Below are 576716 nucleotides of genomic sequence, written 5' to 3' on the forward strand. Positions count from 1 at the left end.
TTCCAGGGATTGGTTGGTCCTTTCCGTTTGGCCATTAGTTTCGGGATGGAAGGCGGAGGAGAAGGACAGATCAATCTCCAACTTTTTACAAAAAGCTCTCCAAAATAAGGAAACAAATTGTACCCCTCTGTCAGAAACGATATTGACTGGGGCCCCATGGAGATGCAGGATGTGTTTCACAAACAAAGAAGCTAACGTCTTGGCGTTAGGTAGCTTCTTAAGGGGCACAAAGTGGCACATCTTGCTGAAGCGGTCGACTACCACCCACACCACCGACTTGCCCTGAGATGGAGGCAAATCCGTGATAAAATCCATGGAGATATGGGTCCAAGGTCTCTGGGGAATGGGCAAGGAACGTAGTAGGCCCGCAGGTCGGGACCTAGGGGTTTTGGACCTAGCGAAAACCTCACAAGCGGCGACGTAAGCCCTAACGTCTTTAGGCAACCCAGGCCACCAATAGTTTCTGGTAATGAGGTGTTTGGTGCCCAAGATGCCAGGATGACCAGATAGAGCGGAGTCATGGTTTTCCCTGAGTACCCTCAGCCGGTATTGCAGGGGAACAAACAGTTTGTCCCCAGGGACGTTCCCGGGAGCTGCACCCTAATCAGCCGCGATATCAGAAGCTAAATCAGAATCCGTGGCAGAGACGATTATACCAGGGGGTAAAATACAAGCAGGATCCTTCTCAGAAGGAGGATTGGCCATGAAACTACGTGACAGAGCATCAGCCTTAATATTCTTGGACCCAGCCCTATAGGTAACCAAGAAATTAAATCTGGTAAAGAATAGTGCCCACCGAGCTTGTCTAGGATTAAGCCTCCGGGCCGATTCTAGGAAAACCAGATTCTTGTGATCCGTAAGGACCGTTACCTGGTGTCTGGCCCCCTCCAGGAAGTGCCGCCACTCCTCAAAAGCCCATTTAATGGCTAGAAGTTCGCGGTTGCCAATATCATAGTTACTCTCCGTGGGCGAAAACTTCCTAGAGAAGTAAGCACAGGGGCGGAGATGGGTGAGGGAGCTGGTACCCTGGGACAAGACGGCCCCCACTCCCACCTCGGAAGCGTCAACCTCCACAACAAATGGCTCCTCTTGGTTGGGCTGAATCAGCACGGGGGCCGAGATAAAGCACTTCTTGAGGGTCTCAAAGGCCTGGACGGCCTCAGGGGGCCAATGGAGGACATCAGCACCCTTGCGGGTAAGGTCCGTAAGAGGCTTAGCGACGACCGAGAAGTTGGCAATAAATCTCCTGTAATAGTTGGCGAACCCTAAAAAACACTGTAACGCCTTAAGGGAGGCAGGTTGGACCCATTCCGCCACAGCCTGAACCTTGGCAGGGTCCATGCGGAATTCATGAGGAGTGAGGATTTGCCCTAAAAATGGTATCTCCTGTACCCCAAAGACACATTTTTCAGTCTTAGCAAACAGATTATTCTCCCGAAGGACCTGGAGCACCTTCCTGACATGCTCCACGTGGGAGGACCAGTCCTTGGAAAACACCAGTATGTCATCAAGGTACACAACAAGAAAATTACCCAGGTACTCTCTCAGGATTTCATTAATAAAATTCTGGAAGACAGCAGGGGCATTACACAACCCAAAGGGCATGACCAGGTATTCGAAATGACCCTCGGGTGTGTTGAACGCAGTTTTCCACTCATCCCCCTCTTTGATGCGGATAAGGTTATATGCCCCCCGTAGATCGAACTTAGAAAACCATTGGGCTCCCTGAACCTGATTAAAAAGATCCGGAATCAAAGGAAGTGGGTACTGGTTCCTTACGGTGACCTTATTCAGGTTACGATAATCAATGCACGGCCTAAGACCACCATCCTTCTTCCCCACGAAGAAGAAGCCAGCACCTACAGGAGAAGTCGAGGGGCGAATGAAATCCTTGGCCAGGCATTCTTGGATATACACCCTCATGGCTTCACGTTCAGGACATGAAAGATTAAATATCCTACCCTTAGGAAGCTTGGCACCAGGCACCAAATCGATAGCGCAATCGTAATCTCTATGGGGGGGCAACACCTCGGAGGCCTCCTTAGAAAACACATCGGCGAAGTCCTGAACAAACTCAGGAAGCGTGTTTACCTCCTCCCGGGGAGAAATAGAGCTAACAGAAAGACATGACATAAGACATTCATTACCCCATTTGGTGAGATCCCCAGTATTCCAATCAAACGTGGGATTATGCAACTGCAACCAGGGAAGGCCTAAAACCAGATCAGACGATAATCCCTGCATCACCAGTACAGAGGCTTGTAATTATGTAATGGCAGGAAGGAGGTGAAGGGAAAGTGAGCCCTAATCTACCCACCGCCCTGTCCCTGCCTACTTGCAACGACCCGCCCTAGGCGACGAGGTACAACTGGGCGGCGGTCCCTACGCTGTCTAAGTGCACAGGAAAACAAACAGGGAACATGCAAGGGAAGGGGCAATAGCCACGGAACGCCACGAGGAAACGGAGCAGCGAACGGACAGTCAGGACCAGGACGAAGTGAGTACACCCAAGCGGGCAAGGAGACAGAAGCAAGCCAGGGGCAAGCAAAGCAGGTCAAGCAGAACTGCAGCAAGGCAGAAGCACGGCAGAAGCAGGCTGGAGCAAGCAGCAGTGGGGCCAGGAATCCAAAAGAATTACAAGCACTGAGGGAGAGAACAGGGCAGGTAATAAAGGACAGGGGGCGGAGCTAACTCCGACAGACCAGGCCGCGATAGGCTCTCCCACTCCTGAGTCTGCCACCCTGGTTGGTGGGAGATGGTGTCAGTCGAACAGGTCTGGCCTCAGGTGTGGATTGATTAATCCCAGGAGTATACCTAGATGAAGTACCTGGCAGATCCCTAACATAAAGGGAGTTCCCTGATCGGTAAGGATTTCCTTAGCTAAACCAGTACGGGAAAACATGTAAAACAACTCTCTTGCAATGGCTTTTGAAGAGGAATTTCGCAAAGGGACTGCCTCAGGGTAGCGTGTGGCATAGTCCAACACCACTAGGATATATTGATGTCCTCCCAGCACGTGTTTATGAGCCAGGTCCAACACCGTTCTACGATACGGTTGGGGTATCACCAGCTGTTCAACAACCTCCCCACGTACGTTATCTATCCGATACAGCAAATCCTGGTTAACCGCCATGTGTGGAAACACTTTATCAGCCCCTGGATGTTGAGGCACTCCATTTAATACCTTAGTATTTTCCCTGGCTTTTACCAATGTCGGATCGCTAAGTTGAGTAGTCCCAAAATTGTTACGTGATACATTTAACTCTGGTATATCAGAAATTTCCTCCTGCTCATCTGTTTCACCAGCAAAAACAACCAGAGGAAATTTATCAGGCTCAGTGCTCACCCCTACTGCTGGCACCTCAGCATCCTCGTTAAAGGGTTCTGGGCTAATCACAGCGCACACATTAATACCATCATTAACATTTACAGTGGAGGTTACATCTTTCTTCCTCCACAAGTCCCAGAACACTGGGAAGTCTCTCCCCAGGATCACACTGTGCATCAGGGACTTGACCACACCCACTTCATGGCAAGCGGTTCCACAGGAAGTCTCTAGAGTGACCAAAGCGGTGGGGTATTCTTTAGTGTCCCCATGAAAGCACAGGACCCCTATACTATGTCCTCTGAATGTTCCAGGGTCTATCAGGCTGGCATGCACCAGGGTAACCAGACTACCAGAATCCAGCAAGGCACTCACAGTACACCCTTCCACTTTTACGACACACATTTGTTGTTCAGTCTCGTAAACCGTCTCAGCAGAACAAATAGGACGTGCAAACAAGGATATTCGCCTTGCTGCATCACACTCCATTGGCTCAGTAGTCAGGGGACAATTGGCAGCAATATGCCCAGGTCCATAACACCGCCAGCACTGTATGCGGCCCCGGTCCCCAACTTGAGACCCTGGTCTGGCCTTCAGTGTCTCTCTGGGATTTCTTCCCTCCGTCTGCTCCCCTTCTGAGCCACCTCCCTTAAAGACATTTCTCACCCCTCTAGTAAATGGAACAGTCTTACCGGGTGCTCCGCACGATTTGCTGTTCCTGGGGTTAGAACATCCAGGCGGTACTTCTTGGAGTAGATCCTGAGTAGCTCTGTACCTTTCAATCAGGTTCACCAGCTGTTCCGCATCTGTAGGATCTCCTTGACCGACCCAACGCTGAACTTTCGGTGGTAAGGAGCAGATGTATTTGTCAAGCACCACTCTCTCCACGATCTGCGCAGGGGTTGATTCCTCTGGCTGTAGCCATTTCCTTGCAAGATGGACAAGATCATACATTTGTGATCGGGCAGGTAGGTGTTCCACAAAAGTCCAGTTGTGCACCCGTCGAGCATGCACATTCATATTAACACCCAGACGGGCAAGGATCTCACCCTTCAGCTTGGAGTAATCCTTGGCATCCTGCTCATTGAGATCAAAGTACGCCTTTTGCGGCTCTACAGTTAGGAAAGGTGCCACCACTGCTGCCCACTGCCACTCGCTCAAACACCATGAGATAGGCCTCAACTTCGTCGGTGGGTGTCATCTTCTGCAGAGATGTCTGTACCGCTGCACGAGTGGTTTGGCGCAAACCATGAGGCCCCGCTGACCTCTCCTCTGAGGCCTGAATTTGGTCTTGCAAATGGCGATTAATTTGCTGCTGTTCTTTTAAGGCCAGTCTGTGGGCTTCACCCAGCAGAATATTGGTTTCAGCCTGTGCACGCATGGCTTCCTCATGCACCATTCGCTGAGTCGCGCTGGCTTCTTGCAAAGCTGTGCTTATCTTCCCCTGGTTGATATTAGCCTGAATCAGCTGTTTAAGTATTTCATCCATTTTAACAGTCTCTTTTTCTAGCCCTGTTGCCGCCTTCACCCAAGACATACACTTCCAAGCACTCTCGGGGAGAAAAAAAATTGTGTTGTTGCCCCTAGCAATGATTTTCCGCTTGGAGCAGCAAAAGTCCTTTTACATAGGTGTATGTCTCTTTAAGAGCGTGCCCGCATTCTCCATCATATGTGGGGGTTTAGCATCAGGAGAGGTTGGTACAGCGGTTTCTTAGTAGCCAGAGACAGGGACACCGTGCATTAAAGTTCATAACAGGGCTTTGCCTGTGTTTTATTCTTGTCAAAGAAACAGCCTCTTGTACAACAAGGCAAAATACAAAATAAATCCTGCTCGTCTGAGCACTAACTAAACAAGATATTATCTAACTATACTAAGTGCCTTCCTACCAGGCACTGGACACAAAGTAACACAGGTCTTTACTCACATAGAATACAGGCTACTCCAGACTTATTAGTCTCCAGTCTGAGTCAGGGGTGAGACTGACACACACTGTGTCTGCACCTTTTTATATACAGGCTGCAGGTGTAGCTAATTGAGCAGCAGCCTTGTCCTACCAACAGAGATGGACTAGGGATTGGGGAACCCGCCCTGCTCTTCCCCAATCCAACTCCAGGCCCTTTTTCCGGCTTTTCCTTAAGCCGAGATTGGAAAGCTAGAGCTTTCTATTTAAAAAACTACTCATTCCCTGGAGCCTAGGATACATATGACAGGATTCTAGGGGAAATGTACCTTCCCTCAACGACTTTACCTGTCACTGTCTCACAATATATATATATATATATATATATATATATATATATATATATATATATATATATATAAAAGTAGAAGAATATATATATATATATATATATATATACATATATATATATATATATATATATATATATATATATATATATATATATATATAGTACTGTGCAAAAGTTTTAGGCGAGTTGTGGAAAAATGCTTCAAATTAAGAATGCTTTCAAAAATGGAAGTGTTAGTAGTTTTTTTTTCCTCAATTACCAAATACAAAGTGAATGAACAGAAGTGAAATCTAAATAAAACTAATATTTGGAGTGACCGCTCTTTGCCTTCAAAATAGCATCAATTCTTCTAGATACACTTGCACAAAGTCATGGATTTTGTAGGGTTATAGTCAGACATATGATTAACCAGTTCTATCAAACAGGTGATAATGATAATTATTTTCATATGTAGATTGAAACACAGTCATTAGCTATAACAGAAACACCTGTTTGGGAGGCTGAAAACTGGGTGAGGAACAGTCAAACTCTGCTAGAAAGGTGAGGATGTGGAAGAGAGATTCATGTCACAGGTCCACCATTGCAAGACTGAGCACAGCAACAAGACACAAAGTAGTTATACTGCATCAGGAAGGTCTCTCCCAGACAAAGATTTCAAAGTAGACTGGGGTTTCAAGATGTGCTGTTCAATCTCTTTTGAAGAAGCACAAAGAAACGGACAACGTTGAGGACCGTAGACGCAGTGGTCGGCCAAGGAAACAGTGCAGCAGATCAAAGACACATCATGCTTACTTCCTGAAGGTCTCCAGCAGTGCCATCAGCTCAGAACTGGCAGAAACCACCCATCTACTGTTCAAGAAGTCTGGCTATAAGTGGCCTTCATGGAAGAATTGCATCTAAAAAGCCATACCTTCGATGTGGAAACAAGGCCAAGAGACTCAACTATGCACGGAAACATAGGAATTGGGTTGCAGAAAAATGGCAGCAGGTGCTCTGGACTGATGAGTCAAAATTTTAAATATTTGGCTGTAACAGAAGTCAGTTTGGAGAGCAGTACAATAATGAGTGTCTGCAGTCAACTGAGAAGCATGGTGGAGGTTCCTTGCAAGTTTGAGGCGGCATATTAGCAATCGGAGTTGTGCATTTGGTGAGGATTAATGGTGTCTCCAATGCTGAGAAGTACAGGCAGATACTTATCCATCATGCAATACCATCAGGGAGGAGTCTGATTGGCTCCTAATTTATTCTACAGCAGGAAAATCACCCCAAACATACAGCAAATGTAATTAAGAACTATCTTCAGCGTAAAGAAGAACAAGGAGCCCTGGAAGTGATTATATGGCCCTCACAGAGCCCTGATCTCAACATCATAGAGACAGTCTGGGATTACATGAAGAGACAAGGATTAAGGGAAGCCTACATCCACAGAAGAACTGTGGTTAGTTCTCCGAGATGTTTAAAACAACCTCCCTGCCGAGTCCTTCAAAAACTGTGTGCAAGTGTACCTAGAAGAATTGATGCTGTTTTGATGGCAAAGGGTGGTCACACCAAATATTGATTTGATTTAGATTGATTAAAAAAACAAAACTATTAACACTATTTGTCAAAGCATTCTTACTTTGCAGCATTTTTCCACAACTGCCTAAAACTTTTGCACAGTACTGTGTATGTACAACGCTTAGCCACAACACCAAAACCACCAGCAGGTGAAGTGAACAATACAGACCATGCCGCCACATGAACTTGTTTTTAAGGGCAAAGTCAACTTCTCACATGTGTCTATGACAGAGAAGATTTTGACTGGATTTACTTTAAAGCTCCTTGAGCATCTACTGACCTAAATAGGTAAGTTCAAAATTAATATTTTTTACATTGATCTTTCTTTAAACATAAATTGCTGCAGACATATTTCATAGGACATTTAAGAGAGAGTTGCATTGAGGCCCGGTATATGACTAAACTGCCACAGAACTGAAGAAGGAAGAGCTATCATAGGGACATAGGCAGGGGCGTAACTAGGAAAGACTGGGCCCCATAGCAAACTTTTGACTGGGGCCCCCCCTTCGCTGGGTATCACACAACCCCCCCTTGTAGATAGTGCCTCCCTATAGATTCCACCACACAGCGCCACCCTGTAGATAGCACCATACACAGCCCCCTGTAGATAACGTCTTACAGCCCCAATCCCCGTGCAGATAACGCCATACAGCCCCCCTGTAGATAATGCCAGACAGACCCCCCTGTAGATAACACCATACAGACCCCCCCTGTAGATAACACCATACAGAGTCCCCCTGTAGATAACGCCATACAGAGTCCCCCCTGTAGCTAACGCCATACAGAGTCCCCCCTGTAGATAACGCCATACAGAGTCCCCCCTGTAGATAACGCCATACAGAGTCCCCCCTGTAGATAACGCCATACAGAGTCCCCCCTGTAGATAACGCCATACAGAGTCCCCCCTGTAGATAACGCCATACAGAGTCCCCCCTGTAGATGACGCCATACAGACCCCCCTGTAGATAACGCCATACAGACCCTTCCCCCCCGTAGAGTGTAGATAACACCATACAGAGTCCCCCCCGTAGATAATGCCATACAGAGACCCCCTGTAGATAACGCCATACAGAGTCCCCCCTGTAGATAACGCCATACAGAGTCCCCCCTGTAGATAACGCCATACAGAGTCCCCCCTGTAGATAACGCCATACAGACCCCCCTGTAGATAACGCTATACAGACCCCCCTGTAGATAACGCCATACAGAACCCCCCCCCCCCCCCGTAGATAACGGCATACAGAACCCCCCCCCCTGTAGATAACACCATACAGAACCCCGTCCTCTGTGGATAAAGCCATACTGACCCCCCCCTGTAGATAACGCCATATAGCCCCCCCAAAAAAAAAACAGCCTATTGTTTGTCCTACAAAAGAGATGTATACATGTGTGATCGCTGTCAGCGATAAGGAGAACGGGGGACCGAAAGTCCCCCCAAGTTCTCCATGACTAACCTCGGACTTCCGGAGTCTGTGCAGTTTCAATAAAAATGAAAGGTGCGCTGGTCACGCATGCGCACAAGCGCGACCAGTGCACAATTCATTTCTATGGAGCTGCAGACAGACCCCGGAAGTCCGAGGTTTGTCATGGAGAACTTCGGGGGACTTTCGGTCCCCCGTTCTCCTTATCGCTGCCAATGCTCACACGTATATCCCCTATCCTGTGGATAGGGGATGCATGTCTTTTGTAGGAACAACCCCTTCAGTTGCGTCGCGCTGTAGCAGCCATAGCGGCTGCTAGCGGAGCCTGTGGCCATGGGGGGCCCATGCCGGCGGGTGGCACGGGTCCCCTGATGCTGCAGGCCCCGTAGCAGCCGCTACGGCTGCTATAGCTGTATTTACGCCACTGGACATAGGCTTAGAAGCTGTTCCCGCAGAAGCTCTGTGATTTCCTCTGATCACTGACACAGGAATAAGATTTTTACCAGAATTTCACATTATTTAAACATTATTTTACTTTGCATTTTCTGGTAGTTCTCCTTAACAAAGTAAAACAATATTGGTCAATCACTGTGGCCAAATAGGTACATTTCTGCAAAAATAATTATTCTGCAATATTTCCATATTCATTAAAACACAATAAAAATGAGTACTGAAACCAAATACTTTAAGATAGACAGACGTATTTCAAAGCTATAATATCTCTGTAACTTAGTGACACCAACAGAATGAAGCCATATGTACAATGGATATAGTATACATATACACACTTTATACAAGTAGAAACTGATTTATTAGCATGTTATAAGAAGCCGTGTTTGGCGTATAGCTTCCTCCCTCTCTCTATCATTACTGTCACACTCATATGAACCCTGATAATGCGTTGCCTCCATTCCTCGAGCATGAATCCACAGAACATATGGTCTTCTGTGGAAGATGTATCTTCGCTTTACCAGATGGCGCCGTGTGATTAAATGGGAATCAGACCCTGCGAGCCAATCACAGATGGGGGCTATTTTCACTTAATTAATAAAACAAAGAAAAAAAATTCTTAAAAGCTTGGGATCTGAAAGCACAGAATGTCTGTCTTACGCTGCACATTGTGTGTAGGTATGTGTGAAAGTAAAATGCTTAGCATGCTTCCATGTTAGATTTTTTTTATTTGTGGGTATATACAATTCTTTTAGTATTATAATTGAACACTAGTATTTCATTATAATCTGAGGACAACTGCTTATATTTCCGTTTTTATTCAGTGTCCCTGTGATAAGGCCTTTAGTCTCAGCCCAAAGATTTACAAAGGCAGACTTTGACCCGCTGCTACAGCTTGACTACAGCTGGTACTATAGTCCTACAGTAAAATCACCCGTAGTCCATGGGGCACAGCCAATATTTTCACAATCATCATATCCCCCACTAGGCATACATTTGTCATATATTGTTCATGATATTCATAGCTATATATATTACAGACTGTTTATGTAACACTCCATGAGGGGGCGGGGCATGACACAAGGATTTTCTGTTTTCTTCGAATCCCTGTGTCATAGACTGCCCCTCAGGCCCTGCACTGCATAACAGTATATTAAATTTGCTTTGAGTGTTCCTTCAAAAATTCATCTATTGCAATGTAATCTCTTTCTGTGACTTTATAGAATATAAACATGTCATCCTGGTAACAGTAGCAGGACTTCCATTACTGTGCCTCATGTGGTTGTTAACACCTGTAAAGTGTGTCTCTTTCTGGCACTACAATGTTAAATGGCCACATAACAAAAGATTACCCCTGCCGAGTTTTCTATTCCTCAAGATATTCTGCAGTAACAATTCAATAGTTGTTACTGCAGAATATGGTATGTGGATCTCATGATTGCAAATTTAATACTGAAATTACTGTACAGGTACTACATACCTCCCAACTTTTTTGGATGTTCGCACAGGAACAATCGTGTGAAAGATTCACTTTTTAAAGAATATTTATATGCTTGAATCACCTAGATATAGATATAGCCAAAATTGCATGAAATTATAAAATAATATATAATTTGGGGTTAGGATTTAGAAAGAAACTTTCAGGGGCAATCTAGCAAATTTGCAAATTTATCTATCAGGACAAAATGAGGGACATTTAAGGACAGAAGTGTAAAATCCCCAATACAAAATCTGTTACAGGGCCCCCAAACCTACCATGTGCCATTTAGAATACTGGTGACCTCTGCAACCCCTAAAACGATCTCTCAGTTTAAGGAGCAAATTGGGACTAGGTACAAAAGAAAGGACTGCCCCCCCCCCCCCCCCAATAAAAAGGGACAAATGGTACTGTAGGCAGGAAATTACAGATTCATATGAAAAATTGTGCATTTTGGAATCAGCCTTTAATTCTAGAATATCTTGCAAAATATGTCTACCATGTGTTGGTAAAATTCCACAAGCCTGGAACAACTGTATGTGATCATATGGATGTCAATCACTAAAACAATCATGTCACTGCACAGGCACTTGTAATGAATTAATCATAAATCTGTTCTCGTATAAAGGTAACAATAATCACTACCAGACATTGAACCTTATGAAGACTTGCTACATTGGTATTAGAAAATATGTTCTATGTGTGCTTTAATCTATTACACAGAGGTCATGCCAGATGGATGTTTCTACTACTTGTCGTAGTGGCACTATAATGACCAGGTATGTATCTGCTCGGCATGCATACTGATGGCAACGTAAATGTTTCTGTCACATTATAATAGTTACAGGTAAATTCTGGGTATTTATATGTTAACTAGGTCATCACAGGGACTGAAGTGAGTAGAGGACACCCCGGTGCCTTCAGGTGCCCCTGTATGTCAAAGCTAAAGGCATACATACCATAGTGGCAAGTCATGCAGCTGCCATAAGGTCCTTGAAAACTGTGGGGGGGGGGGGATCGGACAATCAACAGGGTAGAGGATAGGCCATAGACATTGAGTTAAAAAAAATTGCAAACCCTTCTGTCCAGTGGGGAAAAACCCAGCACCATATTGCGGTTTCATTTTGATCTTTGGTATGGGTATGGAGCCCCTGCTCTTCTATGTACGCCTCTATGCCACAGTATTCTACCATAGAAGCAATGCATTTGGTCATCTCTACACTTGGCCTCTGGTAGCAGTGTAGGATGTCCATGGAGAGGGAAAGATCAGCCAATGATTGCCCTCCTTTTTGTTCTCGCTGACATCGACAAGAACTCTAGTGGATGCTACCAGTTTTCTGCCATCAGCCAACTTGTCCACCAGGAACTGGCAGCAGTAAAATAAAGGGATTTTGCAAATTGATACTGGTATATATTGCAAAATGCCTTTGTGATTTTTCCTTAAACATAATGTAGGAACCTAAATACAAAGTATATAGCAGCAGTAAGAAATTATTCAGATGCAGTTGGCCTCCTTTGTCCTTTTCAGACAGTTCATTCAGATGAAAACAAAAGAAAACCCCTTGACAGGTAAATGGAAATCAAATTATAACCTGTAGCTCAACCAACCATTACACTGCCTGTGGTCGTATTTATGCTGAACCTTTCCCTTACATATGGAAACATATCAATATCAGACAGAATATCTGTTTTAGACGTTTTATCGTGGTTTTTTCTTCTTAGTGCGAATCTCTAAACTTAATTATTAACTGTTATTGCCATCATGTATGTTAATAATGACTTTGAAATAAAAGAACATACAGTAGGTGAAGGAAAATGTTTCCATCTAAAACCTTCCTGATATTTGATGTACATGTACGTCATAGTTGGGAGAAGAGAAGTGTGGAGCAGGCTCAGGAGCTGAGCACGATTCATACGCAGTGGGTGTCAGCTATATATTACAGCTGACTCCCTGCTCTAAGGCCGGATTCACACTAGCATGTTCAGTCCGTGATATACGGTCCGCAGGTCGGCCGCATTTCCCGGAAGGAGCACACTGTAGGGAGCCGGGCTCCTAGCATCATCGTTATCTATGATGCTAGGAGTCCCTGCCTCTCCGCGGAACTACTGTCCCGTACTGAAAACATGTTTTCAGTACGTGACAGTTTTCACGGACTGAACACGCTCGTGTGAATCCGGCCTAACAGCCAGGACCAGTCTGCCTTCTTGGTCCTCCTATTAAGCCCTGCCAGAGGCTTAACCCATTAGTGACCGCCCATAGGTGTTTTTATGAAGGCCACTAACGGGCTTTATTCTTATGCAGTAGCCTTTTTACGGCACTGCATCAGAGTAAATAAACAGAGCAGGGAACCGATAAATCTACCTGCGGTAGCTGAGGACTGGGAGCAGCCCTGCACTAACAGGCGAGATCGATATCAGTAAGGATCTCGCTCGTTTAACCCCTCAATAGCGAGCGCCGCATCTGAGTGGTTTTGAAAAGAGGGAGCTCCCTCTTTCACCCTACCGGCATCCTGCGATAAGATCGCAGGAGGCCAGTGTCTTCTATGGCAGCCGGGGGCCTAATAAAGGCACCCAGGTCTGCCTCTAGTCAATGCCTCCCGCCAGAGGCATGGCCTAGCAGATGTCTGTCAGTTTTTCATTAACTTTATTAAACTTTTTGTTACATTTTTACTAGTCCCACTAGGGGACGTCACTCTGCGATCACCTGATATAATACACTGCAATACTTCTGTATTGCAGTGTATTACTATACACTGCAATACAGAAGTATTGCAGTGTATTATATCAGGTGATCGCAGAGTGACGTCCCCTAGTGGGACTAGTAAAAATGTAACAAAAAGTTTAATAAAGTTAATAATAAATAAATAAGTGGAAAAAAAAATTAAAACCCACTTTTTCCCCTTACAAAATACTTTATTATTATTAAAAAAAAGTTACACATACTTGGTATCACCGCGTCTGTAACGACCCAACTATAAAGTTATTACATTATTTAACACGCTTAGCGAAAACCGTAAAAAGTCTAATAAAAAACAATGCAAGAATTGCCTTAAAAAAATGTGATAAAAAGTGATAAAAAATCGCTTGTACTCCAAAATGGTATCAATAAAAACTACAAGTCGTCCCGCAAAAAAAAAGCCCTCATACAGCTGCATCGGCAGAAAAATAAAAAAGCCATGGCTCTTCAAATATGGAGACACAAAACCAAATAATTTAAAAAAAAAGGGGTTTTACTGTGTAAAGTAGTGAAACATAAGAAAACTATATAAATTTGGTATCATTGCAATCGTAACAACCCGCTGAATAAAGTTATTGTGTTATTTATACCACGTGGTAAATAAACGCTGTAAATTTAAGATGCAAAAAATAGTGGTGAAATTGCCTTTTTTTTTTCTATTTCCCTCTCAAAAAAAGTAAATAAAAGTTCATCAATAAATTATATGTGCCCCAAAATGGTGCTATTAAAAAATACAACTTGTCCCGCCAAAAACAAGACCTTATACAGCTATGTCGATTCAAAAATAAAAAAGTTATAGCTTTTTGAGTACGACGATGGAAAAACTTAAAAAATAGCTTGGTCATTAACGCCTAAAATAGGCTGGTCACTAAAGGGTTAATGACACAGCCTAGTTTGGACTTCAAGGCTCAGGTCCCATTTTTCAAATCTGACACGTATCACTTTATGTGTTAATATCTTTGAAACGCTTTTATTTCTCCAAGCGATTCTGAAAATTTGGTCAATACATTCAGTGTTTGTGAAAAACACCAAAATTTAGAGAAAATTGAAATGTATCTGTAAAACAGATACGGTAGTTTTACTACACAAAATAGTTACTAGTTCACATATCCCATATGTCTACTTTAGATTGGCATCGTTTTTTGAACGTCCTTTTATTTTTCTAGGATGTTACAACTTTAGCAGCAATTTCTCAAATTTTTTCTAGGATGTTACAACTTTAGCAGCAATTTCTCACATTTTGTCAAAAGTTCAGTTCTGAAGTGGCTTCGAGGGGCCTTTGTATTAGAAACCCCCATAAATCACCCAATTTGAAAAACTGCACCAATTAAAGTATTTAAAACAGCATTTAGAAAGTTTCTTCGAAAATGTCTTTTTTTTTGCAGAAATTCAATTGTATTCGATTTTTTTCTGTAACGCAGCAAGTCTTAAAAGAGAAACACAACTCAATATTTATTGCCCAGATTCTGCAGTTTTTAAAAATATCCCACATGTGGCCCTAGTGTTCGACTGGATTGAAACAACGGCTTCAGAAGCAAAGGAGCACCTACTGGATTTTGAGGCCTCTTTTTTATCAGATTATATTATAGGCACTATGTCAGGTTTGAAGAGGTCTTGTGATGCTAAAACATAGGAAACACCATTTTAGAAACTACACTCCCCAAGGAATTTGTCTAAGGGTATGTGAGCATTTTAACCGTACAGTTTTTTTGCTGAATTTCTTGGAATTAGGCCTTAAAAATGAAAATCTACTTTCACACACAAAAAGTAGTTTTAGCTCAGATTTTTTACATGGAATAAAGGAGAAGAAGCACCCCAACATTTGTAGAGCAATTGCTCCTAAATACAGCAATACCCTATATGTGGTCATAAACTGCGGTTTGGGCACACAGCAGGGCTCAGAAGGGAAGGAGCGCCATTTGGCTTTTTGGAGCGCATATTATGCTTGATTGGTGTTCGGGCACCATGTCGTATTTGCAAAGCCCCTGAGGTACCAGAGTACAGTGTAAACCCCCGATAAAGTGACCCCATTTTGGAAAGTACACCTCTCAAGGCATTTATCAGTTCCCTGGACATATGGCAGGGCTCAGAATTGAAGAGCACCATGCACATTTGAGGTCTATTTTGGTGATTTTTCCACAGCAGTGGCCCACAATTGCAGGGCTCTGAGGTCAAATAGTAAAAGAAACCTATAAATGACATATTTACTTTATTCTGTGGGCTAATACGATTACGGCAATACTAAATGTTTATTTTGTTAAATGTTTTATGTCATTTGTACAATAAAATCAGTTTGTTAAAAAAAACATTTATTTTTTGTGTTGCCGTATTCTAAGAGCCTTAACGTTTTTATTTTTCCATCAAGAAAGCGGCGTGAGAGCTTGTTTTTTAGGGAAGAAACTTTAGTTTTTATTCGTACCATTTTGGGGTACACGTGACCTTTGATCCATTTTTATAAAATTTTTATGGAGGGTTGAGATACCAAATAATAGTATTCTGGCATTGCTCAGAACGTTACGGATGTGGCAATACCAATTATGTATAGTTCATTTTATTTTTTATTTTTTCTAATAATAAAGGACTTGATAGGGGAAAAAGGGTGATGTTTAATTTTATTACTTGAAATGTAAATTTTTTTTATTTTTGTACAACATTTTTTTAAACTTATTTTTTCGCTTTTTTTGTTTAGTTCCACTCGGGGACTTGAAGGTCCAAATGTAGGATCGCTGTTATAATACATTCCACTACCTATGTGTCAGTTTCACACTGAACGACAGCCTATTAGCTCCTGCCTCTGGCAAATCCTAATAGGCTTCCGTAGATGGCAGGGCACGTCGTTGAGGCGCCGATGGTGTTCTAACCCCTTAGTTGCTGCAGTCGCTATTGACCGAGCCAGCAGTTATCACATCTCTTACATGTGTCGGGGGGGGGGGGAAATGGTGCTGGGTTAAAGTCACGCAGTACTATTACTGAGCTGAGCGTGAACGATGTGCTCAGCTCGACATAATAGTACTGCGTGGAGGATTAAGGGGTTAATGGCATTACAAAAATCAACTTAAGCATGGTTATGGTTCTTGGGACGCAGGGAGGAAAAAGTGAAAATGAAAAAGCAAAAACTAGCTGCATTGGGTAGGGGGTTAAAGAGAAGCTCCAGTTTGTAGTTGTAATTCTTCCTCAGGGGGAATTCATCAGACTTCTGAATAATAAATTATTATTTGATTCTGCTTTTTGCTAAATGGTGGTTCGAATATGTTCAGGCTGTTGCATAGCAATGCAGGACGCGGCACTCTGGTGACATATATCCTTGCCGTAGGCACTCCAGGTGCTGCCATATGGTGCCTAGTTATGGCTCCATATTACGAAGATATTCTCCCCTAGAAACAATGCTTCTAGAGAATACCCCCGTAATACAGCATTTAATGGAACGTGACACCATTTTCTGTTTGATTCATAAGGAAGCTGACAGAAAAAAAGTTCTTACAAAGCTCTACATGTCCCTAAGATTTCACTTACCTGAATGCCATCATCAACTAGGCCACTCTTGTAGATTGTGCAGGCCATGACAACAAAACCTGCCAGTCTTTAGATCGTCTTGATCAGCCACTTCTGCAACCTATCTGGTTTATCTGAATTCATGATTTGTGAATTTTATCTCTGCTTACATATTAAAACTATTGACCTTACATTTAGCTAAATTCCTTAAACAAAAACTACTTGATAGTCATGTTCTTAGGCCTATTTCACATGAGTGGATCATCAGCTACCCTGATAGAGACCCTACAATTCCACAATGGGTTCTCCTGCACATTGAAAAATGATGGAACACTGCAGACAGAGATAAGAGAATATGAACATAATGTGACAGGACCCAGCATGAGTGCAGTATGGAATTATGGGGACCCTGCCGGGTACATTTTCAGTTCTCAATAGTTCATCTATGTCACGTGGGGTATGTGGACCCACTGGGCCGTACCACCTTGATGGTATGGCAGCTGGCCAACAGGACAGAGGTCACAGTCTATAGTTCGTATAGGTGTACCTGTGGTAGCTCAGACAGTATTAAGACAGGCTCAGCTGGGACTAGGCAGCAGGCAGGTGCCAAGCGTGGTGAAGCAGGACAGGCGTGGTACTCAGTGCAGCATGGCTCCGACTCAATACGGCACTTGACCAGGATAGCACAGGACACAGGTTACAGGTAGCAGGAACGGGAAACACTGGGAACTGGAAAACACTTAGGAGACCATTTGCATAGACAGACTAGGGTAATGACAACAAAGCCCAGGCAAGGCAGGAAGGGGCAGAGCCCTTCTTATAGTCTAGGGTGCTCTGGGAGCAATCAGCTCAATCTCACACCTGTGTGCGCTCTGGCTGGACTGAGCTCGTGAGCGCACCCTGGAGGTCACTGTGGAACAGGACGGCCGCATATGCAGACATCTCTGGAGAGAAGGGTGTCGACCGGATGGATGGAGTTCGTGGTCAGCGACCACAGATGTTACAATCTATGACCAGTGGGCTCTGGCCCTATGATATAAAACAGGGTCAACCTTTATTGTATGATGGAATGTTCTAGGCATTATATAGTTAGCCACTCAAATATATGTCATTGAACTGGCAGTGCCGAACACCTTAATTGGCACATCTTGGTTGTCTTTGCTCTGTAGTTCTACGAAAAGTTCTATTGCCATGATGAAAATTTGATGCTGCTTCTATAAATAGTAAAACTTCACCAGTGAGTGCCACGTTTTTTTCTACTTGGTGTTCTTACAATTAGTTATTATTGTATACATGCATAGGGTTAATAGATTATATTGATGCGTGATGCATTTTATTACTGGCATGATATATTATGGAATGTCAGCCAGGGTTTATTACAGCAGACTACCATGTGGCTTCATCTGTATATTCAACATAATGATTTTTAATTAAGCTCTTGTAACTGTACTACACGCAGATGGGTGTTATTAGGAACGATGAAGGTGCCATGTAAAAGCTTTTTTCGTTTAGGATCCTGATCTTTCTGCTTCTTTTGCTATTACTATTCACTGTGTAACCTCTCTTAGGCCGGAAATTACGCAGCAGTTACAGTAGCAGCAAAGTGGATGAGATTTAGAAAATCTTATGCCCACACTGCGGAAAAAAACAACAACGCGTAAACGTTAATAAATTGCCTGCGACTTTTGTGGCGTAATCGCAGAGATTACGCCGCAAAAAAACGCAACTCCGGGAAAAAAACATAAATCATACTTACCCAGAACGCTCTCCTTCTTCCCGCAGTCTGGCCCCCTGGGATGTTTCATCCCATGTGACCGCTGCAGCCAATCACAGGCTGCAGCGTTACATGGCTTGCAACATAATCATAGGAGGCTGGACTACACACAGAGAAATATGAGGGGGTAAGTATTGAAGTTTTTTTTCAAGCGCAGCCTTCAGCAGCGGAAATTCCTTTGGAAAAACTTAAAGGTGCTGTGGGTACCAGGTCGGATATTCTGCGTGATTTTTATGCAGCGATTCCGCCCCATGGAAACCCGGCCTTAGCGAAGGAACACACACAGCATGGTCAGGGCAGATACGCTGCGTCAAGTTGCACAGCTTATCTGCCCTGAACACTGCAGGGAATGCCATACAAAACACTGCAGCACATTGTGGTGTGTTTCTTCGGGCAGAATTTCCACTGCAAAAAGCAGAGCAGGAAAAAAACCAAATAACTTTCATACTTACCTCCTACCTCTCTTCTGTGCGTAGTCCAGCCTCCTGGGATGGCATTGAAGGACTTGTGACCTTGTCACATGGGATGAAACGTCATCCCAGGAGGTCGGACTAGAGAAGATGCGGTGAACTCTGGGTAAGTATAAGTTTCGTTTTTTTCTAACGCGATTTATGTGGTGGAATCAGTGGCATTGCTGTAGGGGTCGCAACTGAGACCGGTCTCCTAAGCCTGGGGGGCCCGCAGCCACACAGCGCTGACCGTGCTGGTCCCGCTTCCAACTGAATCTGCGTCCGCAGGACACACATTCAGTTGGGTTCAATGCTGGAGCCTTGCTTCAGCATTCACTGTGCCGCGAGCGGCTCGGCGCAGGCAGGCGTGATATAATGTCATCGCGCCTGTGTGCTCCGAGTATCTCACAGCACAGTGCAGAGGAGGAGAAGGATCTCCTCACCCGTCGTGGGAACTGGGATAGGTAAGTAATTATGTTATTATTTTTCTATATGGGGGCATTATACTGGATATGGGAGGGGGGCTCATATGGTAGCTGCTGAGGGGGTATTATACTGTATGGGGGGGCATTATACTGTATGGGACAGCTAAGAGGGGCATTATACTGTATGGTGGGCATTATACTGTATGGGGCAGCTATGGGCTAGCATTATACTGTATGGGGCAGCTATGGGGGGCATTATACTGTATTGGGCAGTTATGGGGAGCATTATACTGCGTGGGGCATTATACTGTATGGGGCAGCTATGGGGGGCATTATACTGTATGGGACAGATATGGGGGCATTATACTGTATGGGGGCATTATACGGTATGGGGCAGCTGTGGGGGCATTATACTGTATGGGGCATTATCGTGTATGGGGCAACTATGTGCGGCATTATACTGTATGGTGGCATTATACCGTATGTGGCAGCTATGGGTGGCAATATACTCTGGGGCAGCTATAGAGGCATTATACTGTGGGGGCAGCCATGGGGGTCATTATACTGTGGTGGCAGCTATGGGGGGCATTATACTGTGGGGGGCATCTATGGGGTGCATTATACTGTGGAGACAGCTATTGGGGCATTATACTGTGTGGGAGCAGCTATGGGGAGCATTATACTGTGGGGCAGCTATGGGGGCATTATACTGTGGTGGTCAGCTATGTGGGCATTATACTGTGGTTGTCAGCTATGGGGTCATTATACTGTGGTGGTCAGCTATCGTGGTTATTATACTGTGTGGAGGCAGCTATGGGGGGCATTATACTGTGTGTGGCAGCTATGGGGAGAATTATACTGTGGCAGTCAGCTATTGGGGGAATTATACTGTGTGGGGGCTACTATGGGGGGCATTATACTGTGTGGGCGCAGCTATGGGGGCATTATACTGTGGGGGCATTATACTGTGGGGGCATTCATGGGGTCTGTTGGACAAGGCAGCTGGGCATAGGCATGCGCAGGGGATGGTGGTGTTGGGGACGGGTAGGGGGGCCCAAGCTGAATTCTTGCACCAGGGCCCATGAGCCTTTAGCTATGACCTTTGGCGGAATGGCTGTAATTCCGTCGCAAATGCCGCAACACACACCACTTTGTTGCGGGTCTAAAAAAAAACATAAAATTCAATGGGGAATATCAGCAACACAAGAGCAGCGATTCCGAAGCATTAATTGACATGCTGCGGCTGAAAAAAATGCACCACAGGTCAATTTAGGGCCTGTTCACATCAGTGTTCACTTTCTGTTGATGGCTTCTGTCTGAGCTTTCTGTCTGAGGAACCCATCAACGGAAAGGCAAACGGAAACCATAGCTTCCGTTTGCATTACCATTGATTTTAATAGTAATGCCTCCATTGCTAATGGTTCCTTTTTGTCTCCGTTCTGTAAGGTTGACTACGCTATTGATTCCACAGAGAAAACTGAACCATTACAGAACGAAGACAAACGGAAACCATTAGCAACATAGGCATTACTATTAAAATCAATGGTAATGCAAATGGAAGCTATGGTTTCCGTTTGCCTTTCCATTGATGGGTTCCTCCGATGGAAAGCTCTGACAGAACCCATCAATGGAAAGCGAACGCTGATGTAAACATACCCTAATGTACGGGTTTTTTTGGGTGGCTTTTTTTGAGATTTGTTAAATTCTCACCCACACTGCTGCTACTGTAATACGCTGCGAATTTTCCGCAATGAAATCCGTGCGGAAAATCCGCAGTGTTTACGCCTAGTATGTTCCTACCCTAAGGGTAAACACGCACACTGCGTAAACACTGTGGATTTTCCGCAACAGATTTCATTGCGGAAAATCTGCAACGTGTTACAGTAGCAGCAGAGTGGATGAGATTTGTACACATTTCATCACCACACAGCAGAAAAAATCCACAGAGAAACCGTTCACAAATTTACATGCGTTGCGTTTTCTTTTAACCCGCTGCATGTCAAATTATGCTGTAGAATCGCTGCTTTTCTGTTGTGAGTTTTTGGGGAGGAAAAACGTGCAAAATATAGGCAAATGTTGCGATTTTTCCTGCGGAAAAGAAACGATTCCGCTGCAAAAATCGCAAATCAGAAAGAAAAACAACCTTCAAAAAAATAATAAAAAGGTTCATACTTACCCCTGGTTATAGTGACGATAACCTCTGTTCTGAGCGCAACTCAGCCTTCTGGGATAACAATTCCTCCCATGTGACTGCTATAGCCAATCACAGGCTGCAGCAGTCACATGGACTGCAGCGTCATCCCAGGAGGCCGGGTTGTAGAGGTTCAGAGCAAAGGGACACGTCGCTATAACAACGGAAAATGGGGTAAGTACAATTTGGTGGGGTTTTTCAGACGGAATTCCATGTGGCTTTCAGGATGGATACGCTTTGTACTTTTACGCAGCGTATCCGCCCTTGCGTGCACTTACCCTTAAAGATGATGGGTACATAATTGCTCCAGCAAATACTTGGAATAGTCTTTTGAATGCAGCCTCTTAGTTTTTGGTGGTAACAATTATTCTTTAAATCTATCAGCTATGTCTTGCAACTAGTAGTAACTAGTAGAGAATGATAGGTCAGCACACCGTAATGCAGGTGAATTCAATAAATTTTAATATGTATTACATAATCCATATTGTGATTTACACCGCTGTGTCAGGGAAGCCATTAATGTCACGACGTTTCGGGCGTTAGCCCTTCATCTGGATCTAAATGAATCAGAGGTCATTTAAGACTGATGAAGGTCTAATGCCCGAAATGTTGCTACATAAATGACCCTTTGACACAGTGGTGTAAATTACTATATGGATTATGTCATAAATATTAAAAATGATTGAATTCATCTGCATTACGGTGTGCTGACCTATCCTTGTTTACTAGTTATTGTGCACGTGGTAAGGGGGTTTACCACGAGGTTGTGGTACTCGCCTTACTTCCACTAACTGAGAGTGCTGCCTGATCTACTTGCTAAGATGTCATTGTATGACACCCAAAGTGTATTCTGTGAATGCATCGAAAAATCGGAATGATAATTTGATAAAGCCATAATAGTCAAACACGCAAATTCACCTCAATTAAGACATACAATATTTAAAACAATTTTATTCCTGAAAATATTCTGTACAGTCAGTATACACAGGTTTATGTTACATCTGAAGATTCACACACTACAACAACACACCCAAAAACGTTACAATCGCTTTACACTGCAGTGAGGAGGACAAGGGGGGATCCAGATGGGCAAGGTGAAGCAATGTATAGTGATACTGAGCATCGGTACACTGCATGGGGAACTGATATCTGGACATTATAACCATTATACAATGCAGCAATTGTTCATGATCAGAGACTAGATATTCAGTATAATCATATAAGGAGGTGAGTTCATTTACAGAAGACATTATTGTAACTGTGAGATACTACATGGCATTTCCAGGTGCAGTAAGGCACTTTCGGAGTTAGCCTTGTAGGTTCCCCCCTTCCCTAATAGACAAAATCTCATAATCCACCTTCCACCACTTTTGTTCCGCAGAGGAATGTATTGGTAGACATGACCTTTCAAGCTTATTCCCCTCTTACAGTATTTTCAGCCTACCCTGGGCTGCATGGTACATAAAAGTACCATTACCATGACAAAACCTCAATTATTATTATTATTATTTTTATTATTATCATTATCATTATTAGAGGCCATGAAAATTAACAGTCCTTAAAATATGAACTCAAAATGTTCTGTGTTCATTTAAAAAAAAAAACAGCAAATAAAATAAAAGTATTCCTAATATATTTTCTGTATGTACATGGTTTTGTATATATTAAATTCTGTATATGAAATAAACAAAAAATTCAACGTATCATGTAAACAGCCACAATATTCAGAATTAGGACCACATTTTTATTAACCAAGATTTGTTTCCATTGGACAGGACCGTTTTTTAACATATTTGACTGGACATTTTTCTAACCTTTGATGTTTATCTTATTATTTTTTTCCTACCATAGGAATTCAGCATAGATGGCTCAACTGTATGGACTGGCTCTGAAAGCTAGAGGATCCACCATGTCTGCGTCATAGTATACATTAAGGACAGAGGGGGAAAGGCCATGGCAATGCAGTCACATATAGAACGCATGAGAACAGTACACAGACCAAGAGAAGTTTGACTATATTCACCCGGGGAAGTAAGAACACCTAATTGACCACAATAGGGCAAATCAATCACAATTACAATTATTAACCCCTTCACTTCACATTCAACTCTCTCTGCTTCCCTATGAATGGCTCGTATCTATTCAACATTGTGGGTTTGCAGTGTGCTTGCATATATCATACTAATATTAAGCTTGCCCAATCCGTTACTTCTGGACTAAATAGAAGCTATTATTTTGTGGCTACCGTGATCCTCAAAAAATTTCCATGGACTTAGGGTATGTTCACACGCAGTGAGCAAAAACGTCTGAAAATACAGAGCTGTTTTCAGGCGAAAACAGCTCCTGATTTTCAGACGTCTTTTTAACAACTTGCGTTATTCGCTGCGTTTTTTTACGACCGTTTTTGGAGCTGTTTTTCAATGGAGTCAATGAAAAACGCCTCCAAAAACGTCCCAAGAAGTGTCCTGCACTTCTTTTGATGAGCCGTCATTTTACGTGCCGTACTTTGACAGCGACGCGTAAAATAAAGGCTTGTGGGAACAGAACATCGTAATTCCAAATGGGCAGATGTTTGTAGGCGTATTAGGGGCGTTTTTTCAGGCATAATTCGAGGAGTAAAGCGCACGAATTACGTCTGAAAACATTGCGTGTGAACATACCCTCAATAGTATAAGATCATTTTTTTTATTATTGGTATAAAGCCAGAGATTTAGAGCTTTGTAAATTTGGTTTGCTTAGTCAAAGTCTAAAGTTCTCTATTAGGCTGAATTCAGACACAGAATTTTGCTGCGTTTTTCATGGCGTTTTTAACAGTGCTTTTTAACGCATTTTTTTAGTGCAGCCTAATGTTACATTAAAGCCTATAGTGAAATATAAAATGCACTACAAACAACTGCGCTTTTGTTTGTGGTGTTTTGGTTGCTTTTATATGGTCAGTGAAGTTTTTTTCAAAACGCAGCATTCTCTGGGTATGGCGTTTTTTTCATGTGTTTTTGCCATAGTCTTCTCTATAGGACTGAAAAAACTACAGAAAAAAAGCATATACACAAGGAACTAAATGAAAAACGCCATAAAAAAAACAATGTTACATTTTAGAAAACGCTGGCATTTTGACTTGCATTTTCTCATGCAGTTTGAAACACCAGAGAAAATCTGTGTTTGAAGGAGGCGTTAGTAACCTTCATCAGCATTTGGCCTGGTTCGATCAGGGTGATGTTGTGTTTTTTCACCACTAATGTGGAAAAACCCCAACACAAAATCATCAACATGCTGTAGCCATGAGGCCTGATTCAGACGAACGTGTTCGTTTTGCGTCCACAAAAAACGGACCGTATTTCATGTGTTTCAGTGTGCTTTCCGTGTGGCGTCCGTGTTCCTGTTTTGTTTTTTTCTCATTATTTCTTTAGCAGATGTCGTCCTTGTGCTGCCTGTGTTTTTCACACACCCATTGACTTCAATGGGCGACGTGGCCTGCAAAAACGGACCAAAATAGGACATGCAGTGAGTTTGAATAGATGTGTGACATGTGAATAGCCCCATTGAATTGCATAGGTCGGTGTGATGTTCGTTTTTTTAACGGACAGTACACGGACGTATAATAGGCTCGTCTGAATAAGGCCTAAGGGTATGGTTTTGCCACTTTTTTGCCGTGTGGCCGAATACCACACCAAAAAAATCATGCGTTCTATCGCAATTTGCATAGTCACATCAAATCGCGGTAAAAAAGTATGCGTTTTCTCAGTGCAGTTTTTGGCCACGCGGCCAAAAATGCAACAAAACCGTGCGGTCTGAATACCCCCTAAGGCCCCATGCACACTGCCGTGCCCGTAATCACAGCCCGCTCCCATGCAAAGTATAGGAGCGCGGCCCGTAAAATACGAAAAATAGGACATGATTTATAATTCCCGACACAGACGCCCACCCGTAGCGCTACAGAAAGGTGTCCGCAGCCATTAGAATCTAATGGGTCCGTAAAACCGCAGACCGTAGTATGGTCTGCAGTTTTACGGTCGTGTGCATGGGGCCTTAATAACACAATATGTGAATTTGAATTCAAACAGTTCTAATTCTTAATTTCACATGGGTGTGTTCGGTCCATGACATATAGAGATCGTATGTCGGCAGTATTTCCCAGACCGACACAGTGCAGGGAGCCATCAGTTATCTATGATGCTAGGTGTCCCTGCCTCCCCACGGGAATGCGGTCCCATACTGAAAACATGATTACAGTACAGGACAGTATTCCTGCGGGGAGGCAGGGACTCCCAGCATCATAGATATCTATAATGCTAGGAGCCCAGCTCCCTAAGCTGTGTTTGGTCCAGGAAATACTGACAACATACTGTCCATAAATCATGGACCAAACAAACCTCAAAACCATGCCCTATGTGAACTGTTTGGTGCAAGTTTTGATGCGTTTTTTAAGCCCAAATCAGTTGCGTATCCTTAGGCCTCTTTCACACGGCAGTATTTTGATCAGTATTTAACATCAGTATTTGTAAGCGGAAACCAGGAGTGGGTTCAAAACACGGAAGAGGTACAATTTCTATACATTATACTTTTTCTCTTTGTAGGACCCACTAATGGTTTTGGTATACAAATACTGATGCAAAATACTGACCTAAATACTGCAGTGTGAAAGTGACCCTAGGCCGCTTTCACACAGCAATTTTTTGGCAGTATTTGGTAAGTATTTTGGATCACTATTTGTAAACCAAAACCAGGAGTGGGTCTAAAACACCAAGAGGTGCAAATCTTTCCATTATACTTTTTGTGGGTAGGTTCCCCTCCTGGTTTTAGCTTCCAAATACTGATGCAAAATACTGACCAAAATACTGCCAAGTGAACAAGACCTGAAGGGAGAAAAATAAAAGACTTAGGGTATGTTCACACGGCCTATTTACGGACGTAAATCGGGCGTTTTTGTCCCGAATTACGCCCGAAAATAGCGCCTCAATAGCGCTGACAAACATCTGCCCATTGAAAGCAATGGGCAGACGTTTGTCTGTTCACACGAGGCGTATATTTACGCGCCGCTGTCAAATGACGGCGCGTAAATAGACGCCCGCGTAGAAGAAGTGACCTGTCACTTCTTTGGCCGTAATTGGAGCCGCTATTCATTGACTCCAATGAATAGCAGCGCCAATTACGCCCGTAATGGACGCGGCGTTCAAGCGCCTGCACATGCCGGTACGGCTGAAATTACGGGGATGTTTTCAGGCTGAAACATCCCCGTAATTTCAGCCGTTACGGACCCCCGCCGTGTGAACATACCCTTAGAATTCTTCTTTTTTTCTGTATCTAATCCTTGTATTGACCCATCAAGAACTGCACTGTATGAACCCAGCCTACACAATATATATTAGTGTTGAGTTCTTATATAAGTCTCCAGGAGAATAACACTCATAATATCACTAACATATATTAACAAGGTTTATAATTAAATATATTAGAATAAATCATGTTTTTAAAATGGATTAAGTCTGTATTTATTGTGGAACTTTGGAAATAAGGTACAATGGCCAACCATTCAATCCTCAAAGGTAGCAAAGAATTTCAAGAGATATGGGTTGTTAGATTGTCAGCTCTGATCCTGTACAAAATTGGTAGTATCTTATATTAGTTCATGATATATAGATGGTGTGTGTGAATTGATCAGTAGATGCTGTCTTGTAGGGACAGGACTGTAAAGTGCATGGCATGTATGGCATTTCACTTACATAGGAAAAATTTGTCTCATTTATAAAAATTATTAAATGAAAATAGTGGTTTCCCAAGTAGCACAGACATGTGTGTGAACTGTACTAAGACTGGCTGCCAGAGACAAAACCATATATTTTCTTTATACCAATATTTCTAAATATCCCTTACAATTCCTCGGGCCCTTTATAAATTAACATTTTTGAAAACAGCAGAGTATACACTCATTTGGTGATCTAAGTTCGGTTTGGTAGGGTTCTGGAGTTGTATCCATAATACAGACACTTAATATGCGGCCATATTACGGCTGTGGGAAACTGCCCTTAGACCGGGGCCAAACAGTTACATTGTGGCATATTTGCACCCGTATTTTTCCCCTATGTCAAAACAAAATGTGCGAAAATACATAAAGTTGTACATTTTGGGGAAAAAAAATATTGCAGCCGAATGTGTGACCTTGATCTAAAAGGATCATTTAGGCTCAATTCACCACAATGTCCCTCCATACAGCTGGCAGTATACATCTGAAATAAAAAGTTTATCCAGTCGTATGCTGTACAGTATCAATATACTTCTATGGGGCAGACGTATTCCAAAAGTGTCTTTTGTGGCATACTTCTGCCAGATTTACGTCTGAATACTTTTTTTTTTACTTTTGTATACGTCTGTATACCAGTAGATCTATATTGGACGACAGTATATAAAATAACCATAACCATTAAATTGGCTGTAGCACCATAAGGCCTTGCTCACACAGTGCAGATTTTGCATGTATTTTTTGAACCAGAAACAGAACCTAAACAGAAAAAATATATATAAAGGAAAGCCTTATAGTTAGGCCCTCCTAGACCCGATTCTGGTTTTGTCTTCAAAAAAACGCATGCAAATCTGCATTGTGTGAACAAGGCCTAACAGAAAACAATCTACAACTCTTTTACTGCCATTTTGAATGTGGGAACTTCCGTCTTACTTGTTTGTGCTCTGTGGAAGAACTAAAGTGCCCTTTTCAGTAAATGACTTGTTTTAGTCTAAGGGAAGAAAATAATAATTAGCGATTCATATAAAAATGTATTTAGTGCTATTGAGTGTTGCTAAAAAGTGCAGTGATTTTTAATGTCATATGATCATCATGCCACAATTTTTCCTTATATCTTCTTTTCATTCAGAAAGGAGGGATATTGTTTCATGCCGGTTTCACCTTTTAGCGTCCATATTGGGATGTATGGCTCTGTGGTGATCTAAGTTTTGTTCAAACACTAAAGTGCGATCGCATTACAGCCATGTGAAACTACCTTATTATGATCATGATTTTTATGTAATAAAATTAATAAATATAGTGTGACACAGATCAACCAGTCAAAGCTACTATATGTAAGTTTTGTATCTATGATTTGTTTTACTTTATTATGTCAACAAACTTGAATTATTCCTTTATGGGTTTGTACACGTGTGCTGATTTCAATGCAATTTTTGCCGTATTCATTTAGTGTTTCTTTTTGTAAAAATGACTGGAAAATATATATATATCTGTCATTTAAAAAGTGTGATCTTACCCATAAAAGATAAATTCAGCTCTGTTACATATAAAAATTCCTTTTAATGGTAAAAGAAGACAAACAGTTCAACTTTTATAAATTCCATCATCCTTCTGATGACAGATCTGTTTTGGGAATGTATCCTTTTTTACAAAGCTTGTTATGTACTAACTGATCCTCTACACCAGGATTTCAAAATTCCAGTCCTTAAGAAACCCAAACAGATTGTGCTTTGAGGAGTTGCTATGGAGGGAACACCGGTAGCAATTACTGTCCTAAGGACCCTGTGCAATATTAGGGAAATCCTCAAAGATTCACCTGCTGGGATTCCTTGAGAACTAGAATTAAGAAACGCTACTCAATATCATTTGTGATAGTTTAAGGTTTAAAGCAAGTGTTTTGACAAGTTACACTGTATTTCTTTAATGTAATGATTTCACCCGCAAGCAATCTGACCAAGGCATCATTCAGACCTACACCTGGTCATATACGTAAAATTTTTCTGCCGAAAACTGTCGAGCCAACAATAATTCATGTAAGAAAATTCCTTAAAAAGTGGTGTCAACACCACTGTCATATGATAAAGTAATTCAAGTCTTTTTCAACCATACACATGGCTATCTATACTATTTTCCTATACATGTGCCAATTTTCCCTATCTCTGATGCCCAAGGCAAATATTTTAATTCACTGCAACATCCGACATTAGCCATACACGTAAATAAAGCACATTTCAGTAAATAATTCTTGAGCTAAATTTTTAGCAGGAAATCTTTTTGTATTTTGTTACCTCCTTTTTGAGACTTGGGAATGAAGACTATCAGACAGGATGTAAGAGTAGTACCATACAGGAGTTGTAGTCTAGTGCTCAGAATGGCTTGTATATGATATGTAATGAGATATAAAACCCAATGTTATTTAATGATGTATCTTATACAAAGTGATATATCGGAATCTAGACTCTGCTATTCTGACATTACAAAATAAATACACTGTAATGAATACGCTTAACATAGTGCACAGGAACTTAGATTTCTTTCTTCGGGGGGAAAAAAACAAAACACTTCACAACTTATTACCCGTTAGAATGGACCTTTGCAGTAGGAGTTAACATTTTAAAATTCACTTCAAAAAAAGGTCAAAACAAAGGCAACTTTTCACAAACTTTTTGTTTAGAAGGAGATTGAACTTTGGAACATTTTTTTTTTTAAATGTGATTGGGATTTAAGACTTGTAAGGGTCATAATGAGTTAAACCCTAATTTCATCCCACAAAACAGTTCTAAAAACCTAACCATTTATTCATTTACCATCCAATAGAAGAAAGGCTCAATGAAAGCGTAATAATAAATCAACCAAACATTTACTTATGTCAGATAAATATCTGTCTGATTGCCTTGAAGGAAATGCCTCTAACCTAACATTGCAAACTGGCTTTCATTGCAATTTAACCTTGTACCCAGCTTTGATTTGCAGGCTGTGCTGTGGCAGCCATATTGAACCCTCCTTGTGGTGGTAGAGCCGAGTCAAAGTTGAAGTCCATCTCGTCATTGTCCATAAAGTCATTGAGAATGATGGATTCCACATCACATTCTAAAGTACCATTGAACATATCTAAGTCTAAGTCTGTAGGGAATCTGTCCTGATTGTACATTTGGGGATGATGATGATGGTGGTGGTGGTGGTGATATGCGCCTTGGTATGGCCCTTCCAGCAGGCTTCCATGTCCACCTTGACTACTGAAGTAGGAGTGATGTGGAACAGATGACAAACCACAGGATTCAGAACTTATCAGTCCACTTGAGCTAGCTAAGGCACTGTTGTTAACAGAGCAGTGATGGTTGAGAGTGGGTGGGTGGTAAAGGTTGTGGCTTTTTATTAGACTGGCAGAGTAAAGCACTTGTCCTGAGTCACAATTGTTTAGCATGCCTGTGTTCTGCCTATGGTTACGCTGTGGCCCCAGCATAGTGGATAAACCTGGATCACTCTGAACAACACCTTCTTTATGTCCATAGGACATGGCAGTGAGTAGATCCTGGAGGGATGAATTCCTGTATGTACTGCCTGGAGAGAAAGCAGCTTGTTTGTTCTCTTGGATTGTCTGCATGGGCAACCGTCTCATCATTCCCATGGCTGGCTGACTATAAACAGTGCCGCAGAAAGCATTAGAGCTGTTGCTTAAAGTTGGGCACTTGGATGAGAATGAGAATCCAGGGCTGCGTTGGCGTAGGGCAGTAGCAGAGTTCACACTATAACCATCCTGGAGCTCATCCAGTAAATGATCTGAGAGCGGCTCACCAATACCTATAGTAGCACTCAGTTCCGCAAGCCGTGGCATTTCAACTGAACAGCGTGCATTAGGAGACAGGGCACTAGATGGGCTGGGGTACATGAGAGGGGACGAGGGTGTCACCTCATCATCGTCCAGGTCATCTGGCTCATCATTTCCCAAAATCGGTGAGAGCCTCCCACTCATGTTCCCTGCCACAGGGTTAGCTCTGTTGTGAAAGTCAGCCCAAACATCAAAGTCATCACTGGTATGGGAAGATGGACTTTCAGACCACTTTGCTTGTTGAGAAGAAGGACTGCCTTCTACCGTTGGCTCTGGTGCAGTTTGCACCTGCTGCTGCTTCTTTTTCCCAGCTTTACCCTTTATCCTTAGAAATTTTCCACTTGTGCTGTCCATAGAGGCCGCTCTCCTCCGTGGGGTCTTCCCTGTCTTTCCACCTTCGGGGTTTAGCATCCACCAAGAACTCTTTCCTGTTCCTTCATTTTGAACACGAATAAAACGTGTATGTAGGGAGAGATTATGTCTGATGGAATTCTAAAAGTAAAAGGAAACAAAAAATGTTTAGAAGAAATGTTAGCGTACAAAATAAAACGTTATAATTTTACCCCTTTATAAATGACCAGTGATACTAATCTCTTTTCTGACCAACATGGCTGCCTCATTCAGAAACCTGCCTGTTTCTTCAACTCTGACATCATATATGCAAAAACATTATGAGAACTAGAATACAGATTAATGTGGCATTGCCAGCAACTATTACGTGTGTTCATTTTCCATAAAAATATATTCTACCAATCATAAAAACATTTTTTATGATATTATGTTTGATATATCATATCATCAATTTTTACTGAATGGAAAATCCCTTTAAGTATTACTCCATAGGTGGTTTTTTTTTCAATTGCCTGAACACACAGCAGGGCCTAAAAGAGAAGGAACATCCTGTAGCTTTCAGGTGACAGTTTTTGCTTGAATAATTTTCAGGCACCATTGTGTGTTTCAGGAGGCTATAAAGTCGGTCGAAATTTATATCATTCGAAATATATTGTTTTACATAACAATAATTAAGACTTTATGAAATAAATTTCTTCTGTTAAAATCAACTTACATTAAAGACGTTCCACGCCTTAATGTGTTTTTAGAACAATCAGATTTATGCTACACTTTAATGCTGCCAAGAATCCCATGCCCTTCTCTGCTGAGTTGAAAGTGGCAGTGCCCAACTTCAGTCTGCTCTTTGGAATATGATTTAGACACATGATTAGTAAAGAAGCCATACTTTGCATCCAAATTGATATAATACACTGTGTTCTTTGCTGACAAAAAATAATGATATGAAATACAGATTTTTTTTATATGTCATGTATACGTAAACAAAATAAAGCATTAGAAGATATGGACAAAAATATATAATTTTTTGCATGCATTGCAAAGTATAGTTAAATGCGTATACCATCCGAATAAATGCTACAAGGACATACTTTCGGCATATGTCTAGCTATTATAAATGTCTATGGGTTAGATTTATATGTCAGGAGAATTTCCCAACCCATGTGCCGAATTTGCACCCCAAACGTGGTGTAAACCTATCCTGTATCTTTTGTAACCTATGTAAACCATATGTAAATTTAATCTGTAAATGATCTTCAGTCACAGAGATACACTTTAATATGGAGCATCTATTACTATCTCTAGAACAACATTTTTGCAGCAATATGAGGTAGTGATCCAGAGATAATTAATTGCTAATGAGCTTTTTGTTATATTATCAGGATCTGCGCCTTACACTGGGACATTGTGCGTAATCATAGCATGTGTCTTATGACTAAATGACATTTTATATCCATAAATTTGAATTTCATGCTTCGAAATCTAACAATAGTGTTTATAAAATGCAGATATTTCAAGCCTTCCTGTCGCAGCTAGTTATGGCCTTAATGACGGAGCCCCATATTTTTGAGTCAATTTATGTGTGAATATCTTTGTAATACCTTTACTTATCCAAGCGATTCTGAAATGTTTTTTTCGGGACACATTGTGCTTTATGTTAGTGGTAAATTTTAGTTGATAAATTCTGTATTTATTTGTGAAAAAAACAAAAAAATTGACATTTTATCTAAAAAAAAATTTGCATTTCTCAGACTTTTTATTTTTCTGCTTGTAAGACAGATAATCATATTACACATAATAATTAACATTTCCCATGTGTCTACTTTATGTTAGCATCATTTTTTGTCCGGCCTTTGATTATTTTAGGATGTTAGAAGACTTATAAGATAGCAGCAATGTTTCAAATTTTCAAGAAAATTTCCCACACTTTTTTTTAGGGATCATTCCAGTTCTGAAGTGGATTAGAAGGGTCTATATATTAGAAAACCCCTATAAATTACCCATCATTTAAAGAATCGGTACCACTCAAAGTATTCAAAACAGCATTTAGTACGTTTCTTAACCCTTTAGGTGTTTCACAGGAATTAAATCAAAGGTGAAGTTTGAAACAGTTTTTTTTTTTTTTGCAGAGATTTATTACCCAAATTCTGCACTCTTTAGAAATATCCCACACGTGGCCCTAGTCTGAAACTTGACCAAAACACAGGCCCTCAGAAATGAAGGAACACCTTGCGGATTTTGAGGCTTCCTTTTTATTAGGATGTTTACAGTCACCACTATAGGTTTGCAGTGGCCTTAAAGGGGTTTTCCAGCCAGTAAAAATTGATCGTCTATCCTCAGGCTATCCAACTCCCGTGACCCCCACCGATCAGCTGTTTTGAAGGGGGTGCAGCGCTCTTACGAGCACTGCTTCCCCTTCATTTCTTCTTGCTCACTGTCAGTCTTCGACACGCATTTAGTGGCAATTCTAATGTATTGCAGCCTTTTCTCTCGACCCATCAATTTTTACTGAATGGAAAATCCCTTTAAGTATTACTCCATATGTTGTTTTTTTTTATCAATTGCCTGAACACACAGCAGGGCCCAAAAGAGAAGGAACATCCTGTGGCTTTCAGGTGACAGTTTTTGCTTGAATAATTTTCAGGCACCATTGTGTGTTTCGGGAGGCTATAAAGTCGGTCGAAATTTGGATCCTCTAGGAGTGGACAGCATCTGTTGTCATAATAGTGCAGGAATTTGAGGATAGCTTTAAAACGTGTCCGGCTTATTATTGTGCCCTGCATAGTGGTGTTGCATACAATATCAGGGGACAAGTAATTCCTGATACTAAGCTTTTTTTATGCGGCCAAAAGTTAAAAATAGGCCCAGCATTGTCGCAGTTTCACTGCGTTTGTCAGGGTTGTGGGAGATGAACTGATTGGTGTACAGACTCCTCTGCTGCACCCTTAGGCTATGTTCACACAGAGTATTTTGGGGGAGGAATATCTGCCTCAAAATTCAGTTTGGAACTTTGAGGCAGATTTTCCTCTCCCTGCATGCCGATTTTCGCGCCGTTTTTCGCCCGCGGCCATTGAGTGCTGCGGGCATAAAACAGCGCGAAATACGCTTTCTCTGCCTCCCATTGAAGTCTGAGGCGTTCTCGGGCCGTTTTTGCCGAGTTTTGCGACACGGTTTCCGCGTAAAAAAACTCGGCAAAATACCCAGTGTGAACATAGCCTTACATTTATTAGGGAGTCACAAAAAAAAAATGAAAAAAATATTCAATGGCCCTGGACCCTGTGGCATCAAATTGAATGTCTGAAGAGGCTGTAAAATCAGGTATCTGTCTGTTTTGGAGCACACCATTGTGTATGCCTCATCAGCTGTGAAAGCTTTTTGACCATATTTTTTTTTACTGCACAACAGCTAAACGTAATAAATAAATTTTTTTTACTTTAAGATTTTTGGGGTTTTTTTTACATGAAAAAAAAACTCCCAAAACGCTGCTCTCAACTGAACAGTGCAACACTGCTGTAATTGATAGTGATGGTAGCCTACCCGCACAAGGAAAAATCTAGATGGCAGATGGCATTGATAACTATATAAGAAACTCAGAGTGTGGACAAGTTAGGGATAGCAAATAGCAGGGCGATGGCGTCCGCATTTTCCTGTTTCTGTAGTGGTTGAACAGAATATTTGTTTGGTAACTTTTCAGCTGCTCCCAACTGGACAGTAAGAGGGGCGAAGGGCTAGGAAACAGCAGGGCAATGTCCTGAGAATTAGGGGGGCTTCCTCCTGGGACTTGGCTGGGTACAGTTCACTTATGGGGTGACAATTTGACAGTGATCAGGAAGCAGATAGGCACAATCTTTATTATTTTTACTGCTGGTGCTCCTGCCAGGGTCCTTCTCCAAGACAGACCAGCTCTGACAAGCTTTCTGACAAAATGAGCTTGTCAGGGTCAGTTATGGCGGTAAATCAAGCCCAGAATGCTCTGATTGGTCAGTCATTACTGACTGGCCAATCATAGAAATCACCAATATGGGACCTTTCTGATTAGTCCCATGCTTGAGAGGTCTGCTTGGCAACTGTCTGAAAATTTAAAATTAGTTCTAGTTCTAGCTTACTATAGCCACCTCTAGAGGGAGCTCACTGCATACATATTTATATAGCTTACTTATAGTGGCAACTGCAGGCAGACCGAACTTTATCATTTAACTATATGGCTATATAGGGGATATGGAGCTCTGTTTCACAAAACATTCACATGTTTTTTTTCTTTCCTTCGCGCTTAGGATATTATTTTTTACATACATTTTTTTATCTACAATATTGGTTTCACTGTTTCAGAACTAACATTACTCTTTAAAACACTCCCCATAAACCTTACTGCACCCCATTATAAGTATTACTTTACTGTTATTTCAAATGTGTTCAGACACACAGTAGTTGCAGCATGTAGTGCAAAAGGCTTTTAAGAAAAGCTTCTATAACCTTAAAAAATTGAAGTGATATCTCTATATATGATCACAGTGCCAAAATAGCATCTGATGGCTACTGACCATTGTTTAGATGGTATATCAGAAAGTGTAGTGTGTTGTGGTGCAGAACAATCTGTGCAAGAATATTATTACATATGTTAATGTAAATAGTAAAAAATAAAAAGGGGGGGATGGAAGCAATAAATGATCAGATAACGAGGGGGATAGATCAGAAGTGTTTGTTATCTGTCTGTTGTTGCAATATATCTGATATTACTTATTTTCTAGCCTAATCAGTCAAGAGTTTTCTAATGGAACCAATGCACATCTTTTGGTGTACTTATGGTCAATAACCAGGAAGAAGCATGTCATCAGCCAATCAGAAACCTTGTGCAACTTCCACTTCCTGTGGCAATTTGTAGTGCGAAGTAATTTCCCTGCTATTGATATATTTCGGAAGAACCCCTTTGGCCCCCCTCCGTGGTTTACATCTGGTATTGCAGCTCAGCACCCTTCAGGTTAATGGGTCTGAGCCGCAATACTAGCTATGGCCCATGTACAAGAGTGGAACCGTTTTGAAGACCAGAAGATTTTTTTGTTATTTATTTGTATGAGTCCTTGATTTTTGTGGGAGCGGTTATAGTTTTTTACGTGCAATATTGAGGAGAGTCAGCAATTTCCCAAAAATTCCTTGCTTGCTCTAAGCAGCGTGCATTAGGCGCTTCCCTGTTATTCCTGTCTACTTTCCGATCCGCCCCATCCAGTGATTTTGTGTGACATTCAGTGACAACCAACCATTCAAAAAAGTTTGTGTTCCCCTGTTCCTTCTTACGTATGTTTACCTGCTCTCCCTCTCAGACATCATTGTTTTTTTTACACCTCTATATATATTGGATTTTCATATGGAAGTTACTGGGCAATTAGCATCTGATACATCTATTAGGCAGCAGTACGAGTGCTGCTGAATCAACCACGCAAGCATGGTACATGGAGAGTACGACAGGGACCGCGCATGCGCATTGAAAATACACCCCCCAGGAACAAAACCTCAACAGTGACACTCAGTGATAAATGTACGGGGCACTATTAAAAATTTAAGAAAGTTACTGTTAGGCCCCATGTACACAGCCGTAGCCGTATCACGGTCTGTGATTATGGGCATGGACGGCCGCGGACAGTCACCCCCATTTGTGGCTCTCCTCCCATTATAAAGTATAGGAGCACGGTCCGCAAAATAAAAAAAATAGGACATGTCCTTTTTTATGCGGATGCTTTCTACATCCCGGACACCTTCCCATAAATATACGAGAAGGTGTCCGAGGGCAATAGAAATGAATGGATCCATACTCTGATCCGCAATTACGGATCGTGTTATTGGGCCTTAAATAGAGGATTAATGACACAATAAAAAAGGACTCTCAGAAAACCCTTTAAGCCTATGTATACATAGGTATTGGTTGAGGAATACCTTCAAAAAACCCCATCTGCCTGTATAACAAGATAAATCCTACTGATTGCGTCAACAAGGTTCACACCTTCACACCAAATGGGTTCCCTTTGCATGGTTGACATCGCAAACCGTATTTCTCCAATTCTGGCTATTAATGCAGGTGTGCAACTGTCAATCAAAGCCACCATCGCACAGATGATTGTACTGGTTCAGGGCACGTGCAAATGCAGGGACTATCTTTCAAGTATGATGTACATGCACATCCAGGTGCGGGAAGGAATTAAAGAAAGTAATCTTATATTAGGTTCACAGACCTGGCAAAATAAAATCCCATAACCCACTCCACCACTCTGACATGTTGCTTTTTTTTTTGCTCAATGCTTCCCAGTACGATTACTTGCTATGTTCTTGTCAGTGAATTTCCCATCCCCCACCTCTACATGCCCAGTTTGTCTCTATTGTCTCTGACATAGAGTTAAGACATGCTACCTGCTGCATATTACAGTGAATTTAGTAGAGTACATATGAAAACTAGAAAGGTTTTAAAGCTTATTGTTATGTATCAATCCCAGAGTGTTATATAACAGCCGACTATTAAAAAGATGGGGAGAAAAAAAAAAATCGCACAGCGTTTTCCTGCTGAGATTTACAGTGGTTACACAAAATCACAGCAAATCTGGTGCAGTAACAAAATGTCGCTATTTTTTCTCATGCAAAATTTTAAATATCTACGATCACTTTTCGTTTCAATCACAACTATAACGACCAGTCATATACAAAAGCACATTCACACACAACAATCATATGATGCGATAGTGTCACGACAGGTCTGTGGACCCACTGGGCCGTACCGCCTTGGCGGCCAGGCAGCTGGCCAACAGGGCGCAGGTGAATGTCTATGGTTCGTATAGGTACCTGTGGCAGCTCAGACAGCAGCAGGGCAGGCTCGGCTGGGACTAGGCAGCAGGTAGACGTCAGACGAGGTGAAGCAGGTCAGACGTGGAATACAGCACGACACGACTTAGGCACTGCACAGTGCTCGACCAGGATGCAGGGAACAGGAACAGGTACAGGAACACACTAGGAGACCATCACATAGACAAACTAGGAAACATCAACAACGCTCAGGCATAGAGGCAGGGGGCTAGACCCCTCTTATAGTCCAGGGTACTCACGGGTAAAAGTTCAACAAAAGTCCAGTACGCGTGCTGCCCCTTTAAGAGCGGAGGAGGAGGCTCGGGCGAGCTCTTGCCGACTCGTGGATGCGGCTATCAGGAGGGGATTGGAGCTGACAGCCCGCAGCCACGAACATTACAGATAAAAAATTATCGTATCGTAAAAAAAAGCCACAGTAAAACATCCCAGTCTTAACTTTAAGGTAACATGCATTCTTAAAGTAAGACAGCAGATGGCATCCATTTTCTTCGCCTATAGACCTTGCCTATCAAACCATTGAAATTTGTTTTAAATACATTTAACCTTGACATTTCTGTACAATGGTGCTGAATACGTCAGGAATAAATATATATATAAAGTACTGGGATGCGCCTGAATTTATGTTTTTCATTCAGCGCCATTGCCACAGATGTATAAAATCCAGCACCTAGTCATGCAGTCTGCCTATACAAACATTTGTGAAAAAATGGGTTGTTCTACAGAGATCACTGAATTCCAGCGTGGTTCTGTAATAGGATGCCACCGTTGTAACAAGTCAGTTTGTAAAATTTCTAGATATCCTAGATATTCCTGATCAACTGTGAGTGGTATTATTGCAAAGTGGAAGTGTTTAGGAATCACTACAGCTTAGCCACGAAATGGCAGACCACGTAAGTTACAGAGCGGGGTCAACAAATGCTGAGGTGCATACAGTCGCCAAAGCTCTGCTGACTCAATAACTGAAAAATTACAAACCTCCCCTGGCATTAACATCTGCACAATTGCTGTGCATCGGGAGCTTCATGGCATGGGTTTCCATGGCCGAACAGATGCATGCACGCCTTACATCACCAAGCACAATGCCTAGCGTCAGATGGAGTGGTGTAAAGCATGCTGACACTGGGCTCTGGAGCAGCACAAATGTGTTCTGTGGAGTAAGGAATCACCCTTCGTTATCTGGCAGTCTGAGGGACGAGTCTGGTTTTGTTGAATGCCAGGAGAACGTTACCTGCCTGACTGCATTGTGCCAACTGTAGAGTTTGGTGGAGGAGGGATAATGCTATGGGGTTGATTTCAGCGGTTGTCCTAGGCCCCTTAGCTCCAATGAAGGGAAATCTTAATGCTTCAGCATACCAAGATATTTTGGACAATTGTATGCTTTCAACTTTGTGAGCACTAGAACAGAGATTGCGAGCCAGTCCCTCGCGTGTCTGAACTCACAAATGTTCTTTTGGATGAATGGGCAAAAAATTCCTACAGACACACTCGAAATCTTTTAGAAACCTTCCCAGAAGAGTGGAAGCTGTTTTAGCTACAAAGGGGGAAACCAACTCCATATTGAATGGGGTGTAATAAAAGCTCCTGTAGGTGTAATGTGTAGGTGACCCGATACTTTTGTTCATTTAGTGTATGTATAAATTTATTTATTTAATGGAGAAAAGCTATATAGAGTTTTCATTCTTGCATTAAAATAACAAACTGGAATGGAGTCTCCTGTTGTTCTATTATAACCGTTGCTTTCACATTAAAGGTGATCAGCTGATCGTCGCAGATCTGGCTTCTAGAACCCCAAAATATCAGCTTTTATCACTGGGGAAGATTTAGTTCAGCCATACATTTACATTTAATAGAAATGTAATATTATACACTCAGAATTTAAATGAATTATGGCCATCCATGTAATACACCAGAGCAGAAGCTGCTTGAACACCTCCAATAGGGCATTTGCAAAGGAGTCAGGAGATGTGTAAAAACAGGTGAAATTGGTCATTGTTCAGTTTGGTTCAGAGGAAGAAAATGTTCCTCATTAATATGTCTGTGTTCTATTTTTTATTGTGAGCTCATAAATTCAGTATCAAGAAGGAACTTTATGTACTTTAAACACAGTTTTGGTAGTGGGAGGGGTGATGTCACTGCACCACTAACCAATCACTACATGTATCCCCAGTGACATCATCAACACATTACTTGCAGCCTGTGCAGGTGACTTTTCAAAGGCAGCCTTCTGTCATTCATTACCAGGGTTTTTTGGGTCATTCTACTCCCCTATTTACTGCTTCACATTCATCACTTATGAGTTCTATTATATTTCTAATCAGAATGTTCCCCCTATATATCTGCCTTTTGGGTGAACAGATTTGAAATACATTTACATGAACCAGACCCTACGGTGATTTTACATGTTTGTACTGTACAACAAACACAAAGCAAACTATATAATATTTCTTAATTAACTTTTTCCCTCCACCAATTATTTATTTTGATAAATTCAACTGAACAGTGAACATTTTTACAGATTTATCCTGTATTTATTTTATATACTGTATAGCTTCTGATCATGATCTAATAGTAGACTATACCTGTCCCTGTAATACGCGGCCCTTAACCCCTTCCCGCCGCAGCCCTTTTTCAGATTTTCTTTTTCGTTTTTTCCTCCCCACATTCCAAAAGCCATAACTTTTTTATTTTCTGTCGATATAGTCCCATGTGGGCTTGATTTTTGCGGGACCTGTTGTAGTTTTTCGTAGCAGCATGTATTGTGCCATATAATGTACTAGGAAACGGGAAAAAAATTATTTGTGGGGTAGAGAATGAAAACAACAGCAATTCCTCCATTGTTTTTTGCACGTCGTTTTTACGGAATTCACTGTGCAATTAAAACAACATGTTAATTTTATTCAGTGAGTCAATACGATTACGCCGATACCAAATATATATATAGTTTTTTCTATATTTTACTACTTTAACAAGTAAAAACCGAAGTGTAAAAAATACAATTTATTTTGTGTCGCCAAATTCTGAGAGCCATAACTTTTTTATTTTTCCGTTGATTAAGTGGTATGAGGGCTTATTTTTTGCGGGATAAGCTGTAGTTTTTAATGATACCATTTTGGGGTACATGCGACGGTTTGATCACTTTTATTTAAATTTTTATGGGAGATGAGGTGACCCAAAAATAGAGATTCTGGCGTTTACAATTTTTTTTTTTTTACGGCGTTCACCATGCGGGTTAAATAATTATATATTATAATAGTTCTGACTTTTACGTACGCGGTGATACCAATTATGTTTATTTATTTGTTTGTTTACTATGCTGTAGGGGGAAAAAGGTTGTTTTTTTAAGTTTTAATTTTTGTACAATTTTTTTACATAAAAAAAACAACTTTATTTTACTCATTTTTACTTTTTTTATTAGTCCCCCTAGGGGACTTCAACCAGCGATCGTTAGATCACTTGCACGATATACTGCAATACTAAGGTATTGCAGTATATCGTGATTCTGACAGGCATCTATTAAGCCCTGCCGGAGGCAGGGCTTAATAGGAGCACAAAGATGGCTATTGACCGCAACATTTAACGAGTTAAACGAGCAGGATCGCACTCGAGCGAAGTGTCGGCTGTAACATACAGCCAACACCGGCATCGTATGGAGCGGCTTCACTCCATGAGCCCGTTCCATACTTCCCCAACCCGACTTTGGCGTATGGATACGTCAAATGTTGGGAAACTGTTAAATAGGTCATATTCAGATGACATATCTGCTTTAAATTAAAGCATATTACTGTTCACTGATGCTAGTAACACAGTCAGGGCTTTGGCAATTTTAAGAGTATTTTTTTTTCCTTCCAAAGGACCTAATAAATGTCATAAAAGGAATACTATACAGAAATAATGATCATAATTAAAAAGAAACAATGACATTGTCAACAGTGTAAAGACATATAAGGGAAGAGGGGAGAGAAAGGGATCAGGGGTTCTGTTGGGCTCAAAAGTGATCCCAAGGCTCCCAAATAGCACCAGATTCAACTGGTTATTGAGTGTAGCCGTTATGTGTTCTAGTCAACGTACATAACATATATGAAGGAAAAGGTCAGCTCTAGTTGGAGCGATAGTTTGTTTCCAACAGCGGGCAATGAGGCAGTGGGATGATCTTAAAATAAAACCTTACCTTATTAAACTTTCAAATATCTACTCAAGTGAGTGAAAATATTAACAAACCAGTGACTAAGTGAGCAAAATTATTTTGAAGAATTTAACTTTAAAGCAAGATTATTGCCTATGGTCTACTATTTAGGGCCTATGCACATAGCCGTATTAGAAATCCATGTTCTATAGATCTATAATACAGTGTCCATAGAATTCTATGGCCCCATACTGTACCTCTGTGGTCTTCCAGATTTTATATGGCACTCAAAGGTTTTTAACATGATCTATTGCGTTCCGTATTATATAGCTACTCTTAACTACAATCATTACTCCTAGGGGAGAATACAGCGCCACCTCCAGCGCCATACTACATGGAATGCTGTACAGGCTCATGGCTCAAGTTGTGACCCAGCTTATATTTGTTCATGGAAAATATTTGACTTGTGAGAGGATAAAAGGGTGTTTCAATTCAGTGTCATTTGAGACAGACTAAGCAACTTTTGGAAGCAGTAGCTGATCCATATTTACTGTAAGCAATTGTATTCTGTCATAACTAGTCTATTCTTCACATCCAGTAACTAATGAGGAGAACAACTCACATCCTGAGAATATTTATTAGCATATGTTAGCATTTAGGCATCAAAGCCAGTTAATTTATAGTTACACATTCTCAGGCTAGCTTTAAGGGGTTTCCGCTTTAGAGAACACTTTTTTTATATATATCCTATTAGTACATCTAGAGAGGGGTTCCCCTGGAGGACCCAGAATGTTTGTGCATTACACAGGCAGCCTATTAATTTAAATGGGCAACATGTAATATTTTGTTTTTCCTGTGGTGGCACTGCAGGAGAATTAAACACTTGCTTCCAGATTCTCCAATATATTAACATTTATCACTAGGAATCCTAGCACCGTGATCAGTTTATGCTTGGGGATCCTAACAAAAACGTATTATCCTAAGCAGACAAACAATTTATGAAAGCCTCCTTTTTACATTCCTTTTAAAGTTAATGAAAATGACCTTTTGTGAACAATTTGATGTAAGTTTATTTTCGAAAATGTTGCTCACTTCCTTATTTAAATCCTTTAGGTTCAAGTTAGATTTTCAAAAGGGTTGTCAGCAAGAACATTTAAGTACAATAACTAAAAGGGACCAGCATGAAAAAGGAAATTTTAAGCGATTTATAAAATATGAAGGCTTCTCTAGGAACACAATGAGCAAATGACCTCCATACTTTCATACCACACATTATCTGCTCCCAACCTTCCAATGAAAAGGACTACTGCAACAAAGGCAAGAGCTAAGCTAAAAATGAAAAGTACTGAAGGAAAGGACGGATTTCTAAAGGATTCTATGTGTGACATATTCTTTTTGCTGCAAGACACCTAAACCTCTATGATCATGTCTCAACTAACTGTATGTCGTGAGTTGCATAGGCCTTCAATTTGAAGGACACTTGTAACCAAGGCTAATGTGCAGAAATATAATGAGCACAAAGAATGTCCTTCTAAGCAGTGGAAATAAGTATAATGGTTTGATGAATAATCATTACTCCTTTGCCAATACTTGGGTGGTTTTAATTTTGAAGGAGCTAAATAAAGACTTCAACCCATAGTGCTTGTTTTCCACCGGTTAACATATCCATAAGTCTTCTGCATTGGTGCATCTTGGTCAGCTTCTTCAAGATGTTTCAAGTCATGATAAAACTAAAGCTTACCTTTTTGTTTAACCATGCAAATATTATTTTAATATTGCATAAAATCCTTATTGAAGAACGTTCAATATTAAATTATATATAATCCTAGAAGGATTCAAGATAGACCATACCCCATATGAAGTAACATATCCATTATGTAAATTTAAGTCTATGAAAGTATATAGTTTATAACCCAATGTGACAATGAGGAGACCTTGTTTGACGAGGAGTCTCACCCACAAACATGGCTACGGTAACGCACTTGACTTATAGGATTTAAATGAATGGCGGTGTACTAGACGAAAGCTTGTATATTAATGCTGAGCAGCCAGCAACTGATAATGAACATTTGATGTTGAGTATTTCTACATAGTGCAGATGAGAATTTTCTCCCTCCCACTCTGCCTCCTCCCTTCTAAAGCACAGTGTTGCGTGTTCGGTCTGTTTGGGTCACTGAATGTCACAGCCTCACCCCACGCTGTCTGTGCATGTACTAGCTGAGCACGCCATTTTCTGTGCCCGAAAGTTATGGCATCAAAAGAAACAAAGGGATACGAGAGAAGCAAGGAACTATGTAAGTATGTAAAACACGAGATTATAAAAATACTCTTCAGTCAAACATTCAGCCATACATGGACTTCACTTTATTTTCAGAGGAGACATCTTTCTATTGTTAGGATAACTACAATGTTATTAAACAGACAATTCTTCTCCTTCTCCTAGTACATGAGGAGGTTGGCAATACTTCTCAAGCAAATAAATATATAACATAAATTAAAATGTAGTCTCTTCACCAAGGCTACAAACACAACACAAACACTAGAATTAGAAGATAGAAGTGTGCAAAACCTTGTATCTTTTGGTAGAAAATAATCTGTATCTACCACACAAGACTGTTATTTTATTTGTTTATTTTGCATCTCAAATATCAGACTAATTTACTATCACAATTTGCGGATGAAATAAGGTGCAAACATTACCAAAATTTGAACTCTATGAACCAATGTAACCATAGAAACATATCCAGAGAGAAGAGAATGACAAATGATTTGGGATGCACATCAGTAAAAAAATCTAAAATAAAAACCATAATTTTTCCTTTCCGAGAGAGGGAAAGAAATACGAATATTACTGGTGTATCCTGATGTATTAAATTATTATGTTTTATGGGTAGCTTTACTATATATGTTTATTATTTTTGTATGGGGAGAATTAGAATATGCTACTGATTATAACACTTTCTTCATGTCAGAGGTGACATTTCATAGTCATAAAAGGATTTGTGTAGCCATCTCCATATGTTTTATTGACAGAGAACCTTTTCGCTTATAAATTTAGTCTCATCTCATCTTAGCAGAGTACAATGATGTTTTTCATATTTTGGCAGTAGGACCTATTCATTCTTTGCTATAATTTATCCTCTTAAAAATGTTGTAAAAGAGAAATAAGCGAATGGCCATACTAAATATCCATATCTTGCCATTCTACTTGACCTTCACTCAGACCTGGTGGACGGGCTCAGTGACAAACTCTACGGGCCACTTAGTTACCAGAATCAATAACATATATCAGCTAACTTTCTAGATATTGGCTAATTGTAATCGTATTATTTCTTCTGAAGCCAAATACAATGAGGACAATTAACTGCATAATCATGTCTTGTTTCCATTCACCCATGCAAATGGGAGGTCTACCAATGCCAGTCAGTTGTGATTACCGGAGAAGACTTTCTTTCTTGTACTATTGCTTTTAAACAGTACAATCAACCAATAATGTAAGAAAGATATCTGCTCTGTGTCAGGCTGGACCTAATGTAAATGAATGCTCTACCTGCCAGGTACTTGGCTCTCCACAGTATACCAATGCATAATGAATAATATGTATTTAGCTCTGAATCACAGACTAGCTAGCTACACAAAAAAAAACACACTGTTCACTAGATATAAGGTGATTTTATCATATAGTAGGCATTGGGAATATGAATTTGTTGGTCAAGGAAAAGCTTCAGTACTCTGCACTACCAGTCAGCATTTATTTTGGAAATGTCCAGTAGAATGTAGACTCATGGTCAAACATCTCTCATACGGGAATGGATTGTTATTGTGGTAGATGTAAGAGTATGGAAAATATTGAGAAACACTAATCCAAATATACAGTAGACACTTAGTATGTCCCAAGAGAGTGGTGGTGACAAGAGGTAGAATAAAGCTGGACCTACAGTACAAGAGCATGCTGTGGCTTGTTGGGCCAAGGGCGCAGCAGCAAAACCTCCTCCCAGCCAATCTCCTGAGATTGTCATTCTTTCTCAAGTAGATATATTAGAAGGTAAACAGCTTACCCAATGCACATTTTCCTGGATAACTATAATGCATCATCTATGAAATGATCTATGCTCTGAAATAGATGCTGCATAATGCAATATTCTAATCCCATGCACTCATATAGTAGTATATCTAAAATATATATCATATATGCATTTAAAAAATTACCAGTATAAAGTTTTTTACACCTGCCTAAAAACTATCTTCAGAAATCAGTGCCATAGATGATAGGGTATGTTCACACGAGGTCATTACGTCCGTAATTGACGGACGTATTTCGGCCGCAAGTACCGGACCGAACACAGTGCAGGGAGCCGGGCTCCTAGCATCATAGTTACGTACGACGCTAGGAGTCCCTGCCTCGCTGCCGGGCAACTGTCCCGTACTGTAATCATGTTTTCAGTACGAGACAGTTGTCCCGCAGCGAGGCAGGGACTCCTAGCATCGTACATAACTATAATGCTAGGAGCCCGGCTTCCTGCACTGTGTTCGGTCCGGTACTTGCGGCCGAAATACGTCCGTCAATTACGGACGTAATGACCTCGTGTGAACATACCCTTAATGGATTGCAGGAAGTCGCAACACTATTGCACCTAAAGACTACAGCTGTAGCTGTGCGTTAATATACAAGTTTTGTCTTTTAAAGTTACATTGTATCTTCTAAAACAACAACCTGACGGTCCCTTGGTATCTGGTATTGGGAGAAACAATGAATGGACAGGCTACATTTCAATCTCTGGTCCTATTGCTTTTCCCTAAATTATCTCCCTCCCTACATGTCTGTTTGACTGAGCCGAATAATCACATTTATGGAGAGTCAGGGAAGTTCACTGTCAAAAGAATGATTATTTGAAGGAAAATCTGTCTTATGTCTAAGGCCAGCTTTATTCTCTACTTGGCTACAATCAGAGTAATTAAAAAACCTTTCTACGCCAGTATTCTGGATTAGAAAAGTCGCAAAAGGACCCAAAAGTCTCAATTTGCGTTGCAAACTGTGACTTTTGGCCTTTTTGCGCCATTATCGCCACTTTTTTTGGAACGGGGAAGTGGCCCCCGCGGGCAGAAAAATGGGGTAAATTATAGTGGAAATCTACACCAGTTCCCAACTGGCGTAGATTTCACTCTATTGGGCGTAACAAGGTAGAGGCCCGTGCTGAGCCCCTACCTTGCTACCCCCGACCAGACTACCCCTTCACCCCTTCCACTGGACACTTAGATAAATACAAACAAAAAAAAAATTATACTCACCGCTCCTCTTCTCCCCTCCAGCGCTACATATACAACATGAGGACAGTGACAGGACATTGTATGCAACACAGCACTGATGACTTTAAAGTTCTGCATTGCAAAAAAGGTCCTGATGCTGCTCAACATCAGGTAATTGTATTAGCGGCGCTGGAATGATAAAGGAGCCGGAAAGGGGAGAAGAGGAGTGCTAATGTGAGAATGTGGTTATGGGGGTTTTTTTGAGCCGAAGAAGGGGAGGGTGTATGTCACATAACAGCGGTTGTTGCGCAACAACTGTGACGCACGAACTGGCCGAAGGAAGCGACACATTTTTTTAATAAGCTTTCGTCTCTTAATAAATGTGTCAGAGTTTACTCTAAATTTTCAGTCTATTAAGACAAACAATCGGCACCCTAATGTTGGTAAAAAGTTATGCTTTACTTCTTTATTCTATTGTTTATATGTCTTATTCACTGGTACAAATAGCACTTACTCAACTAACGGATTAAATTTACGCTTACTTTTTAACTGTCCCACTGACCACATACTACTGTTAGACCAACTGCTGTCTGCTGACCCTGGTACTAATTGAAGCGGCTGCATATCCTACTCAAGTCAGTACACACGGACAATCCATTTTATATGTTAGAAAGGAAAATAATACCAATGTATATGATCACAATGGAGAAAAAAAGAGACACTATTTACATTACCACTAAGACGTAGTGGACTGAGTAGCAATAAATTGAAGACTAGTTCTAACCTACTGTGAATAAGATATCATGAACATTATACAGTGTATCTTTAAGAATGTTCTCTCTTTATAATGGAAGCTCTTATGAGCATAAACCAGATTTCATTGTCACTTTGCTCATATCATGTCTTGCCTTGTTGAAAATGAGAAAAGCTAGAAATGACAACAAAATGATGACCACACACTGTAATGAAAGCACATAAGGCAACCTCATGTGCTAAACTGGCACTGGTCCAGCCTTAGAGGTGTGCGACCTGTGCAGTCATACATATGGGGCTTCAGCCGGCCCTGCTGAAGGAAAAGCCACAGACAGCCTGGCACCTGAAGTTTTGATCATCACAAATCTTAATATTAATTGGAGAACTGTATTATTTAACATTGTATAGTACGGTTATTGATTACTCCATGTACAGAGCTGTTATTTGGTCACTGTATGTTGGTAATATTTGAACACTAAATAGTATTTACACTGTTCCGACAAAATATTAAAACCACCTGCCTAATATTGCATAGGTCTCCTCGGGCCACCAAAACAGTTTTGACCTGTCAAAGCATGACTCCACAAGACCTTTGAAGGTTCTGTGATATCTCTCATCAAGACATTAGCTGCAGATCCTTTAAGTCCTGTAAGTTGTGAGGTGCAGCCTCTATGAATCAGATTTGTTTATCCAGCACATCCCACAGATGCTCAATCGGATTGAGATCTGGGGAATTTGGAGACCAAGTCAACACCTTGACCATTCCTGGACAATTTTTGCAGTGTGGCAGGACACATTATCCTGCTGAAAAAGGATATGGTCATTAGGCAATAGCGTTGCCATGAAGCCATGTGCTTTGTCTGCAACAAAGTCTAGGTAGGTGGTACATGTCAAAGTAACATCCACATAAATGCCAGGACCTAAGGTTTCCCAGTACAACATTGCGCAGTGCATCACATTGACACCGGTGGTTTACCTTCTTTCCACAGTGCATCCTAGTACCATCACTTCCCCAGGTAAGTGACGCACACGCACCCGCTGTCTACATGATGTAAAAGAAAGCATAATTCAACAGACCTGGACATCTTCTTCTGTTGCTCCATAGTCCAGTTCTGGCAACATGCCATGAGTAAGGACAAGCAATTTGTCTGAAACGCGTAGGCCTGCTATCTGATGCATCCACAGTATATGGACTTTTTAATATATTTGGAATAAAGTTGGAATATTACTTCCTTTTAAACCCAGCGTTGTATCAATTTCTCTTTTTCTGCTCCAGTTCTGATGCTCAAATTCTTATTGTAGCCACTTTTGGAGGCGATCTGGGGTCAGCATGGGCACACTGAAACTAGCAAGCTGCAATGCATGTGTGTTCTGACACCTTCATATCAGAGCCTGCATTAACGGCAATTTGTGCTACATGATTTGTATTGTTGCATCGGACCAGATTCGTTGGCCATCGCTACCCACACGTGACAATGAGCCTTGGGCGTCTATGATCCTGCTGCCAGTTGTCCTTCCTTGGACCACTTTTGGAAGATAATAACCACTGCATACTCGGAACACCCCACAAGACCTGCAATTTTGGAGATGCTCTGACCCAGTCGTCTGGCCATCACAATTTAAACCCCTGTCAAAGTTGTTCAGATCTTTATACGCTTGTCCATTTTTCCTGCTTCCAACACATGAATTTCAAGAATAGACTGTTCACGTTCTGCCTAATATATCCCACCTCTTGATAAGCAATATTATTCACTTCACCTGTCAGTGGTTTGGATGTTATGGCTGAATGGTGTACCTAAACATTGTGTGGCACTGCTACTTAGGCACTGTACAGAGTATTCTTTTTGCTGTGTATGATGGTGGCAGAACTGTACAGCATTGTTATTTAGGCAAGTATTAGTTGGCCAATTTGGTGCTATTATTTGGGCACCATACTGTATGGTGCTTATAATTAGGCACTGTATTGTATGGAAAATACACCATATAGGGAGTGGCTCGAACAGAAGGTACCCCACAAGGCGTCATCCAGTTTAGGGATGTGCTCACCGTGTATTAGTGAGCAAAAACTTTTCTTTACACTGTTTTGACACATATTTTCTCAAAAAGCATATAGAGGCTCTTTGACAGAGCCATAATGCATCAGTTTGCGCCCGTTTGGTTAACAGTTATAAAGCGCTCAGAAATTGAAGTGTATTACATATTTTGGTCCTGTTAAATAACGAAACCAAATTCATATTTAATTTAAAGGGACACTCCGGCCAAAAGGAAAGTTTCCCATGTGCTCCATTATGGTATTCCATGTGTCAGTCTCTCACCTGTTATTTTTCTTGCTGCTTCTATCTCTATATATCAGACTGGGATGGTTGCTTAGCAGCAGTGTGAATCAGGCTCGGGGACACGCTTTCTCTACTTGATTCTATGGAGATCTCGGTGTCACCCATCACAGACTTCATCACTTCCTGTACCACACTAGTTTTGCACAGGGGGACAGAAACTTCTATCATCAGCTACACCTGATACATAGACATTTTCCTGTCACACAAGTATAATGTAGTAAAATATAGTGCAGCCTTCCTGTCTGTATATGTATGGTTTCTCAGCTTATAAAGGAGAATATAGACAGAATAATAATCACAGTGTCCCCCAGCATGCAGAAATGCTATGGGCTTTAGCTGGTCATGTGATGCTGTGCTGAAGCATCAGGGGATGGATAGCAAAGCAGAGAGGAAGAGAAAGCTGGGAAAATCTATGAATCGAGATGGAGGCACAGACAAGGCAGCAGATCAAAAACGAAATACAGTATACATAAAAGATGTGTAGAGTGTGGTATACAGTCAGGTGGGGAATGCAGATATGGAAAGTTATGTTTCCACTGGAGTTCTTCTTTAAGTAATGAAGTTTGAGTTATAGTATCTAGCTTCTTTAATGAAATATAGATACCCTCTGCACACTTAAATGCATTCTCTTTGGATTTACATAAATAACATACCACATGGGGTTTTTGGGATAAAACATAACTGAGGATAGGCCATCACATTGTGATCTGTGGGGGCCTGACCTTTAAGGGTCCCCATAATCTGCAGTAACTGACACGGCTCTGTTTATGTACATGCAGCTGTGTCTGATACTGCAGCTCAGTCCTATTCATTAAAGGGTCTGAACTGCAGTTCCAGACACAGGTGCATGAACAAAAGTGTTGATATGTGAGCTACTCTGTTGAGCGTCATGGTCCCTTCTTTCTGCTGATCGAGGGGGTATTTGGGGTTAGAATTTCCCTGATTATACTTTGATGCTCTATCTTTATTTATTGATAATTTCAAGAATCCATTCTTTTCTGCACCCACACATGTACCACTCATTTGTATAACTGTATCCCAACCGTATGCTTGGTGACCGTATTAGTTTACCAGACTACAGCATTTGGTTCCAACTAAGAATTTTTTGAACTTATGAACTGTCTCATCACCTCACCTTAGTCAAACGTATATATTCCATGAATAAAAGTTACATCGTAATAAAAAACAAATGAAACATCTTCTGTTGACCTCTGTAAAATATACACATAAGTTATATATGTTCCCAAAGCATATTAAATACATGATTAAATATTATAATATATTAGTATAATAATATACAGTGCACTGTTATGATTTGTTAATATAATAAATCTGAAGGTTTTTTTTAGGAAATCTTTGCCTTCTGTTTATTTTAAGAAGGTTGCCAACATGTATAATAAAGAACGACCTTAGTACATGCGGTTTCAAAGTTTAAATAAGAAGCAGTAATATGCATTTGCCTATCCTTTTGAGCTTGCAATCGCTACTTATCATTCCGAGTCTTAGCATGATAGCCGTAATGCCTTTTACTCGCGTCCGGGCAGCAAACACAACACATTACATTTTGGGGTGCCACACCCCGTTTCTTGCTTGAGATTCTCATGATTTCGAGTTATCTAGAGGAAATCTGAAGGTTTTACCAGCAGATAATTCTCTTCTTGCAGACAGAAACATAGTATACATACAATATATAGTCAAGAAGTATACAGACTCCTAATTAGTGATCTCAGACATTACGGCTACACCCATTGCTAATGGGTGTATAAAACCATGCGGTCTCCAGAGGCAAATATTATCAGTGCAATGGGTCATACTAAAGAGCTCAGTGGCTTTCAACTTGGCATTGTCTTAGGATGGCACCATTCCAACAAATCAGGCTGTCAAGTTTCTGCCCTGCTGAAGCTGTCCTGGTCAATTGTAAGTGCTGTTATTATAAAATGCAATTGTCTAGGATCAACAATGGCTTTGCCATAAAGCTGTAGACCACAGAAGCTCATAGAAAAGGACCGAACACTGAAGGTTTCATGAGACTCATCTATAGAAAATCTCTAGAAAAGACACATAATGCTATCAAAAGTGCGGATACCGGTACAATTACATTTATCTTTGCATAGCGAACAACTCATTCTAAAACCACTAGATAGGTAAAGAGGGAGAGAGATAAAGATAGATAGATAGATAGATAGATAGATAGATAGATAGATAGATAGATAGATAGATAGATAGATAGATAGATAGATAGATAGATAGATAGATAGATATGAGATAGATAGATAGATATGAGATAGATAGATAGATATGAGATAGATAGATAGATAGATAGATAGATAGATAGATAGATAGATAGATAGATAGATAGATAGATAGATAGATAGATAGATAGATAGATAGATAGATAGATAGATAGATAGATAGATAGATATGAGATAGATAGATAGACAGACAGATAGATAGATAGATAGATAGATAGATAGATAGATAGATAGATAGATAGATAGATAGATAGATAGATAGATAGATAGATATGCTTCTGCTTAATAACAGAAGAGACTCTATTCTTTGGCACTGCCAGATCTATTAGCACCAGTGTGTGGGCACTGTTGGAGGCAGTCAGTCACACGACACTGGCAGTGTGGAGCACTTAACCGTGTGCTAGAGGAGAGACTAAAGAGACAGCACAAGGGAGGGAGTTCTCAGTGAAGGGGCACAGACAAATCTTTCAAATTAGGCAGAGACTAGTAAAGAATGTACAGAGATAAAGAATTTGACTGTTATGTAGAAATCAGAAACATGCAAAATAAAAATCAAATGACTAGTTTATAGGGTACTAATATTAAAGTATATAAGAGAAAATAAACAATAAATGATGGCAAATAATACATATATAATATAAAAATTGATGCAGTGATAGATAAGCAAAGATGATTATATAAGAAATGTTCAAGAAGGAAAGAAAGAAGTAAAGAAAGGCGAAATATGTGAATAAAATGACATAAAGGGAACAGAAAAAAACTAGTATATAAGTATATAAAGAAATGGAGAAACAATAAAAAAAATATAAAAAATTAGAAATCTGAAGGAACAGACTCAGAGCACTTTCTTGAGTCATAATAATGAGAGCATCAGTCAAATAATAATCCTTTACTTCAGGTCAGGGAATAAATCTACGGTTCCTTTAAATCAAGTGGAAAGGCAGGGAATTCCCTCTAAGAGTGTGTGTGGGGATGGGAGGGGGAGCACACACGTCGTCGTGGTTACGGGAGCCCCAGACGGTTGCCATGACGGCCGGCGACAGGAGTGTTACCATAGAAACGTGACTGGGTGTTTGTGGGGACAGAGAAAGAGTGCTTCTGTGATATATACTGATACTGCGCATCACCCCATATTGCTTCTAAAAAGGGATGTATAAGTAACACTTGTAATGAATAAACCATATACTAATGACAGTAATGAAGAGCTAGTTAGCGATAGATGAGCATAATAACCACATTTATTTATCTCATTCTGAAATACATTATTTACTATCAATTTTAATTTTATAAAAGAAAACTATTTCAGTTTTTAGTCTGAGGCTAATATTTCCCGTAGAGAATTATCGTTAACCCTTTCCATTATTTTGAAACAACTGTAAATACATATATATATATATATATATATATATATAGATAGATCGATATATATATGTATATATAGATATATATACACATGTTGTAGTTTGTAAAAAAAATCCTCACAGTTCCTTAGTATTTAAGGGAAAGGTCTGTTCTGAGTATATTATATTCTTCCTACAACCAATAAATCTGCAGGGACAAAGGAATAAAATATTCCTCTAATAGTCAACAGGTGGGGAAGACATGCAGGCATTTAAAAGAATAGAAATGACTCTAATGACTGTAACAGACAAAGATAGGCAAACTAGAGCGTGGTAAGTCTGCATAAAAAGTCGGTTAGTATAAGGAGAGGAGAATTGTTCTTACTTTATAACATTATGCAAAGTCCAGGCATAATGATAAGAGCTAATGATAGATAGATAGATAGATAGATAGATAGATAGATAGATAGATAGATAGATAGATAGATAGATAGATAGATAGATAGATAGATAGATAGACAGATAGACAGACAGACAGACAGACAGATAGATAGATAGATAGATAGATAGATAGATAGATAGATAGATAGATAGATAGATAGATAGACATACACACACACACATGGTCATGGCTGCTGTTTTTCCATTGGAAGAGCACTTTGGTGCTCTAAAGTTTTAGAAGGGGAAAGAGTGACAAAACTGTGGCTGGTGGGCGCTGCCTTTGTAGTATCAAAGCGATAAGAACTCCACCTAAAACGTATTTATGTAAATAAACGTATAGATAGGAGAAATGGACTAGACTAGCAACCTATTGCCTTGACACCTTTTAACGGAATATACTAGTGTATTGAGATAACTAAGGTTGAATTGATGGATTGAGAAGAGACCTCTCCTTAGTGATCAATAGTGGAATCCCCATCACTTTTACACGCTATTATGGAAGGCCCACCAGTCGCTGTTTTGTTCTTGCGTTTTCCAATTTAGAAATGACTTAACATTTAGGCTCACTTTAGGGTAAGTTAGTCGGCTGACTATAGGGATTCTTCCTGTTCTGCCATGTGTAAGGTCCCACCACAAGTGCATATGATTTTCACAATCTCGACCAGATTTTCCAAAAAGCGTAAGAGTCTTGTGTCTAGACAGGGCGATTGCCCAAGGAAAGTGCCATATTATACATGATGCAGTGGGAGCTTTTTTTCAATGCTTTCACATATGTGATGTAACTCTGAGTTCTATGGCTCTCGGTTAATAAAATAACTGTATTTTTTATTAATTGTACATGTTTATTTGCATACTGGACATGGTGTTTAGTGGGACTTGATTAGCGGGAGGCATTTTCTGCCTTGAGGCTCTTGAGATGTAAATCCAGGACTAGTGATAGTCAAGGTTGAATAAATTGCACAACTGAATCAAACCGTTAAGATCAAAGCACTGACTGTAATCATGTTGGGATTTCACTCTCATTAATTTGAGGATCCCCCAAGTACTGTTTGTATGTCCTTCATTTAGGTATTATAAATTCAGGAAATTACAGAAACAATGGACTGCCTAAATACACTGATTTACATTATATGAGACATACGTAACAATAGGATATTAAAAATAGTGAATAATGTTTCTCTATAACCGAAATGCCTCTCTATTTTAAAATTCCTTCTCATTTTAGCTAAAGTTTAATCAGATGAATCATTGCAAACAATTTAAGAAATGGCGTCTGAATTTTAAATAACACCTTTTAAAGGAGGTTGTCTCACCAAGCCAAACACTTTTTTTGAAAAATAAAAGCAGATCATGGTTTGGCTTCTCAAACCTCTGGCGATCACCGGTTGGGAAGCCGTTTCTGGCATGATCGAGTGATCGCATGCAACTTTTGGTAAAGATGCAGACAGTTCATGCAGGAAGCTTTGTACCTTGAACAACTGATATGATTTTATATACTATAGCTCAATTTCTTTTTAAGCTTTATGTCTTAATTGGAAACATTTGCCCCACTGGGGCTCCAAGTATTGTGTGAAAGGTTCAGTCTGTCGTGGAGATGTGAATGCAGTGAGAAGCTTGTCTAAGAGCTGATTGGGACATGCAGAGAACCTCAAAGCGAGTATGTTTCCTATGTAGTGTTACTATTGTGAATAATTATAGATTTCCCATTCGTGATCCAGTCAGATCCGGAAACATTTCTCAGGCTTTTTCCAGACGGTAGAGCTGTGATAGGTAACCAATGACTACCTCCTGTCTCTTCTTGCATATAACGTCTTAGAGACATTAATTATTCATCAAGCCCATTCTGACAACCTGTCAACAATGAAAGCGAGCAAAGGTGATCTATCAAGTAATAGCTCTATAGCCAATGAGCAAATAAAATTACTCTTGGGATTGTCATTCATTCAAAGACCATATACATGCATTACGTTTAAAGTATATTCACAAGAGAAAACAAAAGGAACTCAACAAAATTAAAATCTCCATATACAACTATAGTATTTTATTTGTATGCATCTAGATTGCTTCATGCCAAGAACACTAAGGCCTCATGCACACGAACGTGCTTTTGCTGCTGCAATTCCCCCGAAAATCCACGGGAGAATTGCGGCCCCATTCATTTTTATGGGGCCATGCAGACGACCATAGTTTTTACGGTCCGTGCATGGCCCAGGAGCCCGCACTGCAGAAAGAACAAACATGTCTTATTATGGCCGTCTTCTGCGGTCCGGGCTCATTGAAAATAATGGCCGCGGCAATGTGCATGGCCCGCGATTTGCGGGCGGCTCACGGCTGCCAGTCCGCTGCCGGCCGACCCGAAAATCACGGCCGTGCACATGGCTATGGTCGTGTGCATGAGGCCTTACAGATTTCAGTCGGAAATACTAATGTGAATAGTAAAAGAAAATGATCATAACTATTCTCTGCCAAGCCATTCCTGAAGAGGCATACTTTCAGGCCAAGTATACCACCACTGGTGTCATGGTTTGCACTCTTTGGTCTCGTTTATACGGTGTATTATACCCATGTTTAACTGTTCATATTCTGAATGTAACGCCCAGACACCATACAATTCTACTAAACTTCAAGCACAGTAGATCCCTAAACGTGCTCTCGATTGTTAGTTATTTAGTCTAGGATTTTGACATTTTTTTGAGTGTAAGGCAGAGTCAACTATGAAGCAGCTAATGGAACTTGCACCATCAGTCATAACATTAAAAACACCTGTCTAATATAGTGCAGGATCCATCATGCTGCCAGAACAGCTCTGAACAGACGAGTTATGGACTCCACAAGACCTCTGAAGGTGTCCTGTGGTATCGGACACAAAAACGTTAGCAGCAGATGTAAGCGGCGAGGTAAGGCCTTCGTGGATTGGACTAGTTTTTTCAGGACATCCCACAGATGCTCGATCTGATTGAGATCTTGGGAATTTGAAAGCTAAGTAAACACCATAAACTCTTTGTCATGTTCCCCAAATTATTCCAGACAATTTTTGCAGTGTGGTAGGGAGCATTATCCTGCTAAAAGAGGCCACTTTTATTAGGGAAAACTGTTGCCATGAAGAAGATGTACTTGATCTGCAATGATGTTTTTAAGTACGTGGTACGTATAAAAGTAACATCTACATAAAAGCTGGGACCCAAGATTTTCCAGCAGAACATTGCCCAGAGCATCACACTGCTTTCACCGGCTTGCCTTTTTCCTATGGTGCATCCTGGTGCCATCTTTTCCCCAGGTAAGCGAAGCACAGGCACACTGCCGTACACATGATGTAAAAGAAAACATGATTCATCAGGCCAGGCCACCTTCTTCCATTGTTCCATGGTCCAATTCTGTTGCTCACGTGTCCATTATAGGCACTTTCCAAGTCCACCTTCTTCCATTGCTCCATGGTCCAGTTCTGATGCTCACGTGCCCATTGTAGGCCCTTTTGGCAATGGAAAGGTGTTTGCATGGGCACTCTGATCAGTCTGTGGATACGCAAACCCAAACGCAGCAAGCTGGATGCACTGTGTCTTCTGACACATTTTTATCTTAGCCAGCAGTAAGTGCTATAGTAGCTCTTCTGTGGGATCGGACTAGCTTTCAATTCACATGCGCATCAATGAGCCTTGGGCGCCTGCGATCCTTTTTCCAGTTGTCCTACCTTGGACTACTTTTAATAGGTACTTAGCACTGCATATCGAGACCACCCCACAAGACCTGCCATTTTGGAGATGATTTGACCTATTGGTCTAGTCATCACAATTTGAAGCTTGTCAAAGTCGCTCAGATCCTTAAGCTTACCCATTTTTCCTACTACCAACACATCAACTTCAAGAACTGACTGTTTACTTGCTGCCTAATATATGCCGTTTCTTAGTAAGAGAAGTCATTTTACAATAGGATTCAAAGGCCCATTTTCATTAGCCATTACTCTGGCACCCAAACTGGAACTCTGTTTGCTCATCATTAATTTATATAATTGGTTATTAGAGACATTTTTGCAATTGTGTTAGCACAGCTGCAACCCTAGCATTGTTATGCTCAATAAAGCAATACATTGACTTTCCTATGGTTGTAAGGTATGTAGTGCACTAGTATTGCTTTAATTCTGGATTCATAAATAGCCAAAATAAATGACTTTGCAAATAACACATCTGTTTATTGATCTTTTGTGGAGGAAAAGACTATTCCACCTGTGAGATTGCCAGGAAACTGCAGATTTCGGAAAAGGTGTTCAGAAAAGAGGGTAAACTGTATTTGGCCAGTAATGGAAGACCTAGATACAGAACTAGGCAAGAGGACACCTAGGGCTTAAAGAGGCTCTGTCACCACATTATAAGTGCCCTATCTCCTACATAAGGAGATGGGCGCTATAATGTAGGTGACAGCAGTGCTTTTTATTTAAAAAAAACAATCTGTTTTCACCACTTTATTAGCAATTTTAGATTTATGCTAATAAGTTGCTTAATGCCCAAGTGGGCGTGTTTTTACTTTAGACCAAGTGGGCGTTGTACAGAGGAGTGTATGACGCTGACCAATCAGCGTCATGCACTCCTCTCCATTCATTCATTTAGTCAGCGCATAGGGATCCTTTTAGATCACTATGTGCTGTCTTATACTAACACATTAACGATATTGAAGTGTTTAGACTGTGAATAGACATTCCACGGGACGTCTATTCACAATCTCTGCACTTCGTTACTGTTTCTGTGGTACTTACAGCAGAGCAAGCGTAATCTCGCGAGATTACGCTGTAGATGACAGGTTACAAACGAGATTACGCTTGATCTGCTGTAACTACCATAGAAACAGTAACGAAGTGCAGAGATTGTGAATAGACATCCCGTGGAATGTCTATTCACTGTCTCAACACTTCAGTATCGTTAATGTGTTAGTATAAGACAGCACATAAGGATCTAGCAGGATCCTTATGCACTGATTAAATGAATGGAGAGAAGTGTATGACGCTGATTGGTCAGCGTCATACACTCCTCTGTACAACGCCCACTTGGTCTAAAGTAAAAACACGCCCACTTGGGCATTAAGCAACTTATTAGCATAAATCTAAAATCGCTAATAAAGTGGTGAAAACAGATCGTTTTTTTTAAATAAAAAGCACTGCTGTCACCTACATTATAGCGCCCATCTCCTTATGTAGGAGATACGGCACTTATAATGTTGTGACAGAGCCTCTTTAAATCACAGTTTTGTTTAGTGCTGTCAACGTATTGGCCTCATGGCATACGGATGTAGCCATCTTTACCTTGATTCTGATAACGTGCTGCAGTGTGATATCACACAACAAAAGCCATTGAAAAGTCATTGAAAAAGTCTAGATAAAGGATTTTTCCACTGAGTATTTAATGTGTTAAAATTCAAGATAAAGACGGCTAAATCTGTATAAGTATATGATGGGATCCCACAGCCCTCAATGTATTGAAAAAACATAGTCGACTGCACTTTTCAATACAACTATATAAAAAGAAAGTATACCTCTATAAAAATCCAAAGACGTGATAAATACAGGCTTGTTCACTAATAATACATACTAAAACATATAATACACTTGCTAAACTAATATCACAAAGAATTATAGTTAATTGTAGATGTAGGATAACATACACTGTGTAAGCTGCATTTTTTTTCACTACTTCTATAGGATGATCCATATCCAATCTTCTTTTCATTAAAAAAAAAGGTACTGTTGTAAAATATGCAAATTTCCAATACACTTTCCTTTGCTAATCCCAATTTTCCATGCACCTCCTGTCTTTAAAAAGTTTTTTGAGATTAGAAATTATTATTTTTTTTTCAGAAACAGCGCCACTCTTGTCCATGGGTTGTGTCCTGTATTGCAGCCTCATTCACTTGAACAGGGCTGAGAGGCAATACCAGACACAGCCAATTGACAAAAGTCGTGCTGTTTCCAAAAAAAGCATCTCAGACAACCCCTTTAGTGACCTGCCTATTTTGGTCCTTAATGGCGGAGCAATTTTTGAAGTTTTTTAAACATTGCATTTCAAAAGCCATACAGTTTTTATTTTTCCGTAGACATAGTCGTGTGAGGGCTTCATTTTTGCGGGACAAGCGGTATTTTTAAACGGTACCATTTTAGGGTGCAAATAATTTATTGATTAACTTTTTGGCGGGATATTGAAAATAAAAATCGAAATGTTACCGTTATTTTTTGCGTCTTACATTTGTGCCGTTTACATAATAACTTTATTCTGCAAGTTGTTACAAATATGATGATGCCAAATTTCCATAGTTTTTTTTTATGTTTTAATACTTTTGCACAATAAAAACACCTTTATAAAAAAGTATTTGTGTCTCCATATTTTAAGAGCCATAACTTTTGTATTTTCCCGCCAACGTAGCTGTATGAGGACTTATGTTTTTCATGACGGGTACATGTGACTTTTTGATTGCTTTTTATTGCATTTCTTGGAAGGCAGGTTGAACAGAAAATAGCAAGTCTGGCATTGTTTTCTTAATTTTTTATGACGTTCACCTTTATAGTTCGGGTCGGCGCTACAAATTATGTGTAGATTTGAAAAAAATAAAATTTAATACTAAAGCATTCTCTAAGGGGAAAAAGCAGGTTCTTACAATTTTTCTACTTGTAATTTTCATTTTTTTTTGTATTAATCTTATTAAACTTTTTTTAACTTTTTTTTATTCCCACTATGAGACAAAGCTATGCGATCATTTGATCGCTTTTATAAGACACTGCAATACTTTTGTATTAATTGGGGCAGGGCCTCTGGGCAGGGCCTAATATGCATTCGCTAAAAGCAGACCTTTGTTAGGCCCCTGGCTGCCATGGAAACAATCGATGCCAATGGGATGAGAAAGGGAGCACACTCTGCAGTCGCTACTCACTGCGGCATCTAAGAGGTCAAACGGGCGGGATCAAAAGTAACTTTGATCCCAACAATTAGAGCAGGAGCCCGACATCCACTCTAGCCAGCATGGGACACCTGTGCCAGGCTTATGAAACAGCGCCGTGAAACGGTGCCACTCTGGCATAAGTACCCTTAATGACCTCTGTGAGAAGACGTATGGGCGGTCATTAAGGGGTTAATGTCAGGTTGTCCCTTGCAAGGTTAGATGCTAATATTTAAAAGCTTGAAAGAACCGCCAGGTCAAAGAACATTTATCTATTACAATTGATATGGTTACTTAAAAAGTTACATATTTAGATGCAATAGACACAATATTATACCCCTATGGCTATTGTCTGCAAAGTTAGGACAACTAAAAAGACTGGAGCTTGTTACAAATACAGTGGCTCATATACGGTGTGATGACACCCATGGTCGGGAGATGTCTTCAGTTCTCATACATCTACTGTGTTACCTTCCTCATGAGAGTTTCCATATATAGCCTAATTCTTTATCTGGCAGTTGCTAGGCCCCATGCACATGGCAGAGCCAAATGGACTCAGTGTGCTGCCATACAGGCTCCATTGGGTGCCATATGTACAGAACTTTTCTAGTGGAGGAAAGCTCTGTACATACACCATGCCATGCAGCATGCCCAATTAGTTTTTTCCTGATTCGTACAGTATCCAACAGATATAAAGAAACTAAATATAAATGAAATCGGAAGTAAACGAAGGTACAGAAGAGGCCCCATGCACTTGAATAGAATCTTAAAACAGTCGTGTGCATGAGACCTTATATGCTAAAATATCCCTCGAAATATGGCCCGCCTCATGTTGGGTTTTCACATAGCATATTTGTTATGGATTCCGTCGTAGATTTACAGTCAAGTTCCGCAGTGGAATTTTTCCTGCTGTGTGTGAATCCAGTCTAAGTTGTACATTGTAATAATTCTAAGATTGGGTTGTGCTGATTCATTTAGCTCAGTCTCAGTGTGTACACAGGGAGTATTCACCTGGTGTTAATCGACAATGTTCATCCATGTGTAAAAATAGTAACCAAGCATCACATAGAAATAATTTATTCCTATACATAAATACTTGGGCTTAAAAACATGGATGTTTAAGGCTGGGTTCACACGACCATGTTACGTCCGTAATGTACGGAACGTATTTCAGCCGGAAGACTCAGACACAGTGCAGGGAGCCGGGCTCCTAGCATCATAGTGATGTACGATGCTAGGAGTCCCTGCCTCGCTGCAGGACAACTGTCCCGTACTGTAAACATGATTACAGTACGGGACAGTAGTTCCACGCAGAGGCAGGGACTCCTAGCATTGTACATCACTATGATGCTAGGAGCCCGGCTCCCTGCACTGTGTCTGAGTCTTCCGGCCGAAATACGTTTCGTACATTATGGACGTAACATGGTCGTGTGAACCCAGCCTAAGACATTTGCTGGTCGATCAATAGCAGAAGATGTAATACTTTTGCTGCAAATGATTCTTGTTTATTTATTCATACGGTTAATCCCTTGAATATTCCTTGAGAAAATGTGGCGATACATATGAAACAATCAGACTGCATACTGGTGCCGGCATTTTTGTTTTTGGTACAATATCAAGAACAACTTTTTATAACAAAGGGTTAATGCAATAGGCAATAGGAGCAAAAGCAAAAATATTCTCCAATACTAGATTTAATAATTTACTTATTAGATAGATAAGATTAATCATATGTCTTACGGACTTTGGCACCTCACATTATTAATCTATTTTATAGATACCAGTGGAAATAATAAAATTGATAATTTTACTAATATACCTCATATGGGGCTGGTGCTCCTTTTTTATGATGTATTTAAAAAATTGTTACTTGTACAAAACTTAGGCGCTACTGCTTCCGCCACTGGTGGTCCAAGCTGTGTACAGTAGTATATGTTGTCTACTTAGTAAATGTATTTCCAATTGACATGAAATATATATGGATTGAACCCGATAGTGGTAAAAGAACACTGTTGGATAAATGGGGGACCCGTGCTCTATACTAAAGAAACAGAACCAACCCCTGATGAAATGTACTATCTGGCCAAAAGTTTATGGACTCCTGACTATCACTCCTGTATGAATTGTTGGATATCACAGAGATGGGCTTCCTTTTGCGGCTATAACAACCTCCACACTTTTGGGAAAGGTTTCCTCAAGATTGTGGAGTGTATTTATGGCAATGTGTCCATTCATCCAGACGAGCATTTGTTAAGTCAGACACTGATGTTGGATGAGAGGGCCTTGCTCACAATCGGCATTGCACTTCATCTCAAAGGTGTTCGATGGGTTTGAGGTCAGCGCTCTGTGCAGGCCACTTGAGTTCCTCCACATCAAACCATGTCCTTATGGACCTCGCTTTGTGTTCTAGGGTACAGTCATGCTGGAACAGGAAAGAACTTTTACCGAACTGTTGCTACGATGTTGGAAGCTACAATTGTCTAAAATGTATTTGTTTGCTATAGCAATAACATAAACCTTCCCGTGAAATAAGGGGCCTAGTCCAAACCCTGAAAAACAACTTCATAGAATTACCCCTCCTCCACTAAGCTTTACAGTAGACACCATGCATTCCGGTAGGTAGCGTTGTCCTGGCATCTGCCAAACCCCGATTTGTCCATCAAAAAGCCAGATAGTTAAGGGTCCAGTGGCGGCATTCTTTACATCCAACAAAGTGTGGAATTTATAAAAGGATTGAGAAAACTGCAATGTTACGACCAACAGGGGTCTTTCTCAAGCATACAGCATGTATATCCATTCAGGCTATAAATAGGTGTATTATATAATGCATTAGCCAGTCAAATTCCCGTGACCCTCCCCTTCCGGTTAACAGCTGTATCCCATGTTCTACGTGATTCATATTTATTACACCGATAAATTCTTGTAGTACGTTTTTGTAGTTAATCATAAAGAAAACATGTGTGAGGATCCAGGTAGCAATTACTGTCATCTCTCGTCCCAATGCGCATGCCCTGGCATCTACAATTATACAATGAGCGTTTTCAAAGGTCCACCAAATCAAAACGGGCCACGTCCTCGGCCACTGAGCTCTTCAGTGCAACACATATAATACCAATGTTTGTCTATGGAGATTGCATGGCTGTGTGCTTGATTTTATGAATCTGTCTGCAATGGCTGATATTTATACGTAAAAGAAGAAAATAGTAATAATGGAGGTACAGTTAAAAAGGAAAACATGAAACATCCGATGCCCCCGTCTGGAGGAAATAAGATTGGTCTTAAAGGGGTTGTCCACCTTCTGACAACTGAAGACCTATCCACCAGATAGGTCATCAGTATGTTATCGGTGCGGGTCTGACACCCGGACCCCGCACGATAAGCTATTCCGGTGGCCTGAGGGCACCGGATGTTGTTGCACATAATGCTATGTACGGAGCCCGGAAGCAGTTGGCTCCGTACATAGCATAGCGGCCGTGCTGCAGAACTGCTCCTATTCACTTGAATAGGAGCAGAGCTGCAGTTCTGCAGCTCGGCCGCTATTCCGTGGCCGGAGCAAACTGCTTCCGGCTTGTACGTCCGGTGCACGGAGGCACCGGACCAGCTGATCTGTGCAGGGCCCGGGTGTCGGACCCCCACAGATCACGTACTGCTGACCTATCCGGTGGATAGATCATCAGTTGTCAGAAGCTGGAAAACTCCTTTAATGTTATTAGTTTAAAGGGGACGTTATTCATTTAAAGGGGTTGTCTCCTGATAACCCCTTACCATGTGCTCCCACTGGGGACCACTAGATGCCAGAGTGTAGAGCCACTAATGAAGAAAATGTCTGCCATTTGATACTACATGGACGATCAGTTGAACAATGTGCTAGCTCAAATCTGAAAAGTAGATTGATGGTAAATGTGCACGTTCTGCTCTTCTTTAACCCTTTGGGCCAGGCAGTTTTTCTGAAATTAAACCCCATGCGCACAATTGTTTGCATTTCGGACTGTAATATGTATGCAGTATGGAACTGTGATGTGGCCCACATAATTCTGTGTGGGGTACTGACAGTGCTTCTGATATACAGCATCCGATGAAGAATACTGTGATTTTTTTTATAGGACCTCAGCATAAAAAAAAGTCTCTATATAAATACAGCAGTATACATGATCCATGTGACGAGGCATATCAGTCATAGTTTTCAATGACTACATATGTGCAGACAAACAATGGTGATCACATGAAAAATGGATAGCATCCACTTTAAACAACCACGTCCTGGTGTGCGTACCTTGCGTTATAATTTATAATGAACTCTCTGAGGATGTTTACATGTATACTAGACACCCAGCTGACCCTTTACCGGAGCAGTGATCTGAGAGCTGACGTAGAGTGAGGCATGCTCCTCTTTCCTCACCCTTCACACAGACTTTAGTTTTACATCGACGGTAACCTTGAACACCCTGTCATTTATTTTTCTGGCGGAAGCAGTGACAGGTAGCACTGATCAGTGACAACTACCTGCCACCAGTGATGTTATTTAAATCTCTATTTGAGGAGTATAGGGTGAGGCCGCAGTACACCTCTATCTAAAGAACCGCCGCATCTCAGCCACCATGGACCCCAGGTATGGATAATTTGGAGGCCCAGAGACTTTTTTGTTTTGAAAGTCTTGGTTCTTTAATTGAAGAATTCCTTGAATTCTGATGCAGAATGCCTCATAATTCAGGAAGGTACAGCAAGGCTTATCATTATGACAACATATTGTATTCTTTCACAGTGATCAGACAAGACAGGAGCTATATTTGGAAGAAGCCTGTGAGGAAAAATCCGACTTATCATTTTGAAGTGTTTATTATGAGTTTGTATCACGGTGAATGTGGGCTGTATGTTTATCAACTATTATAGCTATGATTATTCTGAAATGTACTGTTTTATCTGTTCATCAATGTACACCATCACTATACAGAACAGTGAGTTCATCTGTATGATCCCCTTTACTCTTAAGTTCTCAGTCCTTTTATGGTGTGACCGTAAAAATAATGTCGGCAGTAAAGAGAAATATGCACAGTCTGCTCTCCTCGGGTGACCTCAAGTTCCTGGAGCCACTGGAGGGAGAAAGAATCAATACTGAGCAGACAGGAGGGAGAGACAGAGATAAGGAGAAGGGACTTTCCTTTGACAAGGTTCTCTTGTTAATGCACCATACCTTTTTATGTTCTCCCTATAATTCTATATTACTTCATAACTAAAATATAACTCCTCCTACCTCTCCTCTTAACTGCCCCAGAGGACGCCACTGTATCCTTCATGTCTCTGATCTTTACCCCACATCTGCTCTCTTTGTGTTTAAAGGGGTTTTCCAGACTAAGAATTGATGGCCTATCCCCAGGATGGCCATCAATAGCTGATCGGTCGAGGTCCGACTCCCGGGACCCTCCCTGATTAGCTGTTTTAAAGTGGGTGCTTCCCCGTCATTCTACTTGCTCACTGTGAATCATCGACACACATTTCAGTGGTAGAAGAGGGCTGCAATACCTGTAAATTGCCGCTACATGTGTGTCGATGATTCACAGTGAGCAAGTAGAAATGAAGGGGAAGCAGCGCTCGTACAAGCTTTGCAACCCCTTCTAAGAAGCTGAACAGCGGGGGTTCCTGCGAGTTGGACCCCGACCGATCAGCTATTGATGGCCTATCCTGAGTATACGCCATCAACTTTTAGGGCCTGGAAACCCCCTTTAAAGCTTTCTGTATACGATTTCTGTATACTGTATACGCTATTCTGTATGAAGCTAGAGTCAGTGAGGATAATATGTACAAACATATAAGTTAAGAAATGCACCCATCATAGAATCTACTGGAAGGACACCATACATGTTTTAAGAATGTCTGGGACACAATTTCCAGGATAATATTCTGAACTTCATAATATTAGTTTAGAACTTGTTATGAAAATCTCAAGCATCTAAACTTTTTCCTCCATCAATAGCAAATACATTCGTAGCCTGACAATTTTAATAACAAGAATACTCTATACACCCAATCTTTCTTCCATTGAACACATAATGACATATTACTATCATGCTTGAGAAAGCCCGACTGCACTTATGGGGCGTAACGTTGCTTTGAAGATGTTTGGACAATAAACAAATTTTGCATTTATCCGGACGTGTGAGCTGTCATACTGAGAGGTTGAGTGGCTTACTATAATACAAGAGTTGTCAGTGTTGTGGTGTCTCAAACTAAAAACATTGTAATGGGAAAGGGTTACTTACTTATACTGTATGTAAGCTTAATTTACACTTACCTGCTTTAGTGAAATTATGTCAGGGAGATCATTTTTTTTTAAACTTATGACTCACCCCTTAAAGTATAGGTCACGCCAGCAAAAAGCCACCAACTTAACGCCCTTGAACACATAACATTGCCAGCCACAGTGTGCACGTAACAGTATCAACATGCCACAGTGCCCCATCATAGTAACACCCACAGTGTCCCTCAAACTTGTGACAGCCACCGTACTCTCTTTAAAGGGTAATTCCCATCATATAAAGTGATAGAATATCACTAGGATATGCCACCACTTTATATTCAGTGGGGGTTCGACCTCTGGGACCCCCACTGATGTTGAGAATGAAGGAGCTACAGAGCTGATTTAGCGTAGCATCCCATTCTAATTTTTCTCTGCACAGCAGGGTGGATGAGAGCGGTGCTGTGCAGGAAATCTTAGAAAAGGACACAGTGCTAAATCAGCCCTGCTGCTTCTTCATTCTCAGGATCGGTGGGTGCCCCAGGGGTCATAACCCCACCAATCACAAAGCAACTGCATTTCCTAGCGATATGCCATCACTTTATAAGATGGAAATTCTTTTTTTAGCCCCCTCTAATGTCCCTTTTTTGGAAGTCTCGTGGACATTCTAGGAGAGGAAGCTAAACGCCTTCTCTCTCTTTGGCAAATAACTAAATATGTTCCATCATATTAAATATTTTATAACTGGTCCCTATAACTACAGCTGAAATATCACCAGATCCTATTACTGTATATAACTGCTTCTTATAAAGAATATCTCCCTATATCTGCTCCTGTAACACTTTCCATACAATATATTTTAGGACAAGCTTAACAGTTCTTAAATTATGCTACTATCTCCCTTGTAATATTTCCCATTATTCTCCACATACTCTGCACAGACTTTCTGAATTCTGCTGTCCAATAAATTCCTCCATACAAAATCTCCTATACTTTAGCTAGCCAGCAGCCAGTTACGCTTTTGCTGGGGAGTGAGTGGGAGTGGGGTTTTATGGGGTTCATTTGAGGATAAGACCTGACTTCCTTATGCAAGGCATGTGGAGGGGGTGAAATTCCTGCAGTTTTACTGGATATATAGAGGAAGTACAGGGTCATATGGGGACGCAAAGAAGGAAACACACAGAGAGTAAGAAAATGAGAGCAAAAGTGACAGTAAAAATAAAGGTATAGACAATAGTTCATTACCATAAAAAGGATAGAAAGCAGAAAGGAGAATGAAACGAATAATATTAAAAAAGAATGAGCAGCAAAGAGATAAAACAAGAAAGAGTGAGAAAGAGATGAAAGAAAAGTCTAAGCACTAAGGGATGAGACAGCCAAAGACGATACAATGCATGGCTCGCACCACTGGAATTCACACGTGTTCTCCATAGCCTTGTTATATAGCTCCTCTGAATAATGTGCTAATATTTAAAAGAATAATATTGTATTGGCGATGATGTGAGAAAAGGTAGAAGTAGCACAAAGAAATTCAAGGGGGACCTATCCTGAATGTAATACACCCATGTGTTGCATATGCAGTGTGCAATTCTGCCTGTATGTTACAACATTCACACACAGGGACCAATTACAGAAACACCAGCTTACCTGCATCTGTGTGACCCTTGTCTTCCTCGTTACAGGTTTCCCCCACCCCCACTTTTTCAGTTACTGATTGTATTTCCAGGTCTGAAACAGAATACTTAATGCCATAAGGTCCCACAAGACTAAATTCACAATAATTACCTTTGACAGAGGTGCAGTGATACTCATAAAGAAATAAGTCAATCATTCAGAAATTGGTGATCGGAACATGCACATTATACCATTTTTGGGGAATTTACCAAGATTTAAAAAAAATTATTTCTAGTCCAATAAACTTAAAAGGTAGGGTAATGTAAGAAAGAACTGCCCAGTAGTTCCTAAGAACAGTAAAAACAAAATAATTTTCTTAAAAAGTTTTTAAAAAAAATACTATGGCTGGGCTACTTTTTGGACATATGTTGCAACAAATTTATGACTGCTTTTGCTCCCTTTGATAAATATGTTATGACATAATCACTACTATAAACTTTCACACTGGTTAACATAACTCCACCAATGTATTTTGGAGTACTGGAGCACTACTGACTGCTTCTTGAGTTTAGTGGATGGACCAACTGCTTTAGAAGATGATATTTGGGGAGAAGCAGCACTCCCTCATTATCAGTATATCAAACAGTAGAGTTGTGCCTATATGTAGAATAATGCCACAAGATAAGATACCGAAATGGGTACCATCCATAATTTTGCTTATCTTTTATAGTATTTCACTATAACACCAATAAAGGAATAGTGCAAGACCAAAATATCATACAAAAGGTACATAGACTTATTATTACCAAAAATATGATTAAAAATGGGGACATACAGACAACCATAGTACCGGCGGGTACAGCATGGTTACATAATTCATTAACATGTACATATATGAAAAAATTTGTTATATATTAGATGATTAGTCGATTTTGAGCATATATTTGAAAAAATGAAGGATGCCGTTTTTATAAAATTAAAGTGCAAGTGCAAGGGGAAGTTACTATTGCACACACTATAAAGTGTAGCCAAGACAAGGAACATAAAAAGGTAAATTCTTTAGTAGAAAAAAAAAATTCTGAATGGCCACCATCAAGCTCATGCCCTGGACCTAAACCTTTACAGTCACAGTCACTCTGGACTGGTATGGCCAGCAAAACATTTTGTGGATACAATGGGTGGCTCTGATCGATATGGGGGCTCTGAGCACTAGATGCTTTGTAGAACATACGACAAAGGTGGTGAACTCTTTGAATATATCAATATTTTATTGGTACATATTGATGTTCTGCTACATCAGTGGCATATTCTTTGGCAGACTGAGAAAAATTGTAACCTTTCTAGCACATCCACATTAAGTAAATGAATCAGCAATCTCTCTAGCATTGAAAGAGTTACAAAGGGCAGGTGACATAATTTACTTGATACAGATAGTAAAGGGTTAATCATAGACACTATCGAGAGACCTGTTTCTGTGGGCACACCCCTCCGTTGTTAATGATGCAATGTTACAGCATCTATGCCCTTGGGGAGACAAGCATTCATGCTGCCTCCCACCTTAGGGAGGCAAAATCCCAAAGGAAATTTGTCTGGGATTTCATGTCATTACCCTACAGAAAGAGTTCAATTTGAGGTAGTAACAAAGACATATTGGCAGTGGGCTAATGTGACCTGTATTATGTGGTATCCTGCTGCCAATATTCTGCTTTGTGTATATCCACAGCCTTTTGAAAACAGATGCATAAAATCGGACAAGCAGCCCGCAAGAACTATCCATAAACTAACAACAGTAAAATTGATGATATTGAAAAGCTATTTCCAATGCCATCTTTTTAAAATGTTAATCTGTCAAATTTCTGTACTGCCCTGGTCAACGGGAAGTGTTGCTATTGTGAAATGGCAACAACTCCAAAAACAGTGCACGCAAGACCACAGAACAGGGCACGCAAGACCACAGAACATGGCACGCAAGACCACAGAATAGGGCAGGCAAGACCACAGGACAGTGCACGCAAGACCACAGAATAGGGCAGGCAAGACCACAGAACAGGGCACGCAAGACCACAGAACAAGGCACGCCAGACCACAGAATAGGGCAGGCAAGACCACAGAACAGGGCAGGCCAGACCACAGAACAAGGCACGCCAGACCACAGAATAGGGCAGGCAAGACCACAGAACAGGGCAGGCAAGACCACAGAACATGGCACGCCAGACCACAGAATAGGGCAGGCAAGACCACAGAACAGGGCAGGCAAGACCACAGAACAGGGCACGCCAGACCACAGAATAGGGCAGGCAAGACCACAGAACAGGGCAGGCAAGACCACAGAACATGGCACGCCAGACCACAGAATAGGGCAGGCAAGACCACACAACAGGGCACGCAAGACCACAGAATAGGGCAGGAAAGACCACAGAATAGGGCACGCAAGACCACAGAACAGGGCACGCAAGACCACAGAATAGGGCAGGCAATTCCACAGAATTGGGCAGGCGAGACCACAGAACATGGCAGACAAGACCACAGAATAGGGCAGGCAGGACCACAGAACAGGGCAGGCCAGACCACAGAACAGGGCAGGCAAGACCACAGAACATGGCACGCCAGACCACAAAACAGGGCACGCAAGACCACAGAACAGGGCACTCAAGACTACATAACAGGACACGCAAAACCACAAAATATGGCACACAATGCCACAGAACAGTCCATGATGCAAGGCCACAGAACAGGGGACGGAAGACCACAGAATAGGGCACGCAAGACCACAGAACAGGGCAGGCAAGACCACAGAACATGGCACGCCAGACCACAGAATAGGGCAGGCAAGACCACAGAACAGGGCAGGCAAGACCACAGAACATGGCACGCCAGACCACAGAATAGGGCAGGCAAGACCACAGAACAGGGCAGGCAAGACCACAGAACAGGGCAGGCAAGACCACAGAACAGGGCACGCCAGACCACAGAATAGGGCAGGCAAGACCACACAACAGGGCACGCAAGACCACACAACAGGGCACGCAAGACTACAGAATAGGGCAGGAAAGACCACAGAATAGGGTACGCAAGACCACAGAACAGGGCACGCAAGACCACAGAATAGGGCAGGCAATTCCACAGAATAGGGCAGGCAGGACCACAGAACAGGGCAGGCCAGACCACAGAACAGGGCAGGCAAGACCACAGAACATGGCACGCCAGACCACAAAACAGGGCACGCAAGACCACAGAACAGGGCACGCAAGACCACAGAATAGGGCATGCAATACCACAGAACAGGGAATGCAAGACCACAGAACATGGCACGCAAGACCACAGAATAGGGCAGGCAAGATCTCAGAACAGGGCATGCAAGACCACAGAATAGAGCACGCAAGACCACACAACAGGGCAAGCAAGACCATAGAATAGGGCAGGCAAGACCACAGAACAGGGCAGGCAAGACCACAGAACATGGCACGCCAGACCACAGAATAGGGCAGGCAAGTCCACAGAACAGGGCAGGCAAGACCACACAACAGGGCACGCAAGACCACAGAATAGGGCAGGAAAGACCACAGAATAGGGCACGCAAGACCACAGAACAGGGCACGCAAGACCACAGAATAGGGCAGGCAATTCCACAGAATTGGGCAGGCGAGACCACAGAACATGGCAGACAAGACCACAGAATAGGGCAGGCAGGACCACAGAACAGGGCAGGCCAGACCACAGAACAGGGCAGGCAAGACCACAGAACATGGCACGCCAGACCACAAAACAGGGCACGCAAGACCACAGAACAGGGCACTCAAGACTACATAACAGGACACGCAAAACCACAAAATATGGCACACAATGCCACAGAACAGTCCATGATGCAAGGCCACAGAACAGGGGACGGAAGACCACAGAATAGGGCACGCAAGACCACAGAACAGGGCAGGCAAGACCACAGAACATGGCACGCCAGACCACAGAATAGGGCAGGCAAGACCACAGAACAGGGCAGGCAAGACCACAGAACATGGCACGCAAGACCACAGAATAGGGCAGGCAAGATCTCAGAACAGGGCATGCAAGACCACAGAATAGAGCACGCAAGACCACACAACAGGGCAAGCAAGACCATAGAATAGGGCAGGCAAGACCACAGAACAGGACACTCAAGACTACATAACAGGACACGCAAAACCACAAAATAGGGCACGCAATGCCACAGAACAGGACATGACGCAAGGCCACAGAACAGGGGACGGAAGACCACAGAATAGGGCACACAAGACCACAGAACAGGGCACTCAAGACTACATAACAGGACACGCAAAACCACAAAATAGGGCATGCAAGAAGACCACAGAACAGGGCACGCAAGACCATAGAACAGGACACGCAAGACCACAGAATAGGGCACGCAAGACCACAGAATAGGGCACGCAAGACCACAGGTTAGGGAACGCAAGACTACAGAACAGGGAACGCAAGACCACAGAACAGGGCACGCAAGACCACAGAACAGGGAACGCAAGGCCACAGAACAGGGAACACAAGACCACAGAACAGGGAACGCAAGACCACAGAACAGGGAACGCAAGACCACAGAACAGGGCACGCAAGACCACAGAACAGGAAACGCAAGACCACAGAACAGGGAACGCAAGGCCATAACAAGGTTGCTGAATGCTGAACATCAGAGAACATAAAAAAAATTATTTCCTACCTGCCTCTGGAAGCAATAACATCACTGAACTGTTCAGGATTTCTATGGCCAAGCAGGCACATAAGTTAAAAATTACCATGATCAATGTCAAGCATCAGCTGGAATTATGTTAAGTACCTTGCTACTGGAATCTAGAGAAGTGCTGGTGCACAAAGCAATGTCCATAAAAATTGGTTAGCATGGAGTTTGGTGTGAAATATATTCATTGACCTGCACAAAACCCTGATCACAATAACAATCATCTAAATCCCTAAAACTTCTTTATGATGAATTGGAAACTTGAATGTGAGCCAGACCTTATCTTCCAACATCAGTACCATACTCATTAATGTTCTTGTGGCTAAATAGACTTGTATCCCTGAAGCCATTTTCCAAAATCTAGTAGAAATCCTTCCTGGAAAAGTGGAGGCTTTTATATCAGTAAGGGAGGACTAATTCCATATTAATGTCCATGGTTTTCGAATGACATTTTCAACAAGCACATATAGAGGTGATGTTTGAATGTCCACATACATGGGGTTAAAAGTAAACTGTAATATATACTTGCCAAATATCCCATTAAAAAAAATATTAATAATAACATACGTCCTTCAGCTGTTTTCTTCCATCAAGTTGTTTATTTCTTTAGTAGAAAGGAAACTAGATGATAACCAACATGGTTGACACTCCAGCTCCGTCAGAAACTGTCACCCAGATTTCCCAGAGAGCAAATCTATAGAGCAAGTCTGTTTAGTTATGCCACATCCCCACATCACAAATCTAGGTAGATGTGATGTTAGAGGAAAACCTGGGTGACAACCGATGTGTGAGCAGTCATGCCCTTGATACTGAATGACACCCAATTTTCTCAGGAAGTTATAACTCAGAAATGGCTAAACAGTATATTAAAGTGTTTTTCCTACAAAAGGCCATTAAAAAAACTCACAATACCGAATCGCCCACTGGGACCCTAAATGATCAGGGGAATGGCACAATTTTCGTCCCACATGAAAATAGAGTGCAAGTCATGTTCATAAGGGGAGAGAAGAAAACCTGGACCGCAAATCCACTTGCTATACTTGATCTATTGCGGCTCAGAAAAATAAAATTTTTTACTAACATAAGGTTCTTAGTAAAGATTTTCATCAAACTATAAGCCCACTTGCCACTCCTCGGCGACCGGTATACAGTGGGTCCCTACTCTATCAAGTGGAGTATCACATGACAACCAATGCCAGTGCAGCATAGAACCCGAATAGGGAGCAACCCAGGAGACTAGGAGCATCCATGCTGCCAGTCTAAGCCACCATGGCTCTGGGCCATGTACCCCACAGATACAGCGCTACAGCAACAAAGACCACCACACAACACTACTAAAGAGTGAACAAATGGAAAAAGCTCATCTTTCCTTGCAGTCTCAGTGGCCAAACTGAGAACAAATAGGTGGAATCGCTTATGCAGTCTCCTGCTATTTAAAAACACATGGGCCAAATAGTTGGAGTGCTGGTACCATAAAAAGGGAGTACAAGTCATGCATGTCCGTTTGCGCTTCAATTAAATTAATATGAGTTTCGGAAAGTGACAACTGCAAGCACTTGACATTACCGTTATTGGGACCCCACAATCAGCTACTCACTGAATCCCAAAGTTCACAGCCCCCTTTAAAATGTTCTCCACAAGTATAAAAACCAAAGCTTAAATATCTTTGGTCATGTGCCATATTACCTATAACTGCTAATCATTTTCTAGTTACATGAACCTCTGTCTGACTTCTTGTGCTATATAATAATCTAAAACATGAAACAGCTCTCCCTTAATAATAATAAATTGATAATGTATGTAGGTCATAACCTTGGGATGTGTGAATGGGTGAGCAGAAGGCAATAAGCCAACAAGTGTAGGAATAACTTTTAGTTAAATATGACATAGACCTTAAAATGCCCAAAATACCCTTGTACCCATACATGGTAGCAGTAGAATATGCCAAAATATTTATAAAGAATGAAGTACATAAGCATCTAGAATTAACTACACAGTCTGACATTACAACCAATTCACTTCATATTTGAAGGTCAGAATAATCAAACTTGAATGCACTGTCTGTGTGCAAGGTAAGTTTGGCAGATCATTACATGGACGCCATTCACAGTGAACTGGCTAATTTCAGTTCAGCAGCATTTTCCAACCTCTCTCTTATTGACTATTGCTTTTAATATTCTTATTATCCTTTTTTCTTTTTTAAGTTCCTTTTTGTTAGTTTTTAGAGAATGCAGAAAAAAAAACCTGAAATCTGTACAACATATAATAAAAGGAAAAAATGACTTCTGCATGGCAAAAGTTATTTACATATCCATTCACTTTAAATTTAATCCAGTCTAGAAATGCAGGTTTATGTTATCATGAGCACAATCTTAATTCATCTGTGCTTCTTATACGTGCAACCGTTAGGGTATGTACATACGAGAACTGGCTTTTACGTCTGAAAAGACAGACTGTTTTCAGGAGAAAACAGCTGCGTCTTTTCAGACGTAAAAGCTCCTCCTCGCATTATGCGAGGCGTCTTTGACGGCCGAACATTTGAGCTGTTCTTCATTGAATTCAATGAAAAACGGCTCAAATTACGTTTCAAAGAAGTGTCCTGCACTTCTATGCCGAGGCAGTCATTTTACGCGTCGTCGTTTGACAGCTGTCAAACGACGACGCGTAAATGACAGGTCGTCGGCACAGTACGTCGGCAAACCCATTCAAATGAATGGGCAGATGTTTGCCGACGTATTGGAGCCGTATTTACAGACGTAAAAGGAGGCATAATACGCCTCGTTTACGTCTGAAAATAGGTAGTGTGAACCCAGCCTTACGCTGCATGCATACTTGTGTTCGGGAGTTCTGTACTCTAAAAGCCATGTACAGTACAACTTCACAACTAATGTTCTTTTAGTTGCCCAATGCATCTAAAACAAAAAAATGATGCAACTTTGCAAAAAGTCTGCATTCAAAATCTCTTACATTTCGTGTCTATAGCTGCATCTGTAGATCCATGTGTCTCCAGGGTAACAGACTACAAACAAACCCTGTGTAGTCTGATCCTGCTGTCATACTCCCTTCTGTCTGTATCCTACTTCCTGCTAATCCACCAAATATGTTATCAGGTAATAGGGGACTAATAGAAGAGAGTATGACTGCAGGATTAGACCACACAGGGTCTGTTGGTTGTCTGTTGCCATGAAGACGTATAGGTCTGAATAGGAGATCGAGACATACAAAGTACACACAAGAACCACAGTAGTTCTTCTATGGGATCGACCACACGGGATAGGCTTCGCTCCCCATGTGCATCAATGAGCATTGGGTGACGTTTTACCCCTTGTCCTTTCTTTGACCACTTTTGTTAGGAACTAAACCTTGCATACTGGGAACAACCTACAAGACCTTCCGTTTTAGGGATGCTCTGACCTAGTCATCATGATTCGGCCCTTGTAAAAGTCACTCAGATACTTGCGCTTGCCCATTTTTCCTGCTTCCAACAAATCACCTTCAAGAACTGACTGTTCATTTGATATATAGTATATCCCACCGCTTAAAATGTGTCATTGTAATAAGATAAGAATCTACCTATTTGTGGTTTGGTTGGCATTGAAGGAAGGGGGGTTTACACACATTTCTTGAAATAGGGCCATGTGCAGTCCCTCCCAGTGCAGAGGCGATGGACACAGGAATAGGTAATGGGAAGCTCTGCTGCCAAGTAAGCCAATCATCATACATAAAGCAACAGTTACCTCAAAGCAGATGTACAGCTCCCAATACCTTAACTTTTTACAATGCTTAATAAATTGCATCTCATGTTTCATGTAGGTTTGCATCTATCTAAACAAATACAAAGATGTAGAAGGTAGTGTTCATCTGTGAACACCACGGTACATACTATTTTTCCTACATGGGTATCAGATACTGGGTGACAACTAGAGGTGTAGCTTTAGGGGATGCAGAGGAGGCGGTCAAGCCAGGACTGTGGTGGCATCCCCTCTGTTATAATGTGTAGCAGTACCCTATGGCATAGTTAGAAAGGTCCTGGTACAGATTTTGCAACTGGTCAAGGAACTCCAAAGTAAATTTCTGGTGAGAAAAACTATTGACAGACATTATAGTTTCTATAGTGTTAGCTACCTAGGCAGGGACGACAGGTAAATTTTAATAAAAAGTTGTGGGGGTGGGGTCACCATTTGCCTTGTCTGCCTAGGGCACCAAAATGTCTTGCCCTAGCCCTGGTATATATATTAGAGTTATTATGCAGAAAGCTCCCCCTCCCCCCAACTCGTACAGTTCTGCTCTGTCACAGTAGTTCTGTAGCTGTGGCCTATCTGTGGGGCGAGACAGGGAAGTCAATGAATAAAATTGTTGAATGACACAGAACAGTGTTTTTAAAAGGGGAGATGAAATAACTGCTTACATAAAACATGTAATAAGAATTATTATTAATGCTGCATACGTTATCACAATCTATGGTGCCCTATAGGAATAGTTTATAAAAACTAAAGTTCAGCATTACATATTGAAATTAATGAATTGCTTGTACATTTTATTGTATATAATACCTGCCAAAATGTGTACCAGGGAGGCACCTTATGGCTATAGTAAAGAAATCCCACCACCAAGGAGGACCTCGATAAATTTGGTTTGCCGACCGTATATTTTAACATCTCCAGTCCGAGGGGAAGAGCCCATGAAACTAATCATTTTAGGAGGTCAGCAGAGGGTTCCAGTTCCAAAAAAGTATAGTAAGGCTGGGTACACACGACCATGTTACGTCCGTAATGGACGGAACGTATTTCGGCCAGAAGACCCGGACCGAACACACTGCAGGGAGCCGGGCTCCTAGCATCATAGTTATGTACGATGCTAGGAGTCCCTGCCTCGCTGCAGGACAACTGTCCCGTACTGTAATCATGTTTTCAGTACGGGACAGTAGTTCCACGGAGAGGCAGGGACTTCTAGCGTCGTACATAACTATGATGCTAGGAGCCCGGCTCCCTGCACTGTGTTCGGTCCGGGTCTTCCGGCCGAAATACGTTCCGTCCATTACGGACGTAACATGGTCGTGTGAATCCAGCCTAAGATGCTGCCTTTGCGCCCCACATTAGTCTAAAATCTTAGATATCCACCCACTGAACAGGTGAAACCAGAGAATCCGGATCTGGATTAAACCAATCCAGAGCCAAAAACCAAACCCAGTTACTACCCTTACTGACAAGACGAGAACTGAGAATTAAAAAAAAAAAAAAAAAAAAGCGAAAGATAGAAGCTGAGGAGAATGGGAGAGAAGCCAATTTGCCTTCTCATAAGGAAGGTTTAGAGTCACCAAAAACAGGAAGAATTCAATTAGTCAGAGTCACGCGGAGAAAAAACCCTGCAATAATACATTTGGACAGATGTGCATATAATGCAAATCCTTGCCAAATATGTCAAAAGCTAGTGCACAGTCTTATAATCGGGCATTGTGGGATCCCATCTTAATTTTTTACCACAACTTGTAATACAGCTCAACTTCTATACCCACCTATAGCCTGAAAAGTCTATATTTTATTTTTACTGCAAAGGCTTTGTTCATTTTAATAAACGTTTCCTCACTTCTTTTGGATGTAATAAAACAGCTTGAAAACAATAAAAGTATAAAAGCAAAACATAAGATTTACAAAGAAGAGAAAGATCTTATTTGGTTGTTCTAATATACGTTACCTGACTATGAACTTATCTCCTTACATGGTCCAAGGAATTTGCTGAGCTCGGAATTATCAATACCGAAATATAAACCATCTTCATGACCATCATATGTAATACATTTGATGATTTGGCTTTACTGTGGGTGTCTGATGGGCACTACAGGCACCCACTTAACCAAACAAGGGATGCTAGGAAATTAGATCTCAGTATCTTGTAGAACTGTGGTTACAGGTGTGTATGTGGAAGATAAATAAAACAAATTATTTGCTAAGTTACACAACTTTTTGGTCAGAAAAATTCTATAAATTGTAAATAGGTGTTCAGAAGTGTTTTTCCTGTAACCAAAATAATTTTATTTTAATACTTTATTAAAGGGGTAGTCTCCTCAAGACAAAGTGATCAGCTGATCGTCACCGGTCCAGCTTTAGAAACCCACTGCGAACAGCTGTTATTTGAGCAATACATTTTCTATGCAGTGGCTGCATGGAAAATGTAATATTACATGCAGATATTTGAATGAATGATGGACATGGATCAACTGGGTCCACCAAAGCTAATAGAGGAAGTCCCAAATATATGATGTCCATAGGATCTAATAGTACATATGGTAAGGTGGTGTCGTGGAGACACAGACCCTTTAAACTGCAATGCTCAATTTCCTGAGTTTCACCCACAGATCTTTCTGGCTGTAATCTTTGCTCTGCAACACCTACTGGTCTTAGTTTGTGATCTCGGACCAACACTGACACTGATTTCCAAAATAGAAGGGCTCTATAGAGCGTTTAAACCCCTTTGGCACTGCTCGATTTCTTTTTCTAGACATGAAACAAATAATTGCCATTGATTTGTATTGTCATATTACTTTTGTCAGATTTTCAGTAACAGAAATCTCTGAGAAGGGTCAATGGGTTTAAATGCAATATTCAGTCCTTTTATTCTGGAAATTAGTGGTGGTCCAAGATAACAGACTCAGGAGTCACAATGTCTAGCCTACTGCCGTCAAATTCTATGACTTTGCATAGGTTATTGGATGCGAAATATGCAAGGTAATATTCAATGTTCAAGGTAATATTTGTCCTTTTTAGAAGATTATAGCTAAGATGTATACACTGACCAGCCATAACAATAATACTATGACTATGTCATTACAATGGCACCTGTCAAGGGATGAGATATATTAGTCATCAAGTGAACCAAGAGCCAAATTGTGATCCCACAAAAGAGCTACTGTAGCACAAATTGCTGAACGTGTTAATGCAGGATCTGAGAGAGAGGTGTCAGAACACACAGTGCATCGCAGTTTCCTGCGTGTGGGGCTGCTTAGCTGCAGACCGGTCAGAGAGCCCATCCTCCCCATGTTCATGCCAAAAGCGCCTATAATGGGCACGTGAGAACCAGAACTGCACCATGGATCAATGGGGAAGAGATGATGCCAGGATGCACTATGGGAAGAAAGCATGACGCCGGAGACAGTGTGACGCCCTGAGCAATGTTCTGTTTTTCGCCCGCGGCCATCGAGCGCCGCGGGCATAAAACGCAGCGAGATACGCTTTCTCTGCCTCCCATTGATGTCAATGCATTTTCGGGACGTTTTTGACGAGTTTTGCGATGCGGTTTCCACATCAAAAAACTCGTCAAAAAAGTCTGTGTGAAGATAGCCTTAAAAAAAAAGCTGTTATATGATTATAATATATGATTAAAAATAGAATAAACACAACCACAAACACCAGAATGTCTTATGTGGATAAGACATACACTGAAATTCCCTTACACTTCAACAGCGAAACATATGCCAATCCCACTTTATTATACCCACCACACTTTTTTTTTTTAGCTGTTTATATCATTTTAGAGTTTTAGAGTTTAGACTTTTTGGGGTCATAAAGGTAATAGTCATGTACCACTCTATACAGTCTCTAATAAAGTTTTGACAGTACTTGGAACATATTAACACCACATTTTTGGTCTAGATTAGACACATAGGTTGATACCAAAGGCAAAAAAATGAACGTATACAGACGTGTACAGTCTCTTTAGGGTGAGTTCACACTAATAATAATGATCACATCTAAGATCATCAACTTAGACGTGATCGTTCTTACCTGGATTCTGACCAGCCTTTACAGGAGCCGTCAGTTCAGCTGAACTGACAGAATCAACTTAGATGGAAGAATACAGCTTCTATGTAAAAAGGATAAGCGGCGTTCAGGTAATTTGGGTGTCACTTATCTCCCAGCGGAAAAAAGAATTTGGCAGGTTGAATCCAATCCAGCCAATCCCACATTCCACATGTCTGGACTATAAAAAAGGCAACATAGATATGAGATTGTTGGCAGATCCCACTGAAATTGGCAGGATTGGCTGATAAAAATCTCCTGTCTATGGCCAGCTTTAGGCTTTGACCTCTAATCTCCATCTTCATTAGAACTTGAAGTAAAGCTGGCCATTAATGTGATAGAAGACGGCAGAAAATTGTAAAACGGACTTTATTTTTATCTTATCTCTATCTGTGACAGCTGTTCACATCACTGAAGTCTTCAGTTCCAGAATGTATAAATTTGTTGGTGACAAAAATTTGATACAAACAGAATTGAATGCGGAATCTGAAAAAAACTAAACGTATTATGAGTATGCCAGCTTAAGGTAGTCCAACATGCATCACAGTCATACTATTTTATCCCTGTTGTCTGATCCCAGGAGTTTCTATGGTGGATGAAAACAACTACCCTTGCGAAAATTTGTGAAAAATTGTGACATGTGGCCTTATACAGCTGAGAAACCAATCTAATTTGTGGGAACATATAGATAACTGCCTGTACCTATAATGCTGCTAAGTATACATACAAATAATTATATAGTCCCCTTTAGAAAAATAAACTCTATACAATGGTGACATTGGCCTTATACTGCTTTTTGATTTTCAAAACCTGATAACACAGTATGTCGACTTTGTACTGTTAGCGCGGATATTTACTACAGCACATAGCGCTCCTTTTATAATTAGCCTATCTTTATTATGTAATCTTTTCAGGATGACCAGTATTTCTATACATCCATCTGTCATTTAAAGGAATGATTGTCACTAATTCTCCCTGCCTAGGATCTGCCCCTAATAAGCTGGTTAAAGAATATTAAGCAACACTAAATCCTTACAAGACTGATCTACTTAGGAGTGACAAACTCCTGTGCACTCTGTCACCCTACAGAGAAAAAAAAGACAATCTGATCTAGACATCTTCTTCAACACAAAATGCACAGTACAAGCGGTTACAATGAACTATAAAACGTGAAAATACAAATCATTTTCGTATCATAGTGGCGACTTCAGTCAAACTACCGGAGGGTTATATAAGTGCCTTACATGTTTTCTAAAAGGAATGACCCACAACTTTCAACGGAAAATGTGGGTTCGAGATTTAATACATAGGAAGAACCATTCAATGAATACTGGGTAATAATTCGGAGGCCATGTCCACTACACACATTCTTGTGTCCACGAGCACCTCTCTCAAATCAACTCGAACGCCCTTCTTGTTTCCTATACCGAAAAATTTGACTTGATTTTCTAAAAATATTGGATTCTATTTATCAAAATGAGTGGACCAATTTTCCCAAAATGAATATCTGCATATAACTACGGAAATAAAATATTTGGAGACAGATTCCCTTTTATACACGGCAACATTTATGATCAATAAACATAAAATACCTAGCAATGAAAGAATAATATGGATTAATAATCAGCATTCATGAGAGTGAAACTCCCTAAAGATATGAATAAAACAACTGCGGACTTGGGATATAAATACCAAATCCAGGAATAGTCCAGCCTGTAAATCCAAGAACCTGCCATACACAAGGGGCTGCTGAAGATGATGCTGGTAAAACACCAGGGACCCAGCTAAGATCGGCGAAGAAGTCAAGAGCTCCGCAAAGTATAAAATACTGAAATATACAATTAAAGATGGTGCCAACTGTCTATGGTTTGCTGGGTCATCGCCAAATTGTATTTGCGTTTATTTGGATGTTCTGCTCAAGATATTTTAAAAGTATGTACCAATATACCCATGAAGAGTTCACCCAGCTAATACAAGTGCTTAGAAATCAAACACCTCTAGTTTCTTTCTGTAAAGATGACAGAAGACTGGAGAATTTGCCGGATCTGACCATAATTCAGAAATGTTCACTAAATGAAATGCTATATTCATATTGTTTATCGGTAAAGACCAACCAAATTTTGACATTTGTTTTGAAATTTACCAATAAGTAACTTCGATCGTCATTCGCAATCTCTAAAATCTTAAAAATTACGTTGTTTCCTACCCACCAACGCTATGTTTCTAGAAAAAAAAAACCCAATGTGGATCCGTGAGGTTTCAGATGATATTTTAGAACACTATTAGTAGACAGATCATACAAATGAGTTATGTTCCAACTTCCAATAAGGTGCAAATATCTTGTATGTACTGTACAGGGTAGCAACCAACAAATCATTAACCGTCAAGTGAAAACTTGATCAACCTCCATACTTGAATTAAATGTCCATAAATATGCCATTTTTCATCTATGCCCATTGATTTCTCATTCCTAAGCTTTGATGTTCTTATCTGCTGGAATCTATGGGATATTTTTCTACACTACTTTCCATATTCAAATATGAATTACATTTAGAAGCCATATCCTGTGCTAATTGTGTTAAAAATAAGTTATATTAAAAAAAATAAGTCTATTGTTTCAGAAAAGAGCAACTAATCTGATAATTTCCTGCATTATGCACTCTTGTAATCTTTACCAATTCCTTGAACATTTGTCGAAAATTGCTTGGTGGTCAATTGGGAGCTTCAACTTCTGGATACTACTAATAGGTTGAAGCAACATTCAGTATGGTTTAATTGGAAGAAGGTCATTCTACGAATGCTTTTCGATGGAAAATACATAAATCAAGGGTCTAAACCCTCCTGAACTGTTTCGATGAAGAAACTCTGACAGTACAGAAGAACCTCTAAGAGCATCCACCTACTGCTCTACAACTCAACTTGTGGTAAGTGCAGAGCACCATTACCTGGTGGCAAGGGAGGTCACTAGTTTAGTAGGACTATTTAAAATGTTCAGAAGCAATGCGCCGACATTGATTCACACCAACAAATATGTTATTTCAACCTGACACATACTATAGAAGCATTCTTAGAAGGTGTCCTCAATGGGCTTCAATAGCTGTAGACCAAATGGAACTTAACATCATTTACTGTTGTAACAGTAGAATAAAAGCAACACTGCCCAATTTTTTTTTATTGCTTTGTTTTCTCTCACAGCAGTGGAGAGAAAACTTTTAACCTTAATAGTTGCGATGTTTCTATGTTACCCTACAGTGGGAGTGATAAACTCAGTGTCCAAGTTAGTCCAACATTTAGTCCAAGCAGACCTTATATCCTACAGATCTCTCTTCTGCCTATATCATAGTCAGGGAAGAAACTAGGATAGTGGATATGCTGTCTACATCAGTGTCTTCACAAGAAAACAAAATTTGAGCTAACTAATAGGTGTCAACCTCAAAAGCCAGACAAAAATAGCCTATAGAGAAAAGTATACAAAGAGGAAGAAGAGTGGTGGAAAGGAAATTTTGAAGATAACATTCAAAGTAGTCGTATTGGTTTGATTCCGATTTTTTTCATACTGGACAAGAAATGACTGTTTCTTCATGTACCTTTTTGTATCAACCAAATATATTAATATTCAGATACTCGGTATGACCATTTCTAAAATTTGCTTCTACATATAAAAAAAAAAAAACAACAAAAAGTGGCACTATTGTTGTGATATCAGTTGAAGATGAAATTCCAAAAGATCCACTCAATGGAAACAATTCTTGCACAGGAAGATATCAAGCATACAGTATACTCAGAAAGGAAAGTATTTTCCCCACAAGGTGTAGACTGTATACACTTGACTCTCTATTCGGCTACTAGTAGTTGCATTATATTAGTATTTATTGTATTGGTCGGAAGGTAGGTATATCATCATCCTATAACTACCATAAATGAAATGGTCTTGTGAGCGAGCATTCACCTGGGGGCATTAAATAAGATTATGCCTTCCATGTATGGTTGACTTACCTAGATAGTAACTGACCCTGAAATATTCATACATCTATATCAATCCATACATTAATTGATAGTAAACGGATACATTCACATTTATAAAAAGCACTCCATCGAATATCTTGCTTACACAGCTGATAGCTATACCCTATTGCTTCTAAATGTATAGCTTGGCCACCCTATCTGTTGACAAAAATATATTTCTTCACATATTTACAGGTTCAAAAAAAGTAACAACGCAACCCTATACCATTCCTTGACACTCTTGCCCATGACTTGCTGCCCTTTTTATATTCTTCACACAACAGGAGCTCAGATAATTCAGCCAAACATTAGATACTTATATATTACCACATTTCCGTTGCCAAATACACATTCACCTGGACTTACCTGACCTATATTCATATTAGATCATACTATGAATTGACATCTATGATTATTAATATTTCGAACCCTTGCCAACCACCCTTATAAACCCAATGGAGAATGCTCACCTTCCAACCGGCAGAGCTGTTGCTGTCGCCCTTATCTTTGAAGTATGGTACAAATCGCACCATCCAGTCGTAGATTTGAGAAAGTGTCAGACGTCTGTCTGGTGAGCTTTCTATGGCCTTGGTGATGAGGTCAGCATAAGACAAGTTACCCCATGCATTCCTTCGTGAACTCTTGGCTTTTCGCATCTGCCCTGGGTCCAGGCCAGGAGGAGGCAAGGGCAAATCCGAGGAGGATTCGGGAAGCGGAGGCCAGGTGCAAGAACGAGGGCGACCCTGAGGCTCCACATCTGATTCAGCCTCCAATTTCTCCATCACTGGCTCTCAAAATTACCCTTCTGTCTTCAACAAAAATAGTACTTAAATCCGCATTTGAAAATCGTCATCCAGCAAAAAAGTCTCAAGAACAAAGGGGCGTCAATTATTAAGCCAAAAATATGTAAGTTTAGAGACTACTGTAAGACTGCGGGAAAGGGTCTCTAAGATCACCTACAGACAAGCCACTGAATTATTAAAAAATAGATTTGCATGTAGATTTGGAAATCAGTCTCAACCTGGCAAAAATCAAAAGGCTCATTTAAGAGGCTATTTTGCGAAGAATTTTTCTAATCATCGGCAAAATTTGTCATTATTTTTAACAACAGATTTTTTAATTTGCAGAAAAATGATATTTTAGTATTTAAGTCTTCAAAAATGATCCGAGAAGGAATAGTTACACAGAAATTCAGTCAAGGGCTCAGTAAGAACTCGAAAGTCAGAACCTATATTGTCTGCCAAATGCTTACCCAATTGTAATAATTACCGTAAACTAATTTCACTAGAATGACAGGCTACATAAGCAGGTAGCAAACGGCTAATATTAACCCCCTGATAACCAGCTCCACACAAACGAAGGTGAACTTGAGAAAAACACATATTTTAGATGTTTGCAGGATACAATATTATGCTCTTTTGTGCATTACTGATGCGATTTCTTCTAGAAATATCATGATCAATTTGTTCCCTAGAGTGGCTATTTGGGGTTAAATACAACACAGCAATTTTGGCAAAAACGTCAATTCCAGATACGATCTATAAAAAGATTTCTGTGCATTTAAAAGAAAGGGAGGTGTGTTTGAAATCTGTCCAAAGAGGTGTCTATTATCAGTCTTTTGCAGCAACAGATGTTCTATAGATGAAGAAAAAAAGCAAAAAAAAAAAAAAAAAATCCTTATTAAAATTCAAAGCGAACAATTCCTTCGGCCCCCAAAATTTGACGGGTGGGAGCTGTGGTGGTGGTGGGGAGCACAAAGTGCCCTCTTTTTAATTTACAAGTCACCCTTTAATAAGAATATCATTGCTTCTCTCCGCAATTCTTGAATCCGGGGTGGTTCCAGATTATATCTTTGTGATATTCCGTATTACTTGCTAGTAATACACAGCCCCCTTCTCAAAATGCTCACTCGTGCCCCCCTACTACAATCCGGAGCCACACGTGGGGACATGCTGCGGTTTCGGAAAAAGGCGCTGAAAGACTCATTGTCATTGTAAAGATAGCCAATGAGGAATTAATGGGGTACGTTCTCCACTGCCCCCCCCCTCCCCAATTCTTGCGATAGGAGTCCACAGAAAAAGCAGGGGGATCTGCAGGGGATCCCTGACTGGGAGCGGAGGAATAGTAGAAGCTGGGTGTGAGAGGAGGGGGGTTCACACCTGCTTGCCAGTGCTGGTAGGGAAGACGCTCCTCTCGTCTCTCTCTTTGGGAATCTCTCTCGCTCTCCGGGTCTTTCTCCTCCTGGGACAGAGCAGGATTAAACCATGTGTTGGGATCGGCTTGTTCTGCACTCTTCACCTTAAGCATTTAGAGAGAGGGAGCGAGACAGAGAGAAATAAATAAATAAGATGCAGCCTTCGCTCCTCCTCTCCTGTCTCCTCCTCCTCCTCCTCTTACATGAGAGACTGGCTGGGATTTGTACAAGGCTGACAAATATGTCATCTATAGGTGCCCAGAAAAAGACACCCATACATTTCACCCGTAAACTTCACATTAATTCCAGATAGAAAGCTAACAATGTAGAAATAATAAAGAACCTCTCACAACTGATACACTGTATACATCCACTATACCGTGCATGAAATATTACACGGAAGCAACAATATCACGTATACGAGTTAGGGTCCGTTACATTAGGATTGCGTTGCTGCCCCATTACGGGGCAGAATGGTATAGTCCGTAGTTATATTACGCATCGAAATAAAAAACGGAAACCATATGGATCCCATTATAAGTTAACGCAAAGCGATGACGCTTAGTGTGAATGGAGACACTTTCGTGTTCGGCAAAGGTGCTGAATTTTTTAAAACGTCGCACGACACGGAAATGACTTGTGCGTAGTAGAGCTGTTACCACCCGCCTCGGTCGTTGGTGGGCAATGTTTTCTGCCCTGCAAAAAGGTCTCATTACTATGAATAATATCTCGTATTAAATGCCACGCTGTGACGCCAACTTTTGCGACACGCTTACGCCATTTTACGAAGCGTGAAACGTTATATGGTGTATTTATAGCTACATATCTAGGAATGGCTTCTATGAATGTTATCAATAATCTGATCTACCCTTTGTATAACCCTTTGTATTCCGGTATCTGTCATAGGACATGGCATTGCAGTTATTATATGCCGTTTCTGGCATCAATATTACACACCTTTTGCACAAAGAGTGAGATCGTAAAAGGGGGATATGAGCGACATCGTATTCATGTATCTGCATATACAGGCAGGCTGCGTGCAATCTATTGGGAGCTGACAGGCGGCTTCCAGAAAAGCCGGGCACTGGCTTCTGTGTCTGACACCCCGCATAACCGCGCTACCTTCACTGAACTGACAAAGGGCGGGGTTAAAGGCGGGTCTAGACGTCTAGAGACTTCATTTCTCGTCGATACTAGTGACCCCGCCCCGTTCGGCCACGTGGGTGTGAAGACAAGACGTTCCGTCACCGCCCACTAATACGATTGGCTCTCTGCTTAATGAGAACTGAATTACTGGAGGACGCACGCTACGCCACGCCTCATTGTTCACTGATGGGCCGTGATGTAGAACCATTCCACCTGCTGGGATTGGCGGGCTGCTCGGGAGCCGGTCGGAAAGGAGGCGTGTTCAGGAAATCCCTCTGTCTGGCGTCACCAGACTGTTGTAAGTAGTTGCCACGGGTAACGGCCATGGCTCTGGCCTGGTGCACACTGCTGTGTCTATCTGTGTCAGTGGGCGCGTAAAACCTGCTCGGCTGTGACACGTGATTATCCATGAAGTTATTGTATACGTGTAAAACGCATGTGCATTGGATGTATATCATATGAAACCTTGACATTCTGCATGCTGTGTCATTAATGGGGACAGGTCTGTGTTTGTATTGGGCTATGACCATATGCAAAAGGAGGGGACAAAACCACTGCTGGGAATGACAGTGGTGCCAGCTGCAAACCTCTAAATGCTGCTGGGTGTGCAAGAAGGTGGCACCGCGGAGCCCTGGCATTTTCTTCTCTCTAATGGGGCTATATAATAATAATTACATCTTCGGTGAGGGTGCGACTGATTAAGGGGGCCGCGGCACTCGAGTGAGCGCTGCTCCGGCCTCTCCATAGATTACCAGGCACAGCTCCGTACATTCAGTGGCGGCTTTGTCTGGTACTGCAGTAGCGGTTTTGCCCGGCGCGGCCACTACCGAATGTACGGAGTAAGCAATAATGAGGCCGCAATGCTCACCGGATCCTAAAAATAGGTAATCAAAGTCCCAGAAAAACCCGTTTTATATATGTTCACACGGAGTATTTTGGGGGAGGAATATCTGCCTCAAAGTTCCAAACGGAATTTTGAGGCAGATATTCCTCCCCCAAAATACTCCGTGTGAACAGCAATTATCGCGCCGTTTTTCGCCTGTGGCCATTGAGCGCCGCGGGCATAAAACAGCGAGATATACGCTTTCTCCTGCCTCCCATTGAAGTCAATGGGAGGTCGGAGGCGGAAGCGCCCGAAGATAGGGCATGTCGCTTCTTTTTCCCGCGAGGCAGTTTTACTGCTCGCGGGAAAAAGACGCCGACGCCTCCCATTGAAATCAATGGGAGGCGTTCTCGGGCCGTTTCTGCCGAGTTTTGCGACGCGGTTTCCGCGTCAAAAAACTCGGCAAAAGACCCCGTGTGAAGGCCCCCTGCACACGGGTCGGATTTGCTGGGAAAAACTCTGCAGCAAATCTGACCCAGATACCACAGGGAATTCAGGCCGAATGTCCGCACCAAATCGTGTTTGATTGCGTGTGAACTTTCAGCCGGATTTGCCGCTGCCGATGTTAGCTAAAAGCCTATAGTGAAATATAAAATCCTTACAATCAATGTTTTTTTTGGGGGAGTTTATGGTGTTTTTCAGGCTTTTTGGTTTGTGTTTTTTTTTTTGTCTGTGGCGTTTCTTTCAAAACGCAGTTTGCTTTTGGTATGGCATTTTTTCAGCTGTTTTTCATGCCGTAGTGGTGTGCACAGACCGTGACTTGCGGTTTGGACGGCCGCGGAGGGTCACCCGCAAATCACGGCCCGTGCACATTGCCGCGTGCATTAATTTCTATGAGCCTGGACGGCCGTAATAAGGCATGTCTGATCTTGGGCAATGCACGGACCGTGGAAACCACGGTCGTGTGCATGGGCCCATTGAAATGAATGGGGCCGCAATTCAACCGCAGATTTGCGAGTGAATTGCGGCCACAAAAATACGTTTGTGTGCATGGGGCCTAAGGCTTCTCTATAGAACTTGAAAAACACCTGCATGTTAAAAATGTGATGATTAGAAAAAACGGCACCAAAACTGCTAGTAAAAAATGCAATAAAAATGTGAAAATTCTTGGTCTATTTTACAAGAAAAAAACAACAATGCAGGAAAAGTGTTCGTGCATGTGTGTGCGTGCGCGCGCGCGCGCGTGTGTGTGTGTGTGTGTGTGTGAGAATGGGACATAATAGAAGCCATGCACAAGATTTTTCAGGCGTCGTATGGTTGTCCTGGCAACAATGAATTTCTCATGAAATCAATTCAATACAATATCACGACATGTTAGCAAAACCCTTGACAGGCTGCAACTTTACACCACAACCTCTGGGTGGCCCACATTAACACAGATGGCATAAATATCTTGTAACAGAGTATGGCAAAATAATGCTGTTTTTTTCACAGCTGGTCATCTCGTGCCACACATCTCACGATATGTTGAGATAAGAGAATAGGAATAGAAGGACATATTTGTTGTACCTGTGTTTTTCCAGACTTTATCAGGTAGTGGAACGGCATTAGGATGCACCCACAAGTGACAAAAGTTTAGTCGCAGAAAATTCCGCTGCAGTAATTTACACCATGTATTACTATGGTGGGAAAACAAAATCTGCAACACATAAATGGTTTACATTTCCGTGTGAAATTTTGCCGAAAAGTATTTTTGCAACTTTTTCTGCATATGTTGCAGATTTTGGATATGAAATTTCGTCATAGACTAATACTATGTGAAATTCTGCACTGAAATACACAACACAGTTAGGCCTGATTCAGACGAGCGGATTTCACGTCCGTGTGCTGTCCGTTTTTTCACGGACACCACACGAACCTATGAAATTCAATGAGGCTATTCAGACATGCGTTGTTTTTCACGCAGCGTGTGTCCGTTGCGTGAAACTCACTGCATGTCCTATTTTTGTGCGTTTTTGCGCACCACGCAATGAAGTCAATTGGTGCGTGAAAAAAACAGACAGCACACGGATGACAGCTGTGTGCTGTCCATGTTTTTCATGCACCAGTTGCTAAAGAAATGAGAAAAAAAAACACACTCAGTTTTTTTGGCATGACATACGCGCAAAAAAAAAACGCAGATGCACACCGTACATGGATGCCACACGGAACTGCAAAGCAAAAAAAACACTGCGTTTTTTACGTGCGCAAAACAGACACATTCGTGTGAATCTAGTCTAAGGCCTAATTCACACGAACGTCTTATACGTCCATGTGACGGCTGTTAAAACAACAGCCGTCATGCAAACTAATGTAATTCAATGGCGCCGTTCACACGGCCGTTGTTTCAACGGAGTGTGTGAAAGGCCCGTGAAAAAATAGGACGTCTTATTTTTTCACGCTTCACACATCTCTCCATAGACGACTCTAGTCTATGGGGGATGTGTGATAACGCGTCCCGCAGAGCACGGATGCACATCGGACGTGAAAAACTGTAAGGGTCAGTTCACACGTTGCGTAAATACTGCGTTGCGGAAAATCTGCAGCAAATACAGTAGCAGCAGAGTGAATGGATCTCATCCACGCGCTGCATAAATAAATAAATTTTCTGCATAAAAAAACGATCAGAAAATTACATATGTGCGGAATTTTATTCCGCAGCATGTGAATTGTATTTGCGTAAACGTTGCTTATTTGTTGCGGGTTTTCCCCTATGAATTCAATGGGAGATAAAACCTGCAACAAATAGCAGTTCCGTTTTTTGAAGCGGGTTTGCGCCGATTCCACCGCAAAAACCGCAACTCAGAAAAAAAATAAAAATCTTATACTTACCCAGAAGTCTGTGTTTCTTCCTCCAGGGCGGCTTCCTGGGATGACGTTTGATCAAATGTGACTGCTGCAGCCAATCACAGCGGTCTCTTGCTAGCAGGCCAGCTAAATGCTGCAGTTTTCCGCAGCGGACATTCCGGGTGAAAAACTGCACCATAGTTTGGTGCGTTTTTTCACACGGAACTCCCTGCGGAGCAGAGGGCGGATACGCTGCGTACTTTTACGCAGCGTATCTGCCCCGTGTGAACTCAGCCCAACAGCGACGAGCTACGCTGTTTCCGGGGTTCCTATTCACTTATAGGGGAGGTACGGAAACAGTGTAGCTCAGAGAACTCGGCTTTGTTTTTGTACTCCCGGCCACATCGTTAGTCAGTGGCTGGAGAGCAGTGACAGCAAGAGAAGGTAGGATGGGGGTCAGGGAGCCCCATTTTACAGATTGCTGCCGGTCTCAGATAAGGGACCCGCATCTATCAGATATTTATAGAATATCCTATGGAGATGCCATAAATGTCCAAGATGGGAAAACCATTTAAAGAGGCTCTGTCACTAGTTTAGTAATGCCCAATCTGCTAGCTAGTCTAATAGGCGCAGTCACACTGATAATGCTAGTGAAAATTGTGTTCCAAAAAGTTTATTATTTTAAAAGTTATGAGCATTTTTCTGAATATGCAAATTAGCCTATATTTGACAAATGGGCGTAAACAGCAGTGATTCTCCTGAGGTGGAGCTACCTCACCGCGTCTGACACTGTCCTATCAGCATGAAGCTGCTTCACACAGTGTGAGAGACTGAGGCTGGTGGGAAGGGGGATTACTTCAAACAGCCATATCTCAGCCTATGGACCACCTAGAACAGTGGTTCTGGTGGCATATGAAAGATGAGATTCTAATCTTTCATCGCTGTTCTAGCTGTTAAACAACTGGAGATATCGCCAGTTGAAAACTCAGTCGGGATTGGAAGCTGTATACTATAAGATTGGGCTGTGTTGCTGGGCAGGGAATGGGGAGAAAGTGTATGCTGATTGGACAGCGTCATACAGAAAACATTACACCACATAGAGTGAAAAGAAAGAGTCACCGACCATTTGGCAAGTATAGCCAAATTAGCAAATATAGAAAAATGCACATAAGTTTGCAAATAATAAAAGTAAAAAATAAATAAATACACTGTAGTTATCAGCAGAGTCCAGTGGGAGGTGCAACTCAGTGATTGACAGTTATATCTGTATGTACACCTACAGGGAAGGCTGTCAATCACTGAGTGAGACTGCCTACTGGACTCTTTGGCCCACAGTGAGACGAGATGTAAAGCATTAACGTACAAGTTCGGCTGGATTCACACGAGCACATTACGTCCGTAATGGATGGAACGTATTTCGGCCGCAAGTCCCGGACCGAACACACTGCAGGGAGCCGGGCTCCTAGCATCATAGTTATGTACGATGCTAGGAGTCCCTGCCTCTCCGTGGAACTACTGTCCCGTACTGAAAACATGATTACAGTACGGGACAGTTGTCCCGCAGCGAGGCAGAGACTCCTAGCGTCGTACATAACTATGATACTAGGAGCCCGGCTCCCTGCAGTGTGTTCGGTCCGGGACTTGCGGCCGAAATACGTTCCGTCCATTACGGACGTGATGTGCTCGTGTGAATCCAGCCTTATACTGAATCTTTCTTGTTCTACAAAACTTTATATTAATCCACTTAGCACCCCTTGCTCTTTAACATATTGCCCACAGACCAGACAGCATGTTCAACATGACAGGTTCCCTTTAAAGGACTAAACATAGAAAATGCACAAAAAAAATATTCCAGCACTTTCCCTTCCTTCCCTATTTTGTTTCATATTACAATTAAAACTGAAAAATATTTAAGGAAATCGTCTCAGTGTGTCCCAGAAGCTCAGCCTTGGCCTCCTCACAATCCTGCGTGATTTTTTTTTAACCTGTAAGGCTCTGTTCACATCTGCGTAGGAGGCTCCGGCAGAGTTTACCGGAGATAATAGCGCAGCATGCTGTGCTATTGTGTCCGGTAAAATCACGGACACCCTGACGGAAAGCCAACGGAACCTATTAAAGTCAATGGGTTCCGTTGGTTCCGTTATTCCCTTGTTCTGCTCCCCTATGGAGCAGAACAACGGAATGGTTCAACGCAGGTGTGAACCCAGCCTAACCTTTTTCTTCTGTTCTTATCTTTTTCCTATTGCTTTTGACCTGCATAAAGACATGTACTTTGAGTATAGCATGTCATAGAACCCTCTACCTCTACCCTACAAGCCATAGCACCCTCTACCTTCTCTCAGGGATGATCAGACAGCACTATTTTAAGCGGGTTTATTAGATTAAGATTGTTGACCATGCAGATTATTGATCTAGGTCAGATCAACTGTATGAACGCTCTGACCATCAACGTGCCCATGTTTTGAAATAAAATGTATTGAAAAATATCCATAACAAAATGCACTTAGTTTCAAATGATCAGACATAATTTCCCAATCACGCCATAAATACATACAAGTACAATATTTTCAACTTACAATCATCCAGAACCATCGACCCAGAACCAATTAATATTGTAACTTGAGGGACCACTGTTTTTTCGTAAAATCTACTGTGTGTGCTTGATGTATACACTTACCGTCCCTCGACTGGCTGTTTCCAGGGTGCGTATAAGTATACACTACATCTCTATGTATTTGACAATGCTTAATCTTCAAAAGAACATGGAGATCTGGAGTTGTCACCTGTTGCCTGAATCTGCTGTTGCTTAGCAGCAGCCCAAGGATATTCCTCAAGCTGCTTGGCAAACTCACAAATGATTAATTAGGGAGTCTAAAAGAAAGTGTTGTCCACGTGTTCCGGTTTCCTCCCACACTTAAAAAATAGGACCATAGCCAATGTCTACAGTATTACACAAACAATTCTAGTAACGCTTTGGGTCTATTCACATGGTGCTGTCAAATCGCGTTTTTTGCCAACATGTGAATAGACCCTTTTACTTCTCTCAGCTCCACCCTGAAACCTATGAAGAAGATGCCTACACCTGGCTCAGATATATGGAGTATTTCAGACCGTTCTTCTAGGTTAATTGGCTTTCTATGAATCTGACCCTATTGTTTGTGTGAGATCAGGTAATTACATTGTGAGGCCCAATGTGGACAGGGACTGATGTGAGTAATTGCCATCTGGATATAGTGCTGTGGAATATGTTGGCACCATGTAGGAAATAAATAACTGACATATAGAACTGTACTGCTTCAGTACTAGGGTATTATCCCCCATAATGACAGACACAGTTCTGCAGGTTTAGCCTCCCTACTGAAAAGACAATCATCACTCTGAGTGCAGGGAGCGGCATAAAAGCAGCAGCATCCTGTCCGTGCACCTTCTGCGCGAGCTGAATGGGAGGACAAAAAAGTTAAATAAAATTGGCTTATTACTTATATTTCCTGCTTCGCCGTTATATCTCCTCTGCTGTCCCACTACCTGCACCCCATCGTCCCCATTCATTTGTTTTACACCCCCTTTGTTTTTTCAAGGCCCCGGATATCCTTGTCTTATATGTTTCATATGTCCGACTCCTCTGCACCCTATTCTCCTGTTCATGTGTTCAATCCTGCTTATCCACACCAATAAATAAAATGTAAGAAGGCATGAAAAAAAGGAAAAGAACATAAAAAAATGGAAAAGTATAAATACCATAAAAAGTAAATATAAAAATACTACACAGTACAAACAAAATAATTATTGTAAAAAAAACAAAAGGAGAAAATGCTGTAAATAGATCACTCTGTGTGTAATGAATCTATATAATATGAGTTTCACTTTTTGAATTGAATTACTGAAATAAATGAACTTTTTGATGATATTCTAATTCACTGAGAAGGACTAGTAAGCAAAAGGGGAATCGAAGAACAGCCACACATGTTTTATTAGAGAACTTACAGGTGCATAATAATTTAGTTGTGTTTTTTTTTTAAAAAAAACAGCCGGTAACCGGAATACCCCTTTAAAGGCGGGTGTAAAGCAGGAAGAATAGGCTCTCTGACTGGGGGACACAGGATGCCGAGAAAAAATGAGAAAAAGGTTTTAGTAAGCTGTCAGGGAGAAGCTGTCAGACAGAGACGTCTGATGTATAGTGAGGGTCGGACAGGCAAGGGCTTCATAAGCTGTTATATCGTTTTGTTTGCAACCTTTTTTGAGGACAAAGTCATTTTTGGGCTTTAGAATAACACAAAATTGTTGAATTTTTTATCTTGGCGTTTTTGAACTTAAAAGTCTTTGTACACATTTAGTATATGCACTGGGAGATACTTAACATATGTATGTTAAAGAGGCTCTGTCAGCACATTATAAGTGCCCTATCTCCTACATAAGGAGATGGGCGCTATAATGTAGGTGACAGCAGTGCTTTTTATTTAAAAAAAACGATCTATTTTCACCACTTTATTAGCGATTTTAGATTTATGCTAATGAGTTTCTTAATGGACAACTGGGCGTGTTTTACTATTGACCAAGTGGGCGTTGTACAGGGGAGTGTATGACGCTGACCAATCAGCCTCATGCACTCCTCTCCATTCATTTACTCAGCGCATAGGGATCCTTTTAGATCACTATGTGCTGTCTTATACTAACACATTAACAATACTGAAGTGTTTAGACAGTGAATAGACATTCCACGGGATGTCTATTCACAATCTCTGCACTTCGTTACTCTGTCTGTGGTAGTTACAGCAGAGGAAGCGTAATCTCGCGAGATTACGCGGTAAATGACTGGTTACAGCGAGATTACGCTTTGCTCTGCTGTAACTACCACAAAAACCGTAACGAAGTGCCGGGATTGTGAATAGACATCCTGTGGAATGTCTATTCACTGTCTAAACACTTCAGTATTGTTAATGTGTTAGTATAAGACAGCACATACTGATCTAAAAGGATCCCTATGCTCTGTGTAAATGAATGGAGAGGAGTGCATGACTCTGATTGGTCAGACACACGCGCACAGGAAAAGTCTTAAAGGGGTCGTCCAGGAAAACATGGCGCCGCACCTGTCCTCAGGTCGTGTGTGGTATTACAGCTCTGTCCTATTCACTTACTGCAATACCAGACACAACCTGAGGACAGGTGCAGCGCTGTGTCTCCAATCCGGACACTCCTTCTGTCCTGAGATGACCCGACGGGGGAGGCGGGTGTCAGAGCCACCCACCGCCATCACTCCAGACAGAACCACACAACTACGGCATGAGGGCCGGCCTTGTCCTGAGTGCACTGTCTCTTGTTATGGACAGATTTATAGTCGCATGAACCCCATCTGCATCAGAACCGCTAACCTAGGTCCGATCACATGACAGAGGGGGTCACCAAAAACCCTGTGCACCCTCAGCCCGTCCATCCAACCGTTTCCTGGTTATATCTGCTTCTGGGAAAGCTGGGTGACCACCATTACCCCTCCTACTGGAGTGTGTTTGGGGATGTGACTAACAAACCTCTCACACTCCAGTAGGAGTGGTAATGGTGGTCACCCAGCTTTCCCAGACCCCTCAACGGTAAATCTCTCTAGTTGTGCTGAGACTGTTGGGGGATGTGATTAATGAACCTCTCAGTCTCAGCACAACTAGAGAGATTTATCGTTCAGGGGTCTGGGAAAGCTGGGTACCACACTAACAGCGGGCATATTGTTTATCACCCAGCTTTCCCAGGACAGTTACATCATGTGTCCTTTATACAGAGTCCTGCACGGCTATAGGGGGCCCCGTCGGGGGTGGGGGGCGTCGGGGCGGGCCATCGGGGGTCACAAGAGCGGCGGTCTGTGAGAGAAGAGGGACAGACAGAGACACACACCTTACCTGCAGTGCAGACGGTCTTCATGATGGTGCCTGCTATCTCCCTGCAAACAGCTGCTCTGCTGTGTGACTCTGACCCGCGTCTGCGCAGTACAGAACCAGAGAGCAGAAGCAATGGAACGGCTCCCGTTCATTGACTCCTATGCACTGTAGCTGCCGTATTCCATCTCTGTATGTGTTGTTAATCGACACATACAGAGATGAAAAAAAAAATGGCAGCCCCCATAGAGAAGTAAAAGAAATAAAAAAAATAAAAAGTACAACACAAAAACACAAATAAATAAAAAAAAATTAATGACCTGCTAAAATCAATATTATATATATATATATATATATATATATATATAAAAAAAATTTGCGACACCTTGCCTAGGTCATCCTGCAAGAACGGTCGCCTCTGATAAGGTCAATGTTCATGATTACAGCACAGAGCCGTGTGCAGGAGGCTGTACGGGTGGCACAAGGAGTCCCTGCAGGCTTATGTGGTGCTCCATGGATCGCTGTATGTCGTGATACGTCATCTAATCTTGCATGCCACGATTTCTTTCTCAGATTCGGACGGAATCTGCATGCCTCTGTTGGAATGCAGAGAGGTACAATAAGACCCTATAGTAAGACCCTATACGGTTCTATGGGTGCTCTATTATAACTGTACAATGCTGTATAGAGCCATATTATGGCCATGTGTATGGCATCTGTATGGCAGCGCAGGGAGCTGCTGCAGCTCCCCCTTACACAGACAAGTTAAAACCATAAGGGCTTATTCAGACGAATGTGATATACATCCGTGCAACGCGCGTGATTTTCACGCGCCTCGCACCAGCCTATGTTAGTCAATGGGGCCGTTCAGACAGTCCGTGATTTTCACGCAGCGTGTGTCCGCTGCGTAAAACTCACGACATGTCCTATATTTGTGCGTTTTTTGCACATCACGCACCCATTGAAGTCAATGGGTGCATGAAAATCCCGCGCAGCACACGGAAGCACTTCCGTGTGACGCACGTGATTCGCGCAACAGCAGTAAAAAGTATGAATGAAAACAGAAAAGCACCACATGCTTTTCTGTTTACAAACATACAAACAGAGTGTCATAATGATGGCGGCTGCGCGAAAATCACGCAGCTGCGCATCATATGCTGATGACACACGGAGCTGTTAAGTACCTTTTGCGCGTGCAAAACGCACACGCTCGTGTGAATCCGGCCTTAGGGTGCAGTCCCACGTGGCATATTTGCCTCGTATTTCCGCATGGTAAAAATAGAAAAATTTACAATGTAATGCAATGGGAAAAATATTCTGTAACACATATTTTTTTGCTGCAGAAATACGAGGCAAATACGCCACGTGTGACTGCACCCGTGACACAAGATGACTTCGGAAAACAAATAAATAGAAAACGCATACAAATCGCCAACTTTTTTTTTATTTTTTATGGAAAATGCTCTTTAATTCTGCTTAATTTCTGACTGCATGAAATAGAAATGCGATCATTCCACGGTATTCACTCATTCAATATGTTCATGTACTCTGTGATTTATTGAATGGATCACTCACACAAGTAAATGTACAATAACGCTGTACCCTGAAGACCGTGTTGCACTATGGTACGAGAACTGTACATGTTACTAGTACTGTACTATCGGTGATAACGGATGAAACACAAGAATGCTTAGGAAATATAAATCTCATTGATCAACTCTTTCAAGATACAGAAACACTATTATATATGTGATTTAACCTTTGATCCGTATATAAAGCAAAGTCGATCTTATGGTATAAATTATTATCAGGTATCAATGACCAGAAAGATTGGTATAGTGTTTTCTGGTTAATAACCAGCTAAGATTTTAATCCAGTAAATCATTATTCATTTCATGCTTCTGTCATTGCAAATCACCAAGGATCCCTTCCCAACAGCCTATTTTAAATGCATTTTATGGCATATTAACGATAAACATCCATGAAATATGTTAAGTGCAATTGTCTGTAATGCTTCTGCCGCATTGATAGTGTCTTATCTAATAAAAGAGTCATTATGTGATTGGGTCTATTCCTTGAAGACCGTTTCATATGACAGCTCTCCATACTTATAGAATACATAATGTAACCTCACTATCACAGATGCAAAGTGCTGGCCTAGTTCTCTCCTTCCCTGACCCTGTGCTGTTTTGTCCAGCAGAATGGATTCATCATGACAGCTTGTGGTAGGGTTGTGGCAGGGTTGTAATATATTCATGAATAGCACAGCGAGGGCCTCTTGTCCGTCCGTGTATGTTCGTTTTTCTCTGTTAATTGCTAAAAGCGTTCAGTTTTTAGACTTACAGTAGAGTTGTCCGCCTGTCGACATTTTCATGTGCTGGTCGTAATGCTTGTCAGCGGTGTCCATGGCGTACAGGTTACACAGACGTCAAGCACAGTCCTTTCAGGACGTTATTGTTCATAGAGAGCCTCTGAAAAAACTGGGCAGGTTGGCAACCCACACAGCTTCAAGGATGATGAAAACATATACCAGAGCATTTAGCTGGGAAATCGCAGTTGTAAAGAAATATACAAATTTCTTTCTAAGGGCCTGTTCACGTAAGCGTTGGCTTTCCGTTCCGGGGTTCCGTCGGAGTTTTCCGTCGGGTGAACCCCGCATAGGGAAAGTCAAACTGAAACCACAGCTTCTGTTTACGTCACCATTGATATCAATGGTGACGGAAACATTGCTACTGGTTTCCGTTCGTCACCATTCCGGCAGGTTTCCGTTTTAACACCGGAATCAATAGCAGAGTCGAATGCGCTATTAATTCCGTCGGAAAAACGGAAACCTGCTGGAATGGTGACGAACGGAAACCAGTAGCAATGTTTCCGTCACCATTGATATCAGTGGTGACGGAAACGGAAGCTGTGGTTTCAGTTTGACTTTCCGTTGCGGGGTTCACCCGACGGAAACCTCAGACGGAACCCCGGAACGGAAAGCCAACGCTGATGTGAACAGGCCCTTAGGGTGCGTTCACATATATCAGTTGTATCAATCAGCATCAGTTTTTTTGTCTCTCAAGTGATTACAACTGATGCAAAAATGTATCAGTTGCCATCAGGCTTTTTCACGATTTTTACTACAAAACCGTTAGTTGTCATCAGTTTTTGCCATCCGTTTTTAACATCAGTTTTTACCACAATGGTCCACCAAAAAGGCAGTCTAGGCTCTGAAAATGTGCCAATTTTATAAGAGTGGTGCATAGTTTGTGATAGATTGGATACATGATAGATTAGATACTTGTGTACCATGTCAGGGCTCTCCTTCTCTGCTCCAGCCTCAGCGCTACACTGAAGTATGACACACACGTTGTAATGTCACGTGTGTCATATTCAGCGCAGAGCCGGCGCCGAGAGAGAGAGAGCCCAGAAGGCAGCTGCTGTCCACTGACCTCAGATCAAATCTTCGAAGACGCCAAACACTAGCCATAACTTCAGGGAGTAGATACTTTTTGGCGCCTTTACAGCTACCCAATACCACCCTGCATCTCCTACCCACCCCACACCACGCAGGGATTCACACCACAGGGTTTGGGTGTCGGCTGTTAAAAACAGCCATCTAGGTCCTTTTTTTCTAATTCATAGTTTTTTATTGGTTTTGATACAAACACTTACAAAAACATACGGAGAAAATGTGTCCCCATAATAAAAAGAACATGACAAATAGGGCGCACCCCAAACAGAAGGATAAACATGACAACCCATGAAGATCACACACTGCAATAGCCATCTGGGAATCATAACGGTAAAGAGTATTGCTGAAGAAGTGGTAAGAAAAACAAAACAGGGTTCGATAAGTCATCTTCCTATACATCCTAAAACGCAATGGCCATAGCATGTGAGCACAATCACAAGAAGCAAATAACCCCTCAGAATAGACACAAGAAAGAAAGAAAGAAAGAAAGAAAGAAAGAAAGAAAGGGAAAAATAGAATAGGAGACAAACAAGGCAGGGAAGAGACCAGGGAAGTTCATGGTGAGCCTGGACTCCAGCTCCGGATAATCATGGGTACATAAAAGTAAGAAAAGGCAGCTATGCACTTAATAAATACCTGAGTGGGGCGAGCAAACCAGCAATCCCCTCCACACTCACATGTAGTCCCCTCAGAGACTAAATCTCGTGGAGAAGAATGGGCATTGGGCCTCAGGCCACTACAGTGCGGTAGGTGGGAGAGAAGAGAAACTGAAGCCATGGAGACCACGTATCTGTATATCGTGCAGAGGCAGCCGGGGATTGGGCCAGGAGGTCTTCCATACGTTGTATGAAACCATTCATCCAACAGTGGAAGAGTTGCCGTTTTCCACTTGCGGGGAATAACCGATTTAGCAGCCTGAAGGAGGTGCCTAATTAGGGAGCGTTTGTAAATGGGTAGTGGCATAGGGAACATAAATAAAAGGGCGAACTTCGTGAGAACTAGGGACTTAGACCCCCGAGACCTCCAGTATGATTTTAAGAATCGCCTCCCAAAAATTCCGTAGGGAGGGGCAATTCCACCAAATATGAGACATGGATTCCCCCCGCCGCCCCACAGCGCCAAGATGTGTCAGGTACAGACGGGTACCATTTATGTAGAGCAGAAGGGACCAGGTACCACCTAGAGATAATTTTGTAGCTGGTTTCCTGGGCTCGTCTAGGTCCGTTTTTGATGGCCGTTTTGTATCCGTTCTGTGTTTTCCGTTTTTGACAAATTTTTTAAAACAGATGAATTTCATGTGTAGATAATGAAACAGTGCCCTCTGTAGATAATATCGCAGTGCCCTCTGTATATAGTGTCACACACCCCCTGTAAATAATGCCACGGTTCCCTCTGTAGATATTGCCACACCCCCTGTAGATAATACCGCAGTGCCCTCTCTAGGTAGTGCCACACACCCCTGTATATAGTGCCTGTAGATAGCGCCACACAGCGCCCCCTGTAGATGGCGCCACACATCGCCCCATGTAGATTGTGCCATATAGCGCCCCATGTAGATTGTGCCACATAGTGCCCCCGTGTAGTGCCACCCCCACTATATATACCCCCCTTCCACTGTAGATAGCGCCACTGAAGGTCCCTCTAGCAAAGGGATCCCCGGCCAGAGCATGCGGATGCTGTGGCCGGGGATTCCCTCTCGGAGGACCCCCTGACGCCACTGTCCATATATGGACAGTGATGTCAGGGATTACTCCCTGAATGGAATCCCCGGCCACAGCATCGCCGACGGGGATTCCGCTCAATCAGTAGCCACTGACGTCACTGTCCATATATGGACAGTGATGGCAAGGGCTTCCCCGAGCACAGCGCTTAAAGTAGCGCTGTGCCCGGAGAATTATCAGCGAGCAGAGGAGCTCCCTCTACTCCGCTCTGAACTTATTCTAAAGCAGGGACCTGATCGTTCCCTGCTTCAGTATTAAGTTCAACTGTGTCTGCGTTCCGAGGACGCAAACACAGCTGAATCCGGGACGGGTGGGAGGGTAGTTGTCTGCAGTTGGCAATGTTATGACCGGGGATTCCGCTCCTAGCTCACATCCACCTTCCTGCCAGGTTCTGCCAAAAGGTGGATGCGGCAGCACCCGGCGTTCATCCGGCCACAATTAAAATCGATAGGATACGGCGCCAGGAACCAAAATGCTACAGGTAGCGTTTTTGGATCCGGCTCCCTGGGGGTCCGGCGCCGTACGGCGCCACAATTGTTGTCCCCTGTGCCAGAACAGATCCCATAGAAAGCTATGGGATCCGTTCTAGCATCAGTTTGCCTCCCGATTTTTCTTCAACATGCTGGAGGTAAACAGCCGGACATATGTGAATTGCCCCTTAGTTATATTTATATTTTTTAGTACTTTTTTTTATATATTTAGAAGTCATTATCATTATCAAAAGCATCTCCTAATCGGTCGTTAAGGAACTAGAACTATAATACTCTGAGATTTCCTCTTTATTGTTATTCGGATTTTAATCTTTTTTTTTTTTTTTTAACAGTGTGTGAACGCAGCCTCAGGCCTCATGCACACAACCATACAGAGGGTGAGTTTAGATGTCACAATTTTTTTTGGTGGATTTTCAGCCATGATTACACACGATAATGTAGGATACAATACATTTGGATGGGGTTTTGAAAGCCCAATCCACATGTACCCGAAATAATCCGCACAGAACTCGGCACGATTTTCAAATTCACAGCGTGTTAATTCTGTTCCGAAAATGCCGCAGACTTTCACAGCAGAATTCAACCTCTGCATTTTCAAAGGCACTTACCCTGAGGCATAAATCATGCAGTATTTTCATACAACTATATACTTATACAGGCTCCACAAATAAAAAAAAAATGCAGCATGCTGTATCAAATTTAGTATATGGTCTCTGTTCCTCTGGGGGGATACAGTGCAATATATGATACATAATACTGTACCATACAGACCACCGGGGCCGTATTTAGAGTTTGTGCTGCCCTTTTACTTAATTTTGGACATGCATTTTTGTGGTGCCATTTTTTATTTAGTGTCATTTTGTACATGCGTATTTTCCACGCATTTTTGAAGTCCTATAGAGAAGACTATGGAAAAAAACGCCAGAAAAAAATGCAGTACCTAGAGCCTTCTGAGTTTTGCATTCTCTTATTTTACTATAGACTTTAAAGAAACATGCGTCACAGCATTTTTTTTATTTTTTATTTTTTTTTGTGGGGGGGACTTTGGCGGAAAATGCCACTGGAAACGTGAGTAAACATTGTTTGTAAATCAAGCCTTCGCTTTTAGGAAATCCAGAATCCTTGTACTGCCAATAATAGGCAGTAATATCGACAGACCACTTCAGTTTTTAGAGGTAATTGAGTCACTGGATGCTGGGGCAAATTGCAGTCCAGAAGGCGCCAGTGGATAAACTGTAATTCACACAACCAAGGGTGAGTTGTAACCCACCTGGCACATGATAAATTATAATCTCCAGGGCACTAGGATAAACTGAAATCCACCAAGCTAAATTGCAATCCACAGGGCATAAGGATAAATTGTTATTCAGAAGACACAAGGGAATTTGGAATCCACAAGGTACAAGGATAAATTGTAATCCATCAGATACTAGGTATAATCCACTGTGCATAAAGATTAATCCACTATAGTTATCTTCAGTGTTTGCTAGTCCTGTGACAGCCCCTCATGATTGTCCACCGCCAGTACTCTCTCCATCTGAGTGATGTCAGATCCACCTTCCCTGGAAGTGGCCACTGCATCTCATTTTCTCTGGCCGGTCAATACACTTGTTCTTTGCAAAAGGTCCAAAGCTAGTCTATTGCAGCCTCCTGCCTTGGCCTGTTAGCAAAGGGTTTTGTATTTCTTATTTTTAAATCCCTATTAAACATTAGGTTTTATAGGGGACCTGTCACTAGATCATATAAGTTGAACCGATTACCTGACCTGAATAGGGCTGTCTCCCTGATTCCAGTGATGTTTTTTTTTTCCCCCTAGACCCCCATCTCCTGTTCCAGAGATATGGCCCACTGTTGCATTGGCTCCCTATATGCTAATTTGTTGTAGTTAGCAAACGGGGTGGAGCCTAGCTTCCCTGCATCTGATGCTGATCAATCAGCGGGAGGCAGTTTGAGGGTAGTTCACGCCCTGTTGACTAACTACAGCAAATTAGCATAAAGGGAGCCAACAAAACTGTGGGTCATTTCTGTGGAATCATGGGAGACAGCGCTATTCATGTCAGTTTAATTTATATGGCCTAGTGACAGGTCCTCTTTAAAGAGGCTCTGTCACTAGTTTATTAATGCCCTATCTCCTAACTAATCTAATAGGCGCTATGATGCTGATAACTACAGTGTCATCTTTTTTTTTTTAAAAAACGTTTATTATGTGCAAAAGTTATGAGCATTTTTCAAAATTTGCTAATTTGGCTAGACTTGCCAAATGGAAGGTAACTATTTATTTTCACTCTGGGCGTTTTCTGTATAACTGTCCACTCAACGTCATGCAGTTCTCCTTTTCCCAGCCCAGCAACCCTGTGTGATCATATAGTATACAGCTTCCATTCCTGACTGTGTATTCAACTGGTGATTCCTCCGGTTGTTTCATATCTAGAACTGCGATCCTGGAGCCATATGAAAGATTAGAATCTCATCTTTCATATGCCACCACTGTTCTAGGTGGTCCACAGTCAGAGATATGGCTATTTGAAGTGATCCCCCTTCCCTCCAGCCTCAGGAGAATCACTGATGTTAACACCCACTTGTCTAGAATAGCCTCATTTACATATTTAGGAGAAAGCTCATAACTTTTAAAATAATAAACGTTTTGGGGCACAATTTTCACTAGCAATATCAGTGTGATAATGGCTATTATATTAGCTAGGAGATTGGGCATTACTAAACTAGTGACAGAGCCTCTTTAAGTATTTAGATGATTCAGTGCATCTAGTTATGTGTGAAGGGTCTGATATGTAACTTCTACTTTACAATGTTTTTTCTGTGTATTTTTTTATTTAAAAAAAAAACCCTATAAAAAAAAAAAGAGTTTCACTTTAAGTGTAATGCGATATAATACATAGTGTACATTCAGTGTATAGTTCTTGGATGCAGTTCCTTTATAGCCGTAAGGGCCCATTTATATTGAGAAACATAAGATTATGGTAATTTCCCGTCACACATATGCCAGTTCATTAGACGATGAGGAACTCGCATCAAACTTGTCAATTAGACTTGCACAATGTTGGGCACATACATAAAGTAGCAAATTAGTTCTTCAACTGCTGATATATATTCAGGTATTTCCAAATTCATTTAAGGTTAATGACCCCGCCCAAGGATTTTCTATACCTTACACCCTTTCCATAGTAAATCAACACTAGTTTGTAATTTGCCCGTAGACATCTTCACACATTGACTAACATCTCCATTTTAAAGATTGTTTTCTAATTAAAGTAAGGACTCACTTTAATTTACATTTATCACTGTGTTCAAGTGAATGCAGCTGAACTGCAATACCAGATACATCCCATGGACAAGAGTGCTACTGCTTTTGGGGAAAAAAGCAGATCATTTTCCTGGACAACCCCTTTAAGTGTTTATATTGTACGAAGCAGGTCATTTATTGGGAGCCCCTCAACTAACGTGAAGCCCTCCTCCACCTCATACTGGAGGACATTTAGTTAGACTGTCACACTGCCCCAAGGTATGTCAGTCAGAATTTACAGTGGAGTTAACGTCATATCGCCAACAAGGCGCACACCTGATTGAGAATATGGTGTAAACTAATGAAGAATGGCAGGTTGTACCGAATATAGTTCATTCCAATGGGTATCTGCATAGTTATATATGATATTCAGACAGCTCAATCCCTTTGTATCCGTTTTAAAATGCATCTAGTATTCTTTATTTTTTAGAAAAAAATTAGCTGCTTCTGATAGACCAACCCTCCTCCACTTCATAATACAAAGGAAAAAGGAACAGCAGTGTGTGACGTCACAGAATTTTTTTCAAACTTTGGTTCTGCCCTGGTGATGCCCATATTTACACGTTTCTAATGAGCAATAACTAGATTCTGACATGGTCTAAGCCTAGAGACCACAATGAAATGCAATATTGCTACCGTATATGCTAAGTTATCATATAGCCCTTTCTTTATTGTTCCCTTTGTTTAGAATTCCTCTAAATGAAAAAAAAAAAGTTTTAACAAGGTCAACCTTTGTTTAATTGTAAATGATTTACATTTAACCAGAGGCAAATCAAAGTCCGCAGAGAGGCATCCCTGCCAATGAATTCTCAAAGGGAAGAGTAAGGGAAAACTTCCCAGACTTCACGCGTGGCAACTAGCCTAGTACCCCTGATCAATTATGTCATGATATGATTTTACGGTTTTAGTGATTGACACCGCCTATAATGAAAGCTTAACTTCTTACGTTATCCCAGTGATTCCAGCAGGTAGCATAGCAATGGACATATTTTGGTCAGAATTGTATATGGAAAATAAATACATAAAAGTTGTTTTTTTGTTATTGACGAACCATTATGTCTGATCCCTGCAGCAACACGAGAGAGAAAACAAAACATTGCAGAGTGCCCACTGAAATGACTTAATAGTTTTTAATGGACACTTGTGGGCCATCAGAGTAGAGAGCCTCGTTGGATAATTCTAGCTAATACAGGGGTTTCCCAATAGGGCTCTGGCTCTATTTATTCTAACAGAGAGAAAAAGAAAAGAGAGAGAGACCCGCACCTAAGGGTATGTGCACACGATAACTGGCTTTTACGTCTGAAATGACAGACTGTTTTCAGGAGAAAACAGCTCCGTCGTTTCAGACGTAAATGCTCCTCGCATTTTGCGAGGCGTCATTGACGGCCGTATATTTGAGCTGTTCTTCATTAAATTCAATGAAAAACGGCTCAAATTACGTTCAAAGAAGCGTCCTGCACTTCTTTGACGAGGCAGTCATTTTACGCGTCGTCGTTTGACAGCTGTCAAACGACGACGCGTAAATTACAGGTCGTCGGCACAGTACGTCGGCAAACCCATTCAAATGAATGGGCAGATGTTTGACGACGTATTGTAGCCGTATTTTCAAGCGTAAATCGAGGCATAATACGCCTAGTTTACGCCTGAAAATAGGTCGTGTGAACCCAGCCTAATAGTTCAGTATTTGGAAAAAGAGGTGCCCAATGCACTTACAAGATCCCAAATGGAACAAGGCTCCTCAGATAGAAAGATCACCCCAGTTCCTCGTTCTCCCTTAGAATAAGAAAGGCAGATCTTTGGGGTGGGTAATCTCTTTATCTGAGGAGCCTTGTTTTGTTTGGGATCTTGTAAGTGCATTTGGCATCTTATTCATTTCCAAATCAGATAAAATATTGCACTATTAAGCACGGGTCTTTCCCTTTTACATATCGTCACTCTTGACAGCACCATTGGAGAGATTGCCACTTGACCCTAATAGGAACAGGAAACAGAGAGGTTTAAAAGACTCTCTATCTGCTATCTTCCCTAGTGTTTTCCTGTTTTCTCTTGGATCAAGGTGCAAATATTTGTTATTCTCAACTTTTGGTAGGGAACATGTGACTGGCAGCAGGGTCTCTGGACGTCTAGCCAAGTGGCGGGAATTGAAGGCTTCCCTTCCCTCAGTTTGCCACACCAGGTCTTTGCATGGCAGAGCTACCTAGCCTTGGCTGTACTTCTGCACTTCAGTGGGGGTTAATTGCAGCACAGCCCAGTGGTTTGTATCACCAAGTGTTTCATCCAGGTTCCCACATGGCGATTTTTTCCGGCTCCACATTCAAGCTGCATTTCTTGGAAGACTATGTGACTGGAACCGTGCATCTGCATGTAGGGTCAAGTGTTTTTACTTTTTCCGGTGCTCCTGTGACATCATCTATGGCCGCAGTCAGTGTCCTGCAACCAGATTGGGCCACAATGAAGTATGTGAAATCCGGTAGCAGGGAGGAGCCGGATCGAAGAACGATGTTGTGAGAGGTCCAGTTGGCGCCAAAATTCAAACGTCTTATAAAAGGTAGGAGATCTCCATCTGTCAGTGAGGTATGCTGGATGCCTACTGTGGAAAATTAGTCTGTGCCACGTAATGTGGAGCAATCTTCTAACTCCAGCCGAGTGACTATCTGTCCTCATTATGGGTGTTTTTTGCCTTTTCAATTATGCTTTAGTGCAGTTACCTTATTTAGATTACATCTAATCCTAAGATTACATCTAATCCTAAGGGGGACAAGGAAGCAGTCCAGAAATCTAAATACCGCAGAAGGAAAGTGCCATTTGTGCAAAAATGTTGCCTGAAGCCCATAAGAAACCGTTATGCAAGCCTTCTATATCAAGGTGGTCCAGGATGAACAACCGACAAGCAGTGAAGAGCTTAGAGAAGTTATTAGACAAGATAGTAATTCCCTGCCTGGGTCTAGCTCTCGTCCAACTGTTAAAGGACCTTTCATACTCTGATTCTGAATCAGACTTTGTTTTTCCCAAGCAGAATTCCTGGAGGAGGGGGAAAAAAATTCTCCTACCCCGGTTTCTGGGGAAGACGAAAAATATATTTTCCCTCAGAAGATATTGATTTGCTTCTTCATTCTGTAATAAGCACAATGAATATTGAGGAACCAGTCAAACATAGATCTATCAGAACCAGATGTTTGGGTGTTTAAGACCAAGAAAATGCAGAGTGCGTTATAACAACGACCTTAACCCCTTAGCGACATGTGACGCCACAGTGGGAGTATGGAGCGGGCTCATGGATGGAGTCCTCTCCATAGTCAGCGGTAGTCAGATGTAACAAACTCGCTGCAACAGCCAGGATCAATCTGCCATCTTCCTGGTCCTATTAAACCCAGTGGTGGGGCTTAATAGGAACCGGTTAGGCTCTGTTCACATCTGCGTTGAGCTCCCGTTCTGACGTTCCGTCAGAACGGGACCCTGAACAGACACAAACGGAAAACCAGAGGTTTCCATCACCATTGATTTCAATGGTGACTGATCCGGTGCCCATGGTTTCCGTTTGTCTCTGTTGTGCAACGGATCCGTCATTTTGCCGGAAGCAATAGCGTAGTTGACTTCCGTTTGTTTCAGTTTGTGTCTGTTCAGGGTCCCGTTCTGTCGGAAAGCTCAGACGGAACGTCAGAATGGGAGCCCAACGAACATGTGAACAGAGCCTTAAAAGTACCATACACTGAAATGCATAAGTATTGCAGTATATTGTACCAGAAAATTATTGCTTGTTCAAGTCCCCTAGGGGGATTAAAAAAATTTTTTTTTGAATATACAAAAAAATATTAAAAAGGATAAAAAACGGAAATACTATTTTTTTGGTCACATGAACTCCAAAATAAAAGGAATTTAATGTAATCAAAAAGTTGTATGTACCCCAAAATGGTAACAATAGAAACTACAGCTCGCCTTGCAAAAAACAAGCCTTACAGCGCTCAGTCGACAGAAAAAGTTATCTGCGCATAGATTTATGCCAGTTTTTTTTTGTGTAAATGATAGTAGATTTATTGGTCAGTGGGGACCCACCCCTTTTGCTAAGCCCTGCCCACTTGTTTTAAAAGTGTGAGAGTCGGCGATCAGACTTTGCAAGAAGAGTCTCAGGGCAAAAAACACTGACAGGGAGATCTATCTATTAATACAAGCTTTGAGAGGTAGGTCCTTTTTAAGGAAGATCTGTGTTTGGCCCAGCTCTGGATAACATACTTGAAAAAGGTGAAGATTAAAATAAAGGGTTTCCTGAGGAAATCTACAAAACCAAGAAAGAATTTTAACATTGTGGAGAATGCAGAGGGAAGGGAAAATATGGAGTTAACCCAAAGTAAGTAGGAGAAGAGACTCTCTTCTCAACCTAAAACAGTCATCTAAAAACCAATGACGCCATAATGGTGCACTCACACATTGCGTACTTGCTTTGTATTTCTGCAGCATAAACATATGCTGCAAAAATCTTTACACTGTATGCCTATGGGAAAAATATTTAGCAACACAAGAACTAGGCATACATTGTGTTTTTTTACGCTGCAGAAATGCATGGCAATAACGCTACGTGTAACTGCACCCTAGAAGAGAGAGCAAGACTGCAACAGTTTATACACAAGTGGAAAGAAATCACTCTCAGTCCTTGGATCACCCAAATCTTGTTACATAATAGAATTTTCATCCAGATTCCTCCCTACTCTTCTACCTTCTCCCTTATTACAAAACAGAATGGAAGAAAGTGTTGCCAAGCTATTAGATCTTAGAGTAATCGTCCCAGTTCCCAAAAATTAGGGCACTATTCTCAATTATTTCTAGTGAAAAAGCCAAATAGATCCTTCCATATTCTTATAAAACTAAAATATCTAAACCGGTTTATCACCTACAAAAAGTTTAGAATGGAAACTGTAAAGACCATGATTCCTCTGATACAGGAGAATGCCGTCATGGCTTATTACAATCTACTCTAGCCAGATGCTTCACCAGATGTTTGTCACCCTTCCATTTGGGATATCGTCAGCGCCCAGAATCTTTACGAAAGTGATGGTAGAATTGGTCGCTTTCTTAAGGCTTCAGAAAATTACCATAGTCTCTTACCTGGGAGGCTTCCTGATTACAGCCATTTCACTGCAGTTACTTCTCTCACACATCCAACAGACAATTCTTCCCTCAACCCTAAGAAAGTCTCTAAACTGGGGGGAAAACCACAGGAACCTACACAGAGGCGTTACGTGGCAGCTGGAACCTCCCATCTCTCACGACAGATGCAAGTGCATGGGTTTGGGGCGCCCAGGTAAAAGAAAATCTTCTGCAGAGTCAATGGTCATCCAAAATAAGTACTCGCTTATCCAATTACAGGTTACTTCAAGCAGGGCACCACTCGAAGATATTTTTGGACAATTCCACTACAGTAGCATTCCTGAAACATAAAGGGGACACCAGTCACAGGTTGCTGCAGGGTCTGTCACATCAGATATTTTGCTGGGCGGAAAACAACATCCTCCCTCTCACAGCAATTAATCTCAAAGGCAGCAACAATGTAATAGCCAACTTTCTAATTTGATCACCCTTTTTGGAGAATGGCCTTTAAACCATCAAATATTCTTGTCATTAGCCAACAGATGGGGCTCACCGGAGATCGATCTTTTTACGACAAGAGTATACAGGAAGGCGGACTGTTTCTTTTCTCTGAACCCCAGAGACAATACAATGTCATTCGTTGCCTTGTCTCAGACCTGGAACTTCAGCCTTCCTTCCCTCTACTTCCTTTAATTCCAAAGGTACCAGAGAAAATTCAGGGTAATATTCATTGGTCCTTATTAACCAAAGAGATGCTGGTTTAGCCTTTTAAAAGTACCATTGTTCTTCCCCCAGAGAGATCTTCATCTTCAAGGCCCAGTGAAATTCCCAAGTCTGAAAAATCTCTATTTAACAGTTTAAGTAAAAAGGTATTATCCTCTTGGGTTATTACTACCTTACAATACAGTCACAAGAAGGTCATTTGCTCTATTTATAAAGACATTTAGGAAAAAGTATCTTCTCGGAGTGATCAGTCACAACCAGATCCTTTCAATTTTAACATTCCTCAGGTATTCTATTTTCTACAATTAGGTTTTGTTAGGAAATGCCTGTTCCCTTAACCCCTTAAGGACGCAGCCTAGTTTGGGCCTTAAGGCTCAGAGCCCATTTTTCAAATCTGACATATTTCAATTTATGTGGTAATAACGTCGGAATGCTTAAACCTATCCAAGCGATTCCGAGATTGTTTTCTCGTGACACTTTGGGCTTCATGTTCGTGGTAAAATTTGGTCGATATATTCAGTCTTTATTTGAGAAAAATTGCAAAATTTAGAGAAAATTTAGAAAAAATAGCATTTTTCAGAATTTAAATGCATCTGCTTGAAAAACAGACGGTTATACCACCCAAAATAGTTACTAGTTCACATTTCCCATATGTCTACTTTAGATTGGCATCGTTTTTTGAACATTATTTTATTTTTCTTGGACGTTACAAGGCTTAGAACATAAACAGCAATTTCTCATATTTTTAAGAAAATTTCAAAAGCCTTTTTTTTAAGGTACCTGTTCAGTTCTGAAGTGGCTTTGAGGGGCCTATGTATTAGAAACCCCCATAAAGCACCCCATTTTAAAAACTAGACCCCTCAAAGTATTCAAAACAGCATTTAGAAAGTTTTTTAACCCTTCAGGCATTTCACAGGAATTAAAGCACAGTGGAGGTGAAATTTGCAAATTTCGTTTTTCTTTCTGAATTTCAATTTTATTCTATTTTTTTTCTGTAACAAAGAAGGTTTTACCAGAGAAACACAACTAAATATGTATTGTCCAGATTCTTCAGTTTTTAGAAATGTCCCACATGTGGCTCTAGTGCGCTCGTGGACTAAAACACAAGCCCCAGAAGCAAAGAAGCACCTAGTGCATTTTGGTGGTGCTTTTTTATTAGCATATATTTTAGGCAGCATGCCAGGTTTGGAGAGGTGTTGAGGTGCCAAAACAGTAGGAATCCCCCAAAACTGACCCCATTTTGGAAACTGCACCCCTCAAGGAATTAATTTATGGTTATTGTTACAATTTTGACCCTGTAGTTTTTTCACAGCGCGTATTTGAATTGGGCTGTAAAATTAAAAGAATGACAATTTTTCCAATAAGATGTCATTTTTGATCAGAATTTCTTATTTTCACAGGGAACAAAATGCCCCATTTTGTTGCCCAATTTGTCCTGAGTGCGGCAATACCCCATTTGTGGTGATAAACTGCTGTTTGGGCCCATGGGAGGCCTCAGAAGGAAAGGAGCGCTATGTGTTCTTAGGAGTCCAGATTTTGCTGGATTGGTTTTCGGGTTCCATGTCGCATTTGCAGAGCCTCAGAGGTATCAAAGCAATGGAAACCCACCAAAAGTGACCCCATTTTGGAAACAAAACCCCTCAAGGAATTTATTTATGGGTGTTGTGACCATTTAGACCCCACAGTTTTTTCACAGAACTTATTTGAATTGGGCTGTGAATTTAAAAAAAAAAACTTTTTTCCAATAAGATGTAGTTTTGGCTCAAAATGTCTTATTTTCACAACGAATAAAATACCCCATTTTGTTGCCAAATTTGTCCTGAGTGCGGCAATACCCTATTTGTGGCCATAAACTGCCGTTTGGGCCCATGGGAGGTATTAGAAGGAAAGGAGCGCTATGTGTTCTTTGGAGCCCAGATTTTGCTGGATTGGTTTTCGGGTGCCATGTCGCATTTGCAGAGCCCCAAAGGTATCAAAGCAATGGAAACCCACCAGAAGTGACCCCATTTTGGAAACTACACCCCTCAAGGAATTCATTTATGGGTGTTGTGACCATTTAGACTCCACAGTTTTTTCACAGAATTTATTTGAATTGGGCTGTGAATTCAAAAAAATGTAATTTTTTCCAATAAGAGGTAGTTTTGGCTCAAAATTTCTTATTTTCACAAGGAATAAAATACCCCAATTTGTTGCCCAATTTGTCCTGAGTGCGGCAATAGCCCATTTGTGGTGATAAACTGCCGTTTGGGCCCATGGGAGGCCTCAGAAGGAAAGGAGCGCTGTGTGTTCTTTGGAGCCCAGATTTTGCTGGATTGGTTTTCGGGTGCCATGTCGCATTTGCAGAGCCCCAAAGGTATCAAAGCAATGGAAACCCACCAGAAGTCACCCTATTTTGGAAACTATACCCCTCAAAGAATTTATTTATGGGTGTTGTGACCATTTAGACCCCACAGTTTTTTCACAGAATTTATTTGAATTGGGCTGTGAATTAAAAAAAAAAATATTTTTTCCAATAAGAGGTAGTTTTGGCTCAAAATTTCTTATTTTCACAAGGAATAAAATACCGCATTTTGTTGCCCAATTTGTCCTGAGTGTGGCAATACCCTATTTGTGGTGATAAACTGCCGTTTGGGCCCATGGGAGGGCTCAGAAGGAAAGGACCACCATGTGGCCTACTGGAAATTTTCTGGTGCTAAGTCGTGTGTGCAGAAGCCCCTGAGGTATCCGTACAGTTGAAACCCCCGAGAAGTGACCCCGTTTTAAAAACGACACCCCTTAAGGAATTCATCTAGAGGTGTAGTGAGCATTTTGACCCCACAGGTATTGTGTAAAAGATAATGCGCAGCAGATGGTGCAGAGTGAGATTTGCAATTTTCTATATATATGCCATGTCAGTGTCCGATATATTGTGCCCAGCATGTGCCACCGGAGACATACACCCCATAAACTGTAATGTGGGTTCTCCCGGGTACGGCAATACCCTACATGTGGCTGTTATCAGCTGCCTGGGCACACGGCAGGGCTCAGAAGGAAAGGACCACCATTTGGCCTACTGGAGCTTTTCTGGTGCTAAGTCTTGTACGCAGAAGCCCCTAAGGTACCAGTACAGTTGAAACCCCCAAGAAGTGACCCTGTTTTAAAATCTACACCCCTTAAGGCATTCATCTAGAGGTGTAGTGAGCATTTTGACCCCACAGGTATTGTGTAAAAGATAATGTGCAGCAGTTGGTGCAGAGTGAAATTTGCAATTTTCTATACATATATGCCAATTCAGTGTCCGATATATTGTGCCCAGCATGCGCCACCGGAGATATACACCTCATAAACTGTAATGTTGGCTCTCCCGGGTACAGCAATACCCTACATGTGGCTGTTATCAGCTGCCTGGGCACACAGCAGGGCTCAGAGGGGAAAGATGAGGAGGGGTAAGCTGTGCGAAGTGGATCAGAGCGAGTAAAACTGGGGTAAATTAAAAATAAAGGGATGGATGATAAATTTTAAAACACTCTTTCATACAGAGCTCTGGTTTTTCGGGACACGTGTCACATTGATATATTGTGTCCTTCCTTATCCCCCTCTTATAGCAGACTCTGCACCTCTTTTGACTTTTTCCCTTCTTGCCAGTTTGGGGAACTTCTCCTAAAAAGTGTTGCCCTGGTACGATGCCTGTGGCCCCGCTTCCAGAAGTACTGTAAGGCTTCAGGACTTGATCTGACAAGTCCACCCCTCCCATGTACCTATTGTAGTCCAGGATGCAGTCTGGTTTGGGGGTCTCTGTACTGGTACCTCGTACAGGTACATGGGTACTGGTGTGGCATCTCCCTGGTCTTGTACTTGACACACAATATGTTGCTGCTAGATTGTGCCCTGCTCTCACCCCTTCTGAGTGTTTGCCCAAGCAGAGTCTTAGGGAGGCCTCTCAGGTTTCTTCTAGCAGTGCCGCATGCCGCAGGACTTCTGGAAGCGAGGCAGTTGAAGAGTGGGACGCTGGTATAAAAATTATCCAGGTAGAGGTGGTAACCCTGGTCCAGCAGTGGGTGCACCAAATCCCACACAATTTTTGTATTAACTCCCAGTAAGGGGGGGCATTCTGGGGGCTGAGTACTGGTGTCCTTCCCTTTATATATCCTAAATTTGTAGGTATACCCTGATGCACTCTCGCACAGCTTATACATCTTCACGCCATACCTTGCCCTCTTACCCGGCAGGTACTCGCGGAATTGAAGCCTCCCTTTCAAATGTACCAGGGATTCATCTATAGAAATACACTTCTCGGGGGTGAATGCTGGGAAAACCGGGCACTGAAATGGTCTAATAGGGGTCTCCGTTTATACAAACGGTCAAAACTGGGGTCATCTCGGGGTGGGCCCGGCTTATTATGAGTATAATGTAAGAAGCGAAGTATTGCCTCATTTTTATTTTATTTTTTAGTTTCCAGCTCAGTTCTGAAGTTGCTTTGAGGGGCCCATATATTAGACACCCTTATCAAACACCCCATTTCAGAAACTAGACCCCTCAAAGTATTCACAACAGCATTTAAAAAGTTTATTAACCCTTTAGGTGTTTCACAGGAATTTAGAGCAAAGTAGAGGTGACATTTAATTAATTTAATTTAATTTATTAGGCACCATGTCCGGTTTGAAGAGGTCTTGTGGTGCTAAAACAGTGGAAACCCCCCAAAAGTGACCCCTTTTTGGAAACTAGAGACCTTGAGGAATCCATTGTAGTTTTCTTGGGGTGCATGCGACTTTTTGATCAGTTTTTATTCTAATTTTAGGTGGCGTGGTGACTAAAAAGCAGCAATTTTACTATTGTTTTTTATTCAATTTTTTTTACAGCGTTCACCGTGCGCTATAAATGACATATTCACTTTATTCTGCGTGGCGATACGATTACGGCGATACCAGATGTTTATAGTTTTTTTATGTCTTATGGCGTTTGCACAATAAAATACATTTTGTAAAATATCATTTACTTTTTGTGTTACCTTATTCTAAGAGCCATAACGTTTTTATTTTTCCATCAGGAAAGTCGTGCAAGGACTTATTTTTTGCGTAACGAACTGTAGTTTCGATCAGTACCATTTTTAGGTACATGCGACTTTTTGATCTCTTTTTATTCCATTTTTTGGGAGGTGAAGTGACCAAACAATTGTGATTGTGGTACGGTTTATTATTATTTTCTCTTACGGCGTTCACCGCGCGGGATAAATAACGACATTGTTTTGTAGTTCAGGCCGTTACGAACGCGGCGATACCAATTATGTATAGTTTATTTGTTTATTTATATATTTTTATTAATAATAAAGAACTGATAAGGGAAAAAGGGGGATTTTTACTTTTATTACTTTTAAATCTTTTATTTTCTTATTTTTACACAACTTTTTTTTACTTTTTTACACTTTTTTTACTTTGTCCCACTAGGGGACATGAGGGCAGGAGGCTCTGATCGCTATTCTAATACACTGCACTACATACGTAGTGCAGTGTATTAGAGCTGTCAGCTGTTCGCTGACAGCAAGCATAGTGGGTCCTGACTTTGTCGGGACCCACTAGGCTTCCGTCTATGGCGTAGCCAGAGTCCATTGTTAGGATTCTGGTTGCCATAGTAGCCATCACGGCCCGCTATCGTGTAGCAGGCCGGCGATGGCAGCTTAACCCCTAAGAAGCCGCGATCGCTATTGAACGCGGCTTCTAAGGGGTTAATCGGCGGGGACCACCGCGATCGGTCCCTGCACACTAAGCTGTGATAGCGTGCTGTCAGAAACAGCAGGTATCACAGCTCAAGCACGCGCCGGGATTAAATGCGCCGTGTTTACTCAGGTCAGTAATAGTACTGACCTGAGCGCGAACGTTCTACTTAGCAGGACGTACTATTACTGACCTGAGCGCGAAGGGGTTAAGATTACCATGACTACAGTTCTAGCTTCTGGGCGTGTTTATCTTACCTTGAGCCTATCTCTTTTGTCTGTCTTTCTGCCTGTCAGGTGTGGATTAGTATTTAATGCCACCTTCTTCCACCTCTTCCTTTCTTGTGATTCTCCTATCTTCTGGTGTTCTGATCAAGCTCATGACATCTGCTGCACTTCTGATTTCTGGACCTTGTGAATACTGACCTTAGCTTGTCTCTCGTTTACCCTCTGCTTACCGATTCTGATTATCTGCTCCCGGCTTGTTCTGACCTTTGCTTTGCCTGATTACCCCTTGCTCTAGTTTTGGACTTTCAGTTAACCCTCTGGTTATCTGGTTTCCAGCTCAGGTTTGCCTGCATTGCACCTCTAATCCAACACAGTACTCTGCTAAGACAACCTTGGGTTCTAAGCAGCAAAGACCAACCCACCTTGCGGTCGGCTCTGGAGAACACCTTCGAGTAGCCTTAGACACTGTCGATCAGAGTGGTTACGGATTTGAGGTTGTGGTTTTACGTGCACGCTCTATCCTGACAGACTCCAGCAGCCTTTGGAAAATCACTCAAACTTGCTTTTCCATAACAGGTTTAGACAAAGGCTTGTCTTCCAGTTCGCTAACAGTACAGATGGCAGCTTTAAACAGTGTCTTTGATTTGCAATTGGCAGAGCATCGATTGATTGAGAGTTTTTATTTTAAGGCAGGTTCCTAGAGTAAGACCGAGAATTAAGAATTCTTCTCCTCCCTCGAATTATAATTGGGTTTTATCAGGGCTTAAGCCATTTGACCATATGGAAGAGTCCTTTATAAGATTGCTCACCTGTGAAGCAGTTTTTTTTCTGGCCATTACCTTTGTTCGTAGAATAGGAGAAATTCAAGGGATTACCTTAAAATTGAATCCAACTTTTTTCTGAAAGTGGTATCGGATTTTTTAAATATCACAAGATATGATTCTACCGACCTTCTGTAACAATCCAAAGACTAGTCTGTAAAAGCTATTTCATACATTGCATGTAAGAAAAATTCTTCTTCAATATCTTTCCATCACCAGACCATAGTGGAAATATTCCAATCTCTATATCCTATTTCAGGTTACAAATAGAGGCAAGAAAGCCTCAAAAAGCTCTATTGCTAGATGGCTGAAGGGTGTGATTTATGAAGCCTACAATTCGACTGGAGAATGGGCTCCAGAAAATCTTAAAGCGCATTCAATTAAGGCATTTGCCGTCTTCTGGGCTGAAAGGTGTGTGGCCTAGTATTTGGGAGAAAAGTAATACAGACATATTGTTCCTCCCTGATGTCCTGATTTGGTAATTTCTCTGGTGGTGCTTTCATGGGAGACGATATGTAAGAGATGAATTATATCTTTCCGATAACTCGGTTTTCATGAATCCTCCATGACAGCGCACTTACATTCCCTCCCTATAATATAGATATTCTTCTTGAAATAAATGTATGCTGCTAGTACATAGTGACTTTATATTCATTTATAGAACCTCTGGAAAGCTAGCAAGGGGAGAAGCTTTTAAGCCTCTCTTTTTCCTGTTCCTATTAGGGTGAAGGGACAATCTCTCCTGTGGTGTTTTCATGGAGGACTCATGAAAATAGAATTATCGGAAATGAATAATTCATCTTATCTTTCTCTCTCTGCCAAGATTTCCACCGACAAACCGGATTGTCAAGACCTGCTGCCATTTGAGGACACCATGATTGAATATTTAGCCTACCGCCATCAGTGGTTTCTGTATATCTAGTTGCTCTTCATGCTCTTAAAACACATATAAGTGTTTTATTATATTTCCATTTCATGTATCTTTACAAAATTGTATTTACTTATGATGCAATTGGTTGACATTAAATACCAAATTCAACTTGCTGTTCAGTATCATACTTACTGTATTTTATATCAGTACATGAATCAGTAGCATCACTATTTTTACTGCCGAGGTGCTTGAGGGGGCCTGAGAACTCCTCTGCCACATAGGAAAATAATTTATCCCAAAACTGTATCATCCTGTTTATAACTGCTGTAATTATTCCTGAGCTGTGACATCACCGTGCTCACTATCCTTATATTATGGCTGCCCTATTTATTATGCCTGTTTTGAGGTCCCTTGCCATTAGCAGTGATATCACTGGATTTTATTATCCCCCCTGTTCTATAGCATCACTGAGTGTATCAGTTCCATGCTGTAACACCACTGTGTGGATAATGACTGTACTGTGACACGCTATGACTTCACAGTGTTTATTATCCACGTACTGTGACATCACTATGTTTTTGTTATTCCTGTTTTGTTACATGATATCCTTGTAACCATTATATTAGTGCTGTGATGTCACTGCGACTAATATGTTCTGTTACTTCACTTTGTTCATTACCGCTGTGCTGTCACATCACTGTGTGCACTGTCCTTTACCGGAGACATAATTGTCTTTATAATGCACGTGAAAAAAACATCTGTACAGTCACAACTCTGTTTTTAGAATGCATGTACTTTGACTTCACTGTTTCTATTCTACCTGTGGTGGGATGTACAGTAGGTGATTTAAACTGGTTGATACTTATGTATTCTATTAGATGTATAATATAAATTGAAAGATTGGGGCCCAGTATTGATCCATTGGGCACCATACCATGAAATTGTAGCAGTAATGCTAATGTAAGGAAGCTTCATTAACCCCTTTCCGCCATTTCACGTACAGTTACGTGATGGGAGATGGTGTTTTCCGCAACTCCACGTAACTGTACGTGAAACAGATGCAGCTGGCTCAGGAGCTGAGCCAGCGACATCACCGCCGGTTGACAGCTGTATGTTACAGCTGGCACCCTGAAGTATCGGCCAGGACCGGAGCTAGCCTCCGATCCGACCGATTAACCCCTCACATGCTGCGTTCAATAGAGATCGCAGCATGTGAGGAGTTCATAGCCACCGGCACCCCAGCAACGTGATCGCTGGGTTGCCGGTGGCTGCAAACGCGATCGGAGGGCTAATACTTAACTCCCAGTCTGCCAGTAAGGGAATCCTCCTATGCCCCGTCGTCGGTGGGGCCCAGGAGGCTTCCGGTACCATCGGCAAGATGGCGCCGGCTCAGCTTCCGGCTCAGAAGCTGTGGGTGTCCGCTGTATGTTACAGCGGACACCCCGATCTGTCGGCAGGAACCGGAGCTAGCTCCGATTCCTGCCATTAACCCCTTCAATGCAGCGATTCAATGCAATCGCTGCATCAAAGTGGTTTGCATGAAATCGGCAGACTGCCATGCGATGGCAAGGCTGGCGACTGTTACTATGGCAACAGGATGCCTAACAATGGCTTCCTATCTGCCATTACGGAAGCCGGTTAGGCCCCGCCCGGAGGTGGAGCCTGATCGGCTTGCTGTCAGTGAACAACTGACAGTTCTAATACATTGCACTACATAGGTAATGCAATGTATTAGAACATCAAACAAACAGTTGGACCTTCAAGTCCCCTAGTGGGACTAAAGCAAAGTGTAAAAAAAATAAAAGTTGTAAAAAATGCAATAAAAGTTTCAAATAATAACACAAAACACAATCGCCCTTTTTCAATTATCAAGTCATTTATTATTGAAAAAAATAATAAAGCCATACATATTTGGTATCGCTGCGACCGTAACGACCTTAACTATAAAAAATTATGTTATTTATTCCGCACAGTGAACTCTGTAAAAAAAACTAAAAAATACTGACAATTGCTATTTTTTGGTCACTTTGTCTTCCAAAAATTGAAATAAAAAGTGATCAAAAAGTCGCATGTACCCAAAAATGGTACCTATAAAAACTATAACTCGTCTCGCTAAAAACAAGCCCTCATACAGCTCCGTTGAAGAAAAAATTAAAACCGTTATGGCTCTCACAACTTGGCGACAGAAAAAATACGTTCTCTGTGCAAAAAGTTGTAAAACATAAAAAGTGCTATAAATTAGGTATCACCGGAATCTGACTGACCCGCAGAATAAAGGTAACATGTAATTTCTAACGCATGGTGAACGCTGTATAAAAATAATTAAAAAAATATGCCAGAATTGCTGTTTTTTGGTCACCTTGCCTCCCAAAAAAAAGGATAACAAGTGATCAAAAGTGATCAAAAAGTCACATGTACCCCAAAATGGTACCAATAAAAACTACAGCTCGTCCCGCAAAAAAAACAGCCGTCATACCACTACGTATATGAAAAAATAAAATTAGTTATGGCTCCAATAAGCCAGGAAATAAAAATATGCAGTTGTGCTGGCCCGAGGGGAAAGTTTCTTCTGTTTCAAGTGGCGAATTATCAAGGCCCCTAAAATTAGGGAACCAGGAAGGGGAGGGCCCAAACATATCCCAGCAAAATTCCTCAAACTGCAAAGATCCCGAGTGGACCAAAAGGGGAATAAGTAAAGACCATTTATTAGTGCGACACCGGCCTGTGCAGAAAGGATTGTGTCACAGCGTAACACACATCTATGGATCATTTTATTGTTTTTTTTTACCCCATTATTATACCACCTGACTATGCCCCTTATATACGCCGCCCGGCTTACATGTACCCCCACATTATAAACGGAAACACCAGTAAGACTCCAAACAAAACTACTACAAGCAAAATCCACGCTCCAAAAGCCAAATGACGCTACCTCCCTTCTGAACCCTACAGTGTGCCCAAACAGCAGTTTACTTCCACATATATGGCATCGGCATACCCGGGAGAACCCTTTTAACAATTTTTGGGGTGTATGTCTCCAGTGGCACAAGCTGGGCGCCACATATTGGCATATCTATGGGAAAAAATCCCATTTTCACTCTGGCAGAAATTGGTGTGCACTCGATGTTGCAATCACCTGTGGGGTTAATATGCACACTACACCCCTAGGTGAATACCTTGAGGGGTGTAGTTTCCAAAATGGGGTCACTTCTGGGGGGGATCCACTGTTTTGGTCCCACAGGGACTTTGCAAATGCGACATAGCGCCCAGAAACCAATCCAGCAAAATCTGTACTCCAAAAGCCAAATGGCGCTCCTTCCCTTCTGAGCCCTACTCTGTGCCCAAACAGCAGTTTATGACCACATATGTGGTATTGCCGTACACAGGAGAAGTTGCTTTACAAGTGTTGGGGTGCTTTTTTTCATTTATTTGTTGAGAAAATGAAACATTTTCAGCTAAAACTACGTCTTATTGAAGAAAAAGGATTTTTTTAATTTTCACTGCCCAATTCAAATAAAATCTATGAATCTGTGGGGTCAAAATGCTCACTACACCCCTAGATAAATTCCTCAAGGGGTGTAGTTTCGTGAATCGAGTCACTTTTGGGGAGTTTCCACTGTACTGGTACCTTAAGAGCTTTGCAAAAGTGACATGGTGTCAAGAAACCAATCCAGCAAAATCTGTGCTCCAAAAGCCAAATGACGCTCCTTCTCTTCTGATCCTTACCGTGTGCCCAAACAGCAGTTTATGACCACAAATGGGGTATTGCCGTACTCCAGAGAAGTTGCTTTACAAATGTTGGGGTTATTTTATTCCTTTATTTGTTGGAAAAAGGAACAATTTTGAGCTAAAGCTACGTCTTATTGGAAAAAAATGATTTTTTTTTTATCTTCACTGCCCAATTCTAATAAAATCTAGGAAACCCCTGTGGGTTCAAAATGCTCACTACACCCCTAGATGGATTCTTCAAGGGGTGTAGTTTCCTAAATGGAGTCACTTTTTTGGTGAATTCACTGCTTTGGCCCTTTAGGGGCTTTGCAAATGCGACGTGGTCTCCGCAAACCATTCCTGCTAAATTTGAGCTCCAAAAGTCAAATGGCGCTCTTTCCCTTCTAAGCCCTGCCGTGTGTCCAAACAGCCTTTTATGATCACATGCGGGGTATTGTTTTACTCGGGAGAAATTGCTTTACAAAAGTAGTGGTGCATTTTCTCCTTTTAGTCCTTGTGGAAATTAGAAAAAATTAGCTAAACCTACATTTTCTTTGAAAGAATGTAGATTTTCATTTTCACGGCCTACTTCCAATAATTTCTGCAAAAAACCTGCGGGGTCAAAATGCTCACTGTACCCCTAGATAATTTCCTCAAGGGGTATAGTTTCCAAAATGGGGTCACGTTTGGGGGATTTCCACTGTTTTGGCGCCGCAAGAGCCTTTCAGACCCGACATGGTGCCTAAAATATTTTCTAATAAAAAGGAGGCCCCAAAATCCTCTAGGTGTTCCTTTGTTTCTGAGGCATGTGCTTCAGTCAATAAGTGCACTAGGGCCACATGTGGGGTATTTCTAAAAACTGCAGAATCTGGGCAATAGATATTGAGTTGCGTTTCTCTGGTAAAACCTTCCGTGTTACAAAAAAAAATAGATGAAAAATGAATTTATGCAAAAAAAAAAAAAATGTGACAATTTCACATCTACTTTGCCTTAATTCCTGTGAAACATCTAAAGGGTTATGAAACTTTCTAAATGCTGTTTGGAATACTTTGAGGGGTGAAGTTTTTAAAATGGGGTGACTTATCGAGGGTTTCTAATATATAAGGCCCTACAATCCACTTCACAACTGAACTGGTCCCTGTAAAAATAGCCTTTTGAAATTTTACAAAATCTCGTTTACCTCCGTAATCTCGCGAGATTTCGTTTCCCATGCTGAAATCTCACAGAAAAGATTCAGAAGTGTCAGGATTCTGAATACACATGACGTCCAGGCTGGATGGTCATGTGTATTCATTATCAGGACACTGGATTAACGTTAATCAAGCAGAATCGCTGTGTATGTGGCTGCAGATCATGTTCTAGTAAGAACGCGATTCTGCTGTCTAAATGAATGGAGAGGAGTGCATGATGCCGATTGGTCAGCGTCATACACTCCTCTGTACAACGCCCACTTGGTCGAAAGTAAAAATACGCCCACTTGGGCATTAAGCAATTCATTAGCATAAACCAAAATCGCTCCTAACGTGGTGAAAATAGATTGTTTTTTTAAAAATAAAAAGCATTACTGTCACCTACATTACAGCGCCCATCTCCTTATGTAGGAGATAGGGCACTTATAATGTGGTGACAGAGCCTCTTTAAGGGGTTAAAGGAACTTTAATTTGCAGGTATTGAACCGTTATGCCTTGCTAAAGCAGGTCTCGGTACTTTACTAAGGACAGGGTCATTTAGTACGGCCGTAGATATTACACAACTTATACATTTTTTTATAAGTTATAATATTTTTCACAGTGCTGCTATGAGAATATGAATGTTTATTTTGGTCAGTCAGTCAGAGGCACTCATATAGGCACTGTGTTTATATTTCCGAGTTGCAAAAATATCTCATCAGTACCAAAAAGTCCCTGTGCTTTATAAAGTGTCAAGACCCATTCCAATTAGGCATAATGGTGAATGTCATACAAACTGCGACCAACCTAAATATAGTTTTATCCACAAGCAAATATATATAATATATTGAACTTTGTCATACCTGTGAATCCAACGATTGCAATGTAGTACTGTATTTTTTTTTAATTTCAAATCAAATTACTATATGACATCCTATCCATCTGAATGCTCCTTGTGCTAACAACGTACAAGCAGGTGATGATTTGGATTACTTTACCTGCTGCCATAACATATATATATATATATATATATATATATATATATATCTAACCAGCCGCAGCTTATCTTCCATTCCTGCACTTCTCTGATTTCTGCAGTTTTCAAGTGGACAGAGATAGAAGAACGTTCAATCAATGAGATCATTAACATGGCCACAACATTGGGAGAGGAGTTTATAGATCATGTTGGAGGTAATGACCTGCCCTTTCAGGGTGATTATGTAGGAGTTGCAAAAGTACTAGTACGGACGTGAAGCTCATATAAGAACCGTGCAGGGAATGACATATATTCATATCAAACGATATTCATGCATTAAAATAGTTTTGGCTGGAGAACACCAGAGGAAATAGGAGTAAAGTTTATTTTATTGTCATATTAGGGAGAATATAAAGTAACATAAACACATACAATGGAATAGGTGAACTACTTATTATCATTGAGCTTTATAATGTGCAAATGCAGTGAATCTAGTAAATGGAACAACCTACTGTATATCTTTTTATCCCATTACTGAAGATACAAACAATATAGCAAAATACATTTTGTTGATATGTGTCCTGAGTTTTCCAGAAGCCCCTTTTCCCCATAATTTATACTCAAAGAGAACATATTGAATACATTGATATCATATGTGGGAAACTTTCCAATAATTGTTTTAGTGTGAAGAGATTTATGGGTCTCTAGTTTTGTCTGCACCTTGTTCAAAGAATTATTATGTTCATGCTATATAGAGGAATTATGTGATTCTTTATTATTTCGTGTTAATTGACATAAAATTAGACGCCGTTTATACTGGTGCTTTAGGGACTGCCTTCAGGTACTGTACTTGTATAGTGCTGGCCACTGTCTCCAGTGATTATAGGTCCATATAATTATCAATACATTATTTCTTCCTGCGTCACAAAAAATATTTCATTTTCTTCATAAATAATTGACATAATAATACATACTTTAGTGTAAACAGCAGCTGCCTCTTTCACTTCCCCATCACTTGACTCACGGGATTATTGATAGTTCCTTGATGGCATATCCCTTTGGTTCACGAGACATAAAGGCTCTAATGACCATGACTTTGTTTTCTTTAGAGAAGATGCTGCTATGAAAGGGTAGGATGGGTTCACACTGTGCATTTAAACTGCGTTTTTAACTTGCCTTTTTTATTTTAGTTTATGAACTGCCATTAATAGACATAGGAGTTTATCTACCCAAAAAAAACGTTAAAAACAAAAATGCACAGTGTGAACCAGAGGCATAGCTAGGGATTTAGCACCGGGGTGGGGGGGCACACACATTTGAGTGGGCCCCAAACCAGTAGGCCCCCCACACAGTGTAATGACTCCTTATTAGCCCCCACATAATAATACCAATATGGTTGCCCCTACAGAATAATGCTTCCATAGCTGACCCCACATAATATAATGGCTCCTTAGTGCCCCCCACATAGTATGATAACTCCTTAGTGGCCCTCACACAGTATAATAAACCCTTAGTGGCCCCCACATAGTATAATGCCCTTATAGCTGCCCCACACAGTATAATGCCCCTATAGGTGCCCCCACAGGTTAATGCCCCTATGGTTGCCCCTACAGAATAATGCTTCCATAGCTGACCCCACATAATATAATGGCTCCTTAGTGCCCCCCACATAGTATGATAACTCCTTAGTGGCCCTCACACAGTATAATAAACCCTTAGTGGCCCCCACATAGTATAATGCCCTTATAGCTGCCCCACACAGTATAATGCCCCTATAGGTGCCCCCACAGGTTAATGCCCCTATGGTTGCCCTACAGAATAATGCTCCCATAGCTGCCCCCACATAGTATAATGACTCCTTAGTGCCCCCCACATAGTATAATAACTCCTTAGTGGCCCTCACACAGTATAATGACCCCTTAGTGGCCCCCACATAGTATAATGCAATTATAGATGCCCCACACAGTTTAATGCCCCTATAGTGCTACCCCACACAGAATAATGCCCCCATAGCTGCCCTTCATACAGTATGACGTCCCTATAGCAGTCCCCACACAGTATAACGCCCCATAGCTGCCCACATACAGTATAATGCCCCATAGCTGCCCCTACACAGTATAATGCCCTCATAGTCCCTTCCACACAGTATAATGCCCCCATAGCTACCCCCACACAGTATAATGCCCCATAGCTGTCCACATAATATATAATGCCCCTGTAGCTGCCCCATGCAGTATAATTCCCCCATAGCTGCTCCATACAGTATAATGCCCCTATTGCTGGCCAATACAGTATAATGCCCCCATAGCTGCCCTGATACAGTATAATAAACCCCATAGCTGCCCCATACAGTATAATGCCCCCCAAAGCTGCCCCCATACAGTATACTTCCCTATTGAGGCCCCCCATACCTAGTATAATTCCCCAATATCCGCCCTATACAGTATAATGCCCCCAAAACTGCCTCCTTAGAGTATACTTCCCTATTGCGGCCTCCCCATACTCAGTATAATCCCCCCTTAGCTGACACCAAACAGTATAATTCCACATAGTGCCTTATAAACATTTTCCATCCGGATTTGCTGACGGAAAATACGCAGCAAAATACAGTAGCCATGACGTGGGTGTGATTTAACAAATGTCCCTGGAGAAAAACGCAGCAAAAATCCACACTGAAAAACGGAATTACGGATCCGTAATTGCAGATCAAAATTACGGTCGTGTGCATGGGGCTTTAACTGTCCTGGTCTGTTTCTGCCTGTGACTTGGGGAAAAAATTGTAATCACTAAGTCTTCGTTCACATCTGCGTCGGGACTCCGTTCATGGGTTCCGTCGGAGCATTCCATCAGGGGAACCCATGAACGGAGTCCAAACTGAAACAAACAGAAACCATAGGTTTCCGTTTAACATCACCATTGATTTTAATGTTGACCGATCCGGTGCAAATGGTTTCCGTTAGTCACCGTTGTGCAAGGGTTCCGTCGTTTTGACAGAATCAGTACTGTAGTCGTCTGCGCTGTTCATTCCATGAAAACGACTGAACCCTTACACAATGGGGACAAACGGAAACCGTCACCATGGAAACCTATGGTTTCCGTTTTTGTTTCAGTTTGGATTCCATTCATGGGTTCCCCTGAAGTAAAACTCAGACGGAACCCATGAACGGAGTCCCGACGCAGATGTGAACGAAGCCTTACAAAAATCACAGCTCTGCAAGAAAACAAATAAATATTGTTTACTTCTTAACGCCTCCTTCACAGTTTTTTTTATGTAAAAAAAAAAAGCCATGAATTTTAATCATTTTTCGTTTTCTTTTCTAAAATCGCTCGTTGTCGTGTATGTTTTATTCTTTATATTTGTACCATGCGTTTTTTCTGGCATTTTTTTTAAAGTCCTATAGAGAAGCTTATCAGAAAAACGCCGTACTTAGAGCATGCTACGTTTTGGAAAAAAATGGCACTGACGTTAAAAAAACACAAAAACACCATAAAAAAAAGCACAAACAAAAACCCATTGTTTCTAGTGCATTTTTATATTTCGCTATAGACTTTCAGCTAATATCTGGCTGCAGCGTATTTTAAATTAAAAAAAAAAATAAATGTGAGGAAAAGCACTGCAAAAAGCACATGACTAAACCTCTCTGTAAATCTAACCTAGCATATCTGTCCTAGACCCCGGATGGTATTCGGGTGCAGATCTTTTGGCAGAATCTCCGCTGTGGAAAACACTTACCCCCTAGGCGTTGTCATAGCGACGCATCCCTCTGTTCTCCGTGCAGCCCGCCTCCTGGGATAGCGCTAATTGGCTGCAGCTGTCACATGGGATGGAAAGTCATCCCAGGAGGGCAGACTGCACGGAGAACAGAGGGACATGCCGCTATGACAACGCCCGGGGGGTAAGTGTTAGCCTTTCATTTTAAACAAAAAAAAAGGTTGTTTTTCTTTCGGATATGCATTTTTCGAATCACAGCTTTTCTGCCGTAAAATTCTTAACATTTTCTATATATTGCGGGTTTTACCTCCACATTTAATTCAGTAGGGAAAACCCGCAACAAAAGAGCAGCGATTCCGCAGCATAAATTGATATGCTGCGGATTTTTAAAAAACACCACAGGTCAATTTGTGAACATTTTTCTGCAGATTTTTTACACAGTGTGTGAATGAGATTTGTTTGAATCTGCTACTACGGTAATAGGGCCAGTTCACACGTTGCGTGAATACTAAGGTTTTCAGTGAATACTAAGGTTCGTTGCAGAAAATCTGCAGCAAATACAGTAGCAGCAAAGGGGATGAGATAAAACAAATTCACAAAATTCGGAAAAAATGCTCAGAAATTGACCTGCGGGATGTCAATTGTATTTGTGTAAACGCTGCTTATTTGTTGCGGGTTTTCCCCATAGAATTCAATGGGGAGGTAAATCCCATAACAAATAGCAGTTGTATTTTTGTGGCGGGTTCACAGCGATCCCGTCGCAAAAAACGCAATTCAGAAAAATAAAAAAATCTCATACTTACCCAGAAGTCTGGGTTCCTCCCTCCAGCACTGCCTCCTGGGATAACGATTCATCCCATGTGACCGCCGCATCCAATCACAGGCTGTAGCGGCGGTCACATGGGATGAAACTGGGGGCTGGCCTGTATAACGTCAGAGGGCCGGTCTCCTGGGATGACGCAACATCCCTTTTGACCGCCTCTGCAGCCAATCACAGGCTGCACCGGTCTCATGTGATGAAACGTCATCCCAGCAGGACGGCCCGCTAGCAGGTCGGTAAGTGCTGCAATTTTTCGCAGCAGACATTCAGGGCGAAAAACTGCACCACAGCAAAACGCTGCAGATTTTCTGTAATGAAATCTGTTGCGGAAAATTCGCAGCTAATCTGCCCAGTGTGAACATACCCTAATAGAGAATTTCCACCCTTAACATGAAACAGACCTGTATTAGTAAACCAGTTAGAGCACCAGCCATTTTTGAAAATTAAATAGCAACAGAGTAATATAGTTAGGGCTGAATTGATTTTTTTAGTGGCGCCGTCGCGCTGTGCTGCATGAGTTAGCTCCGCCTTGTCACTGCCTGGTCTGCACCGTCTGACAAGCGGCGCTCCGTTCTGTCCCTGCTTCCCCACGGAACTGCTGTTCTGTACTGAACAAAATCGATAGTTTGGAACAGCAGTTCCGTGGGGATGCAGGGACTCCTAGTACAGTATATAGCGATACTACCCTCCCTTGTAGGCGGTGCCACCACCCCGCTGTAGATACCACACCCCCTTGCAGATCGCACCTCCCCCCCTTGAGAATTACACCACCACCCTCCCTTGTAGATTGCACCTCCCCCTTGTAGATCGCAGCACCACCCCACCTTCTTGTAGATAGCCCCACTGTAGCTTCCACTAGGAGCTGAATCCCCGGTCAGGGCGTCAGCAAAGTCTGGTCGGGGATTCATCTCCTAGTGGCAGCCACAGTGGCGCTAGCTACAAGGAAAGGGTGGTGGTGCTGCGATCTGCAAGGGGTTGTGGGGTGCGATCTAAATGTGGGTTTGTGATCTACAAGGGAGGAGGTGCTGTGATCCACAAAGGGGGGTGGGGGTGGTGCTGCGATCTACAAGGGGAGGTGGGGGTGCTATCTGCAAGGTGGTGTTATCTGCAAGGGTGTGTGGCATTATATGGGGTGTGGCACTATTTCACTATGTGGGCATTATGTCACTATATGTGGGCACGGTGTTACTATTTATGGGCACTGTGGCACTATCTGCATACCTCCCATCCGTCCCGGATTCAGCGGGACAGTCCCGGATTCTGTGTGGTGTTTCGGGCCGCCGGGGGTATGTCTTGCTGTCAACTGTATCTTCGTCCTCAGGAGGCAGATACAGTTAAACCCAATGCTGAAGCAAGGAACCATCAGCTCCATGCTTCAGAATTAGTTCGGAGCGGAGGAGCAGAGGGATCTCCTCCGCTCGTCAAGGACTCCCCAGGCACCGCGCTACTTTAAGCGCCGTGCTCAGGGAAGCCCTTGACGTCACTGTCCATATATGAACAGTGACGTCAGTGGCTACTGATTGAACGGAATCCTCTTTGCCGATGATCTGGCCTGAAATTCCGCTCCTAGAGGAAACCCCTATGGTCACTGTCCTTATGGACATTGATGTTAGGGGCTCCTCCTGGAGTGGAATCCCCAGCCAGAGTTGGCAACGGGGATTCTGCTCAAGGAGCAGCCACTGTTGTCACTGTCCATATATGGACAGTGACATCAGGGTTCCCTCTAGGAGCAGAATCCCCGGCCTGTGTTCTGGCTGGGGATTCCGCTCCTAGAGGGAGTCCCAATGATGCTATATACAGGGGGTGGTAACTCTATCTACAGGGGGTTGGTGCTACCTTCAAGTGGGGTGTGGCACTGTCAACACTTTGGCACTATATAGGGGCACTGTCTGCATGGGCACTGTCTGCTTGGGCACTATCTACATGAGCACCGTGGCACTATCTACAAGAGCACTGGCACTTTATATGTGGGCACTGGCCCTAGGGACCGCTTTGGGGGCATTATACTATATAAGGGCAGATAGGGGGACATTATACTGTATGGGGCATCTATGGGGCATTATACGCTATGGGAGCATCTGTGTGGGCATTATACTGTATGGGACATTACACTGTATGGGGCAGCTATGGGGCCATTATGCTGCATGGGACAGCTTTAAGGCATTATTCTGTATGGGGGAATTTGTGTAGGCATTATACTGCATGGAAGAATCTCTGTAGTCGACTACGGTATTGCTTCCGTCAAAACGACGGAACCCTTGCACAATGGAGACAAACGGAAACCATTTGCATCGGATCCGTCACCATTGAAATCAATGGTGATGCAAACGGAAACCTATGTTTTCCGTTTGTTTCAGTCAGGGTTCCGTTCATGGGTTCCCCTGACGGAAAGTTCTAACGGAACGCCTGAACGGAGTCCTGACGCAGATGTGAACGAAGCCTTAAATGTACGCAGTTATCTGTGTTGCATAAATAACATACAGTAATAACTTTATTCTGCAGGTCGTTATGATTACGAAGATACCGAGTTTTTTTTTATGTTTTGCTACTTTTGCACAGTAAAAATAGTTTTTTTTTTAAGCATTTGTTTTTGTGTCTTCATATTCTAACAGCCATAACATTTACATTTTTTTAGCCAATGTAGCTGTATGTGGGCTTATTTTTTGCAAGACGACATGGAGTCTCTATTGGTACAATTTTGGGGCACATACGACTTTTTGATCGCTTTTTATTGTGTATGATGGAAGTCAGGATAAACAGAAAACAGCAATTCTGGTATTGTTTTTAATTATTTTTTTAGGATGTTCACTGTCACTGTGTGGGTTAAATAATGTAGTTTTATAGTTCAGGTAGTTACGAACACGGCAATACCAATTAAGTGTTGCTTTTTTTATTTATTTATTTTTTCATTTTTTTCATATTCCAGCATTATGTAGGGGAAAAAATGAGTTTTCAATTTTTTTTTACTTGGAATTTTTCATTTTGTTATTAGAAACTTTATTGATCTATATTTTTTTTAGTCCCACTATGGGACTTGACTATGCAGTCGTTTGATCGCACTCTTATAATATGCCTGCCAGTGTAAGGGTATGTTCACACACACTAATTACGGACGTAAATCGGGCGTATTAACCCCAGAATTACGTCCGAAATTGCGGCTTGAATGCGTTGACAAACATCTGCCCGTTGAAAGCAATGGGCTGACGTTTGTCTGTTCACACGAGGCGTATATTTGCACGCCGCTGTCAAAAGACGGAGCGTAAATAGACGCCCGCGTCAAAGAAGTGACCTGTCACTTCTTGGGGCGTAATTGGAGCCGTTATTCATTGACTCCAATGAAAAGCAGCGCCAATTACGTCCGTGTAATTTCCCTGTAATTTCGGCCGTTACGGACGCTGCCGTGTGAACATACCCTAAAACTGTAAAACAGTGTAGACCTGTGGGCTTTCTAAGGCATCTGGCTACCATGTAAACCAACGGCACCCCCCCCTCACCCCAATCGCATTGCAGGAGCCTCCTCCTTCTGAAACCATTTAGATGCCGCAGTTGCTATTGACCGGGGCATCCAAACGGTTAAACGGCCGTTATCTGAGGTAACTCTGATCCCAGCCATTAGAGCAGGAGCCCTGCTGTCTTTAGGCTCACTGTGCTATAATGACCGGTGTGAAAAGATGCAATGGCCGTCATTAAGAGGTTAAATGTTCTTGTTTGTTCAATCAACAGATAAATCCTTTAATTCTTTGGCGCACATTGATGCCATTGTCTAACATATGACTTTACTACAAAGACCCCATATTAGTTTTAGATGTACTGTATCTCCCGTCCGTAGCTTTATATGCAGCCTCTGCACATGAGTGATAATTAAATGAAGACCAAATATTTTTAGTGATTTGCGCAAGAGTTAATAGGGCAGGTGTAGAAAAGGCAAAAATTGGTTAATTTGCGTATTTTTAGGATAACGTACAGTCTGTGTGATATCAACATATTAGTGCCCGAGCACCTGACGCCCATGCAAAATACACTCATGTCACTCAGTATATTTGTAACTGATACTAAATGTATTTATTTTACACTATTGGGGCTCAAGTTAGAAGGGAACTCATGATCTGAATGGTCCATGCAAATCCCCATATACAGATCACTGATCACAGTGATATAATTGGAACAACCCATAAGAACACCAAAGGTTATCAGTGATCTGTACATGTGGATGTCATTTCTTCTTGGTTATACGTACATTTCATGGCTGAATTTCTTTCTCTGAGTAGTTGGAGTAAATGGCTTTCCTTACAAGTGCCACATTTATGAAGATCTCTGCTAATAACATATATGTTTGTATCTTTTTGGGAGATATTGGGAAAGCTGCAGTAAAATTTTCAGTGGCGTACCTACTGTCAGATGTACTACTCTTCTAAATCTCACATGTACAGTTTAAGACGTTGCCTAATAGTAATGATTTCTAAAAACTGTTTGGCAATTGCTTTTTATGGGAGTCCATGGACTTACCCGTAAACCACTATACACAATTTATTCTTGAGCATTTTTATAAAGACAGCCCGTTGTTCAGCTAATTGCCGCGTATCCAACCTCTGAAACCCCTGGCAATCAGCTCCTTGGGGTTTGTGTTGCCTGAGCTGGTTTCTTCACATGAACTTAGGGTAAGGTCACACGAGGCGGCACCATTTTTGTGCGGCCATAAAGGATGTATTAATTTATGGCCGCTCGATTTTGAGATAAAGGGCCGTTTTACGCGCAACAACGAGCGGGGCCCTTAACAGGCTATTTGACAGCCGCGCAAACATGGTGCCAGGGCGCAGCCAGGTCTGTGCCACGCCGTGTGGCTTTACCCTTAGGCTAGATTCACATGGGCGTTGCGCATCTCGAACGTGAAAAACTGTAGTTGTAAATACATCCCATTTCACATGAGTTTTGTTAACCTATTCTGCAGAGCAGTCTTATACACGCTATTCATCAGAGATTACATTGCGAACATGCAAAATAGAAGTGACCGAAATCCACAGCTTGTTCGTAATGAAAGTGGATCTGTCCGCTGAATATGCTGCCCTATGTAAGAGTAATAGGAGCAATTAAAGAATACAGCGGACTCATAGTTACGTCGCTATTTCCACCAGTCCCATAGAGAAATCGTGACTGCCACCCCATTCAAAAGGGGAACATGGGGCCCTCATTCTCATGATCACTGGGAGTCCCATAGGTCGGACCAGCACCAATTATACATTTAACATAAATGTTTTCCATGGGACAATGTGTATAGATATTAGTCTAAATGTCTTCAGATGCCTTAATTTTGCTGTTAACCCCATGCATATTTTAATACATACGCACATGCTGTAGTGAAGATAATCTCATATACAGTATAACATGTACTGACATTGTGTAGTTACACTATATACAACTTTTACTAATCATTTTAGCTTTTTTTCTTCTATTCATTTTAATATTTCACAATAGATTATTTTGCCAGTTCTATAGTTATGCTTTTTTTTCCTTTGTTATGAGCCATGGAGCTCACGCTGAAGGTCCTTCTCAAATCGTAGAGTACTATTGTTCAAGGAAGGTCACAGAACATGGGAATTAAATTTGCAAAAGTAATATATATTTTTGTCTAATAAAACATAAGAAGATCATCAGTAGCCAATGTTGCAAATGTAACTGCTATATATTTGAACAAATCAAATCCACAACCTCCGGAAAAAAAATCCTCTGCAAAAACGTTTATAAATTCACATGTGGTGCGTTTTTTAAATCTGCTGCAGAAAACGTTGCTCTTTTGTTTCAGCTTTTCCCAATTGAATTCAATGGGGAGGTAAAACCCACGACAAATCGCATATGTTGCGATTTTATTGGTAGAAATGCTGCAATTCCACCGCAATAAAATGCGAATATGAAAACAACCAAAGCTTTTTGTCTAAAATGTATAAAAAAAAAAGCCAATACTTACCTCCGGGCGTTGTCATAGCAATGCGTCCCTCTGTTTTTCGTGCAGCCTGGCCTCCTGAGATGACATTTTATCCCATGTGACTGCTGTAGCCAATCACAGGCTGCAGTAGTGTCATGGGCTGCTGCATCATCGCAGGAGGCCGGGATGCACGGAGACCAGAGGGATGCGTTGCTATGACAGTCTTCACAATTTGGGTTTGTCCGGAATTCCCTGCGGGTTCTAGGTTGGATACGCTGCATACTTTTACGCAGCGTATCCGACCTGTGGAAACATACCCTAAAAGCGGCTCTATCAAGCCATGCAATCTAAGCAATATTTAAAATTCGCAGAAAACAGGGCCAGTACCCATGTCTATGGTGGAACACAATGGCAGCATGACTGTTTTAAAAAGGTGTGCAGCGTACATAGTAGACATCTGCCAGCTCTCCTGGGGAGCTATCATATATCCTTAGCAGCAGCAAGGGTCAATTTAATAATGACTGACTGGTATTGTATAGTACGGCACATATGATTGCTTCTTTGTGCTTCTTTCACCTGTCACGTTACTTTTCCTGCCATAGGTTTTAGTGCATCTGTACCAATGAAGTTCTACTAATAGGACTTTCTTGATTTCTGTGCTATTACCTTGACTCATGTTTCTGAGCCCCAATTTTATATCTGTACCAGTGCCCTGCCAGATATCACATACCAGACTCACGTTCTGGAGGGACGGTGGTGGCATAGCAGTGGCGGTGGTATAGTGGTAGGGATGAGGACGCCAGCCACTTAGTGCTGAACCTAATCACGGCTACAAGTGAGCTGGGGAGAATAAAAAAAGGAATCTGTGTTTTAGAGACTCTTGTTTTATTGTGTCATATGCAATAAATATCTTTTACCAATTATCGTGGAAATTTTGCGCCTGGATGGTGTCTCTTTCTTACAGTGGTTCCCGATCTGGTCTCCATTCGCTACAGGGAGGCTGAGTTGTACTGGTATACCTTTAGATGAATTTACACTAAATATATGACTCAAACATATAAATAAATATATAATATATACTGCAATATTCAGCAGCATTGCAGTGAGGAGAATGTGTTGTTCAAATGATACCATTAAAGGGAACCTCTCATGTTGAAAATGCAGTCCAATCTGCAGGCAGAATGTTATAGAACAGATGGAGCTGGGAAGATTGATATATTTTTGTAGGAAAAGATTCCGTTTAACCTGACATTTACTCATTTAAACCTCTGCTTATTCTGGGCTAGGAGTCCAGTGGGCGGCCCCTACTTGGTGATTGACAGGCTTCCATATATGAGTGTCAATACAGAGATAGCTGTCAATCACTGAGTAGCACCGCCTACAGGACTCCTAAGCCCAGAATAAGCTGAGGTTAAAGAGAACCCGTCACTAGGTCATATATATTGAACTGGACATCTGACCTGAATAGCGCTTTCTTTCTGATTCCAACGCTATTTTTCTTTTTTTTCTTTTTTTTCGTGGACCCCCCCCCATTCCAGATATATGGCCCACTGTTTAAAAAAAATAAAAAATTGTCGACTATGGTATTGCTTCCATCAAAACGACGGAACCCTTTCACAAATGAAACACAGAAAAAACATTTGCACTGGAACTGTCACCATTGAAATCAATGGGGATGTAAACACAAGCCTATGGTTTCAGTCAGGGTTCCGTTCTGACGGGAAGCTCTGATGGTATGCCAGAATGGAGCCCTGATGCAGATGTGAACGAAGCCTTAATGGAACATCAGAGAAAAGGTCTATACCAGTGCTGGTCAGTCTGACATATTGTGGGTGCCTTACCTCTGACAAAGAGCTGCACATCAGATTCAGCCAGGGCCAACAAATAGGACATGCGTGCCACTCATTCTAGTAAGTGAATCATTAATTCAAAGGGGCTTGTTCAAAATAATAGCAGTGAGGAGTTAAATTGGTGAAGTCGTTCATTCTGTGGAATAACCGGTATCAATTGTGGCCCTTATTTACGGAAGGAGGGTGGTAAATGTTGCACATGTGGGTTATAGTGCATTTCCGTCTGAAATACTGGGGAAAAATGGGTCGTTCCAGTCATGTTCTGATGAAAAACGTACTTTGATTAAAAAGTTGATTGGAGAGGGAAAAACATATAGAGAAGTGCAGCAAATTATAGGCTGCTCAGCTAAAATCTCAAATGCCTTGAAGTGGCTACCGAAACCTGAAAGACGCGGAAGGAAGCGGGGAACTACTGCTCAAATGGATCGTAGAATAGCCAAAATGGCAAAGGCTCAGCCAATGATCCCCTCCAGAAAGCTCAAAGAATATCTGAAATGACCAGTGATCACTGCTACAATCAGAAGACGATTAAGTGAAGCCAAGTTACCAGAAAGGACTTCCCGCAAAGTCCCGTTGTTGAAAAGAAGACATGTCCTGAATAGCTTAAAATTTGGCAAGGAACACATTGACTGGCCCAAAGAGAAATGGCACAACATTTTGTGGACTGATGAAAGAAAAATTGTTCATTTTGGATCTAGTCGCCGTAGACCGTATGTCAGATGACCCCCGAGCACTGAATTCAAGCCACAGTACACTGTGAAGACCGTAAAGCATGGAGGCGCACAAATCATGATATGGGGATGTTTCTTATACTATGGTGTTGGGCGTATTTATCACATACAAGGGATCATGGATCAGTTTGAATATATCAAAATACTTGAGATCAAGTTACCCTGTGCCGAAGAAGAAATGTCTTGAAATGGTTGTTTCAATACGACAATAACCCAAAACACACCAGTAAGCGAACAACATCTTGGTTAGGCCCCATGCACAAGACCGTAATTTTGGTCCGCAATTACGGATCAAAATACGGTTCCATTCATTTCGTAGAAAGCCTCCGTAAAAAATAGGACATTTTTTATTTTACGGACCGTGCTCCCATACGTTATAATGGGAGAATGGCCCGCAAATGCGGGTGACTGTCCGGGCATGGTCGTGTGCACGAGGCCTCACAGACAAACAGGATTGAGGTAATGGAGTGGCCAGCCCAATCCCCTGACCTCAATCCCATCGAGAACTTGTGGTGTGTCATTAAAAATGTGGTTTATGAGGCAAAACCCAAGAATGCAGAAGAACTGTGAGGCTGGGTTCACACGACCATGTTACGTCCTTAATGGACGGAACGTATTTCGGCCGGAAGTCCCGGACCGAACTCAGTGCAGGGAGCCGGGCTCCTAGCATCATAGTTATGTACGATGCTAGGAGTCCCTACCTCTCTGCAGGACAACTGTCCCGTACTGTAATCATGTTTTCAGTACGGGACAGTAGTTCCACGGAGAGGCAGGGACTCCTAGCGTCGTACATAACTACGATGCTAGGAGCCCGGCTCCCTGCAGTGAGTTCGGTCCGGGACTTCCGGCCGAAATACGTCCGTCCATTACGGACATTAATGTGCTCGTGTGAACCCAGCCTGAATGTCATCCAATCCTCCTGGACTGGACTACCTGTTCAGAGGTGCCAGAAGTTGGTCGACTCCATGCAACACAATGTCAAGCAGTTTTCAGAAGCAATGGTTATGCCACTAAATATTAGTTCAGTAAAGTGAAATCTGAATTTTTTTTTCAGTTTATACATTACATTTTTGAGTTTTTAAAGGAAAATGCTGGCACTGCTATATTTTTGAACAGACTAAGGAGTTTTTTGCAGGCGGAAATTCTGCCTCAAAATTCTGTTTGGAAGTTTGAGGCAGATTTTCCTCTCCCTGCACGCCACGGGCATAAAACTCAGCGGGCGCCGCGGTCATAAAACTCAGTGAAATACGCTTTCTCTGCCTCCCATTGATGTCAATGGGAGGTCAGAGGCGTAAACGCCCGAAGATAGGGCATGTCCCTTCTTTCTCCCGTGAGACGGTTTTACAAGTTTTGCTGCGCGGTTTCCGCGTCAAAAAACTCAGTGTGAACCCAGCCTAATATTCCTTTTTATTTACTTTCTGTAAAGGATTAACCCGTTAGTGACCGGCCCATCGGGTTTTTACGTCGGTCACTAACGGGCCTTATTCCGATGCCATATACTTTTTACGTCGCGGCATCGGAATAAGTAAACAGAGCAGGGAGCTGTCAAATCTCCCTGCTCTCAGCTGCCAGCTCTCAGCTCACCCGTTTAAGGGCATGACCACACGTGGCGGATTTCCTCCGCAACTGTCCGCATCAATGCCGCACAGAATCTGCGTTGCAGATTCTGCTGCGGATCTGCACAAAATGTGCAGTAAATTGATGCGGACTAGCTGCTGCGGACTGCGGGAAAAGTGCTTCCCTTCTCCCTATCAGTGCAGGATAGAGAGAAGGGACAGCACTTTCCCTAGTGAAAGTAAACGAATTTCATACTTACCGGCCGTTGTCTTGGTGACGCGTCCCTCTTTCGGCATCCAGCCCGACCTCCCTGGATGACGCGGCAGTCCATGTGACCGCTGCAGCCTGTTATTGGCCTGTGATTGGCTGCAGCCGTCACTTAGACTGAAACGTCATCCTGGGAAGCCGGACTGGAGACAGAAGCAGGGAGTTCTCGGCAAGTATGAACTTCTATTTTTTTACAGGTAGCTGTATATTGGGATCGGTAGTCACTGTCCAGGGTGCAGAAACAGTTACTGCCGATCGCTTAACTCTTTCAGCACCCTGGACAGTGACTATTTACAGACGTCTCCTAGCAACGCTCCCGTCATTACGGGAGCCCCATTGACTTCCTCAGTCTGGCTGTAGACCTAGAAATACATAGGTCCAGCCAGAATGAAGAAATGTCATGGCAAAAAAGCAAGACGCATCCGCAGCACACATAACATGTGCATGACAGCTGCGGACTTCATTGCGGAACTTAGAATCTCCATTGAAGTCAATGGAGAAATTCCGCCATGAGTCCGCCACTGCTCCGCAACAGACAGAGCATGCTGCGGACACCAAATTCCGCTCCGCAGCCTATGCTCCGCAGCGGAATGTTACGCATCGTCTAAACGAACACTTCTAAATAGAAGTGGAAGTCAATGCAGAAACGGCTCCGCTGCGGATTAACGCTGCGGAGTGTCCGCAGCGGAATTTAAGTGAAATTCCGCCACGTGTGAACCCAGCCTTACCCCTCAGATGCGGTGCTCAATAGCGAGCACCGCATCTGAGTGGTTTTGGAGAGAGGGAGGGAGCTCCCTCTCTCCCACCGACACCTGGTGATACGATGTGTCTCTCATGCCTGTCCGTTTTAAAATAAAGCTAATTTAAAAAAAATGTGAAAAAAAAATGAAAAACCCACTTTTTCCCCTTACAAACTGCTTTACTATTAAAAAACCAAAATAAAAGTAAAAAAGTTACACATATTTGGTATCGCCGCGTCCGTAACGACCCCCACTATAAAGCTATTACATTACTTAACCCGCACGGTGAACGCTGTAAAAAATTAAATAAAAAACGACAGAAAAATTGCTGTTTTCTGTGAATCCTGACTTTAAAAAAATTTGATTCAAAAGTGATAAAAAAGTCGCATCTACTCCAAAATGGTACCAATAAAAACTACAAGTCGTCCTGCAAAAAAAAAGCCCTCATAATACTGCATCGGCGAAAAATTAAAAACGTTACGGCTCTTCAAATATGGAGACACAAAAACAAATAATTTTGAAAAAAAAGTGTTTTTACTGTGTAAGGCTATGTTCACACGGAGTATTTTGGGGGAGGAATATCTGCCTCAAAATTCCGTTTGGAACTTTGAGGCAGATATTCCTCACCCTGCACGCCGATTTTCGCGGCAATTATCGCGCCGTTTTTCGCCCGCGGCCATTGAGCGCTGCGGGCATAAAACAGCGAGAAATACACTTTCTCCTGCCTCCCATTGAAGTCAATGGGAGGTCAGAGGCGGAAGCGCCCGAAGATAGGGCATGTCGCTTCTTTTTCCCGCGAGGCAGGTTTACTGCTCGCGGGAAAAAGACGCCGACGCCTCCCATTGAAATCAATGGGAGGCGTTCTCGGGCCGTTTCTGCCGAGTTTTGCGACGCGGTTTCCGCGTCAAAAAACTCGGCAAAATACCCCGTGTGAACATAGCCTAAAAGTAGTAAAACATACAAAAACGATACAAATTTGGTATCGTTGCAATCGTAACTACCCGCTGAATAAAGTTATTGTGTTATTTATACCACACGGTAATCGGCGTAGATTTAGGACGCAAAAAAGAGTGGCGAAAGTTCAGATTTTTTTTCTATTCCCCCCCCCAAAAAAAGTTAATAAAAGTTAATAAAAGTTTAGCAATAAATATGTACCTCATTAAAAAATACAACTTGTCCCTCAAAAAACAAGACCTTATACAGCTATGTCGACGCAAAAATAAAAAAGTTATAGCTCTTGGAATGCGACGATTGTAAAAAGTTAAAAATAGCTTGGTCATTAAGGTCTAAAATAGGCTGGTCATTAAGGGGTTAACACAAACTGGATACATTTTGTTTTCATTTGTGTAGTATTTCCAGTGCATTTGCATTCAGGCAAATAAAAGTTATTATTTTGTGCTTTATTTGCTTTTTAAAACTCACTGCTATTTTTTTGAACACTACTGTACATACACACATAAATATACAAATTCTTCGATGCCCCTATAACATCTGGTCGGGCAGAGCAATCTTAATACAGGAGCGCTTATGCCTGATCATTATCCTGGAGAAGGCAGCTGCACTATATGAATTTGCATTCCCACAAATTAGACTTCTTGTATTTTTCAATGGCCCCATTTTTGGGGGCATATAACCTATTGATTAACTTTTTTTGAAGCAATGGAAAATAAAGCAATTCCGATGTTGTTTTTTTGCAATTAAAATTTACACCCTTCACCGTATGGTATAAATAAAGTGTTACCTTTATTCTATAGGTTGGTACGATTAGGGCGATACCAAATATGTATTGGTTTATGTTAACATTTTACTACTTCTGCACAATAATAGCTCTTTTCATTAAAAAAAATATTTTTTATGTTGCTGCATACCAAGATCCATACGTTTTTGGGTTTTTGTGGGAGAAGTTATATTTTTCAATAGATTTTGGGGTACATATACATTATTGATTACATTTTTTTTGGGGGGTGGCAAAAAACAATCGTTCCACTCTTGTTTTTTTGCAGGATTTTATTTTTACGTTGTTTACTGTGTGGCTTAAATAACCTGTACATTATATGGGTCGTTACAATTACGGCAAAACATTTTTTGCTAAATAAAACCCCCTTTTTCAAAAGAAAATTATTAGTTCTTTTTTTTACAATAAACTTTATTAACCATTTAAGTATTCTTTTAGTTCCACTAGGGAAATTCATAATGTGATCTGATTGCTTATACAATGCACCAATGGGCTGACGGATGGTGGCCCCTTTCTCTGTAAAGTACCTTAGATGTCGCGGTTGCTATTGAGGGATTAAATATCTGGGATTAGAGGTTTCTCTGATCCCAACTGTTACAGCAGGAGCCCGGCTGTACCGTGCAGTTTGCCTTAAAGAGACTCTGTCACCACATTATAAGTGCCCTATCTCCTATATAAGAAGATCGGCGCTATAATGTAGGTGACAGTAGTGCTTTTTATTTAGAAAAACAATCTATTTTAAACCACTTTATGAGCGATTTTTAGCTTTATGCTAATGAGTTTCCTAATGCCCAAGTGGGCGTGTTTTTACTTTAGACCAAGTGGGCGTTGTACAGAGGAGTGTATGACGCTGACCAATCAGTGACTAATCAGCGTCATACACTTCTCTCCATTCATTTACACTGCACTAGCGAGATAGTTATATTGTTATGTGCAGCTACATACACAAACACTAACATTACTGTAGTGTCCTGATAATGAATACACATCACTACCAGCCTGGACGTGATGTTTATTCAGAATCCTGACATGTCTGTAGCATCTCTGTGAGATTTACAGCAAGGCAAACGTAATCTCGCGAGATTACGATGTAACCTGTCATTTCAAATGAGATTACGCTTGCCTTGCTGGAATCTCACAGAAAAGATTCAGAAGTGTCAGGATTCTGAATAAACCTCACATCCTGGCTGAAGGTAATGTATACTCATTATCAGGACACTACAGTAATGTTAGTGTTTGTGTAGGGTTCAGAGACCCCCACCATAGCTGAAACAAAGGGGTAGAAGCGTTCGGCCGAGCACTTCTCACCTTTGGATATGATCGGCTCTCCTTTTCACCCTAAAGACAGACTCACATAGTACGTCTATGCGCCAATTTTCAAGCTCACGAGGAGAGCAGATCACAGCCCCAGGTGCAGAATGCTCGGCAGAGCGCTTATACACCTTTGTTTCAGCTATGGTGGGGTTCTCAGCACCTGCATCCTCACCGATCAAATCTTCTGATATGTTTCTGACATTTTAGAAGTTTTCTGAAAGTACAGTTAGGACCCTTTTACACTGGCCAATTATCAGGCAAACGAGTGTTCACTGTGTAAACAGGGCAGTGATCAGTAGATGAACGAGCAAACGCTCGTTCATCGGCTGATTGTATAGTTTTAAATGCCGAAAATATTATCGTTGTCAGCAGCACATCTCCCCGTGTAAACAGGGAGACATGCTGCCGACATGATAGAATTGTATGGGGAGGAGCGATCTGAAAAGTGCAAATGAGCACCGATCAATGAGCTGTCTCTATCAGCGCTCGTTTACATGGCCCACGTCGGGCCGTGTAGAAGTACTTTTACTCTTTAACTTAAAGGGGTTTTCGACTTTCTGAAAGCTGATGACCTATCCACTGGATCGGTCATCAGTATATGATCTGTGCGTGTCTGACATCCGGACTCTGCACCGATCCGCAACTCCGGCTGCTTCTGTGCATCGGAAGTTTGGAACGGGGTGCAGTAGTTGGAGCTGGAAGCAGATGGCTCCGACCACTGCATAGCGGCCGTTTGGCAGGAAACTAACTCTGCTCCTATTCACTTGAATAGGAGCAGAGCTGCAATACCGCCAAACGGCTGCTATTCTTTGACAGGAGCCATCTGCTTCCGGCAACATCGTCCGGCGCCCGGAGGCAGTCGGAGTGCCGGATTGGTACGGGGTGCGGGTGTCGGACACGCACCGATCATATACTGATGAGTGGATAGGTCATCAGTTTTCAGAAAGTGGACAACCCCTTTAAGGCATTAAATGAGGTACTTCTACATCAAGGGGTTAATGTGAATCTGAGATGTAACAAGACATAAAGGTTGCATTTTTATGAAGAGTTTTCATTAAAATCAGACTTTAAAATTCCAACGCCAAATAAAGATTTTTATGTCAGTGCTGACTAGGAGTACATGACATTTAAGAGGAAAATGTCATGAAATTACTTGTAATAACTTTTCAATGAGGCATCTCACAGCAACATTTAACTGTGCCATAATAGCCGTACAAAACATAATCATTTTATTAGATGATTGCCTGTTGCCACTGGATCTGCATTGTGTTTGTGTGCATGACCCTGGGTCACGTGGCACACTCAATCCTCCCCTCCCCCGCCCACAGCTGCTCCCTGCTCAGACGGGTAGTCTGCCCCAAGCAGCTTGTGGCTGGGAACACTGAAACTTGTATGAATGAGTAAATGGGAACTTGAGAATTGTCATTTTTCTCATTAATACTCTGTTCTTTCAGCAGATATTCAATTAAAGTACAGTAAATATCTGTTTGGCTTATTGCAAGGAGAGGGACAAAACGGCTCTATGAAAAAAATGCCCGCCATTGGGGAATATGCCATTGTGTCACCTTGCAGTACTAGACATACAGTATACAGCAATATACACAATCATTGGGCATTGCAGCTGGGACGTGTTATCATATTTGATAGTCAGTGTATGACACACAGTCTCCTGATTCATGATTAAAAATAAGACTGGCTCAAATCCAGTTGGGAGGGAGGTTTAAACGCAGCACAACAGAAGAGAGGACACCCCCACGCTCCCTTCAAATCCAATTAACCGCTTAATTAGGCAGACAGTTTCTGAGCTATTAACCCCTTGTAATTCTCCCAAGAGAGCAGAAAGCATAATATATTCATATACATATGTCTTACTATACATGTCACCTATAGATAACGTCAAACTCTGACAATAATGAATTTTTCAAGTGGCTTTATTTGGGAGTGTAAAGAATACATGATTGAAATAAACGTATAAACTATACATCATGGCATTTGAAGTAAACTGTCCGTTTTTCCCCTCCAGCGTTACTTTTTTTTTTTCTATCTTTGATTTTTACCGCAACGGCATTGAATTTGTAACCTCAGCCTCACAACGTCTAGATGAATCCTAATTCAGTAAAATTTCTAACATCTGCCCTGAATGGGACCTAATGGATGCTACATTGACACATTTTCTGGATTATTGGATGGTCATATAAACATATATAATAACTTGTAAGCGGAGAAAGCCTTAAGGAAAAACATCCCAAAATAAAATGCTTAAAGAAAATATGCCACTGTTTTTCAAACAAAGTCGTCTTCCATTTGTTGTTCCCAGCTCAGTTGTCGACTTCTGGTCTTTTGAAATTCAAGATAATGATGTAGATCTGCCTTGTAAAGAAGTACCAGATGATCAAAATGTCTGAATGCCAGATTATTCTATATTTTATTTTTATCAATATTCTTATTATTTATAGTAAATTGAACAAACATACAAAATAAAATGTAATGAATTGAAAAGGGGTAGCTTTGATGGAGTACTATAAAAGTCACATGTAAGATAGTAGATACCCAAAATAACAATAAACAATGAAATATCCTGATAAAAAAGGCCAGGTGGGAAGGGGGGGAAAAAAAGTTTACTACTAGTCCATAGTCCCATAAAAGAGATCAAAAGGCCAAGGATGGGTATGGTGGGAGTGTTAGGTGGTGTCCGGTGGATGGGGAGACTTATCTAAAAAGGGTTGAAGTACTAGATTGGAGTCGCCCGCCACAATCAGGAATCCCTTAGTGTTGGCTTGAATAAATTTTAGCAGATGGGTTAAAAATTAAAGTGGATAACTGTAAAGCGTTATTCAGACAAACGTTTAAATCGGCCATGTGACGGACGTTTTTTTTAACAGCCATCATACAGCTGCATGTCATTTTATGGGGCTATTCACTTGGCTGTTGTTTAACGGACCATGTGAAGGGTGTCACGTTGGGTGCGTGGACCCATCTGGCCGTACCGCCTTGACGGTATAGCAGCTGGCCAACAGGGCACAAGTCAAAGTCAATAGTTCGGATAGGTGTACCTGTGGTACCTCCCGACAGTAGCGAAGACCGGCTCGGACGGGACCTTGGCAGCACGCAGACAGCAGGTGTGGTGTAACCAGGAAGGAGTAGTATACAGCACAACATGACTCCAACTCTAAACGGCAGTTGAACCAGCACACCACGGGACACAGGATACAGGTACGGCAGGAACGGGAACACTGAGAACTGGGAAACACTTAAGGGACCATTTGCAGAGACTAACATAGGTAAACGACAACAACGCTCAGGCAATGCAGGAAGGGGCAGGGTATTTCTTAGGCTGGGTTCACACAGAGTTTTTTGCAGAAGGAAAATCTGCCTCAAAATTCCATTTGGAATTTTGAGGCAGAGTTTACTCTGCCTGCATGCCGATTTTCGCTGCGTTTTTCACCCGCGGCCATTGAGCGCCGCGGGCATAAAACGCAGCGAAATATGCTTCTGCCTCGCATTCATGTCAATGGGAAGTCAGAGGCGTAAACGCCCGAAGATAGGGCGTGTCACTTCTTTTTCCCACAAGCTGGTTTTACCACTCGTGGGGAAAAAACGCCTCCGCCTCCCATTGAAATCAATGGGAGGCATTTTCTGACACGGTTTCCGCATCAAAAAACGCGTCAAAAATCTCAGTGTGAACTCCCCCTTATAGTCCAGGGTGCTCATGGGCTAATTTGGGTATCTAATTCACCCTACGGGATACAGCAAAGTGAAGCGGAAGTGAGTGCTGGCGTCTGAGGAGGAGATGCGGGCCAGCGCTCACTGATCCATGGCTGCGGCCGTCAGGAGGTGAGTAAACCTGACGGCCCGCGTCCATGGGTGTTACAAAGGGCCAGTGAAAGAATAGGACATGTCCTATTTTTGTCAGTTTTCCACGGATCCCTCAATAGACTCAAGTCTTTGAGGGATACGTGGAAACGGGTCTCGCACAGGTCCAAATCGGCCGCGAATTGCAGTTTTTCACGGTCGATTAGACATACTCTCGGCTGAATAAAGTTTAGGAACATAGTATGTCAGTAGGGTTACGTCAAGAAGAAGACATCAAGAAAAAGGCATCTCCAAGGAGTGTCTGCCAGTTCTAAAGTACAGACGAAAGATAATTTTTTTTTTAAGCTATAATCACACCTCTGCACTTTTCTGCCAAGGATGCAGTATAAAAATTAGGGAAATTTGCACTAAAATATTTAGGAAAACGTGTTTTCTAAAGACATAGAATGTCAGTTTTACATGACATGTAGTAGCGGATCTCTTGGGGAATTAAATCCCTAAACATTGTGTGAAATAATTTTTAAGGGAATGTTAGCCATTGCTATAAGGGAAGAACGTTATAACGGCCGATGGAGGATAAAAATAGGATTAAAAAGGGGGTGGAGTGGAAAGTAATGATCAAATAGAAAGAGTAAAATGAAGAGAGCGAAAAAGAAAATCAAGCTATAGTGATGTAGAGGGCACCTCGGCATAGAAGGAGAGCAGTGAGACTAGAGAACTCTCTGTCACAGGATGCTATGATGGTTGGTTCATTAAATTAATTTTAAGGGGTCTGGATATATTTCTGGAAATATCTAATATGCTGTACCTGTAGATTACATGAGATGGGGAGTGGATCCAGGGCTTAATTTTCAGTGCTACTTATTTCCAGCTAATATGCGGCATTGGCAACTACCTCATAGGGGTTGATTTGTCTTTCTCTGAATAAACACTGCAGGATTATAAGGCTGGATTCACACGAGCACATTACATCCGTAATGGACGGAACGTATTTCGTCCGGAAGTCCCGGACCGAACACAGTGCAGGGAGCCGGGCTCCTAGCATCATAGTTATGTACGATGCTAGGAGTCCCTGCCTCTCCTTGGAACTACTGTCCCGTACTGAAAACATGATTACAGTACGGGACAGTTGTCCTGCAGCGAGGCAGGGACTCCTAGTATCGTACATAACTATGATGCTAGGAGCCCGCTCCCTGCAGTGTGTTCGGTCAGGGACTTGCGGCCGAAGTACGTTCGGTCCATTACGGACGTAATGTGCTCGTGTGAATCCAGCCTTAAAGGGTAACTATACGTTTGATAAACTTCTGACATGTCATAGTGACATGTCAGAAGTTTTGATAGGTGGTGGTCCGAGCACTGAGACCCCCACCAATCGCTAAAACAAAGCGACAGAAGGGCTCATGTGAGCGCTCAGCCGCTTCGTTTCTGTTTGGCTTTTTCCGGAAAGACTTTCTATTGAGCCCGTACTCTGATACATTGATTTACGGAAAAGCTTCTGCCGCTTTGTTTTAGTGATTGGTGAGGGTCTCAGTGCTCGCACCCCATCAATCAAATCTTCTGACATGTCAAAAGTTTATCAAACGTTTAGTTACCCTTTTTGACTACCTTTTAACTATGTTAAGTTGAATATTTGACAAGAACACTCTGATCATTTCTTGCTGCTGTTAAATGTAAATTTTGCCCAGACTGCTATTATAGGGTTGCGGATGTGGAAGCAAAATGCTTTTCGCTCGCATTACTTGACTCAGCAGTTCTAGTTAATCATATTAAAGAATATTTTGTCATTAATGATGGTTCGGTGAGTCGTCGAGTAGTATGGGATACTATGAAGGCAACCCTAAGTGGATCCAACTCCTTAGTCATAAAAAAATATCAGACTGGTTTAATTCTAGCAAAATCAACAGAGTTGAACATTAGACGCCTAAATATTTGGAAAACGAGATTTCGGTCTCACCACTAGATTGTATTACTTTTTAACCTACAAAGAACAGGCCACGTGACCTCACACAAAACCAGGGAACCAAACACAATTATTTAATACATACAACATCCCTTGAAATCCTACTATTACACAATATAAGACTAGGGCTACACAACCACTTTGGCCGCGACACATGGTGCACGGTCAATGATCGCTGTGTGCCCCTGATTAAAATCAATGTGGTTGCATTTCGATCATGACCGGACAGCCGCAAGAAATCCAGCAGGTTTAGATTTTTTGCGAATTCAGCCACATTGGCTTTTACTACCTGCGATTCACGCTGGGCACACAGCATTCTTTTGTCACAGCCAATGTTGCAGTGTAGCCCTAGAGAAAATTCATCCAATTGGATCTTATGTAATTATATTTTTATTACATACAATTCACCACAGCTGAAAAAAGACAATTAAAAACACCCAATAAAAACAAGCACTATTAGACAGTGTGAAATGTCGGTTCCGGCGTGATTTTAACAATGCATCACAACTAAAACAGTTATCAATAATGTGGGGATAAATAAATAAGACAATATTTCATGTTATTAGCAAAAACATATACAATATGTCTATACCAGTCTAGATAATAACATGATCGGCAAAAGCATACCACAACAACTCAAGATTACCCACCACACGCCATAACAGAATCATGTACCGCACTGTCCAGTACCCCAACGCTCATTTCGCACCTCTGACGAAGCTTGTCTTTCCTGACTGAAGTTTAAATGTAACTGGGGCCCATGGCTAAACACTCCAGGTTTGGCAGGTAATGCACTCACCAGAGACAGATTATTAGGTATTACTTTACGGCAGAGGGGCACGCCACAATATAGGTTTTTAAGACGAAATCAGTAGTAATTGTATTTTCTGCTTTATTTTAAGATACCCTTTACTATTTGTTTATCTTTATTCCTTTCGGACTATTCCTAATACACTTTGATGAAGATGTTTTCAGGTGTACTGTCTTGAAATGTTTCTGTTCCAATGCTCTATGTGTTCTGACTATATTATGTATACTGATATTACATATCTGGAGTATATTTGCTTTGACTTGACTGCGATGAAGGGGGTAGCAAAGGGTTTTGTTCTGTTTCTGTTTTGTCTCTGTTTTATTGTAACTAAAATGTTTGTAAAATGTAATAAAAAGTGATTAAAAAAAACAAACAGGAATGCTTTCATTTAAAGAGGCTCTGTCTCCAGATTATAAGTGCCCTATCTCCTACATAATCTGATTGGCGCTGTAATGTAGATAACAGCAGTGGTTTTTATTTTGAAAAATGATCATTTTTGAGCAAGTTATGAGTAATTTTAGATTTATGCTAATGAGTTTCTTAATGACAAACTGGACGTTGTACAGAGAAGTGTATGACGCTGACCAATCAGTGACTAATCAGCGTCATACACTTCTCATTGTTCCAGCCCAGCTTCTTCCACTGCACAATCACTGTGCAGTGAAAGTAAAATTGCTCATAACTTGCTAAAAAATGATCGTTTTTCAAAATAAAAACCACTGTTGTTATCTACATTACAGCGCCTATCAGATTATGTGGGAGATAGGGCACTTATAATCTGGTGACAGGGCCTCTTTAAGTACAGTAAGCAGAGATACTGAAAATTAGAACGTTGTATAACTTCAGTTTATTTTATTGATCGTAAACATATCAAAAGAATACAGATAATAATAGTCAAACTTTCTCCAGTACAGCAGAAGTGCTATGTTAAACAAGTTTTGAAAATAGCCCAGAGATCTAATATTAAGAAGAGGCAAGGTGTCACGATCACAGGGTATGTGGACCCACTAGGCCGCTCCGCCGTAGCGGAGAGGCAGCTGGCCTAGTCACAGTATATACAAGAGTCTATAGCAGTTTGAAACACACGGGTACCTGAACTAGTCCAGACAGTGGCTGTGGCTTCAGCACAGATGGAGGTAGGTGCAGCAGGTTGCCCCAGACGTGGCGGACAGTAGAAGACGTGGCAGAAGACATCGGACGTGGCAGAAGACACCGGACGTAGCAGAAGACACTGGACATGGCAAACGACAGCAGGTGCAGTAGACACGACTCCAACACTAGTAGGCACAAGAACACAGCACAGGATACAGGTAACAGGGCAGGGGTAACAACTGCGTCTTTGAAGAGAAGTCTTTGCCCTTCCTGAGCTACGTCATCTCAGATCAAGGTCTTAAGATGGACCCTGAGAAATTAAAGTCTGTCCTGGAGTAGCCACGTCCTCAAGGCCTAAGGGCCATGCAACGGTTCCTGGGATTCACCAATTTCTACCGGCAGTTTATTCCGAACTTTTCATCTCTGACGGCTCCCATCTCTACCCTTACCAAGAAGGGTGTGAACGCCAAGGTGTGGACTCCAGAGGCAGAGTCCACATTCATTAGCCTCAAGAAAGCCTTCACTTCAGCTTCGATCCTCCATTACCCTGACGTATCTCGGCAGTTCTCACTGGAAGTGGACGCTTCCTCTGTTGGTGCAGGTGCACTTCTGTTCCAGAGGAGCTCCAAAGGAAAGGCAGTAGTATGTGGCTACTACTCAAGACTTTTTTCTTCTGCTGTGCGCAATTACTCTATTGGCGATCGGGAGCTACTGGCCATCAAATTGGCTCTGGAGGAGTGGAGACATCTTCTAGAAGGTGCAGCTCACCCCATCTTCTAGAAGGTGCAGCTCACCCCATCTTGATCTGCACCGACCAAAAGAACCTTACCTACCTTCAGTCCACTCAAAGAGTGAATCCTCATCAAGCCAGGTGGTCGCTGTTCTTCACCCGTTTCCAATTTCTGCTCCACTACCGTCCCGCTGACGAGAATGTGAGGGCCGATGCCCTGTCTAGATCGTTTGAGACGGAAGACACGGTGGAGTCCCTTCAGACTATCATAGACCCATCCTGCGTTGTCACCGCTAATCTTCTGTAGATTAGAGACATCCCTCTGGGGAGTAATTTTGTTCGGTTGGCAGACAGGAGAAGAATTCTCCACTGGGGACACAGTTCTAAACTGGCTGGGCACGCTGGTGTCCGTAAAACCCAAGACCTGATTGCTCGTCACTTCTGGTGGCTCACGCTACCTAAAGATGTTCTGGATTTTGTCTCTTCTTGCACGGTGTTTGCCTCTAACAATGTTACTCACTCCAAGCCTGCCGGCCTGCTTCAACCTCTGCCTGTACCCAATGCCCCTGGCAGCACATTGCAATGGACTTCGTCACAGACCTTCCTCCCTCAGCAGGATGCAACACCATTTGGGTGGTGGTGGACCGTTTCTCTAAGATGGCACATTTTATCCCGCTGACTGGCCTACCTTCTGCTCCCCAACTGGCGAGTCTCTTCATTCAACACATCTTTCGCTTGCATGGCTTGCCTCTTCACATTGTGTCTGACCAGGGGGTTCAGTTTACCTCTAAGTTCTGGAGAGCCCTCTGTAAACTCCTTGAGGTGAGTTTGGACTTTTCCTCAGCCTATCACCCCCAGTCCAATGGGCAAGTTGAGAGGATCAACAGATCATGGAGAATTATCTCCGCCACTTCATCTCTTCACAGCACGATAACTGGGTACAGCTTCTTCCATGGGCCGAGTTCTCATACAACAACCACACAAGTGAGTCCACCACTTTCACTCCATTTCACATTGTATACAGTCAACATCCTAGAGTCCCTCTTCCTGTGTCGACTCATGAAGCGAAAGGCAGATACTAGGAGACTTCCGGGGACTAAAGTCTGGCTGTCCTCTCGAAACATTCGCTTGAAGGTACCCTCATACAAGTTTGCTCCCAGGTTCCTTGGTCCTTTCGAGATTCTGCAACAAATCAACCCTGTCTCCTATAAGCTGCGGCTGCCTCCTGCCCTCATAATCCCCAACTCCTTCCATGTGTCCCTCCTGAAACCAGTGGTCCTGAACCGCTACAGCAAGACTTCTAGTTCCACGGTTGCTCCCAGCTGTCATTCTGATGTAGTCGAGGTAAAGGAGATCCTGGACTGCAAAAGGGTAGGAGGAAGGACTCTCTATTTGGTGGACTGGAGAGGGTTTGGTCCTGAGGAGAAGTCCTGGGAGCCAGAAGAGAACCTCAGTGCTCCTGCTCTTAATAAAAGTTCCTCTCTCGCGCTGGCCCCAAGAAGAGGGGGCGTAAGAGGGGGGTACTGTAGCGTCCATGGTCGCGGGCCGTCGGGTTTACTCACCTGCCGCCGCCCGCAGCCATGGATCCGTGAGCGCTGGTTCCCATCTCCTTCCTAGGAGACGCCAGCGCTCACTTCCTCTCCATTCTGCTGTGTTCTGTAGGTTGCGCGCGCATGCTCGTGCTCGGCCTTAAAGGGCCAGTGCGCGCACAAAGGAAATCGTCATCATCATCACCTGCCATGATTTTCTGGTCTATAAGAAGGCCCCAGGCCTTCTGATCCTTGCCTGAACGTTGTTCGTCTATCCCAGTCTGTCTTGCAAATGGTCCCTTAGTGTGTCCCCGTTCCAGTTGTTACCCGTTCCTGTATCCCGTATTGTTCTTGTTCCTGTGCAGAGTCATGTCTTCTGCACCTGCTGTCGTTTGCCACGTCCAGTGTCTTCTGCCACATCGGATACTGCCGCACCGGCCTCCATCCATGCTGAAGCCACAGCCAACGTCTGGACTAGTTCAGGTACCCAAGCATTGCTATCTGCTATTGACTTTCGTGTAGACTGTGACCTGGTCAGCTTGCTCCTCGCTATGGCGGAGCGGCCTAGTGGGTCCACATACCCTGTGACTGTGACACAAGCTTTTCAAAATCTGTATATTCCTTGAAAACAGAGGATTTGCAGGGCATAGACGTTATAGATTTCCAAAGAAAATGTAGTTGCATAAAAGTTAGGGCTTTCAGATCGTGGTCTTTCTGAAGCTTTGAGAGATTGGGGAATAAATCATCTGGGCAAAGGTATGTAATAAGAACAGATATACATTTACCAGAGATAATTAGTGTGGCTCTAAAGTCTGTTTGGGAATTCATTAGAAGCCCCGACTTGAAGTATTGGAGAGGGTGAAGGGGACAGGATCTCCCTAACCCCAGAGGTATTCCAGATATGGAGAGTGGTTTTTGTTAATATATTTAGAGGGTCCGAGGTTCGTTTCGATAAGTCACTGTCCATAAATAATAGGGTACTTAAGGGGACATTTGACATAAAGTTTTAAATTTTTAAATCAAGACGATCCAAAGACATTCTCAGACACTCTAGAGACCTCACCCCTGTACCACTCTATAGTCTAATTCAAAGTCAGGCATACCTATGCCACCGTGTTTCATGGGAAGTACTAGTACTCCATAAGATAATCTTGGTTTATGTTTTTTTCCAAAGAAAAGCGGAAAGGATTCTTTTAAGCTGAATATAGAAAGAGTGGGGGAGTAGGATCGGAAGAGTCCTAAAATAGTACCGATTTTTGGGGAGTACTACAGTCTTAACTTAGGATTTACGACCAAACCACGAGGTAAAGGGTATATAGATGAGTCCAATAATTGCTTTATTTTGTTAGGGAGGTTTTTATAGTTAGCATTGTATAGTAAAAGGGGTCCGGTGTGATGTTCACACCTTAAAAAAAAGTCATAGATTCCAAGGACCAGTTATATGGAGTGGCAGATTTCCAATGATAACGAGATTTGTGGGTCTAGGCTGACATTTAGCACTTTGAAAGGTTTATTTTAAAATTTGATAAAGAGCTAAAACGATCTAGGTCATTCTGCCCTGCCAATCAGTGCCTTTCAATGACGCTAGCGGCATGATGATGTCATTGCACTGCTTCCCTTGTTGAAAGGCGCTGACTGACGGGGCAAGTCATTCTGCCCTGCCAATCAGCACCTTCCAGTGACTCTAGCATCGCGCCGCTTCCATCGTTCAGCCCCAGCAGACCTACTCAGAAGAGAGCAGGTCTGCATTGACAGAGGACGTTGTGGGAACGGTATCAAGGTGAGTATGTAAAGTTTTGGGTTATTTCCCTTCAAAATGTGAGTGGCATTATCTACGAGGGGGAGCTATATGGGGCACAATCTACAGGGGAGGCTATATGTAGGGCACTATCTACAGGGGGCTATATGTGGGGCACTATATACAGGGGGAGCTATATTTGGGGCACTATATACAGGGGGAGCTATATGTGGGGCACTATATACAGGGGGAGCTATATGTGGGGCACTATATACAGGGGTGGCTATATGTAGGGCACTATCTACAGAGGGACTATATGTGGGACACTATCTACAGGGGGGGGCTATATGTAGACAGCTATCTACAGCGAGGCTATAGGTAGAGCGCTATCTACAGGGGGCTATATCTGGGGCACTATCTACAGGGGGGGCTATATGTGGGGAACTATCTACAGGGGGCTGTATGTTGGTACAATTTACAGGGGGAACTATAGGGGGCACTATCTACAGGGAGCACTGTGTGTGTGTGGGACACAGTGTATGGTGGTATTATAATCAGGGACAGACACTAGGCACGTCTGCTAGAGCAGAGCACACCTCTAACGCTGCTCGCCAGAGAGGAGCAGATGAAGCCTGCATGTTAGAAAAGAGGGTGAGCAAGCACCCCTCCTCAATAATGAATGGATACATGGATGATGGGGTTTGTATACAGGGATAATGACTGATATATATAGGGATGATGGGGTTAATGCAAGGATGATGGCTGGACTACCCATTATCCCTGCATATAACCCCCATCATTCCTGCATATAACCCCCATCATCCCTGTATATAACCACCATCATCCCTGTATATAACAGCCATCATTCCTGTATATAAACTCCATCATCCTTGTATATAACAGCCCGGCTGATATTTATAGCGATGATGGGGGCTATGTACAGGAATGATGGTTGGTATATACAGGGATGATGGCTGTTATATACAGGGATGATGGGGATTACATACAGGGATGATGGCTGGTATATATATATATATATATATATATAGAGATGATGGGGCTGTATACAGAGATGATGGGGGTTATATACATGGATAATGGCTGGTCCAGACATGATCACTGTATATAACCACCATTATTCCTGTTCATACCAGCCATCATCCCCGTATATAACCTCCATCATCCCTGTATGTACCAGCCATCATCCTTGTTTATAACCCCCATCATCCCTGTAAATACCAGCCTGGCTGGTATATACAGGGATGATGGGGTTTATATACAGGAATGATGGTTGGTTTATACAGGGATTATAATTGTTATATAAAGGGATGATGGTTGTTTTATACAGGGATTATGGGTAGTCCAGCCATCATCCCTGCATTAACCCCATCATCCTTGTGTATACCAGCCATCATCCACTTATGTAACCCCCATCATCCCTGTATATACCAGCCATCATCCCTGTTTATAATCCCCATCTTGCCTGTATATACTAGCCAGGCTGTTATATACAGAGATGATAGGGGCTATATACAGGGATGATGGCTGGTATATACAAGGATGATAGGGGTTATATACAGGGATGATGGCTGGTATATTATTAGAATGCGCCCACTCAGATATGTTTTGCCCCCCCCCCTGTGCTAAACCCCTAGCTATGCCTCCAGTGCTTAGTTACATACACTACCGTTCAAAAGTTTAGGGTCACTTAGAAATTTCCTTATTTTGGAAAGAAAAGCAGAGTTTTTTTTTCAATGAAGATAACATTAAATTAATCAGAAATACACTCTATACATTGCTAATGTGCTAAATGACTATTCTAGCTGCAAACGTCTGGTTTTTAATGCAATATCTACATAGGTGTATAGAGGCCCATTTCCAGCAACCATCACTCCAGTGTTCTAATGGTACATTGTGTTTACTAACTGTGTTAGAAGGATAATGGATGATTAGAAAACACTTGAAAACCCTTGTGCAATTATGTTAGCACCGCTGTAAACAGATTTGCTGTTTAGAGGAGCTATAAAACTGACTTTCCTTTGAGCTAGTTGAGAATCTGGAGCATTACATTTGTGGGTTTGATTAAAGTCTCCAAATGGCTAGAAAAAGAGAGCTTTCATGTGAAACTCGACAGTCTATTCTTGTTCTTAGAAATGAAGGCTATTCCATGCGAGAAATTGCCAAGAAACTGAAGATTTCCTTCAACGGTGTGTATTACTCCCTTCAGAGGACAGCACAAACAGGCTCTAACCAGAGTAGAAAGAGAAGTGGGAGGCCCCGCTGCACAACTGAGCAACAAGACATGTACATTAGAGTCTCTAGTTTGAGAAATAGACGCCTCACAGGTCCTCAACTGGCAGCTTCATTAAATAGTACACGCAAAACGCCAGTGTCAACGTCTACAGTGAAGAGGCGACTCCGGGATGCTGGCCTTCAGGGCAGAGTGGCAAAGAAAAAGCCATATCTGAGACTGGCTAATAAAAGGAAAAGATTAATATGGGCAAAAGCACACAGACATTGGACAGAGGAAGATTGGAAAAAAGTGTTATGGACAGACGAATCGAATTTTGAGGTGTTTGGATCACACAGAAGAACATTTGTGAGACTCAGAACAACTGAAAAGATGCTGGAAGAGTGCCTGACTCCATCTGTCAAGCATGGTGGAGGTAATGTGATAGTCTGGGGTTGCTTTGGTGCTGGTAAAGTGGGAGATTTGTACAAGTTAAAAGGGATTTTGAATAAGGAAGGCTATCACTCCATTTTGCAACGCCATGCCATACCCTGTGGACAGCGCTTGATTGGAGCCAATTTCATCCTACAACAGGACAATGACCCAAAGCACACCTCCAAATTATGCAAGAACTATTTAGGGAAGAAGCAGGCAGCTGGTATTCTATCTGTAAGGGAGTGGCCAGCGCAATCACCAGATCTTAACCCCATAGAGCTGTTGTAGGAGCAGCTTGACCGTATGGTACGCAAGAAGTGCCCATCAAGCCAATCCAACTTGTGGGAGGGGCTTCTGGAAGCATGGGGTGAAATTTCTCCCGATTACTTCAGCAAATTAACAGCTAGAATGCCAAAGGTCTGCAATGCTGTAATTGCTGCAAATTGAGCATTCTTTGACGAAAGCAAAGTTTGAAGGAGAAAATTATTATTTCAAATAAAAATCATTATTTCTAACCTTGTCAATGTCTTGACTATATTTTTTTGTCATTTTGCAACTCATTTGATAAATATAAGTGTGAGTTTTCATGGAAAACACAAAATTGTCTGGGTGACCCCAAACTTTTGAACGGTAGTGTACATCTAAGAATTTTGGTAAGAGGGTCTCCTTAAAGGAGTTATAGTAGAAAGCCAGGAAACCATCTGGGCCTGAGCTTTAATGTAGGGGGGTACTTTTTAAGGCATCTCCTAACTCTTTGATGGTAAACGGAGAAATAAGTTGAGAGGCTTGGCCTTCCTTCAATTTTGGGAGTTTTAGAGAACCAAGCCAACCATCTATTCAGTTCTTGTGTTTTGTTCCTGGGGAGTATGTGCTCGTCTTAGGTTATATAATTGTGTATAGTACTCGCTGAATTGAGCAGCTATTTGAGCCATAGTACGCACCATCTTACCAGGAGTAGATATAACACAATGTGTAAAGGGTTGTGACTTGCGCCTTTTGAGACATCATAAATTTCAACGCTTTATCCCCGTGTGCATAATATTTGTACTGGGCCGATAAAAAATAGCTTGGCTGACTAAACATTTAAGAGGTTTTTTAATTCAGTTCTAGCATGTTGTAGTTGCTCCAACTGTTCTGGGGTCAGGTCTTTTTTGTGTTTCAACTCTAGGGACTTGATTTTGTCTTGTAGCTCAATTATAAACGATTGTCTTTGTTTTTTAATAAAAATGGACCCACATTGCTATCAAATGTCCCCTGATAACAGATTTGTGCACTTACCAGAGAATGCCTGGGGAAATTTCAGGGTTCAAGTTTAATTCTAAATATTCCGATATTTTATCAGCTATATGTTTCCTCCGATTGTCATTATCTAGTAAAGTTTCATTTAGACGTCAGTTAAGCATTTGTCTCGGCAGGCCAGTAGTAGTAAAATCCATAAAGACCGGAGCGTGGTCTAATAGTAAGATATTACCTATACTGGTTTTTACACAATATTGCAGATGGTGTTGAGGTACAAATATATAGTCCACCCGTTGATACAATTTATGGGCTACAGAATAATAAGAAAAATCTTTGGTAGTGGGGTGCATTGCTCTCCAGATGTCAGCTAGGCCTGATAAAGCTAACTTAGACTTGAGTCTTCTCAAGGTCATATTTGACAGAGCAGAGCTACGGGAAGAGTAGTCCACCTCAGAGTTAAGCGTTACATTGATATCACCAACTAGTATCACAAAACCTTCTGCAAAATCTTGGAATTTAGTCAGAGCCCTCAATAACCAAGAAACTTGCCCAGTGTTAGGAGCATAGACATTACCAATTGTAAAAATTTGAGAACCAATTCTACCCTTAATAAAAATAAATCGCCCATTTTCGTCAGCAAAAGTATCTCTAAAAGAAAATGGTGTATTTCTTCGTATTGCTATGCTAACTCCTCTGAAAGCTGAACTAGTGAAGGGACTATGGTACCATTTATCAAAAGTCGTATGTGACAGGCGAGGTATATGGGAATTCCTAAAATGAGTTTCCTGCAAAAGGGCTATATTCGCCTTTTTAGATTTCAGAAAGTTACAGATTTGGCTCTATTTTTTGGGGGCATTCAGACCTCTAACATTATAAGAGCAGACAGTTAAAGTAGCCATATAAAGTCAGATGAGTGCAACAGATCAGCTCTTGTGAGAAAGTAGCAAATTTCAACATCCCAGTAATGGAAAATTGGTAAGGTAAGCGAGGTAGGGTAAAACATGGAGGAAACCCAACAATCAACAACACACGCAAAGTATTGTATTGAGAAAACATATGTAACTAAGGGGTGCCAGAAGGACCCCAACTGAAGCCGTATATTAGCTATCATCTTGTCCATCCACATTACACTATGTTGAAAGATGGGGGTCACGTAGTAACCAACCCGTATGGTAGAATCTCAAAGAGTAAAGGGTCAAATGATGGCACTCATTGAAAAAAAAATTCTGCAAATTATAGTATTTAAGAAAGTCAGTAATAAGAAAAAATTACATATAACAAAGAACCGCATTATCTCACCCGGATGATGAGAGCATCCAAAAGAGACAGTCTCTTCAAACACAGGACAGCGGAAAGTCCTAATCCCTTTTCAGTATGTATCCACTTAGATCTTGCTTTTTGTCAGTTTGCCTATAACACCAATTTAAAAGTATTCCACTTTCTTTACTTTGATTGGACAACCTTTTTATCCTAATAAAAGATGGGAGGGAAGACTGACTATAAAGACTCATAATCAGCTAATACAATTTACTTCTAAATTTATTTTATATTCTTTTCTCTTTAGCTGTGAACCCTCCATAAGCAGAGTCAAGTACAAACCTCACCTGATTCTAAAAGGATCGAGGCTGCTTGAGGATGATGATGATGTTACAGGTAAGAGATGGGTATTATACAGTGTTGGCTTCGTGCATTTCAGGAAAATGGGATGTAGTTTTCTGTTTCAGCTTTATTAGTAGAGACTACCCTTCCCCCACCAAGTCAGCGTTTCCAAGTGATAAGTCGCTTTTGTACTATTCACAGAAGCTTTTGTAAAAAAAAAAAGTATTTGGATTGTCATAATATTAAGACAAAAAACTACCCCATCTCATGCGACTATCACCATTATGACAAATATAAAGTTAAGATGGAATTCTACATGAGATTTATGTATTCATGCATTTAGGGCTGTGTTCAAAATACCTTTCAAGAGATCTTTGTCCTCTTCTGTGTTATTCATAAAAATCTTGAGAACTTTTCCTTGAGAAATGTTTCCTTTACTTATTGCATAAAGAAGGGAGAGCAGGTCTCACTAGTCTTAGCATAGCCCAACAGTGCTGAAAAATGTAACACTAAGAAGATTATGACATATGTCAGAAAATGTCATAACATATGTCATAAAATATGACATAGAAAACACTTGATATGTATATGCTATAAAACTTTTCTGTTTCTAAAAATGTTTTATTATTAAGTAGTAGTTAACCATTAGGGTATGTTCACACGACCAAGTTTCAGACGTACAGTAATTCGGGCGTTTTAAGCCCCGAATTACGTCTGAAAAAACGGCTCCATTACGTCGACAAACATCTGCCCATTACTTTCAATGGGTTTTACGATGTACTGTGTCGACGACCTGTCATTTTACGCGTCACTGTCAAAAGACGGCGCGTAAAAAAGACGGCTCGTCAAAAGAAGTGCAGGACACTTCTTGGGACGTAATTGGAGCCGTTTTTCATTGACGCCATTGAAAAACAGCTCCAATTACGTCCGTAATAGACTCCGCGAAAAACGTGAGTACGAGCAATTACGTCTGAAATTCAGGAGCTATTTTCGCCTGAAAACAGCTCCGTAATTTCAGACGTATTTTACGTTTGCGCGTGAACATACCCTTAAAGGGGTTGTCCAGTCTGTACCATCTATATAGGTCCTTACTCACAGATCCCCCAACGGTAAGCCGATCATCTGTTATCACCGTGGAAGCATCCAGGTCGTCCTCATTTCCACTGCATTACATGGCGACCTTTGAAATCAATCGGCCACCAGTGGGTGAGCCGCTATCCACTCTGGCTAATAGAGAAGGGATTCAGAGTGTGGGACCCCCTCTATGATGTCCTCATGTCCTTATAGACAGGGGCATTTATCTGCCTCCTTCAAGTTAAAGGGGATGTCTGCCCTGGGGTTCTGGGGCTGGAAAGTGTTTTTTTTTTTTTCTCCCATTCACACTCGTGTGCAGTATGGGTATTTTTATATTTTTCTTATGATTATTATATGGACTGTGTAACAGACTACTATACATACTACTGTAATAATCGCTATAATTTTTTTGAGGTTTGTGATTGGTAGGTCTTGGTCTAATATGTTTACCCGCTGTTTAACTAATAGGGGAAGGGAAATATACCGCTTTCCTCTGCTTTTATTCTAGACACTTTGTGGGTGTTGTTTCCTTAGTTATAGGTTCTATATTTACTAATCGGAAACTTCCTAAGGGTCTTATCACATCAGCGTTGGCTTTCCTTTCCGGGGTTCCGTCGGAGGTTTCCGTCGGGTGAACCCCGCAACGGAAAGTCAAACTGAAACCACAGCTTCCGTTTCAGTCACCATTGATATCAATGGTGACGGAAAGATTGCTAATGGTTTCCGTTCATCACCATTCTGGCAGGTTTACATTTTTCTGACGGAACTAATAGCGCAGTCGACTACTATTGATTCCATCAGAAAAACGGAAACCTGCTGGAATGGTCACGAACGGAAACCATTAGCGATGTTTCCGTCACCATGGATATCAATGGTGACGGAAACGGATCTGTGGTTTCAGTTTGACTTTGCGTTGCGGGGTTCACCCGACGGAAACCTCCGACGGAACCCCGATATGGAAAGCGAACACTGATGTGAACAGGCCCTAACTTATTCAAACCCTTTAGGCAATTCAATTACATCTCTTCACATTAACTTATTACTTAGATTTATTTCATGCATTCTTGACCAGATCAAACCAACCTTCCACTTTAGACCCAAATGAGCAGGATGGAGCTATGCTTTTATGGCTATATTATGGACATAGAACTAAATCATTGGGAGAGTTGGGAAGAAAAAAGAAGGGAGGGATAATCAACAATGTGATTGATTGATGACACGATACAGAAGATTTACCTGTCTTTAAGAAGTCTGGAGACCCAAAGCGAAGAGAGGTCGTTGTGGTGGAACATAATTCATTCGTCTATCATGAATCAATATTAACTTGATGGCACTTAATAATAATTTAATCATGAATCAATATAAGTTAATAACCTCATTAGCCAGGTACATTAACCATTTAGTGACCAGCCTATTTTAGGCCCTAATGACCAAGCTATTTATTTTTATTTTTTTCATTTTTCTATAGTCGCATTCAAAGAGCTATAACTTTTTTATTCTTCCGTCGACAGCTGTATGAGGACTTGTTTTTTGCGGGATTAGTTGTACTTTTTAATGGCACTATTTTGGGGTACATATCATTGTTTGATTAACTTTTATTTGGGAGGAATAGAAAAAAACCCTGAAATTCCACCATGGTTCTATGCGTTTTAAATTCACGCCATTCACTGTACGGTGTAAATAACATGTTACCTTTACTCTATGGGTCGGTACGATTACGGCGATACCACATATGTATAGGTTTTTTATGTTTTACTACTTTTGCACAATAAAAACTCTTTTGAACTAAAATTATTTGCTTTTTGTATTGTCGATTTCCAAGAGCCTTCATTTTTTTATTTTTCCGTCAATGCAATGATATGAGGGCTTGTTTTTTGTAGGATGAGACATAGTTTTGATTGGTGTTGTTTTGGGGTACATGGGACTTATTGATTAACTTGTATTATGACTTTTTTGGGGGGCAATGGAAAAAAAATAGCAATTTTACGTTTTTATTTTATGGTGTTCACCTTGCAGTTGAAATTACATGTTAACATTATTGTTTGGGTTATTATGGTCGCGGCGATCCCATATATGTGTCGTTTTATTTATTTTTACACTTTTACTATATAAAACCACTTTTTACGGAAAAATTATGTTTTGTTTTTTTTTTTACTGTAATTTTTATTAATAATTTTTATTTCACATGTATTACTTCTTTAATTAGTCCCACTAGGGGACTTTACTATGTGATCTATAGATCACAGATATAATGGGCCCCCGACTGCCATGGCACCCCATCGGAGGCCCGCGATTGCATTTGCGGGCCGCCGATGGGTGACAGAGGGAGCTTCCTCTCTCTGTAAATAATTTAAATGCTGCGGTTGCTATTGATAGCGGCATTTAATGGGTTAAACGGCCGCGACCTAAGTAAACTTTAATCGTGGTCGTTGCAACAGGAGCCCAGCTGTCATTAGACAGCCGAACCCAGGCTCCAGCCTGCATGGGACACCCGTGCAGGGCTTAGACTGGGCCTACGTGAAAAGGTGACGGCCTAGCCTAAAGCCCCTTAGCGACCGCCGTGATAAGGTATATTGGTGGTCACTAATATTAATAGGGCGTAAGGTGTGATGAATGAGCATGATGGTCTGGTATAATGTTGTATTCATTTATTCCTGTATGGTTTTTATATTTTTGCATTTGTTCAACTTTAATGGTCTGAAATTATAAGTGTTTTTTCAGGAGTTTTTCTTTTTAACTAATACTTGCTATTTTTTGGGATGTATGTAGTGCTGTCTGTTGTCATCCATAAATAAATAGTTTTTTTTTATATTATTTTGAGTTCCAAGACAAGTATAAATAATCAAAAATTAATGTACAATAGAATATTAGTAAATAATAGGTTTCAGCTGAGATTAATAATATAAAATACCTAGAGGGATCAATGGAGTTGACTACAGTCCAAGTCTACATCATCTAAATGAAGAAATACGTATTAGACGGTTGTATAGAACTCTGTAGAGCTGAATACAATTCTGTTGTGAAAGAATCCTTTGCTGCTCGGTTGCATAGGTACAATTCCAGTCGTGATGAATAATTTATATCCAGAAGAGTTATGCTCTATGGATCTTTCATATGCATCATGTTGTAACAGTGGAGATTCATTTCACATATCTTTGTAAGAACCAATGGAGATGAAAACAGTTTGGCTGTAAAAGGATCCAGCAGAGATGAATACCACAAGACTTTACAAAAATCCCCGGGGATAAATATATAATACAACAACCATTGGAAAGAAGATGGATCTCTGGCATATTTTGTGGTGACCTCTCAGAAGCTCCGTGGTCTAGTAGAGAACTCTAGCCCTTACCTTGACAGTGAGATACCAGGCTAGTCATGAGTATTCTTGAAATATGTGGGATAGAAAATGGGAACAATCACGTAGGATATTTACTTATGTTCTTTTGGCTCTGAGTGCCAAAGGAATATTTAAACTAGATCTCAAACTGTATCTTTAGGGCCCCCTTTCCAGTGACATTTATTTCTGTCTTATTACTCTGCTTGCCCCAGGACTTCAGTGCGAGATGGTCCTTCGAGATAAATTCTATGGATAAATAAGGGACCAAGTCAAACTAAGGCCTCATGCACACATCCGTAGCCGTGTGCACGGTCCGTGATTACAGCACGTCCGAAATCACTGACCATCCACACAAAAGATGTGCATTCATTTCAATGGTACCGGACCGCAATTGCGGATGGTAAAATGACTTGTCCTGAGTTTTCACGGTCAACAATTGCGACCCCCACACGGTCATTTAGTTGGGACTTTCGTTTAACAAAAAATAAAAAATCAATACTCACCTCTCTGGCGTTGCCATAGCGTCGCATCCCTGTTCCCCCACATCTTCTCTTCGTGCAGCCCGGCATCCTGAGATGTCTCTGCAGCCCATGTGAACGCTGCAGCAGTCACATGGATGGAATGTCATCCCAGGAGGCCAGAAGCATGGAGAACAGCCGGGGGGAACAAGCAGCTATCGCTATGGCAACGCCATTTAAGTAAAAGTTAAACAGTAAAAAGTTTTTATTTAAGTTTTATTAAGATTTGCGATTTTTGCAGCGAATTCACAGCTTTTCCCCTGCAAAAATGGCAACATTTGCTATTTGCTGTGGAATTTCACTTCCTCATTGAACTCCATGTGCAAAATCTGCAAAAATTGTGCAACTATTCCGCAGCATAAATTGTCATGCTGTGATTCAAAAAAAAATTTGCCCCATGGAGGAACCACACATTTTCGTGAATACATAGAGATGGTTAGGAGACCCTTCTACCCTACACCTTTCCTTCCCCCCCTCCTTATCCTTCTTTTGTTTATTGTGTGTGTTTTGTTTTTCTCTCTTATATTTTTTCCTTAGAGGCCATGTTAAGGTACTCTATAAAGCAATGTGATGTCAAGATTGGTTACCTATGTTAGTAATGAAGACATTTATATACTATATATTTGGCAGAAGTGTTGACATCATGAATGATATATAATGTGAGATTTATTGGAGACCATGTTGGTCTAATACTTTGTTTAATTGTATTATTGATATGCAAAAGTTGAGACTCTGCGAGTCTGTGTTATTATTATATTACAAAAAACTGTTTAATAAAAAACTATTGAAAACAAAAAAAAATTTGCAACCCAGGTCAATTTCTGTGCGGAAATTTTCCGCAATGTGTAGATGAGATTTGTTAAATTTCATCCACTTTGCTGCTACTGTAATACACTGTGGATTTTCCACATGCAAATCCGGATTGAAAATGTGCAGCAATTACACTACGTGTGGACATAGCACTACGGTTAAGTATGATTGTCTTAAATGGAGCGTTGTGGCTTCCAAAGAACAGCAGAAATGGAATCATGAATCAAATGTGGGGAACATACATCTTCACTGATGTAAGGAGTTGTGCAAGTCTCCATCTAACCATGGCTTCAACACTGATGAAAGTCTAAGGGTATGTGCACACACACTTATTACGTCCGTAATTGACGGACGTATTTCGGCCGCAAGTACCGGACCGAACCCAGTGCAGGGAGCCGGGCTCCTAGCATCATACTTATGTACGATGCTAGGAGTCCCTGCCTCTCTGCAGGACAACTGTCCCGTACTGTAATCGTGTTTTCAGTACGGGACAGTAGTTCCACGGAGAGGCAGGGACTCCTAGCATCGTACATAACTATGATGCTAGGAGCCCGGCTCCCTGCACTGTGTTCGGTCCGGGACTTGCGGCCGAATTACGTCCGTCAATTACGGACGTAATTAGTGTGTGTGCACATACCCTAACTCTAACATAACTTGACTTATCCACAGGATAGGACATCAGAATATGATCGGTGGGGGTCTGACACCCGGACCCCACGCCGATCAGCTGTTCCGGCTGCCTCCATGCATCGGATGTCCGTGACGAAAGCAGATGCTCAGGTCACAGTATAGCGGCCAGGCTGTTGTACTTCAGCTGTGCTCTTATTCAAGTGAATGATGTAGACTGTTGATGAATGGGAAAATAGGATTTTGCATTCACACACAGCATTTGTGTGTAATGTAGATGATTTTAGAACATGCTTTTTTTTATTTTTATATCGCTGTCGTTTTGGCTCCCCCACATGTGAACCTTTGGCATTTTGACTAAGAATATGTTTTAAAGTCGTTACAGCTTAACTATATGAAGACTTTTTTTCTGCTTCAGATGTCTTAATTGTAATGTAGTCAGAAGAACCTGCCCTATAAATGCCACCCTGTGATTAGATCAGTGTTACCATTACTTGTCGACGGCTTTGTATGATTCTTCTGGGACTTTTCCCAATATAATTAGGCTTTGAAATAATGGCTTTAGATAAAGATCCTATAACAACTCGCTCTGGGGTTTGTCTGTCTTAGGTCAACCCTTAAAATTAGAATTTTTTTTTACCTGTGACCCTTTAATTAAATATATTACCTAATTATAAGTATGTAAGCTACTCTAAATGTTCTAGCTATTTCCATCTGTCAGAGCGTTTACTCTTTATTTCCACCACAAAATTAATTTAATTTAGATGTAAAGCTGCCTGTTTGTATCTATCTATCTATCTATCTATCTATCTATCTATCTATCTATCTATCTATCTATCTATCTATCTATCTATCTATCTATCTATCTATCTATCTATCTATCTATCTATTTTTGTATGTTAATAATAGACAAATTTATATCTGTTGAGTTTATCATTCATTCATTCCACATTGTTCTCTGCTAATTTAGTGTACCAGTCCATAATGACTTAAAGTGTACCTAACTTTTCAGGTGACTTTTCGGAATAAGCTGTCATATGTGAGTACATGAGGAATAACACTATTTCTGGCCATTATATGACTTGTACGTCGCATTTTTTATCAGTTTTCCACTCAGCGAGCTCTATCTCTAATTCTCCGTTTTCCCTGAGCTAGTGGGTGGAGTCTAACTGCTATCATGCCATATACAGCCCACAACATAGAAGAGTACCTCCTGATCTCCTATCTCTATAGAAGCAGCGTAGAGGACATCATACAGCAGTAATGAGCAGCGTCACTGTCAATCCATCACAGGGGCGACTTATAACAGTTACTGGAGGCAGCAGCGTCTCTGTGTATCTCTCTGCCTCCCTCTCACTCTGCTTCCTCTCCCCTCTTCATAGACTTCTATGTGCAGCTGATACCTGGCTCTTAAGTGGGCTGATAGACCGTCTTGTTTTGAGAACACGGATTTAGCCGTAAACTCAGAGTGAGTGTACAGTTAGGAGCCTGATAAGTGGAGAAAGAGGCATTTTTCTCTAATAAGATATATTATTATTCGCCTGTACTATTGATTAATGCAAAGTTTGTTAAAAGGTTAGTGACCATTTAATTTCCACAGGGCAATGTGAACCTATTAAACCAATATGTATTCACTTGGGCCAATCCACTTTTATCTATTTATACTTACAATAAAGGAATAGGAAAAAAAAAAACAAATAACTGAGAAAAACAAGAGAAAAGGGCAGACAACCTACAGGAACATCTGTATCTCAGTGGAAAGTGATGTGAAGAGCACAGTAAAATAATTTTGCTATAAATTATGATACTATAGTACTCTCACTTTGTTTTGTAATCCGATGAATCATTTAATTGATTATCTCTGCTCTGTAGCTTTTGCTCTTTCAAGATTTCAAATTGCCATGCAGCAATGCCAAGGCGCATACACATACACCACAAGTTTGTGGAAACTAGCACATCATAACTATAGTTAATTGTTAGGCATTTTAACCATTCCCCTTTTACTGCTATAACACTATCCACTCATCCGAAGGGATCTCCACTAGATTTGTGTATAAGGCTGTGAGTGCACAATTTTATTAGTAAATACAAAATCTAAATTTATGGTCATCCTATGTGGTAAGTGGCATAACAATTAGCCCATGCGGCACATTAAACTTTATTGACAGTTTACACACTCCTGTCCAAAGAGCAAGTTAGGCCCTGTTCACACAGAGTTTTGTGCCGCGGAAATCGCGACAAAAACTGTGGCAAAAAACGGCCGAAATTGCCTCCTATTGATTTCAATGGGAGGTGGAGGCGTTTTTTCCTGCGAGCAAAAAGAAGCGCTTGCAGGGAAAAGAAGCGACATGCCCTATTTTGATGCGTTTTCAGCCTCAAAAACCCCATTGAAATCAATAGTAGACGGAAATAAACGCGTTTTTTGGCGTGTTTTTTTGCCATGATTTTTTACGCGTTTTTGGGCAAAAACCACTCGTGGTTATTCCCTCTGTCTGTTGAAGAGATAGCTAAAAAAAAACGCGGCAAAAAAAGGTGTAAAAAAATCGCAGCAAATAACGCTGTAAAAAACGCGTGTGGTGCAAAACCACTTTAGAAAAAACGGAGAATTTTCTGCCTGCAAAAACCTCCGTGTGAACATAACCTTACTGTGCATCACAAACAGACTGCTGTGTCTGTGTGAGAGGGGGTAAAAGCAAGTGGTGCTACCCAATTAGCTGTGACTATGTCAGAGGAAGACGTGCTGCTTATTGATCTGACTGGCAAGTGTTGTGTGTAGTGACCAGGGGCACAATTTGCCTTATCAGAGGGCCTTGTATACCCTCCCCTGCCTTGGCAAACCATTTTTTCGCTCCATGAGGCTCCATGGTCCAGTTGCGGTGTGCTTTAGAGCACCCCAGCCAATACTTGATATTGCACATTCACCTGTGCAAACCATGGAGCTTCCAATAAATAGATCTTGTGCTAATGTTGTTTTCAGACGCAGGTTGGATTTTGATAGTAAGTTTTGCAACCAAGGATAGTTTTATGCGCTACTAGCATTAGCACTTCAGAGATAGGCTTTCCTTCACATGGCAAAGATTTAGTTGGCTGCCCTAGCCTTGTATCTAAATATCCTGGCCAAAGTAGAGTGGTTTTATTGGCATCCTCCATCGCACCTAGGACAAATGCCCCGCCGGCCCCCTCCTAGCTACTCCGCTAAACCAGGGTCCTATTTCTTCATCTTGTATGGACTTTTAAACATTTCTTCATAACAATTACAACACTTACAGTTGAACAGAGAATCTTTCAAAGTTTAATGGACTGGTTTGTTGGAAAGGATGGCATATTACAACATGGTAAAAGGTACTTTGCTCTACCCATTCTATTGCACTTTCTTTCTATCAGGATTAAATTGTTGTATATTTCAAAAAATGTTCTAAGTTGTTTCCTGGGCAAGAGAACTCCAGTACCAGCATTGGCAGCCCTGTTCCGATAATCCATCAGAATGTTTGTGTCCGTGGAGGCCTGCTATGGCATCTCTGTCCATGGCACCCAAGTCAGGCCTTAGTGTAGCATGACATACAAACAACACATAATGCACTCTCTAAGGCCTCACCTGAGCAAAGACAAGAAAATCTCTTTGGATCATTGCAACAGTAACATCAGGGCTAGTAAGAAAAGCGTTTTGCCAGGGATATTTCTTTCTGCGTTATTCATAGGTTGGCAGAAATAGCTGTACCCACTAATTTAGCTGCTTACATGCTTCTCATCATATAACATGTACATTCAATACTTGTGTCTTTATTCATCACATAAGATAGCAAGCTGGATAACATTTTATAGATGGAAATTCCCATGCTCAACATTCACAGATGTAAAGCTTAATCTTAAAATAGAAGCCTATCAACAACTGTATCAATTATAATAAACCACAGTAATAATAATAATAATTATTATTATTATTATTATTATCTGCAGGTGTGATATGTAATGTGTGTATATTTTCAATCTATACAGTGTTACTCATTGAAGTAAACCAAAACTGTTGTAAACGTCCTAATTCCTTATCAATGGCTAAAATTGTTAAATATTGTTATTATTGTTATTTCAATTCATTTTGTCATTCATATCTTGATTTATTTATTTTTTTAAAAAGGACCTGTCCCCAATTGTTAGGATGGTATGGGAATTAGCTTTCTTTAAGACAACAACATTTTAACTTGCAGCCGCCCACTCAAGGCTCAGTTAGCTGAAAAAGGATTGGTTTGGGGTTGTAATAAGGCACATAGTGGGATAATCCACCCCCCTCTTCCTTTAGTAATATTTGACATCACCACCTGTTCTATAATTTCTCCTCCTGCTTAATTAGCTCCTGGCTCAGATTCCATTTGGAATCTGAGAACAAATCACAGAAATCCTCAGTGAGCCGTCCAAGAATACTGTAGAGGGTTTATTTTTTTTCTATCATTTGAAAAAATAATATTAAGCAAAAGTTAAAGAAGAAAACACTTTTGAGATGATCCTATCTATCTATCTATCTATCTATCTATCTATCTATCTATCTATCTATCTATCTGTCTGTCTGTCTGTCTGTCTGTCTGTCTATCTGTCTGTCTATCTCCTATCTATCTATCTATCTATCTATCTATCTATCTATCTATGATCTATCTGTCTATCTATCTATCTATCTATCTATCTATCTATCTATCTATCTATCTATCTATCTATCTATCTATCTATCTATCTATCTATCTATCTATCTATCTATCTATCTATCTATCTATCTATGATCTATCTGTCTATCATCTATCTATCTATCTATCTATCTATCTATCTATCTATCTATCTATCTATCTATCTATCTATCTATCTATCTATCTATCTATCTATCTATCTATCTATCTATCTATCTATCTATCATCTATCTGTCTATCATCTATCTGTCTATCTATATCATCTATTATGACCAAGACAACAGGGAAAAGTCATAGAAATGCTTATTTATTTCTTGTAGACTTTGTTCTAAAGGCAATATGGCTACATGGTGACACTTTTTATCCTTGCACACATCTGTATTATTGCTTCTTCTGACCATTTCACCGCAGAAAGCAGAAACTTTAACCCATTCCAGATAAGTGCTCCAAAAATGTATGTAGACTTTCTTATGTACACTATGAGTGAATTTACTATCCTGTTAAGGCAATCCTGTGATCCCTGTATTAGATGACAGACAAAACCTCATGTGTTTTCATGCTGGGCTCATTTGCAAAGGGAGAGAAACGCTACAATCTCTTAAAGGGGTTGTCTAGCTTAGAAAACCCATTTTTAATACTCTATTAGGGACTTCTGAGTTAATAGATGTAAGTCCCTTATTCGAGACTTGTATCTATTAGCAAAAGTGGAGAACGGCTACAAAATGGGCCTCTCTCTCGCTCTGGAGGACCCAATCTGTCCATGGATTACATGGACAGCCAATTGATTTCAGTGAGAATAATCTAATTCTTTATTTACCCTGGTTGTACTACATGTATATTGAACACTTGCGGCCCGGTTTAACCACAGATTACAGCTTTTAGCGGTGTCCCAGTGTCCTACACTATGATCAGGTCATTTTTGGGCTCTCTTTTAAAACAAAAAGGAATTATCTAAAGCGGATAACCCATTTAACTCTGAGATGTGCTATTAGAAGAATTATTGCACTGTTCTGTGTAGGAACTTGTAGCAAACTGGAATTTTGTGGATACGGTATAGCCAGTGTAGGCCCTGTAATGTACATATAGTGGAGTTTATCAGGTAAAGGTTTTTTTTAATTATTTGTGCAACATTTTTGTATGAAAACACTATGGGCCTCATTTATCAAAACTGGCCTTACTTTTCATAGCAACCAATCTGAGCTCAGCTATAATTTCTTTACTTCTCTTGAAAATGAAAGCTGCACTGTGATTGGTTGCTATTAGCAACAAAACCGTTTTATTGTTAGACAATTTTGATGAATGTTATATGTATTTTTATTTCAAAATATACTACAATTACCAAGAGTCTGGAGCACCAAAATGCTTCTCTAGCAAGTGAAATGCTCTGTACACTGTAGGGGTCTGAGACATCAAATTTGCTTTGCTTTTTGATCAGATTAGCCTGATAAAAGCTCCACAGTGAGCCGAAACCTTGCAGCATTTATAAAGGGGTTCTGTCACCTTTCTATCATAGCCAGCCTTAACTTTTTCAGCAATTTGTGTTACAGTTGCTCTTCTATGGGATCAAACCAGACGGGCTAGCCTCCGCTCCCCACACGCATCAGTAAGCCTTGGGCGCCCATGACCCTGTCGCCAGTTGACCGGTTGTCCTATTTTGGACCACTTTTGGAGATGCTCTAACCCAGTCATCTACCCATCACAATTTGGGCCTTGTCAAAGTGGCTCAGATACTTACACTTGCCCATTTTTCCTGCTTCCAACACATCAACTTAAAGAACTGACTGTTCACTTGCGACCTAATATATCCCACTCCTTGACAGACGCCATTGTGTGCGCGCTCTCTCTATCTGTCAGCTTATTTAAAATCATTCACATATATTGACAATTCAATCATGTACAATTTACAATCTAATCAGATACATCGAGGAACCACAGAACATGTGCTTCCATTGGCATCAATAGGAATTACTCGTAAAAGCAACATGTCATCAGTATAAGCTGCTTGACTCTCGTAAAATGAATGGGTTTAATGTATACAATGAAATGTTACATTAAAAATGAAAGAAATATTGAATTTCTGCATCTTTATATATGATATTGGGAAAACATTTTGAGCATATAGTTAGATTGGGAAGTATGAGCCAGCCCACCATTTTGCTGTACATAAATTGTCGTGGGCATGTTCACATGTAAGGGATTTTATCTCCCTTAACGCCCATCACCAATTTATTTTTGTTCTTTGTAGTTCCAGTTGTGTTTGTCTAGTCTGTTGCTGTGTGGGTGCGTGGCAATACTAGTCTTCCCCTGCCATTTGTGTGTGTCTGCATTGGTGGCAGGTGTAGGAGCGTGCCACCAGTCTTCTCAGCGGTAGCGGGCATGGTGTCCATTTGCTATGGAGACTTTACCCCAGGACTGTTGTACATGCCTAAGAGAGCGTGACTCCTTAGGCGGTGGATACATGGTAGCAGTATACATATCATATGTGCTGCCTGTCCAACTGCCTGTCCACCAGGCATAAAAGTCACCATATAAAGATAATTATAGCACATCCTACCGTATATTCGATTTTTATATAAGCAATTGTGTTAGTAATTGACACGGTTAATAACTACTGCCACACTCGTGATGGAGCTTACTGACCTTCTTTTTATATTTATTTCTCATTGCTCGTATGGCACCAACATATTCTGCAGTTCTGTACAGAGATTATCATCACTCATATTAGTCGCTGTCCCCAGTGGGGTTTACAATCTAATATCTCCATTTCAAACACACACTAGGGACAATTTCATAGGAAGCCAATTATCCTGTCTGTATGTTTTTGGAGTGTGGGAGAAAACGGGAAAACTTGGAGGAAACCCACTCAAACACAAGGAAACATACAACCTCAATGCAGATTTTGTCTTTGCCCGGATATCAACCCAGTGCTAAGCACTGAGCCTCCTGGCTTAGATAGATAGATAGATAGATAGATAGATAGATAGATAGATAGATAGATAGATAGATAGATAGATAGATAGATAGATAGATAGATAGATAGATATTAGATAGATAGAGCGGGCAAAGATTTTTTATTTTTCTCTATAAATATCCTATAAAAATAACAATAATGATACCATTGCTCCTGGAGCATCTAGTTTAGTATACCATCCGGAAAAAGGCCTGCAAGCACACATTTCCCTTGATCGCATGACTTCTCCACCACCCGCTTTCTTAAGGCAAGGGAACCCTGTTCACCTAAAACTTTGTAAAATGTATTTTTTTATGTCAAGAAAATGTTAAAAAAATAAAAATATTCGTAACAAACACCTGTGCAAACCCATCCCACCCGAAACCCACACCCGAAAACCAAAGCATAGTGCATTGTACAAACACAACTGAGTTATACGACGCAAAGCAGAACAAAAAAGGTTTCCAAAAATGGGAAAAACATAATTTTGCAATTATTGACTATCATACACATGGTGCTAATCTCCAAACACAGATATAATAGCAGATCAAGTCTCATTTAGTCCATTCTCCCAAAAAAAATAAAAAAATGAGGATGAGGGGACGGAGAAATGAAACCCGTTACAGAGTACCGGAAGCTTTTGTTGTCTGTGTTAATAGTTCGGAATGGTCCTCCGGCATCCTTACCCTTCTGGAGTATTTTTTTATTTCATTCTGGTTCACGCCTTCTTCCATAGATCCATGAACAGCCTATTACCTTTGTAGAAAGAACCTTGTGAGATTTCTTACCATTAGGGTTAATGCACATGGGCATAGTATGGATTAGTAATACAGTGCCCAGTGAAACGCACCCATCGGGACTCTTTGAACTAAGTAAGTTATCATTCATTTTTTTGTTTTAGTCGGTCATGAAGGATGCTCAGTAGCAACACACATTCATAAAAGAACAAATGATTATGACATTTCTGAGTTTATTCTGGAATAAAGCAGAACAGGAGGGTGCCACAGATAGATTTGAAGTGGGTGAGTGACATTTTACAAAAATTTAAGTTCTGGGATTCGGGCTATATTTCCGTAGACATTTTGGCTATGCTCTATAGGTCTGCTTTAGTGCTTTGCACTTTTATGGGAGCCATTTATTTACGAGCAATGGGCATAATGTGATGCAGCCAATGCATTGATGCTCTCATAGTACACATAAATTGATTCAGCCATGGTACATTGAGATGAGGGCATTCGGCACTAAACAGAGTATCAGCAATCATTAGGGTTAAATCCCACTCGTCTTCCTGACGCCTTTTCTCGGAAAGTATTTTTCGCGCGGTTTGTGCCAGATGATCCTGTTTTCCGTGGGCAGAGTAATTAGTGATAGCTGAGAAAAGTGGGGAGGGAGGGAGAAGGGGAGGAGAAACAGCGGTAGAAGGAAAGATATTGAGAATAGAGCGAGACCAAAGGACAGAAAGGGGGAGGGGGAAGTGGAGGAGAGAAAAAAAAAAAGCTGCACTAATTATAAGACACGACACTCGTTTCCATCAAGATCTAATCAGTGACCTGTGGGAAACCGTTTATTAAAATGTCAATTGGCGTGAATATAATAGGGAATAGATGTGCGTGTCGCACAGCAATATAGTATATAGATGGACCTATAATAAATATTTGATACTGTGTTTGACAGGAGGATCTGCTATCCTAGAGTTATGAATGACCTGTCCTTGGAAAGTGATCCACATTGGTAGAATAGTTGTCACTGTGTGCTGAATACAATGTGCAGAAGTTCTGATTTATTCTAATCGTTTCTTGTCCATTTTACCTCCAATTCTTATTGATCTGAATGTATGGGATAAATGTGCAGATTGCAATTCTCATAAAGAAACCATTCTTCTGAGATGAACATGCATATTCTTGGATCTCATAGAAGAACCAACTCATTGCATAGAGCTGCGCAGTCTCCTGTCATTCGAGGTGATGGTAGAATTGGGCAGGAGGGATTCTCGGTCACTGTCCTGACTAACGCTTGGTGCTCTCATCACTATGGGGTCACATGCCCTCTGACATTTAAAGATCAATGCAGCCCTGGTTTAGATGTTAAAATGTATAGAGATTTCTGTACCTCACCTTACTAGGATGAAGAAGCAGACTGTATATAAAATCATATTACTGTATGTAATAGAACACAAGTATAAAGACAGATCATGCATCATAAACTTAAATATATGACCCAGTAAAGTCAATGTACCCTGAGCAATGTTAAAAGTCAAGACAGGGGGGTTGAAAGAAAAGACTGTGTAACCTGAGCTCCTCCTAGTGACTGAATTAGAAATTACAAGAGATTGACATCAAAATTTGTTGGTGAAAGTGAACCTATAAATATATCCAAGGTGGCCACATGTGGCTCTTGGGGTTCTTTCATTCGACAGCTGACTGCCCAAGCCTATGCCCAAAAAGTATCCAGGATGCAATGGGACACATCAGGATTCCTGTTACTGTCCCAGAATACATTGGGGATCCTTTCTACCCGATTGCTGATTTGTGACCGGCACTATGGGTAATACAACGTCGATTTAATTATTTTTCTGGCACTATTTTTTGGCCTATACTTCTTCATGGGGAATAGCTACAGTAGTCGCATTTAGGCATACATTTCCCCTGCAGCGTCCTCTGCGGGTGAAATGTAGCATTACATGGCGGTCATTCAATTGTAATGCATGGACCCACCCTGTCTACATAGTTCTAGCATATAGAATATTTTTTTCTTGCCAAGTTTGATAATAACAAATACTGCAATTAACATATTGGAAAATGTCAAACACAATACAATACAAAATACATCACATGTGCATATTTAAGAACCGCACTGCAACTTTTCCTACACCTACATGTTCATGCCCTTATCTATCTACTTCTTGATGGTAATATCTCTTTTCTCATGGTACATAGAGGGAGGTCTCAGGCAGGGGACCCCCCTCCATGACATCCATATGCCCTAATAGGGGATATGGACAGGGGTTGTCACCCTGAGACAACTCCTTCAGGCTACATGCACACATTATGTATTTTGCTGCAGAAAATACGCACCAAAACCATTTTATACGTTTTGATCCGTTTTTCGCCGCGTTTTCATGCTGCGGATTTTGTTGTGATTTTCCTCAGCACTAGGCATATACAAATCACAAGCGGAAAGGCAAGATAAATTGACATGCTGCCGGTTTTAAAACCCGCACCGCAGGTCAATTTACGTGCAGAAAAATACTGCAGCGTGCACATGAGATTTCCTGGTATCTCATTGACTATGTTGGTAATGTATTACGCTGCGGTTTTGCCGAACGCAAATACGCGCGGAAAAACCACACATAATACGCATCATGTGCATTGACCCTTAGGGTATGTTCACACGCTTAACAAAAAACGTCTGAAAATACGGAGCTGTTTTCAAGGGAAAACAGCCCCTGATTTTCAGATGTTTTTTGAGCAACTTGCGTTTTTCGCAGCGTTTTCGCAGCGTTTTTTACGGCCGTTTTTGTAGCTGTTTTCATTGGAGTCTATGAGATAATGGCTCCAAAAACGTCCTGCACTTCTTTTGACGAGGCTGTAATTTTACGAGCCGTTTTTTGACAGCGACGCGTAAAATGACAGGTCGTCGGCACAGTACATCGTAAAGCCCATTGAAAGTAATGAGCAGATGTTTGCCGACGTATTGGAGCCGTTTTTTCAGACGTAAATCGCCTCCAATACTTCAGAAAATAGGTTGTGTGAACCCAGCCTTAGTCTACATGCACACGTTGCATAATTTGATATGGAAATTCTACATCAAAACAGCAGTAAAACACAGGTAATTCCGCAGGTAAAATCTGCACTTAATGGTGAGGTTTTTTAATGCGTATTTAGGTTCAGTTTTTACATTTTGATGCGGAAACAGGAGCGGTTTTATACTGCGGATTTTGGTGCATTTTTTTTTTACAAACTTGTCAGATACAATTATGAGGCAGAAACACAAGATGAATTGACATGCCGCGGATTTTGAAAAACACACCCACAGGTCAATTTACACGTCGAGAAATTCTGCAACGTGTAGATGAGATTACTTGAAATCTCATTTACTTTGCTGGTACTGCATTACGCTCCGTGCCGCAAATCTGCACATAATACACATCGGGTGCAGGGGACCTTAAAGAGAACCTTTCACCTCCCCATACATGTGCAGCTGAGTGCAGCATGTAATGGGGAGGGCTGAACAAACCCTGGGGCACTTTACATTTTTTTTCTACCTCCCTCCGTTATTTATATATCTGTGCCGTTATATTTGGCGCCCGATATTTAAATAACCCCCTGAACAGTCAATGGGGCGTGTACTGGCAAGCAGGCGTGTTACTATGGCTGTGACACTGTCCAATCAGATATGGACAGTGCCGCAGCAAAAGCGAGCAGAGAAAGTACATGCTCTCTCTCTTCCGCTTTGAAGATCAGTCTTTTCACCCGAACTGGCAAGGGGGCGACGAGTCTCTGCTACGGACAGTGTAAGAGCTGTGGAGAGCGCGCTCTCATCTCTTCAGCTCTTGTGAGAGATCAGTCTTGTATTGTCTGCCGAACTGGCAAGCGGGCGTGTCTCTGCTACGGACAGTGTAATAGCTGGGGAGCGCGCGCTCTCATCTTTTCAGCTCTTCTGATCTTCTGAGAGATCAGTCTTGTATTGTCTGCCGAACTGGCAAGGGGGCGTGTTTCTGCTATGGACAGTGTAAGCGCTCCCCAGCTCTTACACTGTCCGTATCAGAGACACGCCCCCTTGCCAGTTCGGCAGACAATACAAGACTGATCTCTCACAAGAGCTGAAGAGATGAGAGCGCACTCTCCACAGCTCTTACACTGTCCGTAGCAGAGACACGCCCCCTTGCCAGTTCGGGTGAAAAGACTGATCTTCAAAGCTGAAGAGAGAGAGCGTGCACTTTCTCTGCTCGCTCTTGTTGTGGCACTGTCCATATCTGATTGGACAGTGTCACAGCCATAGTAACACGCCCCCTTGCCAGTACACACCCCGTTGACTGTTCAGGGGGTTATTTAAATATCGGGTGCCAAATATAATGGCACCGATATCTAAATAACGGAGGGAGGTAGAATTTTATTTTAAAGTGCCCCAGGGTTTGTGCAGCCCTGCCCATTACATGCTGCACTCAGCTGCACATGTATGGGGAGGGGAAAGGTTCTCTTTAAGGTTGTATATAGGGTTAGTTTTTGGAGGTGTGGTCAGGAAATGAGGGATGATTACATCGAAAACATCTGCTGCGCCATGTGCTTCAATGCTTCTATGGCTCCTAAATTGTTGCTTATTCATTATTGTTAGCCAACTACCCTTGATATACAATTTGTTATCGAAAGATACAAGACACATAGAACATTTTGTCAAGCTACTTCTACTGTGTGAGTGTAATCGTTACTAAAGATGTTATGCACTTAAAGAGGCTCTGTCACCACATTATAAGTGCCCTATCTCCTATATAAGGAGATCGGCGCTATAATGTAGGTGACAGTAATGCTTTTTATTTAGAAAAACGATCTATTTTCACAACTTTATTAGCGATTTTTAGCTTTATGCTAATGAGTTTCTTAATGCCCAAGTGGGCGTGTTTTTACTTTCGACCAAGTGGGTGTTGTACAGAGGAGTGTATGACGCTGACCAATCGGTGACCAGTCAGCGTCATACACTTCTCCCCATATCATTTACACAGCAGCATCGCGTTCTTACTAGAACACGATGTGCAGCCACGTACACACACACATTAACGTTAATCAAGTGTCCTGATAATTAATATACATTACCTCCAGCCTGGACGTCATGTGTATTCAGAATCCTGACACTTCTGAATCTTTTCTGTGAGATTCCAGCAAACCACGCGTAATCTCGTGAGATTACGATGTAAACGAGATTTAGTTTCCCTTGCTGGAAATCTCACAGAAAAGATTCAGAAGTGTCAGGATTCTGAATACACATGACGTCCAAGCTGGAGGTCATGTATATTTATTATCAGGACACTTGATTAACGTTAATGTCTGTATATGTGGCTGCACATCGTGTTCTAGTAAGAACGCGATGCTGCTGTGTAAATGAATGGAGAGGAGTGCATGACGCTGATTGGTCAGCGTCATACACTCCTCTGTACAACGCCCACTTGGTCGAAAGTAAAAACACGCCCACTTGGGCATTAAGAAACTCATTAGCATAAAGCTAAAAATCGCTAATAAAGTGGTTTAAAATAGATCGTTTTTCTAAATAAAAAGCATTACTGTCACCTACATTATAGCGCCGATCTCCTTATGTAGGAGATAGGGCACTTATAATGTGGTGACAGAGCTTCTTTAAGATGTGATAACAAATGTCAAAGTTTCATATTAAATAGAGAACATCTAGGTAAAATACACATAGAAAATGCAGTGATGTTAAAAGAGTATTAACTAAATTGCAGCAACTGGTGCCAGGCAGCTGCAGCCAAGGAAAATAAAATCGTGAGATGCATATAAAAAGCAATAGTTGTACATAATAAAACTATAGTTTTACCTCTATATAAACTTCTAGTTAACACAAACATGGAGTCTACATCATGCAGTATCCACAATCCTATATACACTGAATGGACACTTTATTAGAGACACCTGCCCTTTCACGATTGGAGCTTCCCTGTATGAAAATTAAACACGTGACCCCGGAATGTAGGATAAAATCAAGTGAGCAAGTTTTCGATGGATCTGTTTCAGTGTGAATCCACTTTATACTGGGAAAATTGAATGATCTGATCGACTTCGAACAGGGCATGGTCATTGGTGCTAGACGGCCAAAAACTGCCAACCTTGTAGGGTTTTGTCATGCAATGGTGTTGAGAATATACAGAGAATAATGTGATCAATGAAAAATATCCAGTGAAAGGGGATCCTGTAGATGTAAGCAACTCAACAGTCAACAAAAAGGGGCCCGGGGAGGATGTCATGAACAGGCAGTGCACAGTCAAGCAAATTTCAGCAGAGTACAAAGCTGATACTCCAACTAACGTATCAAAGTGCACAATTCATCATTCCTCAGCGAGGATGGGCTATAACAGCAGACAATTCGCTTAAGTGCCTTTGCTGTCTAAGCTTACTCTCACACAACAGGGAAAAACGGCCATGTGATGGCCGTTTTTTTTAACAGCCGTCACACGGCTGTTTTCAGAACAATGAAGTTCTATGGGTGTATTTACATGGCCGTTTATTTAATGGCCCATGAATACAAGCCGTCAAAAACCGAGACGAGTTTTTCACTTTCATCTGAATGTAGCCTAAGGGAAACAGAATGGCAAGACTCTAGTGGGCAAAAGAGCTAAAAAATGAGATCACTGAGCATTGAAAACACAGCGCCTGGACAGATTAATCCAGATTTCTGTTACACCATGCTGATTTGAGGATCAGAATTTGGCGCAAGCAGCATGAATCGATGAACCCTTCCTGTCAGGTGTCAACAGTTCAGGCTGGTGGAGGTGGAGTAATGGAGTGGGGAATGTTTTCTCGGCACACCCTGGGTCCCCTGATACCAGTGGATGCACATTTGGACAGTAGAGCTTACCTAAGCATTGTGGCCGACCAAGTTCATCCCTTCATTTCAGCTGTTTACCCTATGGCAGAAGAACACTTCAGCGGTAACTGCAAGAAGCTATCTTGTCCACATGGGCCAATGTTCCTGCAAAACTATTTAAACGGCTAGTGGAATTTATGCCACGACAAATTTGCAGGCCGAAGGAGGTCCAGCGTGCTGTTAGATGGGTGTCTCTAATAAAGCGGCCATTCAGTGTAAATGGAGGCATCTCAATGTCAGATGTTGGGTGAAATAAGGATCATTGTTTCTATTGGGAGATAAGCCACTGTCAGAAGTTTATGGCAGCACCTTGTCTCCTTCTCCTCTATTGAGTAAACAGTAAGCTTGGCTAAGGGGATTATCAGTACATGGGTTTGTAGAAAGTCCCCAAATGCAGAGTCAGTAGCGGGTACCTGAGATGTAGCCGACACAGTAAAAGGGATTCTAGGATGTTGACCTTACACAATGTAGAATCATGTGGAAGTGGTAGACTCGTTTGCGTGATTGTTGCAAGAGAACTCAGTCCATGGAAGAAGCTGTACCCAGTCATCATGCTGCATGGAGATGAAGCGGCGGAGATAATTCTCCATGATCTGGTTAATCCTGTCAACTTGACCATTGGACTGGGGATGGTAGACTGAGGAAAAGTCCAATTTCCCATCCAGGAGTTTACAGAGGGCTCTCCAGAATTTTGAGGTGAACTGAACCCCTTGATCAGACACGATGTGAAGGGGCAAGCCATGCAAGCGGAAGATGTGCTTTATGAAGAGATGAGCCAGTCGAGGAGCAGAAGGTAGGCCAGTCAGCGGAAAAAAATGAGCCATCTTGGAGAACCGATCCACCACCACCCAGACCGTATTGCATCCCGCTGAGGGAGGAAGGGCAGTGACAAGGTCCATTGCAATATACTACCAGGGGGCGTTGGGCACAGGCAGAGGTTGGAGCAGACCGGCAGGCTTGGAGTGAGCAACCTTGTGAGAAGCACATACAGTGCAGAAAGAGACAAAGTCCACAACATCCTTGGGAAGCGTGGGCCACCAGAAATGACGAGCAATCAGGTCTCAAGTCTTATGAACAGCAGCGTGTTCAGCCAGTTTGGAGCAGTGTCCCCAGCCAAGGGTTCTCCTCCTGTCTGCCAACCGCACAAAAGTACTCCCCGGAGGGATGTCTCTAACTTGCAGAGGATTAGCCGTAATAATGCAGGATGGGTCTATGATACATTGCGGGGACTCAACTATGTCCTCTGTTTAAAATGACCTAGATAGGGCATCGGACCTCACATTTTTGTCAGCAGGACGGTAGTGGAGCACAAATTGGAACTGGGTGAAGAACAGCGACCACCTGGCTTGATGGGGGTTTAGCCGTTGAGCTGACTGGAGATAAGTGAGGTTCTTGTGGTCGGTGTATATCAGGATGGGATGAGCTGCGCCCTCTAGCAGATGTCTCCACTCCCCCAGAGCCAATTTGATGGCCAATAATGCCTGATCCCCAATAGAGTAATTGCGCTCAGCCGAGGAAAAAAGTCTTGCGTAATAGTCACACACCACTGCCTTTCCTTTGAAGCTTCTCTAGAACAGAAGTTCACCTGCACCAACAGAGGAAGCGTCCACCTCCAACGAGAACTGTTGAGAGACGTCAGGATGATGGGGGATTGAGGCTGGGGTAAAGGCACTCTTAACGCAATTAAATGCAGATTCTGCCTCTGGAGTCCACACCTTGGTGTTCACTCCCTTCTTGGTAAGGGTAGAGATGGGAGACGTCAGTGATGAAAAGTTTGGGATAAACTGCCGGTAGAAGTTGGCGAATCCCAAAAAATGCTGTATGGACGACGTGGACATTCCAGGACGGACTTTACTTTCTCAGGATCCATCTTGAGTCCTTGATCCGAGATGAAGTTGCCCAGGAAGGGAAGAGTTTTTTTCTAAGACGCACATTGCCAGCTTGGCATATAGACGATTCTCTCTTAAACGCAGCAGAACTTGACAAACATGCCTCCGATGAGTCGTCGGATTTGGAGAGAAAATCAGAATATCATCTAGATAAACCACAACACAGACATAGAGAAGATCTCGGAAGATATCATTGACGAATTCTTGGAAGACCGCGAGAGCGTTACACAGACCGAAGGGCATCACCATGTATTCGTAGTCCCCATCTCGAGTGTTAAACGCCGATTTCCACTCGTCACCTTGACAATTTCGGATCAAATTGTAAGCCCCATGCAAGTTTAGTTCTGAAAAAATCTTGACTCCTCGTATGCGGTCAAATAGTTCGGAAATTAGTGGCAACGGATATTTTGTTCTTGACCATGATTTGATTCAGACCAAAGTAGTCAATACAAGGCCGAAAAGATCTGTATTTTTCTTGACAAAGAAGAACCCGGCCCCGGCCGGGAAGGAGGATGTTTGTATGAAACCCCTCTCCGGATTCTCCTTGATGTTGGCCGACATAGACTGAGTCTCTGGCAAGGAGAGAGGGTATACGGGGAGGGGACGCATTTGGAACCAGTTCAATGGGGCAGTCATAAGTCCGGTGTGGAGGAGGCATCTCAGCCTCCTTCTTGATGAAGACATCCACAAACTGAGAGAAATGAGGGGGTAATCTTGTCAATGACTGAGGCAGAGCAGGCTGGACACGATGGATCTGTAACAGACAGCGGCTAGGACGTTTTGAGCTCCATTGGAGAACCTCTCTGGAATTCCAGTCCAGGACTGGGGCATGTAGTCAGAGCCCAGGCAGGCCCAGGAGGACAGGATTGACGGCTTTAGGCAAAACAAGAAACAAAATTAGTTCAGAATGAAGGGCTCCAACTTGGAGCTTCAGCGGCTTGGTTTCAGATACGATCGGGTCGGGCAGAGGCAGTCCATTCACTGAGGCAACACCCAAAGACGTCTCCAGAGTGACTGTGGGCAACTGGAGAAGATCCACTAGGTCTATTGTGGATGAAATTTGCTGCGGACCCTGAGTCCAGATAGGCAGGGACCCGGTGTGTCTTTTCACCAGACACTATGGTCACGGGAATGGACAGTTTCGAGGAGAACTTTCTATTTAGCATCGTTCCACCTAGGGTTGTCTCTCCAACCAATCCTAAGCATTGGAGTTTTTCAGGCTTCTGAGGGCACAAACGCACAACATGGCCTCTGAGGCCGCAATACAGACAAAGTCCCGAAGTGCATCTGCGGTGTTTCTCCTGGGCAAACAGTTTGAGCCGGTCCACCTGCATAGGCTCCTCTGGTGGAACAACTGGTGATGGCAACAGAGATTGAGTGGCAGATTACGAGCGGCAAGTTCGTCCTTAATTTTAGACTAGAGTCCCTGCCAGAATGTAACCACCAAGGCTTCGTCGTTCCAGGACAGCTCTGCCGCCAGGGTGCGGAACTGAATAGCGTACTCGCCCACGGAGGTGTCCCCCTGGCGAAGGATCAGAAGAGATGCAGCTACTCAGGGGACTCGTCCAGGCTCCTCAAATACCGTGCGAAAAGTCTGTAGGAAACACTGGAAGTTACGGGTCTCCGGTCCCTGACATTCCTAGATAGGATTCGCCCATGCTAGGGCCCTGCTCGTTAAGGAGTGAGACTATAAATGCGATCCTTGCGCCATCAGAAGAAAATGCTGTGGCATGTAGACTGAAGTGGATTTGGCACTGGTTCAGAAATACCCTGCAGGTCCTCGCGTCTCCGTCGTAGCGAGGAGGTAGTGGCAGCGAGAATTGGGAGTCAGCACTGGTGCTGACAGGAGGTGTAGCAGGAGGAACAGCCAGAGCAACAGGAACGGGTGCTGTGATGACTGCATCTTGCGCATCCAGCCGATGTGTAATGGCGTTCACTGCCTGGAGGAGTTGGTCCTGTCATAATTGCATATTAGCATATCCATCTGCATGACTTGTGATGTCGTCAAGGTCTTGGGTTGACCAGCGGGGTCCATGGTCTGAGCGTACTGTCACGATCTGTGGGTATGTGGACCCACTGGGCCGCATACTGCCGTTGCGGGATAGCGGTTAGCCAAACAGTGTACCAAATCAATGAATATATAGTCCAAGCACAAGGGTACCTGTAGTAGTTCAGACAGTAGCAACAGCTAGGCTCAGATGGGACCTTGGCAGCAGACACCAGATGTGGTGTAACAAAGCAGACGTGAACGGTGGCACAACACGACTCCAACTTTCTAAGGCACAGGAACAAGGTAGCACGGGATACAGGTAGCAGGTACGGGAACACTGGGAACAGGATAACACTAAGGGACCATTTGCAAGACTAACACGGGTAAACACAACAACGCTCAGGCAAAGAGTAAAGGGGCAGGGCCCTTCTTATAGTCCAGGGTGATCATGGGCTAATAGCTGATTATTTTCATGTTGGCGCTGGCCCTTTAAGGCTGGGCAAGAGCGTGTGAGCGCACCCTACTGGTCACAGCAGAACGATGCGGAAGTGAGCTCTGGCGTCTCCTAGGGAGGAGATGCGGCAAGCGCTCAGAGATCCATGGCTGCGACCGTCGGGGGGTAAGTAATCCCGACGGTCTGCGGCCGTGGACGCTACAATAAGTAGGGAATACCTGTGCGCTTAGGTAAGTTTTCCTGGACTCACCAAGGCACTGAAGTCTTGCTTGTTATCACCTAGGAATAGGTGATGATTTGGTGTCCAGTCTCACCATAGTAGAGGCAGAGACAAAGATTTCTACGATGATCTTGTTTAGTTATAGATATCGTTATCCCTATTTGCATGGGTTCCCCGGCAGATTATAGCACTGCCTGACATCCCTGCCATCCCCGGCAAAAGTCTCATTGCGGTGGTTGGCAGGGAGAGACAGCGCTGGACCACAAAGAGGTAAGTACATTACATCAGGACTTTTTTTTTCAGAAGTACTGCATTGTTAGCAAAGGGCGAAAATTGGCCCATGGGTCCAGAAAAGGGCATCAAGGAAAAAAAAAAAACAGCAGGCCCTTCTTTGCTGAGTGACAAAATCCAAAGTCATAATTGATCTTTGCTATGGTGCCCCCCCCCCCCCTATCTACAAGGTATGCCACAGTTGACAAAGATGGATCTGTAATATGGAAATATTTACTGAAAGAGTAGGTTTTACCCTTGTTTAGAGGGTCTATTTTTTACACCAAAGGGCCAATAAAGTAGGAGGTAAGATAGGTATGATATTGATAATTACTTATAGAGGTTCCCTAATTTAATTTAGTTCAAAGTCAGAATTACCCTCTAAAACAATAGACACTGATAGTGCAGAAAACATTGCTTTATTTGCAGCATTGTCATTTGCAGCAGAGTCATTTGTTGAAGGCCTACTTGCTAATGTCTGGTGGCAGGAGGATCTAGCATCTTGGAGCATGAAGATACTTTTAGAATGTTCCTATCCTTGGAGGTATGTTCTGTCAAGTATAATGAAATACTGGAGATGTTTCACTTAGGCGAAATTCACACGAACGTGTGCTTTTTCGGCGCGCAAAAAAGGCAGCGTTTTTTTGCGCGTTGCAGTTCCGTGTGTCATAAGTGTTTGGGTGCATGGCTGCGTGATTTACGCGCATATGCCATCCTTATGACACTCTGTTTTTATGTTTAGAAAAAGAAATGAAGGACGTGGTTTTATTTTTCCCTTCATTTCTTGATCTACTCTTGCGCGAATCATGCGCAGCACACGGAAGTGCGTCCATGTGCCGCGCGTGATTTTTCACTCACCCATTGACTTCAAAACTGTATGCTAAACTAGAAAAGCGCATTTTTGAGACAACAATTCTCTGCCTTTCCTGGGCTACAATGTCTCTGATCGTGGACTCAAGATGGATCCTTAGAAGGTGAAGTCCGTCTTAGTTTGGCCACGACCTCAGGGCCTTCGGGCCATACAGTGATTTCTGGGATTCGCAAATTTCTACCGGAAGTTTATCCCAAACTTCTCGTCGCTGGCTGCTCCAATCTCTGCCCTTACTAAGAAGGGGTTGCACGCCGAAGTGTGGACCCAGGAGGCAGAGTCTGCATTTATCAGTCTCAAGAGTACCGTCACTTCAGCCTCGATTCTTCATCATCCTGACATATCTCGACAGTTCTCTTTAGAGGTTGACGCCTCTTCTGTTGGTGCAGGTGCACTTCTATTTCAGAGGAACTCCAAGGGTAAGGCAGTGGTGTGTGGTTACTACTCGAGACTATTCTCTCCTGCAGAGCGCAATTACTCCATTGGGGATCGGGAGTTACTGGCCATCGAGTTAGCCTTAGCGGAATGGAGACATTTTTTTGGAGGGCGCCATAAATCCTATTGTCATCTTTACAGACCACAAGAATCTTACCTATCTCCAGTCTGCTCAAAATCCTCATCAAGCCAGGTGGTCGCTGTTCTTCGCCCGATTCCAGTTTGTGCTTCACTTCGTGCTGACAAGAATGTGAGGGCCGATGCTCTGTCTTGGTCATTTGAGATGGAGGACTCTGAAGAGACTCCTCAGTACATTATAGATCCTTCCAGAGTTTTTTCTATCAATCCTCTTCAAATTAGAGACATTCCACCTGGTAAGACCTTTGCTTGTCTTGCAGACAGCAGAAATATTCTCCGCTGGGGACACCGTTCTAAACTGTCTGGGCACTCTGGCGTCCGTAAAACTCGGGACCTAATTGCACGCCAATACTGGTGGCCCACGCTGCCTAAGGATGTTGTGGACTTTGTCACCTCCTGCACTATCTGTACCTCTAATAATAAATCTGCAACATATTGCAATGGACTTTATTACTGACCTTCCTCTTTTGGCTGGATGCACTACTGTCTGGGTGGTGGTAGACCGTTTTTCCAAGATGGCACATTTCATCCCACTAACTGGTCTTTCTTCATCTCCTTGACTACCTAATCTCTTCATACAACATATCTTCCGTCTGCACGGATTGCCTCTCCATATGTCTGATCAGTGGGTACAATTCGCTTAGAAATTCTGGAGAGCCCTCTGTAAACTCCTTGATATAAAATTGGAATTTTCCTCTGCCAATCATCCTCAGTCTAACGGCCAAGTCGAGAGAATTAACCAAATATTAGAGAATTACCATCGTCATTTCATTTCTGTTCAGCATGACAACTGGGTGCAGCTGTAAAGGATCTGCCAGACACAGCTTCTGTGTCGACGCCCGTGGTTAATCAGTCTGCATCTGCTCCTAGGTCTGATAGAGTGACTCGATCTGCTACCACTCAGGCTGGTAGGCTGAGGAGTTGGAGAACCTATAACAGCCTGGCCAGACGGAGCTAGCTCCCTTCCTCGGTCTATTTATACCTTCATTTCCTGCTCTTCCTTTGCCTGTGATTCTGTCTGGTTTCCTGGCTCTGCTGTTCCTGCTAGTACTATTGACCTCTGCTACAAATTGACCCTGGCTTTACTGACTACTCTCCTGCTCTGCGTTTGGTACCTCGTACACTCCTGGTTTGACTCGGCTCGTTCACTACTCTTGTTGCTCACAGTGTTGCGGTGGGCAACTGTCCCAATTCCCATAGCTTCTGTGTACCCTTGTCTGTTTGTCTGTCATTCACTTATTGAGCGGAGGGACCGTCGCCCAGATGTACGCCATCGCCTAGGACGGGCCGTGCAAGTAGGCAGGGACTGAGTGGCGGGTAGATTAGGGCTCCCCTACCCCGACATTACATAATCACAGGACCATTGTAATGTCGGGGTAGGGAGACAGACAGGGGAGCCCTTATCTACCCGCCACTCAGTCCCTGCCTACTTGCATGGCCCGTCCTAGGCGACGGCGTACAACTGGGCGACGGTCCCTACGCCCAATAAGTGAACGACAGACAAACAGACAAGGGTACACAGAAGCAAAGGAACATGGGGCAGTTGCCCACGGCAACACCGTGAGTAACAAGAGTAGTGAACGAGCCGAGTCAAACCAGGAGTGTACAAGGTACCAAACGCAGAGCAGGAGAGTAGTCCGTAAAGCCAGGGTCAATTTGAAGCAGAGGTCAATAGTACTAGCAGGAACAGCAGAGCCTAGAAACAAGACAGAATCACAGGCAAAGGAAGAGCAGGAAATGAAGGTATAAATACACCGAGGGCGGGAGCTAGCTCCGTCTGGCCAGGCTGTGATAGGTTCTCCCATTCCTCAGCCTACCAGCCTGAGTGGTAGCATATTGAGTCACTCTATCAGACCTAGTAGCAGATGCAGACTGATTAACCACGGGCGTCGACACAGAAGCTGTGTCTGGCAGATCCTTTACACCCATATACCTTTTCTATCCTGGTTCCTACACAACTATGGACCCCCTTGAGACCCTGGCTCAGCAAATGCAGGGCCTCTCCCTACAGGTCCAAGCCCTGGCTCAGAGGTGCAACCAGCATGATGCTAACCAGGTAGCGCCCTCCACCTCACCTCTTGAACCCCACCTCAAGTTGCCTGACCGGTTCTCCGGGGACCGGAAGACTTTTTTCTCCTTTCGGGAGAGTTGTAGGCTCTATTTCCGATTAAGACCCCACTCCTCAGGTTCTGAGAGCCAGCGAGTGGGTATAATTATGTCCCGGCTCCAGGACGGCCCCCAAGAATGACCTTACGTCAGGGTAAGAGACCCGTTGAGGAGTACTGTTCTGACTTTGGGAAGTGGTGCGTAGCTTCTCGGTGGAATGACCCTGCCTTGAGGTGCCAGTTTAGATTGTGTCTGTCGAACGCCATGCAAGACCTATTAGTTAGCTATCCCTCTTCTGACTCTCTAGATCAGGTTATGGCTTTAGCGGTACGGTACGTCTTGACCGACGTCTCAGGGAACGACGACTTGAACGTTTTTGTGCCTTCTCCTCTGGCTCCCCATGATGGCTCCCGAGGCTCCGTTGCTTCGTTCTTCCACGGGAATCTCGGATGAACCAATGCAACTCGGGGCCTACGTGTCTCCCCAACAACGTAGAGAGCTCCACAGGAAGAATGGTCTCTGCTTCTACTGTGGGGATGACAAGCATCAAGTGAATAACTGTCCAAGGCATAAGAATAAGCAGCCGGAAAACTTCCGCGCCTAAGTGACCATCGGGGAGGTCGCTTGGGTGCACAGGTATTTCCCGTAAATATGAAACCTAATAAGATCTTGCTCCCCTTTCAGGTCTCTTTTGAGGGTAGGTCTGCCACCGGAAGTGCCTTCGTGGATTCAGGGTCTTCTGCTAATATTATGTCTGTGGAATTTGCTATGTCTCTAGCTATGCCATTGATTGATTTGCCTAAACCTGTCCCGGTAGTGGGTATCGACTCCACTCCACTTGCTAATGGTTATTTTACGCAGCATACCCCTGTTTTTTAATTCATTGTTGGCTCCATTCATTTGGAGCAGTGCTCTGTACTGGTGATGCAGGGATTATCGTCCGATTTGGTTTTAGGCCTTCCCTGGTTGCAGATGCATAATCCCACGTTTAACTGGAATACTGGGGATCTTATTAAATGGGGTAATGAATGCATGACGTCCTGTTTTTCTGTTAATTTTATTTCTCTCCCTGAGGAGGTAAACACTCTACCTGAGTTTATTCAGGACTTCGCTGATGTTTTTTCTAAAAAGGCCTCCGAAGTGTTACCTCCTCATAGAGAATACGATTGCGCAATCGATTTGGTACCAGGAGCTAAGCTCCCTAAGGGTAGGATTTTTAATCTCTCTTGTCCCGAACGTGAGGCCATGAGAGAATATATCCAGGAAAGCCTGGCCAAGGGTTACATTCGCCCCTCTACTTCTCCGGTAGGTGCTGGCTTCTTCTTCATAGGGGAGAAGGATGGTGGTCTTAGGCCGTGCATCGATTACCGAAACTTGAATAAGGTCACTGTAAGGAACCAGTATCCCCTTCCTTTGATTCCTGATCTCTTCAATCAGGTTCAGGGGGCTCAATGGTTCTCTAAGTTTGATCTTCGGGGGGCTTATAACCTTATCCGAATCAGAGAAGAGGATGAGTGGAAGACTGTGTTTAACACGCCCGAAGGTCATTTTGAATACCTCGTCATGCCCTTTGGGTTGTGTAATGCTCCCGCGGTCTTCCAGAATTTCATAAATGAGATTTTAAGAGACTACCTGGGGGTATTTCTTTGTAGTGTACCTTGATTGTCGACATACTTGTGTTTTCCAAGGACTGGTCCTCCCACATTGAGCATGTCAGGAAGGTGCTCCAGGCCCTTCGGGAAAACAAACTCTTTGCTAAATCCGAAAAATGTGTGTTTGGGGTGCAGGAGATACCATTTTTTGGGTCAAATCCTCACTCCTAATGAATTCCGCATGGACTCTGCCAAGGTTCAGGCTGTGGCTGAATGGGTCCAACCCGCCTCCCTGAAGGCGTTACAGTGCTTCCTGGGGTTTGCTAATTATTACAGTAGATTTATTGCTAACTTCTCGGTCATCGCTAAGCCTATTACGGATCTTTCTCGCAAAGGTGCTGATCTCCTCCACTGGCCTCCGGAGGCGGTCCAGGCTTTTGAGATCCTTAAGAAGTGCTTTATCTCTGCCCCAGTGCTGATTCAGCCTAACCAAATGGAGCCATTCATCGTGGAGGTTGACTCCTCCGAGGTGGGAGTGGGTGCTGTCTTGTCCCAGGGTACCAGGTCCCTCACCCATCTCCGTCCCTGTGCCTACTTCTCCAGGAAGTTCTCGGCCTCTGAGAGTAACTATGACGTGGGCAACCGCGAACTCTTTGCCATTAAATGGGCATTTGAAGAGTGGTGCCACTTCTTTGAGGGGGCTAGGCACCAGGTAACTGTCCTTACCGACCACAAGAATCTGGTTTTCCGAGAATCTGCCCGGAGGCTAAACCCGAGACAAGCTCGATGGGTGTTGTTTTTTACTAGATTCAACTTTGTGGTCACCTATAGGGCTGGGTCTAAAAATATTAAAGCTGATGCACTGTCGCGTAGCTTCATGGCCATCGGAGGAAAATCCTGCTTGTGTTTTGCCCCCAGGTATAATCATATCCTCTGTTGATTCTGACTTAGTCTCCAAAATTGCAGCTGATCAAGGTTCAGCTCCCGGGAACCTTCCTGAGAACAAGCTGTTTGTTCCCCTGCAATTCCGGCTAAGGGTACTCAGGGAAAATCATGACTCTGCACTATCTGGCCACCCAGGCATCCTAGGTACCAAGCACCTCATTGCTAGAAACTATTGGTGGCCTGGGTTGCCTAAAGACGTTAAGGCCTACGTCGCCACTTGTGAAATTTGTGCTAGGTCCAAGACTCCCAGGTCCCGACCAGCGGGCTTACTATGTTCTTTGCCCATTCCCCAGAGACTTTGGACCCATATCTCCATGGATTTTATCACCGATCTGCCTCCATCTCAAGGCAAGTCGGTGGTGTGGGTTGTAGTAGACCGCTTAAGTGTGCCACTTTGTGCCCCACAAGAAACTACCCAATGCCAAGACGTTAGCTACCTTGTTTGTCAAACACATCCTGCGTCTCCATGGGGTTCCTGTCAATATTGTTTCTGACAGAGGGGTACAATTTGTTTCATTGTTTTGGAGAGCTTTCTGTCAAAAGTTGGAGATTGATCTGTCCTTCTCCTCGGCCTTCCATCCTGAAACTAATGGCCAAACTGAGAGGACTAATCAGTCTCTAGAACAATTTTTAAGGTGTTTTATCTCCGACTGTCAATATGATTGGCTCTCCTTCATTCCCCTCGCCGAATTTTCCCTTAATAACCGGGTCAGTAACTCGTCAGGGTTCTCCACCTTTTTCTGTAATTTTGGGTTTAATCCACAGTTCTCCTCCGTTTCACCTGGTGGTTCCAACAATCCCGAGGTAGATGTAGTTCATCGGCAACTGTGCACAGTCTGGGCCCAGGTTCAGAAGAACCTAGAGGCGTCCCAGAGCATACAATAGACTCAGGCAGATAGAAGACGTTTTGCTAACCCCTTGTTTGTGGTCGGGGATCTGGAGTGGTTATCTTAAAAAAATTTGCGTCTTAAAGTTCCGTCAAAAAAATTTGCTCCCCCGGTATATAGGGCCGTACAAGGTCATTGAGGTCCTTAACCGTGTCTCCTTCCAGCTGGAGTTACCCCCGTCTTTTCAAATACACGACGTGTTTCATACCTCCCTCCTGAAACGCTGCTCCCCGTCCTTGGCTACCTCGAAGAAACCTCTGGTCCCTGTTCCCACCTCTGAAGGGGTAGAATTCGAGGTGGCCAAGATTGTGGATAGCAGGATGGTCCAAGGCTCCCTCCAGTACCTGGTCCATTGGAGAGGATACGGGCCTGAGGAGAGGACTTGGGTACCCGCCCGGGATGTTCACACTGGGGTATTTCTCAGGAGGTTCCGTCTTCGGTTCCCCAATAAGCCAGGTCCACCTAGGAAGGGTCCAGTGGCCCCTCATAAAAGGGGGGGTACTGTAAAGGATCTGCCAGACACAGCTTCTGTGTCGACGCCCGTTGTTAATCAGTCTGCATCTGCTCCTAGGTCTGATAGAGTGACTCGATCTGCTACCACTCAGGATGGTAGGCTGAGGAGTGGGAGAACCTATCACAGCCTGGCCAGACGGAGCTAGCTCCCGCCCTCGGTCTATTTATACCTTCATTTCCTGCTCTTCCTTTGCCTGTGATTCTGTCTGGTTTCCTGGCTCTGCTGTTCCTGCTAGTACTATTGACGTCTGCTTCAAATTGACCCTGGCTTTACTGACCTCTCTCCTGCTCTGCGTTTGGTACCTCGTACACTCCTGGTTTGACTCGGCTCGTTCACTACTCTTGTTGCTCACCGTGTTGCCGTGGGCAACTGCTCCATTTCCCTTAGCTTCTGTGTACCCTTGTCTGTTTGTCTGTCGTTCACTTATTGAGCGTAGGGACCGTCGCCCAGTTTACGCCGTCGCCTAGGGCGGGCCGTGCAAGTACGCAGGGACTGAGTGGCGGGTAGATTATGGCTTCCCTGTCTGTCTCCCTACCCCGACTTTACAGCAGCTTCTTACTTGGGCCGAGTTCTCCTACAACAACCACACAATTGACCCTATTGCCTCTACTTCATTCTTCATTGTTTACAGCCATCATCCACGGGTCCCTTTTCCAGGTCCTGCTTTGGGGACTTTCTTCACATCTGGCAGTTGACCAGGTCATTTATCCCACAGGCAGTCGACCACATGAAGAGGAATGCTGATAGGCGTAGAATAGAACTTCTTCAGTTTTCCCCTGGTACCAAAGTATGGTTATCTTCTAAAAACATCCGCTTAAAAATCCCTTCTTACAAATTTGCTCCCAGGTTCCTCTGACCTTTTGAAGTCCTGCAACAAATAAACCGTGTGTCCTATAAGCTTCGGCGGCCTCCAACCCTCAGAATCTTCAACTCATTTCATGTATCCCACCTGAAATTGGTGGTTCTAAAGCACTACAGTAAGTCTCCTCGTTCTGCATTTGCTCCCATCGGTTCTTCTGACATCTTTGAGGTGAAAGAGATTCTGGACTACAAGAGGGTAGCAGGAAAGACATATCTGGTGGATTGGAAAGGGTTTGGTCCTGAGGAGAGGTCCTGGGAGCCAGAGGAGAACATCAATAATGCACCATCTCACATCCAAAAGTTCCTCTTACGCTCTGCACCTAAGAAGAGGGGGCGTAAGGGGGTCTTGTTATGCCCGCGGTCGCTGACCGCCGGATAGTCCCACTTACCGGCAGCTGCGACCACACAACTATATCTTCATGTCGGCGTCTCCCTCCTTAGAGACACCGACACACTCCGCTGCAGCACTCCCCTGTATCCAGTAGGGTGCGCGTGCTCACTACCGGCCTTAAAGGGCCAGTGCGCACACCTGTTTAAAGTTTCCAAATCAACCCAGTGGCACCCTAGACTTTAATAAAAAAGGGCTCTGCCCTTCCTCTTTTTGCCTGAGCGTTCTTTGTATTCCTGTGTTTGTCTATGCAAATGGTCCCTTAGTTGTTTCCTTCTCCTAGTGTTCCTGTATCCTGCTCCCAGTATCCTGTATCCTGTTGTTGTGTTTGTTCCTGAGCCTTATTGACTGTTGTTTGGCCAGCTGCTTCTCCGCTACAGCGGAGCGGCCTATTGGGTGGACATACCCCACAGCTGTGACACATCCCCTACCAACATACAGTCAGGGCCGCCATCAGGGGGGTATTAGGGGTACTTCTGTAAGGGGCCCGGCCAGTGGCCCGCGGCATGAGGGGGCCCGTGTTGCCCGCTGGCACGGGTCCCCACCATGGCCGGAGGCTCCGCTAGCAGCCGCTATGGCTGCTACAGTGGGACGCCACTGAACTCTACGGCAGAGCAGGGAGGTATCTCCCCGCTCTGCCATTAAACAAAAGACATGTATCCCCTCTCCACAGGATAGGGGATACATGTGTGATCGCTGGGACCGAAAGTCCCCTGAAGTTCTCCCTCACAAACCTCGGACTTCCGGGGTCTGTGTCTGCAGCTCCGTAGAAATGAATGGAGCGCCGGTCGCGCTTGTGCGCATGCGTGACCAGCGCTTCTTTCATTTTTATTGAGCTGCGCAGACGCCGGAAGTCAGAGGTTAGTCATGGAGAACTTCAGGGGACTTTCGGTCCCCCGTTCTCCCTATCGCTGCCAGCGATCACACATGTATCCCCTATCCTGTGGATAGGGGATACATGTCTTTTTTTTTAGGACACGCTGTAGGTCAGATTTTTTTGGTGGGGTTGGGGCTGCATGGCGTTACCTACAGGGGGGGGCTGTATGGGTGTTACCTACAGGGGGGCTGTATGGTGTTACCAACAGGGGGGGCTGTATGGCGTTACCTACAGGGGGGGCTGTATAGCATTACCTACAGAGGGGGCTATATAGCGTTACCTACAGGGGGGGCTGTATGGCGTTAGCCCCATACAGCCCCCTCTGTAGATAACGCCATACAGCCCCCCTGTAGGTAACGCTATACAGCCCCCCCTGTAGGGAACGCTATACAGCACCCCCTGTAGGTAACGCTATACAGCCCCTCTCCTTGTAGGAAACGCTATACAGCCCCCCTATAGATAACGCCATACACCCCCCTCCCCCGTGGCGAATGCCATACAGCCCCCTCTGTAGAGAACTCCATACAGCCCCCTCTGTAGAGAACTCCATACAGCCCCCCTTGTAGCGAACGCCATACAGTCCCCACTGTAGAGAACGCCATACAGACCCCTTGTAGAGAACGCCATACAGCCCCCCTGTAGATATCTACAGAGGGGCTGTATGGCGTTATCTACAGAGGGGTCTGTATGGCGTTCTCTACAGTGGGGGCTGTATGGCGTTCTCTACAAGGGGGTCTGTATGACGTTCTCTACAAGGGGGACTGTATGGAGTTCTCTACAAGGGGGGCTGTATGGAGTTCTCTACAGAGGGGGCTGTATGGCATTCTCTACAGGGGGGCTGTATAACGTTTCCTACAGGGGGGTGCTGTATAGCGTTACCTACAGGGGGTGCTGTATAGCGTTACCTACAGGGGGGTTGTATGGCGTTATCTACAGGGGGGACTCTGTATGGAGTTAAAGTTGTATAGAAGAAAGTTTGTTAAAATGTATCAGTCAATCATCTGTGAGCTAAACGCAGCAACAGCACAAACTCCTCTCCTGTGCTGGACTCCAGGCAGATGGCTCTTATCTACATGATACATTGTAACAAGACCATCAGCTGTGAAAGTAATAAGCCAGGACTGGTTTTAATGTTCTCATTCACAGACAGCAGGCAGAGATCTTGAAAATCATGAGGAACTGAAGCAGGAAGACAGAAAGCTGCAGAATGTCATTATACAGTAGGCTGGGGTGCTGCACCACTCGCAGGGAATTTATACGTGTAAGGCTATGTTCACACGGAGTAGTTTGACTAATTTTTTGACGCGGAAACCGCGTCGCAAAGACGGCCCGGCGTCTTTTTCCCGCGAGCAGTAAAAGGGGGGCCCAGAAAATTTAGCTGTATGGGGCCCTAAAATTCCTGATGGCGGCCCTGCATACAGTCATATGTGCAAAACATCCTTTCTCTCCCTTCAGCACCCTCCAACATACAGTCCCATGTAAAAACATAATTCCCCTTCCTTTAGCTTTTTCCAACATACAGTCCCATGTGCAAAACATCACTCCCCTCCCTTCAGCTTCCACCAACATACAGTCTCATGTGCAAAACATCACTCCCATCAATTCAGTTCCCTTCAACATAGAGTTCTATGTTAAAAAAAAAAAACATTACTCCTCTCCCTTCATCCCCTTCTAACATACAGTCCTATCTGCAAAACAGCGTTCCCCTCTCTTTAGCGCCCTTCAACATACAGTTCCATATGCAAAACATAATTTCCATTCCTTCAGACCCCTCCAACATACAGTCTCATCCTACAATCCCTCACTCCTCTCTCTTCACCTGTATACACGTGTAGACAAGCACACTGATGTTGCTTTCTGTTATATACAGTACTGTAACCTGGGAGGCCCCACCGTTTCTCCCAAGAGGCCCCACCCCTTGCTGTGATATCATACCTAGCAGGAGCACAACCAAGACTGCAGGGGATAAGTGACTTACTGGCCCATGCAGAGACAGATGGGAGAGGAGCAACAGAAACGCGGATGAGGAGAGCGGCCCACTGCAGACAATGGCCCATTGGTCCCTGACTTCAACCTTGAATGAGATGGGCTGAATTTTTTTCTAATAATTCTCAATTTTAAGGTCTTTGTGCACTAGATTAGTCAGACCCTATTAAAGAATGAAACATTTTAAATATGCAAAAAACATAGAACAAAATGAAAATTGTAAAGACCATTTAAGAAAAAAAAAAACACGAAGAAAAGTTAACTATATAAATACCCAATAGAGACCACACTGTAACCCCCACATATGGAAGAGTCTTACCACAACCATGAAAATGTTACCTTTATTAACATAGAATCAAATCTTTCTCCTGTTCTCTAGAGGTTTGATCAATAGGAGTCTACATGAGAATTTAAGATGCTATCGAAATTCTATTATAGATGTTATTATAGATGATGTTATTATAGATGGTAATAATGTTGTTAATCCTGATATTATTTATGTTACCATTGTTATTCTTGTAAAAACTGGCCCTAAGTAAAAAATAAAATGAAGTTTAGTATTCACATAATTCCAGAAAAGTTATGTAATGAAAATATAATTACTGTAAAGCACTTTCCTCTATCGATGGTAATGTGCCGGGCAGCAAATGTTATCAATGATCTAGGGATAGAAAATAATTGTAGAGTGAAGAGATAAGACTGACACTTTTGTCAAGGTGTGAGAGATACTTATAGACCTGATGATGTCATAATAGAACTAACTATATCATGATATCACAGGAAGCATGAGTAAGCGGGCCACACCCAGATTCTAGATGATGTAAACACTGTGCACTGATGTTCCATGTTTAGATTGTAGATTATGACATCACTAGAAGTATGTTCTGATTCCATTCCAGGCAGTGATGGAGAGATGGACCCACCATATTCATAGCAGTGAACTATAATATAATACACACATCCAGCATGTAATGATATTTATTTCAATCATACTAAACATGGGAGCCGTATTTAGCGAAAGGTACATCTGCTCTCTATAGAGAATACAGAGCAGCTGTATTTCAAAAAGTAAAGCAAATTTTTAATAAAAACTATTTAGAAAGTTGCACCAATCACACTGACTGACCTCTTTATTAAAAAAAATTGCCTTTCAAAGGTTTACATAGCCCTTAAAGGAGAGCAAAATAGGTTGTCCACTCGAATCCTTCAGAGAAGACATCAATATTTGACTGGCAGTGATCTAAATCAGGACCACCACAAATAAACAGAATGAAGGCGCCACGTACCATCTGTTGTGTACATAAACACAGTGGCTCATCTGTATGGGTGTCTGTGCCTTTTACTGCAGCTCGGACCCCCACCAATCAAATACTGATAACCTGTCCTGAGGATAAGCAATCAAGTTTAAATCCTGGGAAATCCCTTTAATCCAAACGTGATAATTTTTCTTATGGGATTCCTTACCCTGTTTTTATTGTAAGGGCGTATGTTGGCCGCTTTGTTATGCAGATTTTTTTTAAATACTGTAGCTAAATACCTGTGTGGTATGTTCAAAAAATGTAACAACACTCAAAAGAGCAAGCAAGCATTTTTGGCAGCGTTCTAAAGCCTCCTATTGACTTAAATGGAGAAATTTTGTTGCGGAAAAAATGCACCAAGAATGCTTTTTTTTTTAATGCGAAGTGTAATTTAATTGCGTCCACGTACAAAAAGTAAAGTTGTATGCACTAAAATCGGAATTCAAGTTGAAGTCAATTTGAAGCTATAAAGCGTAACTACTTTCAGAAAAAAATTGATATGTCATAGAGACAGGTCAGACGTTTTGATCGGTGGGGGTCTGGGTACTGAGACCCCCACTGATCGCTTAAATGATGAGGCAGAAAAACAACCCCAGGGGTGTAACGTGAAGCTCCTATGCGCCAATGCTCCTTTGCCCCAATACAAAATCTATAACAGGGCCCCCAACCATCATATGCCATTTATAATACTTATGAATATGTGGCAGATGGGGCTTTGGGCCCCCACAGACACCAGGGCCCGGGTGCAACTGCTACCTCTGCACAACTATAGCTACGCCCCTGGCTCCATGCTTTTAGCTCACACGCTGGTCAGTCACTGGAATGTCCACAAGAGGGCGCTCACTTTTAACTTTCTGCTTCTGCACGGATCTCTAAGGCCAACACCAAATATAAAATAGTTCAATTTCAGATATGTTCCCTGTTTTGTCCACATTTTGCATATTTCTAGAACCTTTCCAAATCCAATAGACCCAGTAAAGTCCATGAATATTAACAGCTCCCACATATCCCTTAACCAGTTAGTGACCGGCCCATAGTGTTTCTATGTCAGTCACTAACGGGCCTTATTCCGATGCCATAGACTTTTTACGTCGCGGCATCGGAATAAGTAAACAGGGCAGGGAGCTGTCAAATCTCCCTGCTCTCCGCTGCCAGAGGTAGCTGGGGGCGATCTCACCTGTTTAACCCCTCAGATGCGGTGCTCAATAGCGTGCACCGCATCTGAGTGGTTTTGGAGAGAGGGAGGGAGCTCCCTCTCATCCCACTGAGACCCGGCGATAAGATCGCCGAGTGTCTGTGTCTCCGATGGCAGCCGGTGGCCTAATAAAGGCCCCCAGGTCTGCCTGTGGTGAATGCCTGCTAGATCATGCCAGAGGCATGACCTAGCAGATGCCTGTCCGTTTTACACGGACAGGCATAATACACTGCAATACAGAAGTATTGCAGTGTATTATAAATGCGATCGGATTAACGCATAGTGAAGTCCCCTAGTGGGACTAGTAAAAAAGTGAAAAAAAAAGTTTAATAAAAAGTGAAAAAAATGAAAAACCCACTTTTTCCCCCTTACAAACTGCTTTATTATTAACAAACAAAATAAAGTAAAAAAAGTTCCACATATTTGGTATCACCGCGTCCGTAACGACCCCAACTATAAACTTATTACATCATTTAACCCGCACGGTGAACGTCGTAAAAAATAAAATTAAAAAACATGCAAAAATTGCTGTTTTCTTTGAATCCAGCCTTAAAAAAAAATATGATAAAAAGTGATCAAAAAGTTGCATCTACTCCAAAATGGTACTGATAAAAACTACAAGTCGTCCCGCAAAAAAAAGCCTTTCTACAATTGCATCAGTGAAAAAATAAAAACGTTATGGCTGTTCAAATATGGAGACACAAAAACAAATAATTTAAAAAAAAAGTGTTTTCAGTGTGTAAAAGTAGTAAAACATACAAAAATGATACAAATTTGGTATCGTTGCAATCGCAACAACCCGCTGAATAAAGTTATTGTGTTATTTATACCACACGGTAAACGGCGTAAATTTAGGACGCAAAAAAGTATGGCGAAATTGCTGTTTTTTTTATACTATTCCCCCCCCAAAAAAAGTTAAATAAAGTTAATCAATAAATTCTATGTACCCCAAAATGGTACTATTAAAAAAGTACAACTTGTCCCACAAAAAACAAGACCTTATACAGCTATGTCAACGCAAAAATAAAAAGTGTATAGCTCTTTGAATGAGACGATGGAAAAACGTAAAAAATGGCTTGGTCATTAACGTCTAAAATAGGCTGGTCATTAAGGGGTTAAAGGCTATGTAAAAAAAAAAAATTTTTTTAAACATCATTTTTATTGACAAATTTTCACATTTTGTTTTAAACAGACAAAAAGACAAAAAACAGACAAAAAGATCACATAGAATTTGCTTCAAAGTTGAACAACACGCAAACTACAAAAAAAATTAAGTCATGGCATATAACCAGGTTAGTATAGTATATGAAAAACAGTACTTCCCCCCTACCCCTGAACACGACTTTGGCAAACAAAAGTAAACAGCGCATAGAATTAACCAGAGCTAATGAGAGCTAAAGATCTCCACCCTGCAATCTCCTATCAAGACCGGAATTGTAACCCCCCCAGAGTGCCTGTCAGAAGTTCCTTATGATACCAGGCGGTATGCCTAAAAAGCGTAACAATCTCCGCCGTCTCGGCAGCTGTGCATTGCGATTCAATAAAGATTCGCCACTTAGCAAATTGTTTCTCAGCTCCCACTTCTTTCCGTCTTTCCATCTCTACTCGTTCAAGACCTAATAGCCGTTTCAATTGTAACACGATCATGTCAAGACCTGGGGTGTCAGTGTCCAGCCATCTACAGAGAAGACACCTTAAGGCCACCAGTAAAATTGTCTGTATCAAGGAGGGAAGAGATCTCGTCTCCCGACTGCCTTCTGGTGGTCGCGCCTGGTGGAAAAACAGTTAATGGGGCGTCATAGGAAGTTTCGCCTTCCAATGATCTAAGATATATTTGTGCACCATCAGCCAGTATCGTTTAGTATCAGCACAACACCATATTCCATGCCAAAGATTCGTCAATGGGGTGTTACACTTGGGGCAGGCAGTGATGCGATCGGGGAAAGACGGAGAAGGTAAGATATCAAAGCCATATATTCCTGAATGCATTAACTTAAAGTAGGTTTCCCTCCAGCTCTCATTCAAGATGACCTTCCGTATCGTCTCCCAACCTTCCAATATGGTCTCCCCTATGTCCGGATCCTGAATCCACCTTCCCCAATCTTTGAACATAGATCTGGGACGTGGTCAGATAAAACAGTCCCCAAGTGCTCTATACAGCATCGAAATAGTCACCCTATGAGACGTTGGACCTATGACCTCGTCCAGAGTATGTGTGGTAGCTTCTTTATTCAAATCCCTTAACCGAGATGTACAAAATGAACGCACTTGGAGAAAATTACCTTCTGAGGACCTTAGTTTGGCCATGATTTCAGACGCGGTAAGCCATCTCTTGTCTTCTACTTGTATAAGGTCACCTGCGCATTTAATTCCTGCTGCCTCCCAAGAGGTAAAAATACCACCTCTCTCTACTACCGGCAAAAATTCTGGATGTCCCCATAAAGGCATATGTTTAGAAAGTAAGTGAGGCAGGCCAAAGAGTTTACGAACCGCTTTCCAAGCTAGGACTGTATCCCTCAAGATAATGGAGGTTTTGAGACGGTACGGAAGTCAAGCAACTTTATAATGCAATAAGGCTTTCAAATTCCAGGGTGAGGCATACGCCCCTTCCAGGTCTAATTTGGAATAATGACTAGATTCATGGAGCCAATCTACTACATGGCGAAAGAGACATATCACATTATAACCCCTGACATTAGGGAACTTCGGGAACTTCAGCCCCCATCATGTTTACCTAGCATAAGCTTAGTGAGTGCAATGCGAGGCCGCTTGCCTGCCCATATAAATTTTGTAAATGCGGAATTCAATTTGGACACATCAACATGTTTAAGCAAAAGCGGGAGCGTTTGTAAGATGTATAGAAGTCTAGGAAAACTGATCATCTTGATCAGATGGCATCTCCCCAACAGGGACAACGGTAGCTGTCGCCATCTCGTGAGTTCCGCCTGTATTTTTTGAAGGAGCGGTGGATAGTTAAGGCCGTACAGGGTCTCAGGTACCTTCCCTATCTTAATGCCCAAATATGTAATACACTGCCTAGCAGGGTATATCCCACACCCCAAGGATTGTCAGAAGGTTCTAGGTAATGGTTGTCCTAATTCCAAAAGTTCACTTTTAGTGACATTGACTCTGTACCCTGAGCATTGCCCAAATTCATGTAAAAAACTAAAAACAGGTAGTAAATGCTCCTGAGGATTTGACAGAAAAAGTATGACATCATCAGCAAACAAGGCTATCTTAACTGCCCCCACCTGAATACCCTTAAACAATGTGGACTCTAAAAACCTAGCCATAGGTTCCAATGCTAAATTAAATAATAGTGGCGACAAGGGGCAGCCATGACGGGTCCCTTTATATAGTTGAAAGGGGGCTGAAAGAAACCCTGGGGTATGGATTCGAGCTTCGGGATTAGCATAGACACCCTTCAAAAAGATCCTAAAGGCTCCCTGGATATGCATTCTGTCAAGCACCATCCCCATCCTTTCCCACTGTATGATATCGAAAGCCTTCTCTGCATCCAACGCGAAGAGCGCCGGTCGGGGACCTGGCTGGGGATCATTCCTAACCGCCTCTAACACCGTCAACACCTTTCGCAGATTTGCCACTGCTGCTCTACCCCTAACAAATCCCACTTGGGATCTTCCCACCAGTGTAGGAAAATATAAAGCCAAGCGATTTGCTAAAATTTTAGAGAGTAATTTCTGGTCTTGGTCTAACAGTGATATAGGGCGGTAGGACCCCGGGTCAAGAGGATCCTTCCCTTTTTTGGGCAACACCTTTATATGTGCTATTTTGGCCTCAGCGGGGAATAGGCCTGATCTAAGTAATGCGTTATAATAATCCACCAAGATGGGGCTAAATTCATCTCAGGCAGGTTCACCTTCTCTAGGAATTCCCAACCTTTCTGTAAGTCAATGGACGTGTCCGCATAAAGTCCAGCCTGGACTTGGTAATATGTGCGTAAAGTGTTATTAATTGTTTTGGGATCCGAAGTAGAAACTCCATTCTTATCTTTAAAGGGTTAATATGTGTGACGGTGTGTCTCTACCCCGTGCCAGGCGCGGCAGCAATTTGCCCGCTTTATTGCCAAACCGAAAAAGATTGTCAAATTGGGACCGGTAAATATTTTCTGTTTTGTCAAGCCACTGATCATATTGCAGCTTGGCTTCCCTCCATTTATCCCCCAGAGTCGTGGTCGGGGATTGTAAAAATGCAGTATATGCACCCCTCAATCCCTTGCTCGCCTTCCTATACCATTCAGTAGTCTTACGTTTAAGGATAGACATAAATTGCATAATCTTCCCTCGAATCACCGCTTTTGCGGTACGCCAATATAACGATGGGTCCGACCGATGCGCTTCATTATCCCCATCAAATTCTATCCACCAACCCCTTAGCTTCTGTAAGAAACCCTCATCCTTCGCCAGAAAGGAGGGTAATCTCCATATGAAGTCCGTCCCCTTAGCAACAGTATCGGCATGTGTAATTGTAATCGGGGAGTTATCAGAGATAACTAGGTCCACAATTGTCACTTCTCGTAACCGGCGGGATAATGTATCGCTCACCAGTAGGTAATCAATACGGGACCATGATTGATGGGCGTGCGAGTAATGTGTGAATTCCCTAGCATCTCCAGGTGTCTGTGAGGGCAGTGTGTCCCAAAAATTCTGGCAGGATCAAATCCCTATGTCGATGTGAAATGGATATTGAGCTCCTATCCTCACTAGGCGACATTACAGTATTGAGGTATCCCCCTAGCTCTAATAACCTGTTACGTTCCTGTTGGAGTTGAGTTTCCAACTGATGGAAAAAAACTGCCATTGGCAGCATTAGGACCATATACATTGTAGATACTGAGAGTTTCCCCTGCATGTTCCACCACTAGATGGATCCAACGGCCCTCATCGTCACACTCCTGGGCCACTACAGTAAAGGCAACATTTTTGTGCATCAGTATCATGACTCCCGCCTTTCTGTCTCTAGCAGCCGGGCCAAAAACCGGACCCACCCATAATTTTTGCAAATATTTAAATTCTGGTTCAACAAGGTGAGTCTCCTGTAAAAGGACTACTACATCTGGGTGTAGTCTTTTCAAGTGTCTCAAGAGTTTGGTTCTTTTATGTGGGGATCTAAGCCCTTTGATGTTCCATGAAACTATTCACATGTAATTGGACTATGCATATAATGATCTAAGGTGCAAGAAAGCCGTGAGTGGTTCGGGAAGTTGGATCCATCTTTACAGAAAAGCCATGCATGAACATTAAATACATAACCAAAACCAGGCATAAAAAACAAAAACCGGATCAAAATCAACAGACTTTGACAAAAAGAAAAAGAAAGAACACCCTTGCTAAGGGTATACATAACCCTAGTACCCATGGGCGTAATGGACTTCACTTTTTTCTGGCGTGCAGAACATATCTCTCCCTCCCCCTCCTCCCCTGACCTGTAGAACACAATATATACCATATATATATCTATACACTACCGTTCAAAAGTTTAGGGTCACTTAGAAATTTCCTTATTTTTGCAAGAAAAGCACAGTTTTTTTCAATGAAGATAACATTAAATTAATACACTCTATACATTGTTAATGTGCTAAATGACTATTCTAGCTGCAAACGTCTGGTTTTTAATGCAATATCTACATAGGTGTATAGAGGCCCATTTCCAGCAACCATCACTCCAGTGTTCTAATGGTACATTGTGTTTGCTAACTGTGTTAGAAGGCTAATGGATGATTAGAAAACACTTGAAAACCCTTGTGCAATTATGTTAGCACCGCTGTAAACTGTTTTGCTGTTTAGAGGAACTATAAAACTGACCTTCCTTTGAGCTAGTTGAGAATCTGGAGCATTACATTTGTAGGTTCGATTAAACTCTCAAAATGGCTAGAAAAAGAGAGCTTTCATGTGAAACTCGACAGTCTATTCTTGTTCTTAGAAATTAAGGCTATTCCATGCGAGAAATTGCCAAGAAACTGAAGATTTCCTACAACGGTGTGTACTACTCCCTTCAGAGAACAGCACAAACAGGCTCTAACCAGAGTAGAAAGAGAAGTGGGAGGCCCCGCTGCACAACTGAGCAACAAGACAAGTGTAATGACGGGGTGAGGAGACAGACAGGTGAGCCCTAATCTACCCGCCAGTCAGTCCCTGCCTACTTGCACGACCCGTCCTAGGCGACGGCGTACAACTGGGCGACGGTCCCTACGCTCAATACGTGCACGAGAGACAAACAGACAAGGGTACACAGAAGCTACGGGAAATGGGGCAGTTGTCCACGGCAACACCGCAAACAACAAGAGTAGTGAACGAGCCGAGTCAAACCAGGAGTGTATGAGGTACCAAACGCAGAGCAGGAAAGTAATCAGTAAAGCCAGGGTCAATTTTAAGCAGAGGTCAGTAGTACAAGCAGGAACACCAGAGCCAGGAAACCAGACAGAATCACAGGCAAGGAAGAGCAAAATCCTACCCTTAGGGAGCTTAGCTCCTGGTACCAAATCGATTGTGCTCCTCTAAGAGGAGGTAACACTTCGGAGGCCTTTTTAGAAAAAACATCAGCGAAGTCCTAAATAAACTCAGGTAGAGTATTTACCTCCTCAGGGAGAGAAATAAAATTAACAGAAAAACAGGACGTCATGCATTCATTACCCCATTTGGTAAGATCCCCAGTATTCCAGTTAAACGTGGGATTATGCATCTGCAACCAGGAAAGGCCTAAAACCAAATTGGACGATAATCCCTGCATCACCAGTACAGAGCACTGCTCCAAATGAATGGAGCCAACGAGTTCAAAAACAGGGGTATGCTGCGTAAAACAACCATTAGCAAGTGGAGTGGAGTCGATACCCACTAACGGGACAGGTTTAGGCAAATCAAACAATGGCATAGCTAGAGACATAGCAAATTCCACAGACATAATATTAGCAGAAGACCCTGAATCCACAAAGGCACTGTCGGTGGCAGACCTACCCTCAAAAGAGACCTGAAAGGGAAGCAAGATCTTATTAGGTTTCATATTTACGGGAAATACCTGTGCGCCCAAGCGACCTCCCCGATCGTCACTTAGGCACGGAAGTCTCTCCGGCTGTTTATTCTTATGCCTTGGACAGTTGTTCACTTGATGCTTGTCATCCCCACGTTGTTGGGGAGACACGGAGGCCCCGAGTTGCATTGGTTCATCCGAGATTCCCGTGGAAGAACGAAGCAACGGAACCTCGGGAGGCATCATGGGGAACCAGAGGAGAAGGCACAAAAACGTTCAAGTCGTCGTTCCCTGAAACGTCGGTCAAGAAGTACCGCTAAAGCTATAACCTGATCTAGAGAGTCAGAAGAGGGATAGTTAACTAATAGGTCTCTCAGGGCGTTCGACAGACCCAATCTAAACTGGCACCTCAAGGCAGGGTCATTCCACCGAGAAGCTACGCACCACTTACTAAAATCAGAACAGTACTCCTCAATGGGTCTCTTACCCTGACGTAAGGTCACCAGCTGACTCTCGGCAAAGGCAGTCTTGTCAGTCTCGTCATAGATAAACCCGAGAGCAGAAAAAAAAAAGTCAACAGTGGAAAGTTCAGGGGCGTCAGGAGCCAAGGAGAAGGCCCATTCTTGGGGGCCACCCTGGAGCCGGGACATAATTATACCCACTCGTTGGCTCTCAGAACCTGAGGAGTGGGGTCTTAATCGGAAATAGAGCCTACAACTCTCCCGAAAGGAGAAAAAAGTCTTCCGGTCCCCTGAGAACCGGTCAGGCAACTTGAGGTGGGGTTCAAGAAGTGAGGTGGAGGGCACTACCTGGTTAGCATCACACTGGTTGCACCTCTGAGCTTGGGCTTGGACCTGTAGGGAGAGACCCTGCATTTGCTGAGCCAGGGTCTCAAGGGGGTCCATAGTTGTCTATTCTTGTTCTTAGAAATGAAGGCTATTCCATGCGAGAAATTGCCAAGAATCTGAAGATTTCCTACAACGGTGTGTACTACTCCCTTCAGAGGACAGCACAAAGAGGCTCTAACCAGAGTAGAAAGAGAAGTGGGAGGCCCCGCTGCACAACTGAGCAACAAGACAAGTGTAATGACGGGGTGATGAGACAGACAGGTGAGCCCTAATCTACCCGCCACTCAGTCCCTGCCTACTTGCACGACCCGTCCTAGGCGACGGCGTACAACTGGGCGACGGTCCCTACGCTCAATACGTGCACGAGAGACAAACAGACAAGGGTACACAGAAGCTACGGGAAATGGGGCAGTTGTCCACGGCAACACCGCAAACAACAAGAGTAGTGAACGTGCCGAGTCAAACCAGGAGTGTACGAGGTACCAAACGCAGAGCAGGAGAGTAGTCAGTAAAGCCAGGGTCAATTTGAAGCAGAGGTCAGTAGTACAAACAGGAACAGCAGAGCCAGGAAACCAGACAGAATCACAGGCAAGGAAGAGCAGGAAATGAAGGTATAAATAGACAGAAGGCGGGAGCTAGCTCCGTCTGGCCAGGCTGTGATAGGTTCTCCCACTCCTCAGCCTAACAGCCTGAGTGGTAGCAGATGGAGTCACTCTATCAGACCTAGGAGCAGGTGCAGACTGATTAACCACGGGCGTCGACACAGAAGCTGTGTCTGGCAGATCCTTTACAACAAGTACATTAGAGTCTCTAGTTTGAGAAATAGACGCCTCACAGGTCCTCAACTGGCAGCTTCATTAAAAAGTACCTGCAAAACGCCAGTGTCAACTTCTACCGTGAAGAGGCGACTCCGGGATGCTGGCCTTCAGGGCACAGTGGCATAGAAAAAGTCATATCTGAGACTGGCTAATAAAAGGAAAAGATTAATATGGGCAAAAGCACACAGACATTGGACAGAGGAAGATTGGAAAAAAGTGTTATGGACAGACGAATCAAAGTTTGAGGTATTTGGATCACACAGAAGAACATTTGTGAGACGCAGAATAACTGAAAAGATGCTGGAAGAGTGCCTGACGCCATCTGTCAAGCATGGTGGAGGTAATGTGATGGTCTGGGGTTGCTTTGGTGCTGGTAAAGTGTGAGATTTGTACAAGGTAAAAGGGATTTTGAATTAGAAAGGCTATCATTCCATTTTGCAACGCCATACCATGCCCTGTGGACAGCGCTTGCTTGGAGCCAATTTCATCCTACAACAGGACAATGACCCAAAGCACACCTCCAAATTATGCAAGAACTATTTAGGGAAGAAGCAGGCAGCTGGTATTCTATCTGTAATGGAGTGGCCAGCGCAGTCACCAGATCTCAACCCCATAGAACTGTTGTGGGAGCAGCTTGACCGTATGGTACGCAAGAAGTGCCCATCAAGCCAATCCAACTTGTGGGAGGGCCTTCTGGAAGCATGGGGTGAAATTTCTCCCGATTACCTCAGCAAATTAACAGCTAGAATGCCAAAGGTCTGCAATGCTGTAATTGCTGCAAATGGAGCATTCTTTGACGAAAGCAAAGTTTGAAGGAGAAAATTATCATTTGAAATAACAATCATTATTTTTAACCTTGTCAATGTCTTGACTATATTTTCTAGTCATTTTGCAAATCATTTGATAAATATAAGTGTGAGTTTTCATGGAAAACACAAAATTGTCTGGGTGACCCCAAACTTTTGAATGGTAGTGTATATATAGACCATTGGCCCCTTACAGTTGATAGAAGACATTGTATCGTAAAGCAGACAATACAGAATTAGATCATTTGAAAATTGAAAAAGATCATCTCTACAAGGTAATCCTGTAAAAGAAAAAGTCGACCCAGTGATAACCTGTAAAAGAGCTACCGGTTAACTGGCTTACAGAGTCTGCAGAAGCTATCCCGTAGGGTAAAATGGCCCTGTAGATCTTTCAATCTGGAGGAGACCGGGTTCGATCTCTTGGCAGTCTCTGCGGTTTTGGAGAGTCCACTCTTTTCCTTGACCCTTCTCTACGGGCCCTTCCAGGTGTGGAAAGGAGAGCATCTGACCATCTCCGATCCAAGTCCGACCGACTCCGTCTGGTATCTCTTGACTTGCGACGTGGACTGTGCTCCAGACTGCGTCACGCATCCTGTGGAGGGCGCCCCCTACATAATTCCGCGAGTGCCTCCTCGGCTTCACTCGCTGAGGTAAATGCCTTGGTTTGTCAGTTCGCTTGAAACACCCGTAGGATGGCAGGATATTGTAGATTAAAGCTTTGTTTAGTCTGGAATAAGGCAGTGCAGATCTTGCTAAAAGAGCGGCGACGTTTCGCAACCTCCATGGAATAGTCCTCAAAAAGCAGAACCCTCATTCCCATAATCTCCAAGGGTCGAGATCTACGGCGGTATGCCTTCATGAGTGCTACCTTATCATTATAATCAAGCAACTTCAGTATGACTTGTCTGGGACGTGGTGGTCTATTGGTATCAGATGACGGAAGATTTCTCGGGTCTGGCCCCACCCTGCGCGCCCTTTCCACCCGACACGGGCGTTGTAAACCTAGGGCTGCCGGTAATGCCCTCTCACATAGGCGCTGTAAATCAGAAGGAGCCACCGTCTCTTTTAGCCCCACAATTCTCAAATTACTCCTCCTGGATCGGTTTTCTAGATCCTCCACCTTGTCCCCCAACTGAGTAGTAGTAGACAATACCGCTTTAAGCGTAGTTTGCAAGCGCTCATTTTCATCCTCTAACAACGTTATACGCTGTTCTAATTCACCTGTCCTGGAGGTGATTTGTGCCAGGTCCGCATGAATGCGGTTAAGAGAAGATTGCACCTTTTTTCCAGTGCTTTTTGGAGGTCAGGAGCTATCCTTTTAGCCACTTCATGTGCCAGCGCCACATAGTCAACAGGTGCATGGGTAGATATGAGCTCTGCACTATATATAGACGGAGATTGGGGCTGCTGCATATCATCCTCCTGCGAGTACAGTGGGGGACAAGTGGCGGGAAGCGCAGCCATCTTACCTCCCTTCTCAGTGGCCGGTTCTGTATCCTCCAAGGCTGGCTTGTGTGCGCTACGGAGGAGGTATCTCTCCATGCAGACAGCGCTGGAGAAGTTCCTGTGTGCGGGGCCGGTGTTTGCGAGACGATGTTTGCCGCCGGAGGGGTAGCTCAGACACACGCGTCCTGCATCGCCAGCGCCGGAAGTCCTTTGTTAACATTTTAAAGCCTTTTTTATGTATTTAATTTATGTTTTTAGTGAATTTAAACATTTTTGTAATATGTAATTATTTAAAATTGTATTTAGTTTTATCACTGCAGCTTCTATGTATCCCCTATATACAGAAGATGCATAAGACTGCTGTAAGCCAAATGCGTCAGTGAGCTGGACTGACGGCTCCGAGGACAGTGGCTCCTGTGTGCCTCTGACACATAATCTAACCCTAAGGCCGGGTTCCCACGTAGCGTAGACGCTGTGGAATTTCTGCAACGGAACTCTGTGCGGAAATTCTGCAGCATTTACAGTAGCAGCAAAGTGGATGAGATTCAGAAAATCTCATGCCCACGCTGCTGAAAAAAGCAGCGTAAACGTTAATAAATTGACCTGCGGTGCGGAATTTAATTCTGCAGTACGTCAATTTATGCTGCGTTTCTGTTGATATTTCGTTGCAGGGATGAAAATCCCGCAACAGAAGTGTTTTGCGATTGCGTCGCAAAAATCTCAACTACGGGACAAAAAAATATTCATACTCAGAACGCCTTCCTTCCTGCAGTCCAGCCTTCGGGGATGAGGTTGCATCCCATGTGATCGCTGCAGCCAATGACAGGCTGCAGCGGTGGTCACATGGGATGTTACGTCATCCCAGGAGGCCGGCCTGGATGACGTCAGTGGGCCAGCCCCCTGGGATGATGTTACATCACCGCCACTGCAGCCAATCACGGGCTGCAGCAGTCACATGGGCTGCAGCGTCATCCAGGAAGGCCAGACCGGACTGCGCAGGAGGGACACGTCGCCATAACAGTGGCATACGTAAGTATGACCGTTTTTTTACCACTGATTTCCGCAGTGAAAATTCAGTCCGAGAAAACAATGTAGTGTGGTTTTTCGGACGGAATGTACTGCGGGTTCCAGGTTGGATACGCTGCGTTGTTTGCAGCATATCCGTCCCGTGGGAAGCCGGCCTTACTGGTTTCTGCTTCTTGTGAATGTTTTAGGCCTCATTTACACGAGCGTAATATACACGCGTGCGACGTGCGTGCTTTTCACGCGTGTCGTACGCACCTATATTACTCTATGGGGCAGTGCAGACGATGCGTGAATTTTGCGCAGCTCGAGTGCGTTGCGTAAAACTCACGACATGTTCTATAATCGTGCGTTTTTCGCGCATCACGCACCCATTGAAGTCAATGGGTGCGTGAAAACCTCGAAGGTCGCACGGAAGCACTTCCGTGCGAACTGCGTGATTTGCGCAAGAGCTGTCAAACTGAATGTAAACAGAAAAGCACCACGTGCTTTTCTGTTTACAAACATCCGAACGGAGTGTCTTAGACATGAGGGAACCGAACTTTACCGGGTTCGGCCGAACTCGTTTTGACCGAACCCGGCAGGAGACAGTCACTGTGCAGGGTGCTGAAAGAGTTTAAACTGGTTCAGCACCCTGGACAGTGACTTCCGATTCCAATATACGTGAACGTGTAAAAAAAAGTTCTGACTTACCGATAACTCCCGGCTTCTTCCTCCAGTCTGACCTCCCGGGATGACAATTCAGTCCAAGTGACAGCTGCAGCCAATCACAAGCCAAGCACAGGCTGCAGCGGTCACATGGACTGCCGCGTCATCCAGGGAGGTGGGGCCAGATGTCAAGAGAGGCGCGTCACCAAGGACGCGTCACCAAGGACGCGTCACCAAGGCAACGGCCGGGAAGTTCTTGGTAAGTACGAACCTCTTTTTTTTTAAACAGGTTACTCGATATGGTGATCGGAATGCACTGTCGAGGGTGCTGAAAGAGTTACTGCCGATCAGTTAACTCTTTCAGCACCATGGACAGTGACTGACGTCGACTAGCCTCATCTCTATGATGGCGGCTGCGCGAAAATCACTCAGCCGCGCATCATACACGGATGACACACGGAGCTGTCAAGTGCCTTTTGCGCACGCAAAACGCTGCGTTTTTTGCGCGCGCAAAACGCACACGCTCGTGTAAATGAGGCCTTAACCAGTGTTCCTCTGACATTATGCAGAACAATGATGTGATAACATCTATAATGTCTACTTGGTCATTTTTATTTTTGCTCTTTTCACCGTTGGACGATATTACTTACTTCCCAGTGCTTTTTAGTAGATGCTAATTTCCTAAGGCTTTTTTTGCACTGTGTTTACAGGATATGTAAACCTTTGAAGACTATAGTGTTTAGTGCAACTTTGTAATTTGTTTTTATTTAAAACATTTTTTACTTTTTCAGATACATCTTCATGTATCCTGGAGACATAGAAGCTGTATCTTGCGCTGAAACCTGAATCTGTCAGGTCAGTCTTCTATGTATCTCCTAAATGCTGTGTGTGAATTCGGCCTTCGATCTTTTCCATCAGGTTTCTGATGCTCTTTGGCACCCAAAAAAAAACCCAGAAACCTGATGTCAAGGGGGTCCGAATCTGTTACAAAACAAATCCTAACAGATCTATCATAACTGCCATGGCTCCTGTAAAAATAAAAGCTATGTGTAAACAGAGCCTAAAAAAGATAGTTCAATTAAAATATTCTTAGAACTGCTCCTATGGTGAACCACTTTAAACACATCAAAAAACCATGATGGATAAGAGATACTCATGCTGGGGTTTAAAAAGAAAACAAAAACCCCAAAAACTAAAACAACATATAAGCATTAGCTAAAAATATGAATGAATTGACTGTATTATATGAACAGGATTTTTACAAATCCCACAAAGGTTATGTTGTATAACCTACAATTCCTCTGCAAATTACGCATAACACATTTTTTTTGCTGTGGATTTGACTGAAGACTTCACTGTTTGCATTGCAATGATTGAAAGCCACTGCAAAATTGCACAAAAGGTAGGGCATTCTGCAGATATTCTCAACAAAATAGTAATTCTGCAGCAAATAGTACAGTGGAATTACTGTTGTCAATTTTGTGGCATATTTGTTGCGTATTTATGTTGCAGATTTTAGTGCAGAGTTTCAAATAGTTTTGACGTCTATGATGAAATTCCACATACAAAATCCGCAACACATAAAGAAAACACTGCAAATAGTATTTCCCCTGTGGAAAGTATTTCCCGCAGCGGAAAAATTCTGCAACAAAAATTACATTATAAAGAGCCCTTCATCCTACCATCTGATTGCCCAAAGTTGTAAGTTCATACTACCGTTACTGTGAGTTTACCCCTCTTCCGACAGAGGAAGAGAGGATCGATACACTAAACGGAAAGCAACGGTTCCATTAGAATTACCATTGATTTCAATGGTAATTCTTTTGTATCAGTTGCTTTCCGTTTGTCTCCGTTCCCTAGGTTTCCGTTTTTTTGAACGGAAACAAAAGTGCAGTCTGCAGAACTTTTGTTTCCATTCAAAAAAATGGAAACCTAGTGAACGGAGACAAATGGAAAGCAACTGATACAAAAGAATTACCATTGAAATTAATGGTAATTCTAACGGAACCGTTGCTTTCCGTTTAATGTATCGATCCTCTCTTCCTCTGACGAAAGAGGGGTAAACTGTTAGTAACGCCAGTGTGAAACAAGCCTAAGGGGCCGTTTACATATATCCGTTGCCCCTGTCAGTTTCCCTCCGGCATGTTGCAGAACAGCCAGAGGGAAAGTGATGCTAGAACTGATGCTTTCTATGGGATCCGTCCCGGCACAGGGGACATCAGTCGTGGCTCCGTACGGCGCTGGACCTGTGCAGGAGCCGGATCCAAAAACTTTACCTGCAGCGTTTTTGGGCCCGCCTACCAGGGAGATCCGGCGCCGTATGCTATCTATTTTAACTGTGGCTGGATGAACGCCGGGTTCTGCCACATCCACCTTCCGGCAGCATCTGGCGGGAAGGCGACCGGGGATATATCCTGCTGAGTTTAAACCAATTCTGAAGCAGGGAACCATCAGCTCCCTGCTTCAGAATTAGTCCAGAGCGGAGGAGCAGAGGGAGCTCCTGCGCTCGACGAGGACTCCCCAGGCATATCGCTACTTTAAGCGCTGTGCTCAGAGAAGCCCTTGACCTCTCTGTTCATTTATGGACAGTGACGTTAGTGGATACTGATGGAGTGGAATCCCCGTTGCCGACAATCTGGCCAGGGATTCCGCTCCTAGAGGAAACTCCTGAGGTTACTGTCCATATGTGGACAGTGGCGTCAGGGAGTCCTCCTTGAGGGAATCCCCAGCCACAGCATCGGCAATGCTGTGGCCGAGGATTTCATTCAGGGAGTAACCCCTGACGTCACTGTACATTTATGGACAATGGCCAGGGGCTCCTCTTGGAGGGAATCCCCGGCCACAGTGTCTGCAATGCTGTGGTCGCGGATTCCTCTGCTAGAGGGAGCTTCAGTGGTGCTATCTATAGGGGAAGCATTATATACAGAGGGCACTGCGGCATTATCTATGGGGGGACGTGTGGCACATGGGAAGGGGGTAGTGCTATATATATAGTTGGGGTGGCGCTATCTACAGGGGGAGCTGTGTAGCACAATCTACAGGGGGCACTGTGAGGTGCCATCTACAGTGGGCTCTGTGTGGCGCTATCTACAGGGGGCTGTGTGACATAATCTACAGGGGGTACCGTGGCATTATATACAGAGGGCACTGCAGCATGATCTACTGAGGGCACTGTTTCATTATCTACACATGAAATACATTTGTTTTTAAAAATGTGTCAAAAACGGAAAACACGGACACGGAGCGGATACAAAACAAACGTCAAAAACGGACCTAGATGGCCGTTTGCAACGGCCGACACACGAACCCTGTTGTGTGAATAGAAAAAAACAGCAATCCCTTTGTGGTGTGGGTAGGAGATGCGGGGTGGAATTGGGTAGCTGTAAAGGCACCAAAAACTAGCTACTCCCTGAAGTTAGGGCTAGTGTTTGGCGTCTTTGCAGGCTCAAAAGGCTGCGTCGAAGATCTGATATGAGTGGACAGCAGCTGCCTTCTGGGCTCTCTCTCAGCGTTGGCCTTGGCACTGCACTGAATATGACACACGTGACATTACAATGTGTGTGTCAGACTTCAGTGTAGCGCTGAGGCCGTAGCAGAGGAGAGCCCTGACATAATACACAACAAGTATCTAATCTATAATGTATCCAATCTATCAAAAGCTATGCACCACTCTGATAAAATTGGCACATTTTCAGACCCTAGACTGCCTTTTTGGTGGACCATTGTGGTAAAAACTGATGTTAAAAATGGATGGTAAAAACCGACGACAACTAACGACAATTGATGGTTTTGTAGTAAAAATCGTGAAAAAGCCACATGGCAACTGATATATGTGAACGCACCCTAACAAAGTTGTTGTGGCACATAAATATGGCATTATAATCGCTCAATGAGACTACGGAATCTCATTGAGCGATTACATCGCGACATCTAAATGCCACAATGCCATTTTTCCATTCTGTTCTGTAACTTTTTTAAGGGGTATAAATGCTTCAGTCAGATGTTAGTTTAAACTGAAGTGAAATATGAGATTGCCTACATTTGTTTGTTTTTGGGCATTTTTGTAGTGTTTTTGGGGTCTGAAGGCAGCAGCATGCTCTAGGTATGGCATTTTTTATGGCAAATTTAAGGACCGTCTTCCTGGATGAGCGCTTAGGTGATTTGTTGGAGAAGCTGCGTCCAGAAGTGTAAACACAGCGTGATCTCGCAATTGAAGCAGAAACTACACTGTGCAGGGAAGGGGGAAAGCTGTATGATGCTGATTGGACAGGATCATACAGACAACACAAGCACCGCCCACAGAGAGAGCAGCGTTACCACTTCTTTGGCTAGTATAGCTTCATTTGCATATTGTGAAATAATAACTTTTAAAATAATAAACGTTTTGGGACACAATTTTCACTAGCATTATCAGTGTGACAGCACCTATTAGATTAGTTAGAAGATTGGGCATTACTAAACTAGTGACAGATCCTCCTTAACCCCTTCCCGCCCAATCACGTACAGAAACGTGATGGAAACTGGTGTCTTAACGCATTTCTACGTAACTGTGGAGATGGAGCTAGCTCAGGAGCTGAGCCCGCACCATCACCGCCAGGTGACAGCTGTATGTTACAGCTGACACCCTGAGGTATTGGCCAGGACCGGAGCTAACATCCGATCCGGCCGATTAACCCCTCAGATGCTGCGTTCAATAGAGATCGCAGCATGTCAGGAGTTTTTAGCCACCGGCAACCCAGCAACGTGATCGATGGGTTGCCGGAGGCTGCAAAGTCGATCAGAGGCCCAATACTTACCTCTCGGTCTGCCAGCAACGGAAGCCTCCTATGCCCCGCTCGGCGGCGGGGCCTAAAAGGCTTCTGGTACCATCGGCAAGATGGTGCCGGCTCAGCTTCTGGCTCAGAAGCTGAGCCGGCGTCATCAGCAGTGGGTATCCGCTGTATGTTACAGCGGACACCCCACTGTATCGGCAGGAACCGGAGCTAGCTCCGATTCCTGCCATTAACCCCTTCGATGCAGCGATCAATTTCGATCGCTGCATTTTAGCGGTTTGTAGCAAATCGGCAGCTTGCCATGTGATGGCAAGGGTGGCGACTGCTACCATGGCAACAGGAGGCCTAACAATGGCCTCCTGTCTGCCATTACGGAAGCTGATTAGGCCCCGCCTGGAGGCGGAGCCTGATCGGCTTGCTGTCAGTGAACAACTGACAGTTCCAATACATTGCACTACATAGGTAGTGCAATGTATTAGAACATCAAACAAACAGTTGGATCTTCAAGTCCCCTAGTGGGACTAAAGAAAAGTGTAAAAATAAACTAAATACAATAAAAGTTTCAAGTAATAAAATAAAACACAATCGCCCCCTTTTTTCCTTATCAAGTCATTTATTATTAAAAAAATAATAAAGCCATACATATTTGGTATCGCTGCGACCGTAACGACCTGAGCTATAAAAATATTATGTTATTTATCTCGCGCAGTGAACGCCGTAAAAAAAAACTAAAAAATACTGCCATAATTGCTGTTTTTTTGGTCACTTTGTCTTCCAAAAATTGAAATAAAAGTGATCAAAAAGTCGTATGCATCCAAAAATGGTACCTATAAAAACTATAGCTCGTCTCGCTAAAAACAAGCCCTCATACAGCTCCATCGACGAAAAAATTCAAAAGTTATGGCTCTCACAACATGGCGACAGAAAAAATACATTCTCTTTACAAAATAAATTTTATTGTGCAAAAAGTTGTAAAACTTAAAAAAGTGCCATAAATTAAGTTTCGCAGGAATCGTACTGACCCGCAGAATAAAGTTAACATGTAGTTTATAACGCATGGTGTATGCTGTATAAAAAAACAATAGCAGAATTGCTGTTTTTTTGTCACCCTGCCTCCGAAAAAAAAGGATAAAAAGTGATCAAAAAGTCGCATGTACCCCAAAATGGTACCAATAATAACTACAGCTCGTCCCGCAAAAAAACAGGCCTCATACCGCTACGTCTATGAAAAAATAAATTAAGTTAAGGCTCCAATAAGTCAGGAAAGAAAAATATCCAGTTGTGCCGGCCCGAGGGGAACATTTCTTCTGTTTCAAGAGGCGAATTATCAAGGCACTAAGATTAGGGAACCAGGAAGGGGGGGGGGCAAACATATCTGCTGGAAGCGGGGGTGCCTGTATTATACCAGGACAACACATCCTAGCAAAATTCCCCAAACTGCAAAGGTGCCAAGTGTGGACCAAAAGGGGAATAAGAAAGGACATTTATCAATGTGACACCGGCCTGTGCATAAAGGATTGCTTCACAGCGTAAAACACATCTATGGATTATTTTTTTTTACCTTATTATTATACCACCTGACTATGCCCCTGATGTACTCTGCCCAGCTCACATATGCCCTACATTATAAACGGAAACACCACTAATACTCCAAACAAAACTACTACCAAGCAAAATGCACGCTCCAAAAGCCAAATGGCGCTACCTCCCTTCTGAACCCTACAGCGTGCCCAAACAGCAGTTTACTTCCACATATATGGCAGAGCCATACCCGGGAGAACCCTTTTAACAATTTTTGGTGTGTGTGTCTCCAGTGGCATAAGCTGGGCACTACATATTTGCCACTGAATTGGCATATCTAGGGAAAAAAAATTATTTTTACTTTGCACCTTCCTCAGCGCAATCATTTATGGAAAAGACCTGTGGGGTGAATATGCTCACTACACCGCTTAATAAATGCATTGAGGGGTGCAGTTTCAAAAATGGGGTCACCTGTCAGGGGTTTCTTTTATTATTTCACATCAGAGCCATGCAATTGTGAACCAATACTTTGTAAGGCCTCGTGCACACTTCCGACACGGTTTTCACGGCCGTTTTTGATGGATCCGTGTGTCTGATTTATCGGCCGCGTGCACTCCCGTGTGCACTCCGTGTTTCCGTTTCCGTGCGCCGAGCATGGTACTGTCCACGGTGCTGAAAGAGTTAATGGGCTGCACTGATCGGCGGTAACTCTTTCAGCCCCCTTGACAGTACCATGCTCGGCGCGCGGAAAATAAAATTGTAATGTAATAAAGAAAAAATTTTAAAAAAATGTCATACTTACTTTCCTCCTGTCCGGCCTTCAGCGATGACGTTTCATCCATGTCGCCGCTGCAGCCAATCACAGGCTGTAGTGGCGGTCACGCACGTCAGGATGACCTCAGAAGGCCGAACTCCAGGGATGACGCTTCATCCTAAGTGACCGCCTCTGCAGCCAATCACAGGCTGCAGCGGCCTCTGCAGCCAGTCATTCTAGAAGGTCGGACTAGAGGAAGAAGAGGGACTCGTCACCAAGACAACGACCAGGTAAGTATGAACTTATTTTTATTTTACGGCTCCGTCACACACGGACGGCACACGGATGCCTTCCGTGTGCCTTCAGTTTTTTTGACGGCCCCATTGACTTGCATGGGCCTCACGGTCACGGAATCCCGGACCAAAGTAGGACATGCTCTACTTTGGATCGGAACGGAGCAACGGACCGTCAAAAAAACTGAAGTGTGCATGGCCCCATTGAGAAGAATGGGTTCAGGGTGCTATCCGTGACAAAAACGGATAGCACCCTGAAGGAAAAAACTGAAGTGGGCATGGGGCCTAAGTCGCCAAATTAGGCCTCAATTTTACATGCTACTCTTTCACTCCTGAGCCCTGTTGAATGTCCATGCAAAAGATTAGGGCCACATGTAGTGTGCTTCTAAAACCGGGAAACACAGCATAATAATTATAGAGCTGTCTTGTTATGGTGACACAAGCTGGGCACCACATATTGGCATATCTATGGAAAAAAATCCTATTTTCACTCTGCAACAACGATTGCACACTAATTTCTGCCAAACACCTGCGGAGTTAACATGCTCACTACACCCCTAAGTGAATACCTTGAGGGGTGTAGTTTCCAAAATGGGGTCACTTCTGTTTTGGTCCCACAGTGACTTTGCAAATGCGACATAGCGCCCAGAAACCAAATGCAGCAAAATCTGTACTCCAAAAGCAAATGGCGCTCCTTCTCTTCTGAGCCCTGCCGTGTGCCTAAACAACAGTTTATGACCACATGTGGGGTATTGCCGTACTCGGGAGAAATTGCTTTACAAGTGTTGGGGGTTCTTTTTTTGGGCATTTTCACTGTTTTGGTCCCTTAGGTGCTTTGCAAATGTGACATGGCCGCCGCAAACCATTCCTGCTGAATGTGATCTCCAAAAGCCAAATGGCGCTCTATCCCTTCTGAGCCCTTCCGTGTGTCCAAACAGCCGTTTATTACGACATGTGGGGTATTGCCGTACTCGGGAGAAATTGTTTACAAGTGTTGGGGGGGTTCTTTTTTTCTTTATTTGTTGAGAAAATAAACAATTTTGAGCTAAAACTACGTCTTATTGAAGAAAAAGGATTTTTTTTATTTTCACTGCCCAATTCTAATAAAATCTATGAAACACCTGTGGGGTCAAAATGCTCACTACACCCCTAGATGGATTCTTCAAGGGGTGTAGTTTCCAAAATGGAGTCACTCTTTTGGCGTTTTCACTGTTTTGGTCCCTTAGGGACTTTGCAAATGTGACATGGCCTCCGCAAACCATTTCTGCTGAATGTGATCTCTAAAAGCCAAATGGCGCTCCATCCCTTCTAAGACCTGCCGTGTGTCCAAACAGCCGTTTAGTACCACATGTGGGGTATTGTTTTACTCGGGAGAAATTGCTTTACAAATTTTGCGGTGCTTGTTCTTCTTTAGTCCTTGTGGAAATTAGAAAAAAATTGCTAAACCTACGTTTTCTTTCAAAGAATGTAGATTTTCATTTTCACGGCCTACTTTCAATAATTTCTGCAAAAAACCTGTGGTGTCAAAATGCTCACTATACTCCTAGATAATTTCCTCAAGGGGTGTAGTTTCTAAAATGGGGTCACTTTTGGGGGATTTCCACTGTTTTGGCAACGCAAGAGCCAGGGGCGTAGCTAGAGGCTCATGGGCCCCGATGCAAGAATTCTTACTGGGCCCCCCCCCGCAAACTTCTCATGGCCGACGGTCCACTTTCAGCTGCATCGCTGGGTCTCCTAAGTGACCCAACAATGCAGCACTAGCAGCCGGGGGCGTCACTAAGGCTGGGTTCACACACACTATTTACGGACGTAATTAGGGCGTTTTAGCATTGAATTACGTCCGAAAATGCGGCTCAAAAGCGTCGGCAAACATCTGCCCATTCATTTGAATGGGTCTTAGGGTATGTGCACACACACACTATTTACGTCCGTAATTGACGGACGTATTTCGGCCGCAAGTCCCGGACCGAACACAGTGCAGGGAGCCGGGCTCCTACCATCATACTTATGTACGATGCTAGGAGTCCCTGCCTCGCTGCAGGACAACTGTCACGTACTGAAAACATGATTACAGTACGTGACAGTTGTCCTGCAGCGAGGCAGGGACTCCTAGCATCGTACATAACTATGATGCTAGGAGCCCGGCTCCCTGCACTGAGTTCGGTCCGGAACTTGCGGCCGAAATACGTCCGTCAATTACGGACGTAATTAGTGTGTGTGCACATACCCTCACGATGTTCTGTGCCGACGGTCATTTTTTTTTACGCATCGCTGTCAAAAGGCGGCGCGTAAAAAAGTGCCTGTCACTTCTTCAGACGTAAATGGAGCCGTTTTCCATGGACTCCATGGAAAACCAGCTTCAGTTACTTCCGTAATGGACGCAGCAAAAGACGCCTCCACATGCCAAAAATTACGGTGCTGTTTTCTCCTGAAAACAGCACAGTAATTTCAGCCGTAACGGACGCTGCCGTATGAACATACCCTCAGGGCTTAAAATGTCCGGGAAATAGCCCCAATACATATGTGTCCGCCCCAAAAAAAAGTGTGTATATGAGACAGCATAGCATATCTATAGCACTACGACCCTATAAACTATGGATAGGATTAGATACAGTGGCTGAGCAGACAGTATCACACATGATAGGATTAGATACAGTGGCTCAGAAGGCAGTATCACACATGATAGGATTAGATACACAGCTCAGCAGACAGTATCACACATGATAGAATTAGATACAGTGGCCCAGCAGACAGTATCACACATGATAGGATTAGATACAGTGGCTCAGCAGACAGTACCACACATGATAGGATTAGATACAGTGGCTCAGCAGACAGTACCACACATGATAGGATTAGATACAGTGGCTCAGCAGACAGTATCACACATGATAGGATTAGATACAGTGGCTCAGCAGACAGTACCACACATGATAGGATTAGATACAGTGGCTCAGCAGACAGTATCACACATGATAGGATTAGATACAGTGGCTCAGCAGACAGTATCACACATGATCGGATTAGATATAGGGCCCAGCAGACAGTATCATACATGATTGGATTAGATACACAGCTCAGCAGACTGTATCACACATGATAGGATTAGATACAGGGCCCAGCTCGCTGACATTGCGTCTCCAGCGCTGGACCCAGGATAGGTAAGAATAATAATTTTGCTTCTTTATGTGTTACTGATTATTTTTGTGTTTGTGTTTTTTTTACAGGTTCGGTTGTTGGACTTCGGATTTGAGGACTTCAATGACGGCGTTTTTTTTATTCTCAATAAAATGGTTAATGAGGGTTGTGTTTTTTTATTTCAATAAAATATTTTTTCTATGTGCTTGTATCTTTTTAAACTTTATTATCACCACCTTAGTAATGGCCGCTGGCTGATTGACAACCTCCATTACTAAGGTGAGGCTTAATGTTAGCCGGTGCAGAGGCCAACACTAAACCCCATTATCACCCCGGTACCCACCGCCACCAGGGGTACTGGGAAGAGCCGGGTACAAACCAGTACCCGACCATCTGTAGTGACGGGCAGGCACCGGGGTGGCCGCAGGCTGGTAGTATTAGGCTGGGGAAGGCCAAAAACAGTGGCCCTTCCCACCCTGGTAATGCTGCCTGCTGCTGCTGTGTTGTATCTGGCTGGTTATGAAAATTGGGGGGGACCCGACATCGTTCTTTCCAATTATTTTTTTTTTTTTTTTAAATGACGTGGGGTCCCCCCCATTTTTATAACCAGCCAGATACAATAAAGCAGCAGCAGGCAGCATTACCAGGATGGGAAGGGCCACTGTTTTTGACCTTTCCCCTCCTTATAATACCAGCCTGCGGCCACCCCAGTGGCCAACCATCACTACAGATGGTCAAGTACTGGATGGTACCCGGCTCTTCCCAGCACCCCTGGTGGTGGTGGGTAACGGGGTAATAATGGGGGTTAGTGTTAGCCTCTGTACCTGCTAACACTAAGCCCCGCCTTAGTAATGGATGCTGTCAATCAGCCGGCGACCATTACTAAGGCGGTAGTAATATAGTTTAAAAAAAAAACACAAAGACATAGAAAAAATATTTTATTGAAATAAAAAAAAAAACCCACACAGCCCTCATTAACCATTTTATTAATAAAAAAAAAAAGCTGTCATCGAAGTAGTCCTGGAATCCGCCGTAGTCCAACGACCGAACCTGTAAGAAAACACACAAAAAATGATTAGTAACACATGTGTTAGGGTATGTGCACACACACTAATTACGTCCGTAATTGACGGACGTATTTCGGCCGCAAGTACTGGACCAAACACAGTGCAGGGAGCCGGGCTCCTAGCATCATACTTATGTACGATGCTAGGAGTCCCTGCCTCGCTGCCGGACAACTGTCCCGTACTGAAAACATGATTACAGTATGGGACAGTTGTCCTGCAGCGAGCCAGGGACTCCTAGCATCGTACATAACTATAATGCTAGGAGCCCGGCTCCCTGCACTGTGTTCGGTCTGGTACTTGCGGCCGAAATACGTCCGTCAATTACGGACGTAATTAGTGTCTGTGCACATACCCTAAGGCTTAGATACAGGGCCCATGTGTGATACTGTCTGTGGGACCCTATATCTAAGCCTACCACAAGGTAGGCTTAGATACAGGGTCCAGCAGACAGTAATCTTATACAGTATAAGATTAGTGTGTGCTGGGGCCCTGTATCTAAACCTACAGTGTGGTAGGCTTAGATACAGGGCCCAGCAGACAGGATCACGCATGGGCCATGTATCTAAGCCTACCATGTGATTGGCTTAGATACAGGGCCCAGCAGACAGGATCACACAATCTGTGATCCTGTCTCATGGGCCCCCTAAGCCTGATACATCGTAGGCTTAGGGGTTGTGCAGTCCCTAAACATTGATGGCCTATCCACAGGATAGGCCATCAATAGCTGATGTGTCGCCCGGGACCCGCAAATCAGCTGTTTTGAAGGGGCCGCAGCACTCGTACGAGAGCTGCTTCCCCTTCATTTCACTACTCGCTCACACTGTGAATCGCCGACACCGATTCACAGTGTGACCGGAATGAAGTGACAGGAATGAAGGGGAGCAGCTCTCGTACGAGTGCTGCGGCCCCTTCAAAACAGCTGATTGGCGGGTCCCGGGAGTCAGACCCCGCCAGTCAGGGCTAACCTTACCTTCCTCTTCGGCCGCGGCGGGAGTTCTGTAGTCTCGATGCTGTGCGCGGCGGCATAGCACTGTGACGTCATGCGCTGCGCACAGCGCTTGACGTCAGGACCTCCGCTGCGATCCGGAACCAGGAAGGTAAGTAAAGTATGTTACTATAGTAACAGGGGCCCGCGGCCCGAGTTACTATAGTAACTTTTTATTGATGTGGTGCGGGGGGCCGTGGGCCCCCCTGGCTTCGGGGCCCGGTCGCAATTGCGACCGCTGCGACCCCTATAGCTACGCCAGTGGCAAGAGCCCTTAAAACCTGACATGGTGCCTAAAATATTTTCTAATAAAAAGGAGGCCCCAAGGTCCTCTAGGTGCTCCTTTGATTCTGAGGCCTGTGCTTCAGTCCATTAGCACACTAGGGCCACATGTGGGATATTTCTAAAAACTGCAGAATCTGGAAAATATTGAGTTACACTTCTCTGGTAAAACTTTCTGTATTACAAAAAAAATCAATTAAAAATGCATTTCTGAAAAAAAAAATGAAATTTGAAAATTTCATCTCTACTTTGCTTTAATTCCTGTGAAACGTCTAAAGGGTTAAGAAACTTTCTAAATGCTATTTCGAATACTTTGAGGGGTGAAGTTTTTAAAATGTGGTTACTTATTGGTGGTTACTAATATATAAGGCCCTAAAAGCCGCTTCACAACTGAACTGGCCCCTGTAAAAATAGCCTTTTGAAATTTTCTTGAAAATGCGAGGAATTGCTGCTTGTAATATCCTAGAAAAATAAAAGGATGTTCAAAAAACGATGCCAATCTAAAGTAGACATATGGGGGATGGTAATTTGCAACAATTTTGTGTGGCATTACTATCTGTCTTACAAGCAGATACATTAAAATGTATAAAAATGGTAATTTTTGCAATTTTTCACTAAATTTTGGTGTTTTTCACTAATAAATATTGAATTTATCGACCAAATTTTTCCACTATCATAAAGTACAATAAGTCACGAGAAAACATTCTCAGAACCCCTTTGATAGGTAAAAGCATTCCCAAGTTATTACCACATAAAGTGACACATGTCAGATTTGAAAAAATGGGTCTGGTCCTGAAGGCCAAAATGAGCTTGGTCCTCAAGGGGTTAAGGACCAGCTAAATTTTTTTGTTCTTGGCTCTCTGCCTTTTAACAACCATAACTTTTTTCTTTCATTTACGCATTATTGTTTTTTATATATATATATATATATATATATATATATATATATATATATATATATATATATATATACAGTTCCTGTTTTACACTAAATAACCTGTTAAATATATTTTTCAGATTATTACAGTCGTGAAGATACCTAATGAGCGTAGGTTTTTTGTTTTTGTGTAATGTATGGGCAACAAAATATATTTTCTGCTAAATAATGATTCTTTTTGGGGACATTTCTTTTTTTTTTTTTTTGTTACTTTTTTTTAAATTCCATGAAAGGATTAGGGCCTGTACACATCAACGGAAACCATATCTTCGGTTTGCATTATCATTGATTTCAACGGTAATGCTTCTGTTGCTAATGGTTTCTGTTTGTCTCCGTTCCGTAAGGTTTCCATTTTTTTTATGGAATAATAGCGCCGTCGGCTGCAATTTTTTAAGCTTTTTTTCTTGTAACAATTAACCCCTTAACGACATGTCACGTACTGGTACACGGCAGCCGTTAAGGGGAAGTATGGAGCGGGCTCACGGGCCAACACCTCACTGCAACGGGCGGAATCAAAGATCACTTTGATTCCGCCCATTTAATACCCTAAATGCCGCAATCGCGACCGTCGCATTTAAATTGTTAGAATTAAGGGTGCGTCCCATCGAACACACCATCGCTCCCCCCCAAGGCACCGTTTACAGTGGTTGTTATGGCAGCCTGGAGGCCTAATAAAGGTCCCCAGGTCTGCCATCTTTGTACTCCTTTGAAGCCCTGCCTCCCGCAGGGCTTCAAAGGAGACTGTCAGAATCACGATATACTGCAATACATTAGTATTGCAGTATATCATGCAAGCGATCCAACGATCGCTGCCCCAAGTCCCCTAGGGGGACTAGTAGAAAACAGTTAAATAAAGATTTTTATAATGTTCTAAAAAAATATATATATTAAAAGTTGAAAGAAAAATATTTCCCATTTTTTCCCTCAAGCAATGTTAAAAAAAATCAAAATGTTAACATAACTTGTATCGCCACGTCCGTAAAAGTACAAACTATCACAATATAGCATTATTTAGGCTCTGTTCACATCTGCCTTGGGGTCCCGTTCTGACGTTCCGTCTGAGGTTTCTGTCAGAAGGGGACCTTGAACAGACACAGACTGACAGGAACGGAAACCAGAGGTTTTCGTTTCCATCACCATTGATTTCAATGGTGACGGATCCGGTGCCCGTGGTTTCCGTTTGTCTCTGTTGTGCACCGGACCAGTTGTTTTGCCGGAAGCAATAGCTATAGTTCTGAACGGGACCCCAACGGAGATGTGAACAGAGCCTTAACCCACTCGGTGAACACGTAAAAAAAAAAATATACAAAACATGCAAATTGCTGTTTTTTGGTCACCTTAGCTCGCCAAAGAAAAAGGAATAAAAAGTGATGAAAAAGTTGCATGTATACCAAAATGGTAAAAACTACAGCTCGAGCTGCAAAATTTAAGCCCTCACACCTCTAAATTGATGGAAAAATAAAAAAGTTCTGGCTCTCAGAATATGGCGACACAAAACATTATTTTTGTGCAAATAGTTTTATTTTTTTAAAAGTGGTATAACATAAAACAAAACATGTAAATTTGGTATTGCCGTAATCGTATCAACCTGTAGAATAAGATGAATATGTCTTTTTTACCACCTGATGAACGTCGTAAAAACAAAACCCCCCCAAAATGGTGTAATCTGTTTTTTGCCCATTTCACCCCACAAATATATTTTTTTCATATATTCATTTCATATATATTTTTGCATATATTTTATATGCAGTACAATAAATGGTGTCATGAAAAACTACAACTTGTCCCGCAGAAAACAAGCCCTCATATGGCTATGTCGACGAGGAAATAGAAAAGTTATGGCTTTTGGAAGGCGAGGGGGGGGGAGACGAAAATGAAAATAAATGTATAATAACTAGTTATGAATGGCCGGCAATCGGTAAGGTTAAACATTTTTTGCATTTTAGGCCATTATCTAATAATTTTTAAATCCTAATAAATGCCTAATAAACACTTCGTAAAGTTCTCCCCAGAAATGACGTTGTAAGGGTTAACATCACACAGCCTGTGTTTTAGGCACCAGGCACTAGGTGTCCTTTTTGGCAAAGAGTGAGAAGGAGAGGGGGAAGGAAAGAGAAGGAGGAGTGGAGGGAAGGAAGGAGGGGGTGTCTGTTTTTACGTCTGGTTGCGTAGGAAAGATCATGGCGGATGGAGACTGATATCCCCCCCTTCTCTGCCAAAGCCCGGGAGAAAAAAAATTGAATAAGCAAAGGGGTAAGTAAACATTAGGACTAGTCACAAAGGCAAGACGGGGCTAGCAGCACACAAGCTTTTGTCCTGTGTACTTGTCACTTTTACAGCAGTGTGACAGAGAGAGAGCAGGCACCCAGGCGTCCATACTGGGCCCAACAGGGCAATAGGAGGGTTAAAACCTAGCTTTAGAGTGAACCGAGGAAAAAACAGAGGAGAAGCAATGGCTGCTGTTCACTTGCTTGTATTATGGTTGTAGATTAGGGGAAAGGGAGAGAGAGGGGGAGGAAAAGCAGCAAGAGGAGTGCAATGCTAAATAGGACAGGGAAGATAAGCTGAATGTGGATACAAAAATAATGTCAGCTGTTGGTTATTAGATTGTAAGCTCCGCTGGGCAGGATTCTTTGTGCCCACGACATGTTTGTCCGTCTGCTACGGTGCAATCTCTGTGGCAGCACTCCATGTTTTGTGCTGTCTTTGCAGTGGGATCTCCGGAGCAGCATTCCTTATGCTGTGCCCTCCCACACTGGATGTAAACTTATGCCTGGCAACCGCTCTGTGTGCTGTACCTGCATGGCTGGCTGTGTATATGTGTACATATTAATATATATGTTATTGTATGCATTTACACATCATTGCCACATAGATTTTATGTGTATTTTTTACTGCCCATTCATTCTTATTCAAATCACACCCTCATAAATGACAGGTTGTGCCCGCACCTGACCTGTCTTCTAAACCCTGCTGATGACTAGATTGAAAGCTGAATTTTTCGCACAGAAAATCCGGACGGAAATTTCCTTCTTCCTGAACATTTACTTCCTGTCCAGCGATGGGTTATTTGACGTGAGCTTCTGTATCCATATTTTTTTATTTTCACACAAGTGCAAATTGATCATGAAGAAATAGATAAACACAGTTGAGGTCCTCAAACTCCTTTGTCTGTTCTGTATAAGTTCCGATTTAAAGCAAATTAATTAGCATTCGTGTATGACATTAAGAATACATTAGATCACAGATGTAGCAGAGCCGAATTTAGAATGAAATTCATGGAGACTGCGTGATTTGCTTATCCTAATAACCCACTGAGCTTCGATAACACAGCAGGCCTACTTGCTGTCCTATGTAAAACTACTAATAACATCATGATTGCTGCGTTTCACTATTTTAACCCTTCTACCGCTGTCTGTGCAGCTTCCATCTTGTTAGTGCATATTAGGTTCTGTTCTCATTTCGGTATCTGAACGCGTTCGGCGAATGCGTCAGAAAAGCTCCCAGCACATACACCAAAAGTAGCCTTAGACCACCATTCACCTGACAGAAGACAAAAGAGTATGCATTGGCCTCCGTCTGGGTGGTATGTGCCGGGATACCTTTCTTTTTTACTGTATAGGAAGCTCAGCAGACTGCACTTTCCTATATAGTGGGCCACCGCAAAAAAAAGTACACCATGCATAATATACTTTTTTTTTCTTTTTTTGCATTGTGGCAATGGCCAACGTATGCCGCTGTGTGGCTATACAGTGGCATACGTCTGAGGCATACGACCGGGAATTCTCCCGACGTATTCCTCCGACACATAGAAGAACGTAATATGAACAGAGCCTTTGCTACAAACATGACCTGATGATAGATAGAGAAATAAGATATAAAGAACTGATCAAAGGGTAATTGCCCGATAAGTATCGTACTGATGGTACCCAGTGAAAAAAAATCATATAGTGTGATGTGGCACAGGTGAACAGGGGTGTAGCTATAGGTGATGCACAGGTAACAGTCACACTCTTGTTCTGGTGCCTAGGGGGGCCTAAAGGTCCCTCTGGCACATTAGAAGACACCAGTATTCTAAATTGACATGGTAGATTGGGGCCCTGATACACATATTTTCATTGGGTCCCAGGAGCTTCAAGCTATCGCTTCCCGTGCCTGTATCTGCTGTTCAACAATGCCAGGAATCAATGACGGCCTTACTGAATTCTGGTCGCTTGTCCGACATGGTGCTGGGTAGTAAGTGGATGTTCTGGCGACTATTTAGTGTACAGTATTAGAGTCTTTTAACAAATCGCTTGGGAACTTGTCCCTGCTGTAGTATTGAAAATACCCCTGAATGTCTTGATATAAGCATTGTGTGAAAAACCATGTGTGATTGCCAATACCCATATTATGTCATGGAGGTAGTCTGCTATTTTGTAGCAATTTATTTATATTTTAACTTCTTCCTCTTGCTTCTTCTAGAGACGTCATAAGGTGACCTGTGGATCCCTCTTGCCCCTTTGCTGCCTCCATCCTACATTTTCACGCTATACAATTTACTACTTTGGAGATCTACACTGCCTATCTGCTCTGCCACTGGTGAAACTTAGGAACTCCATGAAAACATAACGCGGGAGCCATTTCTCGTCTTCCTCCGAAATTTGGTCTACACAACCTAAGTACTTACTGTGTGTAAGAACATAAATTGTCGGCCTGTGGGGTCTACACCACAACTTCGTGACTCCAGCCTGAAGAATTCTAGAGCTTCCAGTATTACCTTGCTCCTGGAGTCATGAAGAAACCCGGACATCTCAGGGGTATTTATTGTGTTACTTATGTTTATATATGTCATAAAACACCCACAGTGTATATTATAAGGTTACTCATTCCTTCCCTGCTTTATACCAGTTACACATACACGTAAGGCCTCATGCACACAACCGTAGAGGTGTGCACGGCCGTTATTTGCGGCTGGGACAGCCGCGGAGTGTCACACGCGGGCCGCCCGCAAATCGCGGGCCGTGGACATAGCCTCGTGCATTCATTTCTATGAGCCTGGAACGCAAAACACGGGCGTAATAAGACATGTCCTATCTTTTTGTGCTCCAGGCTCCTGGGCAATGCACGGACCGTGGAAACCACGGTCGTGTGCATGGGCCCATTGAAATGAATGGGGCCGCAATTCACCCGCAGATTTGCGGGTGAATTGCAGACGCAAAAATACGTTCGTGTGCACGGGCCTTAACGTTCTGAGTGCACCACTATGACATACACACATGCGTGCTACAGCAGATTTCTCACGTGCCACTTTTTGAGAGCCCCAACAAAAGAGTGGAAGCCACAATAATGACATTACAGTAACAGCAATAGTGCCCTCATAATAAAGACAGTCAAAGTGTTCCACATAAGAAGAAGCAGCAGTGCCCCCATTGTGCCAGCCACAGTGCCTCAGCCAAACCCTACTAACTATAGCTCCCTGACAATACCCTTACTAATGCCTGCCACAGTGTCCTTAGAACAGTGACAGCATCGAAGTGCCATTAAAGGGGTATTCCCAAAACCATAAATTATCACCTATCCACAAGATTGGTGATAATTTTATGATCGCTGGGACCCCCCACCGATCATGAGAATGGTGATCCCGAACCCCCAGATCCTCCTTACTGTACTCCCCACAGTGAGGAGGAGCTTGAATGGAGTGGCGGTCGAGCATACGCCCGCCGCTTCATTCACTGTCTAGGAAAATGACGGAAACAGCCTTAACTATCTTAATGCTAATGGCCTTGTTCAAGCCAATATGGGCATGAGAAACGCTATTGTATGGCCGAAACGTCACATTGACTGCATCTACAAATTGAAATGCTCTGAATAAGTGCAGTGCCACATACTCTGTTGGATCTATAGTTGCTTGGAGTTGGTGAAGCCTGGAGCCATTTTGGCATGGTATAATATACAATTGATGCTGAGGACTTATTCTGTGCGCTACAAATAAAATTATCACCTACCTTGTGAATAGGTGACACTTTATGATTTTGGGAATACCCCTTTAACTAAGCATCAGTTCATTGCTGGTTACATATAGTGCTGAGCAGTGTATATAGGAAATATATGCATCCCTTATAATACTGAATGAATGCCAAAGTGATGAAGTCATAAAACCAATAACGTGCAATATTAAAGAGTATGTCTACCAAAAGTTTAAACGGACTGTCTCATAAAGACAACCTCTGTCCGTGTATCTTGTTGGGGGTTATGAACACCATAGAGTGCGGTCCACCACTTGGGAATCTAGGAGCCACAACAGAGATCCCCTAACACAGAGTGTCTCTCGTTTTGGCAGACCTTGCCCATCCATGCATTACATGGCCATGTAATTCTAAATTTCTCCTGTAGAGGCAGTCTGTTTGTATCATGCATGGGTAACAACTATAATCTTTCCAAATGTCATTGTTTGTCCTTATTTTCATTTAGCTCTTGAAATAATTACTAGAATTCTGTTTTATCAGATTGTCTATTTTTATAATAATTGAGCTTATAATTGACATAATGATTAATGTAGTATATGTTATTATGGGCTTTTCCTATCTCTGGATACTTTTCAAGCAGATTCTGCACACATGGTTAAGTAAGAGATGGACTTATTATCTTATTTTCTTTTCTTTTAGCAACAGACTGGAAGGACGGGAGGAGACATGGCCGACCAGCAGATATGCACACACATCAAGGTATAGCTTGACACTGTCTGCTCTTATCTACTAAAGGAAGGCAAATACTTAACAGGAGGAGATATACAATAAAGGCCCTTTTACAAGAGCCAGTTATCGGGTAAATGTTCGTTCATAGAACGCTCCTTGACGATAATTGCCCTGTGTAAACAGGGCATCGATCAGTAGATGACCGAGCAAACACTCGTTTATCTGCTGATCGTATAGTTTGAGCTGCCTAAAATAATATCATTGTTGGCAGCACATCTCTCTGTGTAAACTGGGAGATGTGCTGCCGACATGATAGAAATGAATGGGGACAAGCATTCAGAGTAACGAGCGCTCATCCCCATACTAGCTCCTTGTGAAAGGAGCAAAAGAGCACCAATCAGCGAGCTGTCTCGCTGATCAGCGCTCGTTTACACGGCACAGGATGGTTGTTGTTGATGGTGTTAAGGTCCTCTTACACCGCCAATTTTGTCCGGTGCAACGACCGTCGATCAACGAGGCAGCTTGTTGATCTGGCCTCGTTTGCTCCAGTCACAAGGAGCTTGTATGGGGATGAACGCACGTTACTCTGATCGCTCGTCCCCATACATTTTTATCATGCCGGCAGCGATAATATTTTAGTTTTTTAAAACGATACGATCAGCAGATGAACGAGGGTTTACCCGAAAATTGGTCCGTGTGAAAGGGCCTTAAGTTTTAGGGAATTTCTTAAACGGCATGGCTAAACACGATGCAGGTCATATAACCCTTGATCCTCTTACATGGCCTGACATGGGCCATGTAAACGAGCGCCGATCAATGAGACAGCACGTTTATCGGCACCCGTTTGCTCCTTTCACAAGGAGCAATGCTTGGTTATGTATGGGGACAAGCGCAGGGGCGTAGCTAAAGGCTCATGGGCCCAGGTGCAAAAGTTCAGTTTGGGCCCCCCTACGCATCTTCTCTCTAACTTTCAGCTGCATTACTGGGTCTCTAAAGTAACCCATCGATGCAGCACTAGCAGCCAGGGAGGTTGTTACAGTCTTAAAAGATCAGGGGCACAAGCCCCAACTCGTATGTTTTGCTTGCCCCTCAAAACAAAAATATATACATCAGAGACGAATAAAACAACTTTTATAACCCGGCAGGCTGAAAGCGGCGCAGTTCTTTGTATGATAGTATACCTAAATAATGAAGTCACCAAATAATGGTCATATACCAGCTCTACACAGTGAAAAATTAATACACTACAGTTGTATCCCGTGACTCACAGGAGACGTCTTCTCCGATTTCTCCTTTTCTACTCTATCCAGGCCAGACCGGCATGATGACTTCCAGCCACAACTTGTCTTTTCACACAAACTAAAAATTATACTGCTAGCCCCAATAGCCTTCTTAGTTCCCCCTCCACCTTAAAAGTGGCCCCATTTGTGCCCCCAAACTGTACTAGTGCCCCCTTTTGTGCCCTACAAAGTAATAGTGCCCCCACCACAAAGTAATAGTGTCCCCCACAAAATCATAATGCTTTTTTTGTGTCCCACTGTAATACCCTCCTTTGTGCCTTATACAGTAATAATACCAACTTGTTTGCCCCCACAAAGGGATTGCTGCCCCCTATGTCCTCCTACACAGGATAAATTCCACCAGGGCAGTTGATAATTTTATTGCAACATATTTTAAAATGGTTTTCCCAGAATCATAAATTATCACCTATCCACAGTATATTTGATCATTTTCTTATTGCTGGAGGCGATTCAGAGACCAGGTGTCCCAAACCCTCAGATCCTCCTCACTGCACCCCTGCAGTAAAGAGGAGCTTGAATGGAGCGGCTGTTGAGCATACGCCCGCCGCACCATTCACTCACTGTCTATGACAATGACGTAAACAGCCGTGCGCTGTACTCGGCTGTTTCTGTCATTCCCATAGACTTTGAATGGAGCAGTAGAGTGCATGCACAATCACTGCTCCATTTAATGTCCTGCTTACAGTGAGGAGGAATGGGGGGTTCGGGACCCCAGTTCTCATGACTGGTGGGGATCCCAGCAAATAACAAAATGATCACTTATCCTAAGGATAGGTGATAATTTATGATTCTGGCAAAAAAAAAAAACGTTAAGAAAATACCCCTGTTACTAGATATTATCTAATAAACCTGTAGGAGCAGCCTCTTTATTATCTATAGTTTCCTAATGGACACTGGCATAGCAGAGCTGTGTGTTTCATATTACAGCACAGCTCCAGACCTCCAGTAATGTGCAATCATGACCCATAGTAACCTCTAGCCCCCTTATCAGTGTCTTCTCCATAACTGGAGGCTGGAGCTGTCCTGTAATGAATTATGACACTCAGTAACTGTTATCAGTGTCCTGTCTGCGCCACTCTCACTGCTGAATCCTCCCGTTCTGAAAGACCATGTAACTACATGAATGATGCCTGTCTTGCACTCATAGATGTTGGGGGAAATGAGCTGCGATGAGACAACATGAGCTTCTTCCTCACACAGCGTGCGGCAGCGTGTGTATCTAGACTCCTCCTCCCCTGTCTCCTCCAATGCAGTGCCTCAGAGAACAAGAAGGGAGGGGGCTTACACACGCTGCTGCACCTGCGCTGTGTAAAGATCAAGTTTATCTAAGAAGTAATGATACGGTCACTCTAAGTGTGGCGAGGGGGGCCTGCGGGCCCCCCAGGCTTAGGAGCCCGGTCGCTCCTGCGACCGCTGCGACCTCTATAGCTACGCCACTGGACAAGCGCTTGTTACTACGATCGCTCGTCCCATACATTTCTATCATGTCGGCAGCACGTTTCGCTGTTTACAAAGGGAGATGTGCTGCCGACAACGATAATAGTTTCGGCTGCATAAATTATGCAATCGGCCAATGAACGAGCGTTTGCTTATTCATCGGCTGATCGTTACCCTGTTTACACAGGACAATGATCGGGAACGAGCGTTCTGTGAATGCTCGTTTGCCTGATAATTGGCCCATGTAAAAGGGCCTTAATGCTAACTGAATGTGAATGTTGGGAGTCAGAGTGAAAAAGTGATAGCAGCATTTTGTATGAAAGCATTTTATTTTGGCTGCTTTTCTGGAGATGGTTTGATTTTCTATGACCCCCTGAAAGTCCAGATTTGCAGGTTTCAATATTGTTCAGATAAATAGAAATATAGAAAAACTTTATTTTGACATGAATGAACACACAATGACTAATAAAATTAGAACCATGCTATGCAAAAAGTGTCCTGCAGTTAGAAGCAACATGGGGAGACAAAATATCATAACATATCATATGATGCAGAGATCAAGGCGTTATAATAGACAAATGTATTTACCAAGAGTGAAGTTGTAACTATATTATTGCCCAGAATCAATACATATAACATCATATCAATGGAAAAAGGCCATATATATGACCAGAAGTCAGCTTACCCATGTGTACAAGCTCCTGCGACTGCAGAGACACCAAGCCCGACGCGCGTTTTTCTATATTTTTCTATATAAGTTTTTCTATATTTCTATTTATCGGAGTGTTAATTGACCTTCATCTATAGGCGAAACCTGTGATATTATAGGTCAATGCACCAAGTTGATACTTGGTTTTACATCAAACTATCTGTTTCTGGTCAGCAGCAAGCAGTTTTAGGTTTGTTCCTGAATGTACAAATGTCAGGTTTCAATATTGTTAGATTAAAGGAATTTGCTATCTCTAGTCTGATGATGGGAATATCCAATTCCTCCTATCCAGTATTAAATGCTGAAATACGTTCCATACAATGCCCAAGTAGTATAATCATAAACCACCGTTGTTCTGCATTGTACATGAATAAAGCTGCCATACAGTGCGCATGTAATAATGATGCACCTTCTTCTGTACGTGACAAATTACTGAGGAGTTGAGTGGTCATTTTATACAGGTAACGTCTAATATTCGTAATCATTTATAGTAGGGGTTATATTATTCCTTATAACACAAACTCCAGCTGCTGCCCTCTTCAAAATGAGCTTCTGCAGCATCTGAGCTGTGTATCACAAGGTTGTGCAGAAACTGGGCACATTACCATGTAATACAAACCCCACATGCAACAGAAATTCTTTGTAAACAGAAAGGCGAAATTTATCAACATCATCATTAACTGACATGCCTCTTCAAAAGGAGGTTCTGCTGCAGCTGGGGTTTGTGTTATACAGAACTCTACCCTAGCTGCTGCAGAACAATTCCACAGTGATCCTCTAAAATGTTGCCTGGCACAGTAAATTCCTTAACTGCACCATCCACAGTGTCCCCAATAACCCAAGTGTGATACTTCATGGTCCCTACCGATAACTCTTGTCAAGACTTCCTCCACCTGCCCGGAGCTCTGAGAGGAAGTTACATGTCAGCAGCTGTTATCTGGCTGCTGCCAGGCAGCTACTACAGGAGGAGAGAGTGACAACGTCTGGGGACAATGCACACTGTGGCTGGCACTGTACAATGGGCATATTGTGGCTTGCACCATATGGGGCACAGTGGCTGGCATTGTATGGGGTCACTATGACTGGCACTGACTGTAATATGCACCTCAGCTTCTGCAGATTTTGTTTCGAAGTGGGAAAGGTATAAAATTAAATTGTGTAGCAGCTGAATTATAAAGAATAATTAAATCCTATCATTTATTGAGAATATTACAAGACACCACATAGTCTTCTAATAGTCTTCGTAATTCACAGTAGGAGGTACATTATCCTATATATAATTCATTGGAACATGCAGTATAATCACATACACACCATATAAGCACTCAATATACACACCATAAATACTTGTATAATACACAAATAATGATATGTACAGCACATATACACATACATAAACTTATATACCACACACCAAACAGGGAACATGAATACATAAGGTATGATATGACAATTATATTCTGCTTTATGTAAGGGCACATTTCTATACATAACTCACATTGTTATCCTATGTATCATAATCAAAATGGCTGCTCATTATTCATTAGGGGTTTAACTCTGTCCAGTCCTTCTAGAATTCAGCTGACAGCTGATTGGACTCTTATGACCCCCCCCACACAGGGCTAGATGAAGGTTGGTGGAGGTCTCTGAGCAAAAGATTTGGCCACCTCAGGGACCCAGACCTCACCTGTCCCCTATTGCAGCCATATATAGGAGAGATGGCCGTGCATGCACATGGCCCGCTCCACTGAACTCCTATGAGAGTTATGGAGACCACCAAGTTAGCAGTTCCCTTGCTTAGACTTCAGAAGAGAGAGCCACTAACATGCCTGGTCACAGTCTTGACTGAAGAGAATTGTTGAAATGCCATTAGGGGACCCATGTTTTCATGAGATTTGGGGGTCCCAGAGGTGAGCAGTGTATATACTATCCATATAAGTAGTGACTGCCAGGGGCGAAATAAAAAAATGATCGGCTTGCTGAATTGGAGGAACTGGCATGGGCAGAGAGGATCAGAGCTCCCTAGGTCCTCAACTCTGGACATATGCCTCTTGTTCCCTCTCTATAATCCGTCTTTGACCCTATGTGCACTGTTCAGCAACTGTGATTGTGATTCGTCAAATCTACTGAACATTCAACAATCTACTCATTCATAGATAGGCAAACCACTTAGACTTATTTTCACACAAACTATTTTGTCTGTGTTTTGGTAGTTTTTTAAAGTGATTGGAGGTTAAATTGTAGTGTAGTTTTTGTCACCATTTTTCAGCAAAAAAATGATACAATGAGCGAGTGCTACAAATGGGTTTTGTTTGTTTTTTAGAGATTTATTAAAACATTTTTTTTCAAAAGTTATACAATTTTACATCATAATAACCAGTACATCAAAGAAGAGTACATTTACAGTAATAACATAAAATAGGAAGATGTCATTCAGTTATATAACGGAGATAGGACTAATAATTATTTCCCTATTCTTTTTCGTTAACTTTACGTTTTCTTCCTTCTTCCCCCCTTTTTTTTTTCTCCCCCTTCCCACCCCAAATTACCACAAGCTCCCGTACTAAAAAAATTAAATAAAAAAAAAGATAGGAAACTAGAAAACCCATTAGAATTTCATAATTGGAAATTTCTTAATCCAAGGATCCCATTGATCCATAAAGAATATAATATTCCCTTTTGAACAGGAAAATCTATACTCAAATATAAATATAAATTTGTTTACTCTCGCTTCCCAAGCTTTTACGGACGGGGGAGCTGAGGAGAGCCACTGCTGCAATTTCTGACCTAGCTGATGATTGACATATCGGTATGCGATTACTTCCTATTTCCAGAATCATGGATACATCTCCTAAGAGACATACCCTAAGACCTAACGGAATAGTACAACTGAAACATATATTCTAAGTAGGTAGTTATTTCCATCCAATATTTACTTAGTTTGGGGCAGCGCCAGGTGAGGTGTATCCAGTCATCTTCTGGACCTAGACACTTGGGGCAACTATCCATTTGTCTTAGACCTATGTTTTTAAGAAGGTAGCTGAATAATATAGTCTATGGACTATCATAAATAGTGAAATGTTATGGTTGCTGTTGGAGGATACCCTTGAGATTTGTTGGTACACACTAGACCAGAAGTCGTTTGATTGTACACCAATATCTACCGTCCGTCTTTTCTGCGATTGGTAATTGTTACATTGAGCAAGGTGGCTCATAAGCAGCTTAGGCTCTGTTCACATCTGAGTTGGGGTCCCATTCTGACGTTCCGTTGGAGGTTTCCGTCAGAACGGGACCCTGAGCAGACACAAACTGACACCGACGGAAACCAAAGGTTTCTGTCTCCATCACCATTGATTTCAATGGTGACGGAGCTGGTGTCCCTGGTTTCCGTTTGTCCCTTTGGTGCACCGGATCTGTCGTTTTTCCGGAAGCAATAGCGTAGTCTACTACGCTATTGCTTCAGGCAAAATGACTGGTCCGGTGCACAAAAAAGGCAAACGGAAACCAGGGGCACGGCTCCGTCACCATTGATTGGGGCACCGGCTCCGTCACCATTGAAATCAATGGTGATGGAGACGGAAACCTCTGGTTTCCGTCGGTGCCAGGTTGTGTCTGCTCAGGGTCCCGTTCTGACGGAAACCTCCAACGGAACGTCAGAACGGGACCCCAACGCAGATGTGAACAGAGTCTTATATAACCTCCCATTTGCTCCCTTTTTAATAACCATTTCTAACATTAAGTGCATTATGCCCCTTTTTTCCATAGGGATCTTTTTTTTACATTGTATACAGTCACAGGCAGATCTTAACTGTAGGTATTTGAGGAAGTCTTTGTTAGATAATCCATACTCGGTTTTAAAGCTAGACAAGTCTCTCATACTTCCATCAACTAAGATATGGGAGATCTGTGTAATTCTTTTGGCAATCCTAAAAAGACTATCAATGTTATACAATTCCCCAAGGCCCTAGCTTTCGATGACGGGGTAAAGTACCCAACCACTAGTAATAGTTTCTTAATATCTTTCCATACTTTATGTAAGGAATGGTATAGCATACCCATTTTATAAAGTGGGCGTTGTACAGGGGAGTGTCTGACGCTGACCAATCAGCATCATGCACTCCTCTCCATTCATTTACACCGCGCATAGGGATCCTGTTAGATCCTTATGTGCTGTCATACTAACAACACATCAACGATACTATTCTATTTTTACCACTTTATTCGCGTTTTTTGATTTATGCTAATGAGTTGCTTAATGCCCAAGTGGCATATTTTTACTTTAGACCAAGTGGGCGTTGTACAGGGGAGTGTATGACGCTGACCAATCAGCATCATGCACTCCTCTCCATTCAGTTACACAGCGCATAGGGATCCTTTTAGATCGCTATGTGCTGTCTTATACTAACACATTAACAATACTGAAGTGTTTAGACAGTGAATAGACATTCCACGGGATGTCTATTTACAATCTCTGCACTTCGTTACTGTTTCTATGGTAGTTACAGCAGAGGAAGCGTGATCTCGTTGTAACCTGTCATTTACCGCGTAATCTCGCGAGATTACGCGTCCTCTACTGTAACTACCACAGACAGAGTAACGAAGTGCAGAGATTGTGAATAGACATCCCGTGGAATATCTATTCATTGTCTAAACACTTCAGTATTGTTAATGTGTTAGTATAAGACAGCACATAGTGATCTAAAAGGATCCCTATGCGCTGTGTAACTGAATGGAGAGGAGTGCATGATGCTGATTGGTCAGCGTCATACACTCCCCTGTACAACGCCCACTTGGTCTAAAGTAAAAATATGCCACTTGGGCATTAAGCAACTCATTAGCATAAATCAAAAAACGCGAATAAAGTGGTAAAAATAGATCGTTTTGTAGGAGATAGGGCACTTATAATGTGGTGACAGAGCCTCTTTAAATTTTGCAGCAAGATAATAAATTTTAACATCTGAAACCCCTAGATCTTCATCCGCAGCTCCCATATGTAATTTCTTAAGAGCGATACAAGGCTTCTTATCTTTCCAAATGAGAGTTCTAAATATGGAGTTTATAATTTTAAAGAAATTCTTCTTTATCCATATTGGTGCGTTAGAAATAACAAACAAGGTTTTTGGCAGGAGCACCATCTTAATAAGAGCTAATCTATCTGCCATGGACAGTGGGAGTTTCTTTCATACCAAAATTGTTTGCTTTATATCCTCCAGTAGGGGTACACAGTTTAAAGAGGCTCTGTCACCAGATTATAAGTGCCCTATCTCCTACATAAAGTGATCTGCGCTGTAATGTAGATAACAACAGTGGTTTTTATTTTGAAAAACGATCATTTTTGAGGAAGTTATGAGCAATTTTAGATTTATGCTAATTAGTTTCTTAATAGATAACTGGAGGTGTTTTTACTTTTTACCAAGTGGGCGTTGTACAGAGGAGTGTATGACGCTGACCAATCAGTGACCAATCAGCGTCATACACTTCTCATTGTTCCAGCCCGGCTTCTTTCACTGCACAACCACACTGTAACAATGGGCTGGAACAATGAGAAGTGTATGACGCTGATTGGTCTGATTGGTCAGCGTCATACACTTCTCTCCACAACGCCCAGTTGGTAAAAAGTAAAAAAAACACCCAGTTGTCTATTAAGAAACTTAATTAGCATAAATCTAAAATTGCTCATAACTTGCTCAAAAATGATAGTTTTTCAAAATAAAAACCACTGTTGTTATCTACATTACAGCGCCGATCACATTATGTAGGAGATAGGGCACTTATAATCTGGTGACAGAGCCTCTTTAAGGAGAAGTAGTCATTCATATCTCGACTTAAAGGCCAAGATATTTAAAACTATCAAAAGGTCGTAGAATTGCAATTTTTTTTCCTTGCATATATATGCAGAGTCCTGTAGAGGTAGCAAAAATTATTTTGAGAAGTTTATTCTCAAACCAGAGAAGGCTCCGAATTCATTGATTCTATGAAATTTTATGGGGATAGAGTGTGTTGTCTGAGAGACGTACAGAAGTACGTCGTCTGCATATAATAACTTTTTCATGGTGCCCCCCCCCAAATCTAAAACCCTTAAATTTCGATGAGTAACGAAGATTAATAGCCAGAGGTTCAAGCATCAATGCAAATAAAAGAGGGGAAAGGGGGCAACCCTGCCTTGTTCCTCTAGTGATGGGAAATGATTCAGAAAACATGCCATTTATTTTAATTCTGGCTGTTGGATTGGAGTACAAGATCTTTTGGGCCGAAACCTATTCTCCTCATTAGTTCCCAGAGGAACATCCACTCCGCAGTGTCAAATGCCTTTGAGCCGTCCAAGGGCAGTATAGAGACATCTATATCAGGATTTAATGCCTGAGCCTGCAAATTATAGAAAAGTCTAGATAAATTATTGCTGGTCGAAATTCCAGGCCTAAAACCTGTTTGATCCTGGTGTATTATATTGGTGTTACACTTGGAGAGTCTTAATGCTAGAATATACGCTAAGAGTTTGGCATCGCAGTTTATCAGGGAAATCGGTCTGTATGAGTCGAATAAAAGTGGGGCTTTACCCGGCTTGAGAATCAATGTTATGACCGCTTCTCTCAAGGACTCTGGCGGGATCCCTGAATCTAACACCTCCTTAAAGGTCTGCAGTAACAAGGTAAAATAAGATCTTTGTTATTTTTATACAAATCAAATGGTATTGTATCTATACCTGGGGATTTATTGTTAGGAGCATCAGATAAAGCTTCCTTAAAGAGGCTCTGTCACCAGATTATAAGTGCCCTATCCTACATAATGTAATCGGCGCTGTAATGTAGATAACAACAGTGGTTTTTATTTAGAAAAACAATCTATTTTCACCAAGTTATGACCTATATTAGCTTTATGCTAATGCCTTACTTAATGCCCAATTGGGCGTGTTTTTACTTTTGACCAAGTGGGCGTTGTGGAGAGAAGTGTATGACGCTGATCAATCAGCGTCATGCACTTCTCTCCATTCATGTAGTCAACAGAGTGTGTGTTGTCACTTACACCCACATTAACGTTACTGAAGTGTCTTGAGAGTAAATAGACATCACCTCCAGCCAGGACGCGATGTCTATTAAACATGCCCGACACTTCGGTAACGTTTGTGTGGGACTTACTCGAGATCACGCTTTCTGTCATTTACAGCGTGATCTCGTGAGATTACGCTTGCTGTCATTAAATCCCACATAAACATTACCGAAGTGTTGGGAGTGTTTAATAGACAACACGTCCTGGTTGGAGGCAATGTCTATTAACTCTCAAGACACTTCAGTAACGTTAATGTGTGAGTAAGTGACTGCACATAGTGAACGACGCAGGATCACTATGTGCTGTGTAAATGAATGGAGAGAAGTGTATGACGCTGATTGGTCACTAATTGGTCAGCGTCATACACTTCTCTCCACAACGCCAACTTGGTCAAAGTAAAAACACGCCCAGTTGTCTATTAAGAAAGTCATTAGCATAAAGCTAAAATAGGTCATAACTTTGTGAAAATAGATCGTTTTTCTAAATAAAAAAACACTGTTATCTACATTACAGCGCCGATCACATTATGTAGGAGATAGGCCACTTATAATCTGGTGACGGAGCCTTTTTAAGTTCCATTATAGAGATAAGTGCCTCCAGTATATTTCTGTGGTGCCCTGACAAAGTAGGGAGTACAGCCTGATTTAGGTATTGATCTGGTTTATTACCTCCATAGTCAATGTTAGAGGAATACATTTCCTTATAATATTTAGCAAACTCAGAGTGTATTTGTGTCGAATCAGTGACTACATGGCCACATTTATTTTTAATAGCTTTAATAGCATATTGTTTAGTTTGATTTTGTACGAGCTTTGCCAAAAATGTACCACATCTTCCCCCTTCTGTATAAATTGTATATGAGTCTTTTTAAATGGTCGTTAGCTTTGTTCCACTGCCATTCATTATATTTCTCTAGTGCAGTCTCCCAAAGATTTTTGTTACCAATAGTCATCCCTTATATAACTAGATTCAGAGTATTCAACCTCCTTCTTAAGGCTGTGCTGTGTATCTCTTTCTTTTCTTTTATTATTAACCATCATTTTCATGAATATCCCTCTAATATTGAATTTCCATGTATCCCGGACCGTGGACATTGAAGTAGACCCCACATTTTGATTTATTAAAGCATGAAATATCCTCTTCTGGCAAGGAGCCCAGACGATCCATCCAGTAAGCGCTCAGTGATGTCTAATAGTTGTAGCTATAGTAATAGTAGTTTATAGTGATTGTCCAAACTCATATTTGAGTTTGACGAACTTCCAGTAACAGCATTCACATCACATTATAAAGATTGGATATATAAAATTATCAGATTTTTTTTATAAATTTCAATTAGCACCATATAGAAAAATGGCGGGGGGATGTAAATTGCTGTCAGGAACATTCTTAAACCAAAACAGCTACCCATGATCACAATGAATCGACCTGCCTGATCAATTAGTGTTTTTTCAATTTCCACTTTAATGATTTTATAGCAATAACGATACCCCTCTTGCATAAATCTAGTATGTGGAATGAAAATAGTTCTGAATCCATGGTTTATTTAGAAGGGACAGGTTTTCATCAGTTAGATGGGTTTCTGCCAGGGCCACTATATCTGGTTTACATGACCCAATTATATTAAAGATAGCAATTCTTTTAAGCTTATCCTTTATTCTTCTTTTATTCCAAAAAAGTACTTATAATTTATTGTAATATAAAAAAAAACAAAAAACAAAACAAAATTACTGGCTTACTATTGGTGATATATAATCAGAATGAGAATGTTGTGTCCTTTCAACCACTGTTTGGCAGCAAGCAAATCGGAAAAATGACACTACTTTATTAAATGGAGATTTACCTATAAAACTCGAAACTCTAGAGCTTGTCAGGCCGCAGAGTACTGTGCACCTTGTGTTTTCAGTAGACAATCAAGTAGATTAACGACCATTTAGGAACATGGCTGCTTGTACAACTTATCAGCATATCCTATTTCTATACTAATAGTATATTCAAATGACCATGGGTATACACTTCCTGCAGCTTTTTGCAGAATTGTATGACTGTATTCTATCTGTTGACTGCTAGATCTAAACACCTTTTTACAGAAGGCATTATTGATACTCCCAAATTATTTTTCCTCCTCCTTTTAAAGCTTCCATCAAATAATGGAAAGCATTCCATTCCTTTTTTAGTACCTAATGTTGTAGCATTCACCCAATATAAAATGGTTATATTTATATTTATATATATATATATATATATATATATATATATATATATATACATATATATATATATATATATATGGATAGGTTGGACTGCATTGTCCATTGTGCTCCCCCTTCTTCAGTCATTACAGACCAAGGGGTTCCTGGATATCTCGACGTCATAGACTCCCTCAATCATATTCAACACCTCCATCCAGAATTCCTGAATTAGTTTACACTCCCACAACATATGCAGGAAACCTGCTTTTTCCTGCAAACATTTTGGACAATTATCTTTTCTCATTTTGATCAAATTTGTCAAGTTTAACCGGGGAAAAATATAGTCTATGAATTATGTAAAACAAAGAAATTCTATAAGCAAAGCTCGGGGATAAACTGGTTGATGCTTTGTAAATTCTATCCCATTGACTGTTAGGAATATACCCTAGCTCTTTCTCCCATGCATGCAAAGTAGGCGATGTCTTTTTTAATTCTATTTTGGTTTTAATCTCTTTATAAACTTTCGCGAGGAACCTCTTTTTATTAGCGAATTTTGCCACAGATTAATCAGTGCTAATCTAGTGCATTTAAAATTTGCTATAGTTTTTTCTTCTTCATATATGCTGTTATGTTGGGCATAATAAAACCATGCCTCTTGACCTATGGGAAATTCCATTTTTAGCTCAACCAGTGATTTAAGCCGGTTACCGTGAAAAAAAAAGCATCACCTTATATATCCCCATTTTCAACCAATAACAGCTCTCATTTTAAAAAAAATTTATGCGTTAATTTTTTATTTCCCCATACAGGCGATTACTCTATAAACCCTTTGATTAAAAAAAATATATTATTACAAATATTAAATTCTTTTGAAAGAGTACATCTCCAAATATCATTGTTGCCAAAATCTCCACCATATCGTAATTACCCTACAAAGCTAATTTAGAAGTAACATACTGTTTACTTGACTTTACTATTTCTGACATTACTAAATATTTACTCTGACCAGACAGAAAATACAGTCTAATATTTGGGAGAGCCAAACCACCCTGCTTCTCCTCTCTCTGTAACACTTCCCACTTAATTCTAATCTGTTTTCCCCTCCAAACCAGATCTTTCATTAAAGGGAATGTGTCGCTAGAAATGTTTTTCTTTTTTTTTTTTTAGTTAAACGGCTAGTATATAAATGATTACACATTGTTCTAATTTTTTTAATTTTTTCACAAGTCAGGAAATATTATAAATTTGATTCTAATTCATAACATTTCCATGTGCTGGTCACTAGAGGGAGCTATTCCCAAAATTGCAGCATTGGCATGTGGTAAAGCAACCACATTGCTTTATGGTGCAAAATTGGAGAAGACACACTCGCTCTAGTGTCCTCAAACAATCCCCCCTCCTTTCTCCTGGCTAGTGCCAGGAGAAAGGAGGGGGTTAAATGTTCAAACCTCCTACACTGTGTGCCGCCATTTTTTGAGCGAATGCACAGTGTAGGAGGATTAGATACAGTGGTAATCACACAGTATAACACGAACATACACACACATCACATACACAAACATAACTTACCTGCTCCTGTCGCCGCTGTCACGGTCGCCGCCGCTGCCTCCGCTCCTAGTCTGAACATATGGCCGGAAGCCGCGACCGGAAGTAGTCGTCTTATTGTCCGGCCGCAGCTTCCGGTCCACATGAAAATGACGCCGGATGTCGCTCTGCCGAAGACCTTCCTTTTGGTCTGTGTGGGAGTGGCGCGGATCCCGTTCGCATTCTCTATGGGGATGTATGTGCCGTATTCCATCGCTGTATGTGTCGTTAATCGACACATATAAAGATGAAAAAAAAATGGCAGCCCCCATAGAGAAGTAAAAGAAATAAAAAAGTACAACACAAAAACACAAATAAATAAAATTTATTTTAATGACATACTAAAAGCAATAACATAAAAAAACATTTTTTCGTGACACCTTCCCTTTAAACTTTCAATTAGTTTGAAGACTTTTTCAGGAATCCATACTGGACTATTATTCAGAATATACATTCAGAATATACAATATATAAAATATATGTAACTTTATACTAAAGCTGCAATGTTAGAGGTCTTACAGCTATCGTCCTGACACAACTTCCTGTACTCAGATCGCTCTACCCCTCACTCTACTGCTTCTCGAGGTTCAGACTGATCCTTCCCTCTTTATCCACTTTGGACACTTCCTTTTTGTTGAAACATCCCTCATCACTGGTGGGACTCCCAATGATGAGTTGTAATTGTTTAATTACCCTGCAATGCCAGAACAGAGAAATTAATAATTACATGGTGCCCATTGAAATCGGTGGACTGTCGGTGTGTTCTGTGTACACATTGAGTCCTCCAGAGTGAGAAAGACAGACTGCTTTTGTTGCTGGTCTCTACTCTAGCTAATCGATGGGGGCTCCTGAATGAGACTTCCCTCTGTTAATTCCGAATTCCCTAATGGGGTATGTGACAATGGGGTTTTTAAGGCTCGGGCAACATAGAGACTTTTTGTAGCCCCATCTGAAAGGGAACCTGTCACCAGCATTTCACCTATTAAACCAGCAATACATGTTGGTAGTAGGTGAAAAATCATTTCTATATAACCTATAATTGTCGGCTCTGTAGCTTTAGTATTCAGTTTTTTTAGTGTTCCCACACCGTATGCTAATGAGCATAAAAGAGTCAAATCTTCATTCCTCACGTCTTTCCGAGTTAATCCCGCCTCCTTAATTTTGATTGACAGCTCCTCGCCTTCGCCCAGCACACAAAATCTCGTGCTTGTGCATTGATGTCCTCTTCTGGTGTATGCGCACAAAGGGACACCGGATTATTAGAATAAAAGTCGCAAAATATTTGCAGACCGTTATTTACAGTTTAGGAGAGGGGATAACGGCAATGAACTTTTGATAGCAGCGGCCAGTGAGGGATAAGTAAAGTTCAATTGGTGAAATGCTGATGACAGGTTCCCTTTAACCAGACAACCCTTTTTACCCCAAATATATTTATATTAAGGTAAGGTATAAAGGAAAATACAGAACATTGTGCTTCAGCATTACAGCGAATGTACAGGTACACAGACCCCTGGACTGAAAATCATATACTCCGCAAGATAACAAGTAATAACTCTGTGTAGTAGAAGAATACTGTTTTGATATAAGGACAAGAGAATCATAATATAGGGGGTGAGGTAGAAGGAGCAAGGGGGGAAAAATGTAAGAAGAGTATAGGAAATATTGTCAAAAAGGCTAAATAGATATAGTGGCATGCACAGGTTTTCAATTATGTCATCTTAAATTAATGGGATTTAGTTGTAACGTAGGTTAATATTGTGTAATGCCAAAGTATATTGTAGTCACGGAAAGATGGGATGAAGACCAGGGCTTTTTAATCAGTCTGGTGTGACACTCGCTCACCACCACAGCAGACAAAACACAACACTTCTCAGCCTTTAGCAACGTTACAACTTGGGTCCAGGCAGACAATAATGGCTGACTCATCACTCAGTAGGACAGAGTCTTGGGAACTCCTCCCTGATACAGGGGATGTCCTCTTTAAATCTGCGGGCCTGCCATGACTACGGTTGCTTTCTCACTACTCGGCAGGGAGGCTTCTGCCCATCACCCATCAATACACAGCGTCACACTCGCATACGGAAAAGTTCCTTCCCATCACCCGCAATTCTCTGGAACCCTCTGAAGCTCAGAGCCCTCGGCACCAATACCAGCTTAAGGCTCTGCAGCTTGTTCTCAATGGGTTTTGCCCACGCACCGAACACCGATAGGCAGGAACAGTTGCCCTTTAGATGCTAAGCACCACTTCCCAGTTTCAGGACGCAGCGTAGCCACGCTGTGCCACATCCCCAAAGCTGTTTTGGCGTGGCAATGCAACCGTATTAACTGTCCTGTCTATTTCTCCAAGCGCCCAATTTGTTAAAGCCAAAGCAGCCAGCCATTGTTACCTGAACCAGTCACAATCACAACACAAATGCAACACAATTGCCGTATCTTCCTCCCAACTCAGCAGTCCTGGGAGGGAAAAGATTAGCACATATCATACAGCATCTTAAAGGAACGGTGCAGAACATGAATATACCAAATTCTGTCACAAGATACAAATATAAATACTTGTGACCATTTAAGAAAGGGGATCGCTCCCACATTTTTACAGTCACCAACGAGCAACAATGATTTCTAAAAAGTGTGTAAGGTGTGGAGGACCTGAACTTTCACCAAGGAGTTGGAATTTCTCATGGGAACCTCATTCCAAACTACAGTAGCCAGCTATTCTAATCTATACATTTGTTCCACTTTGGCAGTCCACATGTTTTTTGATGGTGCATCAGTGGTTTAGATTGCTAACTTTTCATACAAGCTTATGACTATTCTTAAATGTGTGGGCAATGTTATTGCTTAGGCCTAATACACATAGCAGTATTACGGATCCAGTTTCTATAATATCCTGCTATAGGCCCATACTGTGTGTCCGATTTTATATGGGCAGCATAGAGAAAAAGAAAAGAACACACATTGGTGCAACATAATAGCGTTATCGTACAATTGGAAAGTGGTGATAATGCGTTTATTGTTGTGCTCACATTTTGTCATTGTGCTAGGAGCACAACGTCCTGTCGGGCATGGAATGTTAGTGGAGCTGCTGCCTTTGCTCCGTCCGGGGTCTTGTTGGCCCAAAAAGCAACAGTAAAAGCATTTACATATTAAATGGGCTTTTAAAATTTTAATACTTTTACTGTTGCTTAATGTGTTAATGCCTGAGGATGGAGTTGGTACAGTTCTGAAACGCGTAGTGCTATTTTACACAATAAATTTCTAACAATTCCATTGAGTTACATTCATTCAAGTGCATTGGCGAGAAAATGTCTTCCTTTTAATCTTGATGATTTTATACAGAGGTCCCATCCCCCTTGAACAAGCTAAGTGACTGGGCCCCACGCTATATTATATCATACCTCCCAACCGTCGCGGATCCGGCGGGACAGTCCCGGTTTCTCACCGCTGTCCCGCCGTCCCGGGTGGTCTGTAAATGTAGGGGATTCCGCTACAGGAGAAGTGAGTGACCTCACTGTCCATATATGGACACAGTGACGTAACTCACTTCTGAAGCGGAATCCCCGACCCTGTGGCCGGGGATTCCGCTACAGGAGACGTGAGTAACCACACTGTCCATATATGGACACAGTGACGTCACTCACTTCTGAAGCGGAATCCCCGGCCGGGTATTGTGGATTCCGCTACAGGAGAAGTGAGTGACTACACTGTCCATATATGGACACAGCGACGTCACTCACTTCTGAAGCGGGATCCCCGACCCTGTGGCCGGGGATTCCTCTCCGGGAGAAGTCAGTGACTACACTGTCCATATATGGACATTGAAGTCCGTGACTTCTCCTGGAAGGGGGGGCTGTGTGGCATTACCTACAAGGGGCTGTGTGGCATTACCTGCAGGGGGCTGTGTGGCATTACCTACAGGGGGCTGAGTGGCATTACCTACAGGGGGCTGTGTGGCATTACCTACCAGGGGGGTTGTGGCATTATCTACAGAGGGCTGTGTGTGGCAACAAATTTAAATGAAATTCATCCGATTTTAAAACTGACGGAAAAAACGGATGCAAAACGGGTCAAAATCGGTCGTTAAACGGCAACACCGCCCGGAACAGAATCGGAACGGATGCAAAACGGCCCAAAGCGGCCGTTTTTATCGGTCGACACTCGGACCCTGTCGTGTGAATAAAGCCTACCTCTACCGCTCTCCGCTCTGGCGGCAATGTAGCACCCACAGGGGGACTGTGTGTGGCGCCGTCTACAGGGGTGCTGTGTGTGGCGCGATCTACAGGGATGCTGTGTGTGGCGCTATCTACAGGGGTGCTGTGTGTGGCGCTATCTACAGGGGTGCTGTGTGTGGGGCTATCTACAAGAGTGCTGTGTGTGGCGCTATCTACAGGGGTGCTGTGTGTGGCGCTATCTACAGGGGTGCTGTATGTGGCGCTATCTACAGGGGTGCTGTGTGTGGGGCTATCTACAGGGGTGCTGTGTGTGGTGCTATCTACAGGGGTGCTGTGTGTGGCGCTATCTACAGGGGTGCTGTGTGTGGCGCTATCTACAGGGGGCTGTGTGTGGCACTATCGTGGCACTATCTACAGGGGGCTGTATCTGACGCTATGTACAGGGGTGCTGTGTCTGGCGCTATCTACAGGGGGGCTGTGTGTGGCACTATCTACTGGGTTCTGTATCTGACGCTATGTACAGGGGGGGCTGTGTGTGGAGCTATGTACAGGGGGGCTGTGTGTGGAGCTATCTACAGGGGGGCTGTGTCAGGCGCTATCTACAAGGGGGCTGTGTGTGGAGCAATCTACAGGGGGGCTGTGGTGGATGATTTTTCCATCGACCGGTAGCAGAGTTACACAACTGGAAAAAAAAAATCCCCATCATGTATCTCTGCTACCTGTCAATTGAAAAGTCATCCACCACAGGGTCTCCCTCTTGATTTTCATTGTTCTCAGCCTTTTGGTTTGTCCTGCAGCTGCTGTCGCCATGATGAGCAAATGTTCTACCCAAGATAGGAAAAGTAACATAAAGACGATTTAACCGGATCCATAATATCTGTGATATCCAGACAGTCTAGAGATCCGCAGTGATGATATAACCGGATCCATAATATCTGTGATATCCAGACAGTATAGAGATCCGCAGTGATGATCTAACCGGATCCATAATATCTGTGATATCCAGACAGTCTAGAGATCCGCAATGAGAATGTGCACGCGTTATTTGCAGAAGGATCTGGCTGTGATTTGATGTGTTTATGCGGAATATTGGGCGTGGTTAGAGGGCGTGGCTTAAAAATGTCCCTCTTTTCCGAATTCAAAAGTTGGGAGGTATGATTATATATCCAACTGTGTCAGTGTATTGCAGTGTAAAATGTGTGTATAACTTGGAATGTGTATATTTGATATTGATTTCAGAAGACTTTAATAATAACTGTGTTACTTCTTCCTGCACAGGGCACTTCAGTTGGGAAAAATATTTGAAGGAGACTGGATCTCAACCAGCCCCTCCTCACTGCTTCCGACAGGTGAGCATAACATTGCCTACACTCCTCAGGTGTAAACTCTGTGTTGTCCAATCTTTGTAATCTTTGATTTACAAACACCTTTTACTTTCATTAGGTATTCTTCAGTTAATTAGTTTGGCTGTAGGGTTAGTTATTAAGGTGTTAATAAACCGTTAACATTCACATCTCATTCACAGAAATTCACCCTGAAGACATATAATAAGAATAGCAGAGATGTCAACATCAGCTTGCTGACAGTTTCCTATTTGATATGCAGCACATAAAAAAAGATAATATTTTCCAGACTGAGTGAAGAGCTATAATTGTTATTTTGCCTGTTAACTACATTAAGTGCTCAATTCTAGTAATGACAAATATTCTGTGTTTCTGAAAAAGTATTCAGCTCTTAATTCTATTTTCAGTTATCAGTAAAACTATTTTTTTATTTTTTTTATTAATGGTTTAAATGAAAAGTCTTTTCTGAATAATTATAAGATAAATGTGTTCAACTATCATATTGGTACTGGAATGGGGAAATTCTGTCACATGACATAAATACCTTTACAATGCGTAAAAACGTATTATTGTGTGTCATAAATTTGAGTAGTGAAGCCACATGTAAATTGTAACTATGGGAATGTAGTGACTTACTTTGTGTCACGTGATTCTGCCTGAACACAAAGGCATATAGTTTGGAGGTACATAAACTAATATATTAGGGAAATGCATTATGGGCTTTTATGCCTACTATGTCTATTAGCATATTAGGCATCACTTACTCACAGTAGCAGAATCTGGTCCAAAACTACAAGGAAGCAACAAGGAAATGAAATTGCCTGTTATATCCCTGCAGCCTGTTCACGGTCAACAGACTGTTTTATGTCAGCCTGCAAACGGTATTCCTTCATAAACAGCAGCCTGTAGTTTGTCAATGAGGGTAACCGCAGGGAATTCGATTTCCCCATGGCTTTTCGATTCTCTAGCTGTAGATTGCACATGCTTGGGGCTATGTTAACTAGAAACCTTCAGTCAAATGATATGGAAAAATAAATATAAGGCCAGATTCAAACTAACAAGTGCAGACTCGGATGTGAAAAACAGCTGTTTTTCACATCCGAGTTGCACCCATGCGGAACCCATTTTCACGGATTCCCATGGACTTGAGTCTATTGAACGATCCGTGAAAACTGATGAAAATAGGACATGTTCTATCTGTCATCGGACCCTTCACACGGTCCATTAAAACAACGGCCGTGTGAACAGCCCCATTGAAATACATGCGTCTGTGTGTGGGTTGTTGTTTTAACGGCCATCACATGGACGTCTACTATGGTTGTCCGAATTTGGCCTAAGCGGTATAAGGTAGCGATTCCAGACATCCTAGTTTATGTAACATCCACAGCCTGTTCTCTGGTTTTGGTGATTTGTAGACGCTGCTAGAATCTTCTCACCATTTCAGCAGTGCTCGCCAGTATTCGGTTGAAGGTGCTATGACTGTGGACTAGAGGCAAATCCAAGATCCATGGCACTTTACCGGCTGAACGTGTAATTTGCTATGTGGGGTTGGCTACTTTCATACGATTGGCAGGCACATACCTGATAAAATTCTACCTACAACCAGTATCCAAATACTGTCAGGCTTGTTAGTGTTGACCTGTTATACCTGCTGACAAACCTCAGATATATGTAAACCAGAACAGTCTAGTTTGGAAAAGAATCTGGAATAAGCAAGTTTGGAAATTCTTCAGTCTTTAAAGGAGCTCTAAATCATGGCCTATTTATTGTCATCATTCCATGCTTAGTTCTTGTTATTGCTCCATAAGTATTTTTAAAAGAATGCCAGTGCATAGTATCACATGGTTCAAATGGTACAGACCATCAAAATGCAATTGTGACAGGAGTGACATCACAGCAAAATGTATAACATGGAAACTATGGCCACTATAGACCAAACCATACTACTTAGTAACGTTTATAGAGCAATTCCTTAAAGGGGTTGTCCAGGAAAAAAAATATCTAAAAAGTGTCCCCCAGCCGTGGTTTGCCTTCCCTAATACCCCCTATTAAACTTCTAACCAGTTTCTGTTTGATCTCCATTGTCACGGCTGCTATTTCTGTTTGTTTACATTCCTTGCTTCTGGTCCTGGCTGTTTCCTGTCTTGTAACCCACCATACCCATGATCCCCTGCTGCATCTGAGGCGACAGCTTGCATCCCCCGCTTCCTACAAAGCATCTCAGCTATTTGCATACTGCCACGCCCCTCTATGTTCGCAGGTCCTTCCCTGATCTAATTCCAGGCAGCTCCCTCCCTGCACACTGTCTTACACACTAATAATCATCATTATCCTTTATGCCTCCATCTATCCCTGATCTAAGTACAGGCACCCATCTCCCTCCCCCGCCGCTTTCACAGCCTAATAAATGCAAATCTTCCCACTCCACCTATGTCAGACATCTTGGTACACACAATCCAGTCAGCACATTTTCCTCACCTGCTGCTGGATCTGTTCCAAGAGATCCAGTATTAGGCCCTGTTCACACTGAGTTATTTGCAGGCAGAAAATTCTGCCTCAAAATTCTGTCTGGAATTCCGAGGCAGATTTTGATGTGCCTGCATGCCATTTGTCGCATTTTTCGCAGAGTTTTTGCCCGCAGCCATTGAGCGCCGCTGGCAAAAACGCAGCAAAAAACGCTTTCACTTCCTCCCATTGATGTCAATGGGGGTTCAGAGATGTAAATGCCCGAAGATAGGGCATGCCGCTTCTTTTTCCCATGAGCGGTAAAACCGGTAAAAACGCCTCCACCTCCCATTGAAATCAATAGGAGGCATTTTCGGCCGTTTTTGGCGATATCTGATCTGTCAGGGCCCGGCACCCCCGTCGATCGGCTGTTTTGAAGGGGCCACAGTGCTTGTACGAGCGCTGCTTCCCCTCCATTTCCTTTACTGCTCACACTGTGAATCGCGGATACACTTGTAGCGGCGGTTCACAGTATTACGGTATGTTCCGAAAATGCGGCTCGATAGCGTCGGCAAACATCTGCCCATTGAAAGCAATGGGTTTTACGTTGGTCTGTTCCCACGAGGCGTAAATTTACGCGTCGCTGTCAAAAGACGGCGCGTAAATAGACGCCCGCGTCAAAGAAGTGCCTCTCACTTCTTCAGACGTAAATGGAGCCGTTTTCCATTGACTCCATGGAAAAACAGCTCCATTTACGTCCGTAATTGATGCAGCGAAAAAGCGCCTCAACATGCCATTACGCCTGAAATTACGGAGCTGTTTTCTCCTGAAAACAGCCCCGTAATTTCAGCCGTAACGGACGCTGCCGTGTGAACATACCCTTACAGCCTTCTACCATTCAAGAGTGTCCACGAGTCACAGTGTGAGCAGTAAAGGAAATTGAGGGGAAGCGACGATCGTACGAACATCGCGGCCCCTTCAAAACAGCTAATCGACGGGGCTGTGGGGAGACGGGCAACAACCGATCAGATATTGATGGCTTATCCTGAGGATAGGCCATCAATTTTTGTGGACTAGAAAAACCCCTTTGACACCCCAAAAATGATAACTTTATGGAAAGTAGACCCCAAGGTATTAATTTAACGACATATCAAAGATTTGAAAATCTTCCGTGTAAAATGTCTGCAGCATGTAGATGAGTTTTGTAAAATCTCATCTACTTGCCTTGTACTCCGTGTGTTACATGGTGACTTTGGCCGCGACACAGGTTGTCCGACCAAAGATCGCTATGTCCCATAGTCTACACCGCACGTAATTAAAGTCAATGTGGTCGCGTTGCGACCTGCAAGTAACTGCGACACGACGGTTTAGATTTCTTGCAACTGTCATGTTGTGGCAACTTTCGCGTTGCGACACAACCACATTGACTTTTATTACATGCAATGTAGGCTACGGGACATAGAAATCTTTGTGTCGTACGTGGCCAAAGTCGCCATGTAGCAGATAGACAAATTTATTTATAGAGAAAAATTTTATTGAAAAAATAAAGTGTGTTTTTTTTTTTACATTACATTACTCTTCTCCCTCTCCGGCAGTCTGCCAGAGAGGGAGAAGATGCAACTGGTGATCGCTGTGACAGCGATCACCTTACTAGAGACCCTTCTGAAGCCCGGTGATACAGCTCTAGACAGCTATATCAGTGAGCTCCTTACCGTTGGCACGCATGTAATCGTTGTGAAAGGCTGTCACAGCGTTCACATAGCTGAGCTTCTTACCGTCGGCGCGCAAGCGCTGTCACAGCGATCACATGACCGGAGACCACACTGAGTGGTCTCCAGGTGAAAACTCTGTGATATCAGCTGTCTCTAGACAGCTGTATCACAGGGCTCCTCACAGTCAGCACATAAGCGCTGCTGGGAGGAGCAATGTGACATGCTGTCACAACGATCACATGACCGGAGACCACACTGAGTGGTCTCCGGTTGAAAGCTCCGTGATATCGGCTGTCTCTAGATAGCTGTATCACAGAGCTCCTCACAGTCGGCACATAAGCGCTGCTGTTAGGAGCAATGTGATCGTTGTGACAGGTTGTCACAACGATCACATGACCGGAGACCATGCTGAGTGGTCTCCGGTTAAAGTTCCATGATACAGCTGTATCATGGAGCTAAATGCCGCTGTGGAGCGGCAAACCTGCTAAACTCTGCAGGACGTTCTGGAACGGCCCTGCAGAGTTAATTGCGGACCGCCTGGACGTGGCTAAACAGATGAGGAAACACGTGGTACAGTTACGTCATTTGTGACGTAACCGTACACTCTGCTAACCGGAAACAGGAACTTCGCTATCGGAGCTAATGGACGGGTCTGCAGAGGAAGTGCCAATTTTGGATTAGCAAGTGGTCACGTGACTGAAGATGGGATACGACGCTACATTCATCAGATCCAACGTAAGTATATTGCAAAGTTACTTGTTTTGCATTGTTTAGTCCTAGTAGACTCCTGTCAAGGAGAAATATGAAATAAGTGGCCTCAGATCATTGGAATTTGGTAATATATCACAGACTACTTTCCTGTCAAGTAAATGCAAGTCATCAAATACTTTCTTGGTCCACTTATGTTCAAATATATATATATAATTTTTTTTTATTATTATTTTTGCTTTCTATTCTCAGTCTTGTTCTCCCCCATCCAATGATCACAAGATTGGAATGAAGCTTGAAGCCCAGGACCCGAGGAATACCACTTCCACTTGCATTGCCTCTGTTGTAGGCCTCACAGGAGCAAGACTTAGACTGCGGCTTGATGGAAGTGACAATAAAAATGATTTCTGGAGACTGGTGGATTCGTCAGAGATCCAACCCATTGGCACATGTGAAAAGAGTGGGGGCATGCTGCAGCCACCCCTAGGTGTGTCTTATTTATGTACTTTCTCTCTGTGCAGCTACATGTCGGTGGACTAGTGAAGGGATGAGGCATTTAGTTTCAGGCCATCTCACATAAACATAGCGTACATGTTCAGTGCTACAATGATACAATTCTTCTCTTGTAGCACAGAGGCAAAAGAGGTTCTGACACTGCATATCCTGGCATTCATGGTTCATGACTACAATAGCAAAAGTTTATCTGCCAGAACTATGTACTACTAACACTAAAGCTGGCTAGAAACGTGTCACGACCTTATGTGTATGGGCCGTCCCATCTCCCCCGGACGGCGGTATCTTGTAGCGGCTTAATACCCTCTCCCTATTAAAAATAAACATGCATGCTCTGCTGAAATGTGCGTGCATGTTTATGGTCAGGTTGGCATAAATATCTCTTCTATGACTAGCAGAAGTCATTGAGGTGGAGGGGAATGGGTCTAATTTTGCCACTTATAAATCATAAGGTCTCTGTGGAAAGCCGTTGGTATTGTAACAGCTGATATTAGTGGCTGCTGCTTTTGGTAATTCAGAATCTGTTAGATCAAGGTAAAGTTGACCATAGACGTGACATGGTTATTTCCCCCTAATGCCACCATAATTGGGTCACAGAATGGGCATATAGATAGATTATCAGCAGGATCTGCCAACAAAAATTTCTGGTTTATCGCCAGTTTAAAACTGAAACAGCTGGAGACAACATTTTATAGTTTCAGGAGGAAATACTTTATAAGCTGCTCCCCCGAGACATCATCATTCTCTAATGACCAAAGTTCTTGCCAAGCCCTTGTAGCAGTAGAAAATGTAGTGTTCACAATCTGCTGCATGTTCTTATTTATAGTGAATCTATGGAATGTATGACTATAACAGAAACTGTTTTTAGGTTTTAGACTTAATGCCTCTTCTTGGCCCATGTTCCTTTTGAAGACACTAAACGGAGCTGAGATGGCACCAGCTAAAGTATTCCACAAGGTATAGTTGGATTGTGTCATTTGAAATTATGTCTCCACTAGGGTTGTCACGATACCAGAATTTGGACTTCGATACCGATACTTCGTGTAGTATTGCGATACTCGATACCAAAACAATGCTAAAATAAAGTTCTTCCATTTTCTGATGTGAAGCACGTGGTATTATGAATTTTGTATCTCCATGTGCCTCACATTAATAGTAATTAACCCCATAATGATCCTCACAGTCATAATGGACAACATTGGGTTAATGTGTGAGGTACATGATGGGGTTAATTACTATGAATGTGAGGCACATGGAGGTTCAAAATTCATAACACCTCGTGCCTCACATTAATAAGTGAAATAAAGCAGTTTTTATTTTATTTTATAACAGCGTAAACATCATAAATGAGGTGATAAATTTATTACGGTCGCGACGATTATGTGTATATCTTATGTATTGAGACTTATTTTAATGTTTATTGTAAAAAAAATGTTTTTTTATTTTTTTTATTTAACATTACTTCATTTATTTATTTTTAAACTTTAATGTACTGGCATATATCTATATGCCAGTACATTAGCCTGTGTACGGATAGTACACAGGCAGTTGTTACAACATACTTAAGTATGCCCTAACAGGAAATATGGTAATACAGCCCTGGGGTCCTTCAAGTCTGCCCATATATGGTATGTCCCTCGATCGCGTCTCAGGGATTACCTGTGACGCAATCCAAAGGGCATCCCCCTTCTCATTTTACCCTTCATCGCAGCATTCAGTGTAATAACGATGGCCATGAGAGATTTCTCTGATCTCCGCCGCAGGGCTGCGGCTGTGCAATGCAGCCATTGCCCCGCTCCTGACAATAAGTGCGCGCGCGGTCAGCATGAGGTGATGCGCCCGGCGCTGCACTAATGAGCGGCGGCGCAGGCACGGAAGACAGAACATGGAGGTGTTTTGCAGTGCACCCGCCTCATTCTGTCAGTGCCGGCAATCATTAGTGCAGCGCCGGTCGCATCACATAAAGATGACCACACGCGCACTTGTCAGGAATCAGGAGCGGGACAATGACTGTATCACACAGCCGCAGCCCCGCTCTCATACATTCATGTGTTACAATGCTGAGCTGTGCGGCAGCACAGCTTAGTATCGAAATACATGAAATAACGGTATCGAACCGTTTGGGTGTGCACGGTAGCGAAGCAGTTTCGATGCATCGTGCAACCCTAGTCTCCACACAACATTTTTTTGTAGATCTTTTGTCAAGTAAAACTGAACTGAATTGGCATCGATCATGTGTCCTTTTTCGACAAATACTTTTACATTGTTTAAATATCAACCTTTAGGCTATGTTCACACGAAGTATAATTGCTGGGGATTTTGCCGTCTGGAGTTGCAGGTAGAAAATCTGCAGCGTATAATGATAGCAGCAAAGTGGATAAGATTTAACACGCCTAATCCACATGCTGCGAAAAATGTCAGTGTAGAAAGATTTTTTTTTAACTGTAATGTCAATTTATGCTGCAGACTGGTTGCAGATTTTCTTTATTGAGTTAAATTGGGAAGGGAAAATTCACAACAAATGGCAAATGTTGCATTTTTTGCTGCAGAATGGCTGCATTTCCGCAGCAAAAATCTCAACCGGAAGAAAAAACAAACATTTTCAACTTTAAAATAAAAAAAGACAATGATCTCCTCCTTTGGCGCTCCCATAGCATGCCTCCAAGCTCCCCGGGCTCGTCTTTATTGAGCCGGCACACTGGAATGATGCTTTGTTTTATGTGACCGCTGCGGCCAATCACAGACTGCACCATCAAAATAGGATGAGACGTCATTCCAAAAGGCTGGCTTAATACAGACCAGCCTGGGGAACAGGGACTCTTTGCTATGGAAGGGCCAGGGAAAACGAGCATAGTTTTATGTTATCTCCTCTGCTCTCCTTTTCTTCTCCACAGCAGCAAATCCGGCCGAATTTCTGCAACAAATAAACCCGATTTTGTGCAGACTTTCAGCCAGGATTCCCTGCCGAATCTGAGAAAGTTTCAGGCAGAATTCCCTGCAGAATCTGTAGCGTTTTCCACAGAAAACCTGACCCGTGTGAGCATACCCATAGCAAGGTATTTTTTTTTCTTTGTTTCTTTAGAGGAAAAAATACTACAAGAATGTTGTCTATTCTAGATCTGTGTTCACTTTGTTGAGTTTCAGATTATTTTATGTTTTAGGGTATGTTCACACACACTAATTACGGACGTAATGGATTTTTTCAAGGGTAAAAATATGCATCAATAGTCCTAAAGTGAATCTGTCACCTACTTCAAAGTGAGAGACAGGCAGATTTCCGCATTGTGTCACTTATGTGGAAAGGCTGTATTATGGCTAAGCTTTAAGTTTATCAGTTGCAGCGCACTGCGAGCCCTATGAACATGGAATCCATCGTATTCACCAACTGGCCCGGCCACCCGACACTGATTGACATCTTTCTCCCTATTACAGTGAATAACTAATAAACTGAATATTTGGCCAAAATACAGCGAGTTTTCAAGGCTGAAAACAGCGTGTCTGTCACTATAAGGGCAAAGCCACACGTGGCGGAATTGCTCTTGAATTCCGCTGCGGACACTCCGCAGCGTTAATCCGCAGCGGAGCCGTTTCTCCATTGACTTCCACTTCTATTTAGTAGGGTTCGTTTAGACGAAGCGGAAAATTCCGCTGCGGAGCATAGGCTGCGGTGCGGAATTTGGTGTCCGCAGCATGCACTGGATGTTGCGGAGTTGTGGCGGACTGGTTGCGGACTCATGGCGGAATTTCTCCATTGACTTCAATGGAGATTCTAATTTCCGCAATGAAGTCCGCAGCTGTCATGCACATGTTATGTGTGCTGCGGATGCGTCTTGCTTTTTTGACATGACATTTCTTCATTCTGGCTGGACCTATGTATTTCTAGGTCTACAGCCAGACTGAGGAAGTCAATGGGGCTCCCGTAATTACGGGAGCGTTGCTAGGAGACGTCAGTAAATAGTCACTGTCCAGGGTGCTGAAAGAGTTAAGCGATCGGCAGTAACTGTTTCTGCACCCTGGACAGTGACTACCGATCACAATATACAGCAACCTGTAAAAAAATAGAAGTTCATACTTACCAAGAACTCCCTGCTTCTGTCTCCAGTCCGGCTTCCCGGGATGACGTTTCAGTCTAAGTGACGGCTGCAGCCAATCACAGGCTGCAGCGGTCACATGGACTGCCGCATCATCCAGGGAGGTCGGGCTGGATGCCGAAAGAGGGACGCGTCACCAAGACAACGGCCGGTAAGTATGAAATTTGTTTACTTTCACTAGGAAAAGTGCTGGCCCTTCTCTCTATCCTGCACTGATAGAGAGAAGGGAAGCACTTTTACCGCAGTCCGCAGCAGCTAGTCCGCATCAATTTACTGCACATTTTGGCCAGATCCGCCGCAGAATCTGCAACGCAGATTCTGTGCGGCATTGATGCGGACAGTTGCGGAGGAAATCCGCCACGTGTGGGCATGCCCTAAAGTAGGTGACAGGTTTGCTTCAAAAAAAATTGTAACGCTTGCATTTTCCCATTGATCCCTTCTGCCACTGTCCGGGTCCCTCACCGTTCTTTTGTTTACACAATGACGACAAGTCACCTGACTGTACCAGTCATTTGCCACCTGCAGCAGTAATGTCACTATGGATGCCACATCATGACACGGCACCACTCTCCTGTGTAAGCACGTACTGACGAGGGACCTGGACAACAGCGGTAAGGTATAGCATAGGTAAGTTACATAAAATAGTGCAGTTGAAATTAGACACAAGTCTATGAAGTTCAACCTGTTATTCCACAGTGTTGATCCCGAAGAAGGCAAAACAGCCCTTATAAGACCATTATTGGCCTTATATTAGAGGGAAAACATTCCGATTACAAATATAGCAATTAGAATAAATACCTGGATCAATGACCCAGCAATCTACATATAACTGGTGATATTATATCCTTCAAGAAAGGCATCCAGGACCCTCTTGATTCAACAAATCAATCATCACAACATACTGCGGCATAGCGAGTTGGCATAGAGAGTTCCATAGTCTCACTGCTCTTACAGCAAAGAAACCCTGCCTATGATGATGGTGAAACCTTCTGTCCTCTAGATAGTTTTTTTGGTTTTTTTAAAACGTTTGTCCCCCTTCCCCCTAAAAAAAAAAAAACCTTGAAATCACTCTAGAAGAAATATATGTTCTCATTTTGTTTGCTCTTTACAGGAATTGGGTCTTTTTCTCAAAGCAAGTATTTAACTGTCTTTACAGGAACCTCCTTCTCCAACGCAGAACAATTTTGAGATAGGCATGAAACTGGAGGCAGTAGACCGGAAAAATCCCCATTTTATCTGCCCAGCGACCATTGGGGAGGTGAGGGGCAGCGAAATCCTTGTGACTTTTGACGGATGGCGAGGAGCTTTTGATTATTGGTGCCGGTATGATTCCAGGGATATCTTTCCAGTGGGCTGGTGCTCTCTGACTGGTGACAACCTTCAGCCTCCAGGCACTAAAGGTATCTACTACACTGCAAGAAAGGGGACAAAGATAGATGTTGTTTTTTTTGTCATCAAGCCTACCCTTTTCCAGAAATGGCCATCTTCCTCACTATAAAAAGAACATGTTATTTACAAGGTTGTAGGTCAGTCATTTAGAATTTTTTTATTACAGAAAAATTACTGTGTTACACATATTATCAAGTAATTTAGTAGTGCCACTGGACATAATGAAATAAGATGTTAAATAGTTTTAAAGGCGTAATAATCTTAAGATTTTCCCAAATTTGATACCTCTGCATTAATCCAAAGATGGCAAATCACTAAGAAGGTATTGCTTGCTGATGCTTATTTAGGAATATTTATTAATAAAAAGGGCTTAATAGATGCCTGTCAGAATCACGATATACTACAATACATTAGTTTTGCAGTATATCGTGCAAGTGATCTAACGATCGCTGGTTGAAGTCCCCTAGGGGGACTAATAAAAAAAAAGTAAAAATGAGTTAAATAAAGTTTTTTTTTGTGTAAACAAAAAAATGTAAATATAAAAAATTCAAAAAAAAACCCTTTTCCCATTTTCCCCCTAGAGCATACTAAAAAAATAAATAAACATAATTGGTATCGCCGCGGTCGTAAAAGTCTGAACTATTACAATATATCATTATTCAACCCGCACGGTGAATGCAATAAAAATAAATAAATTTGTGAACGCCAGAATCTCTATTTTTTGGTCACCTAATCTCCCACAAAAAAATGAAATAAAAAGTGATCAAACCGTCGCATGTACACCAAAATGATATTATTAAAAACTAAAGCTTATCCCGCAAAAAATAAGCCCTCTTACCACTTAATCGACGGAAAAATAAAAAAGTTATGGCTCTCGGAATTTGGCGCCACAAAATACATTTTCTTTTTTACACTTAGTAAAATATAGAAAAATATATTTGGTATCGCCGTAATCGTATTGACCCGCAGAATAAAGTTAACAAGTTGTTTTAATTGCACAGTGAATTCAGTAAAAACATCGCGCAAAAATCCATGGAGGAATCGCAGTTTTTTTTCATTTTCTACCCCACATATACATTTTTTCCTGTTTCCTAGTACATTATATGGCAAAATAAATGGTGCTACGAAAAACTACAACTCGTCCCGCAAAAATCAAGCCCTCATAGGACTATATAGACGGAAAAATAAAGACGTTGTGGCTTTTGGAAGGTGGGGAGGAAAAAAACTAAAATGAAAATCTGAAAAAGGGCTGCGGCGGGAAGGGGTTAAGATTTATAATTTACTTTACTGTATTTACTACTCTTCTTTCTTCTCATTCCGCATAATGTTTATATATCAGTGTATTCCAAAACTCTCACATTTTTCATGCAGTGGCCATTCCAAAAAGTCCATCTCCAGCGGCAGGTATTGCTTCTGGTATCATGCGAGGCCCTAATACCTTGCTACCTGTTGTGCCAGGTGGTAAACGTCGAAGGCAAGGAAGGAAGAAGGGACAGCTGCCTAAAGCTCTTGCACATCAGTTGACCAGTCAACCACCCAAACTTTGTGAGCCTTTCCGCTTTCCCAAGAAAAGAGGTCCTAAGCCTGGAAGCAAGGTACTCGCAAAACAAGTTTATATCAAACACCTTCAAAGTGTATCAAAGTAATATAATACAGATCATTTTTAGTATAATATTTTTTTGTTTCCAGAACGACAGCCAAATCCTTGTTAAAGAGAACCTGTCATGTGTCCAATGTATTCATGAGTTGTTTTCCGCCCTCTAAATTCTTCTGTAATTAATTATCTTCTTGTGTGTAAATTACTTAAATAGTTTAGTATGTAAAGAGACATTATTTTATCAATAGTAAGTTCAATCTTTCATGTTTTTTTAATAGTCCTTTTTTACAGCAGATTTATTCACATAACCATATTTTTTAACAGCGAAAACCACGCCTTTTGCTGAACCAGATCCCTACTTCCCCCACAAACAGTACCCCAGAACCAGATACAAGCACTGTCCCACAAGATGCTGCCACCATTCCTTGTGCTGCCATGCAGGCACCCACAGGTAACCATACTAGACCTGAACAGTTTTTCACTGTAATCACTGAACTTTATGTGATTTATATGTTGAGGATTTATACGCATCCACTGATTTGGGTACCTCACTGAATAGTGTGAAGAACAGTTCATTCTGCGGTTGCTGGCAGAACGCCCTCTAGATCAGCGTTTTACTGGCAGTTAATACTAGGATAAATGCCACATAACTCTGTCATATGATCATTAGTCATGTATTTGATAGACTTTTTTCCTTTTGGCTCAACACAACCGGTCATATTTGAAAGTGTCTCGTAAGCAAGAAACGGTTGGGGGCCCTTTCTATATAATAAAGCGATGCGTGGTAATCCGCACAGCAGCCGTCATCTTAACTATGTTGACTACTTTCTACTCTTGCTAAACAGGCGAGGGGGCTGTAATGTGGAATCAGTAAGGATAGTAGGCTTCATGCATGACAGAAAATGGCAATTCTGCTGATAGTTACCAGAGCTTGGCTATCATTCTCGAAGCTGCACTGGAAAAATGGGCCGTGTTTACCATTGACAACAAGGACACTTTGTCACCAACAGTTTTAATAAACTGGGCTCATTCAGACTAGCGTGTTCCACGTCCGTGTGCTGCCGTTGCAATAACTGACAGCACACGGACCCATGCAAGTCAATCGGGCTAATAGGGCTATTCAGACATGTGTGATTTTTCATGCAGCGAGTGTCCGTTGCGTGAAACTCACTGCATGTCCTATATTGTTCAGTTTTTGCGGACCTTGTCGCCCATTCAAGTCTATGGGTGCGTGAAAAATGCGGATAGCACACGGATCACTTCCGTGTGCTGTCCATGTTTCACGCATCAGTTGCTAAAGAAATGCAGAGAAATGTAAAAAAAAAAAAAGGAAGGAAGTGCTTGCAGAGCAGAATCACATACGTGAAAAACGGATGCCACACCCAAGGCACACTGATGCGGAATGGAAAGCACACTGATGGCACACGGACATGAAATATGGTCCGTTTCTTGCGCACGCAAATCGGATACGCCCGTGTGAATGAAGCCTAAGTCTGAGCAGTGACCGCCGATGTGCCTAATGCAGAATGTACTTTGGAACTCCAATATAATAAATACATATCAACTGTCTTATCTTATTACCACCTTTATAGCTGTAAGGGCTTATCCACACGTAGCGGAATTGCTGCGTATTTTACGCCCGGAATTGCGGATGGAAAAAACACAGCAGAATACAGTAGCAGAAAAGTGGGTGAGATTTAACAAATCCCATCCACGCGCTGCATAAATATTCCAAGCAGAAATTGACCTGCGGCGCGTATTTTTCAGACCGCAGCATGTCAATTCCTGCTGCGGAAAGTGGACTGATTGCGGCGGTTTTCAGGAGATGTCACCATTTCCTTGCATTAAGAAAAATGCAGCAAATTCCGCACCATTTTCTGCAATCAAAAACGCAGGAAATGGTGCGTTTTTGCTGCAGCGGAATGCCTGCTAGTTTCTTGTGGAATTGCTGCATACATTTTTGCAGCAATTCCATTGTTTAGACAAACCCTAATAGTTATGTGTGGACAAGCCCTAATAGTTCAAAAAATAAACCAAGCTTTTTTTATATCAGGCACAGTCATCAGTCACAGTTAATAAATTTAGTATGTTCTCATTCGACTGGACAACTGTGAGATAACTAAGTATTAAAAGCCCTCTGAAAATGCATCTGGTCTCAAACCGCTTGATCTCTGGTTCCCTACATTTGTACTTCATTATTTGGATTTATCAAGATTTTCTTGTTCCCAAATTTCTTGGTGTTATTACACACCTGCTAAAACTGCCACATGTTTATTTTGTAACCCTTTATAATACTCACCCCCCCCCCCCCCCCCCCAGTGCAGCATGCACCAGATTCATCAACAGACACACACCCTATAGGCTAAAAACAGGCCAGACCATATGTGTGTAAAAAAGTGGCGCAAGCACTTTATAAAAATGGCAATCTACCCGAACAGCGTTTTCTACCGTTAATACATTGATAAATCTGCCCCAACGATGTTAAGTGTGTGTGTGTGTGTGTGTGTGTGTGTGTATATATATATATATCATCATAAATCATGAATCTATGTATCTATAGTGAAAGATTTGCAGTACTCTTGCCTTGTCCTTCATAGTGAGTTAAAAATGTGTCCATTCTGTTTTTAGTTTGCATTTATCTGAACAAGAATGGAGATTCTGGCCCTCATCTTGACAGAAAGAAAGTTCAGCACCTTCCAGATCATTTTGGACCCGCACGGGCATCTGTTGTCCTTCAGCAAGCAGTTCAAGCCTGCATAGACTGTGCTTACCATCAGAGAACAGTGTTTGGTTTCCTAAAGCAGGGTCATGGTGGGGAAGTTATATCCGGTGAGTGCTTCAGGATTTCTTTTTGATGCTATAATTTTACTAATACTCACCACATACATTACCGCAGAGGTTATACCCACATTTAAACGTATTGTATATTTAATGCAAAAAAAAAAAGTTACTCGCCGCCTTCTAATGAAGTGCCATAAATTGCAGGTGCAATCTGCTGGGAAAGAAATGCAAAAACACTGGCGCTAAGATATACAGTGAAGGAAATAAGTATTTGATCCCTTGCTGATTTTGTAAGTTTGCCCACTGTCAAAGACATGAACAGTCTAGAATTTTTAGGCTAGGTTAATTTTACCAGTGAGAGATAGATTATATTAAAAAAACACAGAAAATCACATAGTCAAAATTATATATATTTATTTGCATTGTGCACAGAGAAATAAGTATTTGATCCCTTTGGCAAACAAGACTTAAAGGGTTATTCCCAAGTTGATAAATGGAGCTATAAAGCTCCCCCATGTAAAAATAAGAAGAATTCTAATTACCTGTCCGTCGTCCAGCGATGTCGTTTTCTTGATATCCTTGATTGAAGTTGCGGTCAGTCCCTCTTTGTATCCTGCTCGTTGCCTAGGTTCCCGGCCACCGCTATTTACCTTTAGCGGTGGCCGCGCATGCGTAATGACATCCTCTGCGTCCTGAGCAGAGGATGTCATTTACTCGTGAACGCGCATATCGGCGCATCTCGGCGCATGCGCAGGAGATGCAGTGGAAGGCACCCGTCGCGAGAAGTCTGCGCTCCGCTAAAGGTAAGTGTGTGTGTGTGTGTGTGTGTGTGTGTCTGTGTTTGTGTATATATGGGTGTGTTTGTGTATATGTGTTTGTGTATATGTTTGTGTATATGTGTTTATGTGTGAGTGTATATATGGGTGTATTTGTGTGTATGTGTATATATTTGTGTATATTTTTGTGTTTGCATATATATGTGTGTGTGTGTGTATATATGGGTGTGTTTGTGTATATGTTTGTGTGTGTGTGTGTGTGTGTGTGTGTCTGTGTTGTATATGTGTGGGTTTGTGTATGTGTTTGTGTATATATGGGTGTGTTTGTGTACATATGTTTGTGTGTATATGTGTATATGTTTGTGAGTATATGTGTGTGTGTGTGTTTTTTTGGTGTGTTTATGTGTGTGTGTTTGTGTATATATGGGTGTGTTTGTGTACATATGTTTGTGTGTGTATATGTGTATATATTTGTGTGTGTGTGTGTTTTTTTGGTGTGTTTGTGTGTGTTTGTGTATATATGGGTGTGTTTGTGTGTGTGTGTGTGTGTGTGTGTGTTTGTGTATATATGGGTGTGTTTGTGTATATATGGGTGTGTTTGTGTATATATGGGTGTGTTTGTGTATATGTTTGTGTGTATGTGTGTTTGTGTATATATGGGTTTGTTTGTGTACATGTGTTTGTGTATATGTGTGTTTGTGTATATGTGTGTGTTTGTGTATATGTTTGTGTATATGTGTTTATGTGTGAGTGTATATATGGGTGTATTTGTGTGTATGTGTATATGTTTGTGTATATTTTTGTGTTTGCATATATATGTGTATATATGGGTGTGTTTGTGTATATGTTTGTGTGTGTGTGTGTCTGTGTTGTATATGTGTGGGTTTGTGTATGTGTTTGTGTATATATGGATATGTTTGTGTGTATATGTTTGTGTGTATATGTGTGTGTGTGTGTGTGTGTGTGTGTGTTTTTTTGGTGTGTTTATGTGTGTGTTTGTGTATATATGGGTGTGTTTGTGTACATATGTTTGTGTGTGTGTATATGTGTATATATTTGTGTGTATTTGTGTGTGTGTGTTTTTTTGGTGTGTGTATGTGTGTTTGTGTATATATGGGTTTGTGTATATGTTTGTGTGTGTGTGTTTGTGTATATATGGGTGTGTTTGTGCATATGTGTATATGTTTGTGTGTATATGTGTGTGTTTGTGTATATATGGGTGTGTTTGTGCATATGTGTATAGGTTTGTGTGTATATGTTTGTGTGTTTTTGTATACGTGTGTGTTTGTGTATATATGTGTGTGTTTGTGTATATATGGGTGTTTTTGTGTATATATGGGTGTGTTTGTGTATATGTTTGTGTGTGTGTATGTGTGTTTGTGTACATGTGTTTGTGTATATGTTTGTGTGTATATGTGTGTGTGTGTATATGTGTGTGTTTATGTATATATGGGTGTGTTTGTGCATATGTGTATATGTTTGTGTATTTTTGTATATGTATATTTGTGTGTTTGTGTATATGTGTGTTTGTGTATATATGGGTGTGTTTGTGTACATGTGTTTGTGTATAGGTTTGTGTGTATATGTGTGTTGGAGTTTATGTGTGTGTGTTTGTGTGTATATGTGTGTGTTTGTGTATATGTGGGTGTGTTTGTGTATATGTTTGTGTGTATATGTTTGTGTGTTTGTGTATATATGGGGGTTTGTGTACATGTGTTTGTACATGTGTTTGTATATATGTTTGTTTGTGTGTGTATATGTGTGTGTTTGTGTATATCTTTTGTGTTTGTGTGTTTGTGTTTGTTTGTGTAATATATGGGTGTGTGTTTATATGTGTTTGTGTATATGTTTGTGTGTGTAGGTGAGTATAAGTATCGGTATTGTTCACATTGATAACTTTTTTTTTATGTTGTTGCAGATTTTGATGTACCAATTGGACTACATCTTCGATTCGTTGGACTACTGCGTAGATCTACGTTTTTTGAAAATTTTAATAAAATGGTTAACAAGGGTTTTGTTGGGGATTTCTTATTTCAATAAAAAAAAATTGTCTTTGTGTTTTTTCTTCAAACTTTATTAGTGCCTAGATAATGGCAGTTGGCTAATTGACAGCGTCCATTATTAAGGCGGTACTTAGTGTTAGCCGGTGCAGAGGCTATCACTAACCACCCATTATTACCCCGGTACCCACCACCACCAGGGGTGCCGGGAAGAGCTTGGTACGATCCAGTACCCGACCATCTGTTGTGATGGTCGGGTACTGGGGCGGCCGTAGGCTGGTATTATGAGGCTGGGAAGGGCCAAAAACAGTGGACCTTCCCACCCTTGTAATGCTAGGCTGCTGCTGTGTTGTATCGGGCTGGTTATAAAAATGTGGGGGACCCCCACGTCGTTTTTTTTTTAAAATTTAACAATAGACGTTGGGTGCCCCACATTTTTAATAAGCAGCCATATACAAGGCCGCAGCAGCCTGGCATTACACGGGTGGGAGGGGCCACTGGTTTAGTACATTCCCAGGCTAATAACACTGTGTTGTTTGTGGCTGGTTATGATAAATTGGGTGGAACCCCATGTCTTTTTAATAAAAATAATAAATAATTTAAAAAAATTACGTGGGGTCCCCCCCCCCATTTTTATAACCAGCCAGATACAACACAGCAGCAGCAGCCTAGCATTACAAGGGTGGGAAGGTCCACTGTTTTTGGCCCTTCCCAGCCTCATAATACCAGCCTGCGGCCGCCCCAAAGCCCGACCATCACAACAGATGGTCGGGTACTGGATCGTACCCAGCTCTTCCCGGCACCCCTGGTGGTGGTGGGTACCGGGGTAATAATGGTGTTTAGTGTTAGCCTCTGTACCGGCTAACACTAAGTCTCCCCTTAGTAATGGACCTTGTCACTCAGACAGCGGCCATTACTAAAGTGATAGTAATAAAACTTGAAAAGAAAAGACAAAGATATAGATAAAATATTTTATTGAAATAAAGCACCCCCAACACAACCCTCATTAACCATTTTATTGATGAAAAAAAAAGCGTCATCTAAGTAGTCCTCGAAACCGACGTAGTCCAAACACCAAACCTGTAAAAAATCAATAATATAAAAATCAAAAATTAAATAAAACATGTCGTAGGCTTAGTTTCACTTTCATGTGTGATACTGACTGTTATACCATGTATAGAAGCCTGCGGCAAAGTTGGCTTAGATACAGGGCGCCAGCAGACTGTATCATACATGGCCATACAGACATTTATACAAACAAACATACATACATACATACATTCAAACATACATGCACATATACACATACAAACATGACAGCATACATACAAGCAAACATACATACATACATACATACATGCAAACATACATACATATATACATACATACATACATGCAAACATACATGCATGCAAACACATGCAAACATACATACATGCAAACATACACATACATGCACATATACATATACAAACATGACAACATACATACATACAAGCAAACAGACATACATGCAAACATACATGCAAACAGACATACATGCAAACAGACATACATACATGCAAACATACATACATGCATTCAACCATACATACAAAAATGTACATATATACATACATGGAAACATACATACATGAAAACTTACATACATGCAAACATACATGCACATATACACATACAAACATGACAACATACATATATCCATACATACAAACATACATACATGCAAACATACCTACATGAAAACATACATACATGAAAACATACACACATACAAACATGACAACATGCATACAAGAAAACATACATACATGCAAACATACATACATGAAAACATACATACATGCAAACATACATGCACATATACACATACAAACATGACAACATACATACATGAAAACATACATACAAGCAAACATACATACATACATACATGCAAACATACATACAAGCAAACATACATACAAGCAAACATACATACATACATACATGCAAACAAACATACATACAAACATACATACATGAAAACATACATGCACATATACACATACATGCACATATACACATACAAACATGACAACATACATACAAGAAAACATACATACATGCAAACATACATGCACATATACACATACAAACATAACATACATACAAGCAAACATACATACAAGCAAACATACATACAAGCAAACATACATACATGCAAACATACATACATGCAAACATGCAAACACATACATGAAAACATACATGCACATATACACATACATGCACATATACACATACAAACATGACAACATACATACAAGAAAACACATACATACATGCAAACATACATGCACATATACACATACATGACAACATACATACAAAAATAAACTCACCTAAGACGTTCCCACGAAGAGCTGAACGGTCCCGTCACTTTTCTTCTCCCATTCACAATAACATAGCGGGGGGGCGCAGATGACGAAATCACGTGGGCCTGATATGATTACGTCATCTGCGCCACAACGCATTGTTACTATGAATGCGAGCGGCGCCAAGAAGAAGGAAGATGGCAAGTGACGGGACCGTTCAGAGCGCCGTTAGAACGTCTTAGGTGAGTTTATTTTTTTTATATATTTTTAGTTGTTCGCCGGGTGCTGATGCAGCACCGATGCGGCGGCTACAAAAATTACATGTAGTGACAGGGGGGGGGAGAGAGAAGTTGTTTGCCGAAACGGGGTGAAGGTAATGTAGTGTAGTGTAGTGTAATGTAGGGTTGATGACATTCACGGTAAGTTCGTCTCAATCGGGCTTACCATGCCCGCTTGAGACTAACATTTTCCCGATGTTGCTAGAACTACAGTATCTAGCAACATCGGGAGCGCGCACACTGCAGAGCGGAGCGGCTTGATTGACATCAAGCCGCTCACGCCCCTTTTTAGAAAAGATAACCAGCACTTGCTGAGTTATCAAGTGTAAAAAAAAGGCACTTAGGAAATGAATTTTTAATTTTTTTTTAACAGCAAATGTTTTAAAATTCATTTCCTGCTTAGAATGTGTAAAAAAAAAAAATTTGAGTAAACTTGGGACAACCCCTTTAATACTTGGTGGCAAAACCCTTGTTGGCAAGCACAGCAGTCAGACGTTTTTTGTAGTTGATGATGAGGTTTGCACACATGTTAGATGGAATTTTGGCCCACTCCTCTTTGCAGACCATCTGTAAATCATTAAGATTTCGAGGCTGTCGCTTGGCAACTCGGATCTTCAGCTCCCTCCATAAGTTTTCGATGGGATTAAGGTCTGGAGACTGGCTAGGCCACTCCATGACCTTAATGTGCTTCTTTTTGAGCCACTCCTTTGTTGCCTTGGCTGTATGTTTCGGGTCATTGTCGTGCTGGAAGACCCAACCACGAGCCATTTTTAATGTCCTGGTGGAGGGAAGGAGGTTGTCACTCAGGATTTGACGTTACATGGCTCCATCCATTCTCCCATTGATGCGGTGAAGTAGTCCTGTGCCCTTAGCAGAGAAACACCCCCAAAAGATAATGTTTCCACCTCCATGCTTGACAGTGGGGACGGTGTTCTTTGGGTCATAGGCAGCATTTCTCTTCCTCCAAACACGGCGAGTTGAGTTAAGGCCAAAGAGCTTAATTTTAGTCTCATCTGACCACAGCACCTTCTCCCAATCACTCTCAGAATCATCCAGATGTTCACTTGCAAACTTCAGATGGGCCCGTACATGTGCCTTCTTGAGCAGGGGGACCTTGCGGGCACTGCAGGATTTTAATACATTACGGCGTAATGTGTTACCAATGGTTTTCTTGGTGACTGTGGTCCCAGCTGCCTTGAGATCATTAAAAAGTTCCCCCCGTGTAGTTTTCGGCTGAGCTCTCACCTTCCTCAGGATCAAGGATACCCCACGAGGTGAGATTTTGCATGGAGACCCAGATCGATGTCGATTGACAGTCATTTTGTATGTCTTCCATTTTCTTACTATTGCACCAACAGTTGTCTCCTTCTCACCCAGCGTCTTACTTATGGTTTTGTAGCCCATTCCAGCCTTGTGCAGGTCTATGATCTTGTCCCTGACATCCTTAGAAAGCTCTTTGGTCTTGCCCATGTTGTAGAGGTTAGAGTCAGACTGATTCATTGAGGCGGGATTCACACGACCGGGTCGTTCCCGAGCCCGAGTGTCGGCCGGTAAAATCGGCCATTTTGCCCGGCCGGTTTGCATAAAGTTATGCATCCGTGCCGGGCCGGGCAGATCCGGACAGTGACATCAGCGGCAGCTCCTGAAGGGGAATCCCCATGTATTCGGGGATTCCGCTTCAGGAGTTTCCCCTGATGTCACTGCCCAGATATGGACAGAGACATCAAGCGCTCTGTCCAGGAGCGGAATCCCCGAAAACACGGGGATTCCGCTCCTTCAAGGAGCTAAAGTGCGGCTAGCACATAGCAGAGCGGGGAGATACCTCCCTGCTCTGCTATAGTGGCGTCGCTGCAGTAGTAGCAGCCGCAGCAGCAGCAGCTGCTGCTACTAGCGGTGCCATCGAAGGTGTCGCCGAGCCAGGGTGCTTTTAACAAGCAGGGGAAGGGAGCCAGCGCAGCGCTCCCTCCACCTGCTGTACACCCCGGCCCTGCAACACAGTGTACAGCGATGCCATTCGTCAGAATGGCATCAACTCCTCCTCCTCACATGCACTCTGCGCTGTGAGGAGGAGGAGATAGAGCGCAAGCGCCGGGAAACCCGGCCATCACTCGGAACACATTCCGGTGATGGCCGTGTAATACCCGGCCCCATAGACTTCTATGGGAGCCGGGTGGCCGGGTGCCCGGGCAAAGATAGAGCATGTCCTATTTTTTGACGGCCGGATTTCCCGGCCGTCAAAAAATCGGTCGTGTGAATAGCCCCATTAGGGGTCTATCATTCCTAATGCAGCCGGGTGCCGGCCGATTTATGAACGGCCGGCACCCGGCCGGGAAACCCTGCCGTGTGAATGAGGCCTGAGTCTGTGGACAGGAGTCTTTTATACAGGTGACCATGTAAGACAGCTGTCTTTAATGCAGGCACCAAGTTGATTTGGAGCGTGTAACTGGTCTGGAGGAGGCTGAACTCTTAATGGTTGGTAGGGGATCAAATACTTATTTCTCTGTGCACAATGCAAATAAATATATATAATTTTGACAATGTGATTTTCTTTTTTTTTTTTTATATATATAATCTATCTCTCACTGGTAAAATTAACCTATCCTAAAAATTCTAGACTGTTCATGTCTTTGACAGTGGGCAAACTTACAAAATCAGCAAGGGATCAAATACTTATTTCCTTCACTGTATGTAAATATTACATTTTGAAATTATTTTACAACTTAAAATGTAAAGTTCTTGGCACATAAACTGTTTTTAAGACAACCTGCCACAAGAAGGCGCCCTCATCAACATGATACTTGTAAAGCAGGAAACACTCTCTCTCTCTTTAGCCTAGACCAGGAGTCTCAAACATGCGGCCCCTGAGGCTGTCATCTGCGGCCCACGGGCACCGAAGCTCCCTCGGGAGAGAGCAGGCCGAAATAGTAGTGCACCGGCGCTCCTTCATGACGTCCCAGAGCAGAGCTTATACTAGCACTCTGCTCCGGGACTCCTGCTCTGAGGGAGCCCCTGACATCACTGTCCATATATGGACAGTGATGTCCGGAGCAGAGCTGGAGTCCCAGGCAGATCACTAGTAACGCTCTGCACGGGACCATGAAAAAGGATATATGAACATGAGTTAGGTAAACAGCGTAGCTCGCTGAGCTTCGCGGTTTCTGTAACTCCCATAGAACTGAATGGTAGTTACGAAAACAGCATAGCTTGCATGCTTCTTCCGTAACTGCCATTCACTACTGTGGGAGTTACGGAAACAGCGTAGTTCTGCGAGCTACGCTGTTTACCTAACTCTTGACCATATAACCTTTTTCATGATCGGAATTCACTTAATTCAGCTGCAACACAGAGCGGCTGAAGGGGGTTTAGGGGGCCCCGTTCCGGACATAGGTGTGAGTCCCAGAGGTGGGACCCACATCTATCTGACATTGATGACATATCCTGTGGATATGTCATAAATGTCTCTCATGGGAAAACCCCTTTAAACTGGATTGTTAAAATAAGCACGTGGAGTAAACGCGCAAATTTCCGTTAAGTTTAAACCTAGCGCTATTATTATAGTATAGTAATGTAGTATTATTATAGGAATCTAGTATTATTATTTTAGTAATGTAGTATTGTTATAGTAATGTAGTAATATTATAGGAATGTAGTATTATAGTAATGTATTATTATAGTAATGTAGTATTGTTATAGTAATGTAGTATAGTTATAGTAATGTAGTATTGTTATAGTAGTGTAGTACTGTTATAGTAATGTAGTATTATTATAGTAATGTAGTAGTAGTATATTAATGTCGTATTGTTATAGTCATGTAGTATTATAGTAATGTAGTATTATAGGAATATAGTATTGTTATAGTAATGTAGTATTATTATAGTAATGTAGTATTGTTATAGTAATGTAGTATTATTATAGTAATGTAGTATTGTTATAGTCATGTACTATTATTATAGTCATGTAGTATTATTATTATAGTAATGTAGTATTGTTATAGTAGTGTAAGACTGTTATAGTAATGTAATATTATTATAGTAATGTAGTATTGTTATAGTAGTGTAGTACTGTTATAGTAATGTAATATTATTATAGTAATGTAGTAGTAGTATAGTAATGTCGTATTGTTATAGTCATGTAGTATTATTATATTAATATAGTATTGTTATAGTAATGTAATATTATTATAGTAATGTAGTATTATAGTAATGTAGTATTGTTATAGTTTTGTAGTATTATAGGAATGTAGTATTGTTATAGTAATGTAGTATTATTATAGTAATGTAGTATTGTTCTAGTAATGTAGTGTTATAGTAACGTAGTATTATTGTAATGTAGTATTGTTATAGTAATGTAGTATTATAGTAATGTAGTATTATTATAGTTACATAGTATTATAGTAGTGTAGTATTGTTATAGTAATGTAGTATTGTTATAGTAATGTAATATTATTATAGTAATATTATTATAGTAATGTAGTATTATAGTAATGTAGTATTGTTATAGTAATGTAGTATTATAGGAATGCAGTATTATTATAGTTATGTAGTATTATTTTAGTAATGTAGTATTGTTATAGTAATGTAGTAATATTATAGGAATGTAGTATTATAGTAATGTATTATTATAGTAATGTATTATTATAGTAATGTAGTATTGTTATAGTAATGTAGTATAGTTATAGTAATGTAGTATTGTTATAGTAGTGTAGTACTGTTATAGTAATGTAGTATTATTATAGTAATGTAGTAGTAGTATATTAATGTCGTATTGTTATAGTCATGTAGTATTATAGTAATGTAGTATTATAGGAATATAGTATTGTTATAGTAATGTAGTATTATTATAGTAATGTAGTATTGTTATAGTAATGTAGTATTATTATAGTAATGTAGTATTGTTATAGTCATGTACTATTATTATAGTTATGTAGTATTATTATTATAGTAATGTAGTATTGTTATAGTAGTGTAAGACTGTTATAGTAATGTAATATTATTATAGTAATGTAGTATTGTTATAGTAATGTAGTATTATTATAGTAATGTAGTATTGTTCTAGTGATGTAGTGTTATAGTAACGTAGTATTATTGTAATGTAGTATTGTTATAGTAATGTAGTATTATAGTAATGTAGTATTATTATAGTTACATAGTATTATAGTAGTGTAGTATTGTTATAGTAATGTAGTATTGTTATAGTAATGTAATATTATTATAGTAATGTAGTATTATAGTAATGTAGTATTGTTATAGTAATGTAGTATTGTTATAGTAATGTAGTATTATAGGAATGCAGTATTATTATAGTAATGTAGTGTTATAGTAATGTAGTATTATTGTAATGTAGTATTGTTATAGTAATGTAGTATTATAGGAATGTAGTATTGTTATAGTAATGTAGTATTATTGTAATGTAGTATTGTTATAGTAATGTAGTATTGTTAGGCCACGTTCACACGTGGCATCAATTTTTCCGCTGCAAATGTTAGTGCAGATTTGGGGCAATTACGCAACGAATCTGCACCAACATTTGCATATTTGACAGGTAATTCAGACATTGCAGATATCACAGTGTGTAACTATGTAACTATGTAACAGTGGACTTGCCACAGACTTCAGTTTTTGCATTGCAAAGGCTGAAATCCACCGTGAAATTCCCCTTCTTCTCCGCAATATAATGTGCATGCTGCGGAGGGGAAATTCTGCACCGCAGCCTAATTTACGCACAGTTATTTTCCGCAATGTCTGAACTAAGTTTCCTAAAAATGTATAGAAACAAATGTAGAAAACGGCTGCTGCAGAATTCCACTGTGGACTGTCCGCAGCGGAATTAAACAGCACTTCTGCCACGTCTGAACGTGGCCTTCTAGTAATGTATTATTGTTATAGTAATGTAGTATTGTTATTATAGTAATGTAGTATTTATAGTGATGTAGTATTGTTATTATAGTAATGTAAGGCTATGTTCACACGGAGTATTTTGCAGAAGGAATATCTGCCTCAAAATTCCGTTTGGAAGTTTGAGGCAAATTTTCCTCTCCCTGCACGCCGATTTTCGCACCGTTTTTCGCCCGCGGTCAAGATCGGGCGTGTCGCTTCTTTTTCCCGCGTGGCAGTTTTACTGTTCGCGGGTGAAAGACGCCGACGCCTCCCATTGAAATCAATGGGAGTCATTTTAGGGCCGTTTTTGCCAAAAACTCGGCAAAATACTCCGTGTGAACATAGCCTAATGTAGTAGTATTATAGTAATGTAGTATTATAGTAATGTAGTATTATTATAGTAATGTAGTGTTATAGTAATGTAGTATTGTTATAGTAATGTAGTGTTATAGTAATGTAGTATTGTTATAGTAATGTAGTGTTATAGTAATGTAGTATTGTTGTAGTATTGTTATAGTAATGTAGTATTATAGTAATGTAGTATTGTTATAGTAATGTAGTGTTATAGTAATGTAGTATTGTTATAGTAATGTAGTGTTATAGTAACATAGTATTGTTATAGTAATGTAGTGTTATAGTAACATAGTATTGTTATAGTAATGTAGTGTTATAGTAATGTAGTATTGTTATAGTAATGTAGTAGTGTTATAGTAATGTAGCAGTGTTATAGTAATGTAGTAGTGTTATAGTAATGTAGTAGTGTTATAGTAGTGTAGTATTGCAGTAATGTAGTATTATTATAGTGATGTAGTATTGTTATAGTAATGTAGCAGTGTTATAGTAATGTAGTAGTGTTATAGTAATGTAGTAGTGTTATAGTAATGTAGTATTATTATAGTAATGTAGTATTATAGTAATGTAGTATTGTTATAGTAATGTCGTATTATAGTAATGTAGTAGTATTATAGTAATGTAGTATTGTTATTATAGTGATGTAGTAGTTATAGTAATGTAGTGTTCTAGTAATGTAGTATTATTATAGTAATGTAGTATTATTATAGTAATGTAGTATTATTATAGTAGTTCAAATAACTAATTGATTAACAATAATTTTGTATTCTATCAAATGTGCAAGAATGTGGTCGTCATTTTCAATTTTTTTTCTATGTGCGGCCCATTTACCCGGCCGAGTTGGAGACCCCTGGTCTAGACATACAAAATGATCTCAGTATTTTGTATTGTAGTTTTGGGGGTAGTTACTGCCTCTATCTTGGATGTGAATTTCTCCCATGTGTCCAAAGTTGTTTTAATTAGTATAGAATAAAGATGAAAATAGAAAAATATTGAAGGATACCTCACTTCGCGATATTGGTTGTGGCACTGAGTATGCTGGTACTTTCTTATTTCCCAAGGAAACAATAAAGGACTAATACAGATGAAAAAATGTTTGCCAGCACTCTAGCTATCACAGGGATAGTGTATCTTGAATCAATATATTTAATAATCTAGTAGTGTATTCAAACAATAATGCATCGTATAGCATATTCTATACATATGTTTTAAATGCATTTTTGTGAACATTAGATAATCTTTGCATTAGTAGATAGTCATTTATTAGGATTTGTTGCTATACGATGCATTATTGTTTGAATACACTACTAGATTATTAAATATATTGATGCAAGATACACTATCCCTGTGATAGCTATAGTGCTGGCAAATATATATATATATATATATATATATATATATATACAGTGAAGGAAATAAGTATTTGATCCCTTGCTGATTTTGTAAGTTTGCCCACTGTCAAAGTCATGAACAGTCTAGAATTTTTAGGCTAGGTTAATTTTACCAGTGAGAGATAGATTATATAAAAAAAAAACAAAACAGAAAATCACATAGTCAAAATTATATATATTTATTTGCATTGTGCACAGAGAAATAAGTATTTGATCCCCTACCAACCATTAAGAGTTCAGCCTCCTCCAGACCAGTTACACGCTCCAAATCAACTTGGTGCCTGCATTAAAGACAGCTGTCTTACATGGTCACCTGTATAAAAGACTCCTGTCCACAGACTCAATTAATCAGTCTGACTCTAACCTCTACAACATGGGCAAGACCAAAGAGCTTTCTAAGGATGTCAGGGACAAGATCATAGACCTGCACAAGGCTGGAATGGGCTACAAAACCATAAGTAAGACGCTGGGTGAGAAAGAGACAACTCTTGGTGCAATAGTAAGAAAATGGAAGACATACAAAATGACTGTCAATCGACATCGATCTGGGGCTCCATGCAAAATCTCACCTCGTGGGGTATCCTTGATCCTGAGGAAGGTGAGAGCTCAGCCGAAAACTACACGGGGGGGGAACTTGTTAATGATCTCAAGGCAGCTGGGACCACAGTCACCTAGAAAACCATTGGTAACACATTACGACATAATGGATTAAAATCGTGCAGTGCCCGCAAGGTCCCCCTGCTCAAGAAGGCACATGTACAGGCCCGTCTGAAGTTTGAAAATGAACATCTGGATGATTCCGAGAGTGATTGGGAGAAGGTGCTGTGGTCAGATGAGACTAAAATTGAGCTCTTTGGCATTAACTCAACTCGCCGTGTTTGGAGGAAGAGAAATGCTGCCTATGACCCAAAGAACACCGTCCCCACTGTCAAGCATGGAGGTGGAAACATTATGTTTTGGGGTGTTTCTCTGCTAAGGGCACAGGACTACTTCACCACATCAATGGGAGAATGGATGGAGCCATGTACCGTCAAATCCTGAGTGACAACCTCCTTCCCTCCACCAGGACATTAAAAATGGCTCGTGGCTGGGTCTTCCAGCCCGACAATGACCCGAAACATACAGCCAAGGCAACAAAGGAGTGGCTCAAAAAGAAGCACATTAAGGTCATGGAGTGGCCTAGCCAGTCTCCAGACCTTAATCCCATCGAAAACTTATGGAGGGAGCTGAAGATCCGAGTTGCCAAGCGACAGCCTCGAAATCTTAATGATTTACAGCTGATCTGCAAAGAGGAGTGGGCCAAAATTCCATCTAACATGTGTGCAAACCTCATCATCAACTACAAAAAACGTCTGACTGCTGTGCTTGCCAACAAGGGTTTTGCCACCAAGTATTAAATCTTGTTTGCCAAAGGGATCAAATACTTATTTCTCTGTGCACAATGCAAATAAATATATATAATTTTGACAATGTGATTTTCTTTTTTTTTTTTATATATATAATCTATCTCTCACTGGTACAATTAACCTAGCCTAAAAATTCTAGACTGTTCATGTCTTTGACAGTGGGCAAACTTACAAAATCAGCAAGGGATCAAATACTTATTTCCTTCACTGTATATATATATATATGTGTGTGTGTGTGTGTATATGGTAAAAAAAAAAAAAATAGCAGCACTTATGTAGATGAATGTATATCCTGGTCCAATAAAGCAGTGTTCACCTTAGGGCCCCTGCGGTATCACTAATAGCAACCGACTGAATTCCCAAATGGACAGTTATTAAATGTAATACTAGCCAATAAATATTCAAAACTGCCGTAGGTGTTACACAGAAGAAAAAATACTTTTACATGTAGAAATGGGTATAACAGATAAGAGTTAGCGCATTAACGCTTCTCACCACTCCTGAAGAACTGACTAATGTACATATCTTTTCCAAACGCTTGTCCGACACAGTGATCAAGGATAAGATGGAGCTACCTGTACATCTACAGGCGCTATGTAATAATGTCGCATAGATGCCGTTATTGTATGCGGTCTTGGGAATGCCACAACTCCCGTTCGCTGGGGCTGTGCAAGGATATATCACTGCAGTATCAGTTACAGGACACTGAATCTCCCGTTCTACTGTTGTGTAGCTGAGTAACTAAATGTATGCTTTTCAATTGTGTGGCGAGTCCGTGCAGGGTAAATGGACTAAAAAAGATACTGTAGCCCACCGGGATGGCTGTAGTCCGTGCTTATGTACATGAGACTTGCTAAATGCATTTCGAGGCTACCTAGGTTACTTGCTCAGTAGCATAAAATGTAATGTCTATGTCTCTCCTATGTCCTGGATTTTAAATAGGATTAAGTGCTTGCTGTGAAACCCAGACCGGATAACATGAACCTTATAGGCCTTCTAGGGTATAATTGAAAAACTTCTTAGGAAACACTATGACTCATGTACACAACTGTTGTTTTCTTCAACGTCCTATCCGTTTTTTTTTTTGCGGATAGTATACTGAACCATTAATTTCTATGGGGCCATGCACACATCTGTTTGTTTTGCTGATCCGAGTGCCCGTCCCTCAAAATTATAGAACAGGTCTTTTTTTTTTTTTGTCCTTTTTTGCGGTCCATCTCACCCATTCTAGTTTCCCGCAAAAAAAATCAGACAGCCACTAGGATCCGTGTTTTGCGATCCGCAAAGCTGAAACGATCGTGTGCATGATGCCAAAAGGTTTAACCCCTTGAGGACCAAGCTCATTTTGGCCTTGAGGACGAGACCCATTTTTTCAAATCTGACATGTGTCACTTTATGTGGTAATAACTTGGGAATGCTTTAACCTATCCAATTGATTCTGAGAATGTTTTCTCGTGACATATTGTACTTTATGTTAGTGAAAAAATTTGGTCGATAAATTCATTGCTTATTTGTGAAAAACACCAAAATTTAGAGAAAATTTGAAGAAATTATGATTTTTCCAATTTTAAATGTATCTGCTTGTAAAACAGATAGTAATACCACACAAAATAGTTACTATTTCACATTTCCCATATGTCTACTTTATGTTTGCATTGTTTTTTGAACATCCTTTTATTTTTCTAGGACGTTACAAGGCTTAGAACTTTAGCAGCAATTTCTCACATTTTTAAGAAAATTTCAAAAGGCTATTTTTTTCAAGGACGAGTTCAGTTCTGAAGTGGTTTTGAGGGCCCTATATATTAGAAACCCCCATAAAACACCCCATTTTTAAAACTGCACCCCTCAAAGTATTCAAAACAGCATTCAGAAAGTGTTTCAACCTTTTAGGCGTTTTACAGGAATTGAAGGAAAGTAGAGCTGAAATGTTCAATTTTCATTTTTTTTTTTACAAAATTGTAATACATTTTTTTCTGTACCACAGAAGATTTTACCTGAGAAACACATCTCAATATTTATTGCCCAGGTTCTGCAGTTTTTAGAAATATCCCACATGTGGCCCTAGTGTGATAATGGACTGAAACACCGGCCTCAGAAGCAAAGGAGCACCAAGAGGATTTTGGGGCCTCCTTTTTTTTTTAGAATATATTATAGGCACCATGTCAGGTTTGAAGAGGTCTTGTGGTGCCAAAACAGTGGAAACCCCCAAAAGTGACCCCATTTTTTAAACTACACCCCTCAGGGAGTTTATCTAGGGGTATAGTTAGCATTTTGACCCCACAGGTATTTTGCTATATTTATTGGAGTTAGTCTGTGAAAATGAAAAATCTACTTTTTTTCTGAAAAAACGTAGAAATTTCGAAAAAAAATGTTTTGCAAGGAATAAAGGAGAAAAAGCACCCCAACATTTGTAAAGCAATTTCTCCCGATTACGGAAATACCCCATATGTGGTAATAAACTGCTGTTTGGACCCACAGCAGGACTCAGAAGGGAAGGAGCGCCATTTGGATTTTGGAGCGCTGATTTTACTGGAATGGTTTTTGGTGCCATGTCATGTTTGCAACGCCCTGGAGGGACCTAAACAGTGGAAACCCCCCAAAAGTGACCCCATTTTGGAAGCTATACCCCTCAAGGAATTTTTCTAGTGGTATAGTTAGCATTTTGACCCCACAGGTTTTTTGCTGAATTTATTGGAATTAGTCTGTGAAGATGAAAAGAGACTTTTTTTCGGAAAAAAAACAGAATTTTCAAATTTTTATAAGGAATAAAGGAGAAAAAGCACCTCAACATTTGTAAAGCAATTTCTCCTGATTACAGCAATACCCCATATGTGGTAATAAACTGCTGTTTGGACCCACGGCAGCGCAGATTTTGCTGAATTGGTTTCTGGGGGCCATATCGCATTTGCAGAGTCCCTGAAGTACCAGTACAGTAGAAATTCCCCAGGTGTGATCCCAATTTGGAGACTATACCCCTGAAAGAATTAAATTAGAAGTGTAGTGAGCATTTTGAGCCCTCAGGTGTTTTATAGATTTTATTAGATTTTATTTATGGGCCGTGAAAATGAAAAAATATTTTTTTTCCAATAACCTGTAGATTTAGCGCATAATTTTTCATTTCCACAAGGAATACAAGAGAAAAGACACCCCAAAAAGTGTTACACAATGTCTCCTGAGTAGGGAAATACCCCATATGTGGTTGTAAACTGCTATTTGGACACACGGCAAGGGTCTAAACGGAAAAAGCGCAATTTCATTTTTGGAGTGGAGATTTTACAAAATTTGTTTTTGACGCCATGTTGCATTGCGCTGAGGTACCAGTACAGTGAAAACTCCCGAGAAGTGACCCCATTTAGGAAACTACACCCCTCAAGGAATTCATCTAGAAGTGTAGTGAGCATTTTGACCCCAAAGGTTTTGCAGAAATTAGTGCACAGTGGATGTTGCAGATTAAAAATTGCCATTTTCCACAGATATGCTATTTCAGTGCCCAATGTGTTGTGCCCAGCTTGTACCACTGGAGACACACACCCCATAAATTGTTAAGCGGTTCTCCAGGGTATGGTAATACCTCATATGTGGTCATAAACTGCTGTTTGGGTACACTGCCAGACCCAAAAGGAGCGCCATTTGGCTTTTGGAACGCAGATTTTTCTTGGTAGTAGTTTTGTTTAGTGTTTTACTGGTGTTTCAGTTTACAATGTGGAGGCAAATGTAAGCTGGGCGGAGTGCATTAGGGTATATGTTAGCTGGGTGGAGTGTATCAGGGTATATGTAAGCTGTGCAGAGTACATCAGGGTATATGTAAGCTGGGAGGAGTGCATCAGGGTATATGTAAGCTGTGCGGAGTCCATCAGGGTATATGTAACCTGGGCGGAGCACATCAGGGTATATGTAAGCTGTGCGGAGTACATCAGGGTATATGTAAGCTGGGCGGAGTTCATCAGGGTATATGTAAGCTGTGCGGAGTGTATCAGGGTATATGTAAACTGTGCGGAGTACATCAGGGTATATGTAAACTGTGCGGAGTACATCAGGGTATATGTAAGCTGTGCGGAGTACATCAGGGTATATGTAAGCTGTGCGGAGTACATCAGGGTATATGTAAGCTGTGAGGAGTACATCAGGGTATATGTAAGCTGTGCGGAGTACATCAGGGTATATGTAAGCTGTGCGGAGTACATCAGTGTATATGTAAGCTGTGCGGAGTACATCAGTGTATATGTAAGCTGTGCGGAGTACATCAGGGTATATGTAAGCTGGGTGGAGTACATCAGGGTATATGTAAGCTGTGAGGAGTACATCAGGGTATATGTAATCTGGGCGAGTACATCAGGGTATGTGTAAGCTGTGCGGAGTACATCAGGGTATATGTAATATGTGCGGAGTACATCAGGGTATATGTAATATGTGCGGAGTACATCAGGGTATATGTAAACTGTGCGGAGTACATCAGGGTATATGTAATATGTGCGGAGTACATCAGGGTATATGTAAACTGTGCGGAGTACATCAGGGTATATGTAATATGTGCGGAGTACATCAGGGTATATGTAAGCTGGGCGGAGTGCAACAGGTCATAATAGGATGATGTAATAATGGGGTGAGTGAATAATAAAATTAATTATCTGTGGATAGTGACGTACGCTTTGAACCAATCCTGTATGTACAGGCCGGATTATTGGGTGCAGGAGTCGCACTTCTATAGGGTCTCCTTGGTATTATACAAAATATCCGCACTCCAGCATTGCCTAATCTTTGACTTCTTCATTAGCCCCATTTGTAGCACAGAAATGTCCCCAAAATGTCATAGTTTTCGCTGCATTTACAGGGTCTACCAGTGGGGGCTGCAAATGATGATGTGGGGTTTTAGGTGAAGAACTGCTACACATATAAATTAGTCTGGGCCGTCGTTTTGCATTATTGCGTTCCAAGAGTCATAACTTTTTATTTTTCCGTTGACGAGCTGTGTGAGTGCTTGAGTTTACTTTATTCTGCGGTTCGATACGATTATGGCAATACCAAATTTATATCGTTTTTATGTTTTACTACTTTTACACAATAAAAACACTTTTTTCAAAATAAATGTTTTAGTCTCCCCATATCCTAAGATCCATAACTTTTTCATTTTTTTGTCGATGGAGCCGTGTGAGGGCTTGTTTTTTGCGTGACACACTGTAGTTTTTATTGGTACCATGTTTGGGTACGTGCGACTTTTTGACCATTTTTTATTCAATTTTTTTGGAAACAACGTGACCAAAAAAGGAAATTCTACCATTGTTTTTTATTGTATTTTTTTTTACGGTGTTCACCGTGCGGGATAAATAATATATTTTTTTTAGGTCCGGCCGATACGAACGCAGCGATACCTATTATGTCTATTTTTATTTTTTTTTCATTGTTTTTTCTAATTATAGAGGGCTTGATCAGAGAAACAGGGCGATTATTGTTTTTATTACGTAAAAATTGTATTTTTTTTTTTATTTTTTTTTACACATACTAGGGGACTGGAAGATCTGATCTTCTGATCCCCTGTACAATACACTGCACTACTTGTGTATATACTTGTGTAGTGCAGTGTATTGTAACTGTCATTTTACAACTGACAGTTGAGCCTATTACGTCCTGCCTTGGGCAGGACCTAATAGGCTCCCGTACCTGGCAACCAGGAAGCCGTTGCTAGGCTTCCTGGTTGCCATTGCAACCATCAGAACCCCGTGATTTTTTGCGGGGGTGGGGCAACGGGGTGCAGAGGGAGCCCCCTCCCTCTGTATCAATCACTTAAATGCCGCTGTCGCTATTGACAGCAGCATTTAAGGGGTTAAACGACGGTGATCGGAGATAGCAGTGAGATGCAGTGAGATGTCAGCTGTATATTACAGCCGACACCCGATGAAGATGGAGCGAGCACATCTCCTGTGCCCGCTTCATCCTCAGGGCGTTACTATACGCCCATTTGCGGGAAGGGGTTATTAAAATTTTTATTTTTTGTTTTTTTTACATGTCTTTCTCTGATCTCCTCACGTATCTCACAGAAGTGAGGAGATCAGATAAAGAGACAGGAGCTTTCTCCTGTAGACGACGTCACAGACGGCTATGATTCGTCAGTCTCTGAAGACTGACCAATCGCCGGCATGGGGGCCTGCTCATTGGTCCCCAGGCCGGTAACAGAGACGGTTAGCTGTCAAGGACAGTTGTCGTCGCTGTGAAATCACATAGTGATAACACATAGTGACAGTTTATTCCTGCTCCGCAATAGTACGGCGCAGGTCCGCTTCAATGAGCGGCGTGTGCCGTACTATTGCGGAGCAGGTACGCAACGGGTTAAACAGTAAAATAATGAAAATAAAACACCATAAAATAAACTGATAATTTAGGACAAAGCATATGATGAGTATACTTATAACAAACATGACAAGATCAGACTCATCCCCAAAACCTGGACCGGATGGTTGTAAAAATTGAGTGGTTTTGATTGTGTATCTCTGAGGTTTGGTCAACTGCAGAACACATCGGTGTGCTGCAAAAATCAGTCTGTGAGGGAGAACCCACCCCACGTGTCTTGAATGAAGCCAAAGACTTCTAAGTCAGAATTCAAACCTCAGCGTATTAGTGTCACAAACTCATAGATTTTCCGTGATTCTGCTCGTGACATACATGAAACATGATCTCCACCTCTCCATGCTTGTTTACTCTTTGGATTGCAATAAAGATCAGTCCTATAGAAATATTCCTATATTGAATTGTTTTACATGACTGTAGAATAAAGCTGGTTTCTATCCTGAGTACATATTGTTGGGCTTGGGCTCAAGAGGTGAGTTTCCTGTTCTAAGTGGTTTTGTTTTTTTCGTAGAGACTAACTTAAAACCTGCCCAGTTACTAATCGTATACTGTACAGCACCCATAGGCTTCTATAGATTAAACTTATAAAAGTGTTAAGTTTTAAAATAAAGTCAACGGCAGGCGTATCTAAACATATGGGTGTGCGTTAGGATATGTTTGCACAGTATACATTTAGATACGTCTTAACCTCTTAACGCCGAAGGACGGATATATCCGTCCTCAGCAGCTGATAGGTTGCGCAGGAGGACGGATATATCCGTCCTGTGATGGCGCGGGTACTGACCATGTACACACGCGATCAGCGGCAGGAGCACGGCTGTTATACACAGCCTGGCTCCTGCTGCAACTGCCGGAATCGCGCGCTCCGATTCCGGCAATTTAACCCATTAAATGCCGCTGTCAATAGTGACAGCGACATCTAATGTGTTTGACAGAGGGAGGGAGCTCCCTCTGTCACCCCATCGGCACCCCCGCAGAGAAATCGCGGGTCGCCGTCGGGTTTCCATGGCAGCAGGGGGCATAACAAAGACCCCCAGGTCTGCCTTCAGCAAATGCCTGTTAGGCATAATGCTTTGGTATACTAAGTATACCAAAGCATTATATATGCGATCGGCACATCGCATAGGGAAGTCCCCTGGTGGGACAAAAAAAAAAAAATGTAAATCAGTTAAATAAAGTCAAAATCAAATAAAACGATTTATTTTGTAAAAGTGTCAAAACAAATAACACATGCACATGTATGGTATCCCCGCGATCGTAACAACTTAAACAATAAAATGAACACATTAATTAAACCGCCGGATGAACGGTGTCCAAAAAAACAACGGCAAAATTCCCTCTTTTCTCCCATTCCCCTCATAAAAAATTAAATAAAAGTTCATCTATAAATCCTATGTACCCCAAAATAGTAGTAATGAAAACTACACATTGGCCCGCAAAAATCAAGCCCACATACGGCCACATTGACGGAAAAATAAAAAAATTACGGCTCTTGGTATGCGGCGATGCAAAAACAAGTAATTTTTTTCTAAAAGTCTTTTTATTGTGCAAACGTAGGAAAACATATAAAACCTTTACATATCTGGTATGCCCGTAATCGTGCCGACCCATAGAATAAAGTTAACATGTTATTTACACTGCATAGTAAACGGCGTAAATTTAGAATGTGAAGATCAATGCTGGAATAGCTGCTTATTTTCAATTCTCTCCTAAAATAAAATTAATAAAAGTTAATCAATATATTATAAGCATCTAAAAATGGTATAATTACAAAATACAACTCGTCCCGCAATAAACAAGCCCTTATACGGCTATGTCGACCGAATAAAAAAAAAGTTACGACTCTTGGAATGCAACCGTGAAAAAACAAAACATAATTCTTGGTCACTAACGTGCAAAATGGCCCGGTCATTAAGGGGTTAAAGTGGTTGCCTCACCACGACAAACCCTGTCTATATGCCTATTAGGACACTGTAACCAGGCATCCCAACAATCATTTGACCAGTCACGAGATCAGTGCCTCTGCCTCTATTCTGTAAACAGCGCTCATTGAAAACCGCTTTTGTCTTTCCAGGATGCCCAGCAGTCTTTGAGTGTCGGACACCTCTGGCAGCCAGCTAAAGCTTGCACAGTAGATAGACTATGACGCAGGCTTTAACCCCTAGCCGCACCACTCAGTAACTATACGTCATCGCGGCAGGCTACTTCCCGCACGAGGATGTATAATTACTGAGACGTTCCCGGTGCACCCTGTCGGCGACAGGGGGCATCGGGAACCGGGAGGTCAGCTGTCCTTAACATTTGACACTCCACTGTTGCCGGCCAGCGGTCCTTTGCCGCTGATTTAGGCAATTAAACCCTTAAATGCGGCGATCGCCGCATTTTAGGGGTTTGTAGCACATCGGCAGGCCCCACGATGAAATTGCGGGGTTTGTCGATGGTTGGCATGGCAACTGGAGGTCAAACAATGGCCTCCGGGTCTGCCATGTACGGAAGCCTATAAGGACCACTCCACTGTTGCCAATCAGTGGTTCATCGCTGCTGATTTTGGCAATTAACCCATTAAATGTGGCAATCGACAGCCCCCATGCAATTGTGGGGGTTGCCGATGGTTGTCATGCCAGACAACGGCCTCCGGGTCTGCCATGTACAGAAGTCTATGAGGACCAGCCTCATATGCTTACTGTCAGAGTGACTGTGATGTCACACTGACAGTTGGAATACAGTACACTACATGTACCACGTGCACTACGTGTATTCTAGCAGCAATCAGTGCTGCAGGTCAAAGAAAAAAAATGTGACAAGTAAAAAAAAGTTAATCAAAATGTTTTATAAAAGTGTAAAAATAAAAGTTATAAGTTAAAAAAACAAACACTGCTTTTTTTCCTATACTAAGGCTTTTATTATAGGAAAAAAATGAGACCGTTAAAAAAAAGTACACTTATTTGGTATCACCGCGTTTGGAACGGCCAAAACCCAAATGCTAGAGTCGCTATTTTTTGGTCACCACCCCTACCAAAATATAGAATAAAAAGTAACAAAAATACACATTTACCCCAAAATAGTACCAATAAAAACTACAACGCATCCCGCAAAATCAAGCCCGTACACAGCTATTTTGACAGAAAAATAAAAAAGTTATGGCTTTCAGAATATATGGTGTACCGTTAACGCCCTAAGAAATAAAAAATTTAAAATGGCCAAATCTGTAATGATAGGGGTAGGGAAACGGACAAGTGAGCCCTAATCTACCCGCCACTCTGTCCCTGCCTACTTGCAACGACCCGCCCTAGGCGACGGGGTACAACTGGGCGGCGGTCCCTACGCTCGGTAAGTGCATGAGACAAACAGACAAGGGTACACAAAGCTAAGGGAAATGGGGCAGTTGCCCACGGCAACACCGTGAGCAACAAGAGAGGTGAACGAGCCGAGTCAAACCAGGAGTGTACGAGGTACCAAACGCAGAGCAGGAGAGTAGTCAGTAAGCCGGGGTCAGTATGGAGCAGGATCAAATAGTCACAAGCTGTAGCTGGGCCAGGAAACCACACGAGAAGAATCACAAGCAAGGGAGGAACAGGAAAGGCAGGTATAAATAGACAGAGGGCGGGAGCTAGCTGAGTCTGGCCAGGCTGCGATAGGCTCTCGCACTCCTAAGCCTGCCAGCCTGAGTGGTGGAAGCTGGAGTCAGTCTCAGAAACATAGACTCAGGTGAAGACTGATTACCTATGGGCGTTAACCCCGAAGCTGTGCCTGGCAGATCCTTTACAGTACCCCCCCTTTTATGAGGGACCACCGGACCCTTTCTAAGTGGACCTGGTTTATTGGGGAAACGAAGGTGGAACTTCCTGACCAATACCCCAGCGTGAACATCCCGGGCGGGTACCCAAGTCCTCTCCTCAGGCCTGTATCCTCTCCAATGGACCAGGTACTGGAGGGAGCCTTGGACCATCTTGCTGTCCACAATCTTGGCCACCTCGAATTCCACCCCCTCAGGGGTGAGAACGGGAACAGGAGGTTTCCTCGAGGGAGCCAAGGACGGGGAGCAGCGTTTAAGGAGGGAGGCATGAAACACGTCGTGTATTCGAAAAGATGGGGGCAACTCCAGTCGGAAGGAGACAGGATTGAGGACTTCAATGACCTTATACGGCCCAATAAACCGGGGAGCAAATTTCTTGGACGGGACCTTAAGGCGCAAGTTCCTAGACGATAACCACACCAGATCCCCGACCATAAACAAGGGGTTAGCAGAACGTCTTCTATCAGCCTGAGTTTTTTGTACGCTCTGGGACGCCTCTAGGTACTTCTGAACCTGGGCCCAGACTGTGCACAGTTCCCGATGAACGACCTCTACCTCGGGATTGTTGGAACTACCAGGTGAAACGGAGGAGAACCGTGGATTAAACCCAAAATTACAGAAAAAGGTGGAGACCCCTGACGAGTTACTGACCCGGTTATTAAGGGAAAATTCGGCGAGGGGAATGAATGAGACCCAATCATATTGACAGTCAGAGATAAAACACCTTAAATATTGTTCTAGAGATTGATTAGTCCTCTCAGTTTGACCATTAGTTTCAGGATGGAAGGCAGAGGAGAAGGACAGATCAATCTCCAACTTTTTACAGAAGGCTCTCCAAAACAATGAAACAAATTGTACCCCTCTGTCCGAAACAATATTGACAGGGACCCCATGGAGACGCAGGATGTGTTTGACAAACAAGGTAGCTAACGTCTTGGCATTGGGTAGTTTCTTGAGGGGCACAAAGTGGCACATCTTACTGAAGCGGTCTACTACAACCCACACCACCGACTTGCCTGGAGATGGAGGCAAATCGGTGATAAAATCCATGGAGATATGGGTCCAAGGTCTCTGGGGAATGGGCAAAGAACGTAGTAAGCCCGCTGGTCGGGACCTGGGAGTCTTGGACCTAGCACAAACCTCACAAGCGGCGACGTAGGCCTTAACGTCTTTAGGCAACCCAGGCCACCAATAGTTTCTAGCAATGAGGTGTTTGGTACCCAGGACGCCTGGATGACCAGATAGTGCGGAGTCATGATTTTCCCTAAGTACCCTTAGCCGGAATTGCAGGGGAACAAACAGCTTGTCCTCAGGAAGGTTCCCGGGAGCTGAACCTTGATCAGCCGCAATTTCTGAGACTAAATCAAAATCAATAGAAGAAATGATTATACCAGGAGGCAGAATACAAGCAGGATCTTCCTCCGAAGGGGGGCTGGCCATGAACCTACGCGACAGTGCATCGGCCTTAATATTTTTAGACCCAGCCCTATAGGTAACCAAAAAGTTGAATCTGGTAAAAAATAGCGCCCATCGAGCTTGTCTCGGGTTAAGCCTCCGGGCAGATTCTAGGAAAACCAGATTCTTGTGGTCGGTAAGGACCGTTACCTGGTGCCTAGCCCCCTCCAGGAAGTGGCGCCACTCTTCAAATGCCCATTTAATGGCTAAGAGTTCGCGGTTGCCAATATCATAGTTACTCTCAGTGGGCGAAAACTTCCTGGAGAAGTAGGCACAGGGACGGAGATGGGTGAGGGACCTGGTACCCTGGGACAAGACAGCCCCCACTCCCACCTCGGATGCGTCAACTTCCACAATAAATGGCTCCATTTGGATGGGCTAAACCAGCACCGGGGCCGAGATAAAGCACTTCTTAAGGACCTCAAAAGCTTGGACAGCCTCAGGAGGCCAGTGGAGGATATCAGCACCTTTGCGAGTGAGGTCCGTAAGAGGCTTAGCGATGACCGAGAAGTTAGCAATAAATCTCCTGTAATAATTAGCGAACCCCAAGAAACACTGTAACGCCTTCAGGGAGGCAGGTTGGACCCATTCCGCCACAGCCTGGACCTTGGCGGGGTCCATGCGGAATTCATGAGGAGTGAGGATTTGACCAAAAAATTGTATCTCCTGTACCCCAAACACACATTTTTCGGTTTTCGCAAAGAGTTTGTTTTCCCGCAGGACCTGGAGCACCTTCCTGACATGCTCAATGTGGGAGGACAAGTCCTTGGAAAACACCAGTATGTCATCAAGGTACACTACAAGAAATACCCCCAGGTAATCCCTTAAAATCTCATTTATGAAATTCTGGAAGACCGCAGGAGGATTACACAACCCAAAGGGCATGACGAGGTATTCGAAATGACCTTCGGGCGTGTTAAACGCAGTCTTCCTCTCATCCCCCTCTTTGATGCGGATAAGGTTATACGCCCCCCGTAGATCAAACTTAGAGAACCATTGGGCCCCCTGAACCTGATTAAAGAGATCTGGAATCAAAGGAAGGGGATACTGGTTCCTTACAGTGACCTTATTCAAGTTACGGTAGTCAATGCATGGCCTAAGACCACCATCCTTCTTCCCTACGAAGAAGAAGCCAGCACCTACCGGAGAAGTAGAGGGGCGAATGTAACCCTTGGCCAGGCATTTCTGGATATACTCTCTCATGGCTTAACGTTCGGGACAAGAAAGATTAAATATCCTACCCTTAGGGAGCTTAGCTCCTGGTACCAATTCGATAGCGCAATCATATTCTCTATGAGGAGGTAACACTTCGGAGGCCTCCTTAGAGAAAACATCAGCGAAGTCCTGCACAAACTCAGGTAGCGTGTTCACCTCCTCAGGGGGAGAAATAGAATTAACAGCAAAACATGACGTCAAGCATTCATTACCCCATTTGGTAAGCTCCCAAGTATTCCAGTCAAACGTGGGATTATGCAACTGCAACCAGGGAAGGCCTAAAACCAAATCGGACGATAATCCTGCATCAACAGTACAGAGCACTGCTCCAAATGCATGGAGCCAACAAGGAGTTCAAAAACAGGGGTATGCTGTGTAAAATAACCATTAGCAAGAGGAGTGGAGTCGATACCCACTACCGGGACAGGTTTAGGCAAATCAATCAAAGGCATAGCTAGAGACATAGCAAATTCCACAGACATGATATTAGCAGAAGACCCTGAATCCACGAAGGCACTGCCGGTAGCAGACCTACCACCAAAAGAGACCTGAAAGGGAAGCAAGATTTTATTACGTTTCATATTTACGGGAAATACCTGTGCGCCCAAGTGACCTCCTCGATGATCACTTAGGCGCGGAAGTTTTCCGGCTGCTTATTCTTACGCCTAGGACAGGTGTTCACTTGATGCTTGTCATCCCCACAATAGAAGCAGAGACCATTCTTCCTGCGGAACTCTCTACGTTGTCGGGACACGGAGGCCCCGAGTTGCATAGGTACCTCCGAGTCTTCCGTGGAAGAGCGAAGCAACGGGACCTCGGGAGGCATCATGGGGGAGTCAGAGGGGAAAACACAAAAACGTTCAAGTCGCCGTTCCCTGAGACGTCTGTCAAGTCGTACCGCTAAAGCCATAACCTGGTCTAGGGAGTCAGAAGAGGGATAGCTAACTAGCAGGTCTTTCAGGGCGTTCGACAGACCCAACCTAAACTGGCACCTTAAGGCAGGGTCATTCCACCGAGAAGCTACGCACCACTTCCTAAAGTCAGAGCAATACTCCTCAACAGGTCTCTTACCCTGACGTAAGGTCACCAGCTGACTTTCGGCAAAGGCAGTCCTGTCAGTCTCGTCATAAATGAGTCCGAGAGCAGAAAAGAAATGATCAACGGAGGAAAGTTCAGGGGCGTCAGGAGCCAAGGAGAAGGCCCACTCTTGGGGCCCTTCCTGGAGCCGGGACATAATTATACCCACCCGCTGGCTCTCAGAACCTGAGGAGTGAGGCTTTAAGCGAAAGTAGAGCCTACAACTCTCCCGAAAGGAGAGAAAAGTCATCCGGTCCCCTGAGAACCGGTCAGACAACTTGAGGTGGGGTTCAAGAGGTGAGGTGAGGGGCACTACCATGGTAGCGTCAGGCTGGTTGACACTCTGAGCCAGGGCCTGGACCTGTAGGGAGAGACCCTGCATTTGCTGGGCCAGGGTCTCAAGGGGGTCCATAGTAGAGACAGGGACCAGGGTAGACTAGGTAATGGGCTTGTGATTATGTAAAGATAGGGGTAGGCAAACGGACAAGTGAGCCCTAATCTACCCGCCACTCTGTCCCTGCCTACTTGCAACGACCCGCCCTAGGCGACGGGGTACAACTGGGCGGCGGTCCCTACGCTCAGTAAGTGCACGAGACAAACAGACAAGGGTACACAAAGCTAAGGGAAATGGGGCAGTTGCCCACGGCAACACCGTGAGCAACAAGAGAGGTGAACGAGCCGAGTCAAACCAGGAGTGTACGAGGTACCAAACGCAGAGCAGGAGAGTAGTCAGTAAGCCGGGGTCAGTATGGAGCAGGATCAAATAGTCACAAGCTGTAGCTGGGCCAGGAAACCACACGAGAAGAATCACAAGCAAGGGAGGAACAGGAAAGGCAGGTATAAATAGACAGAGGGCGGGAGCTAGCTGAGTCTGGCCAGGCTGCGATAGGCTCTCCGACTCCTAAGCCTGCCAGCCTGAGTGGTGGAAGCTGGAGTCAGTCTCAGAAACATAGACTCAGGTGAAGACTGATTACCTATGGGCGTTAACCCCGAAGCTGTGCCTGGCAGATCCTTTACAAAATCGCAGTTTTTTTGGTCACTCTAAAAAAAAATTGTAAGAAAAAGTGATCAAAAAGTTTTATGTAACAAAAAATGGTACCAATAAAACCTACAGCTCATCCCGCCGAAAATAAGCCCTAGCACCACTCAATCAACCAATCGACCAAAAAATAAAAAAAGTTATGACTCTAAGAATATGGTGATTCAAAACAATTTTTTTTTAATAACAAATAGTTTTTTCTTTGTAAAAGTAGTAAAATATAAAAAAAACTATATAAATTTGGTATTACCATAATTGTATTGAGCCGCAGAATACAGTTAATTTGTCGTTTTTACTGCACGGTGAAAGCCGTTAAAACAAAACCCAAAAAACAATGGAGAGATCAGTTTTTTTCAAATTTCAGCCTGCAAAGATTTTTATTTTCTGTTTCCCAGTATGTTAGATGGTACTTTATGGTGTTAATAGAAACTAAAACTCCTCCATCACACCACTCTATGGACGGGGAAAAAAAAAAGTTATGGTTCTTGAAAGGCGGGGAGTGATAAACGAAAATGTAAAAGCAAAAACTGGATCAGTCCTGAAAGGGTTAATTAGTTTCTAATAGTATTGTGGGGTATTACATGTGGGGGTAATACATGTGGGGTATTGCCGTACTCAGAAGAAATTGCTTTACAAATGTTGGGGTGCTTTTTCTCCTTTATCCCTTGTGAAAATGAAAAAATTCAACATTGTAGTGGACAAAAACGTTGATATTAATTTTCACAGCCTAATTCCACTAAATTCTTCAAAAAACCTGTGGTGTCAATATGCTAACTATACCCCTAGAAAAATTCATTGAGGGTGTAGTTTTCAAAATGGGGTCACTTTTGGGGTGTTTCCACTGTTTTGGTCCCTCTAGGGCGTTTCAAATGCGATATGGCACCGAAAACCATTCCAGCAAAATCAGTGCTCCAAAATCCAAATGGCGCTAATTCCTTTCTGAGCCCTGCCGTGGGTCCAAACAGCAGTTTATTACCACATATGGGGTATTGCCGTAATCGGGAGAAATTGCTTTACAAATTTTAGGGTGCTTTTTATTCTTTATTCCTTGTAAAAATTAAAAAGGTCTATGTTTTTCCAGAACTAAAGTAGATTTTCATTTTCACAGACTAACTCTAATAAATTTAGCAAAAAACTGTGGGGTCAAAATGCTAACTATACCTGCTAACTATAGATAAACGAGGGGTGTAGTTTCCAAAATGGGGTCACTTTTGGGGGATTTCCACTGTTCTGGCACCACAAGACCTCTTCAAACTTCACATGGTGCCTAAAATATATTCTAAAAGAAAGGAGGCCCAAAATCCAGTCCAGTAGCACACTAGGCAATTCACTGTAAATATTGGTTTATATGTAGTTTTCCCTCGGGTTTAAAACTAAAATTCACTGTATTTAATATCGCAAGGGATATATCCCTTGCGATATGAAATACAGTGAATTTCCGTAGCACACTAGGGCCACGCGTGGGATATTTTTAAAAACTACAGAATCTGGGCAATAAATATTGAGATGTGTTTTTCTGGTAAAACCTGTGTTACAGAAAAAATTGTATTACAAATTAATTTGGGCAAAAAATATTTAAATTCGTAAATTTCCCCTCTTTTTTGCTTTATTTCCTGTGAAATGCCTAAAGGGTTAAGAAACTTTGTGAATGCTGTTATGAATACTTTGAGGGGTGCAGTTTTTAAAATGGGGTGATTTATGGGGACTTTCTAATATATAAGGTCCTCAAACCTGAACTGGTCCCTAAAAAAAAAAAAGCTTTTTGAAATTTCCTTGAAAATGTGAGATATTGCTGCTGAAGTTCTAAGCCTTGTAAAAATAAAAGGATGTTCAAAAAACTATGCAAACATAAAGCTGACATATGGGAAATGTTAACCAGTTACTATTTTGTGTGGTATTACTATCTGTTTTACAAGCAGATACATTTCAATTTAGAAAAATGCAAATTTTAGCAACATTTTGGTGTTTTTCCCAAATATTGAATTTATCGACCAAATTTTTTCACGAACATAAAGTACAATATGTCACGAGAAAACAATAGCTAAAATTGTCTTACCCGTAATTTTCCCTTCCTTGAATCCGAAGGCATCACAATACAAATGGGTTAGTCTTGCCTCCTGGCTACTAGGACAGAAGAAAAAAAGCACATGAGTGGTTAATCAATTACTCCGTACACTTAACCAGCATAGTAAGGGCTGAGCCACTAACCTCTTGTGTAAATATATAGCAATAAACTTAAGGGTGGGAAAGTTGTGCTGCCTTTGGATTAATGGAAAGGAAAATTACGGGTAAGACAAATTTAGCTTTCCTTATCATCTACGGCAGCACAATACAAATGGAATTTGAGAAGCAATATTAAGGGGGGATAAAACAACTGCTTCAAGCACATGTCTGCCAAAGGCTGCATCTCTAGAGGCAGGAATGTCCAGTCTATTGTGACTTGCAAATGTTAATGAAGAGGCCCATGTTGCAGCTCTGCAATCTGGTCAAAACATACATAATTCCTTTCTGCCCATGAGTGAGCACTGATGTTTGATTGAAGCGGACGACCTTCAGATGAATAAGATTGGGAAATAATGTCCTTAATCCATCTAGCCAGGGAGCATTTACTGGCCTTTTTGCCTCTATTTTTGCCTTCGAATTGAACAAATAACACACCGGAATCACTGAATTCTTGTGTTCTCGCTAGGTAAGTATTAACTGATTGATGTTATTATCAGAAGAGACTTTTGGTAAGAAGTATGACACAGTTCTGATATTGAGACAATGCGGTAGAAGTTCTGCCACCCTCTTCGCTGAAGAGATGGCGACTAAAAGTAAGGTCTTCCAGGAGAGGAATTTTAAATGGACTTCGGATAGAGGCTCAAAGGGTGGACCTGTAAGGTGGTTAAGGACCATAGATAAATCCCAGGAAGGGAAAGGAGATCTCACTGTACATCTCAAATTCTTAATTGCACGGAAAAATCTACAGACTAGGGACTAATTAGAGAGCAGACCATCAGATAGCATTAATGGCTGAACAATTTTATTTTAAGGTGTTAAGCTTTAAACCTCTGGAGTACCCCTCTTGGAGAAACTTTAAAATAACAGGATCAGAGATGGAGGTTATAAATCTTTGATGGCGCCATTTATTAAAAATCTTCCAAATTCCGCCATAAGCTTTTATGGTTGAAGGTCTCCTGGATGACAATAGGGTCTGGATGACCTCTTCTGACAGTCCTTTATCTGCTAATTGTGACCTCTCAGTCTCCAGGCTGTAAGATGAAGGAACTTGATGTCTTGATGGTGAAACCCGTTCTGAGTGAGAAGGTCTTTTTGGATTGGTAGTCTCCAATATTCTCCCCTCGAAAGATCAAATAAGAGAGGGAATCAGGCCCTCCTGAGCCAAAAGGGGGCTGTTAGAATGGCTTCTACCCTTTCCTTTCAGATCTTTTTGAGGACTTTCAGAACCAGAGGAATGGAAGGAAAGGCATAAATGAATACCTGATGTCCAGGGGCCTGAGAGACCGTCTAAAAATGTTGGAAAGTCCAGACGGTTCAGCGATGCAAACCTTAAAGTCTTCCTGTTGTTCCCCGTGGCCAGTATGTCTATGGAGGGAGTCCCTCAACGGGATATGATGCTGTGGTACACCTCTTGAATTAGACTTCATTCTCCTGGGAGGAGAGAATGCCGGCTCAACCAGTTTGCTCCTTAGTTGAGGACGCCTCTGATATGTACGGCTGAGAGATCTGTCACGGCTGAGAGATCTGTCACGGTTGAGAGACTTCTGAAGTGTATCCTGGCCCAGGGGACTGCTTCTATGGATGACGTCAGGTGGCCCAAGACTCTCATTGCTGATCTCAGAGACCTCCTGATGATGTAGAAGGTAGTTGACACCTCATCTTATATTTAGGATTCTTTCTCTGGATAGAGTGATGGTAAAGGACCTTGTGTCTAGTTGAAACCCTAGGTAAACGAAGAAGCTGGGATTTCTTGCTGTTGATCAGGAACCTGTGCTGATTTAGACATGAAAGAGTGGTGGCTAAATGGACAGAAAGAAGATGTGCGGTTGGAGCTCTTAGTAGCCAATCATTGAGAGCGGCTGCCAGGACTATAATGATCTTGGTGAAGCAGTTGAAATGCCGAATGGAAGACATTTTAACTGTAGGTGAATTATGTCCTTGCTTCTTTTTACTTCTACTCTCCGTAATTTCCTGTAAGTTGAACAAATAGGAATGTGTAGGTATGCGTCTTTGAGATAGATTGATGCCAAAAAGTCCTCTTGCTGTAAAATATTGAGGACTGACTTTATGGAGTACATCTTGAATTTTTTCCTTAGAAGAAATTTGTTTAGATAGGTAAGGTCTATGATAAGACTCCACTGATGATCTCGCTTCGGAACAGCAAACACCTTTGAATATACTCCCAGGCCTCTTTGATGAATAGGAACCTCTTCTAGAGCTCCTTTCACGATGAATTCCTGCAAAAGGTGGAGAACAGTAAGATCTTTTGGAGAATTCAGTAGAAACCTGTCTGGAGGAGGGGAGATTAATTCCAGTGACTATCCTCTTTGGACACAGAAAAGCACCCAGAAGTCTGAAGTAGTTTTCTCCCAGACTCTGGAGAATCTTAAAAGCCTTGCGCCCACTTGCGGAAGTTGAGTTATGGCGTCATAATTGGGAATTTTTGGAGGAATCCTTGACGTTCTTCCTCCTGAAACCGGGGTCTCTATATCCTGGTTTAGATTGGCATTTTCTTGGCCTGTCAAAGGGTCTGCAGTTCCTTCTGAACTTAGGGGAAGATCTCCTTTGCTGTTTGATTTTCTTAACCTGAGGAAAAAAGGCACCCTTATCTTCAGTTAGAGATTCTAAAATTGTATTTAGTTGAGGCCCAAACCATCCATCAGGTTGAAATGGGAGAGAGCAAAATTTATTTTTGGACGATATGTCCCTCGACCATTGCTTCAAACAGAGGGCTCTTCTAGTCACATTGGTGAGGGCTAGGTTTTTAGATGACTATTTAAGTGTATCAATAGGGAAATCACATAGGAAATCAGAGGTTAACTTCATCTCAGGAATAGACTGTAAAATTTCATCCCTAGGGACCCCTTCTTTGAGATCTTTAGTAAGTTGGCTCAGTAGAATACATAAGGTTCTAGCAACTGAGACCGAAGCCAGGGAAGCTTTACAGACTGAGGAGCAGGCTACAGTGGATATAAAAAGTCTACATACAGTACCCCAGTTAAAATGCCAGGTTTTTGTCATGTCAAAAAATCAGTACAAGATGAATCATTTCAGAACTTTTTGCACCTTTAACGTGACCCATAATCTGTACAATTCCATTGAAAAACAAACTGAAATAATTTAGAGGGGAAAAATAAAAATAACAAAACTAAAATAATGTGGTTGCATAAGTGTGAACCCTCTTATAATTGGGGATGTGGTTGTGTTCAGAATTAGCCAATCACATTTAAACTCATGTTAAATAGTAGTCAGTACACAGCTGCCATTATTTAAAGTGATTCTAAGTAACCCCATATAAAGTTCAGCTGTTCTATTAGGATTTTCCTGACATTTTCTTTGTTGCATGTGACAGCAAAAGCCATTGTCCGTAAAGAACTTACAACACATCAAAGGGATCTGATTGTTGAAAAGCATCAGTCAGGAGAAGGGTACCAAAGAATTTCCAAGGCATTAGATATACCATGGAACACAGTGAAGACGGTCATCAAGAAGTGGATTGCATTTGGCACAACAGTGACATTACCAAGAACTGGACTACCCTCAAAACTTGATGAAAAGACCCGATAAAAATGGATCTGGGAAGCTACCAAGAGGCCTACAGCAACATTTAAAGGAGCTGCAGGACTTTCTGGCAGGTACTGGTTGTGTAGTGCATGTGTCAACACTCTCGCGTATTTTTCTCATATCTGGGCTGTGGAGTGGGTGGCAAGACGGAAGCCTTTTCTAACAAAGAAAACATCCAAGCCTGGCTATGTTTTACAAAGACCTACATCAAGTCTGCCAAAAGCATTTGGGAAAACGTGTTATGGTCTGATGAGACCAAGGTTGAACTATTTGGCCATAATTCCAAAAGGTATGTTTGGTGCAAAGCCAACACTGCACATCACCAAAAGAACACCATACCCACAGTGAAGCATGGTGGAGGCAGCATTATGCTTTGGGGCTGTTTTTCTTTTTTTGTCAAATCTGTTTTTATTTAATAAGAGTACAAACAAGAAAACAAACAATACACCATGTGCAACATGGTAAATGACATACATTCCTGTAAGCATCTCTAACATGTCTTTGAAAACGTATAGACAATCAATGTACATGTCAAAGCAATACAATTGTAGTAAACAAGTACGTAAAGGTTTACAAACAAGAAAAATAAAAAGTGGGAGTGTGGGCAATAGGGGAGAAGGGGGTAAGCATACATAAGAATACAGTTAGATATCTATTTATGTTATAACGAACTCAATGTACTAGAAGTTCAAAATTATGTGCAGGATGTCGTCTAGTTAACATTCATTAAAATAAAGGAATCTGGACCTATATTCAATCCATGGATTCCAAATACTTAGAAATTGTGTGTGTCTATGGTCTTGCCAGCTGGTCAACTCCTCAAGTCTACAAATCTGATGAACCTTCTCGATCCATTGTGTTTTAGATGGAGAAGTCTGAAGCCAACAAAGTGGGATTAAGTATATGGCAGCAGCTATCAAATGTGTTGTTAGGTGCAATTTAGAAGGTTTGAAATCTGTAGAAGGTAATGCTAGTGCTATCAATTCTATAGAGAGTGAGATATTAGATTTGCAAATCCTATTAATCTCAAGGCCCACTTCCGTCCAGAAATCCGTAACCAGCGGACAGTGCCACCATATGTGAGACAGTGTTCCTGTGGCCCTCTGATAACGCCAACACCGCTTAGAATCTGACAAACCGAGATAAAACATACGTTCCGGCGTCTTATACCACCTCGTAAATAGTTTAGAATAACTCTCCTGCAGTTTAATACACCTGGAGAACCCATGTGAATATCTCAGAATCCATTTTTTATCTTGCTCCGTACTCTGCCTATTTAGCTCCGTCTCCCAAGACAATATAAAGGTGGGAGTCAAGGATGAAATACTAAGTAATAAAGTGTACAGTTTGGATAATTTGCGTTTCGTCACTGATTTGGCAAGAAGTAGCTTTTCCAGGTCACTGAGATCTCTAATCCCTTTCTGGCCGGAGAGGAAAGAGGTGCAAACATGTTGTACGTGCTCAAGTTGTATAAAGTTTAAATTGTTAGGCGACACCAGAGATCGGATCCCTGCATAGGAAGGAACTTTATTATCCTCTAGAAGGTCGGCAATGGTCACGTGTTGGAATATTTTATTCTTTGGGGCTGTTTTTCTGCACCTGGAACTGGGGCTTCAGTCAAGGGGGAGGGAATTATGAACAGTTCCAAATATCAGTCAATATTGGCACAAAACCTGCAGGCCTCTGCTAAAATGCTGAAGATGAATAGGAATTTCACCTTTCAGCACGACAACGACCCAAAGCATACCTCCAAATCAACAAAAGAATGGCTTCACCAGGAGAAGATCAAAGTTTTGGAATGGCCCAGCCAGAGCCCAGACCTGAATCCCAATGAAAATCTGTGGGGTGACCTGAAGAGGGCTGCGTACAGGAGATGCCCTCGCAATCTGACAGATTTGGAACGCTTTTGCCAGGAAGAGAGGGCAACAATTGCCAAGTCAAGATGTGCCATGCTGATAGACTTCTACCCAAAAAGAGTGAATGCTGTCATAAAGTCAAAGGGTAATTCAACAAAGTATTAGTTTAAGGGTGTGCAGATTTATTCAACCTCATTATTTTAGTTTTTTATTTTTCCACCCTAAAAGATTTCAGTTTATTTTTCAATAAAATTGTACAGATTATAGGTCACATTAAAGGTGGAAAAAGTTCTGAAATGATTCATCTTCTACTGAGTTTGTAACATTTCAAAAACCTGCCATTTTATCAGGGGTGTGTAGACTTTTTATATCCACTGCATTTAAAATTTTTAAGGAGAGCATCTGCTTTCCGATCCATTTGATCCTTCAAAAGTGATGACTGGTCAGAAGGAAAAATAGATCTCATTCATAAGCAGGCAACCGCTAAATTCACTTTAGGAGGATCCTGCCATTCCTGAGATGTACTTGGATCCAATAAACAGATTTAAACCTAGCCCCTGGATCTGCACTTTTCTCTATTTCCTTCCAATCTGATTTTAAGAGCTCATCTAGAATGGGGTGGTGAGGGAGTACTCCTGTTTTCTTTTTGGGAAAATAGAAGAGTCTCCTTCTTTGAACTGCGGTCCCTTTTTCAACAACTTTACCAGAGAACTAACTCTATCTTTATGAAAAGGATGGCAGTCTTCTCCTGAGGAGCTATCGGAGTCCTCAGATAATAATTCTCCCTCAGACCGAGGGGCAGATGGTCCAGGGGACTAGTCTGAAGAGGAAATTCTCCTTGTTACTCTGAGAACCTCTCTTTTTATGTGAAGAAGTTACTTCCTGGAAGGCTTGAGATAAATTGGTTTTAAGCAATGAAAAATTGTTTGGCTTCAGAACCCAAGGAGGGATCCTCTGGAGGAGTGCAGCTGGAGCATAAGTCAGACTCTACATCCTCAGGTAACAGCTATAGGCATTTAACACATTGACTGTCTGCTTTTTCGTTTTCTTTTACCACTAGAGCGGCTGTACATCTAAAAGATACAGATAGTAAACATTAGGGATCCTATCATGGTTTACAATAAGGTCTATATATAAAGAGTGCATCAGTCAGATCTCTAGGGTAGAAAAACGCTTACTTTAACTGCTCTAACCCCTCCCCGCTTTGGCCACTTTTGACCTTCGTGACAGAATCTAATTTTTCAAATCTGACATGTTTCACTTTATGTGGTAATAACTTCGGAATGCTTTTACCTATCCAAGCGATTCTGAGATTCTTTTCTCGTGACACATTGGACTTTATGTTACTGCCAAAATTTGCTCGATACATTCAGTATTGTGAAAAACACCAAAATTTAGCGAAAAATTTCTACAATTAGCATTTTTCGAAATTTAAATGATCTGCTTGTAAGACAGGCAGTTATACCACACAAAATTGTTGCTAATCCCCCATATGTCTACTTTAGATTGGCATAGTTTTTTCAAAATCCTTTTATTTTTCTAGGACGTTACAAAGCTTAGAAATTTAGCAGCAATTTCTCACATTTTCAACAAAATTTCAAAAGGCTATTTTTTCAGGGACCAGTTCAGCTGTGAAGTGGCTTTGAGGGCCTTATATATTAGAAACCCCCAATAAGTCAGCCCATTTTAAAAACTGCACCCCACAAAGTATTCAAACAGAATTTAGAAAGTTTCTTAACCCTTTAGACGTTACACAGGAATTAGGCTCTGTCACCAGATTATAAGTGCCCAATCTCCTATATAATGTGATCGGCGCTGTAATGTAGATAACAACAGTGGTTTTTATTTTGAAAAACAATCATTTTTGAGCAAGTTATGAGCATTTTTACATCTATGCTAATTACTTTCTTAATGCCCAACTGGGTGTTTTTAACTTTTGACCAAGTGGGCGTTGTGAAGAGAAGTGTATGACGCTGGCCAATCAGCGTCATACACTTCTCTCCATTCATGTCCATTTGTACTCAGCACTGCGTGATCTAGCGAAGGCACTTATAATGTGGTGACAGAGCCTCCTTAAAGCAAAGTAGAGGTGAAATTTACAAATGTTATTTTTTTTTGCAAAAATTCATTTTAATCCATTTTTTTTGTAACACAGGAAGTTTTACCGGAGAAACGCAACTCCATATTTATTGCCGGGGTTCTGCAGTTTTAGGAAATATCCCACATATGGCCCTAGTGTGCTAATGGACTGAAGAACCGGCCTCAGAAGCAAAGGAGAACCTAGAGGATTTTGGGCCTCCTTTGTATTAGAATATATTTTAGGCACCATGTCAGGAAATCCCCCAAGTGACCCCATTTGGGAAATTACACCCCTCAAGGAAATTATCTAGGGGTATGGTGAGCATTTTGACCCCACAGGTTTATTGCATAAATTTATTAGAAATAGGCAGTGAAAATTAAAATCTACATTTCTTCAAAGAAAATGTAGGTTTAGCTAATTTTTTCTCATTTCCACAAGGACTAAAGGAGAAAGCACTGCAAAATTTATAAAGCAATTTCTCCCGAGTAAAACAATACCCCACATACGGTCATAAACGGCTGTTTGGACACACGGCAGGGCTTAGAAGGGAAAGAGCGCCATTTGGCTCTTGGAGCTCAAATTTAGCAGGAATGTTTTGCGGAGGCCATGTTGCATTTACAAATCCCCTGAGGGACCAAAACAGTGAAAACGCCCAAAAAGTGACTCCATTTAGGAAACTACACCCCTTGAGGAATTCATCTAGGCATGTAGTGAGCATTTTGACCCCCACAGGTGTTATATAGATTTTATTAGAATTGGGTAGTGAAAATTAAAAAAAATAAAAACAATTCTTCAATAAGACGTAGTTTTAGCTCAAAATGTTTCTTTTTCTAAAGGAAAAAAATAACCCCAACATTTGTAAAGCAATTTCTCCCGAGTATGGCAATACTACATATGTGGTCATAAACTGCTGTTTGGGTACACGGCAGTGCTCAGAACGGAAAGAGCGCCATTTGGCTTTTGGAGTGCAGATTTTGCTGGATTGGTTTCTGGGCGCTATGTCGCATTTGCAAAGCCCCTGTGGGACCAAAACAGTGGCATCTCCCCAGAAGTGACCCTATTTTGGAAACTACATCCCTCAAGGTATTCACCGAGGCCTGTAGTGAGCATGTTAACCCCGCAGGTGTTTTGCAGAAATTAGTGTACACTCGATGTTGCAGAGTGAAAATCGGATTTTTTTTCCATAGATATGCCAATATGTGGTGCCCAGCTTGTGCCACCATAACAAGACAGCTCTCATTATTATGCTGTGTTTCCCGGTTTTAGAAACACCCTACATGTGGCCCTAATCTTTTGCCTGGACATTTGACAGGGCTCAGGAGTGAAATAGTACCATGCGAAATTGAGGCCACAATTGCAGAGGCTCTGATGTGAAATAATAAAAGAAACCCCTGTGAAGTGACCCCCATTTTGGAAACTGCACCCCTCAAGGCATTTATTAAGGGGTGTAGTGAGCATTTTCACCCCACAGGTCTTTTCCATAAATGATTACGCTGCGGATGGTGCAAAGTAAAAAAAAATATTTTTCCCTAGATATGCAATTTCAGTGGCAAATATGTAGTGCCCAGCTTGTGCCACTGGAGACACACACACAAAAAATTGTTAAAAGGGTTCTCCTGGGTATGGCGATGCCATATATGTGGAAGTAAACTGCTGTTTGGGCACGCTGTAGGGTTCAGAAGGGAGGGAGTGCCATTTGGCTTTTGGAGCGTGGATTTTGCTTGGTAGTAGTTTTGTTTGGAGTTTTAATGATATTTTAGTTTATAATGTGGGGGTACATGTAAGCTGGGCAGAGTACATCAGGGGCATAGTCAGGTGGTATAATAATGGGGTAAGAAAAAACAATAAAATAATCCATAATTATTGTGTTACACTGTGACACAATCCTTTACGCACAGGCCAGTGTCGCACTGATAAATGGTGTCTGTTCTTATCCCCTTTTTGTCCACACTCCGCACCTTTGCAGTTTGGGGAAGTTTGCTGGGAAAGTGTTGTCCTGGTATAATACGGGCACCCTCGGTTGCAGCAGATATGTTTGGGCCCTACCCTTCCTGGTTCCCTAATTTTAGGGCCTCGGTAAATCGCCTCCTGAAACAGTAAATGAAATGTTCCCCTCGGGTCTGCACAACTGCATATTTTTTATTTCCTGACTTATTGGAGCCTTAAGTAATTTTATTTTTTCATAGACGTTATGGCATGAGGACTGTTTTTTTGCGGGTCGAGCTGTAGTTATTATTGGTACCATTTTGGGGTACATGCGACTTTTTGATCACTTTTTATCCTATTTCTAGGGAGGCAATTCACCATGCGTTATAAAATACATGTTTACTTTATTTTGCGGGTCAGTCTGATTCCGGCGATACCTAATTCATGGCACTTTTTTTTTAATGTTTTACAACTTTTTGCACAGTAAAATTACTTTTGTAAAAGCAATGTATTTTTTCTGTCTCCAAGTTGTGAGAACCATAACTTTAACATTTTTTCATAGACGGAGCTGTATGAGGGCTTGTTTTTTGCGAGAAGAGGTATAATATTTATAGGTACCATTTTTGTATACATGTGACTTTTTGATCACTTTATATTCCAATATTTGTAGGGCAAAGTGACCAAATAACAGAAATACTGGCATTGTTTTTTAGGGTTTTTTTTTTTTTACGCCGTTCACCGCGTGGAATAAATAACATAATATTTTTATAGTTTAGGCCGTTACGGTCGCGGCGATACTAAATATGTATGGTATATTTATTTTTTTCAATAATAAACGACTTGATAAGGGAAAAAGGGCGATTGTGTTTTAGTTTATTACTTGAAACTTTTTATTTTATGTTTACAACTTTTTTTTACACTTTTCTTTAGTCCCACTAGGGGATTTTAAGGTCCAGCTGTCAGTTTTTTTTCTAATACATTGCACTACATATGTAGTGCAATGTATTAGATCTGTCATTCATTCACAAACCGCAAGCAGATTAGGCTTCGCCTCCTGATCGGCTTCCGTAATGGCAGAGCAGGAGGCCATTGTTAGGCCTCCTGTTGCAATAGCAGCAGTTGGCAGCCCTGCGATTGCATGGCAGGGCTGCCGATCTTTTACCAACCTCTAAGATGCTAGCTCCGGTTCCTGCCATTACAGGTGGATGTCAGCTGTAACATACAGCTGACATCCACCGCTGATGACGCAGGCTCCGCTCCATATGACAAATGTCGGGAAGGGGTTAAAGAGCGGCTGCCCTGCAAAGTGTTGCATGGACATCTCAAAACTGGCGCCCCTTTATCCAGCAAGGTAACGCGAGACTTCACAACATCTCGCACATGGGCAGAACTGCACTCACGCTGTCTGATAGAGCTAGCTGCTCGTCATAACAGCATAGCCAATAGTAATGCAGGGAGACGAGACTCTACCCCAAAATGAGCCGACTGCCGGGCATGGGAGTCAAGGCAGGAACACAGCGTGTTGCAGCATGGAGCACGGATCCACAGAGAATCGGCCTACGGGCCGGGCAGATGCCTTAAACACACTAGGATAATTAAGAGGAGCACCCTCAGAGTATCCATAGGTGATAAACCTCGGCTTAATAAAGCGCACGCTTAAAAGCCAGAAACCAGAAGGTACAATCCATGTAACGAATAAACTATATAGTGTCCTGTAGGACAGAAGAAAAAAACACAAGTGGTTAGTGGCTCAGCCCTTACTACATACCCTAGCCACGCTGGTTAGGTGTACTGATTAATTGATTAACCACTCATGTGTCTTTTGCTTTTGTCCTAGTAGCCAGGAGGCATGACTAACCCATTTGTATTGTGCTGCCGAGGATGATAAGGAACTCAGAATTGCTTGGATAGGTAAAAGCATTCCAAAGTTATTACCACATAAAGTGACACATGTCAGATTTGAAAAAATCGGCTGTGTTTTCAAGGCCAAAACTGGCTCAGTCCTGAAGGGGTTAATGAACAGAACTGCCTGCCGTAAACATATGCAGTGGGCGGTCCTAAATCGGTTAAAAAGAAGTTGTCATTATGAGACCCTTTTAAGAAAAAAAAGATGAAGAAAAAGACTTTATATCTTTATATATTTATTTATTTATTTATATGATTTTTTTTAATTATATGTCAGATATAGGGCACAGACATGGTGTAAACCTAGCCTTACAGTCAAAAGGGATAACTGTAGCATTATAAAACATCTGTCGGATTCAGAGCGAGGTCTGACCTTACATTGGATGATGCCCTGTGCGGCGGTACCTTTTGTTGGTGTTCCCCCTCCCCATATGGTGCACTATCATACAATGTACAAATAACTATGTTAAACCAGAGGAAAAAACCTAAGCTTTCTCAAAAGCTTGTATCTGTAATCTACTTGGCAAATAAAAAAAATGTATCATGCCACTTGACTTGATTGAACTTGATGGACATGTGTCTTTTTTTCAACCGTACTATGTAACATGGTACAACACTATAATACATCGTCGAAATAACACTTCCATACCTTAACCCCTTCAGGACACAGCCTGTTTTGGCCTTGTGGACGCAGGCGATTTTTTCAAATCTGCCATGTGTCACTTTATGTGGTAATAACTCCGGAATGCTTTTACCTATCCATGCGATTCTGAGAATGTTTTCTCGTGACATATTGTACTTTACGTCTGTGAAAAAATTTGGTCGATAAATTCAGTATTTATTTGTGAAAAACACCAATATTTAGAGAAAATTTGCAAAAAATTGCATTTTTCTAAATTTGAATGTATCTGCTTGCAAAACAGCTATTAATACCACACACAATAGTTACTAGTTAACATTTCCCATATGTCTAATTTATGTTTGCATAGTTTTTTGAACATCCTTTTATTTTTCTAGGACGTTACAAGGCTCACATTTTCAAGAAATTTCCAAAACCTATTTTTTCATGGACCAGTTCAGTTCTGAAGTGGCTTTGAGGGCCTTATATATTAGAAACTCCCCATAATTCACCCCATTTTAAAAACTTCACCCCTCAAAGTATTCAAAACAGCATTCAGAAAGTTTCTTAACCCTTTAGGCATTTCACAGGAATTAAAGCAATGTAGAGGTGTAATTTACAAATGTAATTTTTTTTGCAGAAATTCATTTGTAATAGAAAAATTTCTGTACCACAGAAGGTTTTACCAGAGAAATGTAACTCAATATTTATTGCCCAGATTCTGCAGTTTTTAGAAATATCCCACATGTGGCCCTAGTGTGATAATGGACTGAAGCACCGGCCTCCGAAGCAAAGGAGCACCTAGAGGATTTTGAAGCCTCCTTTTTATTACAATATATTTTAGGCTCCAGGTCTGGTTTGAAGAGGTCTTGTGGTACCTAAACAGTGGAAACCCCTAAAAAGCGACCCCATTTTGGAAACTACACCCCTCAAGGAATTTATCTAGTTGTATAGTGAGCATTTTAACCCCACAGGTTTTTTGCTGAATTTATTGGCGTTCGTCTGTGAAAATTAAAATCTACATTTCTTCTGAAGAAACAGACATTTTTAATTTTTGCAAGGAATAAAGGAGAAAAAGCGCCCCAACATTTGTAAATAAATTTCTCCTGATTACGGCAACACCCCATATGTGGTTATAAACTTATATTTGAACACATTACAGCCCTCAGAAGGGAAGGAGCGCCATTTGGGTTTTGGAGCTCAAATTATGCTAAAATGGTTTTCGGTGCCATGTCCCATTTCCAACGCCCTGGAGGGACCAAAACAGCGAAAACCCCCCAAAAGTGACCCCATTCACTATCAGAATCCAAGAGAGCAAATGCCTCTTCAGTGGTATATAACTTGTGTGCCATTTTTTACGGGTTTTTTTTTTTTACTTATTTTTTGTAACAGTTTTAATAAAAGTAACAAAGAAAAAGTCCACTAATCCATTGATCAATAAATTTATGAACAACCCTAAGGCCCTGTTCACACTGAGTTTTTTTACGAGTTCTTCGGCGCGGAAACCGCTCCGCAAAACTCGTCAAAAACCGCCCAAAAATGTCTCCCATTGATTTCAATGGGAGTTGGACGAGCTTTTTTACCGTGAGCAAATAAAACGCATCGCGGTAAAAAGAAGCAACATGACCTATCTTGAGGCGGTTTCCGCCTCCAAAACCCCATTTCAATCAGTCAGAAGGATAAAAAAGACACTGAGTGTTTTGGCGAGTTTTTGTCAAACCACTGTGCAAAAAACATTTGGAGCAGTTTTTGCAGGAGGAATTTTCCTCCTGCAAAAAACTCCATGTGAACACAGCCTAAGGCTGGATTCACACGAACGTGTATTACGTCCGTGCGGGCCGCGTGGTTTTCACGCACCACGCACAGACCAATACAAGTCTATGGGGCAGTACAGACAGTCCGTGCTTTTTGCGCAGCGTTTGTCCACTACGCAAAAAGTGCGACATGGTCAATATCTCTGCGTATTTTGCGCATCACGCACCCATTGAAGTCAATGGGTGCGCGAAAACCATGCAGGTCGCACGGAAGCACAAAAGGATGAATGTAAACAGAAAAGCACCACGTGCTTTTCTGTTTACAAACATCCGAATGGCTTGTCATAATGATGGCGGCTGCGCGAAAAGCACGCAGCCGCGCATCATATGATGCTGCCTCAAGGAGCAGGTAAGTGGCTTTTGCGCAGGCAAAATGCCGCGTGTTTTGCGTGCGCAAAAACGCCACGCACGTCTGAATCAGCCCTAACAATGAATCAATGTATTTAGAATTTACAGACGTGTAAAATATATGAAGAAATTTATATAATTATATGTGTGTATACGTATATATTACATGTACGTATATATCTATATGATGTTATAGATATATAACATCCCTAATTATTAATTTTTAGTATTAACAAATTTCAAATATATGTCTATATATAATATATATTACGTGTGTGTGTATATGTGTGTGTGTGTATATATATATATATATATATATATATATATAGAGAGAGAGAGAGAATGTGTATATATATATATATATATATATATAGAGAATATAGACGTGTGTATATATATATATATACATACACACACACAGTATTTATAATAGTAAACAGTAAATATATATAACATAGACGTGTGTATGTGTATATATATATATATATATATATATACACACACACACAGTATATAAATATTTATATATATATATATATCTATATGATTTTATATTTATATATATATATATATATATATATACATACATTATAAGCCCTAATTGATTACTAATTAACTAATTAATTGTCCTAGTCTGAGTACTATCTACCTAAACTATTACTAACTGCCTACACTAAACTATCTATGTGGAGGTGTTCTGTGTGTGTGTTTCACATTTAGTGTGTCTTTATAGGAGACACACAGCTTCTTCTCCCCCACTGTCTCAGAACGATCTGACAGGGAGGGAGGAGAAACATTGTAACAAACAGCACAGAAAGTTTGTTGCTGCAACAAGCTTTGCTGTGATCACCATGATAGCTTTATCATGGTGATCACGTCATCAGGACCGACACCAATCCGGTCCTGATGTCTTCTCTCAGCACTTAGGCTGCTAGTAGCAGCGTGTGCGGAGAGATTCAGAGCACAGGGAGAGCGCTGTGCACTCTGTTCTGACACCACGTGAATTAACGGGCTGCAGGAGAAAAGCCCAGCACAGCAGCCCGTTAATCTACGTGGGCTGGTCGTGAAGGGGTTAATAATGCTATACAGTGCAGCCACCACCATATGCTGCAAATATAATTTGCTGCACAGTTCCTAAGCTCTATAATAAAGTAGTTTTAGACCAGCCCTGTCCACAGCATCTCTGCATCTTGTCAGATCATCTGCTCTAACCTCAAATTCATCATCAGGATAGAAACAGGACATTAATTTGAGTTCTTCACAACGCATTGAATTCTGTGTAGACAACAGCTGAGAGATCAGAACTAGACAAGTCTACGTTTATTCTTCCTCTGGGTCCTACTGTGACTGCATGATCGCTCATTCTCCTGTGCCTACAATATTCTTTGTGAATCTGGAATCCATAGAACACAGGAATAAAGCACCACATTGCCACTGTAAAAGTACGCTACGTGTTTATTATGGGGTTGGCACTACTATTTTAATCATGACTAAACCAACAGCCATTTTGCAAATGGCTCCAAAATCAAATCAGGAGTCTGTAGGGAACATTTCTATATTTCTAGAATTCTCCAATTATCCCTTTCTTGTTTCTACTTCATACTCCCCCAGACTTTCTTGACATGGTTATATAATGGGTCCATCTAAGGCCAAGCTGGATCTTCTCTTTTCTTTGTAATGACTGTATTCTAGCCACATTACAAATTAATCTTATTTTGCAGCAGTATTTGAAAGGGAGCAGCACACACTGAACCTTCCAGCAGTAAACAGTATTGGGTATGTCCTCCGCTTTCTGGAGAAGCTTTGCCGGAACCTGCGTAGCGACAACTTATTTGGAAACCAACCCTTCACTCAGAATCCTGCACCACAGGCTGGATCTTATGAGAATGACCGGTATTTAACAGGTACCAATGTTAACATTTGAGGTTCTTGTAGGCTTTGTTATAATTCACATAACCTACCCTTGTAACAGTGCTTTTAACACCATTTTCCGATCTCTTAGAAAGGTGTAGTTTTGAGGGCAGCCTCCATGGTCCTGGCAGAGGATCTAAGAGATACTCTCAAGAAATACCTCCATACAATGCCCCCCTGTGTCCCAAAGTACCAAAGAATGATTGCCACGCATTAGAGGGTAAGCTTGGAAACCGATCATACTTCAAACAAAGAATACAGCCATAATATGCCCGCAAATCCCTTCCTGATCGTGGGACTAAAAAGCTGAACTAACAGCATCATAGATCCCTATGATGCTTTTAGTTTGTCATTGGTCCCTTGGTTGGGCCGGGATTTGCAGATGTAATATATGTGCAAAAATGCCGCCATATGATGCTCGTGTGCAATATAGGTGCAAAAATGCCGCCATATGATGCCCGTGTGCACACATGGTAACACTATAGTAACATTTTGTTTTCCAACATTTGTGTGGCTATAGGAGAAACATTCCTGAACGATGCTGGTCTTCCAGGGACAATGGAGCAGCGTCTTGGTCCTGCAGAATCTCCTAGTAGCCCAAACACATGTAGAGTCTCTAAGGAATATCGGTCTTCTTCCTTTCGGAGTCATCACCAGCCTAGCAGCCTGTCACAAGGAACTGTACGCCGGCTGAGCTCAGGTGGTGAGTAAGCACAATCGGGGTATAAAAACAATTGAGAAAGTCTCATTGTTAAAGAAGCACTCCAACAAAATGTTTTATTCTCTGGCCCATTAGAGGCACGTTATGTAAATTGTGGTGAAGGTAATCCTCTTACCGGTGGCTGTATTTGTGAGTTATCCACTCCGTTCTGGTCCTCAGCTGTGTCACGTGGCCAGCGATAGGACTCCCCAACTACAATTTCTCTATTCATTACTATCACTACCTCGATGTGAGCTTTATAGGAATAAATAGAGAAACTGACCTCCTGAAAAAGGGTTGTCTTAGTGAGACAACTGGTTTAAATCTTTTTGAATGGACCTTCACTTACAATATTGTGTCAGATTTCCAGAAAGAGAATCTCTGAGCAGTGCCTTCTAATTCTGGAGATTAGTGGAGGTCCGAGTACACATACTTCAGTGTGGCCTTCTCACATGTATTTATGACATATTAGATGATATTTTAACTTGATTTCCCCTTTAAATTAAACGTATCACCAAAAGGCCTCTAGAAGCACCTGCAGTTAGCAATGTCTTGGCTTTTATAACTGAATAAAATGAAAATGGGGAAAATTATGCACTCATGTCCCATTTTCTTTTACTGGGAACAATAGGTGAATGCTAGCACCTGTTCTACTACTCATGCTGGTTGCCCACCTTCATGGTCTTTTGCTGAATAAAGAGCCTAACAGAAAGGTCTGAGGCCATATACATTAGATAAAAGTCAGCTGAATGATAGACAAAGGAGGAGCTTTACTTTAACCCCGTCCCTTTTGAATTCACAGTTGTATAGGATGATTTACACCATTTTCTTCCATTGTTCTTACCCCAGAGTCTGAGAGGTGTGCAAATGGTCGGCAGGGATCTCGTGACCCATCTTTATGGAACATGGAGGATGTTATGCAGTTTGTCAGAGCAGCCGACCCACAGCTAGGATCACACGCTGAGCTCTTCCGTAAACATGTGAGTCTTGTGAATGTTTAACCCTTTCAAGACCGAGCTCATTTTGGCCTTCAGGACCAGCCCCATTTTTTTCAAATCTGACATGTGTTACTTTATGTGGTAATAACTCCGGAATGCTTTTGCCTATCCAAGCGATTCTGAGATTGTTTTTTCGTGACATATTGTACTTTATATTAGGGGAAAAATTTGGTCAATAAATTCATTGCTTATTTGTGAAAAACACCAAAATTTAGAGAAAATTTGCAAAAATTATGATTTTAAATGTATCTGCTTGTAAAACAGATAACAATACCACACAAAATAGTTACTATTTCACATATTCCATATGTCTACTTTATAGTTGCATACTTTTTAGGACGTTACAAGGCTTAGTACTTTACCAGCAATTTCTCACATTTTCAAGAAAATTTCAAAAGGCGATTTTTACAGGGACCAGTTCAGTTCTAAAGCGGCTTTGAGGGCCTTATGTACTAGATAGACCCCATAAATCACCCCATATTAAAAACTGCACCCCTCAAAGTATTCAAAACAGCATTCAGAAAGTTTCTTAACCTTTTAGGCGTTTCACAGGAATTAAAGCAATGTAGAGGGGAAATTTACAAATTTTATTTTTTTTGCTGCAATTCATTTGTAATACATTTTTTTCTGTAACACAGAAGGTTTTACCAGAGAAACGCAACACAATATTTATTGCCCAGGTTCTGCAGTTTTTAGAAATATCCCTGATGTGGCCCTAGTGTGATAATGAACTGAAATACCGGCCTCAGAAGCAAAGGAGCACCTAGTGGATTTTGTGGCCTCCTTTTTTTAGAATATATTTTAGGCACCATGTCGGGTTTGAAGAGGTCTTGTAGTGCCAAAACAGTGGAAATCCCCCAAAAGTGACACGGTTTTGGAAACTGCATCCCTCAAGGAATTTTTCTAGGGGTATAGTTAGCATCTTGACCCCACAGGTCTTCTGCTATATTTATTGGAGTTTGCCTGTGAAAGTGAAAATCTACTTTTTTTCTGAAAAAATATTTAAAAAAAAGATATTTTCAAGGAATAAAGAATAAAAAGCACCCCAAAACTTGTAAAGCTACTTCTCCCGATTACAGCAATACCCAATATGTGGTACTAAACTGCTGTTTGGACCCACGGCAGAGCTCAGAAGGGAGGGAGCGCCATTTGGATTTTGAAGCGCAGATTTTGCTGGATTGGTTTTCAGTGCCATGTCGCGTTTCCAACGCTCTGGAGGGAGCAAAACGGTGGAAACCCCCCAAAAGTGACCCCATTTTGTAGACTACACCCCTCAAGGAATGTTTCTAGGGGTATAGTTAGCATTTTGACCCCACAGTTTTTTTGCTGAATTTAGTGGAATTAGGCCGTGAAAATGAAAATCTACTTTTTTCTGAAAAAACATAGAAATGTTTAATTTTTACAATGAATAAAGGAAAAAAATCACCCCAAAATTTGTAAAGCAATTTTTCCCGATTACAGCAATACGCCATATGTGGTAATAAGCTGCTGTTTGGACCCACGGCAAGACTCAGAAGGGAAGGAACAATATTTTGGCTTTTGGAGCTCAAATTTAGCTGGAATGGTTTTCGGGTGTCATGTCGCATTTGCAAAGCCACTGAGGTACCAAAACAGTGGAAACCTCCCAAAAGTCGATTTAGGGGACTGGAACGAGCGATCATTAGGTCGCTGGTACAATACACTGCAGTACTAATGTATTGCAGTATAATATCATTTTTACAGGCTCCTGTAACAGCACGATCGCTGTTCCTGTCCATTAGTCCCGGGTGTCAGCTGTAATACACAGCGGACACCTGCAGAATATGGCGTGGGCGCAGCGCATGAGCCCGCTCCATATATAACCCCCCCGCACCACGACATGCTATTAAGTCGTGGGGCGCGAAGGCATTAATGCGTAGCGGATGGTGCAAAGTGAAAATTAAAATTTTCCACTGATATGCCATTTTAACGCACAATATGTTGTGCCCAGTTTGTGCCACTGAAGACAAATACCTCATACAATGTTGAGCGGGTTCTCCCGGATATAAAATATCATATATGTGGACGTAAGCTGGTGTTTGGGCACGCTGTTGGGCTCAGAAGGGAGGGAGCGCCATTTGGCTTTTGGAGTTTGCTTGGTAACTGTTCTGTTTGGGGTTTTGCTGGTATTTCAGTTTATGATGTGGGGGTATGTGTAAATTTGGCAGAGTACATCAGGACATAATAAGAGGGTATAATAATTCGGTAAATAAATAATAATCCGCAGATATGTGGCCGATGTCGCACAGATAAATGGCGCCCGATCTTATCAGCTTTTGGACACTGCACAATTTCTGTCGCTATATTCTGAGAGCCAGAACTTTTTTTATTTTTTCTTCACCGGAGCCGTGCGAGGACTTATTTGTTGCGGGACAATCTGTAGTTTTCATTGGTACTATTTTAGGGTACATGTGATTTTTTTTATCACTTTTTATTAGGTTTTTTTTGGCAAGCAAAGTGACAAAAAAACAAATTCTGACAAATGTTTTTTACACTTTTCACCGTGCGCTATAAATGACATTTTACTTTATTCTGCGGGTCGATACGATTACGGCGATACCAGATGTATATAGTTTTTTTTATGTTTTGTGGCATTAGCGCAATAAAATCACTTTTCGATAAAATTATTTATTTTTTGTGTCACCATATTCTGAGAGCCATAACTTTTTTATTTTTCAGTCAAAAAAGCTGTGTAAGGGCTTGTTTTTTGCGGGACGGGTTGTCGTTTTTATTGGTATTATTTTAGGGTACATTCGACTTTTTGATCACTTTTTATTCTATATTTTTGGAGGGTTGATGACCAAAAAAATAGTGATTCTGTCATTGTTTTTTAATTATTTTTTTTTGCGCTGTTTACCGTGCGGGAAAAATAATATTATAGTTTTATAGTTTGGGTCGTTATGAACGCGGTGATACCAAATATGTGTACTTTTTTTAACATTTTCATTTTTTTCCTATAATAAAAGACTTATTATAGGAAAAAAAGCATTTTTTGTTTTTGTAACTTTTATAACTTGTTTTTACACTTTTATAAAACATTTTTATTTTATTTTTTACTTGAAGACCTGCAGCATTGATCGCTGCTATAATACATTACACTACCTAGGTAGTGTAACGTATTATAAACTGTCAGTGTGACGCTGAGAGTCACACTGACAGGAAGCTTATGAGGACCGGCCTCCGGCTGGTTCTCATAGGCTGCTGTGCATAGCAGACCCGGGGGCCGTTGTATGGCCCCCGGTTCTGCCTTATAACCGACTGCAGCACCCGCAATCGGTCCCCGGGAAAGTTTGTTGTAGCAACAAACTTTCCAGTTCGTTGCTACAACAAACTTTCCCTGCGATCACATGACCGGGACCTGAACCAATTAGGTCCTGGTCATGTCTCCGGGACCAGAGGCAGGGGTTAACAGCGCGATCCGGGTGTCAGCGCTACTCTGAGACACCCGGATCGCGCTTTTAACACCCACCGTGAATTCATGTCGGCGCTGCACAGAGCCCAGCAAATGCCGACGTGAATATACAGTGGGCGGTCGGGAAGCGGTTAATAAGGATGATAAGGTACAATAGCTAAAATACATCGTTACCTTGCATTGTATTTCCACAGCAGAAACTTCAAAGTATGCCTATGGGAAAAATATTCTGCATTCTAGACAGATCTCTCAGGGGCGTAGCTAAAGGCTCATGGGCCCCGATGCAAAAGTTCTTATTGGGCCCCCTCCCCCCCCGCAAACTCCTCATGGCCGACGGTCCGCAGCTTTCAGCTGCATCGCTGGGTCTCCTAAGTGACCCAACAATGCAGCACTAGCAGCCGGGGTGTCACTTAGGCTGGGTTCACACACCCTATTTACGGACGTAATTCTGGCATTTTAGCATTGAATTACGTCCGAAAATGCGGCTCAAAAGCGTTGGCAAACATCTGCCCATTCATTTGAATGGGTCTTACGATGTTCTGTGCCGACGGTCATTTTTTTAACGCGCCGCTGTCAAAGAAGTGCCTGTCGCTTCTTCAGACGTAAATGGAGCAGTTTTCCATGGACTCCGACGCAGCGAAAGATGCCTGCACATGCCATTACGGCTGAAATTATGGTGCTGTTTTCTCCTGAAAACAGCTCCGTAATCTCAGCCGTAATGGACGCTGCCGTGTGAACATACCCTCAGGGCTTAAAATGTATGGGGAAATAGCCCCAATACATATGTGTCCGCCCCCAAAAAAATGTGTGTATAGGAGACAGCATAACAAATCTATAGCACTACGACCCTATAAACTATGGATAGGATTAGATACATTGGCTCAGCAGACAGTATCACACATGATTGGATTGGATACAGCGCTCAGCAGACAGTATCACACATGATACGATTAGATACAGGGCCCAGCAGACAGTATCACACATGATTGGATTAGATACAGGGCCCAGCACGCTGACATTTCGGCTCCAGCGCTGGACCCAGGAAAGGTAAGAATAATAATTTTGCTTCTTTATGTGTTACTGATTATTTTTGTGTGTTTGTGTTTTTTTACAGGTTCGGTTGTTGGACTTCGGATTCCAGGACTTCAATGACGAAGTTTTTTTATTCTCAATAAAATGGTTAATGAGGGTTGTGTTTTTTTATTTCAATAAAATATTTTTTCTATGTGCTTGTATCTTTTTAAACTTTATTATCACCGCCTTAGTAATGGCCACTGGCTGATTGACAACCTCCATTACTAAGGCGGGGCTTAATGTTAGCAGGTGCAGAGGCCAACACTAACCCCCATTATTACCCCGGTACCCACCGCCACCAGGGGTGCTGGGAAGAGCCGGGTACAAACAAGTACTCGACCATCTGTAGTGACGGGCAGGCATCGGGGTGGCCGCAGGCTGGTAGTATTAGGCTGGGGAAGGCCAAAAACAGTGGCCCTTCCCACCCTGGTAATGCTGCCTGCTGCTGCTGTGTTGTATCTGGCTGGTTATGAAAATTGAGGGGGGACCCGACATCGTTCTTTCCAATTATTTTTTTATTTTTTTTTAAATGACGTGGGGTCCCCCCCATTTTTCATTACCAGCCAGGTACAATAAAGCAGCAGCAGCCTAGCATTACCAGGGTGGGAAGGGCCACTGTATCTGGCCTTTCCCCTCCTGATACTACCAGCATGCGGCCGACCATCACTACAGATGGTCAAGTACTGGATGGTACCCGGCTCTTCCCAGCACCCCTGGTGGCGGTGGGTACCGGGGTAATAAAGGGGGTTAGTGTTAGCCTCTGCACCGGCTAACACTAAGCCCCGCCTTAGCAATGGATGCTGTCAATCAGCCGGCGGCCATTACTAAGGCGGTAGTAATATAGTTGGAAAAATAAAATGAGGACATAGAAAAAATATTTTATTGAAATAAAAAAAAAACCCACACAACCCTCATTAACCATTTTATTGATAATAAAAAAAAAAAGCCGTCATCGAAGTAGTCCTGGAATCCGACGTAGTCCAATGACCGAACCTGTAAGAAAACACACAAAAAAAACGATTAGTAACACGTGTTAGGCTTAGATACAGGGCCCATGTGTGATACTGTCTGTGGGACCCTGTATCTAAGCCTACCACAACGTAGGCTTAGATACAGGGTCCAGCAGACAGTAATCTTATACAGTATAAGATTACTGTGTGCTGGGGCCCTGAATCTAAACCTACAGTGTGGTAGGCTTATATACAGGGCCCATCAGACAGGATCACACATGGGCCATGTACCTAAGCCTACCATGTGATTGGCTTAGATACAGGGCCCAGCAGACAGCATCACACAATCTGTGATCCTGTCTCATGGGCCCCCTAAGCCTGCAACATCGAAGGCTTAGGGGTTGTGCAGTCCCTAAACATTGATGGCCTATCCTCAGGATAGGCCATCAATAGCTGATGTGTCGGGGTCCGTCTCCCGTCACCCGCAAATCAGCTGTTTTGAAGGGGCCGCAGCACTCGTACGAGAGCTGCTTCCCCTTCATTTCACTACTCGCTCACACTGAATCGCCGACACCGATTCACAGTGTGACCGGAATGAAGGGGAGCAGGTCTCGTACGAGTTCTGCGGCCCCTTCAAAACAGCTGATTGGCGGGTCCCGGGAGTCAGACCCCGCCAGTCAGGGCTAATCTTACCTTCCTCTTCGGCCGCGGCGGTAGTTCTGTCGTCTCGATGCTGTGCACGGCGCATAGCGCTGTGACGTCATGCGCTGCGCACAGCGCTTGACGTCAGGACCTCCGCTGCGATCCGGAACCAGGAAGGTACGTACAGTCTGTTACTATAGTAACAGGGGCCCGCGGCCCGAGTTACTATAGTAACTTTTTATTGATGTGGTGCGGGGGGGCTGTGGGGCCCCTGGCTTCGGGGCCCGGTCGCAATTGCGACCCCTATAGCTACGCCAGTGAGATCTCTCTATTCTCTATTCTATTCAGATCTCTCTATATTCTGCATTCCAGACAGATCTCTCTAGTTCTGGCATTGCAGAATATTGTTTTTCATAGGCATACAGTGTAAAGTTTTCAATACAATTCAAGTATGTCACGTGTGAGCGCAGCCTTAGTCAAACCGCACATTATTCTTTTATACCTCTTAGGCTAATGCCAACCCAAATAGAAAAATCACAACCATATATTGAAGAAAATACAAAACATTCTTTATTGATGAGCCATAAAATATACAAACATAAGTTAAAAACAGGACAAAAACCAGAGCCTTCACAGAAATGAATGGAGTAAGAAAAACTGAGCAGTGAATGGTCAAGGTCCGTCAGGAGAACTACAGGTATAATAAGGCTAGTCAGCACATACTAGTCCTTCTCAATGAATTAGAATATCATCAAAAAGTTAATTTATTTCAGTAATTCAATTCAAAAAGTGAAACTCATATATTATATAGATTCTTTACACACAGAGTGATATATTTCCAGCATTTTTTCTTTTAATGTTGAAGATTATGGCTAACAGTTAATGAAAACCCAAAATTTTGTGTCTCAGAAAATGTTAATATTATATAAGCCCAATTTCAAAAATTATTTCTTTTTTTTTTTTTAAACTCGTTTTATTAAAGATTAACAGTACATTGACTTTTCAATATCAAAAATATTACATCATATCCATAATATTGAGTACAGATTTCAAATTTTGCAACAGATATTAGGTATAGTAATCAGAACAACATCAGGCAGCATATGCTACACAAGGTTATATACAGATAGTAGTAAAATATAGAAATAACCATATCTCTCAACAGGTAGCACCCTATGTTAACAGGTCATCTCTGATATCAACATATCTATGTGGAGTAAATTGTGTAAGTGGCGAGTCACACCATTGACCCCATACTTTGGTAAATTTCTCCACACATCCTCTATGCCTATAAACCAATCTAGCATACGAGAGCATGGAATTGACTAAGGATATCCACTGAGAAAGTGTAGGAGGCCCATCCATCTGGGAGCTACGGATTTGCGAGCCATAAACAGAACCTCCCTCAGAAATATTCTAGTATGACTAGACCATAGATCCTCAGATATAATCCTAAATAAGCATAATAGAGCTGTAGCAGAAATCGGAAATTGAAGAACACCATTAAGCAGCGCTATGACATCTTACCAGAACGATTGAATCCATAGACATACCCATATCATATGCCAGAAATCCAACCCAGGAGCTCCACATCTGTGGCACCCAGTAGTAGGGCATCTACCCATTTTATGGAGCCTAACTGGTGTAAATTTAACTTTGATGTATAACGAATAGCTGTGTCATTCTGTTATTAGCAGCTGGGGATACCAATAATTGTGATAATATATCATTCCATATCTCAGGATCTATTTCAGGTATTAGGGTATGTTCACATGCTTAACAAAAAAACGTCTGAAAAATACGGAGATGATTTCAGAGAAAACAGCCTCGATTTTCAGGCGTTTTTGAAGCTGAGAATGAAATTTGGAGCTTCTTTTGAGGCTTCTTTTCAGATGTATTTTGAGGCGTTTTTTGAGGCGTTTTTCATAGTGTTTAAGGCTGGGTTCACACGACCTATTTTCAGACGTAAACGAGGCGTTTTATGCCTCGTTTTACGTCTGAAAATAGGGCTCCAATACGTCGGCAAACATCTGCCCATTCATTTGAATGGGTTTGCCGACGTATTGTGCAGACCTGTAATTTACGCGTCGTCGTTTGACAGCTGTCAAACGACGATGTGTAAATTGACTGCCTCGGCAAAGAAGTGCAGGACACTTCTTTGCCACATAATTTGAGCTGTTTTTCATTGAACTCAATGAAGCACAGCTCAAGATTTACGAGCGTCTCAGACGGCTCGCAAAATGCGAGGAGGAGCATTTACATGTGAAACGAGGCAGCTGTTTTCTCCTGAAAACAGTCTGCCTTTTCACACGTAAATGACAGCTAGCGTGTGCACATACCCTAATGGAAAATCAGCTCCAAAAAACGCCTCAAGAAGTGACATGCTACTTCTTTTTACGGAGCATCTTTTTACGCTCCATTTTTTGACAGCGAAGCGTAAAATAAAGGCTCGTGGTAACAGAACATCGTAATTCCCATTGAAAGCAATGGGCAGATGTTTGTAGGTGTATTAGGGGCGTTTTTTCAGGCGTAATTCGAGGCGTAAAACGCCTCCATTACGTCTGAAAAGAGGTCGTGTGAACATACCCTAAGTGTTTTCCATTTAGCCTCTACTACCAACGGAGCAGCCGCCAATTTGGATTGAATGAGGAAGGAGTAGATAGCCGAAATTAATCCTCTAGGACCTTGTGATTTGAAAACTCCAATGAGGGGAAAATTAGAGATAATCCTTCCTGTTTGAGGATATTGAGATTGGAGGGCGTGTCTAATCTGCAAAAAGTTATAGAAGGCATCCCTGGGAATATCAAAATCTGACTGCATTTGCGCAAATGTCTTCACGTTACCATCTGTATACAAATCCCCAACACATTTCACCCCGTGTCCAATCCAGAATTGTGGATCTAAGGAGGCCGTCATGTGCACCAGAGAGGGGTTATGCCACAAAGATTGTTCAGCAACATTACCATTGAATGAGAGCAATTTTTTTGTAGCATGCCACACCTGCGCAGCTATTCTATGTAGTGGTAGTAACTTGCTCTGAAAGTGAGGCATACCTTCCAGAATAGGCCACAAGTTGGGCATATCCAAATAAAAAGCAAGATGATGTTCTCTGTTAGGTAGGATATCTAAACTGACCCACGTGTTCAGATAGCACAATTGGCCCGACAAATAATATAGGTAGAAATCTGGGAGTGATGTACCACCTCTGTAGTGAAGTCAATTTGAGTTTTGACCCATTTGAGCCCCAAACAAAGGAAGATAAGACAGCATGTAGGTTTTTAAAGAATGTTAACGGTATAGGTACTGCTATGTGTTCCAACATATAAAGACATTTAGGGGGGATAATCAGCTTTATCAAGTTGATTCGTCCGGCAGCTGCCAAAGGTAGCGTGCTCCATATTTTAAACTGGTATTTTACATAGTCCAATAAAGGATAAATATTATTACGCATATCTGAACCAGGGACCTTACTCATCACAATACCCAAATATTTAAAACTCGACACTACTTTAAGTCCACTTTCTACTGGAGCCCAGCTCAAGTCCTGCAATGGCAAAAAAAAGGATTTATTCCAGTTTATGTATAATCCAGAAAATCTCAGAATCTATCTATGAGGTCTATCGCAGCTGGCAAGTTATCCTTAGGTCTAGACATGAAAAGAATCATGTTGTCAGCATACAAGCCAATTCTGTCTTCTCTACCACCAAATTGTATCCCATGATATGTCTGATGTCGTATAAACAGAGCTAATGGTTCAATGGCTATTGCAAACAATAGGGGTGACAAAGGGCAACCCTGTCTTGTACCCCGTGCCAATTGAAAATATGGGGATAGTAGTCATTTTACCAGAATTTGGGCCCTGGGAGATTAATATATCGTGGAAATCCAGCGTATGAACATGGGACTGAAGCCAAATCGGTGCAATATTACTAATAAATAAGGCCATTAGACTCATGCCTTAGCTGAGTCTAACGAGGCCATGGCCCAGTCGGTCCGTAGTGCTAAGCCAACTTGCATCACTATTTGTGCCCTGCGTATATTCTCTGATGTTGATTTCCCAGGCATAAATCCTGACTGATCAGGGTGTATAATGTTCAATATTACAGCATTTAATCTATTTGCCAATACCTTAGTAAGGACTTTATAGTCACTATTTAAAAGTGAAATAGGCCTATATGATCCGCAGTCCAAAGGGTCTTTATCTGGTTTTAGCAAAATTACAATAGTGGCATCATTTAGTGATTCAAGTAGTGAGCCCTGAGTGTGTGAATATAGAAACATTGAATGTAAAATGGGAGCCAATATTTCGGAGTATTTACAATAAACCTCGGCAGGTATTCCATCCGGGCCTGGCGATTTGCCTTTTGCGATGTCCTGAAGTGCACGCGCAACCTCATCTGGTGCAATGTCGGCCCCAAGTGATAATCTATCAGACTCTGACAGAGTAGGAAAGGTGACACCATCCAAGTATTCATGAAGTTCTGACATATCATATTGCACCCTAGAGGTGTATAGGTCTCTATAATATTGTGCAAACCTGTCAGCAATTCCTACATTATCCATAAGAATACCCCCATCGAGACCCTTAATTTTCAGGATAGGAGACTGGGAGTTTTGACGAACTATATAAGCCAAGAGTTTACTTGATTGGTTGCCTAATTCAAACTTGTTAGTTTAATAAAAAATTGTTTGCGATTAGCCCGTTCCTGTAAGAGCAGCAGATATTGTCTCCCAGAATCCAGCCAATTTTGTCTATTAACATCTGAGGGATCTGCAACATAAACCGCTTCCAAATCAGAGCATTTCCCAGCTAATTCATCCTCCACCTTAGAAGCAGAATTAAATACGAAATAGAGGATTTAAGGCAACCCCATAGATATGCTTTAGTAGTGTCCCACATAACACCCACATTATCGAAATCCTGATGAACTTGCAGAAACACTTGTAACTGATCAGGAATCCTATCATTCGCACCAATTACCGTCAACCAAAATGGATGTATCTTCCATCCCCATGGTCTAGGAAGATCCGGAAGATGGAAACTAGCCAAAACAGGGGAATGATCATACACTCCTCTAGGTTTGTACGCAATCTAAGTTGACATACCTATTAATAAATCATAACCATACATGTAATCTTTACGGGACAGCGAATTATGTCCCAATGAGGATCTCGAATACGCTCTAGCAGTGGGAAATCGAAACCGATATATGTCTGTCCACCCTAGCTCCGATATCAAAAGGTTAAGGTGTGTATCTGGTGTATTTAGAGAGACCGTCAATTGGGTATGCCTAAGCCTGTCCATGGCACTATCCATAGTCATGTTAAAGTACATACATAGCAATTTAGCGCCAGGACACGCCGCCGAGAAATTAACCGCTTGGTGTATTAAAGATAATGATGGCGGTAGAGGAATATAGAGCCCCATAAGAACATATGGGACGTTATTTATGAACGTATGTATGAATATAAATCGCCCGTCAGCATCTATCTGAACAGTGTGTACCTCCCACCTAAGGGATTTGTGTATAAGTATAGACACTCGGCGGGAGTAGGATGAATAACTGGAGTGGCTAGACCATTGAACCCAGGGTCTACTCAACACACGCATTTTATCAGGAGTCAAATGTGTTTCCTGTATAAACAGGATATGTGGGGAATACTTTCTAACCTGTGCAAAAACCATAGCTCTTTTCCTAGCAGAGCCCAAACCCCTGACATTCCATGACATAACCGTAATCATAGCCATTTGACATGTAACATATATGCTTCATAGAAGAAGCAGTTCCGAGTATACATAAATCTGTACTGAAAACAAAACCAGCAGAGTTGTACAAGGCAAAAAACATGAAACCTCAAGGTTCTTTGAGGCAAAATTAGAACACATGTACCATATAACATACAAGTACATCGTCCGGCAAAGCAAGAAAACACGAACGATGACAATGTACTCCCTTTGCCATGGTGGCCAAACATATACGGGGGAAGAGCCCATGTGTCAGTACATGAAATTAATACCTATTAGCTAGTAAAATTAGATTGGAAAAGGAATGTATGATGGTTATCTTAACGACAATACCAAGGCCGACAGTTAAAGTATAAAATATATATCAGTTTGGCAGCCTAGCGTCTATTTTGCGAATAAGTATGACAAGTTCAAGGATACAAGTAAATAAAAAAAAGCAAATGGAGTCCTTCAGCCCTCTCCCGGTCAGTAACATGTCAGCCCATGTAGTAGTAGCACAAGATTTGCTATAAAGTCTCAGTTCCGAGATGTTGGTCGCTGGCGGCTCACCCAGTCATCAGCGTCTTTCGGGGTCACAAAAACTAATGAGCGATCTCCATCCACAATACGAAGCCTTGCAGGATAGGCCATAGAATACGGGATTTGTAGATCTCTAAGCCGTCTCTTCACCAACATGAAAGTAGCTCGTCTTTTCTGCAGTTCAGCGCTGAAGTCAGGTAATATGGATACTGGGGCACCATTAAATCTGATATCCTGGTTTTTGCGGAGATCAAATCCCGGTCATTACTATTCAGTAAGTGTGCCAGCATAGGTCTGGGGGGTGCCCCCGGTGGTAGGAGTCGAGCAGGTACTCTGTGAGCTCTCTCTACCGTGAAAGCAGCAGAGAACACTGCATCTGGAAACAGCTCATGCAGCCATTTGACAATAAAGTCTATAGAATTCTAACCTTCGGCCTTTTCAGGCAACCCCAAAACCCTAATGTTGTTTCGGCGCAGCCGATTTTCTAAGTCATCAGACTTTTGCTTCCATAATTCAGCGGCCTCTTCTAAGGCAGACAGGGCCCTGGGCACAGGGTCAATCCGGTCTTCCAGTCCAGAAATACGTTCTTCAGCCTGGGACATGCGTTCTCTCATAGCATGCATATCCTGTCTAATCTAGCCTATGTCGATTTTAACCTCCAGCTTACCTGTAAGTAAGGTTTTACAGGATGAGATCGCCAACAACTGTTTATCCGTGACATCCTTCAGGGTAAGTTCAGGATCTGCTGAGGAGGAAGTCCCAGCGGCAGCTGGTCTATCCATCCCCCGTGTGCGCTGAGGCATTGGCGAGCTCCCGCCATCTTGTGCATCACCTCGAGCAAACTCCTGCAGTTTCTCAGCCACAGATTGACCATGTGTGGGACCTATTACCCTCTCCTCGTGCTCTAAGATGTCTCCAAACCGTCCGGAGGTACTTTTAGATAGGTAGGATGTCGGCAGGATTAATAAAACATGGGATCAGTATGGAGCTAGTCTCATGTGGCGCGCCAAGCCATGCCCCCTCAAAAATGATTTTTAATACCGACATGTTGGCCTTCTGAAAAGTATGTACAGTATATGCACTCAATACTTGGTCGGGGCTCCTTTTGCATGAATTACTGCATCGAGGCGGCGTGGCATGGAGGTGATCAGCCCGGGGCACTGCTGAGGTGTTATGGAAGCCCAGGTTGCTTTGATAGCGGCCTTCAGCTCTTCTGCATTGTTGGGTCTGGTGTCTCTCATCTTCCTCTTGACAATACCCTATAGATTCTCTATGGGGTTTAGGTCATGTGAGTTTGCCGGCCAATCAAGCACAGTGACACTGCGGTTATTAAACCAGGTATTGGTACTTTTGGCAGTGTGGGCAGGTGCAAAGTCCTGCTGGAAAATGAAATCAGCATCTCCATAAAGCTGGTCAGCAGAGGGAAGCATGAAGTGCTGTAAAATGTCCTGGTAGACAGCTGCGCTGACTCTGATATAACACAGTGGACCAACACCAGCAGATGACATGGCTCCCCAAACCATCACTGACTGTGGAAGCTTCACACTGGACCGCAAGCAACTTGTATTGATGTCTCTCCACTCTTCCTCCAGACTCTGGGACCTTGATTTCCAAATGAAATGCAAAACTTACTTTTATCTGAAAACAGGACTGTTATATCAAGTCCAGAGTCAACGCAGCGTCTACCAGGAAATTTTAGAGCACTTCATGCTTCCCTCTGCTGACAAGCTTTATGGAGATGCGGATTTCATTTTCCAGCAGGACTTGGCACCTGCCCACAATACGAAAAGTACCAATACCTGGTTTAATAACCACAGTATCCCTGTGCTTGATTGGCCAGCAAACTCGCCTGACCTAAACCCCATAGAGAATCTATGGGGTATTGTCAAGAGGAAGATGAAAGACACCAGACCCAACAATGCAGACGAGCTGAAGGCCACTATCATACAAACTGGGCTTCCATAACACCTCAGCAGTGCCACAGGCTGATCGCCTCCATGCCACGCCACATTGATGCAGTAATTCATGCAAAAGGAGCCCCGACCAAGTATTGAGTGCATATGCTGTACATACTTTTTAGTTGCCCTACATTTCGGTATTAAAAATCATTTTTGAAATTGGGCTTATAGAATATACTAATTTTCTGAGACACAAAATTTTGGGTTTTCATTAAGGCTGGATTCACACGAGGTCATTACGTCCGTAATTGACGGACGTATTTCGGCCGCAAGTCCCGGACACTGTGCAGGGTGCCGGGCTCCTAGCATCATACTTATGTACGACGCTAGGAGTCCCTGCCTCGCTGCCGGACAACTGTCCCGTACTGAAAACATGTTTTCAGTACGGGACAGTTGTCCGGCAGCGAGGCAGGGACTCCTAGCGTCGTACATAACTATGATGCTAGGAGCCCGGCTCCCTACACCGTGTTCGGTCCGGGACTTGCGGCCGAAATACGTCCGTCAATTACAGACGTAATGACCTCGTGTGAATCCAGCCTGTTAGCCATAATCATCAACATTAAAAGAAAAAAATGCTGGAAATATATCACTCTGTGTGTAATGAATCCCGGACCGAACACTGTGCAGGGTGCCGGGCTCCTAGCATCATACTTATGTACGAAGCTAGGAGTCCCTGCCTCGCTGCCGGACAACTGTCCCGTACTGAAAACATGTTTTCAGTACGGGACAGTTGTCCGGCAGCGAGGCAGGGACTCCTAGCGTCGTACAATAATCACAACTCCGGGAAAAAAAAAATCATACTTGCCTAGAACGCCCTCCTCCTTCCTGCAGTCCGGCCTCCTGGGATGACGTTTTATCCCATGTGACCGCTGCAGCAAATCACAGGCTGCAGCGTCACATGGCCTGCAGCGTCATCGTATGAGGCCGGAGCGGACATCAAGGGAGGGGGTAAGTAGGAGCGCTTTTTTACGCTGTAGAAATTCAGTCCAAAAAACCACACCACTATGTGGTGCGATTTTTCAGATGGGAGGTGCTGCGGGTTCCAGGTTGGATATGCTGCATGATTTTTACACAGCGTATCCAACTCGTTGGAACCCGGCCTTAGGGCTTGTTTTTTTGCAGGACCAGTAGTTTTAATTGGCACCATTTTGGGAAACAACTTTTTGATTCAATTTTTTGGGAGGCAGAATAAATGAAAAATATTATTTTATCATATTTCTTTTACGGTGTTCACCATGCAGGATAAATAATACGTTTGTTTTATAGTACGGGACGTTGCTCTTAAAGTCAATATCAATTATGTGTAATTAATTATTATTTTTGTAATATTTTTTGAGACAGAGCATTTTGTAATGAATAACGTATTTTTAGATATTGTATATTTTTTTTAACATTTTATGTAACTTTTGTTTTTCCATTATGTTTTCATCCCACTAAATGACGTATTCATGCAATCGCCATGGTTTTGTTTTTGGTTAATTACAATCTATGGTTCCATGCACACGACCGTATTTTTCATTAGTAAATACAGTCTAATTATGGACAGTATTTAAGGACCCATTTATTTCTATTGGCCACGGTTTTTTACTATTTTACTGATGGGTGTCCGTGCTGAAAAAATTATAGGACATGTCATATTCTTTTCCGTAATTATGGCACGGACTCTCTCATAGAAGCCTAAAGGAGCTTTCATAAATAGACAGCAACGGATGGGCATCCATAAACCGTCCGTATTTATGGAAGCGTTGCTAGGCAACATGTTTTGTTTTTTTACGGATCAAATACAGATGCAATAGGGACCGCATCTGTAAATAAGAATGAATTACGGATGCCTACGGATCCGTATTTATGGACAGTTTTTACTGATACATGAAAAAACAGTCATGTGCATGGAGCCTAAGCAGATCTGTTTTGATTAAAATGTAGCTAAACGTTTGACAAGCTTCTGACATGTCATAGTGACGTGTCAGACGTTTGGATTGGTGGGGGTCCCATCACTGAGACCCTCCACCAATCGCTAGAACAAAGCAGCTGAAGCGCTCGTGTGAGCGCTCAGCCGCTTCGTGTCTGTTCAGCTTTTTCCAGAAAGCCGATGTATCGGAGTACGGGCTCATAGACTTTCTATTGAGTCCGTACACCGATAAATTTAATTCTGGAAAAAGCCAAAAAGACACTAAGCGGATGAGTGCTCACACGAGCGCTTCAGCTGCTTTGTTCTAGCGATTGGTGGAGGTCTCAGTGCTCGGACCCTCACCAATACAAACTTCTGACCTGTCACTATGACAAGTCAGAAGTTTGTCAAACGTTTAGCTACACTTTAACATAATATATCTTTATAGGCATCAGAGGTCTGTTTTTATTGTACAAATCTCCAAATCCCCTGCTTCCCTTCCCACTGCCATAGAGGTAAATGATAACATTCTTGCAGCCCACTGTTGCCACTTGGGGGAAGTCACTGCATACAGAATTATACAGCTACAAAGATGAACCAGTCTTTAGTAAGCTCCTTAGCCCCTACCCCATCCTTTAGTGACTGCATCATTTAACTTCATGGCTTAGTGAAGGGAAATTGATGATGTAGAGTATCCGCAAACCAGAGCTCCGACCCCTGTAAAGATTATTTATTTCAACAGTGCTAACCAATGAGCCACCATATAGTGTAATAAGTCAGCACAAACATTTTTAGATGAAATACAATCTACACAAGGTATACTTCTTAATGGTAAATATCATTTTCTTTTCATCAGCCCAGATTTCCTGCATGCTGCTGTTTTTGGACAATATAAATGCTAGAAAATCTGTACTTAAGGCCTTATTCACACGAACGTGTCAGTTTTGCGCGCGTAAAAAACGAGTTTTTCTTGCTTTGCAGTTCCATTTGACATCCGTATATAGTGCCTGTCAGCGGTTTTTACGCATGTATGTCACGCGTTTTTTACGTCAGCAAAATAAACTGAAGGTGTTTTTCTTTTTCTCATAATTTCTTTAGCAACTGTTGCGTGAATCACTCACAGCACACATATGACGTACGTGTGCTGTCCGTGATTTTCACGCACCTATTGACTTCAATGGGTGCGTGATGCGCATAAACGCACAACTATAGGACATGCAGTGGTTTCACGCCGCAGTCGCACGCTGCATGAAAAACACTGAATGGCCCCATTGAATTGCATAGGTCCGTGTGTCGTCCGTGTTTTTTAACGCGCGTAACACGGACGTGAGATACGCTTGTGTGAATAAGGCCTAAAGAGAACCTTGTACCTGCCCATACGTGTGCAGCATGTAATAGGCAGGGCTTCACAAACACTCTCTCACTTTAAAAATAATAATAATTCTAGCCTCCTCCGTTATTTACATATCGGTGCCGTTATATTTGGCGCCCGATATGTAACTAACCCCCTGAACTGTCAATGAGGCTTAAATGGCATGGGGGTGTGTTACTTATCGCTGTGACACTGTCCAATCAGCTACGGACAGTGTCACAGCGGCTTGTGCTGTGTGATCTCTCCCGCGAGATCAGTCTTGTCATCCTTGTCTACCGAGAGATGAAGAGTGAGAGCGTGCGCACAGCTCCGATGCCGCTGCCAACGATACTCCCGCCGCCACGGAACATAAGAATTCACATTCTTCTTCTATTCCGCGGCGTGTGTGTGTGTGTGTGTGTGTGTGTGTGTGTGTGTGTGTGTGTGTGTGTGTGTGTGTGTGTGTGTGTGTGTGTGTGTGTGTGTGTGTGTGTGTGTGTGTGTGTGTGTGTGTGTGTGTGTGTGTGTGTGTGTGTGTGTGTACATGCTCTCCTCTCCATCTCTTGACAGATAGTGAAGCAAACACTGTGATCTCGCGAGAGAGAGATCATACAGTACAAGCCGCTGTGACACTGTCCGTATCTGATTGGACAGTGTCACAGCGATAAGATACACGCCCCCATGCCATTTACACAACTCATTAACAGTTCAGGGGCTCATTTACATATCGGGCGCCAAATATAACAGCACCAGTATCTAAATAACAGGAGGATAGAGAAAAAGAATAAGGGTATGTTCACACGGCCTATTTTCGGGCCGTAAACGCCCGAAAAACGGCTGAAAATTCGGAAGCAGAACGCCTCCAAACATGTGCCCATTGATTTCAATGGGAAAACAGCGTTCTGTTCCGACTGAGCGTTTTTCGCAGCGTTTTATACGCGTAAAAAAACAGCCGCGAATAAGTGCATGTCACTTCTTGGGACGTTTTTGGAGCCGTTTTTCATTGATAAACAGCTCCAATAACGTCCGGAAAATACGCCGCGAAAAATGCGAGTTGCTACAAAAACGTCTGAAAATCAGAAGCTGTTTTCGCCTGAAAACAGCTCCGTGTTTTCAGACGTATTTTGCTAAGCCGTGTGAAAATACCCTAAGTGTGCATGTGTTATATGCTAGTTGTATGTGTGAGTTGTTGGATCTTATGAATACTCAACAATCTACATAGAAATACTTCATCACTGTACCTCTTTAGCCCCATTCACATCCACTGTTAGGGTATGTTCACACGACCAAGTTTCAGACGTAATTCGGGTGTTTTACGCCCCGAATTACGTCTGAAAAACGGCTCCATTACCCCGACAAACATCTGCCCATTACTTTCAATGGGTTTGCCGATGTACTGTGCCGACGACCTGTCATTTTAATCGTCGCTGTCAAAAGACGGCGTGTAAAATTACAGCCTCATCAAAGAAGTGCAGGACACTTCTTGGGACGTTTTTGGAGCAGTTTTTCATTGACTAGCGAAACAAGCTCCAAATACGGCCGTAAAAAACACAGCAAAAATCTCGAGTGGCTTAAAAAACCCCTTGAAAAAAATCCCTTGAAAACAGCTCCGTATTTTGAGACGTTTTTACTCACTGCGTGTGAACATACCCTTAAAGTGACAAGGTTTGTGCAGCCCTGCCTATTACACTCTGCACTCAGCTGCACACGTATGGGCAGGTGAAAGGTTCTCTTTAATGTTTGGTTATATAATTTTTATTTTGTCTGCTTTTCTGCCTCCATATTACATTTTTCATATAGAGCAATAATAAAAATAAATATTACAGACGTATGTAATATAATATACTTAATATATTATGCCACTGTTTTATCATGTTTTTTTTTTTTTTGTTCCTACAGGAAATTGACGGGAAAGCCTTACTCCTGCTGAGAAGTGATGTCATGATGAAATACATGGGTCTGAAGTTGGGTCCTGCTCTAAAACTGTCTCACCACATAGATAAACTGAAGCAGGGGAAGTTCTGACCAAGACATTTTGTCCAGCTGTCACAGACCCTTTAATTGTTCATGCATTGGACTCCATGGCTGTCTCAGCGCCGTTGCAAAAAAAAAAAAAAAAGTCACAATGAGAGGAACTTGACTCCGAGCCCTGAAGACCCCATTCTGGGGGGTTTTGTATGTTGTTGGCATCTAAAGCGTTCCTATGGGAAGTTCCTCCAATCTGTGAACTTGTCCTTGATATTTCACATTAATGGGAGAGGGAAGATGAAGGCATTACATATTGATTGGGCTGTAGGTTATCCTGCTCCCTGATGTACTTTGAATTAATCCAAACAATACTTTTCTTATCTTATATAGCACTGGCAGTGCACACAGCGCTGCACCTTGTAGAATAAAAGAGGCACAATGAATTATTGGCCACAAAAGCTTGCAATCTGATGACTGGTTGGCGTTACTTGGAATCTGCTTTACATAATCATTCACAAGGGCAATATACAATAGGTGGCTTCCAATTTCTAATACTAGAATTATATTAATAATAAATTCAGCAGCCTTGCCCAGGCTTTGCTCATAAATACATTTCTGTTGTAATTTGCATCTCTTGGTAAGAAGAAAACGACAAAATATCTGTCTTTCGTGAAAACCACCTATGTAGATTTAAAGAGAAGTTCCACTTTCGCAACAAATGTCTTTAATTTTCCCAATGCATCCTAAATGAAGCAACTTTGCAAATAGTCAAACATTTCCTATCGTTCTGTGTCTGCAGCTCCCATAGAGACCTATGTGTCGCTATGGATACAGACTACAAACCCTATGTAGTCTGATCCTGCAGTCATATTGTCATCCATCTGTTCCCTACTTATTGCTTAACATCTAAATGTTTGTTAGCATGAAGTAGAGGACAAATGTAAGGGAGTGTGACTGCAGGAAAAGACTACAGTTTGTAGTGTTACCATGGAGACTCATCGCTCTACACAGGAGCTGTAGCCACAAAATAGATTTCTTATTAAGGGTATGTTCACACGGGTCATTTTCAAAACGCTGAGGCTGAACGCCTCCAAACATCTGCCCATTGACTTCAATGGGAAAAACAGCGTTCCGTTCTCACATGCCTCGTAAAAAAAAGTTTTTTACTACAGAAAATAGTGCAGAATTTGCTGTGGTTTTTTCCAAGCTCGTGAGATGGTGATATCTCCTCTGAAAAATGCAGGAATTCAGGTAACTTTCCGCAGCAGGAATTGACAAGCTGCAGAACGAGAAATACGCACCACAGGTGAATTTGAAGACTGAAAATTTACGCAGCGTGTGGATGACATTTGTTCATTCTCACCTACTTTGCTGCTACTGTATCCTGCTGCGTATTTTTCGTCCGCAATTTCAGACGGCAATTTCGTTAGTGGTTACGAATTGAACCTTTCCTTTAAGAATCTTTATACAGCATTTAGCTCAAAGTTTAGCTCAAGTTATTCTAAAGATAAAACTAAAAAGAAATTAAATATCTATTAAAGAGGACCTGCCAGCTCTCCTGACAGGTCTATTTTAATAAAAACTTGTATTCCCCACTATATAACAAGGCTGGAGTGCCTTTTCTTGGAACTCTGTATTGTGAGGTGCCGTTGTCTATAGGGTGTGTCCGTACACAAGTTGACACTATCGGCACTGACTTAACAGTCTCAGACTGTGTAGGGACATGCACCATTCACAAGGGGAATGGTAACATCTAATGGTCAATTTATTCATGCATTTCTTGGAGGAATAACAGGAGCGGCACATTTAGGGTATGTTCACACGCACTGTTTTCAGACGTAAATCGGACGTTTTACACCTTGAATTACGCCTGAAATACGGCTCCATTATGCCTACAAACATCTGCCGATTGCTTTCAATGGGTTTTACGATGTTCTGTTCCCACCAGGTGTAATTTTACGCGTCACTGTCAAAAGACGGCGCTTAAAAAGACGCCTGTGTCAAAGAAGTGCATGTCACTTCTTGGGACGTTTTTGGAGCTGTTTTTCATAGACTCCATTGAAAAATAGCTCCAATAACGTCCGTAAAATACGCAGCGAAAAACGCGAGTAGTTACAAAAACTTCTGAAAATCAGCTGTTTTCGCTTGAAAACCGCTCTGTATTTTCAGACGTACTTTGCTAAGCTGTGTGAACATACCCTAATTAAGGAAGATTTACTAAACAATATGCACCAGAATTTTGGTACAAATCATGCCAAAAAGAGACGTACATGGAGTGTCACACATTTATTATGTATTTTAGACACTTTTTTGCACCTTCCTAGACAGTTTTGAAAATTGTCTGAGGAGTCAAGACAGCTCAGCGATCGCTTGCTCCTTTCAAAAGGCGTTCTGATCACTAATGCATGGGGATGAACGATTGTTACTATGATCGCTTGTCCCCATACATTTCGATCATGTCGGCAGCATGATACACAGATGTGCTGCAGACTAGCGACCGTTTTATGGCTGCATAAACAAACAGATCAGCAGATAAACGAGCAATTGCTAGCTCATCAGCTTAACGTTGCCGTATCATTTGCCTGTGTAAAAGGGCCTTTATTCAAAGTTAACAGTCCCAAACAGCAGAGTATCAACTGGAACAAATTAACATGGTGGAAATGGCTTCATTCACATCTGTGCCAGGAACGGGACCCTGACTGATACCAAAGCTTTCCATCACCATTGATTTCAATGGTGACGGATCCGATGCCAATGGTTTCCACTCGTCTCTGTTGTGCGAGGGTTCCGTCATTCTGACGGAATCAATAGATTAGTCGACTACGCTATTGATTCTGTCAAAACGGCGGAACCATCACACAACTGAGACAAATGGTAACCATTAGCACCAGTCCTTAAAATCAATGGTGATGGAAACGGAAAACTATGGTTTCCGGTTGTCTGTCAGGACTCCGACGGAAAAGAGCCCTAGCGCAGATGTGAACGAAGCCTAAGTAGTCCTAGGAAAAGAAAAACTCGGCGGGGGGGGCAAAGATAACTAAACAATGAAGGTTAGAGATAAATCTATTGTCAAGATGCAAGTCTGTAGCATTGAGGATTTGCTGGTGAGTAAGGGTATGTGCACACACACTAATTACGTCCGTAATTGACGGACGTATTTCGGCCGCAAGTACCGGACCGAACACAGTGCAGGGAGCCGGGCTCCTAGCATTATACTTATGTACGATGCTAGGAGTCCCTGCCTTGCTGCAGGACAACTGTCCCGTACTGTAATCATGTTTTCAGTACGGGACAGTTGTCCTGCAGCGAGGCAGGGACTCCTAGCATCGTACATAAGTATGATGCTAGGAGCCCGGCTCCCTGCACTGTGTTCGGTACTTGCGGCCGAAATACGTCCGTCAATTACGGACGTAATTAGTGTGTGTGCACATACCCTAAGTGACATTAAGCTTTTAGTGCAATCAACAGAGCATCACCTGTAGGTCTCTGAGAAGTGGCTCTTTGTTTACATGGTGTAGAGGGGGGGTCTGTTGAGGCAATGGAGAGTGTAGCCATCCAGCAGAAACATGTAAGCAACCCCCAGGGAGCACTAAGATCATCAGCCTGGTCAGGTTAATGGTGGGAGGAGACCACATAGCTTTGTTCGATGAGATGAAAAGGAAGACTTCACCGATATGTTGCTTGGGCTTCCTGGATCAGAGTCAATGTTGGTTTTTAGCAGTCTACGCATTGCGATCATAAGCCTAGAGACGCCAGGGAGGACAGTGATTGTAAAGCCATTAAAATCCACCTGACCACTGCACCAAGCTTTACAGAGTCTTCTTTTTCCCTGAAGAAATTCACCCAACAGAGGACATCTCTGGGGGTGACCATTTGCCTGGCCTCCAGTACATAATGGACTTTGTCAACTGAATGTCATTGTCAGGAGGGCACTGCAACAGCTGATTAAAGATGGATGTTTCCAAAGACTACAACTCAGCGGCAGGAACAGATTCTTAAAAAAAAAAAGTTATCACAGATTGATACTCGTACTTGCGACATCCCTGACTTATTTTGACCATCCACTTGTAGCAGCAGTGAGCTGTTGGGGTTGTTGATATTGAAGGCTGGAGTCCTGTCTGAAAACAGCCCCCGGTCTGGGAGCAAAGGAACACGCTTAGTTTATTTTAAGCGGAAATGTAATCTGGGCGCATTTGCAAATCTAATGATACATATAGATCTACACTTAAGGCATGTTTAGAATCTGCAAGGTAATCCACGTGTGGATATCACCCATTCCAATAAAATTGTTTCAATCTGCGGAATATCTCAAGAGTATTCACACAAAGGAAAAAAAAAAAAAAAGGCATCATACAGCAGACCCTCAAATCCAACGTGTGAATGGGGGGGGGGGGGGGGTTCTAAAAACTAAATTACTTGCATTGTACTGTACATATGTACATCTTGTGAAAGTAGCCTTAGGGCATGTTCACAAATGGCATTTTCCCCAGAAACTTCTGCAACTGTATTGCAGTCCAATACATCTGATTAGGATTATTTCTTCAAAATGTGCATGGATTTGTGCCAGCCCTATTCAAATGTATGGAACTGCCACAAATCTGCCTTCTGTGAACATACCTAGCGTTATTTAAAACGTAACGTGCATTTTTAAGGCGTTTTTGATTTAGTGTCACCACTTTGTACATGCTTTTTTTCTGGCTTTTTAGAAGTCCTATACAGCAGCGGTCCCCAACCTTTTTTGCGCTAAGGACTAATTTCATGCCAGAATTTCTTTCCGGGGGTGTCGGTAGTTACGGTTGGGTCAGTTTCCACGTTGCGTAAATACTGTGAATTTTCCATAATGGAATTCGTTGCGGAAAATCCACAGCCTAATACAGTAGCAGCAAAGTGGATGAGATAAAACAAATCTCATCCACACGCTGTGTAAATACTGAGCGGAAAACCCACTTAGAAATTGACATGCGGTGCAGATTTATTCCGCAGCAATTGTATTTGCGTAAATGCAGTTTATTTGTTGCAGGTTTTCCCCTTTGAATTCAATGGGGAGGTAAAACCTACAACAAATAGCAGTAGTGTTCATTGCAGCGCAATCGCAGCGATTCCACCATAAAAACGCAACTCATAAAAAAAAAAAACTAATAAACTTCTACTTACCCAAAAGTCTGTGTTCTTCATCCAGGCTGGCCTCTTGGGATGAGGTTTCATCCCAAGTGACCACTGCATCGGCAGTCACATGGGATGAAATGTCATCCCAGGAGGCCGGCCTGCTAAATGAGCAGCAGTTTTCCGCAGTGGACATTCCGGCCGAAAAACTGCGGTTTTTCGCCCGAAATACACTGCGGTCACCGGGGCGGTTACCAGATACCGCGGCCCGGTACCAAATGTTCCAAGGCCTGGTCTTGGTCCGTGGCCCGGTGGTTGGGGTTCACTGCTATAGAAGCGCCTTTGGGGAAAAATGCCTGGAAAATTTTTTTTAAAAAATACTCAGAGGAAGATGTGTTTGGGAAAGAAAAATAAACCCACTGACCACAAAATTGCCTCAAAAACACCACAAACCAAAACCGTTGCATGTAGTGCATTTTATATTTTACTTTAATGTAACATCTAGCCGCACTAAAAAAAAAAAGAATGCCATTAAAAAAACAGCAAACCGCCCAGTGCACCGCAGGGAATTCCGGTTGCAAAAAAAAAAACACGCACCAAACTAGGGTGGTTTTTCACACTGAATGACGTTACGTGCCAGCAGACCACTGCAGCAGCGGTCGCATAGGATAAAGAGTCATTACAGGAAGCCGGTCTCCTGGGATGACTTTTCATCCCATGTGACTGCCGCTACAGCCGGTGATTGGCTGCAGCGGTCACATGGGCTGAAACATCATCCCAGGAGGCTGCCAATCTTAGAAGAAAACAGACTTCTGGGTAAGTAGAAGATTCGTTTTTTTTCCCCGAGTTGCATTTTTTGCGGCGGAATAGTTTTGAAGCTGCGCAGGTTTTACTTCCCCATTGAATGGAATGGGGAAAACTGCAACAAATAAATAGCGTTTACGCAAATACAATGGACATTAAGCGGAATAAGATTTCGCACCACAGGTCAATTTGAGCGTTTTTTCCGCTCGTATTTTTGCAGCGTGTGGGTGAGAGGTGTTCTCTCATCCACTCTGCTGCTACTGTATTTGCTGTGGATTTTCCACAATTAATTCGGTTGCAGAAATACTGCAGATTTTCTGCAATGTGTGAACTGACTCAGTCTCCACTTTTGTTGACACTGAGTTGAAAAAAAATACCCAACTATATAAAGTTTTACCCTTAAGGGCTTGTTCACAAATTGCAGACATCTGCAGTAATGTGTAAAAACTGGCATAATTTAAAAATACTTGGCACAAACCACTATTACTGTGTGAATAGACCCTTATACTTCCAAACTCCAGTTGATCCAGAGGAAAGCAAACACGACCCTTAACCCCTTAGTGACCACCAATACGCCTTTTCACGTCGCTCACTAAGGGGCCTTAGGCTAGGCTGACGCCTTTTCACGTGAGCCTAGTCTAAGTCCTGCACGGGTTTCCCGTGCAGGCAGGAGCCGGGGCTCTGCTGTTTGATGACAGCTGAGCTCCTGCTCCAACGCCCGCGATCAAAGTTTACTTCGATCGCGGCCGTTTAACCCGTTAAATGCCGCCGTCAATAGCGACCGCGGCATTTAACTTTGTTTACAGAGGGAGTGAGCTCCCTCTGTCACCCATCGGCGGCCCGCGAATGCAATCGCGGGTCTCCGATGGGTGTCATGGCAGCCGGGGGCTTGATAAAAGCCCCCAGGTCTGCCCTGGACATATGCCTGTTGCCTGTTAGGACGCGCCGGAGGCACGTCCTAACAGATTGCCTGTCAGATTTACACTGACAGGCAATAATGCTCTGGTATACGAAGTATACCAGAGCATTATATCAGCGATCAGAAGATCGCACAGTAAAGTCCCCTAGTGGGACTAATAAAATAAGTCACCAATGTGAAATAAAGATTATTAATAAAAAGTACAGTAAAAAAAATAAAACCATTTTTTTTCCATAAAGTGGTTTTATTTAGTAAAAAAAAAAAAAAAAAAAAAAGTACACATATGTGGTATCGCCGCGACCGTAATGACTCCATTAATAAAGTTAATATGTAATTTAAACCGCAAGGTGAACACCGTAAAAAAAAAACTGCAAAAAAACAATGGCGAAATTGCTATTTTTTTCCATTGCCCCCCAAAAAAATGAATCAATAGGTGTCATGCACCCCAAAACAGTACCAATCAAAACTACGTCTCGTCCCGCAGAAAACAAGCACAAAAAATCACTACATTGATGGAAAAATAAAAAAATTACGGCTCTTGGAAAGAGACGATGCAAAAACAAATAATTTTAGTTCAAAAGTGTTTTTATTGTGCAAAAGTCGTAAAACATAAAAAACCTCTACATATGTGGTATCGCCGTGATCGTACCGACCCATAGAATAAAGGTAACATGTTATTTACGTAGCATAGTGAACGGCGTCAATTTAAAAACGCATAGAACAATGGCGGAATTTCAGGTTTTTTTTATAATCCCCCCAAAAAAAGTTAATAGAAGTTAATAAAAAAATTATATGTACCCAAAAATGGTGCTATTAAAAAGCACAACTAAAAAAACAAGTCCTCATACAGCTATGTCGACGAAAAAAATAAAAAAGTTATAGCTCTTTGAATGCGACTATAGAAAAACGAATAAAATAGCTTGGTCATAAGGGCCTAAAATAGGCTGGTCACTAAGGGGTTAAATGGAATTGTCTAAATTTACCATAAACACTATCAATCATTACCAAATCCCGTGGGAGCATGCTCTATAGCTTATGTGGCGCTTCACGGCTTCTCTAAGCCCAAATTCACAGAGTTTAGCTTGTTGCAGTTTTTTATGTTTTAAATAGCCAATCCTAAAAAGACGGATTTAAACGGAACCTAAAAAACAAACAAACGTCAAGACCCATTAGAAAGCAGCTTTATTAGTGACACATCACAGTGCAACCAAAACGGCAGACAGAAGAGCGTTCTGCTAGGCTTGACAGCTATATATACACACTTTCTCCTGAGAACCTCCTATTCTTCTCAAGTATATAATGTCTTAAGCTGGCATCATGTAGAAGTTCGAAGATGTAACATCACTATGAAACAAGATGTTTTGGGCATCGAACCGGTTGACATGAATGACTGCTAAACTTGTTGCTACCACATTGCTGCCCAGGTGAAGGTGTCAGCGGTCATGAACCCATGCCTGTCATCATTAAAAAGTAACATAATTCATTATTGCTTCATTATGCAGCCAAAGAATATTGTGGAAAATGATCCTAAGGAACTGGTTTTGTCTTGTGCAGCAAGACGGTGCTGAAGCGCTCCATGGTAAAGAGACAGGACGAGGGGTAATACTGGTAAAACTAAATTATTGAATACAATGGCTGTACAAAAAAAAAAACAAGGCGCATAGAAGTTTCTTCTTCGGCACCGGATGTCCAGTCTGTAAGCAGTCGCCTCCTGCAGAGTAGAGGAGATGTTAGCCTTACCAACGCAACATTGCAAAACATCTATTCTAGTCAGTGTTTCTATAACATAAAAGGCATTAAATGTACAGTCTACATGAGCCTACAAAACAGTCTGCACTGTCTCCACGACTTTATCATGTGCATGAAATGCCCAAGGTTATCTTTGGGAGAGGATCCAACAAGATTGCTGAGATGTATAACAAAAATGCATAACTAACTGCTGCACATTGTTTTTTAGGCTTGGGCTCCACAGCGTCACCTGTAAGCTTAAAGAGGCTCTGTCACCACATTATAAGTGTCCCTTCTCCTACATAAGGAGATCGGTGCTATAATGTAGGTGACATTAATGCTTTTTATTTTAAAAAACGATCTGTTTTCACCACTTTTATTAGCGATTGTAGCTTTATGCAAATGAGTTTCTCAATGGACAACTGGGCGTGTTTTACTATGGACCAAGTGGGCGTTGTACAGAGGAGTGTATGACGCTGACCAATCCGCATCACACACACTTCTCTCCATTCATTCATCCTTTTAGATCAGTATGTGCTGTCTTATACGAACACATTAACGATACTGAAGTGTTTAGACAGTGAATAGAGATTCCACGGGATGTCTATTCACAATCCCGACACTTCGTTAATGTTTCTGTGGTAGATACAGCGGAGCAAGCGTAATCTCGCGAGATCACGCGGTAAATGAGAGGTTACAGCGAGATTACGCTGGCTCTGCTGTAACTACCACAGAAACATAAGACAGCACATACTGATCTAAAATGATCCCTATGCGCTGAGTAAATGAATGGAGAGGAGTGCATGATGCTGATTGGTCAGCGTCATACACTCCTCTGTACAACGCCCACTTGGTCAATAGTACAATACGCCCAGTTGTCCATTAAGAAACTCATTAGCGTAAAGCTAAAATCGCTAATAAAGTGGTGAAAAAATAAAAAGCACTGCTGTCACCTACATTATAGCGCCGATCTCCTACAGTGAAGGAAATAAGTATTTGATCCCTTGCTGATTTTGTAAGTTTGTCCACTGTCAAAGACATGAACAGTCTAGAATTTTTAGGCTAGGTTAATTTTACCAGTGAGAGATAGATTATATTTAAAAAAAAAAAAACAGAAAAATCACATTGTCAAAATGATATATATTTATTTGCATTTTGCACAGAGAAATAAGTATTTGATCCCTTTGGCAAACAAGACTTAATACTTTGTGGCAAAACCCTTGTTGGCAAGCACAGCAGTCAGACGTTTTTTGTAGTTGATGATGAGGTTTGCACACATGTTAGATGGAATTTTGGCCCACTCCTCTTTGCAAATCATCTGTAAATCATTAAGATTTTGAGGCTGTCGCTTGGTAACTCGGATCTTCAGCTCCCTCCATAAGTTTTCGATGGGATTAAGGTCTGGAGACTGGCTAGGCCACTCCATGACCTTAATGTGCTTCTTTTTGAGCCACTCCTTTCTTGCCTTGGCTGTATGTTTCGGGTCATTGTCGTGCTGGAAGACCCAGCCACGAGCCATTTTTAATGTCCTGGTGGAGGGAAGGAGGTTGTCACTCAGGATTTGACGGTACATGGCTCCATCCATTCTCCCATTGATGCGGTGAAGTAGTCCTGTGCCCTTAGCAGAGAAACACACCCAAAACCTAATGTTTGCACCTCCATGCTTGACAGTGGGGATGGTGTTCTTTGGGTCATAGGCAGCATTTCTCTTCCTCCAAACACGGCGAGTTGAGTTAATACCAAAGAGCTCAATTTTAGTCTCATCTGACCACAGCACCTTCTCCCAATCACTCTCAGAATCATCCAGATGTTCATTTGCAAACTTCGGACTGGCCTGTACATGTGCCTTCTTGAGCAGGGGGACCTTGCGGGCACTGCAGGATTTTAATCCATTATGGCGTAATGTGTTACCAATGGTTTTCTTGGTGACTGTGGTCCCAGCTGCCTTGAGATCATTAACAAGTTCCCCCCGTGTAGTTTTCGGCTGAGCGCTCACCTTCCTCAGAATCAAGGATACCCCACGAGGTGAGATTTTGCATGGAGCCCCAGATCGTTGTCGATTGACAGTCATTTTGTATGTCTTCCATTTTCTTACTATTGCACCAACAGTTGTCTCCTTCTCACCCAGCGTCTTACTTATGGTTTTGTAGCCCATTCCATGCTTGTGCAGGTCTATGATCTTGTCCCTGACATCCTTAGAAAGCTCTTTGGTCTTGCCCATGTTGTAGAGGTTAGAGTCAGACTGATTAATTGAGTCTGTGGACAGGAGTCTTTTATACAGGTGACCATGTAAGAGCTGTCTATAATGCAGGCACCAAGTTGATTTGGAGCGTGTAACTGGTCTGGAGGAGGCTGAACTCTTAATGGTTGGTAGGGGATCAAATACTTCTTTCTCTGTGCACAATGCAAATAAATATATATAATTTTGACTATGTGATTCTGTATTTTTTTTTTATATAATCTATCTCTCACTGGTAAAATTAACCTAGCCTAAAAATTCTAGACTGTTCATGACTTTGACAGTGGGCAAACTTACAAAATCAGCAAGGGATCAAATACTTATTTCCTTCACTGTATGTAGGAGACAGGACACTTATAATGTGGTGACAGAGCCTCTTTAACAAAGGAAAGAGATTCCACAGCACTGGACCACCAAGGGGTGCACGCCTCTACAGGATCTGGTCCACGGTCCCCAATAATCGGACAACCAAGAATGGACAAGGAGGCAGCACTTCCAAAAATAGAACAGCCTTTAATCACCCATGCGACTCAGTCCAACAGGACCTTTCTCAAGCATAGTGAACACATCAAAACACAAGTATTTAAGAACTCCGAGTCAATTGACAATAAAACAGTGATCAAGTAAAAAAACACCATATATCTATACAAAAAGTTGCAAATAGTTCAATCTAAAATTACAAACATGAATAAAGGTGAAAAAGTATGTAAATACAGCATTAAAGGGACTGGTACAGACAATAAGCAGTCCAAATCATCTGCAGGAAGCGGATGGACATGCTCCTCATGTAATTCCGACGTCCCTGTATCCCAACTACGCATGTCTCACATGTGAATAGAGAGACATGTCTAATGAATCAGTACTTTGCAAAATCCTGCAAGATTACGCTGTGTAATTCCCACGCATGCGCAGTATGACACTAACCGTGGTTTCCATTGCCCAGGAGCCTGGACCTCAAAAAGATAGGACAGGTCTTATTACGGCTGCATTTTGCAGTTCATAAAAATGAATGCACATGGCCATGTGCACGGCACGCGATTTGCGGGCGGCCTGCGGGTGACACTCCGCGGTCGTCCGAGCCGCAAATCACGGCCGTGTACACCACTAGGGTCGTGTGCATGAGGCCTAAGTGTAGAAGAGCAGTAAAGAAAAAAAAAAAAAAAAGAGCCAACAATTAGGACATGTATAAGTATAATTGAATCATTCATTGAAAGCGGCTTGTTCAAAATAATAGCAGTGAGGGGTTAAATTGGTGAAGTCATTTATTCTGTGGAACAGGTGTCAATTTTAGCCCTTATTTAACACCTTAACGACCGCCCAACGTCTTTTGACGGCAGGCGGTGCATGTGCTTAGTCTAGAGCAACGTCTTTTGGTGTCGCTATGAAGAGGCTGATGAGCGCGGCTGATGAGCGCTCCCTCTAAGCAGGAGCTGTAACTAACAGCTCCTGATCTTAGAGGAGCCTGCCGAATACAGCTGGGGTCGGAAAACATTCTGACTCCAGCTGTTTAACCCTTTGATCGCCACGGTCCGTGACCGTGGCAAGATCAAAGGGAACTCCCCGCTTTGATCTAGTCATCAGAAACCCGGTGACGTGATCAAACACCCGAGAATCCCTCTACAGTCAGCCCTGGGGACCTGCAAAGGACCCCAGGGCTGTCTGTTCAGTAAGCCTGCTGTTCAGGGCACACTATGTGCTGCCCTAACAGCAGCCTATGTCATAGTGACAGTGTAAGGAGTATGATAATACATTAGAAGCAAAAAATAAAAGTTAAATAAAGTTATCCCTCAATGGCCGCAGGTGAAAAATGCGGCAAACGACGTGCAAGCAGATGAAATTTTAAGGCAGAATTTCTGCCAGCAAAAAAACGCAACACAGCCTAATATTCACTTTTCTTTCTGTAAAGGATTAACACCTTCCCGACCGCCCACTGTCTTTTGACGTCAGGCGGTGCGGGTGCTTAGTCTACAGAGACGTCTTTTGGCGTCGCTGCAGGAGAGGCTGATGAGCGCTCGTGTGAGCACTCATCCTCTAAGCAGGAGCTGTTACTAACAGCTCCTGATCTTAGAGCAGCCTCCTGAACACAGCTGGGGTCGACAAACATTCGGACCCCAGCTGTTTAACCCTTTGATTACCGCGGTCCGACTGCGGCATGATCAAAGGGAATTCCCCTCTTTGATCGCATCACCGGGATTCCAGTGATGCGATCAAACACTGGGGAATCCCTCTGCAGTCAGCCCTGGGGACCTACAAAGGACCCCAGGGCTGTCTGTTTCGTGTGCCTGCTGTGCTGCCCGATCAGCAGCTTGTGTCATAATGACACAGTGTAATGTATTAGCATACAGAAGTATGCTAATACATTGCAAGTAAAAAATAAAAGTTACAAATAAAGTTATCCCTTGACGGGATTAAAAAAAAAAAAAAGTAACAAAAACAAATAAATACATAAAAAAAGTCCCAAAAAGAGTATTTATTTTGCATTAAATACATTTTATTGCCCCTACACTAAATAAAAACAAAAAACCTACGCATATTAGGTATCTACACGACCGTAATAACCTGAAGAATTAATCTAATGGGTTATTTAGCGTGAAACGTGAACGGGATAAAAAATAAACAAAAGAAAACTATTCCGAGAATCGCTTTTTCCTATATTCACGCCGTAAAAAAAATTTTTTTTACCCCCAAACTGTGGGGGGGGGGGGGGAAACAAAACTATTTCTCTCGCATAAAACAAGGCCTCATACAGTCACATCAATGAAAAAATAAAAACGTTATGGCTGCTGAAACGCAGAGAGGCAAAAACAGAAAAATTGAGCTGGTCATTAAGGTCTTTTCAGGCCCGGTCATTGGGGGGTTAACACAAACTGGATACATTTTGTTATTGTTTTGATTTGGAATTGAATGTGTAGTATTTCCAGCGCATTTGCATTTATGCAAATAAAAAATAATGATTTTGCACTTTGCTAATTTTTTTTTTATTTTTTTTTTAACACTACTGTACTTTCTTTTGTTATTTTACTTGAGCAGCAGCCAGTCTAATACATAATAGAAGTTGTCATTACCAAGTCGTATACATATGAAACTGCTAATACTACTGCTGCCGTTAATGTCATAAATGTTGGGGGGGGGGGTGGGATGCCAAATATCCAATGAAACAATGTCTATACGGATTAGGGAGGACTTCCGCTCAGGTGTACCGGGTTGGGGTGGGGGCTTATGATATGTATCTTGTGTATTTTTCTTACTTCCTGTACTTGTAATGTGAAAAATGTAAAACTTCTTCGTTGTAATACAAAGTTACTTGATTTAAGAAGTTGTCATTACCTAGCATCAGTCATGATTTATCATTGATAATTTGAGTTCTGCAATTTCTGTGTCTGGAGAACTGCTCCCACTTCGGTCGCTGTACGTATCTCTGAAATACAAACGGCAATCGTATTTCAATTCTTACGGATGATCAATGTTAAGGTTTATATGTTCTAAATGCTGAGGGCACTGTAGATGGTGCTGTACATTCCTTATTACTACATCACTAAATCCTTGCTCAGCAAAGTGTCACAGAAAAACTATAATATAGTATAGTAAAAAGTAGAAAAGATCCACGGCACTCGCCTTTCAGTAGAATTTTCATTTAATGTTGCGGTAGGCAAACAAAGGCAGTATGGATGTGGAGCACAAGCCTACGGCCGTTTCTCATGTACCCACGCTTTGTCAAAGCCTCGATAAAGCATGGGCACACGCAAAACGGCCGTAGGGTGCGCCACATCCATACTGGCTTAATTTGCCTACCGCAACATTAAATGAAAATTCTACTGAATCGCGAGTGCCACGGATTTTTTCTACTTTTTATCATTATACCTGTGCTTCTCTGATCACACCACTGAGCAACACCGTTTGTGGATTCAATTGAACCCGTTTAGACCTGTGGGGTCATCTGATTGAGACTTGTAGTGCTCCAAGAGCCAAAGCAGTGCCGATCTTTTTCTCACTTTGAACATTTGCTCAAATATAATATATCTCTATTATGAAAGGCTCTTTTTCTAAATCTCACCTGGGGGATTGCCGGCATCCTCTTTCAATATACTGAGATAACCTTCCTGAAGAAGCCAGAAGTAGACCAAAATACGGAGGGGAGGGTTTGATGGGACGGGATGTGAATTCTGGGTGATACTGAACACCAACAAAATATGGGTGGTCTACAATACAAAAGATGAGCATTTAATAAGATACTAGAAAGTAATTCTATCAAAGTCAAATTTCATACTGCACAATTTTAAAGTTAAGGTAATATTTTACACTCCAAAATATAATTTTTGGATAGGTTATAAAGTGCTGCCACTTCATGGTTTAGCCAAACACATATACTTTTTCTTTTAGGTCCATACACTGTCCTCTTCTCATCTCTAAGGAGAGTCATGCAAAGCCAATCACAGCAGAAGGGGCCAAGTGCTCATCTGATCGCTTCTGCACATTCTTTGTTTCAGCTATCGTGGGGATCCCACGGCCCAGACCCACACTGATCAAAACGTCTGATATGCCACAAAAAAAGTGTTTTCAAACAACAATACTCTTTTTTGTTTTCACAGAAGCAGCTGTATGTGCTATAATGTAGATCAACCCCATGTGAGTGGAGCTGCAATAATGACACATTACAAGCCAAACGTATGTACTTACCTTCTAATTCTACAACCTCCATCCTTTCTCCTTCAGTATCCTGACCCACAAAGTGCAGACCTCGAGTCTCTAGCTCTTGTCTAAGTTCTGGATTGACCTTACAAAAACAGGGAAAAAAAAAGAAGAAAGTTAACCTTTAATTCCACCTTTAATAACCGCAAAGTAAAGTGAAGACAAAATTAACGTAAGGCCAGTTTTAGACAAGCGTAATGCGGGCCCATTTTTGTGCCTGTATTACGCCTGCAAATCCCGGCCTGGATCTCTGATGCTGTTACACCCGTGGTCGGGCCAGGAATTTCTGGAATAATATATTATATATAAATTTAGAATTCTACCTTTTAGTAAGACATGTAAGAAGGCTTGGGAAATATAACTAAAAGAAAAAAAATGAGCAAAATGGCAACTAAAAGTTAAATATAACCCAGTGATGAATATAAAGGGTAAGACTAGTACCTCATATCTGTGCCGATGTCTTTCTTCTACAAACTCCTGGTCACCATACAGTTTCCCTAGAGTAACAAAAGGAAATATGAAAACACTCGCGATATCATGACCATCCTTATACACTTCAATGATGAATAACTTGTAGTTTATCATTAGTAATATTAGGTTCGAATTTAATTTGCTTGATATCATGACCCAAGAGAAATTACTACATAAATATTGTACAATAAAATACCCAAAACTACGACACCATGAAACGCATAGAGTATGCCATCATCTACAGCAGGGGTCTGTCATCTGCGGCCCGCGGGACGCAGAGCCGCTAGAATCGGCTCTGCTCCGAGAATCTGGAATTCCCTGACATCGCTGTCCATATATGAACAGCGATGTCTGGGGCTTCCCCAGAGCCGGAGTCCCGGGGCAGAGCGCTAGTACAGGCTCTGCTCCGGGACTCTCTGGAATTCCCTGACATCGCTGCCCATATATGGAGTGTGTCAGGGTCTTCCCCAGAGCGGAGTCCCGGGCAGAGCGCTAGTATAGGCTCTGCTCTGGGGAAGCCTCTGACATCGCTGTCCATACATCGACAATGATGTCAGGGGCTTCCCCAGAGCAGGAGTCCCAGTGATGTCAGGAGCACAGCTGGAGTCCCAGGAAGAGCCTACTAGCGCTCTGCCCGGGACTCCAGTTCTGGGGTTGCCCCTGACTTCTCTGTCCATATATGGACAGTGATGTCAGGAGCAGAGGTGGAATCCCAGGCTGCACTCACAACTCTACTATTATATCATGTACTTTACTCAAGTCACATCCAGAGCTGCACTCACAACTCTACTGCAAGATCAGTAGATGCAGATGCAAACATCTTGTCTTATACTCCCAACAAATCCAGAGCTGCAGTCACAACTCTACTGTAGTTTGAGTGCTAGAAGCGGCTCTGCTCCGGGACTCCAGCTCTGGGCAAGACCCCGAGGGCACTGCGGCAGCGCCCTCCGAGGGCGCTGCGGCAGCGCCCGCCGAGGGCACGCCCAATCTTGACATGTGTGTCTGCCAAACGCTGCTAACTGAGCCGCCGGACTGTATTTAGCGACACTTAAGCTGGATTGTTGAAATAAGCGCGTGGAGAAATATCTCAAATTTTAAACCTAGCGCTATTATTATAGTAATGTAGTAGTATTGTTATTGTAGTTCAAATAACTGATTAATAATAATTTTGTATTGTATCAAATTTGAAAGTAATGCGGCCCGTCAACTTCCCATTTTTTCTATATGCGGCCCACTTACCCGGCCGAGTTTGAGACCCCTGATCTACAGCAACATTATTTAACATCAACGTAAGATACCAACAGAGAATACCTAGACACACAAAATAAAGATTACACAGTAGTGATCAGGTACAAGGCAGAACATTAGTACAGTGACAAACATACTCAAGATGGAATTCTGTGAGCGGAAGATTGTTCTCCTCTTTCCCAATCTCATCGTTCCTCCCATCTGACCTGGGTTGTGTTCAGGCATGTCAATCACCTGTAAAAGTCCAAGCGGAGCATCAAGAGGGGATAAAAAGGCCATCTCAAGAGATAAGATTATAATATGTAAGCGCCACTGAGCAACAAAGAATGGAAAGCAAGATTCAATTATATCTCTTGATATAATACAGAAATACTGGTTATAAATATTTAGCATTTTTGACCAGCGATCAGATTTGATTTTTGCCTCAAAGTTTTCCAGAAAAAGAAAATGAATAAACATTTATGCAGATTTTTATATATTTGTAAAACAAATAGAATAATAAATGTGTGCGTCACATTTTGCGATCAGTGCAGTGGACCAATTAATGCACGATGTCCTACTGACTCCATTGTCTGCTTCTATAGCCGTATAACAGCAGTGAAACATCATTTTACAGTTTAAATATAAAGCATACAGCTGGTCGCCATGTGTCCGGCTTCTCTAAAACCCGAAGATCAGCTGTTATTGACAGGGGAAAGCCCTGTATGACTAAACATTCCCTTCGGTGGCCGCTGCAAGGACAGACCGGAGCTGCTTTGTTAGAGTGGTTCTCTGTTTTGTCTAATAAACAGGGGGCCCCAAACATGAGAAGCCCCTCTATGACGACCATATTTCCTAATCATTTATTAAGACAACCCCTCTCTAAATGCCCTAACAAAATGTATCATTTAAAATCACATGGTTAACTTTTTCATGTGGGAATTGGCTTAAAGTGAATGTCCAAGCTTACCAATATACTTTTTTTTAAAAAAATCTATAAATAGGTTCAAATTCTGTGTGGATTAATTTCTTAATTACGGTCAGTTTTTCTGACACAGAGCTCCAAATCCACAGATGTACGGTATATAGATTGAACACAGTAAGCTTCCCCATAATGGTGGCGGAAGGCTGCTAGAATGTGGTCTTTTTAAACTTTCTCTGTCTATGCAGGGGATTTGGAGCTCTTTATCAGAAAAAAAGTAGTGCCAAATGTTATAAGATTTATTAAAGACATTAATTCAGAAATTTGGACCTAAAGAGGACAGGATGATAAAAGATGAACATTAAAAATGGTGTACCCAAACAGCACAGCTGTTTCCGTAACACTCCTAGGAATGAATAGACCGAGGCACGCACATGTGCAGCCACCTCTATTCATGCCACACCTGGATGCGCCACCCGTCTAACCAGGTGGGACTGGGGTCAGTAGACCCCTGCTCTGGAGATGGGACCCGCATACAGACATTTATAGCATATATCATGCATATGCCATAAATGTTTCAGTTGGGAATACCCATTTAAAGTAGTATCAGACTTCATACTTACTACTGGATGACTGGTTTGAGGACTAAACTCTGTAGAATTGGCATCTGTTAAAGAAAACATACGTAGAAATCGAAAACGTGCATTTGCTTTTGTATTAATTCACACCAAAAGAAATAACTTCCATACCAAGAAGGATCTTCAAACCCTATATAATTCCCTCCTCCCCGTTCAAAGAATTTTTGCTCACATACATTGTTGTGTTGAACAAAAGATTTACCTTTCCAGTCTAGTACTTCTCTGGCAAATTCAACAACAGCCAATTGCATCCCCAGACACACACCTGCAACAAGATATTGTACCATGAAACCACAGAGAGCCTACAAATGCTTGGAAATTGCTTGCCATCTCAATGACAGAATTTCTGTAACAGTCACATCTCACCCAAAAATGGCTTCTTCTGTTTGCGTGCCCAGGATATGGCCTGAATTTTGCCCTCTGTCCCTCGTACACCAAACCCTCCAGGTACCAGTATGCCGCTAAAGAAAAAGATCAGAAAGAATATACATATAAAATGCGGTATATATATATATATATATATATATATATATATATATATATATATATATATATATATATATACACACACACATATATATATAATTTATTTTTTTATTATTATTATATATGAAATAAGCAGTGCCAGAGAGCCACTTATCCCTGTACTATTGAAAAGGGGTAATCGGGTTCTGAAAGCATTTAAAACTACATTTCTAAATAATCATTGCACACCTTGCAGTGACTAACACAATGTGTGCATTAGATGTTTTGCACCTAGTGGCAACAAGGACTGTGAAAGTCAGTCAGCGCAGTTTTTAACAAAAACATCAAATCATTGGATTTTTATTACTTCCCATAAAATCCTTTTCTGTCACACACATTGGGGGATTGCAAAAATTACCTTGGGTATTGCTACTGCCACTAGGAGGTGGACACCAAGTAGAAAAGCGTCAGCTCCTCCCACCAGCTACACTCCTTCCTGCAGACACGGAGCTAAACTAATTTTGTACATAAGCAGTAGGTGTAGAGAATGTAACCGATACAACCAGCAATTAAAACTACAAGAACCATATGAGAACCCAAGGAAAAAGACGTCCTTGGAGAAAAATGGTCGGAATACTCGAAAAGGTAAAAACGTGGATGGGTGCATTTTCCCCTGATGAATGTGACGAGAAAATGATTTTCAACCAAAAAAGACGACCGATTGCTCTTTCACCGGTCCGCCATGCTGACCAATGGCATCGGATTATGGTAACCTTGGATGCCGCCAGACCCTGCCTGGGACCCTCTGGAACTAGAAAGAGTCCCAGCAGCGGAACGTAGAAGCTTCAGAAGGAGAAGTCCACAATGCACGAACCACATTCAAACTTGTGGAGAGTCCATTGGGTAGAAAAGGGACCATGCGGCGTACCACTTTGTCTTGGTGTATCACCATGAATGGAGATCAAGATAGGGTCAACAGTTTAAAGACATGCTTAATGTAAGAGACAGCTACCAGCAAAGAGGAATGCCTTTTAGAGGCTCAAAAGGGGAAGACTACAGAGCATGAAGGACCAGGCCATTGGCTGACCGTAGGGAGGCACATCATGTGCCACCTCTAGGAGAAAAATATGGACAGCCGATTTATCTGCCAAGAGGCGCTGGAAAATGGAGGATAGAGCTTAAACCGAATTCTTGAGGGAGCCAAGACCTGAAGGAAGGAAAGTAAGCGAGAGAGGGAAAACTACAATCAGCAATTTAATAGTCTACTCCTGGGATATCCACTGCCGAAAGGGCTGAAACCTGTGCTTTGTCCACCTTTGCATGCCAGTCATGTTGGACATGGCCGCAGGTCTTGTCCTGATGTTTTATGTAGGCGACTGCCATCAAGTTGTCGTCTTTCTGAACCCTTGTGGGATTACCCACCAGGACATGGGTCTAGTGTCAGAGGAACAGAAGCAAGTTGCAGGACATTGATCAGGAGTGGGCAAAAGGGAGAAAGCGATGCAGCACTTCAGAAATACAAATAAGAGCTTTATCCACCCAATGTGAATAAAGCTCTTATTTGTATTTTGGAAGTGCTGCCTCGCTTTCTTCTTTTTGCCTACTCCAAGGGACTTTGGAGAAGAGTAGCCACCGCTAAATAGAACGACAGACGGACAGAGGCAGGAGCATGGTGTGATCCAGAGAAACTGTGAATTTATTCCCACAAGACAGCACCACTCACTGAAGAGGGCGAGTGTGGAACTGGGCGTAAGGAATCGCCCCAAAAGAGGAGACAATTAGTCCCATCTTCATGCAATGAAAAATTGGGAATGGACAGTGTCACTGAAGAGACCACACATTCTGCTAGAGATTGGAAAGTCCTTCCATTGGGAAAAGGATCCTGGCCTGAGCGGTGTCAAAACGCACCAAAAGGAGGAGAGAGAAGATTGATTTTGTCCAGGGTGATTTGAAGGCTTTCCAAACTGGCCAACCTGAATGGCGCTTTTATCAGGATGTTGTCCAAGTAGAGGATGGCAACCCCAGCCAGAGAGTGAAGAAGGGCCATAACAGAGGATCAGACCTCTGTAAAGACCCATGGGGCCATTGTTAACAAGGGAAGACACAAATTAGTAGAAGCTCAATTGGATTGCAAAGTGAAGGAACTGTGGTGGGATTCGCAGATAAGAACGTGATGGTACGCATCCTCAGTGTATACTGGCAAGAGAAACTCACTTTGTTCCATCAATGCAATTTCATGTACTGGTTTAGACGCTTCTGAGCCAGGACTGGTCGTATTGTTTCTTCCTTTTGGTTGACCATAAAGAGGTTTCAAAAAAATAAAAAATAAAAAAAAGCCTTCCTATAGAGGGACTTGTACTATTACCACTGGGAGAAAAGAGTTTTGTCAGACGGAAGGGGAGTTTGTGGGTACGAAGTGTGGGCATAGAAGAAAAATCCATTTTGTAGCCCATGGTAATTCACGTACCCATTCCTCTGGCACGTTGGAGAGCCTTACGTTCCCGAAAGTGGACCTCACTCGGGCTGACTCCGATGGGGACCGAAGTTCATGCACTATCGGACTTGTTTGAGAAGGCCTTGGAAGCCTGGGGACGAGGGAGTCAGGAGAAAACGCAGATTAAAGGAAGGCTACTTCCTTTAGTCTTGTAGGTTTTGCTTTCAATAAGGCTTGAGAAGCAGCGAAAGGATCAAGACCGACTACTTCCCTTTCGGGGTGGTTGGGGGGGGGGGGAGGGGTAGAACAAGAAGACATGTCTTGAGTGCGCTTACCAACTGTGGCTTCAGAACTTAGAACATACAGGCGGCTGCAAAATAGACAATGGGACAGCTGTTCGAGATGTTTTTAGATACTGTGTCTGCAGACCAGCATTTTAGCCAGGGCGTCCAGCAAATGGCTACATAGACCGACAAATGGGCAATAAATCAAGGAGGCCTTGTGTGTACTTTCCTGCATGGGAGATTTGTTGAGTGATCTCAGTCAGTTCAGTTGGACTACTGGAAAGTATACTGAGACAGAGCGGATTTGACCATTTGGTGGCGGCTCTGCATACGCAAGAGGAGGCAAATATTGGCCGATCCTGCTGCCTGAAGATTTTGCAAAGAATTCCATTTTCCTGTCTGGCCAGTCGAGAGACTGGAGGGTCTACTGCCAGGGAAGAGAAGCATTTTTCACTGAGTCGTCTGGGGAATGGATACGTGACTTCCATGCTTTTTTTTGGGCTCTGTAAAGTGCCTATCTGGAAAGTTCCACGCTTTAGAACAGGGGTGGGGGAAGCGAATTTCTGCCAAGGTCCATTTGGATATTTACAACATCATTCGCAGGCCCTACAAAATCATCAACTTAAAAATTTGCCTGCTATATTTGGTCAAACATTTAATTAACTCACCCCTAATGTAATGGCTGGAACTGCTTCTCTTTGGTGAGGCGTCTGATGTTCGCTGGGATTGGTGATGTTGCTACTGCCATCAGTCTGGAGCGGTCGACTCTTTGGTAAGTTTTGAAAAGAACTGCTCGCAGCAGTAAGTTGTTCCGACTTACTTAAAAGGGTTTGTAGTGAATGGCAGTTACAGAAGCAGCGTAGCATGCGAGTTACGCGGTTTTCGTAACTACTATTCAGTTCTATGGGATTTACGGAAACAGACTAGCTCTGCAAGCTATGCTGTTTTCTTCTTCATGGTCGGAAATCACAAGCTTCAGCCACAACACAAAGAGGTAGAACAGGGTTTAGGGGGCCCCATTCTAGAGATAGATCTTTGGAGGGCAAAGCCGTCCAATATCAGAAGAGCTGGATCCTCAGAAGCAGAATGGATGCTGGTGCCTGTGCTGGAGAAGAGGAGGACACACAGGAAACCGTATCTTTGGGGGGGGGGGGGGGGGGTCCTATATGTAGGTCCCAGTCATCCAGCAGAGTCATCCTTCAGCGTGTCTCCCCTTGGAGAGAGGTTAAAGGAAAATAGTGTGAGCCCCTATATGCTGGTGGGCCACAGAGGATTAGAGAGTGCGCTGTGCCTCCTTTTCTTCTAAAGGTAGAAAAGGCAACAACTAGGTTAGGCCACGCTGGGTTCCCTCCTCTTGTTGGAGTAACAGAGAGATCTAGTCAACCCAGTATTCCCAACCTAAAGGGGAGAAGAAATTTTTTTACCTGCTCAGCAAGTAGGTCTTCCTGCTACAGGCATGAAGCTAAACCCTTTTTACTTAGAGCAGCTGCTTGCCACTAAGAGACTAATCTCTGTGTCGACCATTGACATTGAAGAGATATAAAATAAAGCAAAAGAAAGATGAGAAACATATTAAACAGCCAGTGCGTCTTCCAGAACACTTCAGACAAAACAGCACAAAAATACCCAGATATAGCTTTCTTGCCAGATCCTGAATACATTTCTGGATTTTCCTTACTCAGAGCTGCAGAGTTTCTGCCAGGCTTCATGGTACCGCACAGGCTCCTGCTGCAGAGTGCTGGGCTCCAAATCAGCAGAGTCTATATACTGCCAAAATAAACATAAAATGGGTTACTTAACAATAAAAAAAATATATATTACACATTTTTTTTTTTTACAACCACCACTACTACCTTAAAGGGGTATTCCCATTTTAGACATTTATGGCTTATCCACAAGATATTCCATAATTGTCTGATAGATGCAGGTTCCAGAGGCCGGACCGACGCCTATCTCCAGAGCGGAAGTCCCCCAACGCATTTAGGCAACAAAACAATGGATAGGTTGCTGGGAATTATAGAAACAGAGGGGGGTACACCCCCTCAGAACCCCCCCCCCACCCTCTATGAGCGTAAATGGAGAGCTGCTCTGTAAGAGCACCTCCTGCTCTTGCCAGATGCAGCTTCTTCCAAGGATAGCACTTGATCTGCAAGGGTTACAGAAGTCGGACCCGCAGCAATCAGCTTCTTTTAAAAAATGGGTCATCTTGGTGAGCAACCACTTACAGACCTACGTACGAAGTAAAACCTAGGTTCTCATTGAGCACCATTTATCGGGAAGAGAGCAATACATTCTAAGAATAATGCTCTCTCCTGGGCAAGCAACAACTTCCTGCATAGAGACTGGGAGGCAGCTGTCCAGGATTAAGTACAACCACTGGGCTGTTAACCAAAGCCTGTCTATAATCAAACAAATGCGCTTAGAAATATTCTACACATCGTCAATTTTGAAATATATATCTATCCTTCACAAATCCAATCAGATAATTAGTTCTGTTCTCGCTTACAACCTTAAAGGAACAGTGTCATGGCAAATAATTTTTTTTATATGTTAAAGATGTTAGTGCTTTAATAAAAACGTTTTTATTCATTTGTGTGTTTGTGTTTTACTGTTTCTTATTTTTACACTTTTTCTTCCCTATGGGGGCTGCCATTTTTTGTTCCATTTCTGTGTGTGTCGATTAACGACACACACAGACATGGAGTACGGCAGCCACAGTCCCATAGGGACTGTGAACGGCTCCCGTCCCATTCACGTCCGTGTACGGCGTCTGTGTGGGAACTGCGCATGCGCCGCTCCCACACAGTCCTATTCGAAATTGGCGCCGTCCGGCGCCATTTTCCTGTGGACCGGAAGTCGCGGCCGGACTGTAATCTTACTACTTCCGGTCGCGGCTTCCGGACTTGTGCACATGGAACAGCGGCAGCAAAGGGAGCGGACGGGCCGGAGGGAGCCGCGGCGGCAGGAGCAGGTAAGACATTTCAATGTATGTTAGTGTTTGTGTGTGTTTACTACTGTATGTAAACCTACTACACTGTGGGTTACCTCAAAAAATGGCGACACACAGTGTAGGAGGTTAAACCTTTCAAACCCCTCGTTTATCCCGGCACTAGCCAGGATAAAGGAGGGGGGGATGCTGAGAGCTCACTAGAGCGAGGGCTTTTAACCCAATGTTGCAATGCTGCAATTTTGGGAACTAGCTCCATCTAGTGACCAAAAATGGGTAGTATTATAAATTAGAATTAATTTATAATATTTCCTGACTATTTCCTGACTCGTGAAAAAAATAAAAAAAATTTTAACCATGTTTAATCACCCACACACTAAATGTTTAATTTTTAAAAAAAAAACATGTTTTTCTGGCAACATCATGCCTTTAAAGAGGCTCTGTCACCAGATTATAAATGCTCTATCTCCTACATAATCTGATCGGCGCTGTAATGTAGATAAAAACAGTGGTTTTTATTTCACTGCACAATCCTGCGGTGCACAATCACGCTGTGCAGTGAAAGAAGATGGGCTGGAACAATGAGAAGTGTATGACGCTGATTGGTCAGCCTCATACACTCCTCTGTACAACGCCCAGTTGGTAAAAAGTAAAAACACGCCCATTTGGTCATTAAGAAACTAATTAGCATAAATCTAAACTAGCTCATAACTTGCTCAAAAATTATCGTTTTTCAAAATAAAAACCACTGGTATCTACATTACAGCGCCGATCAGTTTATGTAGGAGATAGGCCACTTATAATCTGGTGACAGAGTCTCTTTAAGGGCACTAGCTAAACAAATAAATTACAGAAATGCGCTGTACAAGGATGAGTATTTACCTTGATCTCCAGGCGGTGGTTTATAGCTAGAGCAGAATGTTCCAGGGCTTTGATAACCGATGCATACGAATCTGAAAATTTTGTGTACTTTCCCACCAAAGCAATGCTGCAGGACTCCAGCAGACGGTCAGACCTGCATTAATAGAACATGTCAGCCCTTAATTCAGGCTGAATTTTGCCAGGTGGTAAAGTGATTAAAAAAACAAAACAACTTTCCTGTATCTTGTTTGCAGAAGGCTGAAAGATTTTTTTGATACTGTAAAATATCTAATTTGTGATATATATATATATATATATATATATATATATATATATATAACACACACACACACACACACACTATGTTTGGGGATGACTTCTATATCCAAAGAGGGGGCACAGCAATGGGGACCAATATGATGCCTACGTACACTAATGTTTTTATGGCGGAATTGGAGCATACATCTAACTTTTTCCAATATGTATTAATTTGGCTTAGATACATATAATGACACCTTTGTTGTCTGGAGAGGTGATCTTGCTACCCTAAATCAGTTCCTTGATTGACTAAATGGGAGGTACCCGGAGCTAAAGTTCACCATAGTATATTCAGATTCATCTATACAGTTCCTAGATACTTTGGTCCAGATTAATAATGGTAAACTTGAGACAGAGTTATTTGTAAAAAGCACTGGTCTAAATAAATTGTTGCCCTTTGATAGACAACACCCTAGACCCATGATAGAGTCCTTACCGTGGAATCAAATGCTCAGGGTCAAAAAGGATAGTGTCTGATCCTACTACATTAAATCTAAAAACATCCGAAATGCATAGGAAATTCAGGGATCGAGGTGATCTATCTGGATTACTTGATAGATATAGGAATGAATTAACCAATATAGACAGATACTTTATTAACCCCTAACGATTAAGAAGAATGAACGCATTCCTTGTGTCTCCTCTTATAGACTTAGTGGCCGAATGAATAACATTTTACGTGGTAATTGGAACCTTCTTACCAAGTACGAAGATAAACACCACCCCTGTGATGGCGTACAAACGGGGTAGGAATTTAAAAGCCATATTAGTAAGCTCAGACATTGGTGTGAAAATATTGTCAGACATATTTAAGTAAACCCAAAAGTGGGAATTTTCCCTGCCTTGAGTGCAGTCATTGTAACAGCATTATCAAAGGAGACAGCTTTATCCATCCCCATACAAATAAAAAGTACATGATTAAAAACAGATATACATGTAGATCCAAGTATGTTATACAATGCCCTTGTGGGCTATTATATGTAGGAGAGACCATTAATGAATGGCGGGTCCGGTTGGGAAAGCAGAATTGCCAGTCCCTAAATATTTTATTGCTTGTAAACAATGTCAGTCAACTGCGTTTTAGAACTATTGATCATATACCGCCCATGTGGAGGGGCGGTGACAGAGAAATTATTGAAACAGAGGGAATTTAAATGGATTTATGAATTGGACACGTTAAGCCCCAGGGGACAAAACCTTGACTTCAGTTTTAAACAGTTTACGTAAAAGGCAATTTATAGGCTGGAATGTACTTTGTACATATTTAGATTTTTTTTTTTTAACTGTTCACTTATATAACACCCTTTGTCTGTGTTTCTTTACAGCAACTTATCTATTAGGACGCACACAAACCTACCAAACCCGCTGAAATGGATCCGAAAATGAGATTGGATATATTCATAGTAAAATAGTCTATATGGATTTTATGTCCTTGTTACGGTCTCCATAGACCGCTGTTCACATTTACTCTGTTATGACTGTATACATAATATATTTGTTATGTTATCCATTATTGCGCTGGGCCATGTTTGGATTATTTGATGTTACTACCATACCATCGTTATGTATTCTGTATTGGTGGAGCGGTGGATGCCGGGTGCGCTGTACCGAGCAGCTGATGTACGCTCACGCATGCACACTTGAGGTAATTGAACCAGGGAGCTATTACTCCCCGCTCCGTGAGTCTTTAGCGGAATCGGACACTGTTGCGCACTAGGACTGATAGCCGCCATGTTATTGAGGTATTGAAGCCTCTCTGGCTTCTGTATTCCGGACAGGCGCAATGGTATTGTTTAGACGCAAAATAGAAAATATGTATTTTTTTAATATCCTTAGCGGCCATGGATCGGTACACTCAGCAGTTGCGGTGAGGTTTGTAGACGCCCAATACTCACTATTGTCCATTATATATGTGATAGAAATGAATAAATCTGGAGCTTGGGAGAAGCATACACCAGTGGATGGGATGTTTACTGGGGTTTCTAATATGCTAATGGGGACTCATCCGCACATGTGTTGTGAGTGCTGGATGTAGGGGGTGGGGTACATAAGGCCACTATGTACAATCACTCACATGCTTGACAAAGGTGGGTTTGCCTACCGAAACGTCTAGATGTACCTATTGGAATAAATCTACAGCAACTGTTTTACACTGCTAAAGAGTCTCCATGGTGCGGTGTCCTCCTTGACCATATTGATGCTGGATTAGCTATCCCATTGACAGCATGCACACTGGAGCTCACCTTCGTGCTGGTTTTTCTTCTTTGAAATAATTTGTGAAAAAGGTATTTCTGCTGTTAACGTTTGGATTTTTTCTCTTATCAATATAATGTGTGCGTGGACGCTACTGTGAAATACAACAACCTGCTTCCATTAACCCCTTCACGACCAGCCCACGTAGATTAACGGGCTGCCGTGCTGGGCTTTTCTCCTGCAGCCCGTTAATTCACGTGGTGTCAGAACAGAGTGCACAGCGCTCTCCCTGTGCTCTGAATCTCTCAGCACACGCTGCTACTAGCAGCCTAAGTGCTGAGAGAAGACATCAGGACCGGATTGGTGTCGGTTCTGATGACGTGATCACCATGATAAACTTATCATGGTGATCACAGCAAAGTTTGTTGCAGCAACAAACGGTCTGTGCCGTTTCTTACAATGTTTCTCCTCCCTCCCTGTCAGATCGTTCTGAGACAGTGGCGGAGAAGAAGCTGTGTGTCTCCTATAAAGACACAATGACTGTAAAAAAAAACCACACAAAACACCTCCACATAGGTAGTTTAGTGTAGGCAGCTAGTTATAGTTTAGGTAGATAGTACTCAGACTAGGACAATGTGTGTGTGTGTGTGTGTGTGTGTGTGTGTGTGTGTGTGTGTGTGTGTGTGTGTGTGTGTCCACATACATACAGTGAAGGAAATAAGTATTTGATCCCTTGCAGATTTTGTAAGTTTGCCCACTGTCAAAGACATGAACAGTCTAGAATTTTTAGGCTAGGTTAATTTTACCAGTGAGAGATAGATTATATAAAAAAAACAGAAACTCACAGTCAAAATTCTATATATTTATTTGCATTGTGCACAGAGAAATAAGTATTTGATCCCCTACCAACCATTAAGAGTTCAGCCTCCTCCAGACCAGTTACACGCTCCAAATCAACTTGGTGCCTGCATTAAAGACAGCTGTCTTACATGGTCACCTGTATAAAAGACTCCTGTCCACAGACTCAATTAATCAGTCTGACTCTAACCTCTACAACATGGGCAAGACCAAAGAGCTTTCTAAGGATGTCAGGGACAAGATCATAGACCTGCACAAGGCTGGAATGGGCTACAAAACCATAAGTAAGACGAGGGTGAGAAGGAGACAACTGTTGGTGCAATAGTAAGAAAATGCAAGACATACAAAATGACTGTCAATCGACATCGATCTGGGGCTCCATGCAAAATCTCACCTCGTGGGGTATCCTTGATCCTGAGGAAGGTGAGAGCTCAGCCGAAAACTACACGGGGGAACTTGTTAATGATCTCAAGGCAGCTGGGACCACAGTCACCAAGAAAACCATTGGTAACACATTACGCCGTAATGGATTAAAATCCTGCAGTGCCCGCAAGGTCCCCCTGCTCAAGAAGGCACATGTACAGGCCCGTCTGAAGTTTGCAAATGAACATCTGGATGATTCTGAGAGTGATTGGGAGAAGGTGCTGTGGTCAGATGAGACTAAAATTGAGCTCTTTGGCATTAACTCAACTCGCCGTTTTTGGAGGAAGAGAAATGCTGCCTATGAACCAAAGAACACCGTCCCCACTGTCAAGCATGGTGGAAACATTATGTTTTGGGGGTGTTTCTCTGCTAAGGGCACAGGACTACTTCACCGCATCAATGGGAGAATGGATGGAAACATGTACCGTCAAATCCTGAGTGACAACCTCCTTCCCTCCACCAGGACATTAAAAATGGCTCGTGGCTGGGTCTTCCAGCACAACAATGACCCGAAACATACAGTCAAGGCAAGAAAGGAGTGCCTCAAAAAGAAGCACATTAAGGTCATGAAGTGGCCTAGCCAGTCTCCAGACCTTAATCCCATCGAAAACTTATGGAGGGAGCTGAAGATCCGAGGTGCCAAGCGACAGCCTCGAAATCTTAATGATTTACAGATGATCTGCAAAGAGGAGTGGGCCAAAATTCCATCTAACATGTGTGCAAACCTCATCATCAACTACAAAAAACGTCTGACTGCTGTGCTTGCCAACAAGGGTTTTGCCACCAAGTATTAAGTCTTGTTTGCCAAAGGGATCAAATACTTATTTCTCTGTGCACAATGCAAATAAATATATATAATTTTGACAATGTGACTTGCTTTTTTTTTATATAATCTATCTCTCACTGGTAAAATTAACCTAGCCTAAAAATTCTATACTGTTCATGTCTTTGACAGTGGGCAAACTTACAAAATCAGCAAGGGATCAAATACTTATTTCCTTCACATTATATATATATATATATATATATATACACACACACACACACACACACACGCATACAGTGTGTGTGTGTGTGAGTGTGAGTGTGCACACACGTAATATATATTATATATAGACCTATATTTGAAATTTGTTAATACTAAAAATTAATAATTAGGGATGTTATATATCTATATCATATAGATATATACGTATACACACATATACTTGTATAAATCTCTTCATATATTTTACACGTCTGTAAATTCTAAATACATTGATTCATTGTTAGGCTGTGTTCACACTGAGTTTTTTGCAGGAGGAAAATTCCTCCTGCAAAAACTGCTCCAGACGTTTTTTGCACAGTGGTTTGACAAAAACTCGCCAAAACACTCGTCGAGGTGTATTTTTTTTACCCTTCTGACTGATTGAAATGGGGTTTTGGAGGCGGAAACCGCCTCAAGATAGGTCATGTCGCTTCTTTTTACTGCAATGTTTTTTTTTGCTCACAGTAAAAAAGCTCGTCCAACTCCCATTGAAATTAGTGGGAGACATTTTTGGGCAATTTTTGACGAGTTTTGCGGAGCGGTTTCCGCGCCGAAATCTCATAAAAAAAACTCAGTGTGAACAGGGCCTTAGTGTTCATAAATTTATTGATCAATGGAATAGTGGACTTTTTCTTTGTTACTTTTATTAAAACTGTTACAAAAAATAAGTTAAAAAAAAAATACGTAAAAAATGGCACGCAAGTAATATACCACTTAAGAACCATTTGCTCTCTTGGATTCTGATAGTGAATGGGGTCACTTTTGGGGGGTTTCCCCTGTTTTGGTCCCTCCAGGGCGTTGCAAATGGGACATGGCACCGAAAACCATTATAGCAAAATTTGAGCTCCAAAACCTAAATGGCGCTCGTTCCCTTCTGAGGGCTGTAATGTGTTCAAATATAAGTTTATGACCACATATGGGGTATTGCCGTAATCAGGATAAATTTTTCTCTACATTGCTTTAATTCCTGTGAAATGCCTAAAGGGTTAAGAAACTTTCTGAATGCTGTTTTGAATACTTTGAGGAGTGAAGTTTTTAAAATGGGGTGAATTATGGGGAGTTTCTAATATATAAGGCTCTCAAAGCCACTTCAGAACTGAACCATGAAAAAAATAGGTTTTGGAAATTTCTTGAAAATGTGAGAAATTGCAGCTAAAGTTCTAAGCCTCGTAATGTCCTAGAAAAATAAAAGGATGTTCAAAAAACTATGCAAACATAAAGTAGACATATGGTAAATGTTAACTAGTAACTATTGTGTGTGGTATTACTATCTGTTTTGCAAGCAGATACAATCAAATTTAGAAAAATGAAATTTTTTGCAAATTCTCTAAATATTGGTGTTTTTCACAAATAAATACTGAATTTATCTACCAAATTTTTTCACAGACGTAAAGTACAATATGTCACGAGAAAACAATCTCAGAATCGCTTGGATAGGTAAAAGCATTCCAAAGCTATTACCACATAAAGTGACACGTCAGATTTGAAAAAAAATCTCCTGCGTCCACAAAGCCAACAGGCTGTGTCCTGAAGGGGTTAAGGGAGCAGTTAATAAAATTCTTACACCCAAGATTATGGGGGATAAATCCAGATAAATTCTGATTTTCGATGTTTCTTTGCTCTGTTAAGAGATCTGCCTATTTATGTATTATAATGAGGTTAGAATGGTAGGCATTTAAAGTACATATCACTATCTTGATGTTGAGCTATAGGAAAGTCAGCACACCAGAGAGTTCATTAATCCGTGAATAACTAGTCTGTATACACATTTTAGCCATCTGATCTAACTTTTTCAAGCAATAGCTGAAAAGTTTACTTTGTAAATGTGATCATAGATCCCATCCCAACATTCTTCCGGCCACCCTAGGACCCCAGCTAAATTCACACCACACCTGTGCTGTACGGTCTGAATATTCCAACATGCAGAGATTTTAATGGCCAAAGGTAAGCCAAAAGGTACTGATCGTAATCAACCAGTCTGTTCTTACAGTGATCGGAGGCCTTCTGACCCATGGCATCCTAATCTAACATGCATCACTGCATTGTCATTTCTGTATATTAATAGCACAGTATTTTTACCTATCTGCCATCTCTTTCCATTTCATCAGCATTTTGCGAGGCTGGCGCCCAATGGGAAGATCCAATCGTTTACGGAAATATTCCACCACTCCCTGCTCCTCCAGCAAAAGGGGAACTCTGTATATAGAGGAAACATCATGCACGCAGATAACCTAGAAGATTTAGAGATGAATTAGACATCTAATCTACACTGTAGGGTGAGAGAATGTTCAGGAGAAAGGGGCCCTTTCCCTAGAAGACAGAACTCCAAAATAAGCCTAATAATATATACTTATAATAGATAGGCTCAGCTTTTATTAAATAAACTGATTGGACAGGGGGTCACCCTGCAAAATAGAGGGTTATGGCCAGTATGATGGCTAGATCTACTGGACACCAGTCATTATAATCTTACCTGCTCAGGTTCAACATGACAAAACATTGATATCTTCTCCTTTACAGAGGTGTCCAGAGGTGTAGTGCACCTACAGACAACCTGCAAGAAAAATTTTTTTGATCGGGACAAGAATTGGTCTAGTGCAGAAGGAATTCACAATTTAAAACGGTTATATAAGCAAATCTCTAATCATAGGAACAACTACTTACTAGATCCGGTGAGAGTCCCAGTCCTCGCAGCTCCCGTACACTGTTCTGAGTGGGCTTGGTTTTCTGTTCACCAGTGGCACTTGGCTGCAAGTTCAAAAAATAAAAAAAAGATATACTAGTGGATACAGTTTACTTATATTAATCTTTCAATTAGCAACTAAAAATCTGCTGGCTGCAATCACAAATTCTCACAAATCTGTCAGATGTACTATACTGCCCTGAGAGAAATTTAGGTTATAGATGGGGTACCAAGCTAGGGCATATAGTTTTAGATTTAATTGTGAGTCTAAACAAGTATTTGCATAGCTTAGGCCCTGTTGACATATGCGTTCGGGTTTCCGTTCTGCTCAGTCAGAAGCGCAGGCTCCGTTGAACACCAGTCAACCGGTGACCGACGGAACCCGTTGACTTTAACTGGTTCCATCGGGTGTCCGTGGATTAACAATAGTGCAGCATTTTTGGCAGAATCCGCGACGGCGTCCCTAACGAAGCTTCCAACGCAGAGCTGAACAGGCACTTATAATGCTAAATTACAGACTGAACTAGCAAGTCTAGTTACTCCTCCTACTCATATGCTGAATGTCAGTTTTCCCTGTATAAACTCACAAGGGGAAAGCGGTCAATCAGCATGTGTTTGAGGGGAAACCAAGTTCACAGGCTCAAATCGGAGCCCAGACAAGCATTTACATAGCTTTTTAAAGGTAAAAAAATAGCATATGATTGAAGGGAAGTTATTTATATGACATGAGATAAAGCCGCATAGTAGACCTGACAGGTCCCCTTTGAAGGTGCCAAAGAGGATGTTGCCTTCAATTGCATCCATTCTGAAATGTAACGCATATCAATATATAAACACTTTGTAAACTTTTGGCGACTTTATTTCTTATAATGTAGGTATATGGGGATTAGAAGCACTTTTGTAATATACATTAAAATGTTGTACCGTTTCAGTGCTGCGGATTCGGTATTTCCACTTTACATACAGCGGCGTTATGCAGCTTCTAAGCCGAATCAGTCAGCGAGCTGGACTGAGGGCCCGGCTGACAGCTGCTCCTGTGTGCCTCTGATAAACACAGGACTGCTGTCAGCGGAGCCGTCAGACCAGCCCACTGACTAATTCGGCTTACAGTGGCATTATGCAGTTTCTATGTAAACTGGATACATAGAAGCTGCAACACTCATAGTAAAACATTTGAAATAAAATGTACATTACAAAAGTTCTTAGAATCACAATAAACATGCATTACAAAAAACTGGATTTTATGGGTACTCACCGCAAAATCCTTTTCTTTTCAAGTTCATTAGGGAACACAGACCTTGGGTATATTCACACAGCTTATTTTCAGGTGTATTTTGAAGCGTAAAACGATATATTGCATGCTAAAGTACACTTGAAATACGCCTGCAAACCGCATCCCAGGAATTTTGTGGCAGACTTTGAAACGGAAGCTTTTTCTTTCCACATTTTTTTTTTTAGCACCTATGAATGTAATACAAAAATTATGGGCAAAAACCAGTGCAAAAAACGCTTCAAAATCGCTCAAACGACGAACATTTCTTTTTTCCCCGCAAGCGGCCAATAGTCACTCATAGAAAAACGCTTCTTATTCCCATTGTAAACAATGGGGGAGGGCAATGATTCAGACGCAGTTTCTGCTTCAAAATTAGCGCCAAAAAACGCTGTGTGAATGACCCCTTAGATGCCAACGGGCGACGACAGAAAATGGAAAGTGCCGACATTGTCCTTTCAGGGAACGAAGGGAAAAACCTTGATCCAGGCCACCCTGGGGAAAGGTAAACAACTCTGGATAGAGAAAAAGGCAGAGGAGAAAGATCTATCCTTTCGCAACTGAGGAAGTCTGCGACCCAGTTGTCGACCTTGGAAGTGTAGTACTGCTGTCAGAGCAGGAACGTGATCATCCTCCTAAGGCAAGGATCTCTGTGGCTTCAGCCATCACTGCAAGTTCCACTGTTGTGATTAAAATAAGCCACGGCTGTGGCATTGTCCGTTTGAGCTCGCACCGGATGTCTGGACAGCAGAGATGTCTAATGCAGCAGGCAAATTAAGATGGTTCTTCACTCCAGCAGGTTGAGGAGAGAGGAGTCCCGTGGAAACCACAGCCCCTGAGCCGTGAGGTTCCGAAAATGTTCCTCCCCATCCATTAAGATTGTCATCCGTGGAGAGAATCTGCCAGTTCAGCGGAAGGAAGGTGCGACCCTGGGGGAAGTGCCGGGGAGGAGATCCACTACCGAAGCAAAAATCGACAGACTACGAGGGTGAAGGATGAAGCATAAATCCAAGGAGTCCATGGAACTATTCCACCAGGAGACGATCGCCTGCTGAAGGGGGCACACGTCGAACTGCGCAAATGGGATGTCTCGATTGAGGCCACCATGGTTCCAAGGACCCTCGTGCAGAGGCTGAGTGAAGTCGGAGCAGGCGTCCACAACGAACGAATCCTGTCCTGAAGGATGGACAGTTGATCCAGAGGAAGGAAGACTTTCGCAGACCGGGCGTCGAAAGCAACTCCCAGGAACACAATCTGCTGGAAGGGAGACAGGCAAGATTTGAAGCAGTTGACAATCCAACCGAACGGACAGGCTGTCCAGCCCAGAGTAATCCATCAGATTCCCCTCCCTGGAGGAAGACTTGATCAAAATATCATTCAGCTTTTTGGGGTGACTGAGACACCCGCGTGGTCCGAAGGTGCTCCATCACGACCGAAAGGACTTTTGGGACCGTGGCTAGGCTGAAAGGAAGAGCCACAAATTGGTAATGTTAGTACAGCACTGCAAAGAGCAGAAGAGTCTGGAAAATAGGGACGTGCAAATACGTATCCTTGATGTCCACTGAGGAAAGAAACTCCCCCTGTTCCATGGAAACAATGACCGATCAAATGGATTCCATGCTGAAATGGCAGACCTTTAGGTCCAGGACAGGCCGAACCGAGGCATCCTTTCTTGGTACGACAAAAAAGATTGGAGTAGAAACCCCGAAACCTTTAGGTCGGGTGTACCAGAATGAGGACCCCTTGAAAGAGCAGTCGATTGCTCGAAAAAGGGCGGTTAGCATGGACAGGGATTGAGGAACAGTGGACTGAAAAAAATGCTCTGGAGGAAGGTTGGAAAGCTTGATTTTGTATCCAGAGGATACCAGTTCCAGAATCCAGGTGTCCGAAATGTGAGAGCCAGACATCCAAGATGTAGAAGCCTGCCCTCCCCCCACGCAAACTGAATCAAGCAGGGCCACACATATAGGCGGAAGTGGACTTCACGTGTCCTCCATCTCCCAGATGTGTTACAAGCAGGACCACCTCCTCAGTAGTTCCCTCTGTTGTAAGGGGAAATACTGGTAGGAAAGGTGCTCCTTAGGCTGGTGGATGACAGAGGAGCTGACAATCTTGTCCCACTTGCCTTCATAGGCAGGTGGACAACAAGACATTTGTAAACAGGATACCATGCGCCCGCCTTGGAGGGGACAAAACAGGGGGACTAAATCAACCAGGTTTCCCAGCTAAAAAAAAAAATTACAAAATTTAAAAAAAAGTAGGAATTCGACCTATCGGTAATTGGATTTCCAGGAGTTCATCATGACAGCACCACAGGAGGTTGCCCTATTGACCTCTATAGGGACAGGAAGACAGAGGTTAAAAGGCCCCTACCTCCAACCGCTGGCCAGTGTTTTGCCCAATTACTACACCAGGATGGATGCAACAAAATTTTAATTTTAGGAATAATAACGGACATGTTAATTGCACAAATCAGGGATTGTAAGGATGCCGTCATTATGGACTCCTGGAAATACAATTACCGGTAGCGCTCACTCCTACTTTCCAGTACGTTCCCCATGACAGCACGAGCAATACCAAATTACAATGCTCAGGGCGGGACTACAGATTGGAGGACTTCCCCGTCCAAAACAAAGATCCGTATTTGAGAGAATGTCCAATCTATAGTGTCTGCAAAAGGTATGATAGTTTGACCAAGTGGCAGCTCTGCAGATCTGGTATATAAAGGCTTCTCTTCTTTCTGCCCAAGAGGAAGAGACTGCTCTTGTTGAATGAGCTTTTATGCCCAGGGGAGCACAGCGTTCTTGGGAACTGTGGGCTTCTTGAATCGTAATCTTCACCCATCTAGCTAGTGGGCATTTTGAAGCTTTTCCTTTGTTTTTCTCTCCAAATAGGACAAATACATTTTTATCTGGTCTCCAGGGGGATGTTATCTCCAGGTAAGCGAGTACAGGCCGTCTAACATACAGGGAATTGAACCTTTGTTTCTGCTGATCTTTTGGATCTGGATAACAGGAAGGCAAAATTATTTCCAGATCCCTGTGAAAGGAAGTAACCACTTTAGGAATAAAGGAGAGGTTTAGTTTTAGAATGATTTTATCCTCCTGAATTTTCAATTAAGGTTCTATGATGGAAAGAGATTGAATTTCCCCCAATCCTTCTTGCTGATGTAATGGCGACTAAAAATGCTGTTTTTAAAATTAAAGCTCTTATGGATATAAAGTTGATGGGCTCAAACGGAGGATCACAAAGAGCAGTCAAGACTACATTTAGGTCCCAGGAAGACACCGACTTTCTTAGGGATGGTTTTAAATGTAGAAACTGCCTGCGTAAATCTTTTGATCCACCTATGTTCAGCTAGGGGAGTGTAGGAAAAATTGCTCAGAGCTGAAATTTGTACTTTTAGGGTACTAGGACTAAGTCCCTTTTTGAACCCTGCTTGTAGAAAATCTAGGATTTTTGCTATATTTGGCAAAAAAGGGTCTGGTCCTGGATTTCCATGCCAGGAACAGAATTTTTTCCAGATTTTCCGGTAGATTTTTGACGTATCCTCTTTATGGTTTAAAAGAATGGTTGAGATTACCTCTTCTGAAAGCCCATGGTTTCTCAGGGCTTGCCATTCAGGATCCATGCTGATAGATTTAGTCTCCACTTCTTGATAAAATAAAGGACCCTGGGAGAGAAGGTCCATTTTTACCGGGAGTATGATCTGGTCTTCCAACGCCAACTGTCTCGCGATTGGGAGCCAGCTCCTTTTTGGCCAATATGGAAGAATTATAATTAGGTTTGTTACCTTCTCTTGAGCTTTCCTTAATACCGCCAGAATTAGTGAGAATGGAGGAAATGCATAAGCCCGCTTCATGTCCCACTGATGAGACAACGCATCTACTCCTACCGGGTAGTCCTTGAAGTTTAGGGGAAAGTGTCTACAGGAGCAGTTTGTTTTGTGGCAAATAATTCCACTTGAGGAAGACCCCATTTCTGGGTTAGAGATTGAAAGATTTTTGTTCAAGGACCATTCTCCTGGATCTATCTTCCTCTGGCTCAGAAAGTCGGCAGATTAATTTTCTGTGCCCTTTAAGTGGACTGCTGACAGACAGGAAATTTTATTCTGCCCAGCCGAAAATTTGAGCAGAGAGAGATTGGAGTGGAGCATGTCTATTTTCCCCCTTGGTGACGAAGAAAAGGATACTGCTGTGATGTTGTCTGACAATATCCTTATACGTTTCCCTTTTACTAGTGGAAGAGCTCACTTGAAGGTTTCCCATACTGCTCTCAGTTGCCTGTAGTTTGAAGACATCTTCCCTATTTGAGGAGACCAGATGTCTTGGAAGTGTTTGTCTTGAGTTATAGAGCCCCAACCTTGTGTGCTGGCGTCTGTGGTGACTACCACATATGGAGAAAAGTTCCATGACACTCCTCTGTTTAGAGACACCCACCAGAGAAGGGATGTCTTCACTGACACAGGAATCCATATCTTTGATTTTAGGGACTAGTGTTTGTGAACCCACTGGGATAGAATCAGATTTTGTAATTCCCAGGAGTGGAATTGGCTCCACGGGATGGAATGGATACAGGATGTCAACAATCCAAGGATCCGCATCCCCTCCCTTACCAAACAGTTGTTTTTCCTAAAAAATTTCCTGATCTCGTTCTGTAGATGAAGTTGTTCTTTCTGTGGTAGAAAATAATATTGAACGGAGGAATCCAATAGTACCCCTAGAAATATTATTTGATTTTGGGGAGAAAGATTTGATTTCTCAAAAATTTATCACCCAACCCAAATTTTGTATAAGGGTCAGGACTTGGGTTCGATGGATTCTTAGGATGGATGGGGTATCTGCCACTAGAAGAAAGTCTAGTTATGGAATGATAATCACATTTTGTTCCTTAGAGACGCCATCATTTCTGCAATAATCTTCGTAAACACCCTGGGGGCTGATTAAATTCCGAAAGGGAGACAAACAAATTGGTAGTGAAGGATGGAGGGACCATCCTGGATTGCAAATTACAGATATTTTTTATATAATGAGTGGATCAGGATGTGATAAGCATTCTTTAGATCTATTGTACACAATTTGATTTGTTAGTGGAATGTTTCTAATGAATTGTTGGTGTTAAGAAATCCTTGACCTCTTCCCCCTTTGGGGTAACTCCAGCGACCAGATTTCCCTCTACCTCTCTAGCTCTGTTGACAAAATCTCCAAAACTGAGGCGTCTTTTTTGGTTTCTTTTCTGGAAACACTTTCTATTTTATCACATGCAATCTTCAACATATTATCAAGGAGTGGACCGAACATCAAGGATCCCGAGAAAGGGTTAGAACACTATTTATTTTTTGATTTTGTGTCCCAAGACCAGGTCTTGAGCCACAACGCTCTTCTGGCGGCGTTGGATAGGGCCCCATTTCTGGCTGAAAACCTGACCGACTCAGCTGGATGCGTCTGCCAAGAAACCGGTCACCATATTAAGTAGAGGAAGAGTTTCTAGAATGTCTTCTCTAGAGGTCTTCATTATAAAATGGTTTTCTAATTGAGTTAACCATATGAACATTGATTTTGCTACTGATGTAGCTGCACTATTGCTTGAGACTAAAGCGGATGAAGACTCCCACGTCTTTAGAAAACAGTATGCCTTGTGGTCCATAGGATCTTTTAGCTGTGCGGAATCGTCAAAAGGGAATTGCTGTCTTGCAACCGGGATGTCTACTTTTGGAATTTCTTCGCAGGGTTTTGTATATTCGGCATCAAAGAGAATAACATTTTTAAATTCTCGTGAGATAAGTAGCCTCTTTTCTGAAACTTCCCATTCTGAAAATTATTTTTCATGAGGTTCTCATTTATAGGAAAGACTTATTTTCCTTTTTGTAAAGCCTCTGAACGCTTCATTTTGGATAGAACGGGGCATATCTTCATCCCAAATACCCATGGTTTCTCTAATTGCCTGTATCAGGGTGTAATTATTTTCTTGTGAGGAGGAGGATGAAGGTAATGGTCCTTCACCCTCTTGTAATTCCCCTTCAGACAGATAAGCATTCCTGCTCAGAGTGATTCTTGAGAAGGGGGTCCTACTTCTGATCTACTTCCATTCTAGGTCTTTTTGTCTGGGACACAGTTGGAGTCTCTTGAGGTGGCGTAAGGAAGGCCAAACAGTTCCACTTCCTCTCGTATTATAGTCCTCAGTTCAGACTTAAACGAAGATTGTTCCTCCTTCAATAATTTTACTATGCAATCCTGGCAGAATTCATAAATGCTTTTTATGCTCATCTTGCAGTTTTTTCCCCACAGGTAGCACATTTTTTAATTTTCCTTTTGAGATGTGACGGTCTCAGAGAGGGTTATTTTTCCTAAAAAAAGACGAGGAGGGGAGGTAAAATACCTATACAAGAGTAAACAGAGTAGTATCCTATCACCAAAGCAGGGACTCACATGACCCTGGGACACCTCTGGAATACCATCCGATAGGGAAGGATCCATAACGCACAGGGGACCAATTCAATAAATTTGCAGATAAATATTAGCTTGAAAAAAAAAAAGTTATCAATCTGCTTACTTGTGCGGTTCCCTTTATAGCTGGGAAGATTTAGAATTTTCCCACTCTCCCCCAAGATGGGCGCGGACCGGAAGTGCTACCTATCACTTCCAGTGACGCTGTAGTCTATACTGCAAGACACGCGCCAACCTATCTAGGGGAAAGACCTAAACTTGTCTTTCCCTGGACACATCCTCAAGCCATGACGCCGGAGCTTCGTTGCGGCCATCCAATTTCTTCCAACCTTGGACTGCCAAGGATCCAGCATGTGCTCAGGTTAGCAACCAGGGTTGTGGAGCTAAGATACCTCTCCCGTGAGGGGTGTTAGCTTGATGCAATATTTACCAGGGAAAGGAAGGAGAAGCCTGGCTCCCCGATTTCGCCCCTCACCTTGTTTTTTCAGGTAGCTGATCTCACTTCTCTGCACCTGTCCACCATAGGGAGAGGAAGAACACTGGCAGGTGGAGGGAGGGGCATTTTAACCGCTCTGTCTTCCTGTCCCTATAGAAGTCAATAGGACAACCTCCTGTGGTGCGGTCATGAGGGACGTACTGGAAGTAATTATATCAAAATAAAATAAAAAATAAACGAACATTAAAAAATTGTAAAGACTGCTGCATTAGTCGGAGTGTCTGCCTCCTACGGACACTAAGCCAAGACTGAATAGCTCAGTGTCTGTAGGCAAGGTATATTCTGTAGGAGGGGCTACTTTTTCCATTTCTTAGGTGTCAAACCTCCTAGTGGCAACAGCATATACCCACGGTCTGTGACCCCCAATGTAACGAACAAGAAAAACAATTTGAAAGGGGGTTTTCCCATCTTGGGAATTTATGGCATATCCACACCTACCTTTAGAATGGGGCCCCCTAAAACCCAGTTCTAGCTTACTCGGCTCCTACTGCCTCACGGCCACTTCCTGGTTAGGTGGTCGGGAGTTACGCAAACAGCCGAGCTCACGGAGCTACGCTGTTTCCGTAACTCCAATAGAAGTGAATGGGAGTTATGGAAACAAAAAAAAGGTACAGAATTCAGTCATATACAATTACTGTTAAGTCTTACCTGAGGTACAAGACTGACATGTATGTTACAAAAGTTCTCCTTTCGAACTTTGAACTGGAACTGTCGGAAAGCTTCTATGAAGGGCATACTTTCAATGTCACCCACTGTTCCTCCTAGCTGCAAGATAAATCACAAGTAGAGAGGCAAACTCACATTTTGTATGCGTGCGAATTCTAAAGCAAACAGCTGCAAATACAACTACGAGACCTGGTTTAGGCTGCACAACAATCCCATTTTTCAGGATTTGAGGCTTTTATTTATTTTTTTCTTTTAAACCGTATTTATTAGTAAAATAAGCTAGCGTTTTTTTTATTTGACAAAAAAAAAAAATGCATTAAACTACGTTAAGCCACAGGGCTGTTTTGCCCCCTATTGATTTCAATGGAAAGTTTAAAGAGACTATCACATTATAAGTGCCCTTTCTCCTACATAAAGGAGATTGGCGCTATAATGTAGGTGACAGCAGTGATTTTTATTTAGAAAAACAATCTATTTTCACCACGTTAGGAGCAATTTTAGATTTATGCCAATTAGTTTAATACCCAAGTGGGCGTATTTTTACTTTAGAATAAGTGGGTGTTGTATCAGCGTCATGCACTTCTCTCCATTCATTTAGACAGCGCATAATGACACTGCGTTATTCACTATGTGCTGTCTTATACTGACATATTAACGTTATTGAAGTGTTTAGACAGTGAATAGACATTCCTTCCAGCCAGGACGGGATGTCTATTCACAATCCCTGCACTTCGTTAATGTTTGTTTGGTACTTACAGCAGAGCAAAGCGTAATCTCGCTGTAACCGGTCATTTACAGCGAGATCTCGCGAGATTACGCTTGCTCTGCTGTAAGTACCAAACAAACGTTAACGAAGTACAGGGATGTCTAGTCACGGTCTAAACACTTCAGTAACGTTAATATGTCAGTATAAGACAGCACATAGTGAATAACGCAGTGTCACTATGCGATGGCTAAATGAATGGGGAGAAGTGCATGACGCAAATTGGTCAGCGTCATACACTCCTCTGTACAACACCCACTTGGTCTAAAGTAAAAATACGCCCACTTGGGCATTAAGAAACTAATTAGCATAAAGCTAAAATCACTCCCAACGTTGTGAAAATAGATCGTTTTTTAAATAAAAAGCATTACTGTTACCTACATTATAGCGCCGATCTCCTTATGTAGGAGACAGGGCACTTATAATGCGGTGACAGAGCCTCTTTAAGAGCGTATTCCACCTCAAGAGAGCAGAACATTTTTTTTTTTTTTCAGTGAGCAGAACTAAATCGGTCATGAGAAGAAAAAAAAAAGCATCTGATTACCATTGGAATCAAAGTGAGCTGGATTTGAAGTGTTTTAGAGGCCAATTCCAACGCGGAAGACCAGTCAAAATTAGCATAAAAAAACACAACAAAAAAAAAAACACCTGTAAACATACCCCAATTCCATAATTTCAAGCCTGGTTTTCATACAAAAAAAATAAAATCAAGACTGTTTAGCCAAAGGCTTCCCCCTAATCACCACATGCTATAAATCGATTGGATATCAATATCAAATACGTCACAGTTATCAATCAACTAAGAGAAATGTCTCACCTGACTACAGACGGGTTTAGGCTCTGTTCACATCTGCGTTATTTACATTTTTTGTTCCATCATAGGATAATAATAATTCCACAATTAAAGAGACAGTTATTTTTGCAAAATTCCACGACATTCCTCCATTGTTTTTTGTGTTTTGTTTTTACGGCTTTCCCCGTGTGAGTTAAATAATGGTATATTGTAATAGTTTCTCAAACTGTTAGACGCGGCAATACCAATTTTTTCTATTTTTTACTTTGTGCTTGAGGAAAAAAAGATTGTTTTTTTTAATTTTTAATATTTTCGTATTATTTTTTTTTACACTTTTTAAAAACGTATTTAACTTTTTTTTTTTCACATTTTATTACTACCCCTAGGGGACTTGAACCAGCGATTGTTAGATCATTGGTACAATACAAGTGTATTGCAGTATATTGTAAATTTTACAGGCTTCTGGCTACATGGCTTAGAAGAGGCAGACAGAAGGCAGACCTGGTGGTGTTTATTAGGCCCCTGGGCTTTCATGACAGCCATAGGCAACCCCTGATCGCGCTGTTGGGGGGCCGTTGGAGGGGGCCACCTACGTCCCCCTAACGATTTAAATACTGCGGCCGCTATTGACCGCGGCAGTTAACTAGTTAAACAGCCAGGAACATCACGATCGCTGTTCCTGACCATTAGAGCAGCGGGTCAGCTGCGGTGTATGGAGCGGGCTCAGCGCTTGAGCCTGCACCAAACATCACCCCCCTGGTCCATGACATGTATATTAGTCATGGGTCGTTAAAGGGTTAAAAAAAACGATAATTAAGAATGGTCATTAACAAAAAGGCAGAAAAGAGACAAGAAAAACAATGTACCTCAATTACACAGACTTCTGGTTCCACGCCATCCTCATCTACAGGAATCAAGGCCTGTCGCATCACCCACTCCTGGATAGCATCGGTGATGTGAGGGACGACTACAAATAAACACAAGATGTCACAAATACTGTCCATCATTTAGAATCTGATGAACTCAAACAGTCAGTGCTTCTTCTCAAAAGACACAAACATAAGCTAGCTGGTCAGCCATTAAAGGCAGGAGCAGAGAGAAGGCCCATAGTCATGCAGCAAATAACGGTCTTATGTGATTGTAGAGAGAGAAGATCATTAGAGTTGGCAGTACATCTACGCATGAAAGATGCACTAGAATATGAAGTGCTGGAATATATGGGAAATCATTTATGGTGAAAGACAAAATCCACCAATGAATCCCAACTACAGTGCTACAAAAAAAAAAAACTTTCATTTCATTCACCTTGCACAGTTTTCCCTAGATAGTCCCCTTTTCTTTCCTTGTTAATGACAGACTGATAAATCTTTCCAGTTGTTAAATTGTTGTCTTTTGTTAGTCTGATATCCAGGAAACGCTCATAATTTCCAAGGTCTAAATCCACTTCTCCTCCATCGTCAAGTACAAACACCTCCCCTATACAAAAGAAAGAGAAAATGTTGCAACTCTGCTGCAAGACATAATATCAAGCATGAATACCAATTCTATCGTAAAATGTTTTCTGAAACTTTCACAGAAGTGTTCTGCTAGAATGATGGACTTTCAATCATAAAACACCCTCCAAATATATCAGATTAATATAGTTTATGGTAATCTGGGGGGGGGGGGGGTCCTGTGAAGGGACAATGCTATCTGGGCGTTAACCCCTTCCCTCTTTGGCCACTTTTGACCTTCACGACACCCTCATTTTTCACTTTATGTGGTAACTTCGGAATGCTTTCACCTATCCAAGCGATTCTGTGATTGTTTTCTCGTGACACATTGGACTTTATGTTACTGGCAAAATTTGCTCGATACACTCAGTATTTAAATGTGAAAAACACCAACATTTAGCCAAAAATTAGCATTTTTCTAGCATTTAAATGTATCTGCTTGTAAGACAGGCAGTTATACCACACATAATAGTCGCTAATTAAAGAGGCTCTGTCACCACATTATAAGTTCCCTATATTGTACATGATGTGATCGGCGCTGTAATGACGGAGTTATGACCTATATTAGCATTATGCTAATGAGTTTCTCAATGGACAACTGGGCGTGTTTTACTTTTTGGCCAAGTGGGCGTTGTACAGAAGAGTGTATGACGCTGACCAATTAGCATCACACACTTCTCTCCATTCATTTACTCTGCAGATAGCGATATAGCTATACCGCTATGTGCAGCCACATAAACACACTAACACATTACTGCAGTGTCCTGATAATGAATATACATTACCTCCAGCCAGGATGTGATGTGTATGCAGAATCCTGACCACTTCTGTAGCGTCTCTGTAATTCACAGCACAGCGAGATCTTGCTGAGAATGACTGGAGATTACGCTGTAAACTGTCATTCTCAGCAAGAGCTCGCTGTGCTGTAAATTACAGAGACGCTACAGAAGTGGTCAGGATTCTGAATACACATGACGTCCTGGCTGGAGGTAATGTATATATCATTATCAGGACACTGCAATAATGTTAAGAGTGTGTGTATGAGGCTGCACATAGCGATATAGCTATATCGCTATCTGCAGTGTAAATGAATGGAGAGAAGTGTATGACCCTGATTGGTCAGTGTTATACACTCCTCTGTACAACGCCCACTTGGTCAAAAAGAAAAACACGCCCAGTTGATCATTGAGAAACTCATTAGCATAAAGCTAAAATAGGTCATAACTTCGTCAAAAATTATCGTTTTTCTAAATAAAAAAAAACTGCTGTAATCTCCATTACAGCGCCAATCACATCATGTACAATATAGGCAACTTATAATCTGATGACAGAGCCTCTTTAACATCCCCCATATGTCTACATTAGATTTTCATTGTGTTTTGAACATCCTTTTATTTTTCTAGGACGTTACAAGGCTTAGATCTTTAGCAGCAATTTCTCACATTTTCAAGAAAATTTCAAAAGGCGATTTTTACAGGGGTCAGTTCAGTTGTGAAGTGGCTTTTAGGGCCTTATATATTAGAAACCTCCAATAAGTCACCCCATTTTAAAAACTCCACCCCTCAAAGTATTCAAAACAGCATTTAGAAAGTTTCTTAACCCTTTAGACATTTCACAGGAATTAAAGCAAAGTAGAGGTGAAATTAACAAATCTCATTTTTTGTTGTTGCAGAAATTCATTTTTAATCCATTTTTTTTTGTAACACAAAGTCTTACCAGAGAAACACAACTCAATATTTATTGCCCAGGTTCTGCAGTTTTAGGAAATATCCCACGTGGCTCTAGTGCGCTACTGAACTGAAGCACCAGCCTCCGAAGCAAAGCAGCATCTAGTGGATTTTGGACCTCCTTTCTATTAGAATATATTTTAGGCACCGTGTCAAATTTTAAGAGCTCTTGAGGTACCAAAACAGTGGAAACCCCCCTAAAGTGACCGCATTTGGGATACTACACCCCTCGAGGAATTTATTTAGGGGTATAGTAAGCATTTTGACCGGACAGTTTTTTTGCAGAAATGTTTGGAAGTAGGCCATGAAAATGAAAATCTACATTCTTTCAAATAAAAAGTAGGTTTAGCTAATTTTTTTTAATTTCCAAAAGGACTAAAGAAAAAAAAGCACCACAACATTTGTAGAGAAATTTCTCCCAAGTAAAACAATACCCCACATGTGGTCATAAACGGCTGTTTGGACACACATCAGGGCTTAGAAGGGAAAGAGCGCCATTTGGCTTTTGGAGCTCAAATTTAGCAGGAATGGTTTGCGGAGGCCATGTCACATTTACAAAGCCCCTGAGGGACCAAAACAGTGGAAACCCCCCCACAAGTGGCCCCATTTTGGAAACTGCACCGATTGAGGAAATTATCTAGGGGTATAGTGAGCATTTTGACGCCGCAGGTTTTTTTCAGAAATTATTGTAAGTAGGCCGTGAAAATGAAAATCGACATTCTTTCAAAGAAAATGTAGGTTTAGCAAATGTTTTCTCATTTCCAGAAGGACTAAAAGAGAAAAAGCCTGCAAAATTTGTAAAGCAATTTCTCCCGAGTAAAGCAATACCCCACATGTGGTAATAAACGGTTGTTTGGATACACAGCAGGGCTGAGAAGGGAAAGAGCCCCATTTGGCTTTTGGAGCTCAAATTTAGCAGGAATGGATTGCGGAGGCCATGTCACATTTACAGAGCCCCTGAGGGGACAAAACAATGAAAATGCCCAAAAAGTGACCCCATTTTGGAAACTACACCCTTTGAGGAATTCATCTACGGGTGTAGTGATCATTTTGACCCCACAGATGTGGATTATTAGAATTGGGCAGTGAAAATAAAAATAATCCTTTTTCTTCAATAAGATGTAGCTTTAGCTCAAAATGTTTCATTTTCTTAACAAAGGAAAAAAAGAACCCCAACATTTGTAAAGCAACTTCTCCTGAGTTACGGCAATACCCCATATGTGGTCATAAACAGCTGTTTGGTCACATGGCAAGGAACAGAAGAGAAGGAGCGGCATTTGGCTTTTGGAGCACAAAAGGGACTCAATTTGTGATACTACACCCCTTGAGGAATTCATCTAGTGGTATAGTGAGCATTTTGACCCCACAGGTGTTTCATAGATTTTATTTGAATTGGGTAGTGAAAATAAAAATATTTTTTTTTTTTCAATAAGACGTAGATTTAGCGCAAAATATTTCCTTTTCTCAAAAAATAAAGCAGAAAAAGAACCCCAACATTTGTTGAGCAATTTCTCCCAAGTGGCAATACCCAATATGTGATTATAAACTCGTTTTTGGGCACACGGCGGGGCTCAGAAGGGAAGGAGCACCATTTGGCTTTCGGAGTACAGATTTTGCTGAATTGATTTCTGGTCGCTATGTAGCATTTGCAAAACCCCTGTGGGACTAAAACTGTGGAAACCCCCCAAAAAAGACCCCCATTTTGGAAACTACACCACTTAAGGTATTCATCCAGAGGTGTAGTGAGCATGTTAACCCTGCAGGTGTTTTGCATAAATTAGTGTGCACTCGATATTGCTGAGTAAAAATGCAATTTTTTCAATAGATATGCCAATATGTGGTGCCCAGCTTGTGCCACCATAACAAGACAGCTCTCTAATTATTATGCTCTGTTTCTCCCGGTTTTAGAATCACCCTACATGGGGCACTAATCTTTTGCCTGGACATTTGACAGGGCTCAGGAGTGAGAGAGTACCATGCGAAATTAAGGCCTAATTTGGCGATTTACACAGAATTGGTTCACAATTGCAGAGGCTAAGATGGGAAATAATAAAAGAAACCCCCCAGAAGTGACCCCATTTTAGAAACTACACCCCTCAAGGCATTTATTAAGAGGTGTAGCGAGCATTTTCACCGCACAGGTCTTTTCCATAAATGATTGAGCTGCGTATGGAGCAAAGTAAAAATTTTAATTTTTCCCCAGAATTGCCAATTCAGTGGCAAGTATGTCATGCCCAGCTTATGCCACTGGAGACGCACATCCCAAAAATTGTTAAAAGGGTTCTTCAGGCTACGGCGGTGCCATATATGTGGAAGTAAACTGCTGTTTGGGCACGCTGTAGGGTTCAGATGGGTGGGAGCGCCATTTGGCTTTTGAAGCGTAGATTTTGCTTGGTAGTAGTTTTGTTTGAGTATTACTGGAGTTTCCGTTTATAATGTGGGGGCATATGTAAGCTGGGCAGAGTACATCAGGGGCATAGTCAGGTGGTATAATAATGGGCTAAAGAATAAAATAATCCATAGATGTGTGTTACGCTGTGAAGCAATCATTTCTGCACAGGCCGGTGTCGCACTGATAAACTGTCTTTACTTATCCCCCTTTTGGTCCATACGCCGCACCTTTGCAGTTTCGGGAATTTTGCTGGGAAGTGTTGTCCTGGTATAATACGGGCGCCCTCGCTTTTAGCAGATATGTTTGGGCCCCCCCTTCCTGGTTCCCTAATTTTAGGGCCCTGATAAATCACCTCTTCAAACACATTAAATGTTCCCCTCTGAACTGCACAACTGAACATTTTTTATTTCCTGACTTATTGGAGCCTTAACCAAATTATTTTTTTCATAGACGTAGTGGTATGAGGGCTGTTTTTTTGCGGGACGAGCTGTAGTTATTGGTACATGCCACTTTTTATCCTATTTTTTGAGAGGCAAGGTGACCAAAAAACTGCAATTCTGCCATCGTCTTTTAGTTTATTTTTATACAGCGTTCACCATGCGTTATAAATTACATGTTAACTTTATTCTGCGGGTCAGTACGATTCCGGCGATACTTAATTTATGGCACTTTATGTTTTACAACTTTTTGCACAATAAAATTACTTTTGTAATTTCTGTCGCCAAGTTGTGAGAACCATAACGTTTTAATTTTTTTTAGCTGTATGAGGGATTATTTTTGCGAGACGAACTATAGTTTTTATTGGCACCATTCTTGGATACATGTGACTTTTTGATCAGTTTTTATTTCAATTTTTGTAGGGCAAAGTGACCAAAAAACAGAAATTCTGGCATTATTTGTAGAAATATTTTTTTACGCCGTTCACCGCGTGGAATAAAGATAATATTTTTATAGTTTAGGCCGTTATGGTCGCGGCGATACCAAATATCTATGGTTTATTTATTTTTTCAATAATAAAAAAGACTTGATAACGGAAAAAGGGCGATTGTGTTTTATTTTATTACGTTGGTGACCGTTCGTGACCGCCAATACGCCTTTTCACGGCACTGCATCAGAATAAAGTAAACCGAGCAGGGAGCTGTCAAATCTCCCTGCTTCCAGATGCCAGCCATAGCTGAGGGCGTCCCTGCTCGACCGGGTGAGATCTATACTAGTATCGATCTCACCCGTTTAACCCTTCAGATGCGGTGCTCAATAGCGTGCACCGCATCGGAGTGGTTTTTGGAGAGAGGGAGGGAGCTCCCTCTCATCCAACTGACACCCGACGATAAGATCGCCGAGTGTCTGTCTGCGATGGCAGCGGGGGGCCTAATAAAGGCCCCCAGGTCTGCCTGTAGCGAATGCCTGCTAGATCATGCCGCAGGCATGACCTAGCAGATGCCTGTCCGTGTTAAACGGACAGGCAGCAATACACTGCAATACAAAAGTAATGCAGTGTATTATAATAGCGATCGGAGAATCGCATATTAAAGTCCCCTAGTGGGACTAGTAAAAAAGTAAAAATAAAAGTTTAATAAAAGTTAATAAAAGTAAATGTGAAGAAAAAATGAAAACCAACTTTTTCCCCTTACAAACTGCTTTATTTTTTTTAATACTAAAGTAAAAACGTTACACATATTTGGTATCGCCGTGTCCGTAACAACCCCGACTATAAAGCTATTATATTACTTAACCCGCACGGTGAACGCCGTAAAAAATTAAATAAAAAACTACGGAAAAATTGCTGTTTTCTGTGAATCCTGACTTTAAAAAAATGTGATTAAAAAGTGATCAAAAAGTCGCATCTACTACAAAATAGTACCAATAAAAACTACAAGTCATCCCGTAAAAAAAAAAGCCCTCATACAACCGCATCGGCGGAACAATAAAAACGTTACTGCTCTTCAAATATGGAGACACAAAAACAAATAATTTTGAAAAAAAGCGTTTACTGTGTAAAAGTAGTAAAATATACAAAAACGATACAAATTTGGTATTGTTGCAATCGTAACAACCCGCTGAATAAAGTTTGTGTTATTTATACCACACAGTAAACGGCGTAGATTGAGGATGCAAAAAAGAGTGGCGAAATTTCAGTTTTTTTTCTATTTCCCCCCCCCCCCCAAAATAAGTTAATAAAAGTTTATCAATAAATAATATGTACCTCAAAATGGTGCTATTAAAAAAATACAACTTGTCCCACAAAACACAAGACCTTATACAGCTATGTCGACGCAAAAATAAAAGAGTTATAGCTCTTGGAATGAGACGATGGAAAAACTTAAAAAATAGCCTGGTCATTAAGGGGTTAAAGAGGCTCTGTCACCACATTATAAGTGCCCTATCTCCTACATAAGGAGATCGGCGCTATAATGTAGGTGACAGTAATGCTTTTTATTTAATAAAACAATTTTAGATTTATGCGAATGAGTTGCTTAAAGAGGCTCTGTCACCAGATTTTGCAACCCCTATCTGCTATTGCAGCAGATAGGCGCTGCAATGCAGATTACAGTAACGTTTTTATTTTTAAAAAACGAGCATTTTTGGCCAAGTTATGACCATTTTCGTATTTATGCAAATGAGGCTTGCAAAAGTCCAAGTGGGCGTGTTGAAAAGTAAAAGTCCAAGTGGGCGTGTATTATGTGCGTACATCGGGGCGTGTTTACTACTTTTACTAGCTGGGCGTTGTGTATAGAAGTATCATCCACTTCTCTTCACAACGGCCAGCTTCTGGCAGTGCAGATCTGTGACGTCACTCACAGGTCCTGCATCGTGTCAGACGAGCGAGGACACATCGACACCAGAGGCTACAGATGATTCTGCAGCAGCATCGGCGTTTGCAGGTAAGTCGATGTAGCTACTTACCTGCAAATGCTGATGCTGCTGCAGAATCATCTGTAGCCTCTGGTGCCGACACGATGCAGGACCTGCGAGTGACGTCACAGATCTGCACTGCCAGAAGCTGGGCGTTCTGAAGAGAAGTGGATGATACTTCTCATCAGAGCGCCCAGCTAGTAAAAGTAGTAAACACGCCCCGATGTACGCACATAATACACGCCCAGTTGTACTTTTGCAAGCCTCATTTGCATAAATACAAAAATGGCCATAACTTGGCCAAAAATGCTCGTATTTTAAAAATAAAAACGTTACTGTAATCTACATTGCAGCGCCGATCTGCTGCAATAGCAGATAGGGGTTGCAAAATCTGGTGACAGAGCCTCTTTAAAGAGGCTCTGTCACCAGATTATAAGTGCCCTATCTCCTACATAATCTGATCGGCGCTGGAATGTAGATAACAGCAGTTGTTTTTATTTTGAAAAACAATTTTTGAGCAAGTTATGAGCAATTTTAGATTAGTTTCTTTACCCCTTAGTGTCTAAGCCTGTTTTGGCCTTGTGGACACAGCCGATTTTTGCAAATCTAACATGTGTTCCTTTATGTGGTAATAACTCCAGAATGCTTTTGCCTATCCAAGCGATTCTGGGATTGTTTTCTCGTGACATGTTGTACTTTATGATACTGAAAAAATTTGGTCGTTAAATTCAATATTTATTTGTAAAAAAGACCAAAATTTAGAGAAAATGTGCAAAAATCTGCATTTTTCTAAATTGTAATGTATCTGCTTGTAAAACAGATCGTAATACCACACAAAATATTTACTAGTTAACATTCCCCACATGTCTACTTTATATTTGCATCGTTTTTTGAACGACCTTTTATTTTTCCAGGACGTTACAAGGCTTAGAAATTTAGCTGCAATTTCTCGCATTTTCAAAAGGCTATTTTTTCAGGGACCAGTTCAGTTCTGAAGTGGTTTTGAGGGCCTTATATATTAGAAAGTCCCCATAAATCACCCCATTTAAAAAACTGCACCCCTCAAAGTATTCAAAACAGCATTCAGAAATTATTTTAACCCTTTAGGCATTTCACAGGAATTAAAGCAAAGTAGAGGTAAAAAATACAAATTTCAATTTTTTTTTACGAATTTCAATTGTAATACAGTTTTTTCTGTAACACAGAAGGTTTTACGAGAGAAACGCAACTCAATACTGCCCAGATTCTGCAGTTTTGAGAAATATCCCACATGTGGCCCTAGTGTGCTAATGGACTGAAACACAGGCCTCAGAAGCAAAGGAGCACCTGGTGATTTTGGGGCCTCTATTTTATTAGAATATATTTTAGGCACCATGTCAGGTTTGAAGAGGTCTTGTGGTGCCAAAACAGTGGAAACCCCCCAAAAGTGCAAAAGTGACCCCATTTTGGAAACTACACCCCTCAAGGAATTTTTCAAGAAGTATAGTTAGCATTTTCAGCCCACAGGTTTTTTGCTAAATTTATTGGAACTGGTCTGTGAAAATGAAAATCTACTTTTTTTCTGAAAAAACATACAATGTTTTCGTTTTTACAAGGAATAAAGGAGAAAAAGCACCCCAACATTTGTAAAGCAATGTCTACCGATTACGGCAATACCCCATATGTGGTAATAAACTGCTGTTTGGACCCATGGCAGGGCTCAGAAGGGAACGAGGGCCATTTGGATTTTGGAGCGCAGATTTTGCTGGAATGGTTTTCGGTGCCATGTCGTGTTTGCAAAGCCCTGGAGGGACCATAACAGTGGAAACTCCCCAAAAGTGACCCCATTTTGGAAACTACACCCCTCAAGGAATTTTTCTAGGGGTATAGTTAGCTTTTTGACCCTACACGGTTTTTGCTGAATTTATGGGAATTATGCCGTGAAATTGAAAATCAAAATTTTTTTCTAATAAAATGTAGTTTTACCTCAGATTTTTTCATTTTTACAATAGATAAAGGAGAAAAAACACCCCAATATTTGTAGAGCAAACTCTTCTGAGCACAGAAATACCCCATATGTGGTAATAAACTGCTGTTTGGACACATGGCGGAAGTTAGAAAGGACGGAGCGCCATTTGACTTTTGGAGCTCAAGTTTTGCTGGAATGGTTTGCGGCCCCATGTCACATTTGCAAAGCCACTGAGGGGCCAAAATAGTGCAAACCCGGCAAAAGTGACCCCATTTGGGAAACCATACCCCTCGTGGAATTTATCTAGCGGTATAGTGAGCATTTTGACCCCACAGTTTTTTTGCTGAATTATTGGGATTATGCAGTGAAAATGAAAATCGACATTCTTTCCACTAAAATGTTGAATTGTTTTCATTTTCACAAGGAATAAAGGAGAAAAAGCGCCCCAACAATTGTAAACCAATTTCTCCCGAGTACGGCAATACCCCATATGTGGTCATAAACTGCTGCTTGTATACACCGCAGGGCTCAGAATGGCAGGAGTGCTACTTGGCATGTAGATTTTGGTTGATTGTTTTTTGGGCGCCATGTCGCATTTGCAGAGCCCATGAAGTACCCGTACAGTAGAAACCCCTGAGAAGTGACTCCATTTTGGAAACTTTACCCTTCAGGGTAATCATCGAGGGGTGTACTGAGCATTTTGATCCCACAGGTGTTTCATAGATTGTATTAGAATGAGGCAGTGAAAATGAAAAATTATTTTTTTCCCCAAAAATATGTAGTTTTGCACCCAATTTTATTTTCCACAAGGGGTAATAGGAGAAAAAAAAAAACAACATAATTTGTTACCCAATTTCTCCTGAGTATGGAAATACCCCATGTGTGGCCCAAAACTGCTGTTTGAGCACATGGCAGAGCTCAAAATGGAAGGAGTGCCATGTGGCTTTTAGAGCACAGATTTTGATGGACTGGTGTATGGGCGCCATGTCGCATTTGCAGAGCTCCCTTAGGTACCAGAGTAGAGTGTAAAACCCTTAGAAGTGACCCCATTTTGTAAACTACACCCCTCAAGGCATTTATTATTTGCCTGGACATATGACAGGGCTTAGGAGTGAAAGGCGCATGTGAGACCTATTTTGGTGATTTTCGCAGCATTAGCCCACAATGGCAGGGCTCTGGGGTCTAATAGTAAAACAAACCCCCAAGTAGTGGCCCCCATTTTGGAAACTGCACCCCTGAAGGCATTTTATTAAGGGGTGTAGTGAGCATTTTGACCACACAGGGTTTTGTTTTTTTCTATTAGAAATGAGCGCTCAGTGGATGGTGCAAAGTGAAAATTGCAAATTTCCATAGGTTTTTAGTGCACAATATTTTGTGCCCAGTTTGTGCCACTGAAGACAAATACCTCAAACTGTTAAGCGGGTTCTCCCGGGTATGGCGATGCCATATATGTGGACGTAAACTGCTGCTTGGGCACGCTGCAGGGCTCAGAAGGGAGGTAGCGCCATTTGGCTTTTGTAGCGCAGATTTTGCTTAGTGGTAATTTTTTGGGGGTTTTGCTGGTATTTCAGTTTATTATGTGGGGGCATATGTAAGCTGTGCGGAGTATATCAGGGCATAATAAGAGGGTATAATAATTGGGTAAATAAATAATTATCCACAGATGTGTGGCCAGTGTCGCACTGATAAATGGTGCCAGATCTTATCCGCTTTTGGAACGCTCTGCACATTTTGCATCGCCATATTCTGAGAGACAGAACTTTTTTTTCTCCACCGGAGCTGGGTGATGGCTTATTTGTTGTGGGACAATCTGTACCATTTTGGGGTACATGCGATTTTTTTGATCACTTTGTATTTAATTTTTTTGGCAAGGAAGGTGACCAAAAACCTGCAATTCTGATGTTTTTTATTATTTATTTTTTTTACGGCGTTCGCCATGCGCTATGAATGACAATTTTACGTTATTCTGCGGGTCGGTACGATTACGGCGATACCAGATGTATATAGTTTCTCTTATGCTTTGTGGGTTCTACACGATAAAATCACTTGTTTCAAATAATAAATTTTTTGTGTCGCAATAATATTCTGAGAGCCATAACTTTTTTATTTTCCGTCAAAAAAGCTGTGGGCGGGCTTGTTTTTTGCGGGTCGGGCTGCAGGTTTTTAATGGTATAATTTTGGGGTACATGCAACTTTTAGATCCATTTTTTTATTCTGTTTTGCGAGGGGTTGTGACTAACAAACAGCGATTCTGGAATAGTTTTTTTATTACATTTTTTTACGGTGTTCACCATACGGGTAAAATAGCGTGATATTTTTATAGTTTGGGTCGTTACGGACGCGGGGATACCACATATGTGTACTTTTTTTTTTAATGTTTTTTCCTATAATAAAAGACTTATTATAGGAAAAAAGGCTGTTAGTGTTTTTTAACATGAAACTTATTTTTTTTTTACTTTTTTACAACATTTTTATTAACTTGTTTTAACTTTTTTGCGTCCCACTAGGGAACTTAAAGACATGAAGCCCTGATCGCTATTCTAATATACTGCACTACCTACATAGTGCAGTGTATTAAAGCTTCAGCTATTCACTGACAGCAAGCCTATTAGGCTTCACCTCCCGGCGGGGCCTAATAGGCTTCCGTACTAGGAAGCGATTGTTAGGCTAAGGTTGCCATAGCAACCATCGGAACACCCGCGGGTGTCGATGGTTGTCATTAGCAACCATAGGGTGCGATCTAATCACTTAGATGCAGGAATAGCTGCATCTAAGGGGTTAATCGGCGGATCCGAGCCTAGCTCCGGTCCTGGCCGTTAGGGCACGATGTCAGCTGTGACAAACAGCTGACACCAGTGCCCGTGGCAACCATCGTGGTTGCAGACAGGCACACTTCGATGCATCGATCGCGTTGACCGATGCAGCGATCGTGTTGATCGATGCATCAAAGGGGTTAATCGGCCGGATCGGAGCCTAGCTCCGGTCCTGGCCGTTACAGCGGGGTGTTGCACAGCCGATACCCGGCGGTGATAGCGCTGGCTCAGCTTCTGAGCCAGCGCCATCACATACACTACGTCATGGAGCTGTGATTGGTCAGTCTGCTTTGACTGACCAATCACAGCTCTCGCCGGCAGGAGACCGCTGTGAATGGTCCCCTGCCGTCTTACTGTGCCGGTCAACTGTCATAAACAGTTGACGGCACAGTTCTGTCACCTTGTCCTTTGACAGGGTGACAGTTTTTAGCCAGGACGCAGCGGTACGTCCCTGAGCCTTAAAGCACTTCAATGCAGGACGTACCGGTGCGTCCTGGTGCGTTAAAGAGGCTCTGTCACCAGATTTTGCAACCCCTATCTGCTATTGCAGCAGATCGGCGCTGCAATGTAGATTACAGTAACGTTTTTATTTTTAAAAAACAAGCATTTTTGGCCAAGTTATGACTATTTTTATATTTATGCAAATGAGGTTTGCAAAAGTACAACTGGGCGTGTATTATGTGTGTACATCGGGGCGTTTTTACTACTTTTACTAGCTGGGCGTTCTGACGAGAAGTATCATCCACTTCTCTTCAGAACGCCCAGCTTCTGGCAGTGCAGACACACAGCGTGTTCTCGAGAGATCACGCTGTGTCGTCACTCACAGGTCCTGCATCGTGTCGGACGAGCGAGGACACATCGGCACCAGAGGCTACAGTTGATTCTGCAGCAGCATCGGCATTTGCAGGTAAGTCGATGTAGCTACTTACCTGCAAACGCTGATGCTGCTGCAGAATCAACTGTAGCCTCTGGTGCCGATGTGTCCTCGCTCGTCCGACACGATGCAGGACCTGGGGCAGGAAGTGAGTGACGTCACAGCGTGATCTCTCGAGAACACGCTGTGTCTGCACTGCCAGAAGCTGGACGTTCTGAAGAGAAGTGGATGATACTTCTCGTCAGAACGCCCAGCTAGTAAAAGTAGTAAAAACGACCCGATGTACGCACATAATACACGCCTAGTTGTACTTTTGCAAGCCTCATTTGCATAAATACAAAAATGGTCATAAAATAAAAACGTTACTGTAATCTACATTGCAGCGCCGATCTGCTGAAATAGCAGGTGACAGAGCCTCTTTAAGGGGTTAAAGATCAACTGGGCGTGTTTTTACTTTTGACCAAGTGGGTGTTGTAAAGAAGTGTATGACTCTGACCAATCAGCCTCATACACTTCTCATTGTTCCAGCCCAGCTTCTTTCACTGCACAATCACACTGTGCTGTTGATCATGCTGGGCTGGAACAATGAGAAGTGTATGATGCCGATTGGTCACGGATTTTTCAGCGTCATACACTCCTCTGTACAACACCCAGTTGGTCAAAAGTAAACTAATCTAAAATTGCTCATAACTTGCTCAAAAATGATCGTTTTTCAAAATAAAAACCACTGTTGTATCTACATTACAGCGGCAATCAGATTATGTAGGAGATAGGGCACTTATAATCTGGTGACAGAGCTTCTTTAATGCCCAACTGGGCGTATTTTTACTTTAGAGCAAGTGGGCGTTTTACAGGGGAGTGTATGACACTGGCCAATCAGCGTCCTGCACTCCTCTCCATTTACGCAGCGCATAGGGATCCTGCTAGATCCTTATGTGCTGTCTTATACTGACACATTAACAATACTGAAGTGGTTAGACAGTGAATAGACATTCCACGGGATGTCTATTCACAATCTCTGCACTTCGTTACTCTGTCTGTGGTAGTTACAGCAGAGGAAGCGTGATCTCGCGAGATCTTGCTGTAAATGACAGGTTACAACGAGATCACGCTTCCTCTGCTGTAACTACCATAGAAACAGTAACGAAGTGCAGAGATTGTGAATGGACATCTCGTGGAATGTCTATTCACTGTCTAACCACTTCAGTATTGTTAATGTGTTAGTATAAGACAGCACATAAGGATCTAGCAGGATCCCTATGTTTTTGAGTAAATAAATGGAGGAGCGCAGGACGCTGATTGGTCAGCGTCAGATACTCCCCTGTACAACGCCCACTTGGTCTAAAGTAAAAATATGCCCAGTTGGGCATTAAGCAACTCATTAGCATAAATCTAAAATCGCTAATAAAGTGGTATAAATAGTTTTTTTTAATAAAAAGCACTGCTGTCACCTACATTATAGCGCCCATCTCCTTATGTAGGAGATATGGCACTTAAAATGTGGTGACAGCCTCTTTAGAGCTTTTATTATATTTTTAGCTATATATAGTGTGTGTGTGCGCGTGTGCGCCCCCTGTCAGCAATGCCACACAGCCCCCCTGTACATAGTCACCCCCCCCCCCTACTTTCCTGTAGGGGACGGCTCTCGGAGAAATCCCTCACTTCACTGTCCATATATGGACAGTGAAGTGAGGGACTTCTCCTGGAGCGGAATCCCCGGCCAAATCGCCGGTGATTCCGCTTCAATAGTCCCTGACGTCACTGTGTCCATATATGGACAGTGAAGGCAGAGACTTCTCCTGGAGCAGAATCCCCAATCCAAAGCTGTGGCCGGGGATTCCGCTCCTACAGGGAGCAAAAAAACACCCTCCTCCTCCTATGCGCTTCGCACTGTGAGGAGGAGAAGGAGAGAGAGCGACAGAAGACACGGCCGTCACACTACACACCGACACCACATAGTTAAAATTTGCTCATGCGCAATGGAACATACAGGGCTGCTGAAGACGCAGCCATATCATTTAACAGAGCATGCGTGGTGGAGTGTGTCAACCACGCATGCTCTAAGCAGATGGGGAAACACGTGGTACAGTTACGTAATTTGTGACGTAACCGTACATTGTGAAAGCCGGAAACCAGAAGCTAGGTGAGCGAATGGACAGGTCTGCACAGGAAGTGCAAATTTTACATTACCAAGCGGTCACGTGACGGAAGAGGGGATACAACGCTACATTCATTTAACCCCTTAGTGACCACAAATACGCCTTTTTACGTCGGTCACTAATGGGCTTTAGGCTAGGCTGACACCTTTTCACGTCAGCCTAGTCCAAGTCCTGCATGGGTCTTCCGTGCAGGCAGGAGCCGGGGCTCTGCTGTCTGATGACAGCTGAGCTCCTGCTCCAACGCCCACGATCGAAGAGGTAATCCCAATTTAGACATTTATGGCCTATCCACATTCTCGAAATAGGAACAGGACCCAGAGTTGGGATCCGCATCTATCAGACATTTATGGCATATCCTGTGGATATACCATAAAGGTCTAAGCTGGGAATACCCCTTTAAAGTAAAATGAATACGGTAATGTATGTTTATTCCTTAGTGAATGTCTACTTTTGAAATATTAATTTTTAGGTCCAAACTTCTTAGCAGATTAATTTAAGCATCTATATTTTGGGGAACTGGATCCCTGTTTTCCTGTTACAGGGTTCCCCCTGCATCCCCTGACACAGTAAAGTCCGATTTATTGGACAGATATTCTGTTGACAATATGCCCCGTTATCATGGAAACAGAAAGTGGATCCAATTGACCAAATAAATAATACCAACTAAAGTATCCACTTGTAGCCTCAGGTTCTGGGCCTGTAACTTCAAGGGATCAGATATTTCCCACAATATAAAGGTTTTCCCCCCCATGGATAATTGTTCATACTGTGGGAAATATTGCGCATTTGTATTACCCCACAAGTCATTTTCCTTGGTCAGTAGTGAAATAATTGCTACTACTATACCACAACGAAGCAAAATCTTGCAGCATGAACAATCGAAAATTGGTCAGAAATATAAATTTTTTAGTGCAAAATGATATCGGTAAGGATTGTAAATGAGTTTAGACTGTGTGAAGGGTACAATCACATGGGAAGGCAATGGTGCAGCAGTGAGACGCAGCTGCATTACCACTGCAGCAATGGAAATACATGCGGTTTTTGCTGTGATTTCACTACGATTGTGGTCAATCTTTTGCTAATCCACAGTTGGGGTAAAACCGCAGCAAAGAAAGAAAACAAAACCATGGATTTAAATGTGGTGTTGCCCAGTGTTTGACGATTACCTCCTTGTGTGAATGTACCCTTGAAGCCATCGTTTTACATGCCCCCACTTTGGACCTAATGATTGAATTAGACTTAATTTGCCAAAAGCTTTTGGGAAAGGCTGTATTACACCAGATTGAATGCAGTCCCGCAGACGGGTCACGTGTCGGCAGTTCTACATACCATGTTCATAAGGAGAGAACGTTCCGGCGTCAATGTTAATGTACGGGTCAATCTTGATAGAAGTGACATGCAGAGAGCTGGATTTCAGGATTGTCCCAATGCTGCTTGCAATGATCCCCTTTCCAATACCAGATATCACGCCGCCCGTCACTAGAATATACTTCATGATGTCGTATGAAGATGTGAGAAAATCTAGGAGGAAAAACGGATATTAGTACATGGAGTACAGACTGTTTATTTGCTTTTTCAATTACAATAATATTCACAACACGCTTGAACCTACAAACCAAGTTTACAGATCGCATCGGGTTAGTTTAGGTTCACTATAAAAGGGAAAAAAACACTGTCAACTTTAGATGATAAACTATAGATACCGGTAAGACTACTTTAAAAGGCCGACAACTGGAAATTGCATATACACATAAAAAAAAACAGCATAAAAAGTTAGGTCCCATTAGCAGATTACTTGTTGTATTGGTTGCCTGCATTTGGGATTGGTCTATCAATGGATATCTGCACAGTCTCCTATGGCGCACACTCATGAACTCACATCAAATAATCAGCAGAGTGGAGCTGGATGTGGTTTTGATCTAGCACTTTGAGGCCTTGTTCACACAGTGCAGATTTGATGCAGATTCTGCAAGTATTTTTTGTTTAAGCCTAAACCTGAACTCCCTTAAGGGGTTTTTACACAGGATGATTATTGGGCAGACAAGCATTAATATATAATTGTCCTGTGTAAACAGGGCAGCGTTCAGCAGATCAACGAGCAAACGCTCGATCACCTGCTGGTTGTATAGTTTTAAAAAAGTTAAAGATTATCGTTGTCGGCAGCGCATCTTCCTGTGTGAACAGGGAGATGCGCTGCCGTCATGATAATAATGTATGGGGACGAGCGATCGGAGTAACGACCACGTCCCCATCCATAGCTCTGTGTGACAGGAGCAAACGAGCGCCGATCAACGATGTCTCGTCAATCGCTGCACCAGCCGAGTGTCGGCCGGTGTAGAAGGGCCTTTAAAGTGTCTCCTCTTCTGGATCCAATTCTGGTTTTGACTTAAAACAAACGCATGCAAAATTTTCATTAAATCTGTGGTGTGAACAAGGCCTGAGAATGTAAAAACCTTATAAAACTGTAGAAGGACTTACTCAAAAGTAACTTATGACGTAAAGCAGTATCGTATTTTTCAGACTATAAGACGCACCAGGGTTTTAGACAATAGAAAATAGGAAAACATTTTTACTAAGAAAAACCTATTGGTTAAAAAAAAAAAAAAAAAAAAATTCAGTTCAGTTTCACTACAGAGCCATAACTTATATTTTTCCATTGTTTGAGCGGTGTGAGGGCTTGTTTTATGCGGGACGAGCGGTCATTATTAGCACCATTTTTTGGTACATATGATTTTTCTTTATCACTTTTTAGGTCATTCTTTTTAGCGCTATGGTGACCAAAAGACAACGATTCTGGGGTTTTACATTTTTTTTTTTCACGCCGTTCACTGTGTGAGTCAAATAATGCTATAGTGTAATAGTTTCAGGCTTTTATGGATGCAGCGATCGCAATTTTTTTTATTTTTACATTGTGCTTGGGGAAAAAAAAAAAATGGGAAAAGGGTACACTCCTGAAACTTTTTTTTTTTTTTTTTACACATTTTATTAGTTCCCCTAGGGGACTTGAACCTGCGATTATTAGATCACTGGTAAAATACATGGATGAGTTACAGAAATAGCGAAACTCGCTGAGCTACGCTGTTTCAGCAACTCCCATAGTAGTGGATGTGTCATAAATGGCCTTCATGGGAAAATCACTATAAATGCCGCGGCATTTAACTAAACGGCCAGGAACAGTGCAATCGCTGTTCCAGGCCGTTAGAGCAGCGTGTCAGCTGCTCACACCCTGCAATGTATGGAGCGGGCTCATCGCGTGAGCCCGCTCCAAACATCATGGGTCGGGAAACGGTCAGGGGGCCTGGCGCTGCCGGTTCCCTTGACTGCCGACTATAAGACGCAGGGACTTTTTAGAAAGACTTATTCTTGCTAAAAAGTGCGTCTTATAGTCCGAAAAATACGGTATATCTATTCCATAGAATGTGGTATGCACAGGATGAGGAAAAACACAAAAAATACATAATGCACCAAGTCCATAGAGGATGGGTGAGGTGTGTATAGTAAAAAATGTAGCCCATACAGTACTGGCTGACTGGGGGAAAGAGTTCAAATGAAGTAGATTATATATTTATTGAACAGGTCAATTTTCAGCAAAATACTAAAACTAGAAGCCCTGCTGTCTACGATCTTTGTCTATTTACTAAAGAGAACTTCTGTTTTAAGCCACATTCACACGACAGTGGAAAAAAATGGCCATTAAAAACTGATCAACCATACGAGCGCTGCTTCCCCTTCACTTCTACTTGCTCACTGTGAATCGTCGACATGGATGTAGTGGCGATTCACAGATATTGCTGCTTTTTCTCCCGGTCACTTTAATGGGAGAAAATGCTGCTATACCTGTGAACCACCGCTAAATGCGTGTCGAGGATTCACAGAGAGAAAGTAGAAGTGAAGTGGAAGCAGTGCTTGTACAAGTAGTGCACCCCCTTCAAAACAGCTGATCAGCGGGGGTCCCAGGAGTCGGAATCCGACCCATCAGCTATTGATGGCCTATCCTCATGATAGGCCATCAATTTTTACCGGCTGGAAAACCTCTTTAAGCTTCCTGTCACCAGCATTTCGCCTATTAAACCAGCAGTCCCTGGTGGAAGTGGGTGAAAAATCATTTTTATGTAACCTATAATTATCTTCTATGTAGTCTCTGTACCTTTAGTATTCTGTTTAGTGTTCCTGTGCCATATGCTAATGAGAATAAGAGAGTCATATCTTCATTTGAAAAGAGTCATATCTGCATTCCTCAAGCTTTTCCGAGTTAACCCCGCCTCCTTACTTTTGATTGACAGCTCCTCGTTTACTCCAGCACACACGAAATCCTGCGCTTGCGCATCGACGTCCTGTTCTGGTGCGTGCGCACAACAGGACATCATAGCGGCACATGCGCAGTAACTAGATTGGAGGCCCGGACGAAGCAGGGAAGGGTATCAGACCATACATGACTGCCGCATGTGCGAGATCTCAGACGAGATTTTGGCAATCAGGGCAGGCCAGTTATCGGAGGTGGGTGGGCATAAGGTGAACCAACGGATTATTACCATAAAAGATTTCGATTTATGCTAATGAGTTGCTTAATGCCCAACTGGGCGTATTTTCACTTTAGACCAAGTGGGCGTTGTACAGAGGAGTGTATGACGCTGACCAATCAGCGTCATGCACTCCTCTCCATTCATTTACACTGCACTAGCGATATAGTTATATCACTATGTGCAGCCTCATACACAAGCCCTAACATTACTACAGTGTCCTGATAATGAATACACATGACCATCCAGCCTGGACGTCATGTGTACTCAGAATCCTGACACTTCTGAATCTTTTCTGTGAGATTCCAGCAACTGATACGAAATCTCACGAGATTTGGTTTCACTTGCCGGAATCTCTCTAAAAAAGAGTCAGAAGTGTCAGGATTCTGAGTACACATGACGTCCAGGCTGGATGGTCATGTGTATTCATTATCAGGACACTGTAGTAATGTTAGGGCTTGTGTATGAGGCTGCACATAGCGATATATCTATATCGCTAGTGCAGTGTAAATGAATGGAGAGGAGTGCATGATGCCGATTGGTCAGCGTCATGCACTCCTCTGTACAACGCCCACTTGGTCTAAAGTAAAAACACGCCCACTTGGGCACTAAGCAACTCATTAGCATAAATCTAAAATCGCTAATAAAGTGGTAAAAATAGATTTAAATAAAAACCACTGCTGGTACCTACATTATAGCGCCCATCTCCTTATGTAGGAGATAGGGCACTTATAATGTGGTGACAGAGTCTCTTTAATAGGTGTAATGCTGGTGACAGGTTCCCTTTAAATCAATGGTAAAAAGCACAGTTAGTATATGCAACACTTTTTTTTTTTACAGAAGCGTATATAAGAAACACCTCAGGTAAAATAAGTGGCACGTCAATTCTTTGATGCATAAAAATTGCCAAAAGTCACCATAGTCAATGGGAGTCCTAATTGCGTGTCATATAGCGCGCACAAATGCGTAAAAAAAAAAACTTGGAAAATCCCTGTATTTTAAGAAGCGCTTCACAAGAAATACTAGCGTATTTGACGCATTTACACAGTCTTTATTTTTACCGCTGTGTGAACATGCCCTTAAAATTTGTGTGTATATATATATATATATATATATATATATATATATATATATTCAAAATTTAAAAAAAAAAAAAAACCTTTTCCCAATTTCCCTCTAAAGTAATGCAAAATAAGGGAAAATATAACTCGTATCGCATCTGTAAAAGTCTGAACAATTACAATATAACATCATTTAAGCCGCATAGAATAGCTGGTTTTTGGACACCTGCCTCCCACAAAAAAAATTAAGAATAAAAAAGTCATACCACAAAATGCTCGCCCCGCAAAAAACAAGCACCTACGCAGTTCCACCAACAGAAAAATAAAAAAAAAGTTATTGCTCAGAATACGGCGACAAAAATAAATCAATTTGAACAACGATTTTTCTTTGAAAAACTAGTATAGATAAAAAATAAAAAACACTACTTCACCAGCTGAAACAGTAACGGATATTGTAGCCACTGAAGCGCTTAGGGTATGTGCACACGGTAGCTGGCTTTTACAGCTGAAACACTGTTTTCAGGAAAAGACAGACTGTTTTCAGGAGAAAACAGCTGCCTCGTTTCACACGTAAATGCTCCTCCTCGCATTTTGCGAGGCTTCTCTGACAGCCGTAAATTTTGAGCTTTGCTTCATTGAGTTCAATGAAGAACGCCTCAAATTATGTCTGAAAGAAGTGCCCTGCACTTCTTTTGACGAGGCAGTCATTTTTACGCGTCTGTCAAACGACGACGCGTAATTGACAGGTCGTCGGCACAGTACGTCGGCAAACCCATTCAAATGGTGAGTGGTGGCACGGACTACATACAACGCAGAACAAAACAACGAAGGTGGCACGTATGACTATGTAGAATAGGTAACATCTCACAGGGCTTACCTTGCCCAGTACGGGTGAAGGCGTCTAGCAGCCTGTAGTCGACTACACCGATTCCACCAAAAAAAAACAGAAACCTTTACGAAACAGAGACCATCAGCAACGGAAGCGTTACCATTGAAATCGATGGTAATACAAACGGAAACTATGGTTTCGATTTATGGTTTCCACTGACGGAAAGGTTTGACGGAACCCATGAACAGAGGGTTTGACGGAACCCAGATGCAGATGTGAACGAAGCCTAATCTAATGCTATTGACTATGGTGGATCTTTGCTGCCCCAAATATGCTACTTACCACATCTGATGTAGCATTCCATTCATCTCTATGTAACATATAAGGTAATAACTAAGGAGAATCAGCCATTACTACTACAACAGATGCGGCACACCGGGTAATACTAAGCTATGGTGGGTGGGTGTGTATATATATATATATATATATATATATACATACATACACCTCTGCAAGTACTGTCCCGCCACACAAGCTCATCATTCTACATCCTAACACAAGCCCCCTCCCTCCATTGTCACGAACTACAATCCCCAGCTGCTTGTTCCCTCTAGGATGGCAGCTCACCAGGCAGGCACGATGCTGAGAAACGGCGGAGAAATGTGCCGGTCCCACGTGTTGGGGAGGACTAGACACCAACGAGGGTGAACACGGGACCAGAGCGCCACCTCTCCTCACATCCGGAAACGTACAGGGGAGGGCCACCATAACCCTCAACTGCTGTAGTATAGTGTCATACTAACGATAACACACGCATGCTGCACATATAACATAGTATCAGCCTTGACCGGCTATATGGTACGCGGCGGTCCCACCAACTACCTGGGACGGGCGCCGCCATCATTTCTACACTTCACTCAAAATATTCTGATCACTTGAATCTGCTGTGGGCGGAGCTTCGTGTCGACTTCGCGCTTCCTTCAGTGTCGCGCACAGTTTTACGTCAGAGCGGAGCGCCGCACGTGTCGAACAGCTGCTTAAAGGAGTCAGGCGCGGTAAACAGGCAGAAGAAGAAGCCGGTGCATAGAGGAGCGTGGGTTTCAGGGTGAGTGGGGGGAGCGGCTCTGGAATGAGGACCGCCGTGTTTCAGACAGACATGGGTGTAGATACAAGAGCTCGGGTATCATTTAAGACGTTCTGTCCTGTCTCTGGAGAAGTTTTCTTGAGTGAGGCCCTGTATATGTAGTTGGCGTAATTCACACTGTGTATTATTGCCGTTGGTATACGCGTGTGTCCGTTACACACGAGTGATAATTCATTGTATCTCCAGCCAAGAAGACAGTCTTCCTTCTGTCAGCGCAGGTGGCTGTGCTCATTCAAGTTCTGGGGCAGGAAGTGGCTACCATAGTTGGCCATGTTCATGGGCAGATGTCTTGGTCACCCTGTGGTTCACCCTTTGAATGCTTTCAGGTCTCGCCCCAGCACTGTGCAGACCTGGTTTATTGGATCAAACCGTCCAATGATCCATTCCTCCGTGAACAAACCAATATCCAGACTGACCAGCGTTTGCTTCTGGATTTATAGCCTAGAAAGATCGTTTGTTTTCTTTTTAAAGTAGTACATTGGAAATGTAACTGCGGTAGGGAGGAAGTAGCTAGCTGCTTCACCTTGTTGGAATCTAGTAGCTATTTGGCACATAACTTCATGAAATGATAGTAAAATGTAGCAGTTTTATGTTATCCTGAACGTTTTTTGTTATGATCTCTGGAAATATGTTCTCATGTTAGAATCAAAGTGTTATAAAACCTCTCAATGGGAATGACCACTTAAAGAGGCTCTGTCACCAGATTATAAGTGCCCTATCTCCTACATAAGGAGATGGGTGCTATAATGTAGGTGACAGCAGTGCTTTTTATTTAAAGAGGCTCTGTCACCAGATTTTGCAACCCCTATCTCCTATTGCAGCAGATCGGCGCTGCAATGTAGATAAGAGTAACGTTTTTTGTTTTTTTTTTAAAAACGAGCATTTTTGGCCAAATTATGACCATTTTTATATTTATGTAAATGAGGCTTTCTAAAGTATAACTGGGCGTGTTTAAAGTTATGTACAACTGGGCGTGTATTGTGTGTGTACATCTGGGCGTTTTTACTACTTTTACTAGCTGGGCGTTGTGTATAGAAGTATCATCCACTTCTCTTCAGAACACCCAGCTTCTGGCAGTGCACAGACACACAGCGTGTTCTCGAGAGATCACGCTGTGACGTCACTCACTTCCTGCCCCAGGTCCTGCATCGTGTCGGCCACATCGGCACCAGAGGCTACAGTTGATTCTGCATCGGCGTTTGCAGGTAAGTCGATGTAGCTACTTACCTGCAAACGCTGATGCTGCTGCAGAATCAACTGTAGCCTCTGGTGCCGATGTGTCTTCGCTGGTCCGACACGATGCAGGAAGTGAGTGATGTCACAGCGTGATCTCTCGAGAACACGCTGTGTCTGCACTGCCAGAAGCTGGGCGTTGTGAAGAGAAGTGGCTGATACTTCTATACACAACGCCCAGCTAGTAAAAGAAGTAAACACGCCCCAATGTACGCACATAATACACGCCCAGTTGGACTTTTGCAAGCCTCATTTACATAAATATAAAAATGGTCATAACTTGGCCAAAAATGCTCGTTTTTAAAAAAAACAAAAAAAAAACCTTTACTCTTATCTACATTGCAGCGCCGATCTGCTGCAATAGGAGATAGGGGTTGCAAAATCTGGCGACAGAGACTCTTTAAATAAATGATCTATTTTTACCACTTTATTAGTGTTCTTAGATTTATGCTAATGAGTTGCTTAATGCCCAAGTGGGCGTGTTTTTACTTTAGACCAAGTGGGCGTTGTATAGAGGATTGTATGACGCTGACCAATCAGTGTCATGCACTTCTCTCCATTCATTTACTCAGCGCATAGGGATCCTGCTAGATCCTTATGTGCTGTCTTATACTAATACATTAACAATACTGAAGTGTTTAGACAGTGAATAGACATTCCACCGGATGTCTATTCACAATCCTGACACTTCATTACTGTCTGTGGTAGTTACAGCAGAGGACGTGTAATCTCGTTGTAACCTGTCATTTACAGCGTAATCTCCTAATTTATAATAAATGAAGGGGCAGTGAAGATCCCATTATTAGTTAATTATGGATGTTTGTTATGTTGATTTCCATCACAACAGAGAATTGACTGAAAAATATAGGTGACATTTACAGCAGCTCATATTTTTTTCTGGCCCTGCTGTTGGAATTGAAAGCATTTGCTTTGCAGATACATATTGGAGACCTGACTTACAATACCTCTGTATTAGGCCTGATTCACATAACGGTTGTGCCCTATGGTTGTCGTGTATGTTGGGAAAGCTCCCGACCTACACTATAAATGTGTCCAAAGGAGTCAGGTCCTTTTTGGCCTCCATCTGGCGGTGTACGTTGGTATATCTCTCTCCTGCAGGATGGACTAATGTAGTAACTTTAGTAACCCGTTACTTTAAGTGGAGCCGGCAGGAAGGGGTGAATAGCTAATTCCTTTCAGCTGAATGTATTTCTGTTGCGTGTAACAGTTTATTTCTATCCTCGTATCTCACTCTGACAGGAGAGGGTTTTTGTATACAGAATAGACCTCGGGGATATTTGTTACTACAAAAAACTGTTCCTGTCAGGGCCATGATTGTTTGTTATGGTGATCACATGATTGTTTGTTATGGTGATCACATGATTGGAACGTGAACCACTTAGGTCCCAATGCCGACATCCTGATCCGTCCGTTGGGACTGCTATGGATGGCTCAATCAACAGCAGAAGAATGGACGTAAATAGAAGTCGCTTCTGCGCAAAGCCCAGCGATTGTAAAATAATATTTACAGTGGTTGGTTCTGAAGTGTTTTGAAAGGAACATGCGGGGCAGAGCTGACAAGCTGTTCCTAGTGCGGGGACTGAGGGTGGTGATGCATGACATAGGGATTCTGTCTTTGGCACCCTTTGACTACCTGTGCCATTCACCACCCCCTGCCACGCTCTAGGTGTAATAGTGTCGTAGTTACATTAACTTGCCTAACCCGATGAATTACTGAATAGTTAATTTCTGTTTACTGGAATATGGAATCCATATTGTAGGTTTACTGTATGTTGTTGGTTTGCATTGCTTCTTTCCGAAGTTATACCTGTATTTTCTTCCATTGCAACAATAGTCTTTAATATGAGAGGAAAGAAAAACCTGAAAAGGAGCGCTCCTGCCGAGGAAAGCAATGGAACTTCAGAGATAAAGAAACCTAAGAGTAAGTGGGAAAATGTCGGTCACTAGGATAAGGAGTAGGTGTGCTAAGCTCTTAGTATTTATTTGGGGTAGAGAGTGGTCTTTCTCTCTCACCACCCCCTTCTATACAAAGGACCATTATAAAACCTATTCAACTAGGCATTCCACGGCTACAGATGTGGCCTCTTCATATTTCATTTGACAATCGTTTGTGCTTCAAAGGCAAAGTGTTTTCATGTGGCCTCTTATCCATTGTACATAAGATCTGTACTGTTTATGTTCATCAAAGATGATTTTGTGATCTGAAGTGTTGATAATATAAGCTAGAGCCGTTCTGTTTATATTGCATTCTTTTTTTATGACAGTAGTTACTCACAGTTCCCACAAATGTATTGGGGGCATTGTGCTGGCACTTGGCCAAGGTGATGTAGGTCAACTAGGTCTAGGAGAAGATGTCATGGAACGAAAGAGACCAGCACTGGTGCCTCTTCCAGAGCCAATAGTCCAGGCTGAAGCAGGGGGAATGCACACTGTGTGTCTTGGAGCATCTGGGAGTGTGAGTAGAATACTTTTAATAGTAGATTATTATTATGTTGTTTTTACCAGTTCACTACGTTAAACATTCTTTCTGTATATTTTAATAGGTTTATACGTTTGGCTGTAATGATGAAGGGGCCCTGGGCCGGGACACCACAGAAGAAGGATCCGAAACCCAACCAGCAAAGGTCGATTTGGCTGAAAAGGTGGTTCAGGTTTCAGCAGGAGACAGTCACACTGCGGCTTTGACAGAGGATGGACGTGTCTTCCTCTTTGGATCATTCAGGGTAATTTTCTATTGGTTGTCTGCCTGAATCCATATGGTTTCTTGCCTGCTGTCGTCCACTTTTCTTCTAAACATGGACAGGCTTGCAGTGCAGCATGTCGTCGTCTCATTTATATCAATGTCATGTCCTGTCGGTAGGCTGTTTTTAAGGAGGTCACCAGAGTGAACTTTCTTTTATGTGATCTTAGGTAACTGCTCCAGAGTTACATTTCAATAGGTTTTCATACTTTTTCCTTAGGCAGTCCCCTTCAGAAGTTCAGACCTCCCTAATGAGAATTTCAGAAACTTGCCACAAAGATGAGGTAGTTTGTTGGGTTGCACACACTGTAGTTCAGCACTGGTGACAGCAGAAAAAAAATAAAGTGGCTTGTATCTTTATAAATCTTAAAGAGGCTCTGTCCCCAGATTATAAGTGCACTATCTCCTACATAAACTGATCGGCGCTGTAATGTAGATAACAGTGGTTTTTATTTTGAAAAACAATAATTTTTTAGCAAGTTATGAACAATTTTAGCTTTGTGCTAATTAGTTTATTAATGACCAACTGGGCGTGTTTTTACTTTATACCAAGTGGGCGTTGTACAGAGAAGTGTATGACGCTGACCAATCAGTGACCAATCAGCCTCATACACTTCTCATTGTTCCAGGTCAGCTTCTTTCACTGCACAATCACACAGTGCTGTGGATCATGCTGGGCTGGAACAATGAGAAGTGTAGGACACTGATTAGTCAATGATTGGTCAGTGTCATACACTTCTCTGTACAACGCCTAGTTGGTATAAAGTAAAAACACGCCCAGTTGGTAATTAAGAAACCATCATAAATCTAAAATTGCTCATAACTTGCTAAAAAATGTAAATGAAAACTGCCCATCTCATAGTGATGGCGTATCGCTAAGATAAGTTGTCACTCTCTGATTTCTGTGTTTCTGATAACTGGGATGGGGCCTGATGATAAAGAGGCTGCTGTTACTCTTGTATAGGGGCCACCGTGCTAAACGACCACTGCAGTCCCTTCATTCTCAGGATTTTTTTGGATCCGTCTAGACAAAAAATAATGCTGTCCTGTATTATATTGCAAAATAAATGAATAAATTATACAGCCAGGGATTTGGTGAGAAGTATTGCATACGAGTGATCAGAGCATTACAGGAAATCCTTGAGAGTATTAATGGATTCATGTTAAAGAAGGTTTTCCCTAGAGAAAATTGATGGCCTAGTCTGAGGGTAGACCATCAGTATCTGATCAGTGGGGTCCAACTCGGCACCCCAGTTGATCAGCTGTTTTAAGTGGACATGGCACTCATGCGAGCATTGCTCCCCCTTTATTCCCTACATTGCCAAATGCCAACGCACTTGTATCGGCGGATAACAGTATTAACCCCTTAACGTAAAATCGTGTAACTATATGATGAGGGTTAAGGGGAAAGTATGGCGCGAGCTAAAAAAAATTGAGCTAAAGCTACGTCTTATTGAAGAAAAAGGATTGTTTTTATTTTCACTGCCCAATTCTAATTCTATGATACACCTGTGGGGTCAAAATGCTCACTACACCCCTAGATGAATTCCTCAAGGGGTGCAGTTTCCTAAATGGAGTCACTTTTTGTGCATTTTCACTGTTTTGGTCCCTCAAGGGCTTTGTAAATGTGACATGGCCTCCGCAAACCATTCCTGCTAAATGTGATCTCCAAAAGCCAAATAGCGCTCTTTCCCTTCTAGGCCCTGCCGTGTGTCCAAACATCAGTTTATTACCACATGTGGGGTATTGTTTTACTCGGGAGAAACTGCTCAAATGTTGCAGTTTTTCGCCTTTTAGTCCTTGTGGAAATGAGAAAAAATTAGCTAAACCTACATTTTCTTGGCAAAAAATTTAGATTTTCACTTTCACAGCCTACTTCCAATCATTTCTGCAATAAACCTGTGCAGTCAAAATGCTCACTATACCCCTAGATAATTTCCTTAAGGGGTGTAGTTTCCCAAATGAGGTCACTTTTGGGGGATTTCCACTGTTTTGGCACCGCAAGAGCTCTTCAAACCTGACATGGTGCCCAAAATATGTTCTAATGAAAAGGAGGCCCAAAATCCACTGGGTGCTCCTTTGCTTCTGAGGCCGGTGCTTCAGTCTATTACCACACAAGGGCCACGTGGGATATTTCCTAAAACTGCAGAATCTGGGCAATAAATATTGAGTTTCGTTTCTCTGGTAAAACCTTCCGTGTTACAAAATTTTTTTTTTTATTAAAAATGAATTTCTGCAACAACAAAAAATGAAATTTGTAAATTTCACCTCTACATTGGTTTATTTCCTGTGAAACGTCTAAAGGGTTAAACTTTCTGAATGCTGTTTTGAATACTTTGAGGGGTGACTATTTTAAAATAGGGTGACTTATTGGGGGTTTGTAATATATAAGGCCCTCAAAGCCACTTCACAACTGAACTGGCCCCTGTAAAAATAGTGTCTTGACATTTTATTGAACATGTGAGAAATTGCTGCTAAAGTTCTAAGCCTTGTAACGTCCTAGAAAAATAAAAGGATGTTCAAAAAACTGTCAATCTAATGTAGACATATGGGGGATGTTAATTAGCCACTATTTTGTGTGGTATAACTGCCTGTCTTACAAACAGATGCATTTCAATTTAGAAAAAAAAATGCTGACTTTTGCAATTTTTCGCTACATTTTGGTGTTTTTCTCAATTAAATACTGAATGTATCGAGCAAATTTTGTTAGTAACAGAAAGTCCAATGTGTCACGAGAAAATCTCAGAATCTCTTGGATAGGTGAAAGAATTCTGAAGTTATTTCCACATAAATTGAAACATGTCAGATGTGAAAAATGAGGCTCTGGTCAGGAAGGTCAAAAGTGGCCAAAGAGGAAAGCGGTTAAAACAGCTGATTGACATCCTATCCTGAGGATGGGCCATCATTTTCAAATGACTGGATACCCCTTTATCTTTGTCTGCATGTGTCCTGCATTTATCTTTATTTTTATACTGGTCTGTTTCTTTTCATATAGGATAACAATGGTGTTATTGGTTTACTGGAGCCAATGAAAAAAAGTATGGTGCCTATACAAGTTGATGTAAATGTGCCAGTTGTCAAAATAGCCTCAGGTGAGTGAATTTTGAAGATGGCATTATACTGGTTTATAAAGATTGTGCATAAGCAGCCAATCACTTGTTTCGGCTACATAACCCAACTGTTGGTGAAACATGTTGGTTGCAGGCTGCATAAATCTGACCAGGTTTTCTTTACAGTTAATGTCAACTTTTTTTTTTTTTTTTTTTTTGTACACCACTAAATCCAGCAGCTTTTGGAAGTAATGCTGCATCCTAACGTAACTTAATTACTCCCTATACTATTATCCAGCTATAGTGTTTTTGTTTTATATGCAGCTAATGCCTAAGATTTTTTTTTATTTTTTTTTCCCCATCTTCAAGGGAATGATCATCTTGTGATGCTTACCTCAGATGGTGATCTCTACACGTCTGGCTGTGGAGAGCAGGGTCAACTTGGCAGGGTTCCAGAGAGATTCACCAATCGCGGAGGACGTAAAGGCTTAGGTTAGTCATTAAAGTCAAGACTTCTAAAGCTTCATAGGCTAGCCCCTGAGGGACTAGTATTGAGTGTTTGGAATCCTTGTTCTTTATTAGAGGCTATTTGCCACCCGTTAAAACATTTTGAGAAGGCACGTACCTTGTCCTGGCATACCATGCTGAACATTCTTAACTGCAGTTGCATTTCTTTGCAACAGGATTTTCAAGAGCGGGTACTGAAATTCCCCTATTTCCGTTTTTTTTTTGTTGCATTATCAGTGCGTTTGTGCATTCTGACAAGACAGACATCATCTTACTGGTGGTCAATGAGATTGATTGTTGACCCTCTTCTTGCTATAACTTATGTAAATATGATTTTACTGGGCAACCATACATTTTCATTATGTAAACCCTGCCGCCTTCTAAACATTTAGGAGACAAACTATATTTTAGTCACGTTGGTGACCTTTTTAGTTATATGCAGCCTTGACCTGTAAGGACAAATGGAATACAATAATCCCACCGTAATATCAAGATATTTTAAGACCATGTTAAAGATTTGAAAGCGGATAGTAACAAATGGTCTTGTAAGTTTATGGTTGATTGACGATTGTATGGTTTTTGTTTTTTGTTTTTTTGTTCCACTTGAGCTCAGCCAGTTTGTGTCTGCATATTTTTAAGCCTATTATAGATAAAGAAACATTCTGATCCGCCTCCTAGAGTATTTTATGTATATAACCAATTTTCTTCTCCACTTGCAGAGAGACTACTCATTCCTCAGTGCATCCACTTGAAAGCAAAAGGGTGCGGGCGTGTTGTGTTCCAGGATGTATTCTGTGGTGCATATTTCACTTTTGCAATTTCACAGGAGGGCCATGTTTATGGTTTTGGCCTTTCCAACTATCATCAGTTAGGTGTGTAGTTTTTTCCCTCATTAGGTTCATGATCCATACTTCTGCTTTAGTTAGTCTGAGTTCATACATCTTAAATCCCCTACAGTTTCCAGTAGATTTTAGGGTATATATGCTTGTAAAAAAAAAACTTTTGATATGTAAGTGGCACGTCAGATGTTTTGATCAGTGGGAGTCAAAGCATTGAGACCCCCATCAATCGCCAAAACAATGCGGCAGAAGCACTCGGGTGAGTGCTGTCTCTCCGCTTATGATTGATGTTCCTCGGAGCGGTGTACAGGCTCAATAGAAACTCTGTACGCTGCTCGCTTGACTTTCCATAGGAAGCTGATCAGAATCGAAGTGGCAGAGAGCTCACCCGAGCGCTTCTGCCGCTTCATTTTAGTGATCGGTGAGGGTCTCGGTGCTCGAACCCTTACTGATAAGCGGGATCCAATCTACGGTATTAGAAACGGGGCAGCCTCCTCTGACGTGCCATCTGCTTCCAGATCTGCCATCTTTGTACTCCTAGGAAGACTTGCATCCGGCAGGGCTTCAAGATAGGAGACTCAATATAACTATGTACTGCAATACATTAGTATAGTGGTACATTATGCAAGCAAAATAATGATCGCTGCTTCAAGTCCCTTTAGGGGACTAGTAAAAAAAAAAAAAAGTTAAATACAGTTAACACTTTTTTTAATATGTCAAAAAAAAAAAATTATTAGAAGTTTTAAAGAAGAAAGTATTTTCCCCAAGTGCAATGAAAAGTTAACATAACTGGTATCACGGGTCTGTGAAAGTTAAAACTATTACAATATAACATTGTTTAAACTGCACAGTGAACACTGTAAAAGAAAACAAAACAAAAAACAATCGCTATTTTTTGGTCACTTCATACAACAAATAGAATAAAAAATGACCAAAAAGTAATGTGTATTCCAAAATGGTACCAATAGAAACGACCGCAAAAAAAAAAAGCCCTCACACCGCTCAATTGACGGAAAAAAATAAATGCGGGCTCTCAGAATATAGTGAAAAAACTAATTTTATTTTTAAGCATCAGTTTTTGTTTTTTTCCTTGTAAAACATAAAGCAAAGCTATATAAATCTGGCAGCGCCGTAATCTTATTGACCCGCAGAATAAAGTTAACATGTTAGTTTTACCAACACAGTGAACACCGTAGAAATATTTTCCCATTCCACTTCACAAATTATTTTTTCCCCAGTTCCCCACTACGTTATATGGTACAATAAGTGGTGCCATGAAAATCTTTAACTTGTCCCGCAAAAATCAAGACCTCCTATGGCTATATCGACGGAAAAAATAAGTTGTGGCTTTTGTAAGGGGACGGGCACTCTAAAGTAAAAATCTGAAAATGACAGCAACGGGAAGGCGTTCATATTGCCAAAATACATACACTTAAAAAAAAAACAGACTTTTACATAGGCTTTTTTTTATTTTTTATTCCTTAAAGCCTATTGTGGTCTATAGGACAAAAACGCCATACCCGTCGCATTCTTAATTTTGAGAGATGCCACTGACCAAAAAAAATACCACAAACTAAACCGCAAAGGCACACGTTCATCAAGTGGCATCAAATTAGCTAATATCGATGTTAAAGCTAGACTGTTTTATTCACATGTTACAATATGACTACGTGTGCAGTCTATTTGATAAATCCGTCACAACGTATAGTGAATATAAAAGGCCTACACACCCCTGTTAAAATGCCATATTTTTATTTATTTTTTTGTCCTGTTACAAACTCAGTCCAAGACGAATCATTTCAGAACATTTTCCACCTTAATGTCACCTACAATCTGTACAATTGTATTAAAAAACAAACTGAATTCTTTTAGGGTGGAAAAATAAAGAACACAAATGTGCTTGCATAAATATGCATACCCTTAAACTAATACTTTGTTGAATTACCCTTTGACATTATGACCGCATTCAGTCTATCAGCGTGGCACATCTTGACTTGGCAGTTGTTGCCCACTCTTTCTTGCAAAAGCGCTCTAAATTTGTCAGATTGCGAGGGCATCTCCTGTGTACAGCCCTCTTCAGGTCACCCCACAGATTTTCAATGGGATTCAGGTCTGGGCTCTGGCCGGGCCTTTCCAAAACTTAGATCTTCTCCTGGTGAAGCCATTTTTTTTGTTGATTTGGAGGTATTCTTTGTGTTGTCCTGCTGAAAGGGGAAAATCCTCTTCAGCTTTTTAGCAGAGGCCTGCAGGTTTTGTGCCAATATTGACTGATATTTGGAACTGTTCATAATTCCCTCCCCCGTGACTAAATCCCCAGTTCCAGCTGCAGAAAAACAGCCCTAAAGCATAATGCTGCCTCCACCATGCTTCACTGTGGGTATGGTGTTCTTTTGGTGATGTTCAGTGTTGACTTTGCGCCAAACATACCTTTTGGCATTCTGGCCAAAAAGTTCAACCTTGGTCTCATCGGACCATAACATGTTTACACGCGTGCTTTTGGAAGACTTGATGTAGGTCTTTGCAAAACCTATCCGGGCTTGGATGTTTTTCTTAGAAAAGGCTTCCATCTTGCCACCCTACCCCGCAGCCCAGACATATGAAGAATACGGGAGATTGTTGTCACATGCACTACACAACCAGCACCTGCCAGAAAGTCCTGCAGCTGCTTTAATGTAACAGGCCTCTTGATAGACCAATTTTCGTCTGGTCTTTTATCATGTTTTGTGGGACGTCCAGTTCTTGGTAATGTCACTTACCAAATTCTTTGGTACCCTTCTCCTGACTGATGCCTTTCAACAACCAGATCCCTTTGATGTGGTGTTAGCTTTTTACGGACCATGGCTTTTGCTGTCACACGCAACAAAGAAAATGTCAGGAAAATCCTAATAGAACAGCTGAACATTATATGGGGTTAATGAAAGAAGTATTCGGCACACTGAGACGTCAATATCAAAATGCTTGAAATTTTTTATTATTTTGATAGATGCCAAGGGTTTGGTGCAACGTAACGTTTCGGTCAAAGGACCTTCGTCGGGCACTGATTACCCTGGTTGCTGGAGTGTCCAGAAGAATGGCGCTGCTTGTAATGGCGGATTTCCGCTCGTTTCATTATACGATTGGGTTGGGACCCTATTCGTGCACCTACCCTGATCTTGTGCATTCCGAACATACCTCAATTATATGGGGTTACTTAGAATCACTTTAAATAATGGCAGCTGTGTACTGACTACTATTTAATGAGTTTAAATGTGATCGTCTAATTCTGAACACAAAAACATCCCCAATTATAAGAGGGTTCACACTTATGCAACCACATTATTGTAGCTTTATTTGTTTTTTTTCTCCCCCTCTAAAAGATTTCAGTTTGTACAATTCCACTGAAAAACAGATTGTGGGTTACATTAAAGGTGGGAAAAGTTCTGAAATGATTCATCTTGGACTGATTTTTGGACATGACAAAAACCTGGCATTTTAACAGGTGTAGTGTTTTTTTTTTTTGTTTTTTTTTTGTTTTTTTTTTTTATATATCCACTACATCCCTGACATATAAACTGTCATGCTGGCCAGAAGTACTCCACTTTTTCCACGCAAGGATCTGTGTGAAGTAGAAATGCAACTTTTTTTTCTTCTAATTTGTGTCTTTGCGACTTGTAAAATACAAACACTTTTTAAAAAAAATGTATATATCCTGGCCATATATGTGCATATCTGTGTAGGCATACTAGTCCGCCTCAATGAATTCAAATATCAAAGTTAATTTATTTCGGTAATTCAATTCAAAAAGTGAGACTCCTCTATTATATAAATTCATTACACACAGTGATCTATTTCCAGCATTTTCGTGTGGTTTTTTTTTTTTTTTTTTTTTAAATGTTGATGATTATGGCTAACCGCTAATGAAAACCCAAAAGTTAGTCTCAGAATGTTGGGTAAAAGTTGAAGATTGTAGACTCTTGGTGTCACACTCTAATCAGCTAATCTACGCGACACCTTCAAAAGTTTCCTAAGCTTTTAAAAGGACTTGTCTGTTCAGATGAAAGTAAGTTTTGCATTTCATTTGGAAACCAAGGTCCCAGAGTCTGGAGGAAGAGTGCAGAGGCATCAGATACCCAAGTTGCTTGCGGTCCAGTTTGAAGTTTCCACAGTCAGTGATGTTTTGGGGAGCCATGTCATCTGCTGGTGTTGGTCCACTGTGTTATATCAGTCAGCGCAGCCGTCTACCAGGACATTTTAGAGCACTTCATGCTTCCCTCTGCTGACAGGTTTTATGGAGATGCTGATTTTATTTTCCAGCAGGACTTGGCACCTGTCCACACTGCCAAAAGTACCAATACCTGGTTTATTAACCGCAGTATCCATGTGCTTAACTCGCCAGCAAACTCTCCTGACCTAAACCCCATAGAGAATCCTATGGGGTATTGTCAAGAGGAAGATGAGACCCCAGACCCAACAATGCAGAAGAGCTGAAGGCCGCTATCAAAGCAACCTGGGCTTCCATAACATCTCAGCAGCGCCACAAGCTGATCGCCTCCATGCCACGCCGCATTGATGCAGTAATTCATGCAAAAGGAGCCCCGACCAAGTATTGAGTGCATATACTGTACGTACTTTTCAGTAGGCCAATATTTCGGTACTAAAAATCATCTTTGACATTTGGTTTATTTAATCAAATTTTCTGAGACACTACGTTTTGGGTTTTGATTAACTGTTAGCCGTAATCTTCAACATTAAAAGAAAAAAAAAATGCTAGAAATACATCACTCTGTGTAATGAATCTATATAATGAGTTTCACTTTTTGAATTTAATTACTGAAATTAACTTTTTGATATTCTAATTCATTGAGAAGGACTAGTATTCATATTCTCCTATAGTCTAATAGAAAACCCCTATAAGCAGCGTGTCTGGCTTTGAAAAAAGCAGCTAAAAATGCATCTGATGAGTGTGTGGGAATCTGGCTGAATACTCAAAGAGGCTCTGTCACCACATTCTAAGTGCCCTATATTGTACATGTGATCGGGTAGAGCGAGCAGAGAAAGTGCACGCTCTCTCTCTTCAGCTTTGAAGATCAGTCTTTTCAACCGAACTGGCAAGGGGGTGTGTCTCTGCTACGGACCGTGTAAGCGCTCCCCAGCTCTTACACTGTCCGTAGCAGTGACATGCCAGTTCGGCATACAAGACTGATCTCTGAAGAGATGAGAGCGCACTCTCCCCAGCTCTTATACTGTCCGTAGCAGAGACCCGCCCCCTTGCCAGTTTGGGTGAAAAGACTGATCTTCAAAGCTGAAGCGAGAGCGATTGAGTGTGCACTTTCTCTGCTTGATGTGGCGCTGTCCATATCTGATTGGACAGTGTCACAGCCATAGTAACACGCCCCCTTACCAGTACACACCCCGTTGACTGTTCAGGGGGTTATTTAAATATCGGGCGCCAAATATAACCGCACCGATATCTAAATAACGAAGGGAGGTAGAAAAAAATGTCAAGTGCCTCAGGGTTTGTTCAGCCCTGCCCATTAAATTCTGCACTCAGCTGCACATGTATGGGAGGTGAAAGGTTCTCTTTACTACCAGACTCTTATCTGTCTGCAAATGACATATAGTGGGGTCTTTGCTTTATCCACCAGATGTCTCTTTTTAGTTTATAGCAAAACATGCAAAATAAAGTGTATAGTTCTGCACACTGGATTCTCGCAATGACCCTTTGTTATTTACACGGTGAATGTGCTAAGATCTTTGTATTCCAATGGCCTAGAGTAGAGAACTGCATCACTATTACAAGAAAAATGCTTGATGTGTTTTGTAGTTTTTTGTTTTTCTGTTGCACCATTTTCAACATTGTCATGTAACTTACAACAGGTACAAGGACTACAAACTCCTGCTATGCACCTCAGAACTTAACGTCCTTCAAAAACTCCACCAAGTCTTGGGTGGGATTTTCAGGAGGTCAGCATCATACTGTTTGTGTTGACTCTGAAGGTTAGTACGAAGACTGTCTGAAACCTCATACATAGGTTTAAATTCTGCAGACCCCATACCTGCAATATTTTTTAAACTTGTCTTTTAAAGGAAATGCATATAGTCTTGGCCGTGCTGAATATGGCAGACTTGGCCTTGGGGAGAATGCAGAAGAGAAAAATGTGCCTACCCCCATTCCTAAACTACCCAAGGTTGCTACTGTGGCATGTGGAGCTTCTGTCAGTTTTGCTGTATCTAGAGATGGTTAGTATTTGATTCTCACTGTACATTGTATGTGTATCTTGTAGAAATTTTAGGACACAGGTGTTTCCTTTTATTTTCCGTTGGGGGTGTGGGGCTGTCATAGACAGTTATGGAAGAGAGCGTATGCTGCTGCTAGTTGTCTCATAGCCAGGCACCGGTTTGTAATGCCGGATTCACACGAGCATATATGGTCCGTATGTCTGCTGCATTTCCCAGACCGAACACACTGCAGGGAGCTGCGCTCCTAGCATCATAGTTATCTATGATTCTCGGAGTCCCTGCCTCCCCGTGGAACTACTGTCCCGTACTGAAAACATTATTGCACTATAGGACGGTTTTCCCGCAGCGAGGCCGTGACACCTAGCATCATAGATAACTGATGCTAGGAGCCCAGCTCCTTGCAGGTTGTTCGGTCCGGGAAATGCGGCGACCTATGGAACGAATACGCTCGTGTGAATCCGGCCTTCCGTGGGAAAACTGCTGATAATCAGGGAAATGTACAGCATACATATAGCAAAATTCTTGTTTTTGGTTGCTGAATGCTACAGAACGGGATATAATAGGGTGCATTTTTTTGAATTTTCTACATTAAGTATTCTTTTAATACTCTAAGCTTAACCTTTTCATTGTTAATCTTGCACTTTAATTCTATTCTAGGTCGTGTGTTCTCCTGGGGTATGGGCACCAACCAACAACTGGGCACAGGTGACGAGGAAGATGTTTGGAGCCCGTATGTAATGACTGGAAAGCAGCTAGAGAACAAAGAGGTCTTGTCTGTATCCAGTGGAGGCCAGCACACTGTTCTTTTAGTTAAAGATTGTAGCTAACATCCTGAGTTTTAGGACAATAATCATTGGTTGGCTGCATGGAGATGACATCTGAGCCACCTCTATTTACCTCTTGCCACTTATGAACTTTTAATTGGTCCCTAATCGTAATAATCAAAGTACTTGCTCGGAGGCTTTGGACATCAGCTTCTACTGTCTTCATGTCTTCTACTTTCCTGTGTATTGCCCATAAATTCATAAAAAGGATCTGCCTGTAGTCACTGCACCCTCCTGTATTTTAACACTTAATTCCCCATGTTAAGCCTTTCCCTGTGGCACTAACATCTCTTATCAGATAACAGTCTATTGTCCCATATATTGTTTTTCAGATTTATTATACTTGTTAAATAATTTTATTTTTTAAATACCCAAAGTCATAAAAAGCAAATTGCTTTATTTTTATAAGTGTGGTATGGGTGTGCATAACTGGGAAATGTATATTTCCTTTTCCATTAATGTTTGAATCAATTTTACCTGACAGGGATGTGAAACAACTTTTTTAGAAACTGTCTTTTGGAATAAATTTTGTTTTCGTAAGCTGTCCCTTCTTATGTTTTAGTTCTAACAATAATTGAAATCTATTTTCTTAAGGGGTTTATTTTAATGTTAGTCATAAAATTATATTTATTTTTTGTGTTCTTCGAACTAGCTTGCCATAAGAAAAGTGAAGCTGACAATACCAAAATTTTACAATCTGTCATAGCTTTATCTCATTTGGTGTGATTTATATGATTTGCGCAGCAGGTAAGTAAGAGACTTTCATATACTGATCTTTTTGGATGTTCCAAAAGATTCTATATGTTTTTAGAGCAACAATTTAAGTCTAAAAACAGGATTATTTTATTTCTCACTGTAAAATCCTTTTCTTGTTCAGTTCATTGGTACACAGACTGTGGTTATATGCTGTTGCCATTAGGAGGCTTGACATTATAAAATAAAGGGGCTCCCTGCAGGTTATATTCTGCCCATAGACACTGAGCTTTTCTGTCTGCTAGCGGTAGGAGAAGCAGATGCAAGGTAAGTATGTCAAACACGAAAGGGGAAACCCTTCAAACTGACAACTGTAAATGCAAAAAAAAATTAAACAATTGGCTGGGAGCGGTCTCCTCATACCTGTGGAAGGCCAAAACCACTTTAGGCAAAAACATAGACACTCTACAGAGTACCACTATGCCTTGGTGAAGTTGGAAACTGAGAAATACAAGAGAAATTCAAATTCACTCTGCATGGAGGGCATTGCAACCAAAAAAAGCCATCTTCCAGGACGAGAAAACATCCAAGACTAAATTCAGATCCCTCAAGGGAATCTGGGAACGATAAGGGTGGACTGCATGAGCCATCCCCTGCAAAAAAGTCTTAATGTCCGCTTTAGATGCAAACCGCGAACAAATAAAATGGAAAGAGCACGTACCTGCCTGGTTAGGGAGTGGAGAGCAAAACCAAGATCAAAACCCTGCTGTAAAAAGGATATAATCATGGATAAGGGAAAATGCAGAGGGGGAAGCTTGCGAACTTCACATTTCATGGTAAGCCTTCAATGTACGATAATGCATGCTGCAGAAGACTTGTTGGCCTTAATCATAGTGAGGATAACCCTCTCTGTAAAACCACAAGCCCTCAGAACGGCGACTTCTACCAGAATTTAAGGTTGCTACGTTGAAAAGCGGTCCCTGAGAGAAGTGGTAGGAGGGGAGATGTAAGGGCCTCAGGATGTTGGCCAACAGGGACATTAGGTCTGCGTATCAACAGTGGTGGGGCCAATCCTCTCCGCCCTGAGCCGTCGGAGGAGCCGCGGCAGGGGTGGGAAGAGGTACAGGAGACAAGTCCGACCATGAAGCCATGAGAGAGTCCATGGCGCAGGCCTCTGGATCCCAAGCTCAGTAGATGAAGCAGGGAACCTGGCGGACATCAAGTCCACATCCGGACGACCCCTCCTGAGACAAATCTGATTGAAGGCATCTCCCAAGAATTTGCTTTCCCGTCGACATTCTGGAGTGGAGAGCCATCTTGCTGTGTGCTGCACTGGAGAGCAATCTTTTTCCTGCACTGGACTCAGTCCCTCTCCGAACACTCGGTGAGGGTTCAGACGAACAATGCTGCGGCTTTTGTAAATCACCAGTGCCGTCCTGGTGCTTTACAAAAGCTGTGGCGTTTGTCTGCAGGTGAAGGTTGGGGGTGTCAGGAGGGCTGGGTCTTGAAGGAAGGTTTAGCCTTCTGATCCTGGTCAGTCTGCGGCCTGGAGAAAGTGTAGTTAGAGAAACCACGAAAGGAGCGAAAATGCATATCCACATTTTTGGCTGGGGGTAGTGAGCTTAGGTCCTTTCTTAAGAAGATGGGTGCTTTTACCACCCGTGGCTTCCAAGATAATCTCATCCAATTTAGACCGAATGACGAGACCATGAAAAGGGTAGAGCAGCCAGGGAGCGCTTGGAGGCTGAATCAGCAGACGAAGCCTTGAGCCAGATGGTTCTGCGAATGGCGACAGCGGAAGCTCTCGCCACCTGGCGAGCCATATCACAAGCAGATTCGCAGATCTATTTTGAAGCATTGGAGATCAGGTGAGATAGATCAACTGATTCCTCTTGAGGCCGTGAGAGCAGCTTGTGATTCCATTCAGTGAAGGCTCTGCTGACCCAGACAGATCAGGCGAAGGGCATAGCCCGAGGCCTCAAAGGTAGTGTTAACAAGAGCCCACCCGGCGATCCAAATAGGGGTAGTAAACATCCAGACGGCTAGAGTGGGAGCACTTCTCCAGGTGCTTCCATTCCTTGAAGCCAATACCCGCTAGTTCCAAGTGGGCTGGAAAAACCCGCTTGAAGGAAAGAAATGGAGTTAGTAGAAGGTGCAGAATCCGTGACCTGAAGTGTGTCACGGGCAGCTCTAATAAGCATCTCCACTGAGGTAGGAAGAGGGGTAGAACCCTTACCAACTGAATCGGAATCTGATAATTCACCATCAGACAAAACGTCTCTAGGATGAGAGGAGACACCAGACCTGATTTCATGGCTAGAAACACCTTGCCCACATGGGGAGGTAAAAATGAAGACAGGCGAGAAGCTCTAGTTTGCTTGTGGGGTTGACCAAGAGGGAAAGATATGAATGGGGAGTCCATATGGAGACGGGCAGACATGACACCTAAGATGGACTGAGTAATGTTTGCCAGGTTATCAACCGATGGAAAAGGGACATGGCTTATTCTGGATCCACACCCATAACACTGGAGGTGGCAGTGGTGCAGAGGCCGCAGGCATTTGACTAGGAGGTCAGCATTCCTTGCATAAGGAAGTAGACTGACCACAAGTAAATTTAGTATTGCACTTTGAGCAGGCATAATAAATGGCAAAGGTAGTTTGCCGTGAGGGTTCCTTTTTACAGACAAGGCAGTAGAGTATGTTACTTAACTTCACACTAAAGTAGTGAAAAGGAAGATGATCACTCAAACGGCGTAGCAAGGAAAACTACTAATTAGGGAGTAATGGCTGCTTCACCTAGCGATGCTAGAGAAGTGTAACTGACTGAAAACGTATGTTCCCCTAGAAAAACTGACTTGGCTCCTGTAGGCTAAGGTACCGGTAGGGGAAGAGAGAAGCAAAGGCTGATCCTACACTCTTTCAATCTATCAAAACTCCTCCGGAGGCAAGAAGCTGCAGCTCTGTTCAGGAGGTCCAGTGTCGCCAGCAGCAACCGTCCAAATGGAGGACAGCAGAGGGACACTGAAGGCCCGCCCACAGAGATCCGCGATTGGCTGCTGGCAGTCATGTAAGGATATCGGCCAATCGGGAGAGAGACGTGATTCCCCATGAAGAAAGGAAGAAACGTACGCTAAGAGCGCTATTGGAGCATACTACAGTGAGGTCCCGTACATCCACGCTTGTGCAGTGAAACAGTATAAAATAGCATTAACTGCCAAGTGTTCAGGGAGTGCAGGAATTCTAGGGGGGGGGGGGGGAATAACCGGAAATAGACTGGTCCATTGGACTGCTACAGTGCACAAGCGGTAGTCCATTTTTTAGGGGGGGTTAGTAACACAGAACTCTCCATCCCAGATGTTCTGACCAGCACGAGCACACCCTCAGTTTTACTGCCTTTAGTAAGGGGACACTGGTGGGAGAGGTGTTAGAGTTGCTCCTGAGGCTGGTGGGTGACAGAGGAGCTGGCACGCTTGTGCCCGCCAAAGGGAAACAAGGTGAACCTGTGACCCTAGTGCTACATGATGAAAAGTGTAAAATAAAAATACAATTCTTGGTAGAGAATGCTGCTCATCAGAAGCATCTTCCTCCTACGACCCTAAGCTAAGACTGAATAGCTCAGTGTCTGTGGGTAGAGTATATGCTGTAGGAGGAGTCACTTTTTTTTTATTTCCTAGTGGCAACAGGCTATACCCACAGTCTGTGTCCCCCAATGTAACGAACAAAAAATATCAATTTAATATTCTCTGGTTAAGAGAACAGTAACATTTGGTCAGTTTTTGGCATGCTGCAGGATTCATTTTACTCCCGATCCCTTTCATGCTTGTACTTTTGTAAACAGACCAATGGGGGACTGCATGTGCTGCATACAATTGCCTTACTGGCCCCACATGACCAACCAGAATGCAATCTTAATGCGTACCTAACTTTTCAGAATAAGCTGTCGTGTGTGTACATGAGGAATAACACTATTTCTGGCCATTATATGACTTGTATTCTGCATATTTAGCAATTTTCCTGCTGTAGGTTCTACCTCTAATGTTTCAGTGGCCTCCGAGCTAGTGGGCGAAGCCCAATTGCTATCCGTTTTCTATGCACTGCACACAGAAGTGGAGAATCCCGCTCTCCTATCTCTATCTGATAGAGAGATGCATGGAGGAGATTATGCTGCAACAATGCACAGTGTAGCTAAGAATCTAGCCCTGTGGTAAAATATAACTTACCAGAAAGCTGTGTCTGTGTCTTTTTTACTCTTCTCCTGCTCCCCCCTCTCCTTTTCATAGACTTCTATGGGCAGCAGTATCTGTGTCTTTTGCTCCTTGCCCCCCCCCCCCTCTTTTCCATAGACTTTTATATTGGCAGGCAGTGAAAAGATACCCCCCACAAACATTTTGCAGCCCGTCACTTCTGCTCCGTCACTTCTGCTCTGTGACCAGGTTCGGCCAATGCTTCACAACAGGGTGAACAGCACATTACAAGAAGGGAGACGTCTAGTGGCAGTAACTTTACACAGAATTTGCTTTGATAAAACAAATAAATGTTAACCGTAAGTTAAATTCAAAGTTGATCTATATCAAGTATACTATTAGATTTGCAGAAATTGTGTAAAAACTTGGTGTCCACTTACAGCCTAAGGCATCTGTCACTTGGGGCTATATGAACAGTGTTTGTGAGCCCATTACTCTCTGTATAAAACAAGGATTAGATCCTGTCTGGGCTTTTCTGTCGGTAAAAGAGGGAGTGAACTCGCTGTGAGTAGGTCTGGCAGCGGCTTATTTCCCTCTCCCCATTGGAAAAGACATGCTGGGCTAAGCATACATGTTAATGGTGGAATCGGGAGAAATAACTGTTCCGTTAGTATGGCTATCTTAACCCCTTCCCGATATTTGACGTATACTTATGTCATAGACATGCTTGATAAAAAACAAAAAGAAAGAGACGGCGCTCCTCTAAGGTGATATTGTATGGGCAAGTGATATTTTCATGCAAAGGTGAGTGCAAATAGACTCACCTGATCCAGTTGTGCAAGATCGTCAGCACAACTTAACTTTGCTGCTCGTCAGGTGAATTCACCTTAGTCTCGGACACACTGTGCTAGCCTCTGGAGCAGACCCACGGTTGGTAGCTCCAATGCTGGAGTTTCTTTATCGTGGTCAAATGAAATGTAGAACCAAGGAAAAAAAATGCTCCTTGCATCGGGCGCTCTTGTGTGGGTGGTTCAGTAATTCCACTGAACCATGAGATGAGACTTAAAGGACAAGTGTCGCAAATTTATATATATATATATATATATATATATATATATATATAAATTAGCTTTTAGTGTGTTATTAAAATAAATTTTATTTATTTGTGTGTTTGTGTTTTACTTTTTTCTGTTTTCTAACTTTTACCTCACTATGGGGGCTGCCATTTCTTTTTTCATCTCTGTATGATCTCTGTATGTGTCGATTAACGACACATACAGAGATGGAATACGGCACATACATCCCCATAGAGAATGCGAACGGGAGCCGTTCCATTCACTATGGTGTACGCCGTCTGTGTGGGAACGGCGCATGCGCCGCTCCCACACAGTCCAAAAGGAAGGTCTTCGGCCGAGCGACATCCGGCGCCATTTTCATGTGGACCGGAAGCCGCGGCCGGACAGTAAGATGACTACTTCCGGTCGCGGCTTCCGGACATGTGTTCAGAAGCAAGGACTAGGAGCGGATTCAGCCGAGGGAGCGGCGGCAGGAGCAGGTAAGTTATGTTTGTTCGTGTTTTACTGTGTGATTACCACTGTATGTAAGCCTACTACACTGTGCATTTGTGCAAAAAATGGTGGCACACAGTGTAGGAGGTTTGAACATTCAGCCCCCTCCTTTCTCCTGGCACTAGCCAGGATAAAGGAGGGGGATTAATTGAGCATACTAGAGCGAGTGTGTCTTCTCCAATTTTGCAGCATAAAGCAATGTGGTTGCTTTACCATGTTGTAATGCTGCAATTTTGGGAATTGCTCCCTCTAGTGACCAGCACATGGAAATGTTATAATTTAGAATCTAATTTATAATATTTCCTGACTTGTGAAAAAATGTAAACAATTAGAACAATGTCTAATCATTTATATACTAAATGTTTAACTAAAAAAAAAAAAAAGTTCTACCGACACATTCCCTTTAAAACAATTTATTTCTGAACATACTAAAAAACAATAAAAAATGCTGCTGCAATGCATTTCAACCTCGTACTGAGGTCTGTCAGGCATATCTTATATATGCCTGACGAAGACCTCAGTACGAGGTTGAAACGCGTTGCAGCAGCAATTTTTGTTTTTTAGTATGTTCAGAAATAAATTGTTTTAAGTCTCATCTGATGGTTCTGTGGAATTACTGAACCACCCACACAAAAGTGCCCGATGCAAGGAGCTTTTTTTTCCTAGGTTCTATATGTCATAGACCGGAAGGGGGAGTATGGCACGGGCTGAGCCTGCTACATACTACGAAGATCTCAGCTATATAATACAGCCGACAATTCAATGTGACGAGTGGGAGCCAGCTTGTTTAACCTCTTAGATGTCACGGTCAATAGCGCCTACAGCATCTAAGTCGTTAGAAAGAGATTGGTCCTCCGACTTCCCTTCGGCCCGTGATGTGATCGCAGGGTGCCGATGGTTGTCATGGCAGATTGGGAGCCTTATGAAGGCCCCCAGGTCTGCCATCTTTGTACTCCTATTAAACCCTAAAAAAGTAAACTGTTTTAAGATTTTTTTTTGTATAATAAAAGTATTAAACGTTCAAACCCCCCCCCCCCCCTCCTTTCCCATTTTCCCCATAAAGCAATTTTAAAAACTAAATATAATTGTTATCGCTTTGTCCATAAAAGTCTGAACTATTACAATATAACATTTAACCTGCACGGTGAATGCTGTAAAAGAAAAAAAAAACGCCTCGCCTCATCTCCCACAAAAAATTGAATAAAAAGTGATCAAAAAGTCTTATGTACCCTGAAATGTTACCAGTAAAAAAAAAAATACTTTATAGGCGGGAAAATAAAAACAGTTATGGCTTTTGGAAGGTGTGGAGAAAAAAGTGAAAAAGAAAACCCCAAAAATCGCTATGGTGGAAAGGGGTTAAGAATAATAAAGATTTATTTTTCTAAAGACCATGCCTTCCTTGTCCATGTTCTGTGTTTATTAAAGCTCCATACCATTCCGGTTAGTGGGGCTGACCACAGTACTAGACGTAGCTCGTGGACTAGAGTGGCACTGTTTCTCGAAACCTTCATAATCTGCTTTCATAGGTCGTGTTTTGGAAGGTTTGTTGCAATTCGCATGAAATCTTGGAAAAACCCTATTCTTTTTTTTTTTCTGCAATTTTGCACAAATTATGGCAACAAAATGCAACCCAGCAAACTAAGGTGCAATGTAAGTTTTTAAAATTCTATTGACAGATTGTGGAAAAAAATCTGTACAGACTTTCAAAACCACAGCATGCTCTATTCTTCTACAGAAAGGTGCATTGGAGCACAGTGATTTTTGGTTATGCCTCTGACTCAGATTATGGATATTTATGGAGAATTTATAGGTGTAAAGGGAAGTGTCCCCCATTTTTATATGTATATATATCTGTGTGTATGTATATATATATATATATATATAATGTATGTATGTCCCATGAGTCAGGGCTGTAGAGACAAAGCCCAGGTCATGGGAAATGGCCTAAAAACAAAGCAGGACAATTGGTCATTGTTTCATCTTCAATCAAGATGAAAGATTTGGAAAAGTAACGGATTGCGTACAAAGGTTGTCGAAAGGCGGGCTAAGCCATTCCAAGGCTGACTGTGTGAGGGCATAAGTATCCTTACACGCGTCAGCATGCTAAAATTGGATGAGCTGCTGGAAAGACCTGCTGACACCGCTAAAGAGAAAAAGATTCATAAAGAAAGATCAAGATCCAAGAAAGAAGATCCAGGACTTTGAGTTTTGTTATAGAGTTTGAGTTTACATGGACTCTGAGGTTTCGTATGAGCTTCGTTCGTTGATGGACTTTAAAGAGACTCTGTCACCACATTATAAGTGCCCTATCTCCTATATAAGGAGATTGGCACTGTAATGTAGGTGACAGTAATGCTTTTTATTTAAAAAAATGATCTTTTTTCACAACGTTAGGAGCGATTTTGGTTTATGCTAATGAGCTTTCTTAATGCCCAAGTGGGCGTACTTTTACTTTCGACCAAGTGGGCGTTGTACAGAGGAGTGCATGACGCTGACCAATCGGCATCATGCACTCCTCTCCATTCATTTACACTGCACTAGCGATATAGATATATCACTATGTGCAGCCTCATACACAAACCCTAACATTCCTACAGTGTCCTGATAATGAATACACATGACCATCCAGCCTGGACGTCATGTGTACTCAGAATCCTAACACTTCTGACTCTTTTTTTGTGAGATTCCGGCAAGTGAAACCAAATCTCGCGAGATCACGGAGCTAAATGAGATTTGGTTTCACTTGCCGGAATCTCACAAAAAAAAGAGTCAGAAGTTTCAGGATTCTGAGTACACATGACGTCCAGGCTGGATTTCATGTGTATTCATTATCAGGACACTGCAGTAATGTTAGTGTGTGTGTATGTAGCTGCACATAGTGATATATCTATATCGCTAGTGCAGTGTAAATGAATGGAGAGGAGTGCATGATGCCGATTGGTCAGTGTCATGCACTCCTCTGTACAACGCCCACTTGGTCGAAAGTAAAAGTACGCCCACTTGGGCATTAAGAAAGCTCATTAGCATAAACCAAAATCGCTCCTAACGTTGTGAAAAAAGATCATTTTTTTAAATAAAAAGCATTACTGTCACCTACATTACAGCACCCATCTCCTTATGTAGGAGATAGGGCACTTATAATGTGGTGACAGAGTCTCTTTAAAGCTTTGTTCTATGGACTAGGAGATTTCATTTCAACGTCTTTCTATGGAGTTTGAGGCTTCGTCCTCTGGATAGGAGGTTTAATTACAACTTTGTTCTATGGACTATGAGCTTTAGTTTCTATGGATACTAGACTCCTGAGTCTGAGGACTGGTGGGAAAGTGTCCTTGAGGAGACCATATTAAGTTATGTGTATTGGGATACACTGATACTATACTGTGATTATTTACTGTGTTTGGTGTATTTTATCTAGGTGCGATTATTTTGTATTCATAAATATTACCTTTATTTCTACTTTACGGTCGTATTCCCTTAACCCCTAGGCGCACCAAGACGCAACTGTACGTCCGGGTGGCCAGTTTCTTAGCGCACCAGGACGTACAGTTACTGCGCGGTTCCCGGAGCACACTGTCGGCGACAGTGTGAACCCGGAGGCCAGCTGACACTCCACTGTTGCCGATCAGCGGCTCATTTTCGCAGATTTAGGCAATTAACCCCTTAAATGCAGCGATTGATTGCAATCGCCGCATTTTAGGGGTTCTAGCACATCGGCAGACCTCACAATGTAATCGTGAGGTTTGCAGATGGCTAGCATGGTGACCGGAGGCCAAGTAATGGCCCCGTGTCTGCCATGTACGGAAGCCTATCAGCCGACCAGCCTCCTGATAGACTTCCTGTCAGAGTGACAGGAAGTCACTGTGTCGTTCCCGATGCACACTGTCGGTGACAGTGCATCGGGAACCGAGAGGTCCGCTGTACCCGACACCTGAAACTCCACTGTTGCCGATCAGCGGCTCATCGCCGCTGATTTTGGCAATTAACCCGTTAAATGCGGCGCTCGATTGTGATTTCCGCATTTATGGGGTTTGTGGCACATCGGCAGCCCCCATGCAATTGTGGGGGCTGCTGATGCTTGTGATGGCCAGACAACGGCCTCTGGGACTGCCATGTATGGAAGCCTATGAGGACCAGCCTCGGGCTGGTCCTCGTAGACTTACTGTCAGAGTGACTGTGACGTCACACTGACAGTTGGAATACGTTACACTACCTAGGTAGTGTAATGTATTCTAGCAGCGATCAGAGCTTCAAGTAAAAAAAAAAAGAGTGTAAAAAGTAAAGAAAAAAGTTACAGTGAAGGAAATAAGTATTTGATCCCTTGCTGATTTTGTAAGTTTGCCCACTGTCAAAGACATGAACAGTCTAGAATTTTTAGGCTAGGTTAATTTTACCAGTGAGAGATGTGAGAGAGTTTTTTTTTTAATATAATCCATCTCTCACTGGTAAAATTAACCTAGCCTAAAAATTCTAGACTGTTGATGTCTTTGACAGTGGGCAAACTTACAAAATCAGCAAGGGATCAAAAACTTATTTCCTTCACTGTACCTGTCCAAACTAATTTTTTCTAAAGAAAAAATTCAAGATGTACTCCATAAAGTCAGTTATCAGTATTTTACAGCAAGAGGACTTTTGGCATCAATCGACCTCAAAGACGCATACCTACACATTCCTATTTGTCCAACTCACAGGAAATTTCTGAGAGTAGCAGTAAAAAGAGGCAAGGACATAATTCACCTACAATTCAAATGTCTTCCATTCGGCGTTTCAACTGCTCCCAGGGTCTTCACCAAGATCATCATTGTCCTAGCGGCAGCTCTCAGAATGCAAGGCATCTACCTGGTCCAATACCTAGACGATTGGCTACTAAGTGCTCCAACCGCACATCTTCTTTCTGTCCATTTAGCCACCACTCTCTCATGTCTAAATCAGCACGGGTTCCTGATCAACAGAAAGAAATCTCAGCTTCTTCCTTCTCAAAGGTTAACTTACCAAGGGTTTCTGCTAGACACAAGGTCCTTTACCATCACTCTATCCAGAGATAGAATCCTAAATATAAGACAAGGTGTCAACTTCCTTCTACATCATCAGGAGGTCTCCCTGAGATCAGCAATGAGAGTCTTGGGCCGCCTGACGTCGTCCATAAAAGCAGTCCCCTGGGCCAGGATACACTTCAGAATTCTCCAGTCCAATATTCTGTCCCAGTCGAACAGACATCATCAATCTCTCGACAATACCCTAAAGATCCTTCCACAAACCAAAATAGACTTGAGGTGGTGGCTCAAGAAGAAGCCTCTCTCTTCAGACAGATCTCCGGTCCCAATTGTCCAGTCAGTGGTAAACAGAGATGCTTCAATGCTCAGCTGCGTAGCTAATTTTGGTGCCCTTTGGATAGAGAACAATTGGTCTCCCATGGAGAGCGCTCTCTCACCCAACCTGAGAGAACTTAGGGCGGTGAAATTAGCCCTTAAAGGAACAGTGTCATCACAAATTATTTTTTTATATGTTAAAGATGTTAGTGCTTTATTAAAAACGTTTATATTCATTTGTGTGTTTGTGTTTTACTTTTTCTTATTTTTACACTTTTTCTTCCCTATGGGGGCTGCCATTTTTTGTTCCATTTCTGTGTGTGTCGATTAACGACACATACAGACATGGAATACGGCAGCCACAGTCCCATAGGGACTGCGAACGGCTCCCGTCCCATTGACTTCAGTGTACGGCGTCTGTGTGGGAACTGCGCATGCGCCGCTCCCACACAGTCCAATTCGAAATTGGCGCCGTCCGGCGCCATTTTCCTGTGGACCGGAAGTCCGGCCGGACAGTAATATTACTACTTACGGTCGCGGCTTCCGGATTTGTGCACTTGGACCAGCGGCAGCAAAAGGAGCGGACGGGCCGGAGGGAGCCGCAGCGGCAGGAGCAGGTAAGAGATTTCAATGTATGTTAGTGTTTGTGTGTGTTTACTACTGTATGTAAACCTACTACACTGTGTGTTAGCTCAAAAAATGGCGACACACAGTGTAGGAGGTTACACCGTTGAAACCCCTCGTTTATCCCGACACTAGCCAGGATAAAGGAGGGGGGGATGCTGAGAGCTCACTAGAGCGAGGGCTTTTTACCCAATTTTGCAAAGCTGCAATTTTGGGGATAGCTCCATCTAGTGACCAAAAATGGGTAGTATTATAAATTAGAATTAATTTATAATATTTCCTGACTCGTGAAAAAAATAAAAAATTTTTTAACAATGTTTAATCACCCACACACTAAATGTTTAATTTAAAAGAAAAAAACATGTTTTTCTGGCAACACATTCCCTTTAAACATTTCCAACCTCTCCTCAAAGGGAAAGCTGTTCTTGTTCAGTCCGACTACTCTCCCACAGTGTTTTACATAAAGAAGCAAGGGGGACCAGGAGTCAGCTTCTGTTGAAAGAATGCAGGACCATCATGACATGGGCATAGAAGAATGTCACAGATCTCTCAGCCGTACATACCAGAGGTGTCCTCATCCAACGAGCAGACTGGTTAAGCAGGAATTCTCTCCTCCCAGGAGAATGGAGTTTAAATCAAGAGGTTTACCACAGCATCATATCCTGTTGGGGGATTCCCTCCATAGAGATACCGGCCATGGGGAACAACAGGAAGACTTTGAGGTTTGCATCACTGAACCGTCTGGACTTTACAGTGTTTTTAGACGGTCTCTCAGTCCCCTGGAAAGCAGTGTTCATTTATGCCTTTCCTCCCATTCCTCTGGTTCCAAAAGTGCCTCAAAAAGAGGAGAGAATATTGGAGACTACCAATCTAATAAGACCTTCTCACTCAGAACAGGTTTCACCATCAAGACATCAAATTCCTTAATTTTTCGGCCTGGAGACTGAGAGGTCGCCATTTGCAGATAAAGGGTTGTCAGAAGAGGTCATTCAGACCATATTGTCATCCAGGAGACCTTCAACCATTAAATCTTGTGGCAGAATTTGGAAGATTTTTAATAAATGGTGCCATCAAAGATCTATAACCTCCATCTCTGTTCCTGTGATTTTACAGTTTCTCCAAGATGGGTTCTCCAGAGGTTTAAAGCTTAACACCTTAAAATCAAATTTTTCAGCCATTAACGGAAGGTCTGTTCTCCAATCGGTCCCTAATTCGTAGATTTTTCCATGCTGTTAAGAATTTGAGACCCCCAGTTAGATCTACTTTCCCTTCCTGGGATTTATCTATGATCCTTAACCACCTTACAGGCCCACCCTTTGAGCCTCTATCTGAAGTCTATTAAAAATTCCTCTCCTGGAAGACCTTACTTTTAGTCACCATCTCTTCACCATCTCTTCAGCGAAGAGGGTGGCAGAACTTCAGGCTCTATCATGTAGAGAATCGTATTTAAAGGGAATGTGTTGCCAGAAAAACATGTTTTTTTTTAAAAAATTAAACATTTAGTGTGTGGGTGATTAAACATTGTTCAAATTTTTTTTATTTTTTTCGCGAGTCAGGAAATATTATAAATTTTTTCTAATTTATAATACTACCCATTTTTGGTCACTAGATGGAGCTAGTTCCCAAAATTGCAGCATTGCAACATTGGGTTAAAAGCCCTCGCTCTAGTGAGCTCTCAGCATCCCCCCCTCCTTTATCCTGGCTAGTGCCGGGATAAACGAGGGGTTTGAAAGGTTTAACCTCCTACACTGTGTGTCGCCATTTTTTGAGGTAACCCACAGTGTAGTAGGTTTACATACAGTAGTAAACACACACAAACACTAACATACATTGAAATCTCTTACCTGCTCCTGCCGCCGCGGCTCCCTCCGGCCCGTCCGCTCCGTTTGCTGCCGCTGTTCCATGTGCACAAGTCCGGAAGCCGCGACCGGAAGTAGTAATATTACTGTCCGGCCGCGACTTCCGGTCCACAGGAAAATGGCGCCGGACGGCGCCAATTTAGAATAGGACTGTGTGGGAGCGGCGCATGCGCAGTTCCCACACAGACGCCGTACACGGCAGTCAATGGGACGGGAGCCGTTCGCAGTCCCTATGGGACTGTGGCTGCCGTATTCCATGTCTGTGTGTGTCGTTAATCGACACACACAGAAATGGAACAAAAAATGGCAGCCCCCATAGGGAAGAAAAAGTGTAAAAATAAGAAACAGTAAAACACAAACACACAAATGAATATAAACGTTTTTATTAAAGCACTAACATCTTTAACATATAAAAAAATTATTTGTGATGACACTGTTCCTTTAAGAATCCTACCGCATTGTCTCATTATCCGAACTGTGCCATACTTCTTACCAAAGGTCTCTTCTGATAGTAACATCAATCAGGAAATTCAGTTACCCACCTTTTTTTCAGATCCACAAAGTGAAGAGCAGGAAAGATTACATCTTCTAAACATAAAAAGAGCTGTTACTACTTACCTAGCAAGAACACAAGAATTCAGGGATTCCGATGTGTTATTTGTTCAATTCCAAAGAAAAAAGGCCAGTAAATCCTCACTGGCTAGATGGATTAAGGACACTATTTCTCAATCTTATTCATCTGAAGGTCGTCCGCTTGATGCAAACATCAGTGCTCACTCTACTCGCTCTACCACTACCTCATGGGGAGAAAGGAATTATGTATGTTTTGACCAGATTTGCAGAGCTGCAACATGGGCCTCTTCATCAACATTTGAAAACCACTATAGGCTGTACATTCCTGCCTCTAGAGATGCAGTCTTGGGCAGACATGTGCTTGAAGTAGTTGTTTCACCTCCCCCCCTTAATATTGCTTCTCAGATCCCATTTGTATTGTGCTGCCGAGGATGATAAGGAAAGCTAAAATTGTCTTACCCATAAATTTCCTTTCCTTGAATCCGAAGGCAGCACAACTTTCCCACCCTTAAAGGAGTTTTCCCACGAGAGACATTTATGACATATCCACAGGATATGTCATAAATCTCAGACAGATGCGGGTCCCAGCTCTGGGACCTGCACCTATCTCCAGAACGTGGCCCCCTAAACCCCGTTCAGCCGCTGTGTGTTGCGGCTGAATGAGGTGTTTTCCGACCATGAAAAACGTTATATGGTCGTGAGTTACGTAAACAGCGTAAGTCGCTGAGTTATGCTGTTTCCGTAATTCCAATAGTAGTGAATGGCAGTTACAGAAGCAGCGTAGCATGCAAGCTACGCTGTTTCCGTAACTACCATTAAGTTCTATGAGACTTACGTAAACAGCGTAGCTCTGCGAGTTACGCTGTTTACGTAACTCACGACCATATAACATTTTTTATGGTTGGAAAACCCCTCATTCAGCCGCAACACACAGCGGCTGAACGGGGTATTGGGGGCCCCGTTCTGGAGATAGGTGCAGGTCCCAGAGCTTTTGATGAGTTGTATTTTTCAAATTGCACAATTTTTGGGGGTATATATTATATTGCTTATCTTTTATTTATTTTTTAGGGGAGGAATTGAAAAAAAACCTAGCTATTCCAGCATTGTTTTTTGCCTTTCAAATTTACGCCGTTTACTATGCGGTGTAAATAACATGATAAACTTCTATGGGTTAGTACGATTACGGCTATACCAAATATGTGTAGGGTTTTTTTTATGTTTTACTACTTTTGCACAATTAAAACACTTTTAAACAAAAACTATTTGTTTTTACATCTCAGCTTTCCAAGAGCTGTAACTTTTTATTTTGTATGTGATACCATATATGCGTATGTTTTGTGTTTTTTTGCACTTCTAGTAAATCAAACCACTTTTTATGAGAAAAAAGTGTTTTCATTTTAATTTTTACTGTATTTTTTTTTATTTTTTAATAAGCTTTATTTAACTGTTTTAATTTTTTTTCTTATTAGTCCCACTAGGGGACTTTACCATGCGATCTTCTGATCGCTTATATAATGCTTTGATATACTTCGTAAAACTGACAAGCAATCTATTAGGCCATTCCTCTGGCACGGCCTAATAGGCATACAGCCAGGGCATGCCTGGGTGCCTTTGTTAGGCCCCCGGCTGCCATGGCAACCCGTCGGTGATTGCATTTGTGGGCCGGCGATCGGTGACAGAGGGAGCTCCCTCTGTCAAACAACTTAAATGTCGCGGTCAATAACATTTAAGGTGTTAAATGGCCAGGATTGGAGGTTTCTCCAATCCTAGCCGTTGCAGCGCGAACCTGGCTGTCAGTCGCAGCCGGGCTCCAGTGGCATTCGTGCGGGCATAGCTTCTGTGCCCACACGATCACCACGTACATGCATGGTGGAATGCGCTAATGGCTGCATTCTGCGCCGTGAATGTACGTGATTCTGCGCCAACGGGTTAATGTAGACAGCCATAGATTTGCATTTTGTTCCTATACAAATATATCCTGACAGCCTGTAAATGTTGTTTGAAGGGGCCATTAATGAATTAAAACGGCAATGTGTGCTCAGGCTTAAGGGTAAACTCCACACCAAATTACAGTACAATACATGTGGATAACATTTTGAAAACCCCATACACGTGTAGTGGAAAAACAAGCATGCTGTGGTTTTTCAAATCAGGAGCATGTCATGTTTTTCACCACTGATTTCACCCCTTCAATATATAAGGATGAAATCTGTGGCCAATCCCCGCATGTAGCACCTGAGGACCCAGCCTATGACAGAATATTGATAGAAAAAGTATTTTATCTATTTGTAAATCTCATCCATATGACCACCAGGGGACAGCAGATTATATGTATGAATATCTTTCACTATTTTCTGCAGCATATGTACTCTATGGGGGAGATTTATTAATGTTCCCACGGATGATAAACCGTATAAAAACTAGACCAAACAGTAAGAAACTGCGACAAATTTATCACAGTAATAATATATCTATTACGACTGCTCTTAGCCACACTCCTTTTTCTAGCCCCTTTTCAAAAATAGGGAGGTGGAAAAACACATATGAAATAGTTGTGTAAACAGAGGCACTCTGTGTATTCAGTGCCATGTGCTGCCATACGGCACCATATTACAGAGATCTTCCCTGGAAGAATAGATCTGTGATATGACATCCGATCGAGCATGCCCCATTTGTATTTTTATTCTGTTGGAGTCATACAGAAGTTGCCAGAAATGCTTCCGCATGAAATTAAAAGGCATATGGAGATACAGTAGGGCCATATAGACTTCTATAGGTGCTGTATACCGGTTCTGTACTACTTTTAGGTCGTACGTTGCTGTAATGTGATCATTTGCATGATCCCTAATAAGGGAGGTCAGAGGTTTACAGATGGATCGAGCTGAAATGAAGTCTAAGGGTATGTTCACACAACCTATTTTCCACCGTTTTTCCGGCCGTAAGCACCCTGAAAAGCGTCTGAAAAATCGGAAGCAGAACGTTTCGGAAGCAGAACATCTGCCCATTGATTTCAATGGGAAATACGGCGTTCTGTTCCGATGGGTCATTATTTTACGCCTCATTTTCAAATAACGGCTCATAAAAAGACACCCCGTAAAAATAAGTGCATGTACCGGACCTAACCACATATTATAAGGCTATACAACTGTGCAGATGGACTCAATTAGGGAATGCACAGGTTACGCTACCACATGTAGATATCGAACGTCACCTGATGGGAGAAAGTCTAGCCTCATACCTCTGGGTTAAAGCGCCATTACCTCCCAAGACATTGATTGTAAGCGACCTCACTAGAGGACTTCTTAAAGTATGCCAATCCTCCCCGGCTCTTAATGCAGGGTTTGATAAGTTATCAGTCTTAGGCTGGGTTCACACGAGTGTTTGCTTTTCGCGCACGCAAAAAACGTGGGGTTTTGCCTGCGCAAAAGACACTTAACAGCTCCATGTTGCCTCAGCATATGATGCGCGGCTGCGTGCTTTTCGTGCAGCCGCCATCATTATGACACTCCGTTTGGATGTTTGTAAACAGAAAAGCATGTGGTGCTTTTCTGTTTTCATTCATCCTTTTCACAGCTGTTGCGCGAATCACGCTGGTCGCACGGAAGTGCTTCCGTGTGGCATGCGTAGTTTCCACGCACCCATTGACTTCAATGGGTGCGTGATGCGCGTAAAACGCCCAAAGAGCGAACATGTCGTGACTTTTTTTCAGCGGACTCACGCTGAGTAAAAATCACGCACCTGTCTGCACGGCCCCATAGACTAATATAGGTCTGTGCGACGCGCGTGAAAATCAGGTATATCCCGTTCGTCTGAATAAGGCCTTAGCCCCACTTTCCATACTCCCTTGTTACATAAATAGGAAGGCTATGCAAATTCCGGAAACTTGGATACAATTGAAGCAAACCAATGTAGCCAGGCTTTCGGGCTCCCAGCAGTTTATCACAGCTACATGATGAATTGAATTTACCTCAACCCAGGGCCATACAGATGTTTGATTTTTTCATGCACATATCAGAGGTTCTTGAGTGCTTCTGATACACAAAAAGGAGAACCAACGTGGTTGGAAAATTATACATTACATACTAGCACACCTAAGAAGTCCCTTTCTAAAGTATACTTAGGTTTATTATCAAACTCGCCTTTTGTGACACCAAATTATTTGATGGCTTGGGAGGGGGAACTGAAGAGGGTATTTTCATCAGAAGAGGTTTCCTGTGTTCTACGACACTCACATGGCTTTTCTAGGTGTGTGCGCATACAGGAAAACTCATATAAAATCCTCACACGGTGGTATAAGACTCCTGACTTTTTATTTAAAATACACCTTTCCGATACGTCTCTTTGTTGGAGGTGTGAAGGGGAAGTGGGAAATATCTCACATATTTGGTGGTCTTGTTCTTGAATTCAAACATTTTGGAAACTAATTGAACATTTCATAACGGAAGTGTGTTCAGTGTCCTTCACTATTACAAGGGAATTGGTCTTACTATGGTTGCCCACGATTGAATTCCGGCCTTCACATAGGAATCTTCCCACATATATTATAGCGATAGCCAAATTGTTAATTCCCACAAAATGGAGGGATCCCTCACCACCCACGATGGCACACCTGATTTCCAAAATGCATCAATTATGTAGGTTAGAGGAATTAGCAGCATGGGAAAATAAAAACAGACAGATTTTTCTGCAGGTGTGACAGCCTTGGCTGGACTATAAGAGCAAGAATCCAAACTTGCCTAGGAAAATATATCCAAAGGAATAAAATAAATTTGAGACCTTCTACCCGTGAATACTGACGCTACGTATATATGTACTGTTCTAGACAAGCAATGTTTGATAAATAATCTGAATGCTTTTCATCCATTTTCACGACCATGATAAATGACACTGTTGATTTTACTTAATGGTTATCTTTGGTTATAACACACATGACGTGCTTTATGATGGTACAGACACATGAGGTTCACAGAATGTATTGTACGTGACAAACTTACTTAATAAGCAGTAGGCGTAGAGTAAACGCATTAGCTGATATGTATTGGGAGCTTATTGCTCTCTAGCTAAAAAACGTGCCTGCAGTAGTATACAATTTAAATTGTCATTTGTTATATGCAATTGTCATTGATATTATTTTTTATTACTCTGTACAAATATCTGTATGTACCAAGCTTTTGAATAAATAAAAAGAGTTTATACAAAAAAGAAGTGCATGTCACTTCTTGAGCCTTTTTTGGAGCCGTTTTACATTGACTCTGCAAAATCGCTAATTGCTTAAAAAACTGCTGAAAATCAGAGGCTGTTTTCCCTTGAAAACAGCTCCATATTTTCAGCCGTTTTTTGTTAAAGGGAAGGTATCACGAAATTTTGTTTTATATACACTACCGTTCAAAAGTTTGGGGTCACCCAGACAATTTTGTGTTTTCCATGAAAACTCACTTATATTTATCAAATGAGTTGCAAAATGACTATAAAATATAGTCAAGACATTGACAAGGTTAGAAATAATGATTTTTATTTCAAATAATAATTTTCTCCTTCAAACTTTGCTTTCGTCAAAGAATGCTCCATTTGCAGCAATTACAGCATTGCAGACCTTTGGCATTTTAGCTGTTAATTTGCTGAGGTAATCGGGAGAAATTTCACCCCATGCTTCCAGAAGCCCCTCCCACAAGTTGGTTTGGCTTGATGGGCACTTCTTGCGTACCATACGGTCAAGCTGCTCCCACAACAGCTCTATGGGGTTGAGATCTGGTGACTGCGCCGGCCACTCCATTACAGATAGAATACCAGCTGCTTGCTTCTTCCCTAAATAGTTCTTGCATAATTTGGAGGTGTGCTTTGGGTCATTGTCCTGTTGTAGGATGAAATTGGCTCCAATCAAGCGCTGTCCACAGGGTATGGCATGGAGTTGCAAAATGGAGTGATAGCCTTCCTTATTCAAAATCCCTTTTACCTTGTACAAATCTCCCACTTTACCAGCACCAAAGCAACCCCTGACCATCACATTACCTCCACCATGCTTGACAGATGGCGTCAGGCACTCTTCCAGCATCTTTTCAGTTGTTCTGCGTCTCACAAATGTTCTTCTGTGTGATCCAAACACCTCAAACTTCGATTCGTCTGTCCATAACACTTTTTTCCAATCTTCCTCTGTCCAATGTCTGTGTGCTTTTGCCCATATTAATCTTTTCCTTTTATTAGCCAGTCTCAGATATGGCTTTTTCTTTGCCACTCTGCCCTGAAGGCCAGCATCCCGGAGTCGCCTCTTCACTGTAGACGTTGACACTGGCGTTTTGCGGGTACTATTTAATGAATCTGCCAGTTGAGGACCTGTGAGGCGTCTATTTCTCAAACTAGAGACTCTAATGTACTTGTCTTGTTGCTCAGTTGTGCAGCGGGGCCTCCCACTTCTCTTTCTACTCTGGTTAGAGCCTGTTTGTGCTGTCCTCTGAAGGGAGTAGTACACACCGTTGTAGGAAATCTTCAGTTTCTTGGCAATTTCTCGCATGGAATAGCCTTCATTTCTAAGAACAAGAATAGACTGTCGAGTTTCACATGAAAGCTCTCTTTTTCTAGCCATTTTGAGAGTTTAATCGAACCCAAAAATGTAATGCTCCAGATTCTCAACTAGCTCAAAGGAAGGTCAGTTTTATAGCTCCTCTAAACAGCAAAACTGTTTACAGCGGTGCTAACATAATTGCACAAGGGTTTTCAAGTGTTTTCTAATCATCCATTAGCCTTCTAACACAGTTAGCAAACACAATGTACCATTAGAACACTGGAGTGATGGTTGCTGGAAATGGGCCTCTATACACCTATGTAGATATTGCATTAAAAACCAGACGTTTGCAGCTAGATTAGTCATTTAGCAAATTAACAATGTATATAGTGTATTTCTGATTAATTTAATGTTATCTTCATTGAAAAAAACTGTGCTTTTCATGCAAAAATAAGGAAATTTCTAAGTGACCCTAAACTTTTGAACGGTAATGTATGTTATTGCTTTTATTATGTGATTAAAATAAATGTTATTTATTTGTGTTTTTGTGTTGAACTTTTTTCTTTCTTTTACTTCTCTATGGGGGCTGCCATTTTTTTTTCATCCCTGTATGTGTCGATTAACGACACATACAGAGATGGAATACGGCACATACATCCCCATAGAGAATGCGAACGGGAGCCGTTCCATTCACTATAATGTACGCCGTCTGTGTGGGAACGGCGCATGCACCGCTCCCACACAGTCCAAAAGGAAGGTCTTCGGCATCGCGACATCCAGCGCCATTTTCATCTGGACTGGAAGCCGCGGCCGAACAGTAAGATCACTACTTCCGGTCGCGGTTTCCGTCCATATGTTCAGAAGCAAGGACTAGGAGCGGAGGGAGCGGCGGCAGTGACAGTGGCGGCGGCAGGAGCAGGTAAGTTATATTTGTGTATGTGATTGTTGTGTATGTTCGTGTTATACTGTCTGATTACCACTGTATCTAATCCTCCTACACTGTGCATTCGCTCAAAAAATGAAAAATGTGAACATTCAACCCCCTCCTTTCTCCTGGCACTAGCCAGGATAAAGGAGGGGGGATTGTTTGAGGACGCTAGAGCGAGTGTGTCTTCTCCAATTATGCAGCATAAAGCAATGAGGTTGCTTTACCACATGCCAATGCTGCAATTTTGGGAATTGCTCCCTCTAGTGACTAGCACATGGAAATGTTATAAATTAGAATCTAATTTATAATATTTCCTGACTTGTGAAAAAATGTGAACAATGTGTAATCATTTATATACTAACAGTTTAACTAAAAAAATAAATAAATATTTTTCTAGCGACACATTCCCTTTAAGCGTGTGAACATACCCTAATAGTAACACATAAACATGTTTTAGCTCATTTGAGTCTGCTACAGCAGTAGAAGAGCACACCAAGGTTGATTCCTGACAAATAAGCCTGGGATTGCAGTATACATTCCCTCTCGACTTCTGCCATACATTTACAGCAGATGTCGGGAAGGTGATAAAATAGCTGCCAGTCTCTAGGTGATGTTATCAATAAAGTTAACTGTAAAGAAACAAACAGACACAGTGGAGACAATGTAAGAGCTGTTCCTACACAGCGTCCAACCACACGTTGAGGTGTGGTTAGATACACATTGAAAAAACAGATCTGAAATCCACATGCGCTTATACTGTGATTTGGTGTGTTTTTCTTTGTGGTTGCCGTTTTTACTAGATCAAAAAGCAGTGAAAATGGATGCGTTTTTTGTATGTGTTTTTGTATTTTATTTTTATTCGGTTCTTACAATGTGTGAATGGACACTGACCGACATGATGAGATGCTGCTGCAGGTAGAAATATTTTAGACTCCTAAGTAAAATACTATTAACCTGTAAGATACCTGAACAGTATTATCTGAATGCCAGTGGTCACATGATACATAGCTCCCAACCGTCCCAGATCCGGCGGGACAGTCCCGGTTTCTCACCAATGTCCGGTCGTCCCGGGCGGTCTGCAAAATGTCCTGCTGGGTGCTGCAGCTGTATCAAAACAGCTGATCGCTGCTGACAGGCGCCTTGCATGCCAGACGAATGCAGCAGCGATCAGCAGAAGGCAGGAGTCTTGCAGCGGTGTTCTGACTGGGATCGATGCCGACCCGGGAGTGGACCAGTCCTGGGCCGGCATCAACACCAATGAGAACACCGCAGCAAGACTCCTGCCCTCTTCTGTCGGTGAGTGATGTCAAAGCAGAGCGGAGAGTGGCAGCAGTAGGCTACCTCTACCGCTCTCCGCTCTGGCGGCATTGTGGCACAAAGTATAAGGGGGTTGTGTGGCACGATGTACAAGGGGAGGGGGGTTTGGTGGCACGATGTACAAGGGGGGAGGCAGGTTTGGTGGCACGATGTACATGGGGGAGGGGGGTGTGGTGGCACTATGTACAAGGGGAGAGGGGGGTTGTGTTCCGCTATGTACAAGGGGGAGGGGGGTTGTGTGGTGCTACGTACAAAAGGGGGCCGTGTGTGGCGCTATGTACAAGAGGGGCTATGTGTGGCGCTATCTACAGAGGGGCTGTGTGTGGAGCTATCTACAGAGGGGCTGTGTGTGGCGCTATGTACAAGAGGGGGCTGTGTGTGGTGCTATCTACAGTGTGCTGTGTGTGGCGCTGTCTAAAGGGGGAGCTGTGTGTGGCGCTATCTACAGGTGGCTGTGTGTGGTGCTATCTACAGGGGGCTGTTTGTGGCGCTATCTACAGAGGGGCTTTGTGAGGCGCTATCTACAGGGGGGCTGTGTGTGGCGCTATCTAAAGGGGGAGCTGTGTGTGGCGCTATCTACAGGGGGGCTGTGTGTGGTGCTATATACAGTGGGGCTGTGTGTGTGGAGCTATCTACAGGGGGGCTATGTGTGGAGCTATCTACAGGGGGGCTGTGTGTGGAGCTATCTACAGGGGGGCTGTGTGTGTGGAGCTATCTACAGGGGGGCTGTGTGTGGTGCTATCTACAGGGGGCTGTTTGTGGCGCTATCTACAGAGGGGCTGTGTGTGTGGAGCTATCTACAGGGGGGCTATGTGTGGAGCTATCTACATGGGGGCTGTGTGTGGAGCTATCTACAGGGGGCTGTGTGTGGAGCTATCTACAGTGGGGCTGTGTGTGGAGCTATCTACAGGGGGGCTGTGTGTGTGGAGCTATCTACAGGGGGGCTGTGTGTGTAGCTATCTACAGGGGGGCTGTGTGTGGAGCTATCTACAGCGGGGATGTGTGTGTGGCGCTATCTACAGGTGGGCTGTGTGTGGTGCTATCTACAGGGGGGCTGTGTGTGGAGCTATCTACAGGGGGCTGTGTGTGGTGCTATTTACAGGGGGCTGTGTGTGGAGCGACCTACAAGGGCGCTCTGGTGGATGATTTTTCCATTGACCTGTAGCAGAGTTACACAAAAATCCCCATCATGTGACTCTGCTACCTGTCAATTGAAAAGTCATCAGCCACAGGGTCTCCCTTTTGACTTTCATTGTTCTCAGCCTTTTGATTTGTCCTACAGCAGCTGCTGCCGTGATGAGCAAATGTTATACCCAAGTTAGGAAAAGTAACATAAAGACGATATAACCGGATCCATAATATCTGTAAAATCCATAGTTTTTTTTGTAAGTCTAGAGATCCGCAGTGAGAATATGATCTTGTTATTTGAAGAAGGATCTGGCCATGATTTGATGTGTTGATGCGGGATATTGGTCGGGTTAGGGGCGTGGTTTAAAAATGTCCCTCTTTTCCGAATTCAAAAGTTGGGAGGTATGCGTGATAGGTCATAGGTAGGTAACATGACTTGATGCCATGTTTAGTCCATTCAGTTATCCTATGAATACATTACACAGGACTGATATGTGAGCTATACCATTAGTTGTTTTTTTTTTTGGGTGGGGGTTAGTTTAGGCAGAGGCAACTGCACTGTTCTAAGAAAAGTAAGTAAGCTAAATTTATAATACATGTAGGGTAAATTAGAAAACTGTATCATTTCCTATTGTACAATTAAATACATTAAACAAATAACAACTAGTCAGCCCCTTTAAATTTATCCATTAATGTGACAAAAATACAGGCCCAGTGAGAAGCTTCATACCAATAGAACATTGCTTTAAGAAGTCCTATAAGGACCTTTCTATATGCCCTATTAATCCTCCTTCTGTTAGCCAAAGCATAGAACTGGAAAATATGTGACCCAGCTACTCCCAATAAAAGTACATGAGATTATAAATAATTTCTTCTACATGTAAAGCCGAATTCAGACGGTGGGGAAAGTCGGATGTGAAAAACATCAGTTTTTCATATCTGGTTTGCCCCTGTGTAGGTCCCGTTTTCACGGATCCTCGTAGACTTGAGTCTATCGAGGGATCCGTGAAAACGAAACAAAATAGGACATGATCTATTTTTCAACGGACCCTTCACATGGTCTGTTGAAACAACGGCCATGTGAGCGGCCCCATTGAAATACATGCGTCCGTGTGACGGCCATTGTTTTAACAGCCGTCGCACGAATGTATTCTACGTTCGTGTGAATTCGGCCTTACGGAATTTTTGTGCATGTAAATTGACCTGCTGTTTGGATTTTAAACTCTGCAGCATATCAATTTATCTTTCGTTTCCATCTCAAAATGTTACCTGACAAGTTTATAAAAAAACTCACCAAAATGCACTGAATAAAATTTACACCTGTTTCCACATCAAAATATAAAAACTGCACCTTAAAACGCATGAAAAAAACACAATATTAAGTATGGATTTTACCTGCTGAATTACCTGCGTTTATCTGTGGTTTTGGTGTGGATTTTCTGCATCAAATTCTGCAGTGTGTGCATGTAACAAAAGTTAAGCTCACATGACAATACGAAATGGGGTTGGGCACAGTGAACACCAATATTCAAATGTCGCCCCCCACCCTCCTAATACAACGGCAGAAACTCCATAGAATAATCAATCACAAAAAGAGAAAGGAGCACTAAACTACCAGTTTATTAACCCCTTCCCGCACAATCACGTACAGTTATGTGATGGGAATTGGTGTCGTGACGCATTTCCACGTAACTGTACGTGAAGGAGATGGAGCTAGCTGGGTTACAGTATGTTACAGCTGGCACCCTGAGTTATCGGCGAGGACAGGAGCTAGCATCCGATCCGGCCAATTAACCCCTCAGATGCTGCGTTCAATAGAGATCATATAAACTAGAGAAAAAAAGAGTCCATACATATGAAAGTATGAAACAATTGAACATCTTTATTGATAACATTACATAGAAAAAATAACAAAAACAGAGAATCTAAAATAAATCCTTCTCTGGATCACCAGTATAAAGATTGATTACAGTATATAAATACATTACGCTTGTAGTATGTAAAATTAATATAGCTCAATGTAACTCCAACACGGGGTGCATCTATATTGAAAGTTTAAAGTACAAGTAGTACAGAAAACAGAGTGTACAAAACTCAAGAGTCAAAACCTGTGATTAATTAAAGTGACTAGTGCCTTAAAAAAACGGCATAGAGCCAAAATAGGTCTAACAGATGCACTTACCCATGTATGGGAGATTTAATGTGACCCAAGATGTAGAAGAGCGCCCGACGCGCGTTTCGCCTGTAGCTTTCTCAAACTATAAAACTATAATGTTATTTTTCCCGCATGGTGAACACTGCAAATAAAATAAATGAAAAACTATGCCAGCATCGCTATTTTTTGGTCACCCCCCTCCCAAGATATAGAATAAAATGTGATCAATAAGTCGCATTTATCCCAAAATAGAACCAATAAAAACTACAACCCGTCCTGCAAAAAACAAGACCTCCCACAGCTTTTTTGACAAAAAAAATTAAACCGTTATGGCTTTCAGAATATGGTGACTCAGAAAAGAAATAATTTTATAGAAAAGTGATGTTATTGTGCAAATGCTGCAAAACATAAAAAAAACTATATACATATGGTATTGTCGTACCCGTATCAACCCGCAGAATAAAGTAAAATGTAATTTATTGCGCACGGTGAACGCCGTAAGAAATAAAGAATTTAAAACGCCAAAATGTAATAAAAAGTGATCAATAAGTTGTATGTACTATAAAATGGTACCAATAAAAGCTACAGCTCGTCCCGCCAAAAATAAGCCCTCACACCGCTCAATCGACCAAAAAAAAAAAGTTATGCCTCTCAGAATGTGATGTGACAAAACTATTTTTTTTTAACAAATAGTCTTTTCTTTGTAAAAGTAGTAAAATATAAAAAAAACTATATAAATTTAGTATTACCGTAATCGTATTGAGACACAGAATAAAACTAAGTTGTTGTTTTTACCACACGGTGGAAGACGTAAAAACAAAACCCCAAAAATCACAGAATCACAGTTTTTTTCCAATTTCAGCCCGCAAATAATTTTTGTTCAGTTTCCCAGTACATTATATGGTACTTTAAATGGTGTCAATAAAATCTACAACTCCTCCTGAAAAAAAGAAGCCCTCACACCACTCTATTGATGGAAAAATAAAAAAGTTATGGGTCTTGGAAGGCGGGGTGTGAAAAAACGAAAATGAAAAAGCAGTCCTGAAAGGGTTAATTAATCTCTAATAAAAAAAACAATATTTATGACCACATATGGGGTATTGCCGTACTCAGGAGTAATTGCTTTTCAAATGTTGGGGTGCTTTTTCTCTTTTATCCCTTGTGAAAATTAAAAAAATCAACATTTTATTGGGCAAAAATGTTGATATTAAGTTTCACAGCCAAATTCCACTAAATTCTACAAGAACCCTGTGTGGTCAAAATGCAAACTATACCCCTAGAAAAATTTCTTGAGGGGTGTAGTTTCCAAAATGTGGTCACTTTTGGGGGTTTTCCCACTGTTATGGTCCCTCCAGGGCGTTGCAACATGGCACAGAAAACAATTCAAGCAAAATCTGCGCTTCAAAATCCAAAACGCGCTCCTTCCCTTCTAAGCTCTGCTATGAGACCAAACATCAGTTTATGACCACATATGGGGTATTGCCGTAATCGGAAGAAATTGCTTTACAAATGTTGGGGTACTTTTTCTTCTTTATTCTCTGTAAAAATGAAAAAATTCTATGTTTTAGCAGAAGAAAAAAGGTGATTTTCATCTTCATGGACTAATTCCACTAAATTCTGCAAAAAAAAACCTGTGGGGTTAAAATGCTAACTATACCCCTAGAAAAACGCCTTGAGGGGTGTAGTTTCCAAAATGAGGTCACATTTGGGGGGTTTCGACTGTTTAGGCATCACAAGACGACTTCAGACCTGACATGGTGCCTACAATATATTCCCCAAAATCCTCTAGGTGCTCCTTTTCTTCTGAGGCCGGTATTTCAGTCCATTATCACACTAGGGCCACATGAGGGATATTTCTAAAAAGTGCAGAATCTGGGCAATAAATATTGAGTTGCGTTTCTCTGGTAAAGCCTTCTGTGTTACAGAAAAAAATGTATTACAAATGAATTTCTGCAAAAAAAAATTAATTTGTAAATTTCACCACTACTTTGCCTTAATGCCTCTGAAGCGCCTAAAGCGTTAAAATACTTTCTGAATGCTGTTTTGAATACTTTGAGGGGTGCAGTTTTCAAAATGGGGTGATTTATGGGGACTTTCTAATATATAAGGCCCTCAAAGCCACTTCAGAACTGAACTGGTCCCTGAAGAAATAGCCTTTTGACATTTTCTTGAAAATGTGAGAAATTGCTGCTAAAGTTCCAAGCCTTGTAACGTCCTAGAAAAATAAAAGGACGTGAAAAAAATTATGCAAACATAAAGTAGACATATGGGGGATGTTAACTAGTAACTATTTTGTGTGGTATTACTATCTGTTTTACAAGTAGATACATTTAAATGTAGAAAAATGCAAATTTTTCAAATTTTCTCTAAAATGTGAAGTTTTTCACAAATAAATATTGAATTTATCATCCGAATTTTTTCACTATCATAAAGTACAATATGTCAAGAGAAAACAATATCTGAATCGCTTGGATAGGTTAAAGCATTCCAAAGTTATTGCCACATAAAGTGACATATGTCAGATTTGAAAAAATCATCAAAACAGGCTGTGTCCTAAAGGGGTTAATATCTAATAAAGTGCATACAAAAATGGACAACCAATAACCATAAGGTTCATACATGAATATAAAGTTAGAGAATATATTAGTTACATTAAATATAATCTATATTATAGAAACATACATATAAAAACTATTTACTATATATACAAAACAATTATATAAAGTGCAAGCGCATGGCAAAAATAGTGTATCTATACAGCAAATATAATTGTGCAAAATAAGAAGACCAAAAAAATATTTCAAAAGTAAATTACAGAAAAGTAAATCATGTGAAAAGAAAAAAAAGGGGAAGGAGGAAAAAAACAAACCTGTGCATGTAGCCTAAAGCCACGTTAACATTTTCAGTGCATGTTCAACAGAAAACCACAGTAGAATGCAAGTAAATGTTGTTTTACAAACATTACATTCTTTGGAAAGAGTCAGTGTGGATTTTATAGCCCTGTCCTGGGTTTCTTCTGGATTTTGGGGAACTTTTCACCAATTACAATGTGGAGGGTGAAACCACAGCCAAATCTGCTGCAAAGTTTGTAGATATTCTTTTTTGGTGTGCATGACCAAAGTCTGCAGCGACTAAATGATGTGCTCATGTCAACATAGACCAGAATCTCTAAGGCCAGCTGTTGCATGTGGATTTTATGTCAGATTTTAGCCTTTGCATAGAAAAAGGTGAAATTTGCTGTAAATCCAGAACAGATCTGCAGTGTGCCCTCAAATCCACCCTGATGTTATCTGCTGCATGTTAATGTAGACTCTAAATATTATTCATATGCATTTTGCTTTGCTTTGTACCACTGTATTTCTGCCACAAATACGTCAATTCTAAACGCAGCCTAAGGCCTCATTCAGACGGCAGTATGTAGGTCAGTATTTTGCCTCACTATTTGTAAGCCAAAACCAGGGGTGGGTCCCAAATACGGAACTGCAAATCTTTCCTTTTTAGTTTATGTTCGACTCCTGGTTTTGGCAGCACCTTATTGAATCCATGCTGCAAAAAATATATCAAAATTGTATTTTAAATGCTATGCCCGGTCTCCTCAGTATTTACCCAGCTCTGCTTCTTCACATTGACTTCTATGTACAAACACAAGTTGGCATAAAGCTCACCAAGAATTCAGTGCGTTGGGAGCTGATATCATGTACCTTCCACACATATAGATAAATTAGCCTTACTCCTCTTGCACACGACCAATTTCGGGCCGTTAAAAACTGTCCGAGTGCCGGCCGCATTTCCCGGCCAGACCGCGGTACAGGTGAACTGGACTCCTGGCATCATAGACATTTTATGATGCTAGGAGTCCATGCCTCCATACGGAACAGCAGTTCCCAAGGGAGGCTGGGACTCCTAGCAACGAGTCCCGTTCACCTGTACCGCGGTCTGGCGGGGAAATGCATCCAACAGTCTGACCGTTTTTCACGGCCTGAACTCGGTCGTGTGCTAGGGATTTTAGTAAGGGGAGCCTTGATTCATTGAAGTGAGTACTGTAATGCAAAACAATGACTTGCCACCTGTAGTGCCACATGTGATGTGGCTCATTATTATTGACATTTTACCTTCCATTTCTCATCAATCACCATAAATTATGTGTGAACTTTATTTTACAGGTTGTTACGGTTAAAGCAATACCAAATATGTATATGTTATTCACCTTTTTCCCGCAGTTTTTTTTATTTTTTATAATAGCACATTGATCTTCAAGGACAAACCTAGGCCAGCCCTTGGATCCTTATTCCTTTTTTGATAACACAATTAACATTAAACAGTGTTGAAGGGGTTAAGTGGCTGGAAATGCAAGGTTTCTCCATTTCCAGCTTTTAGGTTGGTGTTCAAGGACAGCTGCCCTCCTGTTGGTGATCACACCTTCCTTAGGATAGGCCATTAATATTAGATCGGTGGGTGCCCGACTCTCTGCATCTCCACCAAACAGCTGTTTTAAGGGTCCTTGGTGCTCGTTCAAGCGTGCAGAATCTTCATTGTTTACTTCGGGTTTCATTCTTGCTCGTACTTACACACGCCGTTACTTTCGTAGCGGCTGTGCAAGGTAATGTAGTGCTGTCTCATTCAAGTGAATTTACCTCTTCCTTATCATCTTCGGCAGCACCCTAGGAACTTAAAGAGCTTAGAATAATGGGTGGGAAGCTTGCAGTCTTGAAAGCTCAGATGAAGGAATACTGAGACTGTAGTGTTTCGAGAAGGACAGAGGAAGCAGCAGTTGACCTCATGGTGTGAGCATGAACCCCCTCAGAAACGGTAAGTCCTTCCAGCGATTAACAAATAGAAATAGTGGATTTCAGCCACTTAGCTAAGGATACCTTGTTGGCTGCTTGACCTTTTCTGGCATCATAATATTGTAGAAACTATTGTAGAGTCTGTCGGTTTTCCTAAAAGCCTTAGATCTGTTGAGGTAAATACACACCGCCTACTTGACAGCTAGAAACTATAGGCGTGAGTCACTAAAACCAGAATCAGGAAATCAGAAGTGAGGTGGGCAAATCTAATTTTCAGAAAAGTTGAGGGTAAAATGTAATTCACAATCAGTGCTGTTGATTTCCTTGACAAAATCTTCAGCTTCCTGTTTGAGACTGAACCTGTAATGGATTTGCCTGACACAGCTTCTTTGTCGACGCCTGTGGTTAATCAGCCTGCATCTGTGCCTAGGTCTGTTAGAGTGACTCGATCTGCTACCAATCAGGCTGGGAGGCTGAGGAGTGGGAGAACCTATCACAGCCTGGCCAGACGGAGCTAGCTTCCGCCCTCTGTCTATTTATACCTTCATTTGCCTGTGATTCTTTCCTGTTTCCTTGCTCTGCTGCTCCTGCTATTATTATTGACCTTGCTTCATTTTGACCCTGGCTTTACTGACTACGCTTCTGCTCTGCGTTTGGTACCTCGTACACTCCTGGTTTGACTCGGCTCAATCACTACTCCTGTTGCTCATGGTGTTGCCGTGGGCAACTGCCCCATTTCCCTTAGCTTCTGTGTACCCTTGTCTGTTTGTCTGTCGTACACATATTGAGCGTAGGGACCGTCGCCCAGTTGTAGGCCGTCGCCTAGGACGGGCCCTGCAAGTAGGCAGGGACTGAGTGGCGGGTAGATTAGGGCTCACCTGTCTGTCTCCCTACCCCGTCATTACATAATCACAGGCCCATATACCTTTTCTACCCTGGTCCCTGACACAACTATGGACCCCTGTAATGGCGGGAAGGAGGTGAAGGGAAAGTGAGCCCTAATCTACCCACCGCCCTGTCCCTGCCTACTTGCAACGACCCGCCCTAGGCGACGAGGTACAACTGGGCGGCGGTCCCTACGCTGGCTAAGTGCACAGGAAGACAAACAGGGAACACGCAAGGGAAGGGGCAGTAGCCACGGAACGCCACGAGGAAACGGGGTGGCGAACGAACAGTCAGGACCAGGACGAAGTGAGTACACCCGAGCGGGCACGGAGACAGAAGCAAGCCACGGGCAAGCAAGCAGGTCAAGCAGAACTGCAGCAAGGCAGAAGCACGGCAGAGCAGGCTGGAGCAAGCAGCAGTGGGGCCAGGAATCCAAAAGAATTACAAGCACTGAGGGAGAGCACAGGGCAGGTAATAAAGGGCAGGGGGCGGAGCTAACTCCGACAGACCAGGCCGCGATAGGCTCTCCCACTCCTGAGCCTGCCACCCTGGTTGGTGGGAGATGGTGTCAGTCGAACAGGTCTGGCCTCAGGTGTGGATTGATTAATCCCAGGAGTATAGCTAGATGAAGTACCTGGCAGATCCCTAACAGTACTCCCCCTTTTATGAGGGGCCACCGGACCCTTACTAAGGGGACCCGGTTTAGTGGGGAAGAGGAGGTGGAACCTCCTGATCAATACCCCAGCGTGAACATCACGGGCAGGTACCCAAGTCCTCTCCTCCGGCCCGTATCCTCTCCAATGGACCAGGTACTGGAGGGAGCCCTGGACCATCCTACTGTCCATAATCTTGGCCACCTCGAATTCCACCCCCTCAGGGGTGAGAACGGGAACAGGAGGTATCCTCGAGGGGGACCAGGACGGGGAGCAGCGTTTAAGGAGGGAGGCATGGAAGACGTCATGTATGCGAAAGGATGGGGGGAGCTCCAGACGGAAGGATACAGGGTTGAGGACTTCAATGATCTTATAAGGTCCAATAAATCGGGGAGCAAACTTCCTGGACGGGACCTTAAGGCGCAAGTTCCTGGACGACAACCAGACCAAATCCCCGACGACAAACCGGGGGTTAGCAGAACGTCTACTATCCGCCTGAATCTTTTGTGCGCTCTGGGACGCCTCTAGGTTCTTCTGGACCTGGGCCCAGACGGTGCACAGTTCCCGATGAACCTCCTCTACCTCAGGATTATTGGAACAACCAGGGGAGACGGAGGAGAACCTTGGGTTAAACCCGAAATTACAGAAAAACGGGGAGACCCCTGACGAGTTACTGACCCGGTTATTCAGGGAAAATTCAGCAAGGGGAAGGAATGAGACCCAATCGAATTGACAGTCAGAGATGAAACACCTTAAATATTGTTCCAGGGATTGGTTGGTCCTTTCCGTTTGGCCATTAGTTTCGGGATGGAAGGCGGAGGAGAAGGACAGATCAATCTCCAACTTTTTACAAAAAGCTCTCCAAAATAAGGAAACAAATTGTACCCCTCTGTCAGAAACGATATTGACTGGGGCCCCATGGAGACGCAGGATGTGTTTCACAAACAAAGAAGCTAACGTCTTGGCGTTAGGTAGCTTCTTAAGGGGCACAAAGTGGCACATCTTGCTGAAGCGGTCGACTACCACCCACACCACCGACTTGCCCTGAGATGGAGGCAAATCGGTGATAAAATCCATGGAGATATGGGTCCAAGGTCTCTGGGGAATGGGCAAGGAACGTAGTAGGCCCGCAGGTCGGGACCTAGGGGTTTTGGACCTAGCGCAAACCTCACAAGCGGCGACGTAAGCCCTAACATCTTTAGGCAACCCAGGCCACCAATAGTTTCTGGTAATGAGGTGTTTGGTGCCCAAGATGCCAGGATGACCAGATAGAGCGGAGTCATGGTTTTCCCTGAGTACCCTCAGCCGGTATTGCAGGGGAACAAACAGTTTGTCCCCAGGGACGTTCCCGGGAGCTGCACCCTGATCAGCCGCGATATCAGAAGCTAAATCAGAATCCGTGGCAGAGACGATTATACCAGGGGGTAAAATACAAGCAGGATCCTTCTCGGAAGGAGGATTGGCCATGAAACTACGTGACAGAGCGTCAGCCTTAATATTCTTGGACCCAGCCCTATAGGTAACCAAGAAATTAAATCTGGTAAAGAATAGTGCCCACCGAGCTTGTCTAGGATTAAGCCTCCGGGCCGATTCTAGGAAAACCAGATTCTTGTGATCCGTAAGGACCGTTACCTGGTGTCTGGCCCCCTCCAGGAAGTGCCGCCACTCCTCAAAAGCCCATTTAATGGCTAGAAGTTCGCGGTTGCCAATATCATAGTTACTCTCCGTGGGCGAAAACTTCCTAGAGAAGTAAGCACAGGGGCGGAGATGGGTGAGGGAGCTGGTACCCTGGGACAAGACGGCCCCCACTCCCACCTCGGAAGCGTCGACCTCCACAATAAATGGCTCCTCTTGATTGGGCTGAATCAGCACGGGGGCCGAGATAAAGCACTTCTTGAGAGTCTCAAAGGCCTGGACGGCCTCAGGGGGCCAATGGAGGACATCGGCACCCTTGCGGGTAAGGTCCGTAAGAGGCTTAGCGACGACCGAGAAGTTGGCAATAAATCTCCTGTAATAGTTGGCGAACCCTAAAAAACACTGTAACGCCTTAAGGGAGGCAGGTTGGACCCATTCCGCCACAGCTTGAACCTTGGCAGGGTCCATGCGGAATTCATGAGGAGTGAGGATTTGCCCTAAAAATGGTATCTCCTGTACCCCAAAGACACATTTTTCAGTCTTAGCAAACAGATTATTCTCCCGAAGGACCTGGAGCACCTTCCTGACATGCTCCACGTGGGAGGACCAGTCCTTGGAAAACACCAGTATGTCATCAAGGTACACAACAAGAAAATTACCCAGGTACTCTCTCAGGATTTCATTAATAAAATTCTGGAAGACAGCAGGGGCATTACACAACCCAAAGGGCATGACCAGGTATTCGAAATGACCCTCGGGTGTGTTGAACGCAGTTTTCCACTCATCCCCCTCTTTGATGCGGATAAGGTTATATGCCCCCCGTAGATCGAACTTAGAAAACCATTGGGCTCCCTGAACCTGATTAAAAAGATCCGGAATCAAAGGAAGTGGGTACTGGTTCCTTACGGTGACCTTATTCAGGTTACGATAATCAATGCACGGCCTAAGACCACCATCCTTCTTCCCCACGAAGAAGAAGCCAGCACCTACAGGAGAAGTCGAGGGGCGAATGAAACCCTTGGCCAGGCATTCTTGGATATACACCCTCATCGCTTCACGTTCAGGACATGAAAGATTAAATATCCTACCCTTAGGAAGCTTGGCACCAGGCACCAAATCGATAGCGCAATCGTAATCTCTATGGGGGGGCAACACCTCGGAGGCCTCCTTAGAAAACACATCGGCGAAGTCCTGAACAAACTCAGGAAGCGTGTTTACCTCCTCCCGGGGAGAAATAGAGTTAACAGAAAGACATGACATAAGACATTCATTACCCCATTTGGTGAGATCCCCAGTATTCCAATCAAATGTGGGATTATGCAACTGCAACCAGGGAAGGCCTAAAACCAGATCAGACGATAATCCCTGCATCACCAGTACAGAGCACTGCTCCAAATGCATGGAGCCAACCAGGAGTTCAAAAACAGGAGTATGCTGAGTAAAATAACCATTAGCAAGGGGGGTTGAGTCGATTCCCACTACAGGGATAGGATAAGGTAAATCAATAAAAGGCATTTTTAGAGACATAGCAAATTCCACAGACATGATATTAGCAGATGAGCCAGAATCCACGAAAGCACTGCCCGTGGCAGACCGGCCAGCAAACGAGACCTGAAAGGGAAGCAAAATTTTATTGCGTTTCACATTAACGGGAAATACCTGTGCGCCCAAGTGACCTCCCCGATGATCACTTGGGCGCGGAAGTTTTCCGGCTTCTTATTCTTGCGCCTGGGACAGGTGTTCAGTAGATGCTTGTCGTCCCCACAGTAGAAGCAGAGACCATTCATTCTGCGAAACTCCCTACGTTGTCGAGGGGACCTGGAGGCCCCGAGTTGCATAGGTACCTCCGAGTCCTCCGTGGAAGAGCGAGGAGACAGGACCTCGGGGGGAATCGCAGAAAAGTCAGAGGGGAGCACACTGAAGCGTTCTAGCTGACGTTCCCTGAGACGTCGGTCAAGTCGTACTGCTAGGGCCATAACCTGGTCAAGGGAGTCAGGCGAGGGGTAGCTAACCAGCAGATCCTTCAGGGCGTCAGATAATCCTAACCTAAACTGGCACCTTAGGGCCGGATCGTTCCACTGAGAAGCTACGCACCACTTCCTAAAATCAGAACAGTATTCCTCAACCGGTCTCCTACCCTGACGTAAGGTCACCAGCTGACTCTCGGCTAAAGCAGTCCTGTCAGTCTCGTCGTAAATGAGTCCGAGGGCAGAGAAAAAACGATCAACAGAGGAAAGTTCAGGGGCGTCAGGAGCCAAGGAGAAGGCCCACTCTTGGGGCCCTTCCTGGAGTCGGGATATGATGATACCCACCCGCTGGTTCTCGGAACCTGAGGAGTGGGGTTTTAGGCGGAAATACAGTCTGCAACTCTCCCGGAAGGAGAGAAACGTCTTACGGTCCCCTGAAAACCGGTCAGGTAACTTGAGGTCGGGTTCTAGAGGTGAGGTGAGGAGTACTACTAAAGCAGCGTCACCCTGATGGACCCTTTGGGCCAGGGCCTGGACCTGTAGGGAGAGGCCCTGCATCTGCTGGGTCAGGGTCTCAAGGGGGTCCATGATAGCGTCAGCATAGGAGAAATGGTAGACTAGGTAAGGGCTTGTAATTATGTAATGGCGGGAAGGAGGTGAAGGGAAAGTGAGCCCTAATCTACCCACCGCCCTGTCCCTGCCTACTTGCAACGACCCGCCCTAGGCGACGAGGTACAACTGGGCGGCGGTCCCTACGCTGGCTAAGTGCACAGGAAGACAAACAGGGAACACGCAAGGGAAGGGGCAGTAGCCACGGAACGCCACGAGGAAACGGGGCGGCGAACGAACAGTCAGGACCAGGACGAAGTGAGTACACCCGAGCGGGCACGGAGACAGAAGCAAGCCACGGGCAAGCAAGCAGGTCAAGCAGAACTGCAGCAAGGCAGAAGCACGGCAGAGCAGGCTGGAGCAAGCAGCAGTGGGGCCAGGAATCCAAAAGAATTACAAGCACTGAGGGAGAGCACAGGGCAGGTAATAAAGGGCAGGGGGCGGAGCTAACTCCGACAGACCAGGCCGCGATAGGCTCTCCCACTCCTGAGCCTGCCACCCTGGTTGGTGGGAGATGGTGTCAGTCGAACAGGTCTGGCCTCAGGTGTGGATTGATTAATCCCAGGAGTATAGCTAGATGAAGTACCTGGCAGATCCCTAACAACCCCCTTGAGACCCTGGCTCAGCAAATGCAGGGCCTCTCCCTACAGGTCCAAGCCCTGGCTCAGAGGGGCAACCAGCATGATGCTACCCTGGTAGTGCCCTCCACCTCACCTCTTGAACCCCACCTCAAGTTGCCTGACCGGTTCTCAGGGGCCCGGAAGACTTTTTTCTCCTTTCGGGAGAATTGTAGGCACTATTTCCGTCTAAGGTCCCACTTCTCAGGTTCTAAGAGCCTGCGAGTGGGTATAATTATGTCCCGGCTCCAGGATGGGCCCCAAGAATGGGCCTTCTCCTTGGCTCCTGACGCCCCTGAACTTTCCTCTGTTGATCTTTTTTTTCTGCTCTCGGGCTCATATATCACGAGACTGACAAGACTGCCTTTGCCGAGAGTCAGCTGGTGACCTTACGTCAGGGTAAGAGACCCGTTGAGGAGTACTGTTCTGACTTTAGGAAGTGGTGTGTAGCTTCTCGCTGGAATGACCCTGCCTTGAGGTGCCAGTTTAGATTGGGTCTGTCGAACGCCCTGAAAGACCTGTTAGTTAGCTATCCCTCTTCTGACTCTCTAGATCAGGTTATGGCTTTAGTGGTACGTCTTGACCGACGTCTCAGGGAACGACGACTTGAACGTTTTTGTGCTTTCTCCTCTGGCTCCCCCATGATGGCTCCCGAGGTTCTGTTGCTTCATTCTTCCACGGAAAACTCGGATGAACAAATACAACTCGGGGCCTCCGTGTCTCCCCAACAACGTAGAGAGCTCCGCAGGAAGAATGGTCTCTGTTTCAACTGTGGGGATGACAAGCATCAAGTGAACAACTGTCCTAGGCGTAAGAATAAGCAGTCGGAAGAACTTCTGCGTCTAAGTGATCATCGGGGAGGTCACTTGGACGCACAGGTATTTCCCGTAAATATGAAACCTAATAAAATCTTGCTTCCCTTTCAGGTCTTTTTTGAGGGTAGGTCTGCCTCCGGCAGTGCCTTCGTGGACTCAGGGTCTTCTCCTAATATTATGTCTGTGGAATTTGCTATGTCTCTAGCTATGCCTTTAATTGATTTGTCTAAACCTGTCCCGGTAGTGGGTATCGACTCCACTCCACTTGCTAATGGTTATTTTACACAGCATACCCCTGTATTTGAACTCATGGTTGGCTCCATGCATTTGTAGCAGTGTTCTGTGTTGGTGATGCAGGGATTATCGTTCTATTTGGTTTTAGGCCTTCCTTGGTTACAGATGCATAATTCCACATTTAACTGGAATACTGGGGATCTTACTAAATGGGGTAATGAATGCATGACTTCCTGTTTTTCTATTAATTTGGTTTCTCTCGCTGAGGAGGTGAACACGCTACCTGAGTTTATTCAGGACTTCGCTGATGTTTTTTCTAAAAAAGCCTCCGAAGAGTTACCTCCTCATAGTTAGTACGATTGCGCAATCGATTTGGTACCAGGAGCTAAGCTCCCTAAAGGTAGGATATTTAATCTCTCTTGTCCTGAACGTGAAGCCATGAGAGAATATATCCAGGAAAGCCTGGCCAAGGGTTACATCCGCCCCTCTACTTCTCCAGTAGGTGCTGGCTTCTTCTTCGTAGGGAAGAAGGATGGTGGTCTTAGGCCATGCATCGATTACCGGAACTTGAATAAGGTCACTGTAAGGAACCAATATCCCCTTCCTTTGATTCCTGATCTCTTCAATCAGGTTCAGGGGGCCCAATGGTTCTCTAAGTTTGATCTTCGGGGGGCTTATAACCTTATCCGAATCAGGGAAGGGGATGAGTGGAAGACTGCGTTTAACACGCCCGAAGGTCATTTCGAATACCTCGTCATGCCCTTTGGGTTGTGTAATGCTCCCGCGGTCTTCCAGAATTTTATAAATGAGGTTTTAAGAGACTACCTGGGGGTATTTGTTGTTGTGTACCTTGATGATATACTTGTGTTTTCCAAGGACTGGTCCTCCCACATTGAGCATGTCAGGAAGGTGCTCCAGGCCCTTAGGGAAAACAAACTCTTTGCTAAAACTGAAAAATGTGTGTTTGGGGTGCAGGAGATACCATTTTTGGGTCAAATTCTCACTCCTAACGAATTTCGCATGCACCCTGCCAAGGTTCAGGCTGTGGCGAAATGGGTCCAACCTGCCTCCCTGAAGGCTTTACAGTGCTTCCTGGGGTTCGCTAATTATTACAGGAGATTTATTGCTAACTTCTCTGTCATCACTAAGCCTCTTACGGACCTTACTCGCAAGGGTGCTGATCTCCTCCACTGGCCTCCGGAGGCGGTTCAGGCTTTTGAGGTCCTTAAGAGGTGCTTTGTCTCTGCCCCAGTGCTGATTCAGCCTAACCAAATGGAGCCATTCATCGTGGAGGTTGACGCCTCCGAGGTGGGAGTGGGTGCTGTCTTGTCCCAGGGTACCAGGGGTCTTACCCATCTCCATCCCTGTGCCTACTTCTCCAGGAAGTTCTCCCCCACTGAGAGTAACTATGACGTTGGCAACTGCGAACTCTTAGCCATTAAATGGGCATTTGAAGAGTGGCGCCACTTCCTGGAGGGGGCTAGGCACTAGGTAACGGTCATTACCGACCACAAGAATCTGGTTTTCCTAGAATCTGCCTGGAAGCTAAACCCGAGACAAGCTCGATAGGCATTGTTTTTTTTTACTAGATTCAACTTTGTGGTCACCTATAGGGCTGGGTCTAAAAATATTAAAGCTGATGCACTATCGTGTAGCTTCGTGGCCAGCCCTCCTCCTGAGGAGGATCCTGCTTGTGTTTTGCCCCAAGGTATAATCATATCCTCTGTTGATTCTGACTTAGCCTCCGAAATTGCGGCTGATCAAGGTTCAGCTCCCGAGAACCTTCCTGAGTACAAGCTGTTTGTTCCCCGGCAATTCCGGCTAAGGGTACTCAGGGAGAATCATGACACTATCTGGCCATCCAGGCATCTTGGGTACCAAACACCTCATTTCTAGAACCTATTGGTGGCCTGGGTTGCTTAAAGACGTTAAGGCCTACGTCGCCGATTGTGAAACTTGTGCTAGGTCCAAGACTCCCAGGTCCCGACCAGCGGGCTTACTATGTTCTTTGCCCATTCCCCAGAGACCTTGGACCCATATCTCCATGGATTTTATCACCCATCTGCCTCCATCCCAAGGCAAGTTGGTGGTGTGGGTTGTAGTAGACCGCTTCAGCAAGATGTCCCACTTTGTACCCCTCAAGAAACTACCCAATGCCAAGACTTTAGCTACCTTGTTTGTCAAACACATCCTGCGTCTCCATGGGGTTCCTGTCAATATTGTTTCTGACAGAGGGGTACAATTTGTTTCATTGTTTTGGAGAGCCTTCTGTAAGAAGTTGGAGATTGATCTGTCCTTCTCCTCGACCTTCCATCCTGAAACTAATGGCCAAACTGAGAGGACTAATTAGTCTCTAGAACAATATTTAAGGTGTTTTATCTCTGACTGTCAAGATGATTGGGTCTCCTTCATTCCCCTCGCCGAATTATCCCTTAATAACCGGGTCAGTAACTCGTCGGGGGTCTCCCCATTTTTCTGTAATTTTGGGTTTAATCCACGGTTCTCCTCCGTTTCACCTGGTGGTTCCAACAATCCCGAGGTAGATGTCGTTCATCGGGAACTGTGCACAGTCTGGGCCCAGGTTCAGAAGAACCTGGAGGCATCCCAGAGCATCCAAAAGACTCAGGCAGATAAGAGACGTTCTATTAACCCCTTGTTTGTGGTCGGGGATCTGGTGTGGCTGTCCTCAAAAAATTTGCGCCTTAAAGTCCCGTCCAAAAAATTTGCTCCCCGGTATATAGGGCCGTACAAGATCATTGAGGTCCTTAACCCTGTCTCCTTCCGGCTGGAGTTACCCCCGTCCTTTCAGATACACAACGTGTTCCATGCCTCCCTCCTGAAAAGATGCTCTCCGTCCTTGGCTACCTCGAGGAAACCTCCGGTCCCTGTTCTCACTCCTGAAGGGGTAGAATTCGAGGTGGCCAAGATTGTGGACAGCAGGATGGTCCAGGACTCCCTCCAGTACCTGGTCCATTGGAGAGGTTACGGGCCTGAGGAGAGGACTTGGGTACCCGCCCGGGATGTTCACGCCGGGTTATTGCTCAGGAAGTTCCCTCTTCGGTTCCCCAACAAGCCAGGTCCACCTAGGAAGGGTCCAGTGGCCCCTCATAAAAGGGGGGGTACTGTAATGGATTTGCCTGACACAGCTTCTTTGTCGACGCCCGTGGTTAATCAGCCTGCATATGTACCTAGGTCTGTTAGAGTGACTCGATCTGCTACCAATCAGGCTGGGAGGCTGAGGAGTGGGAGAACCTATCACAGCCTGGCCAGACGGAGCTAGCTTCCACCCTCTGTCTATTTATACCTTTATTTCCTGCTCCTCCTTTGCCTGTGATTCTTTCCTGTTTCCTTGCTTTGCTGCTCCTTCTATTATTATTGACCTTGCTTCATTTTGACCCTGGCTTTACTGACTACGCTTCTGTTCTGTGTTAGGTACCTCGTACACTCCTGGTTTGACTTGGCTCGTTCACTACTCCTGTTGCTCACGGTGTTGGGCAACTGCCCCATTTCCCTTAGCTTCTGTGTACCCTTGTCTGTTTGTCTGTCGTACACATATTGAGCGTAGGGACCGTCGCCCAGTTGTACGCCGTCGCCTAGGACGGGCCGTGCAAGTAGGCAGGGACTGAGTGGCGGGTAGATTAGGGCTCACCTGTCTGTCTCCCTACCCCGTCATTACAGAACCACATGAAGAACAGGTCATCAATTAAAAGGCGATATATTTGAAAAAACTGAGAGACTGAGCGATGAAAAGGGTCTCAAGTTGCCCCATGAATAAGTTGGCATAACTAGGGGCGACACGAGTTCCCATCGTGCAGCCCCTTACCTGCCAAAATATAGCTTTTTCAAAGGAAAAAATGTTATGCTGCAGAATAAATTAAATTCCATGAAAAATAAATGAAATGTGTGCACTATTTAGAACTGCACGTTGGATCAAATAATAACTTACTGCTTAAATTCCTAGATGCTGCTGAATATTAGAGTGCAAAGCACTAACATCTAGGGTTAAAAAATAAAAATGTGAAGGAAACTTTTTAGAGTGTAATTCACAAATTAATTGAGTAGAACAGCGAAGGTAAGACGGTAAACCTTGTCAATACTCTTATAAAAATAAATCGGTGTAATGTGACAAGTTGCATGTGGTTGAACCCACTCTCGATATGATGGGACGTCCAGGAGGGTTTGTGAGACTTTTATGTATCATAGGAAGATAATAACATATGGGTAGTTGATATTCCTTAATCATCAAAAACTGTTTCTCCTTCTTATTCAGAAGATTGGCAACAATCGCTTCCTGAACAAGGGCATTGTACAGTGACAGATACTGAATGGATGGATCAGATTGCAAAGGCATATAATATTTAGTGTCTGATAGAATACGCATCGCTTCCTGAACATAGGCTGAGCGATCCAGTATTACCATCCCCCCACCCTTATCTGCCGATCTCACAACAATTTGATGATTAGACCATAAAGTTTTTATGGCTGATCTTTGTTGGACTGATAGATTATCCTGACTGACCCGTTGTTTGAAGGGTGAAGCAACAATGTGGTCGAAACTCCTGAATTCATTAAGAACTAGGGATTCGAAAGTATGAATAAAATTGCCTCTATGGTGAAAGGGATAAAATGAAAATTTGGGTTTGACATTCACATGGCAGGTTTCAATACCCGATGAAACAGTGGGATCACCACCGAGATCAGACCCCTCCCGAGAGGAACAATCTGCAGAACTAGCAATTCCAAGAGAACGATCAACAGGAACATCCAATATTGGTTTCACCAATTTCTTTTTATCCATCAAACTAAAATGCAGAGTGAGAGTAAGTTTCCTCACAAAATTATTTAAATCTAAATAAAGTTCAAAACCATTAAGGGGAGAAACGGGACAAAATGATAACCCTTTGGATAAAAGTTTTGATTCATTATCTTTCAGGCTATGAGAAGACAAATCGCATATTTCTATATTTTGTTCTCATTTTGGTGGCGCCCGGTTGATCCCGCATTTTTCTTTTTGCTTTGTGTTATATCGTTAAAGATCTCGGGATTGAGGTCTGCCGGCAGAGCAGCAACCACGATGATCAGAGGGCCGAGAATATTCCTATACACGCATCCCAAAGTTGTTTTGCACAACTCTGTCTGGTGAGTGGATTTTCTTAGCCTTCTCTTTTTTTACTGCACTATAAAACGCTTTTTGTGTTAATTTGTTCTAACAATGTTTGGGAGGTTCTGACCCGATTCTAGAGAAATTGGTGGAAAAATCACTGGCGCCAAGCACATGGGGGACTTACAAGAATGCATGGATAATGTGGGTGGTCTTTTGGAGGAAAAACGAGTGCGGGAATCGGTCCAGTGTTATCAAAACTGCTGGGTAACATGTGGACGGATGGGTCCACAAAAGGTAGAGCCGCCACTCTAGTGGAAGCAGTTTCCTTTTTTGCAAAGCTAAGAGGGGGGAGGACTCTACCATGGCCTTTGCGATAAGGAGAGTTTTGAAGGGTTGGGCAAGAGCTTTTCCAAAGAGAGATAGGAAGCAGCCACTGGACTCGCGTAGGGTCCAGAGACTGGTGTCTTCCCTGCCGGGTATCTGTAGGGATGAGCATGAGAGCATGTTGTTTAGGGCAGCATTTTCGGTAGCATTCACAGGGGCATTTAGATTGGGAGAGTTAGTTTCATCATCAAGTGCAGGCATAGATGGTTTACAGATGAAGGATGTAAGATGGGATGGTGTTTCATCAAAAGGTCTAAAACCGATCACGGCAAGAAAGGGGCAGTGGTGACAATGCAAAAAAAAAAAAAGTTGGGTAGCATTTGTCCGGTAAGAGTGGTAAGGGAGTTTTTGAGCTACAGAGGAGTAAGACAAGGTCCATTGTTTAGACACAAGGATAGGACGGTTTTATCTAGGTATCAGTTCTGCCAGATACTGAAAAAGGCAGCAGTAGCAATGGGTTTGGAGAAGGATAGAATCAGGTCAGACTCATTTCGCATTGGGGCCGCCTCTGAAGTGGCAGCAGTGGGGTTGGACGAGGGGTTGTCATTCCGCACTTATATCCATCCATTGCTGTCTTAGTAATTGTTGTTGTTGTTGTCTGTCCTACAGAAGTTAAGAATGTCTGGATGATGGGTCACTCATTCGTGTATTGGGTGGCAGAGAGAGCAAGGAGGAGACCATATGAACCGCAATTGGGCAAGCCAGGCAACAGAGACAAGGTCAAGACGTACCGGGCAGTGGTACTAGATGGCAAGCTTGGCAGAAGAGGCAGCCAGGAGCGGACAACTTCAGGCGATATTGGTGCATGTTGGAAGTTACCAGGACAGACATTGGAAGGGGCCACGGCTGTCCTGGTAACTGTTGGTGAACTGGGGCAGGTGGGCCCCAGCTCAAGGGGTGCCGTGTCACGATTGAAGTCAGGCTCCTCTTGCGCTGTGTTTGCATGATGTTAATTTTTAATAAAGGGGTGGCTCCTGCCACCATTTTTTTTTGCCAAAAATATATTGTGTATTGCTGTTAAAGTGTAAGGGGTTAGCATGTGGACACCTTATACCTTTGAAGTAGCATCTTACCAGCCGATTGTTGAAAAATCTAAATTCTGAGAAAGCAAGCGTTTAAGGCTGCAAAATGGCCCATAGGGTGTTAGATTTAAGACCCTTTTGGGAGAAAATCTAATAACTCAGCAGCTTAAATCGAGATAAATTCCAGGCTGCACACCAACTGGAAAAAACACGCTACGGTCTATTATAAACCTGTGGGAGGATAACAAGGTCTTAATAACTGCTTGAGACAAGCCTTGGTCTGCCAGGTTCAGCCATTCAACATGCAAGCAGTCAGACGAAGCTTCTTTAGATGTGGATACAGAAAACCCCCTTAAGCAGTAGATCCTCTCTAAAGGGGTAACTGCCAGAATCTTCCTCTCGAAAGCTCTAAGACTGAGACCATGCCCTCCTGGGCCAGAACAGAATAATCCCAAGGAGTTTGGTCCTGTCCTGTTTGATCTTCGTTAGGCACCTGTGGATCAAAGGTAGCAGAGAAAAGAGGTAAAGCAATCTCCCTGTCCAGGATAGAGAGAAAGCATCTAGAGTTACTGGGTTTCCTGCCCTTCTCAAGGCTCAAGGTGCAGAATTGTGGCAGCTTCTTATCGATTGCTGTATCCATCAAATTCAGCTGAGGTCTGCCCCACTTCATCACCAGGATCTGGAAGACAACTGGATTGAGCCCCCACTCCCTGGGCTTTAGCTCCTACCAGCTGAGAAGATCTGCTGAGATGTTCTCCTTGCCCCTGATGTGTACTACCGAAATGTCGGCTAGATAACATTCTGCCCAGGCCATAATCCTGGCTCGTTCAACTTCTAGATGGTATCTGGTCCCTTTCTGTTTGTATAGGTAATAGAGTGGGACTAAATTGTTTGACTATGTTCTGACAGAAGAAGGTTTTCCACCTTGTGGTCTCGGGTGCATATTTTTATTCATGCAAACGTTGATTTCCCTAGAGTGCCCTCGCCACAAGGGTGCCTCTTAGGTACTTTGGATACCTTAGTTCAGGATATTTCACAGAAACTGTTCTTAAGGCTTTTACTATTTTGTGCTTGTAAGGTAAGTAATAATGGCGTGGAAATCCCAGACTGTACATACCTGGCTCAATTGTTTAATTTAGTCATTTTCTTACAAGGCACTCTATAGGACGAGAGTCCTGTAGAGTTTCTTGCATTGCTCCACATGTATTCTCCTTGAACAATAATACAATTAATGTTATGGTCAGAGTACAATAATAATATCATAAGTGATCTATGAAATAAATAATGTATTATGGTGCCATAGACCTAAAGATTACTGTTAACCGTCTGAACAAGTTGATGATTGTTACTGTCATTGACATCTTAGCATATTAACTATGCATACTCCCACACTGAACTCCCACAAGAATGCATTAAATCCATATAATCCGTTTAATCTGCCCTTTCTTAGACGGTAAATAGCATAATACACTGCAATACATAGGTTTTGCAGTATATTGTACCAGCAATTAAACGATCCCTGGGCGGATTAAAAAACAAAAGTAACAAACTGTTAAGTACAATTTTATTAATGTACAAAGAGATTAATTTTATAGAAAATTAAAAAAAAACACTTTTCCCCTGAAGTAATGTAAAAAAATAAAAATAATAAAGGTTACCATAATCAGTATCGCTGTGTCTGTAAAAGTTTAAACCATTAAATATCATATTATTTAACACGCCAGATGAATGTCAAAAGAAAAAATAATTCACAATGCCAGATCAGCTGTTTTTTTGCTCACCTCGCTTCCCCCAAAAAATGAAATAAAAAGTGATCAAAAAGTCATATGTACCAAAACGGTACCTATAAAAACAAGAGCTGGCCCCGCAAAAAACAATACATCATACAAACAATTGACCGAAATATAAAATAATTATGGTTCTCAGAATAGGACGACACAAAAGATTTTTATTTTTTTATAACAAATTGTTTTCTTTGTAAAATCATTAAAAAATATATATAAATTTGGTATCGCCGTAATCGTATTGAACCGCAGAATAAAGTTGACATGTAATTTTTACCGCAGGGTAAACAACAAAACACAAAAAACTATAGAGGAATCACAGTTTTCTTCCAATTCCACCTTACAAAGAATTTCTTTCAGTTTCCCAGTACATTACATGGTACTTTAAATGATGACCTTAAAAACTACAACTCGTCCTGCAAAAAAGAGCCCTCAAACAGCTATGTTGATGGAGAAATATAAAAGTTATGGCTTTTGGAAACGGGGAGGAAAATTTTTTAATGAAAAGCTAAAAATAGGTGCACCGCCAAGGGTTTAAAAATGAATGGTACTACTGATCCTAACACTCTAACCATCCATGGGGAAGGGAGTTGGTTGTGATCACTGCTAGTTAAACAACTTTCAGTCCTCAATTATCTAATGTCTATGGTGTGTGACACAACAAAATATCATGAAAAAAAGACACTGGGTTCTATGGTGACCTATGTTCTGTTCAGTAGAACAGTTGTTGCAGCCATAATACAGATGCTACAATGCAACCGTCTGAAACAAGCCTTAGTGTCCTCTTACATGGTCCGACGTGGGCCGTGTAAACAAGCGCCGATCAATGAGATAGCTTGTTGATCGGCGCTCGTTTGCTACTTTCACAAGGAGATATGCTTAAGGATCAGCTCTCCTTACTCTGATCCCTTGTCCCCATACATTATTATAATGTCGGCATCACGTCTCCCTGTTTACACAAGGAGATGTGCTATCAACAACGCTAATAATTTCGGCTGCATAGAGGATACGATCAGCCGATGAACGAGCGTTTGCTCGTTCATCGGCTGATCGTTGCCCTGTTTACACAGGGCAATGATCGGGAACGAATGTTCTGTGTAAAAGGGCCTCAAGGTAGTGCTAACTGCATATGGTTTAATGTAAATGGTAATAAGTATAGAAAAAGGTCAGAGTAGTGTAAGCAATGAACCAGAGGATTAGCCATGCTTGTACTCTACGCTTAACTCGCCTTTATGTATTCATGCCCTCTCCCAAAAAATATTATTCCTATCTTTGCTCTGTCTGTTTGTATTTAGCTACTTGGGCTTGTTCCAGGCAAATCATAGAACATTTGTTAAGAGATTTAATGGATTTACTGCCAAACAACGTTTGGGGAATATTGAGTACACAGCCCCTCCAGAAGCCCTCCTGTACACCTGTACCACATCCCTGAGGAATAGTTTCACTCTTTCCTTACACATATAACATTGGGACAATGCCAGGACATTTTAATGAATTATTTTAAAGGGGGTGGTTATAATTTGTATTGTGATAACAATTTTATTCAAATTGCAGAGCTACTGTAAAATATATGTTCTTATATATGTTATATGTTAAGCCAGGGGCATATCTATAGGGGGTGCAGAGGTAGCAGTCGCATCTGGAACCTGGTGCTTGAGGGGGTTCAAAGGCCCCTCTGTCACATCAGAACACACGTTATGTTGTAAGGCTAAAATTTCTGTTTTCCATTATTCTTTCAATGGGAAATTACATGCATTACGATCTATTAAATGTTACTACTTCTTTATCTGTCTTTTTTTTATCTCCATCTGATATACTTGCATATCACGGTTTTATCCCTGTCCGTTCTTACAGCTGCTGCTGTCAGGACTCTCAGATCTCTATGCAATCTCTCTGTTTACTTGATGTTTTCCTCTGGGGTTCATCAGAATCAGACAATATTCTCTCCTTCTCTCCCTCCCTCCCTCCCTGCCCTTTTCTCCCATACCCATGTCTTTCTGCCCTTTCAGCACTGATCTCAGTACAGTAGCTGCATTTATTGTATTTACCCAGGGGCAGATCAATATATCCCCAACATGTACATTTGATATGGACCCCGCTAATGTCTCTGTCTCTGTGCGTGACTTTGGGCATAGCTGGCATCTTATCATGTCTAACTTGTAAAGAGTGAATGAAAAAGAGTGGGAGAGAGATAGAAGATTGGATGTGTGGGAGGAAGGTAAAGGGAGGGGGTAAAGTGGGAGCATAACAGAAGAATAAAATGAATGCGAAGCTTGTCAGTCTGCCAAGTAAAAAAATAATAATTACATATTTAGCTTTCACTACTGAAAGCAAATAAATACAGATTCATTCTCATGTAACAGCTCATGCGGCTCTTACATGTGAGTAGGATCTGATTCAAGACCCCAAATATCATGTTTACTCCAGGGGCTGCAGTAAGACGTCACCCACATTATCCTTGGCACACAAAGCTGCCCTATTACCCTCGCCCCACTGGGTATACAAGGCCCAGGGCCCAATATGTACCCAACACCATCCTCTCTTATTTTATCCCCCTGAAGCAAATGTCCTGCCAGGATCAAAACACTCAGACCCCCCTCCTTCTTCCTCAGCGTTGAGTTTATCTATGCCATTTTCAGATATATTTAGATAAATTCTGCCTTCACTTCTCCCTCTTTCTTTAAATCTCTCCTTCTTTTCTTCTTTCCATCCTCTCCACATTATTTCTTCTGTCTCTGCGTCCTCCCTCCTCTTTCCTCTGGCTGTTACGCTCATTCAATCAGGCCGCACATTCACATCTTAGGAAGTGGCTATTAACACACAATGCGTCCTTGGGTCACACTCCCCCTCCCAGTCCCCATACACCCACTCAAGTCCATGCCCCCCTCCCCCTAGCTTCACTCCAGCATTCAGCAAACTCCATACAGTCAGGTGGGGTCACAAGTAATTTTGTACGTGCGTGCGTTTGTGGACGTGTGCATATTTTTCTGCTTTAAGATTTTCCCATAATACTGTCACCTTACGGTATCAATAAACTGTGATCATCATTTATAGTGAAGCCTCCAATGATATTCACAATATCATTATATTCATCATCTAGGCTGAATACATTGCCTTTGTCTTTGACATTCTATATCCTCTGATCCCTTCTTCTTTCTCTTTGGCGTCAACAGAATATACTTGTTTTAAATAATTTATCCATAGACGTCACATTTCAAGTGATTTTACATGTTCGGCTCATTGTTTCGTGCGCTGTCATACGCAGACTAGTATGTGCCAGATATACAAAGCAGGATAGAACTAAAAGGTTCAATTTATACATTAAATTCATTGCTAAAGATATGATAGCTGTGTATTCTCCTAACTTGTTGTTTTTCACTATAGTGGGGCTCAGTAAAACATTAGGCAGGGATATACATAGAAAAGATTCTCCAGAAGCTGAATCAGCTAGATTTCTCTCATCTTTTATATATGAGTTAAAAATACTCTGCTGCATTGATTCTCTTAGATGTGAATCAATCCGTTTCACTGGCAATTCCGGGCCTGGTGCATTGCTTCTACCGTGTCTAATTTCATATCATGATATATAATTCCTATCACTTACCTTACTTAGGCTACATTCATAAGAGTGTGGGCAACCTCGGACGTGGAAAAACTTCAGTTTCTCACGTCCAAGGTGCACCTGTGCGAGACGCGTTCTCACGGATCCCCCATAGACTAGAGTCTATGGAGGGATGCGTGAAAACGCAAGAAAATAGGACATGTCCTATTTTTCCATGGACACTTCACACGCTCCGTTTGAAACTGTGGCCGTGTGAACGGCCCCATTGAATTACATGTGTCCGTGTGATGCCGTTGTTTTAAAGGCCGTCACACGGACGAGTTACACGCTCGTCTGAATGAGCCCTTACTATGGGGTTTTGAGTTCTGTCTCTTATTCATGACCCCATGCTACTATGCAAAAAGGAAGGATGAGATAAACAGACTTTATAGAAGTTCCTAAACAACACTTCTTGTTTAAATTAAAGCAGATAAATATCATGCCCTATTTAACTGCAGCATAACATCATGATAGGTTATTATATGAAGCAGCAGCAAAAAAACCAAAAAACAACCATTCTGCTATTTAGTATAATAGCTGACAAAAACTAATTCCGTGATTTATGAGTCCGCTGTATTCATGAGCCGCCTCCTCATTCTTCCAAATGTACCTTCAGTTATGATTGTGGCTGCATCTCCTGCCAGAAGTTTAGAAGCGACAGTGGGATTTGCAGGCGAAAGAACTTGCGGTTCAATTGCCTAGGCAACTGTACAATGCTACATAGCTTTCCTGCATATCTCCTTTGCAGGAGATATGGCCCAGGCAACTAGACCGCCAGCTTTTCCAGCTGCGGGAGGCGCAGCCAAAGAGATAACTGGAGGTAAGTGAATGGCCGCCCTTGAACACCATTTTGTTTTTCTGTAATCTAAATAGGTTCAAAATTCTGTGCTGTTTTTTTTCCTAATATATCTGTATACACCGCGTTCCAAATTATTATGCAAATGTTATTTTTCGCTGATTTTCCTAAATAGTCGATGCAAATGACAGTCAGTATAATCTTCAAGCCATCAACCGTTGGAGTATAATGCGAATTTTATTGAACAAATTTCCTAATAATAACAGATTTTTTTTTAGAAGTAAAAAAACTCAAAATGCACTGTTTCAAATTATTATGCACAACAGAGATCAAAACATTTTAAAGGTTGTAAAGAGAACTAAAATGGTAATTTGTTGAATTTGCAGCATCAGGAGGTCATATTTACAGAAATCAAAAGCTCTATAAAAAAAAAACTTAGCAGGCCAAGTTACATGTTAACATAGGACCCCTTCTTTGATATCACCTTCACAATTCTTTCATCCATTGAATTTGTGAGTATTTGGACAGTTTCTGCTTGAATATCTTTGCAGGATGTCAGAATAGCCTCTCAGAGCTGATGTTTTGATGTGAACTGCCTCCCACCCTCATATATATTTTGCTTGAGGATGCTCCAAAGGTTCTCAATAGGGTTGAGGTCAGGGTAACATGGGGGCCACACCATGAGTTTCTCTCCTTTTATGCCCATAGCAGCAAATGACAGAGAAGTATTCTTTGCAGCATGAGATGGTGCATTGTCATGCATGAAGATAATTTTGCTACGGAAGGCACGGTTCTTCTTTTTGTACCACGGAAGAAAGTGGTCAGTCATAAACTCTACGTACTTTGCAGAGGTCATTTTCACACCGTCAGGGACCCTAAAAGGGCCTACCAGCTCTCTCCCCATGATTCCAGCCCAAAACATGACTCCGCCACCTCCTTGCTGACGTCGCAGCCTTGTTGGGACATGGTGGCCATTCACCAACCATCCACTACTCCATCCATCTGGAACATCCTGGGTTGCATGGCACTCATCAGTAAACAACACGGTTTGAAAATTAGTCCTCATGTATTTCTGAGCCCACTGCAACCATTTCTGCTTGTGAGCATTGTTTAGGGGTGGCCGAATAATAGCTTTATGCACACTTGCAAACCTGTGGAGGATCCTACACCTTGAGGTTCGCAGGACTCCAGAGGCACCAGCGGCTTCAGATACCTGTTTGCTGCTTTGCAATGGCATTTTAGCAGCTGCTCTCCTAATCCTATTAATTTGTCTGGCAGACACCTTCCTCATTATGTCTTTATCTGAACGAACCCGTCTGTGCTCTGAATCAGCCACAAATCTTTTTACAGTACGATGATCACGCTTAAGTTTTCTTGAAATATCCAATGTTTTCATACCTTGTCCAAGGTATTGCACTATTTCACGCTTTTCTTTCCCATATTGCTTGAAACCTGTGGCCTGCTTAATAATGTGGAACGTCCTTATTAAAGAGGCTCTGTCACCAGATTTTGCAACCCCTATCTGCTATTGCAGCAGATCGGCGCTGCAATGTAGATTACAGTAACGTTTTTATTTTTAAAAAACGAGCATTTTTGTCCAAGTTATGACCATTTTTGTATTTATGCAAATGAGGCTTGCAAAAGTCCAAGTGGGCGTGTTTAAAGTAAAAGTCCAAGTGGGCGTGTATTATGTGCGTACATCGGGGCGTTTTTACTACTTTTACTAGCTGGGCGTTCTGACGAGAAGTATCATCCACTTCTCTTCAGAACGCCCAGCTTCTGGCAGTGCAGACACAGAGCGTGTTCTCGAGAGATCACGCTGTGACATCACTCACAGGTCCTGCATCGTGTCGGACGAGCGAGGATACATCTGCACCAGAGGCTACAGTTGATTTTGCAGCAGCATCAGCGTTTGCAGGTAAGTAGCTACATCGACTTACCTGCAAACGCCGATGCTGCTGCAGAATCAATTGTAGCCTCTGGTGCCGATGTGTCCTCACTCGTCCGACACGATGCAGGACCTGGGGCAGGAAGTGAGTGACGTCTCAGCGTGATCTCTCGAGAACACGCTGTGTGTCTGCACTGCCAGAAGCTGGGCGTTCTGAAGAGAAGTGGATGATACTTCTCGTCAGAACGCCCAGCTAGTAAAAGTAGTAAAAACGCCCCGATGTACGCACATAATACACGCCCAGTTGGACTTTTACTTTAAAGGGAATGTGTTGCCAGAAAAACATGTTTTGTTTTTTTAATTAAACATTTAGTGTGTGGGTGATTAAACATTGTTCAAATTTTTTTATTTTTTTTCACGAGTCAGGAAATATTATAAATTAATTCTAATTTATAATATTTCCCATTTCTGGTCACTAGATGGAGCTATTCCCAAAATTGCAGCATTGCAAAATTGGGTAAAAAGCCCTCGCTCTAGTGAGCTCTCAGCATCCCCCCCTCCTTTATCCTGGCTAGTGCCGGGATAAACGAGGGGTTTGAACGGTGTAACCTCCTACACTGTGTGTCGCCATTTTTTGAGCTAACACACAGTGTAGTAGGTTTACATACAGTAGTAAACACACACAAACACGAACATACATTGAAATCTCTTACCTGCTCCTGCCGCCGCGGCTCCCTCCGGCCCGTCCGCTCCGTCTGCTGCCGCTGGTCCAAGTGCACAAGTCCGGAAGCCGCGACCGGAAGTAGTAATATTACTGTCCGGCTGCGACTTCCGGTCCACAGGAAAATGGCGCCGGACGGCGCCAATTTCAAATTGGACTGTGGGAGCGGCGCATGCGCAGTTCCCACACAGACGCCGTACACACAAGTGAATGGGACGGGAGCCGTTCGCAGTCCCTATGGGACTGTGGCTGCCGTATTCCATGTCTGTATGTGTCGTTAATCGACACATACAGAAATGGAACAAAAAATGGCAGCTCCCATAGGGAAGAAAAAGTGTAAAAATAAGAAAAAGTAAAACACAAACACACAAATAAATATAAACGTTTTTAATAAAGCACTAACATCTTTAACATATAAAAAAATAATTTGTGATGACACTGTTCCTTTAAACACGCCCACTTGGACTTTTGCAAGCCTCATTTGCATAAATACAAAAATGGTCATAACTTGGCCAAAAATGCTAGTTTTTTAAAAATAAAAACGTTACTGTAATCTACATTGCAGCGCCTATCTGCTGCAATAGCAGATAGGGTTGCAAAATCTGGTGACAGAGCCTCTTTAAGTAGTTTTCCTTTGATTGGGCACACCTGGCAAACTAATTATCACAGGTGTCTGAGATTGATTACAATGATCCAAAGAGCCCTAAGACACAATACCATCCATGAGTTTAATTGAAAAACGAATAATTAAATGTTTATGACACTTAAATCCAATGTGCATAATAATTTGGAACACGGTGTGGTGGTCAAAGTGTTGTTTTTCTGATAAAGAGCTCCAAATCCCTTCCATAGACAGATTTAAAATAGAACATGTTGGCTAACTGCAGTCCCCACTAGAGGGAGCTTGGTAGCTAATTGCATACTGCTATGCATTGGTCTCAATAATAAACCGATATGCAGTAAGCTCCCATGCTCCCTTTAGTGATGACTACAGACAACAGGAAACTTATATTTTAAATCTATGGGGCAGGTTTATTATTATAGTCTTAAGGTGGTTTTACACAGGCAGATATTTGCCCTTGTTTAAAGTGCCTTTTACACTGGCCAATGATTAGGTGAACAAGCGCTAATGGTTGTTATGGCAGCCCAGGGGCCTAATGAAGGCCCCCAGGGCTGCCTTCACTTTGCCTCTGTTAAGCCCTGCCTGTAGCAGGGCTTAACAGATGCCTGCAAAAATTACGACATACTGCAATACATTAGTATTGCAGTATATTTTACAAGCGATCTAACGATCGGTGGTTCAAGTCCCCTAGGGGGACTAATAAAATGTGTAAAAAGAAGGGATATAAAGTTTTTAGTACTGTAAAAAAAAAAAAACCTTTTCCCATTTTTCCTCTAAAGTAATGTAAAAAATAAAAAAAGTTAACAAAATTGGTATTGCTATTTAATGCGCACGGTGAACGCCGTAAAAAAATAAAATTGTAAACCGCCAAAATGGCAGTTTTTTGGTAACCTTAGCTCCCAAAAATAATTTAATAAAAAGTAATCGAAAAATCATAAGTACCAACAAATTGTGCCAATAAAAATGACAGCTCGTCCCGCAAAAAATAAGCCCTCACACCGCTCAATGCTTGGGAAAATAAAAAAGTTATGGCTCTCAGAATGTGGTGAAACAAAACTATTTTTGTTTTTTTAAAGTAGTAAAATATAAAAAAATCTATATAGATTTGATATCACCGTAATCGTATTGAGCCACAAAATAAAGTTAAGTTGTTGTTTTTACCACAAGCCGTAAAGACGGAACCAAAAAAATAATGGAGTAATCACAGTTTTTTCCAATTTCAGCCCGCAAATAATTGTTTTTCAGTTTCCGAGTACATTATATGGTTCTTTAAATGCTACCAATATAAATTACAACTCCTCCCGCAAAATATAAGCCCTCACACCACTCTAGTGATGGAAAAATAAGGACGTTATGGCTCTTGGAAGGTGGGAAGTGAAAAACGAAGATCATAAATAAAAAAATGCTTCAGACCTTAAAGAGGCTTTGTCACCACATTATAAGTGGCCTATATTGTACATGATGTGATCGGCGCTCTAATGTTGATTACAGCAGTGTTTTTTATTTAGACATAGTTATGACCTATATTAGCTTTATGCCAATGAGTTTCTCAATGGACAACTGGGCGTGTTTTACTTTTTGGCCAAGTGGGCGTTGTGGAGAGAAGTGTATGACGCTGACCAATCAGTGACCAATCAGCGTCATACACTTCTCTCCATTCATTTACACAACACATAGCGATATAGCTATATCGGTATGTTCAGCCACATAACACACTATAACGTTACTGCAGTGTCCTGACAATGAATATACATTACCTCTAGCCAGGACGTGATGTCTATTCAGAATCCTGACACTTCGCTAATACAATCCCGACACTACAGCATAGAAAGCGTAATCTCGTTTGAAACGACAGTTTACAGCGTAATCTCGCGAGATTACGCTTCCTGTGCTGTAGTGTCGGGATTGTATTAGCGAAGTGTCAGGATTCTGAATACACATCACGTCCTGGCTGGAGGTAATGTATATTCATTGTCAGGACACTTCAGTAATGTTAGTGTGTGTGTATGTGGCTGCACATAGCGATATAGCTGTATCGCTATCTGCAGAGTGAATGGAGAGAAGTGTATGACACTGATTGGTCACTGATTCGTCAGCATCATACACTTCTCTCCACAACGCCCACTTGGCCATATAGTAAAACACGCCCAGTTGTCCATTGAGAAAGTCATTAGCATAAAGCTAATATAAGTCATAACTCCGTCAAAAATGATCGTTTTTCTAAATAAAAAACACTGCTGTAATCTACATTACAGCGCCGATCACAACATGTACAATATAGGCCACTTATAATGTGGTGACAGAGCCTCTTTAAGGGGTTAAGGTGGTTAAACACAAGCAAATATTTTCCCGTGTAAAACCACCTTGACCAAATTTAACGAGCTTTCAATCGACAATACACTGTCGATCGGCGCTCTTTAGCTCTATTCAAACAGAGCAATGATCGGGAGTATGGGGATGAATGATCGTTACTAAGATCATTCGTCCCCATACATTAGCATCATGTCAGCGGCACATCCCCAGGGAGATGTGCTGCCAGCTAGAAACCATTTTTATGGCCACATAATATATCAGATCAGCCGTCGAACGGCCGTTTGCTTATTTACACAGAGCAATGATTGGGAACGAGCGTTTGAAAGGGCCTTAAAATGTAGGTAGCTTAAAAATAGACCAGGCAGGCAGAAGATGCACCAAATTTATCACAATTGTTCATAAATTTGGCGCATCTTACCAGACAGGATAGACACTTTTCTCTTTCTTAAGCTACCTCTTAGTTGGCTTAGTTAAACTAATATTTTGCACCAAAATTTTTGGCACATTTTAAGCCATGCCCCCTTTTGTTAAACCACGCCCCCTTTGAGGCACTTTCAAAACTGTCTACTAAGGCGCAAAAAGTGTCTAAAACGTATACTAAATTTGGTGCAAGGCATTTGCACCATTTTTTGGCACAAATTGAGCCAGAATTCTGTGCATTTAGCTTAGTAAATCTCCCCCCTGGAAATTTGGATTCTGTATCAGATAATATAGATATATTAAGAAATAAATCTGCACGGAATTTTGGATCAAGAAACAACATGATAATAAACGGTGGAGATTCACTTTGTTATTTTCTGCTCCTGTAAAATCATTTGATCATTTCGAAGAATGTGTTCTTTACTGTTTCTCATATTGCTAAAAATACAAAGGAATAGTTTTAGTATGTTGGCATTTAAGGTGGAACATTTTTGTACTCAATGAAAGCTGTGTATAGAATAGATGAAGTGTGTATTTCCCTTCACTGAAACTAAGGGGCCCAGTGCACACCCTGTTTAGTCCAAAACTGAAGATTTATTTACACAGAACCAAACAAGCATTCATAAGAGCGATCATTTCCGATCCATACGCTGCTTGTTTGTTGCCTTACTGCATCTTTTATGCTTTCTAAAAAAAATTGTTGTTGGCAGTGCATTTCTGTATGGGGGCCAGATGATCATATTGAACATTGTACATCTCCATACAGTTTGCATCGGTCCATGTGAAAAGACCTTTAAACAAGCACCGATGGAATTTTCATATCGTCAATTGGTGCCCGTGTAAAGGGCCCTTAAAGGACGAGTGTCGCGAAAAATTTTTTTTTTATATCAATTTGCTTTTAGTGTTTTATTAAAACATTTTTTATTTATTTGTGTGTTTGTGTTTTACTTTTTTTATTTTTTCACTTTTTCTTGTCCATGGGGGCTGCCATTTTTTTTTCCATCTCTGTATGTGTCGATTAACGACACATACAGACATGGAATACGGCACATACAGTCCCATAGTGAATGCGAACGGGGCCCGTTCCATCCACTATGCTGTACGCCGTCTGTGTGGGAACAGCGCATGCGCCGCTCCCACACAGTCCAAATTGAAGGTCTTCGTCCAAGCGACGTCCGGCGCCATTTTCTTGTGCACCAGAAGCCGTGGCCGGACAGTAAGATTACTACTTCCGGTCGCGGCTTCCGGACTTGTGCACTTGGAGCGGAGGTAGCAGACGGAGCGGACGGACCGGAGGGAGCGGCGGCAGCAGGAACAGGTAAGTTATTTCTGTGTATGTACGTGTTTTACTGTGTCTTTACTACTGTATGTTAACCTACTACACTGTGTGTTAGCTCAAAAAATGGCGACACACAGTGTAGGAGGTTTGACCGTTCAATCCCCTCCTTTTTCCTGGCACTAGCCAGGATAAAGGAGGGGGGATTCTGTGAGCTCACTAGAGCGAGTGAGTTTCTCAAATTTTGCAGCATAAAGCAATGTGGTTGCTTTACCACATGCAATGCTGCAATTTTGGGAATTGCTCCATCTAGTGACCAGCACTGGGAAATGTTATAAATTAGAATCTAATTTATTATATTTCCTGACTCGTGAAAAAATTAAAAAAATTAGGACAATGTTTATTCACTTATACACTAACTTTTTAACACATTCCCTTTAAGATTTTTCGGCCACCAAACTTTACAGTTGGGCAAAAAGCTTTATCCTAGCATCTACCACACCTACATTCATTTGTCAGACTGTCTAGTAGTGGTGATGAATATTCTGGAAAAATCACACTCCACCATCTAAGTCAACTTTGGTATTACACATGGCAATCTCAGTTCTTCTGAAGCTCTTGAGCAGTTCTTCTGTTAGTATTTCTTGAAGGGGCAGTTTTGATATAGGTAGTGAGTGTTGTACCCGAGGACACGTGACGTTTTGAAACACAAAGTGAATTAGGCTTCGTTCACATCTGCGTTGGGACTCCTTTCAGGGGTTCCGTCTGTTTCAGTTTGCATCACCATTGATTTCAATGGTGACGGAACTGGTGCAAATGCTTTCCGTTTGGCACCGTTGTGTGTGGGTTCCGTTGGTTTGATAGAATGAATAGCGCAGTCGATTACATTATTGCTTCAGTCAAAACTATGGAATCCTTGCACAATGGTGACAAATGGAAACCATTTGCACCGCATCCGTCACCATTGAAATCAATGGTGATGCAATCGGAATCTTATGGTTTCCGTTTGTTTCAATTTGGAGTCCGTTCATCGGTTCCCCTGACGGAAAGCTCTGACGGAACCCATGAACGTAGTCCCAACGCAGATGTGAACGAAGCCTTAGAAAGTTGCAAGATTAAGCTTTATTTACATAAAACTGGATAACCCCTTGACATTTAGAGAATTGCGGTTATGACCCCACCAGAGTTTCCAGAGCTGTTGGAAAAATGCTATGCCCTTTTATTGTACCTCACAATATAATATAATGGCATAGTGCTCAGGAAAGTATAAGCAGTGCCCATAAAAATTGGGCTTTGTTTAATTTACCCTACATTTGTATCAGGTAGGTAAGTTCAGCGTACAGATGGGAGGCATGGACTGGATTTAACGACTATGTAAGTTTTTATTTTTTTAATAAAAAGGTCTACAAGTATGTTTTGTGCACTTCGTTTTTATTAAAAATAATTTTTACTTTTTGAGATACAGCTGCTCTGTATTCTGTATACAGAGCAGCTGTATCTTACGCTGAATCCTGTACCCGTCAGGTTCGCGGGACTGACAGGTTCAGTGTCAGTGCACAATACAGCTGCTCTGTATAGAAAATACAGAGAAGCTGTATCTCCAAAAGTTAAAATAATTTTTAATAAAAACTAATTATAAAGTTGCACAAAACACATGGATAGACCTTTTTATTAGGAAAAAAAAATGACTTTCACAGGTTTACATAGCAGTCATTTTGAAAGAACAAGTATAATTTAGAGCACACTGGGGACAAGTATTGAGTTCACATAAAACACATCCAGCATATTAGACAATTCAATGAATTTTTAGAATTATTTTTTATTTTTTTTATATGTGAGTTTCCATAGAAATGCTGTACATTACCTATTATAATCATCCATACAAATAATAATTCCTCATGTACTTTTCATGATTAATTTCCTTCCAGAGCACCAGGGAATTGAGTGAGGATCACTATGATATTCATTTCTTTTGTATACTTAAAATTGTTCAGCAACTTATACTAGCTTTCATCTATGAGGACAGCAACGCATAGCAGTTTAATGGTTACATCTTATTTAATTCCAGAGTCAACAAATTTCTAATTTATTTCCTCCTCTGCGTCTTGTTAAATGTTTTAATCAGCAGTTCCAGTTAATTACCCTGAAGTTACATTCCTCGTATTAACATATATTTAAAGGAGATCTCTATTTTAGGCAATCACAAGGTTCTGCTACTTCATCCACTTTATTGAGTACTACAAAAGAAAATACAGGATAGCAATTCATTGTTCAACAGGAGTGGAGGGTATGCACAGTGACACGTGCAGAGCTATGCACTGCAGAACTATGGGGAGAAAATGCAAAAACACAGAATAAAAATTCACTAACACATTGTCTACAATGTACTCGGAACTTTATATTGAACTAAATTCTATACGTGCCTCTTTTCCTAATATAGTCCTCCTTCTTATTTGTGATCCCATGGTTATTTATTCCCCATATATTTTGTTTAAAAATCAATTTTCTTCTTTATTCTTGACTTCTCGGTCCTGAAAGTTTAATACTTATGTACAGTAGGTAGATGGCTACTTCGTATATACAATGTTTATTGGCAGTACGTATTGCCGGTTTAGTCTTGCATTGGTTTATGAAGTGTGTATGCCATCCAAAGCGGATGCAATATTACAGGTGCAAAAAGTTGCACCCCATAACAGTCAGTGCTCGTGCACACGGCCATATTATGGATTCATGTTGTGTGGATCCATAATACAGAGCCAATAGTCTGCTATGTGCCCATACTCTGCCTTTCTGTGCCATACGGTAGACAAACAGTGGTCGTGTTTGAAGCAATGCTGTGTGCACAGACCCTCACACTGCACAACTGCTATGGCTATGTGGAATTGACATTGACTTCTATATAAGCTCAACTCAAAGTAAAAAAAAGTTGCATTGTGCAATCCTGGTTCTTTTGTGCCATACATTGTATATAGCAGAAGTTGCCATCTAGCCTGGTCATTATTTTTTTTAATATTGTGAGAAATTATTTGTAGCAAAAATAGTAAAAAACAAGCTTTGACAATTTTTTTTAAAAGGAACATTTGTCTTTAGAATAGTAATGTAGCTAAACAGTCCGTCTGAAATCACTTTGAATGAAAAGGCTAATGAAAATCTATACCAAGATTGTTTTCTGAGAAATTTACATATTAACGGTGGGCATAAGTAGGAAATCTTTTTTGTCCATTCGAGCTTAAGCTATAAGGATGCATTAAAGTGAATCAATCCACCAGGTTTGAGATTGAAAATAATAGGCAAATCAATTCCCATGTTTTTTTATGGAATGGCAAATTTGAGAATTGGCAAAATAAAACAAAACAGTTCACTCATCTGTAGAGGACATATTTTCAGTCTTGATTGCATCAAAAATGTAGAAAATTCCCTTTATATCTTTTTTTTATAAATATAATATCAATTCAGAATATAAAAATATATATATATGTACAGTATGTTAGTGTTACTTATTTTTAATATATGACAATATGTTACATAAGTGATGTGGGTAGCCTCTAAAATAGAGTGTTATATAAATTCAATAGCGATGTCACACAAATAAGGTTTGGAGAGTAGTGATGAGATTTGAGTCATAAAAAGTATTTTTAAAGTGTACAAAATTATATTTATAAAGTTTCTGTCAGGGTGAAGTTCACTTCGACTTTAGATTCAACTCACAATTTAGGCCCCATTCACAATGCGTTGATATCCTACGTTTAGCGTATACCTCGGTAAAGCTAAACATGTCCATATGGCTCCTTTAGCCTAGCGGAGGCCAAAAGAGTGTGCTTCTGGCCTTCGTCCGGCTGATTTACTGTACGTCGGTATAACTTTTTTTGAAGGATGGAATAACATCCTTCCTGCACTACACTAATCCATCCTGAGGGATCCCACAAAAAAAACAATATAGATTGCGTGGCATACTTTTTTTTAACATGGGAGCCTATGTTAAACGTATACGTAGTGGAACTTTCCCAAGGCCAAAGTCCCTGGGAAGAGAATCAGGCATTGGGGTCCTGGTAATCTGGCATTGGGGACACTCCTTACGTCACGGTCCATATATGCCCTGGCCGGAACTCTGGGACTGGAAAAGAAGTGACGTCAGGAGACTCTGTAGTTGAATGCTTCTGACATCACTGTCCATATATGGAGTCCCCAGCCAGAGTGATTCAGATGCTCTGGCTGTGGACTCTGTAGTTGAAAACTCCTAAAAAAACACTGTCCATATATGAACAGCGACATCAGTCGCTACTTCAGTCTTGGAGTACCTGGGCAGAACACTTCCGATGCTCTGGCTAGGACCCCCCATATATGGACAGTGATGTCAGGAATCCCACTGTACGCCTATACATTGGGATACGTCGACACCTTCCTTCGGAGGTAGAGGTCGGGAGTCTCGACCTATACCTCCGATTGAAGGAAAAAAAGATATGTGAATGGGGCCTTACATTGTTTCAAATTGAACATTGTGACATATAATGTCTAATGTATTTGACTGTAAAATTTAAATGTTGTCTTTTAATATTCCTATGTTAGTAGGTAGTACATTCTAATATCTCACTTGTCATATATAGTGATATTACTGAATTGAAATATAGATGTGTGGAAAATGGCATGAATATTGGGCTTTTTCCAGTGCCGTGCAGGTACTCAACAATCACTATGTAGTCATACAGTAGCTACTACTGGCTTCTCACTGAAACGTATGCTTTCTGAGATATTTCCTTTATCTTGACCCACCAATGTGTCAGTGGAAACATACCATATGTGCAAAGTGTGCAGGTGCCCAAGGGCCTACTGTCACCACTGCTTCCAAGTGTCTAATAGAACCCATATAAATGACTGAGCTAATGAATTCATTGATTCAAGATTACTGGTGGATTGTTAGAGAAACAGAAGAGGGGTGCTCTATGATGAGCTATTGCATAACAAAGGGCCCATAAACTTTTCTTGCATGGGGCTTCCTACTGTGTGCCACCCTGCAATGTGCATAATTGGGGTCTGATCCTTTACTTTTGTATGAGACAAGTATATCTTTCAGAGTGTTAGGGCTCATTCACACGAGCGCGAATCTCGTCTGTGTGCTGTGCATTGAAACAACACACAGCACATGGCCCCGTTGATTTCAATGGGGCTATTCACACATGCGTGAGTTTTCACGCGGCAAGTGTCCGTTGCATGAAACGCACTGCATGTCCTATATTGGTGCATTTTCACGCACCTAGCCGCCCATTGAAGTCAATGGGGGTGTTAAAACCACGGACAGCACACGGATGCGCATCCGTGTTTTACGCATCAATTACATTGAAAAAGTGTTTGCGAGTGCGTGAAAAACGCATGCCACTCGCAAAGCACACTGATGCATAACACAACGCACGCGGACAGATTTATGCACGGTTTTTACGCGCGTAAATCTGTCACGCTCGTGTGAATTTAGCCTTAGAAGATGTCTTTGAGCGATTGACAGAAGAGTCAAATATCTCCCCATGCTTTGTCTGCTTCCTGGCCTGATTGTCACTTTGTCCAATCTTAGACATTTATAACGTAGCCACAGGACATGCCATAAATATCTGATAGGTAGAGGATGAGTGGAGAGAAGGCCATGCATGGCTTTCTCCATTCAAGACTTGAAACGGGGGGCATCCTCTAATTTCAAGCTTGCTTGCTTGATTGTTTACATACCATTCATTGACTTGAATGTAGGCAGTTGTGCACATGCCCATTCATACCCCAATTGGTTGTGGTCACCGCTTTTGCCTGGCAGAAGGACCTCATGGGGAATCCTGTTTTCCTGATAGAAGGGGTCCCAAGAGGTAGGACCCCACTTATCAGAAATTTAGGGCATATCCCGTGGCTATGCTATTAATTTTCTAAGATGAGAAAACCCATTTAATGAAGAATAGATGGATAAATGTTTCACAATCTTTGATGCTATTATTTTTCCACTTAGTGGTCATTTTCTTGAATATGTTCGCATTACATATGTTTACATGAGCTCTGGCAAATAGATGATGATAGATGGTGATACCCTACACAAGTAAATGTACTCATTACGCATTTGCAAGAAAGAGAAATTGAATCTATAAATCTTTACATCATTATTCCTTTTTCACAAGTAAGCCTGTATATCATTGGTATTTGTATAGGCGTACGTGTGGACAATAGCTCATAAGACGTAAACATTCCTCTACTAAATGTTTACTATAGCAATGCTCATTTTCAAGTGTGCTTATATGAAGATCATTATAAAAAAAGATGAAAAAGTTGTATCATTTGTTTTCTACCATATAGAATAATATATCAGAATAGACCAATACTTAGAGATTAGTATTAGTAGGAAAAAAGTGTAAAAAAGTATTTCTGCCCATGGACCACATGTTAAAGAATACTTATAGAATAGTCTACAGTTTTTGGGGGAAACTACCCATATGGACTGTGTTGGTGAGTTCATGGACTATCTGTATACTGTGTAACAGGACTATAAGACACAGTATGTAGTTATTTCAAGTGGGACTGGAAGCGACTGCCCATACATATGTGTCTGGCAACTTGGTCGGAAGCACAGTTACAGCAGAAAAAGATGAAAAAGTGATGCCGATGTGAATCCAGCCTTATAGAGGATCTGTCACTAGTTTAGTCCTGCCCTATCTCCTAGCTAATCTAATAGGCGCTGTAATGCCAGTGAAAATTGTGTCCCAAAACGTTTATTACTTTAACCCCTTAAGGACACGGCCAATTTTCGCCTCGAGGACAGAACAATTTTTTTATATTTCCCTCTTTGCATCCCGACGCTCATAACTCTTTTATTTTTTGTATGACGTAGTTGTATGAGACTTTGTTTTTTGCGGGACGAGTTGTACTTTATGTAGGTACCATTTTTTGGTACAAATACATTATCGTTTAATTTCTATAAATTGTAAAATTTTTATTTTGGTGAAAATGCAGAAAAAAAGCAGTTCCGCAGCAGTTTTAATATTTTTTTTTACACCATACACCGATCATCATAAATAATGTTTTACATTTATTGTACAGGTTGTTATGGTCGTGGCGATAACAAATATGTCTATATTATTTCATGTTTTGGGACTTAAACTAAAAAGTTTATTTATTATAAAAAAAATGTGTTTCTGTGTATTTTTTTTACTTTTTCTTTATTTATTTATCATTAATTTTTTTTTACATTCATTTAACTTTTTTTATAATCCCATAAAGGTATTTATCATTTTGATTTTTATTTTGTAACTGTAATGTACTGGCATAGATCTATATGCCAGTACATTAGCCTGTGTACTGATTGTACACAGGCAGTTGTTAGGGCATACCTCAGTATGCCCTAACAACAGGAAATATGTTCAGATATACCTGGGGTCCTTCAATGGACCCTGGGCTGTCTGGCCATACAAGTTTTGGGCTTTGATCGCGATCAAAGTGTAGTCCCCTCTCCTTGAACGCGCGATCAGTTTTCATTGCGGCATTCAAAGGGTTAACGGCGGAGAGAGGATGTTTCTCTTCTGTCCGATGTCAGATCTGGGCCGTGGCTGTCTATTACAGCCGTTGCCCTGCTCTCGATCGCGCGCACAGACGGCTGTCACACAGGACGAGAATGCTCGTCCTAATGCGCCAAGTACCCCGCCGCTCAGGACGAGCATTCTCATCCTGTGTCGGCAACCAGTTAAAAGTTATGCGTTTTTTTCTAAATATACAAATGAGGCTATACTTGATAAGTGGACGTCAACACCAGCAATTCTCCTGAGGTGGAGCTACGTCACAGCCTCTGATGCTGTCCTATCAGCATGAAACTGCTACACACAGTGTGAGAGACTGAGGCTGGAGGGAAGGGGGATCACTTCAAATAGCCATATCTCCAGCTGGGGACCGAAAGATGAGATTCTAATTTTTCACATGACACCAGGATTGCAGTTCTAGCTGTGAAACAACCGGATAAATCACCAGTTGAAAACACAGTTGGGAATGGAAGCTGTATACCATATGATGAGGCTAGGTTGCTCGGCTGGGAAGAGGAGAAGCTGTATGCTGATTGGACAGCGTCATACAGAAAACATTACACCGCCCAGAGTGAAAAGAAAGAGTCACCTCCCATTTGGCAAATTTAAAAAAAAATAATAAAAGTTTTTGAAAAAAAATGACACTGTAGTTATCAGCATCAGAGTGCCTATTATATTAGGAGATAGGGCATTAATAAAGTACTGGTAGATCCTCTTTAACCCTTTACATTTGCTCACTATAATTCCATCACTTTCTAGCATATACCTGGTTTGAAACTTTTACTGTGTCAATCTTATTATTTTTAATGCGTTTTGATGCTACTATTATCAGCACCAGGGAAAGGGATAGAAAATTAATGTCCACCCTTTTCTACACCTTACACATGGCTTCAACACATATGGGATGTCCTGGAACCTTTAGTTCCATGCCACTATATCTGATTATGATTATTTGTTTTAAGAGGGGCTATAAAAACAGAAATGGGAGGCATGTTTAATTTACCAGCTACAATAATGTGTACTGTATATAGTAGATTACTTGTATTTTAAAGTTCCCATAACTTATTTACAATAGTTCATTTTAGCCTGTATAAGGTATAAGAAGGGCACGTTCCATTGCACCTAAAGGCTTACACACATCCATGATTTCATACTAAGTTATGCAGTTACTGTTGTCAAGGTACACGTTAAAAGATATCAATAATGTTATGTGTGCATATGCACTGTATGTGTGCACGTACTCAAAATATGTACAATTATAGCATATCTATATATACATAAACAAGCCCTAATTTTTACAGCACCAACAAATCCACATAATATCCCTTTAAGGGACACAATACTGATCACCAAGTTCAGAACCATAGTAATCTAATCTAGCTCTATGCTTTTTCTTACAAAACACCTTCAAAGTGTCCTCTGCAAAGGGTTGATCCTCCATAGACTATAAATACCATCAAAAAGTCTGTGATGCTACAGTAGGATAGAAAAATAGCAACATTTCAACGTTTTTTTATGACCATTGAATAGCAGTCTTCAAAATTTCACAGCTTTTTTTTCATAACTAAAAGCTTTGTTTGTACGTTGTTTATTGCTTCTTTTCTGTAAAACTGTTGTGTCCCAGTAGAACATTTGAAATACGTTGGAAATGTGTCTTAAATCCCGTACATAAACTACTTTTTTTTATCCCTTGATTTGTTGGCCATTCTTTCATTTCTTGTCTGGCTTGCATTTTTCTCCTTGGAATATGGCAAGTATAGCAGGGCTTATATTGATGGCTGTGGACAAACACATGAAGAACCCCATTGTCGTCTCTTATTCTGTACAAGTCTTGAAGAATATGAGATATCAAATAAACGTACTTTTCTGTAGATATGGAAAATATACACTACACTCAAAAGAAATGAGAGTCATTAGAGCAAACACTACTACAAGACACACAAAATTAGGTTTTTCATTGTTCAGAAGACCATTTATGTTCAACAAAAGTTTTCAACTTTTTGGAAGATTCATAGGTAGCAATATCATTAGTAACCAAAGGTTTAGTCCTTCAGCTGCGATTGAATTCTAGAGACACTTAGGATCCATTTGTGGAAGGTTAGTTTGATTGTCAAATCAATTGGTAATGTTTGAATGTTTTCATTTTAGTTTAGAAAACAATGCATTATGGCAAAAAAACTGCCTAGTTTTCTGAAGATTTTTTTCAGAAGCAACCAGTGATCTTTCCTGCTAAAATTCTGTTGTACTAGTCATCTGAGTAACTTCTGAGTTTAGATCTTCTTCTCTGCAGCCTCGGGATCCTCTCCTTCGGCTATCCATGCCTAGTCATACCGGCTTGTCTGGTGCGTGTGACTGAGCACATGTGGACACTTGATCACGGGTGGTGTTACGGGCTCGGCTGAAGCTGCTCTGCTCCGAATGGGACCGGAAAGGAAGGCAGAATTCTCTAAAGCATCTCTTAAAATTTTCATCCAAGAAGGCATAGAGAACTGGGTTTAAACTACTATTGGTGTATCCTAGGGCAATACAAAAATGCCAGCTGGCTACCACATAAGGGTTCTTCTTGTCAATTTCCACCATAGTCCACACAATGACAAATATATGGATGGGTGTCCAGCAGATGATAAAGGCCGCCACAACCACTAAAACCATACGGGTTATGCGTCTGAGGTTACGGTCTTTCTCTCTTGAGCCAGAGAGAAGACGCACACTGCGAAGGCGAAGAATCATCAACCCATAGCATACTGTGATGATCAAGACTGGCAACACAAAAGCGAAAATGAAGACACAGATTTTGGTGACAGTATCCCAGTACCAGTCTGGGCGAGGAAACTGAAGAGTACAAGTAATTCCTCCAACTGTGAAAAGTAAGGAGAAGAATGTTAATGTGTAAATAATCATAATATATCATAGCAATCATAGTATAAACAGTGCTATGAAAATGATTTCTCTTTTCAGAAGTCCCCTATTATTCCATATGTGTTACTCTGCATGGTTTCTGTATAAAAAAAAGTGCTTGAATTATTGCTGCTTACATCTAAGGAGCAAAGTTATATATAAAGTAATATAAAGTAATGCAGTAGTTACATGGGATGAAAGTTATTAATTTGTTTCACTACGTTTAGTAGGAATAATTGCAAAAAATGCTTTCTATAAGACATTCATTTATATCATTGTTGAATCTAAACCATAACATGTCAGACAAAAGATACATTGTCATTGCAAAGTTTTTATAAGAACACTATGCCACGATTAAAAGCAATTTTTTAGGTAGTAATATAAATTGATTGAAATTTCCACGTTTCCTGGACACATTTGAACTTCAATGGGAATTATTATTACCAAATTGAGAATACTTGGAATAGTGGTTAAACTTCTCACAAGTGACATGCCAGATAGAATTAGGGTAAGTTCACACAGGGCGGATATGCTGCGTAAAGGTACACAGAGTATCCGCCATGTTACCCGCACGGAATTCTGGCCGAAGAACTGCACCAAATCGTGGTGCAGTTTTTTGCCCAGGATATCCGCTGCACGTTATAAAAAAAACGTACTTGTATACACGTGTCTCTCTGCCGTCCTGCAGCCCAGCCTCCTGGGATGATGTTTTATCCCATGTGACCTCTGCAACTTGTGATTGGCCGCAGTAGTTACATGGGATGAAACGTCATCCCAGGCGGTCAGCTAGACAAAGAAGCACAGAATTCTGGGTAAGTATAAGATTTTTTTTTTCTCATTTGCGATTTTGCAATTGCAAACTCTGCTATTTGATGTAAGTTTTACCTCCCCATCGAATTCAATGAGGAAAACCAGCAACAAATAAGCAGCGATTACACAAATACAATTGACATGCTGCGGATTATAAAACTGCACCGTAGGTCAATTTCTGAGTGGTTTTTCCGCTTATCATTTACGCAGCGTGTGGATGAGATTTGTTCAAATCTCATCCACTCTGCTGCTACTGTATTATGCCGTGGACTAAATCCGTTGCAGAAAATCCGCAGTATTTACACTACGTGTGAACCCGGCCTTATTCTGTGCTAGTCTCACATTTACAAATAACACAATTGGATCCCAGAAAAGCTGAAGTTATTTGGGATAATATTCAATGGACAGATGAGTTTCCCTCGCAATCTGTATGCGCTCCTATTTAGGAAAACAGAAGCCGTATACATCTGTATACAGATTGTCCCCATCTCTCAGCAGTGGCAACAGGCAGTTGAGGCTTTTATATATCATTTGTGAGAAAGGCAGAGTCATTTACAGATCAGCCATAACATTAAAACCACCTGTTTAATATTGTGTACTACGTAGCTACTCAGCCCTCCGTGTTCTGACACCTTTCTATTATAGCCATCATTAACTTTTTCAGCAATTTGTGCTACAGTAACTGTTCTGTGGGATCGGACCAGACGGGCTAGTCTTAGCTCCCTACACCCATCAAGGAGCCTTCAGCGCCCATGATCTTGTCGCTGGTTCACGGCAGTGGCATAACTATAGAGGTCACAGTGGTCGAAATTGCGACCGGGCCCCGAAGCCAGGGGGCCCACGGCCCCCTACACCACCTCTATAAAAAGTTAGTATAATCATTGGGGCCTATGTAATAAACTACGCGAGCCCCTGTTACTATAGTAACTGACAGTATACTTACCCTCTTGTTCCGGAGCGCAGCAGAGGTTCTGATGACAACTCGCGTCATGACGTCAAGATGCTGTGCGCCGTGCATGACATCGCAACTCTGAATGGAGGCAGGAGACCTCTGCTGTGACGGGAGCCGAAGAGGAGGTTAAGTAGTCTGCTGGGGCCCGGGTTGTCCAGTCCCTAAAAATTGATGGCCTATCCTCAGGATGGGCCATCAAAAGCTGATGGGTCGGGGTCCGACTGCTGGGACCCCCAACAATCAGCTGTTTTGAATGGGGTAAAGCGCTCGTACTGGTGAAGCGCTCGTTCCCCTTCATTCTGGTCACTTGCTCACACTGTGAATCGCGGCGTGTCGTGGCTCCCGGCAGACGGACCCAGACCCATCAGCTACTGATGGCCTATGCTGAGGATAGGCCATTAATTTTTAGGGACTGGATAACCCCTTTAAGCCTACCATCAGGAAGACTTATATATAGGGCTCATCAGACAGGATCAGACATTGATCCTGTCTGCTGGGCCCTATATCTAAGCCAACCACATAGTAGGCTTAGATACATGGCCCATGTGTGATCCTGTCTGATGGGCCCTGTATCTAAGCCTAGCACATGTAGGCTTAGATACAGGGCCCCAGCAGACAGTAATCTTATACTGTATAAGATTAGTCTGCTGGGGCCCTGTATCTAAACATCTTGCCATGACCACATGGTAAGCTTAGATACATGGCCCATAAGTGATCTTGTCTGATGGGCCCTGTATTTAAGCCTACCACATGATAGGCTTAGATATAAGGCTCCAGCAGACAGTAATCTTATACTGCATAAGATTACTGTCTGCTGGACCCTGTATCTAAGCCTACCTTGTGGTAGGCTTAGATACAGGATCCAACAGACATTAGCACACATGGGCCCTGTATCCAAGCCTACCACATGTGTTACTAATGTTTTTTTTGTGTGTTTTTGTACAGGTTCGGTCATTGGAGTACTTCGGATTCGAGGACTACTTCAATGATGGATTTTTTTATTTACAATAAAATAGTTAATGAGGGTTATGTGTTTTTTTTTTTATTTCAATAAAATATTTTTTCTATGTCTTTGTATATATTTTTACTTTATTACTACTGCCTTAGTAATGGCAGCTGTCTGATAGACAGCACCCATTAATAAGGCGGGCATTAGTGTTAGCCGGTGCAGAGGCTAGCATTTACCCCCATTATTACCCCACTGCCACCAGGGGTGCCGGGAAGAGCTGGGTACGATCCAGTACCTGACCATCTGTAGTGATGGTCGGGTACTGGGGGTGCTGTTCCTGATGTCCATGTACGTAAAGTGATGTCCGAAGCTTTGCAAAGCCTGAGTCCACGGCCAGAGAGTCGGCATCTCTCTGGCCAGGGATTCCGGCCCTGGAGAATCCCCTGGCGTCACTTTACATATATGGACAGTGACGTCAGGAGCTTTCCCATGGGAAAAGTCCACAGGTAGAGCACTCGTGATGCTCTGCCTGAGGACTCCGGCATTGGGAAGCTCCTGACGTCACTGTCCACATACTAATGTCAGGAGCGGTATATGCTTTTTTGTAGGATCTCTCAGGATGGAATATCAAAGTCTACTACGCTATTCCATCCTTCAAAAATAAGGTATACCGACGTCTACCAGCCCGATATAGGCTAAAAGGACATAATGGAGCCCTATAAATTTTTTGTCTACGTTGTTTACAGTGTGCGTAAGGAGATTTTCTCTACGATAAATGTAGGACAACAACACGATGTGAAGGGGGCGTTAAGAGAAGGGGGAAACACTTGAGAGGATTTAAGGAGCCCTAACTTCCTTACATTGCCATTAAAGTCCAATGTGCATTTGCGCAGCAAAAATCTGAGGCCTACACTTGGATTTCTGCCGCAGATGTGCCACAAGTGTGTAGCAGATCTGCAAGAGAATTAGTCCCATTGTCATTCAAAGTTGCTTATCCTCAACTTTTCTGTGCAAAATAATTAGCATGTTACTTATTGCTGTGGTGGATTTCTTTTTATGGTGCGGACAAAAATACATGCAGAAAATTTTTCGGACCATGTCAACTGGGTTGCAGAAACCTCATATGCATGGGATGCAGATCGGCATCGAAATCCATATCAAATCCAACATGTGTGAACGGGGCTTTAGGTTGAGTTAAAAAAACCCTCTGTTAGGTCAATTGGACATGGTGCGTATTACGTGCAAATTTGCAGCATGTATTTTCGTGCCGCAAAGCCACCCCGTAATACAGTACCAGCAAAGTAATTGAGATCTCAAGAAATCTCATCTACCTGTCGCAGATTTTTTCTGCCTATAAAGGGCATGACCACACATGGCGGAATTCCTCCGCAACTGTCCGCATCAATGCCGCACAGAATCTGCGTTGCAGATTCTGCAGCGGATCTGCACAAAATGTGCAGAAAATTGATGCGGACTGGCCGCTGCGGACTGCAGGAAAAGTGCTTCTCTTCTCCCTATTCAGTGCAGGATAGAGAGAAGGGACAGCACTTTCCCTAGTGAAAGTCAAAGAAATTCATACTTACCGCCCGTTGTCTTGGTGACGCGTCCCTCTTTCGGCATCCGGCCCGACCTCCCTGGATGACGCTCCAGTCCATGTGACCGCTGCAGCCTGTGCTTGGCCTGTGATTGGCTGCAGCCGTCACTTACACTGAAACGTCATCCTGGGAGGCCGGACTGGAGACAGACGCAGGGAGTTCTCGGTAAGTATGAACTTATATTTTTTTTTACAGATACATGTATATTGAGATCGGTAGTCACTGTCCCGGGTGCAGAAACAGTTACTGCCGATCGCGTAACTCTTTCAGCACCCTGGACAGTGACTATTTACAGACGTCTCCTAGCAACGCTCCCGTCATTACGGGAGCCCCATTGACTTCCTCAGTCTGGCTGTAGACCTAGAAATACATAGGTCCAGCCAGAATGAAGAAATGTCATGGTAGTAAAAACAATACGCTCCGCAGCACACATAAGATCTGCGGACTTCATTGCGGAATTTTGACTCTCCATTGAAGTCAATGGAGAAATTCCGCCATGAGTCCGCAACCAGTCCGCCACTGCTCCGCAACAGACAGAGCATGCTGCGGACACCAAATTCCGCTCCGCAGCCTATGCTCCGCAGCGGAATTGTACGCATCGTGTAAACGAACACTGCTAAATTAAAGTGAAAGTCAATGGAGAAACGGCTCCGCTGCGGATTAACGCTGCGGAGTGTCCGCAGCGGAATTTAAGTGAAATTCCGCTATGTGTGAACCCGCCCTTATTGACCTGCGGTGCGTATTTTAAAATCCACAGCATGTCAGTTTATCTTGCGTTTCCACTTGCAAATTGTATCTGACCGATTAAAAAAAAAAAAAAATAACAAATCTGCAGCATAAAACCTGCACCTACTGTATTTCCACATCAAAATTTAAAAACTGCACCTAAGAATGCACTATTAGGGCTTGTCCACACGTTGCGGAATTGCGGACGGAAAAAAATGCAGCAGAATACAGTAGCAGCAAAGTGGATGACATTTAACAAATCTGATCCACACGCTGCATAAAAATGCTGAGCAGAAATTTACCTGCGGTGCGTATTTTTCAGATCGCAGCTATCAATTCCTGCTGCGGACAGTGGACAGAATTGCTGGGTTTTTCAAAGGAGATGTCACCATCTCCAAACGTTTACGCCCTAAAAAACGGCTGAAAACACAGCGTGTGAACATAGTCTTAGGGTATGTTCACAAGCACTGTTTTCAGATGTAAGGGTATGTTCACACGGCTTATTTACGGACGTAATTCGGGCGTTTTACGCCTCGAATTACGTCCGAAAATGCGCCTCGATAGCGTTGGCAAACATCAGCTGACGTTTGTCTGTTCACACGAGGCGTATATTTACGCGTCGCTGTCAAAAGATGGCGCATAAATAGACGCCCGCGCCAAAGAAGTGTTATGTCACTTCTTCAGACGTAAATGGAGCCGTTTTCCATGGACTCCATGGAAAACCAGCTCCAGTTACATCCGTAAAGGACGTGGCGTTCAAGCACCTGCACATGCCATTACGGCTGAAATGACGGGGCTGTTTTCTCCTGGAAACAGCCCCGTAATTTCATCCGTTACGGACGCTGCCGTGTGAACATACCCTAATTTGGGCGTTTTACGCCTCGAATTACACCTGAAAAAACGCCCCTAACACGCCTACAAACATCTGCCCATTGCTTTCAATGGGAATTACGATGTTCTGTTCCCACGAGCATTTATTTTACGCTTCGCTGTCAAAAAACGGAGCGTAAAAAGACGCTCCGTAAAAAGAAGTAGCATGTCACTTCTTTTCAGACGTTTTTTGAGGCGTTTTTCATAGTGTTCAATGGAAAATCAGATCCAAAAAACGCCTCAAAAAACGTCTGAAAAGAAGCCTCAAAAGAAGCTCCAAATTTCATTCTCAGCTTCAAAAACGCCTGAAAATTAGAGGCTGTTTTCTCTGAAATCAGCTCCGTATTTTTCAGACGTTTTTTGTTAAGCGTGTGAACATATCCTTAAATGTCCATGTGACGTATGTTCTTTTAACGGCCGTCACATGGTTGCATGTATTTCTATGGGGCTATTCACATGGCTGTTGTTTTAACGGACTGTGTGAAGGGCCCTGAAAAAATAGGACATGTCCTATTTATTTCCGTTTTTACATATTCCTCAATAGACCCAAGTCTATGAGGGATTCGTGAAAACGGGTCCCACACGGGTGCAAATTGGCAGTGAAAAACGGCCATTATTAATGGCCGATTTCACACACCTTCGTCGAGTATAGCCTTATATTGTAATTTGTAGTGAATTTTCAGTGCGCAATCCGCACCAGAAATAGGAGACGAACCCACCATGTCTGAATTGGCCTTATTCAAATGTCTGTGTTCGGTCTGTGATATACGTACCGTATGTGGCAGTATTTCCAGGACCAACCACAGTTCAGGGAGCCGGGCTCCTAGCGTCATAGTTATCTATGGCGCTAGGAGTCCCTGTTTCTCCTGAATACTGTCCCCGATCCCATACTGAAAACATTACTACAGTACTGGACAGTATTCACGCAGAGAGACAGGGACTCCTAGCGCCATAGATAACTATGTTGCTAGGAGCCCAGCTCCCTGAACTGTGGTTGGTCCGGGAATTATGGCCAATACACGTTCCATATAAAATGGACTGAGCATGGCCATCTGAATAAGGCCTTAGGCCCCATGCACATGACCGTAAAAAATCTCCGTAATTGCGGACCGTAATACGGTCCGCAATTACAGACTTGCCCGGTTCTATTGGCCGCGGACACCTTTCCATATCACTACGGATAGGTGTCCGTGCTGTAGAATTGTGCCGGCAATTATGGAGCATGTCCTACTTTTCGTTTTTTACGTGGTGTTTTCCCATACTTTGTATGGGAGCATGGCCCGAAAATGCGGCCATCGGCGGCCAGCCATGCTCGCAATCACGGGTTGTAATTACGGGCATGGCCGTGTGTCTATTTACACAGTGCAGTCCAATCCCATTTTTTCCAAAATAGCGGAAAAAACTTGATTTTACCGCACTTTGACTATAGCCTAACAGCACTGTTTTATCATGTTTTGTACCCTTTTTTTTTTATGCAATTTTCTTAATCGCGGCACAAATCACAAGGTTTCGGCACTTTTTTTTCAAGTCGCGGCAAAACTGTGCCATTTTTGCAGCGATTACAAAAATTGTAGCAAAAACCGCTGGGGAAACATTTTTTTTAACATACTGTACTGTATATAATCTTCAAGTGGGGTCAGGAGGAATGGGAAGCAGGATGGAGAGGGGGGGACGGACACTCAGCAGACTGCAGGTCCTGTCGGCTGTGTAGAGAAGGACGTGTCTGGTGGGCGGCTCTCTACACATGGAGCTTCTGCTTCTCATGCTGCATCTTCCTCTTCTGTAATTCCTCTCAGGGCCCCAGCGCTAGTTACTTTAGAGTAAGGAACGGGCCCCATTACATTGCAGGGTCTGTTCCCTTCTCCAAGTTACTAACGCTGGGGCCCTCATTCAAATGTGTAAAGTTACTGAGAAGCATGCGGGCCCCTATTTTTTATCATTGTGGCCGGGCCCCTGACATCAGTACCAGTAGTACTGCACTGATGGAAGCCCTGGATGGGCATAACCGCTTGAGGCCAAATATAGGAATAACCCATTGAGGCAAAATGGTCTGTGTTTTTCACGCACCGGTTGCTAAAGAAATAATGAGGGGAAAAAAACCCCACCTCCTTCAGTTTTTTTTGCAGACGTAAAAAGCGCATGACATACAGATGACATACTACGAGGGTAAGAAACGCAGACGCGCACCGTACACGGATGCCACGCGGAACTGCAACGCAAGAAAAACGCTGTGTTTTTTACGTGCGCAAAATGGACACGTTCGTGTGAATCTAGCCTAAGGCCATTTTCCCACAGCACTATTTTGTCAGTATTTTACGTTATAGTACAGTATACATAAGCCAAAACCAGGACAGGAAAATAAACAGAAAAAAGTATAATTGAAAGATTTGAATCTCTTCTGTGTTTGGAACGAAGTCCTTCATGCTCCAAGATGCACCAAATCTAACAAATAGTGCGCGCTTCATTGAAAGATTTGGCACATCTTCAGCTTAGCCCCTCTAGCTATAGGCTATCGATCTATAACCCCTTGGCAACATGCAACGTAAGGGTATGTTCACACGGCCTATTTTTGGCCGTTTTCAAGTCGTAAACACCTGAAAAACGGCCGAAAAATCGGAAGCAGAACGCCTCCAAACATCTGCCCATTGATTTCAATGGGAAAACGGCGGTCTGTTCTGATGAAGCATTTTTCGCTGTGTTTTTTTACGCGTAAAAAAACGGCCGCGAAAAAGAAGTGCAGGACACTTTTCGGGACGTTTTTGGAGCCATTTTCCATAGACTCTAGTGAAAAAAGCTCCAAAAACGGCCGTAAAAATGCCACGAAAAACGCAGCGAAAATCGCGAGTGGCACAAAAAACGTCTGAAAATCAGGAGCTGTTTTCTCTTGAAAACAGCTCCGTATTTTGAGACGTTTTTGACTCTGCGAGTGAACATACCCTAACTGTACGTGACAGCTGCCAAGGAGGAGTATGGCGTGGGCTCACAGGCTGAGCCCACTTCCTCATCAATGGGTGTCGCCTGTATGTTACAAAAAAAAAAAAAGTTTGATACATTAAGGCTGGGTTCACACGTGGCGGAATTTCACTTAAATTCCGCTGCGGACACTCCGCAGCGTTAATCCGCAGCGGAGCCGTTTGTCCATTGACTTACACTTTAATTTAGCAGTGTTCGTTTAGATGAGGCGTAAAATTCCGCTGCGGAGCATAGGCTGCGGAGCGGAATTTGGTGTCCGCAGCATGCTCTGTCTGTTGCGGAGCAGTGGCGGACTCATGGCGGAATTTCTCCATTGACTTCAATGAAGATTCTAAGTTCCGCAATGAAGTCCGCAGCTGTCATGCACATGTCATGTGTGCTGCGGATGCGTCTTGCTTTTTTAACTTGACATTTCTTCATTCTGGCTGGACCTATGTATTTCTAGGTCTACAGCCAGACTGAGGAAGTCAATGGGGCTCCCGTAATGACGGGAGCGTTGCTAGGAGACGTCAGTAAATAGTCACTGTCCAGGGTGCTGAAAGAGTTAAGCGATCGGCAGTAACTGTTTCTGCACCCGGGACAGTGACTACCGATCCCAATATACATGTATCTGTAAAAAAAAATGAAGTTCGTACTTACCGAGAACTCCCTGCTTCTGTCTCCAGTCCGGCCTCCCAGGATGACGTTTCAGTCTAAGTGACGGCTGCAGCCAATCACAGGCTAATAACAGGCTGCAGCGGTCACATGGACTGCCGCGTCATCCAGGGAGGTCGGGCTGGATGCCGAAAGAGGGACGCGTCACCAAGACAACGGCCGGTAAGTATGAAATTCGTTTACTTTCACTAGGGAAAGTGCTGTCCCTTCTCTCTATCCTGCACTGATAGGGAGAAGGGAAGCACTTTTCCCGCAGTCCGCAGCAGCTAGTCCGCATCAACCCGGATTAGGTGCGGCATTGATGCGGACAGTTGCGGAGGAAATCCGCCACGTGTGGTCATGCCCTTTCAGGAGTGTAAAAAATTTTTTCAAGTAAAAGAAACAAAAACCCTTTTCCCATTTTTCCCCAAGCACAATGTAAAAAATAAAAAAAATAATAAAACAATTGGTATTGCTGCGTCCGTAAAAGTCTGAAACTATTACAATATAGCATTATATGACTCACACAGTGAACGGTGTAAAATAAAAAAAATTAAAACCCCAGAATCGTTGTCTTTTGGTCACCATAGCGCTAAAAAGAATAAAATAAAAAGTGATAAAAAAATCGTATGTACCAAAAAAATGGTGCTAATGAAAACTACAGCTCGTCCCGCAAAAAATAAGCCCTCACACCGCACAAACGATGGAAAAATCTAAGTTATGGCTCTCAGAATGTGGTCAAACTGAACAAATTATTTTTTTTAACCAATAGTTTTTTCTTTGTAAAATATGAATTTTTTTCCTATTTTCTGTTGTCTAAAACCTGGGTGCGTATAAGGCTGGATTCACACGATTATGGAGATACCAAATTTGTGTCTTTTTTATGTATCTTATTACCGTATTTTTCGGACTTTAAGACTCACCTGACTATAAGGCTGGGTTCACACGAGCATGTTACGTCTGTAATGGCCGGAACGTATTTCCGCCGCAAGTCCCGGACCGAACACACTGCAGGGAGCCGGGCTCCTAGCATCACAGTTATGTACGACGCTAGGGGTCCCTGCCTCTCCGTGGAACTACTGTCCCGTACTGAAAACATGATTACAGTACTGGACAGTTGTCCCGCAGCGAGGCAGGGACTCCTAGCATCGTACATAACTATGATGCTAGGAGCCCGGCTCCCTGCACTGTGTTCGGTGCGGGACTTGCGGCGGAAATACGTTCCGCCCATTACGGACGTAATGTGCTCGTGTGAATCCAGCCTTCTAGTCAGGTGCGTCTTATAGTCAGGTGTGTCTTAAAGTCCGAAAAATACGGTAATAAGATACATAAAAAAGACACAAATTTGGTATCTCCATAATCGTATCGACCCACATTATGCAGTTACCTTAAGGACACAGCCTATTTTGGCCTTCAGGACACAGCCGATTTTTGCAAATCTGACGTGTCATTTTATGTGGTAATAACTCCGGAATGCTTTTGCCTATCTAAGCGATTCTGAGATTGTTTTCTCGTGACATGTTGTACTTTATGATACTGAAAAAATTTTGTCGTTAAATTCAATATTTATTTGTAAAAAATACCAAAATTTAGAGAAAATTTGCAAAAATCTGCATTTTTCTAAATTGTAATGTATCTGCTTGTAAAACAGATAGTAATACCACACAAAATAGTTACTAGTTAACATTTCCTATATGTCTACTTTATGTTTGCATCGTTTTTTGAACGTGCTTATATTTTTCTATGACCTCACAAGGCTTAGAACTTTGGCAGCAATTTCTCACATTTTCAGGAAAATTTCAAAAGGCTATTTTTTCAGGGACCAGTTCAGTTGTGAAGTGGCTTTGAGGGCCTTATATATTAGAAAATCCCCATAAATCACCCCATTTTAAAAACTGCACCCCTCAAAGTATTCAAAACAGCATTCAGAAATTATTTGAACCCTTTAGGCATTTCACAAGAAATAAAGCAAAGTAGAGGTGAAATTTACAAATTTAATTATTTTTTTACGAAATTCATTTGTAATACAGTTTTTTCTGTAACACAGAAGGTTTTATCAGAGAAATGCAACTCAATATTTATTGCCCAGATTCTGCAATTTTTAGAAATATCCCACATGTGGTCCTAGTGCGGTAAAGGACCGAAACACCGGCCTCAGAAGCAAAGGAGCACCTAGTGGATTTTGGGGCCTCTATTTTATTAGAATATATTTTAGGCACCATGTCAGGTTCGAAGAGGTCTTGTGGTGCCAAAACAGTGGAAACCCCCCAAAAGTGACCCCATCTTGGAGACTACACCCCTGAAGGAATTTTTCTAGGGGTATAGTTAGCATTTTTAGCCCACAGGTTTTTTGCTACATTTATTGCAACTTGTCTGTGAAAATGAAAATCTATTTTTTTTCTGAAAAAACATACGATGTTTTCGTTTTTACAAGAAATAAAGGAGAAAAAGAACCCCAACATTTGTAAAGCAATGTCTCCCGATTACGGCAATACCCCATATGTGGTAATAAACTGCTGTTTGGACCCACGGCAGGGCTCAGAAGGGAACGAGGACCATTTGGATTTTGGAGCGCAGATTTTGCTGGAATGGTTTTCGTTGCCATGTCGTGTTTGCAAAGCCCTGGAGGGACCATAACAGTTGAAACTCCCCAAAAGTGACCCCATTTTGGAAACTACACCCCTCAAGGAATTTTTCTAGGGGTATAGTTAGCATTTTGACCCTACACGGTTTTTGCTGAATCTATGGGAATTATGCCGTGAAATTGAAAATCTAATTTGTTTCTAATAAAATGTAGTTTTAGCTCAGATTTTTTCATTTTTACAACAGATAAAGGAGAAAAAACTCCCCAATATTTGTAAAGCAAACTCTTCTGAGCACATCAATACCCCATATGTGGTAATAAACTGCTGTTTGGACACATGGCGGAAGTTAGAAAGGACGGAGCGCCATTTGACTTTCGGAGCTCAAGTTTTGCTGGAATGGTTTGCGGCCCCATGTCACATTTGCAAAGCCACTGAGGGGCCAAAATAGTGCAAACCCGGCAAAAGTGACCCCATTTGGGAAACTATACCCCTCGTGGAATTTATCTAGCGGTATAGTGAGCATTTTGACCCCACAGTTTTTTTGCTGAATTATTGGGATTATGCAGTGAAAATGAAAATCTACATTCTTTCCACTAAAATGTTGAATTGTTTTCATTTTCACAAGGAATAAAGGAGAAAAAGCGCCCCAACAATTGTAAAGCAATTTCTCCCGAGTACGGCAATACCCTATATGTGGTTATAAACTGCTGCTTGGATACACCGCAGGGCTCAGAATAGCAGGAGTGCTACTTGGCATGTAGATTTTGGTTGATTGTTTTTTGGGCGCCATGTCACATTTGCAGAGCCCCTGAGGTACCCGTACAGTAGAAACCCCTGAGAAGTGAATCCATTTTGGAAACTTTACCCTTCAGGGTAATCATCTAGGGGTGTACTGAGCATTTTGATCCCACAGGTGTTTCATAGATTGTATTAGAATCAGGCAGTGAAAATGAAAAAAATAATTTTTAACCAAAAATATGTAGTTTTGCACCCAATTTTTTTCCCCACAAGGGGTAATAGGAGAAAAAACAACACATAATTTGTTACCCAATTTCTCCCGAGTACGGCAATACCCAATGTGTGGCCCTAAACTGCTATTTGGGCACATGGCAGAGCTAAAAATGGAAGGAGTGCCATGTGGCTTTTAGAGGACAGATTTTGCTGGACTGGTGTAGGGGTGCCATGTCGCATTTGCAGAGCTCCCTTAGGTACCAGAGTAGAGTGTAAAACCATGAGAAGTGACCCCATTTTTTAAACTACACCCCTCAAGGCATTTATCATTTGCCTGGATATATGACAGGGCTTAGGAGTGAAAGGCGCATGTGAGACCTATTATGGTGATTTTCGCAGCATTAGCCCACAATGGCAGGGCTCTGGGGTCAAATAGGAAAACAAACCCCCAAGTAGTGACCCCCATTTTGGAAACTGCACCCCTAAAGGCATTTTATTAAGGGGTGTAGTGAGCATTTTGACCACACAGGTTTTTTTTTTTCTATTAGAAATGAATGCTCAGTGGATGGTGCAAAGTGAAAATTGCAAATTTCCACAGGTATGTGCCATTTTAGTGCACAATATTTTGTGCCCAGTTCGTGCCACTGAAGACAAATACATCAAACTGTTAAGCGGGTTCTCCCGGGTATGGCGATGCCATATATGTGGACGTACACTGCTGCTTGGGCACGCTGCAGGGCTCAGAAGGGAGCGCCATTTGGCTTTTGGAGCGTGGATTTTGCTCGCTAGTTGTTCTGTTTGGGGTATTGCTGGTATTTGAGTTTATGATGTGGGGGAATATGTTATCTGTGCGGAGTACATCAGGGTATAATAAGAAGGTATAATAATGGTGTAAATAAATAATAATTCGCAGATATGTGGCCGGTGTCGCACTGATAAATGGCGCCCGATCTTATCCGCTTTTGGACACTTTGCACGTTTTGCATCGCCATATTCTGAGAGCCAAAACGTCTTTATTTTTTCTCCCCCGGAGCTGTGTGAGGGCTTATTTGTTGCGGGACAATCTGTAGATTTCATTAATACCATTTTGGGGTACATGCGATTTTTTTGATCACTTTGTATTTCATTTTTTTGGCAAGCCAGGTGACCAAAAACCTGCAATTCTGATGTTTTTTATTATTTATTTTTTTACGGCGTTCGCCATGCGCTATGAATGACAATTTTACGTTATTCTGTGGGTCGGTACGATTACGGTGATACCAGATGTATATAGTTTTTCTTATGTTTTGCAGCGTCTGCACGATAAAATCCCTTTTGTTTCAAATAATTTATTTTTGGTGTCACCATATTCTTAGAGCGATAACTTTTTTATTTTTCCGTCAAAAAAGCTGCGGGAGGGCTTGTTTTTTGCGGGACGGGCTGCGTTTTTTAATGGTATAATTTTGGGGTACATGCAACTTTTAGATCCCTTTTTTTATTCTGTTTTGCAAGGGGTAGTGACTAACAAACAGCGATTCTGGAATAGTTTTTTATTTAATTTTTTTACGGTGTTCACCGTACGGGTAAAATAGCGTGATATTTTTATAGTTTGGGTCGTTACGGACGCGGGGATACCACATATGTGTACTTTTTTTTATGTTTTTGGGTTTTTCCTATAATAAAAGACTTATTATAGGAAAAAAGGCTGTTATAGTGTTTTTTAACATGAAAAGTATTTTTTTTTACTTTTTTTCAACATTTTTATTAACTTGTTTTAACTTTTTTTTTTGTCCCACTAGGGAACTAGAAGGCATGAAGCCCTGATCGCTATTCTAATACACTGCACTACCTACATAGTGCAGTGTATTAGAGCTGTCAGCTATTCACTGACAGCAAGACTATTAGGCTTCGCCTCCCGGCGGGGCCTAGTAGGCTTCCGTACTAGGAAGCGATTGTTATGCTATGGTTGCCATAGCAACCATCGGAACCTTTGCGGGTGCCGATGGTTGTTATTAGCAATCATAGGGTACGATCTAAGGGGTTAATCGGCCGGATCGGAGCCTTGCTCCGGTCCTGGCCATTAGGGCACAATGTCAGCTGTGACAAACAGCTGACACCCGCGCCCGTGGCAACCATCGTGGTTGCCGACAGGCTACAAGCCACTTCGATGCATCGATCACGTTGATCGATGCATCGAAGGGGTTAATCGGCCGGATCGGAGCCTAGCTCCGGTCCTGGCCGTTGCAGAGGGGTGCCGGACATCTGATTCCCGGCGGTGATAACGCTGGCTCAGCTTCTGAGCCAGCGTCATCACATACCCACGTCATAGAGCTGTGATTGGTCAGTCTGCTTTGACTGACCAATCACAGCGATCGCCGGCAGGAGACCGCTATGAATGGTCCCCTGCCGTCTTACTGTGCCGGTCAACTGTCATAAACAGTTGACGGCACAGTTCTGTCACCTTGTCCTTTGACAGGGTGACAGTTTTTAGCCAGGACGCACCGGTACGTCCCTGTGGCTTAAAGCACTTCAATGCAGGACGTACCGGTACGTCCTGGTGCGCTAAGGGGTTAAACGAAACCCAAATAACATTGGGATGTTATAACGTTTTTTTCCCATTCCACCCCACTAAGATTTTTTTTCCGTTTCCTGGTACATTATATCGTACATTAAGTGGTGCCAATAAGAACTAGAACTTGTCACGCATAAAAACAAACCCTTATACGGCTTTGTCAAGGGAAAATGAAAAAAGTTATCGCTTTTGGAAGGCATAAAGAAATACATTTAAATGAAAAAAATAAAATTGGCTGCGTCTCCAAGGGGTTGAGCTATGATTACTAAATCTGCCCCACAAAGACCCTTCACTCACTATGGGTCGAAACGTTGCTTGTCGTTTGTGGATGTCTTGACAATAAAACCACTTTGATGATTTGAAGACGTGTGCTGTTATCACAATCATCTGAGTCACTATGATTTCAATAGTCCCTACATCTTTGCGTCACAATTATCGTGTTTTTTCAAGCATGGTTCTTAGGACACATAGGGTACACATGTACTACTCCTCCCACTTACCTTTATTTGTTTTAGTCACTGCCATAACCATTATGGGGACCCCAATAATCGACGATAAAATCCAGATGCATACATTTATAGCTTTTGCCTTCGATGGGGTTCGAAAGTCCAGAGCCCGTATAGGGTGGCAGACGGCAATATAGCGATCCACGCTCATCATGGTTAAGGTAAAAATACTAGTGAACATGTTGTAGTAGTCTATTGACAGAACAATCTTGCAGAGGATTTCTCCAAAAGGCCATGTCTCCATAAGGTACTTGGCGCTCTGGAAAGGTAAGGTACTGGTAGCTAGGGCATCAGCCAATGCCAGATTGAAGATATAAATGTTGGTTGCTGTCTTCATTTTGGTGTATCTACAAAATATAAGCAGGTTGAGTATGTAGGTAATATATTACATTATTAACACCTAAACTGAATACGTCATTTTTTTTTTTTTCCTCATAAGGCATTAGGTAAGCATAATACTATAGTGCCATGAAATGGACATAATTGCTATAAGAGATTTAGCTGAAAGCACAATGCAAAATATGTCTAATTTATAGTACTGCTGTGGTCATATTAGCGTCAAGGAATGGGGACTCTGCCCAAGGAGCCATAAGGGGGGTAGCAGGATTCCCTAGCGTGGATAGTAGGATTGATGGAGGTTGAGATAGCAGAAGGAGAAAATGGCGAAGATGTGCTATTGTCTCACCTGCGGAAGGTGTGAAGTAGGTGGAAAGGCGGGAAAAGGCTTAGGATAGGGTTTGGAGGTTAGAATTGGAGGTGGAGTGCGAAGGAGGTTTTAAGGTAGGTCAGGTAGAAGCAGGGTTCGTACTTCATTTCCCACCCTGTAATTTGTTATGTTGTTTGTTTAAAGGCCGGACTGAGACACTGGACTCCTGCCAAGAACGGTTCAATGGTATTTCATGTGATCCTTTGTTAAATATAGGATGCGCTAGCCACAAATGTTGCCAATTCATTGTGTGGGTGTGTTTATTTCCCTGCAAGGGGTGAGTCCCTACAGGTTAGTGTGTGCAGTCCTTATGTGGCAAAGGGGCATTTGGTCCCCCCACGATGTGGACGCCTTTGTCTATGCACCATCGATACTTGTGCCACTGATTGCTAGACAGCTACCTACCGTGTTGCAGAATACACTGGGTGGAACATTTGTCTCTTTTATCATTTAGTTTAGAACTACAATTTGTATGGGAAGTAATTAGCTTTTTTTAATAATAAATTATTCTTGTGTGAACATAGTGCTAAGCTTCACAAAGGACTATACAGGAAAATGCTGGTAAGCAGAATTTCAATCATGACAATTTTTTTCCGTATGGATGCATCATGTGCTTTGCTCAAAACCATTGTACACATTGTATAGGCATAAACATTTCCTCAACTGTATGTAGTATTGCATTTGAGAGAATACATCATTTAAAGGGGGGTTATGGAAACAGTGTAGCACAACAAGCTCAGCTGTTTCCTATTCCCGGCTATCCCAGAATATCTCACCAAGCAGCCCCCCCTGCCTTGTTTTGGAGAGAGAAGCTGGTCCCAGAAGTGGGATCCTATGGATATGCCATAAATGTCTAAGATGGGAATACCTCTTTAATAGACCAAGGTCATACTAAGCATAATCTCCTCCCTGTCTCAAGTCCATAGTTTTGCGAAACAAAAAAGAAAAGATAATTTGAGTGGACAGGGTTATTAGGACTTGTTTCTTAATGAGTAAATTCTTATACTCCCCAAAGAGTCAGATTCATTATAGTGTCCAATAAAGATTACAATACAACAAACATCTCAGCATGGGAGAAGGATTTCTGTGCGACAGGCGACCTCTATTACTGACCCCCCTTGCTGGGGCAGCACAGGGCATAGTACAAGTACAATGTAATCACCCTGGCTCTTGGGCGATGCATACCCATTGGTACGCTGTGTTATCAATTAAGTGTTAAATGAAGAATGCACTGTAGCAAAAAAAAAATCAATAGTATAGTAACATTCCCCTCCCTCTCAGCTAGAACCTCTAATCCCCAAAAAATATAATATCGAGTTTCTATGTTTTAAGTGGCAAAGTAGTTGCACATGTAATGTAGATTGACTGAAGAATAAGACAGCACTTGTCTAATGCAAAGAATGAGTATTTCCCTTACGTCCTGCAGCAGCACAAATATGGAGCATTTCTGCCCCTGTGAACTAGTAGGACAGATGGAATCTTTAATTTAATCAAACTAATCGACTAGAGTCTCCTCCCTACATAAGGTCGTCCAGCCCCTCCTACCGTGTGTTTTTTCTGTCCTTTGGACTTGGACAAGATGGGTTTGTGCTGGTTGTTTTCATTGTGTTACTGTTTTTATGCTGAACTTCTGACATTCCTGGGAGATGTACTAAGGGTGTTTTAGCTGTTGTTATAAAAATGCACCTTAAACTTTTTCCTCTCTCTAGAAAGCTGAGGGCGTAAGTGCCCGGAGAGTTCAGCGTTTCTCAAATAAGAGTCTTTGAGAAAGTTTAGTATGAAGTTCAATCCTCTTCCGTTTGTTCATGTATGCATTTAGTCTGAACATACGGTATTGCTGCACTGCCTCATTGAGCCCAGCTATTGCTTGGTATAACTAATCTATTTCTTAGATGTCTTTAGTAGGTTGTGACGACAGAGGTTGGAGGAAGCTCCTCAGCAGAAACAGTTGCCTGCTAGAGAAGGAGCAATATATTCTAGACATATTGGAAGGTAATACAACCCGGAGTGGTTGAACAACTTGTGCACCCTGTCATTCCAAACTCATGAATCCATTAGATATGGAAACATCTTAGGTGCCTGGTAAGGTGCCTGGTCCAGAGAATTCGATATTATTGCTTGTGGATGCATCTCAACTGGGTTGGGAGTGCTCCTGGAGTGGTACACAGACCGGGCCTCAACGAGTCCCCTCTAGAGCTCTATGTCCTTGATCCTAAAGGACCTCAAAGCCCAGGGGAAGACCGAGCATGTAAGGTCGGAGACTATAACATCAGGCAGGGTGGTACCCGATCAGAACCCCTTCTCAGGAAGGTGGGAAAAATCTTGATATGGACAGAGTTGAACCTACCCATCCTCTGCTGTATATATGCAAGGCTCCGACTGAGTCAAAGGCTAACAGTATGGGAGCAATGTCTTTCAATCTAGAGATCTTCAAGGAGATCACAAGGATGTGGGAAGTGCCAGAGATCGATCTCATGGCCAACAGTTTCAGCGCCAAGGTGGAAACATTCTCTCCCTTTGTCAGGGTGACAATCCCTTGGAATTGGATGCCATGTCCATCCCTAGGAGGTTCAGGCTGGCCTATGTTTTTCCCTCCGGTTTCCTTGATACCCATGGTATTGATGAAAATTAGGCAAGACCAGGCCACGGTATAAGCCATCATACTGTTCTAGCCACAGAGGTCATAATATTTCTACCTCATTCAGATGAGTCGAGGGTGTTACTGGAGACTTCCCCCAGTGCAGAACTTGGTGTCTTAGCACTCAAACTCTGCCAGGACCCGAAAAGTCTCAACCTGACAGCCTGGAGGTTGACTAGCCCCTTTAGATGCTAAAGGGTTCTCCAATAAATTCATGAAGACTTGCTCACAGTCTAGGTCTGGAGCTACCAAGAAGACTTCCACAAGGGGCGAATTGATTGTTTTCAGCTTCAGATTCCACTCAGGGAGTGGATAGTTGCAACCCGCGGTTTAACAACATCCTACACTTCCAGCAGGAAGGATTTGGTAAAGGACTGAGTCTATCGACCTGGAAGATTTAGTCCAGGTCAGCATTTGGGTAAGATCTTTGTCACAAAAGCCCTTGGTGAAAAGGTTCCTGAAACGATCTGCTAAATGAGATCTATTATCCCTCAGACCTATTGCAAAATGGGATTTTGCCTTAGTCCTAACAGGTTTATGATCAACTACCTCTGAACCTTAGGAAGAGGTCCCATATAATTACCTATCCTAAGAGATGATTTACTTCTGGTCATAAACAAAGGCGGACACAGGCGGTGGAGAGCCCCATGTAGGGGGTGGGGTGTGTGGGACCCCATACTCTCCAATAGTTTACCATTGCACACTACGTTGTGTCATTCCAACAGTGCAACAGTAACTGTGAGCCGCTGTATCGGTCCCTCAATTATATTATACTGCACATGAGGGGTGTCCGCCCCTAACCAGAACATCTGTCAGAACAGGGGAACATCAAGCCTTGTCATAAGTGGATCCATACATCAGATTCCTCCAGGACATGGTCTTGATGAAGCTACTACCAAACTTCACTCCAAAGTTCCTAATTTGTAACCTGAAATCAGGTCAACTCTCTTCCAGTGTTCTGGCACGTGTCTTCCTCTCATGAGGAAAATAATCTCCATTCCTAGATCTCTGCCGTTGTCTTGAGATCTAGTTGGCTTGGAGTAAGAGATTAGGAAGGTTGAGAATTTATTGTTTCCTGAAAGAAACAAAGACTTTAAATCCACTAAACCTACCCTGGGTAGATGAAGTGTAGAGGCCAGTAGTCTCACTTACAGTGTTAGATCTCACCTCATTTAGTCTAAAACTACTCTACTAGAGCAGTGGACACCTCTTGGGTTGAATAAATTCTGATCCCGCTGGATCAAATTTACTGTGCAGCTCGCACTTAATATTTATCAACCAATATGGCTGAATTTTGCTTCTCCGAAGAGACGGCTCTTGAGTGGTCAATCTTGGGTTCCACCAGTTAAGAAGGCCCTCCATATGGGGTTTCTTCTTGCTATTTCCCCAGTATTGTGCTGCTGCAGGATGTAAAGGAAGAGTAGATTTCTAACGTTAATCTGTTTTCCCTTAGTCCTAGCAGCACAAGCTTTCCGCCCTAAGTAAGGCGACTACTTTATAACAAACACACGGTAGGAGGGGCTAGACGTCCTTATGTAGGGAGGAGACTCTAGTTAATTAGTTTGATTAAATTAGAGATTCCATCTGTTCCACTAGTTCACAGGGGCAGAAATACCCCATTATTGTGCTGTTGCTAGGACTAAGGGAAAATAGATTAACGTTAGAAATCTACTCTTAGTGCTATATAAAGGAGATTTATTTGAAATGAGTTACGGATATACACTCTGCTAGGCAACTACACAAGAGTTTACATAACCACATACAGAAGAACTCATCGGGGCCTGTACCCACCTGCGTTGGAGGCTCTGTCAGGGGCCTCCGTACAGATCTGGTCCAAAATACCGGAAGCAATAGCGCAGTGTGCAGTTGCCCAGGAACCCCAAATCCTACAACGCTTCCCAAGTCAGGACCCCCAGGAGCAACCTGAATTTAGCATTCACCCGATTCACTGCTCGGGACTGCGAGGGAATGTAAAATTAATCCTTTTACTGCCATAGACCACCAGGGAATCTACAATGCATTTACAGAATTGACCAGAAAAACTGTCTAAAAAATAATTTCACTGTGTGATGAGGAGAATTAGTATATCCCTGAACAGCTGAATATAGCTGGTACAATCTATATTTATACTTCAACCAAGGAAATCCATTACATTACAAGGAAATCCATTCAAAAACTGACACAAAACGGCATTTGTTTTTTTCCAGTCTGTGGCTTTGCCTCTTTCTTTCTTCAGCTATGCCATGTTTTTGTGCTCATGACTGTGTCTAATTGCTCTTCTGGTCAAGTAGCTAAAAGTAACCAATGCCAGCAGAATTCCCTTTGTAAAAATCAATATAAACCCTAAAATGTAGAAAATAAGTTACACAGAGTAATGTAGCAAACAGATACTTGTGCATTCATCCTGATTTCTCATTGAGCACATTAAACAGGACCTGTCACTTGGTCCTACGAAGTGAGTTAGCAATCTCACCTATTAGCCGCTGTGTCTCTGAGTCCAACGGTGTTTGTCTTGTACTTGTGTGTCCTCCCTTCGCTGAGCTACGGACCACTCTATATTTAGCAATAAATATGGAAATGACTCGCTGGCTAGCCAAGTGGGTTTGGTCGCCTGCGATTCTCAGTGGGCGGACCTACCACTGAGCCTCTGATGCTGTCCTATCAGCGTGAGGCTGTTTCCTAAAGTCAGTCTTCAGCTAGCGTCATCGCATGAGACCACGCTGGCTGAAGACTAATTCATGCGATGACAGTGTGGTTTCATGCGATGACGCTAGCCGAAGGTGACTTTAGGAAACAGCCTCACGCTGATAAGTCAGCATCAGAGGCTCAGTGGTAGCTCCGCCCATTGAGAATCGCTGGCGGCCAAACCCACTTGGCTAGCCAGCGAGTCATTTCCATATTTATTGCTAAATATAGAGGGGTCCATAGCTCAGCGAAGGAGGGACACACAAGTACAAGACAAGCACCGCTGGACTCACAGACACAGCGGCTATTAGGTGGGACTACTAACTCACTTTGTAGGACCTAGTGACAGGTCCTCTTTAAATCCCACATAAATAATTTTGGAAATCTGGTCTAATAAAAGGGTGGTCTTCTCAGAGAGGTGGTGTTTTGGAGAGCTTTCAGTGCATTTACAGAATAGACAGCACCTTTCTATTTGACCTAAATTTGGTTCTAATCCTCTACACCATTCTGCTTATCTTTAGTATATTTGTTTAAAAGTTTGTCACCTAATAGACAACCCATTCAGATTGGAGCTGCAGTGACGCTGGAAAGAGTTGTTTTTGTTTTTTTTTAGCTACTGGGAAGGTTTCTGAACATTTAGGCTGAAATCACACATGCAGTTTTCGTGGCAGCTTTTGTGGCAATTTTTTGGTCAGTTTTTCTTTTGCCAACCACAGGAGTGGACACAAAAGAAAGGAGATGCATCAGTCTTTTCTTTATATCTTTCCTTCCATTTGGAACCATTTCTGGCTCTGGCACGAAAAACTACATCAAAAACTGGCACAAAAACTGCATGTGTGATTACAGCCTTAGGCCTCCTTCACACAGATTTTTATGGGGAAAATTAAACTTCATCAAATTTTTTTTCTAAAAACACCATTAAAATGTAGGTACATTTTTTATGGTGCTTTTAGTGGGGTTTTTGACCACAAAATTGCCTTAAAAACACTACAAACCAAAATGCAACTGTGTGTAGTGCATTTTACATTTCCCTATAGACTTTATTGTAAGATATGGTCGCACTAAAAATATATTAAAAACACTGTTAAAACTGCCATGAAAAATGCACAAAAACGCAGCAAAATGCAGTTCGTGAATCCTGATTAAGGGCATGCCCCCACATGGCGGTTTTCCTCCACAACTGTCCGCATCAATGCCGCACAGAATCTGCGTTGCAGATTCTGTGGCGGATCTGCCCAAAATGTGCAGTAAATTGATGCGGACTAGCTGCTGCGTATTGCGGTGAAAGTACTTCCCTTCTCTCTATCAGTGCAGGATAGAGAGAAGGGACAGCACTTTCCCTAGTGAAAGTAAAATAATTTCATACTTACCGGCCGTTGTCTTGGTGACGCGTCCCTCTTTCGGCATCCAGCCCGACCTCCCTGGATGACCCGGCAGTCCATGTGACCGCTGCAGCTTGTGATTGGCTGCAGCCGTCACTTAGACTGAAACGTCATCCTGGGAAACCGGACTGGAGGAAGAAGCAGGGAGTTCTCGGTAAGTATGAACTTCTATTTTTTTTACAGGTTACTGTATATTGGGATCGGTAGTCACTGTCTAGGGTGCAGAAACAGTTACTGCCGATCGCTTAACTCTTTCAGCACCGTGGACAGTGACTATTTACTGACGTCGCCTAGCAACGCTCCCGTAATTACGGGTGCACACACATAGTCTGGCTGTAGACCTAGAAATACATAGGTCCAGCCAGAATGAAGAAATGTCATGTTAAAAAAGCAATACGCATCCGCAGCACACATAACATGTGCATGACAGCTGCGGACTTCATTGCGGAAATTAGAATCTCCATTGAAGTCAATGGAGAACTTCCGCAATGAGTCCGCAACCAGTCCGCCACTGGTCCGCAACATCCATTGTATGCTGCGGACACCAAATTCCGCACCGCAGCCTATGCTCCGCAGCAGAATTTTCCGCCTCGTCTAAATGAAGCCTACTAAAAAGAAGTGGAAGGCAATGGAGAAACGGGTCCGCTGCGGATTAACGCTGCGGAGTGTCCGCAGCGGAATTCCAGAGCAATTCCGCCACGTGGGGCTTTGCCCTTACAGAGAGCCTGCAGGCAGGGAAATGGGAACTACAGGTGGCTGGCAGATCAGCAAGATGCCCCATCCCTCTAATAAGACATATAATAAATAAGGTAAAGAGAAGTAAGAGAATAGAAATGAATATGAGCAATGCTGATGGTAAAAATGAAGAGTTTAGTGATCAATTTACAGTGAAGGAAATCCTTTTCAAATATCATTATGAGGCATTTACTGCAATGTTTCCTATATATATATATATATATATATATATATATATATATATATATAAAATTAAATAATGTTTCTGGATGCTATATTTAAGGATGTGTTTAAACCATATTCACACTTTAATGGGAAAAAAAAAAATGATGAAAAACTGTGATTGATTTGTGTCCCTTCCCCCTCCCACTTAAGAAGGATTTCATGCTGTTGCTCTTTTTTTTATTTGTAATGTTAATAAATACAAGCAGTTCTGTCCAAATGTCTCTAGTGCCTTCTAGAAAAGTGCCACACATTTACCAATCTAGAAATATACCAATACTGCCACCTGCTCTTCTGTGTCATGCCCCTTAGACCTTAGCTGTGATTGCCTCTGCATTGAAATTGCACTACATGTCTGTGTATAAAGGCAAGCTCCAGTTTTTACAACCTTGACTTATTAAAAATTGATCTCAGGGGTATTGCTGTTAGAAGCAAGGAGATACTTTTACTTGCAGGGGGTCTTGCTGGAGATACTATTACTGTACTTGACACATGTCTATTTTAATTGTCATGTGTTGTAGTAGAAGATGGAATAAAAGGGCAGAGAAGCACAACCCAGTCATACATATATTACAGTATCTTGGTTATAGTGAATGAAAAGAGACAGAATTTTTACCTCAATTTTAACACAATGATATTAATTTCTTCCCATTAGTTTATTATCTCCCACCTTTATGGCACATTTCTCGCTGGATTCTCATGAATAGCAATCTTAAATACCATAGGGACACATGGTTTATAATGTTAAAATGTTAGAGGTATTTATTTTATTTTTTTAAACTTTCCTTGAGGTGGCCATCTTGGAGCCACACACTTGTGTATAGTCAAATGTGAGAGAAGAAATCTGCAGCACCACCAAGTCCTTTTTCATTCTTTAACCATTATCATTCTATATCTTTATCCTTTATCATTCTATTTTAGGCATACTAGTATTGCTATCCTGCCTTATCTAAGCCTCCAGTAGTACAATAGAGCCGTGATTAAATCCTCTGCCCTCTGCCAATAATGAGATGACCCTGCTCATTCTGTCCCAATTTATACAGCAAACCTGGCAAGTGAGCTGCAGAATTCAGGAAGTGTCAGCCTATTGGGACTGCTTAGTGGCCAGTGTGAAAACAGGAATATTTAAAGATTTTTTTTACGTGTATAGTCACATAAAAAACTATAAAAAAACACAACCAAAAATGTTTGAAAAATATGATCATAATAAAAACCTGATTTAAAAATGCTTATAAATCTATACGTGGGTCTTCTGTTATTTAATGACTATAAATGTTTTATACATTGTATTCCTATACAAGATAGACAGGTTATAGCCATATCTGGATATTCCAAAAAGCATATTAGAATTCATACAATGGAAGCTGATGCACTATTCTCCATTGAATATGTATATACAGGTAATGTAGCACTGATTAAGTGCTGATATAAGAATACTGCCCTGTGTTTGGCCACCTTGGGTTTCCCTGGAGTGCTGATCTCTCTGACATTTATACTAGCTGATCAGAGACTTACCAGCGAGCATTTTGTGCCTATACGCTCATGAGATATAAATGCTGTATTGGTTGTAACATATAATTTTGACTATGACAGCTAGAACAAACGTAAAGCATTTGTGTGTTGTAGCTATATCACTGTGTATTATCTTTTTCACAGGACTGCAGGTAAACCTAGTACAGTATGACTCAATGATCAAAGCTGTCACCATTGCAACCAGGACCTCAGGTTTGCTAAACACTGCTGTGGCTGCAGGTTAGGGATCACTGTCAGTCTGCCTCTTAGATCTCGGAAATATATTGTCATGATGCAGAATTCTACTGCCTAAACTATTGCTCAATCTTACCAACCCCTCTTCCCTACCCAGAGTAAGCTCTGAATGTAGTGTATGTTTATATTTTGTACATATATAAGTACTAGATATAGTGCTTATATGTGTATGATATTTATGCATTCATAATGCCTACATAAAAGTGACAGTCACAGTGCCCTTATAATAGTGGCAGCAACAACACCCCCATACCAGTGACAGCCACAGTTAAAACTACAGTGTCTCCCTTACATTGAGTGACAGTCACAGTGACTACATAACCTTGACAACCAAAGTGCCCACATGTCTTAACTAAAGTGCTCTCATTGTAATGACAGTCACAGAGTCCCATAGCAGAGCCAGTCCGGTCAGAGCAGTGCAAGCTCTCTGGCCGGGGACTCCTGTCTTAGGAAAGCATTGCCGAAACTCTGGCCGGGGATTTTGGCATCTTAAAGCCCCTAACATCACTGTCCTGGAGCGGAATCCCCAGACCTCTTCTTGGAGCAAAATACCCGACAGGAGCGTTTCTGACGCTCCGGCTGGGGATTCCACTCCTAGAAGGAGCCCCTGATATAACTGTCCATTTATGAACAGTGACGTATAGGTCTTCTCCAGTAGCGGAATCCCCGGCCAGAGCATTGCCGACGCTCCTGCCGGGGATTTAACTCTAGGAAGAGGTCTGGGGATTCCTGGAGAAGCCCCAGGCGCCACTATCCATATATGGTCAGGGGCTCCTCCTGGAGCAGAATCCCCGGCCACAGCACTGCTGACGCTCTGGCCGGGGTTTCCGCTCCTGGAGAATCTCCTGGCATCACTATCAATATATGGAGAGTGACATCAGGGGCTACTTCTAGTGTGGAATCCCCGGCCAGAGCATTGACGCAGGTCTGGCCGGGGATTCCGGCATCTTAAAACCCCTATCATCACTGTTTATAAATGGGTAGTGACGTAAGGGGCCTCTTCCTAGAGCGGAATCCTTGGCCTGAGCATTGCCAACGCTCTGGCTGGGGATTCCGCTACCAGAGGAAGCCCCTAACATAACTGTCCATATATGGGCAGTGATGCCAGGGGCTTCTTCAGGAGCGGATTCCGCTCCTGGAGAATCCCCTGGCATCACTATCAATATATGGACAGTGACGTCACGGGCCAATTCTGGAATAGAATCCCTGGCCAGAGCGTTGCAGACGTTCTGGTCTGGGATTCCGCTCCTAGAGGGAGACCCTGACGTTACTGTCCATATGTAATGGCAAGGGGTAGGGAGATGGACAAGTGAGCCCTAATCTACCCGCCACTCTGTCCCTGCCTACTTGCAAAGACCCGCCCTAGGCGACGGGGTACAACTGGGCGGCGGTCCCTGCGCTCAGTAAGTGCACGACAAACACGACAAACATACAAAGGAACACAAGCAAGGAAAAGGGGCAGTTGCCCACGGCAACACCGTGAGCAACCAGAGTGGTGAACGAGCCGAGTCAAGCCAGGAGTGTGCGAGGTACAAAACGAAAAGCAGAAGAGTAGTCAGTAAGCCAGGGTCTGTATGGAGCAGGATCAAAAATAGCAGGAGCTGTAGCTGGGCCAGGAAACCACAAGGAAAGAATCACAAGCACCGAGGGACAGGAAGGGCAGGCTTAAATAGACCGAGGGCGGGAGCTAGCTGAGTCTGGCCAGGTTACGATAGGCTCTCCCACTCCTAAGCCTGCCAGCCTGAATGGTGGAAGCAGGAGTCAGTCTCAGGGATGTATTCTCAGGTGCTGACTGATTAGTTCTGGGAGTTAACCCCGAAGCTGTGCCTGGCAGATCCTTTACAGTACCCCCCCTTTTATGAGGGGCCACCGGACCCTTTATAACTGGACCTGGCTTACTGGGGAAACGCAGGTGGAACCTCCTGACCAATACCCCAGCGTGAACATCCCGGGCGGGTACCCAAGTCCTCTCCTCGGGCCCGTATCCTCTCCAATGGACCAGGTACTGGAGGGAGCCTTGGACCATCTTGCTGTCCACAATCCTGGCCACCTCGAATTCCACCCCCTCAGGGGTGAGGACGGGAACAGGAGGTCTCCTCGAGGGAGCCAAGGACGGGGAGCAGCGTTTGAGGAGGGAGGCATGAAACACGTCGTGTATCCGAAAAGACGGGGGTAACTCCAGCCGGAAGGAGACAGGATTGAGGACCTCAATGACCTTATACGGCCCAATAAACCGGGGAGCAAACTTCTTGGACGGAACCTTGAGACGCAAGTTCCTAGACGACAACCACACCAGATCCCCGACCATAAACAGGGGGTTAGCAGAACGTTTTTTATCAGCCTGAGTTTTTTGTACGCTCTGGGACACCTCTAGGTTTTTCTGAACCTGGGCCCAGACTGTGCACAGTTCCCGATGAACGACCTCTACCTCGGGATTGTTGGAACTACCAGGTGAAACGGAGGAGAACCGTGGATTAAACCCAAAATTACAAAAAAAAGGAGAGACCCCTTACGAGTTACTGACCCGGTTATTAAGGGAAAATTCGGCGAGGGGAATGAAGGAGACCCAATCAAATTGACAGTCAGAGACAAAACACCTTAAGTATTGTTCTAGAGATTGATTAGTCCTCTCCATTTGGCCATTGGTTTCAGGATGGAAGGCAGAGGAGAAGGACAGATCAATCCCCAACTTCATACAGAAGGCTCTCCAAAACAATGAAACAAATTGTACCCCTCTGTCCGAAACAATATTGACAGGGACCCCATGGAGACGCAGGATGTGTTTGACAAACAAGGTAGCCAACGTTTTGGCGTTGGGTAGTTTCTTGAGGGGCACAAAGTGGCACATCTTACTGAAGCGGTCCACCACCACCCACACCACCGACTTGCCTTGGGATGGAGGCAAATCGGTGATAAAATCCATGGAGATATGTGTCCAAGGTCTCTGGGGAATGGGCAACGAACGCAGTAAGCCCGCTGGTCGGGACCTGGGAGTCTTGGATCTAGCACAATCCTCACAAGCGGCGACGTAGGCCTTAACGTCTTTAGGCAACCCAGGCCACCAATAATTTCTGGTAATGAGGTGTTTGGTACCCAGGATGCCTGGATGGCCAGATAGTGCGGAGTCATGATTTTCCCTAAGTACCCTTAGCCGGAATTGCAGGGGAACAAACAGCTTGTTCTCAGGAAGGTTCCCGGGAGCTGCACCTTGATCAGCAGCAATATCAGAGACTAAATCAGAATCGATCGAGGAAATGATTATACCTGGAGGCAAAATACAAGCAGGATCTTCCTCCGAAGGAGGGCTGGCCATGAAGCTACGCGACAGTGCATCAGTCTTAATATTTTTAGACCCAGCCCTATAGGTAACCAAAAAATTGAATCTGGTAAAAAATAACGCCCATCGATCTTGTCTCGGGTTTAGCCTCCGGGCAGATTCTAGGAAAACCAGATTCTTGTGGTCGGTAAGGACCGTTACCTGGTGCCTAGCCCCCTCCAGGAAGTGTCGCCACTCTTCAAATGCCCATTTAATGGCTAAGAGTTCGCGGTTGCCAAAATCATAGTTACTTTCAGTTGGTGAAAACTTCCTGGAGAAGTAGGCACAGGGGCGGAGATGGGTGTGGGACCTGGTACCCTGGGACAAGACAGCCCCCACTCCCACCTCAGATGTGTCAACTTCCACGATAAATGGCTCCATTTGGTTGGGCTGAACCAGCACCGGGGACGAGATAAAGCACTTCTTAAGGACCTCAAAAGCCTGGACAGCCTCAGGAGGCCAGTGGAGGAGATCAGCACCTTTGCGAGTGAGGTCCGTAAGGGGCTTAGCGATGACCGAGAAGTTAGCAATAATACTCCTGTAATAATTAGCGAACCCCAAAAAACACTGTAACGCCTTCAGGGAGGCAGGTTGGACCCATTCCGCCACAGCCTGAACCTTGGCGGGGTCCATGCGGAATTCATGAGGAGTGAGGATTTGACCCAAAAATGGAATCTCCTGTACCCCAAACACACATTTTTCGGTTTTGGCAAACAGTTTGTTTTCCCGAAGGACCTGGAGCACCTTCCTGACATGCTCAATGTGGGAGGACCAGTCCTTGGAAAACACCAGTATGTCATCAAGGTACACTACCAGAAAAATCCCCAGGTAATTTCTCAAAATCTCATTTATGAAATTCTGGAAGACCGCAGGGGCATTACACAACCCAAAGGGCATGACGAGGTATTCGAAATGGCCTTCGGGCGTGTTAAACGCAGTCTTCCACTCATCCCCCTCTTTGATGCGAATAAGGTTATACGCCCCCCGTAGATCCAATTTAGAAAACCATTGGGCCCCCTGATCCTGATTAAAGAGATCAGGAATCAAAGGAAGGGGATACTGGTTCCTTACCGTGACCTTATTCAGGCTACGGTAGTCAATGCATGGCCTAAGACCACCATCCTTCTTCCCCACGAAGAAGAAGCCAGCACCTACCGGAGAAGAAGAGGGACGAATGTAACCCTTGGCCAGGGATTCCTGGATATACACTCTCATGGCTTCACGTTCGGGACAAGAAAGATTAAATATCCTACCCTTAGGAAGCTTAGCTCCTGGTACCAATTCGATAGCGCAATCGTATTCTCTATGAGGAGGTAACACTTCAGAGGCCTCCCTAGAGAAAACATCAGCGAAGTCCTGAACAAACTCGGGTAGCGTATTCGCCTCCTTAGGGGGAGAAATAGAATTAAGAGAAAAACATGACGTACAACATTCATTACCCCATTTGGTCAGCTCCCCAGTATTCCAGTCAAACGTGGGATTATGCACCTGCAACCAGGGAAGACCTAGAACCAAATCGTACGATAATCCCTGCATCAACAGTACAGAGCATTGCTCCAAATGCATGGAGCCAACAAGGAGTTCAAAAACAGGGGTATGCTGTGTAAAATAACCATTAGCAAGAGGAGTGGAGTCGATACCCACTACCGGGACAGGTTTAGGCAAATCAATCAGAGGCATAGCAAGGGACATAGCAAATTCCACAGACATGATATTAGTAGAGGACCCTGAATCCACGAAGGCACTGCCGGTAGCAGACCTACCACCAAAAGAGACCTGAAAGGTAAGCAAGATCTTAGTACGTTTCCTATTTACAGGGGAAATACCTGTGCGCCCAAGTGACCTCCCCGATGATCACTTAGACGCGGAAGTTCTCTGGCTGCAATCTTACGCTTAGGACAGTTGTTCACTTGATGCTTGTCGTCCCCACAGTAGAAGCAGAGACCATTCTTCCTGCGGAATTCTCTACGTTGTTGGGGGGACACGGAGGCCCCGAGTTGCATAGGTATCTCTGAATCTTTCGGGGAGGAACGAAGCAACGGAGCTTCGGGAGGCATCATGGGGGAGTTCACGTTGTCGTTCCCTGAGACGTCTGTCAAGTCGTAACACTAAAGCCATAACCTGGTCTAGGGAGTCAGAAGAGGGATAGCTAACTAGCAGGTCTTTCAGGGCATTCGACGGACCCAACCTAAACTGGCACCTTAAGGCAGGGTCTTTCCACCGAGAAGCTACGCACCACTTCCGAAAGTCAGAGCAATACTCCTCAACAGGTCTCTTACCCTGACTTAAGGTCACCAGCTGACTCTCGGCAAAGGCAGTCCTGTCAGTCTCGTCATAAATAAGTCCGAGAGCAGAAAAGAAACAATCAACGGAGGAAAGTTCAGGGGCATCAGGAGCCAAGGAGAAGGCCCACTCTTGGGGCCCTTCCTGGAGCCGGGACATAATTATACCCACCCGCTGGCTCTCAGAACCTGAGGAATGAGGCTTTAAATGAAAGTAAAGCCTACAACTCTCCCGAAAGGAGAGAAAAGCCCTCCGGTCCCCTGAGAACCGGTCGGGCAACTTGAGGTGGGGTTCAAGAGGTGCGGTGAGGGGAACTACCAGGGTAGCATCAGGCTGGTTGACCCTCTGAGACAGGGCCTGGACCTGTAGGGAGAGACCCTGCATTTGCTGAGCCGGGGTCTCACGGGGATCCATAGTGGAGTCAGGGACCAGGGTAGACTAGGTATGGGCTTGTGATTATGTAATGGCAGGGGGTAGGGAGACGGACAAGTGAGCCCTAATCTACCCGCCACTCTGTCCCTGCCTACTTGCAACGACCCGCCCTAGGCGACGGATTACAACTGGGCGGTGGTCCCTGCGCTCAGTAAGTGCACGACAAACACGACAAACATACAAAGGTACACAAGCAAGGAAAAGGGGCAGTTGCCCACGGCAACACCGTGAGCAACCAGAGTGGTGAACGAGCCGAGTCAAGCCAGGAGTGTGCGAGGTACAAAACGAAAAGCAGAAGAGTAGTCGGTAAGCCAGGGTCTGTATGGAGCAGGATCAAAAATAGCAGGAGCTGTAGCTGGCCAGGAAACCACAAGGAAAGAATCACAAGCACCGAGGGACAGGAAGGGCAGGCTTAAATAGACCGAGGGCGGGAGCTAGCTGAGTCTGGCCAGGTTACGATAGGCTCTCCCACTCCTAAGCCTGCCAGCCTGAATGGTGGAAGCAGGAGTCAGTCTCAGGGATGTATTCTCAGGTGCTGACTGATTAGTTCTGGGAGTTAACCCCGAAGCTGTGCCTGGCAGATCCTTTACACCATATATGGACAGTGACGTCAGGGTCTTTTCCAGCAGCAGAATCCCTGTCCAGAGCATTGCCGGCGCTGTCGCCTGGGGATTCCGCTACTAGAGGGAGCCCCTGACGTCACTGTAGTGTAATCCCCTGCCAGGGCATTGCCGACTCTCTGGCCGGGAGTTTTGCTCCTGGAGGAGCCCCTGACATCACTATCCATATATGGATAGTGACATCAGGGACTCCTCCAGGAGCGGGAGCCCCAATGACGCCATCTACAGGGTGGGATTAGCGTTATTTACAGGGGGTGGTGCGGCACTCTCTACATGGGCACTGTGGTACTATCTGGGGCATTATACTGTATCGAGGAGTTTTTGTGGGTATTATATTGTATGGGGGCATGTGTGTTGGCATTATACTGTATGGGGGCATCACGGTGTGTAACTAGGAAAGACTGGGCCCCATAGCAAATTCTTGACTGGGCCCCCCCCGGGTGCCACAAGCAGCCCCCTTATAAATAGTGCCCCCTGTAGAATGTGCCATACAGCCCCCCCCGTAGACAGTGCTATATAGCCCCACCTATAGACAGTGTCAGAGCCCATTTGTAGATAGCACCCCCACATCCCCCTTGTACATAGTGCCCTACAGCCCCCTGTAGATATCGCCATAAAGCACCCAATGCATATAGCGCTATACAGCTCCCACTGTATATAGTGCCACACAGCCCCCTCCCTTGTATATAGTGCCACACAGCACCCCCTTGGTAGATAGTGCAGCACAGCCCCCCTTAGTAGATAGTGCCACACACAGACCCCTGTAGATTGCACCACACTCAGCCCCCTGTAGATAGAGCCACAGCCCTCCCGCTTGTACATAGTGCCATACAGTTCCCACATGTGTATAGTGCCACACAGCTCCCCCTTGTGTATAGTGCCACACAGCTCCCCCTTGTGTATAGTGCCACACAGCCCCCCTTTGTGTATAGTGCCACACAGCCCCCTCCCTTGTGTATAGTGTCACAAGGCAATGGCGCATCCAAGAAATTTGTATCAGCCAGGGAGATGTCACTCAAACATGGAAAGGTGGGTTTGGAGGCAGGACTATGTGACTCTTCGGGATAGCCCCATGACCCTTTAATGAGTAATTAGCATATAGCGTGCACCGTTTTAAAAGTGGATTTTAAAGATTTTGCTGCATCTTAAAAAAACATACATGGGAATGTTTGGAAATATTGTCAGGTCATGTATTACCGCATGGTGGCAGTTCAAAGGGTTAAAACTACCAGACAGGTTCCCATGAAATATACAATGAATTGAGAACAAATCCATCTGCTCTGAAATGTTGTTATTATAAATATATCCTATATAATTACAGATCCAGAACCAAGCTCTGACATATATACTGTACCACAACCAAGCTGAGTACATAAATACAGCACTGGAACCAAGCTCAGTACTTAAATACAGCATCAGAACAAAGCTCAGTACATATATACAGCACCAGAACAAAGCTCAGTACTTAAATACAGCAATAGAACAAAGCCCATACATATATACAGCACCTGAACCAACCTCAGTATATAAATACAGAAACAGAACCAACCTCAGTACATAAATACAGCACTAGAACCAAGCTCAGTACATATATACAATACTAGAACCAAGCTCAGTACGTAAATAGATCCCCAGAACCAAGCTCAGTACTTATATACATCCCCAGACCCGAGCTCCTTACATATATACAGCACAAAAATCAATCTCATATGCATATACAGCACCAGAACCAAGCTCAGTACTTACATACAGCATCAGAACCAAGATCAGTACATATATACAACACCAGAACAAATACATCTCAGTTTAGTGCAACCCCTGCCGTATAGGTTTGTACGGCGTAAAACTACAGCTCCCAGCATGGCCCGAACAATGGTGAGAATATGCTGGGAGATGCTGTTTCACAAAAAAAAAATCATACCACCATCATCTCGCTGCAGATCGTACAGTGACTACATTACTGATTAGAGGCAGAATAAACATTTACATTAAGTAACTCACCGGTGACGTCTCAGATTCTAGTTTTTTTCTTCTCCCTCTGGTCCAGACATCTATGATGGATTTCTCCCGGCCACGACCCATTTCTGGAGTTTTCCGCTCAGATATCTTCACTTATCACTTTTCAAATATTTCTGCACCTATAAACGAAGTTAAAATTCTCAACACCTCTAAATATAATAAAGCGCGATACACTGCACCTCTAATTATAATAGCTCCATACACTATGTCCCTGATTATAATAGTACCATACACTGTGTCCCACACACTGTTCCCCTTGTAGATAGTGCCCCCATAGCCCCCTGTACCCCATAGAGCCTCTGTAGATAGTGCCCTCATAGCCCCCTGTAGATGGTGAACCCCATAGTCTCTGTAGATAGTGCCCTACATAGAAGCCCCTGTACATAGTGTCCCACATGCAACCCTCTGTAGTTAGTGCCCACATATGGACTCCAGAGCTGCAAGGCAATAGTGCTAACCCCTGAGCCACCGTGCTGCCCTACATATAGCTTCCCCTATAGATAGTGCTCCACGTATAGTCCACCTCTGTAGATAGTGTCTCACATATAGCTCCCCCTCTGTATAGTGTCCCACATATAGCCCACCCCTGTAGACAGTGCCCTACATATAGCCCCCCTGTAGCTAGTGCCCCAGAGGCAACCAACCCCTGTATATAGTGTCCCACATATAGCCCACCCCTATAGAAAGTGCCCTAAAAAAATAGCTCCCCTATAGATAGTGCTCTACATATACCCCACCCCTGTATAGTGTCTCACATATAGCTCCCCCTGTATATAGTGTCCCACATATAGACTCCCCCTGTAAATAGTGGCCCACATCCCCACATATAGACCCCCTGTATATAGTGGCCCACATCCCACATATAGACCCCTCTGTAGATAGTGGCCCACATATAGACACCCCCTGTAGATAGTGGCCTACATCCCCACATACAGACCCCCCTGTATATAGTGGCCCACATATAGACCACCTATATAGTGTCCCACATTCCCACATATAGACGACCCCCCTGTAGATAGAGCCCCCACTATAGATAATGCCACTCGCAGTTTTATTAGGAAAAAACTTTACATACTCACATGATCCAGTTCCCGCGCCGTCCGATGACAATGCAGACCTGCTGTCTTTTGAGCAGGTCTGCTGGAGCTGAACAACGCCAGGGCAGAATGAGTTGCCCAGTCAACGCGCCGCTAGCATCATTAAAAGTAATTTTGCTCCACCAATCAGCGTCATAGAAAGGCGATGAATGATCGGGAACGGAACATGCCCGTCCATTCAGCGCTAATGCATGTATTTGTACCTGCGTGCTATAGACACAGGTGCAATTACTGCAAGACGGTGTGCCCCTCCGGGGCTAGCGACGCCTACGGGCATGAGAGGGCCTGTATCGCCCGGGCCCCGTAGCAGCCTCTATGGCTGCTACCGCGATAGTTACGCCACTGGGGGCATCCATTTTGGCTTTATACTGTATGGTTGCATATAAGGGGCATCATATTGTATGGGGGCAGGTATGGTGGCTTTATACTGTGTGGGGGCAGTTATTTGGAATTGTACTATTTGGGAGGCAGTATGGGCTATTATACTGAGTGGGGGCAGCTATAATGGCATTATACTGTGTGGGGGTTCTATGGAGGCATTATACGGTGGGGAGGCACTATTGGAGCATGATACTATGTGGGCTAAACCGGGTGTGTATGGGCGGGGATTAGGTGGGGTTAGAGGTGTGGTTTAAAAGGCAAAAAGTTGCTGCTACACTACATGCGCCGCATCAGTTGTCCCTCTTTGCGATTCTTGAAAGTTGGAAAGTATGTCCACAGTGCCCCATAACAATGACAACAGCTGGTGCAGTCATGTTTACAGTACTCTCATAATAGTGACAGCCATAGTGTTCCATGGCAGAGCCAGCCACGTTGCTCTATAACATTGACAGCCACAGTGTCCCCAACACAGTGACAACTACAGTGCCTCCATTACAGTGAGTAATAGCCACAGTGCCCCAATAACAATTACCACCACAGTGCCTATGTATCAATGACAGTCTCAGTACCCATAGTCAGTGCTGCAGAGTGACAGCCAACTGTGCCCTCATAACGACAACCACATAAACAGCCAAAGTGCCTACATATCAGTCATGGCTGCAGTCCTTTCATAAGAATGAAAGCCACAGTGTTCCGTAGCAGAGACAGTCAGAGTCTCCCCATAATGGAACCAGCCACAGTGCCCCCATAAAAGTGATAGCAGCAATGCCCTGATTTTAATGCCTGCCACAACACCCTCAGAGCAGTGGCAGTAATGAACTATTAAATAACAGTGACAGTGTTCGATAACAGTGACTTCCCATGGTCTAGTTAACAGTGAGTGACAGCCACAGTGCCCAATTAACAATGATAACCACAGTGTGTATGTACTAGTGACAACACAGTGCCCTTCCTTGAGTTCAGCCACAGTGTCACCATTAGTATCAACTGTAATACACACCCTATGAGCACTTGCAACACAGCCCGCCATGAATTTAAGCCATAATGCTCTCCAATATATAACAGCTATAGGGACCTATTTACAGTGTCTCCATACAAGCCATGCCACAGTATACTCATGTGATCATGTGTCCTATTATATGGAGTCCATGAAAGGCGGGATATCAGATGTAAACAGCAATAGTTGGGGTTCACATGTAACTTACTGCTTTTGAATGAACAGTGCAAGAAATAGAGAATGGGACCGCCACTGATTGACAGCACTCAGTTATCAACTGATGACAAAAGACATCTGCATTTTTCAGTATGATCGAAAGTAGCAGCTGCCTCTTTTCCTAAGTATCTATCTATCTATCTATCTATCTATCTATCTATCTATCTATCTATCTATCTATCTATCTATCTATCTATCTATCTATCTATCTATCTATCTATCTATCTATCTATCTATCTATCAATCTATCATCTACAGGCAGCACGGCAACATGGTGGCTCAGTCGTTAGCACTATTGCCTTGCAGTGCTGGGGTGCTGGGTTTAAATCCAACCAAGGACAACATCTGCATTGAGTTTGTATGTTCTCCCTGTGTTTGGGTGGGTTTCTTCTGGGTGTTCTGGTTTCCACCCACACCCCAAAAACATGCCTATAAGGAATTTAGAATGTGAACCCCAATAGGGTCAGTAAGTAAGGACCTTTGTACATGGCTGTGAAATATTTTGGCACTATGTAAGTAACAGTAATAAATCTATCTATCACTAAGTATTTCTATGTAATGTTCATATGTACTTATGTATACAGTGAACCTGTGTATACATGTAGTGAGTGTATCTATTTGTGGCTTTTGTCATTCTGTGGGAACCTCTAGTATGGGTATTCTAGGGTAGCCCTATAATGAATGCTATGAATACAATAATTTCATCACTCACAAATCATATCATGCAAGGAGAATGCTGTCAGTGGAGAGGGAACCAATGTCCGTTTAGTATTCCACATGTGGGAAGTTTTGTACAATTATCTTAGTCCTACCAAACCGTTCCATTACAAAAACAAATGTACAATAGAACTGTCATCCTGTCAACCCTTGCTCTCTAATGATAATGAGACGACCCTGCTGACTCTAGCAACATACATACTGAAAAGTAATATGTACAAAACTAGGTGTCAGCATTTTGGGTATTACCAGTAGTCAGTGTAAAAATGCAATTTGACAATATCACAAAAAACTATTTACAAAAGTGTAATATGTAATTTTCTGATGATAGACGGGATGGAAAGATGCTAAAAAAAAATAAAAAAATTATACAAATGAAATGAGATATTATTATGTGATAGTTTGTATAATATACTACAGTATCGATAGGAATCGAATGAGTAGGGTTATTATATTCTATATAAACGAGAGGACTACATATATTCATCTGGATTGTATTTTGTTTGTGACAGAATATATATCGTGTTGAAGACGAAACATATTATGTAGAGTGAACATGTGATCAATTTATTTATTCTGATATTTAATGCAGTATAATGTTGTATACTTGCTTATATATAAAACTGTATATGTTTTAGATATTTTTTATGTTTGTAAAAAACACATTTGTTTATGGTTTTTGCTTGCACATTTCAATAGTAAAACTAAACATAGTACGGTGACGAAAACGCAATAGTGGCTAATTAAGTTGGAGTAAGGGTGCACGGCCGGTATGCCCCAGAAGAAGCCGAAAGGGGCAAACCCTGGGTCGGGCGAGATTACTTGGCGTGCCGCATGCTGATGTTTTTAATGTTTGATACACTTTTACTTCTTTTATACCTTGTGAGTATGGAATAAAATTGTGTGCCGTGAAGCCAACCTTGCGTTGTTGCACTATTATCCATCTATTTTTTGAAGGTCCCTTTTCTTGACACTTGAAAACACCTGAGAGCCAGAATGATGAACGGTGCATTGTGGAGCACTTTTGTATTTTGGCTCTATGGGAGAACCGTATATTTTAGGTAAAATGCTGGATTGTATTCTGTCACATAGATTTCCTGCATTCTTCTGATGGGATCCGATCCCATTTATGATGGACAATATATGGCTTTCACACAGACCCATAATATGGAAGTATGAATGAACCCTTAAAATATCTGTGTCTCTGGGTGTTCCTGCACAATATTTCGAATATGTACAACTTGATTTTAATAATAATTCAATAAATATACAAGAGGTTGTGTCATTATATTGTTATATACTACCTATCGCTATTTGCATATCAATGGAAAGATAATGCAATTTTGGAGCTTGAGCGATCAATTCTCCATACTTTTACAACTACTAGTGAAATTCTTGTTTACGATATTTCCGCAAAGTCTATTGCCCAAAAGGTTTGACCTTTCATTTACCTTTCAAAAAAGATGAGGGAAGGACAGCACCAGGTTGTTGAAAGTGGGGTTCAGAATGGCAAATGGGGGTAGAGAAAGACAGAGCCATATGTAGGGTTGAAGGGTTGCTTCCTTGCCTGTATCCTGGATATTGATGTGAGATCAAGAAAAGATCGTGTGCAAGAGGCCTAAGGGAGAATGACAGCAAGTGTCCAAACTCCCTGCAGTGCCACCACAGGACAAATAAAGCATTACACATTGCCCATTGGAATCAATGGGCTATTTATGTCATGCTGAGTCTTCCAGAGTGAAAGATGCACTCAGACTAAAAGATGAGAGATCAAGAAAAGATCGTTTATGGAGGACTCTGTCACCTTTGGAAATTCTTGTTTACGATATTTCCACAAAGTCTATTGCCCAAAAGGTTTGACCTTTCATTTACCTTTCAAAAAAGATGAGGGAAGGACAGCACCAGGTTGTTGAAAGTGGGGTTCAGAATGGCAAATGGGGGTAGAGAAAGACAGAGCCATATGTAGGGTTGAAGGGTTGCTTCCTTGCCTGTATCCTGGATATTGATGTGAGATCAAGAAAAGATCGTGTGCAAGAGGCCTAAGGGAGAATGACAGCAAGTGTCCAAACTCCCTGCAGTGCCACCACAGGACAAATAAAGCATTACACATTGCCCATTGGAATCAATGGGCTATTTATGTCATGCTGAGTCTTCCAGAGTGAAAGATGCACTCAGACTAAAAGATGAGAGATCAAGAAAAGATCGTTTATGGAGGACTCTGTCACCTTTGGAAATTCTTGTTTACGATATTTCCACAAAGTCTATTGCCCAAAAGGTTTGACCTTTCATTTACCTTTCAAAAAAGATGAGGGAAGGACAGCACCAGGTTGTTGAAAGTGGGGTTCAGAATGGCAAATGGGGGTAGAGAAAGACAGAGCCATATGTAGGGTTGAAGGGTTGCTTCCTTGCCTGTATCCTGGATATTGATGTGAGATCAAGAAAAGATCGTTTATGGAGGACTCTGTCACCTTTGGATTTCTTTTGCATTTTATTTACGTTTATTAAGTCAAAATTTGACCAAAGATGTTATTGTACAGTAACAGATCCAGGCGATGTCCATTTTGGACAATTCCTTTTAGTTAGACTGAGACTCCCAGTGTTCAGCCACAATCTGTAAGGCCGTTGAAAAAGATAGAACATGTCCTATTTCAGGCCGTAATTACGGCACGGGCAGCCCATAGAAGTCTATGGGGCTCCCGTAATTACGGGTGACTACGTGTGTGCACCCGTACTTACGGGAGCGTTGCTAGGCAACGTCAGTAAATAGTCACTGTCCAGGGTGCTGAAAGAGTTAAACGATCGGCAGTAACTGTTTCAGCACCCTGGACAGTGGCTACCGATCACAATATAGATAAAGTTGTAAAAAAAAAAGACGTTCATACTTACCCAGAACTCCCTGCTTCTTCCTCCAGTCCGGCCTCCTGGGATGACGTTACAGCCCATGTGACTGCTGCAGCCAATTACAGGCCAATCACTGGCTGCAGCGGTCACATGGACTGCCGCGTTATCCAGGGAGGTCGGACTGGATGTCAAGAGAGGGACGCGTCACCAAGACAACGGCCGGGTAAGTATGAATTTATTTTATTTTTATTACGGAAGGGGCTGTCCCTTCTCTCTATCCTGCACTGATAGAGAGAAGGGCTGCCGATTAGTTCAGTGCAATTTTGCAGCCAAAAACGTGCTCGTAAATACGGGTGGAATACGGGTGACACCGGACCCATATTTACGGGCACGGGTCCGTAAATACTGGTGCAATATGGGTCGAATATGTGTGACCAAGGACCCGTATTTACGCCAGTATTTACGGGTGGACAAAAATACATTCGTGTGCAAGAGGCCTAAGGGAGAATGACAGCAAGTGTCCAAACTCCCTGCAGTGCCACCACAGGACAAATAAAGCATTACACATTGCCCATTGGAATCAATGGGTTATTTATGTGATGCTGAGTCTTCCAGAGTGAAAGATGCACTCAGACTAAAAGATGAGGGTTCTAAACAGGGGCCCCTCCTATATTAAAGGCAATCTGTTAGCAGGGGAGGGCATTGTAACAATATTTTTTTGTCTTGGTCATGCAAGTTGCATTACGGAGAAACCAATGTTTAAACCCTTGACACAGCAGTGACAAGTTACACTGCTCTATGACGGCTCTAGCGGCCAATCAACAGACCGCTAGAGCCGTCACTCAGAGCAGGGGAGTGGGACTGGCAGCGTGAAGATAGGCAAGGAGCACTTGCACATCAAGTTACACTTGCGACCAGGGCCGGCCCTAGGATAGATGGCGCCCTGTGTGAAATGATCTTTCGGCGACACACCCCATCATTAAAAAAAAATGCCCCATAAAAAATTCTAATGCCCCTTTAGTGCCCCCATACAGTATAATAATAATATTTAATAATATATTACAACCCCTTCAAGGACACAGTATTTTGTCCTCTAATTGTGCCCACAGTATTATGCCATCTGTACTACCCCTGCACAGTATAATGTCTGCTTAGTGGTCCCCACACAATATAGTGCCCCCCTGTAGATTTTGCCATACAGCCTCCCTGTAGACAGTGCCATAATCCCCCACCTCCTTTTTGTACATCGTGCCATACAGCCCCCCACACCTCCCAGTTGTAGACAGTGCCATACAGTCCCCGTACCTCCCCCTTGTAGACAGTGCCCCCAAACAAAAACAAAAATTGTACTCATCTAGGCCCCGTTCCCATGACGAACTGAGCTGCTCCATGACGGGATCCTGTAGCCTAGTACAGAATTTCCCAACCTTTTCGGACTCGAGGCAGCACTGGAAAAACAAAATTTCCTCAGGGTACCCCTACCAAAAATTGTTTGAGAAAGACAGAAAACGGCGAAGAACAAGCACTCCACTCGTAGGGTATGTTCACACATGTTTTTTGTAAGGCAAAATAAATCTTCCTCAAAATTCCTTCAGGTCACACATCGTTGTGTGACCTTTTTTATGTGTTTTTTCTTAAGCTGTTGAAGCGAATGCAAAAGACGCAGGATAAAAAGCTCCAAACGAGCGACGCAGGTATTTTCTGCCTCCTATTAATTTCAATTGGAGGTCAGAGGTGGAAACCACTTGAAGACCATCAGCCCCCCACTCACAGTAAAATGACCATCAGCCCACCACTCACAGTAAAATGACCATCAGCCCCCCACTCACAGATTCCCCCTGTAGGTAGCGCCACACAGCCCCTTATAGGTAGTACCACACAGCCCCTTGTGGGTAGCTCCACACAGCCCCTTGTAGGTAGCGCCAGACAACCCCTTGTGGGTAGTGCCACACAGCCCCCTTGTAGGTAGCACCACACAGTCCCCTTCTGGGTAGCACCAGACAGCCCCCTTGTAGGTAGCACTAGACAGCCCCCTTGTAGGTAGCGCCACACAGCCCCCTTTTAGATAGCACCACACAGCCCCCTTGTAGATAGCACACCACAGCCCCCTGTAGAGTGCGCCACACAGCCCCCTGTAGGGAGTGCCGCACAGCCCCCTGTAGGGAGTGCTGCACAGCCCCCTGTAGGGAGTGCCGCACAGCCTCGTGGTAGGAAGTGTCGCAAAGACCCCTGGTAGGGAGTGCCACACAGCCCACAGCCCCCTGGTAGGGAGTGCCACATAGCCCCCTGGTTGGTAGTGCCCCACAGCCCCCTGGTTGGTAGTGCCACACAGCCCACTGGTTGGTAGTACCCCACAGCCCCCTGGTTGGTAGTGCCACACAGCCCCCTGGTTGGTAGTGCCACACAGCCCCCTGGTTGGTAGTGCCACACAGCCCACAGCCCCCTGGTTGGTAGAGCCACACAGCCCACAGCCCCCTGGTAGATAGTGCCACACAGCCCCCTGGTTGGTAGTGCCACACAGCCCACAGCCCCCTGGTTGGTAGTGCCACACAGCCCACAGCCCCCTTGGTTGGTAGTGCCACACAGCCCACAGCCCCCTGGTAGGTAGTGCCACACTGCCCACAGCCCCCTTGTAGGTAGTGCAAGGACTACGAAATGACCCTGATAGCTGGCGGGCAATAAACATTCAAAAAAGGACAACTGTGCAGGAGCACACAAAATACCCAGCTTTCCCAGCTATCAAATAAATGTGTAGAAATAAACTAAGATATAACTTTTATTTAGTCTGAGTAAAGGATCAATCCTTTTAGCTAGATTAAAGAGGCTCTGTCACCAGATTTTGCAACCCCTATCTGCTATTGCAGCAGATAGGCGCTGCAATGTAGATTACAGCAACGTTTTTATTTTTAAAAAACAAGCATTTTTGGCCAAGTTATGACCATTTTCGTATTTATGCAAATGAGGCTTGCAAAAGTACAACTGGGCGTGTTGAAAAGTAAAAGTACAACTGGGCGTGTATTATGTGCGTACATCGGGGCGTGTTTACTACTTTTACTAGCTGGGCGTTGTGTATAGAAGTATCATCCACTTCTCTTCACAACGCCCAGCTTCTGGCAGTGCAGATCTGTGACGTCACTCACAGGTCCTGCATCGTGTCGGCACCAGAGGCTACAGTTGATTCTGCAGCAGCATCAGCATTTGCAGGTAAGTAGCTACATCGACTTACCTGCTAACGCCGATGCTGCTGCAGAATCATCTGTAGCCTCTGGTGCCGACACGATGCAGGACCTGTGAGTGACGTCACAGATCTGCACTGCCAGAAGCTGGGCGTTGTGAAGAGAAGTGGATGATACTTCTCATCAGAAAGCCCAGCTAGTAAAAGTAGTAAACACGCCCCGATGTACGCACATAATACACGCCCAGTTGTACTTTTACTTTTCAACACGCCCAGTTGTACTTTTGCAAGCCTCATTTGCATAAATACGAAAATGGTCATAACTTGACCAAAAATGCTCGTTTTAAAAAAATAAAAACGTTACTGTAATCTACATTGCAGCGCCGATCTGCTGCAATAGCAGATAGGGGTTGCAAAATCTGGTGACAGAGCCTCTTTAAATAAAAGTTATATCTCAGCTTATTTCCACCCTTTTTTTTGTTACCCGGAAAAGCTGGGTATTTTGTGTGCTCCTGCACAGTTGTCCTCTTTTGTAGGTAGTGCCACACAGCCCACAGCCCCCCTGTAGATAGCACCCCCCTTCCAGTATAGATAGCGCCACTGTAGCTCCCTGAAGGAGCGGAATCCCTGTGTGGCTGGGGATTCCGCTCCTGGAGCGCTGCTTGATGCCAATCCTCGGTCACAGCGTTGCAGAAGCTATGACCGTCGATTCCACTCCAGGAGAAGCTCCTGTCGTCTGTGTCCATGACGTCATTGGCTTCTCCTGGAGTGGAATCCCCGGTCATAGCGTCTGCAACGCTGTGACCGGGGATTCCGCTTCAGGAGTTTCCCCTGATGTCACTGTCCATACATGCAGCGCTCCAGGAGCGGAATCCCCGGCCACACGGGGATTCCGCTCCTTCAGGGAGCTACAGTGGGGCTAGTAGACAGCAGAGCAGGGAGATACCTCCCTGCTCTGCTATAGTGCCGTCGCTACCGCCGTCACAGCCCTCATGCCCGGTGTCACCGCTAGAATCCGCAATGGCTGCTACAGCGGTAGCGAGGGCCACTAAGTGAAGAAGCGCGACTGCAGTTAGTGTGTGTATCCCCGTTGGTAGTTGCAACTGCGTGGGGATACACACATTCGCTGGCGCCCCTCTTGAAGTGTGGCGGCTGGCACCCTGTGCGACCGCACTGATCGAACATATCTAAGGCCGGCCATGCTTGCGACCGTGGTGCTGGGGGAATTAAGAATAGATTTCTCGCTCGTGCACCTTGCATGACCGAGGCAAAAGGTATGGTTACAATCCCCTCCCCTATTTTGCGCTGTTAGCAGTTCTCAAAACTGCTGACAGATTCCCATAAACTCAAAGTTAATTTCATAATGGATTTTCTAAACCAGACTAGTAAAGATTTTATATAATTGATGTTCAAAAATCTAATCAGACTCATAGTAAATTTGGGGGCAACCACCTACCATTAACTTTTCCTAATAATAAAAAATAGAAGCCAGCACCTGCAGCAGTCGTTTTCTGAATAAAATGGGTCTTCCACTAACAGTCAGAGCATACATATATATTATCTCCTCAACCTTTCTCTGCTGCTACTGAAGGCCAGGACCTAATTATTTGTTGAATTGCTTCATTTTCATTGCAGCGATGAACCAACTTATGCTTCTATTACAAATCATATAGTCCTCTTTTTGCACAGGCTTTATATAGCCCAATGAAAGAGAGCAGAATGGGTTAACTATTGAGTACTAGCAGCATGGCGATGTTTTGATGGATGGGATGCTTGTGTTGCTCAATTAAAGAGTAAGAATGTCTAAGCAAAACCGATGTACTAGCAGTGTCCAAAACTCGTGTTTATGCAAGGCAGGAACGTTATACTTTGTAATTAACATTTATTTAATTATCAAATTAATGCTGTATGCAAATGAGGAAGATAATTGAATCAACAGTATGATGAGAAGTCCTGAAAACATTTCTTTTGTAGGTAGAGGTAACTAGTGAACACCTTTTTAATGACTTTAGGAATTTTCCTAGCATATGGGGAAGAGCATTTTTAGGAGGGAGGATATATATAGATATATATCTATATCTATCTATCTATCTATCTATCTATCTATCTATCTATCTATCTATCTATCTATCTATCTATCTATCTATCTATCTATCTATCTATCTATCTATCTATCTATCATCTATCTATCTATCTATCTATCTATCTATCTATCTATCTATCTATCTATCTATCTATCTATCTATCTATCTATCTATCTATATATATAAAACATTGTTAATGTCAATAGAGATGGATTGGATTGCAACTCTCTTGATTCTAATGCATATTTAACCAATTGGTTGCCCAGATCCAATACTATTAATTAATACATATTTGCATAAATTATCTCATTATGTCTGCTAGTGAAGCTCAGAATAATTAGGAACCCATCAAAACAACAAAAGTCTTTTAAGAGCCTCCTCAGTTTGGTTATTCAATAAGTGTCTAGTGAAGATGAGATGAATGTACATATTATTAGGAAATCTATGTTGGTAGGAGGCCAGCTCATTACAAGCCTGCAGTGATGGATTCCGTTTTCAGGTAAAGAAACTTTGCTATTAGGACAAGTCATTATTACTTAATTGTTTTTTTTTTTTTAATATAACAGCTTTTTCATTTTTTTTCTATTTTAGTGACTTATTCTAGTTTACTAATGGGATTATATGACTTCATTTCCACCTACACCACTTCTTAGGGTATGTTCACACGGCCAAATTTCAGACGTATACGAGGCGTATTTTGCCTCGTTTTACGTCTGGAAATACGTCTCAAATACGTCGTCAAACATCTGCCCATTACTTTCTATGGATATAACGCTGTATTGTCCACACGACGCGTAATTTTACGTGTCGTACGGCAATTACGACGCGTAAAATTACGCCTCGTAAAAAGAAGTGCAGGACACTTCTTTGGACGTTTTTGGAGCTGTTTTCTCATAGACTCCAATGAAAACAGCTCCAAAAACGGACGTAAAAAACGCCGCAAAAACGGCGTGAAAACGCTGCGAAAAATGCGAGTTGGTAAAAAAACGTCTGAAAAGCAGGGTCTGTTTTCCCTTGAAAACAGCTCTGGATTTTCAGACGTTTTTGTTGACTACGTGTGAACATACCCTTATGGGTTGTCATAGTTCCTCGTAGATTTTTTTTATTATCAATAAACCAGTACCCTGTCACAAGATCACTGTAAATAATTTTCCCCTAAATCTCACAGATTTTATGCTTAATTATAATGGCATTATGAAAATGGTTCATGAATTACAAATCAATTACATTTCCCCAAGGTATTCTGGGTAGAAGAAAATACAGCAATATTTATGTCTAGGACCACAATGCATTCAAGATCTGGGTTTTGTGCCAATCTAGACATTAATACAGCTGTCATTCCTTAGAAGAGAAGCAATGCCAAAAAAGTGGGGGTATAAACATAAGTGGAGTCTTATGGAGTCACAGACCTAAATCCCAAACATATTTCATGTTTCTAGACAATATAGTCATGATAGCTTGTTAAGAAAAATACTGTATTATTTTCAGGGACTGGGCTGGGCATAATCTGGTTTTCCGATGTGAAAAAAGAATCAATGTTATATACCTACTTTTCTGCATATGAATAGGTGTCATATTACAAAAGAAATACATGCTATATTGAGAAACACTAGAAAATGATGTGCAAAGGTTGGAGAACTTTAAGTGGAAATGAAGGAATATTGATAATACTATTAGATGTGATGATGTATACAGTACAGTGTTACTCTTGGGAAGATCTGTAGGTGCAGTTATTTAGAAAGACAGCTGTTATATGGATTTGTAAGGTGAGGATATATAAGAAGACGATAAATGGAGATATAGGTATAGGTTAGAAAACATTTTTTGGGGAAATGGGAAGAATGTTAAACGGACATGTTATAGGTAGACAGTTATTGTTACAGAAATTACTTTTATGGGGAAGGAAGAAGAACTATATAAAGATATATGCTATATGGAACCGTTATAAAGAGACCTCAATTGTTGAGCTATATTACAATATTCCGAGAGGTCTTTTATAAAGAGATAGGATGAGTTATATGGAGAAGCAGAATAAATCTATTTATATATATATATATATATATATATATATATATATATATATATATATATATATAAAAAGTTAGAAAACTATATATACAATTAATTGGGTGGGGCATGGACATATGAGGAGTAATTATAGGATATTATATCAACACTGACAAGCAAATCATGTAGGTAGATTGTCTTATTCTAAAGCGTATCACTGTTATATTTAAAACTTTTTAACTTGCATTTTTATATTCTTATTTCTATTTTCTATTAAATTGTACAGCAGCACAGAAGAGATGTATAAATAATGACTACTAAAAATAGTCAAATGTTTTGTAGGTTGTAACAGGTTGAAACGAAACTATACATAAAAATACATAAATATATATATATATATATATATATATACATACATAGATACATACATACATACATACATGTGTGCACACACACACACACACACACACACACACACACACACACACACACACCCACATACATACACACACCTATATATTTGTGTGTATATAAACATATATATACACACACACACACACGAACACACACCCACCCGCCCACATACATACACACATCTATATATTTGTGTGTGTATAAGCATATATATATATATATATATATATATATATATATATATATATATATATATATATATATAGCAAACAAGAAAGCAGCAGCACTCACACAGAATCAATCGATCAGGTGCCCAGCAAAACGTCCCGATCCTCGGACGTGTATTGGTATATAAAGAAAGAAGATTTGCAGCACTCCAATGTGAAAAAAGTGGTGGTTTGGAGTGCTGCAAATCTTCTTTCTTTATATATATATATATATATATATATATATATGCACACACACACACACACACACACACACACACACACACACACACACACACACACACACACACAAACAGTTACACTGTGGTACATATAAATTGAGACATAAGTTAAAACAATAATTTATAGAGGCAAAAAGGGGCACAGTACATAATTTTTTTCTCATTATTTCTTATTATTTCTAAAACTCCAAAATAATTGAGATCTAAATGTCCTTAGGCCAGTCTTGCTAGTTTTAATAACATGTTCTGACCATATCCCGAGAAGCAAATGCAGTGAACTAACAGCTCTGGCAAGATGCAATATTAAGATAATATGAAAAGTACAGTCAGACACGATTTACCTCCCCTCCATATGAACAGACATTGATGTACATGCAAATCATTACAGCTGTTGTTTACATTGTTGCACAGAAATGCACATTACATTTTCTACAAACACTTCAGATTTTTTTCATGGCACAACCAATCTTAGAGATGTTTCGGTTATGTATGAAGTATATATTGCATGCCCCTACCTGCCATAGCTATGCATTATCACAAGTAGTTATCATCATATTAATAGAGGAAGCGGATGTCAAATGTGAACATATCCCATACCTCACAATCCCATACATGACCAGGACGTTCCCAAGTAGCCCCACAACGCAGACCACAGAGTAAAGCGCAGTGATAGCCACAGCCATTATAATTGAAGCATGGTTTTTGGAGACCCCCTGGCCTGGGACACTGAAGGTGATGTTGGGTAGGGCAGAAGAAGAAAGGTTCTGTGTAGCATTGTAGTAGAGGATATCTGAGTATAGCCTGGAAGTGGACAGTTCCAGCTCCATATTCAGCAGTGGGCTAATACTTGCTGCTGCAGGGATGCGAAGTACAAGTGGTACCCGAGTGCCGAGTCTGTGTTGCCGTGGAGACAGCAGAAAGGATGTTGAGGACAGGATGGTAGATCCTCAGCAACTGAAAGGAAAGGAGGGAGTGCAAGAAAGAAAACTGCTCATCTCATACATGCAGATCCTCCTTTACCACCCATTCCCTTATCATTTCCCCCTCCAACAGTCACTCCTCCTACTCCTTCAACTACCATAGACATCCCCTCTTTCCTTTCTTACCGTCTCTTATTTCTTACAGCAAAACATTTGCACTCTATGGATGTCTCTGATCATTCTTGCGCACCTTCATGTAGCTGCTCCTCTCACTTTCAGACATACAGAATTTCTATCACTACCTCCCTGTAATTCATCTTCCATATCCTTTATTTTCTATCATATCACTAGAACTATTGGTGACCTTTGCTGAAATGCCTCCTACGTATATAAGTGACTTTTACATCCTGACCCTCTTAGTGGTCTCCCTACATTTCATTATCATTTCAGTACGGTAACACCTTGTCTGCTGGCCTACATAGAGCTTGACTGCAGATTCTCTATTCTCATTTCACTCTCACTTTATGTAGACAAAATTTTCCCTCATCCTATTTTATTATGAAAATCTCACGTTAAAATCATCAGTGGAGTGTACAGTTTATCAAGTCTTGTATTGCCCATATTAAATGACCCCTATTGTAAACTGGCCTCACAATACAGAGCTTCTGTAAGCTTCTATTACTTTACATCTTGGACAGACATGTTTCTAGTGATTGCGTTTACGTGTACGGTTTTCTTCGCGTCATTGCTGAAAAAGACGCCCCTTCAAGTATACCTTTCTTTTCTACCTTTTAAAATGATTTCGAATTTACCATGAGTGATATTTAAGAGATATATGTTACTAAGCTCTGATGTGCCATTCCTTCTATAGAGAGACTTAGGATAATATCTTTTCAACCCAATTGCGAAACCTTCTATATGTCCATATTCAGTTATAGCGAATCCTCATTGTACTGTACCTAAGACTTTATTTAGTGCTTTGCTCATGGTGTGCTCCTACTGAATATGGAGGTAGAAGATGCTGCTTAAAGAGGACCTGTCACCTCTCCTGACATGTCTATTTTTGTAATTACTTGTATTCTCCATGAAATAACAATTCTGGAACATCTTTTCTTTGAATTGTAATTCCTCCTAGAAATGTATGAATAAATTGACAACTGGGTGTTACCATTTCCCTTGTCAAAGACTGGTGTCCCTACACAGTCTAAGGGCATGACCACACATGGCGGAATTCCTCCGCAACTGTCCGCATCAATGCCGCACAGAATCTGCGTTGCAGATTCTGCAGCGGATCTGCACAAAATGTGCAGAAAATTGATGCGGACTGGCCGCTGCGGACTGCAGGAAAAGTGCTTCTCTTCTCCCTATTCAGTGCAGGATAGAGAGAAGGGACAGCACTTTCCCTAGTGAAAGTCAAAGAAATTCATACTTACCGCCCGTTGTCTTGGTGACGCGTCCCTCTTTCGGCATCCGGCCCGACCTCCCTGGATGACGCACCAGTCCATGTGACCGCTGCAGCCTGTGCTTGGCCTGTGATTGGCTGCAGCCGTCACTTACACTGAAACGTCATCCTGGGAGGCCGGACTGGAGACAGACGCAGGGAGTTCTCGGTAAGTATGAACTTATATTTTTTTTTACAGATACATGTATATTGAGATCGGTAGTCATTGTCCCGGGTGCAGAAACAGTTACTGCCGATCGCGTAACTCTTTCAGCACCCTGGACAGTGACTATTTACAGACGTCTCCTAGCAACGCTCCCGTCATTACGGGAGCCCCATTGACTTCCTCAGTCTGGCTGTAGACCTAGAAATACATAGGTCCAGCCAGAATGAAGAAATGTCATGGTAGTAAAAACAATACGCTCCGCAGCACACATAAGATCTGCGGACTTCATTGCGGAATTTTGACTCTCCATTGAAGTCAATGGAGAAATTCCGCCATGAGTCCGCAACCAGTCCGCCACTGCTCCGCAACAGACAGAGCATGCTGCGGACACCAAATTCCGCTCCGCAGCCTATGCTCCGCAGCGGAATTGTACGCATCGTGTAAACGAACACTGCTAAATTAAAGTGAAAGTCAATGGAGAAACGGCTCCGCTGCGGATTAACGCTGCGGAGTGTCCGCAGCGGAATTTAAGTGAAATTCCGCCATGTGTGAACCCGCCCTAACTCTGTCAGCCCTGACTGGACATTGACAGTCTGTGTAAGGACACACCCCCAACCGGTAACACCCAGTTGTCAATTTATTCATAAATTTCTAGGAGGAATAACAGAGGAACGGAACAACGTAGAGTTCTATAAAAATCTGCTCCAGAATTGTTATTTCATGAAGAATAAAATGATTTACTAAAACAGACATGTCAGCAGGTCTTTAACCCCGTAAGAACTGAGCCTTTTTTGGCCTTAAAGGGAACCTGTCACCTGCATTTCAACTATTAAACCAGCACTACCGAGTGGTAGTGGGTGAAAAATCATTTCTATATAACCTATAATTGTCTTCTTAGTCGGCTCTGTAGCTTTAGTATTCAGCTTTTTAGTGTTCCCACACCGTATGCTAATGAGCATAAAAGAGTCAAATCTTCGTTTGAAAAGAGTCAAATCTTCATTTGAAAAGTCATATCTTCCTTCCTCAAGTCTTTCCGAGTTTATCCCACCTCCTTACTTTTGATTGACAGCTCCTCGCCTTCCCCCAGCACACAAAATCCTGCGCTTGTGCATTGATGTCCTCTTCTGGTGAGTGTGCGCACAAAGGGACACCGGATTATTAAGATAACAGGCGCAAAATGTTTGTAGACCGTTATTTACAGTCGGAGGAGAAGTTTAGGAGAGGGGATAACGGCAATGAACTTTTGATAGCAGCGGCCAGTGAGGGATAAGTAAAGTTCAATAGGTGAAATGCTGGTGACAGGTTCCCTTTAACCCCTTAATGACCAGCCTATTTTAGACCTTAATGACCAAGCCATTTTTTACGTTTTTCCATCGTCGCATTCCAAGAGCTATAACCTTTTTATTTTTGCGTCGACATAGCTGTATAAGGTCTTGTTCTTTGCGGGACAAGTTGTACTTTTTAATAGCACCATTTTGGGGGACATATTATTTATTGATTAACTTTTCTTAACTTTTTTTGGGGGGGGGGGATCGAAAAAAACCTGAAATTTCGCCACTCTTTTTCGCGTCTTAAATCAACGGCGTTTACCGTGTGATATAAATAACACAATAACTTTATTCAGCGGGTTGTTACGATTGCAACGATACCAAATTTGTATCGTTTTTGTATGTTTTACTACTTTTACACAGTAAAAACGCTTTTTTTTCAAAATTATTTGTTTTTGTGTCTCCATATTTGAAGAGCCGTAACGTTTTTATTTTTTCGCCGATGCGGTTGTATGAGGGCTTTGTTTTTGCGGGAAGACTTGTAGTTTTTATTGGTACCATTTTTGAGTAGATGCGACTTTTTGATCACTTTTTATCACATTTTTTTTAAGTCAGGATTCACAGAAAACAGCAATTTTTCCATAGCTTATTATTACATTTTTTACGGCGTTCACCGTGCGGGTTAAATAATGTAATAGATTTATAGTTGGGGTCGTTACGGACGCGGCGATACCAAATATGTGTAACTTTTTTACTTTATTTTGTTTTTTTAATAGTAAAGCATTTTGTAAGGGGAAAAGCTGGGTTTTTCATTTTTTTTCAAATTTTTTTTTAAATTAATGTTATTAAACTTTTTTTTACTTTTTTACTAGTCCCATTAGGGGACTTTAATATGCGATTCTCCGATCGCTATTATAATACACTTTTGTACATGATCTAGCAGGCATTCGCTCCAGGCAGACCTGGGGGCCTTTATTAGGCCCCCGGCTGCCATTAGAGACACAGACACTCGGCGATCGTATTGCCGGGTGTCGGTGGGAGAGAGAGGGAGCACCCTCCCTCTCTCCAAAACCACTCAGATGCGGTGCACGCTATTGCGCACCGCATCTGAAGGGTTAAACGGGTGAGATCGATACTAATATCAATCTCACCCGGCAGAGCAGGGACGCCCTCAGCTGCCTCTAGCAGCTGAGAGCAGGGAGATTTGACACTCCCTGCTCTGTTTACTTTATCCTGATTCAGTGCCGTAAAAAGGCATATGCATCAGAATAAAGCCCGTTAGTGGCCGCCGTTAAAAGGCGTAATGGCAGTCACTAACGGGTTAAGGACCAAGCCAGATTTTTAAAATCTGGGATGTGTGAACATTTTTCAAAATAACTCCGTAATTCCTTTGTGTATCCAAGTGATTCGGACTTTTTTTTTTTTTCGTGACATATTTTGCTATATTTATGTGGTAAAAGTAGACCAATACGATTTGTATTTTCTTATTAAAATGCAAAAATCTAAGACAAATTTGGAAAAAATAATTTATTTAGTATTTTAAACTCTAATATGTTACTTATTTATGCACATGCTGTACTAATGTGTTATAAAATGTATATTTCCATATGTTTACTTTATTTTAACAGCAATATATTTAAAATATGTTCATATTTATATGTATTACAAAGCTTAAAAATGTAAAGGTAATTTTGAAAATGTTCAACATTTTGAATAACACTTTGTTTTCATGCACCAAGCAAGGTTTGCAGAGGCTCAGAAGTGCCAGAACATAAGGAACCCCCCCCCCAAAAAGGACACCATTTTGAAAACTACACCCCAAGGTGTTAAATGGGGGGTGTATTGTGTTTTTTGAATTCATCGTTTTTGTGCAAGAATTAATGCAATGTAGGTGTAAAAAATAAAAAATTGTTTATTTCCACAAATGCGTCATTTATAGGACATATTTTTCATACATAGTACATGAAACTGAGGAAACGCACCCCAACATTTATTGCCCAGTTTCTCCTGTGTTCAGAAATACCCCCACTTAGGCCGTAATCTGCTGCATGCCCACACAGTTTGGCCCCAAAGCAGAGGAGCACCCTTTGGCTTTTCAGGACATCATTTTAGCTTAAATGACTTATAGGCCCCACTCCAAGGATTTGAGCTGGCAAAACGATGTGACTCCCCCAGAAGTGACCCCATTTTGAAAACTACGACATAAGGTATTCATCTAGGGGTATAGTGAGATGTTTGGGCCCACAGGTTGTTGCTGAAATTAACGCACAACCGCTGTAAAAAAAAATATTTTCATTTTTTTTCACAAATGCGTAATTTATAGGACATATATTTCATACATAGTTCATGAAACTGAGGAAACGCACCCCAACATTTATTGCCCAGTTTCTCCTGTGTTCAAGCCAAGTTCACCAAACAGTAAAGGTATGTTCACACGGCCTATTTTGGGCCGTTTTTCGGGCTGTAAACACCAGAAAAACAGCAGAAAAATCGGAAGCAGAGCGTCTCCAAACATCTGCCCATTGATTTTATTGGGAAAAACCCTCGTTCTGTTCCGACGGCCGAGAAAAAGAAGTGCAGGTCACTTCTTGGGGCTTTTTTGGAGCCGTTTTTCATAGACTCTATTGAAAACAGCTTAAAAAACGGCCATAAAAAAACGCAGTGAAAACGCTGCGAAAATCCAGAGTGGCTTAAAAAACTACTGAAAATTAGGAGCTGTTTTCCCTTGAAAACAGGTCTGTATTTTCAGACGTTTTTGAGTTTGTGTGTGAACATACCCATACAGGGATTTGATATAACAGCTCAAAGTGGCAAGACATGCGGTACAAGGCATTTTTTGGCCTAATTTTTACTCTCATTATTTTGAGGATCCGCTTTGTTTTTGAACGGTATTCATCTAGGGGTGTAATGAGAATTTTTTGTTTTGTTTAGGGGTTTTACTAGATTGCCAATTGAAATGCTGGAAATATGGTAATAAGCAAAAATGGAAACTAAAATATTAAATAAAGTAATTATCTACTTCACCATTGGTAATAAAAAGAATAATAAAAAAAAGTTAATCCGGTGGGTATTTGAAAAAATACAGAAGGTAAACAGTTTTGTATGCAAAGATCTGGGTTTGAAGGGCAGGTCTCACAATGGTGTGTAGTGTCCCTTCTAATTCCATTCTTGGAGCATACCCGACACCTTTTTTGTGGCCTCCTCCTTGTTTCTGTCGGAAGAACTACTCCAGGGAAATGCTGCCCTGGAATTATTCTGCCCTCGCTTCCTGAGGCCCTGCTAAATAAGCGATCATATGCAGGGTCATTATGGAGTAGGCAATGTTCATTGTTGTTATAATGCATACATTTTAGTAACACTTTAAATCGAGCCCTGGGCATGATGTTGCGGTACAGTGGAGTGTGGTATAAAAGGTCATTACTCCAATATGACCTTATTGAGGGCTTTTTTATTATTCCCATATTTAGGACTAGTGTTTTCATCTCCACTAAGTTGGTGGTAGTCCACTGACTGAGCCTTGCGTAATATGAGTTTGGGTTGGCAGCTAAAAACTGTTGGGCATAAGTATTGGTTTGCTCCACTATCATCTGTATTAACTCTTCTGCGAAAAAAAGGTGAAAGAAATCTACTTCCTTGAATTCTGCAGTGTTCACACGAGTTCCCGCAGTGGCTGTAAAGTCTGGCACTTGGGGTAAAAAATTACTAGCAGATGTCCAGTCAGAGTCACTTGGGGGAACTGATTGACCGCTGACCCTAGTGCGTCTACGGGGCACTTCATCACTTGATGAATCAGATGAAGATGAAGAGGATGACAGCAGAAAATGCACTTCTTCTCCACTGTCAGAGTCTGACTCTGAATTTAGGATATCTTCTAGCTCCAAAGCCGTGGCAAAGTTACAGCTGGCTGTAATGACAGGGATAGGGATACAGATAAGTGAGCCCTAATCTACCCGCCACTCAGTCCCTGCCTACTTGCAACGACCCGCCCTAGGCGACGGGGTACAACTGGGCGACGGTCCCTACACTCAGTAAGTGTACGACAGACAACCAGACAAGGAAACACAGAACAAAGGGAAACGGGGCAGTTTCCCACGGCAACACCGTGAGCAACAAGAGTAGTAAACGAGCCGAGTAAAACCAGGAGAGTACGAGGTGCCAAACGCAGAGCTGGAGAGTAGTAAACAAGCCGAGTCAAACCAGGAGTGTACGAGGTACCAAACGCAGAGCAGAAGAGTAGTCAGAAAGCCAGGGTCAATACGAAGCAGGGACAAGTAGTTTCAAGAAGCTGCAGCAGGGCCAGGAAACCAACAGAGAAGAATCACAAGCAAGGAGGAACAGGAAAGGCAGGTATAAATAGACAGAGGGCGGGAGCTAGCTCCGTCTGGCCAGGCTGTGATAGGCTCTCCCACTCCTAAGCCTGCCATCCTGAGTGGTGGAAGATGGAGTCAGTCTCACAGACATAGAAGCAGGTGCAGACTGATTACCTATGGGCGTGGATACAGAAGCTGTGCCTGGCAGATCCTTAACACTGGCTGCCACATCCTCACAATATCGTGACCAGAATAACCTGCATGATGTGTAGTGTGGGCTTCGAATGCAGCTGCAACACTTTGGCTACTTGTTAAATTAAAGCTCTGTTAAAGAACAGACTTTCCCATCCTAATTCATTAGGTAGTCTCTCTAAGGAATATTTCTTGGCCACACCATTGTTTAAGCAGTGGCCAAAATATTTCTAGGTCTATTCCAAACAATAGATGACACATTCACAATCTGCAAGTTTGGATCTCCATGCTATTGTAGAGATCTAGTTTTGTTGTTGTCACAGAAGACAAGTGATAATATCTCATATTCCTTAGGAACCTTATGTTTTTAAATTAAGAACTATCTGATAATCCATCATTTTTACGGCATAAATATGTCACTTTGATTGGCTATTAAACATCAGTCCATCAAGCGGCTCAAGATAATTCAATTTCCACATGATGGTGGACCCATGAAACTTTACTGTAGTTGGATTAGCACCATTATTATATTAAATCCCTTTCCCAATATCTCAATCTTTTCCTTATATTTTTCTCTTGACAAATTAACTTTAAAGAGGCTCTGTCACCAGATTATCAAATCCCTATCTCATATTGCATGTGATCGGCGCTGCAATGTAGATAACAGTAACGTTTTTTTTTTTAAAACTATCATTTTTGACTAAGTTATGAGCAATTTTATATTTATGCAAATGAGCCTTTCTAATGGACAACTGGGCGTGTTTTCTCTTATTTCCAACGCCCAGTGTATTGTGTTTTTAGCAACTGGGCGTGTTTACTTCTTTCACTGCACAATCACACTGTGCTGTGGATCATGCTGGGCTGGAACAATGAGAAGTGTATGACACTGATTGGTCACTGATTGGTCAGCGTCATACACTCCTCTGTACAACACCCAGTTGGTAAAAAGTTAAAACACGCCCAGTTGTCCATTGAGAAACTCATTAGCATAAATCTAAACTAGCTCATAACTTGATCAAAAATGATCGTTTTTCAAAATAAAAACCACTGCTGTTATCTACATTACAGCGCCGATCAGACTATGTAGGAGATAGGGCACTTATAATCTGGTGACAGAGCCTCTTTAAAACCTACTTAAAGGTAAACATTTTGGGTAAAATCAAGATTTATTTAATATTTTTGGATGTGGTTCATATGTCATGCAAATTACAATACCAAACCTTTGTCATTTCACAATAGGTTTTAACAAGATAAACTAAGTACAGTAAAAAATAGTGTAGTACCGTGTTAGCCAGAGACAATATGAAATGTTAAATACTTTTGTGTCAAAAAAGACAAAAGTATCATACCTATTATACTTTTGTCTTTTTTGACACAAAAGTATTTAACAAGAAAAACTAAAAGTATAAATATATTTTTATTTCTTAAAAGGAGTAGTAAAGTATCACTTATTATTGAAGCTCCTTGATGTAATTTGACTTTCTGCCTTCAGCTTAAAATTATCTTTGCTGCCTCATAGTGTCGGTCATTTTCCTGAAGGCATCTCTAAGACCAGAATGATTTCATACCCGATATAATATAGTCAATCTTTGCACCATCTCTTGCTGGAGAGAAGTCAGGTTGAGTGTTTGGCTGCTGGACTGAGTTGGAGGTCGGATGGTAAATTTCTCAATCTGTTCTTTGGTGGTATCTCTAATGATCTGCTGGTCATTTCTCAAGAACATTCCTCCTGGCTGGTTGATACTGCCACAAAAACGCACGTAGAAGCCTGTGCCTGGTTGCTTAAGGCCCTGTTCACACTGAGTTTTTTGGTGCTGATTTTGATGCGGAAACCGCTAAAAGATGGCCCAAATCACCCTCCATTGATTTCAATGGGAGGCAGAGGTGTTTTTTTCCCCAGACGGACTTTAGCTGCTCGCAGGAAAATAAAAGTGTCATGTCTCTGACCTCCAATTGAAAACAATCGGAGGCAGAAAAAAACTGCGGCACTCGTTTGAGCGTTTTTTTTGCAAATTTTTGCCCACAGTCCTAGCATTAGTTGCAATGGCTGTGGGTGAATAACGCCACAAAAAACGCAGTGAGAACCGCAGCAAAAAAAGCGCAGGCAGGTCTGCCTGTAGAAAAACTCAGTGTGAACAAGGCCTAACTATCCAAAACTTGAAATACTCCATTGATAAAGTGGTAGTCTGAGTAATTATGTACATAACAAAGGAACATGGGTCGTGTGGTGTCATGTGAAGTGTCCTGTGTTTTCAGCAATAAACCCTCCCAGACCCCTCCCCTCTGCTCTTGAGTGACGGTTGTAGTGGTCCCTGGAGAGCATGTCGTATTATGCAGGGGACCACTAGTCGTCACTCAAAAGCATAGATGTTTATGAAGATTTCCTGGCAGAAACTCAGGACACGTCACTGGTTAAGGAACGCCCAGCAGACACTTGGAATCATGGTGCGTGACGGATTAAAGCCTCTTTTTCTATGTAAGGCCTCATTCACACTTCCTTCACGGTTTTATCGGCCGTTTTTGATGGACCCGTGTGCCCATTTTGTTATCCATGTGGTTTCCGTGTGCACTCCGTGTTTCCGTTTCCGAGCGCCGAGCAAGGTACTGTCCAGGGTGCTGAAAGAGCATGGTTGTTCAGCGCTAGTCACTGTACAGGGTGCTGAAAGAGTTAATGGGCTGCACTGATCTGCGGTAACTCTTTCAGCACCCTGGACAGTGACTAGCGCTGAAGAATGACCATGCTCGACGCTCGGAAAAATAAAATTCTAATGAAATAAAAAATGTAAAAATCAGAACTGCTTTTTCCTCCTGTCCGGCCTCCTGGGATGACGCTTCATCCTATGTGACCACTTCTGCAGCCAATCACAGGCTGCAGCGGCCACATGGACTGCCGCGTCATACAGGAAGGTTGGACTGGAGGAAGAAGAGGGACTCGTCACCAAGACAACGGCCGGGGTACGTATGAACTGCTTTTTATTTTATTTTATTTTTATCAGCAGCCTTTTCTCTCTATCAGTGCTGGAAAGAGAGAAGTGACTGCCGATTAGTGTAATATCTCTAATGTACTTCTGCCCGCCCGATCGTTGCTAGGCAATGGCTCTGTCACACACGAACGGCACACGGATGCCTTCCGTGTGCTTTCAGTATTTTTGACGGCCCCATTGACTTGCATGGGACTCACGTTCACGGAATCTCGGACCAAAGTAGGACATGCTCTACTTTTGTCGGAACGGAGCAACGGGACCGTCAAAAAAACTGAAGTGTGCATGGCCTCATTGAAATGAATGGATCAGGGTGCTAGCTGTCAGAAAAACTTCTAGCACCCCAAAGGAAAAGACTGAAGTGGGCATGAAGCCTTATACTACTACCAAAAACATCAACATATTTATGTTTAAACTGGCTTCCACGTCATCTATCTAGCACTGTCAGCTGTTTGGGGAGGTCAAAACTGCTGACAGACTCCTTTTAATGTGAATCCCAGCCATATATCTCAGTTTATAGAACTTATTGCAGCGTAGATCCAAACACTGCAGCTGTGGAATATTTTTGGCAATGATCTGTAACATAGCATTCATAGAAGATGTCCAGTTCAGATTGATGCTTACTTTCTGTACTATTAGGTTTGGATCTGTAAGCACAGATTTCAAGTCTATAGATTTTTTTAGATCAATTGTATCTATTCTCCATACAGTTCTTAAAATTAAGACTTTCTTAGGGTCTGTTCACATCAGCGTTGCCCTTCCGTTGAGGGTTTTCCTCGGAGGTTTCCGGCAGGTTCCATCAAAACAACGGAACCCTGTCGCAACGGTGAAAAATTAAAACCATTAACAACGTTTCCGTCACCTTTGAGATCAATGGTGAGGGAAACGGAAGCTAAGGTTTCCATTTGCCTTTCCGTTGAGGGGTTAACCCGACGGAAACCTCAGACGGAACCCTCAACGGAAGGGCAACGCTGATGTGAATAGACCCTTACTCTTTTATAAATTTCGGTTTTGGTGGAGGACATGGGCAAGTCAATATGATAATCTTATGGTTTTCGCTGTCAGTCAGTGTCCTGGAAAACTTTTTCAGAGTTTTCGCAACTTCTGAGTTCTCTACAAAAAAATTAAACGGGCGATAATTATTCCAATAAAACCCAACTGGAATGAATGTGCACAGGCTTTTTGCAGGTCACCAATTAACCAAAGCTTGACATACTTCTTGCATGAGCCTAATTGTTTGTCTCTATTGATCTATAATTCTCACACACATTTACCGATCTGTGGTTCTCACTTTCTGGCAATGTGTATCACTGCCTCCTGCATTATAGTGATCCACATTCCACATCCATGTTATATCTGATCACCCAAACTTTAGAAGAACTATACTAAAATGCGTATTTTAAAAATCCCTGCTACATTCTGGTCAGTGGTCATGGTCCCCTTACTGTAATTTCAGCTCGGTCACACTTCGGCCGGCTTGTCTGCTTAGAGGTTGGGTGCACATTCTCTTCTCCTCCCTTTCTAATCTTACATTTTGTAACAGATTCTCACTGTATATTACCTATTGGTTGTGATTTGGTATTTGGCTCAAGGAGCACATCAAATGAATATGGAAACAGAAGACACAGCATGAGACATTTGAAGAGATTCCAACCTGATCCTGAAGGATCTGATTCTTTCTGCAGAAAGCTCATTTTTTAAGTCCATTATAGCTACCAGTTGTCATTGCATGTCCACAATACTCCTAGGTTTATCATTGCATCCCTACAATGGCTATAGGTTCATCATTGCATCCCTACAATGGCTATAGGTTCATCATTGTATCCCTTCAATGTCTATAGGCTCATCCTTGCATCCCTACAATGGCTATAGGTTTATAATTGCATCCCTACAATGGCTATAGGTTTATTATTGCATTCCCACAATAGCCATAGGTTTATAATTGCATTCCTACAATGACCATAGGTTTATCATTGCATTTCTACAATGACCATAGGTTTATCATTGTATCCCTATAATGGCCAGTTTTATCATTGCATCCCCATAATAACCATATATTTACCATTTCATCCCTACAATGACCATAGGTTTATCGTTGCATCCCTATAATAACCATAGGTTTACCATTTCATCACTACAATGGTAATTTGTTTATCATTGCATTCTTACAATGACCATAGGTTTATCATTGCATCCTTATAATGACAATAGGTTTAACATTACATCCCTACAATGGCCACAGAGTTATCATTGCATCCCTACAATGGCCATAGGTTTATCATTGCATCCCTATAATGACCATAGTTTTATCATTGCATCCCTATAATGACCATAGGTTTAACATTGTATCCCTACAATGGCCATAGAGTTATCATTGCATCCCTACAATGACCATAGGTTTATCATTGCATCCCTATAATGACCAAAGGGTTTTCATTGCATTCCTACAATGGCCATAGGTTTATCTTTGTATCACACCCTTCTGTAATGTGACCTTAAAGCTGTGGTTTTACCAAAATTATAGCTAACGGCAACTTTCTTATAATATCAGATTCATTGCCAGAACAATATGCCTCTTGTGTTGCATGGGCCTAACATACAGGGGCAACAGCATTGTATTTCTCACTGTTTAATAGAAATTTATTAAAAATTGAGTTTCCCATTTCTTTAAGAAGTATTTTTTTATGCACTCCTAACACCTAAAATCATACCTGCTTTTGCAGCTGCTGCTGACATTGAGTACTGCTGCCTTGCTTATTTATAGCCACAATATCTAGGCCCATCTCTTGTTCTGTTATTTACAGTTTTATTCAATTTAATGTATATGCATTAATACTATTATGTGGCCTAGGTGCGTTACTTTACATGTCTCAACATTAAAATTAATCTGCCATGTTTTATCCCATACTGCCAGCTTATCTAGGACTTTCTGTAATATTTTATAATCAAGCTGAGGTTTAGGTATTCTACAATATTTTGTATCATCAGCAAAAACTGACACCTTACTCAAAATCCCATCCACAAGGTCATTGATAAAAAGATTAAAAATAGGTAGTTACCCTTGTGGTACCCCACTGCTAATTTCAGCCCATTTTCAAGTACCATTTCGGATGACCAACATCCAGATTTGCACTTACCTCCTCATAGAAATTGTGCATTTTGGTTAGGTATGCCCTGTTTTTCATGAATCCATGCTGGTTATCAGTTATTAGACTTTTCTCTGCTATATGCTTTTGCAGTTCATCTTTTAGAATACCATCAAATATTTTACATACCACAGATGTCAAACTTATGGGACGGTAGTTACTCTGTTCCACCTTCTTATCCTTCTTAAATATTGGTACAACATCAGCCGTCCTCCAATCCTGTGGCACTGATCCTGTTACAAGAGTCTAAGAAGATGAGATACAATGGTCTGTCCATTACTGAGCTCAATTCCCTTAATACCCGTGGGTGAATTCGGTCTTGGCCGGGGGATTTATCAATATTTGAATTGATCAGACACAGCTGTACTTCCTCCTGTGTTAAGCAGGTAATATTGGGTGGGGAACCTTTATTACTACCCCCCTGAATATCTGGCCCTGAGGGATTATCAGTGAACACCGATGATAAATACATGTTTATTATCTCAGCCCCCAGTTTATCCTCTACAATTATATTCCCATGGTCATCTTTAAGAGTGACCATATTATCAGATTTTTTTCTTTTTGGCTTTAATACGTTTATAAAAAATTTTGGGATTCGTTTTAATGTCGTTAGCAATTTTGTTTTTCTGTAGATAACTTTGCTAACGTGATTTCATTTTTACATTTCCTATTGAGATCTTTGTAAGTCTGGAATGCTTTTTCTGAGGCCTCAGATTTCAATGTTTTGAATGCTTTTTGTTTTTGTCTTATTTTATTTAGTAATCCCTTATTCATCCATATTGGTCTCCTTTTATTTCTAGACATTTTGTTACCAGAGAGTATAAACTTACTACATGATTCATCAAATATATCTTTAACTCCCCATTTAGCTTCAGTATCCCTATTTACCAATAGGCTATATTCACACGACAGTGAAAACAAATGGTCATTAACCTCTTCACGCGCAGCTCCGCAATAGTACGTCCTGCACAGGGCTTGCTTCCCGCATCCAGACGTACTATTGTGGAGTAGTTCCCAGCGCACACTGTCCTAACGGACAGTGTCCGGGAACCGGGAGGTCAGCTGTCCCCGACAGCTGACACTCCAGCCTTGCCGGTCAGCGGACCATCGCCGCTGATTTTGGCAATTAACCCCATAAATGCGGCGACGGATTGCCGTCGCCGCATTTAAGTGGTTTGAAGCACATCGGCAGCCCCCACGAAGTGATCGTGGGGGCTACCGATGCTTGTCGTGGCAATTGGAGGTCAGACAATGACCTCCCGGGTTGCCATGTAGGGAAGCCTCGGAGGAACAGCCTCCGGCCAGTCCTCCGAGGCTTCCTGTCAGTGTGACTGTCATGTCACAATGACAGTTGGAATACATTACACTACGTGTGTAGTGTAATGTGTTCCAGCAGCGATCAGAGCTGCAAGTGTAAGTGTCCCCTAGTGGGACAAGTAAAGAAAGTAAAAAAAAGAATAATTTTTTTTAAAAAAAAGTGTAAAAATAAAAGTTATAAGTGATATAAACAAACACTGCATTTTTTTCCTATAATAAGTCTTTCATTATAGGAAAAAAATGAACACGTTAAAAAAAGTACACATATCTGGTATCACCGCGTTCGTAACGACCCCAACCATAAAACTATAATGTTATTTTTCCCGCACGATGAACACCCCAAAAAAAATCAATAAAAAACTACACCAGAATCGCTATTTTTTGGTCACCACCCCTCCTAAAATAGAGAATAAAAAGTGATCAAAAAGTCGCATGTACCCGAAAATAATACCGATAAAAACTACAACCCGTCCCACAAAAAACGAGCCCTTACACAGCTTTTTTGACTGAAAAATAAAAAAGTTACGGCTCTCAGAATATGGTGACACAGAAAATAAATTCTTTTATAAAAAAGTGATTTTATTGCGCAAACGCTGCAAAACATAAAAAAATCCTATATACATATGGTATCGTCGTCATCATACCGACCCGCAGAATAAAATATAATGGTCATTTATAGTGCACGGTGAACACCGGAAAAAATAAACTTAAAAACATTGTCAGAATTGCTTGTTTTTGGTCACCTGGCTTGCAACAAACTTTAATAAAAAGTGATCAAAAAAATCGCATGTATCCCAAAATGGTACCAATGAAAAGTACAGATTGTCCCGCAACAAATAAGCCCTCACGCAGCTCCGGTGGTGAAAAAATAAAGACGTTCTGGCTCCCAGGAATATGGCGATGCAAAATGTGCAGTGTTTTCTAAAAGCGGGTAACATCCGACACCATTTATCAGTGCGACACCGGCCACACATCTATGAATTATTATTTATTTACCGCATTATTATACCCTCTTATTATGCCCTGATGTTCTCCGCCCAGATTACATATGCCCCCACATTATAAACTGAGATACCAGCGAAACCCAAAACAGAAAAACTACCAAGCAAAATCTGCGCTCCAAAAGCAAAATGGCGTTCCCTCCCTTCTGAGCCCTGCAGCGTGCCCAAACAGCAGTTTGCGCCCACATATATGGCATCGCCATACCCGGGAGAACCCGCTTAACGTTTTATGAGGTATTTGTTTTCAGTGGCACAAACAGGGCACGACATATTATGCACTAAAATGGCATATCAGTGGCGAATTGCAATATTCACACCATCCGCAGTGCATTAACCCCTTTGCGCACTATGACTTAATAGCACGTCATGGTGCGGGGGTGATGTATGGATCGGGCTGACATGCTGAGCCCGCTCCATACGCTGCGGGTGTCGGCTGTGTATTACAGCTGACACCCGGGACTAACGGACAGGAACAGCGATCGTGCGGTTACAGAAGCCTGTAAAAATAACAATATACTGCAATACATTAGTATTGCAGCATATTGTACCCACGATCCAATGATCGCTGGTACAAGTCCCCTAAGGGGACTAATAAAATGTGTAGAAGAATTATAGTTATTAGTAGTTTAAAGTAAAAAAAAAAACCTTTTCCCATTTTTCTTCTAAAGTAATGTAAAAAAAATAAACAGAATTGATATCGCTGCGTCCATAAAAGACCGAACTATTACAATATACCATTATTTAACTCGCACGGTGAACACCGTAAAAAACTTAAATTATTTAAATCGCCAAAATCGCTGAGGTTTTCGTTTTTACTGCACGGCGAAAGCTGTAAAAACGAAAACCCCAAAAAATTGAATCAGATTTTTTTCCTATATTACTATATTTTCCTATTTTTTTTTCAGTTTCCCAGTACTTTTTATAGCACTTTAAATGGTATCAATAGAAACTACAATTCCTCCCGCAAGAAATAAGCCCTCACGCCGCTCTACTGACGGAAAAAGAAAAAAGTTATGGCTCTTGGAAGGCGGGTAGAGAAAAACGAAAATACGAAAACAAAAAATGGATCAGTCCTGAAAGGGTTAATTCATTTCTAATGAAAAAAACTTTTGACCCCATGTGGGGTATTTCTGTACTTGGGAGAAATAGCTTTACAAAAATTGGTTGTTTATTTCTCCTTTATCCCTTGTGAAAATGAGAAAATGCAACATTTTAGTGGAAAAAAATTGTGATATTCTTTTTCACGGCCTAATTCTAATAAATTCTGCAAAAGACGAGTGGAGTCTAAATGCTCACTATACCCCTAGAAAAATTCCTTGAGGGGTGTTTCCAAAATGGGGTAACTTGGGGGGTTTCCACTGTTTTGGTTCCTCCAGGGCGTTGCAAAGGCGGCATGGCACCAAAAAACAATCCATGGAACCAATCAGCAGTTTATTACCACATATGGGGTATTGCCGTAATCAGGAGAAAATGCTTTACAAATGTTGTGGTTCTTTTTTTTTCTTTATTCCTTGTAAAAATTTCTATGCTTTTTCAGAAAAAAAGTTGATTTTCATTTTCACTGCCTAATTCCACTAAATTCTGCAAAAAACCTGTGTGGTCAAAATGCTAACTATACTCCTAGATAAATTCCTTGAGAGGTGTAGTTTCCAAAATGGGGTCACTTTTGGGGGGTTTCTCCTGTTTTGGTCTTTCCAGGGTGTTGCAAACGCGACATGGCACCGAAAACCAATCCAGCAAAATCTGTGCTCCAAAATCCAAATGGCCTCCTTCCCTTCTGAGCCCTGCTGTGGGTCCAATCAGCAGTTTATTACCACATATGGGATATTGCTGTAATCAGGAGACATTGCTTTACAAATGTTAGGGTGATTTTTTTCATTATTCCTCGTAAATATTAAAAATTTCTATGTTTTTTCAGAAAAAAAGTAGATTTTCATTTTTACAGACTAATTCCAATATATTTAGTGAAAAACCTGTGTGGTCAAAATGCTAACTATACCCCTAGATAAATTCCTTGATAGGTGTAGTTTCCAAAATGTGGTCACTTTTGGAGGGTTTCCCCTGTTTTGGTCTCTCCAGGGCGTTGCAAACGCGACATGGCACCGAAAACCAATCCAGCAAAATCCGTGCTCCAAAATCCAAATGGCCTCCTTCCCTTCTGAGCCTTGCTGTGGGTCCAATCAGCAGTTTACTTCCACATATGGGATGTTGCCGTAATCGGGAGACATTGCTTTACATATGTTGGGGTGCATTTTCTTTATTATTTCTTGTAAATATTAAAAATGTCTATGTTTTTTCAGAAAAAAAGTAGATTTTCATTTTTACAGACTAATTCTAATAAATTTAGTGAAAAACCTGTGTGCTTAAAATGCTAACTGTACCCCTAGATAAATTCCTTGAGGGGTGTAGTTTCCAAAATGGGGTAACTTTTGGGGTGTTTCCACTGTTTTGGCACCACAAGACCTCTTCAAACCTGACAAGGTGCCTAAAATATATTTTAAAAAAAAGGAAGCCCAAAATCCACTGGGTGCTCCTTTGCTTCTGAGGCCGGTGCTTCAGTCCATTATCGCACTAGGGACACATGTGGGATATTTCTAAAAACTGCAGAATCCGGGGAATAAATATTGAGTTGCATTTCTCTGGTAAAACCTTCTGCGTTACAAATTTTTTTTTTATTAAAAATGAATTTCGACAAAAAAAATAAAATTTGTACATTTCACCTCTATTTTGCTTTAATTCCTGTGAAACGCCTAAAGGGTTAAAACACTTTGTGAATGCTGATTCGAATACCTTGAGGGGTGCAGTTTTCAAAATGGGGTGATTTCTGGGGATTTTCTAATATATAAGGCCCTCAAAGCCACCTCAGAACTGAACTGGTCCCTGAAAAAATGGCCTTTTGAAATTTTCTTGAAAATATGAGAAATTGCTGCTAAAGTTCTAAGCCTTGTAACGTCCTAGAAAAAGAAAAGGACGTTCAAAAAACGATGCAAAGATAAAGTAGACATATGTGAAATGTTAACTAGTAAGGCCTCATGCACACGACCGTGTTTTTGCGTCCGCAATTCAACCGCAAATCCACGGGTAAATTGCGGACCCATTCATTTCTATGGGCCCATACACACTATCCGTGTTTTCACGGCTCTCCGCATGTCCGCACATCCGTGCCGCAGAAACTACGGACATGTCCTATTATGGGCCGCAAATGCGGTGCGGACATGCCAATAGAAGTCAATGGGCCCGTGGAAATTGCGGATACACCGCCGTGTGTCATCCGCAGTTTTGCGGATTTGCGGAAGTGTTGCTAGGCGACGACCGGGAATGAGTTCTGTCGTCATCATGTTTTACCTAGGCTTTTTATTTTTCATCCGCATTTTGCGGATTACATACGGATGAACTGCGGAGGACATACGGATGAACTGCGGATGACATTTCACGGAACACGGTCCTGGAATTTGCGGACCAGAAAAACACTACGGTCGTGTGCATGAGGCCTAACTATTTTATGTGGTATTACTATCTGTTTTACAAGCAGATACGTTTAAATTTAGAAAAATGCAAATTTTTGCAAATTTTTTCTAAATTGTGGTGTTTTTCAGAAATAAATACCAAAATTATCGGCAAAATTTTTTCACTAACATAAAGTACAACATGTCACGAGAAAACAGTCTCAGAATCGCTTGGATAGGTAAAAGCATTCCAACGTTATTACCACATAAAGTAACATGTCAGATTTGAAAAAATCGGCTGGGTCCTGAAGGCCAAAACAGGCTGGGTCCTGAAGGGGTTAAAAACTGATCAACTGTCAGTTTTTCATGGCCATTCTGCATCAGTGTGTCTCCAAACTTTTAATCCATTTATAGTCCGTCTGTCAGTTTTTAATGGTCGTTTGTCATCCATTTGCCATCCATTTTCCATGGCCGTTAAAAGAAGGATGGATTTCATTTGTCAGGGTTTCTTTGTCCCAACTCCCTGAAAACACCACAGTGCCCATGTAGATAGTGCCACAATGTCCCTGTAGATAGTGCCACAGTACCCAATGTAGATAGTGCCCACATGTTGCCACAGTGCCCACATAGTGTTAGTGCCCACATAGTGCCACAGTGCCCACATAGTGCCACAGTGCCCACATAGTGCCACAGTGACCACTGTAGATAGTGCCACAGTGCCAACATATAAGGTGACATAGTGCCCACATACAAAGTGCCAGAGCCCACATAGATAGTGCCACACTCTCCCATACAGTTGCCTGTGTCGATAGTACCATACCCCCTGTAGATAGCACCACCCCTTGTAGATAGCACCCCCTTGTAGATAACACCCCCTGTAGATAGCACCACATCCATGTAGATAGCACCACCCCCCTGTAGATAGCACCCTCCCTCGTAAATGCCACCCCTCTGCCTGGGGATTCCGCTCCAGGAGTAGCCCCTTATGTCACTGTCCATATATGGATAGTGACACCAGGGGCTTCTCCAGTAGCATCTCCCACTCCCTATCTATACTCTCTAACCCCACTTTTGTAACCTCCCCCTTCCTCTCTCCAGATAATAGTTTGAAAAGCTCCTTTAGAGTCTAACAATCCTTTTTCCCCGGCACAGTTGCACCCTCCCCATTTAGGTGCTTCCCATCCCTACCATAAAGCCTGTAGCCGACAGAGAAGTAAGCCTAGTTCTCCTGAGTATAGGCCATCAATTGTTTGAGACTGGAAAACCTCTTTAACTCCCTAATTTTCCACTGTTTTTCTTGTGACGCTTGTGGCACTGGTAGTATTTGTGCAAACACGATGTAATGACGGGGTAGGGAGAAAGACAGGTGAGCCCTAATCTACCCGCCACTCAGTCCCTGCCTACTTGCACGGCCCGTACTAGTCGACGGCGTACAACTGGGTGACGGTCCTTACGCTCAATAAGTGCACGACAGACCAACAGACAAGGGTACTCAGAAACTAAGGGAAATGGGGCAGTTGCCCACGGCAACACCGTGAGCAACAAGAGTAGTGAACGAGCCGAGTCAAACCAGGAGAGTACGAGGTACCAAACGCAGAACAGGAGAGTAGTAGTAAAGCCAGCGTCAATTTGAAGCAGAGGACAATAGTACAAGCAGGAGCAGTAGAGCCAGGAAACAGAAGAATCACAGACAAAGGAGGAGCAGGAAATAAGGGTGTAAATAGACAGAGGGCGGGAGCTAGCTCCGTCTGGCCAGGCTGTGATAGGTTCTCCCACTCCTCAGCCTACCAGCAGATCGAGTCACTCTAACAGATCTAGGTACAGATGCAGGCAGATTAATCACGGGCGTCGACAAAGAAGCTGTGTCAGGCAAATCCATTACACACGACCTTGGAGGTCCTGGACTTGAGCTTCTCCCCTAGTTCTATAAAATCATTTTAACCCCTTAAGGACAAAATCTGACATGTGTCACTTTATGTGGTAATAACTTTGGAATGCTTTTGAATATCTGGCCCTGGGAGATTATCAGTGAACACCGATGATAAATACATGTTTATTATCTCAGCCCCCAATTTATCCTCTACAATTATATTCCCATGGTCATCTTTAAGAGTGACAATATTATCAGATTTTTGTCTTTTTGGCATTAATACATTTATAAAAAATTTTGGGATTCGTTTTAATGTCGTTAGCAATTTTGTTTTTCTGTAGATAACTTTGCTAACTTGATTTCATTTTTACATTTCCTATTGAGATCTTTGTAAGTCTGGAATGCTTTTTCTGAGGCCTCAGATTTCAATGTTTTGAATGCTTTTTGTTTTTGTCTTATTTTATTTAGTAATCCCTTATTCATCCATATTGGTCTCCTTTTATTTCTAGACATTTTGTTACCAGAGAGTATAAACTTACTACATGATTCATCAAATATATCTTTAACTCCCCATTTAGCTTCAGTATCCCTATTTACCAATAGGCTATATTCACACGACAGTGAAAACAAATGGTCATTAAAAACTGATCAACTGTCAGTTTTTCATGGCCATTCTGCATCAGTGTGTCTCAAAAATTCTAATCCATTTATAGTCCGTCTGTCAGTTTTTAATGGCCGTTTGTCATCCATTTGCCATCCGTTTTCCATGGCCGTTAAAAAAAGGATGGTTTTCATAGAAAGCCATGACTAAGGACGCAGATCGCGTCTGAAACGCGTAGGCACCCGCCTATTCTCTTCAACTAGCCATTGTACTCTGAAGGAACACTGCTTGTCTATTTTGAAACTACCTTTTTTTGGAAAAATGAAACTCGGAAGAAGTTTCTGATTTTAACTGATATACCTGGTCTCAACGCTGGATCCATTCTTACACCTTCCTTGTCTATCCACTACGTGTGCCGACACGAGGACCCAAGCGCTACAGACAGTGTGATTACCCTATTCAGGTGAGCTGCAGGATTCCTCCTATTCTCTATTCCTTTAGACCCTACTTGTCTTTTGCAGAATTTATTGGAATTAAGCCGTAAAAATGAATATCAACATTATTTCCATTAAAAAGTTGAATATCTTCATTTTCACAAGGGATAAAGGAGAAAAAGCACCCCAACATTTGTAAAGCAATTTCTCCAGAGTACGGCAATACCCCACGTGGTCATAAACTGCTGTTTGAACACACGGCAGGGCTCAGAAAGGCAGGGGCCCTATTTGGCATGCAGATTTTGCTGGATTGGTTTTTGGGCGCCATGTCGCATTTGCAAAACCCTTAGGTACCAGAGTACAGTGAAAGCACCCAATAAAGTGACCCCATTTTGGAAACTACACCCCTCAAGGCATTTATCATTTGCCTGGACATATGACAGAGCTCAGCAGTGAAGAGCAACATGCACATTTGAGGTCTATTTTGGTGATTTTCGCAACATTGGTCCACAATTGCAGGGCCCTGAGGTCAAATAGTAAAACAAACCGCCAATTTGTGACCCTTCTTTTGGAAACTACACCCCTTAAGGAAATTTAAGGCGTGTAGTGAGCATTTTGCCCCCACAGGTGTTTTTTCATTAGTGATTAATGCGCAGTGGATGGTGCAAAGTGAAAATTGCAATTTTCCGCTGAAATGCCACTTTAGTGCACACTATGTTGTGCCCTGTTTGTGCCACAGAAGACACACATCTCATAAACGGCTAAGCTGATTCTCCCGGGTATGGCGATGCCATATATGTGGATGTAAACTGCTGTTTGGGCACGCTGTAGGGTTCAGAATGCAGGGAGTGCCATTTGGCTTTTGGAGCACAGATTTAGCTTGGCAGTTGTTCTGTTTGGGGTTTTGCTGGTATTTCAGTTTATAACGTTTGGGCATATGTAATCTGTGAGGAGTACATCAGAGCATAATAAGAGGGTATAATAATGGAGTAAATAAATAATATTTGAGAGATATGTGGCCAGTGTCGCACTGATAAATTGTGCCCAATCTTATCTGCTTTTGGGCACTCTACACATTTTGTGTTGCTATATTCTGAGAGCCAGAACGTTTTTATTTTTCAGTCAAAAAAGCTGTAGAAGGGCTTGTTTATTGCGGGACGGGTTGTAGTTTTTATTGGTACTATTTTGGGGTACATGGGACTTTATGATCACTTTATATTTCATGTTTTGTGAGGGTGGTGATAATAAAATAGCGATTATGGCATTGTTTATTTATTTAATTTTTTTGCGGTGTTCATCATGTAGGAAAATTAACATTATAGTTTTATAGATTGGGTTGTGACGATACCAAATATGTGTACTTTTGTTAACGTTTTTAGGATTTTTTCCTATAAAAAAAGACTTATTAAAGGAAAAAAGGCGGTTATTAACTTGAAACTTTTCTTTTTACACTTTTCTTCAACTTTTATTTTTGTTCCACTAGGGGCTTGAGGGCCTGCACCTCTGATCTTTACTCTAATGCATTGCACTACCCACCTTGTGCAATGCATTTGAGCTGTCAGACATTCACTGACAGCAAGCCTATTAGGTCTGTGGGCGGGGCCTAATAGGCTATCGTACGTGGCAGACCAGGAAGCCATTGTTAGGCCTCCGTTTGCCATAGTAACAATCGGCATCCTCAAGATCACATCGTGTCGATGCCGATCGCTATTGATCGCGGCATCTAAGGCGTTAACAACAGGGATCGGAGCTAGCTCCATTCCCAGCAGTTACAGCACGGTATCAGCTGTAACATCTGTCGCAGCCTCTGGGCGGGACCTAGCAGGCTTCCGTACCTGGCAGACAGGAGGCCATTATTAGGCCTCCGGTCTGCTAGAGAAGTTATCAGAACCCCGCAATTTCATTGCGGGGTTCCGATCTGCTTGTAAACACCATAGATTCAGTGCTCACTATTGATCGGAGGCTATCTCTGGTCCCGCCCTTAAAGCAGTGGTAGCGTTAAGCTATCACTGCTTTAAAACTGTGTCTGCAGACACAGTACCCTGTTAATGTTATGGCGTAATAGTCTGCCAGTTTGCTTTAACATGATAATGCCCATGACGGACTAATACGTCACATATCGTTAAGGGGTTAAAGGACCTTCCATCTTCCACTCACTTTGTCATTGGTACCAATGAGTACCAATCTCTTCCCCAGCCTCACCCAGCAATCTGTCTATACGATCTGCAATATGCCGAACCCGAGCACTATGCAGACAAAACACTGTTTGGCATTTATGATCCCCCTAATAATAGAATCGCCTACCACCATTTATTTTACCTTTGCTGCACTCCTACTTCTTTGCAGTTTAGTGATAACCTGTCTAGTTGCCCTTAAATTTCTGGTTTCATAAAAAGAAATATTATTGTTTGTATAATGAAAAGTTATACAATTATCCAATACCCTTTCATTTAATAGAAACCTTCATTGTGGATAGAACACACAAGTGAAAACTGATTACAGTTAGGGTGTATTCGCACGCAGTATTTTGTTGCAGAAATGTCAGTGGCTGTCCAATTTATCGAAATGCAACTCACAAAAATCCTTGTGCTTGCCGCCAAAACAACTCCATCCAGGTGAATGGAAGTGATTTTCAGTCACAGAAATTTCGACAACAAAATCTCCCACGTTGGACTGCACCTTTACAGTGCAGTTTTCAGAGCTGTGTCCTGTAAGGAGCCGCACACCTGTATCATCATCATCACATGACCAGGACAGATTTTTATCCAATGGGAGCAAACTTTGTAGGTTCCTTTTGAATGACAGCAAGCAGAGATCTTGAAAACAGTGAGGACTGGAAACACGAAAATATAATGGAAATATGTATAACTTTAATATATTTTGCACAGGATTGCGTCAACAGGGTTAGACTGAAGGTTTAAGATGGTTGGGTCAACGGACATCCTTCAGTCACTTGCCCAGATCCAAATCCATTAGTTATATTGATATATCGGAGTGAAGTAAGAGACACAGAGACATGCTTTGTATAACCAATAATCCTTCTCTAGTTTATTTTTAGTATGCAGTTACAATTGTATCCCACAAGTGGAGAGTTGACCAATCAGAAGTAAGGCTTCATTCAGATCTGCCCTAGGGATCCGTTCCGACGATCCGTCAGAGCTTTCCGTCGGAACGGAGCTCTGACAGACACAAACGGAAACCATTGATTTCAATGGTGACGGATCCGGTGCCAGTGGTGTTCCGTTTATCTCTGTTGTGTAAGGGTTCCGTAGTTTTGACGGAATCAATACCATAGTCGACTACACTATTAATTCCGTCAAAACTACGGAACCCTTGCACAACGGAGATAAATGGAAACCATTGGCACTGGATCCGTCACCATTGAAATCAACGGTGATGGAAACGAAAACCTATGGTTTCCGTTTGTGTCTGTCAGGGCTCCGTTCTGACGGAAATCTCCAACTGTACGTCGGAACGGAGACCTAGAGCAGATGCGAATGAAGCCTTAGACAGGTTTCTCATGAGAGATCACGAGGAAGACAAAGTTTCCCTTGAGAATCTCACAGCTGCAAAGTCAACACGTCTACATTTTAATTGGAAACTAAGTTAAGGAAAGGAAAAACACATAATTTCCTAGGATTTTACAAGGAACAGATACTTCAAACTATAAAATGGATTCTTCATATAAAATGGAGTTACATAAATACACTTTCCTCACTTTCACAAACCACTTAAGGATTCAGCTGCGCAAAAGTAGTTGTTAATTGAATTTGTTTTGCCGCTATTCACCATGTGGTATAAATGACATGTTGACTTTATTCAGGGGGTCGTTATTATTACATTGATACCAAATATGTATATATATTTTTTTTCTCTTTTACTACTACTACTACTACTACTACTACTACTACTACTACTACTACTACTTAAAGATCTTTTTTTGGGAAGAAAAACAATAATTCAGCTATTGGTTTTTGTTTGGTATTTTTTTATGTCATTCACTGTGCGCTATAAATAATATGTTAAGTTTATTCTACAGGTGGTTACGATTGCAGAAATACAAAATATGTTTAAATACAAGGCCATGATGCGGGGCAGCGTCAATGTCATTAGTGCGGTGTCACATACGTTTTAAGTGCTGTGTCGCATAGAGGACCCTGACAAAGCCGCAGCATGCTGAGGGAGCCTGAGGGGACCCAGGGGAGAGAAGACCAGCGGTGAGGTGAGTATACTTATTTTCATTTGACGGTATGTCCGATGGGAAATGGGGAATGGATGGCACAAATTTTGCCGAATGATGCGACACATTTATTTAGAGGAGTTCACCTTTTTAATAAATGTGCCGCATCTTTCTCTAACTTTCTTTCTATTAAGACTGGTGTATGAAACATCAGTCGTAATAAATTCCCTCCTAAATATTTTGCAAGGAAGAGTGGGGGTAAATCCGAAAGCAAAAATGCAGACTATAAGCTGTCTGTAAGAAACATTAGGCGGCTGTAATTTCTTTTAGGGTTATATTCAATTGAATGCAGTTAGATTGTTTCAATATATTCTTTTCACTGTTCTTATCAAAAATTCAGTAATAATACATTAAAAATGTAATAATAATGCCATATTTAACTTTGTGCTTTTCACTTAGAAGCAGAACATGTAATTTGTCAAGGGGTGTCCAAACTTTTGCATAGGAATGCAGGGGCAAATATAGACAGCAGACACATTTTCTTAACACAGCCATATAGTTGAGGGGTATTCCCATGATAGAAACTTATGGTATATCACTAGTATCATTTACTGTTTGGTGGGGGTCTAAGAGCAGGGACTTCCAATGATCCCCAGAAGGTAGGGGCTGTAGCGTTAGTGAAATGCAGCGCCCCCTTCAGACTCTCTCTGCACAACCCCACTTCTTACCTGGCACTGAGCAGGTACTTAAGTGGGGAATAATTAATATTAGTGCAAGAAAATAAATAGAAATTCCCTTCTAATTAACTATCATATTTTTCATTGTAATATGTGATCCTTTTTTAAGCTGTCTATGCTTATGTCTCTATGCCATGGGATAACAGACCTCCTATTTTTTTTTTTTTTTTCATTTCTCAAACAGAAAACAGATAATAGGAAGAACCCATAGGGGTGTTGTGGCATTCAATCACATATAAGAAAATTGCGACAAAGTAGGGAAACTAGGCAGAATCATGAGGGTGATCCCTCCAAAGGAAAAGGTAGATTCCCTGACACGAAGATGGATAATCCTTTATAGTAGTAAAACTGACAGGTGGTCTTTAAAGAGGTAACTGACTTTCTAGGTTTGTTTGAATATATCTGATAAAGCATAAAGAGGAAGTCAATCCCGGGAGGAAGTATAGACACCCTTGAGTTCAACAGTTTAATCAATTTAAAGAAATATGGAAAAAAGGAAAAGAAGAAGGGAGGGGGAACCCATGGGTCCCTGTGTGCTTCCTTGATAGGCGCTATAAGATTATTAAATAGGAGGGTCGTCCCTGAACAAGTAGTGGCTTGACAGCATGTTGTAACGCAACTCTCGATAATTTAAGAATGGTTGCTTCCACCCAATCCATATTGAAAATTAAGAAAATGTTTTCTAAAAACACAAATTGTTTCCTGGCAATGCTGGTACATTTGTATGTTTTAGGGTCCACACAGCCAAAGATGTCCCATTGTATATCATAGGGTATGAAGGTGGTCAGATGTGTTTGCGTTAATTGTTTGATACTGAGCCAGAATTCCTGGATCACCCCACACGACCACTAGCAGTGGGCCATATCTTCTTATCACATTTAAAACATGCGTCGGTTAAGTAAATAACCATTTTCCAAACCCTAGTGGGTGAAATCTATGGAAGATCCTAATTGTTATTGTCACGATCTGTGAGTATGTGGATCCACTGGGCCGTACCGCCATAGTGGGATAGCAGCTGGCCAAACAGGGTACAAAGTCAATGTCTATAGTTCGGATAAAGGTACCTGTGGCAATTCAGACAGTAGCGATGGTTTAAGCTCGGATGGAACTCAGGCAGCATGCAGACAACAGCTGCGGTGAAACACAGCAGGTGTAGTAGTCGACACAAAAGGACTCCAGCTCCGTACAGCACAGGAACACGGTAGCACAGGATACAGGTAGCAGGAATGGGAACACTGGGAACTGGAAAACACTCAAGGGACCATTGCAAAGACTAACATGGGTAGGTACAAACAACGCTCAGGCAATGAAGGAAGGGACAGGGCCCTTCTTATAGTCCAGGGTGATCTGTGAGCAATCAGCTCAATCTCACACATGTGTGCGCTCTGGATCTTTAAGGCTGGACTGAGCTCGATCGCACACCCTATTGGTCACTGCGGAACAGGACGGCCACATGTGATGGCATCTCTGAAGAGAAAGACGTTGGCAGGATGAGTGGAGTTCGTGGTCAGCGACCACGGAAATTACAGTCATTTCTACATATCTTGCTGAGGGAAGGGTTTGAAATGTCACAGAACATTTGAGCCACACAGAGCATTATATAGGGATGACTTTTGTTTTTTATAATGCAGATTTCATTTAAACCTACAGTTTATCTTTGCCATGCAGTTGAATGCAATTTATTCTCTCTAAGCAGCTGTTTTAGAGTGGGGGGAAGCTGGCTGCAATAATCTTTAATATGTCCTCCCCCAGATCACTACTTTATTTCGAAGACCATTGTTTTGGGGTTTTTGTTTTCACTGTGTGGTATATGTGTGGTATATGGTATATACCATGTGGTATAAATGACAAAATGAACTTTATTCTGCGAGTCAGTACGATAATGGCGATACCAAATTTAAATAGTATTTCTTTACTACTTTTGCAAAATAAAAACACTTTTTAAAAATGTTAAAAAATTTGTAGAGTTTGTTTTTTTGCAAGGACCTGCAAATTTCATTGGTACCATTTTGGGGTACATTTTTGACTTTTTGATCACTTATTCTGTTGTTTTTTTTTGTGAGGCGGGATAAACAAAAAAAACAGCAATTCTGGCATTGTTTGTCTTTATTTTTATGAAGTTCCACATGCAAGATAAATAACGTAACGTGACTCTTTCATAAAAATAAGTCATTACAGATGCAGCAATACCAATTTTGTATAATGTTTTTTGTTGTTTGAAATTTCCCCATAAAAAAAGCATTTTCTTAGTGGTAAAAAGGCAATTTTTTTTTCTGTTTCGATTGAAGTTTTCTTTAATACCTTAGGATATGTTTTAATACTTAAAAACAAGGGAACTTGAGCATGCGATCACTTACATAATATACTGCTAATACCTAGTGTATTGTGCCTGTCAGTATTCTATGGTAAGGCAACCCATTAGGCTTTGCAAGTGGCTTACGTTCATGGCAGATATGAGGGCCTTTGTCAGGCCCCTTCTGCCATAGCAACCCATTCACCCCCCCAATGATGCCACAGGGTTGCCGATAGGCTGACCGAGGGAGCTCCTTTCTTCTCTCATACTCCTTAGATGCCGTGTTCGCTATTGACCTCAGCATCTAAGAGGTTAAATGGCTGTAATCGGAGCTAGCTCCAATCTGAGACGTTGCAGCTGGGTGTCAGTTGTAACATACATCTGACACCTACTACTGATGGCACAGGCTCAACTTCTGAGCCGATGCCATCCGCGCTTCATACATTTACGGTGATGTGTAGGAAGTACCAACCCCAGCGCCGTAAATGCATAGCGCGGTGCGGGATGTTAGATTGAAACATACTAGATGACATTATTTTATAGGGCACTCTGGCTGCATTGCTCTCTAAGGGTTTTCTCTGCTTGACAGTGTTTTTGTTTTTTTCTCTAGCAAGCACATTAAATTTAGTACTGTTAATTGTGACACTTTCTGGCAGGCATTGTTAATGGGGGGGCATTCTCTGCCTGGGATTGTTAATCAGGCCACTCTCTGGCTGACACTATTTACGGGAGTGCTCTGGTTGTCATTATAGGGGCATACCCAAAATTTGAGAGCGGTGTTTATGTAAAAAATATTGCATCTAAAATCTCTCTTTCATTTTCAAACATTGGCAACTATGAGGAAAACTCCAGTAAAAAAACAGAATTTCCCACGTTACTTAAAATAATGATGTCTGAAGCCTGTGCTCTTTCTTTAGGCCTTCCGTATTATAAGATATCCACAAGAATTTGCCTGCCTATTGCATAGCATCAGTCCATGTAACAGGTAACAATGGCAGATCTCAATTATCCTTTGTCATCTGCCTCTGTCACTGAGATTTCCTAGGAGCTGCTGTCTGTCTACATTATGTATGTTTTTTTCCACATGAACATCTTTCTGACTGCCCACAGAGGAGCTGTTCAGAGCTGCAGTAGGGACTGGACGCAAAATTTTACCATACTGCAGGATTATATTCTTTACAAAACAATCATCTTCTTTGCAAATCTTTTTGATTTTACTATCCCTAGTTCTGACCTTCGAAGAGAATACCATAAAATAAATAAATCCTTCTTGTATTTGGTTTTAAACCACCGTTTTCCCCCAAAACTGTAAGGCATCGGCCATTACTACCTCTTAGGGTAGGGCATTTCATAGCTTGACTACTCTAGCTGTGAAGAACCCCCTCTCCCATATTAATTTCTGAATCACCTTTCATCCACACGTAAAGAACACCCCCAGGTCCTTTCTACAGTTCATGGAATTAATAAATCATGTGCCAGCTCTTTGTAATTTACCTTCTCTTATCTTTCTTTGATTACTTTTTTTTATTTTAAATCTATATCATATTATAAATGTATACATAAAAATGAGAACAAACAGCAGTACATTTCTTTCCTCCAACCCCCCCCCCCCCCCCGCCTTCCCTCCTCCCGGTCTGAAAAGTCACCTAATAATAGTGCCTAGATGACTTATTTTAATTCCCGCTGTCTCCCTTATGTAACATGCTTTCAATATTTTCCATTAATACCAGAATTTTTAATATGGCTATTGCATGTTCTATAGTTGGGGGATCACTCGCCATTCATGAATATAAAACTATATTTTTTTCCTCTAAAAGTATTAGATGTATTATTTTTCTTATGTTCAGTTGGGAATAGTTTATATTGAAAACTGTATGTATCTTTTAATAAATGCAAAATATTTTCCAAGAAACCTTTTAACCTGGGGCAATGGAATAACTGAGCATTGCTGAATTGGGTATTTACTTTGCTAGCATTCTAAATATTCTATATGTTCATATTTTCTGATGCAAGGGCAAGTTAAAACACCAATTCTCAGCAGTATGCAGACAAGCCACAATGAGGGAGTTGGCACAGGTGTACTACTGAGGCCAGTGATTAACCGCAGCGGTCATATGGGGTATACGGGCACGACATCGCTGCAGCATCGTAAACAAGGAGCATCAGTGACCACCAGAGCAACGGCGCTAGAGTGGCAATGGGTTTATCAGGTTAGAATAGTTTCTTTTATTTTTATGCCAGTTCCTCCATGTAATGATTTTTCTGGGGATCTCGGATATTTGTAATTTTGGCACAGACTTTTACCATTGTGAAGCCCAGGTGGCATCATGTTCTTACTGGTGAGTCCCGAGTAGAAAAAGATTGATAAGCCCTGGTCTTAATCATAAAACTTATGTATCTGTTTCATACCATGGGTATCCCATTTAATTCTTATCTGCGATGGAAAAATATGTTTTAGCTCCAGGAGTTCCCTTATATTTAAATATTTTAACCCCTTCTCGACATCCGCCATATATATTCGGCGCTGTCTGGCAGGGCTTCCCGCAAAGCGCTGTACCATTACATCACAGTGATGTTGTTACAGCTGGCACCCAGATGTAATGGGCAGGACCCGAGCTAGCCTCCGATATGGCCGATTAACCCCTCAGATGCTTCGTTCAATAGAGATCGCAACAAGCGAGGAGTTTCACTGGGTTGCTGGTGGCTGCAATGGCAACTGAAGGCCTAATACTGACCTCCCGGTCTGCCAGCAATGGAAGCCTCCTATGCCTCGCTCAGAGGCGGGGCCTAAAAGGCTTCCGGTACCATCGGCAAAATGGTGATGGCTCAACTTACGGCTCAGAAGCTGAGCCGGCGTCATCAGCAGTGGGTGTACGCTGTATGTTACAGTGGACACCCCGCTGTAACGGCAGGAACCGGAGCTAAATCCGATCCCTGCCATTAACCCCTTAGATGCAGCGATCGAAAGCGATAGCTGCATCTTAGTGGTTTGTAGCAAATCAGCAGCCCTGCCATGCGATGGCAAGGCTGCCGACTGATACTATGGCAACAGGAGGCCTAACAATGGCCTCCTGTCTGCCATTACGGAAGCTGATTAGGCCCTGACCGGATGCGGAGCCTGATCGGCTTGCTGTCAGTAAACAACTGACAGTTCTAATACATTGCACTACATAGGTAGTGCAATGTATTAGAACATCAATCAAACAGTTGGACCTTCAAGTCCCCTAGTGGGACTAAAGAAAAGTACAAAAATAAAAGTTGTACAAAATAAAATTAAAGTTTCAAGTAATAAAATAAAACACAATCGCCCTTTTTCACTTATCAAGTCATTTGTTATTGAAACAAATAATAAAACCATACATATTTGGTATCACCGCATCCGTAACGACCTGAACTATAAAAATATTATTGTTATTAAATATAAAAAATATATTTTATTTGTCCCGCGCAGTGAACGCCATAAAAAAAAACCTAAAAATTCTGCCAGAATTGCTGTTTTTTTGGTCACTTTGTCTTCCAAAAATTGAAATAAAAAGTGATTAAAAAGTCGCATGTATCCAAAAATAATACTTCTAAAAACTATAGCTCGTCTCGCAGAAAACAAGCCCTCATACAGCTTCGTCGACGGAAAAAATTAAAAAGTTATGGCTCTTACAACATGGTGACAGAAAAAATACATTATTTTTAAAAAAGTAATTTTATTGTGCAAAAAGTTGTAAAACATAAAAAAGTGCTATAAATTTGGTATCGCCGCAATCGTACTGACCCGCAGAATAAAGTTAACATGTAATTTATGATGCGTGGTGAACGCTATATAAAAAAAACCTAAAAAAACTATGACAGAATTGCTGTTTTTTGGTCACCTTGCCTCCCAAAAAAAAAGGATCAAAAAGTCGCATGTACCCCAAAATGGTACCAATAATAACTATAGCTCGTCTTGGAAAAAAACAGACCTCATACCACTGCGTCTATGAAAAAAATAAAATTCGTTAAGACTCCAATAAGTCAGGAAATAAATAATATGCAGTTCTGCAGATCAGAGTGGAACATTTCTTCTGTTTCAAGAAGCGATTTATCAAGGCCCTAAAATTAGGGAACCAACAATGGGGAGGGCCCAAACATATCTGCTGGAAACGCGGGCGCCCCTATTATACCAGGACAACACTACCCATCAAAATTCCCCAAACTGCAAAGGTGTCGGAGTGTGGACCAAAAGGGGATAAGTAAGGACACGGTTTATCAGTGCGACACTGGCCTATGCATAAAGGATTGCTTCACAGCGTAACACACATCTATGGATTATTTTATTGTTTACCCCATTATTATACCACCTGACTATGCCCCTGATGTACTCTGCCCAGCTTACATATACCCCCACATTATAAAATTAAATACAAGTAATACTCAAACAAAACTACCACCAAGCAAAATCTACGCTCCAAAAGTCAAATGGTGCTCCCTCCCTACTGTGTGC

The 576716-nt window shown here is 42.3% G+C and overlaps 5 protein-coding genes across 13 annotated transcripts; 2 read left to right on the forward strand and 3 right to left on the reverse strand.

Moving 5' to 3' along the window:
* Positions 1 to 26745: 26745 nt before the first annotated feature.
* Positions 26746 to 88385, reverse strand: FOXO6 (forkhead box O6). The gene is made up of 2 exons (XM_075853398.1): positions 86559 to 88385; positions 26746 to 31609 (listed from the first exon to the last, which is right to left on the reverse strand). Exons 1-2 carry the CDS (start codon positions 86868 to 86870, stop codon positions 30233 to 30235), a joined length of 1689 nt encoding a protein of 562 aa, XP_075709513.1. The 5' UTR covers positions 86871 to 88385; the 3' UTR covers positions 26746 to 30232.
* A 1201-nt stretch (positions 88386 to 89586) lies between these two features.
* SCMH1 (Scm polycomb group protein homolog 1) lies at positions 89587 to 340812 on the forward strand. 7 transcript variants are annotated; one of them, XM_075853392.1, is made up of 17 exons: positions 89587 to 89726; positions 104940 to 104984; positions 162963 to 163051; positions 234282 to 234616; positions 236465 to 236524; positions 256209 to 256279; positions 261391 to 261625; positions 262520 to 262608; positions 266899 to 267142; positions 268503 to 268726; positions 269053 to 269179; positions 271357 to 271557; positions 318925 to 319107; positions 319206 to 319334; positions 319635 to 319817; positions 320664 to 320794; positions 340273 to 340812. In XM_075853392.1, exons 4-17 carry the CDS (start codon positions 234592 to 234594, stop codon positions 340396 to 340398), a joined length of 2028 nt encoding a protein of 675 aa, XP_075709507.1. In that variant the 5' UTR covers positions 89587 to 89726; positions 104940 to 104984; positions 162963 to 163051; positions 234282 to 234591; the 3' UTR covers positions 340399 to 340812. The 7 variants fall into 7 exon arrangements, with proteins under 7 accessions (XP_075709507.1, XP_075709509.1, XP_075709508.1 ...); XM_075853393.1 differs by lacking the exon at positions 89587 to 89726 and adding an exon at positions 89810 to 89826; XM_075853394.1 differs by lacking the exon at positions 104940 to 104984.
* Positions 340813 to 348331: 7519 nt separating this feature from the next.
* On the reverse strand, positions 348332 to 407659 carry CTPS1 (CTP synthase 1). 3 transcript variants are annotated; one of them, XM_075853400.1, is made up of 20 exons: positions 407560 to 407650; positions 406726 to 406767; positions 401597 to 401788; positions 385314 to 385484; positions 384875 to 384975; positions 382435 to 382551; positions 373556 to 373639; positions 373365 to 373445; positions 372971 to 373122; positions 366094 to 366226; positions 363943 to 364031; positions 359448 to 359542; positions 359284 to 359346; positions 359067 to 359110; positions 357680 to 357776; positions 356265 to 356320; positions 355812 to 355908; positions 355189 to 355333; positions 354462 to 354552; positions 348332 to 348878 (listed from the first exon to the last, which is right to left on the reverse strand). In XM_075853400.1, the coding sequence occupies exons 1-19, from the start codon at positions 407579 to 407581 to the stop codon at positions 354468 to 354470; spliced, it is 1866 nt and encodes a 621-aa protein (XP_075709515.1). In that variant the 5' UTR covers positions 407582 to 407650; the 3' UTR covers positions 348332 to 348878; positions 354462 to 354467. The 3 variants fall into 3 exon arrangements, with proteins under 3 accessions (XP_075709515.1, XP_075709516.1, XP_075709517.1); XM_075853401.1 differs by lacking the exon at positions 406726 to 406767 and having other exon boundaries at positions 407560 to 407659; XM_075853402.1 differs by lacking the exon at positions 406726 to 406767 and having other exon boundaries at positions 407305 to 407609.
* RCC1 (regulator of chromosome condensation 1) lies at positions 407417 to 423794 on the forward strand. The gene is made up of 10 exons (XM_075853403.1): positions 407417 to 407782; positions 410910 to 410996; positions 411340 to 411530; positions 411619 to 411798; positions 414811 to 414907; positions 415235 to 415357; positions 416092 to 416244; positions 422068 to 422187; positions 422278 to 422430; positions 423088 to 423794. The coding sequence occupies exons 2-10, from the start codon at positions 410918 to 410920 to the stop codon at positions 423255 to 423257; spliced, it is 1266 nt and encodes a 421-aa protein (XP_075709518.1). The 5' UTR covers positions 407417 to 407782; positions 410910 to 410917; the 3' UTR covers positions 423258 to 423794.
* Positions 423795 to 484066: 60272 nt separating this feature from the next.
* OPRD1 (opioid receptor delta 1) lies at positions 484067 to 542890 on the reverse strand. Its single transcript, XM_075853404.1, has 3 exons — positions 542537 to 542890; positions 508752 to 509104; positions 484067 to 492616 (listed from the first exon to the last, which is right to left on the reverse strand). Exons 1-3 carry the CDS (start codon positions 542764 to 542766, stop codon positions 492084 to 492086), a joined length of 1116 nt encoding a protein of 371 aa, XP_075709519.1. The 5' UTR covers positions 542767 to 542890; the 3' UTR covers positions 484067 to 492083.
* Positions 542891 to 576716: the final 33826 nt, after the last annotated feature.

The sequence above is a fragment of the Rhinoderma darwinii genome, chromosome 2 (genome assembly GCF_050947455.1).
Source record: "Rhinoderma darwinii isolate aRhiDar2 chromosome 2, aRhiDar2.hap1, whole genome shotgun sequence".
In the NCBI taxonomy this organism is placed as follows: Eukaryota; Metazoa; Chordata; class Amphibia; order Anura; family Rhinodermatidae; genus Rhinoderma; species Rhinoderma darwinii.

Bases quoted from the DNA above. Each gene is read 5' to 3' on its own strand.
- FOXO6 (XM_075853398.1), bottom strand. From the start codon at position 86,870: ATGGAGAAATTGGAGGCTGAATCAGATGTGGAGCCTCAGGGTCGCCCT. The intron at 31,610-86,558 runs GTGAGCATTCTC...TTTTACTTTTAG, and splicing joins ACAGCTCTGCCGGTTGGAAG to AATTCCATCAGACATAATCT.
- SCMH1 (XM_075853392.1), top strand. From the start codon at position 234,592: ATGAAGAAACCCGGACATCTCAGGG. The intron at 261,626-262,519 runs GTGTGTCTTATT...AACTGTTTTTAG, and splicing joins CATGCTGCAGCCACCCCTAG to GTTTTAGACTTAATGCCTCT. The intron at 269,180-271,356 runs GTAACCATACTA...TTCTGTTTTTAG, and splicing joins TGCCATGCAGGCACCCACAG to TTTGCATTTATCTGAACAAG.
- CTPS1 (XM_075853400.1), bottom strand. From the start codon at position 407,581: ATGATGGCGGCGCCCGTCCCAG. The intron at 401,789-406,725 runs GTAAGCCCTGTG...TTTTCCTCCTAG, and splicing joins CTTCACCCGTACTGGGCAAG to ATTTTCTCACATCTTCATAC. The intron at 373,123-373,364 runs GTAAGATTATAA...TAAATCTTCTAG, and splicing joins GTCATGTTGAACCTGAGCAG to GTTATCTGCGTGCATGATGT.
- RCC1 (XM_075853403.1), top strand. From the start codon at position 410,918: ATGAGAGGAAAGAAAAACCTGAAAAGGAGCGCTCCTGCCGAGGAAAGC. The intron at 414,908-415,234 runs GTGAGTGAATTT...CCCATCTTCAAG, and splicing joins AGTTGTCAAAATAGCCTCAG to GGAATGATCATCTTGTGATG. The intron at 422,188-422,277 runs GTTAGTACGAAG...TGTCTTTTAAAG, and splicing joins TGTTTGTGTTGACTCTGAAG to GAAATGCATATAGTCTTGGC.
- OPRD1 (XM_075853404.1), bottom strand. From the start codon at position 542,766: ATGGAGCTGGAACTGTCCACTTCCAGGCTATACTCAGATATCCTCTAC. The intron at 509,105-542,536 runs GTATGGGATATG...TATATTTTGTAG, and splicing joins GTCATGTATGGGATTGTGAG to ATACACCAAAATGAAGACAG. The intron at 492,617-508,751 runs GTAAGTGGGAGG...TACTTTTCACAG, and splicing joins AGTGACTAAAACAAATAAAG to TTGGAGGAATTACTTGTACT.